Below are 515,748 nucleotides of genomic sequence, written 5' to 3' on the forward strand. Positions count from 1 at the left end.
AGCAGCCTGGCTTGTCACCCTGCACTTAGTCAACAGGCAATATTGAATTTTAAAACTACATTTTATTTTATTTTTTAGTTTTTGAGATAGAATCTCTGTCACCCCAGGTAGAATGCCGTGGCATCATAGCTCATAGGAACTTCAAACTTCTGGGTTTGAATGATCCTCCTTGCCTCACCCTCCAGAGTAGCTGGGATCACTGGTGCCAGTCACAACACCCGCCTTGTTTTCCTATTTTTGGTAGGGATGGGGTCTTACTCTTGCTCAGACTGGTCTCAAACTCCTAGGCTCAGTCGATCCACCACCTCGGCCTCTCACAGTGCTAGGATTATAGGCTTGAACCACTGTGCAGGGCCCTCAAGCTACATTTTAGAGGTATTTACCTCCATCTAGTTTCAGGAAAGACTTGATGACTTACATAGAAGGGTGTGTGGGTGACATGCCCAGAAACCCAGACACCAGAATGTGGCTTTTTGTCCATAGATGAGTTTTTTAAAAGGTGAAAATAACATCATTGAGTTACTGTATTTCTGTCAACTACCATTTGTAAGAACTGGAATTTCTTTATTACTTAGAATATTACAAACTTTATTTCTTAGCATAAGGATGATTCTTATGCTTTAATTAAGGTGTTTTAATTCCTCAAAGATGCATAATACCTTTCCCCACTTTGAAGGGGTCTGGCTCCCTTCCATATTCAGGGTGACAGTTGTCCCAGAAGGCACAGTGTCCTTCCTTAAATTCACACTTTGTTAATCTTCATAGTAGTTTTATAAAAGGAACACTAATTATGGGACATACGTGTAGTAACATAATCTCACACTGTTCAAAGTGGACACCCTGGTAGAATCAGATGAGACTTGTCCCAAACCACAAAGAGGGGAAGACCTGTTCGCTTTGGCAGCCACCTGATTCTCAGGCAGTAGCCGCCTCCACCTGGACACGCGCGCGAGCGCCAGAGGCTCACAGTCGCTCTCCTGGGCAGCGGGAGTTCAGCGCTTCTCCTCTGGGTGGAGTTATTGGCAGGTTCTAAAGCCGGGCTATAAGCGAAGTGCCGATGGCGCTAAGTTCAAAGATGCCAGAGCTCTCACCCAAAGTTAAGTCAAGGAAAAGAAACGCTCAAGCAAAGCAACCGCGCCTTCTCTCCCGCCCCAGGTGTAAGGAAGAGGGGCCGCCGAGCATCCCTCCCTGCAAGGGCGCGGAGCGAGCGCTGGGTGCTTGGCTCCCCACCAGGAGGAAACCCGTTCTTCTCGGAGAGAACGGGCACAAGGCACCCCCAAACTGCCCAGAGCCCGCTCAGGGTAGCTGCTTCCCGATCATCGTTAGGGGTCAGATGAGAGGAGAGAGCGCCCTCCCGACGTCCCGGGCCCCGCGCGGCAGCGGAGCGGGCGCGGGGGCGGGGTCGGCGGCGGCCCTCCGCCCGGGCGCAGAGCCTCGCCGGTCCTCCTCCTCCGCGCCGTCACTGGCGGCATCTCCGCGGCCCCTGCACAATAGAGGCTCCGCCCTCCCTCCGCGCCAGCTCTCCGCGGCGCCCTCGCCCAGCCGCCCGCGCCGCCGACAACTGCCCGGCGCCCGGCGCCTGGTCCCCGTGCGCCCCGAGGCTCCCCGCTGCCCGCCCCTGAGCGCACCGCCAGAGTCGACGGGACTCCCTCCTTGCACCTGAGCCCTCTGTCGCGGGCGAGGCGCGCAGCTAGCCGGTGCCGGTCCCCACGTCCCCCAGCACCCACCCTTCTCAGCGCCCGGTCCTCCACCGGGGCTACTAGTTCAAGGCTGCTCTCATCGGGAAGGAGATGCCCCGCGTGTCCGGGGCGCACCCTCCAGCCCCGCTCGGCCGCATCCAGCTTTAGAAGGCTCTCTGAGCAGCTACGCTCCGGCGCCAGCCAAGACGCCCTCTCTCCTCGGTCCTTGCCAAAACCCACGATCCCAGCCATTCTCTGAAAGGGCCGAGGACCTTCTTGTCGCGTCCCTCATGGCCAAGCCTCTGCTGCTGGCTCTCTGCTTTGCTCTGGTTGTGACTCCAGGCTGGGTGTCCAGCATTTCCCCCACAGGGGCCAGTGAGCCCCCAGATGTGCAGACGGTGGCGCCCACGGAGGATGAGACTCTGCAAAATGAGGCGGACAACCAGGAGAACGTTTTATCCCAGGTAGGACGCTGGTCCCAGGACCACCCTTCTTGTCCCAGGCGGTGGCAAAAGCCAGAGGTGGTCCTTGCTGAAGCGTCTGGGGCAGCTGTTTTTCTTTCCTTTACCAAGGGGAAGGGCATTTCCTTTTCATTTATCAAATATCCTAATGGAAGGATGTGGGTCCTGCTCTCAAAATCATGGGGTCTTTCAAGGTTAACAAATCAGAAGAAAGGAGAGGAGACGGGAGGGAAGATTCCACATGACTGCTGGAGAAGAGAGAAAAAGAAATTGGGGGGTGAAGTTTGGGGTTGTGAAAAGTATTTCTTGTCTGCAGTGGAAGGAGAGAGCAGGTGGGTATACTGGACAGAGGCAAACGGTGCAACCCACGGGGAGACCCCCAGGCAGAAGGCTGTGTGATGAACGCAAGGTGACCCCAGACAGAGGGGTGACAACGAGCCTGGTGTACTGGGCAGGAAGAGTGGAAGTGCAGACTGTCAGTAGGGCCGGTTGACAGATAACAGTGACGGTCTTTATAATGTGTCTTTTTCTGAAACACTTATACTTGGTTTATCCGACTCAGTTTTCAAAACACCCTGATGCTCATTGTACAGACAGGGGTCAGAGCACTAGAGGTGGGCAGAGCCAGGCCTCTGACAGTCCTCAGCCCACCTCCTGTGACAGCAAAGGATGGTTCTCTCTGGGGGGTTTGTTCTGTGCTTTCTAGAGCCAGTTGATGATGTGTGGTGGATATCTGACATAGGGTCCCTACAGTGCAGCCTGCACCCCCACTAAGCCCTAGGACTGGGTCTTGTCTCCTTCCTCGAAGGAGAATGATCAGCTCCACTTTGGAGTCTATTAAACACTAATCCCCTCACTCTTCCTTTAATAATGATGCTACTATATGCCCTATACCCACCCATAACCTCACACTAACCCTTAAATCAAAAGACATAAAAATTCGTCACATCAGAGCTCTGGAATACCATCAACAAAAGCTTTCCTGAAACTTGAGCCTCCTGAAAGGAAGGAATCCACCCAGGGTTCTCAGAGCGGGGGTATGTAGGAATCTAGGCAGAGTTTCAGAAAGGAGACAGCCACGATTTACTGTTAGCCTGAAAAGAACAACTGCTTAAGTCACCCTGAACTACAGCTCCTTCTTCCACTGATCCATTCTGTATTTGACAACGGTCCTAAAACAAATATTAGCATTAGAAGAAACCCAACCTCTGCAAGGAAAACATTACAAGCCTTCTTTCCCCCTGACAGCATCCCAAGGAACTTTTCCACTCCAACAAGCTCAGTGCCTGCCTGCCAGGATCATTAGTCAGATGAGGGGAACCCATCTGCCTGCCTAGAAGGGAGCCTGGCGCTGGCTTTGGAGATGGAGGGCATTTGAGAGGGAGTCTGGGGGGAGTCTTCTCCCAGCAAGTGTCTCAGGTTAGGGCTCCAGCAAGCCTGCTGGCATGTTTTCCTGCCCAGGGAGGCTGGTGGGACCAGCAATCAGAAGGAAATGTTTAGCATTGTAGAAGCAGCAGGTGCTACCGGTGTGCTCTCCGGGCTTGCTGGAGTTGGGATTCAGAAGCTGCTACAGGAGCCACATGAGCTGTTATGCCAAGAAAACCTTACTAACTTCTGGACCTGTCTTTCTTCTCCCAACTCCCTTTCTCCAAATATAACCCATCCTTCAAGGCCCCAAACAAATACCTCCTCCTCCAAGAAGTCTGCCCTGGTTCCCAGCTGGAGCCATTCCTAATTCCCACTGCACTATCTCTGCCTCTTCGGGGGCACCAATCACTCTTTCTTCTGTGACTGCTACTCGCAAGCCTCCTGCACCGTAGGCTCCTGGAGAGCAGCTCTCTTGCTGGCCCGTCTCTTTACCTCTCACAGCACCTCCCAGTCATATGGGAACTCTGTGCATGTTGAATGAATGACTCAGGAGAGAAGCCAGGAGTCTTCAACTTGAATACCAACTTTCAATCACTCCTTCAACCCCTTCTGTTCCTTTTCTAATCTAAACATGGATTCTAGCTGAAGGCAAGGGCTACTGGAAGAATGATGGGGCTCATCTGTTTTTTCCTTTAAATGATGAAAGGCTAAGGCCCCCTGAGATACATTGCTTTCCAAGACAAACGAAGAAGGCTGAACTCTGAGCGCCTTCAAGGAAATGTCAGAGTCAGCAAATTGCATCTGGCTGACCTATTCTCTCCATGGTTCAGAGTTGTCTGAGGTCACTGGCTAGTGCAGGACATTTGACAAAGTAAAAGGGGAGCCTCTTTCAGGAGCATGACTGGTGCCTGTGTTTGACTGTTTCCAACCCTTCTCTGTGTGTGTCTAGCTGCTGGGGGACTACGACAAAGTCAAGGCTGTGTCCGAGGGCTCAGACTGTCAGTGCAAGTGTGTGGTGAGACCCCTGGGCCGAGACGCCTGCCAGAGGATCAATGCAGGGGCCTCCAAGAAGGAAGACTTCTACACGGTGGAAACCATCACCTCGGGCTCCTCCTGCAAGTGTGCCTGTGTCGCGCCCCCGTCGGCCCTCAACCCCTGTGAGGGAGACTTCAGGCTCCAGAAGCTGCAGGAGGCAGACAGCCGGGACTTGAAGGTAGGACCTGGTATGGGCACCACCATGGATGCGCCGTGAGGGTGCTTTAGCGGCCATCGATGGGGATGGTGAGGCCTTTGGAGGTGGTCAGGCCCAGTTCCCTGGAGTGCTGCATTTGTTAGTATTCCACAAGCTGGTCCTTTTCAGCTTGGTGTCTGAGAGAGATGCTGGGAGCAGAGTGTGCCTGCTGCTCCTGACAGAGCCAGGGAGCCTGGGCCTGGGAGCAGCTGCCAGGCTCAGCTGGCCAAAAGAACTTGGAGTTCTCCAGGAAAATTGCTGCCATAATGTCCTGTCAACCCAGCAGGCACCCTGAAGAGGCAGAAGATACACAGAGGGGAGCGAGCCTTTTGGGCCTCAGCACAAGGGCTGGGTGGCCCAGGAAAGGAGAGGCCTCAGGCCTGCTTGAGACCATGATCCATGGAGCCAGGAAGCCCAGGCCCTACCTGGGCAGCCCTGTGGGGTGGCTGAGTACTTCCTCTCATCCCACCCTGCCCCCTTCACTTGCCATGTAGGGTAGCGGGATGGGCTTGGTTTTAGAGTCAGATGTACTTGGGTTCAAGTCATTGCTGTGTGGTCCTGCTTAAGTTATTTAACTTGTCTGATCACAGTCTCCTTGAATAAAATGTGGGAATGTTAACGTCTTGCAGCATGAGAACCAATGAGAGATAACTGCTGAGTACTTGGCACAGTGCCCAACACTCAGGTAGACAGATGAATGGATGGTGGTGTGAGGGTGACTCTGCCTGGCACCTGGCACTCACTGGATGACTTTTCAAGCAGAGTGGTGTTTCCCAGTACAAGGAGGGTCCCAGGATCCAGCCATGATGCTCAGAGCTGCAGCTCTGTCATGAAACTGCTTTCTGAACCAAGTGCCTCTGTCACTCAGTAATAGGATTGGATTCTGGGGACTTCTGGAACAACATGAAGCAAAATTTCTATTAGGAATCAGAAAATCATCACAATATAAACTGGTTAGCTACCCTTCTGTGGGTCTTACCCAAGATTCAGTTGTCTGGTAGGGAGGGAGGAGTAAGCTTCCTGCTGAAGGAGATGAATGGGGAGCAAAAGTTGCAGAAGTGTGGCCCAGCAAACTGTTGCATTTGCTGACTGGTGCTTGGCAGGGAGGCATCTCTTGTCTGCCCCTCTGCCTGCATTCTGCATGCTCTGTATGCCACCAGAGTCTTGGCCACCTTCCTGTCAGTGGCTGTGTACTAGCAGGAGGGATAGTCTTGATAAAAACCAAGAAGGTAGGGCACCCCAGGATAGCAGCTTGCCACTTCAAAGGTGGGCCACTGGGGCTCTTTTGCCCAGGCCCCATTTAGTTTTTTGTGCTGGTGCCTTTCAGGACCTTTAAGGGGCGGTGAAGTAGAGTATTCCAGAAGCATCCTCAAGATAGTGATGTTTATAGCCACTTTGTTGAGTATTTGTGGAATAACAGCACCAGTATGAGCCAGGCACTATGGCAGGTATCTTGGGAAATCAGAGATGAAGATGACAGTTGCCACTCTCAAGGAGCTCACAGTCTAGTAGGAGAGACAGAGGTACATGTGCAGCTGACAGGTGTCATGAAAGAGGCACAAACACTTTGTGAAGAGGTCTAAGCCTTAGGTTTCCTTGTTCTTGTACAATTCTCCCATTTTCTTATCCAGATTTACCAGAACGCAGACTACACATACATCACTATGCTTGCCACGTTCCCACCAATGGAACGTTTCCCATTGTGAAACAGGTTTCTGAGGGCCACCTCTCAATTCCTGGCTAGCGGCTTCCCTGTCAGGCCTCCCACATGGAGATCTGAAAGGAAACTTCTTCCCCTGTGGTCTGTCTGCCCCCACCCTGGACTAACACCGGGCCCTTGTTTTGCAGCTCTCCACAATCATAGACATGCTGGAAGGAGCGTTCTATGGCCTGGATCTCCTGAAGCTACACTCGGTCACCACCAAACTGGTGGGGCGAGTGGACAGACTGGAGGAGGTAAGAAAGGTTCTGGCTTCCATGTCTTTCTCTTGACCAAACCCAAAAGTACACAAAACTTCCCACAATGTTTTTTTGGAAAATACATGCCCTGACTGGACTTAGCCCATTCTATTCTTTGAAAAGGAAAAATATACATAAAATATTCATCCAAAATCATGCCAAATTGTTGTTGACAATCAGTGAAATAGAAATGTAAATACTGTCCCTTCTTTTTTCATCTATATTCCATAAGAACCATGTAGCCAGCTGGGTGATGTGGCTCACACCTAAAATCCTAGCACTCTGGGAGGCTGAGGTGGGTGGATTGCCTGAGCTCAGGAGTTCGAGACTAGCCTGAGCAAGAGTGAGAGCTGTTTCTACAAAAAATAGACAACTAGCCAGATGTTGTAGCAGGTGCCTGTAGCCCCAGCTACTTGGGAGGGTGAAGCAAGAGGATTGCTAAAGCCCTAGAGTTTGAGGTTGCTGTGAGCTGTGCCACCATAGCATTTTACCCAGGGTGATAGAATGAGACGCTGTCTCAAAAAAAAATGTGACCAAGTATTCCTATTTTTACCTTGACTTTTAGGAAACTCAGAGCTTAAGGACATGGGAAAGTGCAGTAAGCACCTTACTTCTAGTTTTAAGGTGGAGTCATTTCCCTCCTCAGTATATGGTCACTAATTTCTTTAACTGTTCTGGTACATGCCTTGTATATGTGTGCTCCTCAACCCATCTCAAATCCATTGTAGAGAAAGAAGACATAAAAATTACTACTCATGAGTGATGTTCCCTACTGGGCATTAAGGCTGGTCACACCCAGGATGGATGGACCAGTGATGTAATTGTCACATACAAAGACCCTACGTTATCTGATTGGGTTCTGGATGGACAGCTGGTGCTATAGTTTTTATCCAATGGTGTGCAGTATTATGAGAGCTAAGAGTTGTTAGAGGCACAGCAATACTGTTGACAGTGTTTTCTGTCTGTAATGCTTTAACACATGGACGAGAAATCATTTAGTCACTCCCCAAAAGTAATGATCATCATTCAACCTTATCAGCAAGAAGCTTTACTGGTGTGCTTCATTGACGGGCCTCTGATTCTGAAACAGTGACTCAAAGAGCTGCTACTATTTCTCTCATTTTTAGAGTGTTACTGTAAGTGGTAAATTTAATAACAGGACAACTATAAAGACATCAATATTCCGTGTGAAAACGTGGGCTTTTGTGGGGGTCTATATGGGAGGTGCTCAGGTTCCTTGATGGGTGATTAGTAGATGTAGGATGTGAAAAGCAGTTTGTGGCAGAAGGGGCACCAGACTCGGAGTTGGGTCAGAAGGAATGAATGACTCTTTGCTTGCTGCAGCCAAGTGCCCTGCCCTCCATCTGTAGAAGTGGGACTGGCACCTGCCTACCCTGTGTGACTGCAGGGGTGTGCAAGGGGCATGACCATGATGAATGCACTTTGGAGTGGCTAAACAAGGCACTCGGGTTCTGACTGAGGAGGGATTGGGGGCAGACAGTCCCATGTTGCTTGGCCAAGAGAGCTGGCACAGAGGGGAGGAAACATTGCAGTTACCAGGATGGGTTTCAGCACACTCCTTCCAGTCCTAAAAATGATCATAGAAGGTGAACACCAGTTTCCTCCCACCCTTAGGTTTGGCTCCTCCGGTGCTATGATGAGTTTTCTGAAGGTGAACATTTGTTCTGGAAGGGGTGGTAGCTGCACAATCACATCAGTTATGAGGTCTGATAAGAGAAGTCCTGGCTCTGGGGTCTAAGCTTTGCAGACAGGCCAAGAGGACTTCAGCCCCTCATTTTCCTGTGCCTATGCTCCTCAAAGGGTGTTCTCTGAGAACCAGGCCACCAGGCATGTTGGGTCTCTTCTTCCCCAATGGTGATAGCCGGAATGATGAGACTGGGGGTGCATAGCACCATCCTGCCACCAATGGGCTTCATGCAGCTATGGGGCTCTTCCTCCTACCGAAAACCACTTTCTGATTCTTTCAGATGCATTCAAAACCAAGTCCAGTACAGGAAAGTTCCTCTGTTTCCCTAGGCCCCCAGAACCATCCAAGTGTACACTGCCCCATTAAGGAAAGGATTGAATTTCTATGGGAGCTGGGGTGACAACCACCTCTTCTGCTTTCACCTGACCTTGGCAGCCACATAGTTTTCATTCTGTCTGGAGAACACAGCCTGGGAAAGATAGCTCCAGGGGAAGAGTGCAGTACTCAGGAGGCCAAGGTCAGAGGCTCCGCCTGTGAGGCCAGTGGCTGGCTCTGTTTCCAGCTTTGCCCAGAGCTGAGCCCTCCATGCTGGCCGAGGATAGGAGGGTGGGTGACTTCGGCGCAAAGGATGCCACTACCCCCAACAGGGTGGTAACTTATTTGCAGTTACACAGTAATTGTTTTTTTTCCAAAAATAACCTTAGTTATATTAATGAGATTATGTATCTTTTCTTCAAAACTGTGGTATGTTTAGTTGCAAAAACTGGACCTTTAATACTAATGATAATATGAATAACTCCTTACATTTGTATCACATTTTATATTCATTGAGCCCCTTTGTTCCTGTGAGTGGGACAAGGTGAGACCTAAGGAATGAGATGGCTTGCCTATGATCAGGATGCTAGGAAGTGTGGGACCTTTCCGTTTTCAGTCCAGAGCTCTTTCTAATCAGCCCTGTAAGTTGCTTTGAATCATTGCTGTCTGCCTCGTAAGAATCAGTTTTTCCTAACAGAAACTTTAAGTGACAGCTCTTCCAAGGGAATTTCTAGGCAGAACTGTGACTGTACCTCATAGTCCCATTAAATAGGGTTAAAGTTGAGTTAGAGAAGGTCTCCCCCAGTGGGAGGTTTTCCAAAACCAGACAGTTCAAAGCAGGAGAGTGCCATGTGTGACAGTGGAGTCTTTGGATGGGTCCAGGACCTGAGGCCTGCGGGGTGGCACTGTATTTTGGCTTGAGTTTGTCTCAAGGCTCGTGCCAGCTGACTGTCTGGAGTGTGCAGTAATCGAAAAGGCAGAAGGTTGGGCAAATGGAAAAAACACTCCTCTCCAGCCTGACTCTGCAGGAGGAATGGAAGTGAAATTCTGCTCCTGGTCCTTGAATATTCCTAAATCCCAAGGGACGTTCTTTGGAGGTCAGACAAGACAAAAGGGGTCAGATTGGAGAGGCATTTTGCCAAGAGTAAGCTCAGTGCTTGGCAGTGTAAGTGGGCACACGCCAATGGCAGCTAGCCAGAGTTCTACCTAAGGCATATAGGAGGATGTAGGAATGGAAACTCGATTTGCAGATGAAAGAGGAAGGAAGGAGAGAGAAATGGAATCTGAACTGCTTTAAGTCTCACTTTTTGGCAAAGTCAGCTCTGGGAGCAGCTCTGCTTAGCGGAATGATTTTGGTTAAACTTTTGTTTCAAATTGTGAAAAGTAATACATGCACAGCAAAGTGCAAAAACAATGAATATATAGTTTAACACATTGTTATAAAGCAAATGCACGTATCATCACCACCTTGCTTGAGAAATAGAGCAATGTTAATACCACAAAAACCACCCGCATCCCTCTCCTACCCACCGAAGGGAACCCCTATCTTGATTTTTATGTTAATCATCTCCCTTTTCTTTATAGTTTTTTTTTTTTTGTAGAGACAGAGTCTCACTTTATGGCCTTCGGTAGAGTGCCGTGGCCTCACACAGCTCACAGCAACCTCCAACTCCTGGGCTTAAGCAATTCTCTTGCCTCAGCCTCCCGAGTAGCTGGGACTACAGGCGCCCGCCACAACACCTGGCTAATTTTGGTTGCAGTTTGGCCGGGGCCGGGTTGGAACCCGTCACCCTCGGTATATGGGGCCGGCGCCTTACCGACTGAGGCGCCCTTCTTTATAGTTTTATCATCTAAGGATACATCCCCAAATATAATAGCTTTGCCTGTTTTGAACTTTAGGTACAAAGAATTCTACAGAATTTACATTTTGTGTACATGGGTATGTGTTGGTTTCTTTCACCCAACTTTATATTTTTAATATTTACCTATGTTGGTTTTGTGTCCTGTGGTTCATTCATTTTTATTGCTGTGTAGTGTTCTATTGTTATGAATGGACCACAGTTTACCTGTTCTACTGATGATGGGTATATGGGTTGTTTCAAGTTTTATAATTCATAATAATCCCAGGAATGTCCCTATACACAAGCATCCCCGTGCACGTCCCCTGGTGCACATGTGCCTGCGTTTCTCTGTGATGTATAAGTAGGAATGGTGGGTCCTTAGTTACACTTATCTTTGACTTTAGGAGACATTGCCAGACTGTTTTCCCAAGAGCTAGTCTAAGTTCATACTCCTTCCAGCAACATGTGGAAGTTCTACCCTTAGTACCGTCGTTCTAATTTTCTCCATTTGGAGGGTGTATCCTTAGGTGGGCCATTAGACTGTGTTCCAAAAATCTTAATTTCCAAAACATTTTCCTGTTTATCCAGGGGAGGTCTGGCACATAAAGGACCCTGACCCCATGGGCCAGTTTTAGAACTGTTCCAGGAAGAAGAAACATTCAAGGTGGTCAACGGTCCAAGGGTAGACCTTGGCTGCCCCGCTCCCATGAGTGGCTGGGAAAGGGAAGGGAATACAAGAAGTGTGGGTGTGTGTTGGAGTCAGCACGTGGGTGGGTACAGAACTTAGGTGTCAGGAGAGAAGGAAACTGGAAGTCCAGAAAGAAAACCCATAACCCCCAAGGGCAAATCCTGCTCATTGCATGTACACCTGGCTGGGTGCACCTAGAGACTCCTTCGAGGCTGCCCAAGCCTAAAAATGCATTGTGAATGTGGCAGGACTAGAGGCGTGAGGTACGATACTGCTGTACACTGTTTCCAGGAGTAGCTTCATTACCAATGTGGAGAAAAAGACAAATGTAGGGACACCTCTTCTAGCATGATGACTTTAGTTAGAATAAGTCATTCCCATAAAAATTGCAAATTTGTGAAGAAGTGCCCCAGCCCCACTCAGCTGCAGGACACCTGTAAATGTAAGTGTTGCTATCTTATGACTGTGAGCACTTATCCTTTGCGTATGTGTGGATGCACAGGATGTGCACTTGGCTGGAGGCTTGGCGTTATGCTATTTCTGTTGCCAAAGCCCTGCCCTTTCTGGTGTGTGAGATCCTTCCCTTCCTTTTTCACCTACTTGCTGGAGTTTGCAAACCAAGCCATGAATGCAGATGGGCACCAGGGACCCTTGTGTGCCAGCTGAAGCCTTTTCTCCTGATAATGTTGCCTCTTAGGGAGATTTAAAGTCTGTGATGGGTTCACCAGACCCAGCGCTGGCCTGCTCCCCAGAAAGTGCTGGCACAGGCATTGCTGAGGGCTTCTCCCCCACACCTAAAGGTTTGGTGGCTTTTGTGTTTCTGGTCTGAAAGGCAAGATCAAAGGAGCATTCCTGACCCTGGGGGATATACGTTTTCACCAGCTAATAGGAAAATGTAATTTTCATCTGTGCAGGCCCAGCAGTGAGTAAGGGGAGCTGTCTCCAAGTCCCCCCTTTCCTCCCTCCCTCTGCTCCCATCGAAACGCCCCAAGGGCTCACCCCTCTCTGGTGACATCAAGGATTTGCTGAGAGTCATCTCCCTCTTCTCACTCAAGTGCAGCCTTAGAGAGGACCATCACTCACTTGATCTGACTGCGGCGTCCTCGACTGTGAAAAGGCAGAGGGTCAAAGTTAGTGTTTCCAGGATACATTTCAGCTCTAATGCTGTTTAATTCGATTTACATCTCAATATGAGTTCAAGCCAATATATTACCTCTCCCGGGGTTACATATACTTCAAATCCAATTTGCCACTGTGGAACGTGAGGTTTCTTCTTGGTTAAAAGGACGTGGGGTGTGCGAGTCAGCCCTCCGTTTGCCAGCCTAGGAACAGTTTGTAGCTGCCAGGATGTGGGGGAGTGGGTGGCTCTACTGGCTCTATTTTAAGGGGTGAGGTTACCCCTAAAATAGAAAATTCATTATAGAGGCCTGGGGCTCTTTGCTCTTCACTTGTTTTGATTCTCCTTCCTGGCTCCGGCCTTCTTAGGGGCAAGCTGGGTCTAGGTTGTCTTTGTTTCCAGGTCCCAGCCCGCACCTGGCATGGGGCAGATGCTCCACAGCTGTTTGGTGTGGAGTGACTGAAGGGCAGCTGGCGGCCCCCTGAGCCCAGGCCGGCCTGCCTGTCTCATCAGCTGTGGTCGGAGGGATTGGGCTGAGGCCTGCTTGTCCTGCTGTCAGGAGCACCGGCTGTTTCCAGCTGCTCTCCCCACCAGCCATCTCACCGGAGGCTGGGAGACAGCTGTCGGCAGGACTGGTTGTTCCAGGCCATACTTGTGCCCTGGAGTGGGTAGAGCAGGGCGAGCTGATGAAAATTGCAAGCCCTCCCACCGTGGGCCCAGTTACCCCCACACTTGCTTACTTCACTCCCACAAAGAACTATGGCCCTCTGCCCTTAGGGGCTTGCCATCTGCGCGGCAGCCCTGTGCACACCCAGCTGTCACGCCCCCGGGCAGCTTCCTTGGATGAAGCAGCAGGTGGCTGTTGTGTGATGTGGGGCCGAGGCTTGGCCCACCTGCAGTCCAGCTTCACCCCCTCCTACAGGCGTCCGGTGTGTCTCTGTACAACCCACCAGTCTGGGGCTCCTTCTTCCCTCTGTGTCCTAGCCATGCCAAACCTTAGCTACCCTGCTGCTAAGGCCCAGGGTCCCTCTCCCTTCAGCCTCAGCTATGTGCTTCCATCCCAGTTGAGTACAAGGCACGGTGCCCCTGGCTGCCCCCTGTTCACTCTCCACACCAAGCCTGCGGGAGGCAGCTATCATCATTCCTTCTTTTCCACTGGGGCCTAGAGAGGTGTCATCCTGTGCCTTGTGTGCTCACATGACCAGACCATGACGGGGTGTGGATGTCACACCTGGCCTCCAGAGCCAGCACCTTCTCCGTACACTCCCCTGTTCCTGATTCTGGCTGGGAAAACAAGCCCACAGAGAGCTGCCAGAGCTCTGTGCCAGGGTCATCTCTCCCCTGGCCCCGACGGTTTTGTCTTAAGCCACTACCCAGTTCCACCCAGGCATACACATACTTGTCCAAGAGCTGGACAAGGTCAGGGTATGGTCCATGCCCCCCATGCCCATTCTGCCAGTCTGCACATTTGGTTTTGTTGACCCTTCACGACTCCTTGAAGCACCAGCTGTGCTGTCTGCCATATGTACCCCAACTCCACCTCCATCCTGGCATCCCCTTGCCCAGGCACTCTGCCTAGTTTGAACCTTTCTATGTCTGTGCAACTGGCTGTACTCAGCAGTGGACACCTGTCCTCACCTGGCACTGTGGCTTGCTCTCAGCAGGTGCCCTCTGGTGCCCAACTGCACACCCCTCCAGCACGTGGCATTGTTCTGTGAACCCCTCTTAGTTCCTTGACTTTACCAGGCCCAAGAAAGCATGATAGAGTTCCCAGATCTTTCTCTGTCTTAGTTTGCTGTGTCCAGCCTGCTGCCCCAGCCCTCCTGCTGGCCATCCTCCCTCCCTATCTTCTTCACTCCTCTTCACCCCTACTAAGGGGCCATGAGGGGCACTCCCCCCTGCCATAGAGGCACGATCCCACCCCTCCGCCACATTGCCAGCACTGTTCACAAGCCAAACTGCACACACTATAAATGTCAGTTGCAGCTGTCCCAGAGGGGAAGAGCCTGAGGCATGAGGTCATGGGGTTCACCTGCCTGTCAGGCTAGGATGGAGAGCACCCTGCGTGGACAGCATCCCCTGTGTCTCTTGAGAAGTGCCCCACAAAAGGCCCTTGTCTGAGGAATGCAGAGCCCCAAGGAGTGGGAGGCTATGGAAGGCCAGCACCCTGGTTGGAGGGGGTGGGGGTGGGGGGTGACCACAGAGGGGCACCTGCCGGCTGACGGGGTGATGCCACCGCCAGCCTGGTGTTTATTCAGGCAGCCGGCAGGCTCTGCCATTCCCATGGGGGGAATAAACTATACTGCTCCTCTGGGTTCTCAGGGCCAGGCTTGCCTCAAACCCTCCTCTGTAGAAATCCAGAATAACAGCTCCTCCCTAAAACCAGAAAGGGGATTGGCGATTATAAATCAATTGAAAAGGGGGGCTCTCTAGGGGGCTCAGAAAACCCAGGATCTAGGAGGCAGGAGCTACATTTCTAGGGCTGTCCTGGTCCCTTTACGCCCACTGCATCGAGGGGCTCGGGAATCAGGTGCGAAGCCAGTCAGTCCACCCAGAGTTACCAGCACATTTAGTGGAGCCCTTGGGCCATGACTCGGCAGCAGGTGCTGCGATCTGTCACATAGTGCTGGCTGAGTCTCTTCACAGCCCTTTCTGCTGGCTGATGTTTTCTTGTTTACACGTTTGTCAGCTGCTTACTCCCCCCTCATGGGAGGAGATCCTCACTGGGCAGGGTCCTCATCGGTCTTGTGCACACCTGACCCCTCAGTGCAGCACTGAACACGGGAATGCCTTGGGGGGAAGTGACACATTGACTCCCTGAGACTGCCGGGCTTCACTCCCTGTCTCAGGCGTGACAGCTGCAGCAAGGGCACCCGCGGGTGCTCTTAGCACCTGCTCAGGATCGCAGAAATGCTTGCACCCTGCTGAAGGACCTGGAACTTTTCCTGTTGGCCCCACTAAGAACCTGGCTCCTGTGAGACAGCCTCTCTCACACATGTCTGTCACCTTTTCCAGCAAGCTATGCCCCAGGCTTCCTTCACTGACGGCAAAACTTCTCAAACTTTAAGGTGTATGCCGAACACCTGGGACCTTATTAAAATCTATATTCTGATTCAGCAGGGCTGTGTGAGCCTAGGAATCTGCATTTCTTTCTTTCTTTTTTTTTTTTTTGTGGTTTTTGGCCAGGGCTAGGTTTGAACCTGCCACCTCCAGCATATGGGACCGGTGCCCTACTCCTTGAACCACAGGTGCCACCCGGAATCTGTATTTCTAAAAAGCCCCTGTGTGATGCTGGTGCTGCCGGTCTCCGGGCCACACTTGGAGTGGCGGGGATTTACAGGAGGCCGGCAGTTCTGTATTTCTCAGCGTATGCACACCCTTTCGCGTGGTCTGAGACCCAGCTGCAGGTACTCCTGGTGCTGCTGAGAGCTGGCTGAGTGCCAGGACCCTGTCCTGGTGTCTTTGTGATCCAGCAGGTGAGAGAGTGGAGCAAGGGTCAGGAGGCTGGTGCTGACCCCGCTCTGACACTGTGTTTGATAACCCTGGGCCAATCACAAACTTAACTCTGGCCTTACTCTCCTCACTGTGAAATGAAGGATTAGGCTGGAGTCCTGAGGTCTGTTCTAGCTGTAACATTCTACGAAAAATAGCAACCACTTAGCATGGTGTGTTCCATGCACATCATGAACTCACTTAATCCCCATTACAACCCGCAGGGAAGGCGCTAGTACTCTCCCCACTTTACAGCTGGGAAACTTTGCCCGAGATCACAGATCTAGCAACGGTAGCACTGAGGTGTGAGCCAGGTTCCTCTGGAACCCGTGCTCTTAACTATTGCACTGGACTGCCCCTGATATTCCCCACATCCACTGAGACCTCTTATTCTGGGCATCTTGAAATAAGAGCTCTTTCTCACAGCCTTTACCTTTCATGGGTAATTCAGTGCAATCTAGAGAGGCTGGCCTGGCTGAAGCCCCACAGAATACACTGAGCACTTCCAGTGCTCAAGATCTGGCATACAGCGGAATCCCCTCCGAATGGCACAGCTGCTGGGTTGGAGTCTGGTTAGTGTAACAAACACCTGTAGGGCTTCTCGGGGCAGTCCCTGTAGGAGCCACTGGGGCCACAGTGTCCGGGTATCATGTTCTGCCCAGATACATACACATCCCCCAGCTCTGAGCCACGGGGCTTCCCTTTAGGACATGAGGAGTTTCCTACCAGGTTGTGAGGCTGTGCCTGGCAGCCTCTGAGCTTTCACACTTCTCACACGTCTTTGTTAAAGATGGAAAGCAAGCACCCCCCATTTCACATGATTGCTTCCTCTAGCATCCTCACGAACAGGGCCCAGAGGAGAAGATGACACTGGAAATTTAGATGCTCATGGGAACTGCAGTCTGAGGGCCAAAGTTGAGTCTCTGTGTAGTCAGATCTCTCTGAAAATAACCAGAGGAGAAAGGGCATCGCTGAGGCTTTTAACAACTTGCCCATGGTTCAAATCTCATTCAGCGTTCATCTTCCAGGGAGGCTGCCTCTACCGCCCTTTGCTTGTTCTGAACACACAAAACCTCACAGAACCTGATGGGATTGGTCTCTGCCCACTACAGCTGCCATCTCCCTCCCCGTCCCCGCCCAGGATGAGACCCCCGGGGTGTTTGGAGCCTTTCTTGCTGCCACACTGCAGTTAGACGCTGAGAGGTACTGAGCGTCAGTCAGCTGAAACGTGGGCTTGACCCTTTCTGGTATGAACCAGGTCTGGAACGTGCATAATCTGCCAAGTGTCTGTGTGTGTGAGGGGGCCATTCAGGGAAACTGTGTTTAAGAGTAAATAGGAAAGTTTGAAGCTAGCCTATCAATTTTCTCTGTAAATGATGCTTTTAAAGTGCTGGGGAATAGTTCGTGCTCGTTAGTAAAGCAGGCTAAGTAAATGTTTTGGCCACCACTTCTAAAATGGCTTAGAATGCCCTTCTTTTGTTAATTGAGCGACCAGTTCACATGTATTGTGTGCACGTGGGCAGAATTTTTGTAATATTCTCATCACTGGGTAAGGATGGCCTGTACACCAATGGCAGAAAAAGAGCCAGGTGTCCTGGTGGCCCAGGGACGTGGCAATGTTATTAGAAAAGCCTGGTAGTTTGGCCAGTATGTCCAGCTGTTGGACATAGCAAAGCTGGGCTGCCCTGGAAATGCTGCCTGGGGACCTGGCATCAGTCCTCAGGACAGGGCTGGAAACGCTCTCGAGCCCCATTCACTTGCTGGACAATTTCTCAGCCTGTTGTGTCTCCGTGCTCTGAACAGAAAGTGGGTGGTGGCCGCCTTCTGCTTGTCTTTAAAGCACTCTTCAATGGATCCTCTTTTTAAATGTTTTCTCTTCTCAGGAAGTTTCTAAAAACCTCACCAAGGAAAACGAGCAAATCAAAGAGGACATGGAAGAAATTCGAACTGAGATGAACAAACGAGGCAAAGAAAACTGTTCCAATAATGTCCTGGATAGCATGCCAGACATCCGCTCGGCCTTGCAGAGGGATGCGGCAGCAGCCTACACACACCCAGAGGTACAGCCTCAGCCCCAGGGGCCTCTGAACATAGCTCTGGGAAGGGAGTGCCAGCCTCTCTCATGTGCAGAGAACTTGTCGGGTCCACCGTCTCCTTTCACCCATGCACTTGTTCTGTGGGTCTGATAGGTGGGGGCTGGCTCTGTTTTACTTAACATTTGATGCGCAGAGAGGTTCAGCAGTGCTGAAGTTATGACTCTGATCTGGGTTGCCTGAGTTCCAGTCCCCACTCTGTCCATGATACTCCATCCCCTGCATTTGTAAGTGAGGAGAACACACGTACCAGCTTGTCTGGGACAACATGGCTCGCTCTTGCTGTCCTATCACCATAGCTAACAGCACCCTCTTTTACGCTTGAAAATGTCTCAATTTGAAAGCAATAAATTATACCTCCCCCACGCCCTGTTTATGAGGAAATCGGTAATTTATTATGTATTTTCATCCCTGTCCTGTGTGGTCTTCAGCAAAGCCCAGGCGATCAATATCCTCATTTTACAGATGAGGAAACAGATCCAGCAATGTGCATGGTCCCCTTTGCTCAGTTGCCCCTGTCTCTTCCCACCTAGCTGTGTCCCTGGCATGAAGTTACCCATCCGTGAAACAGAATCCTGTCTAACGTGATTTAAAGGATGCCAAAAGACCTACTTGCTTAAAAAGGCCTATTTCTTTTGGCTCCGGTTATTACTAAGTTACATTTATTGGTTAAACATGTTACCATTTGATTTATTGGATTATTTACTGAATTGATGTCCAAGAAACAGACATGAATTTGGGAGATAACACAAAGGATGGAAAAGGAAACAGGTGCACTTTGGTGGCAGGATTTGGAGAGTCCTTTTAGCAAGGCAGATTGAACCAAGTATTCTAAAAAGGGTCCCTTGGCAGCCCCAGGACAGCAGCATCTTAGGCCTTGCTTATGTAACCTGGTTACCAAGGGTTGGTGGTGGATGGCAGAGCCATGGAACACTGTTGTCCAGGAATTGAGTTCCATGTACGCCACTGAGGGATCTCTTAGCTTTAGGCCAGTGTCCTTGGTCTGAATTGAGCAGTGCCCAGGACAGCCAGAGCCTCTGAGCTGGTTTCTCTGTATACTGTGATGTGAAAAAAGTTGGGAAGCATTGCTAGGCAGGACTCTGTTTCCTGGGTCTGTAAGAATTGGGGTAAGGGAGGAAGGAAGGTGGAGCGTGCGGGCTTGGAACTCTCCGGGAGAGAAGTTTACCAGCGTGGCAGCAGCTGTGGGTTTGAGAATTTCGGGCACATGTGTCCTGATGGCTGGAAAGTAGGCATGTCGGGGCTGTTGAGACAATAAGCCCTGAAAAGAGAGTGGTGCCTGCACCCTCCCCGATATGTAACTCAAAATGAAAACGATTCCAAACCATAAAATGAGTATAAGGAAGGCCAATAATTATCTGGCTTTGCCCATGATGACTACTTTGATGCTATTTTTAAAATATCATATTTCTTGAAAAATTATTTTCATTCTCATTTTTGGGTGTCTCTGACATCCTGGCCTCTGAGCATGTGGTTAGTCTGTATGGTGGGCCATCCCTGAGTCTCATAAACCAAAGAGCCACAGGACACGTGGGCTGGGAGGGAACGTGAAGTCGCCCACTTGTCATACCTGGGCCCAGGTCTCTTATCTCAGCCCCTCTGGCCTCCTCAGCCAGGCTGGCTGCTCAGTGGAGCCGGGCCTCTCTCAGCCTCCCTGGCTTCCACTTTCCCAGGAGGCTGCACTGAAGGGTTCGTCTGTTGTCTTGATGACACAGATTCTGTGGTATGTTCAGGAACCCAGCTCAGATTTCCTGAGGGCAAACAACAAACCAAATCAAACACACCAGACTCTTTTTCTCCTTGCTCAGCAAAGTCCTTTCCTCCCCCGAATCCCCATTCATCACCCTGCTGAAGTTAGCACAAGCCACTGAAACCAGGGTGGCAGGGCAGAAAGAGGGCGGGGCAAATGTAGCATCGCTCCCTACTTATCCCTCTCTTTGTGAACCCCATGCTGAAAGAGGGGTGCATGGGGTATTGGGTTTGGCTGTTTATTTGCAGGTTCTTGTAGATGATGCCAGGGGTTTCTTGCAATGGTGAGTTATGGGTAATTCACTGGAGGTCTCTCTCCAGGATGGTCCTTGCCCGGGACTGTGAAAGGGGGTTGGCAGGAAGGGTCTGGGGGCTAGGCTGAGAGCAGGAGGGCACAGTGAGAGGGGGGACATTTGATGCCAGGAGTTGACGTCATATGGCAGACTCTTGGATTAACAGAGAGAGGAAATCAGAGCTTGGTTTGGGCTGCTTCTGACCAGTGCAGCCTGTCGCCAGTGAGTCCAAGGAAATTATATGTTCTCTGGCAAAGGCTGCCCATGGGCTTGCTCCATCTCCTTGGCTAGCGGCAGAAAGAACTGCAGTTCCCACCCTTCCCTGAGAGCCTGGAATTAGAGATAGTTCCTGGGGTTTGCCACGAAGAAATAACGACCTGCTTTTGCAATGCAGAGGGAAGCCAGGGCCCAGCAACCAGATGTCCCTCAGCGTCTGAGTCAAAGGCTGTGGCCAGGGCCCCTTGACAGACTCCCGGACAGCTTCTTCCAGTGGGAAATGAGGGATCTCCCAAGTCTGCTGGGCAGAAGCCAGACCACGGCCCTGAGGGCTTCAGGATGTAGGGAGTATGGGATGATAGAGTAGTTCGTCCTGTGGTCACAGCTGTGGGCAGTGTGGCCTAGTGTAAGGCAGAACCAGACTCGGAGGGCAGGCAGCCCAGGGCCTACTCAACGGTTGTGTGACTTAATAAGTGCCCTTCTCAGCCACCTGACTGACTTTCAATCAAAATACTAAATGATCCCAAAACTCTGTTTTATCATCTATAAAATGTAAGTGACATATCTACCTTGTAAGGGTTAAAATTAATTAATATAAAGGGACAGGGATGTAATAGGTATTCACTAAAATATTACCACCACCAGCAGGAATTCCCTACACCTTGAGTCTAGTTCACCTCATTAACAAGAACAGGGGATTGAGGCTGGGAAGAGTGGGTCAGGGATGCAGCTGCCAGAAACAGGGCTGGCCTGTTTCTTCTGGATAGCTGCCCCCGTCTGGGAGAGGCTGGCAGAAGGCATTCCACTTTCCAGTCACCACTGTGTGCTGGGGAGAGATGCAGATTTAGGGACTGCCATATCTGCTGTGCCATCTGGACGACTCTCCTGTTACGGGAAAATATGCTCACACTTTGGGGTGTGGTTGGGAGTGAGGGCCCCAGGCTTCCTCCAGGCCCCATTGTAAAGGGCTGAAACAAGAGCCTGGTGGGCTTGTCCTGTGCACAGTGAGGAAGCTGGCTGTGATGGCTGGGTGCCTGCAGCCCACATGGAGTGTCTGAGGGCCCTGCTCTGCTTCAGGGTACCGGGCGTCTGAGGACAGAGGCCCACATGGGTGCTGCTCTATACAGCAGTGTTTTCAACCCTTTTTTATTTCATGGCATACTTGAACCTATAGTTAAACTTCTGCGGCACACTTAAAGTACGTTGATAAAAAAAAAAAAAAAAAATATATATATATATATATAAAGAATATACTTACCATGCTTTGAACTTCTTTTGAAAAATATTTAATTAGGGGCGGCGCCTGTGGCTCAGTGAGTAGGGCGCTGGCCCCATATGCCGAGGGTGGCGGGTTCAAACCCAGCCCCGGCCAAACTGCAACAAAAAAATAGCCGGGCGTTGTGGCGGGCGCCTGTAGTCCCAGCTGCTCGGGAGGCTGAGGCAAGAGAATCGCTTAAGCCCAAGAGTTAGAGGTTGCTGTGAGCCGTGTGACGCCACAGCACTCTACCCGAGGGCAGTATAGTGAGACTCTGCCTCTACAAAAAAAAAAAAAAGAAAAATATTTAATTAATGTTCTTTAAAATTTTTTCACGGCACACCTAAGATCCTCTCGCTGCACACTGGTTGAAAATCACTGCTGTAGATGGACTTCCCGGGGGGCTCACCCACGCCTCTTGGTTGAGGAAGGGAAGCTCTTGGGTTTAGGTGTCTGGAGGAAGGCACCTCTTCATTATTCAGCTGTCGAAGTCCCCAGGAAGACAAGAACCTGGGTCACACTCCTCTCAGGTTCCTGTACTTCTTGGTGGAGCCACTGTCATCAGGAGCTGGACCAACCTGTGGGTGGTCCTGACTCTGAACACAGCTGGCACACAGACCCTGTGCCTTTTTGAAAGGTCTTTAGTTTTCAAAGGTGAGTGATTGGACCTAGGCAGGAATTAAGACTGGACAGCCAACACAGGACCCACACACCCTGCCTTTTGTGGACAGAAGAAGACAGTCCCTGGGCAGAGGCTCTGTGGAGGACAGGCCATCCTTCTACATGACTGGAACTGTCCCGGTGGCATTCCCAAAATCCCATCAAGAGGCCCAGAAGCCAGAGTCTGTGCTGCCAACTTCAAAGTGTCATTTGATTTGACAATATCAGCTGTCACAAATGTAGACAGTTCCTTGGGATATGTCATAACTCAAAAATTCATTTTAAAAAATATTAAGGGTCATCCATCCAGGGGAATCGAAGGTGAACAAGAGATGATCTCTAGTCTTTGAAATTCTCACAGTGCACAGAGATACCAACATCCTTAAATGATGCCTGTGGAAGGCAGGTGAGGAGGGGCACTATAATCAAAGTACAGACTTGGGTCCATTAGGAGCTGAGTTCAGCTTGGAGTGGGAGACCCAAATACAGAGCTGTGAACAATAGAAAGGTTTGTTGTCTTTTCACTTAGACGAATGCTGGAAGGAAGCAGGCAGTCCGGTGCAAGTATGATTCGCTCCAAGGCATAATTAGTGACTTTCATCCTTAGAATCTCCTCTTGGTCACAAGGGGGTGGTTCAGCTCCAGCCATCCTGTCCACATTTCAGAAGAAAGAAGTAAGGAAGAGAGCAAAAGATGCTTCCTGCTGAGTCAGCCCCCCTTTTAGGGAACTTTTCCAAATGTTTCTCCCATCCAAGGCCACTTATACCCCACTGGCCAGAATCTAATCTCATGGCGACCCCCATTTGTAAGGAGCAAGGGGGCAGGAGATTTGGGCAATTAGAAGTCTCTGCCACAAAGTGCACAATGAGGATTGGGGAGGAAAGATTCATTCTGAATAAAAAGGTCTGGAAGTATTTCCCTAGGGATCTGAGATTTTGGCTGGGCCTTCAGAAATGGGCAAGTTTCCCTCAGTAGGTATCTGGGGGAGGGAGTCTGAGCACAGACCCAGGGGCTGAGCAGTTGGCTCAGTGACTGGAGTGCTAGGGTGTTTGTGTGGTGGTGGCAGGGGAGGGGCAACAGGCATATCCTGAGTTGGGTCAAGGCCAGTTTTTAGAGAATTCTAAATGCCAGGCCAAGGGCTGGGGACTTTACTGTGCATGCACGGGGAAGGCTTGGTGCTGGGAGAGATGTGTGTTTCGGGAAGGCCATTCTGGTAGCCATAAAAGTGGTCAGGCCTTGTCCTCAGGGGCTGTACATCTGGGTCCTCAGCCTTCATGTCCCAGCAGAGCCACCCTGCCCCTCACATGGATCTCTCTGGAAACAGCTTATACCAGATCTAAGTCTTACTGCAGCCTGGGCCAGAGCTGAGAGAACTGCCTTCTGTGGCCAGATTAGGACACCGATTCCTGAGCCAGATTGCCTGGGCTCAAATTTTGCCTTCTCACTTATCTGTCATAAGACCTTGGGCAATTTCTAAACTGTGCCTCTGTTTCTTAGTCTGTAAATGAGCATGATAATAATAGGTCCTGCCACATGGGAGTGATGAGAAGATTAAATTAGTCTACATATGTGGACATACATGAAGCCCTCAGGGTGGTGCCTGGCTCTTTAGAGTGCTGCTGCTGTCAGCACGGTCAATCCAGCACTGTCCCCACTGCCCGCTGCCTCTGACCCATGACCTGACCTTCCCTTATGTCCCCTCTGAGGAGCAGTATGAAGAGAGGTTTCTGCAGGAAGAAACTGTGTCTCAGCAGATCAACTCCATCGAGCTCCTGCAGACGAGACCCCTGGATCCGCCCAAGGTGGTGAAGCCACCACGTCCCCTGCAGAGGCAGGTCCACTTGAGGGGCCGGCCAGCTTCCCAGCCCACTGTCATCCGGGGCATCACCTACTATAAAGCCAAGGTCCCCGAGGAAGAGAATGACATCGAGGAGCAGCGTGAGTTGGGGTCCGACTGGCTGCCGCAGAGGCAGGGCTGGGAGAGGGTCTCCATTTGGGCCTTGTGGACATGGGCTTGCCATCCGCCTCTGCAGCTGGGGCCCCGCCTTGCAGCCGTGCCGTCCTCCACACTTGCTGAGTGGCCTTGGGCAAGTCACTTAACTTTTTTGGGCTTGCAGAAGACCATGTGGTAAAGTGTGGCTGGGCTGGCAGATATTTCAGGGTTCCCCAGCTTCAACAGTCACATTTCTGCCTCAGGGCCTTTGCACTACTGTCGTTTCCCCTAGAATTATCCCCCCATTGCTGCGTGGCTAACTCCTTCCCCTTCTGCAGACCTCTGCTCTTCTCCCCATCTCGCTGAGTCCCGTCCTGACCGCTGGATTCATTACTATAAGTTTCCCTTCCCTCCCTGCTTCCCTGACCCTCCTTCCCCTACCTTTTTTCTCATAGCACCTTCAAACGTACAAACTATCTCTCTGTTTTGTTCTTTTTCTTTTTTTTTTTTGAGACAGGGTCTCACTTTGTCATCCTCGGTAGAGTGCCATGGCGTCATATCTCACAGCAAACTCCTTCTCCCAATCGCTTAAGCCCAAGCGATTCTCCACCACAACACCTGGCTATTTTTTTTTATTTATTTTTATTTTTTATTTTTATTGTTGGGGATTCATTGACGGTACAATAGCCAGGTCACACTGATTGCAATTGTTAGGTAAAGTCCCTCTTGCAATCATGTCTTGCCCCCATAAAGTGTGACATACACCAAGGCCCCACAACACCTGGCTATTTTTAGAGACAAAGTCTCGCTTTCGCTCAGGCTGATCTCGGACCTGTGAGCTCAGGCAATCCACCCACCTCAGCCTCCCGTGCTAGGATTACAGGTGTGAGCCACCACACCCGGCCTCTCTCTGTTATGGAGGTATCTCCACCACCACACAGAAGCTCTGTAAGCTCAAGGGTCTTTGTTCTGGTCACTGTAGTCATTGTGTTCCATAGATAATTGTTCAATGGGTGGCTTGGATGACAGACTTCCTCTCAGCCATCAGGATTCACAACCCATGACTATGCATCCTCTGTGTCCCCAGCCCATTCGGAGGGGCGTCCAGGAAATGCAGCGCCTTTCCATCTGTGCTCCTCCCACCTCCTTCTCAGCTCCCAGCAAGGCCCATCCCTACGCCAGGCTGTCATGTTGACCAAAGCCCTCAACGTGCTGATGGCCATGTGCTCTTGGCCATCGGTAGGCTGTTCCGTCCCGGCCCAAACACAGATGAACCTTGTGTTTGTTTCACAGAAGACGAGTTTTTCAGTGGTGACAATGGAGTGGACTTGCTGATTGAAGATCAACTCCTGAGACACAATGACCTGCTGACCAGTGGCACCCGAAGACCAGCAGCCACCCGTCACACACACAGCACTGCTGTGACAAGTAACCCGAGCACTCAGACCGCACCTCCGTCCTCGGCACTGCCACAAGCCTCGACCCCTGCTGCCAGTGTCCCTGACCCTGCTCTCCAGGCCTCAGTTGAACCACCCTCAGCAACACTCCAGGCCACCACAGTGTCTCCAGATCCCACGGGGGAGGCAGTCCTTCAACCTTCCCCTCAGGTTCCAGCTACCCCTGTGGCCCACACAGCCACACAGCCACCTCTGGCCCCAGCTTCTCCTACAGTGGCACCTGAGGATGCATTTGTGGAGGCTACACACGCAGCCCTAAGGCCCCCCGCCACAGTCAGGACCGACTCGCTGGAGAACGATGCTACTTCTGGGCAGGGTAGCACCACCAGCACACCTGCCAGCCCTACCCTGAGCCCTGAAGAAGAAGATGACATCCGGAATGTCATAGGTGAGTTCATTCTGCCTGGCCTTGGCCTCCGGTAAAAAGCTGAGCCTGGAAATAGGTTGAAAGGAGAAGGAGGGGCCAGAAGGTCAAAGTTCTTCATAAAGAAAGGAGAGTGAAGTTATGCCTTTGACTGAAGATTCGTGTTACCCGACAGGGTTTATGCAATTAAATGTGCCAGTAACTGGGTATAATATAAACGAATAGAGCCAAGATCTCTTTATCCATTAGTTTTGTAAGCATTTGCTGAGTGCTTTCTTTGTACCAGGCTTTGTGACGGATATAGGGGGATCTGAGGATGACTAAGTTCGGTTTTGTCCAGTAAGTTTACCAGGCTGTAAAATAACAAAGAGTCTTACTGGGAAAAAAGTCCCAGGGTCATAGCTGAGTGGGAGCAGGAATAACCAGTGCAATGGGCCTCAGTGCAAAATCTCATGAGCCACAGCCCTGGAGAGCATGGAAATGTCACACCCTCATGTGACAAATACTATGATAGAGGAATGGAGAAACAGAAAAAGAAAGAAGGAGCACAAGCTTAACCTGGCTTCCAGGAAGGCTTGAAAAGCTTTGCTAAGGATACCTTTTGAGCTGGGTTTTGAAGGGTACATAGGAGTTTTCTGAACAGAGATGGGAAGCCTTCTGACGAGTCTAAAATAGCAAGATGTATTCCAGAAGCATGGAGAACACAGTTCTTTCCTGTGATTGGGAGCTCATGGCCCCAAGATTACCCAATGTAGTGAAACGGGAGTGTAGGGAAGTACAGGGGCTAGTCGCGCACGTCTCTTCCAAAAAGAACTAAGTTAAACTGAAAAATAACACTATGGAGTAATGATTTCATCACAGTGCTTGTCGAAGCATACACTTAATTTGATGGAAGATATGGTTTGTCTTGAATGTATCTTTCCCTTCTCTCCATTTTATTTTGTATTCCCTGGCAGCCTTGTCCCCAATCCCTCCTCAGAACAAGGTGCCAGCTCTTGCCAGAGACAAGGTGTTGGAAGGAGCAGCAGCCAGGAGTTCAACACCCTTGTCTCTGCAATTAATAGCTGTGTAGCTGTGTGACTTGTGGCCAAACCCTTGCCCTTCTCTGGGCCTCAGTTGAATTTAGAAATTTGCTATAGGCCATTTCCTCCACCATAGTCTAGGGTTTTCTGTAGGAAGTTTACCAGGCCATTACATAGCAAGGAGTTCTTGTTGAGTAAAAATTCCAGAATAATAGCAGACTGAGAGCAGGGAAACAGCCCAGTAAAGATGGACCCCAGAGCAAAATCTCATGAACCTCGGCCTGGAGGAAGCTAAGTAAGAAGGCAGTTCTTGGGCCTCTTTTCCTTCCGTGATGGGAGCAAAGTAGCCACAGAGTAGAAGGCCAGTTCCTCACTGCATGAGTAAGCAGCTTGCTGGAGCTGCGGGTCCTGGTGAATTTCTGCAGGGCACCCTGCGGTCTGGGCAGAGGCTCTCACTTGCCCGCTGGCTCTGGTCAGCCTGGACTTCATGGTCTTAGAAACACAGCCCCTGAGCCCAGAGCTCCCCGTTCCCCTGGGCCACAGGCATTAGCTCCTGGGCCCCCATGCCTCCACCTCCAGCTTACTGTCACTCCTGGGAGGGAGGGAACGTTCCAGGTATTTAGAAATCTGCTCTGTGCCGCCCCTCCAGAGGTAGGTAGAACAGTGAAGACAGGCTTCGGGCAGAACCACACCCCCTATGTGTCCTCAGGCAATGGCATTTGAACCTGAGAGCCCCTTCCCTCGGTGACTAAATGACTTACTTGCTGGCCAGCAAGAGTTCTCTGCTGTCTCTATACCCCATCCCAGCCTGGGTCCCAGCAATCTGCCTCCCTGGGTTTAGCCGCCAGCAGGGCTATTCCCATAGGCACTTCCCTCCTCACTATGGGCCTGACCCAAGTGCTGGTGCTGGACTGAGAAACCCTGTGTCCCGCAGCCATTTACCTGGCGGTGGGAGCTAGGGCAGGGACACATTTTCTCTCCTTGTTCAATATTCTGTTCAACTAGAACGCCACCTTCATGGCGAGGATGTAAGATTCACTTAAAAAACTAGCTGTGGGGTTTTTCAGAAGAGCTGGGGTTCTTGTCTCAGTGTCAACTGCAGAAAAAAGAGACACGGACACAGGGTAGTGTTTTCTTCAAACACCAAGGGAGGGAAGAGAGAGCGGCGCAGAAAGGCCTGGCTGTGGAGGCAATGTGGAATTTTGAAATGTTTCTGTTTGGGAACTATTTTTAATGGTCCGTCATTGTCAAGTGCCTCCTCTGGCTGCGGTTGGTGCGAAGACCCTGATGCTCTCACAGCACCCAGTTATCAGTTACATAGAAGTTTTTAGGCAGAAACAGACACAGGCCACTGATTACACGGCCTGGGAAAGGTTGTTTGCTACATGATGAGTCTGGCACTTTTGAGGTTTGAGCTATTTAGAATGTGGTTATAAAAGAGCCTGCTTTTAAAAGGAACATCTTTCCCCAGGGTTTCCAAACTTGATTTTGTGATGTCCTTAAATGTCCACCATTATCCTCAGGGGAGTTATAAAATTTTCAGAAAGAAAAAAACTTCTCAAAACAAGTAAATTAGAATTTATCTGGGGTTGGGCAACAAGCATCTGGTGGTAGTGTAGCTTTGGGATGAGACAGAAAAGACAGTGGCAGTGGCCAGAGCCTGAGAGGCTTGGGGCAGGCTGGATCGGGCGGCTTCTGCTCCAGGCAGCCCGGGCTTGGGGAGCAGCTTGGGCAACAGCAGAGACGTAAAACCATGTGCCACGTGGCCAAGGCTCTGCAGATGCACAGACTTTAGTGATTGCAGTTCCTCATCTATCTTGTAGAAGGAGTTGACCTGGGGGTGGGGGGGTGGGGAGGAGCAGACAAAGAGGGCAGTCAGCGTGTGACAATACCAGAGAGAAAGCCTGGCTCACATTTGGGTCTAGGAAACGTCATGAACTGTGAAGAATGTCTCCCCCACAGAGCACACAGCCATAACCGCCCCCAAGGCTTGGCTGGCCACGCTGGCCGTGGTGAGGTGGCCAGCTCTGCCTGCCTCAAGTTAGGGAGGCTGGTCTGTGGCAGGCCGACGAAGGCGATGCTGATGTGGGCAGAGGCCATGCTTCTAGAGCCTACATAGCACCCAGACTCGGCACCCAGAACCTTCTCTAGCGGCTGCCTTCACTGTACAGGCAGCTCCCCGGCCCCGTTGTGGTCTTAGTCTCTACCCTGATCTACCTAACCGAGTCCCCCAGGCCACTGGGAACTCCAGTCATCTGCAGTGCGGGGGCCTCTGGCCCTAGAAATAAGAATAGAAAGTGGATAAAATATATCCTTGTAAATGGATAAAGGACTGAAGTCTGAGCTTCTTAACAAGGATAAAGAGTCCAGTTGTGATTCATTTAGCACTGCCTTGTGCCAGGCTGTGAAGATCCAAAGTGAGGGAGACGAGTCACTGCCCCCAAAGTGCCAACCATATGAGAAGGCATCAGGTGACTGAGGCAGCCAAGCACGTGGGGACTGGGACCAGCAATGGACACATGCAGTCCCATGATGTCACGTCAGTTTTGTCATGGGGCCCTATCTCCAAAGGAGATCACGAGCTCAGCGGGCCCACAGAGTGGAGAGGAACCCTCCAGGCAGAGCCAGAGGCATGAACCAGGGTGGGCAAGGGACAGAGGGCAACCCAGCTGCACCGGCATGTGTGGGGACACCTGAGGAGGTGATGGAACTCCAGGGCAGGATCCAGGGGCCTGATGGTGAAGGGAACAAGAAGTTGGGACTTCATTCTAAAGATGATGGAGAAGGTTCTAAGCAGAGAAACAATATTCAGAGTTGGTCAATTAAGATACCGAACCCTGACAATGTGTGAGTGCTGTGGGTTCAAGGGTGCAGAGACAGAGATGATGAGTCTCTGCCCTGGAGTTGCACACACCTTGTAAGTGAAGCTGACCCAGAAACATGCCTGCAGCCCAGGGTGGTGAGCACTGGGCTATCCAGGCTGCAGTGGGCCACAGAGGGACCCCCTTTTGGAAAGAGATGCTGACCTGGGTATCTCCAAGGATGAGAGAAAATTAGCCAAGCAAAGAAGGAAGGTGGCATTACAGTGAGAAAGACCAGAGTCAACAAGGACAGACTTGAAACAGCAAGGTCAGGGCCAAGTGCAAACTGAAAATGTGGGCCCCGTATTGAGAAAGCAGGGAAAAGCACCCCTGCAAGTAGTGAACACGAAGAAGCTTTTCTTCTTCCTCTGGTGTGTGTCTCTGTGTCTCTCTCTTTTTATGGTGTTTTGTATTAGCTTTTTCATGCTGTTCTAAGTAAAGAAAGACAGGCACACCCATTTTATTGGGCTTCACTTTATGACACTTCACAGATACTGTGGGTTTTTTGTAAATTGAATGTTCGTGACAACCCTGTGTCAAATAAGTCTGTCAGTGCCATTTTTCCAATAGTGTGTCACATTTTGGTAACTCTCACAGTATTTTAAATTTTTTCATTCTTATTCTATCTGCCTGGTGATTTGTGACAAATAGTCTTTGATGTTACTATTGTAATTGTTGTGGGAAGCCTTGAACCGTGAACCATGATCACATGAGGCAGCAAACTTAGTAAATGTCAGGTGTGTTCTGACTGCTCCACCTCTCATCTGCGCCCCCCATCTCCCCCTTTCCTGGGGCTTCCCCATTCCCTGAGACTCCACAATATCAAAATTAGGCCAATTCATAACCCCACAGTGACCTAAAAGTCCTCAAACAAAAGGAAGGGTCATATGTCTCTCTTTTTAAATCAAAAGCTAGAAATAATTAAGTTTAGTGAGGAGGGCATGTCAAAAGCCAAGATGGGCCAAAAGCTGGGCCCCTTGGAGGCATCAGTTGGCCAAGTTGTGAACACAAAAGAAAAATTCTTGAAGGAAATTTAAAAGTGTCACTCCTATACACACGGTGAACAGTAAGAAAGTAAAACAGCCTTATTGCTGATATAGAGACAGTTTTAATGGTCTGGATGGAAGATCAAACTAGCATAACATTCCTTTAAGCCAAAAGTCTAATCCAGAGCAAGGTCCTAACCCTCTTCTATTCGGTGAAGGCCGGGAGAGGTGAGGAAGCTGCAGAAGGAAAGTTGGAAGCGACCCGAGGTTGGTTCATGAAGTTTAAGGAAAGAACTTGTCTTCATAACATGAAAGTGCAAGATGTAAAAGCAAGTTATCCAGGAGATATAGTTAAGATCATTGATGAAGGCTGCTGCATTTAACAGTAGATTTTTCAATGTAGACAAAATAAACTTCTGTTGAAAAAAGATGCTGTCTAAGACTTTCATAGGTAGGGAGGAGAAGTCAATAATTGGCTTCAAAGAATGGGCTGACTGTGCTGTTAGGGACTAATGCAGCTGTGACTTTAAGTTGAAGCCAATGCTCATTCACCATTCCAAAAGGCCGAGGTCCCTTACGAATTATGCTAAATCTACTCCGCCTGGGATCTATAGAGGGCATGACAAGCCTGGATGAAAGCACCTCTGTCTACAGCATAGTTTACTGAATATTTTGAGTCCCCTGTTGAGACCTACAGCTCAGGAAAAGAACAAAGATTCTTTTCAAAATATCCCTGGTCATTAACAATGTATTGGTCACCCAAGAGCTCTGATGGAGCTTAAGTGGAGGTAAATGTTATTTTCATGCCTGCTAACACAGCATTCATTCAGCAGCCCATCAATTAAGGAGTGATTTCCACTTTCAAGCCTTATTATTTAAGAAATATATTTTGTAAGGCTATAGCTGCCATAGACAGTGATTCCTATAATGGATGTGGGCAAAGCAGATTGAAAACCTTCTGGAAAGGATTCACCATTCTAGATGCCATTAAGAACATCCAGGATCCATGGGAAGAGGTCAAAATATCAACATTAGCAAGAGCTTGGAAGAAGATGATACTAGCCCTCACGGATGACTTTGAGGGGTTCAAGACTTCAGAGGAAGAAGTAACTGCAGATGTGTTGGAAACAGCAAGAGAACTAGAATTAGAAGTGGAGCCTGAAGATGTGACTGAATTGCTGCAGTCTCATGATAAAACTTCAGATGAAGAGTTGCTTATGCAAGACAGCAGTTTTTCGAGACGGCATCTCCTCCTAGTGAAGATGCTATGAACATTGTTGAAATGACAACAAAAAGAAATTAGAATATTACAGAAAGTTAGTTGATAAAGCAGCAACGGGGTTTGAGAAGATTGACTCCAATTTTGAAAGAAGTTCTACTGTGTGTAAAATGCTATGCGACAGTATCATATGCTACACAGAAATATTTTGTGAAAGGAAGCATCAATTTGTTGTGTCAAAATGCACTGTCGTCTTATTTTAAGAAACTGCCACAGCCACCCCAGCCTTCAGCACCCACCACCCTGATGACCCAGCAGCCATCAGCATTGAGGCAAGACAGGTCTTCCACCAGCAACTCCAACTCACTGAAGGTTCAGATAATCCGTTAGCATTTTTGAGACAATAATTTTAAAATTAAGGTATGTACATTTTTGACATAATGCTGTTGCATACTTAATGGACCGTAGTATGGCATAGACAATTTTTAGATGCAGTGGGAAACCCAAACATTCACATGACTCGCTATATTGTGATAGTCTTTTTATTGTGCTACTCACTTTATTGCAGTGGTCTAGAACCAAAGTCACAATATCTCTGGGGTATGACTACATTAAAAATTTAAATTGCCAGCACAAATTATACCATCGTTCAGCTTTATATTGTGCAATGTGAGCTTTAAGTGCCAATATAAGATCTTTTGACTCGTGTGCAGAATGCACCAAAATGACACCTTGCAGTCAGTAGCTCCTCCATACGTCGTTTGTTCTTACCAGAACAGTGGACAGGCAGAACTAACCATCTGTTTTGGTTTCACGTGATAGATAAACATTTTACCAACCCTCCCTACCTTCAGCTTCCTGAGGGAGGAAGCAAAACAGAAAAGGAGCTGCAAGCTGCCCTGTCCTCCCATCTTCTTCTGTGTCATTTTTAGCATTAGCTATTGTCTGATACAGGAAGTAACACAAGTAAGGAAGAATAGGGCTCCTTGGCCACTCGTGTTTTTCAGAACACCATTGCCTCTTTCTGCTTTTGAAGCATGTCCCGGGTCACGTGGAAAATGTCGCCTCTAGGACAACACGCTTTCTTTGTACTCACTTTGAGTCTTGCTGAACTCCCACACACCAGGGGGGTCCACCTGGAATTCTTTGTCCACTGGGCCTAGCAAACCCTATACACAAGTGGGGAGCAAGGAAGACGCTCTTCTCTGCTCATGCACACACTACATTGTCCTTCTTGACTTCAATAATACAACACAAGTTCAAGTGTAAGGTTATAAAGAAGTTCAAGACAGCAAGAGCAGAGTTTCAAACCAAGAGCAGGCTCTTCTGAGCATGGGCCTTGTGTGATTGCACAGATCGTATACCCCTAAAGTCTTCCCTGGGTAGGGTACCTTTGGGGAATTCAAGCATGTAGTCACAGGGAAGAAATCTCAAGCTGGTAACCTGAAGGCCAAATTCATCCCCAAATGTGTCGTGACATTCTTGAAATTGAGTGCTGCTTTTCCAGCTTGCCCAGGCCCTGCTGCTGCCTGCTGTCTCACACTCAGCCTGACGCATTTGCTTCTGTTCCTGCCTGTCCCCTGCTGGCATCTGAGTTGAGATCTCTGAATGACGGCAGAGAGCATGAAGTAAGAGCGGCGCTGCAGGAGGGGCTGATGTGAAAGGACTGGGGCTCTGGGGTGCACATGAGGTTGGATGTGGTAGGTTATTAGAGGCTTAAGCAGATGTGCCTCTCAGAAAACCAGCCCAGGGACTCCTGGGAGGAACAGGTTACAAGTGGCTGAGATGAGTCGGAGAGACCAACTGGCACAATTGGAGAGATCCAGGCAAGAGGCAGTGAGGGCTCAACTAAGCTGCAGAGCTGGAGGCAGAATGGATGGGACTCAGTGCCTAGTGGGAGGGAGGGCAGTACAGGGAAAGGGACGTGGGGGACGACCTGGGTTCGTGGCTTGGTGAATGGGTGGTGTGCCGTGGCTTTCTCTAGGGCAGGAGATGCAGGAGGAGCAGGCTGTGAACTGAAACGAAGGAATTCCACTTTCAATCCCTTAGGTTTGAGAAGCCAGGAGGATACCTAGGGGAAAAGCATCTAGTAGGTAGTTGGATGTACCATGTTCAGGAACAAGACCTGGGCTGAGGGCCATCAGGAGGGGCTGAGTCTGCCCGGTGGATATGGGAGGAGTGAGGGGGAGAGGATAAAAGTGGAGCCCTAAAGGTCGACATTTGAAAGTGGCAGAGGAGAAGACACCAGCCAACCAGCTGGAACAGGCATGACCCAGGAGGTATGTGGGGACCAGGAGAGAGCGGTGTGTGAGCACCGAGTGAGGGGTGGGTGCTGGTGCTGGCCCATAGCTTCTGACCAATTGAGAGGCTTGATCAGAATAGCAGGACTGGAGGGTGCCCTGATGGGCAGTGCATAAGGCTGAGGAATGTGCTAGATGCCATGTGTAGGGAAGCAGAGGCTCTGAGGACCCTCTGGGAAACTTCTCATTCCCACAACCAGGGTGAGCTCAGCTGAGTGCAAGGAAGGGCAGGGAAGGCTCTTGTTTGCTGATTTATATTTTTAGGATGCTAAGATTTGAGCAAGTGTATCTGCTGAGGAGAAGTGCACCTTCTTCTAAAATTCTGGTAACCTTAGAAACAGGGCCAGCTGCCTCCCAGGTCTACTGAGGATTAGGACAGGAGAGTATTTAGAAAACCCTTGCTGTGGGGAAACCTAAGATGAGTTGCAGGTTGCACTTCTTCTCTGCAGTTCCTCTGAACTATCTCCCATCTTTCTGTCGTTACCCTTGAAGAGGAGTCCACATATAGTGTCTTCTCTTGAGGCTGACAGTTTTCCATCAAGGGTGGGAACATCCAGGCAGCCCCAGATTCTCAGAGCATGGTGACGTGTCTGGGCCTCATGGCCTCCTGACTTCTTCCCTCAATCCTGTCTTTGAATGTTCTGCAACCAATCGCATCTGTCTTGCTGTTCCTGCCTTGGCTTGTCCATTCAACGTGCTGGCCAGTGCTGCCTTGGGTGAGGCTGCATGGAAACGTGTCTGAGGTCCCGGGGCTGAAAACAGGGATTCCTTCTTCTTACAGAAATAAGGACGCCTGCCCTCTCCCAAGAAGCGGAAGCCATCTATATCAGTTTCCTATGCCTCTAAACTGCCACAGACTGAGTGGCTAAAAAGAACAGAAATTTATTCTCTAAGAGTTTTGGAGGCTAGAAATCCAAAATGAGTCTTACAGGGCTAACATCAAGGGCTCAGAAGGGCTGGTTCCTTCCAGAGGCTGGAGGGCAGAATTCATTCCTTGCCTTTCCAATGCCTGATGACTACCAGCATTCCTTGGCTTGTGGCCACATCACTCCAGTCTTTGTTTCTGTCATCACATTTCTTCTTCTTCTTCTGCAGTCAGATCTCCCTTTGCCCCACTGTTATCAGGATACTGGTGACTGCATTTAGGACCCACCCAGGTATTCCAAGATAAGTTCCCCATTTCAAGATTCTTGACTTAATCACATCTGCAAAGTCCCTTTTGTTCCTCTTTGTCACATTCATAGGTTCCAGGGATTGGGACCTGGATATCTTTAGGGGTCATTACTTAGCTGACCACTTACCATCAGAGTGAATTCTCCAAGCATTCTTGTGAAGTAGGCAAGACCTGTATTATACTCATTTTGCTGCTAAAGAAATTAAAGCTTTGTGATGTTATAGAAGCAACACAGACTTTGGAGTCAGTGGCAGGACCAAGACCAAAGCCAGGCCTCTGGCTCCAGCGTGGGGCACATCTGTAGCCCCACATTGGACCCTGTTATTTCATAGTCTTGGTGCTGAGTCAGGACCCTATAGGGATTTCTGGGACTGCCCAGGAAAGCTCAGACAACTCCTAGCTTTCAGGAGTCCATCCATAGTTTGCATGAGAGAGGTGTCATGGCCATGGAAACCCCTGTCAGAAAACACCTTGCCTCATGGCCTTTTGTGGGGCTTGGGGACATTGTCTGGGGATGCCTCTGAATTGGGAATCGGTATCCTTTCTAGGCTTTGCTGGGGGAGGGAAGGGGATTGCCTAGGGAAGGCATGCTGGCGTTCACCTCTGTGCAAAGGGGGTATGGCTTCTCCACTGGCAGGGCCCTGCTTAGCACTAGGAATGAGATATTTTCCATCAGACCTTTATGGTCAGGGCTCAGCCAGAGACTCCTATTTTATTGTCTTAAACAGATGAGCTCAGTCACAGGGGAATGAGGCACTGGCGTGCAGGTTCTGTTGTTTGTCTTATGGAGACTGAGTCTTTCCCCACTCTGTCAGATCAGAACCTAACAAACCCCACACAGAGCTGCCTAAACCCTGCCAGCTGCACCCAAGTGTGATGCCTGCCTGGAAAACTGTTCATCCCACTTCCACCCACTGGCTGCCCCAGACCCAGGACCGAGGGCATAATGGCCTACCCCTGTGCTACCAGCTTCAGGGCTTTGGCCTTCCTCAGCCCACTTCTGGGGAAGTGGAATAGATAGAATAATTCCAACAATTTTGAAATAGGGATGGCCTAGAATTTAGAGAACTCCCAAATCTGAACTATAGGCCTTTGGTCCACCCATGTAAGGTGTATCAAATGAGTGTCAAGAACCAATTATTCTCATCACCGTTGGCCATCTGTGCCGTCTGGGTTGAGGGCAGGTGGGGTCAGGAGTGCCATCAGGGATGGAGGAAGCTATGAAGGCAGAATTCATCAGGCTCTCTCACTGACCCCCAGAGCCCTCTTCCCACTTCCATAACCCAGCAGGGGTATAGGAGCATGTACCCTGAGTAGTCATGTGTGACTTCAGTATCAAGGCCTTGTATAATAATAATACTGCTGTATAATAAGCAGTATCATTTGCAGTTTGGTCTACAACTCAGAGTGGTCTTAATGGCCTCTTAGAGCCTCTCCTGGGCACTGGGTCTCTGCAGAGATGCACTGAGAAGGATAGCTCCTATCCTGTTAAGTCTAACTTAATCTTTGAAGGAGACTCCCACAACCAGAGAGAGCTCGTTATTCAGGAACCTGGCATCCTGCTCCCAGTAGTGACAGAGTGTGGCAGGCAGGTGGGCCTCAGGGGCATGACTATCTACTGCTTAGTCAGAGCTGGTCCCGCTGGTCACCCAGCCCCAAACAGCCTGGGCAGCTGAGCATGGGGAGCTTCATGTTCCTGACTCCACCCCATGAGTCCTCTCCTCTGGTCACACTGCTTATACTGTCAATTCACCCAAGTAGCAGACCACCTGCTGGGCGACTATAGCATGGCAGACACTGAGCTGTGAACACCAAGAACACAACTGAGGAAAGCCACAGCCCCTCCACCCTGGCTCTCACACTGTTTGGAGGTGGGCCCGGAGGAGGGAGGAGCATGGTGGGGGTGCCAGATGACACGTCCCGTCAGAGAGGTGCACCCGTGGTCCTGGGAGAGCAGAGTGGAACAGAAGGTGGGTGGTCTCCAAGGAGGGTGTGGTTCACAAAAGGACTTTGGATCTTATGTCCTTGAAGACCTAAAGACCAAAACATGGTAGCATGAAAGTGGCCCAGGATGGGCACAGTGGACGGCTTTACAGGAGTCAAGTATAGGGTGGCTAAAGAGTAACAGAACATGGCACAGGAAAATGTTTGGGGCCAGGTGATACCGGCCTGCCTGCAAGGAGCTCATAGTCTTAGAGGGGGAAGAAGCAAGGGTTTGAGGGGTGGGACATCATTGGCTCATCCCAGCACCTCCACCCACCTCTTCTCCACCAGGAAGGTGCAAGGACACCCTCTCCACAATCACAGGCCCAACCACCCAGAACACGTATGGGCGGAACGAGGGGGCCTGGATGAAGGACCCCCTGGCCAAGGATGAGCGCATTTATGTAACCAACTATTACTATGGCAACACTCTGGTAGAGTTCCGGAACCTGGAGAACTTCAAACAAGGTGCGTGTTATGGGTCCAATTCGGGCAGCTTCTTCCATTCCCCACTGTCCTCTATTTTAAACATAGCCAGCCTCTTTGGGTGGTGACAGTAGACAAGAAGGGTGACACTTTCCTCTGATGGGGAAAAGACGTTTCCAGGGAATGCAGTCCCTCTTCCACATTCCCGCACATTTTCTGCCTCTTGGCTCTGCCCGTCCTTCCCAGCTCCTGGGACAAAGGCATAACCTTGAGCCCAGGCTGGAAGTCAGTGCAGAGCACCTCTGCCCCCCAGAGCCCTGGGCAGGATACAGACCACACTCACACACTGGCACCCTGGGTTCTTCAAGACACTCAGTGAGCCAAGTGGGAACTGTCACTCCCATGTGCCGATGGGTATGTTGGTGCAGAGAGGGGATGGTCTAGGCCATATGGCATTAGAGAGCAGCAGAGCCCAGACTCAAACCCAGGTGTGCAGAGGCCTGGCTGACCACTCCTGCCACTACCTGGGCCCCTCGCTGCGTTGCCCTGAAGCCTCCCACCCTCTCTCCACCCACAGGTCGCTGGAGCAACTCCTACAAGCTCCCATACAGCTGGATCGGTACAGGCCACGTGGTATACAATGGTGCCTTCTACTACAACCGGGCCTTCACCCGCAATATCATCAAGTATGACCTGAAGCAGCGCTACGTGGCCGCCTGGGCCATGCTCCACGACGTGGCCTACGAGGAGGCCACCCCCTGGCGGTGGCAGGGCCACTCGGACGTGGACTTTGCTGTGGACGAGAATGGCCTGTGGCTCATCTACCCAGCCCTAGATGACGAGGGATTCAGCCAGGAGGTCATTGTCCTGAGCAAGGTCAATGCCGCAGACCTGAGCACACAGAAGGAGACCACGTGGCGCACGGGGCTCCGGCGGAACTTCTACGGCAACTGCTTTGTCATCTGCGGGGTGCTGTATGCCGTGGACAGCTACAACCAGCGGAACGCCAATATCTCCTACGCCTTCGACACCCACACCAACACGCAGATTGTGCCCAGGCTGCTGTTTGAGAATGAGTACTCCTATACCACCCAGATAGACTACAACCCCAAGGACCGCCTGCTCTATGCCTGGGACAACGGCCACCAGGTCACTTACCATGTCATCTTTGCCTACTGACCCCCTTGTCCCTGTAAGCAGAAGCACAGAGGGGCCACTAGCACCTTGTGTGTGTGTGTATGTGTGTGTGTGTGCACATGTGTGTAGATGGGTATGTGCTGTTTAAAAATATATATTATTTTGTATAATATTACAAATGTAAAATGACAATTGGGGTCTATTTTTTTTTATATGGATTGTAGATCAATCCATATGTGTATGTGCTGGTCTCATCTGCCCTGGTTTATATTTTTGTGCAAACAAACTTCCCCTTTGGACCAGTGACCACCTTCCTTTGAGCCTTCAGCCACTCCGGCTCCCAGATCTCTGACGTTGAGGTTTCTTCATCTGGGTCCTGCAGACAGACGGTGGCAGAACAGGAGTGAAGGAGGCAAGAAAGAAGTGCTAAGTGGTGGAAAAGAAAGTTGTATGTATTGGAGAAGTTTAAAAAAAAAAAAAAACAGAAAAATGCCTTTTTTTTTAAATAAAGAAGACATTTCAAATCAGCCTGCAGTGCACCTTTGTAGAGCTCCAATGTGTCTGGCCATGCGGATCCCTCTGCAGGAAGCAGACAGGTCTGGTGTCCCTGGAGTGTTTGCTCAGCTAGGCTGAGCTCCAGGGACCTTCCTGCACTCCTGGGAGGGGCTGCCTCTGGGAATGAGCCTGACCCCTGTGCTGTCTTTAACTCTCATCTCTCTGTTTCTCTGTCGTACCAGCTCCCTTGCTGTGTTCTGTTATTTTTCTGGTCATTTTAGCCAACTTGTGGGAACCTATTTGTTCCTTGGTCCTGCTTCAGGTGGCCTGGTGTTACGCACTGTTGAAAATAAAGAGTTCATGGGTGTGCCCCTGTCCCACCTCTCTCCTCCTCCCCACAATCCTGTCCCCTGCCTCATCCTCAACATTCGCATTCAGCCAGGCTTTCTGTCCCCACCTTCTTTTCCAGGAAAGGGTCTGAAACAAGGTCCTTGAGGGAGGCAGGCACAGGAGGGAGGCAGAAGGCTGCAGCCTTCCCAGTGCAGGAGCAGAGGCAGCACCTGCTGTTCCAGGCATGCCGCTTCCTCCAGGACAAAGAGGGGAGACGGGACAGCTGACAAAGCCTCTGCAGGTGTCTTGGGCTTGTGGGAGGGGGACAGAATCCAAGGATGACCTGGTAAGCTAAGCACATGCCACACTACCCCAGTGAATAGCTGATGCCTGGTGAATTTCTGCAGACCACAGAGCACGCCCCATCCCCACCCTACGTCCCAGTCAGTCTCCTCCACTCAGCTCTCCCTCACAGTATAAGCTTCCCATCTCACTCTTCCCCATCAGGGTCCTGTATTTACTTTCTTTTTTTTTTTTTTTTGCAGCTGGGTTTGAACCCGCCACCTCTGGCATATGGGGCCAGCACCCTACCTCTTTGAGCCACAGGCACCGCCCTCCTGTATTTACTTTCAAATAACAAATATCCAAATGACTTCACTTCGTCTTGGGGCTGTTTGAGTCAAATTTTTCGGAGCAAATGCAAGCATCAGTTTTGTGGCATCAGGAAACTATGTCCAGGGTTCAAAAAGCATCTTGAACATGAAAGCAGTCTAGCCCATGTCCAGAGGCCTTGCCCTGCCAGAGAAGGGAGTGAGCCTTCCCTCCTGGAAACCCTGGCCCTCTGTCAGGACCTAGGCTGGGAATTGTGGCAGAGACACAGGCCCAAGTAACCCCCTGAGAGAGTGGTTGGTGGAGATGTCATCTACCTACCTACCCACCTAAGAGGATGTGTTTACAATTGCCAGACACCCACCCCCACCCTAGGTCGGGTCCTACCACCAGCTCCTCCTGGAGACCTCATGCTGTGCACAGCATGTTCATGCCTTTGCAAGCCTGTGCCTGTCCCCAGCCCAGGTTCTTTACTGCTGATCATGGGATGCCAGGGCCACCCAATCCACCTATTCTTTAGGCTTCCGCATTAACCCTCCTCCAAGCTAGGCTGGCCTGCTGCATTGAGAATGGCCTTGGGCCTCAGGCGCCCAGGCAGGGTGGCCTGTGAGGATGGGGAGGCCCAGGCAGGGTGGCCTGTGAGGATGGGCCGCTGAGTGGGCAGTCAGGCCCAAGAGGAAGGGATCAGGGCTTTTTCAGACCCCCAGCTGTCACACAGAATAACTAGTTTTAGGAGGTCCTGCCGGCAGCGTGTGCAGGTGGGATCCCAGGGCATAGGCCCTCTCCCACTCGGCCAGGTGTGCCGAGAAGCCTTGAGGGGCAGGGTAGGGGCCAGGCCCAAGACAAAAGAGCAACGTGGTGACTGTCCTGGCTATGTTGGCCCCAGGCTGCAGGCCATCAACAGATGGGGACAGCGGCTCCCCGCCCCTTTAGTGACTATGATCAGGCACCAACCTGGACACTCGCATGGGCATTTTCCTGTGGCAGCTCCCCTCAGCCTCCTCAGACCCCTCTGTGGGCTCCTCACTTCCTGACCCTCCAGCTAGATAATCCCTAAGGGAGTTCCCTCTGCTTGGACACTGGGCGGTCATGGGGAACAGCCCTTGGGAGGTGAATTGATTGCTATAGGGCCAAGCTACCCACCCAGGCCAGATGAGGAACACTTCCCAGGCAGAGGGAGAAGAGGAAGAGGTGGCCGGGCCTGCAGAGTGACCACAGGCCTGGAGCTGGGTGATCGGAAAGGTTTTCCCTGAGCACAAGTTCTGGGACTTCTTCAAGCAGCTTTCTCATTGTGGGTTGAAGCTCTGGAAACATCAAGCCTTAAAGAATGAGTTTCTCAGAAGGCGGAAGAGGAAACAGTGGCCTGGTTGTATTCTACCTGCCTGTGAGGCATGGACCGACCCTCCTCCGCTCTGTCCCTACCTGAACAATGAGGGGCGTTTTCCAGCTCTCAGGCTTGCCGAGTCTTCTCCAACTTTGTAACTCCTCACTGAAGTCAGGATGCTTTAATCGTTTGATGCTGATGGGAAAAGATTTACTTTTCCCCCTATTATAGTACTTCCCAACAGCATGATTTCAAAAGTAGAGAAAAAAGCTGGACACAGTGGCACACACTTGTACTTCCAGCTATGTGGGAGGCTGAGGCAAGAGAATTGCTTGAGTCCAGGAGTTTGAGTCCAGCCTGGGCAACATAGACTCTTTTCTCTTAAAAAAAAGTACAAGCAAAATGTCTACCAAGTCATCCTTCCGTTCTTTTTAGATTTGTTTGCTTATGTGTACATATATTTATTCAACAAATATTTGCAGAGCCTCGGCTGGTTTACTGGCTGAAGCCCAGGTCCCTGTCCTTACAGAGGTTATACATGTATTCTAGAGGGGATGAGAAAAGAAACTCATTCTGTGTAGCAGGGAAAGGAGACAGAGAAAGAAAGGGAGGGAGGGAGGTGTCATTTGCACAGCCGGACCAGAGAAAGCCCATCTGATAAGGGGACGTTTGTGAGGAACAGACAGACAGTGATGCAGGCAGAGGACAGCGAGCGGCCTGAAGGGCCCCACCCACTGGTGTTGTCCCGGAGATGCCACAGGCGCTCAGTGAGGCTGGGGGGAGCACCTGCCACCTGTGCAGGGAGGTTTATTCTGCCCGGCTGGGATGGCAACATACCTGGACACAGTGGGGAGACCAGCGGGCTTCCTTCCCACCTGCCAAGGAGGAGACTACCTCCAGGCTGGGTCTTAGTCCTCGTTCCCTCACCCAGCATTTGGGTGACTTGGGGTCAGACACTTAACCTCTCTGACCCTGGCTGTCATCTGTGAAAAGGACCACTCTCCGCCTACAAGATCCAAGTACAGCAAAGCAAGTCAAAGTAAATGAAAAACACTGACCATTCTCACTGTCTAAGGTGAAATTCCTCGTGTTGATTCCCAAACCAGCCCCTCTTTTGGGCTTCCCTGAACTAAGTTTTCACTCCTGAAGGCCAGCCGGTGCAGATGGTCTTGAGTAACCATGCTCCAGCCGGCAGCTGCCTGTTATCTTGGAAATCGTCATTAAAGCTTGATTCAGAGCGGTTGTTCTTCTGGCTTCTCTATAAGGCTCTGAGCCTTTCCACCTGTGTGGACTTCCTACGGGTAAAATGTCTCCTGCTAGCTCATCTGCCCCCACGAGCTGAATAAAGGTGGATGTCCCATGCTTGCTACTGGCCACCAGGAGCCAAATAAAGGGCATGTCACAGCTACCTTTGGTTCCTCGGTTTTTCTTTTTTTTTGTAGAGACAGAGTTTCACTTTATGGCCCCTTGGTAGAGTGCCATGGCATCATACAGCTCACAGCAACCTCCAACTCCTGGGCTTAAGCGATTCTCTTGCCTCAGCCTCCCGAGTAGCTGGGACTACAGGCGCCCGCCACAACGCCCGGCTATTTTTTGGTTGCAGTTTGGCCGGGGCCGGGTTTGAACCCGCCACCCTCGGTATATGGGGCCTGCGCCTTACCGACTGAGCCACAGGCGCCGCCCATGGTTCCTCGGTTTTTCTTTGGTCTGAGTCCAATGCAAACCTCCTCAGCCTCAACCACTGGCACTACAAGGCCTAAGTCCCCTCTTCTTTGTCCTTCTCCCTGGGTCTCCATGATCACTTAATTACCAAAACCTCAGACACTTTCCTCCCACAGAGGCACTGGAGAGGCAGTGGGATTCCTGAACAAAAGCCCAGCTCTGCTCCATTCCAGCTGTGAGAACTTGGACAAGATACCGAATTTCTCTGAGCTTCACTTTATTCCTTTTACAATGTGGGTAATGGATCTGTGTCACAGTGCTGCTTGGAGACATAATGCAAAACATCTAAAACACAGAGCAAATAATAGTCACTCAAATTGTTTAGTTTTTGTCTTTAATTGACACGTTATAACTGCACTTTTTATTATGAAGATTTTAATTTACACAAAAAAGTAGACAGGACAGTATAATAAACCCATTTCCTATCACCAAGATACAGCCATCAGAATTTTGTTATATTTGTTTCATCTCTTCATGAAGAGCATCTCCATTCTGGCAGGGTTGTCCTCCCATCGCCGTCCCCTAGAAATCTAGTGATTCCTCCAGCTGCATTCTCTGCTCTGCCAAATGTTTCACTTGGATGAGACCTAAGATGACCCCACATCTAATCCACAGACAATTATATACTCTGACAAAATCTGGAGTGCAGGTTGGTCCCCAACTAAGTGACCTTTGCTGAAAAGTAGCCAGTCCATCTCCCCTCCTTAGGTCTCCCAGATGAGAGTCAGTCACGGGTCCATTGTAACCCTTGAACTACAAAGAACACAGATTCAGTGTCCCAAGGGGTCCACTTAAAGCTCTCTTTCCTTCAGCCTTGCGGTAAAGAGCAGGCACGCCCCACCCTAGGGAGAGGGGTGGGACTCTGCAAAGCTCTCTCCAAGGGAAAATCTTCAAATATCTTCCTAAAATCTTTCCAACTTTTGATTCTTTTACCCACACTGTTAATGTGGGTAAAAAACGTCAAAGTCTCTAACCAGTTTCCGGACACCTCCTTGGTGAATACGGCCTGCTAACTGGCCCATCCTTTGGAATGTGAGATCTGGAGTCTCCCGGGGCCTTGGCCGGAAGGCCCAGTCTCACATCCTATGATACTTCTGCAGTTCCCACCCCTCAGATGCCTTCCCAGCTCCCACCCTCCTGCTCTTCTGGATACTTAGATTGTCTTCAAGTTTCACTCAAGTGAAGAAGTCTTGTCCAGTTCCCCAGCCAGAATACCAGACGTGGTACCAACTGCATTGTCTCTCATTGCATTTACTAGTAAATGGGTCTAATCTGCCCAGTGAGCTTCTCTCTCCCGAAAAGCAGAGGCCGTTCCTTATTCACCATAGTACTCGGCACAGAGCCAGATCACACACGATGCCTACCCATAAGGGATCTGCTGAGTGAATAAATAAACGGAGGAATTCATTTTGGCCACCCCAAATTCAAGGTCAGATCAGTGGCTTCACAAACTGGAACCTGACCAAATTCAGATCCTTCCTCCAGGATGTATTTGAGCCATACTTAAATAGTATTTTCTTCAAGGACATCCTGCCCACAGACTCTTAGTAGAATGCCTAACACACCAGGTGGGCTGTAACGTGGTCGCTGAAACTGAGGAAGCTGGGGGCAGGCTCCTGGACAGTGTATGATAGGATGCCCAATGGTCACCAGTCTCTACCAGTGGTTGTCTCTGAACCTAGGATATGGCCCATTTATCTCACACTGGCAAGGCTTCAGTGAGGATGGTAGGCTGCTTTCCCTACCAAAAATCAAGAGACACAGGATTATGCTCAGTTTCTCAACTAGTTATACAATTAATGGGAAATATGGCCACTTGGGGGTTTTACTGCGTACAGACAAGCAATATTTAGTCTCTGAAGCTTTGAGCCTGAGTAGGTGAGTGTGTGACCTTAGCCCTCCTGACCATGGGATTTCCTAAGGCTGCCTGTGCACACGCATAGCATCTGAGATATCCTCCCCACCTCCTCCTTTTTATTTTTGTTTTTGTTTTGAGACAGGGTCTTACTCCATCACTCCAGGTAGAGTACAGAGTTGTCATCATAGCTCATTGCAAGCCCTGCCTCCTAGGCTCAAGTGGTCCTGCTGCCTCAGCCTCCCAAGTAGCTGGGACTATAGGCACCAACCACTGCCGCACCCCCGGCATCAAGCCGTGGCGGGATGGCTCTGTCCGCGTTGTAAAAACTGTGGTAAGGCGGTGAGTGCTCCCCGGAGCGTTGCCCCCGGTCCCCCTGGCCTGCAACAGCAGCGCATAAGTTGCCTAGCATGCCTTTTAGTGAACGTAAGAATTCATGAGGTGCGGCATAAAGGCCTGAATAACCTTTACCCTGAAACCTGTTTGAAACTTGTTTGTTGAGTTGAATGGTTAATTGTTGCTTGAATGTCCTCAGAAACTAAGAATAAACATAATGACTTACTAATCCATGACTTCATCTATACAATGGAGACTAAATGTCTCCAAGGGAACACGTTCCCACCATAAAGGTCAGTTAATTGAAACAATGTATCAAGAGAATGCAGGGATGATAAGTTAAGATGTTCCTACCAGATACCCGCTCCCTCCGGTCTCTTATCTCTACCTTATGTCCCTTTGAAACTGTTTCTTTGAAATAAGTTTTCTATGAAATTGCTTTCTCTATAATTTTGTCACTATACACTTAAAACATATACATAATTCACTATCAATTCACTAACAACATAAAAATCATAATCAAATATAAAAATATAAAAATACAAAATGTGAACAAAGCAGTTTTACAAAGAAAGAAGGTTTAAACATAGATAAAGAGAAGTAAAAGAGTAACTGCTGATAAGCAGCAGTCCTTTGTTCCCCCTTACGGGCAGAAACATTGTCTAAGAAAAGACAGTTGACTACTCCCATCTACAAAACTCGATAAGAACTTTGTAAGCATCAGCAAGTCATAAAAATATCTTTTGTAGTTTGTAAGACATTGTCAAAAATGTATAAATACCATGCCTAAAAATCAGTAAAGTACAACTGCTTTCTTCATCATCCTTGGTGTGTGGCAGTTTGTCATTTTCCTGCGTCGCCCTTTCAATCAACCTGAGCCGTTCTCGCCCTGAAAGCCCTCGGACTGAGACTCATTCGACTGGCGGTCCGCGGCAAACCACAATGCCTGGCTAGTTTTGCTATTTTTAGTGGAGATGGGACCACTCTTGCCCAGGCTGGTCTAGAACTCCTGAGCTAGTAATTACCTGCCTTGGCCTCCCAGAGTGCTTGGGTTACAGGCATGAGTTACTGCTCCTGGCCCCCCACTCCCTCCGTCGACTGACATACTTTCTCCATCTATCTCCACTCTCATGGGGGAACCAATCAAAGGTCTGGGACAGTGACTTTTCAAGAAGACAATACAGAATGAATATTTGCTTTCTGAGAGCATTCTCATATTCCACATGAATTTATTAGCGTATCTTTTGGAGTCCTTGGTTATAAGCAACAGAAATAGATTTTTACTAACTCAAGGAAAAAGGAATTTATTGGAAGGATTTTGGGAAGTTCAAAGATTCAAAGGACAACTTGGAAAATCAGGCCACAGGAAGGATAAAGCAGGCCAGCTTTGAGTAGCAGAACATCGTGTTTTGAAGACACCTTCCTGGGAACCTCTGTGTTAGCTACCTGTAGCCCCCAAGTGTCTCCATTCAAGATGCAAGTTCTCAAGGAAAGATCTAATTAGTCATGATGGGTCCAAAGCCTACCTGGTAACCAGAGTGGGATTCTGTGATTACCAGCTACACCCTCATCACACCGTCAGGAAGGGCTAGCTCCCCAAGGGCTGCCCAGCAGACAAAAGCAATCAAAAACCAAGAAATAAAACCAGATGTTTGCTACACACGTTTCCACTAATATATTTTACATGATTAAATTTTCCAAAGCTCAGTTCGTGTATGACTCTTTAACCAATTTGCCTTTTCATACTAGCTGCTGGAAAGCTTAAGGCCCACAGCAGGTATGTAGATTTCTATGAAGTCTGGGTTGTCTGTGCCTCACTCCTGGCCGTATTTATGTTTTTTATGTTCCTTTTTATTTTTTCTAATTTGCAATCTTGGTATATGCTGTGATATTTTTCTTTTTTTTTTCTGGAATAAGGCATAATATAAATGAGCAGCTTAAGTGTGACTCTTTGGGAGTGTGTTATGGTGTAAAGCAAGGTTTGTACTGTGAATTTTCTCATTTCCCATTAGAAGGGCTGGTAGTTCTGTTTTTTAATGAACATAAATATATATTTAAGTATGTTTATGATTAATTATAAGTGACTTTTAGTTATGTAAAAAAAAAAAAAAAAAAAAAAAAGAAGGGCTGGTAGTCCAGAGGTGTGGCAGGTATCCATGGAGTTCTCTACTTTTAAAGCTTTCCTAGTGTCATTAGATACAAACAAGTTGTATCAAACTTTTACCGCATAGATCTCTGTTTAAGAGAAAGCAATTTGACCCATAGTAAGTCAGGAGAAGTTAATGAGAAAGAGAGAAAGAACTAGAACAAAGGGTAGTTGGCTGAGGTGGTGTGGGGCAGGGCCCTGCTCCGGGGTTATTTTCCATGTGACCTCAGCTGAGCTCTCTCTTCTGGAGGAGATTGCCTGGCCCAGGAACACCAGGGAAAATTTGGCAGTGCCTGAGGCAGTTAACGTGCAGCCAATAGCGGCAGGTGCCAGGAAAGGGCCGTAAAACTCTGGTGAGCTTCCCAGAGTCACATAGCAACTTCAGTTACGGTTTGGAGAGGCAAGGCTGGGGCTGGAGAGAAGGGTGGGAGGTCTGCCCACTGCCCTCAGAAGAACTCACTCCACCCTCCAGCCTCCACAATAAGCTGGATTCTCCCGTGCCCAGGGCCAACAGAGGCCTGCGGTTGCAGAGAGCAGGAGTGCACTCAGCCTGGCTCAGGTAGAAGGTGGCAGGTGTAAGGGTACGAGGGGCAGTCCCACAGACACTCAGTGAGGCTTCATTCTCCTCCTAGGGACAGGGACAGGAAATTCAGAGGCTGTGTCAACCTTCTTCATCCCTTGGGGGCCCGCAGAGAGGGCTCTTCCTCCCTGGTCACTTCCTCCCAGCTCATTCACTCGGAGCCCCCCACAGCTCACTGTCTCTGTCTCCCACTCAGACGCCCTGACTGGCTCAGTTCACTTGTCCGCCCTGCACGCAGCCCTGTACCCAGGCTGGGAGGAATAGGGCATGTGGTCTCAATCCCTGTTGATGTTCGGGGGTGTCAATGGCTTTTCCTCTAGTTGAAGGGCCACTGGAGGACCTTTGAGAGCTTCAGGGTTCAGATGGGTTCCTGTGGGAGGAATTCCTGCATCCCAGGGCCACGGGCCAGGGACAGGAGGTGTGTTTTGGTTGCTGGGAACAGCAATCCCCTGTGACTGCCAAAGGCATGGACTCAGACTCACAGGCTGACACACGGCTGTCCCTCCTAAGGAGCTCCTCAGAACACGACTCTCTGGAAACAGAGCTGTCCAAGTTTAGGGAACCCTTTGAGCAGTTCCAGGTTATTCGAGACCAATCTCAGCAGTGAAGTGGTCCTTTAAGAGGCAGAAAATTATCTCCCAGCCAGCTTTCCTCCTCCCTGCCTGGCAGGCCTTGGCCACACAAGGCGCTGGCCCCTGAAGGCTCCTCCCCTGTGCTTGCTCCAGTTTTTCCCACCCCTGTCAGGAAGGACCTGACAGGTGTCTCTCTCCGGTCTCCACCTGACTGAATCCTCCTCTTCCCTTGAGGCTTTACCAAAGCCCACCTCCCACAGAGAGGCTGCCTTCCTCTCCTCCCCCTTCTTTTGCCTGGGCTCTCCGGGCCTTAGCACACACCACGTCTGGCTGCCTCAGAGGCACTCAGGCCTGTGGGCTTTCTCCCTAGCCTGGCTGTTGCTGGGAGATACCTGCGTCCCTATCAGAGTTGGGCCAGGAGAGTAGGTGGGCTGGTGTGCTGATGTGGGCTGCCACCCAGAAGGCCTGCTGGCCCTCCTGACAGCCTCTGGAACCCACCAGACCCCAGTGACCCTGAGGGCACCCTGCCCTTCTTGCCCTCTCTGGCAACAGTGAATCTCCTCCGCCCTCCCAAGACCTTAGTCCCACACTGACTCCTTCCCCTCACAATGGCCACTTCTGTGACAGAGGGGCTGTCCTCCCCTGCCCCCGGTGTTGCACTTTCAGAACAGAAAGGCCCTTCACAGGCATGTCCTTGGGTTTATGGCATTCCTGCACAACAGGCTGTCCTGCCCACTGCCCCTCTGTAGGAGATGGGCTCCTGACCTTGGGGTGCCAGGATGTCCCCAACCGCTTATCTTTCCTCCTCTCCCTTGAAAATTAAGTCAGTGGCTGGCTATGATCCCCAGGCTTTGCTGCCTAACTCTAAAGAAGCCATTCCACTTTTGTTCCTCTGTGGGCAGGAGGGATGAGAGGCTGTACAGAGAAGGGAAACCATGGCCGCCCTCCCACAGAAACCACTGCCTAGAAGTGCTGAGGCCGCAAAGGCAGCTCCCAGCTGCAGGGCTCCAGGTGCTGTCCTGTGAATCCCCAGAGCACCTCAAACCTCACTGGCAAGACAGCCCAGGGGGAGGAGCAGGCTGTGCACACATTGTGCTGAGCGGGGAGGAGGGACACTAGCTGGTAGGTACATGGGGCATCTTGAAACCCTTCATGTTGATATCAGCTTTGGAGCACCTGTCCTGACCCTCTGGAAAACAGATCCGAGGTGGGGAGCACTTAGCTCCGGAGGGGACCAGGGGTCTTCAAATCTGCCCCACACTGTGCATCTCATCTCCCCAGTGAAGACAGGACCTGCCTGCCAAGCTCCCAGGGCACTGAGACCCAGAGGGGCCACTTCATGTGACATGGGGGGTATTTCTTTTTTTTTTTTTCCTTTTATTTTTATTAAATCATAGCTGTGTACATTAATATGATCATGGGGCATGGGGGGTATTTCTACATCTCAGGTGGCTTGTTCTAGCAAGTGGCATTACAATTACACCCAGACACGTGGCCTCCCCTGATTTTTGCATAAAATAGGTGTCAAATCTATTTAAGGTTATGGGGGAGGGGAGGAAAAGCAGAAAGAGGGATGGAGGGCAGGGGGTGGGGCCTTGGTGTGTGTCACACTTTATGGGGGCAAGACATGATTGCAAGAGGGACTTTACCTAACAATTGCAGTCGGTGTAGCCTGGCTTATTGTACCCTCAATGAATCCCCAACAATAAAAAAAAAAAATAGGTGTCAAATCTTTGCTTCAGAAATTTAAGAGCCTGTAGAATTTTTCTTCGTTTTGTCTTCAAGGCTTTTGTTTTCTCTGTGACTCAGTATCTGGATGGCTGTCCCTGAGGGAAGCCATTACAGTGAGACCTGAGAATTGGCTGGTGCCAGCCCTGGGGTAGAGGAGCTGCCACCTCCCTCCCGCACACATGGGAGCCCCAAGAGGCCGGCACCCAGCTCACCTGCAAGCCAGGGCAGCAGGGGCCTCCCTCTATAGGGAGGTGTGGAAAAGGCACCCCTGGCTTTCCAGTCTGTGGCCCAGAGCTCCTTCCTTAGGGTTCTGGGAGAGGAGAGCTGGGAGAGGAGAGGGTCTTCTGAGAGGGAGGAGAAAGGCAGGGAGTAGGTGTACTGGCAGGGTGGTGCCTTGTCCTTTGCCCCAGGGGCTGTTGTGGTGAGAAAGGGTGCACTTGGCCTTCTCCTGGGAAACCCTGCTCCTGGCCCCAGAGCCCGGAGCCGGGTGTGCTCCGATCCCCCACTGCTGTGGGCGCTCCTGTTTTCTTAGTGGTTGATTCCTTTTCTCCCTCCTGGCTTAGAGTTTCTTCTGTTGCTTCAGGCTTCTTCTGGGTCAGCAGCTGTCCTCTTTCCCCCATTCCTCAAGCCAACGCAAACCTCTTCCCCTTTCCTTGGCACTCTGTACATTTTCCTGTTTGTTTTGCTTTGTTTTGTTTCTAGTTCTTCAGAGGCCAGAGGCCTGGGGGCAGAATCTCCCTCCTCTGTCCCCTCTAGTCTGGCTGGAGCCCCTCCACTCGGCTCCTCGCTCCTTCTCTCCCCGTCTTCTCCCTGCTCCTTCTCCTTCCAAGAATATGCCATTTCACAGAAAGTTCCACTTTCACAGCCCCGGTTATTTTCAAGCATTTCCCCCGTTCTAACATCGCAGAGGAATGTCTGACATCATCTCCACAAGTGAATCCAGTGTTCACCAGACCCCTCTACCTCTCTGCCCTCCTTCACCAGCTATTTGCTGGGTCTGATTATTCAAACACCTTTTTTTCTTGTTCCTGGGACTCTGCTTCACCCTCAACTTTGAGGGTTATGTTGCTCCACAAACATCAGAACGAGGCCTCAAAATTCATAGTTCATTGGCTCCCAAACTTTTCTGCACACATAAAAATCACCTGGGGGAATTTTAACACTCCTATGCCCAGGTCACACCCCATACCAATTAAGTCAGAACGTCTGGGGAAGGGAGCCAGGCACCAGAAGTTTTTAAATATTCCCCAGGTGATTCCAACACATGGCGAAGTTTGGGAACCACCAATACAGAGCTGTGCTGAAGGGGGTTAGAGGGTATAGCCACCTGTGCGCACAGAGCTTGGGGCATGGACCTATGAAGGAGGGGCTGGGACATTCTCTCTGGTGTGCTCCCATCTGCTCCAGGGAGGCTGATATCCCCTTTCCACAGCAGAGGGTGCTGGGCCAAACCAGGGTCTCCCTGGAGCTAAGGGCCCAGGAAAGCCCCAGATGTGTGGGAGCAAGGCACTGGTCTGACTGACCCTGACTGGGCACAGCCCTGATTCCTGCCCCTCTGCTAGGGGTATAGCCACCGTGGCAGCAGGAGGCCAGCTGATGAGGCAAACGGGGCTGTGGATTTTCAGATGTAACTCCTGTGGACTTTTGAAAAGGCAGCCACATCCACACAATTCAGTTAGTGGTGTTTCCCTGAAACCCAGTGATGGCAGCCCTGGGAAGGTTTATCTCTGGCAGAAGTCTGGATGGTCTCATCCTCCAGGGATCTATGCTAGTGGTTCTCAAACTCAAATCAGAATCCTCTGGGGGCTTTGTTGAAACATAGATTGCTGGGCCCAGCCTGGAGTCTGACTCATAAGTCTGGGTCACAGCCAGGCTAGTTGCATTTTAGCAAGTTCTGAGGTGCTTCTGCCGTCTGGGGGCCGCATGTGCAGACCCACTAGTTTGCATCCTCTTTCCAAATCTACTTCTAATTTGCCATAGACTGAAGTCAGAAGGAAAAAGCAACAGGAAGAAGTGAAAATAGGGAGGAAAAGATAATGATGTCCCATCTGCTGAAGACAGGGCTCTGTGCTGTTCCCTGGCAGTCCTGCCTCAGCACGTCCACCACATGGGCTCTGAGAAGACTTGTGTACGGCGAGGTGGTCAGTATATGCAAACACGTGTGACGAATGCCGAGTATTATGCTCACTCCTGGAAAGACAATGTATGTATGTGGCTTTCTAAATGCCGAATAATTCAACAAAATACTGATTTAGCCTAATGTGCCCAAAGGCACAATATCCACACACTACTGGGGATAACCAAGCGAATCAAACACTAATAGGGTTTTTACCTTTCTGGAGCTTGCTATCGTACAGGGATGAGGATATTTAATAAGTAATTGCAGAGGCGATCAGAGTTAGGAAAGGAGAAATACAAGATGCAGCTATCAGGCACACACACAAAATCTAACTTGCTATGAATAGACTCTTCCTTCCTGAGACTGCCTATGCCCTGCTCACTTGTGCCAGATTATAAATCTCTGGGAGATGAAATTGCCCCAACTGTGCTGCTAGTTGCAATGTGCTCACCTGGGTGGTGGTGACCCACAAAGCCAGTTAAAACAGCACAGTAAATGTTTCAGCATCTTTCCTGCTCATTCTATTTAAGATGAATTTCTAGCTCCCCCCAGCTGGCAATTTGATGGAAACAGCCTGGCAGGTTGCATGGATGTTGCTGTAATTCTGTCTTCCTAAAGGCTGCCAGGCTGGATGGGGCAATGGGTCTGTCTGATGTGAACTAATTGCTTAGTGGGGAATTCCAGCAACTCAAGAAAAACAGAGACAATATGGTGAAATGCATCATTTGATGTCCTGGGACCAGAAGCCAAGTGAGTGGGACAGCTCTGTGGCTTTGAAAAGAAAGATGCTGGCCGTGACTTTCACATCCCAAAGCTCTCTTGAGAGCAGCTTATGTCTAATTAAGCTTCATTTTTCAGGCTGACCAGAAGAAATCTTACCCTCTTCCAGAAATTATCTTTGCTCTCTGTGGGGATGGAAGGGTAACCACATAGATGCACGGAAAAGACATCACTCACATCTTTGAGGACAAGGACATTGTCCAGTTCATCTGTACAGTTTTCTCAGGGCTTGATGGTAGATGTCTGAACTCGGTCCAACATTTGGAATATGTGGTAAAGTTTTTTTTTTATTTTTGATTAATGTAAGGATACATACAATTGGGTCACATTGTTAGCATTTACAATGTAAAATCCGAGTTGTAGTTGTGACCTTCACCCAGAAAGTGTGCCATTTAACTGTACGTTGTACCTGTTAGGTGAGAACTTACCAGACCCCCTTCCCACACGACCCCTTCTTGAATTACACTGAGTTTTTTCTCTCAGATGTGCACACTGTTGTTAATTTACAAGTTTCAACTTAGTATTGAATACGTGGGATGCTTGATTTTCCATTCTTGTGATACTTTACTTGAGTACTTTCCAAATTCATCTAAGTTGTAAGAAAAGATACAAAATCTCCTTTTTTTGTGGCTGAATAGTATTCAATGGTATACATATACCAGAGTTTATTAATCCACTCAAGTGTTTTCGTTTTTTGTTGTTTTGAGACAGAATCTCACTTTATCACTCTCTGTAGAGTGCAATGGTGCCACAGCTCACAGCAACCTCAAACTCTTGGGCTCAAGTAGCTGGGACTACTGGCACCTGCCACAACACTCAGGTATTTTTGGAGATGAGTCTCGCTCTGGCTCAGGCTGGTCTCAAACTCATGAGCTCAGGCAATCCACCCACCTCTGTCTCCCACAGTGCTAGGATTACAGGTGTGAGCCACCACACCTGGCCTCCCATTCATGTGTTGAAGGGCACTTGGTTGTTTCCACATCTTTGCCATTGTAAATTGGGCTGCTATAAACATTGAAGTGCAAATGCCCTTATAAGAAAAGAACTTTTTTTCTTTTGGGTAGGTAAATAATAATGAGATTGTAGAATCAAATGGAAGGTCTACTTTTAGTTCTTTGAGAACGCTCCATACTTCTTTCCATAAGGCTGTATTAGTTTGCAGTTCCACCAACAGTGTTCCCTTCTCTCCACATCTAAAGCTTTGGGACCATTGTCATTTGGGTTAGGCAATATCTCAAAGTGGTTTTGATTTGCAATTTATCTAATAATTAGAGAAAATGAGCATTTTTTCATTAGTTTATTGGCCATCTGTCCTCATGAGAAAAGGTTCTGTTCATGTCTCTTACCCAGATTTTAATGGAGTTGTTTGCTCTTTTTTTGTTGATTTGCTTGAATTCTTTGTAGATTCTGGTTATTAGCCCTGTTTTGGATTTGTAGCATGCAAATATCTTCTCCCATTCTGAAGGCTGTCTCTTTGCTTTGTTGATTATTTCCTTATCTGTGTAGAAACTTTTAAACTTGATCAGGTCCCATTTATTTATTTTTGTTGTTGCTGTGATTATTTTTGGGGCGGGGGGTTCTTCGTGAATTATTTCCAAGGCCAATATTGTTAAGGGTTTTTCCCACACTTTCTTCTAGAGTTTTTATTATTTCTTGTCTTATGTGTGAGTCTTTTATACACTATGAGCTAATTTTTGTTAGTGGCAAGAGGTATACATATAGTTTCAGCCGTTTACATGGGGCTAATCAGTTCTCCAAGCACCATTTATTAAATAGGGATTCTTTCCCCCAGTGTATGCTGTTGTTTGGTTTATCAAAGATCAGATGGCGATATGAGGCTGGTTTCATCTCTAGATTCTTTGTTCTGTATCAAAGGTCTATATATCTATTTTTTGTGCCAATACATGCTGTTTTCATCACTATGGGCTTGTAGTATAACCTGAGTTCTGGTAATGTGATGCCTCCAGATTTGTTCTTATTTTATGGAATTGTGTCAGCTATTCAGTTGGGACATTTCTTAAACTGATAGAAGCATCTATGACAAACCCACAGACAACATCATACTGAAGGAAGAACTATTTCTTCAAGTTCTTCAAAGTATGACAGTGGAATTTTAGTGGGGATTGCATTAAATATGTAGATTGCTTTGGGTAGTATAGACATTTTAACAGTGTTGATTCTTCCCAGTCATGAGCATGGTATGTTCTTCCATTTTTTAACATCTTCTGCTATTTCTTTCCTCAGTGATTCATAGTTCTCTCTGTAGATATCCTTCACATCCTTTGTTAAGTAAATTCCAAGGTATTTCATTTTCTTTGGAGCTATTGTGAAGGGTACTATGTCTTTGATTTGATTCTCAGCTTGACTACTGTTGGCTTATATGAAGGTTACTGATTTGTGAACATTAATTTTGTGTCTTGAGATGTTCCTGTATCTCTTGATCACTTCCATGAGTGCCATGGTTGAGTCTTTCTAACTATGCTAGCATATCATAAGCAAAGAGCAATAGTTTGACCTCCTCTGTTCCCATTTGGATACCTTTGATATCCTTCTCTTGCCTAATTGCATTGGTGGGGACTTCCACAATGGACATCCTTGTCTGGTTACAGTTCTAAGTGGAAATGTTTTCAGTTTTTCTCCATTCAGTATGATGTTGGCTTTAGATGGCTTCTGTCAGTTTAAGAAATGTCCCATTTATGGCTATTTTCTAAAGTTTTCTTATCAAAAAAGGATGCTGAATTTTGTACAATGCTTATTCTATTTCTATTGAGAGGATCATATGGTCTTTGTTTTTGCTTCCGTTTATGTGATGAATTACATATATGGATTTGCATATGTTGAACCCACCTTGCATCCCTGGGACGAAGCCCACCTGATTGTAATGTATTATTTTTTCTGATATGTGTTTTTCTAAATTGTGTTTGCTAGGATTTTATTATTTTTGCTAGGGTGATATTTGCTTTGTAGAAAGAGTTGGGGAGGGCTCCTTTGTCTTCTCAATGTTTTGGAATAGGTTCTGCAATGTTGGTATGAGCTGCTCTTTGAAGGTTTGGTAGAATTCTGGTGTGAAACTGCCTGGTCCAGGACTTTTTTTTGTTGTTGGAAGCTTTTTTATTGTTGTTGCAATTCCAGTGCTTGATATTGATCTGTTTAAGTGTTCTATTTCTTCCTGGTTGAGTCTAGGGAGGTAGTGTGATTTCAGGAATTGGTCTATTTCCTCCACATTTTCAAATTTCTGGGTATAGATTTTTTTGCAGTATTCAGTGATGACCTTTTATCTCTCTGTGGTATCTGTTATTTCTCCTCTTTTTTGTTTCTGATGGAGCTTATGAGAGCTCTTACTTTTCTGTTTCTGGTTAATCTGGCCAAAGGTTATTGATTTTCTTTTCTTTTCAAAAAACTAACTTTTTATATTTTTAATCTTTTGAATGGTTCGTTTGTTTTTGATTTCATTTACTTCTGTGTGGTAAAAGTTTAAATTCCAGGGTCCTTGCTTCACACCCACTGTCTGTAAAGAAATTCAGTCCAAGAATCCAAGCTCCACTGGAGGCTTAGACAATGAGGATAACCCTTGGAGGCCTCCAAAGTAAAACAGAACAACTAGGAAATGAAAATCCAAGGTAGATTTTAAGGCTTTCTCAGTTCTTCCTTTGTACCCAGTTGATGTTTGCAGAAATATCAGCTATGCCTGTATATAACTAAAAGGAGTATTTTTTCTTAGCCTTTAAAGAAAGACCCTCCCCCCACCAGGAGCACAGTTTTTTGAGTAATAGTACTACAAATAATCTTACAAGATGATCCATTTATTAATATGGTATATCATATTTAAGATATGTCCTTCACTTCTGGACCAAACAATGTTAATATTGGACCTGCAGATTAGTAATCTCTTATATAAACATCTCTATTTCATGGTGTGGCATCCATACATGGAGTTTATTCTGCAACAAAAACTTTTCCAAGACAGAACTTGTGATCAGAAGAGTCAGAAATGGCTACATTCTGGGATAGGGTTGGAAATCACACCTGGGCTCTTGGATGTGAGCAAAGTGGAAGTGTTGGCAGAGCATGGGACTTTCAGTGGTGGGAGGACCCAGTTTGTATTCACTCCTCTTGGGGCGAGACTCATCCAAGATAGGGGCCACAGGGGCTGAGGTCCTGGAAAGTCAGTGTAGCAGCCATCATTGAGTATATGCCTTCTGAGGGATGTCCTTCATAGAAAACCCTCTAGTACTGTTGGATCTTACCTCTTAGCTACTGCCCCTTTCCTGAACATGCCTCAACTTCCTGGTTACTAGTGTTGTATAGCTTGGTTTCTTCCTCTCTCCTATTATCATTCTTTATGGTTTCAATGGATAAATGGCAATGTAGTAGAGCAGAAAGAATGTTGCTTTAAAGTCATGATAGACAATTTCAAATCTCAACTAAGCTTGTGTACTCACTGTAAGATCTTGGGAAAGTTACTTACTCTCTAGTGCCTATTTCTTCATCTGTAACATGGATAATGATACTTATGTCTATGATCAAGGCTTATAAAGCTTGAGAGAGCAAATGCTTGTAAAGACTGGTGGAAGGCTAAGTCTTCAATAAACATTAGCTATTACCATTGTTGAACTAAGGATTCTCTTCAGGCATTTGTACAGATTACAGTGAGTGAACATGAAGTGAACTATATTATAGAAGCAGTGGTAGGCAAAACAGCAGAAGACAGGCAAAAAACATTGTTAAGTGGCCTAAATCTTTCCCAAAAGGGGAACAGTTAGATAAATTGTGGGGTATAGGCTAGAATTGTATTGTGGAATCCAAATGTCATTTGTGGTTATCCTCAGAGATTCCAAATTGGCTTGAATCATATCTTACACAAAGTGACAAGTCCCAGGGGACAATCCCATAAGGATTTGGTGGCAGGGGTGGAGAGAGGTTGTAGTTCCCTTATTCATCTCTGTCACTTCCACAGCACTTCAGCATGTGAATTACCTTGCTGTGCTGTCTGCATGCTTTCTTCTTCCCTATTTATACCAGATTGAACCCTACCCTCATTTGCCCCCTCCCCAAGACAATGCTAATATAAAGCTGCATATCAGCCTTTACTGCTGAACAGTAAGTGGAATGAAGAAGAGGACTTACAGCTTGTAAAAGTCTTTTGCCCTCTTGCCACCAGGGAGTCTTTTCATAAGACTCCTATCTGGAGGCTCCAGTCTCCAGTCCTGTGGCTTAGTTCCAATTTCTGTCTTCTGCTGTTTTACCCTCCAGTCTCTGCAAACTATCTCTTCAGAAGTGATTTGAAGTGGGTCTCCTTCTTGGGGGGTTCACTTTCTATTATAAATAAGTCTATAAAAAATCTTTTGAAACAAATGCAATTTTGCCTTGAAGAGAACCCTTATGCTATGTCCTGTTGTATATTTACATATCTATAAACTCTTTTAGGGCTGGAACCTGTGCTGGATCTATGTCTTCGGAGCAGAACAATACACTGCTTCATAATCCATGAGCTGGAGCTAAACTGCCTGGGCTGGAATATTGGCTCTATACTTACTAGTCATGTAACATCTTAGGAAGTGGATTATAGAGAAGACTGAAATAAGATAATACAGTTAATAAACTTAAACCAGTGTCTCATTCACTGGGCACTCAGTAAATATCTGCATCAGTTACTCTTGGGTGGACCATTTGCTGTTGGTTTGCAGTGACCAGCTTCACAAATGACTGCATTTGCCATTCCAACCTGGGAAGAGGCTTTCAGTTACACTGGATGTGAGTAACCAGTTTCCTGATAACATAGAAAGATGAAGAATGGGTTTCAGATAAGTTTTTCCTTTATAAGATTGTAGTTCACATATCTGGACACTTAAATAAAGGAAACTTTTACTTAACCAGGCTTGAGAAAAGAGTGGAAAAGAGTTACAACAGTTTCATCTAAACAGTAACACAAGCCACAAACCCTTTTAAAGCTTCCTTTCCCATTACTAACCGCTTAACAATGAAGATTCACTGGGGGCTTCTTTCAATATTCAGACTAAAACAAGGCAAGTTTAAAAATTCTTTATTTGAATTTCAGAGAAAGAACAAGTATTTCATTATAAAGACTTGCTTCGAAGTATGAAATTGTTGTTATTTCTTTAGGTACTATAAACCAACATATACCATTCCCTCCCTCCCCTCCTTATTTGTAACATGTTCTTAAATTAGCATGGCTACAACCTTGGAAAGAAAATCCTGGTGAAACAGCACTCTAACACTCTCTCCTCAGGTTCTAATGGTTCTGTAAGTGAAGCACTGTTACCTCAATCACACTTGGCAACATGATGAGAACAGGAAACTAGTACCCTATTTCCCCCAAAATAAGACAGTGTCTTATTTTAAGGTGTGCTCCCAAAGATGCGCTAGGTCTTATTTTCAGGGGATGACTTATCGTTCCTGTAAGTAGGTCTTATTTTCGGAGGATGTCTTATTTTCGGGGAAACAGGGTATCTCTGAGGCTAGTAGTTTCCATCTAAAACTCCTTTTCCTCATCATCTCCTCTTTCCTGGTGACTGGCCTGGAAATTAGGGCTGAGTATGAGTTAACATGGTTTAATATACATCTGCTGTGAAAGTTAAACTGCTCATCTCTGGCTGTGATTAGCATACGGGGGTATATGCCCAGCCTGCTGGTTTATTTAACTAATGGTCGCCAACTTCACTGGGGACAACAGTGCGGTGTTTGTTGATCTTGGTAAATGATAAATTATGATTTATTTACTCCTTGGTTCTCAAGCCTAATGTAAGCCTTTTAGTGTAATAAATCCTTAATGCTTAAAGTTAGCAAACCAATATGTTGAAAATGGTGTCCACTATGTGACAGCAGTGGCTAGCCACGACATGATTCATACATAAGACTGAACTTCCTGATACCTTTGTCATTCTTTTTATAAATTCTACTGCACCTGACAGCTAACAACAGATATTAGAACTGCTAAAAGTTTTAGTCTTACTCAAAATAAACTTTTGTTTTAAGCTTATTTGTTAAAAATATAAGTTAATAGAACAAATTCTACTAGGGGAAAAAATGCATTTCTTTTATGTGCGTAGTTCTTTTTGGACTCTGGTAATGTCTTTAGGTAGTCGAGTAGTCTATTCCCCAAATAATTAAAAATCAATCACAAACCCTGTGGGTGGGGGAAAACAGGAATTTCCCCTTTCAATTGTTATTAGGGGTAGGGATGAAAAATTTTCATATTTCTTTCTCTTTCTTTTAGGCTTTATTCTTTTTAAGGTAAAAGTTATAATTGGTATTTATATTAGCAGCGGAGATTGTAATTTCTATAAATTAAAATGAGCCAGGACATTCTGGCAAGGAATATGGGATCCATAGGTGATAATGGGTGTCTATCAATTTTGGCCATAAGCAATCTTACTTGAATGGTTAATTTGTGTGAAATAGCCGATAGCATGAAAAGGCCTCAGTCTGCCAAAGGAAGCTGAGTCAGCCCGTCAGTATGCAGGGGATAGAAGGCTTTCATGCGCGGAAAGTTTCCATGAGGTCAGACTACAAGGGGCCATTGGATCAGACTCTGGCTCTTCAGGCTGTGAAAGCAAAAAGTGGTTACTTCTAATAAGTTGTTGAAATTGGAAGTCGCTTTGAAAGTTTTCAATGTGTTAGAAAGTCAAATACAAGTTTTTTCCTGTGATACATTCCTGTCAAGTTTCAGAACCTGAGCTTAGAAAAATGGCAAGAATAAAAAAAAATTAGTATGAAAGTGGTGAAGAGCTCGGGCGATCTCTCGCATTAATCACGCTAAATGCCACAGTGACAGGGTCTGGTCAGCATCTCCGCTGCTGTGACTACTGAGGATACACATCCACAAGGAAGGTTCAGGCCAGGGATTTAATTAGGACAATGTCTCTTTAAAGTGATAGAAAAATCAGTTTGAATCCCAAGTTCCTTGTCTTTTCCTAAATTCATTTGGAACATTCAAGAATGACTCATACCTCTTGTCTACTTCTTGTTAGCAAGGAAAGGCAAGGAAATGCCAGTTTCGTGCTGGAACTTTAGTCATTTAAAAATAAATTGGAAGATGCTCTGAGCTTTTACAATTATGAAGGATTTTTTATGTATGAGAACACAAACCCAGTAATCCAATGTAAAGTTCCTATACTACATGGATGGCAAACAATACATCTGTCTTTCATATTAACTCTTAACTTTGGAATTAGTTTACACTAACACTCTAATGAAGCTGTGACCCTGTGTTGCCAGTATGAGTTAACTCTAAGAGGTAAAAGCCTCTAACTCCTGACTCAATAGTTAACATGAGAAAACACCCACTTACTTTCATTAAACCTAAAAATTGGGGACTTTCAACAAGGCAGAAAGATGGTTCCCATCAGTCTCCACCATCACTTCCCAAGATTGTAGTGTTATGGGCCCAAAGGGCACAAAATCATCTAATAACAGGAAGACTTGCCTCCTCACGGGTTTACCTAATTTTATCACAAGTTTGCAAAGTCCCATTTCAAAACTTAATAAATTAAAAAAATATATATACATATCTCCCACAATTTCTGGCTGCAACCCCTAGAAGTTAATTCCATCTCCCTCCCCCTCAAGTAAGCCCAGATGCCCACTTAGTTTATTAATATGGCATAGCAATTTTCCACTTCCCAAAGGGCCCTGTGTTAGCTCACAAATATTAATAGAAACTAATTGTGCCCAGGGATTAATAGCTATACCAGCAATTTAAAAAGTAGACTATTTCTTTGCCTTTGTCAGTTGCCTTTCACTCATTTCCTGAAACTCTACCCTGAGGAGAATCCTATTCCCTCATCTCAAAGAGGTTAATTCAAGAACAGGTAATGACAAGGAGCTGAAGGGCCAGTGAGGGAAAAGAAAACGCAAGGCTCCTGACTGCTTGGGTACACCACTTCACCGGTACTCTTAGCTCCGTGGCTGGGGCTGCCAACCCTCCCAACATCTGACAGCTCTTTAGCTGTGACTCCCTCCTAAGTGTCACCTTTAAGAGAGCCATTACCGTTGGTGAACATGACATAGTTGAAGCCTTTACTCTGAGGATTTGCTAAAAGAAAAGCAGAAAAATCTGGGGATAGTGGGGTAAGGTTAAAGCAAAGTGCTTTTCAGTATCAACTAAAATGATGATATGGATTTTGCCCTTCATTCTGTTGCTAGGACATATCCCAGTGATTGATTTGTGAATGCTGAACCGTTCTTGCATTTTCTGGGATGAATCCCACTTGATCACAATGAATGATCTTTTTATTGTGCTGTAGTAAATTCAGTTTGGTAAGGAGTTTTAGATCTATGCTCATCAGAGATACTGGACTATAGTTTTCTTCTTGTGTTGCATATTGGTCTGGTTTTGGTATTAGAATGATACAGGTTTCATAGAATGAGTTTGGGAACCCTTCTTCCTTGATTTTTTGGAATAGTTTAGGTGGGATTGGTATTCTTCTTAAAAGGAAAGTGCTAAGAACAAGAAGTGCATGTGATGGGTCCTTCTTGTGTGAGTCAGTGCAAAGGAGAGGAGGGAGCTCCTGTCATCATCAATACACACACACTGTGTGTGTATCAGCAGAATGAGGGAGTTCCAGCAGAGTATCAGCAGCTGGGGGACAACTATGTAGCCACTGCCAACTGGCCATAATCACAGCCTCTTGTTGGTCTAATTCACATTACAGAGCGTGAGGAGCAGGTCAGGGGAAAATGCCCCATGAGAAGACTGCCCAGTAGCCCGATGATCTTCTAGGCATTTGCTTTCAGTTCCTTGGCACCCATTATAAGACTGGTCCCCAGGGAAAACGTTCTCGTCTGAAAATCACCCAGGCTAACCAAATCAGAGGGGAGAGATGCACACACCTAAAATGGTTTGTACTGTGGAAAAAGAAGAAAGGTTAACTAGCACTTTACAAATTCCAGATTTGTAGGTAATGGAAGAAGAGAGCCTTCCTTTACTGGCTTGGGCACAGAGGCACCTGTCCAGAGAGCTAAACATGTTGGTAAGTCTTTAAAATGTTCAAGAGTCAGGCCTAATTTCACAGGCAAAAAACTAACAGGCTGTATGTAATTCTTGAGAGTTGATGTAATTTCCCTTTCCCTATCTTGCTAGCAGTAAGAAAAATTGAGGGATATAGTGTGGAATGGAAAGGGGAGAAATAGGACATGGCAAGTCCAGAGGGGGTGAGAAGACATGTTTGTAGAATGAGTTCTATCAAGAAATTGAAAAGTGTTAGAGAAAGAGAGAGAGAGAAAGACCCGCTTTAGGAGTTGAAGGTACAACATGAGAGAGGAGGTCATCACCCTGAGTTTCACTTCTGTGAATTCATCAAATGAAACATAATTTGTCTACTATGGTGAAAAAAGTAGGCATAATACAGTAAAATATAAGCAAACACGGCCTTTTCTCTTTCTTTTTCTTATACAATGGAAGACAAAAGAGTTAATTCCTTCATTGTCTTTTCACTGAAGAGACGGAAAATTATTGCCATCTTATGGGATGCACTCCCTCAGCAAGAATCTACTCTGCTGAGTTGCCTGTCTGCACTGCTTTCAGGAATAAACACTTGTGAATTCTCAAGAGAAACAGCTGTCTTGCTTCAGTCTAGAGTCACCTCCGTGGTCCTCAGCTGAATTTGGTGTCATATTAACAGGTGATGTGTGATGGGGTGGGGACTCACAGTGAAAATGCTGGATCTGTCTTGTGGTCCCAGAAGACATGCCCTAGACTGTAAAGAGAAGCCTTACATATGTGTGCTAGTATCTGGTGGCCTAGAGCCCTCAATCGGTAACTGTAAGTTTTAAGTCTTAAACTATAATTGCATCAAACTTTCAATTTGAGAGCTATCTCTTTTTCTCAAAACTCTACCACCGACCCTTCCCTTCCATATCATTCTCCTAAATTTGCTACCCCCAAACAGTTATTCATTAAGGTATGAACCACAAATCCTAAGTAAAAATAAACTTTACCAACTGGGGGTTTTCCCTTTCCTCTAAAGCTCCAAATTGTTTCTTCTCTTTCTGGACTGTTTTTGGCTATTCGCTTTTGAAATCTGTCTTCTCAAATAGCACAATACTCAGAATGGTTTTGTATTAAGTGAATGAAAGATCCGATCAGTGGAAACCATCTAAGCATCTGTGTCCTGTACGGCTTTAAAAAAAATTCACTTTACTGCATCAACACATAAAATGGCAAAAAGGGGAGGTGGATCTTATTTGAAAAAAGGTGACTATTTAAACAGAAAACAAATACAAAGGGCATAGCCGTTTAGAGAGGTACAGAAAAAATCCACACTTGGTAACATGGGAGGATCCAGGGCTACATCTGCCACCGAAGACATGTTGTTCTCTTGTGTCTGAATTCCTGTGTTTTCCAAGTAGATGGTAAAATGCAGCAGCAGCCTTTTTCCCTCTCTCTCCCCTTGAATTCTAGCACAAGGCAGGTCTCTGCCTGGCACCAAGAAGGCAGATAAAGCAGCATTTCTCTCACCCGCTCTTCACCTTGGCAGGGCGCCACTCTTAGTTTTCCAATGTAGCTGCAGGTGCTATTGTAATGACTCGGGGATTGTGCTGACAACATGGGTTGTGTCTGTGGCTGCTGGAGGGGAACCAAAGAAGGTGTTGGTTTGATTCCTCTGCTGATCTCGGAGGTAGGGAGGAACTGATGAACTTTTGATGTGGAGGATCCTTGTGTCCATCACCTGACAGTCAATCTGCATCATCACTTCATAATCTTGCCCATTGATCACATTCTCTGCAGAGGAATATACACAAAGAATAAACATTCGACAGAAAGTGCATCTCTGCCTTAAGCTTCAGTCCCAGAAAGACATAAATGTCCTTTAAGGGTGTGAACCGGCAATGAACTTTCAAGGGTGCGGAAGAACTTTATCAGTCACTAAGCAGAGCTACAGCTTGGCTGGGTGCCAGGATGGACTGTCCTCTCCCCAGTTCTAGTTCCCAAGGAGCCTGCACTGACTCTTAAGAACTCAAGTGACTGCCAGAAGTAACACTACAAAGTATCTGTCCCAGACACAGCACGTCTTGTCTGATTTCCATGCAGGGTGTCACCATGATTGGAGCAACTGGAACAGGAGGGGTTTTTCACAGGGAGCACAGGGATGAATACACGGGAAGAAACAATCATCAGGAGAAGCAACATACCAGGTGAGTGGTAAGGAGACACATCTGACAATTATGCTAGTTCCCAGAAATCAGTAACACTTCCCCTCCATCTTGAGGCAATTTTCATTTCCAGAGTTCCTCATTGCCGGTATAAAGAGCAAGCACAGACAAAGATGGAATCGAAAGGAGCACTATAGAACCTGCAGGTAAACTACAGGGGATCTGCAGAGGGGAACAGGACAGCCCTGTGGAATCACCTTACCACATATGCGGTAACTCACTATCCTGAGTTTAAAATCTAGAGACACATACTGCTTCATTCTTCTTAAAAGGATGAAAACTATTTTAGGGAGAGGACTAAATTACTCCCTGATTTGTAATCGTGGGTGGTCATGTTCCAACTTGTAGTCAATGAAAGTTGTGCATAAAACTGATGAAAGATTATAAATAGATAATATTTTTCAAGCCCAGCTGAATAATCACAGCAATTCAGCTAGAAGATGTGTAAACTTGGAAGAATGCTGGGTAGTTAACGTAGCATCTGAGTTCGCACTTAACATCTGTGAGTCCAGAGCTGGGTGTGGGAATAAGGAAGAGACCGTGGTGACATAGTTCTGTACTGTCTTTCTATGATGACGATATGGAGCCAACCAGAGATATTTAAAATTAAACATGTGGCTTCTCTAGGACAAAGGATTGAATTCAAAAGTAGAATTCTTCTATTCCATTATTTTCCTTTTTACTTTGACATTCTGCATGCCAAGCATAAAACCAGAGAAAGAAAATCCAAAGGGTGACATGTGATAATCAGATTCCATTTTTGTATTTGGGAAAACTGAGCCGTGGAACTTGTCACTTGGGAAGCTAGAAAAGATTTTCAGCAACCATCTAGTACAATGGTTCTCAACCTTCCTAATGCCTCCTGATGCCATGACCCTTTAATACAGTTCCTCAGGTTGTGGTGATTCCCCAACCATAAAATTATTTTTGTTGCTACTTTGAAACTATAATTTTGCTACTGTTATGAACCGTAATGTAAATATCAGATATGCAGGATGTATTTTCATTGTTACAAAGGGGTCGCAACCCACAGGTTGAGATCTGCTGATCTAGTCTGAGCTGTCCTAAGTTAGTGTCAAACTTAGACTTTAGGGGTTTGTAAGTTCCTTAAAATTGTATGGGAAGTTTTATTTATTTAAGTGTGTGCATTCTTTTTGGAGAGGGGAGCCATCAGATTCTTAATGAGATCTGTGATCCCCCAAAAGTTAAAAATTACTAAACAGATCTAATAATTGATCAGTTCTATTCAAAATTCTATTTTGAATTCAATGGAAAATATCATTCCTCCACTTCTATTGGTCACTTACCTATTACAATGTTTAAAATAGTCTCCAATGACGATAAATTTCCCATTACAAGTCTTATAAATCTCTTCTGTTACAGTTGGAGCCAATTTCCCTCTTTCCCAGCCTTACGAGAGATGAAGAACAGCTGCTTGCTGCCATGTATTAACTAATTCTACCTATTCTTTAAGACCATTGTTATAGAAGCTTAACTCCAATTTTACAAGTCCTCTGGTTTTGCAATGACTATCGCATTATTTGCATATCTTTAGAGAATTAAATTTGAATGACTGTAAGTCAGCCAAAGTATCCTATCAAAGTATTTTCCAAAAAGGCGATGGAAGAAAAACGTCCTACTAAAAGGTTTGGAGTCATTTCATTCAGAACATGTGACTAAGTTCAGATTTCAAGGCGCCACACCAGCCATTTCCTTTTGGAACTCTAGTCCCTCTTGCCTCATTTCAGAAAAACTGGATTGTGTGTGTGTGTGTCTGTGTGCGCATGCACTATGGCATACAAGACCAAATAATGGAAAACACATGTATCAGAGACATGCAATACACATTACTAATTTTAACTGGTTTCCTGGATTAACTCAGAATCCAGATGACAGTTTAAGATCAAGACGAGGTTCTCTAATATAGCTCAAACCACCTGCACAAGTCATTAGTGCCGTGTGTCTGCTATGGTTTAAACTGATAACTGGAGTTCTTTAATACTTAAAATATCAAGAAGAGATGGAAAACCTAGGAATGTAAACTCAGGTTCTTTGAGGGAAATCTAAAACTGTGATCTAATTCCAAAACCTAGGAGTTCCTGGCCATGGTTGAAATGGCATCGTCACTTGAAGCCCAACCAGGAGGAGACTCAGGCTAGATTTGGTCTAGGTGGCCTTAAAATGGGTTTATTCTTCACTTCCTCTTCCAAAGGTAACAAGTTCTAGGCCAAGGAAATAATCAATATTGCCAGAAGAAGACTATCAGATAGAATATGAATGCCTGAAGCTGAACTCAGGAGGCCCGTCCTGAAGGACAAGTCAGTTACTTTACACTGGGAGTGCCAGGCCATTAGGAGACCAGCAAACCCATCACCTCTAAGGAACAGTTAAAGGGGCTACAGCAAAATTCTGCGGGACCTTATAAAATGGTTCTTTGGGTATTTTAGTCTTAACCCTCCTTGGGTAGTTAATGAGGCAGTCTCATCATTACCGATAAGGTTCTAATTATTTTAATTAAAGGAAGATCAATTGGGAAACAGCTCATGATAACTCTTCATCTCTGCAGGCCCCTCCTGGGCTTCTGGGCATCTGTGTACCCAGTGTGCATCCAGGAGCAGCAGAGAGGCTCCAAATCTCCTTTTAATAGTGGCAGATGAAGTTTCTGTTATCCTTTAAAGCTTTGAGTTCTATTAAAAAGTGACCATCCCTGGAAAGGACCACCTTTTGATTATTGCTTACAATTTGCCCCTCAGTGTGAATAAAAAGTATCAGCATAGGTTCTAACTGGGGAGATACCTGAAAACTCTAGGGGCTAGATGGGAAGGAGAAGGGCCTCTGAAGGAAAATGCAGGCAGGGGTGTGAGAGGCTGAGGACCGGCTGCGCCTGTTCGTTAAGGACCAGGTCTGCACTGCTAACGCGCAGGGCTCTAGAGAAGAGAAAGCATCCGTCACGGGTTTTCTGAGAAGAGGGAATGCGGTCAGCATTAGCTGAGGGGCTGAGAGAGCTGAGGTATGTAGAAAGACTGCTACACCATTTAAAATGTGTACTTAAAGAAAAAAAGAGCTTGACTATTTGGGAAAAATAGAACCAAAGGAACAGTATTGGAGTGAAAAACGTTAAAAGTTCGCCCTTTCTCTTTCATCAGCACACATTTGGGTACTGCACAAATGGGTATAAATCTTAGGTTCTGGGCCTTCTGAAATCAACAGAGATGAAACACTGATCTGAGTCAGGAAAAAGGCATAAAATATGATTACTTCAAATTCAAAATTAATCAGGCAAATGAAAAGGAAAAGAGAGAAATGGCTTCAAACATCAGCACTAAAATGTGGTTCTGAATGCCCAGAAGGGAAAGCCAGAAAAACTGTCTGGACATTGAAGGTGGAAAAACTCTAGGCAACGTGGAACTCTGAGTGGCCTGTAAACACACGATAACTGAAGTAAGTGCAGCCTGCCAAGAGGCTGTTAGCTGGCAGATGACTAACACACCAGCCAGAACACTGACCATAAACAGAAGTAAATATCCCCAAATTTTTACATACGTTTCATTTTAAAAAGCAACAAGATTTCACCAGTGCTTTGCAAAGAAGTATATAAAACAGATTTCTGCTCAGATACTAATCCTAACAAGACATAGCTTGCTCTGTGTAAGCTAGACTGATGATGGGCAGTGCTGTGCTATCTGTGCCTGAACCCAGGGGGTGTAGGGTGTGTGTGTGTGGGCCTGGCAGGCAGGTGAAGATCACCCATTCAGGGGCCAGAGACATCTGCAACCACAACACACAGAAAAGCAGGGGGGTGGGAATACAATAAGTAAGGAAGTAGTAAAATATCTCATTTCCACAGAGGATTCCAAGAACTTCCATAAGCTGACTCCACCATGCCACTCTTAACTCTGGTTTTCAACCTGAGTCCTGGTTTTGACCACCCCAACACGGCATGTGTGGCATCTCTGCTAGTATATTTTTTTACTCTAGTTGGCTCAAAACAAAGCAAAACAACAACAAAAAACTTTTCTGCTCTTTCCTACCCTGTTCAACTCTTAATGTTTTAAGGTCCACCTCTAAGAAACCTTGCATGAGAATGACAATATTGATCTTTTTCCTTATAACCAATTTATAAATATATAAACGTATAATGTTCATACTTATAGAAAAGAAGCTCCTTAAGAAAGACCTGGCAAAAATTGGGGTGGAATGAAACTGAGGCAGATGGTGGAGGGAGTAAAAGCAGAACCTCTCACTCATCAATGGGGAAGCACACTGAGTGAACGAGGACTAGTCATTCATGGAAACGGAAACACCGCGCGTGCTTCCCACTCCAAGTCTTTCTGGAGATGTAAGGTAGAAGATGCAGGGAGTGAAGAGCTCCTAGCCATGGCCATTTGTGCCCTTTGTGGAGAGCAATTAAAAATAGAGTTTCTCTGATAGGAGGGATTTAGGATGGAGAAAGGCAGGGAAGGGAGGAAGGGGGATATCACACGTTCAACTGTAACACAAACCAAAACTTAGTAACTATTATAATGGTGCCAAGGACACTAAGCAATGGGATTTACAGAGCTTACCTGGTCAAATGATCTAAAATGATGTCACAAAACAAGTGTGTAGACCTATACAGAATATATAAAATCTACCAACTGAGGCTGGGTGTGGCGGCTCACACTCTGGGAGGCTAAGGCAGGTGGACTACTTGAGATCATGAGTTTGAGACCAGCCTGAGCAAGAGCAAGACACCATCTCTACTAAAAATAGAAAAAATTAGCTGGGCATCAAGGCAGGGGCATGTAGACCCAGCTACTCAGGAGGCTGAGCTAAGAGGATTGCTTGAGCTCAGGAGTTTGAGGTTGCTGTGAGCATGACAATGCATGGCACTCTAGCCTGGGTGACAGAGTGAGACTTTGTCTATAAATAAATAAATAAAATGAAATAAAATCTACCAACCCTCAAGGGGCACTTCTAGCTGTCATGATGACTGAGGGATATTACAAGAATCCAGGGAGCAGGGGCAGGAATGTTGGTCATTCTGCAATGCACAGGAATAGTCACACACGACAATTGTCTTGTATCTCATACAACTCACATTGGTAAAAAAAAAAAAAAAAAAAACTTGATTATTGCTTTATTAGTCTAGAACTTCACTGTTTTACATTTAAAGTACTTTTATAGGGGTTTAAATTCATTCCTGCAATAAATTTCCAGGAATGAAACTAGTGAATAGTAACTTATTTCATTTATTTAACAAACTCTTAGTATTTCTTCATGATAAACGCTGTTCATCCAATTCTTACACCTTCCTAAGTCAAGGATTATTGTGCTCATCATCGCCACTTTGTAGATGAAGAAGTGAAACATGTAGGCATCAAGAGACTCGCTCTCAGCTGGCAAATGGCAGAGTAGAAGATTCAAACCTACAAAGTGTGGCCTCAGAATCCATTCTTATAACCATTCTGCTACGCTGGGGGTGTTGTCCTTTTCTGAACTCAACCAATAATTATTTCTCATTTCAGAAAATCACCTATGGCAAAGACACTGTTGGTATCTCAGTCACCTTCAGAACACACTGGGATCAGTCTGTATTTGTCGCACTCATAGGGATGGTGTGTGTCACTGCAAACCCCTGACTTGTTCACTTCTAGTGCAGTAGAAGCATTACAATATGTAATATATAATAGAATGTCTGAATATTATATATTAATTAATTCATCAAACATTTAATGAATTCTACCATGTGCCAGGCACGGGGGATACAGTAGTGAATAAAACACAAACAAACAAAACTTGTGCTTACAGAGCTTGTTTCTTTTTTTGAAAATTGTTTTAATTTTTTCAGGGTTCTCACTAAACAGCCCAGGATGGACTTGAACTCCTAGGCTCAAGTGATCCTCCTGGCTTGGCCTCCTGAGTAGCTGGGACTATAGGTATGAGCCATTGCATCTAAAGAGCTTAATTCTTATCAAAGTAGAGAGTGAGAGAGTAGAGAAGTGAAATAAGTAAAGTATATATTAACAGAATGTTGAATAAATACTATGGAGAAAAATGAAGCAGGGAAGGTGGTCAGGGAGTAAGGGTGTGGGGTGGGGTGGGAGAGCAGCTGCAGTATTAGATACCCCGTGAGGCTTCCCTGAGGACGTGACCTCCAAATCCAGACATCTGGAGGCAGTGCAGGAAGAGCTGCACACATGCCCAAGCTTCCAGGAGGACATGTCAGTGGAGAGGACTGGCAAGCAGCAGAAAATAGGGATGAGGACTGACACTCGGCAGGGGAAAACAAGGCAAGAAATCTGTGCAGTTGAGAGTTACCTGCAGACAAAAGATAGATGGAACCCTGGGACCACATGGTATCACTCCTGGGGAGAGAATTTTGGGAATGCCTGGATTGAGAAGGATAGGCATGGGGGAAAAGAGAAGTTCTGTAGTTCCATCAGATCCCAGGAGAGCACTTTTAACTGAGAAAGCAGTGTGTAACCTTTGTTCATTCAATAATTACATGATCACTGATTACAGACTGTGTAATGGCCAGGCAGTGTAACAAATTATTATTTTTTGAGGCAGAGTCTCACTTTGTTGCCCTGGGTAGAGTGCGGTGGTGTCACAGCCCACAGCAACCTCAAACTCTTGGGCTTAAGCAATTCTCTTGCCTCAGTCTCCCAAGTAGCTGGGACTACAAGTTCCTGCCACAATGCCCAGCTATTTTTTTATAGGCAGGGTCTCAGGTTGCCTGGCTCAGGTTGGTCTTGAACCTGTGAGCTCAGGCAATCTGATCACCTCAGCTTCCCAGAGTGCCAGGATTACAGGCATGAGCTACTATGCCCAGCCCTGTTACAGATTCTTACAACTTAGTACTTAGATTCTGTACTTAAGCTAGTCAGGGGTAGGGTTGTTTAAAGGAAAATGGACACTGCATCATGGATCCACAAAATAGTCAACATTCACTAAGTGGCTTAAACCATGAGCAATTACAGGAGAAAATGAAGTTTCTATCCTCATGTGGCTCATCCGAGAGCTGCAAAAGCAGAATTATATCTAAAACACTGGTAAAACATCAACCAAATGTACTTCCTCTGAGAAATCCTCTCTCATAACCAAAATTTGACCCCATGTCATGCCAGTTCTTTTCTTCCATAGCACCTGTCATAATGCATAATTAAACACTGGTTTATTTGCTTGTTTAAGTTGCTATGTCTGATCCCGTGAAGTCAGGCAGCACGTCTATTTTGCTCACCACCACATACCATAATGTACCCATAGTGCCTGGCAGCCAGCAAACAACGAGAAATACACAACACAACCTCCAGTGCTACGGAGTCTATCTTCTCATACTTGCTAGGTGTGCCATCCCAGAATAGTTACAGAAATGGTGGTAGCAAAGAATTTCTAATATCCTTAAAAACAATTTTAGGCAATACTGTTAAGACTTCTATCTGAAACACAGACAAGGTCATTTCTCTTCAACCTCAAGTTTATCTTTTGAATTCATAACCATCAGCAAGGGCTCTGTAAAAGGGAACCAGATGAAATTTATTCCCTGGGAAATTTGGTAGCCTACACCACAGGGGTGTAAGGTATATATTAGGTCAAGTTCCCACTTCCTCTCAAGTTTAGCTTCCTAGGGCTTTTGATACTCTCATAGCTAGGAATATTTCAGGAAATCTAGCTAATTCCACAACTGTCTAAGATTAATGGTAACAGATTTGCTTTCCTCTGGACCTGGCTACTTCCCTGAGAATGCTGCCCACACTGTGGGAGCTTTCTTCATTAGATCACAGAAAAAAGTAACATTTCATTGATCTCAAACAGCTCCTGAAACATCATTAAAAAGAATATTACTAAAACAGTTATTACTCATTTTCTTCTACTGCGTTTCTAGAGTACCAAATTAACATCTGATTGTGTAATTATAATTAGTGCCTCAAAAACAGAAAACAACTGAACTTTAGATGTGTGTAGCCACAAAGAGGTCCGTGAGAAGACTGGGTTGGAGTTAAAATTCACCCTGAAAGCTGAGTGAACTAGACCTGGAACTGGATTTATTGTCCTAAACAGTTTGGAGTTTTATCCCGGGATCACAGGCCAACACCAGGAATGGCCATTTGCTTTTTTGCTTCTTATAATTAAATCACTGGGACCAAGTACCATAAAATTGCACTTAATTTTAGCCAAAAAGGCTGAGAAGCAATAGTACGAGGACTATATTGTGTTACGATCTGAAATTTGAGGCCCCTAAAAACTGAACTGATGCTCAGAGGTCCTTCCCTATAACATCCACAACCCATGAAATAGCCACTCGCAATTACTACTATTAGGCTAAATAGAGCTCTTTCTTCCAAAAAAAACTTCGGCTTTTTAATTGCTTTTAAAATCAATGTATGGGAATTACGCATTCTTCACAGAGCATGAAAATGGTTTTCCCTGAAATATTTCTGTCCATTGTGTTGGGCAGAATCAGCTTCTAATCTGAAAATCACTAAATCAGAATTTAGAGGCTAGTATAACTTTTTATTCATAAGATGGAATCCTAAAGTATTTGGATGATTGTCACATGGTATCATGTATGTTCAGAAAAAGTTACTCAAAGACTAGAATAACTGTCAACAGGTTAAAATTAACAAGATCTGTCATTGCATTGCAATTTTACATCAAAATCCAATAAACCGAATCTTCTTATATATACAACCTTCTTATATATACAACCTAGTCTGTACAACCTTGAAGTCAACTGTGGTGTATAGTTTTGTTTTTTTAATAGGAGAGGTTGTCTCTCCCTGGTATGGTTTCTATATTGTTCCCACAAAACCTCATTTTGGGATTTGATGCCCAGTGTTGGAGGTGGGGCCAATTAGCAGATGAATGGGTCATGGAGGCAGATCTACCATGTATAGATGAGTGCCTTCCCTCAGGGTTGGGTGAGTTTTCAATTTATTAGTTCCCTCAGAGCTGGTTGTTAAAAGAAGTCTGGCACCTCCCCTCTATTTCTCCTGCTGCTTCTCTGCCATGTGATCTCTGCACATTGCAACTCCCTTTGCCTTCCACCTCAAGTGGAAACAGCCTGAGACCATCACCAAAATCCGATGCTAGGACCATGTTTTTTTGTATGAGCTAAACAAGCCTCTTTAAAAAAAAAAATAAATTACCCAGCCTCAGGTATTCTTTTATAGCAACACAAAATGGACTAAGACACTCCCCTACCACACCTGCTGAGGTAATAAAGCTTGCTGGAGGACCAGAAACAGGTGTGTGTGTGTGTGTGGGGGGGCCTACAAAACTCCTGAGGCCTTTCCAACCCATCCACTCCTGAAATGCAATTTGATTCAGACACATCCCTAGAAGTAATCAGACTAGAACATTGATTCCCTAAGGGCGGGCATTTTTATGTGTATGTTCACTGCTGAACCCCCAGTGCTTGGCACACAATACATTTGTATAAATGAATGACGTGGCCTTGGCTGTGCAGAAATGGCCCCACAGGATGCTGACTTAAAGAGGGTGGGAGTTTGGAAGTGCTCTCCTCTGCTAAATTCAGGGAACTGAGCTAAGCAAGAATCAGAGTAAGGCAGCTACCACAAGAGAGACAGGTTGTCCTACAGATACAGTTTTTAACTAGATAATTCCATCTCCTGGGAGTGAGATTAATGGTGGAACGCTAATTCGCCATTCTGAGTCTCATTCTCTCCATTGAAATCTCAGCAGGTCTCAGTCTGCATTAAACTTGGCTGCTTTTCAATCATATAATGTTCAGAAAAGCCTAATGTTTGAATACATTCATGTGTTTACTTCCTTCAGTTCTTTACAATTGATAGTTTTGTAGGCTTACATAAGTGAGACCAAGGAAATGGTCTTTGTAAAGGTGTCTGGATTTATAAATAGTTTTATTGCTCCATTTAAGCTCAGCAACATGTAGCCCTGTTTGCAGGCAAGTTTCATTAACAATAGGTAAGGCCATATATATTTTGAGAATCTGAGCTTGCTAATTAATCTCATCCTTAGATGAAGTCCAATTAAAATTATTAAGTCCTTTGAAATTTTACTTTTTAAAAATTTAAAAAAGTTTTCAATTTTATCTGGACATAAAAATCTTACCTGAGGCACTTATGCAGATACTACTCTCAGACAATACAATCATGGAAAATAAAGTAACTGACAACTACTGCCTTCTTTAGAGACTTCCTGTAAATGACTGACACTAACTTTCACATTTTCAATATTCACTTTATGCTTGCAGATGAAGTAATTAGAAAATACTAATTCTGGAAAAGATGGAAAAATGGACTTTCCCCCTTGCTACTATAAGAAACCAATCTAGACAAGTTGTCTATAAAGAACTAAGGAAGCAATCTCTGCATTAAATAATAAGTGCTGGAGACGGGAGGCTGAGGCAAGAGAATCACCTAAGCCCAGGAGTTGGAGGTTGCTGTGAGCTGTGTGAGGCCACGGCACTCTACCGAGGGCCATAAAGTGAGACTCTGTCTCTACAAAAAAAAAAAAAAAGAAATAAGTGCTGGAGAACTTATGATTGAATACCTAGTGGGGGTCACTATCGGGTATAATTAAGGCATTCTCTGCCATGAGCCAAAAAAATTGAGGAACCCACTGTCTTTTTTATTTTTTTTAACCCTGTTCCCCTTTTCTCAGCATCTTAAAAGAAATGGCTTAAAGACTGAAAATTTTTGCTTTCCATAATATAAAGTAACTTAGAAAATACTACTCTGCACATTAGTAGTTTTCCCATTCTATGAATTCCAATATGCTACTATATAAGTTCATAAATAGTACCACTTATGAATTTTTTGAAAAAAAAATGAAGATTTTTGAATTATTGTAAATTGGGATATAGAAAAGGCATCTCTTGCTATGGTGATGTTATTATTCTAAGCCATAAAATATAATTTATCTTTTTAGCAGGTGACAAAGACTCCCTAACCCAACTCTAATCAGTCTCCTTTGAACCTTCTGCTCATCCAGGCCTGACCTTGGGCTTCCCTCTCTATACTTATAGAATCCAGGCTGAGCAAGAATCTTGCCAACAAGATTAATGAAAATCCTCTACCCTTGGTCTCTGACCGCCCTTGATATGTAATCACCCTGGCCTGCCCTCAGCAAGAATTCTGGTGAGTCAGTCTAGCAAGAATCCTCCCTTCCCCCTGATATCTCCACTTAGTAATTTTCCATTTACTGACCCCTACCCTGCTCCTTGGTTATAAATTCCCATTTGTCCTTATTGGAGCCAGATTCAAGCTCAGTCTTTCTCCCTCACTGTAAGACTCCATGGCGCTGGTCCCTGTATCTACTGTTATGCCTTCCCTTGAATAAAGTCTTCCTTACCATCATCGACAAGTGTCATCAATAATTTTTTATTTAACACAAGGAAGTCACTGCTCTCAATCTTCTATTTCTTTCCCAAGATGAAAGCAGTATTTACAAATCTACTGTGTGAATCCTGGGACTATATATAACTCTGTTGGCAAGAAGCCTAATGGTATTTTAGAAAACTTAAAAAGTGAACTAACTATAAAATGCTCTGATCAATATATGTCATATCTGACTTGTTAAGGAGAGAATAAGAACAGAAAGTGAAGGATAACACCCAGGGAGGAAAGCCTCTTGCTTTTTTGTTTTACAAATTAAATTCATAAAATCCAGAGTTTTTGTTTGTTTTTCAGGATAAGACCTGCCACATTGAAAATCATAAATAGTGAATAAAAAGTGAGCATAATGGAGTAAATACTACATTCCAGTGTTCCATTTAGCTGTGAAGATGACAAACACTGCTGAAAACCCCAAACTAGGCCTGCTCCATCCCCCAGGCCCTTGTGGAATGTATGCAACAAGACCTCTGAGAATAGCTTAGAGACCAAATTCCCAGAGATTTCTAGTGGTAACTATCGGACTCAAACCATGAGCAGATTTTTTAGCAAGGATGTCATTTTGATTTTTTGAACTCTGCAGAGTTTCTCATGCTCTCTTATGGAAGACTTCCTAATAGGAGGCACTGATACAGCAAAAACATTATCTTTCTGGAGGATCCACAGTTGTCTCCTAGGAGTGAATAAGAATCTTCCCCAGGCTCCTCCTAACACATTCAGTCCCATTTGTTAAAGACCCTGCAAGTCTGAAGTGAGAACCCCATAGGTTCTTACGTAAATACTAAGGTGGAGACACAGGAAATGTGCTCATAAAAAGCTGGTGGTGGAGGGCTCAAGGTCCCAAGGTGGTATCAGAATAGGAACTGTTTTCAGATAAGATTCCTAACCAAAATCCTAATACTTCATTTTATATGGAATCAGAAAAAACCTCGAATAGCCAAGACATTACTCAGAAATAAAAACAAAGCAGGAGGAATCACGCTACCAGACCTCAGACTATACTATAAATCGATAGTGATCAAAACAGCATGGTACTGGCACAAAAACAGAGAAGTAGATGTCTGGAACAGAATAGAGAACCAAGAGATGAATCCAGCTACTTACCATTATTTGATCTTTGACAAGCCAATTAAAAACATTCAGTGGGGAAAAGATTCCCTATTTAACAAATGGTGCTGGGTGAACTGGCTGGCAACCTGTAGATGACTGAAACTGGACCCACACCTTTCACCATTAACTAAGATAGACTCTCACTGGATTAAAGATTTAAACTTAAGACATGAAACTATAAAAATACTAGAAGAGAGTGCTGGGAAAACCCTTGAAAAATCGGTCTAGGAGAGTATTTTATGAGGAGGACCCCCCGGGCAATTGAAATAGCTTCAAAAATACACTACTGGGACCTGATCAAACTAAAAAGCTTCTGCACAGCCAAGAACACACTAAGTAAAGCAAGCAAACAGCCCTCAGAATGGGAGAAGATATTTGCAGGTTATGTCTCGACAAAGGTTTAATAACCATAATCCACAGAGAACTCAAATGTATAAGCAAGAAAAGAACAAGTGGGTGGCGCCTGTGGCTCAGTGAGTAGGGCGCCAGCCCCATATGCCGAGGGTGGTGGGTTCAAACCCAGCCCCGGCCAAACTGCAACAACAACAAAAAAAAATAGCCAGGCGTTGTGGCGGGCACCTGTAGTCCCAGCTGCTTGGGAGGCTGAGGCAAGAGAATCGCGTAAGCCCAAGAGTTAGAGGTTGCTGTGAGCTGAATGACGTCATGGCACTCTACCAGAGGGCGGTACAGTGAGACTCTGTCTCTACAAAAAAAAAAAAAAAAAAGAACGATACCCTGTTTCTAAAAAGAAAATAAAAAATTAAAAAAAAAAAAAAAAAAAGAAAAGAACAAGTGATCCCATTGCAGGCTGGGCAAGGGACTTGAAGAGAAACTTTTCTGAAGAAGACAGGCGCACAGCCTAAAGACATATGAAAAAATGATCATCATCTTTAATCATCAGAGAAATGCAAATCAAAACTACTTTGAGATATCATCTAACTCCAATAAGATTAGCCCATATCACAAAATCCCAAGACCAGAGATGTTGGCATGGATGTGGAGAAAAGGAAACACTTCTACACTGCTGGTGGGAATGTAAATTAATACATTCCTTTTGGAAAGATGTTTGGAGAACACTTAGAGATCTAAAAATAGATCTGCCATTCAATCCTATAATTCCTCTACTAGGTATATAGCCAGAAGACCAAAAATCACATCATAACAAAGATATTTGTCCCAGAATATTTATTGCAGCCCAATTTATAATTGCTAAGTCATGGAAAAAGCCCAAGTGCCCATCGATCCATGAATGGATTAATAAATTATGGTATATGTACACCATGGAATATTATGCAGCCTTAAAGAAAGATGGAGACTTTACCTCTTTCATTTTACATGGATGGAGCTGGAACATATTCTTCTTAGTAAAGTATCTCAAGAATGGAAGAAAAAGTATCCAATGTACTCAGCCCTACTATGAAACTAATTTATGGGTTTCACATGAAAGCTATAACCCAGTTACAACCTAAGAATAGAGGGAAGAGGGAGAGGGAGGGGAGGGAGGGGGGTGATGGGCAGAGGGAAGGAGATTGGTGGGATTACACCTGCGGTGCATCTTACAAGGGTACATGTGAAACTTAGTAAATGTAGAATATAAATGTCTTAACACAATGACTAAGAAAATGCCAGGAAGGCTATGTTAACCAGTGTGATGAAAATGTGTCAAACGGTCTATAAAACCAGTGTATGGTGCCCCATGATCGCATTAATGTACCCAGCTATGATTTAATAATAATAATAATAATAAAAGATTTCTAACCAAAATCCTGATTATTTGTGATCATTCATAAAACCAGCATATATATTCCACTCCAAATACTTACATAACACGGTTTTATCTTTAAGCTGTTTACAATCAAGCTGATAGGCAAAATACATATGGGAAAAAAATAGTAATAACTTCATAAGTCAATGCAAAAGATATAAGACAATGTAATAGTATGACAATATCTAATAGAAATTAGCATTAGATATTAACAATATCTAACAGAAATTTAATCCTTGTTGTTAGGATCCTATTTATAGTTCTGTTGTAAAGGATAAATATGTGTATTTTTATATATATACAGACGCATATATACATATATAGAGAGAGACAGAGTCTCACTCTGTCACCCTGGGTAGAGTACCCTGGCATCATAACTCACCTCAAGAAGTTGAGGTCAGCAACTGCAAACTCTTGGGTTTGAGCAACCCTCTTGCCTCAGCTTCTCGAGTAGCTGTAACTACATGCACCACTATGCCCAGCTACTTTTTCTATTTCTGGTAGAGACAAGATCTCATTCTTGCTCAGGCTGGTTTCAAACTCCTGAGCTCAAGCAATCCATCCACCTCGGCCTTCCAGAGTGTTAGGATTACACGCATGAGCCACCATGCCTGGCCAAGGATAATTATATTAACAGTATCTCACAGTAAAAAATTATTCAAGAGTAAATACAGCAAGGATGGGATAGCTTTTTGGAAACCGCAAGACTTATTTGTGAAGTCCAAATACATTATGTGGTATAGTAACAGATAATGGTTATAATAAATTAAGGAAACTTCTATCCAGACAAAGAAATGAACAGAACTGCTTTTAACCCTAAAACAGATAAAGGGAAAAAAGTAATTCCTTCTGGAGCAAATGGGAATGAAGTTAAGGGAAGGTGACCAAGGGTGGTGCTGTCTTGTTTTACTTTGTTTTCAAATAAAAGTTTTGGTTTAAATTACTGATCAAATCTCAGCTTCCTGTAAGTAAGTTGTCATTCTGACTTTCTCGAACTTGTTTTATCTTGCTGTGGTTTGCGGGTTCACTTTGCTATAAGCCAGTGTTCAGTACCTACCTCGAGTGAGAATTATAAACCTTACTGAGTTGTGCGTTTAACAACCAAGTTTGTGAAGGCGCTTGGAGAGCTGCCTCCTGCCCTAAAGGACATGCACAGCACCTGCATTTTACTCTCTATAGAGGGAATTTTTACCAAGGAAATGACCTGAGCTGAGATACAGTGCCAAACATTGCATTTGACCTTTGCCAAAACTTCTGAAGAGTTGGACAACCAACTGACTTATTGCAGCACTACTTTTTAGGTCTGACAACCATGTGCATGACCTTCATTCAGAGAGGCAAAGAATGCAAGGTCATGTTGTAGACATTGCTGTTACTGGTTTAGTTCCCTGTCCTTATGTGGCTCTGCCTTCTGGTTTCTCTACCCCTGGATAACTCTGAGCAGGTGGCAGCTGGAGGCTTGCAGCATGAAATCAGAGAAATGCATGAGCTCTTTTGCATACCTGCTATGCCTACAATGTAGCACAGTGAGACAAAAAGCCTACATTTTGCACAGTTGTAGGGGAGAAAATCAAACATGCTACTATGATAAAAGGGAAGTTAGGGAAATATCAATGCATAGTTCACCTACAGAATAAACTGCGCATTTGTATGCACAACATTGAGCTTAAAAAGAAAACTGGGCATTTCATCCATTTTTGTAACGGATAAGTTAAAGCTGTGTGGGGATTTGAAATGACACAACCTTCATTTTAGATGTTAGGAATCTGAGGCCCAGAAATACCTGGGCTTCTTTTAAGTTCTGTAATTTACTCTCATTAGTCCTGCTGCGTGGAGACAGTCCAAAGAAAGGGTTTGTCTACATCCCTCATGATATAATAATTGATGAAATAATTGTTTTAAAAGTGAAAATTACATAAAAATATTGATAATTAACTGAGTTTTATTTCATGACATTACTTACAACTTTTCCTGGGTTTTGGCCCCATGAGGCTCCAAGCTACAGCATGGAATGTGGGGGTCACAGGGCCAGTGTCAGCTTTAGCTCTGATACTGCTGGATCATGTCATTCTAGGAAAAATCACTTGGCCTCTTTAATCTTCTACTTTCTATTTTTATTCATCCAATATTTACTGATGCCTACTTTGGGCCAAGCCTATCCTAGTGCTACAGTTGAGAAGTGTACAAAACAGACTAAATCCTTACATTTTGTAAGGCCTGCTCACTGGCCTTTAGATCTGCATCTGTGATTTCCACTACTGAGGCAGAGGGGGCAGACAGGAAACAAGTGAATACACTATGATCGAAAATAATAAAGACTAAGGACAAAACTAAAGCATGGAAGGTGGATAGGAAATGTTAGGTGTTGGATGGAACTTTGGGAAGAGTCATCTGGGAAGGGCTGAGCAGCGAGATGAAAACAGGTGACTTTTTGGCCACGCCCTGACAGAACTGACAGCACTAGTCATGCAGGTGTCTGGGAAAGAGCACTACAGGCAGAGGGAACAGCGGGCAGAAAGGTCCTGAGGCAAAACCATGTCCTTGGCATCTGCCGAGCAGTAAGGAGACCAGTGTGACTGCGGCAGAGAATAAAGGGAAGAGGAGGAGGAGGAGATGAAGCCAGGGAGGGAAGCTGGGGACCAACTCCTTCCAGGTTGCACGAATTTGGCCTTTTACTCTAGTTAGACGGGAAGCAAATGGAGAGTCTGAGGGGCAGTGTCATGACTGACTTATGTTTTAATAAGATCACTCTGACTAGCAGTTTGCTTATTTATTTCAAAGGACATGATAACCACTCAAATTTCCAAAGTTTGTAAGGATTAAATATTTGTGGAGGGCCTTCAGGATGTCAAGTCAGTGATTATTATACGGAGTCAGAATAGAATAGTGGAATCACAGATGCAGATCTAAAGGCCAGTGAGCAGGGTAACATGAGCTATTAATACTTAACCTGCAGTGCGTGATTACAAGGGTTAAATGTAACAATGTCAAGTGCACCTTTCAATACAGCAAGAACTGAAAGGTGCCCCTGAGTTCTGGAGCACAGAGAAGAGCCCTGGGAAATGACAATCCTGGGGTCTAGCCCCAGCCTTCTACTGCCCCATGGTACAAACAGCAAACCAACTGAATTCTCCATAGTTTGTTCATTTTCTCCATGTCTCTAATGAGTGGGGGTTATGACAACAGCTGTTCTCAGTACACTGTACCCCACAGTGAGGTAAGGGTTAAGGAGTTAATACCTGCAGCAACGCTGTACAGCAGGAGCTCCTGAAGAGTGTTTCTGCTCTTTACGCAAGTGTGACTAAGGCTTCTATTAAAGAGACAGTGAAAGAATCCAGAGAAAGCTGCTGCCCTGGAAACAATGTGAGATTTATCCGTTTATCTTGAGCACATTACCCAGACTCTTTCAAGTTCTATGATTTAGTACACAGAGAAAGGAGAAAAAGAGGAGGAGGGGGAGGAGAAGTAGGAAAAAGAGGAAGGAGAAGGATGAAGTGGTGGCAGGGATGATGAAGAGGATGAAGAAAACGTAGGAGCAGATCTCTATCACACAGTGGGATAGCTCCAGAGAGGATAATTTGGCAAGGATTAAAAATTTCTTTTAAGTCCTCATTTAGTGCTAGAAAGCACTAGAAAATCTGGCAAGTTTCCTATCTCTCTTTTATTTTTAAGCCAAGTTATCTTAATCAGCTCCTTGTAACTTAGTATTTCTCACCAGAATCCTTGACATCTCTTCTTTCGGGGCTTCTTTGGGTGAAACCCCGGGGCCCTTCCTGAGTGAAAACCACTGCGCTGTGGCACCGCCTGTGTGGCTCACCCCGAGTCTCTCCAGGAGCTCGGCTAATGGCTGATCACTGAGTCGGTGTAACTCAGAAAATGCAGGCTATACACTTTCTTAAAAGAACCTTTTTTTTTTTTAATTTAGAAAAAGCAAGACTTTAAAGCAGTGAAGGCAAGTCACAGCCCAGCCAATTTCTTCCACAGTGACTTGTTACTTTTACAGCAGTAACTAGTGTAACTCAGGTAGTCAAAATACCACCAAATACATGTCCTGGCCCAGTGTGATTCCCAAAACAATATAAAATTCCTAGACAAAAGACCTGCGTGGGGATTTTCCACTTGCCCCCCCGCCCAGCGATTTGATGCCTTTGCTTCCTTTCCTATTCCTTTCTATCTAATAAATTCTATCTTGTCACTGATCTTTGTGGTCTGTGGGTTCATTCTTCGAGAATCTCCGAGACCAAGGACCTACTGTAGAAAGAAATTCTGGCAGCAGAATGATCTTACTCCTTCGGAAACAAGGCATTTACATCATGCTAAGTGCCATGAAAACATATTTGTTTTTTCCATAAGTATGTGAAAAATACAGAGAAAAAAGAAATCCCCAAGCTTAAGAACAAGGAGAAAAGCGATTAGAAGGGAACCTAGAAGCAGCAGAAACACCCAGATCATAACTCCTGTGAAAGATACTTAGAGCTGAACATATATTCCTGAGAGTCATGGGGCTTTACATAGAGGGTGTTGGCCATATAGTCTTTAAAGGGCCTTTGGGAAAGCATGTGGTATGGCCAGCAGAAGCTCTGCCAACACCACTTGGAAACCTCTATGAATGGAAGCAATCTCAAAGCAAGAGCACACGGATGTTTGTCACTTTGAGGCAATCACTCCTTCCCCCAGCAGAGCCCCTCCTATGTCAGTGTTTTTATTCCCGATACAAATTTTCTTGCTACTTCTTTGGCATTTACTACCCTTTTCAAACTTCTTTATTGAGTTTTGGTTATAAAGTAGCTTTGTTAAAGGAAAATGGAAGAAGGTAGCAAAAATGTTTGGCATTACAAATTAAGAGGAAAGATCTTATTTGGAGGAACATTTGTGTAGCTTTACTCATGTCCAAGGTGGTCTTACTGCTGGGCAGCTCACCACAGTTGACTCATATTCGAAGAAGACCTCATGTGAAATAGAAGCACCTGCTTGCGTAGCTTTTGCTTTGTGTAGGGTACACAATGAAACACATACTTGGCTTCAACCATGTGTCCTAATTAAAATTTTCCTTTTCCTTTTTTTTGTTTTGAGACAGAGTCTCACTATGTTGCCCTTGGTAGAGTGCCATGGTGTCGGAGCTCACAGCAATCTCAAACTCTTGGGCTTAAGCGATTCTCTTGCCTCAGCCTCCCAAGTAGCTGGGGCTTCAGGCACCCACCACAACGCCCAGCCATCTTTTTGTTGCAGTTGTCATTGCTGTTTAGCTGGCCTGGGCCGGGTTTGAACCCACCTGCCTTGGTGCATGTGGCCAGTGCCGTAATCACTGTGCTATGGGTGCCAAGCCTAAAATTTCTTTATAGAGCAACATATGTTATCCTCACAACAGCTGAAGACAAACTAGTCACCAGCACTTGCCCACTGGCTTGATCTGGGCTTAGTCTCCAGATCCATGCAATGTCTCATGTAATTTTCAAGTGGCTCTTTTACCTCTATGGGTTTTGCATTAGCCTCTAGGCTACTCCTTAATACAAAGGCCTGTATTAAAAGTTAAATCTTTACTTTTCCATGTAATGATAACAGTTGATATCATAGTCTCAATTGTGGACCTGTCAGGTCCAACACAAAAGCCAGTCATAATCAAATTTTCACTAACATCCCTTTTTGTAACTGCATTCACTCACTTGATAATTCTGGCACTTATTTTCATGATAGGATCAACTGAATTAAACCTGAGACTGCCAAATTCATTAGTTTAGAGGACTATAAGTTTTTTTTTTTTGGGGGGGGGGGAGATAGAGCCTTAAGCTATCGCCCTGGGTAGAGTGCTGTTCGCATCACAGCTCACAGCAACCTCAAACTCCTGGGCCCAAGCGATTCTCTTGCCTCAGCCTCCGAGTAGCTGGGACTATAGGCCCCTGCCACAACACCCAGCTACTTTTTTTTTTTTTTTTGTTGTAGTTGTCATTCTTTGGCAGGCCCGGGCTAGATTTGAACCTACCAGCTCTGGTATATGTGGCTGGTTCCTTAGCCACTTGAGCTATAGGCGCCACCCCAGGACTAGCAGATTCTTTACCAGACTGACCTACTTACCTACAATAACACCTCTATGAGCTTTGAGATGTCTTCACCACAAATGAGTGAAGAAAAATATGTATGAAGAAAACCACACATACATTGCAGAAAATACAAAAACTAGAATGACTTCTACAAAAATGACTATAAAAAATGCCTAGGTTTTGGTGGGCTACAGAGTCAGGCGGGGGGCAGGGAGTAACCCAAATCATACACATTAGCACTGAATGCTGATATGAGCTCTAGAAAATCCATGAGACTTCTTTACCCTAAGGCAGAAGCAGAAAGAGTAGTGTGTGAACTCATAGAAAATACAAAGAAAACTGAACACCAGTTTAGGAAAGGATGATCCAGTACATTCCTTATAATAGGTAAACAGAAAGGCTAATAGCACATGTTTCCAATTTAATCTCACAGAGAAATACCTCCCTGTGGTAAACAGAGATGATCACAGAGTAACCCTGGAAACCCCTCTGTCCTTCATCAACATAAAATTTGTGTTATGTTCATGATAAGAAGTAATTCTCACTGAACAAGTTTCCAAGGGAAAGGCAATAAAATCGACAAAATTTTATACAAAGAGTTAAAAAAGGTCCTTTAAAAATAAGGTTAACTCAGTGGTCAAAAAAAGTACTGTGGTTTTGGTAGATTACTTGCCATCTTCTGTAATGCCTTTTATTCTGCTCAACAGTACAGTCCTAACCTTCTTCTCAAGTTAGATCATTGTCAATTCACACCTGAATGAATACAAAAGTTCCTAACTGTGGCCTCTGCTCACTCAGCTTCTAAAGCAGCTTCTGTCTACACGAGTCATTTTGGATACTGTCAGCTGACTCTTTGTCACACATCACTTTTGTTTGTATTTGAAGGTCCTTGCCATACTGTGAGAGCAGTGAAGGAATGCCTCTTTATGGTAGTGATGCTAGAGCAGAGAAAAACGTGAAGTGAAGAAATGAGCCATGTAATGATCTGGGCTACAAGGTTGCCAGGAAGATGGAAAAGGCCTGAGGCTAGGATAAACACTCAAGAGGAGGAAGAGCAAGAAAGACTGTGCGCTGGATGGAATGATTAAAGGGTATGGTAAGAGAAAAAGAAATCAGAAAGATAGAGATCAGTTGAGCTATGGAGGCCAAAGTTAGGAGGGTGGACTTGGTTATAAGTGTAATTTATAATAAGTGATGAGAGTAATTCAATAAACCCTGCTAGAAAATGAATTATTTAGGATCACTTATTTTGTTAAATTAGGGCTGAAGTTTAAAGGACAATTTAAGAAGACAAAATTTTTTTTTCACATATTACATATGTTTAAATTGAATCATATTTACATTGGCCAACATCTTCCACTACTAAAATTCAATGGCAATCTAAGCAAGAGGAAAAAAATAAAGTTACACACAAAATTTTGTATTCTCATTATGTCTTAGAACTTTAGTATTGTCTTTTGATAAAACAGGTTAATAAGTGAATGAATATCAGAATAAGGATGATTTAAAAAATAATACATATATACATGGAAAGACTTGTTTATATTATACATTTTCAGATGTTAAAGTTATCACTTGTTTGCATGACAGATTATGTATTAATATATCAGTGTTCTATCTTAGAATGCCACCACTTTTAGGTTCTTGAGGATTAAACAACAGATTCACTGAGTCTGACAGGCAGCCTCTGAGATGACCTCTAATACCAGGGCCCCACAGGTATTCATATTCTTGGTATCTCCCTTCTATTGAATGTGGGCTGGACCCAATAATTTGTTTCTAATAAGTAGAATATAGTAAAAGTGATGGGATACCTGCTCTGATATTATGTTACAAAGTGACTATGGCTTCCATCCCTGCACTCTCTTGTTTGCTGTTCTGGCAGAAGTCAGACGCCATGTTGTGAGCTGTCCTATAGACGGGTGCATGTAGTAAGGAGTGAAGAGAGGCTCGGGTCAAATTCTTCTCGGTAAAGAATTGCAGCTCTCAATCCACAAGCTCAGTGAATTTGATCCTTCCAACAACCAAATGAGTGAGCTTGCACATGGATTCTCCCTAAGAATGAGAATGCTGTGCCATGTGACAGCTTGACTGCAACCTCATGGGAAATGTGACTCAGACCCACCCTAACTAAGCTACATATGGATTCCAAACCAAAGAGACCATGAAATCATAAATGCTGTTGTAAGTCATTAATTTTGGAGGGTAATTTATTATACAGCAATATACAATTGACACATTAAGCTACTAAAACATCTTAATGGAGTAGATTCTTAACAGTGGCTAATTCAAAAACATTAAAAATGGTCTGAAATAAGGCCAGCTCACGCCTGTAATCCTAGCACTCTGGAGGCCCAGAGGCCTGGAGGACTGCCTGAGCTCAGGAGTTGGAGACCACCATTATATAACATTCCTTTCTGTAACATCCTCATCTCTACTAAAAATAGAAAAAATTAGCTGGGTGTGGTGATGTGCCTGTAGTCCCAGCTACTCTGAAGGCTGAGGTGGGAGGATCACTCAAGCCCACAAGTTACAAGTCTACCCTGGGCAATGCCGTTAAACTTTGATTCTTAAAAAAAATATTAGTCAGAGAATCATGATTATATATTAAAAAAATCAAAACATCATTTTAAGAGAAGACTCTATTCACTCAACTGTCTATATGCAATTATATAACATTAAATTGGAATGAATTTCAATGAAAATGCAAAGTTGCTGATACATTTTTTAAAAATAGACAACTTGCAGGACTTTAAGGAGAAGTGAATTTATAATAGTAAAAGACACAACTCTCAGCCTGCTTGAACAGAATAGGACAGTTCCCAAATATATTTGCTTTGGGGGAGCCACTTCCAAAAACTGTGATCATTCAAAGCAGTTATATAAACATTCTATTATTAAAACTGACAAATTTGCTCAGCTGATTTGCTTCCTGCCCTTCTGTTTTACCTACTCCAGCTAAAAATGTGTCTCATGTGCATGCTGGCACTGGCATGTATATACCAATGTTATTAAGTTTTTCTAGATTTTCTTTTCATGGAAATGACTTTGAGATTAAATATAATTACAGTTTAGCCTGCTAGTCATTTGTTTATCTACTTGGACCCTCAAGAATGATGTGGTAGAGGGCGGTGCCTGTGCCTCAGTCGGTAAGGTGCCGGCCCCATATACTGAGGGTGGCGAGTTCAAACCCGGCCTCGGCCAAACTGCAACCAAAAAATAGCCGGCCGTTGTGGCAGGCGCCTGTAGTCCCAGCTGCTTGGGAGGCTGAGGCAAGAGAATCGCTTAAGCCCAGGAGTCGGAGGTTGCTGTGAGCTGTGTGATGCCACAGCACTCTACCGAGGGCCATAAAGTGAGACTCTGTCTCTAAAAAAAAAAAAAGAATGATGTGGTAGAATTAGAGTAACAGTATTGCTTATTTTTATTCCTCACGTACCACACCAAAAGGGGCATACAGAGGGGAAGATAAACAGTAAAAACGAATGAGTGACGGTGGCTGATGGCTGTGTTCACAGGATTCATTCCCTGATGAAAGATATCTAAAAACAAAACCAAAAAAGTCTCTTCTCTGTTCTATTTTCTCGAGTTATTTATCAACAGTGAAAGAAAGGAAAGGAGCAGTTTTACCACAACATAAATGGAAATAATTTAAAAGCAGGAAATACTGACGTACAGTAACTTAGTAGGACTTCCCAAATCCTTTCTTTAAAAATAGCAATACATCATCCACTGCTCTGGCAACTATGCAATCATTTTTTTAAAAGTCTTTTAAAAGCATACTTAACATTTTACTTTGCTTTTATAAACCTTGGTGTGAAGACTTCCTCAGACAAAAAGAGCCTTTCTTGCAACTTAACCTGTTTTCAACTCTCTTATGAGACAAAAATTTAAATAATAAAGAAAATGCAAGATAAAGAATAGTAAGTTACAAAAATAAAATTGGCATGGTGAACACAGAATGATGTTACTGGTAATTTCTAAAGGGCATTAACTTAGTGCCCATATCCTCCCTTCTTTAGCTATTTTTTATTTAAACTTTTTTCCACTAGCTCAAAACCACAAAGTATAATTGTTGTACGTTATGGTTTAAGACCAGACATTGACCTGGAAATGTAATTTATTTTGCTCGAAATGGACAATCAAATTCCTTTCCCCAAATATGTCCATCCTGTGTACTACAAACCAGCTGCTCAATAAAATCTGACTCCAAAATTTCACAGGCTTTATTTAAATCAGAGAGAGGAATCACTCACAACTTGTTTTTCTTTCCAAATTACATGTTTAAACTCAGAAATGACAGAAAATATATTTTATTCAACTTTCTTAAACCCTTATACATTACCCAGGATTAAAACCTCTAATATAAGGTATCTTCTCTGCTCTTTCAATAAATTGGTCCCTGAACTTTCTGTCCCTACATAACTTCCAGGGGTCCTCAAACTTTTTAAACAGGGGGCCAGTTCACTGTCCCTAAGAACGTTGGAGGGCCAGACTATAGTTTAAAAAAAAAACAACTATGAACAAATTCCTATGCACACTGCACATATCTTATTTTGAAGTAAAAAAACAAAATGGAAACAAATACAATCACACCGCCTCATGTGGCTCATGGGCCGCAGTTTGAGGACCCCTGAAGATTATAAATTATATAATAATAAATTAATAAGCCAAAGAAATCTATCTCTCAGTCCTGAGGAGTCCTATATAATTTCTCATAGGTCAACTTTTTGCATGTTTTCATTTCTACAACAACTGTTGAAAAGTAGGTTAAAAATTTCAATTCACTCTTCTCTGTGAACTCCACATTTCAATTAATGTTGTAGAAAACCAACCTAGTACATACTTTAATTATTTTATATTTGAAAAGATTAGGCTAAACTATGCTTGACAACTGTTACGAATCATATAGAGAATTAAAATCTTTTCAAGTGACCACAAATTACCAAATAACATTTACCTTACTTATTCCTTTATTCAACAAACATTTGCTATCAAATCCAAAATACTGTGTTATATTTTATTATACTCTTCTCAGTGAATGTATATACCTTACACTATAGGGAGACAGTGGTATACAAAATATTTTGTATATTTTGGAATCCTAAATATTTTCAATCCTTGTGCATCTGTCCTTAATATTGAAATAGTAAGATTAATCGGAAAATATTTTACAAAATGCATTTAAATCCTGGTTGTGATTATGTAAATGGTATGGATTACTTTCCTGAGCCTTAATGTCTTCATCTATAAAATGTTATGCAAACATTCCAAAATCTGTAAAAAAATCCAAAATCTGAAATAGTATTGTTCCTGAGCATCTTAGATAAAGGACAGTCAACTTGTGCTTAGCTCACAGCTTAGCATTGCACGGATTAATATAAATGAAAATTCCTCTTTCATGTTTCTTGTGAAGTTTCCTATGCTACATACTGTACTAGGTGCTGGGAATATGGGGTTTAAGCGGCGACCATAACAAACAGAAGTCCTGTCCTCATACAAGAGAAGTAGGCTAAGCTGACTGAAGAGACATAGGAGAAAAACTAAACAAGTTGTGGTGCCACGAAAGCCTAGAAATAAAGTATTTCAAGAAAGAGGAAATTTCAAAAATGTACAGGAGAGGACTGACTGGAAAGGGGCATGAAGGAACTTGTGAAGTAATGCAAACATTTATATCAGATTGAAATGGTGGCTTCACAATAGTTTACATTTGTCAAAACTCACTAAATATACATGTAGAATTAGTACATTTTACTGTATTCACATCATAAATACCTCAATAAGTCTAATTTTTAACAGTATAAATGTCATTAAAGACAATAAAAAGGTACAGGACCTGTTCTAAATTAAAGGAAACTCAAGTATGACAAATAGATGTAACATGTGATCTTTTTTTTTTTAAAATCTGGAATCTGGAAAAAAAAAGCTATCAAGAATATTTTGGACACTTGAGGCTAAGTGTTTGAGACCAGCCTGAGCAAGAATGAAACCCTGTCTCTTCAAAAAAATCGAAAAAATAAGCCAGATGTGGGGGTGCATGTTGGTAGTCCCCGCTCATTAGAAGGCTGAGGCAGGTAAATTGTTTGAGCCCAGCAGTTTAAGGTTGCAGTGGGCTCTGATGACACCTCTGCACTCTAGCTGGGAAGAAAGGGCGAGACTGTCTCAAAAAGGGGGGAGGGGAATATGGACTATGATAAACTATACTGTATCAATGTTAAATTTTTTTTGTTTAGTGTGATCATTTTATTATGGTTATTTAAGGGAATGTCCTTTTCACAGGAGATGCATTTTCAAAAATTTAGGGGTAAAGTGTCAGAATGTCTGCAGTTAACTCTCAAATGGTTCCAAAAAAATCCATATGAGTGTGCATAGATATTAAACAAATGGAAAAAAGCCAGGCGTGGTGACTCAAGCCATAATCCCAGCACTTGGGAGGCTGAGGTGGGTGGACTGCCTGAGCTCACAGGTTGGAGACACGCCTGAGCAAGAGCAAGACCCTGTCTCTAAAAATAGCCAGGTGTTGGGCGGCGCCTGTGGCTCAAGGAGTAGGGCACTGGTCCCATACGCCGGAGGTGGCGGGTTCAAACCCAGCCCTGGCCAAAAACCACAAAAAAAAAAAAAAAAAAAAATAGCCAGGTGTTGTGGCTGGGGCCTGTGGTCTTAGCTTGGGAGGCCAAGGCAAGAAGATCACTTGAGCCCAAGAATTTGAGGTTGGTGTGAGCTGTGACGCCACAGCACTCTACCAAAGGTGACAAATGAAACTCTATCTTCAAAAAAAAGGAAAAAGAAATATTGACAGCAATTGGTGAAATCTAGGTAAAGTTCTCCAAATATTCACTGGATTCATCTTTTGACTTCTCTATAGATTTGAATTTTTAAACAATAAGAATTAGGGGACTAAAAAAAAAAAAAAGGAATAATTAGCTATGTCAAAAACTGTTGAGAGGTCAGGTAAGATGAGAATGGAGACATGACCTTTGACTCTGGTGAGATATTAGCCACTGAAGGCCCTTTTGCAAGACTATTTTAGTGGAGTGGAGGGGGAAAAGCTTGGTAAGAGAGATAGTGAGTATAAGTAACCCTTTCAAGAATCTTGCTATGAAGGGCAGCAGAAAAATAGCACATGGAGTCAAGATAGCCTCCCTGCATCAAAGGTAATGTTAAGACATTTTGTATGCTGATGGGAAAGATCTAATTTAGAGAAAGAAATTGTTAATATATTATATTAGAGAAAGGATATAAATGCAGAAGTAAAGTCTTTGAGCATTGTGAGGTGCTAGGATTTAGGTTCAAAAAGGAAGGAATCAACCTTAGATGATGGTGATAACAATGACAATGTGGTAACACAGTAGCTACTCAGAAAATAGCCAGAAACTATTTAAAGCATTTTGACTCATTTAATTTTCACACCAACTCTAAGAGGAAGCTGAGGTATTACTTATATTTTCTTTTACAGATGAGAAAACTGAGGTATGGAAAATATAATTAACTTGCCTAGTGATAAGAATCTAGTCAGTGGCAAAGCTGGGATTTAGAACCTAATGGAAGGCAACAAGTGGAAAGGCAGAGTTTGTGGGAGTAGATGCAGCTGGGCTGGCGGTAGTGGAAACATGAGACAGCTCTTCTATGATCACATCTATTTTCTCAATGCAGCACTTGGTGAGTTCATCAGCTGAGAGGGTGAGGAGAGGGGATGTGTGAGTTTTGAAAAGAGAAGGTGAGAAATTCTTGTTTCAGAGAGAGAGAGAAAGTGAATTTGCTACCAGTGACCGGTGGCAGTGAATACCTCTTTGAGATTAATGGTTATAAATATGAAGTGAATCTATTTGTCCTGACTGGAAAATACTTTCAAGCAAGTTTCAGCTGTTTGTGAACAGACATATAGAAGAGAGTGGGTTTAACTAGGGTGAGATTATTCCAGGCAAGTGGGACTTAAGAAAAAAGCCAGGGGGCAGCGTCTGTGGCTCAAAGGGATAGGGCGCCGGCCCCATATGCCAGAGGTAGTGGGTTCAAGCCCAGCCCTGGCCAAAAACTGCAAAAAAAAAAAAAAGAAAGAAAAAAGCCAGAGAGTGCTCACAATAGAGTGCTGACAACGTAGCCATGGAATCCAGGCTGCGTAAGGAGAAGAGAATGGCCATGTGACAGACACAGAGAACAGTGGTAGTAGGGTCAAAGGACTGGAGATCTGTGAGGTAAGTGTGAATAGTAAAGACACTAAGTAACAGAGAATGGGATGTTTGGAAAGGAGATTTCAAAGGAAGTGCCATTACTTATGATGGTAAGGTCAAGATGGGAGGCTGAAATGATTGGATCAAAAAAGGTTAGGGTCCTGGACAAATCCCCTATGTGGCTGTTGAAGTTACACAGAGAGATAACAGAAGCCATGGTGGAGAGTCATTAGTGAAGGGGCGGGGCAGATGACAGTAACAAAGAAGGATAAGAGGAGTAAAATCTGATGCGTATACTTGAAAGATGTTAGAGGGACTGAAAAAGAAAGGAGGAGAAAGAATATGGAAGTTGTAGTGGGGAACAAGGTACCACCCAGCCTCCTGTAGGCTCTGACATACCCAAGGTAGGAAGAAAAATAAGGCTCTAATTTGGGAAATACCCTCAGTTAGAGCAAAGAAGTGAAGGGATTGTTCAGAGAAGAGGCTCAGGTACAGTAGAGTACTTGATACATGTAACATGCATCCATCAGCAATTAACATTTCTTAATTTGAACCTTAATTTTTCTAATAGTTTACTGCATCCTATAAATGAAACAATTTAAAGACTATTTACAAAGAATCTGAAACAGATTAAAACTACTGTGATGTTCTGTGATTGAACTTTCCAAATCCATGAAAGGGTCATCTTTAAAAATTAGTCACCTGGCCAAGATAAACATAGTTGAACAGCATCTTATTGTTTTTGGCTTAATGTCAATGGATAGCTCACTGTTATAAAATAGAACCAGGCATTCTCTTGCATAAGAACTCAGTATCAGGAAAACAAAATTAAATGAATTCTGCCTTGATGAAGTTTAGAAAATAGCCTATGAGCTGACCCAAGTTGAATCCACTATAGTTCAAGCAGAGGAAACATAGGTACCTATCAGATGAAAATAAATGAGATTTCTTAAAGTGTTATAAATTACACTTTGGAATATATTGTCCTTATTCTGGTGGTAGTATGTATGTATTCCATTAATACCGTGAGAGGTGTGCATTTACTGAAGAAAGAAATATTCTTCCCAGTATTATAGTTTCTTTTCTTAAATTTGTTCTTAATATCTTTGTAAAACTAAGTAATTATTATAATTTGCTAATGATTTAACACACAAAAAATTATATGTCTATAAAGTTGCCTCCTAAGCATTTCTAATAAGCTATCTGTACATAGGTTCATGAAATTCTGGAGTCCACTATGGTCTTAAAATATACAATGAATAATATTTGTTCCCTAAAGACTAAATTTTATTGACATTTATCTATTATCCCCCTAAAAATCCATTGTTCGTTTTACAACTGTATTTGAAAATTTAATTATGATCGTCAATCAGAATGTAGACTGTTTCAGCTGTAGATTAATTTAAAGGGCTCTTTATTTTCATTTTCCTTATGTAAATTTTTAACACTAGACAGAAAATTTACTGGTAGGTCCATTATGCCAGATAAGTGGACTTGAGAAAGACGGCTTACTCTCTTATTTTCAGTAGGCCTAATACGAAGTGCCAAAGAAAGCAATTAGTGAATATTAGACACTGCACTCGTTTATAATACACAGCTGGTATTGGGAATTATTCTTTTCTCCATGAAGAACCGTGACAGCTGGAAGCAATCTCTCCTTCACTAAATTTCTTTAGTACTTTGTATATTACTTATGGAACTCTTTCTTTGGAGTACAGTTATTTCTGTGCTTGTCTTATTTTTCCCTCTAGACTACAAGCAGGTACACTATGCCTTAACCTCATTGGATTTCAGTATTATTTGCATTTTGTTTAATGCACAGTATGTATAGTAAAACAAAATGCAATAGTAGAACTATCAAATCAAAACCTTGTATATTATGGATTAAACATAATTTGATTTCTGTGGTTTGGTCCAGGATCCTATTAACATTTAGGTAACACAGGAAACTGCTTTAATTTCCAAAGCTCCCAAACCTGAATTTACAAATTCACTGTTAGAACACAGCAGGGACTTATACTACATTTATGACTTGAAAGGCCCCAAAAGGCAAGTCTGCAAAGCAGTCAAGATGCTAGCTTTTGGCTTGGCACTCGTAGCACAGTGGATACTGCACCAGCCACGTGCACTGAGGCTGGTAGGTTCAAACCCGGCCAGGGCCTACTAAACAACAATGACAACAACAACACAAAAATAGCCAGGCATTGTGGGTGGACACCTGTAGTCCCAGCTACATGGGAGGCTGAGGCAAGAGAATCACTTAAGCCCAAGAGTTTGAGGTTGCTGTGAGCTGTGACACCATAGCACTCTACTGAGGGTGACATAATGGGACTCTGTCTCCAAAAATAAAAATATAAAAATGCTAGCTTTTTCAATTTTGTAAATAAAAATTATTTTTGTCTTTTAAAAAATACAGCAATTTTTAAAAAGAGAATAATGGAATTTAAAAATAATATTTTTGTGAAAATAGTAGGAACATGTTTCAGAAATAATGCATGGATACCCAATTGAACATTTTAAATGTCTTTTAATTAATCCAGAGAATCTTGGTTAAACAAAGGAATCTCATGTTGTTCATAAACCAAAATTTCAACTTACCATTTATGTTTATTGCTGGTAATACAATTGACATTTTTGGTCTTGTGGTCTTGTTATGGGTAGTAGCTGGTAACAGCAGGTGATCCTACAATTATCAAAGAATAATCTGTTATATATAATAACTAGTTGAGTCCTGAATAGGCCAAATTCGGGATTTCTAAGAAGAACATTTCGCTGAGATCATGAAAAATGACAGTTTTTATTTGAACTTGGCTTAGAATTATTCAATCATTCATTAATGTAGACCAGAAGACTACATATATAACCTTCTGGGTCTGTTTCCAGTCTGGTAAAATGGCAATGGCTAATTAGATAATGTCAAAAATACTCAATTTATCTATCCACTAAAAAGACATTTTTAAACTTTTTTTTTTAAAGAAGAAGAATTTTTCCCCCACAACAAAATTCTTATCCCAAATTATTGACATATAAGAGAGATTTTGAAGCAGGACCAGGGCCTCAAGACTTGTCCACTTAGCCTCCTCTTCTGTCTGCCTCTGAAGGAGCCACAGCATTAAACATTTATTTGTAAGCAACAGGTACATGTAAGAGAAAATGTGCCATTCTTGCCCTTAAAAAGCATATATTTCAGTAGAAGAACTAATATTTAGGACTATATTGTATCTGGCACAATAATATAGTCCTAAATATAATATAGCCAACTTTTGATGATCTGTGAGTGACCCAGGTTATGTGAAGTTTCTGGTTTCAAGCCACACTATTCATAAAATTAAGAGTGGCCAAGAGGAGCCTGCCTTCAGGAAAGGGGAAGTGTAACCATTTTGAAAAATGTATATACAGAGAATGCCCAAAAACATTTACACACATTTTAAGAAAGGAAAGAACTATATTGAATTCGTAATACTCAAGTCACATCTGACTTCTGTAATTACAAGGGAGCTCAACATGATTTATATTCATCTTTTGTTACTGGTATATATCCGTATAGAGTATTGCAATTTTAATATAGTTTTTTCCTTTCTTAAAATATGTAAACATTCTTTTGGTACCCTCTGTATATCTGTAGGTATTCCAAAGCTGATTATAAATGACTTATGATATTAATATTACCTACTATTTTCAATAGCTCCTCTTTTTCCCAGCAAAAACCTAAGAATTGTCATGGAGCCCCTTTCTTTATCATGACAATGGAGATCCATTACTTGTCCATGGTGAATATATCTTGCTCTGTAAACCTGTATATTGCTCTCAGTCTGTAAAGCTACCATTCTCTTCCTCAATAAACTTTGTTTCATGTTTGCAAAAAAAAAAAAAAGAAAGAAAGAAATTGTCACAGAAAAAAGAAAAAAAAGTACATTAGCATCTCCATTTAAACTGGAGATAAAACTGAATGTAAGTTTAACCGATTTTCCTTTTTTTCTTGTTCCTCTGTTCATTGTTTCATCATTCCTTCATCAAACTTGCTATATGAAGGACCTATCAAAAAGTAGGATTTGATATAGCTGCAAGTAATAAAAATTTGATACAACTTAGCTGAAAGTCAACATGATTAAGAAATGGAATTATCAGTAAAGCTAAGAAAATATCTAAAATGTGGAAAACAAATTGAAATTGATACATATGAACAGAACCGTGTAGAAAACATTTCCGGTAACTGCTTGTGCTTTGTGTAATTCAAGGCAACATTTCCATGAGAACATGTTTTTAAAAATCAGGGAGGGGAGGGAAGATGAATAACATTCTGTTAGAATTCCAGCATTGTGGCACGGGAGTTTTGTTTGTTTTTGTTTTATTTTTTTTTAAGTGCACTGTTAGACACAAAGATCACACAATTCTGAGAGTAAGATAACATTATAACCAAGGAAAAACAAAGTTTGCTGATGTTCATGCCATGAAAATTATAAATAGCTTAATTCCTATAATTAAAATACTGTTTTGGGGGTCTCTAAATCAAATGCAAAAACAAACCAAAAACTTGCAAGCCCAAAATTAAAGCTATTGTAAAAATAAACACACTCAGATTCCACTGGTCATGGGTTAAGGTCAGAATCAGACTTAATTCTGAGCTTCCTGCTAAGATCTAGATGCCATATTATTGTTTTTATACATGGTTTCTGAACATAATGTCTTCTACTTTTTCTCTACAATAAATTTCAAACAAAGTAGTTATTTTTGAAGCTGAAAGCCAAAAGCCACATTATTAGTTATGAAAAAGTAGAGTCATTTCTTTTTTTTTTTTTTTTCCTGCAGTTTTTGGCTGGGGCTGGGTTTGAATCCGCCACCTCTGGCATATGGGGCCGGTGCCCTACTCCTTTGAGCCACAGACACTGCCCAAGAGCCATTTCCTGTATGCATACAAATTATGACGGTTGACTTGTCTTGTCTTTAATTATTAAAGGTTTGCAAACTGCACGAATAGACTACAACTTAAAGTGCTTGCTTACTAAGAGGCCCAAAGATAAGTCTGTAGGGTACCAAAGGTGGTATGCTACAAACTTTAATAGTGCTTATATTAGACTAAAAATAATTTATATATATATTGAATATATGTCTGCAACAGTATAGTTCTTTCATTTAACATTTATCTTCATCTCCTCAAAAATGAATGTTCCTTGAACCTCACAACAATGAATTTTGAATCATCTTTTTCTCTATGTTCACCTCACTCTTTCTTAGATCATTAATCCTGTTAGTTGCATTTTCAGAAACAAAGGTGCTTTAGTTAATCAATCAAGAAATATTTATTGACTGCTTACCATTAATTAAAGAAAAAAATTTTACTGAAAAAAATGCTTTGCCATGTATTCAGTACTGTGTTGTGGAGAGTATTTTCCTTTGAAGAATATGAATCTAAGTTTTTATTTTGTTAAGGAAAACAATGTGATTGTGGCAGAAACAGCCATTTGTTCATAGTATATGCTCTCCTTCCATAATATTAGAATAGAAACAGGACCTGTAATTACTTAATTGGGCACAAAGCCATGAGTAATAGAGACTACATTCCCCAGCCTCTTTTGCAACCAAGGAGAGTGCATATTCTGGTCAACGGGCATAGAGGAATGTACATGCACCTTCCTCAAGATGGTAATGGTGACAGTCGCCGCCTCCTTCCCTGTTCTCCCTCTTGCTAACTCGAAGGCAGACAGGACTGCTGGAGCTGAAGTAGCTATCTTTGGGCCATGAAGTAGAAGCCGCAAGTTGAAGATGATAGAGCAACAAGGCAGAAGGAGATAGGGATCCTGATGATCCAGAAGCTATCAGTACGATTTGGGGAACATATATGTATGAGAGGGAGAGAGCTACCCTCCCAAGTAGCTGGGGCTCCAGGCGCCCACCATTTTTCTGTTATAGTTGTTGTTTTGCAGGCCCAGGCCAGGTTCAAACACTCCAGCCCTGGTGTATGTGGCCAGCGCACTAACTACTGAGCTACGGGTGCCAAGCCTGCCTTGTTATTTTTTAACAGCACAGGAAAATTGCACTTATTATGTAGCCTTCCTGATACACTCACCCAGCACACACACACCACACCATTTTACCTAAATACTTATTAATGAACTACTGGAGGAAATTCAATCCTGGAGGTACAATTTGATGAACTTCAATGAAATACTTTCCTTCCTACTAAGTCAGCTAAAATAATACAACTACAACAAAAATGAAACTACTTAAAAAATAAAAATAAAAAGGATCCTGCTTAGAGGCTGAAGTGGGAGAAGCAGGAGGTTTGCTTTAGCTCAGGAATCCGAGTCCAGCCGGGTAACAGAGTGAGACTCTATCTCAAAAAGAAAAGAAAGAAAAGAGAAGAAGATGCTGCCATAGAGATAAATGTAGTAATTCACAATAAAATTAAGATTTAAGTTAGTTATCAAATTTTGATTCTATCAATCCATGTAGAGTAGAAACTGATTTACTAGACTAAAACCCACTGACTGGTACCCATAGCACACTTAATATTCACAACTAGTTGAGTTGTGGGTTTTTTTTTTCCCAAGACTACTTTTGCCCATTTGTCAGCGTAATTGTGTAATTTAATAAAATACAAGAGAACTTCACAGTTGACCAGCTCTTTAAGTTGGCATGATTTTCACAGACTGGACATGCACCACATGTCCATTATCAGTATAGCAGGCCGAGCTTCTTACGTTGCCTACCTCTGTGGGTTGTCCAGTTTGTTATAGTCCCTTGGGCTGTCAACTGACAGAGGTTCTACTGTATTATATAAAATGTATTATATAAAAATACAGCGTGCAAAGAGAGCAAGACTTGATAAAAATGATTAAGTTAAAAAATGATCTCATTGCAAAATAACCTTAAAAATCATAATAGTCTACACTCAGATTACTTAACAAATATTTTAATATTCTCATTCTAACCCTTGGTAGAGTGCCATGGCATCACAGCTCACAGCAACCTCAAACTCTTGGGCTCAAGCGATTCTCTTGCTTCAGCCTCCCGAGCAGCTGGGACTACAGGTGCCTGCCACAACGCCCAGCTATTTTTAGAGACGGATCTCTCTCTGGCTCAGGCTGGTCTTGAACTGGTGAGCTCAGTCCGCCCACTTCGGCCTCCCAGAGTGCTGGGATTACAGGAGTGAGCCACTGTGCCAGGCTCTTCTTCTAATTTAAAGTAACTCTAACCAATACTGAAAATCATGATTGTAGGCTACGCAAAAAAGGCAACATGGAACTAAACAGTGGATTTGAACTCAAAGAAAAGTCATTGGCCTTACATAAATAACTGGCAAATAAATATACATTTAAATAATTATATGAAATAAAGACTGACATATATACATATGTTTTAAAATTCTCCCCTGGGGGAGAAAAGAAAAGAAAAAACGATCCCCTGCTTCATTCTATGTTAATTAATAAACTATCTAGTAGTCCCCATTATACAATTGTAGATAAAACGGCTTCTACCATACTAGGAAATTCTGGCTCAAGGCTGAGACCTTTTATCTTGGATAGAAAGGAATGTATTTCTATTATGATGTCCCCCTAGGAATGAAGGAAACTCAGTCTGTAATAGGCTGTACTGTGACACTGAGCAGCTATCACATGGATCAACATGGACGTCCACTAGGCAAAAAGTTTTGCATAGCAGGTCAATATTAACAACAATGACTTCTTAACATTTTATATTTGGCTCATATCCATTGGATTCCAGAGATGAGGTTGGTTTTCCAACACAGAAGACTGTCAAACCAGATCAAAAATGAAAATAGTAGCTATCTTTATTTCAAAAATAGCTTTGTATTCAATTTTCTCTACCCTATGGTCTTGTTACAGAGAGCTTTTGTTTTCTTCTTATCACTCTACCTAATTTACCTTATTAACAGTCTTTCAAGCTGTCTAACCAATTGAAAGGCATATCAAGTATCAAAAATAAGAGGGTCAAAGCAGCAATTAGAGTATGCCTTTCAAAGGTATTTGTTTTTTTTCCAGAATACTTGGAATTAAAGTTTTCTAGTAGTAGTTAATTGTTGATTGGAAACCAAATGTCTTCATTCACACTAATGCAACAGCAATTAGGGAATTTGAAATCATTAAAATACACAGACTTACAGTGACATATCCTCAACATAAAAAATTGCAAAAAAAATCAGAGGTAGTAAAATTAAGTAAAATGGAATCATTTAGAGTATTCAAAATGTCTATGATGCAGGGCTTCTCATCATAGTAAAAACATAAGCAAAGCATATTACTCATCTCAAAACTAGAAACAGTTAACATAAATAGCTAATATGAATGCAGTATTTGTGCCACTAAGGTATGCAATAAAACTACAGACCAATAAAAGGTAATGTAAAGCTTGCATCTGCACCATTCGTATGCATGTCAGCCAGAGGAAGGATAAATCAAAACTATTAGTGTATAACAGATGGCCCAAGAGTGAGTCAAGGTTTACATTTTGACAAGAGGATAATTTGGACACTTTAAACAAACCTGATAATGCTGGCAAGGTCACCAGATAAAAAATGAGCTTGAAATTTTAGTAAGTATAAACTCCAGGTTGCTTTAAGATATGGTTTTCATATCAAACTCTGTGAGATGCCCTCCAAACCTGCCCAACTACCTTTGCCTCCTCTTTTATTCACACACAAAAAGTGTTAGGTTAGGCCATACAAAATTGGCATTTTTGTGGGTCAAATATCAGCAATGTCATAAGGTTAAACCTAAGATTTATTTATGTTTCTCTCTTTTTTTTAAATTACGCAATTATAATACCTAGTAAAAATATGACTCAACTGATTAGAGGTAAAGTCTATGTTCTCTTCTTAAAAAGCAGAATTAATTTTTAGTTTCCTGGTCAAATGGTCTCTTATAAATACTTTCTGAAGGATAAGACAGTAGTTACTAAATCTTCTCTTTTGTGAGTTTCAGGGAAAGCATTTTTAAATCAGTTCAGGAGTGTTTTCCCTATAGAAAGCTCTTAGACAAAATATTGAACAGACATAGGACTAGGAAGTCTTTGACACTGTACTTTATATTACATTCGATTACTAAAGTTGGTCAAAGTTCACAATGTTGTCAGCTATAATAGAGAGCTCTTTCAAAGACTGGGTAGAGTGTGGATATTAGGATAATAAGTGAGGAACCCTGAAACTTGTTATCGTTATCATCTGATGAGTCTCAACAGTATAGCAATCCAAAAAAAAGGTCTTATTAAGGAAAAAGAATAAGTATAAAATAAAGAGTTTAACCATTTGAAAGTTTGTCAGACAAAATGTTTATAGAATGTTTCATTTTAGAAAATTCACTTTACTCAGGACTACATGAATTTCCTGAAGATTAAATTACATCCTTCACATATGTTACCAAAGCAAACCACAAGGGGGCAGGAAGGAGGGTATGTGTGTACAGCAAATCAATCAACAATTTTCCCGAGAAAAGAGATATTAGGAAACAATTCTTCAAGGAAAAAGTTAAACACAAATTTCTAAGAGAAGTACTTTTTGTTGGACAGAAGTGGGGAAACGTTGGGTTGATACCTCCACCCCCAATTTTTTTTTTTAATTCTAAGCAGAGTTTCTGAGTAGGCTCAAATGCCCCATGTGTGTATAAGTAGCATGGCAGGGTGGGAAGGGAATACAGGAAGATATTCTAGCTGACTCTTTCCTATCACTGATGCTACAAATTTCTGAAGGGAAGGAAAAAAGGGGTCTCACTTCATTTATATTTCTAAAGGTATATCTTCTTGCAAGATTCTCAGTATCTGGACATTCCCCCAATCTTCACTATAGATCTTGATCCTCTTCTTTTCAAAGCAATTCTGATCTTGGTTTCACATTAAAAAAAAATAGGGAAGACTGTAAAGTATCCCTAAGTATAGTTTAGGCAAGATTGGTCTTGACAAAGCAAACCACGAAGTGAAAAAAAAAGTATGGCCCTTAAAAATTTTTTAATGGTCTTAAAATTTTAACCATAATAATTGCAATAATCTGATTTACCTACTATAGAGGAAAAATTTTGTCTTATGATTTGGATTAGCAAAATAACCAAACTGAATACTTATTCACATTGGAAGCTGAGCTTTATGCCAGCTGCAATCCTGGTTAAAGACAGAAATATGATACTATATAGATCTGTTTCATAACAAAGAAGAGTTCCCTTTTATAATACATAGAATGTACTTTCCAGAAACTAGTACAGTTTTCTTCATTCTCATCATAAATAGAATAGCAAGTTCTCAGCTTCCATTTGGTTTTAAAGGGCATTTCTGAGATATAATGCATTTGTAGGAAATGAAATTTTTAATTGTTTGGTCAAGTACTGTTCTAGAAAGCTAGAAAGGACAACACTTTAATCTAAATTTCAAATGGTAATGGTTTAAAAGGAAAACTAGCCATAATAGCATTCATTCAAATTCTGTACTGACCAGGTATCTTTCAGAAAGCATTTATAGTCAGAGGAAGCTGGAATCAGAAGTAAACATGGAGACAGAAGTTCTTTTTTTTTTTTTTTTTGTGGTTTTTGGCCGGGGCTGGGTTTGAACCCGCCACCTCCGGCATATGGGACCCTTGAGCCACAGGCACCACCCTAAAACAGAAGTTCTTAAAGGATACGTATCAGCATCATCTGCAAGATTTTATAATAGTATAAATACTTGCATTTCCCTCTACCCTCCCCCCCAAAACAATTCTGATACACTGAGTATGAAGTGGGACAAAATTTTTCACTTTTAACAAGTAGCCCTGGTAATTTTGATGCATACAGTTCCAGGACTCTGCTTTCACAAACACCAGCCAGCATGGCATAGATCAGTGGTTCTCAAACCTACGAATGCCGTGATGTATTTTCATTGTTACAAAGGGGTCGCGACCCACAGGTTGAGAACCGCTGGCATAAACAGAGATTGAGAACATGGACTCTAGAATGAGACTATCTGGCTTTCAATTCTGCCTCTACACCTAGTTTCTAGCTGCAGGATCTACAGAAAGTTCCTTAAGCTCTCTGTGTCCTTGTTTTCTCAGTAAAATGGGGACAGTAACAATACTTACTGCATGGATAGTTTGTAAAGATTAAACAAGCTAATATATATATATATATATATATATATATATTTTTTTTTTTTTTTTTTTTTGTTGCAGTTCAGCCAGGGCCAGGTTTGAACCCGCCACCCTCAGTATATGGGGCCGGCGCCTAACCAACTGAGCCACAGGCGCCGCCCTAAACAAGCTAATATTTTACAGCCCTTGGAACGGTGACTGGCTTGTAGAAAGCACTATTACATAAGCATTCGGTTATTATTTTTTTAAAAGGACAGCAAAGTTTGAGGTGAGGGAAATCCTTGAGGAAATGTAACAAGTAACACCTGTATGGGCACTGACATGGGACATCTACACTTGCTGTCTAGGTTTATGCCCCTTAACCTCACTGCTGAATAAAAGAAAGAAACAGGAAGTCATGACAGATCCAAACTCTTTAGCCTAGAAATGAAAGTTCTTCATAATTTGCTCCCTACTGTTTTGGTCTCTTTCCATCATGATCTCACTAGTGTTTAATCCTTTTTATAAATATGAGTGCCAACTGTTACAGATACTCTCTATGAATTCAACCCAAGACACTTTTATATTCCATTTCCTTTCATTTAAAAAGATTACAGGAAAAAATGAAGCACAAGTATTCAAAGCTTCCATCCTATCCCCATATCTTTCTTAGTTTTATATTTGTCTGCTTTTGCTAAAATTGGTTTACATTTTAAAAGGTATGAGCTATCAGCAGAGGAAAAAAGTCTGGAGGTTGGAACAATGAAAAGAAATGGGTGAAGAGGATCAGCCTAAGCTATGGCCTTTCGTGTGACCCAAGACAGACTGGGACAGTGACTCTGTGGTTAGGGAAGGGGTACTGGGAGAGACGAACATCTTAGGACATTTTCTTGTTTGTGGTTTGATTTAATATTCCCTTTGGAATATCTTCAAGAGACTCATTAAAGGCCTACATTACTTATCTAAGTTTTAAGGTGCTGGATTTAAATTTCCTTTGGATATGTCACCATGCCAAAATCAGCCTAAAAGAGGGCAAGCAAAAGAGTCCAATTTTATTTGCATTACACAGATAAGGGGTCTTTTCCTATGTGGGAATTTCATAATGGTCTTCTGGCAGAGAAGCACCTTTAAAAAATCAAATTAAATTCTAGTACTGAAAAACAACAACAAAAAATATTTTCATGGGGTAGTTATTTAAAGAATTTGTGCAGCCACTGTACAACACACTCCTTTCTCTGCCCTCTCTGCCATTGCCATATCTCCTTCCCTAGCCTGGCACAGCCACGCAGCTTCTGCTGTGCCCTGCAGCACCTCCACCCAGTCTGGTCTCCTGCCTGTGGTCCTTCCCTTTGCCTTGCTGAAGGATCTTGGCTGCTCCTAATATCTATCCAGCTCCAGAGGAGAGACTAATCTCATCTCTAGAAATGCACTCCTACTTCTAGGTTCAGCAGGGCTGTCTTCACTCCTTTCTTATGGTTTGACCAGGCTGCCATCATGAATGTCCACATGGGTTTCTGAGGCCCACAAAAGATCTGATGGGAGAGGAAGATATTTAAGAACTTATAGTAAAAGGTATGAAGAAGAAAAGATCAAAGCCAAGTTTTTAATCTGATACTCTCAATATTTAATATTGTCAAGGTAAGACTTGGATTATATTTCGGAGCTTACTAAATAATTTCCATTTTGGTCATGTAAATTTCAAAACAGTTTCCCCAAATCTTTAAGATTTGATAGTACTAGCTGTTGGTTTTGGCTATTTGAAACATCTTGTATACTTGTAGATATTGCCATTGAATGTTTTTTTATGGGGGAAATACCTCCAATTACAAAAGCTGCAGGTGGAGACATAATTTCTCTCCCAGTTTTCTGGCAACTAGGTCACAGACCAGTAACTTAAGCTTAGCTAACTAGGTATTCTCTTAAAATTCAAAGATTTGGATATTAGTAAATAAATACTCAAAGAGATTTACACTATTCACAGCAGTGATGGGGAAGTGCCTCTGACAGCAGTGCCTGCTAGCAGCTGTGTGGGTGTCCAGTGGTGTGCTATCCCAACCCAATTTTCTGAGTTAGACAATAGCTGTTCTTTACTATGCAGCCTCCTCTGGTTCCTACCAGCATTCTGAGTCTAATTATAGAGGCTTCCATGAAGTGTCTGTGAACAAATAGCCTTCCAATAAATTCCTTTTCTGTGGAACAAAAGTAGTTAAGTTTCTGCTTTAACTAAAGTTACTGTAAAGTTTCTTTTGTTTACAGCCAAGAACCATGACTGGCACAGTATTGAAATTTCATTTCCCACATATTTAACACTGCTGGTTAATGCCAGACCCGACAACTTCCAAAAATATTAATTTTAATTAGATTAATCATGGTATTATTTTAGGGAAATAAAATACAATAGATTGAGCCGTAAGTCATTTACTCTGATAATAAAAAAGCAAGACAAAACTGCGAGGCCTTAGCATGCATGAACTTAGGTAGTGGCACCAAACTATATTAGCAGTCATTATCTTCTTCACTGCCAACAGAGTAACAATAAATCAATGAATGGATAAATAAATAATTTTAAAGCCAATTTCAATTAAGGATAGCTTTATGCAAGCAGGAAAAATTATTCTCTGTGAGGAAATGGCAAGTACATAAAAAACAGTTCTGCTGTCTACTGAAGCATAATGGCTGTTTCAAGAAAAACCACTGGATGTGAGGGCGATCTGGCTGCGACATCTGTCACCTCATTGATCGCCAGGGTTGATTTGGCTGATCTGGCTGGCTAGGCGGGTGTCCCCTTCCTCCCTCACCGCTCCATGTGCGTCCCTCCCGAAGCTGCGCGCTCGGTCAAAGAGGACGACCTTCCCCGATAGAGAAGGACGGTCTTTCGGTTAAGGGTATCCGAGTAGCTGCGCTCCCCTGCTAGAACCTCCAAACAAGCTCTCAAGAAAAACCATTTATGTAACTGAGTTGCAAAATGAACTATCTACTTTTTTCATCAAATACCACTTTTCCTTGAAATGACTATTATTCAGGCATAAGTATCCACTCAAGCACTTTTTTAAAATGATTGAAGCCAGCCTGTTATTTCAAAAACAACACTTGACAATATGGTTGTAAATGATGAAATTTAAGATTTCAAGTGAAAATCAGAATTTTGGAAACCTTGTACCTATCACGAGTATGATTTTCTTAATATGATTAATGGTGATTTTTTTATTTTTATAACAAAATGTGTTAATATGTGGAAGATCTGCATGACTTTTTATGCTATAACAACTACCATATTTACTTTCAAGTAACAGGTTTCACTTATAGCCATAATGTACTTGAGTGTCTAAGTGAGAAATCTTTCCCAAAGTATTTGATAAGGAACAGTTGATGCCCCCCCTCTAATGACCATTTCATTTCAGATTCTAACATTCAGACATAATTGAATAGAAATGACTAACAAATGCTCTGGTCAGTTTGTGGCTTATTCTATCAGTTCAGGGCGGCAGGTGGCTGGAGCCTGTCCTGGCAGCTCAGAGTACCAGGTGGGAACCAGCCCTGGACAGGATGCCACCTCACCACAGGACTACGCACACATACACTCACACTCATTCAGATGGGACCACTTAAACAAGCCAATTCACCTACCTTGCACCTCTTTGGAACGTGGGAGGAAACCAGGAAACGTGGGAGGAAACCAGACATGGGGAGAATGAACAAAGGGCACACAGACAGTGGCCACAGCTGGAACTTGATTTTTTTTCTCAATGTTATAATGCAACAATATTAAACAAACATGTTTCAAGAACTTGCTATATAGTCTATAAAATTCATCAGCTCTGAATGAGTGTCTAATATAAGAATTAGAGTAAGCTGTGGGATACATAAGTAATGGGTTCAATAATCCGGTGCTTGTCCCACAGCATAAAATGTAGAAAAACAGCTGAGAAAAAATTTCACTAAAATGCAAGATGCAGAGGAATCAGCTAGTGGATGGAGTGTCAAATTCATTACACTTTAAGCTTTTAAAATTTATGAAACAATTTCTACCTGGAATGTTCTGTCTTTGTATTTATTACCAAATAAGACTTAATAAACTTAAAGGAATTTCTTTTTAAGTATTTAACAAACTGCCTAACTTTTAAGTATCTGAGAAACCAACTTTTAAATACAGAAATCTGGAAGAATAAATAAAATATGTTCGTGACCACAGACAATCAGTTTGGAAAAGCAATTTTCAGGAGTCTTCACTATTGAGATATACTAGACTTATTTCTCCCTATCGCTTGGTTAGAAAAGTTATAGAGGAACTACTGAAGCTATTAATGGAGTGAGAGAGTTGATTTCAAATGGGCTTATACAGCATGAAGATTCAGTACAGATGTTTAGAAAAACCTGCAGCTGTTGCAGAGTAATAGGTTTAATGACATCACTGAAGGAGAATGGCCTGGATACTTCAAAATATTTATATTATCGTGATATGAAAAAAATGTTTAATTAGAAGCCATAAAATGGTATGAAAACTTAACTTGCCTTTTACACGTCTCTCAATACTGTTACATATTCCTAGGTACACTTATCCACATACATGCTCAGTTGTACCATGTCTTATAAGAAAAGGGAGAGACAATTTTCTTTAGTTTTACCCAATTTAGTTTCGTTTAATGTAATTTGAAACACTTTATGAATTTATTATATGCAAAACACCAAAAGGGATAAAAGGGTGAATAAAAATCCCTCACTCTTTTCAAGAAACTTAGTGAGGATGTGCATAAAAACAAAACAAGAACAATACACATCAATTATTACAGGAATTCAATGGAATCATGGGGATCCAGTGGAGTGCTGAAGTGCTAATCTCTGAGGAAGAGCCTGATTACCTATAGATACTCTCAGGCACCCTGGTATATATTCTTTCATCCAGATCACAACATTAGGTAAATGTCTCAATTTTCATAATAAGATGTCAAACCTACTATCTATTTTGTTTCTTAGGCATGTGGAGCATCCTAAGTAGGCATGCTCAGCTATAGGCATCACAGCTCACAGCAACCTCAAACTCTTAGGCTTAAGCGATTCTCTTGCCTCAGCCTCCCAACTCACTGGGACTACAGGCACCTGCCACAACATCCGGCTATTTTTTGGTTGCAGTTGTCATTGTTGCTTAGCAGGCCCAGGCCAGGTTTGAACCCACCACCCTAGGGTGTATGCGGCCAGCATCCTGCCCACTGAGTTATGGGGCCACCTGAATGTAACTTCTAAATCTCAAAAATCTAAAGTGGAAACTATATATTCAAGAATTTCAAAATGGTTTACACTTTAAAAGCAATTATTATTTGAAGCAAATATTTCCAATGTACTGCTGCACAACTTTGTAACAGATTTTTAAAAAGCTAAAAGTAAATGGCCACATTGTGAAAGGAACCTAATTCTACTTATTATATATTCCATTCCTGTTCATCTGTTCCTCCTAGCTTTTAATCAGTAAGTAAAAACAGTATTTGACATTCGCTATGTGAGAGAATTCATTAAATTCCGTTTCAGTGAAACATTTTAAATTTGAGTGACTGGGATCACTAAGATTTACTGATAAAATTATGCTATTGTCCTTTAGAAACCTGAAACCCATCAAAATAAAGCAAGCAAAGAAAAAAACCACATACAAATGTATAATCATCTAATATGGAACACCTACTGATAAAAAGACAAATAATCAAATTTCTCTATATATCCTGCCTCCTATGGATAATTTCAGTTCAAAGTGGCAGATATTTATGTGTGTTACAAGTATAGTTTTCCAATGCAGAGAACAGAGGTGGTTCAGCACCTGTTTCTATAACTGTCTCTGTAACTGACTTTTTCAATGTTTTCTCAAAAACAGCAATTTTTTTTTAAAAGGCCTTGATGTCAATGTACAATAGCATCATTGAGAAATGTTTTTTTTTAATGTAGTAACCAAATAAAGAATAACCTGCCAGGAACCAAGGGCTGGCCTCCTTTTTAACATTTATTATTTTTAGGGACATGTACTAAAACATTGAGTACAAAGGTTCTGATTTGATTAATTTGCCACAGGCAATTCATTACACTTTCTGAGATACAGTAACACCAAATAAATAGAGAGACCTTTAAGAATGTCTTTGATCTATGACTCAATTTTGACGTTAGTGATTTAAGAAGACATATGAATAAAATAAAGGGTCATATATGTAGCAGGATTATAAACACAAAAAAATAAGAAACAAAAAAGGAGAAGGGGAAGGACATTATAAGCATTCCCTTAATCTTAGAATAAAGATATATATGTGAGCCAGCACCAAAAAAAAAAACAATAGTAATGAAATCAGGAACCAATAATTTCAAATTGGCTGAAAATTCTTTGATGAAAAAACCCTGTATTTAGTTCATTTTTGCACGCTTCCATAATAGCATCCAGAATAACACTGATCGCAGAGGAGGCAGTTTGATAAAAGTTGTTGAATGAACAAATAGATTAACAGTTGCTTCTCACTAACGGAGATTCTCACTAGTGATGTAGACAATGAAGAAACCTTATAGAAAAATAATTGTTTCGCTGACAGGAAGGCAGAAATGGAAGGAAGGTGAATGACATTTTTTGCAATATCTGAGATAAAAGTCATTTGGTTAGCTTAGTTCTAAATTTTTTTTTTTTTTTTTTTTTTTTATTGTTGGGGATTCATTGAGGGTACAATAAGCCAGGTTACACTGATTGCAATTGTTAGGTAAAGTCCCTCTTGCAATCATGTCCCTCTTGCCCCCATAAAGTGTGACACACACCAAGGCCCCACTCCCTCCCTCCATCCCTCTTTCTGCTTTCCCCTCCTCATAACCTTAATTGTCATTAATTGTCCTCATATCAAAATTGAGTACATAGGATTCATGCTTCTCCATTCTTGTGATGCTTTACTAAGCGTTGAGAAATGTTTAAATGTTAACAGAGAAAGTAGGATTCCCCCCCTACTCATATGAAATCATGTAAAGCAGGAACAATTCATCTAATTAGAATAAGACAACATGACCATGTTCTTGTACATATTTTACAGAGGTAATTAAATGCTTTTCAGGAGGGCGGGAGGGGAATTGCACTGAATAATAAAAGAATCACAGACATATTGCTAAAGCGATTTTGAAAAAATAACCAGGCATTGTGGTGGGTGCCTTTAGTCCTAGCTACTTGGGAGGCTGAGGCAAGAGCATCGCTTAAGCCCAAGAGTTGGAGGTTGCTGTGAGCTGTGACGCCACAGCACTCTACGAAGGGCATAGTAAGACTCTGTCTCAAAAAAAAGAAAGGCATTTCACTTAGTTCTAAAAAGCAGATCTACTAATTTCAGAGTTTCCAATCAAAATTTAGTTCCGGCTTTTGTGAATTATAAAAAGAATTTCAAACTAAAATTATTTAATTCCAAAAAAATTATTTTTTCCTTTTTGAGGTAAGAGTCTCACTCTGTTGCTCCAGCTAGAGTACATGATATAGCTCACACCAGGGCTCTCTCCAAAGGCTCCTGCCTCAGGCTCCCAAGTAGCTGGGACCACAGGCACCTGCCACCACGCCCATCTAATTTTTCTATTTTTTGTAAAGATGGAGTCTCACTCTTACTCAGGCTGGTCCTTAACTACTGGCCTCAAGCAATCCTTCCATCTCAGCTTCCCAATAGAGCTAGGATTACATGTGTGAGGTACTGCATCTGGCCCTAAAATAAGTTTTAAAAACCATTTCTTAAAAACAAAATACCCACACACTCTCAATTTTTTGTCTTTTTAAGAGAAATAAAGCAGTGGCTTGAAGACTCCAGTATTAATAGACAAATGACTTACATTGGATACCATGTTTTAACACCAGTTCCTTACATGAGTTTATTATTATAAAAGCTTTTCCAGTCATTCTCAAGAAAGGGAAAAAGAAAAGGAAAAATCACATAGGGAATAATTTTTGTGGAAGTAAGGACTTTATAATAAAGTATTACAGCACCAATTTATTTGATAATGTGTTGGAAAACGGAGAAAAATGCAAATACCAAGAATACAATGGACATGCTTATTTTCTTAGTAAAAGGAATGACTGGGATTAGAGAAGATTAATTTCAATCTGGCACAGGGTTTGCCAATCTGAGTAAAAGAACAAGATGATAATTATATTACATACATGGAACAGATGTTTTAAACCTTAGATGATTAATATTAGTTGAAAAATTAAGCAACATTTGTTCTTCCCTTACATAGCCCATATGGTTGTGTGCAATTAAATGCCTTTCAAGTGATATGAACTGATAAAGGGTTCCTGGTACTTTTCTAAATCATATAAAACACTCTACAAGGCAAATAAAGACAACTCCTGTTAGTGGGGGAGATACTAGGCAATATATTTTGATGTTATTGTCTTGAGCACAGTAATCTGGAACTCCCTGGCTCCAACTGACCCTCCATCCTCAGCCTCTCAAGTAGTTGGGACTCCAAGCGTGCACCATCACATCCAGTTAGCATTTTTTTTTTTTCTTTTTCTTACTTTTTGTAGAGATAAGGTTTTGCTATGTTGCTCAGGATGGACTCGAATTCCTGGCCAAAAGCAATCATCCTGCCTCAGCCTCCAAAAGTAATGTAATTACAGGGCTCTTTAAAGGCAGATTTGAAAGACTTAGGTTTTCAGAAGTTCAATAAAAGAGATAACTTATCTTGTTACTTTTCAGTAGTTTAGTTTGAAAATAAAGTGTCCACTAAACCAATTTATAATTTTTTTAAATCTATGCAGGTTAGATAGTAAAATAATTTACCTTACCTGCAAATAAAATCTGGTAAATCTCTAATTTTAAAATACCAACAATATAATTCACTGTTGAGAACACAATGGTTTCTCCCTCAATAAGGCAGGAAAAGAATGCAAAGTCACATTTTAGCATTTTTAGATTTAAAGAATGACTCACTATGCAAGAAGGAAACTCTAATGAGGGCATATTTAAAATAACATAAAAAGGGAAAAGATGACAAAATCAACTGGGAAAAAAAGGAAATGTAAGCTAAAGCTCCATGGATTTAGCAAGGACTTATGAGATAAATGAATACATAGAAGAAATTCTAAACTATGTGTAAAAGGAAACTGGATGATGCTGAGATGGTAGAAAGTTATGAAGGAATCCATTTTCGCAGATTCCTATTCATTCTAATGGAAGTGGACATCCATTTCTTTAGAAGAATTAAAATCCACTATTCATATTCTCATTTTGCTTACACATCAGTTGAAAAACAACATGGGTATGAGTCCACTGAGGACAGAAAAACCCTACACATCCAAAAGTAAAGTTCAGATAAGCACACTTAGGCCATAATAAAATGTTATAACCAAGTTTTATTTTTATCTGCTAAATTGGAGGCATACAATGACCTCGACACATAAACTCCCTTCCCTGCCAAAAAAGACTATGGTGTAAAAGGAGAATTTTTAAGGTCTGAACAAAGTAACACATAGCAGAACCTATAGGAAATGCTTCATTTAACTTCTTTAAGCTTTTAAGTAACCCCTGAAACCATTCAATGTCACCAATGTCATAATAAAGAAATCTTTGCCAACATTCGTCTACAAAACTGCTTTTAAAAATGGCAGTCCTTTCTCCTTGGCCAACCTTCACACATGTTACCAGATGGTTTGTCCCTATTTTCCCCAAGAAAAGAAAGTCAAATAATAATTACACCAAAAGAGGATTCAGTATGAGGATAAGCTGTATGAAAGTCTAACTAAATGGTAATGCACATTTCCAGTCGTTTCATCACCAGTATAGTCATTAATAACCAGCCTGCTAGCTGCTTAAGCAGCTCGGCCAACTCCTGATGGGAAGTGGGGTAGTGGAAGGTCCTCAGTACAGATTATCGGTGTTGGTGCTCCGAGGGGTCTTGATTTTCTCAATGTTTTTGAGAATTACATCATGCAAGGTGGCATACTGGTTCCGCACGTGCAGCAGGATCTGGCGCACACTCAGGTACTCGTTTTCATCGACCTCCGCTACAGTGCGACGATAATCTTCCACTTGGGGGTACTTCACTATCTTGGATACCAACTTGGCCCGGGTGTTGTAGTAAGTGGAGAAGCGACGTAGATAGGAGGCCGCTGTGCTCTCCACGGTCCACAGCTGGTCCACGGTGTCCTCCTGAATAGACACTCCGAAATTGTTGCCATCCTCCACCTTGGGGATGAGCAGCTGTACCCACATCCTGACTGTGTTGCATTTTTCTCTCAGCAGCTCGATCTCAGGTTTGACCCGCTCAATTAACTCCACTAGATGCTGGTTGCTCCGCAGCAGCTGTCCCTCGCGGCCGGGTAGTACCGGCACCTTGACTGAGGACTGGGTCTGGAGAGGCGGCGGGTCCCTGTTGGGCCCATCCCCCGCGGTGTCTGGGGCGGAAGGGGGCTCCAGGGCTGGCACTGAACGGATTCTGGACAGGTCCTGCAGACGGAGCTCCTGGACTCGGCTATCCAGCTCCGAAAGCTTCTGAGGGAAGAAGGTGGACACGAGATCCTCGGCCTCCTGTGCAATCCGGGCCCGAAATGAGTCTACTTTCCCCTGCATGTCCTGTTCTAGCTTCAGCGGGGAAGCCATGGCCTCCGGAGGCGTCGACAAGACCAGGGTCTCTCACCTAAGCTGCCTTGTGCTTGGACCCCACTGCGGCCACCAACTCCCAACAGACCACCCCGGAAATGACGTCCGCCGGGTCCCAGTGGCCCGCGCAGCGGTAAAGGAAACCTGCGCCCGGCCACAGCCCCAGGACGCCCAGTGCAGCTGTAGCAGCCACGCTCCAGGGACGACATGCTTGGGGAGACCCAAAAGGATGTAGTTCCTAGAGTCGCCCCTCTCCTACCTATGAGTCCCACAGTTCCAAAGAACGTCGCTTAACATAAGCATTTAGAAGATCTGGCAATGCCAAGTTCGTTATACTTAATCACGGATGCTCAACAAAATCCACAATCCCTGGATGGAATATACACAATCTCTCTCTCTTTTTTTTAGAGACAGAGTCTCACCCTATTGCCCTCAGTAGAATGCCGTAGTGTCACAGCAACCTCCAACTCCCGGACTTAGGCAATTCTCTTGTCTCAGCCTCCCAAGTAGCTGGGGCTACATGTATCCGCCACAACGCCTGGCTATTTTTACTTTTCACAATTTCTTTTGAACGGAATCTCACCAATGGGCTCTCCTGAGCAAAACTCCCTTCTGGGGAGCAGTTATGTCATACCTTTTCAGGTAACCTGGGCCTACCCATGTGTTGCCCTCTGAAAATCAGAAGGTGGGCTTGGTGCCAGACACATACACTAAGGCTAGGGGGTTTGAACCCGGCCTGAGCCAGCTAAACAACAATGACTACAACTGCAACAAAAAATAGCTGGGCATTATGGCGGGCGCCTGTAGTTCCAGCTACTGGGGAGGTTGAGGCCAGAGAATCCTTAGATTCTCTGGAAGGAGTTAGAGGTTGCTGTGAGCTGTGATGCTACAGCACTCTACAGAGGCGGGCATAGTGAGACTCTGTCTCCAAAAAAGAAAAAAAAAATCAGAACTGGTTCATTTCACTTCTGAGGTGTTTTAAATCAAGTCAGCAAACTTCTGAGACCTATGGCTTATTTCACACAATTTTTAGTTTAAATCACAAATGTTAAGTTACATGACTCTTTTTTTTTTTTTTAGTAGTTTTTTATTTTTTTATTTTTATTTTTTTTGTAGTTTTTGACCGGGGATGGGTTTGAACCCGCCACCTCCAGCATATGGGGCTGGTGCCTACTCCTCTGAGCCACAGGCACCACCCCATGACTCTTTCTAAACTCATCTATTTTGAGGACAATTAGAAAAAAATGCAGGCCGAGCATGGTGGCTCATGCCTGTAATCTCAGCACTGGGAGGCTGAGGTGGGTGGATTGCTTCAGCCCAGGAGTTTGAGATCAGCGGGAGCAAGAAGGAAACCCTCTCTCTACTAAAAATAGAAAAGGCATTTAGCAGACTCCTATTGACCCAGCTACTCAGGAGGCTGGGGCAGGAGGATTGCTTAAGCCCAAGAGTTTGAGGTTGCTGTGAGCTGTGAAGATGCCCCAGCACTCTACCAAGGGTGACAGAGTGAGACCCTGTCTCAAAACAAAAAAAAAAATGCAATCTAGATTCTAAAGATCAAGGTCAAATTTCCTGAATTTGCTAACTATATTGCAGTTACAGAAGTGAGTACTCACACTACAAAGGAATAAAGTGACATTTAATAATATGAGTAAAGAGAATGAGGGAAAGATATTAAAAACTGATGAATCTGCATAAAGGGTGTGCAAAAGTTTAGTATTATTCTTGTAACTTTTCTGTAAGTTTGAAATTATTTTGAAATAAAGTGAAAGAACTACCTTTTACCTAATTCTATAATTTTCTAAACTTTCTTATCTAAACTTATCTAAATAAGTTTGGCTGCAGTAAACATTCTGGTGCAAATATCTTTGTTATAATTGTGGTATATGTACACCATGGAAAATTGTGGTATATGTACACCAATATAATTTTCTAAACTTTCTTATCTAAACAGCCAACACATTTATATTCATTTTCCTTTCCCTGAAATACTTTCCTTTTGTTCTTTGCAACACCACAGAATAAAGCCCATGCCTTTGACTTTTATACTGAAATTAATGAAGTTTACTTCAAAAAGATTATCCTAAAGATGCTATCATACAGTTACTTTCATATGTAACTCTCACCTCAGATTGTAAACTTCAGAGCAGAGGCCAAGTCTTAATTCCACTGAATCTGGCACAAAGCCTGGTATGGAGCAGGTTCTCAATGCATGTCTAATAAAATTATCTTGAATTAATAAGATTTTAGGTAACCATTCAGTGGTGAAGAAGCCATGGCCTTAAGGAAGTTTGTGGCCTTCTAGGTCCTTAAGTGTGGCTTTTTGACTAGATCCAAATTATATATAACAAATCCTTTTAATAAAAGGGGTTTATTGAAAAGATGTTTGGAGATCACTTAGGGATCTAAAAATAGACCTGCCATTGGATCTTTCAGTTCCTCTACTAGGTATATATCCAGAAGACCAAAAATCACATTATAACAAAGATATTTGCACCAGAATGTTTACTGCAGCCAAATTCATAATTGTTAAGTCATGGAAGAAGCCCAAGTGCCCATTGACCCATGAATGGATTAATAAATTGTGGTATATGTACACCATGGAATATTATGTAGCCTTAAAAAATATGGAGACTTTACCTCTTTTATGTTTACATGGATGGAGCTGGAACATGTTCTTCTTAGCAAAGTATCTCAAGAATGGAAGAAAAAGCATCCAGTGTACTTAGCCCTACTATGAAATCAATTTATAAATACCCACACTTCCATATGAAGGCTATAACCCAACTACAGCCCAACATGAAGGGGAAAGAGGAAGGGGAGGGAGGGGACAGGATTGGAGTGAAGGGAGAGTAATTGGTGGGACCACACCTATGGTGCATTTTACAAGGGTACATGTTAAATCTACTAAGTGTAGAATATAAATGTCTTAACACAATAACTAAGAAAATGTGGTGAAGGCTATGTTAACTAGTTTCATGAAAGTATTTCAAATTGTATATAAAACCAGCACATTGTACCCCATAATTGCATTAATGTATACAGCTATGATTTAATAAAAAAAAAAATAACAGGGGTTGATCAGAGAAAGATTAAACTTTTCATCTCTCCTTTAGTGCTTAAAAAAGAAGAATGTTTAAATTGGAAGGCTGATCTTGAATTGAGAAGACTGCAGGTTCCTCACTACCAAAAGAAGTTTATTAGGGCATGTTTTGAGATAAACACCTATTGAAGGGAAGAGACAGCAGAGGGAGAAATTGAACTTGGATGCAATCTCAAGGCCTCAGCTGACCCCATGGGAAACTGGGAAAGGCCGTTCAGAATTACCTTGAGCTGGGCACAAGACAATCCCTGAAGAGGGCTATCTGGCAGCAGGACTTCCAGCTGTTCGGAAATAATACTTTAGTCCTGATGAATAATTTGGGAAATTCATCATAGCCTCAACTAAACCCATATCATATTGCAATACCTATACTAACAACGTAGCAATATGTGTTCAAGTAGAGTATGTTTAGCCCCATTTAGGAATTGGAAATTCAAAATTCAAAAATAACTTCTGTGTTCAGACTGCTTCAAATCTTACAGGAGTGCGATAAAGAAAGATATAGCAGAAACAAACATATGGGTGTGTGTGTGCGTGTGGTTATATATGTGCGGGAGGTTAGGGAACTAAAACTGGTTTGCCGGATCTCAGCATATAAGGAAAAAGTGTCAGGAAATTAGGCAGGAGAAGTAAGCAAGGACCAGCTCATGGACGAGGGCCCTGTTTGCCATACTTAAGAAAGTTAGATTTAATAAAAGCCAAAGTATTTAGGCAGGGAAAAATACATGATGAATGATATAAGAGTAGAGGTAGATTTAAAGAGACTAAAGGAAGAAAGACTGTTGCCATCATCCAAAAGAGAAACTATGCCTCATTTAAGGCAGTGGTGATGGGGTTGAAGAGAAGCATCAAGAGAGCTTTAGAAAGCAAAAGTAACATTACTTGGCAATAGTTTGGGGTATAGAGAGATGAGAAATGGCATAATTCAACACTATGAAACTTTATTTTTTGCTTAGAGAAAGAATTTCTATTTATACTTATATTAAACCTCCCTTAAGAGGTGATTAGATATACATACATTTTTACACATTCATATTTACATTCAAGCTAGGGGGATTTAGATAAGGCTATCAAACAGAAAAGGGAAATCAAATCTTGAAATGTGGCCACAATTTTCCCAAATCTTTCTTCAGAATTTTGGCTATAAAAGATTACAATGGAATTAGTATGGAAATTATTTTACACCCAAAATATGTTCACTCGTATATATAATTTAATAAATGATTACTCAGGCCATGCACGGTGGCTCACGCCTGTAATCTTAGCACTCTGGGAGGCCAAGGTGGGTAGATAGCTTGAGCTTATGAGTTTGAGACCAGCCTAAGCAAAAGTGAGACCCCTGTCTCGGCTAAAAATAGAAAAACTGAAGCAAGAGGATCACTTGAACCCGAGTTGGAGACTGCTATGAGCTATGACGCCACAGCACTCTAACCAGGGTGACAGCTTGACACTGTCTTAAAAAATAAAAAATATAAAAAAAATAAAAGATATAAATGGTTACTCTATTTTCAAAAACTGAATATGTCTAGTTGCTCCTTTAACAAAGTAGGGAAGTTTCTACTTACATTATGACACTGATTAATACATCCATTTATAAGGAATTATTTTCTTTAGTTGACTGAGAAAACATAAAATCCTTTAGGGGATTCCACTGTTCTTTTTTCTGGTATGATATAAGATTTTATTTATTCATAATGTTTCCTGTTCTTGTTGATGAGAATAACGGTTGATAGAAAAATAATAGCTCCTAATTTTTCTTCCCTCATCAGCCATCAGCCATCAGCAATTGTTTTTAAAAAAATTATTTAATGCACTTGCATGCCTTGATTTGACCCATGAAATTAATTCTGAATGCTAACAGGGGAAGAAATGCCAGAGACAGCTGTGGAGAGTGTGATCATGGTCAGGTCAGTTTCTATTTCTCCGCACCCCAGCAGGGTTCATCATGTACTGGTGCCAATAACTGACATCCCACTCTTCTTTTAGGAATACCTACAGATTTATGGATTGATTTATCCTCTGTGTATCCTCCGACTCTGAAACTAAGCGCTGTGAGGAAGGGATTCTGTGATCCTGTGTCTGCATTCCATTTACAGAACTATTCTAAGCAACTGTGGTGTCAACAATTGGACACAAATGTAAGCTTGAGATATGGATTGGGACTTAATCCTTCCAATCACATTTTTTCCTTACTGATTTCTTTGTCTCTAAATGTTAGCAGAAATATAACAAATGGGACTAAATGCAGATATAATCTTAATTGGTGGGCAGTAATATTTATCCTTTTAAAAATTCTTCATCTTTGGGTTGCAATGGATCATAAGTTATCTAAGCTCACTGGCTTCATTTACCACTTATGGATAAGCTCTAATGAATATCATAAAATGCTTTGTTTACAATGTACTAAGTTACTCCACCAGAGCCAATTCCTAGACAGCTACAAACAAGGGTACAGAAACAAACAATGCAGAGGTACCTGCTACAGTGTCTATATTGATTGTAATCACCAATTCAATGTCTCCAGAACTCAGTTTCCAAATCTAATGTATGCATGCATGCCTGTAAATGAAGCAGAGTGGCAATATAGCACTGTGGTTAAGGCTATGCAGTCAGCCTACTATGCCATGTTCAAATCCTGGCTTTGCTCCCTACTAGCTGTGTGACCCTGGCCATGTTACGAAACCTCTATGTTTCATAGGTATAAAACTAGAAGTACAATCACGGGCTGCATGATGTCATCAATGGCCTGCATTTTTGACAGGAGTCCCATAAAATTATAATGGAGCATATATAGAAACCCGATATACGGCACTTGATACTGACATTGCAGATCAAATGAGGAAATGATTGTTAATCAGAAACATTTCTGGGAAATTTTGTTTTCCATATAAAAAATATGTACAAATAAAAAATATATGCTATGTAGGTTTGTATAAGTACACTCTCTGATGCTAGCATGATGGAACTGTCCAATGATGCATTTCTCAAAATGTATACATCCCCATTGTTAAGTGACATGTGACTGTGTAAGATGTTCCTAGAATTTAGTTTTCTGTAGTTAATAAATGTAAGCTAGTGGTGGAACCCTCTTCTAAATACCTTGTACAAACAATGACAGAGTTATCTTCCTGAAATGCACATCTGATCGTATCTCTGGCTTCTACAGGTTAAGAACCAAACTTCTTAAGCATTGCCCACAACTTCCTTCATGGTCTGGATCCTGCCATCTTTTATTTCCCATAACCTACTCTGCATTCCAACAACACTTTTCTCCCTCCTCCCATGTGCTTACATATTCAACTTTCCCAGTGTGAAATGCCACACTGTGTCATGTTCCTCCCACTCTCTGCTCTACTCATCTTTTTATAATCAACTCAAGAACTGTTTTCTGAAAAACCCTTGATACCATTCCCCCTTCCTCAATGAAGTTAGTGCTCCTGGCATAAGTAAACTAGTGTAACAGTAACTACTTCATAAAGTTGTTGAAAGGATTAAATGAAAAAACTTCTATAAAACAGCCAGGACAGTAAATGCTTCATAAATAGTAGTAGTTTTATTTGCAACCTCAGAGTATTCTGCATGACGTCTCTTTTATAGTTCCTATCACAGTATGTAATTTTGGATTTACAAGTCACTTTTCTCCACTATAATAAATTCCTTGAGAACAAGGATTTTAGCTATTCTTTTTTTTTTTAGAGACAGAGTCTCACTTTGTCGCCCTTGGTAGAGTGCCATGGCATCACAGCTCACAGCAACCTCCAGCTCTTGGGCTTAGGCGATTCTCTTGCCTCAGCCTCCCGAGTAGCTGGGCCTATAGGTGCCTGCCACAACACCCAACTTTTAGCTATTCATTTTTATATATTCTCTGGTAGCACAGTTTCTGGTACCAGTAAGTGTACAACGAACATTTACTGAATAATTAATGAAGCAAAACAGGACAAAAACCTAAGTAGCAGAACAGATGGGGCATTCAAGCAGCTTGTCTCCCTCTTTCCCCAATTGCCGAATTATGCTACATCATATACAAATCCATTCTGGAAATCTAACAGCAGTGTTCTGGGCTCAAGTCTTTAGGGTTTTACACAGGAAAAATGGGAAATACATTTTTTTCCCTCCCATCAACTGCAGACAGTTTGACAATCTGCTTTTGACACTGGTAATATGCCAGAATTCTATTAGTTACAGTATTACTTAGTTCTAAAAAGTAGCTCTCACTGAAATTGCTGAAGTTCATCTGTTGAATAGTAGTTATGCAGCATTACATATTTGTGCAAAAGTCATATATCGGGGAGAACTAGGGAAAGTATCCACAAGTAGTAAGAGTGATTCTGCCTCTGACTCATGGTCCTACTGTTTATTTATAGCTTCTTATTAGTATAGGATTTGTTTTGTTTGGCAAAAATACAAGATTTCAACTAAGAGAGGAAGATGTAAGAAAATGCCTAAGCATAAAACTTCTACAGCTGAATAATAATCTGTAACTCAGTGCTATATCAACAGGCTCCCCAGGGGCTGGTGCAAGTTGAAACCACTCCAGAATTACAAATTTCATGAGCTGCAGACTTTACTGCTAAAAGCAAATTAGTGGTTAGCCAAAGATTTTATTCTTCTTTAGACACCTCCATTTATAAATGCTAATTTCACTGGTTGGGTTAGATTTTTAGATTAGCGTACAAAATAATTACAATGAATTCCTAATTTCTTTAAATAATTTTCACCAGCAACCAAAATAGTCAAAAGCAGATTTAAAAAGACAAGCCAAAAAATGAATATGCAAAGATGAAATGAAGAATGTATATGCTTCAAACTAAAATAAGTGTATCTTTAGCTTTTAAAGAAACTTCCTTATTTCCCAAAGTGGTTGTACCATTTTACATGCTCACCAGCAGTATATGAGAATTCCAGTGCCTCCATATCCTTGATACAGCCAGTCTTTTAAATTTTAGCCATTCTAAAACAGCTGTGTGGTGGTTTTTCATTGTGGTTTTTAATTCGCATTTTCCTACTGACTAATAATTTTGACCATCTGTTTATGTGCTTATTTACCATCCATAAATCTTCCTTGGTAAAGCATCTATTCTAATCTTTTGCCCATTTTTTATTGGGTTTTCTTATAATTGAGTTTCTTTTTTGAAGGTTTTTGTTTGTCTTGTTTCACTTAGCAGCTTTTATTATCTCACATTTTCTGTGGGTCAGAAGTCCAGGTATAGCTTTGTTGAATTTTCTGCTCCAGGATCTCATCTGAAAGCTAACATGACATTCTTGACCTGGGCTGCATTCTCATGTCAAGGTTTGACTGGGGAAGGATCCTTTTATAAGCTTACTTGATTGTTGGTAGAATTCAGCTCCTTGTGAAATGTTGAACTGAGGGCCCAGATTCTTGCTGTCAGTTGGAGATTACCCTCAGTTCCTGTCACATGGACCTGTCCATTGGGCAGCTCACAACATGACAATTAACTTCCTCAAAGCCAGCAAGGAAGAGTTTATCAGTTTATTCTAATTATAGAGGATACACATGAATAGCCATGTTGTAAGGGGAGCAGAGCTTCTATGCCCTCTCCAGGCATGCCACCATCTAGGAACCTCCAGATGGTCAGCCAACTGGAAGCTTTGAGAGTTCTTTATATATTCTAGACACAAGTCCTTTCTTAAATACATGATTTGAAAATGTTTTCTCCCAGTCTGTTGTTTCTCTTTTAATCTCCTTATTAGTGTTTTTCAAAAGCAGAAATTCTTAAATTGATGAAGCCCAATTTATCAGCTTTTTCTTTTATGGATTGTACTTTTGTTATTCTAAGAAACACAGACTCATGCCTATAATCCCAGCACTCTGGAAGTCAAGGCAGGAGGATCACTTAAGGCTAAGAGTTTGAGACCAGCCTGGCAACATAGTGAGATCCTGTCTCTAAAAAACACCGCACACTAAAGAAAAAAAGAAGGAAATATTTGCCTAACTCTAAGTCACAAAGATTTTCCCACACATTTTCTTCTAAAAGTTTTAAATTTTACATTTAGGTCTGTGGTCCACTTTGAGTTAATTTTTATTTATGGTGATAGGAATGCATCAAAGTTAATTTTATGCAAATAGATATCTAACATTATATGGTATTCCATGCTGTGTCCATATCCACTAGCTTTTAAAGAAGAATTAAAGCAAAACCAAGTTAAAAAGATTATACCAGACTATCTGTTTTATTTGTGTTATCTGTGACTTTGTTAGGTTGTACATTTTGCTGGAACTTCTTAAAACAGTATCCTATGATTGAACTTCTTCAACCTCAAATTTCTAGTCTTTATGTTTAACCAATGAAATGTTATTTATATACTCTGGAAACATATTGTATACTGCAGATAATTATAGCAAAAGTGTAATGGGTGGTAGAAGATATTGCCAAACCAAAATTCTGGAGACCAGACGAGATAAACACATAATATGTGCCTGTATAGACCACAGTACTAGGAAATACACAGAAAAGTGAAAGAAACCCACGGTTCTTGTAAAAACTGTCTGCTATTTATCTAATCAATTAGTAGTTAATTTCCCTTAATTTAATAAAAAAGAGCTTCAGAATCAGACCCTAGAATGAATCCGTTAAAAACACATGTAGTGTGAATACACAGTCATACATATACGTATATTCCTGTGCATTGGTGTAAAGAATAGAAAAATCTGGCAGGGTACAGTTTATTCTGTAGCATTGTGCACGCTTATTCAGAAATAAGGAAAAAAGTTTTTCCACTCAGCTGTGAGTTATTACTTTTATTAGTTTTGTGGAGAAAATAAGTTTTGGGGGCTGGTATAGCACTTTTTTTTTTTTGCAGTTTTTTGCCGGGGCTTGGTTTGAACCCACCACCTCCGGCATATGGGGCTGGTGCCCTACTCCTTTGAGCCAGGGGCGCTGCCCCAGCACTTTTCAAAAAATAGATAATCATGTTAGCATGAGCTTTAGAGTAAGATAAATTTGGGCTTTAACTAGCATTGCTCAACTGCTTACAAAGTTTAAAAGTAGAGATATAGGCTTGGCGCCTGTAGCTCAGCGGCTAGGCCATCAGCCACATACACCGGAGCTGGCCAGGTTCAAACCCAGCCAGGCCTGCCAAACAACAATGACAGCTACAACCAAAAAATAGCTGGGCATTGTAGTGGGCACCTGTGGTCCCAGCTACTTTGGAGGCTGAGGCAAGAGAATCGCTTAAGCCCAGGAGCTGGAGGTTGCTGTGAGCTGTGACGCCACAGCACTCTACCCAGAGCGACAGCATAAGACTGTCTCAAAAAAAAAAAAAAAAAAATACTAGGGATATGTTTTTTAGAGCCACAGTGTCCTTATCTCTAACGTAGTAATACTGATCTAGGAGAGTTATCTCTTCTTGGGTTGTTGAGACATTTAAATGAAATAATAAATCAAATACTGGCACAGTATTTAACATGCAGTAGGTATTTCAATATATGTTTATTTCTCTATCATGAGGAGATTGAGCTTGGAAGCATATGGCTACAGTATTGTTTCACAATAATATTTTTAAATTCAGGGGGAAAAGTTTTCTAAATTTTTTTATTTTATCTAAATCTATTCCCAGCTCTCTAGGAGGCCAAGGTGGGAGGATTGCCTGAGCTCATGAGTTCAAGACCAGCCTAACCAAAAGCAAGACCCATCTCTACTAAAAATAGAAAAACAGAAAAGCTGAGGGTAAGAGGATCACTTGAGCCCAAGAGATGGAGACTGCTGTGAGCTATGATGCCATGCCACGGCACTCTCAAGAAAAAAATAAAAAACAAAAAACTGTTCTTAAATTTTTAATGTTTTATTTAAAAATCTATTATACAGGATGGCCATAAAGTTCGTGTGCCATTTAAGTGTAACTATTTAAATTGCAATATTTGTAATAGTTGTTAACTATCTAAATTGCACACGAACTTTCTGGCCACCCTGTATATTTTCCTTATATTTAATTAAGGATGAACTGATTACTTACAAACTGAGAGGTTAGAAAACTTGTCTCCTTAACTCACAACTACGTGGTCTATGTATAAGATATGGAAAAAGCAAGAGACTTAGGTGGGAGGATCACTTGAGACCACAAGTTTGGGATTACAGTAAATGTGACAAGGTGACAAAGTGACAAAGTGAGACCTCATCTCTTAAAAAAATTTTTTTAAAAGATGCTAAAAAAGATAAAACTGATGTATTACAGAATTCTATAATTCATGGAAATACTCATTTTTATTAAATATTGATCCTTGATAGACATTTTTAACATTCAGTGTGACAAAACAGGAAATACAATATTGTATTAAAAGTGTAAAGCACTATTGAAAATGTTAAGCACTTCTATATACTAAAGTACAATAGTTGTCTAGAGGAAAATCACTTATGTAATTGTTTGGGTTGTGAGCTGTGCTAGGTACTTTTTTCTTAGAATACCATTTTTATGTGACTGACAGGTTGAGGCAGGAGGATCACTTGAGCTCAGGAGTTTGAGGTTGCAGTGAGCTATGATGACACCACTGGACTCCAAGCCAAGCAACAGAGTGAGACCCTCTCTTACAAAGGGGGTGATGGGAAGGGCAAGAAAAGTCTAAACTCAATTTAAGATCAAAATAAACAAACAAACAAGAAATAAGGGTCTCCATTCTCTTATCACACAGTTGAGACTTGTGGCAAAATAGGAGCGTGAAAGTTTAGGCCCAAACATACAAGAGACCAGTGGACACACGGCTATACATACATAGAGCAGACACATGTCTGCCGACATGGCTCTGAGTTGGATTTTCTTTATTCCAAAGTCAAAGAAAAATGATTATGTTTACTGTGTATCATTCTCTTTAGTTCACACTGATTGTACTTCTACTAGAATGATATTCAAACACTGCTAATTCAAAGTACATTTTTGAGGGTGAATTCAATCACTCTCTTTAAGAAACTTCAAATAAATACGTGATCTTCATTAGTATAGTGAGGAGTAAAAAAAGCAAATAGATAAATAAATATGTGACAGTGCTCCTGGAAGGCAGATTCCGTAACAGAATAAAAATCACTGCATTTCTGTTCAATAAAAAATGGAATCAGAAAGAAAACAGCTATAAAATGTAAACTGAATAACAGAGGTGTGTTATGATATATTTTATGAAATATTTTAGTTTAATTTTTTAAGATTTATTTTAAAGCATAGTATAGTCAGACATAGATGACTACACTATTCAAAAGATAGTCTATGAAGATTCGGCAATTTAAGTTGATAAGCTTTTCTTAAACATCTTGCATATACGAAATAAGTACTGTGCAGGGAGTAAAATGTTAACACAGTCCCATCCTTTTAGGAAATCACAACACATTATGGATAAGCCTCTATAGACATGGAACTTAGTCAGTCTAGGGCTTATTCTGGAGGTTAAAATGAGAGGATGATCTGTTTAGCATCCTATCTGAAAAACAATCTTCTCTGTCTATGTATCATTAAGACCAGTAGTTTCAACTTTGAAACACAGAGAATATCTTACTGGATGTATAGTTTCCCTTATAAAAGACAGGACTTAGCCTTTTAAAAATTCATTTGAATTAATTCATTCATTTTCAAAGACCAATTTCTAGACTTATCATGAGACACAAATGGCCTGATGAAAAAAAAAACTCAATAAACTGGTCTGTAACTTCTCTACCACATCATGGTGTTTGCACAAACTAACTTAGAATATGGCACCAAACTGATCAATTTAGTATCCAGTTCATTCATTTATTTACTGATTCAATATTTATTGAATGAATACCTCCTACATACCTGGCACTATGCTGTGTATTGGGGATAAAGTGATAACTAAGATAGAAGATGGTCCTTATTACCTGGCAAGAAACAGACATTAAATAATCACATAATTATGTAGTTAAGACACTATACTCCTACTCTCCGCTAATCATCCTTCCTGCTGGCTTCCAGTATGGATGCCCATATTATGAATTGAAAACTCTTCACAGCCTACCTATAGTAGGACCTTTAAAGAAAATTAGCAGCAATGTGTTGAAACAAGTATCATGCAATTATTAGCCTTAAGATTTTTCAGGAAAAATAAACTAAGTGTCAATGTTCAGACTTGCTGATGGGTGTCAAAAGCTAAACAAATCTGAGTCCAAAATGAACAAATCACTACTTATGGGGGAGGGGAGGAAATGACATGAGTATTTCAGAACTTAATTCTGAGTCAGATCATAAATCATCAACCTTTCCTAACTATAATAATTGCTTCCTCTATAATTAAGTTGTGTGATATCATCTAAAATATTGTACCAAATTTTGTGTAGACATAAAATGATTTAACAGGCTACTCTGCTAGTTTTCTAACTTTTTATATGAGAAAAAAAATCCTAAAATCTCTATTAAATTGGAAACAGTTCTATCAACTTTTACTTTTTTAAAGCTCTTAGCATTATTAAAAACTGGTTTATTTAAGATTTAAAAGACTTTCGATATACCAAGGATTAATTTAAATATGATTTTTTTAATCTGGTTTTAATTCCATACACTTTTATTTTTCTTTGTAGTCCTACTGCACATAAGCAAACAAAAATTGTTTTTCAACTTTCTCCATACTTTGCTATAAACAGAAATACATGAATACACATGCAGAACAAACAATGAGTTATTTTTCTTTACAACATCTGTCAAGCATAAAACATAAGCTCTATTCTTACATTTATATGTATACGAACTAACCACAATAGTAACTATTGACCTTACACTCTATCTTTATATCCCTTCTATGCTAAACACTTCTCTCTCTCTCTCTCTCCAATTAACTATATCCAGGCTACATCCTCTTTGCCTCAGTGTTAGATTTACAAAACTCATCATTTAATTCCTTTTCCATTCTCTCCTATCTTAAGTCTGGATTCTGTTCTGATTACTCTACATTAAATGGAATCTTAAGTCACCAATGATTTCTATGTTTAACAAGCCAAAAGGGTTTTTCATTTCCCATTCTCAGGAAGCTTTATAACATCTGAAACTGCTGACCATCTCCTTTTTGAACTCTTCTTCCTTGATTTCCATGTTTTATGATGCCACGGCACTCTATCGAGGGCCACAAAGTGAGACTCTATCTCAATAAAAAAAATAAATAAAAGAAATGAAAAGAAAAGAAAATTAAAATAAAATGAACAAGTCAATTTTTTCCCTTCATTTTGTATTTGACTCTTCCAATTCTCCTTGTTTATTTCTAATAATTTCTTCTCTGATTTCTTCTTGGCTCTTGTTCCTTCCACACTATTACTTTAAGTAGCATGAGGTTTGGTTTTCTACAGGGCCTTGTATTAATCTCTTTGGAAAATGAGCCTGAAGTAGCTCAAAATGTGTTTTGGAAAGAAAGATCAGAGAAATTAAACTCCAAGTTGATTATTTTGAAAGATATGATATTTGGGCATAAAAGTTTTAGAAAGACAATATAGGGAAATGATCAGTAACACAGATCTGTAGCAGACTTTCTAGGTAAAATTCTAGTTCTGCCACTTTCAAACTATGTCACAATGGACAAATAAATTAACTTCTGTGTGTCTCAGCTTCTCCATCTATACAATGAGGATAATAAATATACCTACCATGTAGAAATAGTATAAGGATTAAAGATGGTTATACTGTGTACTGTATAAGTAACTACTAAATAAATTACAAAACGGCCAGCTATTAAAAAAATCAAACTCATTATCTATGGTCCTGCCTTGTAAGTTGACATTTTGTTGTTTTTATTATAGTTGTTTTTCAAAACCCTTAAATGTACTAATTCCACTAGACTGAATCATTTTAGTAACTTCAAAGAGTTTAAAGCAATAACTATAGCTTTCTAAAAGGACAGCACACACACACAGAGAAAAGAAAATTTTAGATTTCTAGAGCTAGAAGAAAAATGCAAATGTACACTAACTTTATTATTATATAAATAAACTAAAGATAAATAGAACCAAGTAATTTGTCCAAAGTTACACAGCACATATCAGTAAGTGGCAAAACTGGGGCTTGAATGCACGTATGTAGGGTCTGCACCTATGAGTTATTTAAAAGTACATTTCTTCCTCACATATTCATGATGTGAAGAAATATTCACAGTTCTATTTTGAGGAAATATTTTTTTCCTAATTACAAAAAAAACTGAAATTTGGTGAAAACTTTAAACAATTAATTAAATCCTGCCTTTTTCAGTATAACCTTAGAAGTCTTTCAGGAATGGTTCTATTCCACAGCTAAAAGTCCATCTATATCAAAGTAGACTATATATTTTTAAAATTTCCATTGTTATCCAAATTACAAAAGTAATTTTAGACATTTTTTGAGAAAAATGTCCTGCTTTGTTTCTGGAAACTCCACCTCTAGTAATCTTTTGAACAGTAGGACATAAAAAATAAAGGGGCAAAAATAAACAGTTAGTGGTCTCAGTGGTCAGCATTTGTTTAGGATTAGCTCTGCATAGTGTGCAATGCATTACAACAGAGCTTGTAAAGACAGAAAAGAACAAACAGACTTGATCCCTGCCCAGAGAAAGCATGCAGCCTAAAAAAGAGGAAATCGAAAAAATGCTTACAAAAAACACATCATAAGATTACTAAATAGAGCACAAAAATGAATAATTATGAAATTATCCCAACTCAAATGGATCTGCCCACTATTCTAAGAATTTTGAAGACTTCAAAATTATTCATGAGTTGTAAGTTCTCTTAGTCAATGGTCATATACAAATCTAGTTATACAGACTACTGAACAATCATTTTCAAACAATAAAGCAAGTTGTTTTGAGTTTGCAATTGAAAAATCCAATTAACAGATTTTTTTTTGTTAGCTAGCAATTTGTTATAGAGCCAAAGAACAAATGATCAAACCCTCTAAAGTCACACAACAGCTAACTCCTATTTAATACAGATCAAAAACTTTTGATCTCAAGGATCTAGCATGCCATATACAGAATCCATAATAAAATATATCTATATATAAAAATCTCTACTCTTTTCAATGAGAAGCTCTAAGATATCAATAATTAAGACAGCTTCTATGTGGCTAAAATATTTACTTTTTAAGACAAAGCAAACATATTTCTTTTCCAACATGTTGAGAATTTTAGATACTATTTAAAAAAGAAAGCAGAAACTTTTGAGGCCTATTTATTCTATTCCCTGGTTTAAAATGTGAAGCTATATTATAATCTTTCAAACCGTTAAGATGGCCTCTTTGCCTGCTTGCCTCAGCAACAGAGGCCCATTCCCTGTCTATGGTGAATGCACCCTGCTTTGTAAGCTTTCTTACTCTGTTAGCCTGCCTTTCTCTTCGTCAGTAATCTTCCTCATGCTTGCAAAAAAAAAAAAAAATTAAGTTATTCTTTAGTGTTATGATAGTGTAACCTAATACAATGCTTAATCTATAATGAGGTGATTAACAAAAGAAAAATTTTAAAGTTATGTAATAATTCTACTAAAATTGTCCAGCAGACTTGGCAATAAGGCATGCTGTTTGGGAAGGTTAATTTATTATTTACTCTATATGTGTATCAATAAGCACCAGAATGAACATTTTAAAAAATTATATTAAATTTGAATGCCTCAATTATTACCCTAGTTCTAATGCTAACCATTTCTTGTGTCCTTATCTAAACTATTTAACCTCTTTATGGCTCAGTTTTAATCCAAAAAATAGTATTAAGAATAGACCACTGAGTTCCTAAAAACAGGAACTAATGATATTGTATATGTGAAAGAGGTTTATAAATTATAAAGGCTGCATACATTAAAGTGTTAATATCTGCATATAATGAAATGAAATAGAAAATGGATACAGATATATGGAATGTTATTGACTTAATGATTAAGTAAATATAGGTTAAGTAGACACTCAGACAACTCTGCTCTATTTTTTATAATGTGCTTTACACGAATAAGAGCACCGTATTTTGCCATGTATAATATGCTCCTATGTTCAATGTGCTTCCATGTTATTTGCCCAAACTTCAGGAATAAAAACTGTCATTTTTTAATTCAAGTTTTTGTTTATATTTAGGCACTTGTTTTTTGGCACTATAAAGGAATTTTAGCATTTATTTTTTAACATATTCTGGTACAAGAAATTTTATGTACCAATAACAAATTTGTAATACTTGCACATCATAGAAGGCCAAGAGTTTCACCTTCGAGTTTTATATTACTGGTGTCTTCTGAAGAGTCGCTTTCCTCATCCTGGCAAATTTCATCTTCCTCAGTTCCATCCACAGCACTGCTGATGCTCCATTTTTTAAATGATTTCACAGCCACTTCCTTCTTGACACTGTTCCACCGTCTTAGGATCCACTCACAAACCTGGGAGATGGATGCTTTCTTGATTCTGCCTGTAGGTGTTAAATTATTACCAGCTGACTGAATCAACAACATCCATCCACTCTTTCTTCATTAGGGCCGTAAAGAGCTTCTTTACTGATAGATCAAGAGGTTGCAGTTGGCTGGTTAGCCTACCAGGTATCACAGCAGTTGTGTTTTCAAGTCTGCTGTGATTGCTTTTGCATTGGTGTAACATGAGCTTTAAAGTGATCAAAAACAAGCAAAGCTGGTTTTTTTTTAAGTAATCCTCCAGGCCTTCATTACCAGACTTTATTAAATCACCACTAGTTTTGACACCCATGGTCTTTGCTCTTTTGATGTTCATGGTTCTTTTGGATGGCACATCAAATTTGATTGGGTGGGACTTTATCCACATTGGTGATTTGGGACAATTGATAACACACAATGTAAGAGTATACAGCACACCCCCTGGGTATAGGGCTCAACTACAATGTGAACTTTACCTAAGAAATGCAAACAATGTAACCTAATCATATTAATCTGAAATTTTAAACAAGATTGATAACATGAGAATGAAATTCTAAAACTTGATTTTCATGCTGGAAGTTTTGGGGCAAGTTTTGTGTCCTCATGCTCAAACCTTCTCTCTTCGCATAGTTATTTTACCAATTAGGTGTCCCTGAGAAATCATCAATGTTTTCTTCTCGTGCAGTCCTATTATCCTCTGCTTGTATATATATCGCTTTGGTCGAAACAGAGATCCCAGTTTGACGTTGCTCCAATCCAGGGGTTTACCTCCTTCCTGCTCCACCTCTGGCCACTTAGGAGGTTCCCCTTGCATTGCCTTCTGTCTGAGCATCTGAAGAAGCTTTTCTTCCCGCTGCCTCCACAATCTGATGACATGCTCTAGGGAAGGAGGCCCAAAGTGTTTCTCAGAAGCTCTCTTAAATATGCTAAATATCTCTTTAGCATATTTAATAACTATTAAACTTTATAGTGCATGAAAACCATTTTGCCATTTCCAAAGGATTTTCCAATAATTTTTATAAAAATAAAAAAAATAATAATAGAAAAAAAATATTATCAGCTAGATTTCTAGCTCCAGCCTAAAGTGTATTAAGAGAAGTATGTTGTTCTTCATTGGCTAAAAATGCTTTTGTTGCAAGTTCATGGTAACTTCAAAACTGATTACTGTATTCTAGGGTATTATTTTGCATGCAGATATTGTTATTGCTTTCTAGAGTTACACTTTAAATACATAAGAATAAAGAAAAGAATTAAAAACATTTATGAAATTAGTATTATCCATGTATAATGAGCATCCTTATTTTTCCCTTAAAAATTTGGGCAAAACAGTGCACATTATACACATACCCAGCAAAGTACAGTATATTTTAAAGTTAAAAATTAATTAGAAAAAGCTTCCTAAAAGAATTTTTTTAAAGTATCTTTTCTGACACAAGGCTTTTTTAAAAGTATCTTTCCAAATTCATTTTTTTCCAGCTAGAATTTGGCTGAAGGGCCATGAAAGTAAAGATGAGAAAATGGCCAAACTCCAAGATCCATGTGTATGCTCAAGTTGTAAAGTCTCAGAAACAAAAGAATGAGCCGTATCATTTTGAAGTAGATTTTATGAATTAATTTCCTTTGATTACTCAGGAAACTCCTCGCCTAGGAAAATCTTATACATATATTAACTGTATGTGTGTGTAATAGATACACAAATATATGAATTTATATATATTATATATAATATATATGCATATACATATAATTTACATGTATATAAGTACATATGCATATTTATATGTATATAAACTAAACAAATTTCTAAGAAACAAATAATACACATTAAGAAAATATGCCCTTCTTCATGTGTTAAGTATTAATATAGGTATTAATTTAGGAAATATATTGCCATTTTTTGAAATTCTTTATCATGGCCATCCATGGGAATAAACATCTGGCAATATTTTAAACAAGTAACATAACCAGTTATTTGCAATACTCAGGGCATTTTCTTTGGTTCTCCCAAAGTTTCAAGTTTCTGGCTCATGTTGCTTAAATATGTACAAATAGCGAACACCATCTCTTCCCCAAAAAAGAAAGCAGTGAGGTCTAACAATAATCCATTCCACCAAATATTAAAAAATGAGGATGAAAGTACTTCAAAGTTCTACCTACTAGTGTAGAAAGTTAAACACTACATGCAAGTGATTTCTTTAGTGCTAAAGCTTATATTCAGAGACAAGAAATAAAGCTGATGCATCTCAGACTAGTGCAACCATAAACGGGGAAAAGAGAGATAATCTCTAAATAAACTTTCTGCTGGAATTTAGCACAGCTTGTTACACTTCTTGGATCAGTAAAATAGATTCAAATTTCTTTAAGCAAAACAATGTAAAAATACTTTTTAAATGATTATGAAAAACAACAAACTTACATACCTAAAACTATTCTGTTGAGTAAGCACTGAGTCATAGGCATTGTGTTCAGTGCCAGGAGGGGGATACAAAAACATATGATACTTTCTGTTTTTTTTTTTTTTTTTAATATATTTTTATAACATTTGATACTTTGTTTTTAAAAGGATTATAATATCAATGAGATGATATTTAGATCACTCAGGAATCAATACAAGTATGAATATAAAGAAAAAGCAGGTTGTCTGGTATGATAAATAGTTATGAAGCTCTGAAGAGTGGACCTAGGCTCTTTCTTTCACATAACATTGCTAGCTTACAAAGCAAGAGGATACATTTAATGAAATCAACTTTATTTCCCTGGTCACAAATCAATGGACCAGGATCATGAGTCAAGACTGCCAGAGCAATTCTTCATAAGAGATGATGACAAACGACCCAATCAAACTGTCTTTGTGCTTGAGGAGCTTCAATCACCAAGGTGTGAAAAAGACGAAAGTGGAATCAAGGGAGCTACTGTTGAATAAGGAATGACAACAAGCCACTATTCCACTAGCGTACATCCTATTCCATAAAGCACAAGCACAGAGGACCATTCGGGCCCTAAGCTAGTTTCCTGTGCTTCTATAATTCCCATTTATCTCACAGCAAGTCCTTATTACTTAAGGACTATGGTAAATGTATATGAAAGAAGGGGTGAAACAGCCAAATATGGCACAAAATCTAGAATACAAAAACTATGAGGAAGAGAGAAAGAGCCCTGAGGCAGGCACATAGCTAAAACTATGTATAAATACATGCTATATTGTACATGTATTTGTAGCAGAAGAAAAGATACGTTTAAGTGTTTACTTTTGATTTGAGGACAGGTACTGAAAACAGAACATATACAAGAAATAAAAGTGTTCTAAAAGAAGGCATCCCTCTCATTTGAAAAAGTAATATCAAATAAGTGGAGATAATATGGCAAACTGACATTCTCAGCTATCTGAATCAAAAAGAACCTGTTCTTCACGAAGAAGTGCCCCCAGAAAGATTTTAAAAACAAAAAAATCCTTTCCCCATTATATAATGGTGGATACAGTAGACAAGAAAGCAGCACTTAAGGATCATATTGGAATATTTATTGAAATTAGAAGTAAATTAATATTATTTCTCTGCCTTTCTTCTCAATGTTACCTTTTCTGCCCCTTTAAGGTCACTTTCTTATCTAACTTTACTTGATCTTTCCTCAGTATTTGTTTCTGTTCCATGCTCTTAAATTCATTTTGTTGTATTATTTAATCAACCTCTTCCCTTCCTAAATAGACTATAATACAAAAGCATTAAGAAATAAGCATTAAATTCAGTTGGATTTTTCTTATTAATGTATCAGTTACACTACAGGCAAAATGATTTAGAAGTTTGAAAAAAAGTTATTCTCCTACCCTACTCTCCAAATCCTACTAAAGCAAGTCAAAAAGGGCAAAATACTCATAGGGAAATAAGTTACAAATGCCTGGAAGAAAACAAAAATGCAGACTAGATTACTATGTTAGGGGTAAAAACTCTTAAAGGAAAGTCAGGAGAACAGAGACGGTTTTGAGCCTTTCTCAGGACTACTGGGATCATGAGCATTCTTTCTTTCTTTTTTTTTTTTTTTTTGCAGTGTTTGGCTGGGACGAGTTTGAACCCACCACTTCCAGCATATGGGGCCAGCGCCCCACTCCTTGAGCCACAGGCACCGCCCATGAGCATTCTTTCTTGCTGACCTGTAACAGGGACTCAACGGTTATCAAAGAGTGTGTCTGCTTTACAGAAAATAATTTCAGTAGCTCAACTGTAAGGAGACTAAAGCGTACAGGAATGCAGAGTGTGAGGGAAGGTAAGTTTGGGAAAGAGTTGGTTTATTAAATAATGGTATACTAAACAGTCAACTTCTATGCTTTTAGACATTAAAATAATTTGTTAAATACATGTCCAATTATAAAAAAATGGCTTTGTTATAAATGTCTGGTTCATGCTAAGCAAAAACTGGAGGTTTCAGAATCTCTGTATTTCTGAATTTCTAATGCAGGATCAATTACAATAATTTCTGTAAATGTAATTAAGAGCTTAAATCGGAGAAAAAAAATCACCCTTCTACACAAGAAATGAAGCCCCTTTTGTCTTTTAGATGAAATTGTTAGGAGAATATTTTAGAGTGAAAGATGGAAGACAAGACCAAGCATGAGATTATTTATTATTTCTTTCATGTTCATTTTAGTAAGAGCAAAGAGAATACTCCAGGTATTGAAGAACTAAATTCCTATCCCATAACATAAGTTGTCATTATGGGAATTAACTTCCTTTTTCCAACTGTTAAAACAAAACACGGAAAAAATGAAACAGACTGTTGTTTCATTACCTAATTAAGTAGAGGTTTAAAAATACTAAAAAGCTGGGGTACCACATGTGGCTCAGTGGGTAAGGCGCCAGCCCCATAAACTGAGGGTGGTGGGTTCGAACCTGCTCTGGCCAAACTACTACAACAACAACAACAACAACAACAAAAATACTAAAAGATGATGAATCAGTGATTAGAAAATGATAAATCCAAAGAGAATGAGAGAGAGTCTAACAGTCTTCTTGAATATTAAAAGGTTGGGGGCTGGTGTAGTCAATGTACTTCCAACAGCACTTACATAGAAAACTAATGAGAAATAGCCTTTCACGAATGCAAAAATATGCAATGCATATGTTCTACAAAAGAATACCATACATTTTCTTTTATAAAAATGCAGTCCTCTTAAAGCTAGAATTATTTTCTGTATAAAAAAAAATCCTTATATTCTTCCCTTAGAAAAAAATTACTAATCATGACTATAAGCCATGGCTTGAAAATTGCTATTTTTAATACACATTCTATTGTTTTGATCAAATAATAATAGCAAATAATAGCTTCATCCTGAAGCTAAGAAAAACTATGTGGCTATTTGAGTGTTAAAAACATTCCTCTGCAGAAATAATATACATTTTAATACAATCCTTTTAAACCCAGCAAGTCTCTTCTTCATACTGCTAGATCCCATTCTTTTTTTTTTTTTTTGTAGAGACAGAGTCTCACTTTACTGCCCTCGGCTCACAGCAACCTCCAGCTCTTGGGCTTATGTGATTCTTTTGCCTCAGCCTCCCGAGCAGCTGGGACTACAGGCGCCCGCCCCAACGCCCGGCTATTTTTTTGTTGTTGCAGTTTGGCCAGGGCCGGGTTTGAACCCACCACCCTTGGCATATGGGGCCGGAGCCCTACTCACTGAGCCACAGGCGCCGCCCGCTAGATCCCATTCTTACAAGTTTATTCATTGTTCAGTGTAACCTGGCTTATTGTACCCTCAATGAATCCCCAACAATAAAAAAAAAAAAAAAAGAAATCCTTCTAAAAAATATGTAAATAAATAATAAATAATGCTAAAACACACACACACACACACACACACACACAAAGTTTATTCATTGTTTTCCCACTACTTGAAATAATTACATCCACAGTAAAGTAAATACTTTGTTTTCATTGGCCAACACAGTTGGAGCCATTGGGGGAAACCCTGTTCTCATCTGCCCTCTTGCTGCTGAAAAGAAACTTTGAGGCTGGTGCATTACAGAAATATACCAATTATGTCTGAGAAAGTAAAATGAGCACAGGGAATTCTGTGAAAAGACAGAGATCATGACATGGCATGGCTACAGTAGTAATATTCCAAATCTGTTAGCATATTTGATTAATATCTGAAAATACATAAAATGTTTGATCTCCCTAGTTTTTGTCAAAGTTCTCTGTTCCTGAAAATCTGAGCTGCTAGATATTTATACCTTAGGAGAAGAATTGACTGAGAATTTCAGTGAGTGATAAGAACCATCAGAGAATGAATGAACTGTTAACTCTATTGCTATATATACAGTCATGCCTCACTACACATGGGGGATTGGTTCCAGGGCCTCCCTGTGTATCCAAATCCCTGCATATTCAAGTCTAGTAGTACACCCTTTTGGAAAAGTCAGCTGCCCGTATGTGTGGGTTTGCATCCTAAGAATACTGTATATTTTATTCTCATTGAGTTGAGAAAAATCCACATATAAATGAACCCACATGTTTAAGGATCAAATTGTTATTTATTTCTCCCCGCCCCCATTTTGTTAAAAAAAAAAAAAAAAAGAAGAAGAAGAAGAAGAAGAAAAGGAAGAAGAATGCAGGCACAGAGGCACATACCTGTAACGCCAGCTACGCAGGGTTGTCTGAGCCCAGGAGATTGAGCTCAGCCTAGGCAACACAGTGAGACTTCTGTCTCTTAAAATAAAAAATGAAAAGAAAGAAAGGCTTGGGATACAAACAAAGCACCTTGAAATTCTAAAGTGGTGTCCACCCTTTTAGTTTTTCTGAGTCACACTAGGAGAAGAAGCGTTGTCTTGGGCCACACATTAAATAAACAAGCACTAATGAAAACTAGTGAGCAAATAAAAAAAAGTCTGTGTATAATTTTCATGATATCCAACATCACAGGTAACCAAAAAGTCCTCACATAATCCATATATGGCCTGCGGGCCACAGGTTGGACACCTCTAAACCCCATTCATGTGCTCTTGGGGTTAACACACAACATACGAACAGAGATTTTCATATGGAAACTCTATGAAGAACATATACTATTTCATTTTATGGGAAAATTACGTGAAATGTAAATAGCTATGAATTCTTTTTCCATTTAGTCTAACATTCAAAAGTGCTGGTATAAACATTTACTTTTGCATAAGCTAACTGATTATTTAACACTTTTGGCACCAACCAAATGTCTGATCAAGAAGAAAGACAAGGGCGGCGCCTGTGACTCAAGGAGTAGGGCACAGGTCCCATATGCCGGAGGTGGCGGGTTCAAACCTAGCCCCGGCCAAAAACCAAAAACAAACAAACAAAAAAAAGAAGAAAGACAAAAAGAATAGAGAGTTTCAGGAACGCAGATCCAAACATTCCACAATTAATATATTAACCTGCCCATGACTCGTCTTAAACCTACATTTCAGAAGTCTCTTTCTCAATAACCAAATGGGAATTGGTTTAAAAAGCCTAAAGAGAATAGTTTTATGTTTTTACTTTTCCTTTAGTTTATAAACAAACAGTATGGCTACTAAGATGATGAAGAATAAAAATCAATAAATAATTTATATTTTCTAAATACAAACTCATAGACTGACACCAATCCCTTGATCTCTTTCATAATGCTGAAAAGTCAATGTTAAGCATGTTTATTATAACACTTAGACTGCCTCACTCACAAATTTATTTTATATTGCTTTCTATCTCACATATTTGTATCTTCCGAAGTATTCACCCCAATATCTTAGGTATACAGCAGGCACTCAAAAATATTAGCTTTATTCTTTCAAGATGAACTTACCCTTCGAAATGACACAACATAAAATGTGTCTCCCCGTCTCCTGATGGCTTCAAAAAAATCTTGATAACTTCTGGGTGAAGCATAATACACTTGTAGCTCATTCCCCGAGTTTCTAATAAGGTAAGAAAAATGTAAAGTATTATTAAAGTAAAAAGGTTCATGTTCTCTCAAAATGCTGCCCATTCTAAGGCTATGTCTAAATTATAAGAATCTCTCTCAACCAATATATTAGTAGCACTTTGGTAGTAATTTTTATACTAATTTGAAAAGCCCAAGATCAGGATATTTACAAGATCCAATTCACTAAAGCAACATTCATGTTTCTGAACTAAGGCTCTACGATGTACTAAATAATAAAACTGCCAGAAAATAGATTACTGCATTGGTGTGCTTGGTTTTACAATTTTTGGTAATAAAAATTAAGTCTGAGGAAAAGTCTTTTTTACTACTCTTGTCAAATATGTGAAGATGTCCTTGCCTAGGAGGCTGTGGAAAGGTGAAAGAAATTAAGATTTGGAAACAAACAGACTTGGCTTTGAATTCCTGCTCCACTCCTCAAGTCTATATATTTTAAGGAAATCCTCTCTGAGCAACCTGCCTGCTCATTAATAAAATGAGAATAGGCTGGACGTAGTGGCTCAGGCCTATAATCCCAGCACTTTGGGAGGCTGAGTTGGGCGGACTGCCTGAGAAAGAGTGAGACCCCCATCTCCAAAAATAGCCAGGCATTGTGGCGAGTGCCTGTAGTCCCAGCTACTTGGGAAGCTGAGGCAAGAGAATCGTTTGAGCCCAAGAATTACAGGTTGCTGAGCGCTATGATGACACAGCACTCTACCGGGGGAGACAAAGGGAGACTCTTCTCAAAAAATAAATAAATAAAATAAGAATAACCATAGAAATCTTGTAGGACTGCTATTGGGGATAATACACATGTATACGTAAAAGTGCCAAGCATGGGTTCTGCTCCATAGAAGTCACTCAACAGTGGCTAGCCATTGTTATTAAAAGCATCATGTAAATGTACTGATAAAATTAGAAACTAAAATTATAAGCTTCACCAGGCCCCAAAAGATACACTCAAATGATACTAATACAGTTCTTAACATTGTCAGGGTCTTTTAGTGTTCAGGGCCAATATCAAAAAGAGTCAAAGGGATCCTACAAGGTTTCATTTTTCCCCAAAAAGGAAACATATATATCAATCACCTTATTAACTTGAGAGGAGAAAAAGACTAGCCTAAATAGAAATGATAAACGAGTCATAAGAACTTCCTCTGAAATAATCGCATTTGCTCACTAAGCCGTTTCTCGTTACATTTTGAATACGCAGTCAATTCTTATTTTTTGTTATAGTTATGTTCTAATAAGTCACTGCAAATACTACATTAGTGAATCCTAACCTATTCTTCTTAGGAGAAACATAGAGTTAGGTTCTTGACCCTCTGGTTACAATATTTTTGTCAACCAATCAATACGTAACCTTATTTTATGTGTTTCAGTTTAAAGACACCTTTTAACTATATTATTCATTCCTGAACTTGAACTCCCAATCAACATCACTATAACTCATGCCTGAGTGAAACTTATGTGACACATGTGTATTCTCCATAAAGCACATCACAGTCCGCTTGGACTTAGCAATATGCTTAGGGCCACTTTAAATAGGAAAATTGCTAATAAAAAGTACAAAATTATGAAAAATGGGGCACTAACTGGACCATAAAAAAAAGCTTTGTTTATACTATGAAAGCTGAAGCAAGAAGGCAGAATGTTGCTTTGTTCAGTCTCACCTGTGAGCATCTATGCATGTTTACCAATGACAAAAAAAAAAGGCACCTCAAGTATTGACTTTGGGGCTATAAACAAATTTTAGCAGATTATAGTTGGTGAATTAGCAAACACAGAATCTGTGAATAATGAACATTTACTCTAATTAACTAAAAGTATTTTAAACTAATGAAGAAATGCTAGGCCATCATAGTATACATCAAAGAATTGATGTATTTTAAAAATAAATGTATAATTGAACAATATAGTCTGGCTAATAGAGAACTATTAGTTACTATTTAAATATATTTGACTTATCCATTTCAACTGGATAATACAATCTCAGAATTTTAAATATTCATGACTGCTGATATGTTGCTCACTGCCATTTAATAGGAAGTTCAGTTAATAACATCATCAATAAAAAGACTTTCAACTTAACACATACATACATTTTTGAGACAGAATTTCACTTTCTTGCCCTCTATAGAGTTCAGTGGCATCATACCTCACAGCTACCTCATACTCTTGGGCTCAAGTGATCCTGTTGCCTCAGCTTCCGAGGTAGCCATAACTATAGGTGCCCACCCAGCTATTGTTTTAGAGATATGGTCTCGCTCTAGTTTCAGGCTGGTTTCAAACCAGCAATCTACCTGCCTTACAGGCGTGAGCCACAGCGCAGCACCCAGCTCAACTTACATTCTTTACTATATATATTTTTTTCTCACTGCCTAAAACACTGCCTGGCACATAGTAGGCTCTTAGTGAATGTTAGATTAACATTAAGTAAATAGTGAACCGTAAGTCAGTTACAGAGCTACAGGTAGAAGCTGAGACTCTCAACTTTCACTTCAGTGATACTATTGTCAATATTATCACATCATCACTTACCATGTTTGGGGGCATTCAATATGTATCAAGTACCATGCTAACTGCTGTAAATATATTATCTAATATAAGCATTATATCAACTCTGTGCAGCCAGAATTTTGTAGATGAGAAAACTTCAATTACATTAACCTGCTTGAGCTCCCAGAGTAACTAAGTGGTGGTTATGATTTGAATTCTATCCAACAGAGCAGAAAAAGCTAGCATGTTAACCATGATGCTATGTTGCTTCCCATATCATCTTTCCTTTTAGTTGGATATGTCTTGGTGAACACTTTTAAACCTCTAGATATGGCACTCCCTTTGGAATCTTTCAAAATCTTAAGAAGTATTGTGTAGGCTGTGTGTAGTGGCTCACACCTATAATCCCTGAACTCTGGGAGGCTGAGGCAGGTGGATCACCTGAGCTCAGGAGTTGGAGACCACCCTGAGCAAGAGTGAGACCCTGTCTCTACTAAAATGAGAAAAAACTAGCTGGGCATAATGGCAGGTGCCTGCACTCCCCAGCTACCCAGAAGGCTAAGACAAGAGGATCACTTGAGCCCAGGAATTTGAGGTTGCTGTGAGCCACGACGCCATGTTACTCTACCAGGGTGACAGAGATTCTGTCTCAATTTTAAAAAGTATTGTGTAGTAAAAAATGGATTGTAGGGTTCAGTGGCTCATGCCTATAATCCTAGCATTTGGGAGACTGAGGTGGGTGGATTGCCTGAGCTTACAGATTTGAGACCAGGCTGAGCCAGAGTGAGACCTGCATCTCTAAAAATAGCCAGCTGTTGTGGCAGATACCTATAGCCTCAGCTACTCAGGAGGCTGAGAGAAGAGAATCGCTAGAGCCCAAGAGTTGGAGCTTGCTCTGAGCTATGACACCATAGCACTCTACTGAGGGTGACAAAGTGAGACTCTGTCTCAAAAAAAAAAAATGGATGGTAAGTCAAACAGCTAGGGTCTAAATTCTGATTTTGCCACTTGATTCTATGACTCTGAAAATAATAAAAAAAATGACTTGCCCATTTTTTCTCTATGTAAAATATACTTTAAGTTATTATACAGATTTACAGATAAAATGCATGTAAAGCACTTAGCAGGACACCTGGCATAAAGAACCAACAAATAATATTCCCTTCCCGTAGGCTTATGAAATGGATGCAAATGAAGAACAGGAGGGTTGTATTTATTCAAGATTTTTGTCAAAATAACCAATGAACAGCACTCTGACCAAATCTCTATTTAAGAGATTTGGGAGAGATGAACTTTTGAAATTATCTGGCTGTATTCCAAATGCTCAGAAGTAGTATATATTATTAATATATACGTAACAGTATAAACTGAGATAAGAATCATAGATAAGAACAAATTTAAGATGAAAAGTGTCAATTTCCATTTTACTAAAATACCAGCTGGTTACAATTCCCTGGCCAAGTGCCCCCACATTTTCCTACCTGATACTACTGGTTTCTGTGTATTGAACAGCCATCAGCTGAGAGTTTGAGCCCTGTTCCAGAGCACCCTGAAAGAGAAAAAAGTTCAATGTCATACTATGAAATTATATGAAGGTCTTCCTACATTGCCTCATTCTACACTTACATTTGCTAAACTTTCATTGAAGTATTCATAGTCTGACATATGAAGTCCAAATAATTAAACACTAAGAGAAATCAAAACTCTTTGGGTCACATTCTTGGCTAAGAGATGTGTCTTGTGGAGATTAGGACATTTAAAGCACTTCTCATAAAGATTAAAGAAAGAATCTAAAAGTTTAGTCAAAGCACAAGTTTTATGACCAAGGTGTACAAGTAGTACTGAACATATAACAACTCACGCTTGACAGCATTTTAATAATTATGTTACTAATGACAAGTTCCTAAGAATATGAAAAATCCATAATCAAACAAGACCCTATTGTTCACTGAGTTAAACACAAAGATCTTGAGACCTAAATACACCTATAAACTATGTCATAATTAAAGAGGTATCACTGATGACTCTCTAGGCAAGAGAGCAGTTCAATCTGGAACCATTAGTGACCCAAAAATGCTACATGGGAAACCTGTCTTTCACACAGCATGTTTGGTAAATTGATCTTCAGAAAAGTTTTGGAAGAGTACGGGGCGGGGTGCAGTGGTTCACACTTGTAATCCTAGCTCTCTGGGAGTCCGAGACAGGTGGATTGCCTAAGCTCAGGAGTTGGAGATCAGCCTGAGCAAGAGCAATACCCTGTCTCTAGTACAAATAGAAAAACTAGCAGGGAGTACCAGTAGTGCCTACTGTGACCTTTCAGACAAAAAAATTCAAAATAGCTGCCCTGAAGAAGCTCAATGAACTTTAAGACAACACAGAAAAAGAATTCAGAAGCCTGCCAGAGAAATACAACAAAGAGATTAAAATAATTTTTAAAAAAATCAAGCAGAAATTTTGGGATTTAAGAATTCAACTGGCAAACTAAGAAATGCACAAGTCTCCCAACAGCAGAATTGATCAAACAGAAGAATAAGTGAACTTGAAGATAAGATATCTGAAAATACCAAGAGAAAAAAAGAATCAGAAAGAAGGAAGCATATCTACAAGGTCCAAAAAAATAGCCTCAAAGGGGCAGATCTAAGAGTTATTAGCTTTAAGAGGAGGCAGAGAGATTGGGGTAGAAGGTTTATTCAAAGAAACGAAATTTCCTATTTTATCTTATACTACCCACGGTTTGGATGTCTACTTTATCTGATTAATATAATCATTCATACCAGCTTTTTAATGCTTAATGTTTGCATGGTATACATATTTTTCACCCTTTAATTCTCCATTTGTTTGTGTCTTTATATTTAAAATGTTTTTTTTTTTTGAGACAGAGTCTCACTTTGTCACCCTTGTTAGAGTACCGTGGTGTGATAGCTCACAGCAACCTCAAACTCCTAGGCTCAAGAGATTCTCTGGCCTCAACCTCCCGAGTAGCTGGGACTATAGGCACCCGCCACAATGCCCAGCTATTTTTAGAGATGGGGTCTTGCTCTGGGTCAGGCTGTTCCTGAACTTCTGAGTTCAAGCAATCCACCTGCCTTGGCTTCCCAGAGTGCTAGGATTATAGGCTTGAGTCACCATACCCAGCCCCTAAAATGTAATTTCTTATAACACCATAGGTTGGATCATCACTTTTAAAAAATCTAGTCTAATAACCTCTGTCTTTTATTTGATATGTTTAGCCCATTGAACTTAATTATTAATATGACTGGATTTAAGTCAGCCATCTTGGTGTTTTTTTTTTTTTTTAAGAGACAGAGTCTCACTTTATCACCCTTGGCAGAGCCGTGGTGTCACGCTAACAGCAGCTTCCAACTCCTGGGCTTGGGCGATTCTCTTACCTCAGCCTCCTGAGTAGGTGGGACTATAGGCACCCACCACAACGGCCGGCCTTTTTGTTGTTGTTGTTGCTGTTGCAGTTTGGCTGGGACCAAGTTCAAACCCACCACCCTCAGTATATGGGACCAGAGCCCTACCCACTGAGCCACAGGTGCCACCCCCTTGGTATGTTTTTTATTTATCCTGTTTGTTCTTTATTTGATTCTCTTTTGTGGACATCTTTTCCTTGAACTACACTATTTTTTAATATTCCATTTCTTTATGTTAGTTTGTAGTGGCTGCTCTAAAGATTATAGTTTGATCTTAAAGAACATTAAGCACCCCCTCTACAGTAGAAACTAATGAAAAATTAAAGATAAAGCAAAAAACAAAACAAAACACATTTAAGCCAAGAATCTTAATCTAATTTTTCATAAAGTCCATTATACCAGTTCTGTGAGATTATCTAATGGCAATGATCTATTCTTGCCTCCTGTGCTCTCCCCTACACAGCAAAGGATGAAAGCCTGAAACCTGTAGTACTCAAACTACTTTGCCATCAGTGTTCTGAGTATAATGATTAAAAGCCCCTGTTTCTTGATGTCCTTATAATGTACTTTTGAACATATCACATACTGCTTCCAATTAGTATCCAAATAATCAAATAGTTGTTTCCATTAGCATGTAACTATATAAAACTGGTGAAATACAGTATTTCCATCCAAATATATAAACTCTTTCTTATAGCTATTCCATTTCTCTATTCCCATATATGGGGATTACCCTGAAATAATTTCCTTCACTTCCTCCTCCATTACTGTTTCCCCTGAATCCATTTAATTGCCTTTTGTTATGGCCACTTCAATGAAACAACTTTCATCAAGGTTACTCTGTTGTCAGGCACTAGTACAGTGGCTCATGATAGCTCACAGCAACCTCAAACTCCTGGGCTCAAGCAATCTCCCTTGCCTCAGCCTTCTGAATAGCTAGGACTAAGATGCATGCCACCACACCTAGTTAATTTATCTATTTTATATAGGCACAGAATCTTGCTCTTGCTGGCCTCAAGTGATCTTCTCTCCTCAGCTTTCCAGAATGCTAAGATTACTGGCATGAGCCACCATGCCTGACCCACATTCCTCTTCTTAAGAACCCTTTGTTTAGGTTAGGCAACCACTGTTCTGCCTGCAATACCCAGACCCTGGGAGGTCAAAGTGGGAGAATTGCTTGAGGCCAAGAATTCAAGACCAGCCTGGGTAACATTGCCAAGACAGCAAGACCCCATATATGCAGAAAATAAAACAATTAGTGAGACATGGTGGCTCAGTACTATAGTCCTAGCTACCCAAGAGGCTGAGGCAAGAGGATCACCTGACCCTACGAGTTCAAGGTTACAGTGAATGAGCTATAATCATACCACTGTATACAAGCCTGGGCCAACAGAACAAGAACCTGCATCTTTAAAAAAAAAATAAATAAGTAACACAGCTTTCTTTGCTTGGGTTTTGGGAAACCACCATCCTACATCTTATCTTACTGGTCACTCACCCCTCTTCCTTCTCAAGGTCTGATTCTTTTCTTTCAGCCTCTAATGTTGGAGTTGACCCATGGCTCAGTTCCTCACTCTTTTCTTTTCTCTTTAGTTTCTCCCTAGTTAATATCATCTCAAATTAAATGTCAATTCCCAACCTCGCTCCTAAATTCCAGCCCTGGAGATTTCATTGTCCACTTGATTTCTCCACTTGATATCCAATAGCCTTATTAAACTTGACATTTCTAAAACTCTAGACTCTTGCTCCAAACTGCTCCTTCCCCAGTCTTAGTCAAAGTAAATGGCATTGCCATTCATCTAGTATCTACAGCATAGGAATTAGCTCTGGTTCCTTTTTATTTTATATTAACAATTTCTATCAGCTCTACTTTCAAAATATATTTGGCATCTAAGTACTTTCCTCCACCTTCACATCTACCACTCTAGTATGGGCCACAACTATCTCTCACCTACACTACTGAAATGTCTTCTTAACTGGTCTCCCTACTTTCAGTCTTGCTCCCTCCAGACTGCTCCCCTGCTCCCTTGCTCCCTGCTCTACTTTGAGTAGCAGCTAGTGATTTTTAAAAATATCAGTCAGATCAAGTCACTCCCCTGCTCAAACCTTTTAATGGTATTGCATCATAATTAGAAACAAAACTAAACTTTTCAGCATAGCCAATGAATTTCACTATGATATTATCTCTGTAACCATTCTGTTTCCATCTACCACTTTCCCCCAAGTCTCTGCATTCCAGCCATACTAAGCTTCTTCATGGTTCACAAATACGCAAACTGTTTCCTCCAGAGGGTTTTTACATTTGCTGCTCCTTGTGTCTTGAAGCTCTTTCTCCAGACTTTCCCCAAAATGTTCACATTGTTACTTTTGGTCATCTTCTGCCCAAAATAATGTTCTCGCTACACCTGTTTCTTCTTCCTGTGCCTACAAGAAGATTCCATGTTCCCAGTCTCCCTTGCAGCAGGTTAGACAAAGTAATAGGTTTAGCCAACTAAACATTGGCCAACATCTGGGCCTTATCCCTAAAACATTTTGCATAATATATGCAAAATAGATTCTATTTGGATAATCCATGCAAAATCTTCCCTAACATCCAAAGCTAGAAGCAAAGGATTTCAAGTTACTGGGGCTATATAAAACTGGACCCCTTACTCATTGCTTGGAAAAAAGCCATCCTAGTGAACTATGTGAAATTTTGTCTGAGTGAAAAACAAATTTTCATTCTATTAAGCTACAGAGATTTTTAGGCTGTTATAACAGCTAGCATTAATTACTTTGACAATATCTTTTTCTTAAAGTGGAACTTCTTCAGAAAAGCCTTCTTTAACCATTAAATCTAAAATAGTAACTCATTTCTCAATTCAAATTCTAACTGCCTATCCTGCTTCAGTTCTGCTATATCAGAAGCAGAAGGAAACAGTAGGAAAGGGCTGAAGCTTTCCAAATTTTCCAGGAAGAGAGCAACAAATATGCCAACCATTGTTCAAAGACAAGCAGAAACAAACCTGAAGAATACGGGTTTTCTGTTGATTATTTGTCATTCTTCTTGACTTGGTCCTTTCCACTTCATGTCTATGAACCCACCCTCGAAGTTCATGATTTAACCTATAAAATATAACTGAATTAATTAATAACATATTTCATAGATATGAATGTCTCACCACTTGTTTGGAAATGAAATTAAACACTCTGTGTGCTCCAAGTGCCTGCGTGGCAACTCAATATTATCTTCTGATTTGAAAAAGCTGAGATATACTTAGTGTTAAGCTGTTTTGTTTTTTTTTTAATATACTATTTTCTTTTTTTTCTTTTTTTTACTCTTATTTTTTTTTTTTTTTTTTATTGTTGGGGATTCATTGAGGGTACAATAAGCCAGGTTACACTGACTGCAATTGTTAGGTAAAGTCCCTCTTGCAATCATGTCTTGCATGTGTGACACACACCAAGGCCCCACCCCCCTCCCTCCGTCCCTCTTTCTGCTTTCCCTCCCCCCATAATCGTAATTGTCATTAATTGTCCTCATATCAAAATTGAGTACATAGGATTCATGCTTCTCCATTCTTGTGATGCTTTACTAAGAATAATGTCTTCCACGTCCATCCAGGTTAATATGAAGGATGTAAAGTCTCCATTTTTTTTAATGGCTGAATAGTATTCCATGGTATACATATACCACAGCTTGTTAATCCATTCCTGGGTTGGTGGGCATTTAGGCTGTTTCCACATTTTGGCGATTGTAAATTGAGCTGCAATAAACAGTCTAGTACAAGTGTCCTTATGATAAAAGGATTTCTTTCCTTCTGGGTAGATGCCCAGTAATGGGATTGCAGGATCAAATGGGAGGTCTAGCTTGAGTGGTGTTAAGCTGTTTTTAATAAGACCTCCTCAAGGATGAGTTTCAAATTCAAAGAAAATCACAGCAAAATATCTGTGAAACATAAATAATTGGATGCAAAAGTTTTTCCACAAAAAATGTAGTTTATGCTTCTGTTCTTGAGCTATGTACATACAACTATCCGCAACAATGAAGAGAATTTAACATCCTTAACAATAAATAGATGCATTGAATAAAGGCTTTGAAAATCATGCTCTTTGAGAAGAAGGAAAAGAATGAACCCAATTGCTTGTAGAAAAAAAAAATAATCAAAATTTTCAACACTGGAAATAAAAAGCTGGTTTAAATATAACTTTATTTTGGTTACCTTTCACAGCAATTGTGAAGACATTAGACTATGCTTATTTAACTGTAGTTGATTACTACTTATCACAAAAAACATGAGCCAGTTTTTAAGATCCAAGGAGAAGGTCCTTAAATCACAGGGGAAAATGCAAGGGAAAAGTTGATCAAGAAGAATATCTCTGGAATCACACATCCTCAAGTTATTTTCTTCCTAATTTGAAGAAAAAGATCCCTTCTGATATGAATATTGCCATATGCAAGCCCTAACATCCTGAATATATTAATTTCATTCTGTAGTTTTCAAATAAGACATATTTTAAGTATGCAACCATCACATAAAATCAACCCATCATCACCTGTACGAGTTTGGTAGAGCAACTGGAAAACAATTGATAAGCCTATCCAACAGATAATTCAGAGATTCTCTCAGCCACCTTTTAATCTGAACAATTACTTTTTAAGGTTCCAAAGTTGAACATGGGAAGCAACTCTGATGTTTCTAGAATAATGTGAAACACTCACCTGAGAGATTCTGTTGTGTTAATTAGGGGTCGACAAGGAGGCGGAGGAAGGTAAAGCAGTGGTTCTTCACTTAGCACCATCAGGGCTTTGTCATTGGAAACAGAGTGATCATATCTAAAACACACATGCACAAAATTTGTTTCCTTCCATCTTAATTCCCAGTAAGTTTGCTATAAGAAAATCATGACTAGTGTTAACTTTTCATGAAAATACAAATGTAGTTAATGTAACATACTGCAAGATAGAATAGAAAATGAGAAAACTATAGACCGTATAGAACGAATGTCATTTTCTGATTTTTCTTTCTTTCTTTTTTTTTTTTGAAACAGAGCCTCAAGCTGTTACCCTGGGTAGATTGCTGTGGCATCACACAGCTCACAGCAACCTCCAACTCCTGGGCTTACGCAATTCTCTTGCCTCAGCCTTCCAAGTAGCTGGGACTACAGGCGCCCACCACAATGCACGGCTATTTTTTGGTTGTAGTTGCCACTGTTGTTCAGCAGGCCTGGGCTGGATTTGAACCCGCCAGTTCTGGTGTATGTGGCTGGCACCTTAGCCACTTGAGCTACAGGCACTGAGCCCATTTTATGATTTTCTACAGAGATAGTGTAGTAATTCACATTAATCCAGCCACCTTTTATTGAGAAATTAATGTGCACCAGAAATAAGGGTATAATTAACACATGGTTCATGTCTTCAATGAGCTCAAGGTATACACAGTACTGCTGGGACAAAGAAGGTGACACAGTAGTGGAGTATCTCGGGGAAACACCAACTGGTTGATAAGATAGACAGTAATATGAACAAGACTAAAATTTTGTGGTTATTCACAATTCTGTGGGGAAAAAAGTGAATAGCCTCCCTAAAACAGTGTGTGTGGGGGTGGGGTGGGGGGTGGGGTAGGGTGAGATATAAAATACTTGTCACCAACAACAGAAATAAATAAATACAACCCAATCAGGTTAAAAAATTTCCACACAGCTAAGGAAAGGACATAACAAAGCAAAGAGACAACCTTCAGAGTGGGAGAAGATATTTGCATCCTGCAAATCCAAGAAAGGGCTAATAACCAGAATCTACAAAGACCACAAGCAAATCAACAACAAAAAAAGCAAACAACCCTATTAAAAACTGAGCAAGAAACATGAACAGAGTCTTTTCTCATGAAGACCGATGAATGGCCAACAAACAAATGAAAAAAATGTTCATTGTCTCTAATTATTAGAGAAATGCAAACCAAAACCACTTTGAGATCTCACCCAACCCCAGTGAGAATGGCCCACATCACAAGGTGCATAGTGCGGAGGGAAGGAAACACTACTGCACTATTGGTGGGACTGCAAACTAGGACAGCCTTATGGAAAAAAGTATGGAGAGTTCTCAAAGAACTAAACATAGACCTTCCATTTGATCCTGCAATCCCATACTCATTTGGGTATCTACCCAAAAGAAAAAGAGCCATTTTACCATAAGGACATATGCACTTGATGTGGATAGCAGCCCAATTTACAATGGCAAAAATGTGAAAACAACCCAAGATCCCTTCGACACATGAACGTATTAATCGACTATGGTATGTGGATATCACAGAATATATTGGGCTACAAAAAAAAGGATGGAGATTTTGTATCTTTTGTTACAACTAGGATAGATTTGGAGAACACGCTCCTAAGAATGGAAAAAAAAGCATCACATGTACTCAATACTAATTTGAAATGTGTAGATTATCAATGATGTGCTCATATGAAATAAAAACTCAATTAAATACAAGAAAGGGGAAGAGGAAAGGGAGGGTCAGTGGGTTCCACTTCCAGAGTGAAGGACACAGTTACAACTTAGACTTTACCTTACAAATGCAAACTATGTAACGTCATTGTACATACCCTCATATTAATCAGAAATTTAAAAATAAAAACAAAACAAAAGAAAACAAAATAAAATACTTGGTAGGAGAAAAGTAAAAGAGTTGAAAAGCTGTATTTAAATTTTGGGATCTCAGAGGAATCTGAAACACTAATAAAACACCAGGGTGATGGTAACCAGTTATTCTATTAGCTTAAAAAAAATACTTTCCTAATCTACATCATGTGCATTCATATCAAATGTGTAATATGAGTTAAAAATTAGAATCTGAACTAGGGACATTACTGCTATTCATACTCTTCAGTCTGCCACTTTAACCTTTCTAAGACAGCAGTTCTCAACCTGTGGGTTGCGACCCACCAGAACTGTATTAAAGGGCCACAGCATTAGGAAGGTTGAGAACCACTGTTTTAAGAAATCTTATATCTGTCCTGAGTTTCTTTATATAGGATGCTCGTTTTAGAAAACTAGATATGCAGGTGGCGCCTGTGGCTCAGTGAGTAGGCTGCCAGCCACATATACGGAGGGTGGTGGGTTCAAACCCGACCCCGGCCAAACTGTAACAACAACAACAACAACAAACAAGAAACAGCTGGGCATTGTGGCAGGCACCTGTAGTCCCAGTTACTCGGGAGGCTGAGACAAGAGAATTGCCTAAGCCCAAGAGCTGGAGGTTGCTGTGAGCTGTGACATGGCACTCTACCAAGGGAAACAAAGTGAGACTCGAAGGGAAGGAACGAAATAAAGAAAACCAGATATGCTAAAATCCAAAAAGAAAATATGAAACATATAAATTTAACATGTTACGATTCATAGTTTTCATTTATTCATTCAGTAAGTATTTACTGAATACCAAGTATGTGCAAGGTACTATAGCAGGTGCTGGCCATCCAACAGGGAACAAGTGAAACAAAGTCTCTACCTTTAAAGACCTTACCAGGGAAGATGGACCAAACCCATAAAATAAATCCAAACTCTGTTAAGTACTATGAAAGAAACAAACGAATGGTTGAAATAGAAAAGCAATGGCAGTATCTACTTTAGATAAAATGGTCTAAAAAGGAGAAGGCATTTAAATCAAAGCTTAAAGATTAAAAGAATATTGTCCTATAGTAAATGGGATAAGAGTTCTAAGTAGACGCAGGTGGGGAAAAGTAGGCTCAAGAAACTTAAAAAAGACCACTGGCTGCAGAGTTGTCCACAAGTTGGGCAGCGGTGGGAGAGGACACAAGATGAGGTTAGAAAAGCAGACCAGATGACGATAAGGAATTGCTAAATGTAACGAGAAGCACAAAAGTGTTTTAAGTAAATCAGTGATATATTTCAATTTACATGTGTACCTTACTGTGGTACCAAAAATGGATTCAATGGAGGCAAGAGGGGAAGCTGAGACACCAGCTGGGAATGAGCTATAGCAATCCAGGCAAGAACTGATGATAGCACAGACTATCATCCGGCAGTGGAGGAGAAAAGTGGGCCAATTCAAGATAACTTTTGGAAAGAATATAAACAACACTTGTTGAAAAAGGGGAATCACGGTTTCTGGCTTAAGTAACAGAGACAAAAAAGACTTGCAGAAAACTTGTTGGAAGCCAAACAGAAAGAGAAACAGAGTTTCACTGTGCACAAATTAAGTTTGAAATATTAAAATAGAGATGCCAAGGAAACCATTAGATATGTGAGGCTGGAGACTCAGAAGAGAAGTCTGAACTGAAAACATAAACTTGAAAGTCATCAGGATATAGAGCTATAGACTGTACTAAATTATGGATGCATCACCCAGGCAGAAGGAAAACAAACGAGTCCACAATGCTAAACACTGAGCTTTAGATAGCAGGGGAGCCCACAAAGAGGACTAGAAAACAGCAGCTAATAAAAACGAAGGAAAACAAAAAATGTACCCACACAAAAGAAAGTCTTTCAAGGGGCAAATAATCCACACAGCCAAATGCTGAGAAAAGGTCAAGTAAGATAACAGAAGTTTACACTGAATATGGCAACACTAAAATCACTGGCACCCTTAACAAAAACAATTGTGGCAGATTAGAAAACTAATGTCTGTTTATGCCATACATCAGGAGGAAAAAAAAAGCAGTTGAGGATATGTCGGACATTTTTCTCTGCAATTTGCAACAGGAACATTCTCCGTGTCCTCTCTTCTGGCTGTTAGGGTTAAGTTGTTTGTAATAAAACAGAGATGTTGGTATGCAGGTAACAAATGCACACACAAAAATTAAGTGTTGAAGAAAAATAAATCTGTCTTGTGTTTAGTAAATGTATATACACTTACGAATGGCTGCAAGAAGAGGCTGCCTGACACACTAAAAAAACAAAACAAAAACAAAGACCTGTTGCAAATACATTATTTTAAAAATCATACAAAAACACAAACATTGTAGTCCATCAGAAAAGTCCAAAACTTCTTTTGAAAATATATTTCTGATCTAAACTCAAGTAATGATTTCTGCACATCTGTGCTGCCTGGCTTTGTTCTATCAGCCAAAATTATTCTTTGTAAAAGGAAAAAAAAAAAAGTCTGATAGAAGAAATACCAGGACAGGGATTGGGTGGGGTGAAAGGAGAAAGGAAAAGGGAGACTAGCCAACATGCAATCTGGAGACAATTAGACCCACGTTAACCCAGAGACAAAGTTCTAGGCTGCTTGTCAACCATTTTATATCAATAGAAGAAATTTCAGCAAATAAATCACTAAAGAGTGCTAAGGAGCTAGAGTTAATGAGAATTCTTGGAATAAAGGCAGGTTTCAGCTGATGCCTTGCATGGAGGGTGACCATCCTTTCTCGTTTATCCAAGGCAGTCCTGACAGATGCCTGATGTCATTATTATTACTACTACCTTTTCCTTATTGAAAGTGTCCCAGTTTGATTGACAAATTATATGGATATATTATTTATATACCACACATTGCTAAGATGGAAAAATATATGCTGATAATTCTTAAATGATAGGTAAATACAATATCATAAATTATAAGATTAGAATCTACTCCCTTTTTATTTGAACCAGGTTTCATAACTCTCCTTATAAAATGAAACTCAAAATAAGATGCATTAAAAAATAATATATTGATATATATCATAGCTGAGTATAAATAAATCATCTAAAATTCAGTTCAAATTACATGCTCATTAGAACAATAAAACACTAATAAAGTGGGGCGGCACCTGTGGCTTAGTCGGTAAGGCACCGGCCCCATATACCTAGGGTGACGGGTTCAAACCCGGCCCCGGCCAAACTGCAACCAAAAAATAGCCGGGCATTGTGGTGGGTGCCTGTAGTCCCAGCTACTCGGGAGGCTGAGGCAAGAGAATCGCTTAAGCCCAGGAGTTGGAGGTTGCTGTGAGCTGTGTGAGGCCACGGCACTCTACTGAGGGCAATAAAGTGAGACTCTGTCTCTACAAAAAAAAAAAAAAAAAAAAAAAAAAAAATATATATATATATATATATAAAAAACACTAATAAAGTAATAACGTCCAGTTTGGGGGTAGAGGGAAGTGGGAGGGGGGAGGAGGCGGCTGCAGGGCAGAAGGAGGGAGGGCATGAGGCAGGATCTCACCTACTGTGCATAACACGCCCCCCTGGGTGAGGGGCTCTTCTACAAATGGAACTTTACCCTGAAAGTGAGAAAAATGTAACCTAAAAATTGCACCCTCATATTAATTTGAAAATATATATATAAAACACAAAATAATAATTCACGTTCTTGTTATCTTTTATTCAGTATTTATATTGATAAAAGCAAAAACATCAAATTAGTAGATTGATGTTTATTTGAATCTCCCAACTTGCTCAATAATAATCTTAGATATTTCAAGAGACTTGCACATAGTCAAGAACCTGTAATCTTTTTTTTTGCAGTTTTTTGGCCGGGGCTGGGTTTGAACTCGCCACCTCCAGCACATGGGGCCGGTGCCCTGCTCCTTTGAGCCACAGGCACCACCCAACCTGTAATCTTTCGCTATTGTTTTTTTAAATCAAGACTAGTAACCTAGATTAGGCTCAGTCAATGATGACTCTGGGTAGGGGACAGAGAGCTAGCTCGCATTCATGTAACACTTTTGACAGCTGTTAAACTTCAATCTGCAAGTCAGACTTCTAGGATGAACTAGTGCAATAAGACAACTATGCTTTCTAGAAGCCACCACCATGTCATCTTATGACCTTGTGGACAAATAAGTGAAGGTTTCTACTTACTATAGTTAGTGTGAATTAGATAATACTCTTTCTTGTAAAGGTTACCTGAACCACAATTTCCAGTATCCAATCAATAACTTGATCCATTTTTAGCAACAAGCTATCTTAACTCTCATAAATCCAAAGACTATTACATTTAAAAATGTACTTTTCTCATAAGAATAAGATATTTATTTCTTAGCCAGGTGTTGTGGCGGGCGCCTATAGTCCCAGCTGCTCGGGAGGCTGAGGCAAGAGAATCGCTTGAGCCCAGGAGTTGGAGGTTGCTGTGAGCTGTGTGAGGCCACGGCACTCTACCAAGGGCCATAAAGTGAGACTCTGTCTCTACAAAAAAAAAAGATATTTATTTCTTATTTGGTGTTATATGGATTAAGGCAAGATAAATTGCTTGAAAGGCTGATGTGGTTAATCCATTTCATAAAATATATAAAGGTTGCATGCTTGAATTAAAGATAGAAATAGAAGGGAAAAAAGGCTGCAGTCAGTTTAAAAATGTACTTTTGATGGATCTCAAGTGAATCACCACAGAACTCAAAGTGATAGGAAATGTATGATAAACCTGGATAAATTATTTAATAAAATTAGAGATTCTAAACTCTATCAATATTTAGGGACACTACAAATGATCACCAAGATGCATATTTCAGAAGTATGGCTCATTTTGGCACAAAAAAGCAGGAAACATTATATAACATTGTCAATATTTTGACATCTATCATTGCGATGATGCATTATAGCTACTGCCATATAATTCTTTGTATCTTCTTCTATGCCTAACATAATACTCTGCATGAAGCAAATTCTTAAAAAAAAAAGAATACTAACTTTTATTCAAAAATGGAGATAAGCCTGTTGGCCTACAGTAATAATCTCATTCAGTAGTATGGATGCAACGGAGTAACGATCAGGAAGAATGATTCCCACATGGTTCTCAGCCTAGAAAACCTTACAGAGTTAAGAGTAAAGAAATCTTTAATGATTTTCAAGCATTATACTGTGCAATGTTTACCATACTGTGACCTCCCTTTGCCTTATTAGTTAAGGACCATGCTCTATTTGGCTCAAGTAACAAAGAGAAATGTTTATTCAAAAAGTATACATCTGTGTATAATGTATACATATGTATATACATTTTCATACAAAAAGCCTTTTGCTACTGACAAGGAATATGGAAATTTCCAACTCGGTATTAAATTATAACAAGGGAGGAATTCCATAAAGATCATAATAAATAAGTATAAATGATTTTACCCAATGACTGCAAATAGGTTCAACCATATCATTCTACCATATCATATTCTCCCTCAGATGACACAGTAACAAATATTAGGTATAAACATATGACCTTATAATTACATGATAAATAAAATAACTATACTGAAAACACTATATACAATAAAATGTGTATATATATTGTATGTGTTTCAATATGTATGTACTGAAGACATTATACATGTTATACAATATAAAATCTTTTTTTTTTTTTTTTTTCCGAGACAAAGTTTCACTTGGTCACCCTCGGTAGAGTGCCATGGTGTCTTTAGCTCACAGCAACCTCAAACTCTTGCTCCTGCCTCAGCCTCCCAAGTAGCTAGAACGATAGGCGCCAGCCACAGTGCTCAACTATTTTTTTTAGAGGTGGGGTCTCGCTCTAGTTAAAGCTGGTCTCCAACTCCTCAGCTCAATCAATCCACCTGCCTCGGTCTCCTGGAGTGCTGAGATTACAGACGTGAGCCACCACACCAGGCCACAATATAAAATCTTAACTGAGATTTTTGTCACATCTCTATAAGAATTCCAAACCTAGAAAGGTTCCAAAGTAAATGTATTATTAGAATTAATCTTAAAATTTATTAATGACCTCAGTAATTTCTCTACTCTACTAGTCAAAACTGTATATGAACTAGTTAGATATAAAGTTATACTAGATAGTTCTCTGTTTGGTTTCCATAAATCACTGAGACCAACAGGTACATGCCATCTAACCTGTAGCTATTTTTCTGGATGATACCGTCTGGTGTGTCTTGCCCCTCTTTTGCAGAAAATTCTAGAAGGTGCCTCCTTTGATTAGCAGGGCTCATACTAGGTTTCATTCTCCTGGAATCCTGGTCCAGCATGCTGAAAACAAAAAACATGAAGCAATAGTTGAAATATAAATGCCATAGGTCACATATATACCTGCTACCTGTAGCTCTGAAACAAACCAAAATCCTTTGTAGGTCCAAGCATATGTTAAAAAATGCTTAGCACAGAAGCAAGTCAAAACAGTGCACTGATGTGTGCAAATCCTTAGCCTGGCATCCTATACATATCAAAAGTCTTTTTTTTCTTTTCTTTGAGACAGACTCTCACTCTGTTGCCTAGGCTAGAGTGCCAGAGGATCAACCTAATGTACAGCAATCTTAAAGTCACTCCATCCTCCTGCCTCAGCCTCCTGTGTAGCTGAGACAGGTGCCTGCCACACACCTGGCTAATATTTTTCCTATTATTTTTAGTAGAGACAGGGTCTCAGGGTCTCGCTCTAGCTTGCTGATCTCCTGACTTCAAGGGATCCTTCTACCTCAACCTCCTAGAGTGTCAGGATTATAGGCATGAGCCACTATACCCAGCCCTCAAAAACAATTTCCAAAATATTTTTTTGTAAGTATAAAAGCACCTTATTTAAAAACTGCTTAAGTGGGGCGGCGCCTGTGGCTCAAAGGAGTAGGGCCCCGGCCCCATATACTGAAGGTGGGAAGTTCAAACCCAGCCCCGGCCAAAAAAAAAAACTGCTTAAGCAAAGCAATGTTCTATATGCTTTAAAATACCTATAATTACACATGTATATAAAACATAAATAAATACTACATAAAAACAAATTTTAAACGCAGATAACAACTGAAATAAGAAGTCCTCCTGGATGCTGCAAACTATTTTCAATGAGGGAATACTTGAAATGAAACAGAAATTATTCTTTCCAAAAAACCAAATTCATTAGTAGCCTTTCACAATTCTAAAAGGTAGGCAACTAGATAGTGCTAACAAAAACTTATTTTTAAAATGCTTCTTCTTTTTTTTTTTTTTTGGAGACAGAGTCTTCACTAAGTCGCCTTCGGTAGAGTGCCATGGCATCACAGCTCACAGCAATCTCAAACTCTCTTGCCTCAGCCTTCCAAGTAGCTGGGACTACAGGCACCCATCACAACACCTGGCTATTTTTTGTTGTTGTTGTCATTGTTGTTTAGCAGGCGCTGGACGGGTTCAAACCCACCAGCCCCAGTGTATGTGGCTGGCGCCCTAACCACTGAGCTATGAGTGCCAAGCCTAAAATGCTTCTATTTTTATTTACATATAAAAATTTCTACTTACGTCTTTCTCCCCACTCACTATAACTTCATTCATCAATGTATATTCTCTCGACAAGGGTAAGCATTGGGGAAAATAACTATATACACATATACAATGTATACATATAAGTGGCATGTATATTATAATAGTACATATCACTTTTAAGCACCTACTATGAAATGAAGGCTCAAAGGAAGTTGAAACTCAAAGAGTTTAAACAGTTTTCCCAAAGTTATGCTCTAAATAACTAATAAAGTCAGGATTAGGTTCACGATTGGAACTCTATCACTGTACTATGTTGACCAAAAGAATAAGTCATTCATTCATTCATTTATTCATGTACTAAATACGTATGGTTGCAAGAACCATACTTGGTGCTAACCATACTTTTATCTCTATCAAAGATGAGAGATAAAAAATCAGCAGCAGTCTAATGAAGTCCCATTTGTTTATTTTTGTTGTTGTTGCAATTGCCATGGCAGTCTTCTTCATGAAGTCTTTCCCCAGGCCAATATCTTCCAGTGTTTTCCCTATGCTTTCTTGGAGGATTTTTATTGTTTCATGCCTTAAGTTTAAGTCCTTTATCCATCTTGAATCAATTTTTGTGAGTGGGGAAAGGTGTGGGTCCAGTTTCAGTCTTTTACATGTAGACATCCAGTTCTCCCAACACCATTTATTGAATAGGGAGTCTTTCCCCCAAGGTATGTTCTTGTTTGGTTTATCAAAGATTAGGTGGTTGTAAAATGTTAGTTTCATTTCTTGGTTTTCAATTCGATTCCAAGTGTCTATGTCTCTGTTTTTGTGCCAGTACCATGCTGTCTTGAGCACTATGGCTTTGTAGTATAGACTAAAATCTGGTATGCTGATGCCCCCAGCTTTATTTTTGTTACAGAGAACTGCCTTAGCTATACGGGGTTTTTTCCGGTTCCATACAAAACGCAGAATCATTTTTTCCAAATCTTGAAAGTACGATGTTGGTATTTTGATAGGAATGGCATTGAATAGGAAGCTTCTGTACAGCTAAGGAGACAATAACCAAAGCAAAGAGACAACCTACACAATGGGAAAGGATATTTGCATATTTTCAATCAGACAAAAGCTTGATAACTAGGATCTATAGAGAAGTCAAATTAATCCACATGAAAAAAGCCAACAATCCCTTATATCAATGGGCAAGAGACATGAATAGAACTTTCTCTAAAGATGACAGACAATGGCTAACAAACACATGAAAAAATGTTCATCATCTCTATATATTAGAGAAATGCAAATCAAAACAACCCTGAGATATCATCTAACCCCAGTAAGAATGGCCCACATCACAAAATCTCAAAACTGCAGATGCTGGCGTGGATGTGGAGAGAAGGGAACACTTTTACACTGCCGGTGGGACTGCAAACTAGTACAACCTTTCTGGAAGGAAGTATGGAGAAACCTCAAAGCACTCAAGCTAGACCTCCCATTTGATCCTGCAATCCCATTACTGGGCATCTACCCAGAAGGAAAGAAATCCTTTTATCATAAGGACACTTGTACTAGACTGTTTATTGCAGCTCAATTTACAATCGCCAAAATGTGGAAACAGCCTAAATGCCCACCAACCCAGAAATGGATTAACAAGCTGTGGTATATGTATACCATGGAATACTATTCAGCCATTAAAAAAAATGGAGACTTTACATCCTTCGTATTAACCTGGATGGACGTGGAAGACATTATTCTTAGTAAAGCATCACAAGAATGGAGAAGCATGAATCCTATGTACTCAATTTTGATATGAGGACAATTAATGACAATTATGGTTATGGGGGGGGAACAGAAAGAGGGAAGGAGGGAGGTGGGTGGGGCCTTGGTGTGTGTCACACTTTATGGGGGCAAGACATGATTGCAAGAGGGACTTTACCTAACAATTGCAATCAGTGTAACCTGGCTTATTGTACCCTCAATGAATCCCCAACAATAAAAAAAAAAAAAAATCAGCAGCAGTTCCTTGACTAATATTGTTTTGCTCAATGTCATTTTGTGTATAACACCAATGGAAAAAAATTAACTCCTGGCCAATTGCATAGATTTTCTCCAAATACTCCACTTTCCTCCCACATCCTAAATATGTGCTCATTTGAACTGGCATGCCCAAACGATCCCAGTATGAGTGTGAGTGTAGGGATTAGTGTATGTGCACCCTGCAATGGGGTGGTATCCTAGCCAGAGTTGGTCCTTCCCTTGTGCACTGAGCTGCTGGGATAGGTTCCCACCACTCATAACCCCAAACTAGAAAAAGGGATTTGGACAATGAATGAATAAATATATATAAGTGATTATAAAATAAAACTTCATATAGTATTTGATAATTATACCTGGTTGATAAAAAAAAGAAGAAAAAAGATAATCATAAAAATGTACAACAATAAACAATGTGCATTCAGCAAGCCCACCATATTTTGATTGTTTTTAAACTGTGCAATGGGAGGAAGTGCTTCTAACACAATTTTTGCTTTGCAAACACTTATTCCTTGATTTTAATAATCTACCATCATTGACTGCCATTACTAAGTTTGGTGATGTTTTTGTGATAAGAAATATGCTGTAGGAATAACTGTTGTTTATATTGATTAGCCTATGGTAAAATCTATTTCTTTCTTTCTTTCTTTTGAGACAGAATCTTACTGTGTTGCCCTCAGTAGAGAGCTGTGTCATCACAGCTCACAGCAAACTCAAACTCTTGGGTTCAAGCGATTCTCTTGCCTCAGCCCCCAAGTAGCTGGGACTACAGGTGACCGCCACAATGCCTGGCTATTTTTTGTTGCAGTTATCATTGTTGTTTAGCTAGCCCGGACTGGGTTCAAACCCACCAGCCTCCCGCTACTATCGGTGTATGTGGCTGGTGCCGTAACCACTGTGCTACGGGTGCTGAGCCCATAAAATCTATTTCATTATACATCATTTCACTTAAAGTCACTGTTTCCAAGAACCTATGGAGGATGTAAAGTGGTATAGGTGTGGGGGCTATGTGGAAACAGTGATAAGGATAAAAGATAGCAGAGTGACTGGTCCCAAAATAGGAGTTAATATAGAATGCTATGGAATAATATCCTAGGGCACTTGCTCTCTACAGATAGAATCATGAAGTAATCTTAAATGTTAAGTGGAAAGAGGACAGAAGTGAGGGAAGGCACTTCATGCAGACAGAATAGTATATGAAAAAGCACACAGGCATAAGAGAGCATGCTTTGGGGTGGCGCCTGTGGCTCAAAGGAGTGGGGTGCCAGCCCCATGTACCAGAGGTGGTGGATTCAAACCCAGCCCCAGCCAAAAGCTGCAACAGCAACAACAACAACAACAACAAAAACAAAAAAGCATGCTTTGTTTAAGGAACTATAAGTAGGAGAGGGTGTCTGGGTGGATGTGGGTAAGTAAGCACACAGTTGGAGGCGAGCATCTCAGAAAAGAAAGGACAGGGAAGAGACTGTAACAATAATGCAAGGCTAGATTACAGATTGCCTTCTCACGCTATCAGTAAGGCATTCATTCAATAAAAGAAATAAAACTTGTATGTTTTGTTCTTGTTTTACTTTTGGTTCTCCATTATCATATCCCTTTCTATAACAGAATCTCCCCTGTGATTAATGTTAAATCCCCTGGTCTAATGGGAGAATCTCCCTTTTTTCTTTTAAAAATTGGTATTACATTTGCCTCCTATTTATATAGACTACTTGGTATTACCACTGCCAGAAAAAAATAGATTCTTAAACATTTCCTCCTATAGAGGCTCTCTATAGAGAGGCTCTCTCCATAACTCTTCTGGTTTTAACTGTCAAATCAAAGTGGCTGCTGTGGTTCCAGGAACAGCTTAACAAACTTTATGCGCTCCTCTACATAAAGTGCACCTTCCACACAATGGCTCCCAAAGGATGGTACCTGGCAGGCAGCATTAGCATTCCCCATAGGTGGTTAGAAATGTAAATTCTCAGGCATCACCCCAGAAGTATAAACTAGAAACTCGGAAGAATCTGTGTTTTAACAAGCTGTCTACATGATGTTGCCAATGTCTGAGAACCACTCTTCTAAATTAATCCTGTTTTTCACAACATCTTTCCTTCTTCAACTCCCTAAAAGGTATGTGTTTCCACAATGGATCCAAAAGAAGTGAACAGTTTGAGAGGATGAGGGAGTTAAACAGGAGGGACATGGAAGGGTAAACACAAAGTGGCTATTTGTATGGTATGTGGATGATTTATGAATTAAATTAGCACAGAATTATTAATACTTTAAAGTTTTTAAAGACCCCTTCCACTGATCATTGTCCTTCAATGATTTTAAGATCACTGTGAAAGCTGGCATTTCTTTTTTTTTTTTTTCATGCTTAAAGGCAAATGTATTCAGTTCCTTTCCATGCAGCACATAATAAATTATGTGCATATTTCTTTTCCAAATCAATAGTTTGAGACAACCTTTGAGGATCCACTCATCCTCTGTGGTGAACCATCTTGCAACATGTTCTGGTAAGTAGCTTATGTAGAAGGACAAGGAACATTCTTGCTGACCTACAGATTGGTGAAGTGGGGGAGTATACTAGGAGGAGAGCTAATGTCTCTATTGTCTCTTCTGCCACCACCAAGCTCAAGGTAGGGCTGTATTAACTTGTACCAACAGATGCCTATAGAAGCCATTCAGAATTGCTATGGCAGGGAAGAAGGCACGGGAGAAGAGAAAGAAGAGAGACTTGATGTCCTACAATGGAGTGTAGAGGATGCTGGGTGGAAAAACCAGCAACAGTGGAAGTGAAGTCATTCTTCTTAGGATGCCATGCCAAGCAGAAAGCCTCCAAAAAATCCCCAGTCACTAGAACATTCTTCTTCACAAATGACATCACCTCCTCAGCTTTGCTCTTGACCTCAGTAGGTATCTGGTTGCTCTTATGAATCTTCAGCTGTTCTTTGGCTTTCTTCATGTCCTTCTCTACTTGCTACCAGTCAACTTTGATATACCCGGTATGGTTTGCAAGCTGAAGAAGAAAAAATCCACCTCCCACAGTTGTTGCAGCCAACTTTCCAACCTTCTGGAATATGAACACTGTACACCATTCAGTAACACCTCCAATTAACAGCTGGGTTGCCACACTATACTTTTCAGCTGAAGGCCCAGATTCCTACCCAAACAGCTTGCGCCACCATGGCTGCTTTTTAGCAAATTCTGCAAGGTCCATTGACTCAAAATTTCCCCCAAAGTTTCCATGACTAGACATGGCCATTTCGGTGAGTTTGTCTCGCGAGGATACTGGCAAAGGATCTGTGAAAGCTGGCATTTCAACTCAATTCATATGTGTTAGAAGAAAATGCCTTGAGTTTAACTATTGGTTTAGTCTATTCCATTTATCACTGGACTACATTTGCTAGAAATCAGTCTTGATGTTGATTGGTTTGACTCACAGTTGGTCACTATTTTTCTCACTGTCCCCATTGGTAATGATTATCATGTGATAACAATACACCCTTAACCATAGCTACTTTAGTAACTTTTATTGAATCCAAGAGCTCATCTCATTCAATGGACTTCATAAAAATGCTCTTCCCAATGCTTACATTATACTCAGTCAACTATTTTGAACAAGGGAGCCATGATGGAACAAAAATTAGGAACCAAATAGTCTATGACTCTCAATTTTATTATCTACCCATTCACCCAAAAAATATTTTGAAAAGATTAATATATTAAGAAATTTTGTTAAGAATATCTTAGCTCAGTGGGTAGGGCACCGGCCACATACACAGATGCTGGCAGGTTCGAACTGACGAACCCAGCCTAGGCCAGCTAGTGACAAACAAAAAAAAATTAGCCGGGCGTTGTAGCGGGCACCTGTAGCCCCAGCTACATGAAAGGTTGAGGCAAGAGAATCACCGAAGCCCAAGAGTTTGAGGTTTCTGTGAATTGTGACGTCACGGCACTTTACTGAGGGTGATGTAGTGAGACTCTGTCTCAAAAAAAAAAAAAAAAAAAAAGAATAAAGTTTTTCATGTGTTTGTGTTTGGTTGTTACTGTAGTTTGGCCTCCATTCCCATGTAGATTCTTTAATGTCTTAGAATAAAATTTCTCCTAAATTACAGACAAGCTGTCTAATTCAACTCAGCTCAAAAAAAATTAAATGCTTGAACTCTATGAAATGACCCACAGAAACTAATTTTAACCATCTGAATGAGTGCAGATTTATATTTCCTTTATTTTTATTAATATTGAAGACATGTAAGAACTTCATTTCACTGCCAGAATTCAAGACTGTTTTAGTACAAATGTGACACCAGAAATATTAAGAGAAGAATTTGACAGTCTTTATAATGGTGAAATGTACAAAAGAGTATGAGAAAATTATTGTTGATACGAACTTTTAGATTCTTGGCAAGAGTGTTTTTATATCCTTCACCTGTCCTAATTTTGTTAATTTTAGAAAAATTAAATTTCCAACAACAAAAGAGATTATCAGTCACGGTAGGAATGAGTATAATAATTATGCATTTTATGACTTTCTAGTTCATAATATTAATAAAGCAATCTAACCAAAATCTTTTTTATAATTAGCATTAATCAGTTTCTATTATTTTCAAAATAAACTAATAAATTTTAAGAAAATACAAGTCCCTCTGTGTCTATGATCAGAAATAAGCTACTCCATAAGAGTCACAGCAGTTTTAAGGTTCACAATAATCATTACACCAATAAATCTTGCTCATATTATGGGCCACTGGTCCTGAAAAGCATAGACTAATAAAACACAAATGATTTTGATTTCCCTAAAAGTCTGGAGAAAATATTATGAGAATTGTTACTTTACGTTTTCATTTACGAAATTCTAAAAACCAACAACTGTTTTAGATTATTTATAAAGCCATTTAATCCTTAAAATACAATTTCAGATATCTAATCTTCATACCAAGTAGCTGAACAAAAAATGGCTCATGTCCAAGCCACTATTCTACCTCCTTGCGAACCTTTCTTATGGCACAAGTAGGTCAATTTTAAATTAAAACCATCTCAAACAGATAAAGAATCATACTGTTTCTCATCCTGAAAAGAAACCACATGCTGCTGTTGCTCTGAGGCTCAGAGAACCACACATGAAAAACTGAAATTACTTTAAGTTGAAAGGAATATGGAAGACCGGGTGTGGTCGCTCATGCCTGTAATCCTAGTACTCTGGGAGGCCAGGGTGGGCAGATTGCCTGAACTCATGGGTTCCAGACCAGTCGAAGCAAGAGTAAGACCCCATCTCTAAAAGTAGCCTGGCATTGTGGCGGGGGCCTGTAGTCCCAGCTTGGGAGGCCGAGGCAAGATTATCACTTAAGCCCAAGAGTTTAAGGTTGGTGTGAGCTGTGACACCATGGCATTCTACCCCATGGGACACAGTGAAATTCTGTCTCAGAAAAAAGGCTCAGCACCCATAGCTCAGCGGTTAGGGTGCTGGCCACGTGCACCGGGGCTGGTGGGTCTGAACCCGGCCCATGCCTGCTAAACAAATAACAACAACAAGAAAAAAAGAGCCAGGTGTTGTGGCAGGCGCCTATAGTCCCATTTAATACACTGTGAAGCCAAAAAAGAGCTATATCTCCTGAACCCTGCCCTATTTGCAAATTTTTAGCAAAATAACACTTGCTGTTGTATTAAACCTTTAGGCTTTGGGGTGGTTTATTACACAACAATAGATAACTGATACACCACATTGTTGGACTACTGATGTCAGTGAATCAATGTTTACTATTGATAAAAAGTCTGTGTACGAACAACTCTTTGGCAATTTCTCACTTTAGAAAGGTATTCTCTGACCATTCTAAATGTCAAAAAACATGGCTGTAAATCTGATCGCAATCTCTCTTTTCTGTTATACTTACATCAATCCCGTATTTAAAATACTTTCCCTTTTCACAGCCAATCTTCAACTTGAGGGGAACGAGCAGAGTTGCCAGCTAAAATCCTAAACTCCTCTATCTGTAAGTGCCAACTTCTTTTTCTCTGCCTGAGTGGTTGTTGCTCTATTAGTGATTAAGACAAGGCTCCAGAGGCAAACTATGAATCCTAGCACGGCCACATATTAACAGTGTCTTCAGTTTCCTCACTTGTTTTTTTTTTTTTTTGAGACAAGTCTCAAGCAGTCACCCTCAGTAGAGTGCCGTGCCGTGGGGTCACAGCTCCCAACAACCTCAAACTCTGGGGCTTAAGCAATTCTCTTGCCTCAGCCGCCCGAGTAGCTGGGACTACAGGTGCCCACCACCAATTCCCAGCAATTTTCTTTCTTTTTTTGGTTGTAGTTGTCATTGTTGTTTAGCTGGCCAGGGCTGGATTCAAACCCACCAGCTCCAGTGTGGGATTCAAACCCACCCTAGCTGCTGAGCTACAGACGCCAAGCCATTAGTTTCCTCACTTGTAAAATGAGGATAATAGTATATACCTATGGCACTAGGAACAAAATAATTTCAGAGTGCTCAGAGTAGCACTTAACATAGTAAGTGTTTGATAAGTAATGGCTTAATACAACAACAGAGAAAATCTGCCACCTTCATCAACCAAGCACTGATGGCATCAACACACAACCAACAGAGATTATCCTAGAACTAATAATCGTCACCTTTTTATTCACCTTTTTTCCAAATACTTAATTTTTTCATTTATCTTTCATTTTCTAATTTACAAAAAAAAAGGAAGGAAAAAGGAAAGCAAGAAATAGTTTTTTATTGGGAATTCTGACAAAGGGCTGAGACAGAAAGTCATAAAAGATTACCTGCACATCCCCTAATTCTAGCCTAGAGGCCAAGGTTTATGATAAATTATGCACACATTAATTCCAGTTTATGTTCAGAACACACAGACACAAAAAAATCTAAATGCATAGCACACATTCATAGTTCCTGCTGACATTTTATCAATTAAGAACAATTTGTAGAATGACCCTTAAAATATACAGAGGGTACCAAATAAATGTATACACATTTTAAGAAAGGAAAAAACTATAACTAAAATTGCAATACTCAAGATATACCGATAATGTTTGCTATCTTGTATATTGCACCTTGAATCTCTTGTAATTGCAGAGGTCAAATACTTGCAGTATTATAATTGTTTTTAATCTTATTTATTCCTCTCTCTCTTTTTTTTTTGCAGTTTTTATGGGGCCAGCGCCCTACTCCTTTGAGCCACAGGCGCTGCCCTGCAGTATTACAATTTTAATCAAATTTTCCTGTCTTAAAATGTGTATACATTTTTTGGCACCCTCTGTATGTTTCAAATGCTTAGTAAAGTGACAAAACTTCTCAAACTGGAGACCAAAAAAGCACTAATGGCAAACTGCCTAGAAGCCTAAGCAATATATAACCATATATGTTCTTTCACATATTCAAAAGTTTCAAAATTATCCTATACTCCCTTAATATTAGGCTAGACCTTCACTTATTACAAAGTTAAGGTATTTTTTCTTTTATTATTTATGTTTTGCAGACTTTACACAGCATGGTTATATCTGGATATACTAAGTACTGAAAATGGTGATTGAGAAAGCTTTCACACAAACCGCACACTGAGTCTTGTTTTATGTTAATGAAAAGTGTGGTCTGAAGAAACTATCAAAGCACCCAATTCAAATGCTGACAGTAGTTTTTCCACCTGGCCTAGTTTCTCACTGACAGGAAGCAGCAGAAGTTAGCACATTATCTCTTTTTATCTTTGAAAGTGACATACAGTGACTTACTCAAGGTAAAGAAAGTTAGCAAGGGATGTAGGTTTTTTATTTCAACTGCCCTTCCCTTCACTGTAACAGTGAATCTGGGGAAAGGGCAGCCAAAGGAGAGATGATAAAGCCGCTGGGATGCTTTTCATAAGTCTCTCTCTATATAATACAACTGACCTGAAACCCAAACTAGAGAAAACCATCAGTAGAATTTTCCATGCCCTCAAAACCCAACTCAGCACTTGACAGACTCTAAGCCATTTCTTTTTTAAACAAACCATGAAATCGACAGAGTCTACAAGAAAAGAGAACCAATTACTTTATGCGGACACTTTTCTGACAAACATGAATAAATTAGACTATTTGGGGAAAGGGCTGCCCTTGGCTCTGCTTCTGCTACCTCTTCTGCAATCCTGCATTCAGTAACACCTGGTACTTAGATATACTGTATTTCTTCAGTTCATGTGTCACTTTGATAAATGTGGAAAGTACTTGTAGCCAAGAACTCAAATTAGATTTCATTTAAAAATCTGGCTAAACAAAACCATGTATACTTGGTGGCTTGAATTTTGACATTTAAGTTATACAGTAACTTTTAACTTACAGCCAATAGTGATATCATACAGCAAGATGTGCTCAACAATTGAATAGAAACAAAAATTGGAACCAGATTTGCAGACAAGCTCATCTTAGGATAAGAAGCTAGCATTCTTCCTGTAAAATAATGAAAAGCTGACAAACTTAGAGAATGATGAAACAGAAACATTTTATTTCTAACCAGTTCCAGAGGACTCAAACTCAATGCCATATGCTCTGTGGTTACCTTTTCCTCAAAGCACAGTCTCATAAGAAAACCACAGAGTAGCAGGCCCTTTAGTAGTATGATTTACCCTTCCTCATCCAAATCTGATGTCTCAAACTATAAAGATTCCAGATCTAGTGAGGGTACAGCACCTAACCCAGAACAAAAAAGAAAAAAGCACTGTCACTTTCAAACACTTGTTAATTTTTTAAGACCTATATGAAGCACATTTTAAACCTCCTTGGGATGTGTTTTATTTGGGGGGAAAAAACAAATACATAGTAACCTTTAAAACAGAAAGGGGAAAACAGCAAAGGAATCTATAAACTGCAATCCTATGTGCCTGGAAGAAGTTCCCCTCACAGGGTTATGCTGTGGCCCCTATTGTGTTCAAAACAGAGTCCCTCCATAACAAATTTCCTTAAGTATATAAGACAAACCTAAGACAAAATCACTGGTCTAAAGAGTTAATAAAACTTCCTTTATATATTATATATCAATAATTCCTATATATATTATATATATATAATATAATATATATTATTCCTATATATTATATATATATATATTATTTTCTAATCTAATAAATGTTTTTACAATTTCCACAAGGACTAATGTACAGGAAGAGAGAAATACAAAATCATACACAATAGTTTTCAACCCTGGACATACTTTAAAATCACCTGGGAAAACTGTTTTGTTTATAAACAAAAGCCTTTGACTTATCCTACCAAATTCTGTAGGCCTTAGGTAGGGCTCAGTTGTCAATCCTTTTAAGATTCCATACTGATTATGATATGCAGCCAAGGCTGAAAACCACTAATTGAAAGAACAGCTAATTTTGTTAAATTAAGCTAATTTTTAAAAATGTAATCCAAATGTAAGGGGGCAAAGAAAATTTGCAAAACATCAGACAAACTTATCTGATGCAAACTATAGTTAATACCTTGACTCAACAGCCAACAAAGCTCAAAGCATAGCAAAGCTGACAATAAACAATGGACGGTAAGACTGATGTTTTTCTAACCAGCTCTTCATCATCCTCTTCCAACCAGAGTCATCCTGTTCTCTAAAGGATTATTTTTAGCACAACTTCTTGCTAGTTAAACTTTATGTTGCTTAACAGTACCTGTTGGCAATTTTTTTCATTCCATCAAAATTAATCTATTTTCCTATTCTTTTCCTTTACTTCTCTCTCTCTTCTTAATTCAACTTCCCTCCATCAAAAAAATATTTTTACAAGTGTCTAAAATGAACAGTGCTCATTTCTCCCACCCACCCTATTTGCTGGACTATGTCCTAGCATGACAATGATATCCTATAAGTCTGAGATTTACATCAATCCTTGGAGTGTAGCGGGCAGTTATATTTGCCTAATGCCAAAATACTCTTAAGGTACAAACTTAAAAACAAAAAAATATGTGTATCAGACATGTTTTCTATTTCACTGCACAGAGCAGAAATGAAGACAAGGCCTCTGGTATGAACAATATCAAGTCCACTTCTCTAAGGAACTAGGAACCCAAGGAAATTCTGAAGATTAAGCCCCTTCCACAAAGAAAATGTCTTCCTAAATCTCAAAATTTAAAATGGATAACCACTTCTATTGTGTCTTAATGTTTGTCTGAAGGGTTAGTACAATATATTAAGAATGATTAGAAGAAACTATGTGTGTAATACAGAAAGTAATATTAATGAGGTAAAGAAAATAGCTATGACAAGTAAGGTGTCATAGAAAATGTACATTGTCTATGGCCATAGCACCCTGAACCTGCCGTATCTCGTCTGATCTCAGAAGCTAAGCAGGGTCGGGCCTGGTTAGTACTTGGATGGGAGAAAATGTACATCCAGGAAGAAAAGAAAAAGAAAATGTGATCAGTCGTAAAGGGCCCAGGGAGTAAAAAACCGTCTTTTGGTACCATTAAAAAAAAGTTTTTTAGGCAACAAAAGGGCTAGTGGAGGAAAAACAACTTCTTTCTCCATTTCAGTATTATGCTCTGGTTAGTGGCATGTGTCACTTTCCTTGGAATGTCTATCTTCTCCTCTCTTTATACATCTTTACTTTTACTCTGCTATATGAAGCCTTCCCTTATAAATACCTCCACTTAGCTCCCCCTTACCAGTATAACACTAACAACATACACCATGTTACTCAGTACTTACAACATTACTTTGCATTGGTGAGTATGATGCTTTCATCCTTTGTAGGGAACAAAATGCCCCGTATGGCCTGGCAATAGCCTACTTTTTCAGCCCTACCACTTCACCATACATTCACATTCAAACATTCATTCCGTCACTAGTCACCCAACCACCATCCAACAAGTAGCTACAGTATGTCAAGCACACTAAGTATGTCTATAAGTAAGATGAGTTCTAGCCACCGTGACTGCTTCTTATTACAGGTTAAAAGCCATTCTCTTTCACCCCTCTATACATTTGCTCCTAGTAATTCTCTCTACCTAGCAAACTTCTTAGCAATTTAGTGCAACATGTTTGAGTGTCTGTCATGTGCTATATACGTTATGCTAGATGTTTTGAATAGAAAGAAAAAAAGAAGGCAGAGTTTCTAGTCTTAAAAAAATGAGATTACAATAATGAAGACAGAGACACCAACAAATAACTAGTACAATGTGGTTAAGTTCTATATGTTAACAGGATAATTTGGAAGTACCAAGAAGAAATATTTGAATCAGCCTAGAGAAGAGTTACATTTGCTCATGCCACTTTTGAATTTGAGAATAAATTACTTGTGCTTTTTGTCATAATAAAGTAAACAGCATACCTTACTTTCTAAGTTGTCTATCATACATATCTGTATTCATATTGTACAATTTCTCTAATTTAAACTTTATATAAATGTAATAATATTGTAAATATTCTTCTCCAATTTGCTTTTTCCATACAATAATATGATAGGTTTATCCTGGTCAGGTGTGGTGGCTCACACCTGTGATCCTAATACTCCAGGAGGTCAAGGGCAGGAGGATCCCTTGAGTTCAGGAGTTTGAGACCAACCTGAGAAAGAATGAGACCCCTGGGGCCGGGCACTGGGGCTCACACCTATAATCCTAATACTCTGGGAGGCAGAAGTGGGTAGACTCTTGAGTTCACCAGTTTGAGACCAGCCTGACCAAAAGTAAGACCCCATATCTAAAAAACAGCCAGCATTGTAGCAGGCACATGTAATCTAGATATGCAGAAGGCTGAGGCAGGAAGATCACTTGAACCCAGGAGATTGAGATTGCTGTCAGCTATGACACTCTAGCACTCTACCCAAAGTGACAGAGTGAGACTGTCTCAAAAAAAAAAAAAAAAAAAGAAAAGAGTGAGACCCCTATCTTTATTAAAAATAGAAAAAAAAATAGCCAATGCTGTGGCAGGTGTCTGTAGACCCAGCTACTCAGGAGGCTGAGGCAGGAGGATCTCTTAAACCCAGGAGTTTGAGGTTACAATGAGCTAGGATGAGGCCGTGGCACTCTATTCTGGGCAACAAAGTGAGACTAGACTAGAAAAAAATAGCATATCCTACAAGGTCTGATAAATAGTATTTTTATTACCATTCGGTAAAATTGTATTTCTTTTTTTAATTTTGTAAATTATTTAGAATTGTGCTTAATTTTCAGTAGTAGAGGAGTTCCTAGTTAACATCTTTTTGCTCTTGATTTCTACCTTAATTGCACTGATAATGAATGTGGTCTACATGTTAGTCTTTGAGACTTGCTGAGACTTCCCTTGTAACTAAGATTAACTTTTTAAACATTTTCATGTGTAAGTGAAAAATTTATGTGTTGAGAGATGCAGTGTTTATATATTGGCCACTATAGCAAACTTAATAATGATAACATTTACATTTTCTACATATTTGCAGATTTTTTTTTAATGTATGTGGTCTATCAATTAATGAGAGATGTATACTTAAATTTCCCACTATGGCAGTGGAAGATCAATTTTCCCCCACAGTCTGTCAATTACTGTTTCTCCTCCCCACCCCCCACCGAGACAGTCTCGCTGTGTCGTCCTCAGTAGAGTGCTGTGGCATCACAGCAACCTCAAACTCTCGGGCTTAAGTGATTCTCCTACCTCAGGCTCCCAAGTAGCTGGGACTACAGGCACCCACCACAAGGCCCAGCTATTTTTTTGTTGCAGTTGTCATTGCTGTTTAGCAGGCCTGAACTAGATTCAAACCCACCAGCCTGGGTGTATGTGGCCGGCACCCTACCAGCTGAGCTACAGGCACCGCCCTCAATTACTGTTTCTAAGCTATACTGTGAGGTACAAACTAATTTAGAATGCTACCTTCCTGTTAAACTAATCTTTTTAATCAATATGTACTGACTATGTATAATAATGCTTGTCTCCTTAAAGTATATTTGTTTGATATTAATAGAACAACTTCAGCTTTCCCTTGGCTACTCTGCTTTTTTTCCCCTGTGACTTTCAACTTTTCTGTAGTTTCGTTTTTAGGAGTTTGTCATATAAATTAACACAGAGTTGAATGTTGCTTTTTGTCCTCCTCCAGTCTGATAATCTTTGCCTTTTATACACACAGTTTAGTACATTTCCATTTATTATGATGATTGCTAATATTCCAGATTCATTTCTACTATCACATTATAAGTTTTCATAATCTAGTAGTTTCTCTCCTTATTGATGCCTTCTTTTAGACTGAGTCCACAAATACCTTTTCATTTTTTTCTTCTACTAGATTTTGAAATTATATACTCTATAGTTATATTTTGTTAGAGGTTATCCAAAGACTTCAAAATGCCAATTTAACAAGTCTAAACCTAATCAATATCTTTTTTTTTTTTTTTTGTAGAGACAGAGTCTCACTGTACCGCCCTCGGGTAGAGTGCCGTGGCGTCACACGGCTCACAGCAACCTCTTAACTCTTGGGCTTACGCGGTTCTCTTGCCTCAGCCTCCCGAGCAGCTGGGACTACAGGCGCCCGCCACAACGCCCGGCTATTTTTTGGTTGCAGTTTGGCCGGGGCTGGGTTTGAACCCGCCACCCTCGGCATATGGGGCTGGCGCCCTACTCACTGAGCCACAAGAATAGAAATGTTGAGTACTTTTTTTTTTTTTTGAGACAGAGTCTCACTATAGCACTCTGAGTAGAGTGCTGTTGCATCACAGCTCACAGCAACGTCCAACTCTTGGGCACCTTTGCCTCCCAACTAGCTGGGACTACAGGGGCTGGCCACAACACCCGGCTATTTTTTTGTTACAGTTGTTTAGTTGGCCCGGGCTGGGTTCGAACCCATCACCCTCGGTGTATGTGGCTAGTGCCATAACCACTGTGCTACGGGTGCCGAGTCAAGCACTTTTCACACTGAGCATGTTTATCACCTTTCATGTTTTTTTCTTTTTCTTTTTTGAGACAGAATCTCACTGTGTTGCCCTCAGTACAGTGCTGTGGCGTCACAGTCACAGCAACCTCCAACTCCTGGGCTCAAGTGATCCTCTTTTCTCAGCCTCCCAAGTAGCTGGGACTACAGGCACCTGTGACAATGTCCAGGTACTTTTTAGAGAAAGGGCCTCACTCTTGATCAGGCTGGTCTTGAACTCCTAACTTCTAGCAATCAACCTGTCTTGGCCTCCCAGAGTGCTAGGATTACAGGCATGAACCACCGAGCCCGGCCTTTCATGTTTTCTATCTCTTTGTCTCCCGGCATTACATTCTATATGCTTTCTTCAGATCTATCTTCCCATTCACTATTTCTCTCTTCAAATGAGGCTGTTTTCCTGTTTTTTTTGTTTTAACATGGTCATTATTTTTCTAATTTTAACTTATTAATTAGCAAACTTCCAGGTTTTTTCCAAAATTTCCTGGTCAATTCTCATAGTCTTTTTTTTTTTTTCCTTTGCCCTACTTTAATTCCTTTTGTATATCTATCTGTAATTCAGGTGTCTATGGTCTCTTAGCTAGCATCTGATTCTGTAGTCTATTTCCTCTAACTCTTATTCATGGTTTGTTTCCTATTGTGCTTAACAGTGGGGAGAGGAAAAAAGGATTATGTGTGTTGATGTTCAAATGGACCTTTATCTGTGACAATTTTTTTAGAATGGATGTTTAAAATATCCTCCTCTGAGAAGAATTTGCATTTGCTTCTGCAAAGTGCCTAGAGGTACCAGCAATACAGAGCCTCTTAAATATTTGTCCTTTGGTGGTGGTGGGTTACACTAGTAGCATAAATTTAGACTCAAATCTACAGGTGTTAGGGGTTTTGGGGTAAAGAATTATCAGGAAAGACTTTTTCTTTATTTCCATGCTACTCAAAGCCAAAACCAAGATAGGTACTCACCGATAGTATCCCTGTGGTATGGTAACATTTTTCCCCCCTTTTAACAACCAAGAATGTCATTCTTTGGAAATTCTGGCTTTATTTGAATAGGAGGAAAGGGGTCCTCAGTTATGACTTCCCACCTCATTTGGGTCCAGAGCTTTCTTTCCTATCCTCAGACTGCATGTCACAGGATAAGGAACTGAATCCAGAACAAGCACCACTTCTAGTGCTAGTTTACCATTGTGGGTACACATTATCTTAATATTTCCAGCCTCCAAGAAGTCCTTACTTTGTCTCCAGTTGAGCCATGAAATGACAGAGTTTTGATTTATTTTCTAATCCATCATATTCTGTTATGCTAAACTGCAACCAGGGTCCTCAAACTACGGCCCACAGGCCACATGAGGCGGTGTGATTGTATTCGTTCCCGTTTTGTTTTTTTACTTCAAAATAAGATATGTGCAGTGTGCATCGGAATTTGTTCATAGTTTTTTTTTTTTTAAACTATAGTCCAGCCCTCCAACAGTCTGAGGGACAGTGAACTGGCCCACTATTTAAAAAGTTTGAGGACCCCTGCGAGTCTATACCTTTAGCCCACCATACTTCCAAAAACAGAAGTACTTGAGGTTTCTTGAACAATAGTAGGAAAAAAAATTTATGGTATAGTAAGAAAGGCAGAGTTTGTAATGAGATAATTTTTTTAATTAGACCTGAATTAAATCTCAGGTTCTTCCACTATAAAATATGACCAATAATCACAGAATTAACCCCAGTGAGTAGTAAGAAGGGGGTTTCCTACTAATTCACATTTGTCCTACTTAGTCATTCCCGCTGGAGTAATCCTAGAGTTACTATTTTTATAGACCACCCAGAGTGGCCCAGAGTGGGCCAGCTCCTTAAATCCTTTGCCAAAAATAGCTAGATACCTTCTTTACTATCCATAAAACATCAATAAAATAAGAACTTAATCCTTTTATTTATTTTCTTTTTCTGTGATGTCTATATCCTAATCCAAAACTCTTCACACTAGTTGGTTTTGCTGCATGAAACTCTTACTTTAAATAAAAGACATATTTATATTTCATCACCAAATACCTCCAGGAAATGTTTAAGGCATACTTATATTTGGCAAATTTCTGTGTTATAAATATTTTTTCATTTGGGCCCATAACAAAAAGGCATAAAAGTTCAATTCTACATTGAACATCTGAAATAGCATTAATAACCTTATTATGGTAATATGATTGCAGTGGCTCACCCCTATAATCCCTGAGGCAGGTGGATTGCTTGAGCTCACAAGTTAGAGACCAGCCTGAGCAAAAAGCGAGATCCCCATCTATACTAAAAATAGAAAAACTGAGGCAAGAGGATAGCTTGAGACCAAGAGTTGGAGGTTTCTATGAGTTATGATGATGCCATGGCACTCTACCCAGGCTGACAGCTTGAGACTCTGTCTCAAAAAAAATAAATAAATAAAAGAATTTAGATTCCTACATTAAAAATACTTTGGAAATCTCTGATTCAAATGTCTGTTTGTCCAAACCTAATTTTGTGCTTCCTGAGAAAAATTCAGATAGAACTCACAATCTGTTTTCCCAAAGCCTATGCAGTTTCTACACCAATAAAACATTGTAATGCATGCTTGAGGTTTCTAGATATATAAGATCATAAATGTGGAAGTTGTTCAATATCTTCCAGCTGGTACTAATAAGGTTCAACTGGGAAGCTTCTGTTCCTCAGGCAGACTCACAGACCCCAGACAGGATGGGGAAAATAGAGAAATGCTTCTGAATAATACATATGATGAAACATTTCAATTCCCAATGTTTAGTTTCAGTCTAAAATCATTATTATTCTCTGGGCTTTGATGTTTCACTGTTCATGCCAAATTTTGTCTTGGTTTCTATGAATATCCCAGCCAGTTTCTTCCTTATTTCCTTCATTGTGTCTGGAGATATTCCAATTTGTTAAGATACTTCTATATTTCTTCATTCCTTCCAGCTCTTCTTCTTGTTGCTTTTCTTCAATTTAAGCCTTTTAACATGTTTTTTAATTTAAATAGTTACTAACCTTCCTACTACTTGGCTTTCTGTTCCTAAAGCCTCACACAGAGAAAGACACAGATCTCAACTGGTTAATCCTCAGATTGTCAAGTATTTAAACTTTCTCCCATTATTAATTCTCCTTTTGTATGGCTCATCTAATTCCTTTTTGAACTCAAACTTTTTCTTGATAAAAGATGGATCATCATCTCTTCCCTTCATAATAGATCACTTTGCCATGGAAATAAGACCCATTTCCACAGGCCCCCTTTACTTTAGCAGCTGTTAAGATCATTAATTTGTTTAAAAACTTTTTACTTTTTTGTTCCAGTTTTTTCCCCCAGAAATTTCTATTGATTCATGAGTTTCCACAAGGTGTCTCCCCCACTCCCACCCTCACTCCTGCAGCATAATCCAATTCTCTTTATTCCTTCTTCCAATGCTGTTGCGTAAAGCCTCCCAAGATTGCCACCATCAGAGTTACTGGTTACTTCTATGTTCCCTCAGGACTATGCCTAAGATACTGCAATATAATAAGAAATATATATTTGGGTATTGTTCCTGGCATAGAGCTCCCAAGACCCTTGGAATTTCCTGAGTGATTGAGGATAAGAAGAGTGTCTTCTGTTATTCCTAATAAGGACCTTCCAAAAGGGCCTGAGTTTATGCTAATGGAGTGACTGCAGGAGGAAAGAGGCTGATTGCCAGAGGAACCAACCACATAACTGGTGGGTTGGAATTTTCAGCCCTATATCCCAAGCTCTAGGCAGGGGAGGAGGCTGGAGATTGAGTTCAATAACCAATGGCCAATAATCAATCATGCCTATATAACAAAGCCTCCATAAAAACCCTAACCAATGGAGTTTGAAGAGCTTCCAGGCTAGCAAACACAAAGCGGTGCTAAGAGGGTGGGCACCTGGAGAGGGCATGAAAGCTCCGTACTCCTCCCCAAACCCGACCCTGTGCATCTCTTCCATTTGGCTCAACTTATATATCCTTTATATAATAATAAAACAAGAATAGTAAATAGAATGTTTTTTTCTGAGGCTTTTTTAAGTGTGTTTGTTTTTTTTAGAGATGGGTTCTTGCTATGTTGCTCAAGCTGGTCTCAAACTCCTGGCCTCAAGCTATCCTCCTGCTCTGGCCTACCAAAACATGAGAATTACAGGCCCGAGAGGCTGCCACCACACCCTGCCTTCCTGAGTTCTGTGAGCTATCCTAGCAAATTATCAAACCTCAAGAGGGGGTTATAAGAACCCTTACTTTATAGCCAGTCAGAATTTACATGTCACAAATTGGGACTTGCAATTGAAGAGGGGGGTAGTCTTATGGGACTGAGCCCTTAACCTGTGGGGACTGTGCTAACTCCAGGTAGTAAGTGTCAAAATTGAGTTAAATAGTAGGACACCCAAATGATTTGCAGAGAATCAGATAATAGCTCAGTGCGGAAAATCCAGATATTTCATGTCATAAATGTTTTGTAAAAAAAAAAGTTTTTCCTTTATTTAATCCCCACATGTTTATATGACATCTATGTAATTCTTCCTCATATTCCCGGTTTATATATGTGCTTCTTTTACTAGACTGCACTTTCATTCATATTTGCATCCGTAATTTCTTGCTCAGTACCTGGACAAACATTAGGTACTCTATAAATATTTGCTGTATGTGTGACTGAATAAATAAATGAACACCTCACGCAACCTCAGATAAGAAATGGGGAACTAAAAGCACATAGTTTTTCTTGTTTGTTTGCTTGTTTTTTGAGACAGAGTCTCAAGCTGTCGCCCTGGGTACAGTGCTGTGGCGTCACAGCTCACAGCAACCTCAAACTATTGGGCTTAAGCGATTCTCTTGACTCGGCCTCTCAAGTAGCTGGGACTATGGGCGCTCACCACAACATCTAGCAATTTTTTTTTTTTTAGTTGTAGTTGTCGTTGTTTGGCAGGCCCAGGCTGGATTCGAACCTGCCAGCTCAGGTGTATTTGGCTGGCGCCTTAGCTACTTGAGCTACAGGGGCCAAGACAGCATACAGTTTTTGAGAAATAGTGAATGAACATATATAAATGTATTATGCTCTTGATAAATACTGTATTATATCCAAAGGATGCTCTTGATAAATATTGTATTATATCCAAAGGAGAAAAACTTTAATAACAGCACAAGGCAATTAATAAGTGGAAGTAAATGTGACAAACTGCATAACTTCAAAAAGTGAAAGAAAATGTGATATATGGTATAACTGATGAAAAGTAGTTGAATAAGGCAATTCCAAGAATGTGTGGACAACTTCTAGAAATTGTAAGTAACATTAAAAAGATTAAGTTGAAAGAGAGAAGAAAGTTCTTTCAGTTAAAAATGACATACATAGCCCGAGTGTGGTAGCTCATGTCTGTAATCCTAGCACTCTGGGAAGCTGAGGTGGGTGGATTGCTTGAATTCAGGAGTTCAAGGCCGGCCTGAGCAAGTGTGAGATCCCCATCTCTACTAAAAATAGAAAAACTAGCGGGAGTTATGTTAGGCACCTATAATCCCAGCTACGTGGGAGACTAACACAAGAGAGTCACTTGAGCCCAAGAGTTTGAGGTTGCTAGGAGTTATGATGCCACAGCACTATACCCAGGGCAACAAAGACTCGGTCTCAAAAAAAAAAAAAGTTAAAATAACATACATAAATCTACAAAAGAATCAGTAAATATGTGCAGAGTATCACAAGTTAGTTATCAATAAATACTAGATACACATTTAATACACTTAAGTGGGTTTATAGCAACTCATTAAAAAAAAACAAACAGTTATGGCTTGGCACCCATAGCACAGTGATTAGGGCACCAGCCACATACACCAGGGCTGGTGGGTTTGAGCCTGGCCCAGACCTGCTAAACAATGACAACTGCAACAAAAAATATAGCTGGGCATTGTGATGAGCACCTGTAGTCCCAGCTACTAGGGAGGCTGAGGCAAAAGAATCACTTAAGCCCAGGAGTGTGAGGTTGCTGTGAGCTGTGATTCCACAGCACTCTACCTAGAGTGACATAATAAGACTCTGTCTCAAAAAAAAAATAAAAAACAAAAAACAGATATGAGAATGCTGCTAACTTCTAAGTCAGACAGCAACAATTTTTACAAATATATAAAATATTGCCACTCTTCTTTACACCACTATATTTTTAAGGTTTGAAAATAAGAATTATTTTCATGAAAATGTTATGTTAACATGTAAAAGATTATTATTTTTAAAAATATGTTTTAATTTCTTATATAACAAATATCAGTAGATACAGGCCACATAATCAAAAGATTCTTCGAGGGCGGCGCTGCGGCTCAAAGGAGTAGGGCGCCGGCCCCATATGCTGGAGGTGGCAGGTTCAGACCCAGCCCTGGCCAAAAACTGCAAAAAAAGAAAATTCTTTGGGATCCTCCCAAGACCTCAAGTTTGAGAACTGCTAAATTATAGTATATCCACCCTATAGAAAACTATGTAGCTATTAAATGAGAATGATGTTACTGATGTATTTTAAAGTGAAAAAGCACTTTATATGTATATAATTCCTGTCATGTAAAACCAAATTTTAAAACTATAGACATATAAACACAAAGACACAAACACAAATGAGGGTATACATACATCCTTATACTCTTTATAAAATGCTCTTCCTATATAATTTCTAATCTTCTTTTAGGTCTTAACCTAATCACCCTTTTCTCAGAGAAACCTTACCTTACCCTTATTTCCTTTATTTAACTGTGGTCTTATAATATCACGTACTTTTCCTTCGTGGTGCCTGACATTGTTAATAGGTTTACATTTATTTGTGTTATCATTTTAATATATGTCTATTCACATAAGACTATAAATTCCATGAAAATAGAGACCTGGTTAATATTCTTCATCATTATATTCTTAGTTTTACATTATATCTAATACTCAGTAAATATTAAATAAACATATTCTGACTAAATTAGTAAAGTAACATATGTTTGAAAATATGGAAAAAATATAAAGAAGAATGATAAAGGGAAGGGAAGTATCTGAGGAAGGTGGGCTAGAAGTCTTTCACTTTTTACTCTGCACAGTTCTATACTTTTTAGAAACTATACAGAAATAAAATGGCTATAGAAGTCCCCTCTATAACCACAGTCTCTGTTCAGACTCACATCTATTACCTGAAATACTCAACAGTCTCCTAACAGCCCACTATCTCTGGACTGGTCTCTCCTCACTGCCATTCATTCACCCTGGGTAGAGCGCTGTGGCATCATCAGAGCTCACAGCAACCTCAAACTCCTGGGCTCAAGCAATCCTCTCACAGTGCTAGAATTACAAGTATGAGCCACTGCACTGCACCAGTGCAGTCCATTCTCAATACAACCCTAAACATCATCTTCCTAATATGGAAAGCTAATTATGTTACCCTCCACCTAAAAACCCAGGGATGCCTCATTGTATTTAGTAACATCTTAGGCCCTTCTCCTGGCCTCATCTATACTTCTGGCTATATATCTAGCCTTATTCTTATTCCCCAGATATACGAGACACGCTAAACTTTTCATTTTTCTTAAAATGTCATGCTATTTCATAATTGTGTCTTTAAACATGCTGTTCCCTCTGCTTAGAATGCTTTTCACACGCTTTGTACATGACAAACCGGTATCACACTTCAAGATTCAGCTTCCTCTGTAGGGATTTCCTTTATTTATCTCTGTCATTCAAAAAAATGCATTGAGCACCTACCAAAATGACATGAACATTCAACATAAGGAACTCATATTCTCATTTATATCCTTTTAATACTTTGTTGATTCTGCTATGATTACATTTATCCATTATAGCATAGTCATTCTTTTACATGTCTCTCCTTCCAGCTGGATCAAATCTTTGAAGACATATCTCCTGTCTAATTATTCTTTATAATATCTAGGATGCTGATTTTTTTTTCCCCAAACAAATCAGTTTTTCTCTATCTTATGACTAGAGCAAAATAATAACAAATAACAAGAACTTAAATCTTTAGCATTAGTATCCAAAATAAGAATCTATACACTTACCTCAAAGGTCCAAAGTTCAGTATTACAAATGCCAATACTATCATCACACAGACAGCTCTTCGCTTTGAACTAGGGACTTTAAGCCTCTGGTTCTAAAGGAAATGACCACATTAAATATAATTAAACTACACATCGATCTCATAAAAAGCAATACCTAAGGTAAGAATTTTTCTCTTCACCAGTTATATAAATACCTTTTCTTATTTAAAAGAAAAAAATCAAAGGTGATAAAATAATACTTTTCCAAAGACTAGAGCAAACAAAGCCTTCTAAGTTCCTTTTTCCAGCAGAAAGAGAAAAGGACCGAAGCCAGAGAGAAAAACCACAGCAGTCATTCTGCTGCAGGTGTCTCTTCACTCAAAAGAGAAGAATTCAAAGATTTTATATTTTTATGGATCCTCAAAGAATTCTGTAGTTTGTCTCCCTATCTCTTAAATCATAGTTTTCAGTAACACACTGGGGTATTCCCATATTTCGATCTCAGGGGCAAGACAGAAAGAATAGTGTAGAAGCCTTCCTTGGTAGATTTCTAAGTGGCTCAGGATAGCACTGCAGTGGGAAATTCCGGAAGCCACAGATTTCACGAACAAAACTGACAAGATTACTATTCTAGGGTCCAGCCACAAAATGCAAAAAACATAATAGTGGGCAGGGAAACTGAGAAAAGATAAAAACATTACACACACACATACACATATTTTAAAGGGAAGAGCAAGCCCTTTGGGAGCTTAAATGTGATTCATTCCGTCAGAAAAGAGGGTGCTAAGGCAATAATTGAGGGAGGAGAAACCTAGGACAAGGAGACAACTTATATGTGGATTGGGAGATACCATTCAAAAGGTCGTCTTTCAAAAATGTTATATTTGTTACAAATGTTTAAGACTTACTGTACTCTCTTCTTCCTAGCACTATTGCTTTACGTAATTTAAAATTCAACAGTTTCTCAACTTACTTATCCAAAAAAAGAAAATACTTAAGTTTTTAGCCCATCTCATCCCCACTCTTTTCACTCACCTCTGATACAACTTCATCCAGCTGCCGCTTCAGTGACCCATTCTCTTTCTTCAGCTGCTCATTCTCTGAGAGGGCAGCCTTTAACCTTGCCTCTAGCCCCAGCATATACTCTTTCTTCTTTTTGCGGGATTGACAAGCAGACTCTCGGTTTTTTATCATACGTTGTTGTCTCCTTAGCACAGCAATCTAGGGAAAGTTATGATGAATTTGAACATGCTGATTTTAGAACCACATCAAAATAGATAAGAATATATTGATTTTTATAATTATTTTTAAACAATTTTTCAAACCATAAGTTATTACTGGTTGTTTCACGGTTAAGTTTTAAAAAAAATACTGTTCAACTAAACAAATTAAAATCGAATGATTAAATAAGGCTTTCTAAACCTAAATGTTACGTAATTTCTTCTGGTGTTTTCTAACTAAGGCTTATTTATTGCTCTTTCAATTCTCCCTTCAGAAACTCCTTCAGAAAGTACCTTTAAGTATGTACGTGTATATACATACATCTTTATATCTCTGGCCCTGATTGACTGTGCTCCAAAACCATCTACTTGTAGAGTCATTATCACTTCAAATTCAGTGTGAGCAAAATGAACTCATTATCTACCTCCATCTTTTAAAAATCTGTTCGTCTTCTATCAATTGTAAGTATCTCACAGGATACTTACAATTAGAAGTGATCACTTATAAGAAGTGCTCACAAACTATTATTTTTCTTTTATTCTCTATATTTACTCCCTCTTTCAATCCCTCACTAACTTACTATGTGTGAGTATATGCTAAGGACCAAGTCTCTTTTGAAGAGACTGAAAATATGTCTCAGTTACTCTCTTTTCTCTATTCCCTCTGTCACTCTCCTGACACAGACACACTTATTAATTCATCCCTAGATTATCTCAATAGACTCCTATTTCAATCATCTTCCATCTTATCTTGTCTATCATTTCTAAGATAACTTCTCCCAAGAAAACATTTTTATTACTCCATTGCAAAAACAAGCTAGTCATACATCCTTGCTACCCACATTTTCTTTGAAGTCCTTTCATAATGTGACCACCCTCTACCTAACATACTTTCTGCTTTAACTCTAACTATTCAAGCCACATCCACCAATCCTTTCTTTTTTTTTTTTGAGACAGAGTCTCACTATGTTGCCCTCAGTAGAGTGCTTTGACATCACAGCTCACAGCAACCTCAAACTCTTGGGCTTAACCAATTCTCTTGCCTACGTCTCCCAAGTACCTGGGACTACAGTCCACAACAAGACCTGGCTATCTTTTTGTTGCAGTTGTCATTGTTGTTTAGCAGGCCCGTGCCAGGTTTGAAACCACCTGCCTCGGCATATGTGGCCGGGGCCCTACTCACTCAGCTACAGGTGCTGAGCCCACGTCCACCAATCTTATCATTGAAGGCTACTCTAACTTGTTCCTTTAGTCATAATGTTTATTTCCATTCAAAATATCATCTCCTCCACTTCTAAGATCTCTCCCATCTACAATTATTCTAACCCCTCTGATTTGTATTTTCTTTGAGCATAATAAATCCTTATAATTTGGAAGATACACCGAAACATTCTAACACTCTCAATAATTTCGTGAATGTTACATCTCTTTCTCCACCTAGATTTTATACTTTGGAAGTCAAAACCATGTCTGATACTACTTTTTTGATTAATATAGTATCTACCTTAATAAAAACCTACCAAGCAAAATTATTTTTTGTTATGACTTATAATCTAAGTTATGGAGCCCACTGTAACTGCATTAGTCTAATTTCTTTGGGAAAAAAGAGAAAGGTAGAAAAATTAAATCCATAAAAAGTACCAAATAATAATATTAAATTAATTTGTATAAGTACACAGATGGATGAATTATTGACTTCTACATATTTTAAATAGACTTTTATAAATAAACATTCTACTATGGGGTATTCAGTAACTCTCACTGAAACCAGTACATAAATAACTTAATATTTCTTTCTTTCTTTTTTTTTTTTTTTTGAGACAGAGTTTCACTCTGCCACCCCTTGTTGAGTGCCATGAGATCATCATAGCTCACAGCAAACTAAAACTCAAGTGATCCTCTTGCCTCAGCCTCCCAAGTAGATGGGACTGCAGGCACTCACCACAATACCTGGCTATTTTTTTAAAGACAGGGTCTACTCTTGCTCAGGCTGGTCTTGAGCTACTAAGCTCCGGCAATCCACCCGTCTAGGCCTCCCAGAGTGTTCGGATTACAGGCATGAGCCACCACATCCGGCCTTAATATTGATTTCTTTAAAAGAGAAAAAAAAAATAGGATTTCTACCCTGATACTAAATTTCCTAGAAACAGAGGTATCCCAAAGCCAACCAAGTCATCTCTCACCGCCAAATATTGTTAACAACCTTCAAATGAGAACCCACAGGAAAAGAAATGTTACATGTGGTATCAAAAAGGCATTTTTTTCTCTTTTAACTGAAACTTGATAAGAATGCTGATCTTATGTAACCATCACCTATAAAAATTTCCCTCCAGAACAACTATCCCACCTTCAGTAATGCTTGCACACACACATACACACAGCAGTGACACAGCCAAAATGAATTGGCTATTTACCGATTTCAAAATATTCTCTGGACAACGCTACTTAATTCAGCCTACTTTTATTTTTAGCGATTGCCATTGTTACTGGGAATGCCAACATCCATAATTAATACTAGAGTGCTAAAATATACAGAACACTGAACAAGCACATAAAGGAGAAGGTTCCCAGATTGAAGAGTTTATACTAAAAGTTAGACAAAAGGCAACTTTACTTTAAAGGCCAATTAATCTCTGGAATTTAGAAAGGCTTACAGATGGCACACTATTTAACAAATTTCAAACAAGGATTAGACATTTCTATAAGCAATAAAAGCACCTGCATATTATACAGTATCAAAATCTCAAAGGCTGTCAGTCCACATGCCTCATAGTATACAAATGAAAACCACCTGCAGTCAAATACACATTTCTTCTCATAGAAAAAGATACAATTGTTCTGAAAATAAATACTCAACACTACCAACAATTACAGAAGGTAAAGACAGTAAAAACAAATGAAACCCACAGGAGTCACCAAATACAGCGTTCTAACTTTACGTCTTAGCAGGCTACCTTAAGCTATGGGAATATGTAATATGTAAATTATTCTGTACTTACTAGGCAAAAAGAATATGATTTTTAGACCATATATGCACTATTTGGAATTCAGTGTTTGAAAGAGAGGGTATCTACCTTTATAAGAAAAAAATGATTACACTGTGATTCTGTTCGGTAAATCGTTTTACATATACAATGGACCATAATCATCTTTCACATGCTTTGAGAATGGCAGCATGGTATCTCAATTATCTTTATGCTTCATAATATATTTTAATTAATCTCTAGTTGAAAACACTATTTTTCAACATTCTTTAAAATAAGCCACCTTATTTAAATTACTGTTAGAGAGCAGAAGGACTAGAATTTAGGTTAGTTGATTCCAAGCCTAGTGGTACTTATACCAAAGCTCCAAAGCTGTTTTAAACACCAAACAGAGAGGCTTGCATCACGGCATGGAACACTAACCTCAGTGAACTATGTGGTTACTTTAATTACATGCCTGTCTGAAAACAGAAAGTTCTGGAACTGCTTGCATCTAGAAGCTTAATCTCCTCTGTTGGCAATCTGAAAACATAAAATCAATATTCCGGCCCATTAATCAATTGACCCATCTCCCCTACAGGCATATCAGATGATTTAACACAGACTTACATGAATGAACAGCTGGCTAGGCCCTGCTTCTGATCATCCCGCCTCCAGACAACCCTCCCACCAAGCACTGTGCCTTGGAGAAAGAAAAAAGAACAAAAGAAAAAACTCCACAGCTGCAAAATATTCTCCCGTTAGTGGCAATGCACTATAAAATCTGGTGTTTCATTTATAAAACATTTATTTGACTGTAAGAAAGACTTCTGTGAAAAGAAAACTTTCACATTTGGAAGCTGGATCAATTTAAGACTCAAAGTTCCAAGTCTATTCACATTTTGCTTTTAATTTTAAAAGCTTTATCAATTGATTAATACTGTAAATTTTTATAATCTCTGTTTTAGAAACAAAATTGACTATTTAGGGCTAGATTCTGTGATGCTGCTAAGAAATGAGCTCCAATATCCTGAATAACTATAAATTAATCTGAAAATAGGTCATTTTTATGCTAAGAAATACATTCCGACATCTCATGTAAAGTTAAATCAGACAAGTATCAACAACGTACAGATGAATCACACGGTAACCACTGGCATGCTGCATTTCTCTCTACCAGTTCTAATTGTCATCTGGTGGAAACTTGCCCTCTACATTGATGGATGAACTAGAGGCTGTCACTGATTAACCTCTTTACCATGTTCACTATGTCAGACCAAAAAACCAACAAACAAAAAAAACCCTTTCAACTGGCTTAGCGCGGGTAGCTCAGCAGTCAGAGTGCCAGCCACATACACCAGAGCTGGCGGGTTCAAACCCAGCCCAGGCCTGCCAAAACAACAATGACAACTACAACCAAAAAATAGCTAGGCATTGTGGCGGGCACCTGTAGTCCCAGCTACTTGGGAGGCTGAGGAAAGAGAATCACTCAAGCCCACGAGTTCATGAGTTGGAGGTTGCTGTGAGCTATGATGTCTCAGCACACTACTGAGAGCGACAAAGTGAGACTCTTATCTCAAAAAAAAAACACCCTTTCAACTAAATAAATAAAATTTAAATTTATTCAAAATTGATTTAAAAGCCAAAGAAGTAAATTTCTTTATACATTTTCCTAAATTACATAATATATATTCTTACCTATCATAATGAAAATCTGCATAGATACATTCTTTTTTTTTAATTTATGTTTTTATTATTAAATCACAGTACATTAACGCAATCATGGGGCACCATACACTGGTTTTATAGACCATTTGACACATTTTCATCACACTGGTTAACATAGCCTTCCTGGCATTTTCTTATTTATTAAGACATTTATATTCTACATTTACTAAGTTTCACATGTACCCTTCTAAGATGGACTGTTGGTATGGTCCCACCAATTACCCTCCCTCTGCCCATCCTCCCTCTTTCCCCCTTCCTCATATTCTCAGGTTTTATATATATATTATATACCTATATAATTAGGTATAATTCTTTCATATGGGGCGGCGCCTGTGGCCCAAGGAGTAGGGCGCCGGTCCCATATGCCGGAGGTGGCGGGTTCAAACCCAACCCCGGCCAAAAACCACAAAAAAAAAAAAAAATTCTTTCATATGAAAGCTATAAATTAGTTTCATAGTAGGGCTGAGTACACTGGATACTTTTACTTCCATTCTTGAGATACTTTACTAAGAAGATTATGTTCCAGCTCCATCCATGTAAACATGATAGAGGTAAAGTCTCCATCTTTCTTTAAGGCTGCATTATATTCCATGGTGTACATATACCACAATTTATTAATCCATTTATGGATCGATGGGCACTTGGGCTTCTTCCATAACTTAGCAATTATGAATTGGGCTGCAATAAATATTCTGGTACAAATAGCTTTGTTATAATATGATTTTTGGTCTTCTGGGCATATACCTAGTAGAGGAATCGTAGGATCAAATAGCAGGTCTATTTTTTAGATCTCTAATTGTTCTCCAAACATCTTTCCAAAAGGAACGTATTAGTTTGCATTCCCACCAGCAGTGTAGAAGTGTTCCCCTTTCTCCACATCCATGCCAACATCTCTGGTCTTGGGATTTTGTGATATGGGCTAATCTTACTGGAGTTAGATGGTATCTCAAAGTAGTTTTGATTTGCATTTCTCTGATGATTAAAGATGATGAGCATTTTTTCATATGTCTGTAGGCCATGCGCCTGTCTTCTTCAGAGAAGTTTCTCTTCAAGTCCCTTGCCCAGCCTGCGATGGAATCACTTGTTCTTTTCTTGCTAATATGTTTGAGTTCTCTGTGGATTCTGGTTATTAAACCTTTGTCAGAGACATAACCTGCAAATATCTTCTCCCATTGTGAGGGCTGCCTGCTTGCTTTACTTACTGTGTTCTTGGCTGTGCAGAAGCTTTTTAGTTTGATCAGGTCCCAGTAGTGTATTTTTGAAGCTGCTTCAATTCCCTGGGGGTGTCCTCCTCATAAAATACTCGCCCAGGCCAATTTCTTCAAGAGTTTTCCCTGCACTTTCTTCTAGTATTTTTATAGTTTCATGTCTTAAGTTTAAATCTTTAATCCAGTGACAGCCTATCTTGGTTAATGGTGAAAGGTGTGGGTCCAGTTTCAGTCTTCTACAGGTTGCCAGCCAGTTCACTCAGCACCATTTGTTAAATAGGGAATCTTTTCGGAGGGCGCCGGCCCCATATACCGAGGGTGGCGGGTTCAAACCCGGCCCCGGCCAAACTGCAACCAAAAAATAGCTGGGCGTTGTGGCGGGCGCCTGTAGTCCCAGCTGCTCGGGAGGCTGAGGCAGGAGAATCGCGTAAGCCCAAGACCTGGAGGTTGCTGTGAGCCGTGTGACGCCACGGCACTCTACCAAGGGCGGTACAGTGAGACTCTGTCTCTACAAAAAAAAAAAAAATAGGGAATCTTTTCCCCACTGAATGTTTTTAATTGGCTTGTCAAAGATCAAATAACGGTAAGTAGCTAGGTTCATCTTTTGGTTCTCTATTCTATTCCAGACATCTACCTCTCTGTTTTTGTGCCAGTACCATGCTGTTTTGATCACTATCAATTTATAGTATAGTCTGAGGTCTGGTAGTGTGATTCCTCCTGCTTTGTTTTTATTTCTGAGTAATGTTTTGGCTATTTGAGTTTTTTTCTGATTCCATATAAAACAAAGTATTATTTTTTTGATATCTTTAAAGTATGACAGTGATGCTTTAATAGGGATTGCATTAAAATTGTATATTTCTTTGGGTAGTATCAACATTTTAACAATGTTGATTCTTCCCAGCCATGAGCATGGTATGTTTTTCCATTTGTTAACATTTTCAGCTATTTATTTTCTTAGAGTTTCATAGTTCTCTTTATAGAGATCTTTTGCGTCCTTTGTTAGATAAACTCCCAAATATTTCATCTTCTTTGGCACTACTGTGAACGAAATAGAGTCCCTGACTTTTTTCAGTTTGACTACTGTTGGTATGTAAAAAGGCTACAATTTATGAATGTTGATTTTGTAACCTGAGACGCTGCTGTATTCCTTGATCACTTCTATGAGTTTTGTAGTAGAATCCTTGGTGTTTTCCAGATATACAATCTAATCATCTGCGAAGAGTGAAAGTTTTGATCTCTTCTGACCCTATATGGATACCCTTAATCACCTTTTCTTCCCTAATTGCAAAGGCTAAAACTTCCATTACAATGTTAAAGAGCAGTGGAGACAATGGGCAACCTTACCTGGTTCCTGATCTAAGGGGAAATGATTTCAATTTAACTCCATTCAATACGGATATTGGCTGTGGGTTTGCTGTAGATGGCCTCTATCAGTTTAAGAAATGTCCCTTCTATACCAATTTTCTTAAGTGTTCTGATCATGAAGGGATGCTGGATATTATCAAAAGCTTTTTCTGCATCAATTGAGAGAATCATATGGTCTTTGTTTTTTAATTTGTTTATGTGCTGAATTATATTTATAGATTTACATATATTGAACCAGCCTTGAGACCCTGGGATAAAACCCATTTGGTCATGATGTATAATTTGTTTAATGTGTTGCTGGATTCTGTTTGTTAGGATCTTGTTGAATATTTTTGCATCAATATTCATTAGTGATATTGGTCTATAATTTTCTTTTCTTGTTGGGTCTTTTCCTGGTTTGGGGATCAAGGTATGTTTGCTTCATAGAATGTGTTGGGTAGTATTCCTTCTTTTTCTATATTTCAGAAAAGGTTGAGTAATATAGATATTAGTTCCTCTTTAAAGGTTTGGTAGAATTCTGACGTGAAGCCATCTGGTCCCAGGCTTTTCTTTTTAGGGAGATTTTGTATAGTTGATGCTATTTCAGAACTTGATATAGGCCTGTTCAACATTTCCACTTGATTCTACCTAAGCCTTGTAAGGTGGTGTGCTTCCAAGTATTGGTCAATTTCTAGATACATTCTTAAAAACATGTATAGCTAAATTATTGGCACATTTAATTTGTGGCAATCTTACTTTCCATATTCAAATAAATTAAAATTTTAATTTGATTTCCCATAAGAATCTTACATATACTTCCTTTTTTCTCATAAAACTGTTTAAAGCAGAAAAAGAGGAAACAGACTTATACTATCTCTCCCCTTCTCAACCTCATGATAATCAAAATTTCATTTTACTCTTCCTATTGAGTTTTGTCTGTCTGTTTGCACATGCGCATGCATGTGTGTGTGATATAATTAGTTCCCATTCACCAAAAATTAAATAAAGAAGATTCTTTACTCATAAACTGAACTATTTATTTGGCAGAGTCCAAGAAATAATTTTCATCCCATGAATTCTTTCCTTCTTTTTTTTTTTTTTTTAAATAAAGAATACCTTCTGGTCTGAATTTCCAGAACAAGAATACATGGTCCCTCATAGACTGTATGTCCATGTTGCCTTATCCAATCACATTTTATGAACGAAGAGAAAGAATCACCAATAGAAGGGCAAAAGCCGGAATATGCCCCAAAAGCTCATAGGAAAGCTACATTGTGGGCACTGCCTCTTGGGGAATGGAGGGACCCATGACCTATACATAGGGATTTTAAAAAGATTCTCAGAACAATTTCCTGTGACTTCAATTTATGACTCCTCTGCTTCAACATGTCCCTAGAAATACTGGAAGTAGCCATATAAAAGTAATGGTAATCTGTGCCATTAAATGACAACATTGGAAGTCAAATGTCCTTAATTATTATTTCAGTATTGCAATGAATTAACTGTAAGATCATAGAAAAATCATTTCTCCTCCCAGGGTCTATTTACACATTAGTGAAAAGGAGATAGACCAAAATAGTGTTCTTGAAACTATTGTAATCCATTATCAGAACATATGATTAATTTAGTGAATTGCTATGGCCTTTAAAAAACTGACAAAAGTGGTGGCACCTATAGCTCAGCGGCTAGAACACCAGCCACATACACAAGGGCTGGCAGGTTCGAACCCGGCCTGGGCCTACCGAACAATGACAACTATAACAACAACAACAAAAGAATAGCCGGGCCTTGTGATGGGCATCTGTAGTCCCAGTTACTTGGGAGGCTGAGGCAAGAGAATGGCTTAAGTCCAACAGTTTGAGGTTGCTGCGAGCTGTGACGCCCTCTACCAAGGGCGACATAATGAGACTCTGCCTCAAAAAAAAAAAAAAAAAAGAAAAAACTGACGAAGTTAGTTTAGGATAGAATAAAAGAAATGAGGTGCTTTATATGCAGTAAAAGGTAGTTTCATGAGACTATGTAAGTGAAAGAGAGCTGTAAAATACATTTCTTTCTGTGGATTATATACAGAAAACTTTAACGCTATCCCATTAGTCCTTTAAAGGTCTGTCCTATCTAAAACCAAAACAGTTCTAAGGCTGATGCTAAACATACACTTAATTACTATGTAGACAATAGTACTAGATCATAAAATATGGATCTGATTAACTTTGCTGTTTTGATACCACCAAATTATTTAAATATGGACAGTCTTTATAAAACTTTGTCCATCGTGACTTAACAGCTACCTTTTTTTTTTTTTTTTGAGACAGAGTCTCACTTTGTCACCCTCAGGAGAGTGCCATAGCATCACTGCTCACAGCAATCTCAAACTCTTGGGCTCAAGCGATTCTCTCGCCTCAGCCTCCCGAGTAGATATTTTTAGAGACGAGGTCTTGCTCTTGCTCAGGCTGGTCTCTCAACTCCTGAGCTCAAGCAACCCACCCACCTTGGCCTCCCAGAGTGCTAGGATTACAGACTTCAGTCTAATTTTACATGTCTTATCATGAATCAACGCACTCGGCAGCTACCTTAATTTTTAAAAATTAAATCTTAAGCCTATCTAATAAGCTAAGTGAATACATTTGTAAAGGAGAAAAAGAACAGCAAGTTTCAAGACTTAGGTAATTTGAAGTTTGAACTGCTTCAAGGCTGCCTTGAAAGGAAAGCCCCAACTGGTAGAGCGCAGAATATTGGCAACAGCACTGGACTGAGATAAGACCTAGGCCTGAATCCTGACTCAATTATTAGCAGGTCAAATAATTCAGGTGATGATCAAATGGGTAACAGAGATGAAGGTTCTCTGTACCATAATATACCATACAAATACAAATTTTAGTTAGGAAAAAAATTATATATGTATGTATCCTGCAGCTATGAATAAACAAGGAGACAAAAATCCTTAATTCCATCAAAAATGTACCTCATTGTTACTCTGATAAACTGTGCAACGAAAGCTATATGTGTATGTTTTGAGACAAAATCTCACTGTGTTGCCCAGACAAGAGTGCTGTGGCATCAGCCTAGCTACAGCAACCTCAAACTCATGGGTTCAAGCAATCCTCCTGCCTTAGCCTCCCATTAGCTAGAACTACAGGTGCCCACCACAATGCCCAGCTAAATTTTCTATTTTTAGTAGAGCCAGGGTCTCCCTCTTGTTCAGTCTGGTCTTGAACTCCTAAGTTCAAGGGATATTCCTGTGTTGGCTTCCCAGAGAGGCAGGATTACAGGAATGAGCCACCATGTCCAGCCTACTAAAAAGCATATTTCTCCCCCATTATAGCTCTTATGTTTAGATTATAAAACAAAGGACCAAAATATAAATAAATAAAAATTTGAATTAAAAAATTAAAATGAAAGAACTTTTTCCCAAAGGTCTGGACCAGAAATGTGAGTGTGTATTATACATGGGAGTGCAATATACATGGCAAAATATGGTATTTATTTTCATTTTAAAATTGAAGGAATCAATTGGGTAAGTGATTCTGCCAGGGCTGTGGTGGTAAGAGGGCTAATATTGATAAAGTGCTATGTGTTAATTATTTTTCTAAGTGCATAACTTGCAAAAAGTTATTTAAACTTTTTTTTAAATCTCTTAATAGATTTTAAACTTAAGAATCTAAAAAAAATTTTCAAAAAACACCAAACCATGAAATCTTGTTTAGTCACTACATAAACAGAAAAAAAGCCTAAAAACGAAAAATCTAATTCATGTTCCTCTGAGATCGCTCAGTCTGATCCTTACTCTGTATGATTCAGGGCCTTGATTCACCTCAAAGGAGTATTTTGGTCCTTTGTTTTATATTGTAAAAATATCAGCTAGATTGCTACCTTCCACCTAAAGTATACAAAGAGAAATATGTCACTCTTCGTTGGCCAAAAATGCTTTTGTTGCAAGTTTAACGTAAGTTCAGCAAAACCAATTACCATATTCCCAGGTATTATTTTACATGTAGATATTGCTTTCTACAGTTACACTTTTAATGCATAAACATAAATAAAAGAATTAAAAAACATTTATATAAATATGAAATTAGTACTACCCATGTATCATGTGCATCCTTATTTTTCCCTTAAAAATTTGGGCAAAAAAACTTGCACATTATACACAGCAAAATACAGTAATGCTTCCTTTACAAGGATTTTGCGAGAATCAAATAGAACTATTTGGAAATAAATGCCTTATAGTTTAACACAAATGTGAAGTTCTTATTTAAACTATATTAGAAAAGAGCTCAATTCTTCAAAAGAGTTAACATCAAAATGACAAAGGTTGTGGAATGTTTTCAGATTGAAGGAGGCTAAAGAGACGTGACAATTAAATGTAAATTTAATTTAAATATCTGACCTCACATCGGATTTTATACTGAAGGGGGGAAAAAAATCCAATGAAGACTATGAGGTCAACTACAAAAACTGTAATATAGACAGACAGCTGACTGAAATATTTTATCAATGTAAATTGGTGAAGTTGATATCTATATTGTAGTTATATTAGAGAACATCCCTTCTCTTATAAAATCCACACCGAGGCCTGGCACACTGGCTCACGCTTGTAATCCTAGCTCTGGGAGGTCAAGGCAGGTGGAGTGCTTGAGCTCAGGAGTTAAGGACTAACCTGATCAAGAGCAAGACCCCATCTGTATTAAAAATAAATAAACTACTGGGGTGTTGTGGTGGGAGGCTGAGGCAAGAGGATCACTTGAACCCAGGAGTTTGAGGTTGCTGCGAGCTATAATGCCACAGCACTCTATCCAGGGCGACAGAGTGAGATTCTGTCTCAAAAAGTAAAGAAGCAAAGAAAAGAAGAAAGGAAGACAGGAAGGAAGGGAGGGAGGGAAAAGTGAGGGAGAGAAGGAGGAGAGGAGGGAAGAAGGAGAGAGAGCAAAAGAAATATACAGAAAAGCAAGTTGCAGGATGACATGTATAGTATGCTAACACTTCTATAAAATAGGTCAATAGGTACAACTATATGTACCTATATTCAATGGAAAAATGTTCATAAAGGTACAACTATATGTACCTATATATTTAAGAACTTTTCAGGAAAAACGAACATAAAACTCCTAACAGTCACTTCTGAGAAAGGAAACTGATTGGCTCGAAAGCCTCTCACGCATGAAAGGACTGTCTCTGTACAATGAATCCCCAGGGAAAGGTTGGATGAAGGAAAACCAGAGAAAGGAGAGAGAAGTATTTAATTACTTATTAAGATATAAGTTAGCATCATTTAAAAGTAATTATTTATTAGCCTTCTCAAGATACCAACCTAAAAGATACAGAATAAAGAATGCTAAAGTTGCCACAACAAAAATCTATCCTACTGCAATACATCAGGAGGGGAAAAAATACCAAAAACCTGTTCACTTCCCTTTCCAAAGCTACTGTAGCCACAAATGAAATTTAACTGCCAAAATCTTTATTCAAGATAAATTTTTAGAAGTCCCAAACCTTCATTTAAAGAGAAACTGCAAATATTTTAACAAAGCATGTTTTTCTTTTATTTGCAGTCTCTGGTAGTAGCAAAGCCAAAATGCAGGCAGCACAGAAGCAATTTTTTACCCAAGTCTGGATAAGCTTTTCAAATCTGAAAATCCTTCCTATTGAATTTGTTCTGATGGATTTCTCTACTTTGCAGCCTAAGGAAATATCATGCTCCCAATTTCTTTACGGTTCAAAGTTTCTAAAAAGTAACCATTCATTACATTATGTATCTTCTTAGATCGAAATTAGCCACATAATTTGAGGAGATTTGGCTCACGTTTTGACCAGAGGACCTATTCTCAGGTGTTTACAGGTAAAACAAGCAACATAAATATCTATAGTAGTTTTGCTTCTTTTGTTCCCGAAATAACAAAGGCCCTCTCCATTTTTCTGAATTTCTTTGCACTGTTAATAGATTTTTCTTGAGAGATACATCTTCCAGGGGTCTCTGGTGAGTTTTACTCCTACACATCTTACTGAGTATCGTAAGAATGCAAAGCCCTAATCACTCTTTCCCTAGGCCTCTTCTCAGGGCTGAGTTTCCAGTGAGCAATCTTGAATAATGAGGTAAAACCTCTCTGTGGGCAGTGAGAAGGCTTGCTTCCTACTTGCTGTAAAAGTGGTAGATTCCCAAGTGCACATTTGTCTACTGCAAGGAGAGGAACACTATGTACAGAGCGTCCACCTGGATCCCATATCCCATCATCCCCATGCTAACCATCCTAACAAAACTGAAATATCTTAACAGTACATCATTTCTAGAGAAGAGAAATATGAAAGTTCCAGCTGGGCCTGATGGCTCATGGCTATAATCCTAGCACTCTGGGAGGCCAAGCAGGGTGGATCACCTGAGCTCAGGAGGTCAAGACCAGCCTGAGCAAGAGCAAGACCCCATCTCTACTAATAGAAAAAACTAGTGCAGCATTGTGCCTGTAGTCCCAGTAACTTGGGAGGCTGAGGCAAGAGTGTTGCTCAGTCCTGAGGGTTTGAGGCTGCTGTGAGCTACAATGCCACAGCACTCTACCCCAGGCGACAGAATGAAATTGTCTCTTCAAAAAAAAAAACAAAAAACAAAGAAATATAAAGTTCCAATTTCACAAAAACAGGAGAATCCCCTTTACACCATTTCTAAAATCTGCAAGCCAGGGGAAAGGGATTCTCACAACACCTAGTTTGTCATAATGGCTCTAGGACCCAGGGCAGGGATTCCCAAAGGGTAGTCCTTTGGGGATGGCAGAGATTAAGATCCCTACCTAAAAGATTAGAAAGAATGTGAAAGGTGACAAAGGGCTTAGAAATGTGCAGTAAGGGTAAGTGAGCTGGAACAGAGGAAGATTTGGAGCCTCTTAGCAGAATAGTCTGCAGCCCTGAATCAACCTCCCATTTCAGATATTCTAGTTCTGTATTAGTTCTGGATCATTTTCTTTCCATTGTTTCCAACTACCGATTTCCATTAAGAATCTTTGCTCCAATTTGGCCCCTATGGAAGATGAAGGATACAATTTCATCACTTTTTTCTCCTGATCATTTGTCTCAATAACGAAAACAATACAATTCCATAACCTTAAAACCTAGGAGGCAATTATTTCATGAACTTTATGAGATTATAACAGGCAGGTGGAAGTAGTGGACACGATGCAGATTTAAACAGACTGCTTGTTTTCAAGCCCTTGGATCGATGTTTGGCAACATTCAATAGCCCTTCAAAGAAAGTTAAGCATGCTCTCATATAACATCAACTTTGTATTTCCAAGATTGCCATTTATTAAGAAACTTGTGTGGAGAATTTCTACCCTAAAATGAGAGATCATGTTCATTTTTTCCATCAGGATCACAGCCAAAAACAAACCATATTTCTTGAAAACTTAGGTGAGGTTTCCAAGAGTTAAACAAAACAGATTTACCAGCAGCAAAAGGCAGGAAAAGTAAGATTATAATTTGAACCAGGCAAACTATTTCATAACAGAAAATGTGGCATTTAATGCAGTTTGCAGAATATGGTATGCTAAAAACGCTACTTATGGCAGTAGCAGGCCTCCAGAGAGTGAAACTAGCCAAACAAAAGAACTAAAAAAGGTAGGAAAAGAAGCCATGTCAGCATCACAAAGCCACAAAAGGCTGATATAATTTTTTTGCTGAATTACTACTTTCTCACACTTTTGATTTAAAAGCACAAAAAGTAAGTGATAAAAAATTTTCTTTTTAGCCATTTTGAATTAGGATTTTATACTAATTCAAATTTATCCTAATTTAACAGGACTTGAGTCTTAACAAACACATACACTACTGAGGTTAACTAAGTTACTAACCCAGAAGACCATATGAGCAGATCAAAGTTCTCCTCAGCAGCCCCTTCTGGAACAGATTTGCTTTGGGTTCCTGAGTGGCTTGGCCAGCTGATGGGGCAAATCCATATTGAAAAGGCTTGGCTCACTTCTTGATGTGCTAGCCAAGTAAAAATAAGCACGAAAACCTTGATGCAGGTGGACTAGAAAATTATTGTAATCATTTTTAGGTCTCTTTGCACTAAATACACAGTACTTGAATCTTTTTTATAATACTGTCAACTTTAAATTTAAGAATACTAGCCAATAAATACTGCTAAAAACAAAAGTTAATATTTCTTGGTTCCACATTTTCTCACCTCACACAATCCCAGTTGACTTTGTCAGCTAATTACTCAATGTATTTTCAGAGCCCTCTTAACAGTGTTAAAAGCAGGCTGGGCTCAGTGGCTCATGCCGGCTCACTCTGGAGGCCAAGACCAATGGATTGCTGGAGGTCAGGAATTCAAGACCAGCCTGAGCAAGAGCGAGACCCTGTCTCTAAAAACTAGCTGGCTAGCTGGCCGTTGTGGCCTGCACCTGTGGTCCCAGCTACTCAGGAGGCTGAGGCAAGAGGATCACTTGAACCCAAAAGTTGGCAGTTGATGTGAGCTATGACACCACAACACTCTACCAGGAACAACATAATGAGACTCTGTCTTAAAAAACAAAAAAAGTATAAAAGCAGAACAGACATGGTGTTTCACACCAGAAAATTAATAAAGGATGTCTGGCTAATAGACCAACACATAAAGTAACTGAAATACTTTTAGAGATTACAAAATGGGTCAGTACCATCTGATGATGACTGCTAATAGTCACATGCTCATTATTCAGATATTAAGCTTTAAGAAGAAAGGAAAAATAGACCTCCTCTGATTTTTATGTACAATGACTACATCAGAAACTCTTACAATTAAGAAAGGATGTTTCTATAGCTTACCTACACCTGTTCCAAATAAGTCCTCTGGAATAACTCGGAACAATTCTCCTGACATGGCAGCCTTCATTTCTTAGAAGATGGCTTTCAGGTCTGCTTTCAGTCTTTCCTTGTTCAAGTTACTGAATTATCCTAACCCCAGGATGCTCTTCCTATCCTAGCTATGTTCTTCTGAACTTTTCCATGATTGAGATTGCATGAATGTAGACTTAGATTGTGTTAATATTTTTTTTTTTTTTTTTTTTTTGTAGAGACAGAGTCTCACTTTACTGCCTTCAGTAGAGTGCCATGATGTCACAGGACTCACAGCAACATCTAGCTCTTGGGCTTCCGCGATTCTCCTGCCTCAGCCTCCCGAGCAGCTGGAATTACAGGCGCCTGCCACAACTCCCGGCTATTTTTTGGTTGCAGTTCAGCCAGGGCTGGGCTCGAACCCGCCACCCTCGGTATATGGGGCCGGCGCCCTACTCACTGAGCCACAGGTGCCACCCGATTGTGTTAATATTTTTAATAACAGTGACAATACTGGTGACCTGTATAGTATTTTTTTTTTTTGAGACAGAGTCTCACTTGGTCATCCTCAATATAGTGCCATAGCATCATAGCTCACAGCAACCTCAAATTCGTGGGCTCAAATAATTCTCTTGCCCCAGCCTCCCAAGTAGCTGGGACTACAGGCGCCTGACACAATGCCTGGCTAGCTTTAGAGATAGGGGTCTTGCTTTTGCTCAGGCTGCTCTCAAACTTCTGAGCTCAGGCAATTCACCTGCCTTGGCCTCCCAGAGTGCTAGAATTACAGACATGAGCCACCGCATCCAGCCCGATCTATATATTCTTAAAGTTCTAATTACTCTTTACATTCTTTCACATCTAAAGTATTTCGTGAAAAATATTTTAAACGTCCTAACATATTACATAAAGACAACCTTGAATATTTTCCATTGTTGATTTCATTACACAAGAAATATTCAAGTTTATAATTTAAAGAGTATTAAAAAGAAATTTTAAGGGATCATTTAAAAAATCCTCTTTCACCATTCTTTTCTTTCTTTCTTTATTTGGTTTAACCTACTCAGCCTCCTGTGAAGAAAGCATAACCTATGCTTATTGGTTGTACAATTTTTTAACTGAAAATAGCACAGAATATTTTTGGATTTTTGTTATTGTCATTCTTTTACTTGTAGTAGAAATGTTTCCATGCAGGAAAGCCTCGAAAAAGTAAACACCCAGTTTCTATGATCATCAACATGTTTTCTCAATCCTCCTCAGAGTATTTGAAAGCAAATATCAGCATCATACTATCTCATCTTCAATTTAAACACACACTAGGTATTAGAGCCTATTATTCCATAAGCACTGTGCTTATCTCTTCTAGTCCTCAAAATACACTAACATAATAGTCAAGCTTAATCCTATATTATTCATGGTCTCTATGCTCACATGAAACTAATTTTCTGACTCCATGAAACTATGGGGCTGTGCACAGTGACTCATTCTTACCCTCTTAGCACTCTGAGAAGCCAGGCAAGAGGATCCCTTGAGATCAGGACTTCGAGAAAAGTCTGAGCCTCTCTTTAGTGAGATCCCATCTCTACTAAAAATAGAAAAAAATTTTAAAAATAGAAAAAAATTAGCCAAATGCAGCAGTAGGCACCTGTAGGCCCAGCTACTCAGGAGGCTAAGGCAAGAGGATCACTTGAGCCCAGGAATTGGAGGTTGCAGTGAGCTACAATGATGCCACTACAAAGCAAGACTCTGTCTCAAAAAATAAAAAGAAACTAGGGGATTCTTATTCTAGAAATTAGATATTCTACTTTTATTAGATAATATTCCTTTGTTGGGCATTTTTACAATATTGCTGGCTGAAATTATGTTTATGCAACAGTGGAGCAATTTCACAATTAAGTGGGTCACTGACATGCTGGTTAATAAATTCTGCTAGACAGATCAGACAACAGTCCAATAAACAACCTTGTATAACTCATAGGATTTTTAAAATACTTTGCAAAAGCACTCTGCCTAAAGAAAGAGTGGAATAGCAATATTAACAGCCAATAATATCCATTTTTATTTTAAAGAAAGCATATAGGCTTTGCTGCCTAAATATAATTTTAAAGACTCTACTAATAGATTGATTCTCAAACTATCATTAACATTTAGCACAATGATGTTCAATTACTATTTAGTACATAGCATGAGCTCCTTCGAATCACTTTGAAAGTAAGCAAGAACTAGTTGGCAAGTACTGGAGTTGACTTTAGGGAATGACCCATCTTAGGAAATTATGTGATATAATTATTTCTTATAAATTATAAGAAATCCCTAAAACATGCTAGAAAATTTGAAGGTTTGCAAAAATAGGAAAGTACCAAAAAATCATTAAAAATTCCTAAGAGTAGCAATCATCATTATGCAGTGGTGAAAATCCTTCAAAAAGTCATGGGAGAAGTTAAACATAAAACCTTCCTGAAAAGTAGTCTACAGATTATTCTCTGGGAAGTTGCTAAAAAACATTTCAATCAGGAAACATGAAAGAATCTGTAAAATATCAGTGGATGATTGGGTTGGGAGTGTGGGGGCTTGAGGAATGTAAGCAGAAGGTTCTAAAGGAAAAGGGAGATATGCATACTTTACTTTTCATCAAACCACTTCAAATTTTCAAAAACCTTTTCACTTAGATTCTAACATAATAAGTAAGCCTTACCCTAATTTTCCACCAAAGGTTGGAGGTGAAATTTCAGCATACTCTTTTATTTGATGTCATACATCAAACTTTAAAAAACAAAAACAAGGCAACAAAAAGTGTTCTTTAGCTTTTTTAAAATCAGGCATTAATAAAAGCACTGTTTCAAAACTTACATCTGAACCCACACTTCTCATGGTACTTTGGAGGACAGGCTTAGTCACAGAAAGTTTTCCATTCACTGGGCTATTTGCCACAGGAGCTGGTACCACATTCACCATGTGATTAGGTAGCTGTGAGACTCCTCCAGCAACAGCAAGGACTGGCTGAGCAGAGGGTAGAACTCCAGGTGTCTGAAGCTGCACCACAGTAGGCTGGGAGAGCAAAACAGTCTGACCTGTGTTAGAAAAAAAGAAAAGGAATCAGAGGGTGCACAACTGTTTCGGCAGGAGAAGCAGCTTAACATTTAGGTCTCTTCTTCAGATGTCATGGGTAAGATCAGCACCAAGGGATTTGTCACCAGCAATTAAAACATGATCCATAGCAACACACGCTCATGGTGACTTTGTTGCTGTGTTTTTAATAGAACTTTTTTCTCTTTGAGTTATCACTAACAATATATATCCATAGTTGTCTTTCTCAACCATATATATAACAAATTTGCTATTATGCCACATACATAGATGTCCCTAAGAATTAATTTCTGAAACGTGTTAGCACTAAAAAGATGTCATGTTATAAACAAAAATGCATTACACTGACCAAAGAAAACCATATATATAGTATTTTAAATTAATAGGATTTTCAAATATATACAACACCAAAAATATATACACAGGGACCAAATTAATTCAATACTGAAAGAAAAAGAGGCATAAATACCAAAAGCTTAAAAACCATTCAAGATAAAAATCTTAGCTAACAAGCATAATAAATGTAAATCAGTAATTTTAAACAGTCTGTATTAAAGGTCATAATGTATCCTAAAATAAACAAACAAACAAAAATAGTGTGTAAATAATACCAATCCTCCTACCCTCTAACCCCCTAAAAATGGCCTTCAAATCTCTCTGGAGTTTTCACATTTATCATTAAGTTTATGCTAATCTGAGGAGAATTAGTCCAGGTTTAACATCTCTAATTTGAAATCCAAAATGTTCCACTTATGGCATGCTACCATAGTGGAAAATTTCGCATCTCTAGTCTCAAGCATTTCAGATAAGGGACACTCAACCTGTAATAACAATGATAAAGATGTTACTCTGTAAACAAAGCATTAACTCTGTGAACAATGTGTCCACAAGATCAGGCACAGTGGCTCACACTTATATTCCCAGCAACCCTGGAAAGCTGAGGTGGGAAGATCCCTTGAGCTTAGGAGTTCGAGACCAGTCTGAGCAAAAGCAAGACCCTATCTCAACAAAAAATAGAAAAATTAGTTGGGTATGGTGGTGTAGCCCTGTTACTTGGGAAGCTGAGGCAGGAAGACGGCTTGAGCTCAGGAATTGGAGATTGCAGTAAGCTATGATAATACCACTGTACTCTAGCTTGAGTGACAAAGAAAAAAAAAGGAAGAAAGAAAAAGAAACGTCTAAGAAACAAAATCCATTGTTAAGGAGGCAAATGACTCTGGAGGAAACATTTTAAAAAGCCAACCAGTAGGGTGCCTCCTCATCCTCAGAGGACCTACTTCTTGGTACCTCCATTGCTTCTGATGTTTCTTCTCACCTGAACGAATATAGCCTAAACCAACCTTTTAATCAAAACATAGCATTGCAGGTGGAGTGAAAGCTCACTATTGTTTGTTGCTGTACTGTCTAACAGTTGACACTAGTACTCTGGTGATTCTACTGTGCTGCTTAGTATTAACTTATTATTAACTGAACTTACTATTTTTTCACTGCATTAATGGTATGTCATAGTTTCTACTGTTAATAACATATGCATAAGTAAGTGTAAGAAAATGATTCCTTATCAGTAGCATATAAGTAATACCAAACTATCACAGATTGACATAGGTGGTTTAGATAGTGACACCTTTGCTTTCTGATAGTTCAAAGTACACAAATTTTGTTTCATACACAAAATTATTAAAAATATTGCATAAACTTACCTTCAGACTATGTGTGTAAGATGTACATGAAATATAAACAAATTCCATGTTTACACTTGGGTTCCATCCCTAAGCTATCTCATTATTTATATGCAAATATACCAAAATTTTAAAACATCTGAAATCCAAAATACTCTGGTTCTAAGCATCTCAAATAAGGTATACTCAACTTGTATAATTTACCTAAAGAAGACTTACACAACTCATAACACTAATCTAGAGAAAATTTTACTTGCCTGCTAAGTGCTTCCTTTCAGATCCCCCTGGGCAGATTTTTATAAGGTGTTGGAAGCCTTGCATAATATCCACAGCTACTTGTGCCTACCTAACATAATAAAGGCACTACAATAATAAGGAACTAAAATTCCATATAAATTTATTATTATTCTTTAAGGGAAAAAAAAGCACTATGTTTTCAGACAGTTTATCATGACCTACGTAAAACTCAGCTCAGTATTTCAAAGGATCAGGAAAAACTAAAAATCAAAATAATATTTCAGAACACCTGTTTGTTAAGAACATCTGTTTTAACTAAAAAAGATCACTTTTATAAAATCAAAGTCTTTGTCTTAGATAGCGTCAAAAAGCACCCTAAAATAGCATAATTTAATTAATAACATTTTATCCCAGGTAAGTTAGAAGAAAGATCTAAAACTGATAGATTTTTGAATATGTACAATTTATTTGGGTATAAAGGACCACTAAATATTTTTATCTTTTTATTTTCTCTTGGACTAACTTCTTTTATGAAATAAAAACATCTAAAATTGGGAAATGGTTCATAAGAAGATATAAATATACTTAGGCAAATATGCAAACAGAAATAATCGCTAAATAAAGCAAATAGCACATGACTAAGTAAGTTTCTAGCAACACTTAATAAGAAATTACACCCCGGGAAGCGCCTGTGGCTCAGTCGGTGGGGCGCCGGCCCCATATACCGAGGGTGACGGGTTCAAACCCAGCCCCGGCCAAACTGCAACCAAAAAATAGCCGGGCGTTGTGGCGGGCACCTGTAGTCCCAGCTACTCGGGAGGCTGAGGCAAGAGAATCGCTTAAGCCCAGGAGTTGGAGGTTGCTGTGAGCTGTGTGAGGCCACGGCACTCTACCGAGGGCCATAAAGTGAGACTCAGTCTCTACAAAAAAAAAAAAAAAAAAAATTACACCCTATCTGACACTTGGAAAAGACAAACTTATCATAATATAAAACTTACACCAAGGGTTCCCAACTCTGAAATAAAAAATCTTTCTTAATATCAAAAAATATCATGGTCAGCTGGGTACAGTGGCTCACGCCTATAATCCTAGTACCCTAGGAGGCCGAAGCAGGTGGATCACTTGAGCTTGGGAGTTTAAGACCAGCCTGAGCAAGAGCAAGACCCTGTCTCTACTAAAAATAGAAAAATTAGGTGGACATTGCACCAGGCACCTGTAGTCCCAACTACCCGGAAGACTGAAGCAAGAGGCTCACTAGGAGTTTGAGATTGCTATGAGCTAGGCTGATGCAATCGCACTCCAGCCTGAGCAACAGTGAGACTCTGTCTCAATTTAGAAAAAAAGAAAAAAATCAGACTGGGCGCAGTGGCTCACACCTGTAAATCCTAGCACTCTGGGAGGCAGAGACAGGTGGAATGCTTGAGCTCAGGAGTTCAAGACCAACCTGAGCAAGACAGAGACCCCACCTATAAAAATAGCCAGATATTGTTCCATGTACCTGAAGTCCCAGCTACTTGGGAGGCTGAGGCAAGAGAATCCAATCCACTTGAGCCCAAGAGTTTGAGGTTGCTGTGAACTATGATGCCATAGCACTCTACGGAGGGTGACAAAGTGGGACTCCATCTCAAAAAAAAAAAAAAAAAAATCAGGCTGGGCTCAGTGGCTCACACCTGTAATCCTAGCATTCTAGGAGGCTGAGGCAGGTGGATTGCCTGAGCTCAGGAGCTCAAGACCAGCCTGAGCAAGAGCGAGACAGGAATTGTGACAGGCACCTGTAGTCCCAGCTAAAAATTGACAGGCATTGTAGCAAACACCTATAGTCCCAGCTAACCGAGAGGCTGAGGCAAAAGAACTGCTTGAGCCCAGGAGTTTGAGGTTGCCATAAGCTATGATGCCACAGCACTCTACTAAGAGTGACAAAGTGAAACTGTCTTTAAAAAAAAAAAGAAGCATGATCACCAAAGATGATCATGATTGTCCTTTCAGATTATGTGGATTGAGAAAATACATGATAAAAAGGCTATTAAGAACTGAGTAATGATTTAAAATGAATTTGGGGCTTATTAATCAGAAGCATAGCTATAAAAATTTGAAAAGCAGCTATACGAAGATATAAGAAACAAATTATTTGCTCACAGAAAATTCTGCTACAAATACGGATTTAGATATTTTACAAACTGCCACAATACTACTCCCATCACCCACACCCAGGGTTGTTTGTCTACAGAGAACTATTGACTTAAACCAATATTTTGAGAAGAAAATTATAAATGTAATGTTCTGCATTCTATGAGTTTAAAAATTAGATTTAAAGACCCCCAAAATTAAACACTGCTTAATGAACTTTAGGACCTTTTCAAAGAACAGAAGTGGTAAACACAATGAATTAAGTGATTTATAAGAAAAAAAATCCCACATCCCACTTCTAGCTCCCGTTAAAAGATGCAGCACTAGCAGGTAACACTTGCAGATGGCTTTGTAATAGTTCTTAAACTAATTAAGACAAATAATCCAAGTCTGTACTGCCAACATACAGTATCTTCACCATCTTCTTGCTGAAAGAACTGCATCACAGAGAGGAGGAGATGGAGGAATACCAAGGCAAGCCCTGTCACCAAACGTGGCTAGACTCCTACAAGGCCACTGTCACTTCCTTTTCTTTCCATACTGTACATCAAGCCCTTTCATTCCAGGATGCTGAACTATACTCAAATTAACCAGCATCTACATCAACCACCCTCTAAATATTCTAGGCATGTTCGGGTTTAAGACAGAATGGGGGAAAACAACTAAATTCCTATTACAGTGTGTTCAAGTGAAAAACATTAAAAAATGAATTGTGACTTGCCAAATGCTGACCAGAAAACAAACTATAATGCAAAGGACTGTTGGGGCCTTGAATAGTTACTCTGTGTTGATAACTATATTATCTGATATGAGAATAGTTATACCTGCTTTCTTTTGGTTTCCATTTGCATGAAATACTGTTTTCCATCCCTTCACCTGAGTCTAAACGAATCCTTTTGGCTTAAATGTGTTTTCTGGAGATAGCAGATACCTGGCTTATATATTTCTTTAATCCATTGAGCCAACCTTTGTCTCTTGAGTGAGGAATTCAAAGCCATTCACATTTACTGATTTTACACTAGTAGGAGACTACTGTACTGATCCGTGTATAATGCAGTTCTGAGTACTTCCTACAGGGCAGGTCTGGTCTTAACAAATTCCATCCATGTTTGCCCATCTGGGAAAGTCTTTATTTCTCCCTCTACAAGAAACGTAGTTTTTCAGAACACAAAACTCTAGGCTGGCCCTTTATTCTGTTTGAGAAGATGGAAAACGGGAGCCCAGGCCTTTGCTCCTTATGAAGTCTCAGCTGAGAAGCCTGCATTTGGTCTGATAGGTTTTCCTTTGTAAGTTACCTGATGCTTCTGCCTTATGGGCCTTATGGTTCATAGGAGCTCCTCTTCCATGTTAACTTTGGCCGTTCTGATGACTTTATGTGTGGTAACGCCTCTTGGTGATGACACTCCCAGGTGTCTATTGTGCTCCTAGTACCTGGATGTCCAGATTTCTAGTAAGACCTGGTGAATTTTCTTCAATTATTCCCTCAATTAGGTTTTCCAACCCTTATGTGTTTTCTTCTTCACCCTCAGGATGCCTATGATTCTTATGTTAGGCTTCTTTTACATAATTTCAAATGTCTTGTAGGCTTTGCTCATTCCTTACATTCTCTTGTTCTCTTTGGCTGATTTGTTTAATTTAATGGTACTGTCTTTTAGCTCTGAGATTCTTTCTTTTGCCTAATCTAGCCTTTCTTTAATGCTTTCTACTGAATTTTTCTTTTCTTTCTTCTTTTTTTTTTTTTTTTGAGTCTCTACCCACTCTCACCCTGGGTAGAGTGCTATGGCATCACAGCTCACAGCATCCTCAAACTCTTGGGCGTAAGCGATTCTCTTGCCTCAGCCTCTCAAGTAGCTGGGACTACAGATGCCTGCCACAACACCCAGCTATTTTTTTTGTTACAGTTGTCGTTGTTGTTTTAGCTGGCCCAGGCCAGGTTCAAACCTGCCAGCCTCAGTGTGTGTGACTGGTGCCCTATCCACTGAGCTACGGGTACCACTTGAATTTTTCATTTCTAGAAGCTCTGCTTGATTTTTTTTTTTTTAATTGTTGGGGATTCATTGAGGGTACAATAAGCCAGGTTACACTGATTGCATGTGTTAGGTAAAGTCCCTCTTGCAATCATGTCTTGCCCCCAGAATTTCTTTAGTGAATTTTCATTCATTTCTTGCATTGTTTTTGTGGTTTCTTTTGTTGGGTTTCTATTTTCTCTTGCATTTAATTGAGCTTCCTTAAAATCCTTCCTTTATCAGTCACTTTGATATTCTTGTTTTGGTTGGTTTCCATTGGTACAGAGTTATTACTGTCTTTTGGGGGTGTCCCTTCACTCTGACTTTTCATGTATCTGGAGATCTTTCACTAATTCCTTCTCATCTGGAGCAGCTTTTTCTTCTTCTACTTTTTTTAAATGGTAAAATGCTACTAATGTTGACATGGATTAACTATAAAGTGCCTTGCCTATATTTCCCTTCTTCCCTCTCCACATTCTCAAATAATTCTCCCAATATATACCTCTCTCAAATAATTCTCTCAAATATATACCTCTCTAAATAATATCACCTCTCCAAATTGTGCTATAAAAACGGACAAGGTGCAATGCCTCAGATTAACACATGCTCACAAAAAATAAATATAGTCTTCAGATCCGGGAAAGAACTGAAGTTCTAAATAATGCATGATTCATATTTCTGGAACTAAAAACCTGCTCAGAAAAAGAACAGGTTGTCTTCTTGCTATAGGCAATCTGTCATTCAAACATAGCCAACAATCTGCTAATAGCAAATTCTTAGGAACACCCCCTATGTTAAACACTAGTCATATTAATGTGAGACTTGAACTTTTTATAGATATATTTTTATATCTTATGGGAACTATAATGAGGTTCTTTGTGAGTTTAAATTCTTAGTCTTTTGGAAGACACAGATCCTTTTGAGATCCTGATGAAAACACTGAAGATTATCCCTAGAAATATTAACATATGAACATACACTAAATCTTACACTTTATTTCAAAAAGTTCATGAATTCTTAACATCCATTTATAGATCACAAGAATACCTATTCAGGCTAGGCGTGGTGGCTCATGCCTGTGATCCCAACACTCTGGAAGGCAGAAGTGGGTGGATAGCTTGAGCTCATGAGTTTGAGACCAGCCTAAGCAAGAGCAAGACCCTGTCTCTAAAAAACAGCCAGGCATTGTGGAAGGCGCCTGTAGTCCCAGCCACTTGGGAGGCTGAGGCAAGAGGATTGCTTGAGCCCAAGAGTTTGAGGTTTCTGTGAACTATGATGCCACACCCTTCTACCAGGGGCAAGAAAGCGAGTCTCTGTCTCAAAAAAAAAAAAGGGATTGCTATTTTTCATATGAAAAAGGTAGTAGTTTGATTCTGTACTGAGAAGCAGTCATTTCAAACTGGTTTGTTTTATTGTTTTGTAAGGACTGACTGATGAACTTTTGCCAATCTATCCATCCGTTCTCTCATCTAGTTCTTCTTTTTATTACTGTTATATTGTCTATGACTATAAGAGAACAAAGTTAACAGAATACCTAGAAATCAAATTTGTGATTTTGTCTTCATTTAAAACTATGTTCCAAAGAAATGAGCTAACTATTCACAACTGGAAATATAGCCATAAAAGCAAATATAACTCGTGTTTACTTACAACCCACGCCCCATTAACACTAAGCTCTATTTGGTGCCAATGAACTAAATCCACCGAAAAGAATGCTGTACAAGTTTTCTCATACTCAATGTATATGTATGACTACAATGATGAATAAACTGCCTAAGAAATCTCCATGCGCAAATGATTCCCATATCTGAATAATACCAAATCCTCAAATTTCTTTCAAAAACTGATCTAAACTTCTTATAGAACCACAAGTATATGACGCCATCTGGTGGATAAAATACAGAAACACACAAATTCTTAGCTAGCTGAAGGAAGTTTAGGTCTTCTCCAGAGGCCCCAGCTGGATATCCCGTTCACTTAACCACATAGCCTCCTCAGAGACTAAGTGCCTGATTCTACTGCTAAAACATACCTAAGACCTGAAATGAGCCAAAATATTTTAAATACTGACCACTCCTTAAAAACAAAAAAAGCTCATAATGACTAAACTCTCAGAATAAAATGTCATCAAGAAAGTTTCCCAGATTATCTTCTTCTTTTCAAGTGATTACATAAAAACAAAAGCCTTGGGGCGGCGCCTGTGGCTCAGTCGGTAAGGCGCCGGCCCCATATACCGAGGGTGGCGGGTTCAAACCCAGCCCCGGCCAAACTGCAACCAAAAAATAGCCGGGCGTTGTGGCGGGCGCCTGTAGTCCCAGCTACTCCAGAGGCTGAGGCAAGAGAATCGCTTAAGCCCAGGAGTTGGAGGTTGCTGTGAGCTGTGTGAGGCCACGGCACTCTACCGAGGGCCATAAAGTGAGACTCTGTATCTACAAAAAAAAAAAAAAAAAAAACAAAAGCCTTCAAGACTAGTGTTTTCATAATTGAAAGGGTTAAGAAAAAACAAGTATTAGATGTAACTGATGTACAGATGCCCTCCCTAATTAACACAGGACCACATATTAGTCACTGCCGCAATGTCTTCAGAACCAAGGACAATTCCTGACAAACAGCATGTGCTCAGAAATTATAATCTGAATTAAAACAAATTATACAAGTTCCACTCAGGTACCTTTAGCAGGTGCAGGTTGTATACTGATAATTGGCTGCTGCTTTGTCAACGGCATAAGTGCTGGTAGCGTCTGAATAATAATGGTTTTTGCTGGAACACTGGAGTTTGTTTGAGTCTTGGGTGTTGCTGGAAGCAATAAAGGCTTGGGCTGAATTGAAGGTTTTAAATTCATCTGAATTTTTTTCTTTGGAGTCAGTCCATTTTCTAGGGAAAAAACAGACAAACCACAAATTAAGCAAACCCTAAAAACAGATTCTATCACCTACCTTTCTCTACACATGATCCTGGCTTTGGAGTAACTATCCTGAACTGGAGTTTACCCTGGAGTGGAGGGAAGAAAAGTCCTTACACTGAGATTTTCCTTTTTGACCAAGCTGCATTTTGGGGTAGTAGATACATGAACTTGGTAGAGAGAAGAGCTAAAATCCCTGAATAGAGCCTGCAGATAAATAAGGTAATAAGAAACGTTATAGTTGAATGCCCCTCACATTCAGTACCTTTAACTGAAGCTTTTAAATTTCTCCTGACAATAATTGGGCCTGAGTCTATTTTAAAGTATCTTTCAATAATAAAGACAAAGAAAAATGAAGGTTATTTCTTCCCTTTCTTCTTCACAGTAATCATCCTTAACAAATAATACAGGCCCACAAATTTGAAAACAGCAAGCCAGCTTAAAAAATACACGCTTAATCCAATATTTTTTTCTAAGAAATGAAACTTAAGCTCAATTCAAAAGAGAAAGTTAAAAGATGGAATAATACCAGTTTTATTCCTAGGACCAATGACGGGCTTATCTTCCTTTAGGAGTTCTGCTGAGGAGGGACTATTACAGCTTTCACTATATAAAGAAAGGGGTGACATCTGGGAACTAGAAGACAAATCCAACTCCTCCTGCAGCAAAATAAAATAAAAATTAATGTAGAAGGATATGATCCCTGGGAAGAAAATTGCTCAGAAAGAGAAGACCCCAAAATATTTCAAGGCAACTTCAAAGGAAAGATGTGATATACTTTATTAGAAAACATATCTATACATCCCATATCTATACATCAAGTACTAAGTGAGTATGGACCAATCAACACTGTGCATCAGTACCAGAGGAACAATCATTCAAAATGTAAAGTCCACAGCACCCTCTTACATTAGAAATATAAATCATTGATCTGCTTCCACATTTCCTTCCACAAACTTTTTACATTACTTGCTTCCTAGTCATACAAGTACTTAGTATCATTATAAGGCAATAGTTAAAATGCCAATATCCTTTCCCTGTAAAGTCTCATTCAGTCTTTAAGAAATAGCAAAAGCAAAATAATTTAACTGTTTTACCCTCTTCTACTTATTAACACTGACTTTGCCCCAAACATTGTGACAAAAAGACAAAAGAAATAAAAAGAAAATAAAATAAAAAAAGAAAGAAAGACAAACACTGAAAGGAGCAGGGCTATTGTCTTTAATTTAATGGGTGAATTGATAATAACAGAGATATATAGAGATAACAAACAAAATCAAACAAATGCCCCTCTCAAAAATAAAAAAAGAATGCAAATAAATGTTGAAAACCATCAGTAACTAAAGAAATACAAATTAAAACAAAATTAAAAACAAACAAAAAAAGTTAATCCACAGGGCAAAAATCAGAAAGACAATGCTCAGCACTAGAAGAAAAGAAAGTTACAGGGAGTCTCAAGAACTTTTGAAAGGCCCACAGAACACTACGATCAGGCCAGGCTCAGTGGCTGTAATCCTAGCATGCTGGAAGGTGAGACCCATGGATTGCCTGAACTCAGGAGTTCCAGACCAGCCTAACCAAGAGCGAGACCTGTCTCTAAAAGTAGCCAGGTGTTGTGGTGGGCACCTACAGCCCCAAGCTACTCGGAAGGCGAAGGCAAAAGTATCACTTCAGCCCAAGAGTTTGATGTTGCTGTGAGCTATAATACATAGCTATAACACCACTTTACCGAGGGCAAAAAGGGAGACTCGGTCTCAAAAAATAAAAATAAAAAAGAACATTACAATAATTCTGGAGGGTGATATGAAAGCACTTATCAAGTTAAATATATGGACATGTTACCACCCAACAATTTTACTTCTGGATATACATCCGGAAGGAATTCTCACATAGGACCACAAGGGAACTTTTTTTTTTTTTTTTTTTGGAGACAAGAGTCTTACTCTGTTGTCCTGGGTAGAGTGCCATGGCGTCATCATAGCTCACAGTAACCTCAAATTCTTGGGCTCAAGTGATTCTCTTCCCTCAGCCTTCCAAGTAGCTGGGACTACAAGTACCCGCCACTAGGCCTGGCCAATTTTTTCTCTATTTTCATTTGTTTTTTTTTATTTTGTTTTAATTTGCATTACTTGGATGATGACTAGAAAGCAAGTAATGTAAAATTGCTTTGGATCTTGCTCTTGCTCAGGCTGGTCTCCTACTCCTGAGCTCAAGTGATCCTCCCACCTCAGCCTCCCGGAATGCTAGGATTACAGGAGTGAGCCAATGCACCTGGCTTGGGAAGATTTTTTTACAATACTCATTACAGTGTAGGTAAAATGTAGTGAACGATACTTAAAATGCTGTAAAATGCAGAGTTAGATACAACAAATTTGATGTATATTGGTTAATCTTAAAACAGTGTGCTGATTTTTAAAAGTAAATAGAAAGAGATCTAATATGTAATCATTCACATAAATTTTAAATATATGCATACAATTGAAATCAGTGAGAACAGATGAACTTTTTTTTTTTCTTGAGACAGAGTCTCACTTTGTCCCCCATAGTAGAGTGCTGTAGCATCACAGCTCACAGCAACCTCAAACTCCTAGGCTCAAGCAATTCTCTTGCCTCAGCCTCCTTAGTTGCTGGGACTACAAACACGTGTCACCATGCCTGGCTATTTTTATTTATTTATTTACTTATTTTGAGGCAGTGTCTCACTATATCTCCCTCAGCAGAGTGCCATGGCAGCACAGCTCACAGCAACATCAAACTCTTGGGCTTAAGCCATTCACTTGCCTCAGCCTCCCAAGTAGCTGGGACAACAGGTGCCTGCTACAATGCCCAGCTATTTTTTGGTTGTAGTTGTCATTGTTATTTGACAGGCCCAGGCTGGATTCAAACCCACCAGCTGTTCTGGTGTATGTGGCTGGCACCCTTGATGCAGAGCTACAGGTGCTGATCCCACCCAGCTATTTTTTAGAGACTGGATCTTGCTCTTGCTTAAGCTGGTCTCAAACTCCTGAACTCAAGCAAACTACCTGCCTTGGTCTCCCAGAGTGCTAGAATTACAGGCATGAGCCACCATGCCCAAAGATGAACTTTTTAATAAATGGTACTAGAATAATCCTTTGGGGTAGTCATTTAGAAAAACATAAAATTGGATCTGTATCTCACATCATACACCAGGATAATTTCAAATGAATCAGAGATCTCAATATTAAAAATAAAACCTTATGATAAATATTCATTAATAGTCACTTAGAAGATATTCCTTCCTGAATATTTTGCTCCTAAGCTGCTAGATGGGGTAAAACAAGCAAGACCAGCATCCACGCAGAGAAGCAGCCTGGTAGAGTATCAGAGTCTAAGGAGGGTAGCTCAGAAAAAACAAAGTTTCTTATCCTTGCAACATTTCTATAAATTTGAGATTGTTCCAAAGAATTGGTATAAGAAAACAGGAATAAAAATATGAGTGGTAAAAACTTTCCTCTGAGTGACCAAAAACAGAAGAAATAAAATAGGAATGCCCAACTTGCAGCCTGGGGGCCACATGCTGATTTTGTGAGGATTTTTTTTTTTTTTTTGCTGATCTGTGATGTCAGATATCACAAAAAAGTATGCATGGATCTTTTTTTGCTAATCAGCTTTCCTTAAATGTTTGTGTATTTAATGTGTGGCCCAAGAAAACTCTTCTTCCAATGTGTGGCAGAAAAAAAAACAAAGGTTGAACACCCCTGAAATAAAAGATCAATACTCTAGCTATAGAAAAAGTATACCTAAAAAAAAAGAAATAGAAATAAGTATATCTGGTGAAAATGAACACAAGATAAATGAAAAATAGGAGAATAAATATCTGAAGCTTAGAATCACCAGTATTTAGTGATAGACTAAATATACAACCAGATGGAACAAAGATACTTCAATTATGGCAGATAGCACACTTAAGTATTATTTGTACTTTATTCTTACATTTTCCCTTTCCCCATTCTAAAAAAAATTTTTTTATCAGGTACTTCCTTTGCCTGGCTTCAGGGCTTTTCTCTGGATGAAGAGAAGCATTCTTTTCTTTGTTTCTTTCTTTTTTTTTTTTGAGACAGAATCTCATTTTGTCACCCTTGGTACAATGCTGTGGTAACATAGCTTACAGCAACCCCAAACTCTTGGACTCAAGTAATCCTCTTGCCTCAGCCTCCCAAGTGGCTGGGACTACAGGCAACCACCACAATGTCCAGCTATTTTTAGAGACAGGGTCTTTTTTTTTTTTGAGAAGCATTCTAAAGAAGCTACCAGGGCCGGGCACAGTGGCTCACACCTATAATCCTAGCACCCTGGGAGGTCGAGACAAAGGGATCACCTGAGCTCAGGAGTTTGAGACCAGCCTAAGCAGAAGCAAGGCCCTGTCTCTAAAAATAGCTGAGCATTGTGGCGGGCACCTGTAGTCCCACATACTTGGGAGGCTGAGGCAAGAGGATCACTTGAGCCCAAGAGTTTGAGGTTGCTGTGAGATATGATGCCACACTACTCTATCCAAGGCAACAGAGTGAGACTCTGTCTCTAAATAAATAAATAAGCTACCAGACTTCTGTAAAAATCTCAGCCCATTCAAAAGGTAGTGCTAGGTATTCCTGAACCATTCTAGGTTCTATGGCTAAGGAGATATAAAAACTGACCATCTTACATTACTCTATATCCTCAAAGAATACATAACCAGGAGAAAGAAAGGCAGGAGAAAAGACAGTAACTCAATTAAAAAAAAAAACAAAAAACTTGATACTGATAAAATGCAATTAAACAAATGAAACAAGGAAAATAAGGAGGCAAGAACATAGGGGAAGGAGGCCAAAACCAAAGACACTAACAACTTTCTAGCTGCCACAAAGCCCTTCCTTGAGTGTCAGTTTTCTGCAATAATAAGATAAGCTCTTCCTTGTGTCAGTTTTCTGCAGTAATAAGATAAGCAACACCTTAATAAATGTTAACTGCTTCCCCCATATACATATTTCCAAGACAACATTATAACTAAAATCTCTGTAAAAGACTGGCTACTTACAGGGACATGCTGAGTTGAAGAACAAGAGTCCACTGACCGAGGAGATGAGACTGAACAACTTGAGGCAGCTGGTGAAAGTGGCTGAGGTTCTGTCTTAATATCTTTAACTAAAAAATATGAAATAAAGGTTTTTCACACTGAACAGAACACTATAAACTAAGAATAAAATGGACAAGGAAGAAGGTAAAAATCTACTCAAATTCAGTAAAATATGAAAACTAATGTCATCAAAATAAAAAATTAAATGAAAATAAAGATGTGGAAAACATCATAGCCAGTATGTTTCCATTTGTGCAATAAACAATACATGTGTGTATGTATCTACCTGCATCTGCACTAACTTTCTGAAAGGCTAAACAGAAGAAATCCGTAACAGTGGCTTTGGGAAGAAGTTGTTGGCTGGCTGAGGAGTAAGAGCAGGAGGTGCTGTTCTACTATAGATACTTTTGTAGTTTTTGAATATATGCCATATGCAAAAAAGTAATAGATTCTTAATTTCTTAAAATAAAAGAAACAGGAAAGAATTATTTTGGAAAGCATTTTTGACAATACAATTAAAACTCATGAAAATGTTCATATCTTTTGCACTACTAACTTATGCTATAAAAACTTACTGAGTGACTATGGACCAGGCAGTGTTACTTGGTGTCAAAGATGTGACAGGGTGAGAGTGGCAGACTATTTTCCAAAATTAGCCACAACTTATCTACCATCCCTTATGATCTCCTATAATGTGATCTTGCCACTTCCCCATTAAGTGGTACAGTCTGTTTCCCCATCCCTTAAATTTAGGTGTGCTTATGACTTCTTCAATCAATAGAGAATGGAAGTTATGCTATGTGAATTTTCAGGGCAAAATGCAGCCTCTGCTTGGTGTGTTGGAACACTCCCACATGGAGCCTTTGAAGTCTGACTACCCTGCTACTACCATCATTTGTGGCCCACTGCAGGCACTTCTAGTCTTCAAGTCATCCCAGCTCAGGTACCAGATGTGTGAGTGATGAAACTTCAAGATGATTCTAGCCCTCCGATATCAGGCTACTCCAGCCTTCAAATCTCCCCAGTTGAGGTCTGAACATCATGGAACAGAGACAAGCCATCCCTGAGGCACCCAGTCCAAATTCTTGACCCACAGATTCAAGGAGTTTATTAAATTTGTTATTGTTTAAGCTAGTAAGATTTAAATACTTTCTGACACAATAGTAACCAGAACACTGACCTTGTGTATCCCATATTCTATGAAGGAAGACAGGTTTTAAGCAAGGTAAATAAATACATAAACTAAAGGGAAATGCAAAGGGGTAGAGAGGAATTCATATAGGGGAATGTACTAGCTATTTTTCCATCACTTTTCACTCCAAGTCCACCTTCTGTATAGTTTATAATACAAATTGTGAATACATTTCCCAGCTGGTTTCCTTTTAGATCCTGTCAGTAAGAGATAAGAAAAATATGATGGAAAGTACAAGGAATTTTCTTCATTCTCCCATCACCCTCATCCTTAAGTGGCAATTTCTCTAGGGTCCATATTCTTTCAGTATATCCAAACCCCACCTCATCAGGTCCCCTGAAAGATGTGAACATTAGCCAAGGCATTACCCTTCCTCAAAAGAAAGGGCATCAAATGCGTAGTTCTACGAAGGTCCCAGTTCTGGTAACCCCAGCTTTTTCCCTATGATTCCTTAAGCCCTATCTGGTGCCCAGATAAATTAACCTCTTAAGGAGATAATTATTCACACTTCAAAATCAATATTTCCTTTTTTTTTTTTTGAGACAGACTCTCACCATGTCACCCTTGCTGGAACACCATGGCATCACAGCTCATAGCAACCTCAAACTCTTGGGCTTAAGTGATTCTCTTGCCTCAGGCTCCCAAGTAGCTGGGACTACAGGCACCTGCCACAACACCTGGCTATTTTGTTGCTGTTGTTGTTGTTGTCATTGTTTAGCAGGTCCAGGTCGGGGTCAACCAGCTCCGGTACATGTGGCCAACACCCTAACCACTAGCTATAGGCACCAGCCAATATTTCTATTTCTGATATGAAATTGTTTATTCATTCATTATGCTACTGAAACATAAGGATAAAATTTTTTATATCCATTTTTGGCAAGAAATTTATTTCTGAGGCCAGGCGCAGTGGCTCATGCCTGTAATCCTAGCACTCTGGGAGGTTGAGGCAGGTAGATTGCTTGAGCTCAGGAGTTTAAGACCAGCCTGAGCAAGAGCAAGAACCTGTCTCTAAAAAAACAGACAGACATTGTGGCAGGCACCTATAGGCCCAGCTATTTGAGAGGTTGAGGCAAAAGAATCACTTCAGCCCAAGAATATGATGTTACCATGAGCTATGATGCCTCGGCACTCTACCCAGGGTGACAAAGTGAGACTCTGTCTCAAAAAAAACAAAAAGAAAGAAAGAAAGAAAGAAATTTGTTTCTGCATTGCCATGCCAGAAGTAGAATATACAGTCTCTGGAATCTTTTAACCCACCAATATAGGTCAATAACCCCACTTAATTGTGAGTCTGACCAAACTACAAAATAAAATGAATCTGTTTAAAGCTTTTAGCAATGAAACACATTATTACCAGTACAGAATTGGTTGTTGATGTCCCAAATGTCTGACTCCCAAGGCATCAAATCCAAATCAAAATCAAGATGATCAAAATTGTTTTCCTGTAGGTTTCAAGTCAGCAAAAGAATATTAAAATAGCAAAATATATACATCTTAAAATCAAACTATCAAACACAATATTTCATAAATAATATAATTTACCCAACCTAGTAAAAATGTTTTCTAAGTCAACACATCTTCAATAGCCTAGAGATAAATCAATTTAGTTATCTGAATCATAACAGTAAAACTAGGAAGTTGGCGATGAATTCAATACCTAAAAGATTCCATTGGCTTCATTCTTTTCTATAGAAGAGACCATTATAGGAGTCACACAAAATGTGCCCCTTATCATAAAGGAAATTCAGAAAAATAAATTTTCCCATTGACATTAAAGAAAACTAGTCAAAGCAAATGGCAATTCACAATATCATCTCCATGTACAATGGAAAGAATTTAGATATATCCACGAGACATGCAAGAATCTGGCCGGGGACCCCGGAGCACACCTGTAATCCTAGTACTCAGGGAGGCCCAGAGGGGCGGATCCCTGAGATCAGGAGTTTGAGCCAACCTGAGCAAGAGTGAGAATCTGTCTCTACTAAAAATAGAAAAATAAGCTGAGTGTTGTGATGGGTGCCTATAGTCCCAGCTACTCGGAAGGCTGAGGGAAGAGGATCACTTGAGCCCAGGAGTTTGAAGCTGCTGTGAGCTATAATGCCACAGCACCCTATCCAGGACAACAGAATAAGACTCTGTCTCAAAGGAAAAAAAAATAAAAAAGACACGCAGGAATCATCAAGAAGTTAATTACCACAGGGTAATTTTCTTCTTGATCTATACTTTTGAAATTTCTAAAAACTTTTATGAATCAAAAATAACAATTTTTTTTAATCCTAGAAGATAAAACTTTCTCAAACAAAAGTCAATAAACCTCTTAGAGACTCCATTAGTGTCTTTTAATTTAGGTGTTAGTTTTTTTACTTAAATATAAGCATATTCTGGATTATGTAGATGACCTTCCCCTTATATTATAAACCTAAATAAAGAGCCACCATATGTTTTCTGAGCCCTCACAAAAATCAAAAAAGTATCAAACAGGTTGGGAACGGTGGCTCACATCTGTATCCTAGCACCCTGGGAGGCCGAATTGGGTGGATTGTCTGAGCTCATGAGTTCAAGACCAGCCTGAGCCAGAGTAAGACCTCATCTCTAAAAATAGCCAGGCGCTGTGGCAGGCACCTGCAGTCTCAGCTACTTGGGAGGCTAAGGCAAGAGGATTGCTTGAGCCCAGGAGTTTGAGGTGGTTGTGAGCTATGATACCACAGCACTCCACTCTGGGCTACAAAGTGGACTCTGTCTCAAAAAAATAAATAAGTAAAAAGGAAACTGGTAAGTTCTACTTGACTAGGTCCATGACTCACATACACACCCTAACGTCACATCATTTCCCTTATGCAGCACAGTATCTATAAAAACCAAGAAGCGTCATGACTATTCTAAGAACACCCACCCATAGGGCCACTCGTGGGGCCAAACATGAGCTTACAATACAAGTCATCTCACACTGGAACCAACGCAATTTCTACTGTCTTAAATTTACTGACTACAAAATGGCTACTAACTATCATACTTAATGGTAAAAGTTATTTAAACTTAAATTACTAGCCTAAACCTAGTGTCCTGAAACTTTGTTGCAATAATTAGGATAAAAATTAAATACTGCATTATGCAATATTTCTCTCCTCTAATAAACACTTACATAAGTTTCATTTCCAGCATCCAGTTGTAGCTCATCGGTGTCTGTGATATAACCAAGTTCAGCAAACAGGGTAGAATCTTTGGACAAAAGCAAAGAATAGAGATTAACTGTCAATCAATCATATGACCAAAAAACCACCTATGCCAGCTCTATTAGGGTTTCTCATTAGCTGTTACTATTATTAGCTACAACTCCAGCACTGTGAATGACAAGCATTTCAAACCTCATTTCAAATTTATGTGTTGTTTTTCCACATAATTTTTAGCTTGTGAACTGAATTCTTAGGGATCAAAGAACATTTTACACTACATGTCATGTTGGACTAATTGATACTGACTTTCTAGAATATTACTAACAAGAACTTTGATACTACATCTGAACTGAGCATGAAAAAGTAATATACTTGGTAGGCAGTGATGATGGGAGAGCTCTATGGAGAGTATACACGAACTGTGTATTTGCCATTCATGTTAAGGGTACAACCAATTTTCTACCAGGGGTCCTCAAACTACAGCCCGCAGGCCACTTGTGGCGGTGTGATTGTTATTTGTTCCCGTTTGTTTTTTTACTTCAAAGTAAGATATGTGCAGTGTGCATAGGAATTTGTTCATAGTTCGTTTTTTTTTTAAACTATAGTCCAGCCCTCCAACGGTCTGAGGGACAGTGAACTGGCCCCCTGTTTAAAAAGTTTGAGGACCCCTGAAGGAGTCACTCACCTAAACCATTATAGTCCAACTTTCTAATGAGGGTGTGATAAACCAAGAAACAGATGGACACAAAAAACATTCTTTAACAAATTAGATTGAAAACTTTTTTTTTTTTTGAGACAGTTTCACTTTGCCACCCTCAGCAGAGTAAGGGGCATCACAGCTCACAGCAACCTCAAACTCTTAGGCTTAAGTGATTCTCTTGTCTCAGCCTCACTAGTCGCTGGGACTACAGGTACCTGCCACAACATCTGGCTATTTTTTTTTTTTTTAAGAGATGGGGTCTCACACTTGCTCAGGCTGGTCTTGAACCTATGAACTCAGGCAATCCACCCACTTTGGCCTCCCAGAGTGCTAGGATTAAGGGGTGAGCCACCATGCCCGGCTAGATTGAAAACTTTTTGTAGAGAAAAGTCAAGGTACTAACAAAGGCCAGGAATGCTGATTATAGTAAAAATCTGTAAAGTTTCAAGGCCTGGTGCGGTAGCTCATGCCTATAATCCTAGCACTCTGGGAGGCCAAGGTAGGAGGATCACTTGAGCTCAGGAATTGGAGATCAGCCCAAGGAAGAGCAAGACCCTGTCTCTACTAAAAGTAGAAAAATTAGCCAGGCATTGTGGTGGGCACCTGTAATACCAGCTACTTGGGAGGCTGAGGTAGGATGATTGCTTGAACCCAAGACTCTGAGGTTGCTGTGAGCTGGGCTGATGCCAGGGCAGTCTAGCCTGGGCAATACAGTAAGACTCTACCTCAAAAAGTGTCTCCAACACTTTCAAAAACTTCAAGCACTGTGAAGAGTTTTCCAAATCTAGGTCTTCCTTTGTACTCTCTATTTATTATCATGCCAGTGAAACTGCTCTGATGATTTCCTCACTGCACATATGTAGAAACTACACTGCAAGTTTTTTTTTTTTTTGTAGAGACAGAGTCTCACTTTATGGCCCTCGGTAGAGTGCCATGGCATCACACAGCTCACAACCTCCAACTCCTGGGCTTAAGCGATTCTCTTGCCTCAGCCTCCCAAGTAGCTGGGACTACAGGCGCCCGCCACAACGCCCGGCTATTTTTTGAATGCAGTTCAGCTGGGGCCGGGCTTGAACCCGCCACCCTGGGTATATGGGGCCGGCGCCTTACCAACTGAGCCACAGGCACCGCCCCCGACACTGCAAGTTTTTAACTAGGCCAACCTAAAACAAATTAGTAGATGGCAAAAATTTTTATGAGTAATGATGAAAGGTTATTCATATGACTCTCAGAAAATGCTATCTTAAACTCAGCTGCAGAGCCAAAAAGCATGTAAATAGATGAAATGAGCCCTTATAAACAGGCTGAAAGTCCTTGAAAGAGTTCTCTATATCAGCCCTCCAATTCTTTGACTGCTCCAATGTAGCTCCCCTATCCAAACCCAGACAACAGTTACTAATATCACTAATGACTTCTATGTTGCTAAATTGAGTGGTAAATCAGTCCTCATCTTACTTGACCTATCAACAGCATTTAAAATGGTTGATTAATTCAAGCATTTTCTTCACGTGACTTCCAAAACACCACACTTGCCTGGTTTTCTGTCCATCTTGCTGGTTGACCCTACTTTGCTACTTCTTCATCTCCTAGCATTAAACTGTCCCAGACTCAGCATAAACTTTCGTATCTCTTTTACTTCCTTTGTAACCTCAGCTGACCTCCTAGCTTTAAGTAGCATCTAGATGCCAAAGATTCGACTCCAGTGAACCCGCCAGAATTGAATCCGCATCCGCTATATTTGCTCCTGCACTCTAGGAGGTCCAGGTGACTGCTACAGTGTCTGCCACTCTGTGACCCGCAGCTCCTAAGGAGGATGCTAGGACACTGTGCAATTGAGAGATGAGACTCATTTGGTTATCCTTGGTAGAGTGCTGTGGCATCGTAGCTCACAGCAACCTCAGACTCTTGGGTTCAAGCGATTCTTTTGCCCCCGCCTCCCGAGTAGCTGGGACTACAGGACCCGGCCAAAACACCCGGCTATTTTTAGAGTCGGGGTCTCACTCTGGCTCAGACTGGTCTGGAACCTGTGAGTTCAGGCAATCCACCCACCTCGCCTCCCACTGCACCCAGGTAATGTGTCCTCAGCTGCTCTCTAGACTTTTTCTGGTACTGCACTGAAGACCTGCCTGGGGTCCGATGTACCAATGTGACTATGGCAGCCATGTCTCTTGGAATATCTAAGGCTCCCGTCCAGAAGGAGAGTTAAAGGACAGAAATTTAGCAAGTAACCTGGTGGATTAGAGTTGCACCGAGAGAGAAAGTTGAAGAACGCACATCAACCCCACTGAGGCGAGCTGCGACCCCAAGCATACAAACAAAAGGTACAAAATCCATCACCAAGCTGACGGGAGTTCCCTCCCCCATGAGAACGGCTTGGAGTGCCCCACAAACAAATGACGAGAGTTCAAAGTTCCTCCCACTATACTCTACGGGAGAGACTCTCTAAAACTGGACCTACCTTCCCTACTAGGGTGCTACGGCCCTCTCTTGCCAGGTATAAAACTGTATATATTCTATACCTACAATTCTGAGCTCCCAGCACTCCCCTCCACTCTCACTCTGAGGTCTGGAGGCCTGTCCCCCAGGAGTCCAGATTCTTGGGTGATTTCTCGAGGGGTGTGGACAGGGCCTGCACTGCAGCTGGTCAGTGCTGATTCTGCGGCACGAGAGTGAGGAGAGGACCATCAGCTGGGAGGGAACCATGCCGGAGCAGCAGTGTCCCGAGGCACAGAGCAGAAGCCTCTTTGGCAACAATAGGGCTCACCCCCGGATACTGTAGGATAATATTTAGAAATAAACATATCCTACATCAAGCACACAAAGTGAATTCAGTATGAGTTTAAAATGACTTGCTTTTCTTCCAGAGGCTTAAGGGACCTGGACCCCTCTGGGCTACATGCAGAGTTGGCTTCCTTGGAGTTATAAATTCCTTAAGCCATTTCTCTGAAGCTGTACACCCCATGAAGCCTGAGATCAAAGGGCATGCCGCCCTTCCTCAGAGATACGGTCCAGAGGGTTGACTTATGTTAACAACATATTGTCAGAGGTCTATAGGTGCTCTGCCCTGAGGAGAAGACACAGTCATTACTTCATACTGAGTAAACTGAGTGAATGCTTGAAGATATTTTTCCATTAACTCTGTTCCCCTGTGTCTTTCTTCTTTATGATTTTGTTTACACACCTGCCCAGAGATTAGTCAGTGTTTAGAAGAAGATGTTTACTGCAAAAGTGTTTACGTTGATGTGGTATCAGGATATTTCCTTTTTAGTTGATTTCAGATAGGTAAATTGAGGTAATGGTGAAATTAATAGATAATAGATTAAATGTGTACGGACTAGAAAGGTATAAAATCAAACCCCTAAATAAAGATCTTTGCTACACGCCATCTCATCTCATGTAGTCTGTTTCTTGACTTAATAATTACAGGAGTGAGTTTACACCCATGGCAAAGCTGCTATTCGTACGTGTCTCCAGACACTCAACAGATATTCGAAGTCATACCCCCTGTCTCTCTAGGCAAGCAGAGGAGGCCGGGCATCTTCTCAGGTGGCAACCACCGCGGAACAGAACTGGGATGGAAATGCAGGCCCTGTGAGTAAAGAATTTCCCTGAGGCGGTACCGGCCTGGGTGGCAGGGACTAGAAAATGCACATGCAGAGCCGGGAGATTCTCAGGGCGAGGCTAACCCAGAAAACCGCTTTACTGAGACTAAGATGCACACCTTTCACTATTAACTAAGATAGACTCTCACTGGATTAAAGATTTAAACTTAAGACATAAAACTATAAAAATACTAGAAGAAAGTGCAGGGAAAACTCTTGAAGAAATTAGCCTGGGTGAGTATTTTATGAGGAGGACCCCCCAGGCAATTGAAGCAGCTTCAAAAATACACTACTGGGACCTGATCAAACGAAAAAGCTTCTGCACAGCCAAGAACACAGTAAGTAAAGCAAGCAGACAGCCCTCACAATGGGAGAAGATACTTGCAAGTTATATCTCCGACAAAGGTTTAATAACCTGAAACCACAGAGAACTCAAATGCATAAGCAAGAAAAGAAAAAGTGATCCCATCGCAGGCTGGGCAAGGGACTTGAAGAGAAACTTCTCTGAAAAAGACAGGCGCATGGCCTACAGACATATGAAAAAATGCTCAACATCCTTAATCATTAGAGAAATGCAAATCAAAACTACTTTGAGATATCATCCAACTCCAGTAAGATTAGCCCATATCACAAAATCCCAAGACCAGAGATGTTGGCGTGGATGTGGAGAAAAGGGAATACTTCTACCCTGCTGGTGGGAATGCAAATTAATACATTCCTTTTGGAAAGATGTTTGGAGAACACTTAGATCTGCCATTCAATCCTATAATTCCTCTACTAGGTATATACCCAGAAGACCAAAAGTCACATTATAACAAAGATATTTGTACCAGAATGTTTATTGCAGCCCAATTCATAATTGCTAAGTTATGGAAAAAGCCCAAATGCCCACTGATCCACGAATGGATTAATAAATTGTGGTATATGTACACCATGGAATATTATGCAGCCTTAAAGAAAGATGGAGACTTTACCTCTTTCATGTTTACATGGATGGAGCTGGAACATATTCTTCTTAGTAAAGTATCTCAAGAATGGAAGAAAAAGTATCCAATGTACTCAGCCCTACTATGAAACTAATTTATGGCTTTCACGTGAAAGCTATAACCCAGTTATAACCTAAGAATATGGCGAAGGGGGAGAGGGAGGGGAGGGAGGGGGGAGGATGGGCGGAGGGAGGGTGTTTGGTGGGATTACACCTGCAGTGCATCTTACAAGGGTACATGTGAAACTCAGTAAATGTAGAATATAAATGTCTTAACACAATAACTAAGAAAATACCAGGAAGGCTATGTTATCCAGTGTGATGAAATGTGTTAAACGGTCTATAAAACCAGTGTATGGTGTCCCATGATCGCATTAATGTACACAGCTATGGTTTAATAAATAAATAATTTTTGAAAGAAGTTCAAAAAAAAAATAGATGCCAAAGATTCCCAAATACATATCTGTAACCCATACTTCAAGATGCATGCATACACTGACTACTGACATCTCCTCTCAGACGTTTAAAAGGCATCTCAAATTTAACACATCCAAAACTGAGCACCTGATCACCCCCACCAAACCTCCTATGCTTTGTCCTCATCTCAATTTTTGCTCCAGGCAAAATACCTTGGGATCATTGTTTATTTCTCTTTCTCACTTTTCATATTCAATCTACCAGCAAATCCTGACAGCTGTCTTCAAAATAGTAATCTGGCTCCCTACCTTTCCTCCCAATATTCCTTTTCCTCTCATTTCCTTTCCTTCCCTATCCCTCCCAACATGGGGATGTCAGCTTTCAAGGAAGCAGAGCAAGGAGGGTGATGATGTAATACATGGCCATTTGCAGCAATATGCCTGATATCCAAGGAAATGAGATGGTGGAGGAGAGGGTGTTGCCCAATGGAGGTGGCAGCATGCCCAGCCACCAACATAATGCATAGGGTGAAAAGAACAGAGGTGCAAGAGCCAGCCTACTTGGTTAGGAGAGTGATTACACTAAACAAATATATTAACAGACTGAGCAAATAATTAAATATATCTAAAATAATTGGAGTCACATTTATTGTGACTATCTGAGAAAGGATTTAAGAACATGGAAAGGGGGCAGACTAAGAGAACCCTAAGCTGTTGGATTGGAATTGGAAGTATTAATAAATAAAGTCACTTTTCAAAGTAAACATATTTACATGGATTAACAGTCATAGATGGTTGGTGCCTGTAGCTCAGTGGGTAGGGCACCGGCCCCATATACCAAGGGTGGCGGGTTCAAACTGGCCCTGGCTGAACTGCAACAAAAAAATAGCTGGACATTGCGGCGGGCACCTGTTTTCCCAGCTACTCGGGAGGCTGAGGCAAGAGAATTACCTAAGCCTAGGAGTTGGAGGTTGCTGTGAGCAGTGTGATGCCACGGCCCTCTACCGAGGGCGGTAAAGTAAGACTCTACCTCTACAAAAAAAAAGAACAGTCATAGATGTTTGTATGCATGTGTATATACATACATACATATACTGCCTAATTCTGTCTGCCAAGAGATCCTAGCAGCAGTGACATCCTATAGCAATGGAAATACTGGGTGCCAAGATCTTGATAATAAACACCATCCTTCACTACATAAGTCCACTATAGAGCTCATTAGAGAAATGACTAATTCCAGAGCTGAGGCCAAGAAGGCACAAAATAAGCCAGGAAAATCCTGTTGTCCCAGAAAAGGAAGGAAATTCTCAGAAAATGATAAGAACATCTCAAAAAAGTGGGGGGGAGGAAAAGCAGAAAGAGGGACGGGGGGGTGGGGCTTGGTGTGTGTCACACTTTATGTGGGCAAGACATGATTGCAAGAGGGACTTTACCTAACAAATGCAATCAGTGTAACCTGGCTTATTGTACCCTCAATGAATCCCCAACAATAAAAAAAAAAAAAAAAAGAACATCTCAAAAGAACAAAGGTATCAATATGAATGGAATCCCAATGCTCATATCTGGGAAACTCTGAGCATCAAAACAAGAGTATTAGATTACAACCTACTAACTAAAAAACAATCAATGAGTCCATCATGAAAGAAAGAAAATGAGGCTGGCAACCTGTAGAAGACTGAAACTGGACCCACACCTTTCACCATTAACCAAGATAGACTCTCACTGGATTAAAGATTTAAACTTAAGACATAAAACTATAAAAATACTAGAAGAAAGTGCAGGGAAACCCCTTGAAGAAATTGGGTTGAGCGAGTTTTTTATGAGAAGGAGCCCCCCGGGCAATTGAAGCTGCTTCAAAAATACACTATTGGGACCTGATCAAACTAAAAAGCTTCTGCACAGCCAAGAACACATTAAGTAAAGCAAGCAAACAGCCCTCAGAATGGGAGAAGATATTTGCAGGTTATGTCTCCGACAAAGGTTTAATAACCAGAATCCACGGAGAACTCAAATGCATTAGCAAGAAAAGAACAAGGGATCCCATCGCAGGCTGGGCAAGGGACTTGAAGAGAAACTTCTCTGAAGAAGACAGGAGCACGGCCTTCAGACATGAAAAAATGCTCATCATCTTTAATCATCAGAGAAATGCAAATCAAAACTACTTTGAGATATCATCTAACTCCAGTGAGACTAGCCTATACCACAAAATCCCAAGACCAGAGATGTTGGCGTGGATGTGGAGAAAAGGGAACACTTTTGCACTGCTGGTGGAATTGCAAATTAATACATTCCTTTTGGAAAGATATATGGAGAACACTTAGAGATCTAAAAATAGACCTGCCATTCAATGCTGTAATTTCTCTACTGGGCATATACCCAGAAGACCAAAAATCAAATCATAATAAAGATATTTGTACCAGAATGTTTATTGCAGCCCTATTCATAATTGCTAAGTCATAGAATAAGCCCAAATGCCCACTGATCCACGAATGGATCAATAAATTGTGGTATATGTACACCATGGAATACTATGCAGCCTTAAAGAAAGATGGAGACCTTACCTCTTTCATGTTTACATGGATGGAGCTGGAACATATTCTTCTTAGTAAAGTGTCTCAAGAATGGAAGAAAAAGTACCCAATGTACTCACCCTTATTATGAAACTAATCTAGGACCTTCACATGAAAGCTATAACCCAGTTACAACCTAAGAATAGGAAGAAGGGGGAAAGGGAGGGGAGGGAGATTAATGGGATTACACCTGCGGTGTATCTTACAAGCGTATATGTGAATCTTAGTAAATGTGGAATGTAAAGGTCTTAGCAAAATAACTAAGAAAATGCCAGGAAGGCTATGTTAACTAGTGTGATGAAAATGTGTCAAACGATCTATGAACCAAGTGTATGGTGCCCCATGATCATACTAATGTACACAGCTATGATTTAATAAAAAATATAAATCAATCAATCAATAAATAAATAAAAATATATTTTACCAGCAGCGCCCATGGCTCAAAGGAGTAGGGCGCTGGCCCCATATGCCGCAGGTGGTGGGTTCAAACCCAGCCCCAGCCAAAAACTGCAATAAATAAATAAATAAAAATATTTTGCCTTTTTATGTAAAAAAAAAAAAAAAGAAAGAAAATGAAAAAGGAAAGAAGCACGTTCTTTCTTACAGTACAATGTCAAATAATAAATATAGACAGAATGACAGAGATAATGGTAGTTGATACAGGCTGGACTTACAAATGAGGCTGCAGCTGATGACTGGAGGTTTAATAAGAACTGGATATTGGTGTCATGTCAGATCATCTCTCCCCAAATAGTAATAAAATACAAAAGGGTAAACAGTGATTTTACATTAGAGAAACCTGGATACTAACTTGACCATGTGATCAAGGCAAATGTCACCTTGGGATGGGTCAACACAGTGCACCCCCAAATGTGATAAATGGAGAAGAGCATGGCATCATTTCTCTGGCATCCCTGCCATGGACACATGGCTTGAGTCTGCTCATCAGGAAACAGTGGGTAGACCCAGATCTACACAGATCATCTTGTAGAATAAAAGACTTGTACTCTTTACAGCAGTGGTTCTCAACCTTCCTAATGCCGCAACCCTTTAATACAGTTCCTCATGTTTCTCCTAGCAATGAAAATAATTTTATGGTTGGGGGTCACCACAACATGAAGAACTATATTAAAGAGTCGTGGCATTAGGAAGGTTGAGAACCACTGCTTTAGACTGTTAAGAATACGAGATATAGGAAAAGACTAAGAAACTGTTCCAGATTGAAAAACACAGATGAGAGAAATTATAAGTAAAAGCAATGTGTGCTTGCAGGTAAGATCCTAGACTAAAAAGGAGAAAGAGCTATTATTAAGACAGACAGAATTTTTTTTTTTTTTAGAGACAGAGTCACTACGTTGTCCTCAGTAGAGTGCTGTTGTATGATAGCTCACTGCAATCTCCAGCTCTTAGGCTTAGGCGATTCTCTTACCTCAGCCTCCCAGCAGTTGGGACTACAGGCGCCCACCACAATGCCTGGCTATTTTTTTGGTTGTTGTTGCAGTTTGGCCGGAACCAGGTTCGAACCTACCACCCTCGGTATATGGGGCTGGTGCCCTACTCACTGAGCCACAGGCACCACCTGACAGACAGAAAATTTTGAAGGGTGTCTTTGAATTGGATGGTAGTGTTTTATGTTAGTACAGGAAAGTACTAACGTACTCCTGTTGGGGACGAGGGTTGTAATGGGTCTACCCATGTCTCTCTAAAGAAAGATAAAGCTGGATGCAGTGGCTCACGTCTGTAATCCTAGCACTCTGAGAGGCTGAGGTAGGTGGATTGCTTGTGCTCAGGAGTTTGAGCCCAGCATGAGCAAGACCAAAACCCTGTCTCTACTAAAAACATACAAAAACTAGCCGAGTGTTGTGGTGGGTGCCTATAGTCCCAACTACTTGAGAGGCTGAGGCAAGAGGATCACTTGAGACCAAGAGTTTAAGGATGCTATGAACCATGGTGTCACGGCACTCTACCCAGGGCAACCAGACTGAGACCCAGTCACACATACGCACAAAAAAAATAATAATAGGCATGGTGCCAGTGGCTTAAGAGGTTAAGGCGCCAGCCACATACACCTGAGGTGCTGGGTTCGAATCCAGCCTGGGCCCGCCAAACAACGACTGCTGTAACCAAAAAATAGCATGATCTGTTTTTTGAAATTATCTTTTACTTTTATTTATAAATATTAGTTGTCTATTTTTTGATGCTTAAAAAAAATACTAAGAAGTTAACTGATGACTCCATACTGAATCTCAGAGTCAAAGCATTCTATAATAGACATACTCTTATTTGACAATGTGAATGTTACTTTCTTTGCATTATTATTATTACTGCTTAATATTTCAATGTAGCAATTGTCTGATTCCTTTTCTGGATGTATTTATGTTCATTCGTTCTTTACAAGGTTTTTGTTTCTAATCCTTATCTTAAACATTGTTATTGTTATTAAATTTTAAGTCTTTTTAATTTTGTGAAGGCAAAAAAATGGAAACCTAATTAACACATGTATATGTAAAAATTAAAATTAAAATTAAAAAAAAAAATAGCCGGGCATTATGCAGGTGCCTGTAGTCCAAGCTACTTAGGCAGAGGCAGGAGAATGGCTTGAGCCCAGGAGTTGGAGGTTGCTGTGAGCTGTGATGCTACAGCACTCTACCCAGGGTAACAGCTTGAGGTTCTGTCTCAAAAAAATAATAATAATAATAATAATAAAATAAAGAGAAACAGGACAAATGCAGTAAAATTTAACAACTGAGGAATTGGGTGAAGTCCTTTGCACTATTCCTAAAGCTTTTCTATATTTTTGAAACTATTCAGAATAAAAAATATATGTGTATATACATGTATGCATATGAAAGGGTAGATATGTATATCCATAATTCAACCATTTCTCATTACCCCCACTACCACCATTGTAATTCATGAAGATTGCTACAGTAACTTCCAAATAGCCTTCTTGCTTCTGGCCTTGCTGTGTTTCAGTCAGAGCAGCTAGTGAAACTAAAACTAACAAAGAATGTTATAGTGAATCAGGAGCCGCAGTGGGAGAAGAGAAATACAAGTATATGATGCAAGAAGGTGAAAAAGAACTCTGTAATGCTGGCTTTAAACTGTAAATATTAATTTAAATGCATGATTTTTAAAAATAAATTATTTCTTTGTTAAGAAACACAGTGTTTAGGAGTTTCACCTTCAGATGGTGAAAGAGGAGAGAAGTGTGGGTAATATTGAGGAACAAAATGAGTTTGGCAAAATATCAACAGTTGGTAAATCTAGATAAGGAAAATATGAGTTATAAATACTAATCTTTCAACTTTGCTGTGGTTAAAAATGAAGGTGGGGACCAGGCATGGTGGCTCACGCCTACAATCCCAGTACTCTGGGAGGCCAAGCCTGGTGAATTGCCTGAGCTCAGGAATTTGAGACCAGCCTGAGCCAGAGCAAGACCCATCTCTAAAACCAGCCTGGTTGTTGTGGCAGACGCCTGTAGTGCCAATTACTTGGAAGGCTGAGGCAAGAGGATTGCTTGAGCCCAAGAGTTGGAGGTTGCCGTGAGTCCTGACACCACAGCACCCTATTCAGGGTGACAAAGTGAGATTCTGTCTCGAAAAAAAGAAAAAATGAAGGTGGGTTGATATATATACTTGTATATTTATAGCATATTCCAAAAGAATCCGTAAGAAACTGGAGGCACTGATTACCCCTAAAGTATCTCTAAAACCTACTGCCTACTCCTATACCCTTTTTACCAATCCCACACTATTATTTAGATTCCTCGCAACAATGGTAAACATTGGTAGCTATTATTTTTAGTTTGCTCAGCAAGGTTTCCTACCTCTCGTCTACCTTCTCCATTTATTTACTCATTTACCTCATATAAGTTTAGTAAAATGAGAAATGTACACTGGGTTTAGCAATGTGGAAATCAGCGGTGACCTTAGAAACAATAGTTTCACTGGCGTGGATTCTAGAGACAACAAGCAAAGAGAAACTATAGAGTTGGTGATCATGAACTTTTTTTTTTTTTTTTTTTGAGACAGAGTCTCACTTTGTAACCCTCGGTAGAGTGCCGGGGCATTACAGCTCACAGCAACCTCTAGCTCTTGGGCTTAGGGTGATTCTCTTGCCTCAGCCTCTGAAGTAGCTGGGACTACAGGGGCCCGCCACAATGCCCGGCTATTTTTTGTTGCAGTTTGGCCAGGGCCAAGTTCAAACCCTCCACCCTCAGTATATGGGGCTGGTGCCCTACTCACTGAGCTACACGCACCACCCAGATCATGAACTTCTTTAAAAAGTAATTTTGGCCAGCGTGGTGGCTTACACCTTTAATACTAGCATGCTCGGAGGCTGAGGCAGGAAGGTCCCTTGAACTAAGGATTCAAGACCAGCCTGAGCAAGAGTGAGACCCTGTCTCTACTAAAAATAGAAAAAACGAGTTGAGCATTGTGGTGGGCACCTGTACTCCCAGCTACTCGGGAGACTGAGGCAGGAGGATCACTTGAGCCTAGGAGTTTGAGGTTGCTGTCTGTGAGTTAGGCTGATGCAATGACACTCTAGCTTGGGCAAAGAGTGAGACTCTGTCTCAAAAAACAAAACAAACAAACAAACAAAAAAAACACTGGTCCAATTGCAGTGGTTTTTACAACTAATTAATCACAACCAGTTACAGATTCCTTTGTTCCTTCTCCACTCCCACTGCTTCAGTTGACTAGCCTTAAAGAAAAAATTGAAATAAAAAAAAAGGATACATACTGTCTGATTCCAACTATATACGACATTCTGCAAATGGCAAAACTATGGCGATGGTGGAAAGATCAGGGATTACCTGGGGGCTCCAGAAGAGAGAAGAAGGAATGAATAGATAGCGCATAGAGGATTATTAGGGCAGTACATACTCTGAATGATACTGTAATGATGGACACATGTCATTATATATTTTTAAAAACCCAGAGAATGCCCAACAGAGTGAACTTAATGTAAACCATGGACTTTAGTTAATAACAACCTAATAAAATGGCTTATCAGTTATAACAAATGTACCACACTAATGTAAGATATTACCAATAGAGGAAATAGGGCTGGGGGAGGCTGCAGGGAAGTATACGGAACTCTGTGTACTATTTGTTTAATTATTGTGTAAATCTAAAACTGAACTAGGAAAGTATGACTATTAAGTATCAAAAATAAAGGGCGGCACCTGTGGCTCAAAGGAGTATGGTGCCAGCCCCATATACCGGAGGTGGCGGGTTCAAACCCGGCCCCAGCCACAAACTGCAAAAAAATAAAAATAAAAATACCAAAAATAATTCTGGGAAATTCAAATCTCAGTGTCCATAAAGTTTTATTGGAACTTGCAGCCGTGCTGGCTTGTTTATATTGTAAATAGCTACTTTTCTGCTATAATAGCAGGCTTGAGTAGGTGTGGACCCACATGATCACAAAGCCTAAAATATTTACTATCTGGACCTTTAGAGAAAATATTTGCACACCTCTGCCCTACATTTCATTACCCAAGTTAAAAGAGGAAAGCACATCCTCAGTCTTCTCTGAAATAATTACTGTAGCTAAATTATTTAAAGTTGGTTGAGTCACAATAAGTACTGATTAAATAATCTGATTTTTAAATTTAACTGGATATCTTCTAATATTAAAAACCAAAAATCAGAGTGGCACCTGTGGCTCAAGGAGTAGGGGGCCGGTCCCATATGCCGGAGGTGGTGGGTTCAAACCTAGCCCCAGCCAAAAACCACAAAAAAAAAAAAAAAAAAAAATCAGGCTGGGCGTGTTGCTCATACCTATAATCCTAGCACGCTGAGAGGCTGAGGCAGGTGGATTGCCTGAGCTCACAGGTTCAAGGGCAGACTGAGCCAGAGAGAGACCTCGTCTCTAAGAATAGCCAGGTGTTGTGGCAGGCGCCTGTAGACCCAGCTGCTTGGGAGGCAAAGGCAAGAGAATCACTTAAGCCCAAGAGTTTGAGGTTGCTGTGAGCTATTATGCCATGGCACTCTACCAAAGGCATCAAAGTGAAACTCTGTCTCAAAAAAAAATAAATAAATAAAATAAAAGCCAAACATCAAGTAAATCACCAAAGTACTTGAACACCCAAAATAGCAACTCCCAGAGAAAGAAACAACAGCAGATAGTATTGTTTCACTCTAGTGCCTACAAAATCCATCTCACTTACTGAACACCTAAGGAATTGAAATGTACTTGTTCAACTAACAGAAGATTGTTAACAGTTTGAAAAGAGAAACCAGGGAAATAATGGGAAATGGACACATTCGGAGTGAGAGGGTAGGATACCTGAGAAAGGTGAATGAGTAAACTGACAACAAAGAACTGAAAGCACAGTAAAGAACATTAAGACTGGAAATCGAATGATGAGATTAGTCAGGAAAATGCAGCTTCTAATACAGAAGGCAAAATTTAATAATACTATCAAGAAATGCTCCACAGTAAAACAAGTATCATGAAAATATAATAGCTGACCAGCTGAGCAAACAAATCATAACTACCCAATATACTGAAAGACTTTTTAAAAACTGGAGAGCCTATGAAGAATCGTATCTGTAGAAATAACTTAGGAAAGCATTACAGAATAGAGATTAGGGGCACAGGCTTTGGAAGTAGACAATACAGGTTCTGATACTGCTTCCTCTATTAGCTTTAACACTTAGCACAAATTCCTTTTAAGCCTCAGTTTCCTCATCTGCAAAGTGACTATATCTCACTAGACTGGAGGATGAATAAAATAATGCACGTGAAGAGCTTGGTCGGGTTCATGACACAAAGAAGTCTGAAGTAAATAGTAACTTAATAACATATTTGGCTTAGGAAAATGCACTGAAATTAAAAGTCTCTAAAGCTTTTCTACCAATTCTTAGAAAATAGCCCAATGATTGAAATAAATCTTAATGGAAGATAATTTTAGAGAATGTTTGTCCTTGAAAAATTAAATAAGTACTCAAAGGTTGTGGGTTCTGTCCCACCATAGTTGCAAAAAAATAATTAATTAATTAATGACTTTGCTCAATAAATAGAGTGGAGATTCCACTCACACTACTGAGAATAATGGTCCGAGAAAGAAAAATAAAGGCCAGACATGGTGACTCATGCCTGATTCCTAACACTCTGGGATGCTGAGGGGAGGAATTGCTTGAGCTTACAAGTTCAAGACCAGCCTGAGCAAGAGTGAGACCTGTCTCTACTGAAAATACAAATACCAGCTAGTCATTTTGGTGGGTGCCTATAGTCTCAGCTACTCAAGAGGCTGGATTTGAGGTTGCCAGGAGCCACACTCAGACCAGGACACTCTAACCTGGGGAAACAGTGAGACTCAGTGAGAGAGAGAGAGAGAAAGATAAGTATTCAGTCTGGGTTCCCCCCATATTCCAAAACTGGTAAATGGTATAGGCTCACAAGAGGGCCCAATGGGGGAGCCAACACGGTCCCAAATTCATACTGCAACACAAGAATAATATTAGTACTCTATCTTGCAACCAAGAGGGAGGAAAAGAGTTTCCTCTAACCACTTAGACAGCAAAGCTTCTCCACTGTCAATTCCACTACATTCCATTTCACACTTCCTGACTACCCAAATAAACCAAATAAAATATCTTAACAGTAAAATTCAGAGCTGTACCTGGAGAGCACGAAGGATTACATTAGTTTATACATGTAAGGTGTAGGTAATCATGGACCAAAGACCAAGTGATTGGATTCTTTGCTTCTCCGCCAAAATGAACATCAACTGTTTAAGGTGTAAGCTCCAAGACAAGGATTTTTTTCTTTTTTAAGACAGAGCCTCAAGCTGTCACCCTGGGTAGAGTGCCATGGAATCACAAGTCACAGCAACCTCCAACTCCTGGGCTCAAGCGATTCTCCTGCCTCTGCCTCCCAAGTAGCTGGGATTACAGGCGCCTGCCACAACGCCCGGCTATTTTTTGGTTGCAGCCATCATTGGCGGGCCCAGGCTGGATTCGAACCCGCCAGCTCAGGTGTATGTAGCTGGCGCCTTAGCTGCTTGAGCCACAGGCGCCGAGCCAAGACGAGGATTTTTTTGTACACATCCACATTCTTTCATACACACCACACAGACATAAACACACTCCACTGAGAACACCGCCCACATCCCACACTCAGAAAAATAGCCTGTAGCTGTCCTGCCCTAAGCCTCTTTACTTTCGCCCCACAGAAAGATCACCTGGTACTTTTCCTAAGGGAACAGAGTGTGTGTGTGGGGGGGAGAGGTGGTTTGGGGGGAAATAGTAATTCCAATTAAACAACATTTTACTTTCGCTGTGTCCAAGGCAGAAGCCGAACGAGTCCACGACTCTTCTTAGGAGGGCGGGCCAGAGTAACGAGTGGCCTCATACCGTTGGTACACACCTGTCATCAGGAGCGGGCGGAAGTAACCCTCAGACCCGAATCCCAGTCACCCCAGTACATTATCAGAACCTACTCACCCCAGTCTTCATCCGGCTTGTGAGAAAGTCCCGGACTAAAAGGTGATTCCATGGTGCCGGTAACACCAGCCGGCTCCTCCGTAACACAAGTTCCCCTGTCCTGGAACTCCGTGAATCATATCAGGGACGGCGGCTGCAGAAGGACAAAACACTCTGTAACTCTGATGAGACGGTGGCCCGGTGCAGACAAACTAGTCCTACTGCGCGGGGGCCTCGTGCTAGCTAAGAGAACGTCAGCAAATAAGCTTATTTAAATAGATCCCTGAGTCAATATTTCCCTTTTGGAGTTTTCGGCACTTTATGTCCTGCTGTTTTGAGGGAGAAAAAAAACAAACAAACGAAAAAATACACAAACGCTGCTTCTGTTAAACTTTATCGGTAATACTGAAAAGGTCAAACCCCTTTCTTAACTTACTTATTCCCTTTTTAGATATCTCAGAACAAAATTAGACACTAATGGAGTAAAGTGATTTAATTTTTACAAATAATTCTGTCATTGTAAAAATTCTTCATATATACATGTAAATGAAAGAAAAACAACTATTTCCCCACATTCCTTACAACTGCTCTGCTGGCACAGTATTTGAGGTACAGTAATAAAACTACAAATTATTGCAGTAAAACAGCGAATTAAAACTGACAGACACTTATAACCAAGACTATAGAAGAAGGAATCCTTAATTGCCCGGGAGAACTCAGTTGCTCCAGGCATAATATGCTGAGTTCTGGGTAAGCAGTTTTTTCCAAACTCTTTTATACTTTTGTTTTCACCTCAGTATCAGCTGTATGGTTACTGTTACAACAAAGGGTACAAAAGAGTTAATGATTATAGCTCTCAAGAAACCAGGGTGCTATTATCTGTTCAACAGATTTTTCTTAGGTTATTTTAGCTCAGTGTAAAGTTTGTTCTTATCTTTGGAGGAGGAGCTCTTCTGCAGCTGCCTAGTGCTTTTTCAGGATCAGTAAAATTTATTTCTCCTGCCTCAAAATCATACTTCCAGAAAGCCTATTTAAACAATTTTAAACAAAGCAAATACAAAAGGCAAACTCCACGTGCCCAAATTTATCTCCTAGAGACGAGTTCTTAAAGCATTGTAGCCCTGAGTAAAGTCCGAGCAAACCTACTCTAAAGCTATAATATCTAAATTCTCAATCTTTTTATTACTAAAATTTAAGATTTAGATTTTAATTAAAAGAAATTCACATACATCGCGAACTCCCACTGAAAATATGAACTAAGTTTGATTTTTTTCAAGTAGTTTCAAGAACGCTATTTAATAGAATTTTTCATCCCTTTTAAAGATCGGCGGCCAGGGAATATTAAAATACTTCTCTACCATTAGAACAGGTATCCCTCTAAGACCCAGTGGAACGTTTCCCATGGTTACCAACAAACAGAAATGCTTCCCGGAACGATCCCAGTCCCTTGTGTCTCGGTATTACTACAGATTGCATAATGCAAGATCGCTCTGTGACCCAAGGCGATAAAAAATTAATAAAATCTGAGCCACAGGCGCCACCAGTGAGTAGGGCGCCGGCCCCATATAAAGGGTGGCGGGTTCAAACCCAGCCCCGGCTGAACTGCAACCAAAAAATAGCTGGGCGTTGTGGCGGGCGCCTGTAGTCCCGGCTGCTCTGGAGGCTGAGGCGGGAGAATCGCTGAAGCCCAAGAGCTAGAGGTTGCTGTGAGTCCTGTGACATCATGGCACTCGACTGAAGGCGGTAAAGTGAGACTCTGTCTCTACAAAAAAAAAAAAAATTCATAAAATCCCCTCATATTAAATGTGATTTCTTCTGTCATCAGATAACTCATGTTTCCAGGTAAGGTGAAATTTATGACACTTTCACTCTCGCTCAACTGCAAATCCAAAAATTGACATAAAAACCAAAGTAAAATCAGTGAGTCATCTGTATCCACCAGACACTTTAGTCTTTCAAGAAAATCGCCACCGTTCCTGAGCAGCAACAATTTCAATTTTTTTAATTTTCAAAAGTTTACTTTTTATTCAAAAAATGCACGTAATTGTGAAACCAGTGTGTTCCTATCACCAAGAAATAACAAATATTAACATTTTTCACTTTTATCTCAGGTCTTTTTAATAAGCAATTAAACATTTCAGATAACATTAAACTCTTTCTTTCTCCCCTGCTTGATTTTCCTCCTTCTGCATAGGCCACTTCATAATGAATTTTATGGGAATCATTCCAGTCTTTTTTTTTTTTTTTTGCTTTTACCATGTTTAAATGTTTATAGATACGTTTAGTGACATCTTTAGATTTACATAAACTTAACATACTCCAATACTCTCCAAATCACTTTTCTCATTTTTTTTTTTTTTAAACAATCTCACTCTGTCACCCTGGGTAGAGTATGTAGCTCACAGCAATCTCAAAGTCTTGGGCTCTAGAGTTGGTCATGCCTCAGTTTCTCTTTTCTTTTCCTTTTTTTTTTTTTAGTAGAGATGGAGGGTCTCACTCTCACTCAGGCTGGTCTCGAACTAGTAAGCTCAGGCAAACCACCTGGCCTCCCAGAGTGCTAGGATTACACAGGTAAGTTACTGCACCCAGCCTTACTTTTTGAGGCTGTTCTGTGGTATTTCCTTGAATACATATATTTAAGGAATACATATATTTAATACAATTTCCTTTTCCATTTCTTAAATGATAGACATTTGGGTTGTTTCCATTGTTTACTGCTACGTAAAATATATTCTTGAATGGGTATATTCAAGTGCACATAGGCAAGAATATTTATATGTAACATGTACATGGGGTCACAGAGGAATAACATTACTACTTGCCAAATTATACAAATATACCACCTCATTTGCAGTGATGAGTTCTCTTTGCTCCATGTTTTCATCAACACAAGATATAGTCAGACTTTTACAAGTATTACAACTGTGAAGAGTATGATTTGTAATTTCCTTTTCCCTGACAATTTAGTGCCTTCTTTTACATTTATGAAATTTTATTTCCACTTCTCTGAACTGCCTACTCTTATCTATTTTTCAATATTTATAACATAACAAATTTAATTTAGAATGTGAATAAACTATATAAATATAAGAATAAGACAAATAAGCAGAAAAATGAACAAAGAATGTGAACTGGCCAGTCACAAAAGAAAAATACAAATAATCAGTAAACTAATTTTATCCTCCCTAGTTATTATAGACATGTAAATTAATGTTATCAAAAGTTCAGCATTTGTTACTAGAAGCCACATCAGAAAAACAGAGACAAGGTATTTGATAAGAAGGTTAGAGAAGTTTATTAATTTGCTGGCAAATGGAGAGGCTGGCAGACTCCTATCTATCTCCAAAAATACCACCATCCTCCCTTCTGAAAAGAAGCAGAGATTTTTAACATTCCAATTAATCCCACAATCCCATTTTGGGTTAAAACAACCTCATGTCCTCTGCCTGGCTTCATCCCATCTTCAGCGAAAATAATCTTGTGACCTCCATCCAGATTCATCACCTGTTCACTAAATTGATATTGTGACCTCAGCCCAGAGGATTCCCTTGAGCTATTACTTGCAGCACAAAGAACAAAAGAAATTCCCTTGCCCCTTATGGCCACTGGCCTGGGGCAGGGAAGAAGTTGTTAGTTTTAAAAAAGGAAAAAAGAAATGGTAAGGGGTTTTGAAGAAACAAAACACATTTTTACCCCCTTTTTGTTCCTCAAGACATTTTCTGTTCATTTCCCTAGTGTCAATTTTAGGGGCAACATAGTACTTATCTCAGTATGATAGGAAGGGTCTCTCCTACACTATTTCTTAGGGGTTGACTTAAGACAGCTTCTAAAGAGCTACCCTTATCCAGAGGAGGGCAGGCACAATATCTTATTGCACTTTAGGTATGTTCCATGTAATTTCCATTCTAGATATAGGGTTTTGCTTATTTGCTGGATTACCTCTGCTACAAAGGAGGGTCCATTATCATTCAGGTTCCTGTTGGGAGTTCAGTCAGAGAAGATCATGGGTGACCATAGGACACTGCATAGCATATCAAAGTATAGATGGTGGGAAGCTTCTCACTCTGTCACCATGGTAGAGTATTAGCTCACAGCAACTTCAAAGTCTTGGGCTCAAAGGATCGTCATGCCTCAGTTTCTCTTTTCTTTTCTTTTTTTGAGTAGAGACAGAGTCTCACTCTTGCTGTGAGTGAAACTCAGCAGTTTCACTCAGTATTAGTAAGATATATTTCAGGCTTGGTAGAGCCTTATTCTACCCAGGAGAGAAGATGTCAAGTTCCAAGATGGGCTCCTACCAGACTCCTGGCCTAGGATGGGGAGAGGGGGAGGCTTTTGCCAAGTTCTTTCACATGTATGTCAACATGGAGCAGAAACAAGCCTCAAAGGAGAATGGGATGACGACCAGTTGTCCAGGAAAGGAGTCCCAGCAGATGGAGAATGGCAAGGTGGTGATGGACACCATGGGCTGACAGCTGCAGAGACAGCTCAGCTGCTCTTCCTCAAGGAATCGCCATGTTTGGCTACACCACAGAGATGTCTATTGAGATGTCTCCAAAAAAAAAAAAAAAATAATAATAATGATAATCCCTCTGCCTTTAGTTTCAAACAGAGTTTGTTGCAAACAGGGTCCTCTCAAATAAGGTACCACCAAATTTACTAAAGCAAACGTATACCCTGTTACAAAAAGGGCACTCCCAAATGAGGTTCCCCCAAATTCATTAAGACATCTTGATGAATTTAAGGCACCTCTAACCTGTGCATTAATATAGGTGCCTTATAAGAGCCCAAACCAAAGTTTCAGATAGAACTAGTTTATTAAGAATTCTCTTAGCTTAAGCATTCAAATGTCAGAGCTACAGTCCTTAGTTTTATTTATTTTTTTGAGAAAGAGTTTCATTCTGTGGCCCTCCATAGAGTGGAAGGCATCCTAACTCACAGCAACCTCCAACTTTGGGCTCAAGTGATCCTCTTGCCTCAGCCTCCCAAGTAGCTGGGACTACAGGCACCCACCACAACACTTATTTTTAAAGAGGGGTCTTGCTTTTGGTCAGGCTGGACTCGAACTCCCGAGCACAGGCAATCCATCTACCTTGGCCTTCCAGAGTGTTAGGATTACAGATGTAAGCCAGTGCACCAGGCCTCTCTTTAGTTTTATAGGGGATCTTGGTACCAACAGAATCCCCACTGTCAATTGCCTATCATATTTGCTATTACATTTTCTTTCTCCCCATGATGTGTAGCTCATGAGACAGCCTATCTATTCATTTACCCAGTATATATGTTGTAAATACCTTCTTCCAGGTTGACGCTTGTCTCTGTTTATGGGGTTTTTGTCCTCTAGATTTTAATTTCAATATAGTCAAATTTAGGCTGGGCACAGTGGCTCATGCCTATAATCCTAGCACTCTGGGAGGTTATTGTGAGCTATAACGCCAAGGCACTCTACTGAGGGCGACAAAATGAGACTCTCTCTCAAAAAAAAAAAAAAAAAGTCAATTTAGTCAAATTTAACAATCGCTTGTTTTTAATTTCTAATGATCTTTGCTGTTGGTATCTTACTTGAGAAATCCCAGACCAGGAAAGCTGGCTCATGCCTGTAATCCTAGCACTCTGGGAGACACAGGCAAGTGGATTACCTGAGCTCAGGAGTTCAAGACCAGCCTGAGCAAAATCGAGACCCCCATCTCTACAAATAGCCAGGCATTGTGGCAGGTACCTATAGTCCCAGCTACTTGGGAGGCTGAGGCAAGAGAATCACTTTAACCCAAGAGTTTGACGCTGCTGTGAACTATGATGCCATAGTACTTTATCAAGGGTGACTGAGCGAGACATCTCAAAAAAAGAAAATCTTTCCCCATCTTAAGGTCATCAAAATTTGTTTTATTTAGTTTTATACATAGCTTTGTTTTTCAAATCCTTTTTTTACTTCCTATTCAGTTATTATCAGTATATGTTAACACTATTTTTGTGCAAAAATCTTCTATCAATAAACCTTGCTGTCATTCTTTTACTTTATCTGTAAGTTCTTTAGGATTTTCATTTACAAAAACTTATTTTATACAAATGCTAACATTTTAGCATTATTGTATATATTAGCACTTTATTTTATTTATTTTTGAGACAGAGCCTGAACTTTGTCACCCTGGGGAGAATGCCATAGTGTCAGAGCTCATAGCAACTTCAAACTCTTGTAATTGAACAAACTTCCCTCCTCAACCTCCTGTGTAGCTGGGACCATAGGCACCTGCCATTACACTGGCTAGTTTTTCTAATTTTAGGAAACATGAGGTCAAGATCTCACTCTTACTCAGGCTGGTCTCAAACTCCACCATCCTTGGCCTCCCAAAGTGTTAGGATTACAGGCATGAGCCACCACGCCCAGTTGGACTTAAGCATTTTTAAAGAGGATCATTATTCATCTTTCTTTTTATTTCAAAATAACTCACATTTTTATTATACATATAGACACAAATGTGTAAATATGGAAAATGTCTTATGGTCCTGAACTGTATTACTTCTTATTAGCTAATTCTGATTTCTTGTAAATGTTCAAATATCTAATTAGATCCAATTATAACTAGTAATAATGGATAAAATAATTATAGTTTCTAGAGATAGGTTTAAAAAGCTAATCTGGACATACATTACCTTTACTAATAAAGGAACACATTGGGTTAAAAACCGAATCAATAGCCAGGCGCAGTAGCTCATGCCTGTTATCCCAGCACTTGGGAGGCTGAGGCAAGTGGACTGCCTGAGCTCACAGTTTAGAGACCAGCCTGAGCCAGTGCGGGACAGCAACGGGGGGGGGGGGGGGGGGGCGCAGGAACCACCTAAAGGAGAAAAACAAACAAGGGGCGCGAGAAAGGGAGACAAGACAGTTTTCTGATCAAGTCTCAAATTTTATTGAAAAAACTTGTGCCTTATAAGCATTACGGGGAAGGTGGGTGGGTCTTTTTGGGAGGTTCAGAGGAGTTGTTAACTGGGGATTGGCTAGAGTAAGTAAGATGGGGCATAAGGTGATTGGTTGGCTAGTTGTCAGGTAAAGTTACCGGGAAAAGGTAAAACTGTTTTTTACTTGAAGAGGAAGTAAGGCCAAGCTGTACCTTGTATGGCTTCCGACACCAGAGCAAGACCCCATCTCTAAAAAATAGCCAAGCATTGTGGCGGGAACCTGTAGTCCCAGCTACTTGGGAGGCTGAGGCAAGAGGATCACTTGAACCCAAGAGTTTGAGGTTGCTGTGAGCTAAGACGCAACAGCACTCTACAAAGTGCTGGGTGACAAAGTGAGACTTTGTCTCAAAAAAAGAAAACAAAAACGAATGATACAAAGGAACTCCACATTTGTTTTCTTCATCATTAGAAACATACCTAACTTAGGTATCTCAAACATACTTTAAAAAAGAAAAATGGTAATTGGGATTCCTTGACAATAATAGTGAAAAACATTTTTTTTTAAATGAGATCTTGCTATGTTGCCCAGAGCTGGTCTCAAATTTCTAGACACAAGTGCTTCTCCTGCCTCAGCCTCCCACAAAGATGGGATTACAGGCAGGAGCCTGGCTCTGAAAGCAGTATTTTAACCAGTGTTTTACTAATGGTCTCGTAATTGTATTTCCAAGACAAAAATCCAGATATGCATGAGTTTACTAATTGTCCCTTAAAAGACAGAAAGAGAAATAATTTTCAAAATAATTTTTTTGTCCGAACAAATCTGCTTTATATTTCTAGAAATAAAATGCCTTATCTAAACATAACTATATATATGTATTATATACATATTAAATAATATATATCTTATATTATATATTATTATATATTTATATATTAAATAATATATAATACATAATACATAATGATAGCATCTAACCATAATTTTTGTAAATAATTTTCTCCATCTAAACTTTAGGATCACGTAACTTACATTCCAAAAATCATAACCTTTAATTAAAAATATATGAAAGGCCAGGTGTGGTGGCACATGCTGGTAATCCTAGTGCTCTGGAAGGCCAAGGCAGGTGAGTTGCTTGAGCTCAGGAGTTAGAGACCAGCCTGAACAAGAGTGAGATCCCATTTCTGCTGAAAAAATAGAAAAGCTAGCTGGGCGTTGTGGTGGGTACCTGTAGCTCCAGCTACTTGGGAGGCTGAGGCAAGAAGATCTCTTGTGACCAAGAGATTGAGTTTGCCATAAGATATGATGCCACAGTACTCTATCCAGGGCTATAGAGTGAGACTCTGTCTCCAAAAAAAGGAAATAAAAGTATAAAAAAAGGCTGGGCATGATGACTCATGCCTGTAATCCCAGCACTCTGGGAGGCTGAGGCAGGAGGATCACTTGAGCTCAGGAGTTTGAGACTAGCCTGATCAAGAGTAAGACCCATGTCTACTAAAAATAGAAAAATTAGCCAGATGGTGCAGCGGGCACCTACAGTCCCAGCTACTCAGGAGACTGAAACAGGAGGATTGCTTGAACCCAGAAATTTGAGGTTACTGTGAACTAGGCTAGGCTAATGCCATGGCACTCCAGACTGAGACTCTGTCTCAAAAAAAAGGGAAGGGGTTGGGGGGTGGAAGTTGGGAAAGGAGTGAGGTATAAAAACTTACCTATTTGGTATAATGAACACTATTCTCGTGATGGGCACACTAATAGGCCAGGCTCAAGCATTATACAAAACATTTGTACCCCCTTAATATTTTGAATTTAAAAAAAACAAAAAGAAAAGGAAAAGAAAAAAGAATGTATCTGTATTACAAAATATTTTAATATCAAATAAAATTTACATGATTAAAAAGCTCTGTTTCCTACTTATATCATGCATGTAATTAAGCTAAGCAAGCATAATTTCCATGTTACATCAAGTGATTTTATCTTCTCACTTTTCAAATGAAATGTTGATGAACTAATAAGGATAGCAAATATCATCAGCAAGTTTCTTCCCAGGATACCAAATATTACAAGTTCATATTGTTCTTATTTGTGACCCCAAAACTGGCAGCGCTTTAATTTCATCCACTCTGTTCTTATGTATTTGAAAAGCAGGTGTTATCCATCTCCCACAGGAACACTGTTCACCACACCAGTTAAAGGAACCCAACTTGGCCCTGCATTTTGGGCAAAGAAGCTGAAATAAAGCAAATGTGTTACTTCATTCATTCACTTTTACACCAAATAATTACTCAGCAAAATAGAACATAAAAACAGACAAGGCTTGCACCTTAAGAGGAGTCTATAATCTAATCAGTGAATTGAAATACATAGTGTAACATAGGGATTTTTATTTTTAATCTCGAGCCACAGAAATTCTATACGTAAACTTTAAATTATAAATGAATAAATGAACAGGTTTGATTACTTAAATTTTAGAATAATATATGCAAAAAGTGGCTCGGCACCCGCCACATACACGGAGGTTGACAGGTTTGAAACCAGACCGGGCCCGCCAAACAACAATGACAACTACAACAACAACAACAAAATAACCTTGCGGTGGGAGCCTATAGATCCAGCTACTGGGGAGGCTGAGGCAAGAGAATTGCTTAAGCCCAAGAGTTTTAGGTTGCTGTGAGCTGTAATCCCACAACACTCTACAGAGGGTGACATAATGAGACTCTGTCTCAAGGAAAAAAAAAAATGTATATATATATATATGCATATATATATGCAAAAAGTAAAATAAGCAACAGACTGGAGAAAATTGCAATATATTAGACAAAGCATGAACATAGGAATATACAAAGAGTTCCAACACATCAATAAAAAAATGACAAAACCCATGGAAAAATGGGCTAAGCATAGGAAAGCAATTTACAGAAAAAGAAACTAAAAGTATCTGGTAAACACATAAAGATGTTGGTCCTCAGTAGTAGTCATGAAAATTCAAATCAAACATTTTAAGATTAACATTTTTCACCCAACAAAGGGACAGAATTTTACAGTTTCATAATATCTATCATGCTAACAATATGAAGTACAGGCAATCAATTAGTGAAAAGCAAATCATGGGCATTTTGTATGTAAGGCTGGAAAATAACTAATATTTAAAATGCATACATCCTTCAAGCCAGGAATTCCACCCGAATGTATACAGTACATTCTACAGAAAATTTCAAACATGGCTCGGTGCCCATAGCACAGTGGTTACGGCGCCAGCCACATACACCCAGGGTGGCGAGTTCGAACCTGACCTGGACCAGCTAAACAAAAATGACAACTGCAACAGAAAATAGCTGGGTGTTGTGGCAGGCGCCTGTGATCCTAGCTACTTTGGAGGCTGAGGCAAGAGAATTGCTTGAGGCCAAGAGTTTGAAGTTGCTGTAAGCTATGATGCCATGGCACTCTGCCAAGGGCAACAGAGTGAGACTCTGTCTCAACAACAAATAAATAAATAAATAAATAAAAATAAAAAAGAAAATTCCAAACATGTATACAAAGCAGTATGCACAAATGTGATTGAGCATCCTTCATAAAAAAATGTATTTAACTCAGGGTATGTTTGTATGTTTTCTAGGTTACATAAAAGCAGGAAAAGCAAAGGCCACAAAAAAAAAAGATAAATTGAATTTCATCAAAATTTAAAACTCTTCCAGCCTAAGCAAGAACCTAACCTTGTCTCTACTAAAAACAGAAAAACTAGCTGAGCATTTGTGGCAGATGGCTGTAGTTCCAGCTACTTGGGAGGCTGAGGCAAGAAGATTGCTTAAGCCTAGGAGTTAAGGTTGCTGTGAGCTATGACACCACTGGCACTCTACCCAGGGTGACAGAGTGAGACTCTGTCTCAAAAAAAAAAAAAAGAAAGAAATATAAAACTCTTTTAACTGCTACAAATAATACCATCAAGAATAGGAAACGGGCCAGGGTGGTGGCTCATGCCTATAATCTTAGCACTTTAGGAGGACAAGGAGGAAGGACGGCTTGAGCCTAGGGGTTTGATATCAGCCTGAGTGTGACCCACTCTCCACATAAAAATGGAAAAATTAGCCAGATGTGGTGTCACGCACCTGTTAGTCCCAAGTGGCTGAAGCAGATGGATCACTTGAGCCCTAAAGTTTGAGGGTCCAGCGAGCTATGATGATGCCACTATACTCTAGCCCAGGCAACAGAGTGAGATGTAAGATTATTATAGACTACCTCAGATTCATATCAATTAAACCTAAAGAAGTGTGGCTGCCACAGGATGTTCATAGGAGCTACGTTCTTTAACAGAAAATGAAACAAATCTCATAGCAAACATACTAAATTAAAAGATCAAGAAAGAAAAGAAAGAGATACATGAAGCCAACAGAAAAAAAAAAAATTTGTAACCTAATTTTTAAATCCTTGATTGGTATCCTACTTATCACAAAGTTCAAATTTTGTTAAATATATTCTAATTAGTTTAAAAATGCATGTTAGTCTTAAATTGGAAAAAAAAATATATAGCTTTCCTTGTTTGCATAGCGGTGAGTAAAAAAAATAGCCTTATTTATAAGGAATTATTAACTTAAACTGAGGCTCTCAACAAAAAACAATTCACTATTTTGGATCAGCTACTTTTAAAAAACTAGTTTAGGGCAGTGCCTGTGGCTCAAAGGAGTAGGGCGCTGGCCCCATATACCGGAGGTGGTGGGTTCAAACCCGGCCCCGGCCAAAAACTGCAAAAAATAAAAAAGACCGAGTTTTAAAAAAAATACTAAATAAATAAAAAACTAGTTTACTGGGCCAGGTGAGGTGGCTCATGCCTATAATCCCAGCACTCTGGGAGGCCAAGGCAGGTGGATTGCCTGAGCTCAGGAGTTCAAGACCAGCCTGAGCCAGAGCAAGACCCCATCTCTAAAAATAGCTGGGCGTTGTGGAGGGTGCCTGTAGTCCCAGCTACTTGAGAGGCTAAGGCAAGAGAATGACATGAGCCCAAGAGTTTGAGGTTGCTGTGAGATGTGATGCTACAGCACTCTACTAAAGGCGACAAAGTGAGACTCTCTTAAAAAAAAAAAAAGAAAAAAAAGTTTATTTTTAATAGTCTTATCTAAACTAGAAAGATGCAATCTTCAAAAAGGAGTTTAATAAACAGAATAAAACAATAGTTAAAATATGGCTCAAAATGTGAAAAGGTATAAATATAGATGATACAATAAAATTTGTAGAAAATGTGTTCTCACCTGTCCGTCCATCACTCCCAACAAAGCGAATTCCATCCACTGAACAGGCTCAATGAAATAAGATGTACACTGAGGCTGATGCCCTATGCTAACCACGGAAGGTAGTGTCATTCTCTTGTGGACAAAGGCTTCAGGCCCTCTTCCTTCATTATGATCCAAAATACTAGAACTTCGAAATAAGGATCTCCTGCAACCCCCAGACAAACAAAAACATTAATGACTCATAAAAGGATGAAAAAAATAGGTGAAAAATGCAAATGACAAAATATATAATATTGATTATGATAATGAAATTTGCAATAATCCCTACAAACTGATTACTTCTACTTTTTAAGAATTTATATTTTGAGGGCAGGTGTAGTGGCTCATGCCTGTAATCCTAGCACTCTGGGAGGCCAAGGCAGGTGGATTGCTTGAGCTCAGGAGTTCAAGACCAGCCTGAGCAAGAGTGAGACCCTGTCTCTACCAAAAATAAAAAAACTAGCAGGATGTTGTGCCAGGTGCCTATAGTCCCTGTTACTTGGGAGGCTGACGCAAGAGGATCACTTGAGCCCAAGAGTTTGAGGTTGCTGAGAGCTGTGATGCCACAGCACTCTACCCAGGGCCACAAAGTGAGACTATGTCTCAAGAATTTATATTCTAAAAAAATAGCTGGGCATTGTGGCAGGCGCCTGTAGTCCCAGCTACTCGGGAGGCTGGGGCAGGAGAATCGCCTAGGCCCAGGAGTTGGAGGTTGCTGTGAGCTGTGTGACGCCACGGCACTCTACCGAGGGCGAGAAAGTGAAACTCTGTCTCTACAAAAAAAAAAAAAAGAATTTATATTCTGGGGCAGAGGATTGGGAGGGTAGGGCAGGAGAGGGGAGCCAATAAGGAGCTCTTTGCATAGCAAGGCACTGTTCTTTGAGGTAGAGGAGCCCCAGAGAGAGTGAACGTGGACTCTGTAACCAGAGCCTTTCTCAGTATGCTCCTTCTGCTGTCTGCTCAGACCTGGAGCAGGGTAGTAGCTGGGAATTCTGGCTATACGATATCCTGAAAGGATTCATTATGAGAAAAACATCAATCACAGCTTTAATAACTTACTTTAGAAGAACTAATGAGAAAGCAAATTTGAAGCTTCCAGGGGATGTATTAAAAGATTGATCCATCAAAAGTTGGTAAAGTATAGTAATTTCCCCTGCATTATCCAACCCAACAATAATTCTGTGTTTCAAGTGACCAGTCTGGATATCCTAGTGAAATGAATCACTACATTTGGGCAGCAGACCCCCTCCAGCCACTTGGACCACCTGGACTCCCCTGGCTCAGGCTATGGGAGGAGGAGAGAGACATGAGGGAGCCTCCCCTCTGCTTCCAGGGAACCGAAGGAGACCAAGGTTCAGGCCACTGCCACTACATTGTCTATGGTGAGCCTTGCTGGACACTGACCTCCCCAGCTCTTCTCAGGCGACAGCCTTTAATGACTCATTGACCATCTGACTTTTCTTCCTTCTGTCAAGACCCCTAAACCCCTTTTAATGAAAACAAACGATGTTCAATGATGGCTGAAAGAACACCAATAAACACCAATTAGTGACCCAAGTCACTAACCTATTAGAAAACTTACTGCAGATCAAAGAATTAAGCTGTTATCAAAATGAAGGGTCACACTAAGAGCCAGACCTCTGAATTTAAAGGAAATCCCTTGAGCAAAAAATACACTAATATTGATGCTCCCAAGAAAACTCTTCTCTATGACACACAAACTTACCCTGTTCAGCCTTCTTTAGACATAGACACTACTTAAGGAATCGAAGACACAACTTGTCTCTTCTTGATCCCTCACCCAAAATTTAGTTCAGTTTCCTAAGATTACACAACTTGGCAAAGACATCCTAAAGGCCTCACCACAAATATCAGTAAAGCAAGTGTGAGAGTTAGCTGTTTTATATGAATCAGTGAGTTTTCTACTTCTGTGTATTTCACTGACCCATAGTTAACATTTTATAATTGAAAAAAAAATTTATATTCTTTTTGAAAGGAGATTTAAATTAGAAAGATCTGTATTATTCAATTAAACTTCTTCCCACAGAGATTTTTAAAAATGTACTTTTAACTACTTTTCAGCCCCTAAAACAAGATAAATCTCTAGAGGATAAAAATACCTTACCTGCACTTCCTACATTTGTAGAGAACCTTATTATTTGATCCTTCCAAACTGGTGGCTGGGTCAACAGCAAAGAGTTCTTGAGGTATATTCTGCAGCTCTATATGACATAATTAAAATATTTTTATTTGTTAAAATCAACCCTGAACTTTCAGTCAAAACCCAGTTAATGTTAAATTGAGGCAACAAATGCTAACCTCAGAAATTGACCAAAAAAAAAAAAAAAGAACAAATTCCAACATTGAGAAATTCCAGGCTGAACCAAGCTTAAAAAAAAAAAGAGAGAGAGAGAGAAAGAGAAAAAGAGATTCCAGGATGAGGTAGAAGAGCATAGACAGTAAGTCTTTGGATTCTGGGCACAGACTACTTGAGTTCAAATCCCAGCCCTGCCATTTATAAACCATGTGATTTTGAATAAATTATTTCCAGCTAATCTACAGTTTCAAAAGGAAACAACTATTTCTCAGGATTGCTAGAAGTGAGATAATTTGTCCAGTGCAATAACATTTGGAAAGACCTCAGTACACATTAGATATTATTACTTACCTGGATACTTCTCTGTAACCACTTGTAAACGGTATTGCTTGTAAATTGCACTAGAGGTATCCACTTCATAACCCATTGCCTGGTATAATTTCAGTTGCCGCTCAAACCCTTCATTCATCCTATAATGACAAAGAAATATAAAGTTCAAATTTCTTTAAATAAAATCACATCAGAAAAACAGAATATTGTAACAAAGAACTCACTTAGCATCTGGTTTGACAGTCTGGAGATATTCATAGGCTTCTTCAAAGGTAACTAGATCAGTCTTCATCACAAAAGCAGTCACTACAGCGACACTCCGACTGACTCCTGCATGACTGAAAAAAAGAGGCTTTCAAAAGTAAAATAGAACATAACAACAATTAAAACAAAACAAAACCCAGCCGCCTATTATTGGTAAAGTTCAGATCCACTGCATGTCTACTTTTACTCAAACCAAAATATACAAAGACGTATTCCTTTATTTCCATATTCCTTTAGAATTTTTAACCCTGTAAATGCATTACCTATTCAAACATAACTGCAGGCAGTGCCCATTGCTCAGTAGGCCACATACACCAAGGCCAGCAGGTTGGAACCTGGCCTGCACCAGCTAAAAAAACAATGACAACTGCAACAAAAAAGAAATAGCCAGGCATTGTGGCGGGCGCTTGTAGTCTCAGCTACTTAGGCAGCTGAGGCAAAGAATCACTTAAGCCCAAGAGTTGCTGTGAGCTGTGACGCCAATGCACTCTATCCAGGGGGACCGCTTGAGACTCTGTCTCAAAACAAACAAACAAAAAACAACAACGTAAGTGCAGTAGTTTTTAAAAAAATTGTAAGAGCTTCAGGACTAATCAAAAGTTTTTGCTCTTGGCATTCAAGGCTCTCAAGATCTGGTCCCAGGCTTCTTTCGATTTTATCACTACCTTCGTGTCCTTTGCTGGCACACCATAAGTGCTAGATACATCCAAACCATTGTTATGACATCCAATCCAACCAAGGACTACTTAGGGATTCCCAAATATCCATCAAGATGTTCTTTTTGTCTTGGAGACAACTTACCCCTTCCCTCCCCTTAGCTAAGGCCCAGGGGTCCTTTAGATTATAACCTATTCACCCTTTCATCAACCAACCTCCTTCATTCCAAACAAAAATATTAAAAATAATACGCTCTTCCTCTGAAGCCTGGATAACCTTAAACCTTCGTTAATCTCTCTTGGTACACACCTAGCATCCCACTCTGTATCACAATCACAGGAGTGGGGTGGAGGTGTGTCTGGCTTCTCCCAGACAGCTGGAAAGTCCTCCCAGTGCCCGGAGTTTGTCATTTATCTGATCATACCCCTTCCACTCCCAAAACAACTCTGTCGCTGCAGAATGAACCAACCAAAACATGAATGAATCAAAGCATGCCCGCCATCGGGGCTCGCCTCCAGCCCCCGACTCTCTCTGGGACCCACGCCTCCAGCCCCCGACTCTCTCTGGGACCCACGCCTCCAGCGGGAAGGAGTGGGAAGAGTTTCTCGAGGTTTGACCACCTTGTCCTTCCCAGGTGTTGTCGGAGGAAAGGGGTGACGGAGCCGATCTGGATGAGGGGCGGGACAATTCTCCCATGACCCTGCCGCTCACCAGTGCACTAACACCGCACGGCCCTCGTCGCGGGCCTTACTGATGAAGGCCACGCACCGGTCCAAATGGCTCAGCAGGTCGGTCTCGGGTCTGTCTAACGCTGGCACGAACAGCCTCTGGAGCCCCTCGACCTCAGCCCCCACCTTGAAGCTGGGCTCCTCCGAGTCCACTGTCAGCACCGCTGAGATGCCCGCCGCGCTCAGGTGGTCCGGCTCTGAGACGGCCGCGGCCCCACCCAAGTACACCCGCGGCAACACTTCCAGCATCTGCCCGGCAGAGCTCGCCAGGCTCGCGCGCGGATTCCCGCAGTCGGAGCTGCCGCTGGGGCCCCGAGCCTCCAACATGGCGGCGCCCGGAGACCAGGCTGCCGTCGGCCCCACCACCGAGTGAGCGGCGGCTAGAACCTCCTTCCTGGGCCCTGCCGGCCTCAGCGCTCGGCTGCTCCCTCGGAGGACCGTGGCTGTCGCCGGAGCCCAGTTTTACGGGAGAAGGGCGGAGCTAAATCCCATTAAAGGCCCGGGCCGGTGGCTCACGCCGGTAATCCCAGCTCTCTGGAGACCTGGGCGGCTGGGTCGCTTGAGCTCAGGATTTCGAGACCAGCCCGAGCGAGAGCGAGACCCTGTCTTTAAAAAATAGCCGGGTGTTGTGGTGGACCCCTATAGTCCCAGCTACTTGGGAGGCTGAGGCAAGAGAATCACTTGAGCCCAAGAGTTTGAAGTTGCTGTGAGCAAAGACGCCAAGGCACTTTACCAAGGGTGACTAAGTGAGACTCTCTGCCCCCTTCCCCCCCAAAAGAAGTGGCAGTTATGGTACTGACATAAAGACTGCTACATAGACCAATGGAACAGAATAGAGAGTCCAAAAATAAACCCTCCTCTGTATGGTCACATTATGGTCAACAAAAGAACCAAGACCACACGATGGGGAAAGAGGAGTCTCCTTAATAAATGGTGCTGGGAAAATTAAATATCCACATGCAAAGGAATGAAATTTGGCCCTTATAATATATACAAAAAACAAACAAACATAAATTTGATTAAAGACCTAAAAATATAAAACTCATAGAAGAAAACATAGCTTCATGACATTGGATTTGGCAAGGATTTCTTGGATATGATACTGAAAGCACAGGCAACAAAAGCAAAAATATAGGAGTGAAACCACATGAAGAACAGTATGAAGGCTCTTCAAAAAACTAAAAGTGGCATTACCATATGATTGAGTAATCCCACTTCCAGGTATATATCCAAAAGAATTGAACATGAGATCTAAAAGATGTTTACTCACCTGTGTTCATTGCAGCACTATTCACAATAGTCCAAAAGTGGAAGCAACCCAAATGTCCACCAATGGATGAATGGATAAAGAAAATGTGGCGTATACATATAATGGACTATTATTTAGCCTTAGAAAATGAGTACAACATGGAGGAACTTTGAGGACATTATGCTGAACGAAACAAGGAAGTCGTGAAAAGACAAATATTGTGTGATTTCTAGAGAAGAGATATTTGAGATATCTAGAGAAGTCAAAATTATGGAAAGCAAAAGTAGAAAGGTAGTCCCTTCTGTAAAGAAATTTGAAGACAAGTTGGAGTGAAAAACAAGTAAATAGCCTGATTAGTGTTATACTAGAAGCCAGGGCAAGGTAATAAGGAAGTACATGGGGGTCTCCAGTCCTAATGCAAAGGGGGTAATCAAGGATGGCTTCCCAGAGGAGGTGATGCTTGATCTGTGTCTTGAAGGATGAGTGGGAATTTGTTAGACAAAAAAGGAGGGAGATGAAGAAAGAAGTTCTGACTTGCCTGTAATCCGAGCACTCTGGGACACTGAAGTGGTTGGATTGCCTGAACTCAGGAGTTCGAGACCAGCCTGAGCAAGAATGCGACCCTGTCTCTAAAAATTAGCTGGGCATGATAGTGGATGCCTGTAGTCTCAGCTACTTGCAGGGCTGAGGCAAGAGGATCTCTTGAGCCCAGGAGTCTGAGGTTGCTGTGAGCTGTGACACCATGGCACTCTGCTGAGGGTGACAAGGTGAGATTGTGTCACACACACACACAAAATTTTTCACGGTTAACAATTATAGCTATTTCCATTCTGAAAAATAGGGGGGGAGATGTAAAGGTTCATTTACTGACATTTTAGTACAGGATCCTAGTCATTCTCTTAGCTTTATCATTTTTCTGTTGCAAGTGAGCTTTCCTGAATATAGACATCAGTTTAAAAATTAGGAAAACAAAAACAAAAAAACAAAGTGAGCTTTCCTTTTTCAATTCCATAAAATAACTGTATAAGCTCTTTCAAGGATGGGGGTCAGACACACATCTGAATTGTTGTTGAATATCCACCAAGCCTGTTTCAGTATTTATCTGTAACTGGGTAAATATAAAAATGCTTCAGATCCTGGGCGGCACTTGTTGCTCAGTAAAAGGGGGGCCAGCCCCATATACTGAGGGTGGCGGGCTTAAACCCTGCCCTGGCCAAACTGCAACAACAACAGAAAAATAGCCGGGCATTGTGGTGGGAGCCTGTAGTCCCAGCTACTCGGGAGGCTGAAGCAAGAGAATCACCTAAGTCCAGGAGTTGGAGGTTGCTGTGAGCTGTGTGATGCCACGGCACTCACCAAGGGTGATGAAGTGAGACCCTGTCTCTACAAAACAAAAAAACGCTTCAAATTCTGAGGCCAAAGTGAATTTAACACTTTTTATGGTCTAGGTTTTGCCACTAGGTGACACCATTTGCCTTTTTGCAAGATGTATTATTATTATTTTATTTATTTATTTTTTTTTTTTGTAAGATGTATTTTTCTGTGCCTGCCTTCAAAGAGGAAAAAATGAATATGGCAGCCTACAAAAGCAGGATTAGGCCCAAGGAAAGAAGTGCTATGGTTAGGGAGAAAGCTGGGTTGCTCACTATCAAAAAGAGAAGAGGCTCTCTGTTTTAGGATTGATTGGTAGCTATACACTCACACAGACACACACACGCACGCATGCACAATCACTATTTGTTTATTTTATCATCACTGAATCTGAAATCTTGATCAATAATGATTAGCAAAAATCTCTTACAACTGCTAAGAGATGATCAAGTGTGCGATGGCCTGCCTTTTGAGAAAGCACTCATTTTATTAACGTAGCCTGACCACACAAGGATGCATTATTACTCAGCCTTCTCACCCTCTGGCTGTTTCTCAAATATTTGGGGCTCCTAGAGCATGTATGATTTAACCATCACACGGATGATTTAATCATCTATAACATATTTACTGTAAGTGCGTATCTCCCCTGAGCAATGACAGAGAAATTTCCCCTCTTTTGTCCCATCCCTACTCACATGCTCCAAAGACAAGTTCCTCTTTCTATTTCTAGCAGGCTGCCAGCACCCTCTCACACCCAGTGAGTTATCAGCAAATGTTTATTGATTTTTACAAGTATGTTCCTAAGGGAACCTAAGACCTAGAACTGTTATATAGATACACATGAAATGTACTTTTGAGGCCCCCAAATAACAATGTTTGTATTAACAATACAGATGGATTCTAATTCTATAGAAAGTAGGTACCTAGGAAATAATGAGTTCAGATTTGGTACTGTCATTTATTTATTTATTTATTTAGAGACAAGTTCTTACTCTGCCATCCAGGCTACAGTGTAGTGGTGTCATTATAGTCCACTACAACCTCAGACTCCTAGGCCCAAGCAATTCTCCTGCCTCAGTTAATTTTTCTTTCTTTCTTTTTTTTTTGTACAATAGATGAAGTTTTACTGTGTTGCCCAGGGTGATCTCAAACACCTGGCCTCAAGCAATCCTCTCACTTTGACCTCCCAAAATGCAAAATGTTACGATTGCAGGTGTGAGCCACCGTGCCCTGCCTGGCACTATCTTTGAGGGGCACAGTCTGAAGCTACAGTAAACTTAGGTGTGAATCCCAAGCTGCATCTGGCTCTGCTACTTATCAATTTGTGATCATGCACTCTTAGAGAAATTAGTCTTATGTGATTTCTCCAAGTCTCAGCTCCTTCACTGGCAAATTAAAAATATGTATAGCCTGAGCGGTGCCCGTAGCTCAGTGGGAAGGAGCAGACCACATGCACCGAGGCTGGTGGGTTCGAGCCCAGCCCAGGCCAGCTAAAATCAACAAAGACAACTGCAACAAAAGAATAGCCAGGCATTGTGGCAGGCACCTGTAGTCCCAGCTACTTGGGAGGCTGAGGCAAGAGAATCGCTTAGGCCCAAGAGTTTGAGGTTGCTGTGAGCTGTAACACCATGGCACTCTACCAAGGGCAACATGGTGAGACTCTGTCACAAAAAAAAAAAAAAGAAAAGAAAGAAAGAATATGTATAGCCACCTGGCAGAGTTGTAACAAGAATGAACTTATCAACATGTCTTACTAGTGGAAGAAAGAAATTGCAAGCTAGCCCACTGCGCCAGGAGAGTTCAGAGGGAATGCAGAGCAGGGGAGGCTGGGGTTGTGGTGAAGACGTAGCCAGAAGGAATGGCTGTGGACAACTCTGGTGAGGAAGCTGTTGGGTAAAGATAAATCACTGCACAACCAGTCCAGGAGCTCAATAGCCATGACAAAAGTAGGGAAAGCAGATCTTTAGGGAAAAGTAGATCTTAACCATCTGCCCTGCCACCACCACATCCCTTAGTCCATTTATTCATTTGGAGACCTGGGCCTTTGAAAGCTGTGTCCTCCTTTCCTAGAAGGGCACCTATTATCAGGATCCTGAGGAAATAATTTCAGCTCCACAGAACCTTGGGACCGGAGATAACCTATGGATAGTTGAAGCTCCCTTGCATTGTAGGGACAACTTGGTCAACTCACCAAAGAACTCTCCCTGCCTTACTCCCAACACTCCCCTCCCCAAGCCAAAATTTGCAAAGCCATCACATTGTGCGCCTGTCCTTCTGAGAAATGCTAGGGCAGGAACCAGTTGTTGATATTTGGGTAGTGTTCTCAGTTCCTTCTTTGACTCAAGGAGAAACTGGTAAACAGAGAGTCAGATGAGTGGAGAAAGGGAGACCACAGATGTTCCCTATTCCATGTGAGGGTTTGCCAGGTTACATTTTGCACAAACTCTCTCCCTCCATCTTTCCCCCAGACAAACGCAAGGAATGGCCCGGGGCCTCTTTTCTAGTGTTGCAGCCTTTGGAGCTCTTTTGCTGCCTACACTTAGTCCAGTGTGTGTAAAGGAAAGCACTCTGGACTTGTACGCACAAGTCCTAAACTTAAGGTTTGGTTCTGTCATGTAGTAGTTGAATAACCTTGGCCAAGCCAGTTAAGCTCTCTGAATTTTTGCCCTCATCCAAAAATGACAAGGTAAAAATGCCTGTGCTGACATTCCCTAAAGGATTTGTAAACTGTGACAGTCAGAAATCCTATAAGCTTTTGGTCGTCCATGAATTATTTCCAAATCCTTCAAAATCCCATTCTTTACCTTCTCCTTATTGTCAAACATATCTTTTCTTCTAAGACATCTCAAACCAAGTGTTTAATTGACAGTAAAAATCAAATGCTTTGAGGGCTCAGACAAAAAAAACGCAACTCATTCTGGCGGGAAGAAGCAGAGGAAAATTTTCAGAGAATGTGTATTTAAGTTGGATCTTTCCCACAGATGAGAGAAGTGAGAGGCAAGGGCCTGGAGAGGGTGGTAGGAAGACAGAGAGCAATGAGGCAAAAGCACAGAGGTAAGAGGACAAAGACTCTTGAAACTGTTTCATTAAATGTGCCTGACAAGTCTAGGCAAAAAGGAGGATTTTTTTTTTTTTTTTTTTTTGAGATTCCACAAGCTATCCTGGAACATATGCCTGGTCACATTGGCTACATCAGCCCTTACAAGGGCCACACAGAGCTGTATGTAGCCCCGGTCAAGGGAAATGGGGCTCCTACATGTCCCTTTCATGGAGGATCTCAAAATCCCTTATTGGGGCCACAGGGGTACTAAACGGGTAAGCCCCACCTGCTTCTGTCCTTCTGGCTATCAAACCAGTCAGGCTGCTTCCAAAACAAAATGATTTTCTAGAGCAGGTGACTAGAGGCATGACTTATAAATGCTCATGAAAAGAAGCAATGTGTACTAGGTGTAAGCATGAACTTAGCAAGAATGGTCTTGCCCTGAGAGTCTGCACTTTTTTTTCCTGAGACAGAGTCTCATTCTCTTGCCCATGTGTGATGACGTCATCACAGCGCACAGCAACCTCAAACTCCAGGGCTCAAGTGATCTTCCTGCCTCAGCCTCCCAAGTAGGTGGGACTATAACTGCCTGCCACCACACCCTACTAGTTTTTCTCAGTAGGGACAGAGTCTTGCTCTTGCTCAAGCTGGTCTTAAACTCCTGAGCTCAATAGATACCCCTGCCTTGGTCTTCAGGCTTGAGCCACTGTGTCCAGCAGAGTCTGTTCTTTTTTGATAGGCTAGATAGGCAGATTAGGGGAATGCTCACGTACTGTACTCTCCTAGGCCCCCTGGTGAACAAGGGAGAGAATTATGCGCCAGATAGTAATAGAACAGTCATGTTAGGTTGGTAACTGGCTAAACAATTGTACCAAAAGGATATGACACAGATCAATAGCAACCAAGAAATAGATTTCTAGTGAGATAGAACCCACCAAATTTTTTTTCTTTAAAATATTTATTTGACTTTTTAAAAATGATTTGGATTAGGGCGGCGCCTGTGGCTCAGTCGGTAAGGCGCCGGCCCCATATGCCGAGGGTGGCAGGTTCAAACCCAGCCCCGGCCAAACTGCAACCAAAAAATAGCCGGGCGTTGTGGCGGGCACCTGTAGTCCCAGCTACTCGGGAGGCTGAGGCAAGAGAATCGCTTAAGCCCAGGAGTTGGAGGTTGCTGTGAGCTGTGTGAGGCCACGGCACTCTACTGAGGGCCATAAAGTGAGACTCTGTCTCTACAAAAAAAAAAAAAAAAATGATTTGGATTAGGACACAGAGACATGCTTACCTAAACGCATGTGTTACAAGCTGGCAGGGACTCCATTGGGATCCAAACTTGTCTTATTAAATTAACAAAGAAAAATTAAAAAGAGATAAATCTAAAGTCCTGTGTTTTGTCCCCCCAAAAGAACTCCCAATAAGCTGGGGGGCAAAGAGGTATGGCTTAGATGAAAATGATCTCTTGGGTGGGTTGACAGTAAGTTCAATGAAGCTGGACAGTATCACCTGACACCTGGAGAAAAAGGTATTTCCATAGGCTACATTGAACTCCATGTAAAAGAATGAGTTCTATTTCTACTCCATCACTGACAAGTTATCTAACCCCCCTGGGTCTCAGTTTCCTTCTCTGTAAAGTTAACAAGTTAAACTTAGTAAAATTCTGGGACTTTGCAGCAGTAAAATTCTAGGACCTACCACACTACTGCCTATGGGGGTGGTGTAAATATCTATTCTCGGATGCCCTTCTGAACTTCAGACCCTGGAAAAGTAAAAGAGACTGGGAATCCCTTGCAGCGAGGTGGTGGCTATAACTTAGGTTCAGCCACTCGGAAGCCCTGTACAACACAAGGACGGTGAAAGTGAAGCAGAGGCCATGTTTCTGCAGCTATGTTGCTTCTGGAAGGAAACCTGGTTAAGGAAGTTTTTTATTTTCCTGTAGCAGCAATAGGACAAATCTAGTGCCCAGGCTATAACTGTGCTGTGCTCAAGGGCCCAGTTCATCCATTTCTCAGACCATAGCGAACAGGTACGGTCCTAGTGCCCCAGCAACAGCAGTATCTTTCCTATCATGGCTGTTTCCTAATTGTGATTGTGTGAAGCTAGACTGGTGATTTTCTGATCTCAGAAGAGGCAGCAACTCCCTCGGCAAACTGATTTGGGGAGAATATGCTGACAACTCAAATTAGAGTCTGTTTCTTCATCCCCCCCCCAACCTTTCTATAAGCCATTAACTCCTATACAATATATTCCTTCCTATTTAATCCAGCTACAGTGAATTCTATTCTCTGAAACTGAATCCTGATTAATGTAATATACTAGAAAACATTTTTTTAATAGAAGGCCTGGAAGAATGCCTACCAAATTGTTAAATAGTGGTACGAGCTAAAATAAAATCTTAAGCCTCACCCTACGTGGCTGACTGATTGGAACCCCTCTCGGTCAAGAAGGATGATAGGTAAGGGAACAGAAAGTTTTTATTTCCCTTTACGGAGATGTTTACTTCTGGGAAGGGCTCTCTTACCGGACTGTGCTCAATGCAGATCCAGCTTTCCTCCCAGTGTTCTCTCACACCTCTTTCCTCAGCCATTAGGAATCCAGATGCAACCCTAGCTTTGGGGTGCCTTTGTCTACCCCTCCTGGTAGCCTTACTGTACAGGAACCATGACGACTCCAATCCAGCTGTCTATTTTTCATGGACCATGGATATACACGCACGTGTGGCTTTTGTAGTGCAGGCTCGTCCCACAACAGGTTCTTCTACCCTACAACCCGAGCTCATTTTAGTTTTCTCAGGCCTAAGTCAATCCCAGTTCCATGTATCTCCTAAATGCATGGAACACATTTCGTTGAAGAGCAAATGGCCTGAAAAAAAAAAAAAAAGGCAACAATATTTTCTGTCTCCCCAATTTTGGGGGAAATGAAACCTGCATCCCTGCCTTGGACCAGTGGCTGAGAGGGGCAGAGAATGTCTCTTGTTCTTTGTGCCACACGAGATCGCTAAAGGGAATGGGAAGAGGTCACAAGATTTTCTTATCTGAAGTTGGTTGGGATTAATCCGGGTAGAGGGTGCAAGTCTGTGTTAGCTGAAGATGGGATGAATCCAGGCAGAGGCCATGAGATTGTCTTGGCTCAAAACGGGACTGTGAAATCAGACCCTTTAAAAGCTCTGTGCTTCTGCTCAGAAACAGGAATTTGGATCTTGAGGCCATTGTCTACCATTTCCCTTTCCCTTTGCAACGTGATAAACTCTTTCCTTCTCCTCCGCCCGTTTGTCCCTCTTTTTCTGATGCATGTCTGGAGGACAAGGGCAGAACTTTCAATAGCAATTTCAGATCTCCCTTTGGCTCCAAAGCATCCCCTTCATCAGGCTTGAGAAGGAGGTATAAGCTTCCTACACCTCCCCACTGTGAGGAAGAATACTGGTGAAGAAATCTCTTCACAAATCCTCTCCTCACCATGTCCTGGCCCTTTTTATCTCCTTGGTGTGATTTCAGAGTCCAAGAGTCAAGGAACAGATCCTCAACCATTTCCTTTGTAAGTTCTGCATAAGATGATCCAGCTTCAGAATTTCATGTTTATTGTATCTTAAAATATCACTTTGACATCCTGTCACAAGTATAATTGCTTAATCGTAAAAAATAAAAATAAAACCCTGGATTTCTGCTTTATTCTCCCCAGAAACACTTATCTGAGGAGTTGTTGTCAGTTGTGGGTCCCACATTTTAAAACAAATACAGAAAATCCAGGATGCAGAAGAAATTCCAAATTAGGAAGAGTTGAAAACCCTAAGAAAAGAAATTGGGGGCTGGCAGTGGTGGCTCATGCCTGTAATCCTAGTGTTCTGGGAGGCTGTGGTGGGTGGATGGCTTAAGCTCATGAGTTTGAGACCAGCCTGAGCAAGAGCGAGACCCCTTTCATTAAAAATGAAAAACCGAGGCAAGAGGATCACTTGAACCTGTGAGTTCAAAGTTGCTATGAGCTATGATGTCACGGCACGCTACCCAGGGTCAAACTCTGTCTTAAAAAAAAAAAAAAAAGACTATATCCTTAAGAAAACATAGGTCTGAGCTAAGAAGCAGTGTCATTAAATATTTGAAGGGCTGTCAAGAGGATTTGTTCTGTTTAACTGTAGGTGGCATAGTAAGTAGAAGTTATAGCAAAGCTATTTTGCTCATTATATGCAAGGGAGAGCTCAAGTGATCCTCCCATCTCAGCCTCCGCAGTAGCTGAGATTACATGCATAAGCCACCACACCTGGGAAAGAACTTTCTAATTTCTAGAGCTGTCCAAAGATAGAGAGCTATTCTTGGGCAAGGGAAGTTTAGAAGTATCTCAAAAAATGGTGTTTTAGTTAAACTAAAATAAGCTTTAAGTTTGCTTAAGATTTTTTTTTTTTTTTGGGCTGGGGCTGGGTTTGAACCTACCACCTTTGGCATATGGAGCTGGTGCCCTACTCCCTTGAGCCACAGGCACCACCCAGTTCTCTTAAGATTTTTGAGGACCTCCAATTCATCTTGAAAAATGTCCACTTTAACTCTCTGGTCACACAAGGGACCATACATAATGGCTTTTTGTTGTTGAGATAGAGTCTTACTCTGTAGCCCCAGAGTGCAGTGACACCATCATAGCTCGCTGCAACCTCAAAGATTCTCCTACCTCAGCCTCCCTAGTCGCCGGGACTACAGGTGCGCCCAGATAATTTTTTCTATTTTTAGTAGATTTTGCAGAGGCTGGTCTCCAACTCCTGGGCTCAAGCAATCCTCCCTCCTCAGCCTCCAAGAGAGCTAGGATTACTGGCATGACCCACTAAAAAAAAAAAAAATCTCTTTTTTGTGGGCCAGGCATAGTGGGTCATGCCAGTAATCCTAGCTCTCTTGGAGGCTGAGGAGGGAGGATTGCTTGAGCCCAGGAGTTGAATTTTGAATTTTTTCTGCCTAGAGCTCAGAGTGCATTTTGTATTTTATTATTTTGGGAACATTTTTAAAACTATGTTTTTTTGTTTTTTTTTTGTAGAGACAGAGTCTCACTGTACCACCCTCGGGTAGAGTGCCGTGGCATCACACCTCTAACTCTTGGGCTTCCGCGATTCTCTTGCCTCAGCCTCCCAAGTAGCTGGGACTACAGGAGCCCGCCACAACGCCCAGCTATTTTTTTTTTGTTGTTGTTGTTGCAGTTTGGCCGGGGCTGGGCCTGAACCCACCACCCTCGGCATATGGGGCCAGTGCCCCACTCACTGAGCCACAGGCGCCGCCCTAAAACTATGTTTTAACATCTCTGAAATCGCAATGCATCTTATGATTGCCGTCTTGCATAATTTTAATTTATTTTTTAAAGTTTTTGTTTATTTCAGAATTAATATGAGGGTACAGGCAATTAGCTTACAATGTTAGCGTTTGTTAGATAAGGTCCCTGTTGCTGTGTCTTGCACGCGGAGGTGTGTCATGTACCCTTACATTGTGCCCATTATTTTCATAATCATGTTCATAATTTTCATTTCTTACCTAAGCATGAACATTAAGGCACCAGCATTGGCTCGGCACCTGTAGCTCAAGTGGCTAAGGCGCCAGCTACATACCCCTGAGCTGGCGGGTTCGAATCCAGCCCAGGACTGCCAAACAATGATGGCTGCAACCATAAAATAGCCGGGTGTTGTGGTGGGTGCCTGTTGTCCCAGCTACTTGGGAGGCTGAGGCAGGAGAATCACTTGAGCCCAGGAGTTGGAGGTTGCTGTGAGCTGTGATGCCATAGCACTCTACATAGGGCGACAGCTTGAGGCTCTGTCTCAAAAAAAAAGGCACCAGCATTAAGATTTATAGAATGGTGAAAGCAACTTGGAAGAAATTCTAGAGAAAATAGTGAAATAACTTTTGGATGTGGGAGGGGTGGGTTGGATGGTGACTCACACATGTTTAGCAACATTGCTGAAGCAGAAGTTAAAAGTGAACTAGCTCCAGATAACTGTAAAGCCAGTTTAAAAGCCTAGCAACAATGGCTGTCACTTTGTTTTTTAATGGCTTCTTTTAAAAATGCTGCACTGGCAACGGTCTTCATAGGAAAGAAGTAGGAAAGGAGTAGGAAAACATGGACATTGATAAATCTGAATAGAAAACTGATTCAGAACAGTCAGATTCTGAATGCAAAAAAGGTTTTAGGAGTATTTTATCCAATTTATTTCATTTATGCTTCCCCGCTTAAGAATATATAAAAATGATTTGGCATTTTTAAAAGTCTGTTTTTAATAAAGTCTAAAAGACATTGTGTGCTTACTTGGCCATGCTTTTCCTTTCTTAGCACTTTCTTTATTGAGGCATCCTGCAATTAATATCATTTTAGAGTCAGTGAATTATAGTCATAATGATACAGGGTTCCCCTGGTCCGGCTGAACAGAGACCCCAATTTTCTAGGCCTAGGTGAGCTGTGAAATCAGTCTAATCACAGATCCCCATCTGTAGGTACAAACAGGCCCTTTCCAGGCCACATTCAAGCAGGGTCATGAAAAAAGCATCCTGACTGGCTTTTTTTTTTTTTTTAAAGCAGCCTGACTGGCTTAAACAAAACAGCTGGGCATTGTAGCGGGTGTCTATAGTCCCAGCTACTTGGGAGCCTGAGGAAAGAGAATCACTTAAGCCCAAGAGTTTGAGGTTGCTGTGAGCTGTGATGCGATAGCACTCTACCCAGGGCAACAAAGTGACACTCTGTCTCAAAATGTGTGTGTGTGTGTGTGTGTGTGTGTGTATCCTTTGATCTAGAAATTCTACTTCTAGGAGTTTATCCTACAGATATATTCAGAAATGTCTTCAAAGATGTAGGTGTAAACTTATTTATTGCAACATAATTCAGACTGCAAAAGTTTAGAAACAAACTCATACTTCATCAATAGGAACTCGCAGATGTTATCTCTTTAGCAAGTGATTTCTGGATTCCCACCTTGTGCTTAGTGTCTCTCCTCCGTGTTTCTAAGGACCTCAGCACCCCTTGTTTTAAAACCTCTAATATTGAAGGGATCTTTGTGTGTCCCCCGTGAGGTTTCTATTACTTCCCTCATTTTGCAGATGAGGCTTGGGCTCAAGAGGCCTGTCCTGCCCTCCAATGGAGGGTGAGCCAAAGCATCTGCACAGGCACAGAGAGTCATGAGAAAGGGAGGAGTGGGGGAAGAGGAATGGTCAGTGCCCCTGCAGTACGGGAAGAACAGCTCTCTGTGCTATGGTAGTGGACGTGGACTTCAACCTAGAGCAGTGGTTCTCAGCCTTCCTAATTCCACGGCCCTTTAATACAGTTCCTGTGGGTCGTGACCCACAGGTTGAGAACCGCTGACCTAGAGGATTTGATTTAATTTCTTAGGGGGCAAAAGTCATTTAAGCACAGAACCTAAAGAGTTCCACGGAATAAAATCAAAGTAAGAAACAAAGGCTGTGTGAGGACAGAATGAGAGAGTAAGACAGAGAATGAGACCTCTTGAGGACCAGTCATATCAGCCCTGCAAAGAACTGATGGTTCCAATAAGGACCCTTGAAAATGAGTGGAATAGTCTCTGACTTTTCTTCTTTCAGGTGACAGTAAAGCCACCAGATAAGATAGGGTATGGATCCGTGCATGTGTTTATCTAGGTGTGTTAGTGATGCAATGGCTCTTAGGAAAGAAAACGGCTGCTAAAAATTATAATTCAACTTTAAGGATTTATCCAAAACTTTACTCAAAGAGATTTCCCGATGCTACTATCACTTGTCTAATTTAGGGCATGGCCCACCTGCAGCTACCAGTGCCCCCCAGTCTGTTTAGTTACACTGGGGCAGGGGTGCTTCTGGGTGAGTCTAAGGCAACTCCGACCCTTCTCAACTGGGAATGGGAGGCCACACAATTACCCTTCTCCCTCTAAAAATAAATAAACCCAAGAATTTCAGGATATAAACTCATTAGTTATAGGACTAAAAGTCTAACCAATATTAACAGAAGTTAAATTCGTTATACTAATTACGACTTGACCCTAACATGTTCTAAAGTGCTCAGTGACCTCAATGAACTTAAGTACCAAAGAACAGCCCCATGCTGAAATATACTGGCCAGGCCTATATGAAGAGCTAGGGATGAGTAAACGCCTTCCAAAGGAAAACCGCAAAGTTGTAACAGGTTTCTACTTCCTCACTGAATTCTGTGGGGACAAGGAAAAGATGCGAGAGAGTGCTTGTGAACAGCTGCTGTGGGAGGGGGAAGTCCTCAGCCACCGCGCTCGGCGCGAAGGGCGCTTCTTCACAAAACCACAGCACAACCAAGGGGCCCAAACGAAGATGGCTTTGAAAAGTCCCCAGAGCGGGAGAGCGGGAGCGGGGAGGGGACAGCAGCTGCCCCTTCAGCTCTCCACAGGAGTGGTCTCTGGGGTCCCTGGGCTGTCGGCAAAGCGGGAGGCAGGGGTCTTGGGTGCTCCCCTGAGCTCCGGGACAGACTGTGGCTCCTTCAATTCCAGGACCACGCGGCTCAGAAGGCCTTTGAGCAGCTGCATTTCTCGGAGCAGCTGGTCCACGTCTGGTTTCAGGGCTCTGGCCGACTGTTCCAGGGGCGTTGGCGGAGCACAGGCAGGTGGCCCAGCAGTGGGGCCGCCACCCGCCGGGAACTGCAGCCCCGCAGAGGTGGTGTTCGGGACCGAGGTGACCGACGGCACCGATCTGGACACCGGGGGCTTTCTGAAGGAAAGCGGCTTGTTACCGGGCGCCAAGGCTGCTGCCCACAGGGCGGGGGCGGTGGTGGAGGCCGGGTTCAGGTGAGAGCCTGCGAATACACCGCGCACTGAGTCCTTTCCTCTGGGCGCCGGGGCGCGGTCAGGCGTGGGGCAGCGGAAGGGAGTGAGGGCGGTCGGCATAGGGGTGCGGAAGGCCGGCATGGGAGGGCGGGGGCGGGATAGGGAGGGGGGTTGGCGGAGGAGCCTTCTGGGTGCAGAGAGGTGCTGCAGGGCTGCTCGCCCGGGTGAGCATCCCGGGGCGGGGTCCGGGGGGTACGGCGGTGTCACTTACCGCGCCCTGGGAGCTGCAGCCACGGGCTGCGTTTCCGGACGCTGCGGGTGGCGGTAGACGCCTCGCACCAGTATGATTCGAGCTCTTCGATTTCGGGCTCCGGGACCGTGAACTCTGCGCCCCAGTCGAAGCGGCGCACGGTGCGACTGTACTTGTAGAAGGCGAACTGCAGCGGCGTGTCGCGCTTCTGCGGGTGCAGGCGCGTCTCGCAGCGCAGGACCACCCTACCGCGGGCCTCCTGCGGACCCAGCACCATCAGCACTGGCGCCTGGAACAGCTCTGCAGAGAGGGCAGAGAGGAACCCAGGCCGGCTTGTTCGTGGCCCGGAAACTCCTCTCTGGGAGGAGGGAGGAAAGCCTTCTGAAATGCTTCATATCTCATCCCTACTGACATCCAGCTCGAGCTCTCCGGGCTAGAACAGGGTGTGCTGCGCCTGCCTTGAGGAAAACTAGGCCTCCTCCCCCTCTTCTGAGTCCCACCGCTCTCCCCGCCACTGCCGCTGCCCTTCTGGCTGGGACTTGGGCCCGAGCTCCCCTCAACCCCCATGCAGGGGATCCTCAGGCGAAGTAAGAAGCCACGGTGTGCGTCAGCGGGAAGGGACTCCAGCCTCCGAGCAGGCTGCAAGTCAAGCTCTCCACTACATAGGAGAGGAGAAAGCGCTCAAGGTCTAGCAGAGAAATCCGCCCAGTGGCAGCTAGCTATTTGAACCTCCTTTCCCCGCCTGATTCCTGCCCTAGAATTTCCCACTGCTCCCTGCCGCCCTCCTGAGCCGCAGGTCTTTCCCACCTTGCACGGTCACAGCCACCTTGGAGGAGAACATAGGTGCGCTCTCCACTGGGATGCGCATGGTGCCTGAGCACTGGTAGCGCCCGCTGTCGCTGGCGCGCGCCTGCACAACAGTGTAGTTGGCACTGGAGTGGAAGTAGCGCACGGCCTGGTCGTCGCGGTAATAGTGAAGTTTGTAGACCACCTTGTCGTACCAACCCCGACATCGCATGACCAGTGGCTCGCCCTCGAACACCGCAGCATAGGGCACTTGAAGGATCAGCCAGTCTACGTGGACACCACAAACACGCTCAACTTCACAGAAAATCCAGCCCTGGAGGTCTCCCATCCTCAGCCTCCCTGCTCTCCCTCACTTCCCATCAACTCCAGCCCCCTTTCTTGAGCCTCCAGGCCTTCCCTGGCGGTTGGTACCCAGAGCTTCCTAATGCAGGTGCTTCAGAGATGAGTGGGGAAGAAGGAGGTAGGCTGGTCCTTCCTTAGGAACTAGGCAGCCAAAGACGCCTGAGACTTTGTTCTGGTCTCAGGGACTATTGCCCGTCAGAAGCAAGTTTAAACGCCTTAGGATAGCATCAGGGCCCTGCTTACCTCTCCAAAACTATGTCAACATTCTTCCCTGCCTATTTCCTTACCCTCTTGACCTTCCACTCCTAACAAAGACTAAGTTCTAGCCATGCTGAACTGCTGAGAGAATTGGCCCTTCTCCAAGGCCAAGGCCTTTGTACCTGCTATTTCCTCAGCCAAGAAGTTCCTCCTGTTTAAGCTGAGGCCTACTTGTCCTGCATGTCTCCAGAGCACCCGTATATACACAGTCACCACAGTCATCCTAGCTAACACTCACACAGCCCTAGCCCATGCTAGATGCCACTTTAGGTTTGGGGGGTGTACATTAAGAATTCTGCAAGTATTAACCACAAGCTGTATGTACAGTTCTAAGCAGTAATCACTATTTATCTTAGTCAATGTATGATTGCATTCACTAACAATTTCCAAATAAGAGACCACAGAGTATGGATATGAAGTGCATGCAAGTGCTAATTTGAACCTTAAATGATGTCCTTTAAATTCTGAAAACAAATTGTGACCCACCAGGCTAAGATTATATAGTATTTCCTATGAGATAGTCCATCCTGTACTTTGATAACAGATTATTGTTATTTTTCTTTCTTTATTTTTTGAGACAGAGTCTCACTCTGTTGACCCAGGCTAGAATGCCATTATGTCATAGCTCACAACAACAGCAATCCTGGGCTCAAACAATCTTCCTTTCTCAGCCCCCTGAGTAGCTGGAACTACAGACTCCCGCCACCATACCTGGCTAATTTTTCTACTTTTAGTAGAGACAGAGTCTCACTTTGCTCAGGCTGGTCTCCAACTCCTAAGCTGAAGTGATCCTCCTGCCTGGGCCTCCCAGAGTGTTGGGATGATTGGCACGAGCCACTAGTCCCATTTTTACTTTTCTTATCCTGCTTAAAAACCTTTCAAATATCTCTGAAGAATCAGTTTCTTGTTTGACTCCTAAGTATACATGTCTGCAATAAAATTTTGATCAAGTGCTCTATTTAACTTCTGCTTTTTTACTTTAACAACATGTCATAATTCATTTATTTTAATTTTTTTTTTGAGACAGAATCTTACTGTATCACTCAGGCTAGAGCGCAATGGTGTCATGATAGTTCACTGCACCTTTAAACTCCTGGGCTCACATGATTCTCCTGCCTTAGTCTCCCGGGTAGCTGAGACTACAGGCGCTCGCCACCATTCCTGGCTAATTGTTCTATTTTCAGTAGAGACAAGTCTTGCTCTCTCTCAGGCAGAGCTCAAACTCCTGAGCTTAAGCGATCCTTCCAGAGTGCTAGGATTACAGGCGTGAGCCACCACTCCTGGCTCATTTTAGTCCTCACAATAACCAGAGAGATAGATGCTGTTACTGTCCCTTCCTTACGGCTGTGGACACGAGGCACAGAGAGACATCACACTGTTCAATGGAGAGTAATTCCTTTACCTGTGCTCAGCCTGCCTAGGGATACTCCCTTTTCCTGCTTTGCTTTGTCTGCTCACTCCTCCCCACTCCCTAAAAGTCTCTGTTCAGTATCCTGGGTCTTCAGAGCCTCTGCTCCTCTAGCTGGTCTCAGAAACAAACAGAAGTGCTCATTTGCCTCACACGGTGATAGAAGGGTAAGAGGGGAGCTTTGGGGCTAGGCGTGCTTTCTTGCCTCTGTCACATAGTGCCTTGAAGGCCCCTGCCTATTCCAGAGCCTCAAGATAGGCCCCAATGTGGTCCTTCTTTCCGGCCCCTTAGTAGTGGCCCAGTATCACCAGGGGAGACACGTGCTCCTCCTTTCCCCATGCTTAGAGCACTCACCATTGGATACAGAGAGGTGGATGGGGTCACTGACAGGTGCTCCCCGTGTTTGGCATCGATACACCCCCGGAGTCTGGACCTCGATGCTCTTCTTATGAGAAGGCAGAAGTAGGTGGCCCAAATACCAGAGAGTGCTGATAGGCCGGAGCTCCAGAAGCAGAGGGTGATATCCATCACACCGCAAGGTTACCCACTCCCCCTTGAAGATTGTGGTCCAAGGTGGGTGTAGAGACAATATGGGCTTCTCCAGAGTAGCTGGGGGTGCATGGAAGGGGTCAATGTGGAAAAAGAATCAAAGTGCTCAAAGATGTAATATGAGGTTGGGAAATCTTAGAAAACCCCAGCTTCCAGCACCTAATTCATCTCCACAGGAGAAAAGAACACAATTTTGTAGCTACAAACTATCTGTCCAAATTTAGTTACAGAGATGGAGGAAGAGTGGAAAGAGACATTACCCTGGGACAGCCAAAAAGTGGGGAGTCTACCCAAGCAGGTCACTTAGTGGAATGGGAGTAGGAGATGTAGAAGATTGGGATGAGGAATGTATAGGACTCACCAGCCTGCCCACTGCTCGGAACTGCAAAACAAGAAAGACAGAAAAAGAGAATGCTGGGCTCAGCACCGGTAGCACAGTGGTTACCGTGCCAGCCACATGCACTGAGGCTGGCGGGTTCTAGCCCGGCCCAGGCCAGCGAAACAACAATGACAACTGCAACAAGAAAACAGCCAGGCACTGTGGCATGCGCCTATGGTCCCAGCTACTTGGGAGGCTGAGGCAAGAGAATCGCTTAAGCCCAAGAGTTTGAGGTTGCTGTGAGCTGTGATGCCACAGCACTCTACCGAGGGTGACATGGTGAGACTCTGTCTCAAAAAAAAAAAAAAAAAGAGAGAATGCTGGAGATGAGAGGAAAAGAAAAAAGAAAAACTAGCCAGTGTGTGGCAGGTGCCTGTAGTCCCAGTTAGTTGGGAGGCTGAGGCAAGAGGATCACTTGAGTCCAAGAGTTTGAGGTTGCTGTGAGCTTTGATGCTAGGACACTCTAGCCAGGGTGACAGAGTGATACTCTGTCTCAAAAAAATAAAAAAAATAGATAATGAACCACTGGGGATGAGAGGATTGACTGCACATCCCCATACCCCGTACCCTGCCCCACCTTATTCTCCACCACCCATAGTCCTTCTCCTGCTGCTGCATTATTGAGCACTCACCCAGGAGCAGGAGGGCTGTCAGTGCCCACATGATGGATCTGACTGCAGCAGCTGCAGAAGGATGGAGATGAGCTGGCATGGGACAGGGAAGAGACAGAAAGAGGTGGCTGGTGGCTGACTAGCGAGTGTTAGGAGATACTGCTGCTTCTCCCACCCATTCCTAGCTTCTACAGATGGTGGGCTGGAGAGAGGGGGATCCAGTCTGACTATGTGTCAACCCTCAGGTACCCCAACCGCCAGGCACTGGCCCATCCTCCACCTCTATAGCCAGCTCACAGCTTAGGCCAGCCCTGACTCTTGCAGTGAAGGCCGGCATAGCTCATGCTCTGTGCGGCATGAGACAGCCCCACAGAGCCTCGGGCTCCAGCAGGTGACTCTTCTACCTTCATGCTCCTATGGGCATTGCACCCCATCCCACTCCCTCACCACCTTCCAGCCAGCCCTGCATGTCTCAGCTGAGGAAGACACATTCTCATGTCCTCAGGGTTCACCCAGGTCCTTTTTTTCTGCTCGGTGCCATGACAGACATTGACACGAGGCCTAGAGAGGTCAACCTTGGGTTGCCTGCACCCAGAGCTCACATCTTCCCATAGTGAGTAAACAGAAAGGCGTGACTCACCAACTACTTTGGAGTGGCCCTGGTGTCCAGTTCCCCAGTCAAGGATAGAAATATAAGACATTTCCCCTTTTCCCTTCCTTTCTGAAATCTTAAATTCTCAGAAATTTGAAAACTCTTCTTTCCTACCCACCCCAATGATCTCACCCTCCTGCCCCTCTAGTCCCTGGTTCCTTTATTCCTTCTTCCACCTGGCGCTGTAAGCCCTCCTCAACCACACCTCAGTCCCAGAACTCCTGACCTGTGGCACAGAAGTCACATCAGCAGCCCCAGAAGCTTCTTAGATCCGACCTCCAGCTCCAGGTCTGTGTCCTCTGAGCCATGTGACCGTGCCTGAGCAATGGGGAACCTGAATTTTTAGGTAAATACTTAATGAAGTTTCCGACCTGATAGTATGTCTCCTTGGACGCTATCCTCTGCTCACCTGTGGCTGTTTAGAACCAGGGCATCTCCTTCCTTGGAGCTCTGGCAGGAAGAAGATCAATTATCAGACACTGTCAACTCTCATTAAGATTGTATCTTCCCTTCTAGCTGGTGCCCAAAATTCCACTCTGAGAATTCCCCCATATTTTAGCTTAATGTGCTAACTAGTCTCTGTTAAAAATGCAAATGCCTCTTAGAGAAATGTGACTGGTCATTTATATTGTGTTAGCCACTTCAGATCCTGTTTTGAGAGAGAGATAGAGTCATATAGGCCTAAAAGTAAGGAGGTATTTGTTAAGATGCCCAGGACAGTGTGGGAGGGAGAAAAGGAGCAGAGATGGTCAACTGCTGCTTTAGGAGAGCCTGGGCTGGGCACACCCCTGTGCTTCCCTACACCCGGCCTGACTCCTCATCTCAGGGCAGAAAGGGGCTCCCCTCATCACCCAAGGCCTGCCCCAGAGATCTGACTTCTGTAGCAGGACTCCACCTCCGTGATAAGAATGCAGTGCTGTCCTGAGTGCTCCTCATCGTCCACACAAGCTGACTTCTTATCACCCGGAACACAGACCTCAACCCCCTCACTGGATTCCAGGGAAAAAAACGGACTACATCAAAAATTCATGAGCTGCATTGTCTTCCCTGGAAACCTCTGGAATTGCTGGTAGGGTTCATAACAGACAGTAAGAATTTGACTTGAAAAATTTCCCACTCAGTGTTTCTTTATTTTAAGCTGTTCTCTGAATTTTCCACAGATTGGATCTTTCCTCCGTCTAGAATTTTTCCCCTGAGAATTCCTTTTTTTTTTGAGACAGAGTCTCAAGCTGTCGCCCTGGCAGAGTGCTATGGTGTCATAACTCGCAGCAACCTCTAACTGGGGCTCAAGCAATCCTCTTGCCTCAGTTTTTCCTGTTTTTAATAGAGACAGGGGTCTTGCTTTTGCTCAGACTGGTCTTGAACTCAGGAGCTCAAGCTATCCACCCACCTCGGCCTCCCAGAGTGCTGGGATTACCAGCGTGAGCCACCACACCCGGCCTTCCCTGAGAATTTCTAATTCTTCACTCCTTTCCTATGCATAGCATTTTAGCAGTTATCATTTGTTACTTATGTAATTTTTCAATACTTACTACAACATAGCTTCTGGAGAAGATATGCCATCATTTGATAAAAAAAATTCTCAGTGATGATAATGATGATGATGATGATGAGATAATGCTACTGTTGCTGACAATAATGAGACCAGCTCACTTTGTTTATTTATTTATTTACACAGAATCTCACTCTGTTGCTCAGGCTAGAGTGCCCTGGTGTCAGCCTAACTCACAGCAACCTCAAATTCCTGGGCTCAAGCGATCTTCCTGTCTCAGCCTCCCGAGTAGCTGGGACTAACTACAAGCACCCTCCTCAACGTCTGTCTATTTTTTCTACTTTAGTGGAGACGGGAACCAGCTCACTTTGAGTGAGTGCCTTAGTGTGTGGCAGGATCTATGCTAAATGCTTCACAGGTATTACTTCGTTTAACCCTCACAGGGCCCTGGGAGGAAAGATTATTATCCTCTTTTTATGTTTGAGGAGGCTGAAACGATAGGACTGAGATCTGAATGGAAGTCTATCTCACTAGAAATCTGTTCTCTTATCAGGAATTCAAGGTATTGCTCATGGCAGACTGTCATCATTGGTCTTTGCAAGCCCATCTCCGCTTTCTTAATTCTTTTTTTTGCTTCATCAGCTGAAACAGCAGAAGGTATGATTTATTGTATACTGGTTACACTCAGCCACAAGTGAGAACAGAACGAATCCAGGATGTCGGGTCCAGGGCAAGGGACCAATAGGACTGTTTTGGTGTGAACAAGGTGGGTCTCTTAGGGGTGGTCTTAGTGATTGGATGGCGATGAGGTCTTAGATCCACTGAGACCAAGTTCCAGACAGTAGCATGCAGTCCAGCAGCCTGTACTAGCCTCCTTAGCCTCTTGGCATTCCATGTTCCTTCTCTTGTGGCCTTCACGAGTGCACAACCAGGCGGTTTACTTGGACCTCTGCCTCATCTTTCTCCTTTTGCGCTTCAGCCTGCACATTTGCTTCTTCCTTCAGTTGGCTCTCATGGCGCGGAGGTTTCTACAGGAAAAGAGAAAAAGGCTACAGTTAGTTTGCTGTAACGATGGTAGACGCAGAGGTCAGATGTTAATCACCTTCTTAATTCTTTTTACCCTCCTTCATTCACACTACTGCTCTCCTTTCGTCCTCACAAGCACCCACCTTACAGTGTTTGCTCTGTGTTCCTATATATATGTATATGTTTATACTTGAGAAATAGTTATTATTATGGTTTACATAAATGGCATGGTTCTACATATTTTCTCCTTTACTCTTTAAAATTAATCCCATGCGTTTAAGATTTTCATGTTGCTCTACATGCATCTTGCTTCCTGCTCCTGACTGCCCCAGGATTCCCCAGTACCCGTCCATCCCATCACACTGATCAGTTTCCTGAATATGCCAGTTGCCGCCCATACTTGGCTCCACAACAGTTCCACAATGAACTTGGTGCATAATGTGAGGTATGAATGAAATTTATTTTACCTGATTTTACTTATTTATTTTGAGACAGAATCAAAATCAAAATCAGAATTGCTCTGTCACCCTGGGTAGAGTGTCCTGGTGTCACAGCTAACAGCAACCTCAAACTCTTGGGCTCAAGCAATCCTCTTGCCTCAGACTCTAAAGTAGCTGGGACTATAGGTACCCACCACCACTTGCAACTGATTTTTCTATTTTCAGTAGAGAGGGGGTTTAGCTCTTGCTCAACCTGGTCTCCAACTCCTGAGCTCAGGTAGTCCACCCACCTTGGCTTCCCAGAATGCTGGGATTACAGGCATGAGCCACCATGCCTGGCTGGCTGAATGAATTAATACATGTAGGGGGCTTTGTTCAGGGCCTGGTGCATAAGGAGACTTCATTTAAGTCACTGCTGCGGGGATGCCATGCCATGTCCCATGCTACGCTGTTTCTATGGGACATGTTTCTATGGGATTGCAGTGTTATGGCCCTGAGTTACATGAACACTCATTCCAAAACTCAGATCTAATTCATTATCCAGTCCTGACAATTCTACCTTCTACTTATATCTTTTTTCATTCAGTTATTTCTCCACCCAGTAGCTAGAGAGCTATTTTAAAACTCTTAATCCTATTGTATTACTTCCCCTCAAAATCTCTGAAAGGTGCCCTCAGAATAAATTCCAAACACCTTTCACAGTCTACAGGGCCCTGTACATCGGGCCTGTACCTGGCCCTTGACTGCATTCCCTATGACATTCTCCCTCTCTCACTCTCATCTAGCTACACTGTGTCAATAACAGTTCCTAGAACATTCCATGCTTAGTCTTGCTCCAGGCTCTCACTTCCTGTTCTCTGCGCCTGGAAGACTCTTATTCTCCATCCAGGTCTTCACAGGTTTCACTTCCTCACTCCACTCAAATGTTAGCTCCTCAGAAAGACAAGTCACTAACCACACTACCTCCAGTAGTATCTCCTCACGACTATCCTCTGGCCTGGTATTTTGCTTTATTTCTCTTCATAGCATTTGTCACTACCTGACGTTGCATTTATTTGTTTGTGGTAGGTTTTCCCTCACTAGAATGTAAGCTCCGTGAAGGCAGGAATTTTTTCCTGTTCACTGCTGTGTAACCTAAAACAGTGACAGCATATAGCACACAGTAATTAGGTATTTGTGGCATAAGGAAAGCAAAAGAATGAGTAAGCTTACTCTCAAAAAGGATTGCACTTTTTTTTTTTGAGACAGAGTCTCAAGCTGTTGCCCCAGGTAGAGTGCTGTGGCATCACAGCTCACAGCAACCTCAAACTCTTGGGCTTAAGCGATCCTCTTGCCTCCGCCTCCCAAGTAGCTGGGACTATAGACGCCCACCACAACAACCGGCTATTTTTTGGCTATAGTTGTCATTGTTTTTTGGCGGGCCAGGGCTGGATTTGAACCTGCCAGCTCCAGTGTATGTGGCTGGTGCCCTAGCCACTTGAGCTACAGGCGCTGAACTGGGCTGCACGTTTTTTTTGTTTTGTGTGTGTGTGTGTGTTTTCTGAAGAGACAGAGTCTCACTTTCTTGCCCTCAGTAGAGTGCCATGGTGTCACACTGCTCACAGTAACCTCCAACTACAGGGCTTAGGCGATTCTCTTGCCTCAGCCTCCTGAGTAGCTGGGATTACAGGCACCCACCACAACACCGGGCTATTTCTTTGTTTTTGTTGCAGTTTGGCCAGGCCGGGTTTGAACCCACCACCCTCAGTATATGGGGCCGGCGCCCCACCCACTGAGCCACAGGCTCCACCCCAAGGGTTGCATGTTTTTATACTCCCACTAGCAGTTCCCTCTTGTATTTCTTTTTTTCTTTTTCTTTCTTTAGTTTTTAGGTTTTTTTTTTTAGTTTCTTTTGAGACAGAGTCTTACTCTGTCACCCTGGGTAAAGTGCCATGGCATCATAGCTCATAGCAACCTCATACACTTGGGCTTGAGCTGTGAGCTATGACACTACAGCAGTCTACTGAGGGTGATTCAGAGAGACTCTGTCTCAAAAAAAACCCCAAATTATTAAAAACTATCGAGCAATCCTCTTGCCTCAGCCTCCTGAGTAGCTGGGACTACAGGCACCCACCAGCACGCCAAGCTAGTTTTTCTGTTTTTAGTAGAGATGAGGTCTAGCTCTTGCTCAGTGTGGTCTCTAACTCCTGAGCTGAGGCAATCCACCTACTTTGGCCTCCCAGAGTGCTAGGATTACAGGTGTGAGCCACTTCTCATGACCTCTTGTCAGTATTTGTAATTTGTAATTTTCTTTTGTGTGAGTGTGAATGTGTGTGTGTGTGTGTGTGTGTGTGTGTGTGTGTGTGTTTGAGACAGAGTCTCACTATGTCTCCTTCAGTAGAGTGCTGGGGCATCACACCTCACAGCAACCTCAAACTCTTAGGCTCAAGTGATTCTCTTGCCTCAGCCTCCCAAGTAGCTGGGACTACAGGCACTCACCACAATGCCCGGCTATTTTTTTGCTGCAGTTGTCATTGTTGTTTAGCTGGCCCAGGCCAGGTTCAAAACTGCCAGCCTTGGTGCATGTGGCTGGCACCATAACCATTGCACTACAGGCACTGAGCCCAAACAAATTCTTCTTTTCCTACATAAGAACATTTAAAAAATCATTAAAGGCTGGTGCGGTGGCTCATGCCTATAATCCTAGCATTCTGGGAGTCTGAGGCAGGTGAATTGCTTGAACTCAACAGTTCGAAACCAGCCTGAGCAATAGCGAGACCCTGTGTCAAAAACTAGCCAGGCTTACTGGCAAATGCCTGGAGTCCCAGCTACTTGGTGGGTTGAGACAAGAGGATTGCTTGAGCCCAAGAGTGTGAGATTGCTGTGAACTATGACACCACGACAGTCTATTAAGAGTGACAAAGAGAGACTCTGTCTCAAAAAATATATATTAAATATTATTCTCAAATGTCAACTTTTCAATAAAAAAGATATTTCAATACCAAGGGAATATAAAGGACAATTTCAGAATAGAGAGTCGAGTATTCCTTTAAATCAAATGCCTTTAGCTTTATAAGAAATTCACACATAGCAAGTGAAAACTAACAATATTAGGGTAGGTGCCCTACCCACTGAGTCACAGGCACCGGTCCCATATACCGAGAGTGACTGGTTCGAACCCGACCCCGGCAAAACTGCAACAAAAAATAGCTGGGTATTGTGGCAGGCACCTATAGTCCCAACTACTCGGGAGACTGAGGTAAGAGAATCCCGTAGGGGCAGCGCCTGTGGCTCAAAGGAGTGGGACTCTGGCCCCATATGCTGGAGGTGGCGGGTTCAAACCCAGCCCTGGCCAAAAACTGCAAAAAAAAAAAAAAAAAGAAAAAAAAAAAAGGAAATGAGGCCCAGGGTAAATAAATACTGCCTTAAATTCTTTATTAAAAAAAAAAAAAAAAAAGAGAATCCCGTAGACCCAGGAGTTGGAGGTTGCTGTGAGCTGTGACGCCACGGCACTCTACCGAGGGCGATAAAGTAAGACTCTGTCTCAAATAAATAAATAAATAAATAAAACTAACAGAAGAAACTCTGGCTGGGAGACTGTTGGAAACTTTTGTATTTTTCCATATCTCCTGGGAAGGGGGAAGATTAGTGCCAACAGGGAAGAAAAACTTCAAGGAGGAAAGGCTAGGATGAGAACTATTATTTTCATCACACAAACATAACCCTTAAACTTCCCCCCAGGATTCTAGCAGGCTGCTGTATCCCTTCCCTTTGCCTCTTCTAAGTTGTAAGTGAACCAAGTTTTTCTTACTTCTGGGCTGCGCATAGGGCCTTTTTGTCTGGGAGGAGCAATGTTACTCCATATCTGATTCCTATTAACATCTCTCAGATCATTATTCTGTATTCCTTCTGTCCTTCCCCAATCCCTCTTCTCCTTAGGCTGGGTGAGAGCAAAAGCCTTTGTACTAGGTCCTATACCTAGAATCCAGTTCCTCAACCCTTTTCCTTTTCCCTCATTCACAGAGTAAGAAGTGTTTATTCATGTTTCATATTCCATATTGCAACTCATCATTAAGAAACTACCCCTTGTAGAGTTTTGGTGCAGCATCAGAAAAGAATACCCACAATTATTTGAAAAGTGTCTTAAAATGTTCCTCTGTTTTCCATTGTATGTTTGTGGGCGATGAGGCCAGTTTTCTTTATAAACTTCAACTGAAACAATATATTGCAGACAGAAGTAGATATGAAAATCCAGCTGTCTTCTATTAAACAAGACAAGGAGATTAACAATGCTACTCTTGTTTTGAAAGATAGTTATTTTTCACGAAAATGTTTATGTTAATGTGTAATTGATAATTGTTAAGTGAATTAATAAACATTTTAAGTGTTTCTCAGTTTTAATTTCTTTTTTTTTTTTTCTAAACAGAGTCTCAAGCTGTTGCCCTGGGTAGAGTACTGTGGCATCATAGCTCACAGCAACCTCCAACTCTTGGGCTCAAGCCATCCTCCTGCCTCAGTTTTTCTATTTTTAGTAGAGACGGGGTCTGGCTTTTGCTGAGACTGGTCTTGAACTCGTGCATATCTTTTGTAAAACACTGGGGGTCAAAACTACACAGAATAAATGGCACAAAGAAAGGCCACAGTGGGGAACATCACGCCATGTAACTCAGGACGACAGGGTAGAACACCCATTGGCTGAGGTCTTTATAAAGTGGTGTGTTAACTCACAGACCTGAGGTTACATACTCTGGTTTTTCTTCCTATGGGAGAAGTCTTTCATGGAGAGAAACAGATGTTTTTGATCCATTTTTTGAAAGTCTTGCTTTGGTAAGGCTTATCATGTAAAAACCCAAAACAAACAAACAAAAAAAACAGACCTGAGGTTACTACAGAGTCTGCCGGGCTGCCTCTTATTGGCTGAGAATATATAGTAGCATAGACAAAAAAAAGTATTGCTAGGGAATTAAAATAGAGTCATATATGTTATTAGAGGAAAAGTATTTCAGAAACAAATATTTGCTGCTGTGACAATATTATGCTTGATCACCTATTTCTGAGCCCTGTGGTATCCTGCAGGAAATTTTTCTGTACTCTGTTTTAATTGTGTGGTTTTGTTTTGTTTTGTGGGAGACAGTCTCACTATGTCATCCTCTGGAGAGTGCTGTGGTGTCACAGCTCAAAACAACCTCAAACTCTTGGGCTTAAGCGATTCTCCTGCCTCAGCCTCCCAAGTAGCTGGGACCACAGGCGCCTGCCACAACGTCTGGCCATTTTTTGTTGCAGTTGTCATTGATGGTCAGCTGGCCCAGGGCTGGGTTTGAACCCACCACCCTTGGTGTATGTGGCTGGTGCCATAACCACTGTGCTATGAGCGCCAAGCCTTATTGTGTATTGTAAACACAGTTACTGCCCCTCCACCCCAAAGTCTAAGCCCTCTATAGGCAGAGACACTGTCTTATGGGCATTCTTGACACAGCATAAATTCAGATGTATAGCAGAGGCCAACTGCCTTAGTCTGTTTGGGCTGCTATAACAAAATATCATAAATTGAATAGCTTATAAAAACAAAAATTTATTTCCTTTTCTTCTTTCTTTCTTGTTTTTTTTTTTTTTTTTTTTTTTTTGACAGAGTCTCACTTTGTTGCACTTGGTAGAGTGCCATGGCATCATATCTCACAGCAACCTCAAACTCTTGGGCTCAAGCGATTCTCTTGCCTCTCAACCTCCTGAATAGCTGGAACTATAGGTTCCCACCACAATGCCCGGCTATTTTTAGAGATGGGGTCTTGCACTTGCTCAGGCTGGTCTCCAACTCCTGAGCTCAAGCAATCCACCCACCTCAGCCTCTCAGAGGGTTACAGGCGTGAACCACCACACCCAGCCAGAAATTTATTTCTCATAGTTCTGAGGCTGGGAAGTTCAAGATCAAATTGCCAACTGATTCAGAGCCTGGTGAGGTTCATAGATGGCACCTTCTTGCTGTGTCTTCATATGGTGGGAGGGTGAATTAGCTCACTAGGGCTTTTTTTTTTTTTTAAAGGACACTAATCCCAGTCATGAGGGCTGTGCCCTCTTGATCTTATCATATTCCAAAGGCCCACTTCCTAATACCATCACCTTGGAGATTAGGATTGCATATGAATTTGGGGGGATGCAAAAACATTTGGAGCATAGCAACGACTATATACTAGCATGTAAAGAAGACTTGTTGAGGGTCGGTGCCCGTAGCACAGTAGTTACAGCACCAGCCACATACGCCAAAGGTGGGGGGTTGAACCTGACCTGGGCCAGCTAACCAACAATGACAACTGCAACAAAAAATAGCCAGGCATTGTGGCGGGCGCCTATAGTCCCAGCTTCTTGGGAGGCTGAGGCAAGACAATCATTTGAGCCCAAGAGTTTGAGGTTGTTGTGAGCTGTGATGCCAGGGCACTCTACCAAGTGCAACATAGTGAGACTCTGTCTCAGAAAAAAAAAAAAAAAAAGAAGACTTGTTAAATGAAGCTGGAAGGAGATGATAATTAGAAGGACCAAAATCTCACCCAGAGCACAACACGTAGGGTTTTGCTGGGCTAGGGTTTCTCAGCCTTGACATCATTGACATTTGGGGCCAGATAATCTTTTGTCGTGGGGGTGTCCTCTGCATTATAGGATGTTTAGCTGTATCCCTGGCTTCTACTTACTAGAAGCCGGTAGCACACATGTCCCCACCCTAGTACAATGGCAATAATTATCCCCTGCTTGAGACGACTACATTAAATCCACTTCCACTGCTTCTCTTTAAATCATCAGATTCTGATCTGGGAAAGAAAAGGAAATTCCTGGTCAAGAGAGAGCAGAGTTGTGTTGTCATGTTGAGAGAAGAATACACAACTGTAGCTAAACTCCAATGATCACTTTGTACAACTGATTTACACTCACCTACCTCCATTATTCCAACAAAACACTGAAACAACTTGGAAAACTACTTATGCATATGTGCAGGTCATGAAGAGAAAATAATAGAAAGAATCAGATTTATTGGGGTGGTTGAGCAATATCGTGGGTGAGTTGTGTACTTCTATTTGGCAGCAGCCTCTGTGGTCCCAGGCTTTCGGCGGCCAGACAATTCCCTCAGCTCCATGACCAGGTGACCAAGGAGAACTCTCACATCCTGCATGTGTTTGAGAAGAATGTCCATCTTGTGGTGCAGGTGGGGGTCTGGCACCCCTAAAGGAGAAGAGAAGCTGGGATCCTCAGAAGAAGGAGTGGGCAGAGGCCTCGGGGGCTCCGGAGTAGGAGGGGTTCCTGGAGCAGCTGATTCCTGAGGAGCTGGATTCAGGGCAGGTGATGCAGCAGAGCTGGAGGGACCTGGGTCATGGGACAGGAGGCACATGTGAGAGTGAAGCCTGACTTGGCCCCACCCTCAGATCCCTGGCCAATCTTCCTTATTCTCTGAAAGTGGCTATGGAGCCCAACGGCAAGAGGGTCTTGAGGACTCTAGGGCCCCTTAATCCAAATTTTACCCTGAAGCTTGCCTGCCTCTGCCTGAAAATCTTCAGCAAGGAGGCTCCACCACCAGACCTCTATGACTCTTAGGCAGTTCCCCCTTTATCAAGACAGAAGCTAATTTCCTGAGGCGTGGATGTGGTGACTGGTTCTAGGGGAAGCTCCTTATTGTATGTTCGTCTAATTCCTCACCCTTGTGCCAACCTTCAGCTTTTTGAGGACACCTCTGCTGACCACCCCAACTCACCTCATCCTCAGAATGATCATCTCTAGTCCCTTCCATGATTTTTCATATAACATGGCTTCAAGGTTCCTCACCACCCTGGACACCACCTCTGGCAGGTCAAGTGCAGCCTTCTTTATGGTAGCTCCCAGGATTGTACACCCTCATTCTAGGTATTATATTCCTACAGATGCCCAGAAGGACCGCAGGGGTGCTAAGGTCCATGGGGCAGCAGTGTGGAGCTGGCTCAGGTCCTGGTCTGAGGGAGGGGTTCTGTGTTTGTACTCTGGCTTATTAGTCCTGCCTCCTCAGTGTCCCTTCTGAACTGGCTCACACTGAACCCTGCTCATGGGCCCATTAGTCCCATCCTCCCCATTTTCCACGCACATCCCCAGCAGACTCACGCACACTGACTCACCCTGCACCCTGATCTCTAGCTGGGGGCTCCGCTTCCAAACTTGATTGTCTTCAGTGGCTGCCTCACACCAGTACGACCCACAGTGTTCTTCCGAGGCTGTGGGGATCTGGAATTCTGAGGAGAAGCCCCAGCTCTGCACTGTCCTTCCATCCTTGTAGAAGGAGAAAAGGAGGTGGGCAGCTGACCGCTGCAGGGGCAGCTTTGTCTGACAGCTCAGGGTCACTGGGCCTCCTTCCTGGGGCTCAGCTGAGGGGATGGCTCTGAGAACTGGGGCTGGAAACAGTTCTGGGGAAAGATAGGCGAGAAAGAAGAGCTCAGCCATCCTATCTTCAGTAAACACGTGAGAGGCAGAGAGCCCGTCACCCTCCCCTTCTCATGTTTCTGTCAGGAACAGGCTGTCTTAGGAAGGTTCCATTTGAACCTTTCAAGTTCTCTCTCTTCAAGTAGACAGGACTGGGAAGGGTCCAGAGATGGGCAAATCTGACAACAGTCTAGATAATCAGTGAGCCCAGGGAAGCAAACTTCCAGGTGGGAGGAAACACGCTGAGCTCTGAGTGGCGCAAGATGACTTGAAAAGATGACATTGAGTTCTCACCCTTCTTGCCACCCAATGTGGGCATTTGCCAGCAATGTGCTCCTTAAGGCTTTGATGATCTTGCCACCTCCAGGCCAAAGAAAGATAATTTGGGGTTCCCTGTCTCTCCTCACCCTCCCCTGCCATGACAACACAGCCTCTGGCTCTCACCGTGGACTGTGATAGCCACAGAGGATGCTGTTTCTGGGCTCCCTGGGCCAGGGCTCCTGAAGACAGCACTGCAGTGGTAGTGCCCACTGTCTGTCTCTTGCAGCATAGTGATGGAGAATTCTTTGTCAGATCCAGGGGGACCCAGGGCTGAGCCGTCTCGGTAGAAGGTGATCTCAGTCAGTGGCCAGTCTTGCCAGGCTTGGCAGCGCAGAACCAATGGGTCCCCTTCAAATACTGGCATGGCTGGGCCTTGGAGGATCAGCCAGTCTGTGGCACAGAGAAAGAGCTGAGTGTCCCCCACTGCCTCCCTTGGGAGCTCCCTCAGTTATGCTTATAGAAGACTACCCTAAGCTTTCTCTGAGAGTCCAGGTAGCTTCACCCCTGATTGGCAGTGTAAAGCTGCTTCTCTAGGGCCTCAACCCTGGTTGCTGCAGGCTGAAGTTCGGGAAGAAGGACCTCCTCCCATGTCCAGGTTCCTGGGGCCACCTTCCTGTGTGGGCTGTGGGGCTGATAGTAGGGATCTGGGGCACTGACCAGGCCTTCCCAGGACCTCACCATAGGACACGATCAGATGGAAGGGTTCACTGAAAGTGTAGCTCTTGATTTGGAAGTCAGCTTCTCTTTGGCCAGTCAAGTCATCCCTGGTGTGGCAGTAGCTCTTCTCAGTCCTGATAGGTCCTTCACACTGTAGCGTCTCTAAACCGGCAGCTGAAGAGGGCATGGCCCAGAGGAGAAGCAGAAAATCATGCAACTTGGAGAAAGAGTACAGGAAGTTGCCCTCTACAAGGCTTCCTCCCTCTCCTGGGGAAATCATTCTTTTTAGAATTAGAATAGGAAAACACCAAAACCTTTTCTTCCACGAGATCCTTGTGAGTGTCTCAGAGGGATAGTTTTGACCTTGGTTCACTGGCATCTAGGTGCTCTAAGTGAATGGACAGTAATTTGGGGCAGAGGGAGGGGAGAGAGTGAACAAATAGTAAACTCACCAGTATGACATCCAGCTGTAATGTAGGAACCAGGGCCCAAAGACAACGGTGACCTCAGAGCAGGCAGGCATAGGACAGGAGGGAAAGGGAGACATCAGATTCTAACATTTGCTGGGTGCCAGATCCAACTAGCACTTTAATGCATTATTTTATTTAATCTTCACAAACTTTCCAGGGTATGTGACTTTAATCTCATAAATCTTAAAGAGGCTTAGATAAGTAAATTAATATACTTAAGGTTTAAGAAGAGAGTAAGGAATAGAACAAGAAAGTCAGGTGTATCTGAATTCAAATTCAGTGTTCTCTTTTCTTCACTGTGCAGACATGGTCTACTTCAGTCCTCAGACCTTCCTCGGGGACTTTCTTCTTCATTCTCAGCTTTCCAAAATTCACTTGGCTCATGAGCCTTGACTATATTGTCTACCAAGGAGTTTTCAATACCGTCCTTGCTCCCCCTTGCAGGTCTTCACTTTTCAGCCATCTTTATCTTAACGCCCTCCACCCTCTTTCCCTAGCAATGATAGAGCCCTTTCTCCATCTTTCTTTCTCCCCTTGATCCCCTACTCCCAGCTCCTACTGGGAACTGGGAACAATTCTTTACTTTCAGGTCGAAACTTAGACTTGTGGATTCTCACCCCATCTCCTCAACCCAACTCTTACCTCCACGGTTGCCCCAGGCAAGGTAAGTGCCTTTTCTCCCAGCTCTGTGACTGCTCCTTGCCCCACCCCTCTCTCCATCTTCCAGCCACAGGCCATTTTTCACCCTGTCCCTTCCTGTCCCACTGGCCTTTGTTCTCTGCCTCGCCCATCGGCCCAATGCTCTTCTTTGGCTTTGTGACGTCGCTTACCAAGGCTGGTCTACTTCCTAATTCTAGTCATATCAGCTCCAGGTGCTTTCTCTCCGTCTTCTCTCAGCTCCCCTCACTACTCTGCTACCTCTTTTCAGTTCCTCCCCCATCACTCAACTGAACTCAGCCTCCTCTCCTTTTTTCCTTTTTAAAAATAAAATCTGGTTGGGCTACCAGGCATTTTCACTCAATAAACCATCATTACTGTCACAATTATTACAAATGAGAAAACTGAGTCAGAGATATAAAAAGTGACTTTCCAAAGTGACACAGAGATGGCAAATAGAAGAAGAGATTGAATCCTGAGTGTCTGATTGCAAGTCTGCAGTTCTTGCCACAAAACCAAATCCAGAAAACTTTGTCCCTACCCACAAATGGCATTCAGTTTAGTGCAAGACACAGGTAATTGGAGATATTATTTCAACATGAGCAGGAAAGTAATAAGAAAAAGATATCATAGGCAGCCATTGAAGCAGAAAAGAGGATTCAAGAAAAGCTTCCTGGCTGAACATGGTGGCTCACGCCTGTGATCCTAGGACTCTGGGAGGCCCAGGTGGGTGGATTGCTTGAGCTCAGGAGTTCAAGACCAGCCTGAGCAAGAGTGAGACTCGGCTCTACTAAAGATAGGAAAACTACATGAGTGTTGTGGTCAGCACCCGTAGTCCCGGCTTCTGAGGCATGAGGATCCCTTGAGCCCAAGAGTTTGAGGCTGCTGAGAGCTAAGATAATACTATGGCACTCTAGCCAGGGTGACAGAGTGAGACTCTTGTCTTAAAAAAAAAAAAAAGACGCCAACTGAGTTGAGTCTTTAGACGTAGAAGTTTGTACAGGGGAGGGGAAGAGGCATGGAGGGGACTCATTTCAGGTGGAATCAGTAGTATAAGCAAAGCCTTGGAGACAGGTAAGCATCTGTGTGAATGTGGAAACATAAGCTGATTGGGATTTATCAGAGCATACATTGCAAGCTCAGAAGGTGGAGGAGAGGTCAATAGGGGCCAGGCTGTGGTGGGCCTTGTGTGCCATGATAAGGAGCATGGGCTGGTCAGCTTGGTTTTAGAAAACACTCTGATTTAACAATAAAAAAAAAGAAAAATGAAAAAAAAAAAAGAAAAAGAAAACACTCTGGCTGCAGACTGCAGAATTCATTTCAAGGACACAAAGATGGGACAAAGAGATTATTTGTTAGGAAGTTCCTGGGCCAAGTCATAGATAACGAGGACTTGTCCTAAGACATCAGTGATGTTTCAGGGAAGGAACTGTTTCTAAGAATAATTTAGGAGGTAAAATTTGCCAAACTGGATGATTAATCAGATATCAAGAATGAAGGAGAAGGAAGAAGTGTGGGTTGTCTCTCAGATTTTGGTCCTGGATGTCAGGGTGGATGCTCGTTCCATTAGCTGAGATCAGAGATAGTGGGAGATGAATTAAAAGAGGCGAGAGCTAAGAGAACAAACGAGTTCACAGGGCACTGAGATACCTGTAAGAGGAGCAGGTATATTCGAGGGCTACTGGGGAAGTATTCAGCCATGCCCTATGGAGAATAGTATTGACCATGGCTGGATATTTTGTGGACAGCTCTCACATATCTTGTGTAAAGCTTGACATTTGCATGTGAAGCTCAAAAGCATGTTGGGGACATGACTTGGGAGTCTATGCAGTTGTAGTGGCAAAAAATATGCAGACAAATAAGTTCATGGAGGAGATTGTATAAAGAAAGATGAGTAGAAAGGCAAGGCTAAAACAACAGAGAACACTAGTATTGAAGGGGAGAGAAGAGAAGCTACCGAGGCGCCAAGAGAAGTACGTGTAGTACAAGGAGAAAATGGTGCCATGGAAGCCAGAGGAGTAGAAAAGGAAAGAAAGAATAAGTGATCAACAGAGCCCAAGGCAGCAGAGAAGCTGAGCAGGATAAGAACTACATAGTGTGCAAGGACCAGTCCAGAGGGAGGTCATTGGGCCCCAGGCGAGATCCATTCCAATGGAGGCCAGACTTCAACGGAGTAAGAGAAGTGAGGAAGTGGAGACAGCAAGTGAAGACTACTTCAAGAAACCTGTCTCACTAGCCAGGCATTGTGGTGGGCGCCTGTAGTCCCAGCTACTCGGAAGGCTGAGGCAAGAGAATTGCCTAAGCTCAGGAGTTGGAGATAGCTGTGAGCTGTGTGATCCCATAGCACTCTACTGAGGGCGATAGAGTGAGACTGTCTCTACAAAAAAAAAAAAAAAAGAAAGAAAAGAAAAGAAAGAAACTTGTATCAGAAATGAAACGTAAGATTTGAGATTGCAGCTAGAGAGGGCATCATAGTGAGAGGGGACTTTGAGGACAGGACAGGTTTGACAATTTTTCTATTGCAAACAAGCCATTCAGTCCTGCAAATTCTCTCATACCTACTACCCCTATCCCACCTGAACACTGCTTCTCTGAAGGGCCAAATTAGCCCACGTTCCTTTCTTTTGGGTCTTTTCCCAAAGCCAGACTTAGCTCCCACACTGATACTCAAACATTTTACTTACCCAGTAACATCTGGGCTGCCCAGAGCATCACCGGGGACAGGTAAAAGGCCCTGGCTGTGAGGACACAGCCCAACTTCATGTCGACTGTGTTTAGGTCTCCTGCAACCTCAACAGTGATTTTTTTTTGAAATGAAACCTCTCAAATTAGAAAAGAGGAAATGAATCTAACTGTCTTAAGGCCTCACATCTAAGGTCTATTGTCTTTCTCAAAGTAGTGATTGGTTTCATCATCCAGATTTGACCAGGTTGGTTCCGGTGTCATCTGCATCCTTAGGGCTGTGATGAAATGATGGTACTGTCAATTGTTCAAGAATTCCCTCACAGAGAGCAAAGACCTTTCTGATGTCCAAATGGCCTTCATGTATCTGGGAAGGGTCACTACAACAACCGTCTACTTCACTGAGAAGCAACAGAGGACAGGAGGTGGGAAATGACTTGAAGGCCATGTGGAAAATCACTGGGGAAATCAGTGATGAGAATTCAGATGTCCTGCCCCATCCTGCTCCAGGGCTTACCTGCCTTTAGTGACTGAAACATAGCAAGACAGAGGGGGAAGAAGAGTGCCATGGCATGGCCAGGTGTGGTAGCTCACGCCTATAATCCCAGCACTTAGGAGGCTGAGGTGAGTGGATTGACTGAGCTTATAGGTTCGAGACCAGCCTGAGCCAGAGCGAGACCTTGTTTCTAAAAATAGCCAGGCATAGTAGCCTGTAGTCCCAGCTACTTGGGAGGCTGAGGCAAAAGAATTGCCTAAGCCCAGGAATCTGAGGTTGCTATGAGCTATGATACCATGGCACTCTACCAAGGGCAACAAAGTAAGACTCTGCCTTAAAATAAATAAATTAATTAAATAAAATAAAGAAAGAAAAAGAAAGAAAGAAAAGAAAAGAAAAAGATTGCCATTGCTCTGACCATCCAAAGCCCACAGAAATTTGTACCCAGGTTTGTCTAGACTCATGTGACTGCTCATTCTCAGTGGAAATGTGAGTATGAGGCAGGGAGAGTCTTCTGGGAAAGAACAGAGGGAAAAACAAAATTGACTTCCTGAGGGCCCAGCAGTCAGCCCAGGGCTCAGGCTCATAGCCAGACTTCAAGCCACTGATCCTGAGGAAATTGGAGAAGGAGGCATCTGATAGCTGGAGAAACCTTAGGAGGCTCAGAAATAGGGGCAATGTAGAGGCTACAGCATCTTCCCTCAGCTCCAGGTGGCCCTTTGGGAACCATTGTCCCTGAATCTGAATGTTTACTGTTAGTTTCCTCAGTGGCCGACACTGTCTCTTTGCACAGTGACCACACACTTCCCCCCTCTCCCGTCGTAACAGCCACCAGCCCTTTACTTGGTCCTTTGGAGACAAGAGAGCCATCAGAAATGGAGGCAGGTGGTCCCGCTTGAAGGCAGAGAGAGGGACAACATGACCTTTCAGCTGTGCAAAAACCGCAGACCAGAGCAGACACAGCAGCAATATAGGCACGAGAGAGTGGATCTTTCTCAGTCTAAAATAAGCATTTAGAATAAAATTTCCATTATCTGAGACATGTACATTTTTGTGCAGGTGGCCCCAGGGAATCCAAGAGTGACTGAATATGGGCGTTGGGGGAGGCAGTGAGGCAGTCAGCCTTGCAGCTGATGCGATGCAAAAGGCCCATATGCCTCAGAAGAGGAAGAAAAGTCTAACTAACCAAGATTGCAGAAGTGTGTTTGGATGGAACTTTACTCCTAAAACTCCATAACACATAGAAACTTCAGGGTTAGAGAAAGGCTAAGGGGCTTCAAAACAAATCACAACAATCTTTCCCTTCCATGCCACCCTTCGCATTAACTACCCTTACCATTTTGTCTTAGCTGCAGAGACCCTCCCTTATACCATCTGTATCAATCCTTACAGGACCCAGCTCTCAACATGGAAAGCAAGAAGGCATCCGAAGATCTGGGGTGAAGCTAGCAAACTCTTTACACTTGAATCCCCACAAAACTGCAGGGAAAATTTGCTTTACCCGATTAAAGCTTAACTATTGAGAATAGGTGTGATTCACTGGGGGGGAGGGAGAAAGCATCATTGGGTCTGTGGTGTTCTCATGGAGACTGGGATTCAGTTCACAGGATTAGTTCTGCCATCAGGATCATCTCAGAATACTCCAGGGAGATGGAACCACTCGCATTCCTCACTCCTTCCCAAGACCAACTAGGCCTTAGAGGCCCTGCTTGGCTGTTCCTGTCACTACTGGGCTGATGCTTATTCTTCTTTATTTTTATTGAGTAGATAACAATATTTATAGAAAATGTGAAGGCATAAAGAATAATAATGAAATATACCCTTCTGTATCCTCATACAGTTGAAGAGAGAGAATATTACCATAATCCTTGAAGTACTGGGTGGATCTCTGTCAAATTACATTATCTTCCCTCCCCATCATCATCAACTGCAATCGTGATCTTATATTAATCACTTCCTTTATTTCATAATTATAATAATTTTGTACTTTTGAACTTTTAGGAAGTGCTATCACACTGAGACTTGTTCTGAGACTTGCTTTCTTTTAACTCAACAGTATGTTCCTAAGATTCAATCTGATGTTCTGTGTAGCTACAGTTCACTAATTTTCATTGCTCTGAAGCATCCCAACATGTGATTATGCCACAGATTATTCTACCAACAATGGATATGTGAATTATTTTCAAGTTTTTGCTATTATAAACTGTGCATTGAGCAGGGATGGTGGCTACCTATAACCCTAGCACTCTGGAAGGCTGAGGCAAGAGGATCACTTGAGGTCAGGAGTTTAAGTTTAAGTCTGAGCAAGAGTGAGACCCTATCTTTACAAAACCCAGAAAACTTGGCTGGACATGGTGGCACACCTCTACTCCCAGCTACTTGGGAGGCTAAAGCAGGAGGAAGAGTTTGAGGTTGCAGTGAGCTATCATGATGCCACTGCACTTTAGCCTCAAAAAAAAAAAAAGCAAAAAACAAACAGACAACAACAAAAATAAACTGTGCATAAGAATTTGTCTAAGATACATATACAAGCAGAGTTTTCTTATTAACTTATAGGAGGTTTTATGTGTTTTAAACATAAACTCTTTGTCAATTATATGTTACAAATATTTTTCAGTTTGTGGCTTGTCTTTTCACTTTAGTGTTTGTAAGATCACTTTGCTGATATATAATGACATACATTAAATACATATATTTAAATTATACAATTTGATGAATTTTGACAAAAGAATGCACCTGTGAAGCAATAACCACAACCAAGATAATAAACAGATGGATCATTCCTAAAAATTTACTTGTGTGCTTTTGTGATCCCTTCCTCCTTGGCTACCTTCTCGGGGCAACCACTAGTTTGTTTTCTGTCACTGTAGTTTAGATGGCATTTTTTATGTAAATAGAATCATACAACAGGTGCTCTTTTTGTCTGGTTTGTTTCACTCAGTATCATTACTTACACATTCATCCACCTTGGGTTTATCAATAGTTCTTTTCATTCTATTGCAGAAGACTATTTTGGTGTGTGACTATATCACACTTTGTCTGCACATTACCTATTGATTAACGTTTGGGTGGCTTCCAGTTATGGCTACTAAAAATAAAGCTATGATAAACCTTCAAGTACAGGTTTATATGGACACAGGCTTTCATTTATCTTGGGTACCTAGGCATGGACTGGCTGGTTCATGAAAGCATAGGTGTGTTTTTAGGTAGGCTTATGTTAGCTTTTTAAGAAAATGCGAACTGTTTTTCATTTTAGTAGTATTAGAGAAACAGAACTAATGTATAGATGTTAGGAAACTTATAGGAACTGGCTCACTTGTTTATGGAGATAGACAAATCAATTTTTTAATAGATAGATCATGGTTTTTGTACACAATTTGACAAATCTCTTCCAAATCTAAGGTTACTAGGATTTTCTGTTATTTTCTTTTTCTTTCTTTCTTTTTTTTTAACAAAACGGAGCCGCCCCGCGCCGCTCGGCTGGCTCCCCGGCCCAAGCCGCCGAAGGTCCGGTGCCCCCAGCTGCAGCTCCAGTCCCGGGTTCCCCGGCCGTTCCCGCGGAGCTGGCCTTGCTCTGGGCGGCGGTACCGGCGGGCAGCAGGCGGGAGCAGAGACCGGGGACAGCCGGCCGGGGCCAAACAGCAGATGACGGCGCCTCCTCGGGGTCCCCGCCGGATTTTTTCTGTTATTTTCTACAAGACTAGCTCTTCTATTTGGAGACGTGATCCATATCAAATTAATTTTTATATATGGTGTGAGTTAAGGGTTAAGGTTTGATTTTTACATATGACCACCAATTGTTACGGCACCATTTGTTGAAAAGATTGTACTTTCCTCTTGAATTGCCTTGGCCTCTTTATCAAAAATCAATTGACCATATAGATTTGATTCTATTTCTGGACTTTCTTCAACTTTATTTTTCTTTTTCGGAATTTCAAAAGCTATTCTGTATATTTTTGCATTTCCATGTTTTGTTTTTATGATGAGTGTTAAATTTTAAACTACTGTGAAGTACCTTTACAAAGAAAATTATGAAACCCTAAGGAAAAAAAATAGCAGAAGATATTAACAAATGGAAGAACAGGCTCGGCACCTGTGGCTCAAGCCGCTAAGGCGCCAGCCACATACACCTGAGCTGGCGGGTTCGAATCCAGCTGGGGCCTGCCAAACAACAATGACGCCTGCAACCAAAAAATAGCCGGGCATTGTGGCTTGTGCCTGTAGTCCCAGCTACTTGGGAGGCGGAGGCAGGAGACTCACTTGAGCCCAGGAGTTGGAGCTTCCTGTGAGCTGTGATGCCACGGCATTCTACCCAGGGCGGCAGCTTGAGGCTCTGTCTCAAAAAAAAAAAAAAAAGAAAAGAAAAACTGGAAGAACATACCATGCTCATGGCTGGGAAAAATTAACATTGTGAAAATGTGAAAAGATTCGATGCAATCCCTATTGAAATACCATCACTTTGAAGTATGAAATCATACTTTCAAGATTTGGAAAAAATATCTCTTTGTTTTGTTTTGCATGGAACCAAAAGAAACCCCATATAGCCAAGGCAATTCTTAGTAAGAAAAACAAAGCCAGGTATCACCAGACTTCCAGCTATGCTACAAGGCCATAGTAATCAAAACAGCATGGTATTGGCACAAAAATAGAGACATTGACATTTGGAACCAAATAGAAAACCATGAGATGAATCTAACGTCTTACAGCTGCCTGATCTTTGATGAACCAAACAAGAACACACAGTGGGGAAAAGAATCCCTATTTAATAAATGGTGTTGGGAGAACTGGATAACCACATGGTAAAAGACTGAAACTGGACCCAAAACCTCTCACCACTTACAAAAACTAATTTAAGATGGAAAAAGATTTAAATCTAAGTCATGAAACAATAAAAATCCTCAAAGAAAGTGTGGGAAAAATACTTGAAAACATCGGTTTGGGGAAAGATTTTTATGAAGAAGACTTTTATGACAATTGCAACAACATAAAAAATAAACAAATGGGACTAAATTAAACTGAAAAGCTTCTGTACAGCTAAGGAAACAACAATCGAAGCAAATAGACAACCTTCAGAATGGGAAAAGATATTTGCATATTATGAATCAGACAAAAGGTTGATAACTAGGATCTACAGAAAACAAATTAATCAACAAAAATAAAACCAACAATCCCATATATCACTGGACAAGAGACACGAATAGAACCTTTTCTAAAGAAGATAGATAAATGGCTAACAAACTTATGAAAAACTGCTCATCGACCATAATCATTAGAGAAATGCAAATCAAAGCTACCCTGAGATATCACCTAACCCCAGTGAGAATGGCCCACATCACAAAGTCTCAAAGCTGAGATGCTGGTGTGGATATGGAGAGAAGGGAACACTTTTCCACTGCTGGTGGGACTGCAAACTAATACAGTTTGGAAGGAAGTGAGGAGAATCCTCAAAGAACTCAAATTAGACCTTCCATTTGATCTTGCAATCCCATTACTAGGCATCTACCCAGAAGAAAAAAAAATTATTTTACTATAAGGATATTTGCACTAGACTGTTCATCACAGCTCAATTTACAATCGCCAAAGTGTGGAAACAACCTAAATGCCCACCAACCCAGGAATGGATTCGCAAGCTGTCGTACATGTATACCATTGAATACTATTCAGGCATTAAAATAGATGGAGAATTTACATCTTTTGTATTAACCTGGATGGAAGTGGAACACATATTTCTTAGTAAAGCATCACAAGAATGGAGAAGCAAGAATCCAGTGTACTCAATTCTAATATGAAAGCAGTAGATGAGCTAATACAAGGTGAGATAGGGGAATGAGCAAGTGGGGAGGGGAGGCGGGAGGGGGATGGGGGTCATGGTGTATGGCACACCTCTTGGGGGCGGGACATAAATGTAAGAGGGACTTTATCTAACAAGTCGGTCAGTGTAACCTAATTCTTTCTACCCTCAATGAATCCCAAACAATAAAAGAAAAAGAGAAAAAAAAAAGACAAATAAAGCAGACAAAACTTTGGCAAGTCTGATTAGGATGAACAGAGATATAGTGGTCAAGGTGGACGACTCTTCAGCAATCATTCCACTTTGAAATGATAAACTAAGTGAGTTACATAATCTCAGTCCTCTTTCTAGTGATTGATTTAGGAGTGGGCATGTGAGCCAATCCTGACCCATACAATATGATCAGAAGATTGCTGCAGGGCTTCTAAGAAAGCTTTCCCCTCAAGAGACATATAAAAAGGTAGTTACCGCCTTTCTTTCTATGATGCTTAGAATCATAATCATGTTGCTGCTAGCCCAAGGGCAGTGCCCAGAAAATTGCAGAAAAGTAGATCCAGAGTCCTAATGTATTAGATACATCCGGTCTCTGGACTGTTTGTTATGAGAGATAATACATTTCCTTCATGTTTAAGCCAATTCAAATCATGATTTCCTGTTATTTCCAACTGAAGTCATCCTAACTGATAAATGAAAACCCAAAAGCTAGAAAGGGGTGGGGGGTATAACTGTAAACCCATAAGTTGTTACCAAAAGATAGAAAATATAATATGGCCTACATACCAATAAAATAGATGGTTTCCTAGGAAAGTAAAAGTTTTCAAAATTGACTCCAAAAGAGATAGAAAATCCTAACCAGACCAAAAATGACAGGAAAAAAAAGTTTGTCAAAGACTTATCGCAAAAAATTGTACCAAACCCATATGATAGTATAGAAAAATTCGATAAGCCTATTTTTATCAGGCATGAAACAAAGTTTATGGAGGAAGAGAAAAGGTATAGGCTTACAGAGCAAGATATGTTTGCCATAGACAGCAACAGGCCTCCATTGCCAGGGCAAGTAGGCAAAGAGACACGGAGGCCAGCTCTATAAGCCGGTATTAATGAAAAGCTATAACTTGGGAAGCCTTTTCAGTCAAGCTGTAAATCAACTTATCTTCCACATCAGTTTAAGCAAAAAAGGAAAATTTTTGAAAGAATCAGAGATAACTGACAGAAGAGAAAGAGAAATTCAAGGACCTCAGAAATTACAAGGCCTGTGGAAGATTCAGGGATATAGGAAGGCAGTCTCATGTGGACAGTGCTGCTAGGATTAATGAACTGCACCTGGCTTAAGTCTTAGTGACACTTTGTTAGATTTAAATCCCAGGGAAACTGCACCTGATTGGCCTAGACTGGAGTATGTGCCCTTCCCTGGAATAAGGGATGAAGTCAGCCTACCTACCTCTGTGAACGAGAGTGAAGGGAGGGCTATTTTGCCAAAGCAAAATTGGGCTCTGTTACTAGATAACAGGAAATTAATGCTGCATAGGGAACAGTAACACAGTCCATTATAATCAGATTGGTTAAGAATTAAGAGTGCCCAAATACTGATAAGGGTGTCAACAAATGGGAACCTTAATATACTTTGCAAGGACATGTAAACTGTTTTTATAAGGATAGTAAGAAGTATCCTTTAGCCAGCAATTATACTTCTAGAAATTTAACCTGCAGAAATACTTGCACATGCAGTCAAGAATGTTATCCAACAGGGTTACTCATTGCAGCTTTTTGTATAATCATGAAAAATATGAAACCTTGAGAATATTGGTTAAATAAAATATGGTATAATGTTTATACTGTGGAATACTATATAATCCTTAAAAAGAAAATACTTCCATAGAAAGAGCTCTACTATATCCTGCTAAACAAAATAAGCCAACTACAGGTGGCGCCTGTAGCCCAAAGGAGTAGGGTACCGACCCCATATACTGGAGGTGGTGGGTTCAAACCCAGCCCCCGCCAAAAAACTGCAAAAAAAAAAAATAGTCAACTACATAATCATATGTAAAGTATGATCCCATTATATGGTCTTTTAAAAACTGTAACTATAGGCTGGACTTGGTGGCTTACACCTGTAGTCCTAGCACTCTGGGAGGCAAAAGTGGGTGAACTGCTTGAGCTCAGGAGTTTGAGACCAGCCTGAGCAGGAATGAGACCCTATCTCTACTAAAAATAGAAAAACCAGGTGGGCATAGTGGCGTATGCCTGTAGTCCCAGCTACTGAGGAGGCTGCGGCAAGAGGATTGCTCAAGCCCTAGAGTTTGAGGTTGCTGTGAGCTATGATGCCACAGCACTCTACCCAGGGCAACAGAGTGAGACTCTGTTTCAAAAACAAACAAAAAAAATACATGTACTATAATACTTGTGTATATATGTATGTACATATATACGTATAGAGAGAGAGAAAAGAGAGAGAATGAGAGAGATAGTTTATGTCAAACTCTCTCTATAAAGACTCTGGCATAAAGTAAGCCCTTGGTAACCCAGTAATTATAATTACTATTCCTTTTAAGTATAAGAATATGTGCATATGAAATCTGATTGTGGAACCATGAAAGGGTCTCACAGAAATTTGCGGAAACTACCCAGTGAGGGAAGCTGCTAAATCCTGAATTCAAGAAGAACATTGCATAATGATACTATATTAGTGTCCTAGAGAAAGGAAGCTTCTTCAAGGACACTCACCAAGCCCTCAAAGCAACTGTCAGTCATGTTTCTACTCGGTGGGGGATGGCTGCTCTGAGAAGGTTACATCTTTCTGGGAGAACAGCAGAACAGGAAGAGTCAGCAGTCTTCACTGAGGACTCACCTGAAGTTTAACTTCCTGAGAACTTGTGTTGCAAAACAAAGTGATTATTTCTTTTTTATCTTTTGTTTTTTTTTTTAGAGACAGAGCCTCAAGCTGTCCCCCTGGGTAGAGTGTTGTGGCATCACAGCTCGTAGCAACCTCCAACTCCTGGGCTCAAGCGATTCTCTTGCCTCAGCCTCCCAAGTAGCTGGGACTACAGGCGCCTACCACAACACCCAGCTATTTTTTGGTTGCAGCCATCATTGTTGTTTGGCAGGCCTGGGCTGGATTCGAACCCGCCAGCTCAGGTGTATGTGGCTGGCATCTTTTTTTTTTTTTTTTTTTTTTTTTATTGTTGGGGATTCATTGAGGGTACAATAAGCCAGTTACACTGATTGCAATTGTTAGGTAAAGTCCGTCTTGCAATCATGTCTTGCCCCCATAAAGTGTGACACACACTAAGGCCCCACCCTCCTCCCTCCACCCCTCTTTCTGCTTCCCCCCCCATAACCTTAATTGTCATTAATTGTCCTCATATCAAGATTGAGTACATAGGATTCATGCTTCTCCATTTTTGTGATGCTTTACTAAGAATAATGTCTTCCACGTCCATCCAGGTTAATACAAAAGATGTAAAGTCTCCATTTTTTTTAATGGCTGAATAGTATTCCATGGTATACATATACCACAGCTTGTTAATCTATTCCTGGGTTGGTGGGCATTTAGGCTGTTTCCCCATTTTGGCGATTGTAAATTGAGCTGCAATAAACAGTCTAGTACAAGTGTCCTTATGATAAAAGGATTTTTTTCCTTCTGGGTAGATGCCCAGTAATGGGATTGCAGGATCGAATGGGAGGTCTAGGTTGAGTGCTTTGAGGTTTCTCCATACTTCCTTCCAGAAAGGTTGTACTAGTTTGCAGTCCCACCAGCAGTGTAAAAGTGTTCCCTTCTCTCCACATCCACGCCAGCATCTGCAGTTTTGAGATTTTGTGATGTGGGCCATTCTCACTGGGGTTAGATGATATCTCAGGGTTGTTTTGATTTGCATTTCTCTAATATATAGAGATGATGAACATTTTTTCATGTGTTTGTTAGCCATTTGTCTGTCGTCTTTAGAGAAAGTTCTATTCATGTCTCTTGCCCATTGATATAAGGGATTGTTGGCTTTTTTCATGTGGATTAATTTGAGTTCTCTATAGATCCTGGTTATCAAGCTTTTGTCTGACTGAAAATATGCAAATATCCTTTCCCATTGCGTAGGTTGTCTCTTTGCTTTGGTTATTGTGTCCTTAGCTGTACAGAAGCTTTTCAGTTTAATGAAGTCCCATTTGTTTATTTTTGTTGTTGTTGCAATTGCCCTGGCAGTCTTCTTCATGAAGTCTTCCCCCAGGCCAATATCTTCCAGTGTTTTTCCTATGCTTTCTTGGAGGATTTTTATTGTTTCATGCCTTAAGTTTAAGTCCTTTATCCATCTTGAATCAATTTTTGTGAGTGGAGAAAGGTGTGGGTCCAGTTTCAGTCTTTTACATGTAGACATCCAGTTCTCCCAACACCATTTATTGAATAGGGAGTCTTTCCCCCAAGGTAAGTTCTTGTTTGGTTTATCAAAGATTAGGTGGTTGTAAGATGTTAGTTTCATTTCATGGTGTTCAATTCGATTCCAAGTGTCTATGTCTCTGTTTTTGTGCCAGTACCATGCTGTCTTGACCACTATGGCTTTGTAGTACAGACTAAAATCTGGTATGCTGATGCCCCCTGCTTTATTTTTGTTACTAAGAACTGCCTTAGCTATACGGGGTTTTTTCCGGTTCCATATAAAACGCAGAATCATTTTTTCCAAATCTTGAAAGTACGATGTAGGTACTTTGATAGGAATGGCATTGAATAGGTAGATTGCTTTGGGAAGTATAGACATTTTAACAATGTTAATTCTTCCCATCCATGAGCATGGTATGTTCTTCCATTTGTTAATATCCTCTGCTATTTCCTTTCTGAGGATTTCATAGTTTTCTTTATAGAGGTCCTTCACCTCCTTCGTTAGGTATATTCCTAGGTATTTCATTTTCTTTGAAACTATGGTGAAGGGAGTTGTGTCCTTAATTAGCTTCTCATCTTGACTGTTATTGGTGTATACAAAGGCTACTGACTTGTGGACATTGATTTTATATCCTGAAACATTACTGTATTTTTTGATGACTTCTAGGAGTCTTGTGGTTGAGTCTCTGGGGTTCTCTAAGTATAAGATCATGTCGTCAGCAAAGAGGGAGAGTTTGACCTCCTCTGCTCCCATTTGGATTCCCTTTATTTCCTTGTCTTGCCTAATTGTATTGGCTAGAACTTCCAGCACTATGTTGAATAGTAAAGGTGACAGAGGACAACCTTGTCTGGTTCCAGTTCTAAGAGGAAAAGCTTTCAGTTTTACTCCATTCAGTAAAATATTGGCTGTGGGTTTGTCATAGATAGCTTCAATCAGTTTTAGAAATGTGCCACCTATGCCTATACTCTTCAGTGTTCTAATTAGAAAAGGATGCTGGATTTTATCAAATGCTTTTTCTGCATCTATTGAGAGGATCATATGATTTTTATTTTTGCCTCTGTTAATATGGTGGATAACGTTTATGGACTTGCGTATGTTAAACCAGTGTGGCTGGCATCTTATCTGCTTGTGCCACAGACGCCAAGCCTCAAAGTGATTATTTCATTTGCTGTGGGAGGAAAGGGAAGAAGATAAAAATAAGAATACAGATTCTCTAGAAGAATACAGTCATGCATTGCTTAACAGTGGGGATATATTCTGAGAAATGTATGGTTAGCCAATTTTATCATTGTGCTAGGTTTGTGTTGCCTACCTTCTTTTTTCTTGTTATACCTTTACATAAATCTAGATGGTATGGCCCTGTGGTCCCCAAGTCCTGGACCAGGACTGGAACCTGTCTGGGCCCTATTTGGAACTGGGCTTCATGGCAGGAGGTGAACAAGCAAAGCTTCATTCGTATTTACAGCCACTCCTCATCACTTGCATCCCCCCCCTGAGCTCCACCTCCCGTCAGATCAGCAGCAGCATTACATTCTCATAGGAGCAAAGACCCTGCTATAAATTGTGCATGTAAAGGATCTAAGTTGCACAGTCCTTATGAGCATCTAAGGCCTGATGGTCTGAGGTTGAGATGTAAGATGCTTGAATCACCCCAAAACCACCTTTCACCCTGGTCTGTGAAAAAATTGTCTTCCATTAAACTGGTCCCCAATCCCAAAAAGGCTGGAGATCACTGCCATAGCCTATTGCTCCCAGGCTACAAACCTGTACTGGTAATTGTACAGTAGGTACAGCAATTGTAACACGATGGTAACTTTTTGTGTATCTAAACAAATCTAAACATAGAAAAGCTACAGTGAAAATCTGGTATTGTAATCTTATGGGACCATCAGCGTATATGCGGTCTGTTGTTAAACTAAACACAATTATGCATAACTGTATTCAGCTTTAAGAAGAGGGGCACTCACCCTACATTCCAAATGCCCATCTCTCCTCTCCCTCACATCCTATCCATTACCACCTTCCCAAGATTCTTATCACTGATGAGAAGCAAACCCCAGATAGTGCAGTCTACCCTCAACCCATAAGGCCATGAAAAGGCAAACAGAATGCTGTTTTTATAATATTTTATTATAAAAGTAATACAAGATATTTATAGAAAAATAAAGAAAGAAAATTAAAGTCATCAATCATTCTATCACTCTGAAAAAAATTACTTGTAATGCGCTGGTATTGGTTAGTCTATTGTAACATTTCTGAAATCATATACTTACATAATTGTTCTTGTAACTGATAACATAAGCATTTCCCATTTTGCTACAATCTCTTAATAGCAGTAATTTTACTAATTTTGTTGGCTAAGTGGGTGTCTAACAGAAGAGTCTTGATGTGGAGAAGTGCTGAGGCACAGAGGAAACAGTCATTCATCCGGGATTGTATTGTCTGTGGCTCCAGCACAGGGAGCTTCAGGACTCACATAGATTACTCTGGAAGAGTCCTTCTCCTTTGAACTGCAGTGTTCCCTTGTCTGCCCCCACAGGAATTTAGGCCAGGAGACACCAAATCCTTGACTCTCTGATTCTTCTCCCAAATCCCAGGGTAAGACAACAGAGGCTAAATGTGGTTCTGGTAATCGGGCTCTGCCTCTTCAGTCTCCGGGTGCATGAGCAGTGAGTAGGTGATTGTATTCTCAGCCTGGGGAGACCAGAAATGAGTGATGGGAGTTCACAGCGAGGGCATAGCACAGAAGTCATCAGCAGAGGCCTTAGGGAAGAAGGGAGGCCAGAGAAGGAAAAGTGGGGGGACTGGGTTTACCCACCTCAGCTCTGACAGCCTCCTCAGCATCAGTGACTTTGGCTGTGGGCAAAAAGAAGACAAATCAGTCGGGACACTGTGTAGAAGGGGGCCTACATGTGCTGATGCTGAGGCTGCAAAACCAAAGCCCAAACTAGACCTAAAGCAAGACTGCTGCCCCATCTCAGTCTTATAGGCCCAGCAGTGGATTCATTTGCCCACCCTTGGGGTATCCCACACGCAGCCCTCCCCAGCTGGCGGCACAGGCAGCAGGCAGCAGTCCTTTGTGCTACAGTCTGTTCAGATGATTGCTGACCTCTCCTCGAAGCAAACCAGGCAGCTTGGGGGAGCTGAGATATCAGGAAAGTGGGGGTGTTGAATGTCAGAGTGAAGTGGTCTAGGTATTTTCTGGCCACAGATTTCAGGGAAAGAAGGCAGAGGGTCATTTCTAGAATGTCCAAATGTAAGGCATCTAGATAAAACTGTAAAGACTCTAGTACTCCGTGGCATTGGAGAGAGTGAAAGTGGCATTTAAAAGAAAGAGTGAGTGAAAGTGAGTTTCTCAGAGAGAAATGAGAGAAGAAAGGAAGAAAAGGGAGGTATGGGGGGGAGGAAAAGAAGGGAGAAAAAGGAGGGTGGGAGAAAGGAAGAAAGAGAAAGGAAGAAAGAGAAAGAAAGAAAGAAAAAGAAAGAAAGAAAGAAAGAAAGAAAGAAAGAAAGAAAGAAAGAAAGAAAGAAAGAAAGAAAGAAAGAAAGAAAGAAAGAAAGAAAGAAAGAAAGAAAGAAAGAAAGAAAGAGAGAGAGAAAGAGAGAAAGAAAAGAACTTAGTCTGGTAAATATTCAAAACACACCAAATTTCTACTAGCTGTGAAAAACAGCCTCTGTATCAAAACTGGCAATTCTTGGAAGCTGGGTTGGAGTCTGAGATAATGCATCTAGTCTCTTTTTCATCCCCTGGACACAAACAGCCTTTATTTGCCATGCTCCAAGCTCTGCAACAAACCACATTCTTTCCTTTTTTTAGAGACAGGGTTTCCTTCTTGCTCAAGCTGGTCTTGAAGCCCTGAGCTCAAGCAATCACCCACCTCAGCCTCCCAGAGCGCTGGGATTACAGGCCTGAGCCACAGTACCTGGCCACAAACTACATTCTGAATTCCCCTTCTCATAAAACCCCTGGTGATCCCAGCAACCTAGCTACACCTTTCAGGAAACCATCAGCCCCAGCACCTGGCTGCCCAAATGCCTTGGGAAATGTGTTCACACCGCTGTAGACAGAACCACACTTACAGGTGGATGATCCAGCTGTGTCTGGACTGTCTTCTATCTAGTTGGCTCAGGTGTGGATGGGCCCATATCCCACCGGCCTGGCCACCGGACAGGCAGACCTTGCTCAAAGCACAGCTGGGTGGGTGATATTTTGCTCAAGCTCTCAAATCTGTTGGCTCTGCTCTGAGTCATACTCCAGCCAGCTGAGGTGGAGTCTGTGAATTCTCTTTTTTCCTGCTGCTTTCTACTGTCATGGAAGCCCCCAGAGAAAGCTCCAGTTTCCTTTGTGCTCTGACTTGAGCTACAGTCAGGAAGTGTCTGGAATCCTCTTGCTCCTGTACACACTCCCCCTGAACAGGATGTCAGTCCTGGAAGGGCTGAGAGGTCATCCTGGCCACCCACTCACTTCCTCAGTGAGGTGACTTATGGGAGTCACCATGCTCAAGATTTCATGGTCTGATGGTGGCAGAACGGGCCAAAATTCAATAAACCCACACGAGTGGGAGGGCATTGCCCATTAGTGCCCCTAGTCCCCCAGAAGTTTCTCAAGCCCAAATGTCCTCTTCATGTTCCATGGAGGGCTGAGCCTGCCCACCCCTCCCCCTCTCTCCACAGACACAGATTCCTCAGCAATCTGTGTTTCTTCCTAGGCCTCTCCCTTTCCTCTTAGACTCCTAAGTCTAAGGGAGCTGAAGGGGAGGGGCCTGGAGGAGGGCAGGGGCTCTAAGTCTTCTCCCATTTCACTCACTTTCCCTGCCCCCTGAGGGCAAGGACCAGACTTCCTGGATCCTATGTGCCCCATCCTCATAACTCCTAACCCTACCCAAATATCTCTGATTTCCTGCTAGAAAAATCCCTGATTCGTGGTCCCACAAATTCAGACACAATCCTTGCCTCTCTGTCTGGGATCAACGTTCCTCTTCTAACCTCCAGTGAGGTCCTCTTTAGGCCCAAAAGTTAGACTCAGAACTGACCAAGAGATTTGAGCCCCTGCCCTCCTCCAGGCCCCTCCCCTACAGCTCCCAGCTGAACTCACACAAGCCACTTCCTGCTGGCTCCAGGCCATCTGGCAGCCCTGGGTGGGACATCACTGTATCCCCCAAGGGGACATGGTACTCACCTGGGTCCTCTGGGAGGGTCTCTCCCATTTCCCTGTGCTCAGGGTTTCCTGGGAGAGGTAGGAGGGGCATATAGCAAGTTAGTAGGATTATGGGATAGGGCCTGGGTCCTCAGGACCAAGGACAAGGGGCAGGATTGAGTTAGGAACAACATGGATCCTTCCTCTCACAGACACTTCTTCTCCTCCCTCCTCCCCAGCTCCCCCAACAGGGAATCTCTAATCTGAATTATGGTCCAGAAAGACATAATTCAGCTCAGTGGTGGGGACTCCTAGAATGGACAGCTACTCCATTACATCTTTCATACTCTTTTCAGTGTCTCTGAATCTCTTCGTTGACTTACCACTAACTGAGGTCCCAAACCCATTGCAAAGTACTTTGTGAGGTATTAGTAGTATTATATTCCCTTTCTGGGTGACTCACTCCTCCCTTGGCCCCTACCTGAGCCACAGCAGTCCCCTCTCCATGCCTTGGCCCCAGCCTGGAGTGGGTGGGGGACTAGCTAACTGCTGCCCTCCCATGCCACATCCTCACATTTAAGTGCTGTCACTGTCTACTAGGCCCTGAGGGAAGAGCTTCAGCCTCTTTCATCCTCAGAATACTTTAAGGTGGCTTCTATTAGTGTCCCCATTTCCAGATGATGACACTGAGGGACAGACAGGCGGCCTATTTCAGCCAAGGTCAGGTAACAGTTGAGCTGTGAGGCTGCAACTTGAACCCAGGCAGCCTGGCCACCCGATGTGTGCTCACTGCACTACACTGCCCCCATGGAATCTTCTTGGACCATCCCAGCCCATGCTGGACTGTGGAGCCTCCTCTGTACCCCTGTCACAGCTTCTCATTTCTCTGTCACTGCTCTTGTCCCACCTTTTTATAATGATCTCCCCACAATGCTGAGAACTCCCTGAGGGCAAGGACCAGACTTCCTTATCCTGGTGTCACCCACAGCATCTGGCGCATCATCTGACACTTAAGCAAGTTTGTTCATGTCTTTTTGAAAGAATAAATGAATGAATGAAATACAGATCTGTACCTGAATGATGGAATTCTCTAGCCCAAAGATAGGGGTTCTGGAAACATCTGGCATTACAGCCCTACTCAAGCAGAAAACAAAAACCAGAGGGGCAGACGGGAGTCACAAACCTGAAGTCTGCTTTCTCTTACGGTAAGTCAAGGCTGCTATGGCAGCAATAATGGCCACTACAGCAATTCCAGCAACCACAGCCACAATCATCACCGTCAGCGGAGAGCTGCTCTCTTTGGGCCCTGGGGAAGACAGATCTCAGGACAGGTAGTACTATCCCTGTCCCACCTCCACACCCCCCCCCACCCTCCCCATGGCTCGTCGACTGAGCTGTCCTGTGTCTGGGTCACTCACTGATGCAATACTCAATTCACACATCCCCTCCCAAACTCGCCTGCATATCATTTCTGTGGCTGGACTTGAGGGAGTGTGTGTTAGCAGAGGGATAGGTCCCTTACCCCTCAGGGAGGGACAGTGGGGAGGCCTGAAGCCTCCCAGAGCTGGAAGCATCCCTACTCTATCAAGCACAGCCTTGAACTGTCCAGGATATGCCAGGCCCTCCAGAATGAATGGCCATAACCCAGGACATGAGAAGGAACGAGGCAAACCTCAGGAGCTTAGGGAACCTCTGCACCAATGGGAGACCTCAGCTCTACTACTGTCCTTAGTATGGGTCCTGCATGTCAAAGTGGGACAACAGCCTTGTCACCTATCACCTGGAAGCTGAGGGCTCCGAGCTCTGACCCCTGCTCTCATGAACCGGCCCACACCGAGCAAGGCCTCCACCCCTCTCCTCTTTGCCTCAGTGCCCAGGGTTGTGCTGTGGCTTCTCTCAGGTCTCCATGTAGGCCCATGTAGGCCCATGTGGCCTCAGCCCTTGTTCCCCCTCCTTTCTCTCCCCTAAATCTTAGCATACTTTGGACAGCGATGGCCACAGCCTGGGATGAATAGGGTGTCCGTCCTATTATTCCTGAGCAGTAGTAGTCACCACTGTGACTGTGGTTTGCTTGTGGGATGGAGAAGTTGGAATTGGCATGGGAAAACTTCTTGGCTATTCCATTCTGAAAGAATGAGATTTGGGTCAGAGGCTTGTTCCTCCAGCTGTGGCACCTCAGCGTGATGCTTTCCCCCTCCTGGAACTCCAGGTGAGGGGTCTGGAGCAGCAGCCAATCTGAAAGACACAGGAAGACTCTTTGTGAGTTATTAGTAATATTATGTTCTCTGTCTGGGAGACAAAGACTGTCCCAGGAATCTTGGCTCAACTCTGAGACCCAGACCATCCTTACTGGTGGGACATGATGTGTGAGTGGAACAGCTGACGTTTGAAACCACACAGTCCTGAACTCTAATTCTGGCTCCATCACCTATAAGCTCTGTAATTTTGGGCAAATAACTTAACCATTCCATGTCTCAGTTTCCTCATCTGTGAACACGGGCACAATAATGCCACATATCTACAAAAGTTCCTGGCACACAGCAGGTGTTCAGGACATGCACATCTTCTCTTTCCTTCCCCGAGAGAAGGCAGTTACAGCCCTGTCCTGGCTGAGAGGCCTCTGCAGGAAGGACAAAAGAGATTCCAAGATGCAGTTCCTTCCCTGGGACCAGGGTCGAGGAGCAAGGGAGGAGTCTAGCCTGACCAAGGCCATGACATGTGAGGAGGACACAGTAGACGCATAAGTCTTCGGGGATAGTAGAACATCATGAACCTATAACAATGTTACATGGTGAATGCTACTTGATAAATTTACTTGAGAAATGTCAGTAATAAGACCCCCAGCAGGGTCTTTGTCTGAAGGCAGCAGTATCATGGCTGTATCATTAGCTTGCTGTATGCTTTTGAGGATAATTTGGGAGTCAGGTGAGGAGAGTAGACTAAATGAAGAATAACAGTAACAATATTCATCATGGTCCCATTGCAGCTTTTCTTTATGGAGAGCCTACTTTTGCCAAGAGCTTCTTTTTTTTTTTATTTTTTATTTATTTATTTATTTTTTTGAGACAGTCTCGCTTTTATCACCCTCGGTAGAGTGCCATGGCTTCATAGCTCACAGCAACCTCAGAGTCCTGGGCTCAAGCAATTCTCTTGTCTCAGCCTCTTGAGTAGCTGGGACTACAGGCATCTGCCACAATGCCTGGCTATTTTTAGAGATGAGGTCTCGCCCTGGCTCAGGCTGGTCTTGAACCCATGAGCTCAGGCAATCCACCCACCTCGGCCTCCCAAGTGCTAGGATTACAGGTGTGAGCCACCGCAGCTGACCTTTCAGTAAACACTTATTATTAAGCTCTGTTTTATCTAAGGTGCTACAAAGATGGACAAAACACAACTTTCTCCTCCAAGTTTGCCCATGGTCTGGTGGGAGAGAAAGAAAAAGCAGCCAGCACCATGAGAACATGGAGAAAGGGCAGAGAGGGCAGGGAGAGGAGCAGAGAAATGCTGAATCTCATCAGAACCCTGTAGTGGAGGCGTTATATCCTCACCTAGCAGATGGGGAGACTGAGACTTGAGGGTTAAAGGAATTTATCATGTTTATAGAACTAACAATTTCAGGGCTGGGATTTGATTGCGGTCTGTTGTGCTTTCCAACTTTGTCATAAAAATGGAAAGCACTTTTAAAGAGTAGGGATTTTTTTCTGCTTCTCTTTGCTTTTCTGCCTGTTTGTGGCCTTACAACCTTATAACTAAGCAAAGTGGGGTGGGTGAAATAGGAAATGAGTGGGCAACTCACAGCAATGCTTCTTGGTAAACAGGCCACCCCCCTTTCCTACAAACCTCTGCCGTGTAAGCTAATCTCATCTCTCTTGGTCCTCCCAGATCCTCCCCAGGGCCTTCTTCCACTGACCAGAAAACACATCCAGATGCACAGGGTCACTGACGCTGGTCTGGCCCGTCTGGCACCTGTACTCCCCGCTGTCATTTTTCATGGCCTTAAACCTGTAGCTGGGCTGGGCCTGGGTGGGAAGGGAGCTCCCATTGTAGAACCACTGTGTGGGGTAGTCCCCAGGGGCTTGGGGCCCCCAGCACGTCAGAGTCACGGCATCCTCCTGGAGCACGTTGATCCACGGGGGCTCAAGTTTCACCACAGCCTTCGGGAGGACTGCTGAGGGGTATAGAGAGGGGGCAGCATGAAGAAAAGGAACCCCAAGAACTTGAGCGGGCCCTGAATCTCAGACAAAGAAACATTTGTGGTCCTACTAGGTGGAGAGAGAGCAGAGCCAGACCCAAAAGTGGCCCTGCTATGGAAAGCGATTCCTCTGGCTCACACCCCACCAGCGTCCCAGAGGGGAGCTCTCAGAAAGCAGCTGATCCTGCGAGGGAGAGCCAAGGGAAACACCCTAGGGGTATGTGTAGTTCAGTGAGAGCTACCCTGGCTGGCTCTCTCTCTCCATATATACTCTTTTTTTTTTTTTTTTGTAGAGACAGAGTCTCACTTTATGGCCCTCGGTAGCGTGCCATGGCATCACACAGCTCACAGCAACCTCCAACTCCTGGGCTTAAGCGATTCTCTTGCCTCAGCCTCCCGAGCAGCCGGGATTACAGGCGCCCACCACAATGCCCGGCTATTTTTTGGTTGCAGTTTGGCTGGAGCCGGGCTTGAACCTGCCACCCTCGGTATATGGGGCCTGCGCCCTACTGACTGAGCCACAGGCACCGCCCTCCATATATACTCTTTTGGGACTCACTTTTCTTCTCTATAAATGGAGGCATTTGGATATAAGTGGAGAAACTTAGTAGGGCTGGTTGAAGAAAAGCGAGCACTGTGGTGGCGACGTCTGGTGTAGAGTCAGGCATCAGGTTTCTACTCTGACCAAATGTCATTCTCTGTCCCTTACAAGGGAGATCGAGATGGCCTGTCAATCAGGCCCCTTGAAGCCATACACCCAAGTACAGAGGAGCCTCTATGGCCTCAGGAGAATAAAGAGAGAGGAAGAAAAACTGGAGGGCCAGTCTTGAGTGTGCAGATACAGAAGTGCCTGGCAAAGCCCCCTCCACCAAAGCTGCCGCAAGAGGCATGGAGAGACCCTTCTGTCAGAGAACAGGCCTTGAAGGCTTGAGATACATGCAAAGTGGAGGATGCATCAGCACACGGGGACAACCTAAGCAGATCATGTCATTTTCCATGTGCCTGAATTTTATCTGGAGAGTGGAAGCTGTCAATTTTATTTGGAGAGTTGAAGTTGGTTAAAAGAGAGAACAGAGTTTTTGTTTTCTGTGACCAGAACCAGAAGAGGTGGAGCACCTGTGTACCCCGGCTCCTCCCCACCTGCCTACAAGGGAGGAGGGAATGGAACAAGGAGAAAGGGAGGGCAAGGCATCTTTTGTGAGCCAGGGCCCTTCTCTGATCCTGACCTGGTCCTGGGCTCAGTTGCTGGTGCTGGGCTCAGTTGCTGGTGCTGGGCTCAGTTGTCTGAGCACCTCTAGACAGGGCCCTGGGAAAGAAGAAGAGGGCAGCTGGGGGAAGGAGAGGATGTGGGTGGAATACTCACCAGGTGTCCCAGCAACAGGAGCTGTAAGACAGAAAGCAAAGATCAGCCAAGAGCTAAGCCTCTGCCCTGACACATGCCCACCCTGGCCCGAGTGTCCCTCACCTGTAGCACAGCCCTTGCCCCATGTCCCCTGGGACTGCTTAGAGCGGTGCACTCTCAAAAGGGCTTGGACTCCTTCCCCAGTAACAGAAGGAAATGAGATATAACTATATACTACCTTCTCCCATGTGTTTTCTGACACTTTGCTTTGGCTTACTACTTTTGACTGATTAAAATTAAAATGCCTCTGGAACGAGATCCCTGTTGGGCTTAACAGATGTTTTATACTTTGGTGTAAATAATTTTTCCAGACTTTATCCTAATAGCAAGATTTGTTCATTTTCATGTTAACTGGTGAGGAACAAAAACACAAACCCTCTACCCCCCCAAAAAATATCTGTTCTTTTGAGGAGAAAGAGGTAGAGATTATACAAGTAATCAGTGATTCATTGTAGAAAAATAGAAAATACGTAGTACACAGGAGCAAAATAATGTCACCTTGACATACAGCCTGTTGGATGTTTTCTATGGAAACATATATATACACTATTTACATACAAACATAAGTGGTAAATGAGTATATATTATAAATACTGTTCTCTGACCTGATTTTTCTAAGCAATTCAAGGTCTAGTAGAATTAAGTCTATTTCTAAATTGCATTTTGAATGACTGCTCTATCTCCTACTATTTGGCTCTTCCATGATTTATATTGCCTCACATTTAGGTCTGCTGGTGTTTTGCTACTAGAAATATGTGATAGGAGAAGGGAGAGATATCAAAAGGATGCTAGATCTGTGGGAAAGAAGGTAAGTCCCTGCCTTCATTGAGGCAAATGATCTAATTGTGAAGATAAGCACACCACACATGTGGTCTAATGTAAAAGAGACATTCTTAATGCCATTAAAGGAATATAGGAAAATGCTATGAAGGTTCAGAGAAGGAAAAGATCCTAGGCTCTGTATTTGGCAGGCTTTGGGGTTGGAAAGGGTAGAAATCCCACAGAGAAGATGGTATTCCTCATGGATTAATAGGATTTTCACGGACAGAGAAGGAAGAGGGTATTTCATGGGAAGAAGAGGCAGGGACTTGTCAACATTCTCAACAAAATTCAACCCAACTTCTGCTTGATTTCTGGTCTCTGCTCAAGCAGCTCTAATAATGAGAGACAACGCTGAAAAGAAAGAGAGAAACCATACCCTGAGGGCTTTTAATGCCAGGTGATGCGACAGTGGGTGAGAGCACATCCTGAGCTGAATGATGACTCTACCACTGCTAAATGACCTTGCACAAATGACTTTTCTCTGCTTCAGTTTCTTTGCTTGGAGGTAGGGATCATGGCAACAGTACCTAATTCATACGGTTGTTTAAAAAAAGATTAAATGAGATAGTCCAGCTAAGGGATTTAGCATGCTACCTGGTACAAGGTAAGTTTTAAATAAATATAAGCTAACTTAAAACGTTTACTGTTTGGTTTAGTAGACAGTGGGAAATCACTTAGAATTTTCAAACTGGAGCTGAAAGTGCTGTGTCAGATTAGAACAGGGGAACTACCAAGGAGATATAGAAAGAAAGAAACGTTCCTTTCCCCTTCTCCTCCTCTGGCGTTCCCAACTCTCCTAAAAGGCCTCTCATCATCCTTCCACAATATAAGCAGGCAACTTCCGAGGGTGACACAGACTCTTTTTCTCCTTTTGTTAAAAAAAAACTATATTATTGGGGAGAACAATCCAAGATGGAGGGCGAGTAACAACATCCCTGCAACAGGGCACGGTGAGTCTGGGGAGATAAGACTCCAGGCATCTCTGGCTGGTGGGATCTGCCTATAATCATCCCTTTGAGGATACAGGGAGTCAGCAAGGGACTTCTGGACCCTAAGAGGAGGACAAAAACAGTGGAAAACTGGCAAGTGGTTGCGTGTGTTTGATTGACCTAATCCTGCCGGCAGCCGTAAGTACAAGCAGCAGTGAGACTGCAAACCAGAAAGGCCTTACTTGTGAACTGTTTCAGTGCTTTTGGACTTGGCACTCAGTTGAACTGCCTTGGGGAGAGCTCGGGCAGGAGTACGGAGAAATTTCGGCATTGTCTAGGGCCCCAGACTGAGCCACTGAGCCGGACAGAGCTAATAGTGTTTGGCTGTGGGCCGTGGGGACCCATTGTGAGAGAACTGCCCCAGCAACTCCACCCTCAGGGTGGCAGAGCAAGGATCGGGCGGAAGCTAATAACCTAGTGACTGAGGAGCCTAAAGGTGGGGACTGAGCTGCCTTACAGCCTTAACCCTCACGGGCAGAGTGAGACCGATTTTGGCACACTGGAGCCTCAGGCTATTGCCCTGGGTAGAGTGCCGTGGCATCACAGCTCATAGCAACCTCAAACTCCCAGGCTTGACGCCACCAGGATCTCCATAAGAGCTGCGCTGCAACCCCCGACCCATGACCCATGCCCGCCAGGCCTCCACATGCTCTGACTAGGAACTGTGAGAGCCGCGCAACCCTGCGTCCTCCCTCCTATACCCTCCCTGCCTCCACACAGGCCAGCTAGTCTGGCCAGAGACTGCTGGAGCCTTGGGCTCTCTGAGCCAAAGTCACTGGGTGCCAGGCATTCCCAGAACCGTGCGCACCACCTCCTGCCCTGTTGCTGGATCCGGGTGTGTCACACTCTGGAGCTGCTTCCACAACCAGAACTCCCTTGCTGTGGCAGCCCCAGAGGAACTACACAGGGTCACTCCCTACAAAGATCGAGCAACAATAGAGTGATCCCGCTGGGGTATAATCTTGGAGAGACACTCCCCAACTCTGAGGACGGCCAGAGGCAACAGTGAAAAACAACGATGAGGTGAAATCAACAGAAAAACTCTGGCAATATGAATAATCAGAGTACATCAACTCCCCCAAGGATCAATGGGGCAGACACAGCACAAGATCCCATGCACAAAAAAATAGCTGAGATGTCAGAAATCAAATTCAGAATCTGGATAGCAAATAAGATCGAATTAGAATTCCAAGCAGTAACCCAAAAGATATCTCAAGAATTCAACGAATTCAAAGACCAAATGACCAAAGATTTTGACACATTGAGACAAGAAGTTGCAGCCCTCAAAGATCTGAGAAACACAGTAGAATCCCTCAGTAACAGAATGGAACAAGCAGAAGAAAGGATTTCTGACATTGAAGACAAAGCTTTCAAATGCTCCCAAACTCTCAAAGAGGAAGAGAAATGGAGGGCAAAAACAGATCACTCTCTCAGAGAGCTCTGGGATAATTAGAAGAAAACCAATATTCGTCTTATAGGGACCCCCAAAAGCAACAAAGTGGCTTCACAAGGCACAGAGTCTCTTCTCCATGAGATTATGAAGGAGAACTTCCAGACATGCCAAGAGATTCTGAACCTCAGATAGACAGTTTCAGAACTCCAGCATGACTCAACCCAAATAAGACATCCCCCAGACACATCATAATCAATTTCACTAAAGTTAATATGAAGGAGAAAATTCTGAAAGCAGCCAGACGAAAGAAAACCATTACCTACAAGGCAAGAATATTAGAATAATTGCAGATCTCTCTGCTGAAACCTTTCAAGCTAGAAGAAGATGGTCATTGACTTTTAATCTCCTAAAACAAAATAACTTTCAACCCAGGATCAGATACCCAGCTAAACTGAGTATCATTTATGACAGAGAAATTAAATACTTCAATGACATTCACATGTTGAAGAAATTTGCCATAACTAAACCAGTTCTCCAGGATATTCTCAGACCTATCCTCCATAAAGACCAGCGTAATCCTCCACCACAAAAGTAAACCCACCCAGAAAATTTTGATCAAATTCCAATTTCCACAGTCGCAAAAGGATTAAAAATGTCACTGGACTCTCGAAAGGCTTATCAATATTCTCAATTAATGTTAATGGTTTAAATTGTCCTCTAAAGAGGCACAGGTTGGCTGACTGGATACAGAAACTCAAGCCAGATATCTGCTGCATACAAGAATCACATCTTACCTTAAAAGACAAAAATAGACTCAAGGTGAAGGGATGGTCATCTATACTCCAGGCAAATGGAAAGCAGAAAAAAGCAGGCATTGCAATCCTACTCGCAGACGCAATAGGCTTTAAACTAACCGAAATAAGGAAGGATAAGGATGGACACTTCATATTTGTTAAAGGTAATACTCAATATGATGAGATTTCAATTATTAATATTTATGCACCCAACCAGAACACACCTCAATTTATAAGAGAAACTCTAACAGACACGAGCAACTCAATTTCCTCCAGTTCCATAGTAGTTAGAGATTTTAACACCCCTGTAGCAGTGCTGGATAGATCCTCCAAAAAGAAGCTAAGCAAAGAAATCTGGACTTAACAGACATCTACAGAACATTTCATCCCAACAAAACTGAATACACATTCTTCTCATCATCCCATGGAACATACTCCAAAATCAACCACATCCTAGGCCAAATCTAACCTCAGCAAATTTAAAAAAATAAAAATCATTCCTTGCATCTTCTCAAACCATCATGGAATAAAAGTTGAACTCAATAACAGGAACCTGCATACCCATACAAAAACATGGAAGTTAAACAACCTTATGCTGAAGGATAGATGGGTTATAGACAAGATTAAGAAGGAAATCACCAAATTTTTGGAACAAAACAACAATCAAGACACGAATTACCAGAACCTCTGGGATACTGCAAAGGCAGTCCTAAGAGGGAAATTTATAGCACTGCAAGCCTTCCTCGAGAAAACAGAAAGAGAGGAAGTTAGTAACTTAATGGGATATCTCAAGCAACTAGAGAAGGAAGAACACTCTAACCCCAAACCCAGCAGAAGAAAAGAAATAACCAAAATCAGAGCAGAATTAAATGAAATTGAAAACAAAAGAATTATACAACATATCAATCAATCCAAATGTTGGTTTTTTGAAAAGATCAATAAAATAGATAAACCTTTGGCCAACCTAACCAGGAAAAAGGCTAAAATCTCTAATTTCATCAATCAGAAATGGTAACAGTGAAATAACAACAGACCCCTCAAAAATCAAAAAAATCCTTAATGAATACTACAGAAATATGAAATATGTGAAAGAAATATGAAAATACTACAGAAATATGAAAATGTGAAAGAAATTGACCAATACCTGGAAGTACTCCACCTACCAAGACTTACCCAGAATGAAGTGGAAATGTTGAACAGGCCTATATCAAGTTCTGAAATAGCCTCAACTATACAAAATCTCCCTAAAAAGAAAAGCCCAGGACCAGATGGCTTTACGTCAGAATTCTACCAAACCTTTAAAGAAGAACTAGTACCTATATTACTAAACCGCTTCCAAAATATAGAAAAAGAAGGAATACTACCCAACACATTCTACGAAGCAAACATCACCTTGATCCCCAAATCAGGGAAAGACCCAACAAGTAAAGAAAATTATAGACCAATATCACTAATGAATATTGATGCTAAAATACTCAATAAGATCCTAACAAACAGAATCCAACAACACATCAAAAAAAGTATACACCACAACCAAGTGGGATTTAGCCCAGGGTCTCAAGGCTGGTTCAATATACGTAAATCTATAAATGCAATTCAGCACATAAACAAACTAAAAAATAAGGACCATATGATTCTTTCAATTGATGCAGAAAAAGCTTTTGATAATATCCAGCATCCTTTCAAGATCAGAACACTTAAGAAAATTGGTATAGAAGGGACATTTCTTAAACTAATAGAGGCCATCTACAGCAAACCCACAGCCAATATTGTATTGAATGGAGTTAAATTGAAATCATTTCCACTTAGATCAGGAACCAGACAAGGTTGCCCATTGTCTCCATTGCTCTTTAACATTGTCATGGAAGTTTTAGCCATTGCAATTAGGGAAGAAAAGGTTATCAAGGGTATCCACATAGGGTCAGAAGAGATCAAACTTTCACTCTTTGCTGGTGATATGATCGTATATCTGGAAAACACTAAGGATTCTACTACAAAACTTTTAGAAGTGATCAAGGAATACAGCAATGTCTCAGGCTACAAAATCAACACCCATAAATCTGTAGCCTTTATATATACCAACAATAACCAAGCTGAAAAAACAGTCAAGGATTCTATTCCTTTCACAGTAGCACCAAAGAAGATGAAATGTTTGGGAGTATACCTAACAAAGGACGTGAAAGATCTCTACAAAGAGAACTATGAAACTTTAAGAAAAGAAATAGCTGAAGATGTTAACAAGTGGGAAAAACATACCATGCTCATGGCTGGGAAGAATCAACATTGTTAAAATGTCTATACTGCCCAAGGCAATATATCATTTTAATGCAATTCCTAATAAAGCTCCATTGTCATATTTTAAAGATCTTGAAAAAATAATACTTCACTTTATATGAAATCAGAAAAAAACCTCGAATAGCTAAACATTACTCAGCAATAAAAACACAGCAGGAGGAATCATGCTACCAGACCTGAGACTGTACTATAAATCGATAGTGATCTAAACAGCATGATATTGGCACAAAAACCGAGAAGTAGGTGTCTGGAACAGAATAGAGAACCAAGAGATGAATCTAGCCACTTACCGTTATTTGATCTTTGACAAGCCAATTAAAAACATTCAGTGGGGAAAAGATTCCCTATTTAACAAATGGTGCTGGGTGAACTGGCTGGCAACCTGTAGAAGATTGAAACTGGACCCACACCTTTCACCATTAACTAAGATAGACTCTCACTGGATTAAAGATTTAAACTTAAGACATGAAACTATAAAAATACTTCAAGAAAGTGCAGGGAAAACTCTTGAAGGAATCGGCCTGAGTGAATATTTTATGAGGAGGACTCCCCAGGCAATTGAAGCAGTATCAAAAATACACTATGGGACCTGATCAAACTAAAAAGCTTCTGCACAGCCAAGAACATACTAAGTAAAGCAAGCAAGTAAAGCCCTCAGAATGGGAGAAAATATTTGCAGGTTATACCTCCAATAAAGGTCTAATAACCAGAATCCACAGAGAACTCAAACATATTAGCAAGAAAAGAACATATGATCCCATCTCAGGGTGGGCAAGGGACTTGAAGAGAAACTTCTCTAAAGACAGACGCATGATCTACAAATACATGAAAAAAAGCTCATCATCCCTAATCATCAGAGAAATGCAAATCAAAACTACTTTGAGATATCACCTAGCCCCAGTAAGAGTAGCCTACATAACAAAATCCCCAAATCAGAGATGTTGGCGTGGATGTGGAGAAAAGGTCACACTTCTACACTGCTGGTGGGAATGCACACTAATACGTTCCTTCTGGAAGGATGTTTGAAGAATACTTAGAGACCTAAAAATAGACCTGCCATTCGATCCTATAATTCCTTTACTAGGTTTATACCCAGAAGACCAAAAATCACAATATAACAAAGACATCTGTACCAGAATGTTTATTGTAGCCCAATTCATAATTGCTAAGTCATGGAAGAAGCCCAAGTGCCCATCGACCCATGAATGAACTAGCAAATTGTGGTACATCTATACCATGGAATATTATGCAGCCTTAAAGAAAGATGGGGACTTTACCTCTTTCATGTTTACATGGATGGAGCTGGAACATATTCTTCTTAGCAAAGTATCTCAGGAATGGAAGAAAAAGTATCCAGTGTACTCAGCCCTACTATGAAGCTAAATTATAGCTTTCACATGAAGGCTATAACCCAACTATAGCACAAGACTATGGGGAAAGGGCCAAGGAAGGGGAAGGGAGGGGGGAGGTTAGGGTGGAGGGAGGGTAATGGGTGGGGCCACACCTATGGTGCATCTTAGAATGACTACAGGTGAAATTTACTAATACAAATGCAGAATACAAATGTCTACAAGCAATAACTAAGAAAATGCCATGAAGGCTACGTTGAACAATTTGATGAGAATATTTCAGATTGTATATGAAACCAGCACATTGTACCCCTTGATTGCACTAATGTACACAGCTATGATTTAACAATAAAAAAAAAGAAAGAAAGAGACTATTGCAGTGATCCAGAACAGGTGGATGACTTACCCAACATCTGGCCTCTTTATTGCTTAACCTATTCATTTCCAGTGAACTTTCTTTATTTGGAGATGAACTTCTTTCGTAGACACACATGTTATATCTAAGACTTCATCATCATCAGAAACTATACCAACACTAAATTACAAAACCAAACAACCCATGCTTCAATCACAACCTCTCCTCTACCATTTCATCTGCTCAAGTACAGTCCCCCTAATCACTTTTGACCTCATCAAGAACCCAGGCATTGGCTCGGTGCCCACAGTTGAGTAGTTAGGGCGCCAGCCACATACACCAGAGCTGGCAGTTTCGAACCCAGCCCAGGCCTGCTAAAAACAACAATGACAACTACAACAAAAAAAATAGCCCAGCATTGTGGTAGGTGCCTATAATCCCAGCTTCTTGGGAGGCTGAGGCAAGAGAATCACTTACGCCTAAGAGTTTGAAGTTGCTGTGAGCTGTGACACCACGGCACTCTACCAAGGGCAACATAGTGAGACTCTGTCTCAAAAAAAAAAAAAAAGAACCCAGGCATCCAGCTCATCACTGTCTGTCCTTCAGCCCAGGCATGCCTTCACCTCCCCCGACATCCAGGTTGGAGTCAATGATGCATCATTATCACCATCTCTTTGCAAATACCCTCAACTCCCTTGCTCTTCTCCATCTCTACCAAATGCACCTGTGTTCTCTGCGTCTTCACTTGTTCAGCTGTGTGTTACTAAAATTAACACCCAAGCAGGTAGATTGTTGAGGCAGTAAATTTCTGATCACCATGTTCAAAAAGACATTGAAATGCCATTTCCAATGAATTTGCTGAGCTACTCTTACTGGTGACACTCATCTTTTCCTCACTCTTGAGGTTGCTGTGAGCTAGGCTGATACCACCCTCTCTGCCTCCTCTCCCCTCTCTCTTTTATTATTATTATTATTGTTATTTGAGACAGAGTCTCACTCTGTCACCCTAGGTAGAGTGCCATGGCATTGTGGCTCACAGCAACCTCAAATCCTGGGGCTTGAGCAACCCTCCTGCCTCAGCCTCCCCAGTAGCACCCAACACACACCCGACTAATTTTTTCTATTTTTATTTATTTATTTACTTTAATTATTATTAAATCATAGCTGAGTCAAATGGTCTATAAAACCAGTGTATGGTGCCCCATGATCGCATTAATGTATTTTCTATTTTTAGTAGACACAGGTGTCACTCTTGCTCAGGCTGGTCTCAAATTCCTGAATTGAAGCAATCCACCCACCTTGGCTTCCCAGGGTGCTAGGATTACAGGCATGAGCCACAGGGCCCAGCCCCTTCTCTCTTTTAGCTGATGCCTTTTCTCATACTTCATAGAGAAAACAAAAGCAGTTAGACAGGCAATCTCACATCTTTCCCCTAGCAATATCTTTTAACCCATCTTCATCTCTACCTGTCTTCTCCTTTCTTGCTTTGCATTGGGGAAAGTATCTCTCCTCTTGTCTGCAGTCAGTCTCTATATGTGTGCTCTGGATCCCATTCCCTTTAATCCTCTCAACAATTTCCCACTCTGTCTCTTCTGCATCATTAATTTCTCTCTCTCAGCTGGACCTTCCCATCAATGTAAATATATTCCAGGGTCCTCCACTTTTAAAAAGCTGTCCCTTGACACCACATAAAATTCCAACGACTCCATTTCTCTGGTCCCTTTCATAACTAAATTTCTCCATTTATCTCCTATCTAGGCTGTCCTCATTTATTCTGCTTCCATTCAATAATTCTCCAAATTTGGATTCTGTCATCATCAATCCACTAAAACTTTTCTTGTCAAAATCACCAATGACCCCAACACGTTCTATGAAGCAAACATCGCCCTGATACCAAAACCAGGAAAAGACCCAACTGAAAAGGAGAATTTCGGACTAATTTCACCAATAAAAATAGATGCAAAAATTCTCAATAAAATCCTAGCCAATAGATTATAGCTACACATTAAAAAAGTCATTCATCATGATCAAGTAGGTTTCATCTCAGGGATGCAAGTCTGGTTTAACACACACAAGTCCATAAACATAATTCATCATATCAACAGAAGCAAAAACAAAGACCATATGATCCTCTCAATGGATGCAGAAAAATCATTCAATAAAATTCAACATTCTTTTCTAATTAGAACATTTAAGAATTTAGGCATAGGTGGCACATTTCTTAATCTGATCAAAGCCATCTACAACAAACCTATAGCTAATTTATACTGAATGGAGTAAAACTGAAAGCTTTTCCACTTAGAACTAGAACCAGACAAGACTGTCCTCTGTCACCACTACTATTCAACATAGTGCTGGAAGTTCTACCAGGCAAGAGAAGGAAATACTATCAGGCAAGAGAAGAAAACAAAGGGCATCCAAAGGGCGCAGAGGAGGTCAAACTCTGGCTCTTTGCCAATGATATGATCTTATACTTAGAGAACCCCAAACACTCAACCAGAAAACTCCTGGAAGTGATCAAAAATATAACAATGGGGTGGCACCTGTGGCTCAAAAGAGTAGGGTGTCAGCCCCATATGCCAGAGGTGGCGGGTTCAAACCCAGCCCCGGCCAAAAACTGCACCAAAACAAAAACAAAAACAAAAACAAAACAACCAGCAATGTCGGGTAGCTCCTGTGGCTCAGTGGGTAGGGCGCTGGCCCCATATATTGAGGGTGGTGGGTTCGAACCTGGCCCCAGCCAAACTGCAACAACAACAACAACAAAAATACAGAAATGTCACAGGATATAAAATCAATGTGCACAGATCAGTAGCCTTTGCATATGCCAATAACAGCCAACGTGAGAAGCTAATCAAGGACACAATTCCCTTCACAGTAGCTTAAAAAGAAAAAAGAAAGAAAAGAAATACCTAGGAATATACTTAACAAAAGAGGTGAAGGACCTCTACAAAGAAAATTATGAAACCCTAAGAAAAGAAACTGCAGAAGATATTAACAAATGGAAGAACATACCATGCTCATGGCTGGGAAGAATCAACATGGTGAAAATGTGAAAAGCAATCTACAGATTCAATGCAATCCCCACTAAAATACCATCATCATACTTTCAAGATTTGGTAAAAAGAATTCTTCATTTTGAATGGAACCAAAAGAAACCCCACATAACCAAGGCAATTCTTAGTAATAAAAACAAAGCTGGAATTTCAGCTATACTACAAGGCCATACTGATCTAAACAGCATGGTATTGGCACAAAAATAGAGACATTAACATTTGGAACTGAATAGACCTTGACATTTGGAACTAAGTAGAAAACTGATCTTTGAAAAACCAAACAAGAACATACACTGGGGGAAAAGATTCCCTATTCAATAAATGGTTGGGAAAACTGGATAACCACCTGTAAAAGACTGAAACTGGACCCAAACTTCTTGCCATTTACAAAAACTAATTCGAGATGGACAAAAAATTTAAATCTAAGTCATGAAACAATAAAAATCCTCAAAGAAAGTGTGGGAAAAACACTTGCAGATATCGACCTGGGGAAAGATTTTATGAAGAAGACTTCCGTGGCAATTGCAACAACAACAAAAATAGACAAATGGGACTAAATTAAACTGAAAAGCTTCTGTACAGCTAAGGAAACAACAACCAAAGCAAATAGACAACCTTCAGAATGGGAAAAAACATTTGCATATTATGAATCAGACAAAAGCTTAATAACTGGAGAACTCAAATTAATCAACAAAAATAAACCCAATGATCCCATATATCACTGGGCAAGAGACATGAATAGAACCTTTTCTAAAGAAGACAGATGAATAGCTAACAAACATATGAAAAAATGCTCATCATCCCTAATCATCAGAGAAATGCAAATCAAAACTAACCTGAGATATCACTTAACCCCAGTGAGAATGGCCCACATGACAAACTCTCAAAGCTGCAGATGCTGGTGTAGATGTAGAGAGAAGGGAACACTTTTACACTGCTGGTGGGGCTGCAAACTAATACAACCTTTTCGGAAGGAAATAGGGAGAACCCTCAAAGAACTCAAATTAGACCTCCCTTTCCATTACTAGGCATCTATCCAGAAGAAAAAAAATCCTTTTATCATAAAAACATTTGCACTAGACTGTTTATAGCAGCTTAATTTACAATTGCCCAACTATGGAGATGACCTAAATACCCAACTAACCAGGAATGGATTAACAAGCTGTGGTATATGTATACCATGGAATACTATTCAGCCATTAAAAGAGATGGAGACTTTACATCTTTTGTATTAACCTGGATGGAGGTGGAACACATTCTTCTTAGTAAAGCATCACAAGAATGGAGAAGTAAGAATCCAAAGTAAGAATCCAAAGTACTCCATTCTAATATGAAGGCAGTTGATGAGCGAATACAAGGGGGTGGTAGGGGAATGAGCAAGTGGGGAGAGGGGAGGAGGGAGAGGGACAGAAGGTTACAGTGTGTGGCACACCTCTTGGGGGCAGGACACAATTGTAAGAGGGACTTTATCTAACAACTGCAATCAGTGTAACCTAATTCTTTGTACCCTCAATGAATTCCAAAGAATAAAAAAATTAAAAATAAATTTTAAAAAATCACCAATGACTTCATGTCATCAAATGGAATGGGCACATTCTGTTTCTCTCCCATCTTCCCCATATTAACGTCTATCTTCACTATCCATCCAGTTAACTCATGTTGGAAAACTTCAATCCATCCTTTATTCCCTATTCACTTGAGCTCCAGTAACACTGGCCCTCCTGAAAGTCTTCAAACTTGGGGCTCTTCCCTATACCTATCCCTCTACCCTGGACACTCTTCCTTTGGATGTTGAAATGGCTAAATCCTTACTATGCTTACAGTCTCAGCTTAAATGTCACTTCCTCAGAAAACTCTTTTCATATCATCCTGTTTAAACAAGCTTCTCTCTCTCTCATCTCCCTCACAGTTATTCTTATTACAGTAACCTTTTTGTAACTGTCTTCATAGCCCTTTCCAATTTGTATTTGTGCTGTTTTCTTTTTCTTTCTTTCTTTTTTCTTTTCTTTTTTTTGGAGACAGAGACTCACTATGTCACCTTGGATAGAGTGCCATGGTGTCACAGCTCACAGCAACCTCAAACTCTTGGGCTTGCCTCAGCCTCCCAATTAGCTGGGACTATAGGCACCTGCCATAACGTTTGGCTATATGCTGTTTTCTTTATTTTTGTTCCTGTCCCTCAGTAGACTATAATCTCAGAGGCAGCAGTAGCCATATTAATTTTAGCTGTCCATGCTGTGAAAATTATTCATTGGCTGAACCTAAGTTGTCGATAAGAGAACTCGAAGTTGTATTGATCATAGGAAGCAAAGAAGAGGATACAGGTCTGAGAGAAACTTAAAAGGCAGAATTGACAGAACTTAGCCTTTAGTGGAATTAAAAATGGGAGTTCCCATCTGATTGCCGGGAATACTTTATGACAGAATAATGTGCAGCTGTTCCCTGATGCTACTGGGACAATTAGCTCATCAGTGAGTTAATGATTTCATTTCCTACATTTAAGGTACTATGGTCTTCTCTAAAGAATACAGGCAATAGGCCAGGCATGGTGGCTCATGCCTGTCATCTTAGCACTCTGGAAGAGGTGGGAAGATCCCTTGAGCTCAGGAGTTTCAGACCAGCCTGAGCAAGAGTGAGACCCCTGTCTCTACTAAAAATAGAAAAAATTAGCCAGGCACTGTGGTTCGCACCTGTTGATGGGGGGTCGAGGCGGGAGGTTCGCTTTGAGCCCAGGGGTTTGAGGTTGCTGTGAGCTAAGCTGATACCACAGCTCTCTAGCCTGGGCAACAGAGTGAGACTGTGACTCAAATAAAAAGAGAATACAGACATATGAAATTAGGCTTTGTACCCATCCCTAGGTGTTGATGATCTAGTGGAGATGAAATTTATACATGTGGAAAATGTAAGCAATGACTCAAGACAGAGGAGATAATGATTTTAAAAGTAGAATAGGTGGTAAGCTGAGAGGAGGTGAAAATTGTCTGCTTCGGTGAAATTGGTCTGGGAAAGCTTCTAGAGAAATTGGGAATTTGAGTGGGATCTTGAGGTTGACAGGATTAGGTAACCTAATCCATGGGGGGGGGAGAGGGGAAAGTATATCAGGCAAAATAAATAGCACTGGCAAAAAAGTTGGGGGCTGGGTGTTACCAAAGCTTTAGAATGGGAAATAGGACTTTGGAGCCAGTTTAGCACCCTCAGGAGCAGCAGTGACAGGGCAGGTGAAAATAAAAATGTATACTGGACATAATACTCATAATGTATACTGAGTATGTGCGATTGGCAAGGGGGACAGTACAGTGGAGAATGGGTAAAAAAGAAGAGGAAGAGAGGACACAAGAAAGAGACAAGGAGGAGAGAGAGAAGTCGTGAGAAGTCATGAATCATTTATTCGTATGACATGCAACAAGTAGTGGTGAATGCTAAATACCTTCCCACCCATGGACTCGTTGTGTGGGAGACCAAGACCTCATACTTCAGATCAGGAAAGCTGTGTGTTGTGCTCTCTGCATGTCCTCAAACTGTGCCTGCCCAGAGAGTCTGTACAAGGTCTGAGCAAGGCAGTTTGGAGAACCAGCAGGAGCAAAGCTGTTGGAAACGGGAAGTGCCTGGTGCGTCTTGCCCAACTGTAGAAGATTCATTTAGGGTGCAAAGGGGAGCTGGGTCAGTAGGGTAGAATCGGAGCTTTTGCAGTAGGCTGTGGAGCAGCATGGAAGTCAGTGACTCTGCCAGAACTGTCCTTGAGCTTCTGTGGCCTCAGCATACAGCAAGGATTCAGGGAAGGGGAGCAATCAAGTCCAGATTAGAGGGTGCTGTAAAAGCTGAGTTTTCAAGTGATGAAGACCTAATGTGGAGGGTCTGATAAGAATGGAAAAGATAGGGGCGGCGCCTGTGGCTCAGTGAGTAGGGCGCCGGCCCCACACACCGAGGGTGGCAGGTTCCAACCCAGCCCCTGGACAAACTGCAAACAAAAAATAGCCAGGCGTTGTGGAGGACGCCTGTAGTCCCAGTTACTCAGGAGGGTGAAGCAAGAGAATCGCCTAAGCCCAAGAGCTGGAGGTTACTGTGAGCTGTGATGCCACAGCACTCTACCAAGGGCCACAAAGTGAGACTCTGTCTCTAAAAAAAAAAAAAAGAGAGAGAAAGAGAGAGAATGGAGAAGATGGAATGGATCCTTAGTGACTTAGCAAAAGGTAGATGGAAAAAAATACCAAAGGTCTTTCCTGAGAGTCTTGCTCAGATCATGGCCTCTTGGTAGCACTATTGGCAGAGATTGGAGCTGTGGTTGCACAATCAGTTAGTGTGCATGCTATTTTAAATTGCACACGAACTTTATGGCCATCCTGTATTAGCAGGGACACCAGAGACCATTGCCTCTGTAGGGGAAGAATGAGTTACTTCAGTATTCTCTGTGTTCTAGTCTACTTCAATCCATTCCATCCCATTTATTGGGGGTGCTCTCTCTTCCTTACTCTTGCCTCCTGCAGCTAACATTATTTAGCACCGAGGGCCGGGGGCTATCAGAGCTGACCAGAGTTCCCTACTCATCATAGCTCGTGACTTGGGGGAGTGGCTGTATGCTGTCTTCTGGAATGTGAGGGGAAGGCCCCGGGAATTGAGCTTGCAGAGGTGGTCCTGGCAGTAGATCTCCCCTACCTGCCTCCCTAGATTCTTCCACCTACCCAATACCATTAATCCCCATCCTCTGGCCACAGCTGAGAACACAGTCAGTAAAATAGTCCCCCATCTTGGCCTTGATCAGAACCAGGAACCTACCCTCATGGCCTATGCAGTAAAAGGAGGCATGTGTGATTTCTCTGGTCCCACAACTGAGAATCCCAGAATCACCCAATTTTGTATACATTCAAAGCTCCCATTCCCCAGATAATGCAGACCTTCCTTGTGCTCCTGCCCAGGGGACTCTCCTTACACATAAAGAGAATATGTATCTGTTGGCATGACGTGCTTTTAGAAGCACAGAGAATGGCCACTACCAACCCCCCTCAGAGTGTGTCTACAGCACGAGCACCTTGCCTAAGATTTGGTCCCACGTAAAACACAAATTTCGAAAGAGGAAAACACTCTGGCCACTCATTTGTCATTCAAATGTAGGTTACTAGATGTTCCTCAGCACAGGTTTTGATGTGGGGAGTGGCAAAGCATCAAGTGCCTGGGGGTCCAGTGAGATTTGGTAAAAGACACTTAAGAAACTCCAATGCCTACCAATCTTAAGGCCTTTCAAGGCCAGCAGAGTTGTTAGAGTTTGATCTTCACCAGCCTGCCACCACCCTCCTGATCTCCCTGACATGCTTCCCTGCCACCTCTCATCCTTGCCCAAGGTCAGCCCCAACCAAAGTGTTCCTCCTTCTCTCTCCCTCCTGGGGGCTTTGACTCACCCAGGAATAGCACAGCTGTCCACAGGAACATATGGCCCAAAGGCTGGGAGGGTTTGCAGTCAGCCCAGCCCCTCTCCGTGGTAGGGAGGAGTAGGAATGAGGGGATTGGCATCAGCCCCTGGAGTGCGCTGGCACCACAAACCAGCAGGCACAGGCTTCTCTTGAAGTTTGGCAAATTCCACCCCAGAGAACAGACAAAATCTAGAGTCCAAAATAGGAAGTGAAAAAGAAATGTTCTGTTTTATCTAGACTCCTCCCCTTCCACCCTCTTTCCTCTCAACTGTACCTCCTAAAAGATTCAGGGCTTCCAAAAACAAATCTGGCTCAGCCCATGTTCCAATACATGGAAATTTTAGAAACTGAGAAAAAACTCCCTTTTTATTCCTCTGGAGCCACAGCTGGCTTGAACCTCTAAAAGAGGGAAATGGTCACCTAAACTCAGCTCAGAACCTCCTGTCTCAGTCACTGTCCTCCTTAGAACAGGATGTTGAGGACAGTGCATGGGCCATTGGTTTTCCAGTACTTCTTCCATCTGACAGCAAGGGACTGGGATCTGGACTCCTGAAATTGAGCATAGGAGCTCAAGGACACACATCACCATTTGTTTTTTTCTGCTATCAGAGTCCTTGACTAACTTTTGGATTGTGGAATGAGGACAAGGAAGTATGCCAATGTGGCAATAAAAGACCACACTCTTCCTCCTTATTTCCCTCTCTCATTCATTCTTTTTCATTCATTCACTTACTGAAAAATCTCAATACCTATATATTGAATGAATATGTGCTCTGATTCTTTCTCCTCCTCATTTTTGTCCCCTAGTTCCCGTCACTGTTCTCGCAGCTATGGCGTGGTGAAGGAGCATAGGGTTGGGAGCTGTCTTTGGTATAGGGTTGAATGCCAGATAGCTTCTCAGAGCCTCAGGTTAACAATCTATAAAAACAAAGATTATCATGCCTGCTTTTCAAGCAGAGTTTCTCAACCTCAGCACTATTGACATTTGGCGCCAAATGATTCTGCCCCATGCCTTGTAGGGTGTGTGGCAGCTGCCCTGGCTTTTACCCATGAGATGCCAGGGCACCTCCCAGTTGTGAAAACAAAAAGTTTCCAGACATTGGAGACCACTGCACTCAAGGTCTTTAGAAGACCTCGCGGGTGCCCAGTGAATGCTGGTTTCCTTGGCTTACTTTCCGTCATCATTCTATCGCCATTTGTTCACTCTCAACATTCCTGAAACATGAGTTGTCCTGGAATCCCTCTAGGAAGGCAGCTGTAATACGCAAGGAAGTGACATTGTAAAACCCTGTTCTCACATTCTCTGGTCTTCTGGAGCCTTGAGCAGCGCCCCCCCCCCCCCGCCCACTCTGCCACATACTTTTACTGTCATACCCCCATGATCTACCTCCAGTCCTCCTGAATATTTTTTCTTTTTTTCCTTTCTTCCTTATCTGATTTTTAAGTGAGAACATTTTTTTTTTACCAGATGAGACACCTAAATCATTAAAACAAAAGCACAGAACAATGTTCAGAATCTCTGTAAGTTGACCATCCAAGGAATTGCAATAAACTGGTCAATTCGCAGAGGAGGTCAACATAAAGAACGAGGGCTACATACTGACGTGTACATGTGGCGCCTGTCTGATCTATGAAAATTAGGTCAGCTTAAAGAGGTGGGTCATGTAGGGAGGTGGTTAGCTGTGGAGATTCTACTGTATAGGTAATAGACTAAGAAACCAAAATAAATAGTACTATGAAAGCAGCTGAATGCTTACTATGGAGGAGGCACTTGACTTATATTACCTCTGATTTTTATAACAATGGCAGAAGATAAATATTATCATCCCCATTTCCAAATGAAGAAACTTGAGAGAAATGAAAATGATTTGTCCAAATGATTTGTCAGAATATGAAACAAGCAGGGTGTGGTGCCCCATGCCTGTAATCCTAGCACTCTGGGAGGCCCAGACGGGTGGATGGCTTGAGCTCACAAGTTCGAGCAAAAGCCTGAGCAAAAGCGAGACCCCCCATCTCTAAAACTAGCTATTGTTGTGGCTCCTGTAATCCCAGCTACCTGGGAGGCTGAGGCAAGAGAATTGCTTAAGCCCAGGTGTTTGAGGTTGCTGTGAGCTGTGACACCACAGCACTCTACCAAGGGCTATATAATGACACTCTGTAAAAAAAAAAAAGAATATGAAATGAGGTCTGCCTGATGCTAAAGACTGCATGTTTTCTACAACACTAGAGGGGCTTCCTGGTGCTCAGGGAGCATCTACATGCGGTGGAATGACTGGATGGAGCCAGTTGCCCCTGGCTGTGAGCAGCCTCATTTGTTTACATTACACGTGTGGTTTTCTCTGTGTGCCACGGTGTCCGGAAGCTCTCTGCACAATGCACATGCTATTTCCTGAATTGTCTCAGGTATCGCTACTAGCCATTTCAGCGAGGTAAAAGAACCAGACAACCTTTTTTGAACGACTTACAAAAGGGGATAATCACAAAGTCAGGCAGGCCATTTCCAGGGGCACTGAGACAAGAGTCTCTCTCCCATCACAGCTGTGGAAGCGCAAAATACAAGGGTGTGTTTCTATTTTGTTTTAATTTTTTTATTTCCTTGCTTATTTTTTATTTTTATTTCTTTGCTTTTTTGTTGTTGTTGAGACAGAGTCCTACTCTACGCCCTGAGCAGAGTGCAATGGCATCATAGCTCACTGCAACCTGAGACTTGGGCTGTGGTCATCCCGCTGCCTCAGCCTCCGGAAGCTGCTGGGATTACAGGCGCTCGCCATGGTGCCCAGCTGGGTTTTTCATTTTTTCAGGAGTCAAGGTCTCACTCTCTCTCAGGCAAGTCACAAATTCCTGAACTCGAGCAATTCTCCCTCCTCAGCATCCCACAGTGCTGGGATTATAGGCGTGAGCCATCGCACCCAGCACAAGGGTATGTTTCTAAAAGAAAATAATTACAAATATGGGATTTGTAATTAAAATCTGAGATGTACCAATCATGAAGGAGAACTCTTTAAAAGGCATAGCTTGATATAAAATGTGCATTCTGGCAATGAGAAAAGTATGAATAACTCAAACATTGTGAAAGCCCAGTGATGAAGGAGCTTTGGAGATAGACCCGGATCAAGGCCTCCTTGCCTACAAGCTGTGCAGACTTGGATATATTATTCATTCTTTCCAAGTGCTGTTGCCTCATCTGTACAGTGGAGATTGCGTTAGTACTCAGCCTAGAATATTGTTGTGAAGACTAAATGACAAAACCCATAAATAATACTTAACCCAGAACCTGGCTTATAAATTTAGTCTTTATCATTATTATTGTTAAAAGACTAGAAGAGGCCGACGCCTGTGGCTCAAAGGAGTAGGGCGCTGGCCCCATATGCTGGAGGTAGCAGGTTCAACCCCAGCCCCATATGCTGGAGGTAGCAGGTTCAACCCCAGCCCTGGCCAAAAACTGCGGGGTGGGGTTGGGGGGAAGACTAGAAGAGTGGCTCGGCGCCCATAACACAGTGGTTACGGCACCAGCCACATGCACCAAGGGAGGTGGGTTCGAACCCGGCCTGGGCCAGCTAAACAACAATGACAACTGCAACCAAAAAAAAAAAAAAAAAAAAAAATACATATATATATATAGAGCCAGGCATTGTGGCAGGTGCCTGTAATCCCAGCTACTTGGGAGGATGAGGCAAGAGAATCGCTTAAGCCCAAGTGTTTGAGGTTGCTGTGAGTTGTGATCCCACAGCACTCTACCAAGGGTTACAAAGTGTGACTCTGTCTCAAAAAAAAAAAAAAAAAAGACTAAAAGAGTCTGTTTACGGCTTCCTGTAGGGCTGGTGTTTGTAGGCCACTTTGAGAAGAGCAGATAAATGCTGCAATCTCAAATCATTCCAACTCTGCTTACTCTTAGATTCCAGCCGCTGGCTTCAGAACGCACTGTTTCTCCCTGCTTTGCTTGGTTGGGGTTCGTTTCTGTTCCTCTTAATATCCTGACCACAGGATCAGTGGAACCCTGTGATTGTTCTATCTGTCCTTTCTAGGGTTTCCTCAATACACCCACTTCCTCATGAACTGAGCCACCCGGGCACCATATTGAAAGGAAGAGGAAGCCTGAAAGGGAAGAAGAATGATTGGATCACAGAGGCTGTGGTTTGAGGGATCTCGGCCAGGTCCAAGCACCAGCTTCACCTGTAGGAATTCAAGTCTTTGAAGCACTGTCATCGTAACAACATTTTAGAAACGCAAATCTCCTAAACTTTGTGGATCATTAACTTCAGAGTGTGAATTTGTTCACTGGTCACTTCCTTTAGAGCAGCCATGTGAGGAAGAGTTTTGATGAGAGGAGGAGAGAGGAATAACATGGGAAGAGGGTTATTTCTGAGAACGCCAAGGCCCCTGACAAAAGGAAGGGCTTACAACACCTATTTATCACTGAGAACCTAGGTTAGAAAAGGAGAGATGAAAGCCTGTTTTAGATACAGTTATGCCGCTAAGACCTTGAACAAGGCACTGCTTCTCTGGACCTCAGGCGCCTGTGGCTCAGTGAGTAGGGCGCCAGCCCCATATGCCGAGGGTGGCGAGTTCAAACCCAGCCCCGGCCAAACTGCAACCAAAAAATAGCCAGGCGTTGTGGCGGGCACCTGTAGTCCCAGCTGCTCGGGAGGCTGAGGCAAGAGAATCGCTTAGCCCAAGAGTTAGAGGTTGCTGTGAGCCATGTGACGCCACGGCACTCTACCCGAGGGCGGTACAGTGAGACTCTGTCTCTACAAAAAAAAAAAAAAAAAAAAAAAGAAAGGTAAATGGGATGCTCTTTATCAGATGTGGCTTTTGCAACTATTTTCTCCCAGTCTGTGATTTGTCTTCTCATTCTCTTGATGGTCTTCCTTTAGAGCAGAAGTTTTTTTAAATTTTAATAAAGTCTAGGCTCCGCCCCCATGGCTTAAGCGGCTAAGGCGCCAGCCAAATACACCTGAGCTGGTGGGTTCGAATCCAGCCCAGGCCCACCAAACAACAATGACGGCTGCAACCAAAAAATAGCCCGGTGTTGTGGTGGGCACCTGTGTTCCCAGCTACTTGGGAGGCTGAGGCAGGAGAATCGCTTGAGCCCAGGAGTTGGAAGTTGCTGTGAGCTATGATGCCACAGCACTCTATCCAGGGCAACAGCTTGAGGCTCTGTCTCAAAAATAAATAAATAAATAAATAAATAAAGTCTAACTTATCAATTATCTTTTTCCTAGATCATATCTTTGACAGTGTAGGCATAATCTAAAAAGGCAATGACTTTCCTCTGTTGTATTTCATGTGCTTTTTTGTCAAAGATCAGTTGACTAGATAAATGTGGGTCTATTTCTGGGCTCTCTAGTCTGTTCCACCAGCATGCTGAGTAGATTGGAAGGCCTCAAAAGCAAGGTCTTGCTGAACTTCTCTTGCTCTCCTCTCTCACTTCTCTTTCTCCCCTGAAACAAGTCATAGAAACCAGAATCCCTCTTCCCCAAGGCAGATCACAAACACTAGAACCCCTCTTCCAAAGCAAGCCTCACAACTTAGAAAGGTCATTCTCTCTCCTCCCTTAATTCTAGAAGGGTCCTGCTCCATACCCAGGAGGAAGGAATGTTACATAGAGAGGTAAGAAACTCAACAAATAGGAGGATGCTAAATTTCCCACCTTAATCTGTTACCAGTAGACTATGCTCTTATCTAATCCTGTGTCCTCACACTATACATTCTTCATCAAACCTAAGCATAAAAACAGAGTTTTCCCTGGGTATTTGGGTCTTCATTCCTGACAGCTCCTGTGTTATGCATAATTTTGATTAAGTAAATTTGTCATGATCTTTACTCATTAACCTGTCTTTTGTTATGGGTCAGCCTTGACCCTTATGATAGCTGAGGAAACGTATCACACCTTTCTGTCCCTATGAGTCTTCAGATTCTTCCTTTCTCTTCAATGATGATTTTCAGGATGAGAGTGCCCAGTCTACCACAATACATCAGGGACAGGAAAGAGTTGAAATGTTAGGTCACACCTGGGCAGATTGCTCTCTGGGGCAACACACAGAAGGGTGGGGATGAAGAGAGCTTACCACAAATGCACTCCTAAACAGGTGCTGAGCCAGGAAGGAAGAGATAGGCCATCACCTGGAGAGAAGGCAGAAGGGCCAGGAGCCAGAGAGGCCCAGGAATCAGGTGTCCAGAGCAGAAAGGTTAGAGCCTGAAGACTCAGAGGCAGATGGGATTGTGGTGAGTCCATGGTCAGTTTGAAACAAATCTTATTAACATCCAAGTTCCTACCATTCATTTCTTCTTGAGCATTGATTGGTAGATTGCTAGGGTAGAAGATATCTTTTTTTAAATAGATTTTATTTTATTTATTAATTTTTTTTGTTTGTGTGCGGTTTTTGGCTGGGGCTGGGTTTGAACCCGCCACCTCCGGCATATGGGACTGGTGCCCTTCCCCTTTGAGCCACAGGTGCCGCCCGGGTAGAAGATATCTTAAAAAGTGACTGAAGGCTCGGCGCCTATAGCTCAGCATCTAGGGCACCAGCCACATACAACAGAGCTGGTGGGTTCGAATCCAGCCCAAGCCTGCCAAACAACAATGACAACTGCAACCAAAAAATAGCCGGGCATTGTGGCAGGTGCCTGTAGTCCCAGCTACTTGGGAGGCTGAGGCAAGATAATTGCTTAAGTCCAAGACCTTGAGGTTGCTGTGAGCTGTGACGCCATGGCACTCTACCCAGGTCAACAAAGTGAGACTCTGTCTCAGAAAAAAAAAAAAAGTGACTGGAATGTAAATAAAAGAGCTCTTCTCTGACCACAGCATTCGAGTAAAGTTGCAAGTATGGCTGATTGAGTAGCCTTGAGGAAAAGCCCCTCAACAGGGCTTCAGTTTATCAGTCTAGAAACTGGGAACGGTATTTTATATCAGAGGACAGTGGAAGCCCCTCCTTGGCATCTGTTCTTCCCTGTGGCCTCTAGTCTCAGTAGAGTTTATTCTGATGTAAGTGCTGAGTAGGAGGCTGGAGCGATCCTGTGCCCGGCAGAATAGCAGAATAGTAGGGTCTACTGGGAGTAGTGACAGCATCAACCTCTGAGCTAGGCAGAAAGAACTTATGGAAGTTTACTAGCAGCTGAGTTACTCAGTCAGCATCTCATGTTCTAACCCAATGTTGACTTTCCACTAGATACAACAGGTGGGGTGGAACTGGGAGGAGAAGATGAAGAAATAAGAAGAGACAGGAGCCTCTGCCTGGGAGAACTCTCTTTCCAATGAGAAAGACAGGACGCATGTGCCACAGGAGACAGATACAAAAGCAGCTCAAACACATCCTGAGCTTCTTGTGACCTAGCAGGGCAGAAGGGAGCTTTACCTTTGTGACTGGAATTAAAAATCGAGGAAAAGTGGAGAGAAGGAAAGACTCTTACACTGTTGGTGGGATTGCAAACGAGTGCAGCCTCCTTGGAGAGAAGTATGGAGAGTCTTCAAAGATCTCAAAATAGACCATCCATTCGATCCCCAAATCCCATTACAAGGCATCTACCCAGAAAGAAAAAAAATATTTTTATCATTTGCACTAGATTGTTTATTGCAGCTCAATTTACAATTGTCAGGATGTGGAAACAATCCAAGTGCCCATCAACCCAGGAATGGATTAATAAACTGTGGTATATGTATACCAGGGAATACTGTTCAGCCATAAAAAGGTGTAGACTTCACATCTTTTGTATTAATCTGGATGGATTTGAGGAACATTCTTTTTAGTAAAGTATCGCAAGACTGGAAAAGCAACTATCAATGTACTTAATGTTAATATGAAGCCAGTAGACAAACTAATACACATCCACACATGAGAAAAGCTCAATTCAAGAGGGGGGAAGGAAGGGAGGAGGGAGAGGGTTTGGTGTGCTCCCACATAATGGGCACAACGTAAGGGTATATGGCTCACCTCCTGGGTGTGGGACACAACTACAACAGGGACCTTACCTAACAAATGCAAACATTGTCACCTAATCATTTGTACCCTCATATTAATCTGAAATTTAAAAATAAGAGGCAAAGTGTGAAAGTTAGAAAAAATTATTGTAGAGTCAAAATATCTAATCAGAAAGGTTTTGATTTCAGACACCTCTGCATGTTCCCCTGCAAGGTAGTTCTGAATATCAAGCAGTAATCACATTAAATGTATGAAATCACTGAAGAACTTATGGCAAAGAGAGCCAGGCTTGCATGATAAAGGATTAGGAGACTATCATAAAATGGAAATCGTGTTTGCATGACAAACAACACAACCTGGAGGAAAACAAATGCCAGTATCAGGCTGTGGCGAAAGCTCAGAGCAAGGAGAGATTGCAAAGTGAACTAGAGGTGAGAAGGACTTACTTACAGAAGAGCCTGCTTACTTGGAAAAGTTCCTTCTTGCATAGCCCCCAGTCATATTTGGGCCCTAACTCTAGCACACTTTCACACCATTTTGCATGCAGTGTTTTTATTATTAAATCATAAGAGAAACTGGGGCGGCACCTGTAGCTCAGTCGGCAGGGTGCCGGCAACATACACCAAGGGTCGTGGGTTTGAACCTATGGCCAGCTAAAACAATGACAACTGCAACAAAAAAAAGCTGGGCGTTGTGGTGAGTGCCTGTAGTCCCAGGTACTTGGGAGGCTGAGGCAAGAGAATCACGTAAGCATAGGAGTTTGAGGTTGCTGTGAGCTGTGAGGCCACAGCACTCTATCCAGGGCAACAGCTTGGGTCTCAAACAACAACTCTGTCTCAAAAAAACCGCCAAAAAAAAAAATAAAAATCATATGAGAAATTGATATCTTCCCCTGATTTCAGTGCCTAACTTATCAGGCTCTACCTACCATTTTGGTGATTTTCCATTTTGGACTTAGCCATTTGATTTCTGGTATGAAAACAGTTATAAAAACCAGCCACATACAAGTATCTTAATTCAAACTGCTAACGGAAGAAATAACAAGATTCATAAGTTTGGAAAGAAGAGTTTCATCTCTCATAAAGGGTTGCAGCTTGTGGTGGCCATTCTGACAGGCTGGAAAGTAAAGCCCATGCCACCAAGCCAGAAACACCTACTTCAAGGCAGGGACAGTGGGAACAGGAATTTATACTGAGGAGGGTGGCCAAGTATACATATTTAACAAGCTACAGGAGGACTCATGAATATTTATGAAAGGAGAAACATGAGCATGTGTAGTTAAGCTTTAGACCCCATTATGGGGTCAGAAATGGTGCCTTCTTGTGTCAAAGGGTGAACCAAGGACAAGAAAAATCTTCTCAAGTGATTGGCATATATCATCCTGAAAGACTTGGGGCAGGACCCCCCCACTCTGCCCTGAGCGATGACGACCCCAATCAACCACAAGAGACAGCGCTTGATGCAAACAGCAAGAGGATTTTATTCCAGCATGCTGGGGCTTGACTCGCAACTCTTTGAGGAGCCAAGGAGTCAAGCCCTGAACAGCAGGTTTTACAAGCTTATAAAGGCAAAAACCACAAAGTAGGGAGGGGTAGCAGACATAGCAGGGGCTTTAGGGAGGGGTAGCAGACATAGGGGCTTTTCCAGATAAGAAGAACTCTGGTTCATTACTCATCTGTCTTAAGACAAGATCAGCAGTTAAACATTTGCTTAGCTTTTTTCTTTCAGAACCAGTTACCAGTTATCTGCTTCAGCTCGGGGCTATTTCCTAGGACAGTTACAAAAGGTCACATTCTTATGGTAGGGGGCGAGGGGTACTGCTACATATCTGGTCCCCCCCCCCTTTTTGGATTTGGTAGTACTTTCCTTCATTCCCCCATTTGTTTTTTGGGAAGTTCTAATCATGGAACTTCTGGCTCTATGTATTCATTCTCATGGCTATCGTCCTGGCGGAGAGACTGGTAATGCTGTCTGAGCATTAACACTTGTACAGCACTTACGCTCTCCCAGATGAAGGTGACTATATGGTTGAAAATGCAGGGCCCAAAGGTAAGAATTAGAAGCAGTATGATAAGGGGACCTATTAAACTGGAAACGAGAGTGGTGAACCACGGGGACTGGTTCTACCAACTTTCAAACCACCCTTGATGGGCCTCCCGGTCTCGTTGCCTTTTTTCCAGTCTCTCCCTGAGTTTAGACATGGAGTCTTTTACCATGCCAGAGTGATCTATATAGAAACAGCATTCTTCTCTCAGTGCAGCGCGTAACCCTCCATCTTTTGAGCAGTACTAGGTATGATCCTTTCCACCGTGGTTCAAGGTTGGCTGTCCGGTGGCGCCGGATGTACACTGAATCTCCAACCTGGAACTGGTGAGGTATTTGCAGATCTCTGGGCTTGTAGGCTTCGATCAGCCGGCTCCACACTTCCTTTTGCACAGTTTCAAGGGCTTTTAATCTGGTGTATAGAGATTGAGAGGAGTAAGATTCTGGGGAAGGGAGGTGCTGCATGGCAACGAGCGGGGGGTGAGCTCCATATAGGATTTCAAAGGCGGTCAGCTTGAGAGTACTAGGGGTGTTGCGCACACGGAACAGGGCAAAGGGAAGGAGGACTATCCAGTCAGTAATGCCAGTCTCTAAGGATAATTTAGTCATGGCCTCTTTTAGGGTTCTTTTCATCCTCTCTACCTGCCCTGAGCTCTGGGGCCGATAAGCACAATGTAATTTCCATTCAAGCCCCAGGATTTTGGCCAAACCCTGACTAACCTGGGCAATGAAAGCGGGACCATTGTCGGATCTGATTACTTTGGGTAGCCCAAATCTTGGAAAAATCTCTGCTAATATTATTTTGGTCACAACTTGAGCAGTCTCCCTCTTTGTAGGAAAAGCTTCAACCCATCCTGAGAAAGTGTCTATGAACACTAGCAAGTACTTGTATCTGTACTTAGCCGGCTTAATCTCAGTAAAATCTGTTTCCCAGTAGCTTCCAGGGCGATCCCCTCGGAGTTGTTTTCCCTGAGGTAGTGTGCTAGGCTGGGTGTTTACTAATTGGCAAGGTCTGCACTCTTTTACAGCTGCATCAACGAGCTTACTTAATTCTATAATATAGTATGGAGAGGACTGAGCAATGGTTTTCAGATGCTTGGGGCCCAGATGGGTTAATTTATGAAGTTGCCTGAGAAAGGTGATTGCCTGCTCCTCAGGGAGGATGTTTTTCCTTTCCGGGGTTTCTCGGATCCCCTCTGGGGATTCTAGGTGGAGGCCTAATATGTCCATCCTCTCGAGATCCCGCTCCGAATATTTAAAGTTTTTGATAAGGGGGGGTGCTATTTCTTTAAGGCTAGGCCTTAAAGTGTTTTCATATAGCCGTAGGATGTTGAGCCCTTGAGCCGCTAGCTTAGCTTCTCGGTCGGCTCTTTGGTTTCCCTCGGCAACTCTGGACCCCCCTTTCTGATGTCCAGAGCAGTGGATTATGGCCACTCTCTTAGGGAGGTGAACAGCCTCCAGTAGACTTAGGATTTCTTCCCTGTGTTTAATTTCTTTTCCTGCTGAAGTCAACAGTCCTCACTGTCTGTAAATGGCCCCATGGACATGGGCTGTAGCAAAAGCATACCTGCTATCGGTGTATATGTTAACTTTTTTTCCTTCTGCCAAACGTAAGGCCTGGGTCAAGGCGACCAGCTCGGCCTTCTGGGCCGACGTCCCTTCAGGCAGACTACTTGCCCAGATGGTCTGCTTATCGTCCACCACCGCCGCCCCGGCCACCCTTTTACCTTCTATTATGGAGCTGCTCCCATCAGTGAACCAGGTCAACTGGACATCCGGCAGGGGCTGATCACAGAGGTCCCTCCGAGTTCCAGTCTCCTCAGCCAGTACTTCTTGGCATGTGTGTAATACATCCTCCCGGACAGAGGTATCAGGTAGTAGGGTAGCCGGGTTGAGGATGACAGGCGGGCCAAACTGGACTCTGTCTCCATTTAATAGGAGACTCTGGTAGTGTGTCATGCGGGCATTGGACAGCCACCAATCAGGGGGCTGTCTGATGATGCTTTCTAAGGCATGGGGGGCAATGACTGTCAACTTCTGCCCCATAGTCAATTTGTCTGCATCTTTTACCAGTACCGCCACTGCCGCCACAGACCTCAGACAGGCTGGCCAACCATCAGCGACGGGGTCTAATTTCTTGGAGAGGTATGCTACCGGTCTTTTCCATGGCCCTAAAGGCTGCGTCAGCACCCCTCGGGCCACTCCTCTCTTCTCATCTACGTATAGGACAAAGGGCTTTGTTACATCTGGTAGAGCCAGGGCCGGGGGTGATAATAATGCCTTTTTAATGTTGTCAAAGGCCCGCTGTTGGCTGGCACCCCACTAGAAGGGAGTGCCTTCCTTGGTCAAAGGGTAGAGGGGAGCTGCCAGAGTAGCAAACCCCGGTATCCATAAGTGGCAGAACCCCGCAGTTCCTAAGAATTCTCGCACCTGGCGGGGCGAGCGGGGAACTGGAATCTGAGTCACAGTATGCTTCCTGGCTTCTGTTAACCATCTCTGCCCTCCTCTTAGGGTGTAACCCAGGTACGTTACCTCTTTCTGGCAGATCTGGGCCTTCTTGGCGGAGGCTCGATATCCTAAGCGGGCTAGCTCTTCCAGTAACAGTTCTGTGCCCCGATGGCACTCTTCCTTTGTCGTTCCAGCTAGTAGTAAGTCATCTACATATTGTAGGAGCGTTACCTGAGGGTGGCTGGCGCGAAAGTGAGCTAGGTCTTGGTGGAGGGCTTCATCAAAGATGGTTGGGGAGTTCTTGAACCCCTGTGGAAGTCGGGTCCATGTCAATTGCCCCGTCATTCCAGAGTCCGGGTCTCTCCATTCAAATGCGAAGATGTTCTGGCTAGAGGAGTGTAGTCGGAGGCAGAAGAAGGCATCCTTCAAATCCAGGACGGTGTACCAGATATGGTCTGGAGGGAGAGAGCTCAACAGATTATAAGGGTTAGGCACGGTGGGGTGGATGTCTTGTGCCTGCTTGTTTACTTCTCTCAAGTCCTGCACAGGGCGATAGTCTCCTGTGCCGGGTTTCTTGACGGGTAATAAGGGGGTGTTCCATGGTGACTGGCACTTTACTAGTATGCCCAGCTGTAGGAGACGCTGAATGTGAGGCCTAATCCCTTCCCGAGCTTCCTTAGTCATAGGATGCTGGCGCACTGCCACAGGAGTGGAAGTAGCTTTGAGTTCTATGACTATAGGCGGCCTTTCTGCGGCCAGTCCCATTCCAGCAGTTTCGGCCCATGCCCCGGGATATTTTTCTAGCCAGTCATGTATGAGACTAGTCCCTTTCTCCCGTTGCTTTTCAAAGAGTCTGTGTTCATCCTCCAAACACATGGTCAGGGCTGTTACTGTCTTATTCTGGGTTACCTCTGGGCCATCAGGAGTGAATGTGATCTGGGCTTCCATTTTGGTGAGTAAATCTCTCCCAAGGAGGGGCGCAGGGCACTCAGGGATAATTAAGAATGAGTGGGTTACCTGTCCCACTCCCAGATCTACTGATCTTCGGGTAGTCCATGAGTACTGCTGATGCCCTGTGGCCCTACAACCCAGGATTTTTTCTTGGAGACGGGTCCTGATGGTTCGAGTAGGACTGAGTGTTGAGCTCCGGTGTCTACTAGGAACTCAACTGGCTTCCCCTACACCTTAAGTATTACCCTAGGCTCGGGGAGGGGTTCTGAGCCCCGTCCCCGCTAATCTTCTTCTTTCTCTGAGGCCAGTACTTTCTTCCTTTTTTTAGGACATTCCCTGGCCCAGTGCCCCTTCTCCTTACAGTAGGCACATTGATCCTTATCTAACGGGACGTGGTTGCCCAGGCTACCTGACTTCTTAGTTCTACCTTGGGTCTGTTCTTGGCTCTTCTCCCCTACTACTGCGGCCAAAATCTGTGTTAAGTTTTTCTCCTCTCTTCGGTCTCTCTTATTTTCCCTTTCCTCTCTCTCTTTCTCCTTTCTCTGCTCTTTTTCTTCCTCAGTTTCTCTTTTATGGTATACTTTCTCAGCTTCCTTAACTAAATCCTGCAATGTATAGTCCCGCAATCCTTCAATCCTCTGCAGCTTTCTTTTAATGTCTACAGCTGACTGCCCTATGAAAGTCATAGCCACGGAAGCCCTCTGTCCTTCAGAGGCAGGGTCAAATGGGGTGTAGCACCTAAAAGCTTCCATTAGGCACTCAAGAAACACTGAGGGGGGTTCCGTGGCCCCCTGTATTACTTCTCTTACCTTAGCCAAATTAGTGGGGCGTAAGACGCCCCACGGAGGCCAGCCACTAGAGCCTGGCGATAGACTGTCATTCGCTCCCTACCTTTTGCCATGTTGAAGTCCCAGTCAGGTCTGGAGAGGGGAAAGGCAGCCTCGTTGATGGGGAGCTGGGTAGGACACCCGTCCGCCCCGAGTACATTCTTCCTAGCTTCTAGTAAAATCCTCTCCCTCTCTTCAGTAGTGAAGAGAGTCTGTATGAGCTGCTGGCAGTCATCCCATGTGGGCTGATGAGAGAACATCAGGAACTCTACCAGCCCAGTCAGGCGTTGGGGGTCTTCTGAAAAAGGGGGGTGATTAGTTTTCCAGTTATACAGCTCTGCGGAAGAAAATGGCCAGTACTGGAGGGGCTGGAGAGGAGGTGGTCCCTCATCTGTTGCCACCAGCGGGGGGCCATATGCCCTCAGTGGCAGGGCAACAGTAGTGTCGGGAGACATTCCTCCCCGGCGGCGGGCCCCAGTGAAGGTTCCCCCGGGGGTGCAGAGGGGGCAAGCACCAGATCCGGCTATGTTGGTCCTCCCTGCCCCCCGACAGGAGCCAAGGCGGGAGGGTATGGGGGAGGAGGGGGTGGAGGGTCATGGAGAAGATGATCAGCCTGAATTTCTGGGTAGATTTTCTTAGGGGGGTCCAAGCTGTCGCCCCCTTTTCTGGAACCAGAAGATTGGACAGCAAGCACCCGAGGATTAGACGGGGGCCTGGATGTGGCAGTCCACGGCCGAACCCAGGTGGCGGATTCTGCACCAGGTCCTGCCAGACTAGATGTAAGGTTATTGATCCGATGGGCTCCCGGTCCTCTCTGAAAAACAATCTCTTTGATAGCAAAAATAAGAGATAAGTCAAAGGTTCCTCCTGAGGGCCAGCCGACGTTAAAAGTGGGCCACTCCGAGGAGCAGAAAGTCTGCCATGGGCCTTTTTTAACCTCTACTAACAGGTCACGACCTCTTCTCTTCACTTCAGTCCAATGATCTAGAGTCAAACTCAGAGGGGTTGTCACAGTCTGTCCCATCATCAGTAGATATGTCAGAAACACAAATAACAGGAATAACAGAAATATTACAGATACAAGGACCTACCTACCACACTTGGTCCTTCACAAGCCTACAACAGAATCAGATGGGCGCGTTTCCTGTAATTTTTGATCGAACAACTGGACTCGATCAGCGCCCTTACAGCAGGAGACAATCAGGCGTCCCTGGTTCTCCTCAATTCCTGGGGCGTCCCCCAGGATTTCAGCCTGTGGTCCTCCAGGCACATCTACCGACCACTGTCCAGCCACTCTCACAAGGTGCCGAATGGCTGCGAAATCGAAAGCGCGCACACAGAGTCAAACAAAGGACTGAAAACACAGACCAGAACAAAGGACTGAAAACACAGACCAGACGGTTTTCGGGGTATCCCTTTCTTACCTCCAAGGTTGACTCTGCAGGTGAGGGGTGGTTGTCAAATCCCGGACGAGCCCCCAAATGAAAGACTTGGGCAGGACCCCCCACTCTGTCCTGAACGACGACAACACCAATCAACCGCAAGAGACGCAAGAGACGGCACTTGATGCAATCAGCAAGAGGATTTTATTCCAGCATGCTGGGGCTTAACTCGTAACTCTCTCAGGAGCAGAAGAGTCAAGCCCTGAACAGCAGGTTTTACAAGTTTATAAAGGTAAAAACTACGAGGTAGGGAGGGGTAGCAGACATAGCAGGGGCTTTCCAGATAAGATGAACCGGTTACCAGTTATCTGCTTCAGCTTGGGGCTATTTCCTGGAACAGTTACAAAGGTCACATTCTTATGGTAGGGGGTGAGAGGTGCTGCTACATGGCTGGTTCCCCCCACCCCTTTTTGGATTTGGTAGTTCTTTCCTTCAAATTCAGTCAAAAGCCACTCTTAGGGACCTAAAAGACCACCGGTTCCCCATCCTTGACCTAAATGCATCATATTTAATTTGCTGAAAACTAAAGATAAAGGGAAAATAATTAAAATAACAATATACCTTTATTTAAAAAAATTTTTTTAAGAGAAAGTCTCACTCTATTGCCCTGAGTAGAGTGCTGTCGTGTCATGGTTCACAGCAATCTCAAACTCTTGGGCTTAAGTGATCCTCTTGCCTCAGCCTCCCAAGTAGCTGAGACTACAGCCACCTACCTTAACACCTGGGTAGTTTTTCTATTTTTAGTAGAGATGGGGTCTCGCTCTTGTGCAGGCTGGTCTTGAACTCCTGAGCTCAAGCAATCTACCTGCCTCAGCCTCCCAAAGTACTAGGATTACACCCTTGAGCTACCAGGCCCGCTTATTTTTTAAATTTCTTTTTTTTTTTTTGCAGTTTTGGCCAGGGCTGGGTTTGAACCCGCCACCTCCGGCATATGGGTGCGGCGTCCTACTCCTTTGAGCCACAGGCACCGCCCTATATTTTAAAAAATCTTCATTAGAGAGCTGAGATGAGTAGGCATGAGCTCATGCCTATAATCCCAGTACTTTGAGAGGTGGAGATAGGAGGATTGATTAAGTCCAGAAATTCAAGTTTACAGTGAACTGTGATCACACCACCATACTCTAGCACGGGAAACAGAATGAGATCTTGTCTTTAAAAAAAAAAGGGAGTGAAAGAGAGAGTAATCTACGATGCCATTGGCCAATGCCACCACTGTAGCTAGCCACCAAGGGAACACCCAGAAGCTGTCATTTATTGGCAGAAATGTCAAAATATCTAAATCTTTCCCTTGGCCAACTCAATTGGCTGGAAGATTTAAGAAGAAAATCTTCTTCTTAAATCTTCTTCAATACTCTGTTACCAAAAGAAGTGGGAGCCCAGACCTTGTTTTCTAGTCTTCCCTTCAAGACCCAAACTTCAGGTCATCTCCTCATCTGCACTCTTCTTTATCTCTTCCTTGGAAGAGGAAGTCATTTTTCTTTCTGAATCTCAGCTTCCTCCCTTGATTTGTCCTGGATGTTGCATTGAGTCCAGTCACAGAAAATATCCTGTTTACTCTAAGCTCTGGAAGAATTCAGAATCTTCTCACTTCTCTAAGAAATAACTTAAGAACTCCGGGGGTGGTATGCAGTCTTTTGGGATGTATACTTGCAGTTTGCAGGGCCAAAATACTCTGGCAGTGTTCATCATATGTTTGATCAAGATTTATGGGGGTTCCCTCCTGGTGCCCCTCTGATGACTCTTGTTACTCTCCCTGAATACTTCTCTGTAGAGAGTGGGCTGTGAGACGGCAGAGCCCTCACAGCCTGGGGAACATTCAGAGAATGAACCCCCAATTGTTTCTCCTCCATTCCCTAAACAGCCATATTTCTTTCTTCATGCTCCCTCTGACAGAAGTCAGTAGCCCTTTCTTTGTTTAGTTAACTATGTAGAGATCCTTAAGATCTCTCCCTTCTTTCTCCTTGTCATATGCTAACAAAGTTAAGTAGTAACCACTAAGTTACATAGTTCTTCCTTTGTTTTGTTAACTATGCTGGGATCCTAGTGATCTTTCCCTTCTTGCTTCTTGTCATATGTTAACGAAGTTGAGTAGAAACCATTAACAAGATGGTTTGTCTTTGTTAAAGTTATTTACATTTTCCTATTGTACTGTAAGACCAAAACTATGTCTTTTGTTTATGCTATTTCCCCATATTGTCTATGCTGCCTCCCCCTGGACAACCCTGTACAGATACTATAAGATAAAGCTGATTTTGTGTTTTGGTGCCAGCTGCAGCCATCAGCTCAGTCAGACCTCCCAATCCCATCCTTTGTTTCTGTCTCTTCTCTTACGTTGTATTTTTCTCAGTCCCCACCAATTCCACTCTGGTTCATTCCCCTTCACCATGCTGGTTCATGACACCTCTCTATCTTCACCCACCTGTTAAATATTGGTGTTTGTTCTGCTTTCTGTCCTCCATGGCATTCTCTACCAACCATTTTCTAAATGAGGTGAGATGCCCCTCAGGTATGTCAGAATAGGAAAGGGAAGAAGGGGTAGAAGTATAGTTTGAAAAGTTTAGGGCAGCGCCTGTGGCTCAGTCGGTAAGGCGCCGGCCCCATATACTGAGGGTGGCGGGTTCAAACCCGGCCCCGGCCAAACTGCAACCAAAAAATAGCCGGGCGTTGTGGCAAGCGCCTGTAGTCCCAGCTACTCGGGAGACTGAGGCAGGAGAATCGCTTAAGCCCAGGAGTTGGAGGTTGCTGTGAGCTGTGTGAGGCCATGGCACTCTACAGAGGGCCATAAAGTGAGACTCTGTCTCTACAAAAAAAAAAAAAAGAAAAGTTTATTCAGCGTTTAATACTATTTAATACTTGTAAATTTGACAAATAAGTTTTGAAATGTAAGATAAAATTGAAGAAAAATGAAAAATGTTTTATGTCTGAAAGGGTTAAGAATGGACTTTAACGAGTTGAGAAACATGGTCCTGTACATTTCTCACTATTTCTAAATGATTTTCTCTATTTTCATAACTTCCTCTATACCAGTGTTTCTAAACTAAGTTGATTCTGCCCCCTAGGGGACTTTTGCCAAAGTCTGCAGACATTTTTGGTTGTTACAACTGGAGAGATTCACCCCTGGCATCTACCGAATAGAGGCTAAAAATGCTGCCAAGTACCCTCCAAAAGACAGAATAGTCCCCACAGAACAAAAAATTATCTGGCTCCAAACATCAGCAGGGTTCAGAGTCAGAGCCCTTGCTCTGTTCCTTATATGTTGATGACTCCCAAATCTTCATCTCCAATCAACACTTTTCTAATGAATTCTAAAAAAGTATATTTAGCTACCTATTAGCCATTTTCAATTCAAAAAGTTGTTTTTCTAAAATGAAATTTACTGGGCTGGGCTCAGTGGCTTATGCCTGTAATCCTAGCACTCTGTGAGGCCAAGGTGGGTGGATTGCCCTGAGCTCACAGGTTTGAGAACAGCCTGAGCAAGAGCAAGACTGTGGCTCAGTGAGTAGGGTACTGGCCCCATATACTGAGGGTGGCGGGTTCAAACCCGGCCCCAGCCAAACTGCAACAACAACAATAGCAACAAAAAAAAATAGCCAGGCATTGTGGCGGACTCCTGCAGTCCAAGCTACTTGGGAGGCTGAGGCAAGATAATCGCCTAAGCCCAAGAGCTAGAGGTTTCTGTGAGCTGCGATGCCACCGCACTCTACCCAGGGTGGCAAAGTGAAATTCTGTCTCAAAAAAAAAATAGCCAGGTGTTGTAAGCCAGCTACTTGGGAGACTGAGACAAGAGAATCACTTGAGTTCAAGAGTTGGAGGTTGCTGTGAGCTATGATGTGACAGCACTCTACAGAAGGTGACAAAGACTCTGTCTCAAAAAAAAAGTGAAATTCGGGCGGCGCCTGTGGCTCAGTCGGTAAGGCGCTGGCCCCATATATCAAGGGTGGCGGGTTCAAACCCAGCCCCGGCCAAACTGCAACCAAAAAATAGCCGGGCGTTGTGGCGGGTGCCTGTAGTCCCAGCTACTCGGGAGGCTGAGGCAAGAGAATCGCTTAAGCCCAGGAGTTGGAGGTTGCTGTGAGCCGTGTGAGGCCACAGCACTCTACCGAGGGCCATAAAGTGAGACTCTGTCTCTACCAAAAAAAAAAGTGAAATTCACTTATGTCTCCCAAACATGTACCTCATTCTCTATGAGCTACTCAAGTCAACAACCTTCAAGTTATCCTAGATACTCTATTCTTCTTCATCATTCCCATCTAATCAAGCATTAAGTTCTCTCAAATGTCTTTTCCTCCTGCCAGTATAAAACTTTGAGCAAGTTATCGAAACTCTTTATGCCTTGATTTCTCATCTGTAAGGTAATAATAATAATAGTGCAACTACGACTATCTCCAAGTTATTGAAAAAAGAAGCTTTTCTTTTTTCTTTCTTTCTTTCTTTCTCTCTCTCTCTCTCTCTCTCTCTCTTTCTTTCTTTCTTTTCTTTCTTTTTTTTGAGACAGAGTCTCACTCTGTTGCCCAGGCTAGAGTGCCCTGCTCACAACAACCTCAAACGCCCAGGTTCAAGCAATCCTCCTGCCTCAGCCTCCTGAGTAGCTGAAACTATAAGTGCCCACCACAACACCTGGCTAATTTCTCTATTTTTTGTGGATATGGAGTCTTGCTCTTGGTCAAGCTAGTCTCAAACTCCTGAGGGATCCTCCAGCCTTGGCCTCCCAGAGTGCTAGCATTACAGGTATGAGCCACTTTGTCCAGCCATGAAGAAAAAATTTTTTTTTGCTTATAAACAATAAAAATTTATTTCTTTCATACTGTTTTGAAAAAGACTTATCAAGCTATTGTTCATCAAAAGTCATCATTTTAAATGAGTGGGACAATTCATCCATGTAACAAAAAACAACTCGTACCCCCTACATCTATTGAAATACTTTTTTTTTTTTTTTTTTGGAGACAGAGCTCAAGCTGTCACCCTGGGTAGAGTGCTGTGGCATCACGACTCACAGCAACCTCCAACTCCTGGGCTCAAGCAATTCTCCGCCTCCCAAGTAGCTGGGACTACGGGCGCCCTGGCCACAACGCCGTCATTGTTGTTTGGTGGGCCTGGGCTGGATTTAAACCCACCAGCTCAGGTGTATGTGGCTGGCGCCTTAGCCGCTTGAGCCACAGGTGCCAAGCCTATTGAAATAATTTTTTTTAAGTGAGTAGGCAAGCTACAGACTATTAGAAACTATTTGTAATAGGTATATTTGAAATTTTTTTTATTTTTAATTTCAGCTTGCTTGTTCATTCTTCTTCATTTGAAGTACTCTTTTTTTTTTTTGTTGTTGTTGTTCATTTTCTTCTTCCTCTGGTGATGCTCTGTCCCGTTGCCTCCCCAGTGGCTGGGATTACAGACACCCACCACAATATCCGGCTGTTTTTGAAGTTAGTAGAGACAGGGTCTTACTCTGGCTCACTGTTGCTCATACTGGTCTTGAACCTCTGAGCTCAGGCAATCCACCCGCCTTGGCCTCCCACAGCACTGGGACGACAGGCGTGAGCCACCACCCCGGCCTGTAATAGGTATATTTGACAAAGGACTTATATCTAGAATACATAAAAGCTACTGAAAATCAATAAGAAGACAGACAACCCAATTAAAAAGCAGGCAAAAGATGTGGATACTTCACAAAAGAGGATATCCGAATGGCTAGATAAGCTCATAAAAAGATACTCCATAGGCCATTACTTGTCAGAGAAATACACATTAAAATACAGTATCACTACATACTCACCCGATTGGCTAAAGTTTAAAAGATCGTCAATACCACAATATACTCAATTCAAAACAAAATAACAAAGTCAAATTGCCTAACAGATCAGTTCACTGCCCTGCTCAAAACTCTTTGATGATGCCCTATTTCCTCAGGAACAATATTCAACCCTCTGAGGTGACATTCAAAGCCTTCAGGATGGCACACAGCCTCTAACAGTGTGTCTCTTGCTCCTGTCCCCATCCACATTCTACACAAATATTTCTTGCTATCCCACAAACTTGCCATGCTGCTGCCATCTTTCCACCCATGCTGTTCTCTGTGAATAAAGCTATCTTGCCAACTTGTACTCATGTTTATGGATCTAATTACTTCACCCTATAGCATTCCATAAGTAGCACATAGCTAAACTGCTGTTGCAAAAGGAAAGGTTGTCTACAAGATCCTGTACTCTTCTCATCATTTCCATCTAATCATGTGTTCTCCCAAATGTCTTTTCCTTCTGTCAGTATAAAACTTAGAGCAAGTCATCTAAACTCTTGATGCCTTTATCTAAACTCTTCATGACTCTCTGGGGTCTTCCCCGCTTCCACAAAGATCTCTCATTCATGAACATATGAACCACGATGTACCATATTTTGGGTACCCTGACAAAACTTTTGTCTTTTCTGGGTTTAGAAATGTAGGCTGTTTTTTGCTCTCTACTGTCCTCTATTGGAACAAAGTGGGCAGTGTAAGTTTCTTCTGCAGGACAAAGGAACCCAGCTTTCAAGGAAAGGAAAGAAAGATCTGAGTGGTTTAACACTGAAGCAGCCAGCTGAAGGCTAGGGGAGTCAGATTCAGGACCAAGGAGGACCTGGGGATACTGCTTGGCCTGCTCCTCCAGTTGAATGACTCCTGACTTTAGCATGACCTCAGTGTAAAGAAAGTTTTGCTTTCTTTCCTCTGCACTCTAGCTTTTAGACCCTTGGTGGTAAGGGTAGAATCTGAAGTTGTAGTTGAAAACTAGGAGTTAGATTCCAATACCTAGAGTCTGTGACTCAGTTGACTAGGAATCTCCCCCTCAAGCCTGTTTCGTCCTTTTACTGTATCAAGGGCATGTATGTCCAGCAAAAGTAAAGATTCAGGAGGGAAGGAGTTATGTACTAAACCAAACATTCCGAGGGATGCTGGAAACTGCTCCTGGGGAAGGCTGAGGTTGCCCTGCTCAGTAGCAAGTAGATATTTTAAGAGCATTTGAAAAAGTGTAAATCAAGTTCCAAGTGATTCAAAATTGTCTTCTTGTCGCTGGAAATAGACCTACTTCAAAGTATCAGCAAATAAAGGAATCATCTCTTTAGCTTCCAGCTAATTTCCTAAAAGTCTGTTTCTTTTCTTTTTTTCTTTTTTCGTTTTCTTTTCTTTTCTTTCTTTCTTTTTTTTTTTTTTTTTTGAGACAGAGTCTCAAACTGTTGCCCTGGGTAGAGTGCTGTGGCATCACAGCTCACAGCAACCTCAAACTCTTGGGCTTAAGTGATTCTCTTGCCTCAGCTTCCCAAGTAGCTGGGACTACAGGCGCACGCCTCAATGCCCGGCTATTTTTTGTTACAGTTGTCATTGCTGTTTATCACGCTTGGGCCGGGTTTGAACCCGCCAGTCTCAGTGTATATGGCTGGCACCCTACCCACTGAGCTATGGGCGTCACCTAATTTCCTAAAGTTTTAACTGGCTCCATAAGACAGACAACTTTTTTTAATAGTTTCTTTTTTCTTTCTTTCTTTTTTTTTTTTTTTTTGGTCTAGCACAGGAACTGATGTCTGTAATCCTAGCACTCTAGGAGACCAAGGCTGGAGGATCAAGTTTGAGACCAGCCTGGGCAAGAGTGAGACCCCTGTCTCTGCAGGAAAAAAAAAAAAAAAAAAAAAAACTAGAGAAATAAGCCAGATGTTGTGGCAGGCACCTGTAGCCCCAGCTACTTGGGAGGATAAGGCAGGAGGATTGCTTGAGCACATGAGTTTGAGGTTGCTGTGGGCGAGGCTGATGCTACTGACAATCTAGCCTGGGCAACAGAGTGAGACTCTGTCTTAAAAAGAAAAAAAGGGGAGGGGAGTAGTGGTGACTATAGTTCTCTTATGTTTCAAGTTCCCAGGCCAGTAAGATTCACTGACCAGAACTTTGTAACTTTGCATCACACTGATGCATTTTCTTTTGAGTTTCTTTCCCAGAAATGGTTGGACCTCCTTGCAGTCATGAGATAACTACAAAGCCTTACATCACTTCAGAGAAGACAAGAGAAGCAACACTCTACCACAGATTGTGCCCACGGACCTCTGAGCAGCCTACTCCCCCCATCCTGACTACACACAAAGCTGAAAAAATGACCAATATTAACCCCTAGCTCACTAACTAATAAAATCCCTACCCTGGGAAGGACTTATGTGCCATTTTTTTTTTTTTTTTTGAGACAGTCTCACTGTCTAGGGTGCCATGATGTCATAATAGCTCACAGCAACCTCAAACTCCTGGGCTCAAGCGATCCTCCTGCCTCAGTCTTCCAAGTAGCTGGGGCAACAGGTGGCTGCCACAATGCCCTGCTAATTTTTCGATTTTTAATATAGACAAGGTCCCCCCTGTCTGAAGGCAAAGAAAGGCCTTTCTGTGTGGAATGTGGATGTCTGAAAAAAATATATATATAGACAAGGTCTCACTCTTGCTTAGGCTGGTCTCAAATTTCTGACCTCAAGCCATCCTCCTGCCTTTAACCTCTTACCAGAGTGCTAAGATTATACACGTAAGCCACCCTGCCACACATCTCTGATCATGGGATGTATGTACTAGTGTGGTTTCTTACCACACTTGCGTGTCCTGCACGCCGATGCTCACTCCCCTCATGCATTATTCATTTCACCTCCAGAACAACCCTTGACCCCATTAGGGGAGGAAGATTTGAGGCAGTCCGTTCTTCCCACCTTCCAGTTGACATGGCCTCTGCATTCATTAAATCTTCTCTCTTCCTTGTCAATCCTCATTGTCTCAGTAATTGGTTTTCTGTGTGGCAAGCAACAGAGGATTCTCCCTTGCAGGTTCATTAACAAAAAAAAAGCACAATAAACACAATTCAGCTTGAGTCCATATCTCTAGTTCTAGCCCAGATCTCCCCGTTCCAGAGCCAACTGGACATAATAGTGACCACTTCACTAGAATGTCCTATAGGCTCCTCAAACACAGGGCCATGAATTTATCATCTCTCCCCAAATTCGTCCCAGCTAAAGTTCTTCCCATGATATTCTTCACGTCAGAGAGTGGTATGTCCTAAGTCAGAAATCTAGGTGCCATCATAGTTTCTGGTTTCTCTTTCATAACCCATGGCGATCTTGCCATTTCTCCTGACTAAATGTCTCAACCCCCACCACCATTGTCTTAGGTCCAAGGCCATCTTCATCTGCCATTAGGACCATGACAAGAGCTGAATTCATCTCTCTTCTCCTGGTCTTATTCCTACAACCTGTTTGCAAGCTGTAACTAGAGTAATCTTCTCAAAGTACAGATTAGATGAGGTTTCTAAGGTCACTTTCTTCCTTAAAATAATCCAATGACTCCCCGCACCCTCAGGATGAAGTCCAAACTCCTTAATGTGGCCCATAAGGCATTGTGGTTCCAAGACCCACGTATTTCACTGCGGCTTCCTCCTGCTGTGCTCCTCTCCTCACACTCAGGATACAACAAATCTGGCACTCAGGGAGACTTTTGGTCTCAGTATACACTTGTCTCCTTTAGATGTCTCTTTTGGCTTTCTAAGGTTGAAGGTTCAAGAATGTTTAGCCATTTTTATCTTTAAGATGCTTCTGCTTTAAAGGTAAATACTGATCAGAAAGAAGTATACATGAGAAAAAGTCAGCAACATGGAAAAAATGGGGTAAGCACGTCACATTTCTATGTCGCCGTTTTTATATTTCTTTTTATTGGGATCAAAGAGTAGGGAGCTGAGAGGCAGGTACTTGGGGGCATCAGTAACCCCCTTCCCCCAGAGGCATGTTGTAAGGCAGACAACTTCTCTTAGAATACCAACAAATCTATTTCAAAAGGATCAGACAGTGAACGACAAGGATCAAGCTATGGAAAACCCAGAAGATGACTGAATATTGACCAAATTCTCTGAAGGAAGAAAGGTATCTTTTGGGGGGTGGGAATCATTGTTCCTTGTTTCTTCTTTTTTATTTATTTATTTTTTATTTTTATTTTTTGTAGAGACAGAGTCTCACTTTGTCACCCTCGGTAAAGTGCCGTGGCGTCACACTGCTCCCAGCAATCTCCAACTCCTGGGCTTAGGTGATTCTCTTGCCTCAGCCACCTGAGTAGCTGGGACTACAGGTGCCCGCCACAACATCCTGCTATTTTTTTGTTGCAGTTCACCAGGGCTGGGTTTGAACCCACCACCCTGGGTATATGGGGCTGGCACCTTACCCACTGAGCCATAGGCACCACCCTTTTTTTTTAATTTAGTGATTTTTTTCAATTTCAGAATATGGGGGGTACATGTTTTGCTTAAATACTTTGTTTTGTGCAGATTGAGTCATAGCTCTCCTTTTTTATGGCTGAGTAGTACTCCATAGTATGCATTACCACATTTTATTAACCCATCCATATATTGGTGGGTAACTGGATTATTTCTACATCTTAGTGATTGTGAATTGTGCTGCTATAAACATTCAAGTGCAGGTGTCCTTAGGAAGAAACATTTCTAAGCTTAGAGAAAAAAAGAAGAAAATGTGAAAGAAAAGATCTTTATAAAACATTTAAATTTCTGAATGATACAAAACTAAAATCAACGCTAAATAAACAACGACAAATTGAAAAAAAGGAATGTTTGTAAAAATTTACACTGCTCAAGAAAGGTTATTTTTATCATACAAGAATTTAGTGAGGAAACAGAGTTTTTTACATAGACAAGGGCAAGACTATCAACAGAGAAATCCAAAAACATTTTGCTAAATCTTCCAGACACTGTGCTAAGTGCTTTCCATCTAATAGAAATATTAAAAAGGAAACACAATTGGTTAACAAACACGTAGGAAATACCCAGACACGTGAGCAATCAACTACAGGCAAATTAAAATGATGACATCCTTCTTTCTTTTTTTTTTTGTAGAGACAGAGTCTCACTTTATGGCCCTCGGTAGAGTGCCATGGCATCACACAGCTCACAGTAACCTCCAACTTCTCGGCTTAAGCGATTCTCTTGCCTCAGCCTCCCGAGTAGCTGGGACTACAGGCACCCCCCACAACACCCAGCTATTTATTTTTTTTTTTTGGTTGCAGTTCAGCCGGGGCCGGGTTTGAACCCACCACCCTCGGTATATGGGGCCGGCGCCTCACCGACTGAGCCACAGGCGCTGCCCTCCTTCTTTCTTTTCTTTCTTTCTTTCTTTCTTTCTTTTTTTTTTTTTTTAGACAGGGTCTCACTCTGTCACCCTTGATAGAGTGCTATGGTGTCATAGCTCACAGCAACCTCAAACTCTTGGGTTCAAGCAATCCTCTTGCCTCAACCTTCCAAGTAGCTGGGACTACAGGCACTGGCCACAATGCCCGGCTATTTTTAAAGATGGAGTCTTATTCTCGTTCAGGCTGGTTTCAAATTCTGAGCTCAAGCAATCCATCTGCTGTGGCCTCCCAGAGGGCTGGGATTACAGGCATGAGCCACTACCCCAGCCTGACTTCTCATTTTTCGGTGCCTGTAGCACAGTGGTTATGGTGCCAGCCACATACACCGAGGGTGGCGGGTTTGAACCTGGCCTACGCCAGCTAAACAATTGCAACAAAAAAATAGCCAGGCACTATGGCAGGTGCCTGTAGTCCCAGCTACTTGGGAGGCTGAGGCAAGAGAGTCACTTAAGCCCACGAGTTTGAGGTTACTGTGAGCTGTGATGCCATGGCACTCTACCGAGGGCAACATAGTGAGACTCTGTCTCAAAAAAAAAAAAGAAAGAAAAGAAAAGAAAAAGAATTGCTTAAGTCAATTCACATACATTTTCTGAATGGAATATAAATTAAAAGAACTGTTTCGGAAAGAAATTTAGAAATACTACCAGAAGCTTAGAAATTTGCATACCCATGACATTAAAACTTCACTTCTCGGAAAATGGCCTTTGGAAATATGCCAAACTATTAACGAACTACTGGCACTCCTTGTAATGCTATATAATGAAAATTAGAAACAACCAAAATTGCCCAAAAATCTAGGTGCAGGTAAATTGCTGTGCTACTACATCAGCTGAACACTCAGAGAGGTGTATGAATGTGGTAGGTGGCTCTCTGCAGCTAACACCAGAAAATTCCACTCAAATGGCTTATTTACACACACAAAAATTTCGCTGTCTCACAGAACAAGTTTCTTGAAGATAGGACAGTTCCAGGGCTGTTTAATCTACAACAGTATCATCAGTAACCTGGTTCTTCCCTCTCTTTGCTTGACGATCCTCAGTATATCAGCCACTTCTCTCATGGGAACAAGATGGCTGCAACAACACCAAGCATCACACCTTTAAGCATCACCATGTCTGAAGATTAAAAAAGAATCTGTTATTTCTTGTGCCTCAGAACCTCCTAGTGAATTGCCCCTGAGGATTCACTGTCCAAACCTGTACTATGGTGCTCAGCTCTAAGCAAATAGCTATAATACTAGGCTATAGAATACCATTATTGGCTTAAATCAGAGGTTCTCAAAGTGTGGTCTTTGGACCAAGCACACCAGCATTCCCTGGAAACTTGTTAGAGATGCAAATTCTTGGATCCCATCAGAACCAGAAGCTCTGAGGGTGGGACCCACCAATTTGTCTTTGAACATGCCTTCCAGATCACTTTGAACAAGCTTTCCATCAAAACCTTTTAGTCTAAACCAGTGGTTCTCAAATTTGAAAAGGCAACTAAAAAGTTGCTTCCTGAGGCCAACAAAAGATCTAGTCTTCTCTGAAGGTCAGGGCCACCATAAATGTGAACAAAATCATGGTCTGTTAGCATGGAAGAAAAGAAGAAATGGTTGTTGGGTAGGCAACTGCTGAATAGGAGAAAACCCCAGTTTTTGGTGCTGTAAATGACCTGAATCTTATAAGAATAAAAGAAAGTCAGGCTGGACATGGAGGCTCACACCTATAATCCTACATTTTGGGAAGCAGAGGTGAGATGATCACTTGGAGCCAGGAGTTTGAGACCAGCATAAGCAAGAGTGATGCCCTGTTTCTATCAGGAATAGAAAAATTAGCTGGGTGTTGTGGTGAATGCCGTAGTCCCAGCTACTCAGGAGGCTGACACAGGAGGATCACTTGAGCCCAGGAGTTTGAGGTTATGGTGAGCTGTGACAATGCCACTGCACTGGGCAATAGAGCAAGATCCTCTCTCAAAAGAGAGTCCAAGGCATAACACTGTTTTTTCCTTTCCACACATCCTCAATATAAGTTTGGGTTTTTTTTAGCCTTTTTATCTCCAGTTTTTTAAATGTGCAAAATATTGAGTGATGTGTGCATTTTCGTGTCTATGTATATTTAGAATTACTGCACAAAAGCAAGTTGCAAAATAATATGTATCCTTTAATATGTAAACCACAAAACCAAAAATAAACAAAATATAAATATGTATGGGTAGCTGTGTGTTTATATGAAAATAAATGTATAGGGAAAGCTCTGGTAGGATACAACAAACTTCTCAGGAGTTACCCCTGAGAAAGGGTGTGTAATAAGTCAAGAGGACCATTAAGTGTCATTTTCATTTTTACTTTCTTTATTCCTGAATTGTTTGACTTATTTGCAGGAATAGACTGTAGATCATGTGTGTGTTTTCAAACATAAAATTATTTATAGCAATGATAACAGAATATTGATGGGAGGAACAGGACTGAACGTCTAGGAATAGTTTTGAGCTCTGCTTATGTTCCCATTGATATTTTCAGCATTTTTCCCTTCTCCAACAGATGGCACGGATAAAAACAAAACAAACAGAACAGTGTTTTCATCTCTGTTTCCAAAGCCAAGTTTTCTTTTTGATGTTTCCTTTCCTTTCCTTAATAGATTCTAAGATTTTGCATGTGAGTGAAAGCATGAGTTTAGTATTTATTTACTTGAGACAGTGTCTCGCTTGGTCACCCTCAGTAGAGTGCCATAGTGTCACAGCTCACAGCAACCTCAAACTCTTGGGTTCAAGTGATCCTCTTGCCTCAGCCTCCCAAGTAGTTGGAACTATAGGTGCCCCCCACAACACCAGGCTATTTTTTGGAGATGAGGTCTTGCTCTAGCTCAGGTTGATCTTGAACTAGTGAGCTCAGGCAATCCACCCGCCTTGGCCTCCCAGACTGCTAGGATTACAGGCATGAGCTGCCAGGAATACAGGCTTGAGCCACCGTTCTCGGCCTGAGTTTAGTTTTCATAACTAACTTTTTTTTGGAGACAGGGTCTCACTGTGTCACACTTGGTAGAGTGTCCTGGTGTTGTAGCTCACACAACCTCAAACTCTTCAGCTTAAGCAATTCTCTTGCCTCAGTTTTTCACTTTTAGTGGAGACAGGGGTCTCACTCTTGCTCAGGTTGGTCTCAAACTCCTGAGCTCAAGTGATCCACCTGCCTTGACTTTCCAGAATGCTAGGATTACAGTTGTAAGCCATTGCGCCTGGCCTATTTATAACTAACTTTTTAATCCTAGAAATACAATTTGCTAGCTCTACTAGAAGATAACTTTGGCTCCCAAAAGTTGTCCAGTGGCATTCATTAGGATTTTTAGAAGACAGGGGCTACTCTAGAAATTGCCTTTGGAAGCCAATATTCAGAACTATAGAGTATTTAAGATGGAAAGAGCTAGACCTAATCTAGCCCAATGAATTCACTTTACAGATGAGGAAACAAGTTTAGGGAAGAGAAGTATTTTGATAACTAACCCGGTCAGACTGAAACTGAAACCAGGATTTCCTTCCTCTTCTAGGAGTGTCTTTCCCATAACATCCTGAGCACTCTTTTTGTTTTCTTTTAAGCTTTAAAACTTTGCAAGTCTGGGGAGAGTCTAAGCATCTTCTGACATAAGATAATATAAGTGATTTATAAATCACTTCTGGGGATAACATCAAATTTCTGAAAAGTTCTTATATGGCAGTAAGCTATATTTTATTAGTAGTAGTTTAATCATCACGGCTAAAGTAAACAAGCTGTGGCTCACAGTCATCCCACAAACTCTATTTCAATTCCTTATAGTTTTCTTCCCTTACGTCTATTTCTCTCTTCCTATTTTTAGTGGTGTTCTCTCCTCTGCTTGTCCCCAAGACTGCCCTGTGGGTACCTCTAGGCGTGTCTGTTTCCTAACAGACCTCTCTACATATGCCTTGCTCTGCAGACATTTCCACCTATTTTTAAGACTCCATGTTTGTGAACCTGGGTGTCTTTCTTAGTACCTTTTTTTTATGTCCCAGTATCTTTGTTTTTCCCAATATTCCCTTCTACCCCATCGGTGTCTTTGTATCTCTTCCTAACTCTGTCCATGCTCCTCTTTTTTTTTTTTTTTTAACACAGCTAGTTTCCTTTCCTACTTCTTTTCCTTACTTTACTAGACATGTAACAGTGAATATTTTTCATTAAGTGATTTGGATATCTTTATAGCTCAGAGCTTACTCTATTTTGTTATTAAAATAAACAAGCACAATATTTTCCATAAAAGGCAATTTTATTTCTTTTTGCCTCTCTGGGGGTATTATTTGTTTATTTCTTTGTGAGCCAGTGATGCTTAACAAAAAACCTGGGAGAGTCGTCTTTCCTCTAGTTGACTTTCTTTTTTTTTTTTTTGTAGAGACGGAGTCTCACCCTCGGTAGAGTGCCATGGCGTCACACAGCTCACAGCAACCTCCAACTCCTGGAGCTTAAGGGATTCTCTTGCCTCAGCCTCCCGAGCAGCTGGGACTACAGGCACGTTCTGGAAGGCCCTGCTATTTTTTTGTTGCAGTTTGGCTGGGGCCGGGTTTGAACCCACCACCCTCAGTATATGGGGCCAGCACCCTACCCACTGAGCCACAGGCGCTGCCCCTCTAGTTGACTTTTCTTAGCAAACACAGGCCACTTTCTCATTTCACAGATGTAGGGACTGAGATCTAGTTAGATTTAATCTGTGGCCACCCTGGGTCAAATAACTAGGTCTTCAGCTCCTGGCCCAAGGACAGTATACCTTCTTCTTCTTAAATGTCAAATTTCCTCCCCTATTATTATAACTTTCCAGGAAGAGAGTTTCTTATCCTTTTAGTATATACTTGGTAAATATCTATGTATTCATTAGGATGCCTTTGGCTGAAGGTGATAAGCCCTGACATAAATTAGCTTAAGCAGTAGGAAATGCACTTCAAATTGTAAGAAATCTAGATTGGTTGCTGCAGAAGCTCAGTGAGGTCACCAAGACCACATTCTATCCCTTCACTCTGCCCTCCTCGGTTTTTATTTTGTTTTGTTTTTTGTTTTCTTGAGACAGAATCTCACTTGGTCACACTCAGTAGAGTGCCATAGCATCACAGATCACAGCAACCTCAAACTCTTAGGGTCAAGTGATTCTCTTGCCTCAGCCTCCCAAGTAGCTGGGACTATAGGGGTCCACCACAATACCTGGCTATTTTTTAGAGACAAGGGTCTCACTCTTGCTCAGGCTGGTCTCAAACCTGTGAGCTCAGGCAATCCACCTGCCTCAGCCTCCCAAGTGCTGGGATTATAGGCATGAGCCACTGCTCATGGCTGCCCTCCTTGGTGGTTTTTTTTTTTTTGCAGTTTTTGCCCGGGGCTGGGCGTGAACCCATCACCTCCTGTAAATGGGACCGGCGCCCTACTCATTGGAGCCACAGGTGCCGCCCCTTGGTGGTTTTTTGGTTTGGCTTCAGACTAGCTGCCCTAAAATCTTAGCAGTAGCTGCCAGAAGAACACAGAACAGAATAATCTCTTTTTTTTTTCTTTTTTAAGACAGAGCCTCAAGCTGTCACCCCAAGCAGAGTGCCATGGCATCACAGCTCACAATAACCTCCAACTCCTGGGCTCAAGTGATTCTCCTGCCTCCACCTCCCAAGTAGCTGGGACTACAGGTGCTCACCACAATGCCAGGCTATTTTTTGGTTGCAGCCATCATTGTTGTTTGGCAGGCCCGGGCTGGATTCGAACCCTCCAGCTCAGGTGTATGTGGCTGGCTCCTTAGCTGCTTGAGCCACAGGCACCAAGCCCAGAATAATCTCTTGTTAAATGTCAATGAGAAAGAGAGACCCTCTCTCCCAAACAGAGCAATCCCTTCTACCGACTGGCCCTATTAAAGACAGTGTTTCCTCTTCCTCCACTTAACCAATAAAAGCTAGGGTGATTCAACATTGTAAGTGGCTTAGATCAATCAGTATCTACCTTTGCATATGGATATAAAGTAGATTCTGTAACAGAATCAAGGTTGTATCAGAAATGAGAAAGGTGAATATTGGGAAATACATCATATTCTATTAATATTTGTTTTTTGTTTTATTTTAAAGACAGGGTCTGGCTCTGTCACCCACACTGAAGTATAGTGGCCTGATGATAGCTCATTCTAATCCTGAACTCCTGAGCTTCTCACTGTAACCTTCCAGACTTAAGTCCTCAGTCTCCTGAGTAGCTAGAACCATAGGCTTGAGCTATTGCAATGGGTCCATATATTTTTTCTTTTTTTTTTTGAGACAGAGCCTCAAGCTGTCACCCTGGGTAGAGTGCATGGCATCACAGCTCACAGCAACCTCCAACTCCTGGGCTCAAGCAATTCTACTGCCTCCACCTCCCAAGTAGCTGGGACTACAGGCGCCCGCCACTACGCCTGGCTATTTTGTTTTTTTTGGTTGCAGCCGTCATTGTTGTTTGGCAGGCCCAAGCTGGATTCAAACCCGCCAGCTCAGGTGTGTGTGGCTGGCACCTTAGCCGCTTGAGCCACAGGCACCGAGCCAATGGGTCCATATTTTATCTATTGAATCTACTGAGTCATCGCAATTGTTGAAAGAACTCAGAAGTTACTATGGATTTAGGTTCAAGAAATATTTGTTACCTACATATAGTAGCATTACTTTGCAGCTCTGGGCTGAGATAGTGTCATGAAATGCACTGTTTCCTTGCTGTTATAATTTTAGGCAAACTCTTGGATCTGGGAAGAGAATGATGAGTAATGTCAGCCTGACCTTTTTTTTTTTCCATTGTTACCACTACCTCTCACCTTCCTGTAATCATTCTTAGAGTAGGATGAAAATTCTGTCCTTCTCTCTATTTTATAATTTCCATACATGCTCGTGAGCCCTTTCGGGATTTCGCTCTAATTCTCACAACTCCAAAGGATCAGGAAACCTTTAAAATGAGTTAGGGTAGCTAGCTGCAGCAGTATTAAGGCTGTAAATTCTTTGACACTCTCTCCATTAGAGATGGGATCAATATCCTCTACCCTTGAATCTTATTGGGCTTATTATCAAAATAACTTTTGGTGACTAGAGTACAGTGGGGAATGAAGTTGTATAGCTCCCAGGACTAGAATATAAGAGGCCCTGTAGTCCCCATGTAATGTAGTTTGGCTGGAACATTTGCTCTTGGAACCCTGAGCCACCATGTAAGAGATTCCATGTGCAGGTTCTCTTGTTTATATTCCCAGCTAAGCCCCGCTTTTGAGTCATTCTAGCCCCTATACTTGACTTATTTATGAAAAGGCCTCCAAATGATTCCAGCGCCCAGCTGTTTGACTCTTCCCAAAGGAAGTCACAGACATGATGGAGCAGAGACAAGCCATCCTCATTGTGTCCAGTCTCAATTCCTAACCCACACATTCCACATGATTGATTGGTTCATATCATTAAGTTTTGGGGTGGTTTGTTACTGTCACATTGTGAAATATAGATTTAGTCTTCATCCTGTTTCCTGGCATACAACTCTTAAAATCCTTAGACTTTCCAAAGTGATGTCTTTTTGTATGCTAATAAGTTGACCAAATGCTGGCAGTCTCTAAGTAGCATCAGGACGGGGGCTGGTCACAATAAAGACCAAGGCAGCATTAGAGTGTCTAGACTTTGAACCCCATCCTTCAACCTCTAGGGAGGGGAAGAGGGACTGAAGGTTGAGTTGATCACCAATAGCCAATGACTTAATCATGCCTATGTAATAAAACTTCCATTAACATCCAAAAGGATTGACTGGGAAGAGTTGAGTTTCTGAATAGCTGAACACACAGAGGTTCCTGGAGGGTGGCATGCTTCATGAGGGTGTGGAAGCTGCAGACCCTTTCCCACATGACTTGCCCTATGCATCTTTCAATTTGCATACTTTGTAATATCTTTTATAATAAAACAATAAACATAAATGTTTACTTGAATTCTGTGAGCCACCTAGCAAATTAGTTGAACCCAAGCAGGGAATCACGGAAGCCCAAATTTATAGCTGGTCAAGTCAAAAGCACAGATAAAATAATCTGGAGTTTGCAATGGGCATTGAAAGTTGGGCTCAGTCTTGTAGGACTGAGTCCTTAATCTGTATAATCTGACATTATCTCTAGGTAGATAGTGTTGAAATTGAATTGAATTAGAGGACACTGAGCTTGTTTCTGCTATAGAATTATTTTCTTGCTCATAGGGAGAAATCTGAACACATCTGGTGTAGGTAACATGTTGTGAGAATAGAGTGGGAGAAACTGAGTTTGCTTTTTCTATAGTTTCACAGCAGTAGATAACTGGAATTCTACCACCAGGCTATACAAAAGACTTCTAGGCCAGCCTATCTTTTCCATAGTCCCTCTCCTGACACCATCTTGGATGAACTCACTGAAGGCCCACATGCCTTTACTCTAGTATTTCCTCAATCCAGTTGACCTGCTTTGAAGATGCTACAGGTTATAGGACCTAGCTAGGACCACTCTCAGCAGGTAGTCAGACAGCAGTTGGTACTGAGGATTACTAGAGAAATATAACTAACACCAACTAACTACAAATGCATAGCCACCTACCTCAGCTGGGCCCATTACATTGCTTGGCAATCCTTTTATATATAAATAGTCAGCTCCTTCTCCCATTCATCATAATGGTCATTCATAACTTTCTCTGATATCTTAAGTTTCCTATCATAATCATCACCACCTCTTTCTTGGCAGGTGACTTTGATTTCTCCTTAAACAAGAAAATCAGGATCATCAGATACAAGTGACTTTAACTTTCTTACTCAGCATCTGAAAATGGCTTTGCACCCTTCTCACCTTCTGCCTTCAGCTCAGAGGGAGAGGTATTTCATATCCAGTGCAGAGACAACTCTTAGCTCATATTCTATTCCAAGCTCTCAGGATCCATCTTGCCTCTTCAGGTATTCCCTCCCTGTCAAGCATCCAACTTCTCTCACTCTTCTAGTTTCTTGCCAAAGACCTAAAAACAAGCTCAAGTCTTTCACTAAAAATAAAAGAGAATCACTTTTTCTTTCCTTGATTCCCTGTAGTTACTATCCTCATCTTCTCCTTTCTTATTGTACCACATAGGGCTTGTAGTTATAAGCAACTTTATCAGAATCTGGATATATTAAGTAAAATAAAGAAATGTATTGGCTAGAAACTAGAGGCAGATCATCCCAGTGTTGTAATAATTGGGACCAAAGTATCTCCCTCTCCTGTAAGTGAGTAAGTGTCACTTATTCAGGATTCAGCCCTGAAGAGCTGAATGGACCAAGCCTAAGTCATATGCCTGTCCTTTTCCTATATCAGTTTGCTAGGGCTGCCATAACAAAGTACCACAGACAAGCTGGCTTAAACAACAGAAATGTATTTATTTATTATTTACTTTTGAGACAGAGCCTCAAGCTGTCACCCTGGGTAGAGTGCCGTGGCATCACAGCTCACAGCAACCTCCAACTCCTGGCCTCAAGCAATTCTCCTGCCTCCGCCTCCCACGTAGCTGGGATTACACGCGCCCACCACAATGCCCGGCTATTTTTTGTTTGCAGCTGTCATTGTTGTTTGGCAGACCCGGGCTGGATTCGAATCTGCCAGCTCAGGTGTATGTGGCTGGCGCCTTAGCCGCTTGAGCCACAGGCACCAAGCCTAAACAACAGAAATTTATTTTTTCCCAGTTCTGGATGCTGTAAGTCCAAGATGTTAGCATAGTTGGTTTCTTCTGAGACCTCTCTCCTTTGCATATAGATGTCCATCTTCTCCCTGTGTCTTTGTGTGTGTGTGTGTGTGTGTGTATTTATCTTGCCATTTATGTAAAGACTAATGACATTGAGTACTTGTTCACAATTCTTGTTTATTTATTTTTGTTTGTTTGTTTTTGAGACAGGGTCTTATTCAGTTACCCTGATGCCATGGCATCATCATAGCTCACAGCAGCAACCTCAAACTGTTGGGCCCAATGATCCTCTTGCCTCAACCTCCAGAGTGGCTGGGACTACAGATGTCTACCACAATGCCCGGCTGTTTTTTTTTTTTTTCTTTCTAGTAGAGAAGGGGTCTCACTCTTGCTTAGGCTGATCTTGAATTCCTGAATCCTCAGCCTCTCAAAGTGCTAGGATTACAGGCGTGAGCCACTGTGCTAGGCCTCTTTTCTTTTAGATCTCTACTTTTATAAGGTGTCTGTTCTGGTCTTCTGTCAATTTTTCTAATAGCTTGTCTGGAAGAGTTCTTTTTACTTTTTTTTTTTTCTTTTTTAGAGAGAGTCTCACTCTGTTACACTGGGAAGAGTGTGGTGACATCATAGCTCACAGCAAACTGAAACTCCTGGGCTCAAGTGATTCACCTGCCTTAGCCTCCCCAGTAGCTGGGACTACAGGGGCCCACCACAACACCTGGCTAATTTTTTTATTTTTACTAGAGACATGTTCTCACTCTTGCTCAGGCTGGTCTCTGACTCCTGAGCTCAAGCAGTCCACCCACTTCAACCTCCCAGAGCGCTATGATTACAGGCGTGAGTCACTGTGCCTGGACCTAAAACTGTTCTCATTTCTACTCAGTCCTCAACCAAAAGCTGTCAAACTTCTGTTTCCTAGCCCTTAGCCCTGAAATTGTCCAAGCAAAGGTCATTGGTGGGCAGCACCTTTGGCTCAGTCGGTAAGGCACTGGCCTCATATACGGAGGGTAGCGGGTTCATACCCGGCCCCGGCCGAACTACAACAAAAAAATAGCCAGGTGTTGTGGCGGGCACCTGTAGTCCCAGCTACTCAGGAAGCTGAGGCAAGAGAATCGCTTAAGCCCAGGAGTTGGAGGTTGCTGTGAGCTGTGTGATGCCACGGCACTCTACTGAGGGCCATAAAGTGAGACTGACTCTACAGAAAAAAAAAAAACCACGGCAAAGATCATTGGTAGTAGCCTGATTGCCACATTGAAAGGACTCTTTCTTGAACACTTTCCCACAGCATTTAGTCCCTTTAGCTACTACCTCCTTGGAGATCTGTCCTCCTTGAGCTTCCCTGTTCTCTTCTTTAGCCCCTCCTACCCAAACTCCTTTGTCAGCTGTTTTTCCTTTGCACTCTCGGTAAAAATGTCTGTGTGCCCAGTTTCTGTCATGGGATCTCTCCTTTTCTCCTTTCCCTCCCAAGGCCTCCTTCCTTTCCCCCATTTTTTTTTCTCACTCAATACTCTTAGAGTTGGAGACATATTCTCTATACTTTTCCTTAACCTAGGATCTCTGGATGGGTTCCCATAGAACTTCTTAAATTATAGGAACAATGGTATGTGTTTTTGCATCTTTTCTTGGGAGATGGCCCAGAGCTTTTAAGAGAGGTTTAAAACATCAACCATGTTGGTGTCTCCTACATCATGTCTTTAGTTCAGATCTGTCTCCTGAGTTCCAGGGCCAACTGCTCGCTTGGCATCTTCACCTGAAATCTCCACGACTACCTCAAACTCTATCCTGTCAAAAGCTGAGATTATTTTCTCTCCTTCTGAAAAAAAGCTTATTGCTCTTATATTTCTTGTATCCATAAAAGCTACTGCCATCCTCCTAACATTCACATCGGAAAGTTGAGAGCACCCAGACCCCTCCTTCTCCACCACTCCACACATCCCATCACTCTCCCACGTTTTATCCATCCTACTTTCTTAACATCTCCTGTAGACATTTCCACTTCTTACGCAGGATTTCCTGTCTCTCAACTATATTGTTGAAATAACCTCCCAGATTTCCCCTTCACCTTCAATCTCTTTCTCCTCTAACTCATTTCTCAGATTGCTATCATAGACATTTTTATAAAATATAAAACTTAACACCTTTTATTAGTTACCAGTAGCTTTTAGAATAAAGTATGTCCTGCTTGCCCTGACATATGTAGCCCTTCGTGATGACCCAGTAAGTATGAAATGAGGGTCTAGTACATATGAAAGCTTTTGCTAAATGTTAGGGCTACAATGGTAAACAAGACGAATAGATTTCCTGCTCCCGAAGACCTTTTAGTTTGACACTGTGCTGAGTTTACAAAAGAGAAACAGAAACTCTAAAGGAGTTAGGTATGGGGTGTGGGGTATCAAAACCTATTTTGGAAAACCAAGGAGGCTCTCAACCTCCCATCTTGTCCTTATAATTGTAAGCAACAGGTATAGTTCCAGATACGGAGCCAATAACCTTATCTTCATTATCTCATTTACACCTCACACAACTTCTTGGGGTTAACACCATTATTGTTAGCCTCACTTTACAGTTGAGGAAACTGAGGTCTAGAAGGGCTAACTAAGTGGCAGAGTTGGGATCACACCCCGGACTCATCTGAGAGCCTGCTGTCTTAACCCTTTAAGTGCTTTCTGCTTCTCCTTTGTAGCATGCACTTGGACTTGTGGACTACACCTGGCTCTGCAGACACGCCAGCCTGCTTCACTCCAAGGCTTGCTCATGCTTCTCATTTTGCCTGGAATGTCTCCTTCCCTCAAAAATCTTCTTGCTGGGGTGGCACCTGTGGCTCAAGGAGTAAGGCACCCGCCCCATATACCAGGGGTGGTGAGTTCAAGCCCAGCCCTGGCCAAAAGTGCAAAAAAAAAAGTCTTCTTGCTGAGCACACAATGATCTGTTGTAATCTAATTAAAATGTTATTTCTTCCATGTAGACCCCTCCCCCAGACAGATTTAGCCACTGCATTCTCTGTGCATATACATATAATATTTAATAAACACTGTCTCTAAAGCACTTTAGATCCTTATCTGGTGATGTCCCCCTAAAAAATTATACATATAATTTTTAATTCTAAACAAACAAACAGAAAAAATAGCCAGGCGTTGTGGCGGGCGCCTGTAGTCCCAGTTACCAGGGAGGCTGAGGCAAGAGAATTGCCTGAGCCCAGGAATTTGAGGTTGCTGTGAGCTATGATGCTACAGCACTCTACCAAGAGTAACATAATGACTCTGTCTCAATTAAAAAGAAAATGGCAATCAATTGACCTCTGTAAATAGAAACTTTTGCTGTGCCTAGAATTCCAACATTGGAGGAAAGGGAAATAAAGAGGAGCAGGAAGTGAGAAAGGAAAAGGCAAGCATGAAGACAGACACTTCAACATAAGATATCCCAAGACCTGGCTCGGCGCCTATAGATCAGCGGCCAGGGCGCCAGTCACATACACTGGGGCTGGCGGGTTCAAACACGGCCCAGGCCTGCTAAACAACAATGACAACTACAACAACAACAAAAATAGCTGGGCATTGTGGCCTGTGCCTGTAGTACCAGCTACTTGGGTGGCTGAGGCAAGAAAATAATTTAAGCCCAGGAGTTTGAGGGTGCTATGAGCTGTGACACCACAGCACTCTACAGAGGGTGACATAGTGAGACTCTGTCTCTGTCCATCTGTAAAAATTTAACATTTTAGGCTGGGTGGGTGCCCGTAGCTCAGTGGTTAGGGCACTGGCCACATGCTCCAGGGCTGGCGAGTTAGAACCTGCCCCGGGCCTGCTAAACAAACAAACAAAAAATAGCCCAGCATTGCAGCAGGCGACTGTAGTCCCAGCTACCAGGGAGGCTGAGGCAAGAGAATCGCTTGAGCCCAGGAATTTGAGGTTGCTGTGAGCTATGACGCCACAGCACTCTATCAAGGGTGACATAGTGAGACTCTGTCTCAATTTAAAAAAAAAGTTACATTTTATCCATCACTGTAAAATTAACCCTTACAACCCAAATAGCACTCAATTTGAGGATTGTTCAATAAGCACTTAATGAAAACCCGCTGAATGCTTCTCATCCTGTTGTGGTCCTTTTCCTCCCATACCCTCTCTCTTCTTCCTATCTAGCCCACCTGCTCTGCAGCTAACAATTCCTTTCTCTATTCCAGGACTGCAGACAAAAAAATGAGTCAAAGAAGAAAATAAAACCTTAGCCTAGGGCTCTGGGAGGCCAAGGCAGAAGGATCTGTTCAGCTCAGGAGTTTGAGACCAGCCTGAGCAAAGCAAAGAGAAAAACTAGCCAGGCCTTGTGGCAGGCTTGAGCCCAGGAGTTTGAGGTTGCTGTGAGCCAGACTGACTCCACTGCACAAGCCAAAGTGACAGAGAAAGACTCTGTCTCAAAGAAAAATAAATAAATAAAATTAAATAAAATCTCAAAGAAGCAAAACTAAGTGGGTGCCTGCATCAGAAGTCACATGCAGAAAATCTCTCAGGTAACTGTGAAGGTTAAGCTGCGGAATGTCTACCTATTGCTTCAGAGACAATTAATCATAGTCTTGAAGACAGATTCCTGTTGTAGGTTCCCAGCTAAATGTCTATAGTACTACAGCAAGTAAATTTACATTTCCAGATACTAGCCTGGATTTTGCAAGGTGTAAACAAATCACTTGAGAAGGAGGTACTGGAATGGCTGCCTAGTTCATTTCTACCCAGACATCTAATCCAAAAGCCTGTGGGAAGAGGGCTGCTAAACAAAAGTGGGGGGGTGGGGGCGGGGATTGAGGGGTAAGTGGATGACAACAGGGGAGGATCAGTTAAATCCACTCAAGAGCAAGGCAAAACCTGAGTAGTGATTTTTACATGATTCTGGAGTGGGAAGGGCATTAGTCTGAAGCTTTGATCAGTGGGCACCTGTGCCAGCCCCTGACACCATTCTACCTCTGCCAAGTGTCACCTGGTCACATTTGTTTGCTGCTCACCTCTTGGGCTTTTCCAAGCAAGGTAAGACCTGTCCCAGGTGTCCAAGAGCCCGCTGGGGCAGTGGAACAAACAAGCAGGGTCATTTCTTTTTCTGTCTGAGACCTGGACTGATGTGAGAGTAAACAAAGTGTGGGCTGCGGGAGGATCCAGAGATAGGAGAAGAGGTTAAAAATATTGCCACTTCCTGGCCCCCACATCACCTCCTTTTGTAGTAAGGAGCCCTAGAGCCCTTGGCTACTAGACTCCCAGACTAGGTCAGACCCAGTGGGCCCTAGGGTCCGAAGCTAATCTGCACTAGTGTGGCTCAGTTCAGCCTCCGTAACACCATGATGAAGGTAAAAAAGTTCCTGTCCTGTCCTCTCCTCCAACCCCTGACCTTCTCTGGTATTTCCTTCTAGGGCCCATTTCTATCCTACTGCCTGAGTTTCTTGGCCTCATACACTGAGGCTGGAGGGTTCACACCCTGGCTGTGGCCAGCTAAACAACAATGACAACTGCAACAAAAATAATAGCCAGGCTTTGTGGTGGGCACCTATAGTCCCACCTACTTGGGAGGCTGAGGCAAGAGAATCACTTAAGCCCAAGAGTTTGAGGTTGCTGTGAGCTGTGACACCACAGCACTCTACTGAGGGCGACATAGTGAGACTGTCTGAAAACGAACAAAAAAATCACTCTAAGAGGTTAGCAGGCTGGCACCATGGCTCACATCTATAATCCTAGCACTTTGGGAGGCCAAGGCCTTGGGCAACATAGCAAGACCCTGTCTTTCCCCCCTACTCCATAAAAAAGTTAATGGGGCCTGTGGATTACATGCCCCAGGGACATATGCATTTTGAATTTTGAAAGAAATTGTGGAATGAGATAAAATTGAGGCAGAGATACTTCTAGTGGTCTGTGAATTTTAAATTACTGGACTGATGTGAGAGTAAACGAAGTGTGGGCTGGGGGAGGATCCAGAGATAGGAGAAGAGGTTAACAATATTACCACTTTCTGGCCCCCACATCATCTCCTTTTGTAGTAAGGAGCCCTAGAGCCCTTGGCTACTAGACTCCAAGACTGGGTCAGACCCAGTGGTACGTAGGCAGGCCCTGGCTGGATGGAGATGGGTCTAGGCCAGGAAAGGGTGTGAGAAATTCTGAAAAGACCCGTCAGGGAAGGGCACTCCCTGTTGAGTCTCAGCCCCCGGGGTCATGCTGTGCCATTCTTGGTGCTAGGTGGACCCAAACCCAGGAGATAGGAGCAAGCTCCTTGGCACTGCTGAGGGCACTCTTATAGACTCTGCTGTGTCACCAGGTGTTTAACTGCAGACCTGTGAGGAGCGAAGGTGCCACACCCGCCTTGGCTTCTCCTCCAGGTTCTTTTCTTTCTCTCCCTGCCCTATCATGGGGTTCATTCATCAGTGTTCAGTTTCAAGAATCAGATGACGTTCCCAGAAAGGAAGCTGGTGAGTGCCGGACTTGGGGAAAGACCGTTTACTTCCTGTTTTCTGGTCAGCTGGGTCCCTTTAGGTGCCCAGATGTCTTCAGTGACTTACACACTCTAGTGCAGCATCATGTGGCAGCTGCTACCACAAACGGCTCTGCTACTTCTTGGTAAGTCTGGGGCTCTCTGGCTGAGGGGGAAGCAATGATGGTTCAGAGACCCCTTTTTGGGCTAGGAATGAGACCCCTCAAAGGCATGGGACTCTTCATCACGTCTACAGCCATGGGTTTAGCTCCTAGGAAAGCCATCTGGGGCCAATAAATGAGGAGAATGTTGGATATGATTTGGGCATAACCAGAAAAGGAGCAGGAGTGAGGTCAATTACTTCACTTGTCTGGGTCTCAGTTCTGCACGTAAATTGAAGAGCTTACACTAGACGGTCCCTAGGGTCAGTCTCTTCCAGTCTGACATTCCAGGATCTCCCTATGACTTTTTTTTAGAGACAGTCTTATTCTGTCGCTCTGGGTAGAGTGCCTTGGCATTAGCAGGGGTCCTCAAACTGCGGCCCACGGGCCACATGAGGCGGTGTGATTGTATTTGTTGCCATTTTGTTTTTTTTTTTTACTTCAAAATAAGATATGTGCAGGGTGCATAGGAATTTGTTCACAGTTTTTTTTTTGTTTGTTTGTTTTTGGCCGGGGCTGGGTTTGAACCTGCCACCTCCAGCATATGGGACCAGCGCCCTATTCCTTGAGCCACAGGCACCACCCATTGTTCACAGTTTTTTTTTTTTTAAACTATAGTCCGGCCCTCCAACAGTCTGAGGGACAGTGAACTGGCCCCTTGTTTAAAAAGTTTGAGGACGCCTGGCTTACAGCAAACTCAGATTCCTGGGCTCAAGTGATCTTCCTGCCTCTACTGTAGTTTTTCTATTTTTAGTAGAGATGGGGGCTTTGCTCTTGCTCAGGCTTTTCTCAAACTCCTGAGCTCGGGCAATCTGGCCACTTCGTCCTCCCAGAGTACTAGGATTACAGACATAAGCCACTGCACCTGGCCCCCTATGACTTTTAATTTCTACACTTTCTGGGGAGCTTGGGTTGAGGTTCTTTCTGTAGCTTTATTCAGGGAAATTCAATCAATATTCTTAATTTATGAGTTTGAACAGGAAACAAGGAATAGAGAATCGTGTGGAAAATAGGGATTTGGGTGGACAGTAGGCAGGAGGCATGGACATTGGAGACCAGAGAGCAGGCAGAAGGAGAGGTATCCACTAGAAATCCAGATTATTGGGAACTCCTGAGGCAGGGGCAGGCAGGGGAATTTTAAACTTGCTTGACTTTCCAGGCATCCTGATCTCTGCTCTCACTCAATGTTTGATTTATTCTTTTATCTTGCAGTTTCAGCTGGCTTGCAGGCTGGTGAGTTTGCTTTGTAGTCTTGGATGGATCAAATGAGGCACATATGGGTGGGTTGTCCACAGGATGCTGGGAAATGTCTGTTGCATGGGAAACTACTGATGGGTGTTTGCAGGGACAGCTCCCCCAACACAGCAGGGCCAGGGTCCCTATGCTTCTCTGGCCAGTTTTCCTCAAAATACAGAGCAGGCCCAAAATGGGGCCTAGGGGCTCTAATATTGAGTCACAGACTCAGATTGAGACATGAACTATGGGTTTGCCCTGGGCTCCCTCTGGCTTTGAGCCTCCCTGAGAGTGCCAGGACAGGGCCTGCTCCTCTCCCTGTCCTCACCCCACATTCTCTTGCTCCTCAGCAGATCTTCCAAAGGCTGTGGTGTCCCTAGTTCCTCCATGGGATAGGGTGCTCCAGGAAGACAGTGTGACCCTGCAGTGCAAGGGGGAACATCCACCTGGAAACAAGAGCACAAAGTGGTTTCACAATGGGAACCTCCTCTCCAACGAGGACTCGAGCTACTTCATTGCAGATGCCAGAGTTGAGCACAGTGGAGAGTACAGGTGCCGGACAAACCTCTCCACGCTCAGTGACCCAGTGCAGCTAGAAGTCCATGAGGGTAAGTCTGTGAAGGGGAAGCAGGAACTCACCAATAAAGAGTGAAACAAGGGGCCCTCAGATACCCTGGAAGAGCCAGAAGATGATGTTCTTAGGCAAAAAAATTAAAATGAGATAATCTGTGGTCCCATTGCATGATCTAAGAATTGTAGTCCTAGCTACAAGTAGGCCTCAGGAAAATTTCAGAGACTGCCATAGGATAGATGTAAGACTGCTGCACAATTCCAGGAATCACCACACGCAGAATGCATATAATGCGAATGTATCATCAGGAGGTCAGGGCATGGCATTGATACTCAATAGTAGGCATTGAATATATTAATGCATTTGCTTTTAGGACCTCAATCTCCTTCTCACTCTCTAACACATAATGCCCTAAGCTACCTCCCAAATCATCCCTGATGGCCTAGTGTCAAATCTAGCTCTCTATTTTCCTCAATGCCACGCTCAAACTTGCACTTCAGCATAGATTTAGCAAGGTGACCCATTTCCCAGTGCAGAGATACACATGCTCAGTTTGCACATTAGTCACAGAAGGAAAGTATATGTGAACTATTACCAGAATCTAGGCATCAGAAGCAGGTAGGAGAAATATTTTGGAGGAGGAAGTCTTTCCTGGTGTCCCTCAAGACACATCCCAGAGCCTGTAGCTGCAGAGTAACCTTGCAAGCCTGACTCTATTTCCATGGCTGCCCCATTTGCACAGTGTGGGTGGCACAAGCCTGGAGGGGAAGGAGGACATAAGAGAAGTGGTTTGGCAGCAGAATTCAGCAGCATTGGGCTTCTGAAACTTATTTTATGGCTTCTTTGTTTCTGACTGTACCACCCCCCGACATGGTCTACAGAACTATAAGAAATGTCAAGTATCTAGCTAGGTGAGAGATGACCCCCTAAGATCAAATAAAATGGGGATTTACCAAGAGGAAACAATTGAAAAATCAAGTCTGGGAGATATTAATTTGCCTTGAAGTTGGCTCTAGAAACTGGCTTTAGAAGTCTAGTCAATGAGGTCTATATTAAACGGTGACCAAGAGAATTAACTTTGCCAGGCAAACTCCTGATCATCCTTTAGCATCCCTTTCACTTATCTCTTCCTCTGAAAAACTTGCTTTACTTTTTTCAGGCAGAATTTCTTTTTTAGAGACAGAGTCTTACTTTATCGCCCTCAGTAGAGTGTCGTGGCGTCACAGCTCACAGCAACCTCCAACTCCTAGGGGTTAGGCAATTCTCTTGCCTCAGCCTCCCGAGTAGCTGGGACTACAAGCACCCGCCACAACGCCTGGCTATTTTTTGTTGCAGTTGTCATTGTTGTTTAGCAGGCGCCAGGCCAGGTTCAAACCTGCCACCCTCAGTATATGGGACTGGCACCCTACCCACTGAGCCACAGGCACCACCCCCAGGCAGAATTTCTTTATCTCAATCTCATTGGCTGCCGAGTTCTTTGTTCTCAGCCTATTGTAGTGCTTATTCATTTTGTATTGTAATTTATTTCTTGCAGAGGTCCTCAAACTTTTTAAACAGGGGGCCAGTTCACGTCCCTCAGACCATTGGAGGGCCGGACTATAGTTTAAAAAAAGAAACTATGAACAAATTCCTATGCACACTGCACATATCTTATTTTGAAGTAAAAAACCAAAATGGGAACAAATACAATCACACCACGACATGTGGCCCACGGGCCGTAGTTTGAGGACCCCTGGTAGCTTCTCTGAGGCAAGGGGCCCTGTGTCTTGTCATTTGAGTATATCCAGTCTGCACAATAGTACATAGTGGGTGTTCAATAAAGTATTAGTTGAATGTATATATATGGACATTTACTGACTACATGACAGGACAGATGGGAACAAGAATATTCCCCAAAGGCCACTGGGAGATATATATATATCATAAACTTATGCTGATAATGAGTCATCTCTTTGCTGAAAAAGTAAGTGGATATAAGTACATGGCTCTTTTGATAAACGATGTGTCTTAATAAGCCATAAAAATTACCTTTGGAAAATCTTCCTAGTAGAGAATCTTCACTAAAACGTGTTCTACCAATTTTTTCTAGCATGAGGTAGTAGATTTTTTAAATTATAGTAAATTGGCTGGGTGTGGCAGCTCATTTCTGTAATCCTAGCACTCTGGGAGACCAAAGTGGGAGGATCACTTGAGCTCAGGAGTTCAAGACCATTCTGAGCAAAAGTGAAACCCTGTTTCTACTAAAAATAGAAAAATTAGCTAGGCGTTGTCGGCGGGTGCCTGTAGTTGCTACTCGGGAAGCTGATGCAGAAGGACCACTTCGAGGCTGCTGTGAGCTAGGCTGACACCATGTACTCTAGGCTAGGCAACAGAGTGAGACTTCATCTTAAAAAAATAAAAATAAAATAAATAAAATTATAGTTAAATGTAGTTTTGTTATTATAAAAGTCATTTGAGTTCATTTTCAAAAATATATAGAAGTTGGGCAGCGCCTGTGGCTCAAAGGAGTGGGGTGCCGGCCCCATATGCCGGAGGTGGCAGGTTCAAACCCAGCCCCAGCCAAAAAAAAACTGCAAAAAATAAATAAATAAATAAATAATTATATATATATATATATATATATATATATATATATATATATATATAAAGGAGAAATTTAAAAGACCTTTGGCCCCATTCCCTTAGAGAAAATCCTTGTTAATACCCAAGGGCATATCCTTCTTTTTGTTCCTGTCATGTATACTTTTGGTATTCTGCCTTTTTAACTTATCATTGTCTCATGAGTCTCATTATAATATTTATCTGCAATGTAATTTGTAATTATTTGGGTACCTTCCTCACCATGACTTCATGCTCTCTCTATGGGGAGTCTGAAAACTTGGTGAGACAGTTGGGAAAACAAGTATCCTAGCGATTGAATTTTGTCTCATGAAGGTCACACTCAGTAATGAAGATTGTTTCCCCCAAGGCCCTTTCATGCTTCAGAAACCACTGATTATCACGAGCACTACCAATCTCGCCTTCCCCTTTGCTGACTCTTTAAGTGCTCCTTAACTATTTCTGCAGTCACATCTCCAGCCACCCAAGTCACCTTACTCCTGACTGCTTCACAAGTTTTTCCATATTCCTACAACTGCCTATTGCTTCTGAAATCTATCTTTTCTCTAATGGGGCAAATCATCATTTTCAAATGCAGTTTTTGCTCTTTGATTCAGAACTTGCTGTGACAACTTATTAACTACCATGGCAAACCCGAGTCTAGTGCTCAAGGGTTCTCCCCTGCCTCATTACTTAGCCCCTCTGCTCTAACCTTACATTTTGATCATGTGTGTGAGTATCCCTCTCCCCCATCAGATAAAATGTCTTGGTGTGATCGGAGTTCTCTTGCAGGGCTTACTCAGCTTTTTCCCAGAGTGAGCTATGTACAGGTGGGCTCCTAGACAGCTTGCCCTATGTACTGAGGTCTGAGTGGTGAGTGTCCCCTTCATGAGAGCATGTCAATGAGCACTGAGACCATTGGGTCTGGGGTCTCTCTGTGTCTTTCAGGCTGGTTGTTGCTCCAGTCCCTTAAGAGGGAGTACAAGGTGGGGGAGAACATTCACCTGAGGTGTCACACCTGGAAGAACAATTTTATGCACAAGGTCACGTATTTACAGAACGGCAGAGGCAAAAGGTATTTCCATGAAAATTCTGACCTCCACATTCAAGAAGCCACAGCTAATGATGGTGGCTTATACTTCTGCAGAGGGCTTATCGGAAAGAAAAACATATCTTCTGAGACGGTGAACATCACCATTCGAGGTGAGATGTGTGCAACCCCAGAGTGTCCACAGCCCTCTGTGTGTGGAGCTGCCACTCACACTGGGAAATGATTTGGGAGGCGATTTCTGACTCTTCCGCAGACTTCTTTATATCGAGTTCCCTCCTGGTAACTAGCAGAGACCCTGAAACTCCCCGATTGCTAGGTAGGTTTGCAGTTCTGTTTCACGGTATTCCTCAGAGGCAACAGAGAGATGTCATTCACTCTGCAATGTAACAACAGGGGCAGAATCCACATTTCCTCCCCCATAAACAAACCTGTCCTTACCATAGCCATACCCATGATGTCATGTGTCCCTATCATGCTGGCCCATCTTCATCTGCCCTCCTTTCTCATCCAAGTCTTGGCCAAGAGCTAAGCTGGCAAGAGCCCCTCATCCCCTCACAGGAAGGCCTCAGAAGCTGGGTTCTGGTTCTGCAGCTAATAGCTGTGTGACCGTGAGTAAGGCACTTGGTATCTCTGAACCCCAATTTCTTTTTGTGTAACAAAGAGAAACTGGCATCTAGTGGGCACTTTTCAGTGTGCTAGAGACAGTGCTAAATAATTCTTTACATGCACCTAGTTTGATCATCATAGTGTATTTTTCCAACATATGAGCTAGGCAATGTTGACTCCATTACAGATGGAGTAACTAAGGTGTAATAAATAAATGAATACCTATATACATACATACATAGACTTGTCCTTAAGGTCATACCGAAGACCTCAAAACCTACATATTTAATCATTAGGTAAAATGAAAGAATTGAACAAGTACTAATACCTGGAATTCAATGGAATTTTGGATCCCAGTAAGTCTAAAACACATCTCTAAAGGGCTGGGTGCGGTGGCTCATGCCTGTAATCCTAGTACTCTGGGAGGCCAAGGCAGGTGGATGGCTTGAGCTCAGGAATTGGAGACCAGCATGAGCAAGAGCAAGACCCTCTCTCTAAAAATAGCCAGGTATTGTGGTAGACACCTGTAGCCCCAGCTACTTGGGAGGCTGAGGCAAGAGGATCACTTGAGCCCAAGAATTGGAGATTGCTATGAGCAAGGCTTATGCCACAGCACTTTACCAAGCAAGAATGTGAGACTCTGTCATAAACAAACAAACAAACAAAACTCCACATCTCTAGTTTCTAAAGTGCCAACTTTCAGGATCAGAGATCTCACATAATTTTCCTGGAATTTCTGATTTCACAGAACTTTATTTGTAATTGGACCAAGACCTAAATTGTAAACAGTTTTCATGTATAAAGGCAGAAAAACACCTTTTGAAGTTTTAACCAAACAATGCAATAATTTGTATAAAAGTAACTTAATTCCACTTTAAATTGAAAGTAAATTAAAGTAGATTGAAAGTAAATTAAAATTATGTCAAAATTAAGAGTTGAAAATTGAAACTAAAAATCCTCAAATTTGTCCCAGTTTATAGACTACATTGTCTGACAATTTCATTATTGTCCCACAAAACCCATCTACAACCTAACTTGCTAATATTCTCTGTCACATCTCCATCAAGTAAACAGAAGCTATCACTAAGTGTTTGATGAGCTAGGTTTGCTCAGATAGTACTAAGATCAGGAGCCAACAGGAAGAAGTGAAGGTTTCCCCCAGACTCTCCACCATTCCCATGACCTGTTTATCAGCAGGTGTCAGGAAGACTCTCCCCTGGTGATCTTACTGTTTGTTCCAAATTTCTGCCTTAGTGACTCATTTCTCTCATCCCTCTACTTCTTCTAGGCTCAATAAGTCCACCTATCTCAGCACTCCTTCCTTGGCATCAAGTCACTTTCTTCCTGGTGTTGATGCTCCTATTTGCAGTGGACACGGGACTGTATGTGTCTGTGCAGAGAAACCTTCAAAATTCATCGAGGAATTGGAAGGACCACAAATTTAAATGGAACAAGGACCCTCTGAGCAAATGATCCCTTATCTTATGGGGGTAATAAGAGCAGTGGCAGCAGCATCTCTGCACCTTTCTCTGGATTTGCAACCCCATCATCCCCATTATGCATCTTCACGAGCAGCAGGAAAAATACAACTCAGAGCCTGGGTTGAGAACTCCCCCCCCCCCAATTCTCTATTTTCTCTTTATTTCCAATGGAAAGGAAAGGCCTATGATCTTCAAGTGCCAACAATGAAGCCCCAGTGAGTAGCTATATCCCTAGGAATTGAAGTGCGAAGGCTACACACTTTCTCTGTCCCAACCATTCCCTCATAGCAAAGTTAACAACACAGAATCTGCCCAGTGACCTTTAAATGTATAAGAACTGTTCCTAAATAAATAGATCAGTAAGATGGTTGAGGCAGAGCCAGTTGGACAGCAGTCTGCATCTATTGCTGCAGGGATGGTTGCCTTCAGGGAATCCCAAAACACCTTCCAGACAGAATGTGGGAACTGCTAGGATTGAAGGGATTCTGCAGAACCATTGAAGGGGATGGCTGAGAAAGAGCAGAGTGGTCAAGGATAGGCCAGGGGAAGTGCTGCCATCTGGCCCCAGAGAGAAGACTGTCTTCCTAGAACATAAGCTATGGTGGGGGTGACAGAAGATCACAAGGGTAATGCAGAATTCAGTTTTCCAGGGAGTCTCTATCAGAATTGGGATGGTCTGCAAGTATGGTAAACTCTCTTAGCACTGTGAGTAGAAAATGGTCCTAGGAAAGGGCCTGGAGAGTGGGGAGAGGGGATTGGAAAAGAAAGCACAAAACAAATTATGTGTCACTGTCCCAGGTTAAGCTAAGTGAACAGATAGCTCAGCGTCTGAACTAAGAAACTGGTAAGAAAGAGTCGACCACAAACACACAGAAAGGAATGGTCAGGGGGTGAAAACACGTTAGGCCAGGAAAGTCAGAATTAGAAACTATAAAACCAGGTTTTCTGTTTCAGTATCTAATTCAAGTACAGCTTTATTTACTTCATTTATCAAACAAATGTTGGATAATCTATACTAAATATATTGAACTACACTGGGTTGAATTATGAAACGTCAAAATCCCCTCAGCATGTTAATACCAATGGAGTGGGAATGGAGAAGGCCAACTGCTGCTTGCAGAGGAAAGCTTTAGCCATCTCCTTCTGTCATAGAATTTTTAAATGGAACATTTCTTGATTCCAATAAAGCATTTAACAATATCTTGCGTGCTACTCTTGGAAGATGGAAAAAATATGACAATAAAACATGAATGATTTAGTGAAAAAAAAACATGAATCATAAAATCCTTCCTTCTCTTTGTCCAAAACTCTATCAGAGATTGGTGGGGGTTGATGAAAAACTACCCCTCCCCCATCCCCACTGTCTTTCACTGCCTTTCAGTTTCATTTCAAACTCACATGAATTGGTCTACTTGCTTTCCAAATCTAGAAACAATAGGGTGAAGGGGATTTTTATGGGTAGTATGGAATAGGAGGGTGAATGGGAATTAAATACAGTTTTAGAGCATTAGAGTAGGTAGGAAAAGGCAGGGAGGGAGGAGGTAGAGGCCAGGCCAGAGGTAGGGGGTCAGCCTGATTGAGTGAATCATGAGTTATGTACCAAGATGATTCAAGCTAGGCATAGACATAAAGATTAGATGTGACTCAGATATGAGACAAGTGTATTTGGAAACCTCGGACATTCAATTCATTAGTAGCTACAGCATGCCAAGTTTCAGTTTAGATGCATAGGATCTCAGATGAACAACACAGGGTCACAACACAAAGTCCCCTGAAGAAGCTTTCATTCTAGTGAGAAAAACAGGTAAATAGGAAGAGAGGGAAGGGTTGCAGAGAAAAGGCTTAATTTTGATGCAGTCATGAAGGATGAGTAGGCGTTTGCCAGGCAAAGAAGAGGAGAAAAGATGAAGGTCCATGAGCAAACATTCAAAAGCTGGAGTAGGAATTCAAGAAAGTAGCTTGGTTCTATTGGAGTCTAAAGGGTCAGTGAGGGAGAGGCGTTTTGGGGCCAAGCCACAAAGGAGATTGTATCAAACCCTACAAGCCATTGAGAGAGTTTAAATAGATTAAGCTTGTACTGTACAGTATTTTAGAAGGCGTCTCTGACAGATACTCAGAGGAGGGAGGAGAGAGGAAGCTGAAGACAGGAAACCTGCCAGGAGGCAAGGTAGTATGCAGTAACCCAAAGGGTGTTGGTGGCAGCGAAGAGGGAGAGGTAGGTGCCTAGTCAAAGGATATTTAGGAGGCAGACTCTCCAAGAATTGGTAGCAAATAGGACTTAGTGCGACTAAGGACCCAGGTTTCAGGCATGGTGCCCATTTCATAGGTTAGGAAATACAAAGGCAAGGCAGGCACAAGTTTGGCCGGAAAGTTACAGAATTCATCGTTGGGTTATTAGTACTTACTTCCTTTGGTCGGTAAATTTTCTGAAAGCATCCGTTTCATGATGCAATTTCAGTGGTTAAGCTGCTAAAAATTTATTTTGTAACCTTAATCATGACGAATACCTCAAAACTGCTAGCAAAACGCTGAGCATGAGGAAGGTGCTGGAAACCACCCAGCGCAGCTGGTCGGCCGCCAGGTTCCTGGGGGTGAGTACGGAAGCCAGGTTTGAGTTTTCAAACACAAAGGTCCTAAAGTTTTGAGTTTTCTAACGCCAGGTTCTTAACGTGAGTTCACAAAATTACCGCTGTCGTCCCTGGGTGGGCTCGAACCACCAACCTTTCAGTTAACAGCTGAACGCGCTAACCGATTGCGCCACAGAGACAGGCGAGGTTTATCCTACTTGCCAAGTCAATTCACTGAGGAAAAAATTCAGAGCGTTCTTTATGCCTCCAGAATATTGTGGGTGAGGCTGATGAAGAAACCGGCAGGACTGCGGCGTTTCCGCCCACCAGGGCGCGGCTGATGCAGCCCTGAGCCAGACAGGGCTTTTTCCCGCGCTAGCACTTGGCTTGGATCTGGGACAGGACTCAGCTTCCCTCCAGAAGAGAGACTGGGCATGCAAGACAGTATTTTCTTAATTTCAAGATGTTAAAGGGGTACACATTTGGGGAGTATATGGACTACTTTTATAATGCTTAAATGAAGGCCATTAATGTGTCCATCAGCCAAATAGTGTTCATTGTACCTGTTAGGTAGGTTTTACCTCTGCCCTCCCCCTTCTTGATTTCTAATGACTTTTACTCTTTCCCGTGTGTACCCATCAATTAGTTCCAAATTATTAGAGCATACATGTGGTGTTTGTTTTCCATTACTGAGATACTTAGAACAGTGGTCTGCAGTCCCATCCAAATTGTTGCAAAAGACATTAATTCACTTTTTTTAGGGCTGAGTAGTACTCCATGGTGTGTGCGTGTGTGTGTGTGTGCGCGCGCGCGTGCGCGCGCCCGCGCCTCACATTTTGTTCATCCACTCATGAATTGATGGGCACTTAGGCTGATTCCATATCTTTGCGATTGTGAATTGTGCTGCAATAAACGTTAGAGTGTAAGTATTTTTTGACAAAATTACTTCTTTTCCTTTGGGTGGACACCCAGTAGGGGGTTGTTGGATTACAACACAATATTTTCAATATTGCTGAGAAAAGAGGAACAGAAGAGGAATGAAGGAAGGGTCTTTCAATAATCCAAAATGTATGCTTTCTGTGGGTATGGGAGTTCACTTGGCTTTGCTCAGAAAGGTACACTAATAAACTTTTTTGATGATTGAGACAATTTATGTATGCATGTGTACAGTACATGTCTGAGTACTGACTCATAATAAGCTTATCATTATGAAAAGTAAAAATATTATATCACATGTTCAGTCTGTCCTAGCAAAACGTACTATTTAAGTAAAGGCGCTTCATTTTACAAAATAAATTTTCATCTCCAGCTGTATGATTCCAAATTGCATCTTTCAAATACCAAAGAGATAAACAAACAGGAAAATATTAATAGGAGATTTTTTTTGATGATGGAAATATTAGTGGATGCCTTCTGTTTATGATTTGCTTATTCTCCATATTGTCTACAAGGAATATATATTACCATTCTTCACGGGAAAAATAATGTCTTATGTAAAAATGGGCATATGACTGTGCCAGGTGCTTTCACATACATATTCTTCCACTGTCAAAAATATCATTCATAATAGGTACAATTATTTCCCTTTTTATATACAGTACGTATACAGAGATGATGAAATTGAGGCTCATAAAGACTGAACAAAGAACTAGTTAAGAGGAAGAACTGAGATTCAAAATACAATATGTTCGAAAGCCTACATTCCTGGTGCAGGGCACCACTTTAGAGGCCTTTAGAGCCACAAAGGATGTCAAACTGTGGAGTTTGAAATGCTCCTCCAGTTTATAAAGATGAAGAAAACGAGTAGACCAGAGAAATTAAATGACTCGTCCGAAAGCAAACTGATTGTTAATGATAAAAAAAAAAGAAGCACAGAAACAAGAACAGATAGCCTGATTGTCAGACCAGTTCTTATTTCGTTTAAACATAAAGGCTGGTCCTATGGTAGTGAATTATCAGAACTTAATTAACATTAGTGTCGCTAAAGTTGGTATTTGACTGGCTTTTAAAAAATCATAAAGTCTTTCCTGTTATCCTTCAACCATTGTAGGGGAAGTTTCTTCACGAGTTTGCGCATCTTCGTGTAAGGTGGCAGTGGAAAGTGCCCAGTTAAGAATATGGGCGGGACACTGCAGAATAGCAATACCTGCGGGAGAAGGGAAGATGGAGTGCCTACTCCACGAGTGGTCGGTGGGGAAATGGCGAGAAGGTGGAAATCCGGAGTCCAGGGTTTAAGGCAGACACGGACTCTCGGTTTCTCTTCCCGTGGGCAGGAGGTAATGGAAATAAATGGGCGATAATTAACCCTGCCCCAGGCCCATTCAGTGGCCAATCAGATTGAAACTTGCTTACACGATTAATCACCCAACGCTTTTAACTAACACAGAACCATAGTCCAGGTAAGTTCACCCACTCGTATGCTTGCCCATATCCACGAACTTTGCATGTGAAAGGCAGCATGTGAAAGACAAGCTTTTCGAGAGAACCTAAAATTGTCAAAGAACGAATTTTGTTCAGGAAGTAACAGACGGTTCCGTAGGGAAGAAAAACGTTCCAAGCTTCCCTAATGGGGAATCGAACCTCGATCTCCCGCGTGACAGGCAGGAATACGCACCCCCATACTAACCAGGACAACCGCAAAGGAAACGGAACAATTGCTGACTAGGAAGATATCTGTAAATTATCAATGTCTCCAAAATTACTGTTTGGGAAGACCCAGAGTCACCAACGTACCTTAAAAAGTTGGTGGACTACTTTTCTAGACCAGCTTATTACAATAGAAACATAATGTGAGGCCCACATGTAATTTTCTTTTTTTTTTATGTTTTTTTTTTTTTTTTGGCCAGGGCTGGGTTTGAACCCGTCACCTCTGGCATATGGGGCTGGTGCCCTACCCCTTTGAGCCACAGGCACCACCCACATGTAATTTTCTAATAACCACATTCAAAAATTAAAAGAAACAGTTGAAATTTTAATAATAAATCTTATTTAACCCTATATATCCAAAATATTATTTCAACATGTGATCAATATACAAATTTTGTTATATTTTCTCTTAGTTTTCAAAATTTGGTATGTGTTTTACACATATGAACAGCACATTTCAACTCTGGTGTTAAATTTTCATCAAAAAAATAATATTTCGAGTTCATAAAATTTACAATTGAAAAAGTAGATTCATATACCCAAGTTGTTCCAAGCGCATTTAAACGTTCTCTAAAAGCTAAATTGAGAATCTGCCTTAAAATTTCCACATATTTATTTCAATTAATTTATTAAATTTGGGAATGCATTTCCTTGGACGCAATCGCCAATTTCGAGTGCTCCGTAGATTGTGGCTGCCATGTGAACCTCTGAGGTAAAGGCGTAACAGCCCATTTCTGAGGCTCTTCAGACAAGAAATCCCAGAATCCAGAAGATCCTAAAGACTCCTCAAGAGTCGGAAATTTAAAAAGGAAGGGAAAGGCTGGTCAGAAGGTAGTGAGTTAACTCATTTGATGGTTCACAGTCAGTTACAGATTGAATTCTATTCTTCACCACCACCACCACCACCACTTCTCACTACTGCACTTGACTAGTCTTAAAAAAAAAAAAGAAGAAGAAAAAGAAAAAGAAAGGGAAAAAAGGAGGGAAGAAAACCTTCAGAATCTAAGCCTATCAAAACAAGCTCGAGCAGAGAAAGAGGCCAGGGTCAAAACATGAAACGGGGAGAGAAAGTGAGGTAGGGCGGTAGAATACGCTAACTTTGCTGAGGCGTAAAATTGACACATCGCGAGCTCTGTTTCTCAATCTTCTCAAGAACGTGTTTTGTTAAGAAAAAATAAAGAAAAACTTCTAATTGCGTTGGCCGGGAATCGAACCCGGGTCAACTGCTTGGAAGGCAGCTATGCTCACCACTATACCACCAACGCTCTCCAGGACAAACCGCTTAAAATTCCTTACATAAGAGAAATAAAGTCAGTGATTGTGTTTTTTTTTTTTTCTACTACCCTTTTCAGTGGTGCTCTTTATTGAAGTACCGTGATTAATCACCCAACGCTTTTAACTTTAATACTTCAATACTTCACCCAATGAAAACCGACTCCTTTATTCAGCCCCGCCAGTAAACAGCGTGGACCGGATGAGCGCAGAGTCCACGGAGCAGACGCGGGAGTAGACGGAGTAGACGCGGGGCCGGCGCAAAGCCCAGCGGAAAGCCGGAGTAGACGCGGGGCCGGCGCAAAGCCCAGCAGAAAGCCGGAGTAGACGCGGGGCCGGCGCAAAGCCCAGCGGAAAGCCGAGGCTTAGCGCCTTCTCTTCTCACCCCTACTTCCCTTGCGTGGGCTCTCCCAGCTCTCAGGTCCTGGCTCTGGAGGCCCAGGGCTAGATCCACCGGTGTCAGACGTGGTAATGGCAATTTTGGTGCCGAGAATCCGAGAAAGACCGACCCGTACAAGGTCCACCCTGACATGCCTCAGACTCGGTAGAGAGGAGGACTTGAAAGGGCGCCGGGGAAAATGGCGTAGTGATCACGGAAGTAGGAAACAATGGTCAGAGACGGTTTTGTTTTTCCTGTTTTGCGTAGGAGTCCAGGAAGAGTTTGGATTCTAGATGAAACAAAATAAATTAATATAATCTGGTAACATGCATTGTTAGTGTTTGATAAATATAAAACAAAAGCATGTAGTTGATGGGTCAGGATGGCTGAACGGTCTAAGTCGCTGCGTTCAGGTCGCAGTCTCCCCTGGGGGCGTGGATTCGAATCCCACTTCTGATAATAGCGTTCTTTGGCTCCCTTACATCTTCACGCCTGAAACCAACCAGGGAATAGTGTTCACTTCCTAGAGAAAGAATTATTGACTTCTCTTTTTATCCTACGTGTCTACATATTCTACCACTCTAAAAATATAAAACTAAATATTTCTTCTATGTTGCAGGCATGGAAGTGGACTATGAAACCAGGAGCAGTAGAAAATAAGATCTATCCTTTACTGTGACAAAAAATATGATTTAGGTTGGAATCTGCCTTGCCGGTGCCTATTTATACATTCCTTTATTTGACAACAATATATTGAGACTTTTCTGTGTCAAGCATACTAAGGCAGGAAGATACTAAGGTCTCCTTCAGCAGAAAAAGGAAAAGCCTTCAACCTAGGATTTCTTAATTTGCTATACAACAATTAGCCTGAGTCTTTTATGCTAAAGAACTAGCGTCAAACAGTAGTGTATGTAAGCATCAGATTTTCCCTCTCCTTCCTGGACCCGCCCTTATCATCAATTCTAACTCGGTTCGGTTTGTAGTGTCAAAGAAAACCAGGAAAAGAAATCAGCAGATGAAATGTTGGGGGATGGGAGAGTGATAGGATAAATAAACTCATGGAGTTTGTTGTTTTAAGAATATGTTTTTCTAGAAGATCACAAATAAGAGCTGAGTATGGAAAAAGCCTAAGTGGCCTTTTGGGGAGAAGGAAGAGCTGTTAAGAAGTTGAATGTGGGAAGTTCATAGGATGCAGATGAAAGGATCTTCAGGTTGACTAGTTCAAGTTTGCTGGGCAGCACTACACTGTCTATCATTTACTTGACTTGGGACCTTGGGAAATGTTTTCGACATTTCTAAGCCTTAGTTTCCTTTGAAATGCATCTAGTTTGTAGTGAAATGGTTGTAGAATTGATTGAGATAGGAATTGTAGATCTCAGGCCCCACCTTAGACCTACTGAATTTGCATTTTACAAGATTCCCCACGTGATTCACCACATGTAAAAGTTTGACATGCACGGGTCTATCTAAGCTAGGTGATTTACTCACTTTGCAAAATCTTTAATCTAGAATCCTCTTCTCTTGATCCTCACCAGGCCATTTTTATTCAGTATCATTTAGGCATTTACAACATGGTAAGCCCTGTGCTTAGGACAGAGGACACAAAGTTAAATGCTTTGTCTAAGCTGTGGAGGATGATAGTGCATTCATAAGAGAGACGTGTAAAAAAATAATGTTTTGTTTTGAAACAGGATCTTGCTCTCTCTGTTGCCAAGGCAAGAGTGCAGTGGGGTAATCATAGCTCACCGCAACTTCAAACTCCTGGATTGAAGCAATCCTCCTGCCTCAGCCTCCCAGGTAGCTTGGACAACAGGCACATGCCACCACACCTGGCTAAATTTTTCTATTTTTTTTGTAGATACTGGAGTTGGAAAAAGGGGTGGGAGTGAGGACAATCCTGCCTCCCAAAGCATTGGGATTACTTAGCCAAAAGTAGTTTTTAAACAAACCTGAGCCAAACTAAGTTCTTAAGGTTAACATCACTCGGTTACATTAACATAGTGTATACCCTGATATAATATTGTAGCATAGTTACTTCTCCTCTGTGGCATTCTTCTCTAACCATGAAAAAAAATCAGGCAAACTCAAATTAAGGGGCAATCTACAAAACACCAGTGTCAAGATCATGAAAAACAAGAAAAAACAGAGAAATTGTCACAGATTGTAGGGAAATAAGAAGACAAAATAACTAAATACAACATGCTATCCTGGATTGACTCCTGAAAGAATAAAGGACATTCGCGGGAAAATGAAAAATCTGATTAAAGTCTACAAATTAGTATTGTGACAATGCCAATTTCTGAAGTTTGATGGGTGTATCGTGCTTATGTAGGCTTTTAATATTTGGGGGCATAGGCTAAAGTATATATTGTAATTTTCTTTTGTATCTTTACAATTCATCTGTTGATCCAAAATTATTGCAAAATAAAAAAAATTAAAATAGAAACAACTTGAAAGTGGTTGAGAAGATTTGGTTTTGAGTTCATAATACTGAGCATGTATTTTGATTTGATGTATTCTTTTTTTTTTTTAGGAACTGCATGACATAGTTGTAATTATAATAATCAAACTAAGACTACCTACAACGAAAGGATTTTTAGATGTCTGTTATACAAGAAAAAATTCCAAAAGAAACTAAACCAAAATTATCAACAACAGCATTTAAAAATAAAGGAAGTGATTAGTTTGTTTAAATATCTCTGTAGAAAAACAAACAGCACCCAGATGGGAGAATTGGAGGTATATTCACAACTAATCAGAGTAAAATTTTCCTGCTTATACTCTTATAAAGGAGAATTTAAGTCTCAGGACCCCCATCACCCCCAATTCATTGTGCAAAAGGGAAGGTCAAGCCTGAAGGCAGAGTCATGCAACACTCCTTCCAAATGAGTATCTGTTACTGACATTATGCATTAGTCAGATCCCCACAGAAGGGCTGAAGGAGGCACCTGTGAGAAATACCTTGGTGATAAGGGATTGGGGGAGGGATTTAACATCTTTGGTCTCTCGTTAAAGAGCACAAGAGAAAAAGCACGAGAGCACGAGAGAATGTTTATCATTGGTTAGCAGTCTCCACACATGTGGCATAGGCGGCCACAGGATTACTTCTATTAGCCAGGGCTTGTCCTTTGGCTCCGCTTCTTGCTCGGAGGACACCTGATCCGTGCTCCCCTACTAAGACGGCTGCTGAGAGATTGTTGCTGAGATGCTGGCTCCTACTAATATTGACTGTGACTTCTAAGGTGCTTCGGCACCTGAGACCTGAATAACACATACCCCAATTGAGAATGTATAGTGGTCAGCGTCCTGGCAATTTGAAGGTCCACCGGCCACTGAGTGTCCTGGCTCTGACAAAGGGTAAAAGTCCTCAGATATCTACAATACTGCCCCCACAGATCAGTGTAAGGGAATTCTTTACTGCCCTCCCATAAACAAAGGCAAGCTTATTATAACTTCAGTTCTGCAGACTAAGCCTAGCTCTTAAAACTAAAGTCTGTTTGTTTTCCACACTAAGAATGTTGTTTACAAGTTTATCTTCCCAGGTGCAGAACAGAGACAAGACAAGGTCAATCATTCTTTCATCTATCCAAGGACAGCTATCTGCACCATTGATTCTTCCTTCACTCTTTTTTTTCTCTTCAAGCATCCACCCCATCTAATCTAGGTGACTTACCGCACTTTGATCTTTAATCTAGAATCCCCTTCTCTTGATCCTCACCAGGCTACTTATGCAAAGTGTAAAATTTCTTAGATGCTCAAGTCTCACAAGAGTGTAACCATTTCCCTCACTGCCTACTCCCCTCCTCCTTTTTCTTTTTGTATGCCCTCTCCCCTTAAATACTGAATTCCCACATCCCTCTTCAGAGAGCACAAGTCAAAAGTGCTTCTGTGGTTTGTGATTCTCCTGGGCATATCCTGAAACTTTGGCTTGCTAAATTTCCACTGATTCAGATCTTTACCTCAGTCATTATGTGTGTGTATGTGTGTGTAAGTGTAAGAAGAAACAGGCATGCTATTGGAATATTAAGCTTTTTTAATCCTGTGGGTACCATGATTTCTTTTGGGAAGTACAAACAGGTTTAGATGGTCAATGTTTGAAGTTGGGAGAAGATTCAGGAAAGGGAGAATGTAATACAGTGTATATACATATAACTCTTATCTCTTTTTTTTCAGGTTCCTTCAATGTGAAAGTAGATTGCACAGACCCTGGACTAGGTGCAGGCAAATAGGCAGTTAAAAATGTGAATTGGGCCAGATGTGGTGGTTCACACCTATAATCCCAGCACTTTGGGAGGCTGAGGCAGAAGGATGGGTTGAGCCAGGAGATCAAGGTTGCAGTGAGTTATGATCATGCCACTACACTCTCACCTAGATGACAGTGAAAGATCCTGTCTCAAGAAAAAAAGAAAAAAAAGTAAAGTGACAACCAGGGCTAAATGGATTGTTAGCATAACCTCCACTTTACCTGCAATAGATCAACCTAATCTAAACACAATGTAGCCAAGCTCCCCCTCACTTCTGAGATAAAAAATAAAACTCCCAGAGCTAGTAGGATAGACACAGCATGAACTGGGTTGATTGGGAACTAACTCCCAGAAGTTTTTTTTTGCTCTTATGTTGTCATTTACTTAACTGGCCGGGAAGTTAAGTATTTAACTGAGGATATTTCCCAGGTTCTGTCATTTGCTTCAAAAAGACACACAAGATACATCTTACAAGGGTATATGTGAATCTTAGTAAATGTGAAATATAAAGGTCTTAGCAAAATAACTAAGAAAATGCCAGGAAAGCTATGTTAACTAGTGTGATGAAAATGTGTTAAATGGTCTATGAACCAAGTGTATGGTGCCCCACAATCATACTAATGTACACAGCTATGATTTAATAAAAATAAAATAAAAATAATAAAAAATTATAACCAATATTTTTGTTTGAAGACATGTTTGGTAACATTATTAATAGAGCTTAGTAATAATTTAATCAATACATGCTTTATTTTCAACACTAATAACACCTTTTGTTTATAAATATCAGGAAAAAAAGACACAAATGTTAACGAATGATGTAAATATACAATAAAATGTATACTTTTTCTCTCAGGGCTCAGCATACAAATGCATTTTAAAGAACTAATATATCCTGGCCCAGTGCCTTGTAGCTCAGTGACTAAGGCGCCAGCCACATACATACACCAAAGCTGGTTGGTTCGAATCCATCCCAGGCCTGCCAAACGACAATGACAACTACTACCAAAAAATAGACGGGCGTTGTGGTGGGTGCCTGTAGTCCCAGCTACTTGGGAGGCTGAGGCAAGAGAATTGCCCAGGAGATGGAGGTTGCTGTGAGCTGTAATGCTATAGCACCCTACCCAGGGTGACAGCTTGAGGCTCTGTCTCAAAAAAAAAAAAAAAAAAAGAAAGAAAGAAAGAAAAGAAATAATATATCCAATTTCACAATATCTGGGGGAAGTTCTGGTAATAAGCGATTCTGGCCTATTCGTGAGGTGACATGCTCTCTAGACCCAATCTTTTTTCTTATTTTTCATTAATTTTTAATTAAGATCATAACTGTATACATTTATAGAGTTCAATGTGATGATTTGATATACAGCGTGGAATGCTTAAATCAAACTGATTAACATAGCCATAACCTCACTTATTTTTTTGTGGCAAGACATTTCAAACTTACTCTTAGTTATTTTGAAATACACCTTTGCATTGTACACATTAGGTGAGATTTCACCTCCCTCCTCCCACTGATTGCCCTCCCCTTTCCCCTCTCCTCTTTCTCTTCATCCCTTTCTCTTGCTAGACTTTTTTTTGTGTTTTACTATTCATATGAGTGTGTAAGTGTTTACATATTGGTTTCATAGTATTGAGTACATTGGATACTTTTTCCCAGTCTCGAGATACTTTACTAAGAAAAATGTGTTCCAGCTCCATCCAGGTAAACATAAAAGATGTAAAGTCTGCATTTTTTATTGCTAAATAGTATTCCTTGGTATACATATACCACAATTTGTTAATTCATTCATGGGTTGGTGGGTGTTTAGCTTGCTTCCACAACTTCGCAATTATGAATTGGGCTGCAATAAACATTCTGGTGCAAATGTCCTTGAGATAAAATTTTTGTTCTTCTGGGTAGAACCAAAAATTTTTTTATTTTTTTTTTTGTAGAGACAGAGTCTCACTTTATGGCCCTCGGTAGAGTGCCGTGGCCTCACACAGCTCACAGCAACCTCCAACTCCTGGGCTTAAGCGATTCTCTTGCCTCAGCCTCCCGAGTAGCTGGGACTACAGGCGCCCGCCACAACGCCCGGCTATTTTTTTTTTGGTTGCAGTTTGGCCGGGGCCGGGTTTGAACCCGCCACCCTCGGTATATGGGGCTGGCGCCCTATGGACTGAGCCACAGGCGCCGCCCAGAACCAAACATTTTTGTTCTTCTGGGTATCTATCTAGTAATGGGATTGTGGAATCAAATGGAAGGTCAACTTTTAGTTCCTTGATAATTCTCTATACTTCTTTCCATAAAGGTTGTATTAGTTTGCAACCCCACCAGCAGTATAGAAGTGTTCCTTTCCTCCACATCCATGCTGGCATCTGCAGTTTTGAGACTTTGTGATGTGAGCTTATCTTACTGGAGTTAGCTGATAACACAAAGTGGTTTTGATTTGCATTTCTCTGATGATTAAAGACAATGAGCATTTTTTCACATGTTTAATGTCCATTTCTGGTCTGCCATGGGTGCCACTGTTTCTAAATGTGCCCCTAGCTCCCTGTGCCCCCTATTTCCACACTGCCACCTTTCTGTGCCACTGGTTAGGAGCCCACACAATACCCAGGCCTCTCCGCAAATTCATCTAACACTCCAGGCTCTGCAGGGGGCAGCCTTTCAGGCAGCCAGGATAGGGGAGAAGGGTGAACATTGTGTTCAGAATTGAGGAGAAAATATTTGTTCACTTTTGTGCCAGGCAGGATAATACCTAGGCTCAGAGGTGGCACCTCCCTGAAGGAAGAAGACTGGGGTTTAACAGCTCTCTCCGTGGGGTGATGTGAGAGGTCCTTTGTTCCCTATTGGCCTGCAGAAAGCCCTCTATCGACCTCCCACTTGGGGGAGGGGTCTTCCATCCTCCTGGCAATGGGCTTCATACCTGGTCTTTGTTGTCTTTCTTGGACTGGCAGCTTGTCTTAGGGAAGATGCTATACATCTCTCTTTCTTCTTTCCATGCTCAGCTCCCACCTTCAGCTTCACAGTCCACTATAGTCCAGTATCTCTCCCTGTGAACAGGAGAGTCTGGCAAAAACTGTTGGCCATCTTTACTCCTCCTCCTGTTGTCCCCACTTAATAGCTATGTGACCCTGACTAAATGGTTTAACCTATTTGAACTTTAGAATGCTCATCTTCCAAAAGAGGGTAATACCCTGTGAGGTTGCTATGAGGATTAAATTAGATTATGTATGTAAAGTACTGGATATATAGTTGATACTCAACTAATAATAATTAATAATAGCTATTATTTGTTGATAGTACATTTTATGCTTAACATTCTTCTTTGCATCTTACGTATATTATTTAATTAAACCCTCAATTCTAAAACCAGTACTATTTCATCATCGCCACTATGGGGAAGGAGAAATTGAAATTCAGGGTTAATGTGCACAGTGTATAAAGCAGTAGAGCTGAAAATCTATGGAGTCTTGTTCTGTTATAGCCATTATGCTCAGCTTTGTTTTTATTTACAATAATGACCCTAGACTCATCAGCATAAACCAGACAGGACCATGCTATTTCTCTCATGTAGGTAAAGTCAATAGTAATTTTGCTCATACCACCAAACCTACTACCCCTAAAAACCATGCCCCAAAGTCCAGTCCTTGGCACCTTTCCTCTAAAAGAACAATAGATAAAGTGACATGACTGAAAACAGCTAATGAGCATGTGAACTGTTTTGTTAGTTTTTAGGACACATAAGACTGACAAACTAAACTAGGCTCCCAATATAGAATTTTTATTGTAGGATCACATATGGGAACCTTGCCAGTACTTAAGTTTCTCCCCATTCCAATTCCTTCTTCCTCCTTCCCTCCTTTCCCTCCCTCCTCCTGCACAATAAGTCACAATCCTTTCGTCTCTGTCAGCCCTCACGCTTTAGGACTGTTTGAGTGTGTCAACTTCAAACTCTTCTCTTTCCCTTCTTTCCCTGTGGAAATCATTCACCCAGACCTGTGTGCTTCAGCACCTGCCCTAATATTTTCTGCTATCTGAAAGCCTATTCCCTTTGTGTGCTTAATTGGTTAGAATGAAAACCAAGAAGAAGTTGTAAAAGTTTATTTAGATCTATAGCTATACTTCACATAGCAAAATTCATATTTACAAGTAACAAAATATACAAACTGTAAGTGAAAGTAATAATAAAGTGCCACACAAATGTTAATATTAATAAATTAATGATTGCTTGTTTAAAGTGGAAGAAGAGAATTAAAGAAAAAGAAAAGGCAAGTGACAAAGACCTCAGTTATAAAACTCTAGCTGTGGGGAAAAGACTCCAAGACCCCATCCCTGAAGTTACAGGGCAGGATCATAGAAGTCTAGAAGGCCCACAAGCATAGCTCTTACAGTCACAGGTGTCTTATCATGAGGAGCCAATCAATGATGGGACCAGTACTGGGGTTTTCTTTGCAGACTTGAGCCTCACAACTGCTGCCCCTAGGGACACCAGACCCCCCCATAAAACCTGGAGAAGATGGGGCGACAAATTTTCTCCAGCTCCCTCTTCTGATGTTCATACTCCTCCTTCTCTGACCACTGGCAAGGACTTCCTGACACTTTCTTGCACTTTGTGCCTGTCCTCTTCAGGAATCTTGTCCCTAACGCTTTCCTCTTGCAAAGAGTCCTTCACATGGAAGACACAGGCATTCAGTGAGTTTTGGGCAGCCACCCTGTCCCTCTGGGCCTCATTCTCAGCCTCATACCATTCAGGCTCACCAAACATCCTCTCCACCTCCTCCTTGCTTAGTTAGCCCTTGTCATTGGTGACAGTCATCTTTTTGGCCTTACCAGTGCTCCCGTCAGTGGCCATCACACTCAAGATGCCATTAACATCAATGTCAAACGTCACTTCAATCTGAGGGACTCCACGTGGGGCAGGAGGGATGCCACAGAGTTCAAAGTGCCCCAGCATGTTGTTGTCCCTGGTCACGGACCTCTCGCCCTCATTCATACACCTGGATCAAGACCCCAGGTTGGTTGTCACAGTAAGTGATGAAGGTCTGGGTCTGCTTGGTGGGTATAGTGGCATTCCTCTGGATCAGCATAGTCATCATCTCACCTGCTGTCTCCAGCCCTAGGGGCAGGAGAGCCACAGCCAGCAGCAGGAGATCTGGCACCTTATCACACTCATGCCCCATCAACACCGTGGCCTATACAGCAGCCCCAGAGGCCACGGCCTCATCAGGGTTGATGCTCTTGTTCAGCTCCCTGCGGTTGAAGAAGTCCAGCAGCAGCTTCTGTACCTTAGGGATGTGGGTGGAGCCTCCACCAGGAAGCCATCATGGATCTGGGCCTTGTCCAGCATGGCATCCCTCAGGGCCTCCACAAGCTCCAGGGTGCTTCCGAAGAGGTCTGAGCACAGTTCTCAAAGTGGGCACGAGTGATGGTAGCGTAGAAGTCCATACCCTTGAACAGGGAGTCGATTTTCAGGCTTGGGTGCTGGAGGACAAGCTGCACTTGGCGCGCTCACAGCAGGGTCTGCTTATTCCCGCTCACATCTTTCCCGTGCTTCCTCTGAAACTCCTCCATGAAGTGGCTCACCATCCGGTTGTCAAAGACCTCTCCTCTTATGTCGGTGTCTCCAGCAGTGGCATTCACCTTAAAAGACACCGGCGTCGATACAGAGTACCGACGTGCTCAAAAATGAGCACGTTGTGGAACCCCTCCAGTCTAGCCCATAGGCAATGGCGACCACCGTGGGCTAGTTGATGAACCTTAGTATGCTGAGCCCTGCGATGGCACCTGTGTCCTTCACAGCCTGGCGCTGCGAGTCGTTGAAGTAGGCAGGCATCGTGATCATCGCATGCCTCACAGGCTGGCCCAGGTACTCCTCAGCTGTCTCCTTCATTTGCTCAGCACCATGGAGGAGATCTCATAGGGGTGGAACGTCTTGTCCTTCCTGTGGTAGGACACGCGGACCTTGGACTTGTCGCCCTCGCTCACCACGTGGAAGGCCCAGTGCTTCAAGTCGGATTGAACAGACGCGTCTGAGAACTTGCGCTCAATCCCGCGCTTGGCGTCGAACTCAATTGTTTTGGGGGTTCAGGGCCTACTGGCTCTTGGCGGCGTCGCCAACCAGCAGCTTGGGAAAGCCACATAGCTGGGCGTGGTGCGGTGGCCCAGGTCATTGGCCAGGATCTCCCCCTGCCCCGCTGGAACACGTCCACGCACCAGTACGCTTTCCCTAGTGGACGCCGATGCCCAGCTCCCGGCAGGGGGTGAGGGTGTGGTGATGGTGATGGCGGGGACAGAGCCGCAGCTTCTTGGAGACTAGGGGGTGCCAGGCCCGGTGCGCAGCGCCACTAGGGAGCGCTCAGCACGCTGCTCCCTCTCGGCGTCTCTCCAGCCAGCCCGGCTCAGGTCTGCTAGACCTCGCTACCGTGGGCTGTGTATCCGTTCGCAGGGGACCCGCCTCCTCCCACCCTCGCCGCCGAGAATTCCCAGCGCCTTCCCGGCCAGCCGAGAGCCGCCCGCCCGGGCTGACTCAGCGGGGAAGCCGCGCTGACTCGAGGAGAAGGTTTGGGATGGTACGGCCCAGCGAGGCGGGGCAAAGCTAAAGCCTCGCCCGCTTCTGACTCAGAGCTCTGAAAAGAAGGGCAGAGAAAATTCTAGCTAAGGGTGCTTGGTGTGGCAGAAACCGTTTAAGGCAGATACTTCCCGAGAGGACCGCGTCTCCCGGGGATTAGCTGGAGGCTGGATTCTCCCGGCGTGCCGCCTGACAGGGAGGGTCTGAGCCATGACCTGGGAGTTTTAATTTTTTTCCTTAGATCCTGAAATAGTATTTCGAAACATGAAAGAAGTATTTTTTACTATGTTAAGCAGTTAAATGAAAATATTTCAAATTGTATATAAAACCAGCACATTGTACCCCACGATTGCATTAATGTACACAGCTATGATTTAATTTAAAAAATTATAATAATAAAAAAGAAGTATTTTTTAAACTGTAAGTACAGAACGTAGCCAGAGATAGAGGTGATATTAAGAGATGACACTGTAAAAGCTCAATTCATGGAAGCATTGGTGGTTCAGTGGTAGAATTCTCGCCTGCCACGCGGGAGGCCCGGGTTCGATTCCCGGCCAATGCACGTTGGGTTTTTCCTTATTTGTAATTTGTCCTTTTGCTATTCCAGAATTTATGACCCATAAACGAAAACAGCTGGCCGGAGACTTTGGGTTCTTCCAGTTTGGTTCTCCCTCCTTTACCAAGTTCCTTTCCTCTATAGAGCCAGGAACTCTCTGGAACTCGGGAGCGACCTAGCAGCTCTGTCCAGGAGACAATGCAGCAGCCTGGAAGGAGGATGAGGTGGGAATGTCGCTCCTGATTGCGAGACCTTTACCCGACGTTTCTCTCAGGAGCATCGTCCCTAGAAACCCATTGGAAAGGCACGGTGAGTTTTTTCTGTGGCCTGGGTGGGTTCCGAGCCGCTGCCCGGTGGAGAATAGACAGCTGCAGGCCCTGGCGCATCTAACACCCTAAAGGCCGAGAACGAGATGGGTTCGCTGGGCAGTAAAGCCACAATAGTTCCCATCGGGCCTGGCTTTGCAAATTGAGTCTTTGCCATGTCCCCCTTTCTTTATCAAGACCATCCGATTTGGATTTTCTGGTGTTTGAACTTGTATCGAAAGCTAAAAGAAGACAACTTTCGGAGACTCGAAGGTTGTAATGTACTGGAGGGAAGAGAAGCAAAGTACTTATTACCTGTGACTTCCCCCTTGGGAAACTGAACTCTAGTACTATACTAACGAGGATAATGGCAGCGCGGTGTGGCAGCCGGAGAACACGGGGTATATTTTGATATACTTTTCTTTCTTTCTTTCTTTTTTTTTGAGACAGAGTCTCACTATGTCACCCTCAGAAGAGTGCTGTGGTGTCACAGCTCACAGCAACTTCAAAGTCTTGGGCTTAAGCAATTCTCTTGCCTCAGCCTCCCAGGTAGCTGGGACTACAGGCACCTGCCACAAAGCCTGGCTATTTTTTTGTTGTTGTATTGCAGCTGTCATTGTTGTTTAGCTGGCCCAGGCCAGGTTCCAACCCTCCAGCCTTGGTGTATGTGGCTGGTGCCATAACCACTGTGCTACGGGTGCCAAGTCGGAAACTCCTAATTTAAAAAAGTAAAAGAAAGAAAGTGGTTTCTCCCCAAATTGAAGTCACTAGGAAGCTCACTGGACCTTTAAAGATGGAGGAGGGAGTCAGGAGGGAAAGATAAGTCCTCCCCTTGGGATGAGTACCAATGAGAAAGAGGAAGTCCGATTTGTTGGTAGGGAGATCAGCTGTACTGGAAAGGCGATCAGTCAAGGAAAAAAGGGAAAGTTTGAAGAAGTGGGCCACAAATGACTGCCAAGGTGTAAAATGAAACTGCCCTCAAAAATGAGCCTATTTCATAACTCCAGGAGAGAGAAAAGCTGTGAGCTTTAAATTCATTCATTCTCAGAGTCTAGGCCGGCCAGGCTTGAATGGCAGAGTGGAAACATTTTAGCAGATGGCCTGCAACACAAAGGTCTTTATCTTGGAAGGAAAAGGTGGCCTGTCTTGTACAGAGACTGCCTTGTCTGGGCTCTTCCAACCTTTCTCAGCTCTCAGCAACCTCAGGACCCGACCCACCCACCTGCCCCCAGAGTTGCAGGTATAACCCTAAAGCAGGCTATGAAAGTTACCATAGCATTGCACTAGCACAGTTCCAATGTCATTCACTTGTTTTCAGTTAATCTCTTCAGAGAGGTACAGGCATAGAGGAGCTTATATATGCATTACCAATTGTATTTATACCAACTAAAGCATATCCATTTATGTTTAGTAGCTTAGTTTGAGAATCTTTGAAAGTAGAATCAAACCTTAAAGTAATGACTTAAATAAAAATTGTGGAGTGGAGGAATGATTATGACCCAATTATGGGTACCAGAAAAGCAAGCTATAGGGCAACATTATACGATCCAAACTGTATGGCTAGGTGTGGTGGCTCATGCCTGTAATCACGGCACTCTGTGAGGCCAAGGCAGTGGTGATTCCCTAAGCTCAGGAGTTCTAGACCAGCCTGAGCAAGAGGAAAAAATAGGAAAAACTAGCCAGCCAGGCATTGTGGCAGGCCCCTGTAGTCCCAGCTACTGGAGAAGCTGAGGCAAGAGGATGACTTGAGCCCAAGAGTTTGAGGTTGCTGTGAGCTATGATGCTACGGCACTTACCCCAGGGTGACTGAGTGAAACTTCTGTCTCAAAGAAAAAAAAAAGACAAACTCTTACATACTCATATAAAAGTCTACACATGTTGACCTTTAGTCAACTACCTGTACCGTCACATCCTTGAACAAATCATTTCACTTCCTGGGCTACAGTTTCTTCAGTTGAACCATATTATTTCAAAGGACTTTTCAGGTTTAAAAGTCTCTGATTTCAAACTTTAAAGAATCTCCTTGTTTCACAAATATTTATTGAATGATTTATCATATACCAGACACTGACCTAGGCTCTGAGTGTATGGTAGTGAACAAAACAGACAAAGGCCTCTCCAAGAACTCTCATTCTCATGGGATGGGGAATCAGACAAAAAAAAAAAAAAAAACAATTAAATGAGTAAACATGTAATACCTAAGTTAGTGATAAGTACAATGAAGAAAAATAAAGCAGGAAAGGGGCATTAGGAGTATGGTAGGGGAGTAGGTTATACAGAATGATCACATTTGAGTACAGACCTAAAGGACATAATGAAGCACGACATGGGTATCTCTAAGAAAGAACATTCCAGAAACAGAAAATAATATAGGCTCTGGGCAGAGTATAATTGGTGTGTTCAAGTAAGAGAAAAAGTGACCAAGCATAAGCAAGAAGAGCAGTAGGAGATGAAGTCAGAGAGAAAGTGAGGAGTAAGATCATACAGAGTCTTATAGAACATTGGAAAGGCTTTAGCTTTTATTCTAAGTGCAGAGGGAAGCTATTATATGGTTTTGAGTAAAAAAGTAACAAATATAATACACATATGAGAAATATCACAGTGGCTGTTATAATGAGAAGAGACTGTAGGATGGCAAGGGGAGGCCAGTCAGGGGGCTATGTGGTAATCCAAGTGAAAGATAATGGTGGCTTGGACCAGAGCAGTAGGGGTAGAGAACCTAGAAGCAGTCAGGTTGCTACATGTATTTGAATGTAGAAGCAGGATTTAGTGAGGTTTTGTATATTGGACAAGCCTCTGTCTAGGGTCTGGAGGCAAAGGGGTGCATGAAGACTCCTTTGAATCTTTAGAAATGAATAGAAACTATCCAACAAAGGAAGCCACTAAATAGGGAATGCAAGAGAAGTTTAGTACAATGAGGCTGTGTCTCAGGAAAATGAAGCCTCTTCAAGGGCACTCACCAAATCCTCAAGGAGACCATTAGTCATGTTTCTAACCTTCTAGCAGTCACTTCTCTGAGAGGGTCACATTCTTCTGGTAACTACGCTGGGAGAACAGCAGAGTGGGAAGAGTCAGCACTGAAGATGAATCACTGAAGACTGATTTCCTAGGAACTTGTGTTGCAAAACAAAGTGTTTTACTTGCTATAGGACCTGGGAGTGTGGGGGTGGGAGTGGGGTAAAAACGTGGAAACCAGAATACAAGTTCAAGTTTATTGGAAGAAGATTATTCAGTTTTAAGAATAGGGGAACTCACCCTACACTCCAAATCCCCATCTCTCTTCTCCCTCACATCCTATCCATTACCACCTCCCCAAGATTCTTATTATTCAGAAACAATTCAATTTATATTCAACCAATATAGCCTTGAAAAGGCAAACTGAATTTTGTTATTATTATAATTTTGTTATTTTTTTATAATAACATTTTATTATAAAAGTTAATATATGATTTTGTGGAAGAAGAAAAAATAAAAAGCACCGATAATTCCATCACACTGAAGTAACCATTTTTAATTTGGTGATATAGGTTAGTCTAACATTTCTGAAATCATATATATTTACATAATTGTTCCCTTTATCTGCACTGAAATCTAAAGAAAAAACTTTAAATAAAACATAATTGTTCTCATGTAACCTGTAATAAGCATTTTCCATGTTGTTACAATCTCTTAATAGCAGTAATTTTACTCATTTTATTAGGTGTGTGGATGTATAATAGAAGTCTCGATGTCAAGAAGTGCTGAGGCACAGAAGGTCCAGTTAAGTCAGCTGGGACTCTGTTTTCTGTGGCTTCCAGGACAGGAAGCTTCAGGCAGAACTTAAGTAGATTGCTATGGAAGAGTCCTCTTTGGAACTGCAGCTTCCTCTTGTCCTTACCTCTCTGATTCTCTTCCCAAATCCCAGGGCAAGACAATGGAGACTAAATGAGGTTCTTGTACTTGTGCTGTTTCTTTCTCTGGATGCTCCTCGTGTATGAGAAGTGAATGGGTGATTGTATTCTCAGCTGAGAGAAAGCAAAAGCAACCAGTGAAGATCCCTTGGGTGGGCAAATGACATAACATTAATCTTGGCTATCATGGTTATCCTTGTCGATGTTGTTAAGGAAGAGTCAGGTAGATGTTATTATCATCAGTGGGTGCTCCGTGTTTCAGAGTCATGTAGCCAGCGTCAGCAATTTCATAGTCATTGCTGCTTCCCTCAAATTGTCTAATCCTGACGTCACTTATTTGACATGGAGGTGGCTGCTGGAAAACATTCAAAACCCTTAAGACTATAAGAAACCAGGCACCAGGGAGATAAACACAATAACTATCAGGAAAATAATAGCCAAGGCTTGAAAAATTCCTTTGAACGAAGATTCTCAGGCCAAGATTTAAGCAACTGAAAAAATGAATGGAGGAGACAGTCCTTGATGGAAAACTCATCTTTGTTTTTTAAAGTCTTGAATTTGGGGCAATAATTTCTTTTTTCTCTTTTTGAGACAGAGTCTCACTTTGTCACCCTTGGTAGAGTACTGTGGCATCATATCTCACAGCAACCTCAAACTCTTGGGCTGAAGTGATTTTCTTGCCTCAGCCTCCCCAGTAGGTGGGACAACAGGCACCTGCCACAACGCCCAGCTACACTTTTTTTTTTTTTTTTTTTTTGTAGAGACAGAGTCTCATCCTATGGCCCTCACACAGCTCACAGCAACCTCCAACTCCTGGGCTTAAGCGATTCTCTTGCCTCAGCCTCCGGAGTAGCTGGGACTACAGGCGCCCGCCACAACGCCCGGCTATTTTTTGGTTGCAGTTTGGCCGGGGCCGGGTTTGAACCCGCCACCCTCGGCATATGGGGCCAGCGCCCTACCGACTGAGCCACAGGCGCCGCCCTACACTTTTTTTTTTAAGCGATGACGTCTCGTTCTGGCTCAAGCTGGTTTTGAACCCAGGAGCTCAGGCAATCCACACATCTCGGTCTCCCAAGTGCTAGGATTATAGACGTGAGCCAATAATTTCTATTTTATTAACATAGAAAAAACATTTTTTATTGATGTTAAACAAAGATTATAGGGGGTCATTGTTTTGGATTAAGCTCCAACAAAATAGACTAAATATCAAAATGGGGGTCACCCATCCTAAAGTTCCAAGTCATCAAACCTAACTAAGTTTTTATCTGGCCTAGGGAGAATTCACAAGAAAGAGAGATGACAGCCTCCTTTCCCAAATGGGCCAGTCTGAATCAGCCTGGTAATTAAGGTCCCACTGCTATATTCCTTACAAAAAAGTAACTTGAAGAAAGCTGATGTTAATTGTTCACAGTTAATTGTTCTGTTTCCCTGTTCTCATCATACAGGGAAAGTAATTTTGAAGTGACCAATCCACTGTTTCTCCTTTCTTCAGCCCTTTTTCTGTGTAAAGCTAGTTTCCTCTGCTTGACTCATTAGGACATTTACTCTAAGAAATCAAGTGCTGCCCACTTCTAGAATCAAAATAAAGTCAATTGAGCCGGGCAAGGTGGCTCACACTGTAATCCTAGCACTCTGGGAGGCTGAGCCAGGTAGATCCCTTCAGCTCAGGAGTTCAAGACCGGCTTGAGCAAGAGTGAGACTCCATCTCTACTGAAAAATAATAGAAAACCTCACAGGCATTGTGGCAGGCCCTTATAGTCCCAGCTATTTGGGAAGCTGAGACGAGAATTGTTTGAGAGCTTGAAGTTGCTGTGAACTATGATACTGGCACTCTACCCAAGGTGATAGAGTGAAACTCTATCTCAAAAAAAAAAAAAAAGAAAAGAAAAGAAATACAAATAAGGGCAGTGCCTGTGGCTCAGTGGGTAGGGTACCGACCCCATATACCAAGGGTGGCAGATTCCAACACAACCTGGGCCAAACTGCAACAAAAAATAGCCAGCCATGGCTCAGAGCCTATAGCTCAAGCAGGTAAAGCACCAGCCACATACACCAGAGCTGGCAGGTTTGAATCCAGCCTGGGCCTGCCAAACAATGACAACTACAACCAAAAAATAGCCAGCTATTGTGGCAGGCGCCTGTAGTCCCAGCTACTTGGGAGGTTGAGGCAAGAGAATCGCTTAAACCCAAGAGTTGGAGGTTGCTGTGAGCTGTGATGCCAAGGTACCCCACCAAGGGTGACATAGTGAGACCATCTCAAAAAAAAAAGAAAAAGACCAGCCTGAGCAAAAAAGTGAGACCCTGTTTCTACTAAAAATAGAAAAACTAAGGCAAGACAATTGAGTTAGCCAGAGTTGGAGACTGCTGTGAGCTATGATGCCATAGCACTCTATCCAGGGTGATAGCTTGAGACTCTGTCTCAAAAAATAAATAAATAAATAAATAAAATTAAAAAATTAATACAGAGGGTACCAAAAAATGTTGTAATATTCAATATATATCAGTAACAAAAGATGAATACAAGTCATGCTGAGCACCTCTTGTAATTGCAGAAGTCAAATGTGACTTGAGTATCAGAAATTTAATATAGTTTTTTTCCTTTCTTAAAATGTGTATCATTTTTTGGCACCCTCTGTATATGCTAATTGGCTGCTTATGATTGGCTGGGGTTAAGTCTTCTTTGTTTCTAACATAAGCATTTACCAGAAATGGTTCAGATGTTGCCTATGTCTATAGTTGTGACACAAGTGAACTTTCACTTATGTGTTTGTAAAGTTAAACAAAGGTAAGCCCATTTCTAAGGCCAAATTGGTTTAGTTTGCTGTGGAATTTTTCAGGCTTCATCTCCTTTTTTTTGACACAGTCTCACTATGTCACCCTCAGTAGAGTGCTGTGGCATCACGGCTCACAGCAACCTCAAACTCTTGGGCTTAAGCAATTCTCTTGCCTCAGCCTTCCAAGTAGCTGGGACTACAGGCATCTGCTACAACGTCCAGCTATTATTTTGTTATTGTTGTCCTTGTTCAAACCCACCAGCCCTGGTGTATGTGGTCGGGGCCCTAACCACTGAGCTACGGGCACCGAGCCTCCACCTCCATTTTAATTATGCATTAACAAAAGCAGCAAAGGAGGGAGCAGGACAGAGGGGAAACAAGAAAAAGAAAATGGATAGGATCACTCACCTTAACATCGGCAGCCGTTTTCAGATTAGCACGATTGGCTGTGGGGGGGGGAAAAAAAAAAAGATCAGCCAGGGCATTGGTTAGAAGAGGGCCTACTTACTTGGCCCAGGGTGGTGGATGACACCTGTAATCCTAGCGCTTTAGGAGGATGAGGCTGGTAGATCACTTGAAATCATGAGTTTGGGACCAGCCTTGACCAAGAACGAGACCCCCTCTCTACTAAAAATAGAAAAATGAGCCAGGTATCATGACGGGCACCTGTAGTCCCAGCTACCTGGGAGGCTAAGGCAGGAGGATAGCTTGAACTCAGGAGTTTGAGGTTGCTATGAGCTAGGTTGAGGCCACAGCACTCTAGCCTAGTCAACAGAGTGAGACTCTGTCTCAAAAAAGAAAAGAAAGAGTGAGAGCAAGAGAGAGAGAGGAAGGAAGGAAGGAAAGCAGGAAGCAAGCATGCAAGCAAGAAAGATTGGCAGCCAGTAGTCTTCTCTGGTATCCAAAACATACCAAATTCCCTCCCCACTGAGCCGTTAACTCACTTTGCCACAGCGAAAAGTAACCTCATTATCTGCAAACCAGCATTTCTCAGGAAACTGGGGAGGAATCTGAGACAATGCATCCCATCCCCTGGACACAAAGAACCTTCATTTGCCACACTCCAAGACTTCAACAAACCACATTCTAAACTCCTCTTCTCATATAACTTCTGGTGATCCCAGTGACCTAGCACCATCAGCCCCAGCACCTGGCTGCCCAAATGCCTTGGGAAATGTGTTCACACTGCTGTAGCCAGAACCACACTTACAGGTGGATGATCCAGCTGTGTCTGGACTGTCTTCTATCTAGTTGGCTCAGGTGTGGATGGGCCCATATCCCACCGGCCTGGCCACCGGACAGGCAGACCTTGCTCAAAGCACAGCTGGGTGGGTGATATTTTGCTCAAGCTCTCAAATCTGTTGGCTCTGCTCTGAGTCATACTCCAGCCAGCTGAGGTGGAGTCTGTGAATTCTCTTTTTTCCTGCTGCTTTCTACTGTCATGGAAGCCCCCAGAGAAAGCTCCAGTTTCCTTTGTGCTCTGACTTGAGCTACAGTCAGGAAGTGTCTGGAATCCTCTTGCTCCTGTACACACTCCCCCTGAACAAGATGTCAGTCCTGGAAGGGCTGAGAGGTCATCCTGGCCACCCACTCACTTTCTCAGTGAGGTGACTCCTATAAGGGAGTCACCATGTTCAAGATTCCATGGTCTGATGGAATTCATCAGACCAGGGCAAACAGGGCAGAACAGGGCAAAATTCAATAAACCTACACGAGTGGGAGGACTAATGCTCCCTAGTCCCCCAGAAGTTTCTGAAGCCCAGATCTCCTCTTCATGTTCCATGGAGGGCTGAGCCTGCCCACCCCTCCCCCTCTCTCCACAGACACAGATTCCTCGGATTTCTTCCTTAGGCCTCCCCCTTTCCTCTTAGACTCCTACCTCCTGGGTCCTATGTACCCCAGCCTCACAACTCCTAACCCTACCCAAATATCTCTGATTTCCTGCTCTAGAAAAATCCTTGATTCCTGGTCTCACAAATTCAGACACAATCCTTGCCTCTCTGTCTAGGACCAATGTTCCTCTTCAGGCCTCTTCAGGAGTTAGACTCAGAACTGATCAAGAGATTTGAGCCCCTGCCCTCTTCCAGGCCCCTCCCCTACAGCTCCCAACTGAACTCACACAAGCCACTTCTTGTTGGCTCCAGGCCATCTGGCAACCCTGGGTGGGACATCACTGAATTCCCTTTGGGGAAAGGGAATGCTGTACTCACCTTGGTCTTCTAGGAGGGTCTCTCCCATTTCCCGTGCTCAGGGTTTCTTTTCTTTCTTTCTTTTTTTTTTTTTTCTTTTTGAGATAGAATCTCACTTCGTCACTCTCGGGTAGAGTGCAGTAGCATCATAGCTCACAGCAACCTCAAACTCTTGGTCTCAAGCGATTCTCTTGCCTCAGCCTCCCAAGTAGCTGGGACTACAGGCACCCAGCACAGTGTCTGGTTATTTTAGAGACAGGGTTCTCCTTCTTGCTCAGGCTTGTCTCCAACCTATGAGCTCAGGCAATCCACCCACCTTGGCCTCCCAGAGTGCTACAATTACAGGCATGAGCCACAGCACCTGGCCTATGCTCAAGGTTCCTTATAGTAAGAAAATTATAGGGTTGGGTCTCAGTTCTCAGGACCAAGGATAAGAGGCAGGAACAGCGCAGACCCTCCCTCTCACAGACACTTCCTTTCCTTCCCTTTCCCCAGGTCCCTGCCAAGGACCCTCTACTCTGAATTATGGTCCAGAAAGACGCAATTCAGTTCAGTGGTGGGTACTCCTAGGAGTGTCAGAACAGCCACTCCATTGCATCTTTCTTAGGCTTTCTCTGCCTTTTAAACACACACACCCCTCTCAGTATCTCTGAATCTTTCTGTTGACTTATCACTAACTGAGGTCCCAACTATGAACTAATTGCTAAGTGTTTTGTGAGGTATTAGTAGTATTATATTCCCTTTCTGGGTGACTCACTCCTCCCTTGGCCCCTATCTGAGCCACGGCAGTCCCCTCTCCATGCCTTGGCCCCAGCCTGGAGTGGGTGGGGGCCTAGCTAACTGCTGCCCTCCCATGCCACATCCTCACATTTAAGTGCTGTCACTGTCTACTAGGCCCTGGGGGAAGAGCTTCAGTCTCTTTCATCCTCAGAAGAATACTTTGAGGTGGCTTCTATTAGTGTCCCCATTTCCAGATGATGACACTGAGGGACAGACAGGCGGCCTATTTCAGCCAAGGTCAGGTAACAGTTGAGCCATGAGGCTGCAACTTGAACCCAGGCAGTCTGGCCACCCGATGTGTGCTCACTGCACTACACTGCCCCCATGGAATCTTCTTGGACCATCCCAGCCCATGCTGGACTGTGGAGCCTCCTCTGTACCCCTGTCACAGCTTCTCATTTCTCTGTCACTGCTCTTGTCCCACCTTTTTATAATGATCTCCCCACAATGCTGAGAACTCCCTGAGGGCAAGGACCAGACTTCCTTATCCTGGGGTCACCCACAGCATCTGGCGCATCATCTGACACTTAAGCAAGTTTGTTCATGTCTTTTTGAAAGAATAAATGAATGAATGAAATACAGATCTGTACCTGAATGATGGAATTCTCTAGCGCAAAGATAGGGGTTCTGGAAACATCTGGCATTAGAGCCCTATCCAAGCAGAAACCAAAAACCAGAGGGGCAGACGGGAGTCACAAACCTGAAGTCTGCTTTCTCTTACGGTAGGTGAAGGCTGCTATGGCAGCAATAATGGCCACTACAGCAATTCCAGCAACCACAGCCACAATCATCACCATCGGCGGAGAGCTGCTCTCTTTGGGCCCTGGGGAAGACAGACCTCAGGACAGGTAGTACTATCCCTGTCCCACCTCCACCCTCCCCGCCCTCCCCATGGCTTGTTGACTGAGCTGTCCTGTGTCTGGGTCACTCACTGATGCAATACTCAATTCACACATCCCCTCCCAAACTCACCTGCATATCATTTCTGTGGCTGGACTTGAGGGAGTGTGTGTTAGCAGAGGGATAGGTCCCCTTACCCCTCAGGGAGGGACAGTGGGGAGGCCTGAAGCCTCCCAGAGCTGGAAGCATCCCTACTCTATCAAGCACAGCCTTGAACTGTCCAAGATATGCCAGGCCCTCCAGAGTGAATGGCCATAACCCAGGACGTGAGAAGGAACGAGGCAAACCTCAGGAGCTTAGGGAACCTCTGCACCAATGGGAGACCTCAGCTTCACTGCTATCCTTAGTATGGGTCCTGCATGTCAAAGTGGGACAACAGCCTTGTCACCTATCACCTGAGGGCTGAGGGCTCCGAGCTCTGACCCCTGCTCTCGTGAACCGGCCCACACCGAGCAAGGCCTCCACCCCTCTCCTCTTTGCCTCAGCGCCCAGTGTAGGTCTCTCAGGTCTCCATGTAGGCCCATGTGGCCTCAGCCCTTGTTCCCCCTCCTTTCTCTCCCCTAAATCTTGGCATACTTTGGACAGTGATGGCCACAGCCTGGGATGAATAGAGTGTCCGTCCTATTATTCCTGAGCAGTAGTAGTCACCACTGTGACTGTGGTTTGCTTGTGGGATGGAGAAGTTGCAATTGGCATGGGAAAACTTCTTGCCTAGTCCATTCTGAAAGAATGAGATTTGGGTCAGAGGCTTGTTCCTCCAGCTGTGGCACCTCAGCGTGATGCTTTCCCCCTCCTGGAACTCCAGGTGAGGGGTCTGGAGCAGCAGCCAATCTGAAAGACACAAATATGGTAAGGAAAGGTTTGAAAGTTAGATGCCAAGGCCTTTGCAGCCTCATTCTCAGGCCTACATTTCTCACAGAACTTGAAAGGATTTCTGGTGGAGAGAATAGAAGATGCTTCATGACAGAAGTGAGCATACTTTTACAGGCGATATATGGTATTATGTCTATGGGACTCCGAAAAATAGAAATTTTCAGAATTCCCGAAGAGCAGATCTTAAAAACAATTTTGAAGAATTATAAACACTATACTCAAGTAGGGAGGCAAGTGTATTTTAGAAACCTATAGAAATTCCTGACCAGGACCTGAAATTTTTAGTTTGTTTTAGCTATTTATGGTCTGGGAATTACTAATTTAACGGTAACTTTTGTACACTTGTGGTTGTGTAGCCACAAAATGTATTAGCAACAAAATAGAACCTTACCTACCCTGTCTTAGTCTGTTCTGGCTATTACAACAAAATACCATTAAACTGTGTGGCTTATAAACAACAGAGATTCCTTTCTCACAGGTCTAAGGACTGAGAAGTTGAAGATGGAAATGCTGGCAACTTGTGTGTCTGGTGAAGGTCTACTTCTTGGTTCACAGAATTGGGGTTTCCTGGGTGGCGCCTGTGGCTCAGTGAGTAGGGCACCGGCCCCATATACCCAGGGTGGTGGGTTTGAACCCGGCTCAAATAAACTATGGCCTAAGTGCCATCCTCTTGCTTCAGCCTCCTGAGTAGCTGGGATTACAGGCACTCACACAATGCCTGGATGATTTTTCTATTTTTAGTACAGAGAGGGTCTTCCTCTTGCTTAGGCTGGTCTCAAACTCCTGAGCTCAAACAATCCTCCTGCCTCAACCTCCTAGACTGCTGAGGATTACAGGCACGAGCCACCATGCCTGGCCTAAAGTCAATATTCTGATCTTGGTTGTGCCATTGACTGCTGAGCTTTTGGGTCTCATTGGCTTCATTTCTTGAGACAGAGTCTCATTATGTCACCCTCCATAGAGTACCATGGTGTCACAGCTTACAGCAACCTCCAACTCTTGGGCTTAAGTGATTCTCTTGCCTCAGCCTCCCAAGTAGCTGAGACTACAGGCAACTGCCACAACACCCAGCTATTTTTGTTGTTGTTGTTGTTGTTGCAGCTGTCATTGTTGTTTAGCAGGCCTGGGTCCGGGTTCGAACCCACCAGCCGGTGTATGTGGCCCATGCCCTAACCACTGAGCAACGGACGCTGAGCCAGTTTCATTTCTTTATACAATAGATGGTGGGACTACGCGGTTTCTCGCTAATGTAAACTAAAAATAAAATCCTAAGCCCCCCAACAGTCTGAACAGAGTCCCAGTAGGCTAAGGGGACTCCAGAGAAATCTTGAAAACTGAGTCCCAGCCATTATGGGACTGGAGGTCAGACATACCTTATTATACTGTTGCCCTTTTGTGGTTTATAAACTACAACTGACCAATGTTAATGTTAAATTAGAGATCATATGACTGACAGAACACTCTTTGTGGCAGTAAGACAACAAATTATAAACAAGAACTAAGGCTATGCCTGGCTGTTACCGAAGATTTGACACTGTCCTCTCAAGCCCCAAAAGAGAGAAAAGCAAGAGAAGTTTATTACTTTGCTGGCAAAGGAGGAAAATTGAAGACAATGGTCTCAAACTCCAAATTCCTGATTCTGAGCTGAAGCACAGACCTTTTAAGGGTTCTGATCCCATAATCCCAATCCTGGGCCAAGACAATCTCAAGGCCTCTACCCAAATTTATCCTATTTTCGGCTAATACTGTTTTTTTATTCATTCGTTTGTTTGTTTTAAACAGAGTCTCAGTTTGTTGCCCTCAGTAGAGTGCTGTCGCGTCACAGCTCACAGCAACCTCCAACTCTTGGGCTTAAGCGATTCTCTTGCCTCAGCCTCCCAAGTAGCTGGGACTACAGGCGCCCGCCACAACACCTGTCTATTTTTTGTTGCTCCTTGGATATGGGGCCGCTGCCCTACCCACTGAGCCACAGGCACTGCTCAGCTAATACAGTTTTAATCCTCTACCCAGATTAATTCCATCTTCAGTGAAGAGGCTCTCTGGACTAACACCCATCCCATATTCATCTGAGATCTTGTGACCTCCACGCATGCAATTCCTTTGTGGTACAAACAACAGGAGATATTCCCTGCCCCTCCCAGCCACTGGCCTGAGGCAAGGATACAAGTTTCAGTTCCCAAAAAGTTGGGGAAACAGAAAATATTTTTGCCATTTTTTTCTCCAGGCTATTCCCTCTGCAACAAGGCAAGTGTTAAGTCATACACCTCTACCCTTAAAGAATAAACTATGGGGGCTTAGCGCCTGTAGCTCAGCGGCTAGGGTGCCAGCCACATACACCAGAGCTGGCGGGTTTGAATCCAGCCCCGGCCCGCCAAACAACAATGACAACTACAACCAAAAACTAGCTGGGCGTTGTGGCGGGTGCCTGTAGTCCCAGCTACTTGGGAGGCTGAGGCAAAAGAATCGCTTAAATCCAAGAGTTTGAGGTTTCTGTGAGCTATGAAGCCACAGTACTCTACTGAAGGCAACAAATTGAGACTCTGTCTCAAAAAAAGAAAAGAATAAACTATGGCCTAAGTGCCATAAAGTTTTCTTTTTCAGTGTCAGCTATACAAGTGCTGGTCTTGAGACAGCAATATCAAAACAACTCTAGTTTGTCCATGGCCAGAAGATGACTAACTGACCCCCCCACCCCCATTTCCACAAGCTACAACTACAGGTTTGACTGGACAAGAGACTGATTTCAGTAACATTCTTCCAATATGAGACCACAGACCACAGACTGGTTCTGGCCATTTTATACTTCCGTGCATTCATGTCCCTACCTCATCTTTTAATTTAATACATTCAAATTTAATTCTCTACCCCAAAATGAACATAGAATGCAAGTAGCATGCATGTTTTATCACAGGTGTGCATGACCCCCGCCTCCTGAATGAATGTTCGTGGCTCCCATTGCAACCTGTTGAATATGTATGTTTAGCAATCCTGTTCACCATGAAGTTCCTACACCACCCCTCCTCCTTCAAATTACCTTACTTTCTCAGTTCTCAGCCAGAGGCTGTGCTTCCCAGCCTGTGAGAATGGCTGCCTTGTAGGCTTATAACCCTTTAGAAGAAGTAAACCTCTCCTTTTTAAATGTATACATTATGTGATTTTTAAGTTAACTCTAACAAATCTTTAGTTCTTAGTTGTTATGATCTGTATTTTTACATTTTCTTAGGAAAAGTCAGAAGTATCATCAGCTGTTCCTGGGAAGCCACTATACAAAGACAGAAGAAAGGGAAGTGTGATTTCACTGGGCGCGTTTCTGAGCTTGACTCTTTCCCCTTCCGGAGAGTACCATGACAGAAAGTGACTTCACTGCCAAGATCTGTCTGGTACAGGGCCTTTAAAACACCACTAAACAAATCCCCTTCCTGGTGTTAAACAGGAGAATCTAAAACACTGAATGTTTACCTGCGACCATCTTCAGGGTTTATGCACCAAATAAACTATGGTAGAAAAGTGCTCATATTTTCAGACATCAGAGAGGGCTAGAAATAGTGTCTAGGGGTATTTGCTCTGTAGAATCTATTAACTGACACTGTCAGATATTTACCTAAACCTAAACCAAATGAAGCAACTCTTTTTATTAAAACTGTCTAATGAATTTTCATCTCACACAGAATAAAAGTCAAAGTCATTGCAACAGCCTACCAGCCTCTCTTGATCTATCCTTTCCCTGCCCTATCACCTCTGCCCTCATCTCCCAGATCGGATTCTGCACTCCATTGGAATGATGTCCTCATATTTGTCAGGCAGGCTCCCACCTTAGGCCCTTTGTGGGTCTGTTTGCCTCCAAACTTTGTGATTCACTAGCTGCCACCAGAGACAGAGACTAGGGATTTCCTTCCGCTTCTCTCACACTCAGCTGCCTGTTCGAGTCCTTGCAACCTTCTTGCTCAACCAAGTACTGAAACAAAAACAACCTAAAACATATTGAGGAAATTATTAGAAATTTCCAAATTTCCACCAGACACCCTAAGCAAAGTGGGGGGAGGGGCGAAACAGGAAATGAGTGAGAAATCCACAGCAATGCTTCTTGGTAAACAGGCCACCCCCCTTTCCTGCAAACCTCTGCCGTGTAAGCTAATCTCATGTCTCTTGGTCCTCCCAGATCCTCCCCAGGGCCTTTTTCCACTGACCAGAAAACACATCCAGATGCACAGGTTCACTGAGGCTGGTCTGGCCCGTCTGGCACCTGTACTCCCCGCTGTCATTTTTCATGGCCTTAAACCTGTAGCTGGGCTGGGCCTGGGTGGGAAGGGAGCTCCCATTGTAGAACCACTGTGTGGGGTAGTCCCCTGGGGCTTGGGGCCCCCAGCACGTCAGAGTCACAGCATCCTCCTGGAGCACGTTGATCCACGGGGGCTCAAGTTTCACCACAGCCTTCGGGAGGACTGCTGAGGGGCAGGGCACAGAAAGAGATGTGAATTAACAACCTTGAAGGAACCATGGAGTCCAAAAGAGCTCCCAGGGAAGGTCAGACACCAAAGAGCCCTCTTGCAGACCCAGTTAAAGATGTGTACTTGCAGGAACCTCATTCCTTTGGATCTTCGGTGGATCCAGTGGGAATCTTACCAAGAATCAAATCCCAATCAAATCCCCCTCCACTAAAATGGAGAAACTGCTCACACTGAATCCTAACCTAATTCTTGGGTAGAGCAGACATTTCCCTACATAGTACTTCGCATCACGTTGTGAGGAAGGAATACCTTTGGTACAAGAAAACAGAAGAAACTCACCAGCTTGCACGTCTGCAGGCACTGTGGAAGAGAAGAGAGAGATTAATGTAGAGCAGACAATGAGAACAAATTTAGTTGCTTGTGTGTGAAAAGGGGCAGGAGGAGGTAATCCTGGTTCCTTCTTTCCCAAGGAACCACCTCAAGAGCCTGTCGCTGCTCTCCAGTGGGAAAGCACCCACTTTCTATGTTGTCCTTATCTTATCCCCGCCTCTCTTCGTGGCTACGAAGTAAACACGAATCTTTGGTACAGAACAGACTTTCCAGGGACTGAAAAAGTACCTCTGAACTCTGGAACCGAATGAATTCAAGGTTCACTCTCCCCTTCCATTTGTCCCAGCTTCCAGAACCCAGGCCAGCTGTTTACCATACTGGTCCCTGGGGTCTAGGCAGTAGGATTGGCTTAAATTGTCCCATTTTCAAATGACTTTCACTTACCCAGCTGCAGCAAAAGTGCCAGGGGTTGAAGCAGCCATAGACTGCCAGGATATACATTCTGAGACATTTCTGCTTCCAAAGTCATCCCAGAAGTGGGCCAAGGTCCAGTGAGATTTAGGAGATTAACTTAGAAATGAGGAAGGAAATGATTTCATCTTCTCGTGCAGTTGTCATCAGTTTCCAGATTCTATTTCCAAAAACCAGTCAGGAGAAAATCTGACTAGAAGTCAAATCTACTTACAGATGAGTCTCTCTACCTCCTATCCCTTTGTTCAGACCTTGTGAAAATACCAGGGAGGGCTTGTTGCATGGAGGAAACTGATAGGAAGTAGAGCTGGGCACAGAGCCAGTGTCTTGGGTTCTCAGTTCAGTGCAGGGTGTTTTGAGTTCCTAGAAATGGGATTTCCAGGTGTGTACTAAAAAAAAATTGAAAGCAAGATCTCAAAGAGATATTTGCACACTCATGTTCACTGGCAGGACTGTTTACAATAGACAAAGGCAGAGGCAATCCACAACACTCCCTGTGCTGTTTCACTGGCCAGAATGTAAGATAAAGAAACCCTTCTAAATCTGCAACCAATAAGAATCATCGATAAACAACTACAAAATGGCATAGTTATCCATAGGAAACAGTCTGTCAGTATACCACAGGCAAAACTGTCCTGCTCCTACCCTTCACGCCCTGCCCTCCACATGCACAAGAACATGTGCAAGAAACAATTTTGGTAAGAAATCCATGGAGCAAAGTCAAATGCTATTTGAAATGGGAAAATACGTTTTTCTCTATATATTCTCTTTCAACACTTCTGACATGAAACATGTGGGCTTTTTACATAAAAGCAGTTCTCTCTTACATATCAAGCTGGTGCTGGGTATCCTATAATTCGATTCAATTCCGACACTGTCTACCTAGAGTTAGAACCAGATCCTACAAGTCAAGGGCTCAGTCTCACAAGACTGCCCCCTCTTCAGCTGCCAACACAAATCTGGGCTTCCTATACTTCTGAGTGATGGCTATAAATCAGAGGTTCCTACAGTCTCTTCCTTGGTTCTATAATTTGCTACAGTGGCTCACAGAACTCAGGAAAACCCTTACATTTACCAGTTTATCATATAATAAAGGATATGACAAAGTACAAAGAAGAAGGGTGGTGCCTGTGGCTCAACGGAGTAGGGCAACAGCCCTATATGCCAGAGGTGGTGGGTTCAAATCCAGCCCTGGCCAAAAACTGCAAAAAAAAAAAAAAAAAGTACAAAGAAGAACAGCCAGATGAAGATGTACATAGGCCAAGATCCCGTGTGTTCAGAGAACAGAAACTTCTGTCCCAGTGGAGCTGGGGTGTATCATTCTCCCAGCATGTGGATGTGTTCACTAACCAGAAGCTCTCCAAACCCTGTCTTTTAGGGATTTTTATAAAGGCTTCATCATGTAGATATTTTGGATTATTAATTTAATCTCCAGCCCTTCTTACTTCCCTGGAGGATGGGGGTTGGAGCTGAAAGTTCCAAACTTCTGATTCTGGCTTGGTCTTCTTGGAAATGAGCCCCATCCAGGAGCCCACCAAGAGTAACCTCATTAGAACAAAAGACTTTCTGTTCACCCAGGAAATTGCAAGGAATTTTGGACAAAGGAGCTTTGTCTCAGGAACTGGAATATTAGTACAAAAGATACTACTAGTGCTTCTCTTACTCAGAAAATTACAAGGGTTTTAAGAGCTCTGTGCCAGGAGCCAAACAGAGGGCAAAAACCTATTTCTCAACTATGTGCAGGTGACCATGCAGTATGAATGAGTCGAACAACATGATATAAGGGTCAAAAGTTAGATGCTGGGTACTAATAGAAAAAAATAGACAAGTGGAACAACATCAGACTTAAAAAAGTCTGGATGCTGCCTGTGGCTCAAAGGGGTAGGCCACCAGCCCCATATGTTGGAGGTGGCAGGTTCAAACCCAGCCCTGGCCAAAAACTGGAAAAAAAAAAAAAAAAAAGTCTGTGTATCTAAGGAAGAAAACAGTGTAAAAAGGCAACATGCAGAATGGGAGAAAATATTTGCAAATTGCATATTTAATAAAAGGTTAAGATCCAGAACATGTTTTTTTTAATTCCTAAAACAACTCAATAACAATAAAATATCCCGGGCGGCGCCTGTGGCTCAGTCGGTAAGGCGCCGGCCCCATATACCGAGGGTGGCGGGTTCAAACCCGGCCTCGGCTGAACTGCAACCAAAAAATAGCTGGGTGCTGTGGCGGGCGCCTGTAGTCCCAGCTACTCGGGAGGCTGAGGCAAGAGAATCGCTTAAGCCCAGGAGTTGGAGGTTGCTGTGAGCTGTGTGAGGCCACGGCACTCTACTGAGGGCCATAAAGTGAGACTCTGTCTCTACAAAAAAAAAAAAAAAAAAACAATAAAATATCCCCCAAATAACCTGATGAAAAAGTAAGCAAAAAACTTAAACAGATTTTTCTCCAAGGAAAGTATAGAAATAGCCAAAAGGCATATGAAAACATTATCTCAACATCATTAATCACTAGAGAAGTGCAAATCAAAAGGATAGGGAGGTGTCACTTCACATCCGTTATGATGGCCCCTAACAATAAAATAAACATTGGCAAGTATGTAGATAAACCGGAATCCTTGTGCATGCGTGTTGGTAAGAATGTAAGATGACGCAGCCATTGGGAAAAACAGTATAGAAGTTTCTCAAATAATTGAAAATAAAATTATCATATGATCCCACAATCCCATTTTTAGTATGTACCCCCCAAAAAATTGAAAGCAAGATCTCAAAGAGATATTTGCACACTCATGTTCACTGGAAGCACTGTTCACAATAGCCAAAAGGTGGAGGCAATCCAAACATCTATCGAAAGATGAATGGATAAAGACATGATATATACATACAATGGAATATTACTCAGACTTTAAAAAGGAAGGAAATTCAGCCCTGGGCTACAACATGGATGAACCTTGAGGAGACATATTGCATGATTTCACTTGTATGAAGTATCTAAAATAGTCAAACTCATAAAAACAGAAAATAGAATGGCATTGCTGGGTTGGGGTTGAGGTTAGGAGAGTTGATAACTGGATGTAGGGATTCAGTTTTGCAAGATGAAAAAGTTCTAGAGAGCCATTGCACAACAATTTGAGTATAGTTAACAATACTGAACTGTATACTTAAAAATAGTTAAGATGGTAAATTATGTCATACTATAAATTATATAGTATCAAACATACATCATATAAATTTTTACAAACAATTTAAAAAAATTTAAGGCTGACTATGGGATCTTGAATAATGCACTTGACCTCTCAGAGCTCCAATTTCCTAATCTACAAAATGGACAGTATCTGGTTCCTAACACACATTCAAAATTAGCTTTTAGGGCACCCGTAGCTCAGGGGCTAGGGTATCACCCACATGCTCCAGGGCTGGTGGGTTCAAACCTGGCCCAGGCCTGCTAAACAAACAAACAAAAATTAGCCGGGCGTGTGGCAAGCGCCTGTAGTCCCAACTACTTGGGAGGCTGAGGCCAGTGAATTGTGTGAGCCCATGAGTCTGAGGTTGCTGTGAGCTGTGACACCACCGCACTCTACTGAGGGTGACAAAGTGAGACTGTCTCAAAAAAAAAAGTAGCTTTTACTCAGATGAGTGTTACCAACAGTTTTTAACCTTTGAATTTTCCTGGAAGTATTGCTTCTTTATTGTTTAAGATAATTCCTGGTCAAAATCTCATCAAGAAGGCATTAGAGTAGTTTGCTTCCAACAGGCAGTCTTTTGGAGAAGAGGGGACCAGAAGCTGGGGAAGATGATAGCATCCAGAAACTCAAAGGGCAGAAACCCAAAGCAGAAAATGACCTGGTTTTTCACAATTTCTCCTATTGAAATCTTCTTTCCCTGAAACCAAAACATTTTCTCCCATTGAAATCTTAAGTGGTCATTCCTCACTTTACATTACAGAAATTGTTAAGGGGCTGCCCATCTTGAGAAGCTGATTTGCACCCCAATTTTTGTATTTCAAAAGTGAATACAAGTCATGGGCTTCTAAACTGGTGAACAATTTTGGAAGACATTATTAGAAATTTGAAATTTGGGCCAGGCATGGCAGCTCATGGCTATAACCTTAGCACTCTGAGATGCTGGGGTGGGAAGAGCCTTTGAGCTCAGGAGTTTGAGGTTGCCGTGAAGTAGGCTGATGACATGGCACTCTAGCTGGGGCAACAGGCTAGACTCTATCTCAAAAAAAAATTTAAAAAATAGAAACTTGTTTGTAAACCTTATCATCTAATAATTCCATTTCAAGAAATGTGTCCAAAAGAAACACTTAAGTGTGAAAACAGTATCAACACTATCGGTGCAGTATTGGTACAAGGGAAAAAAGTCAAAGTAAAAAGATAATAGAGCTAGATGTGGTGGTGGGTGCCTATAGTCTCAGCTACTTGGGAGGCTGAGGCAGGAGGATCACTTGAGGCCAGAGTTTGAGACCAACTTGGCCAACATAATGAGACCCTATCTCAAAAGAAAAGAAAAGATAATGGTGAATCCTGAGACTCAGCCTTCTTCTGACTTTGTGGTAAAAACCTTGAAGGATCCTTCCTGGTGCATGTGTGCGTGTTGTTAGTTAGTTATGTTTTCTCAAGCTAGTTTGGGTTAGATTTCTGACACTCAGAGAATTAAATTCTGAAACTCGTCCTAGAAAAAGTGTTATTTTCATTCATTGCTGAATATCACTAAGGTCACCTTTTTTTTTTTTTTTTGAGATAGAATCTCAAGCTGTCGCCCTGGGTAGAGTGCTGTGGCATCATAGCTCAGCAACCTCAAATTCTTGGGTTCAAATGATCCTGTTGCCTCAGATTTTCTATTTTTAGTAGAGACAAGGTCTCGCTTTTGCCCAGGCTGGTCTCAAACTAATGAGCTCAAGCAATCCACCCAACTTGGTCTCCCAGTCTGTTAGGATCCACCACACACGGCCTAAGGGCACCTTCTAACAAAAGAGAAGTTGTATTCTCAGGACAGAGCAAGTAGGTAAAGGTAGGTTAAGAGAGGTAAGAGGGCGGTGCCTGTGGCTCAGTGAGTAGGGCGCTGGCCCCATATACCAAGGGTTCAAACCCAGCCCCAGCCAAACTGCAACAAAAAAATAGCCGGGCGTTATGGCGGGCGCCTGTAGTCCCAGCTACTTGGGAGGCTGAGGCAGGAGAATCGCCTAAGCCCAGGAGTTGGGGGTTGCTGTGAGCTGTGTGACGCCACGGCACTCTACAGAGGCCAATAACGTGAAACTCTGTCTCTACAAAAAAAAAAAAAAAAAAAAAGAGGTAAGAATAAAGGGATGGGTTGTGTATTAGTCAGGGTCTCCAGAAAAACAAAACCAACAGGATAAATAAAAGACTGAAGGCATAAGGAAACTCAGAAATGGTAGCATGAAGGAAAGGTGGGGAGAGGAAAAAAAAGGAATTTAAGGAACTAGCTCACGTCACTATAGAGACTGGCAAGTCTAATGCCAGCAGGGTGGGCCAGAAGGCTGTATGATTCTCTCTGTATGAATCTGTGTCCTAATTTCTTCTTACAAGAACCTCAGTCATTTTGGATTAGGACCAACCCTAATGACTTCATTTAGCCTTCGTCACCTCTTTAAAGACACTATCTCCAAGTACAGTCACATTCTGAGGTACTCAGGTTAAGATTTCAACATGTGAATTATGGGGAAACACAATTCAGCCTGTAACAGGCAGGAAATAAGTCTTGAGAAGAAGAACATAGTGCAGGACAAGTTCACAGGCAGTGCTTTCCCTCCAGCTAGTGGTGGGAAATGATGGTAACTGAAGACTGTGGCTGGAGTTACTGCTGGAGTCACAGGCTCCTGCAGGCTGAAGGAGCAGTTGATTCTTCCTTATTGGAAGGCTGATGAGGCCAACAGCATGCTTTGGTTTACCTAAAAATGATGCATTCTCAAAAATCATTCCTGGGTCTCTGGCAAGAACTCTTTTCTGAAGATTTAACAGCTGACTCCCCAAATTCTCCAAAATCAAAAGAAGTCACAGAGGCTTGCAGTAGACTAGAGCCTTAAGATCCCCTGGAGTACAAATGGCAGGGGTACCTCCCTTTCTCTCCCCCACCTCTCATGTTGCAGGATGCTCTTTCTCTCCACGGTGAACCATTCTCCGTGGAGAGTGGTGAATCATGCTTTTGTAGATGACACAAAAGGATCATTTTCTCACACTAGCAATGCCCTTTTCACTAGAGTTCTTCATTCTGTGTAACCACTTTGAGAGCATCACTGTCTGGGTCCTGCCTCCAGGGAACTGGCACAACCAACTGAAGAACTATAAGGTTAGGGACAATGATAAAGAAAGAGACACGAGACACAGAATAGAATTTTCAAAGGTGGGAGCTCAGGGGACCACCCCTCCCCCCCATTTGTGGGTTCCAGTGAATGGCCCTGAGCATCGGTTCCACTCAGCTTTTATTCAAAACTCTTGGCCCAGATGGTAAGCTGAGGGAGGGAACAAAGACACCAGCAGTTTCTCTAAGTGAGGATATCAGCTCCTATTGTTATTAACTTTAAGGATTTGAGCACTTTTGAGAAATCTGAAACTTGAGCCTTGCCTGGAGGCAGCCTCCTGTGTGGAGTCACACACACAGATTCCTAGGGAGGTGTTACACTCCACTAGTTCACTGTGAAATAAAACGCCTCTGGCATTAATTTCCTTTGAGGAATGGGTGGGAGAGAGACATTTTCCTCTCATCACCACCACAGAGGATTTTCCTCTGTGATAAGGGATATAAGCCCTCCTGCCCATATCTCAGGGCTTGAGCTGTTCCCTTGGTCTCTGCCCCAGCCAAATGCAAATCTCCACAATGGGTATCTGCTTTGTCTGTTTAATGGGCAAGAAACAACCTAGATAGATGTCTCTTTTCTAGGTCTTGCCATAGCCTCTTCTACAGCCATTGTGTTTTTCCTCAAAGTGTTCACAGACTCAGCAGGGGTGTTTGTGTAAGCTGTATCACGAATAGGGCAGAGTTTCAGGAAAGGCCAGAAACTTGTTCAGATAAGAAATTTATCTACACCTGTGGTGCATCTTACAAGGGTATATGTGAAACTTAGTAAATGTAGAATGTAAATGTCTTAACACAATAACTAAGAAAATGCCAGGAAGGCTATGTTTTTTTTGTTTTTTTTTTTAATTTTTTTTTTTTTTTTTTGTAGAGACAGAGTCTCACATACCGCCCTCAGGTAGAGTGCCGTGGCATCACACAGCTCACAGCAACCTCTAACTCTTGGGCTTACATGATTCTCTTGCCTCAGCCTCCCGAGCAGCTGGGACTACAGGCGCCTGCCACAACGCCCGGCTATTTTTTTGTTGCAATTTGGCCGGGGCTGGGTTTGAACCCGCCACCCTTGGCACATGGGGCCGGCGCCCTACTCACTGAGCCACAGGCGCCGCCCCAGGAAGGCTATGTTAACCAGTGTGATGAAAATGTATCAAACGGTCTATAAAACCAGTGTATGGTGCCCCATGATCTCATTAATGTACACAGCTATGATTTAATAAAAAAAAAAATAATAATAAATAAAAAGAAAGTTATCAATGGCTGGCTTAAAGGTAAACTAGCTAACTTTTCTTTGTTCCAACTTCCTCAGCTTACTTTTTAATTTTCCCTTTTTCTGGGGGTGACTTCCCCTGCCGAGAATGGGGTCTTCAGTTCCCATTCTGTGTGCACTTCCTAAACCTGTATGGCACATGTAATAATAAGTTGTGCCAGATGTATAGATAGAACTCTTGCAGGGTCCAAACCGTGAGAGTGACCTGCTACTTTTCTGCATGTAGTTGCATGAATAAGGTAATTATCATATGAGGCTGGAGAACTAAATTCTGAAACTCGTCCTAGAAAAAGTGTTACATGTTTCATTGCTGAATATCACTAAGGTCACTTTCTAAGTACTCCCCTTAAGAAGGTGTGTACTGGGGTGGTGCCTGTGGCTCAGTGAGTAGGGCGCCGGCCCCATATACCAAGAGTGGCGGGTTCAAACCCAGCCCCGGCCAAACTACAACCAAAAAATAGCCGGGCACTGTGGCGGGCGCCTGTATAGTCCCAGCTGCTCGGGAGGCTGAGGCAGGAGAATTACGAAAGCCCGAGAGCTGGAGGTGGCTGTGAGTCCTGTGACGTCATGGCAGTCTACTGAGGGCGGTACAGTGAGACTCTGTCTCTACAAAAAAAAAAAAAGAACATGAATCTGTAAATTCTGTCAGGAGGCAAAACTTAATTGGATACAGGCCTTGACCCAGGTATTGTTCAAGGAGGCCTCCATCAACTCTCTACAATTTAGCAATGACTCTTAAAAGAACTGGGAGAGACTGAATTGAACAGACAAAAGCCCTAGGAAGAGTAACAAGAAAGATTTCCACCTGCGTAATTAACCGTGTTCTGTTTAGTCTTTTGTGTCTGTACATCCTTTCTCTCTGGAGGATCAAGGGGACTAAATCTAGATCAAAGATCAGAACCTGGTCCCCCTCAAACCAAGGTAGAAAGTACTTTCCACCATCATCCTGACCACACAGCAGAGAAGGTGGAAGAAATCCTCACCTGGATTCATCACAACTGGATGAAGAAAGCTTCACTGCCCCATGGGAAGCAAAGGTAACTTTTAAGATGGTCAACATGCTCTGCTCCAGCCAGCTGGCTGGTCAACACACGGCTGAAGCCTGAGGAAACTCCTCAAGAAACTTATCTTAATTGGACTTTGAACTTTGGGAAAAGGGGAGGAGGGATGTGTCTCAGGGAAAAGTGAAAACTCTTATGTATATTTACCCACCACCACGGTAAAATTAAGGCCTGGGTAGAGAACCCGAGAGGAGTCACAGTACCTGAAATCTAACGGCTGATCCAGACTAGGGAAATAGAAAAGCCCAGCCAGGTGACTCTGAAGTTTACTGCCTGTAGCACCATGCGACTGTGCTGCAGCAGAAGGAACTGGGAAAGAAACTAGGACAGATCAGAAATACTTCTGTGCCTTAGATTTTATAGAAAAGTAATGTAAAGTTGAATGTGAAAAGTGATTAATATTGGCACCTGCAGAAGCAAACTGATATTGAGACCCCAAATTAAAATATGTGTGGAGTCTCAAAAGGGGGGAATGAGAGAGGATACCCAAGAAGGGTAAGGTCTATGAGAACAGGTCTTCTCAAGGAGATCACAAGGATACACATACAGAGTCCTCTCCATGGTGAGTCAGCTCTTGGGAATTTGTAGACTTAACTTTCTAGAACTTGGAAATTTCCACATCTGTGAAATTCTATAGTTCTGTGGGGTGGGGTGGGGGGGCTGGAACAGCATCTCCCGCTTGATTCAAACTGGCCAATGAAAAGGGTAGCCGTAGGTTGGAACTTTTTGACTGGAGAAAAAAAGGGAAAGACCAAGCCAGTCAGGGAGCGCGGCCATTTCAAATTCTTCTATGCTGTAAGCTCCCGGCCAGTGAATAAAGCCTTCTTCCCCTTATAAACATGGTGTTTCGGTACTCTTTCTCTCCACTGGGCCTTGTCTTCCTGAAACAAGTAGAGTGCTGTGGTGTCATAGCTCACAACTCCTGGGCTCAAGTGATCCTCTTATCTCAGCCTCCCAAGTAGCTGGGACTATGGGCTACAGGCGTCCGCCACAATGCCTGGCTAGTTTTTAGAGACAGGGGTCTTGATCTTACTCAGGCTGGTCTCATATTACTGACCTCCAGCAATCCACCTGTCTTGGTCTCCCAGAATACTAGGATTAAAGGCATGAGCCACTGCACCCAGCAGAAAAGTCATGTTTAATACTAAAGAAGAAAAAAAATAAACTACAGCTACAGACTTTCTGACAACAGAGAACCAGGACTTAAGACCTGAGAGGAGTTTGATTTAATAAGTTCTTTTTATCTTTTCTTTTCTTTCTTTCTTTCTTTTTTTGTCTGAGACAGAGTCTCACTTTGTCTCACTTGGTAGAGTGCCATGGCATCACAGGTTACAGTAACCTCAAATTCCAGGGCGTAAGGGCTCAAGTGACTGTCTTGTCTCAGCCTCCCAAGTAGCTGGGGCTACCGGCGCCCTCCATAATACCTGTTTTTTTTTTTATTTTACAGACGGGGGATCTCGTTCTTGGTCAGGCTGGTCTCAAATCTATGAGTCCAAGTAATCCACCCACCTCGGCCTCCCAGAGTGCTGGGATTACAGGCATGAGCCCCCACACCTGGCCTTTGTTTCGTTTGTTTGTCTTTTGGCCTTTGTTTTACTGTTGTTGCTGTTGTTTTTGAACCAGCCTCACTATGGTGCCCAAAGTAGAGTGCCTTGGCATCACCGCTCACAGCAACCTCAAACTTTTGGACTTAAAGTGATTCTGTTGCCTCAGCCTCTCTAGTACCTGGGACTACAGGCACTCGCCACAATGCCCAGCTATTTTTTTTTTTGCAGCTGACATTGTTGTTTAGCTGGCCCGGACCGGGTTTGAACCCCTCAGCTTTGGTGCATGTGATCTGCACTGTAACCACTGTGCTACAGGAACCAAGCCTGTTTTTTTGGGGGGTGGGGGTTGGGGTTTGAGATGAAGTCTCACTTTGACAACCTGGGTAGAGTGTGTGGTGTCCTTATAGCTCATAGCAACTTCAAACTTTGGGGTTAAGAGATGCTCTTGCCTCAGCCTCCTAAGTAGCTGAGACTACAGTCACCCATCACAACACCCAGCTAGTTTTTCTATTGTTGGTAGAGATAAGATCTTGATCTTGCTCAGGCTGGTCTCAACTCCTGAGCTCAAGTGATCTACCCACCTTGGCCTCCCACAGTGCTAGTGTTGCAGGAAGATGAGGCCCAATGGAGAGAAAGAGCACCCAAACACCATATTTAATCACCATATTTATTTTTTTTAATTTTTTTAATTTATTTATTTTTATTGTTAAATCATAGCTGGGTACATTAGTGCAATCAAGGGGTACAATGTGCGGGTTGCATATACAATCTGAAATATTCTCATCAAACTGTTCAACATAGCCTTTATGGCATTTTCTTAGTTACTGTATGTAGGCATTTATATTCTGCATTTAGTAAGTTTTGCCTATACCCATTCTAAGATGCACCGTAGATGTGGCCCCACCCATTACCCTCCCTCCACCAAAACCTCCCCCCTCCCTTCCCCTTCCTAGGACCTTTCCCCATAGTCTTGTGCTATACTTGGGTTATAGCCTTCATGTGAAAGCTATAATTTAGCTTCATAGTAGAGCTGAGTACATTGGATACTTTTTCTTCCACTCCTGAGATAGTTTGCTAAGAAGAATATGTTCCAGCTCCATCCATGTAAACATGAAAGAGGTAAAGTCTCCATCTTTCTTTAAGGCTGCATAATATTCCATGGTATAGATCTACCACAATTTGCTAGTCCATTCGTGGGTCGATGGACACTTGGACTTCTTCCATGACTTAGCAATTATGAATTGGGCTACAATAAACATTCTGCTACAGATGTCTTTGTTATATTGTGATTTTTGGTCTTCTAGGTATAGACCTAGTAAAGGAATTATAGGATCGAATGGCAGGTCTATTTTTAGGTCTCTAAGTATTCTCCAAACATCCTTCCAGAAGGAACGTATTAGTGTGCATTCCCACCAGCAGTGTAGAAGTGTGACCTTTTCTCCACATCCACGCCAACATCTCTGGTTTGGGGATTTTGTTATGTGGGCTATTCTTACTGGGGTTAGGTGATATCTCAAAGTAGTTTTGATTTGCATTTCTCTGATGATTAAGGATGATGAGCTTTTTTTCATGTGTTTGTAGATCGTGCCTCTGTCTTCTTTAGAGAAGTTTCTCTTCAAGTCCCTTGCCCACCCTGAGATGGGATCACATGTTCTTTTCTTGCTAATACGTTTGAGTTCTCTGTGGATTCTGGTTATTAGACCTTTGTCGGAGGTATAACCTGCAAATATTTTCTGCCATTCTGAGGGCTGTCTGCTTGTTTACTTACAATGTTCTTGGCTGTGCAGAAGCTTTTTAGTTTGATCAGGTCCCAGTAGTGTGTTTTTGATACCGCTTTAATTGCCTGGGGAGTCCTCCTCATAAAATATTCACCCAGGCCGATTCCTTCAAGAGTTTTCCCTGCACTTTCTTCAAGTATTTTTATAGTTTCATGTCTTAAGTTTAAATCTTTTATCCAGTGAGAGTCTATCTTAGTTAATGGTGAAAGGTGTGGGTCCAGTTTCAATCTTCTACAGGTTTCCAGGCAGTTCACCTAGCACCATTTGTTAAATAGAGAATCTTTTCCCCAATGAATGTTTTTAATTGGCTTGCAAAGAACAAATAACGGTAAGTAGTTGGATTCATCTCTTGGTTCTCTATTCTGTTCCAGACATCTACTTCTGTGTTTTTGTGCCAGTACCATGCTGTTTTGATCACTATCGATTTATACAGTCTCAGGTCTGGTAGTGTGATTCCTCCTGTTTTGTTTTTATTGCTGAGTAATGTTTTGGCTATTCGAGGTTTTTTCTGATTCAATATAAAACGAAGTATTATTTTTTCAAGATCTTTAAAATATGACAATGGAGCTTTAATAGGAATTGCATTAAAATTATATATTGCTTTGGGTAGTATGGACGTTTTAACAATGTTGATTCTTCCCAGCCATAAGCATAGTATGTTTTTCCATCTGTTAACATCTTCAGCTATTTCTTTTCTTAAAGTTTCATAGTTCTCTTTGTAGAGATCTTTCACATCCTTTGTTAGGTATACTCCCAAATATTTCATCTTCTTTGGCACTACTATGAAAGGAATAGAGTCCTTGACTGTTTTTTGAGCTTGGTTATTGTTGGTATATATAAAGGCTAAAGATTTATGGGTTTTGATTTTGTAGCCTGAGACATTGCTGTATTCCTTGATCACTTCTAAAAGTTTTGTAGTAGAATCCCTGGTGTTTTCCAGATATGCAATCATATCATCTGCAAAGAGTGAAAGTTTGATCTCTTCTGACCCTATATGGATACCCTTGATCACCTTTTCTTCCCTAATTGCAGTGGCTAAAACTTCCATTACAATGTTAAAGAGCAGTGGAGACAATGGGCAACCTTGCCTGGTTCCTGATCTAAGCGGAAATGATTTCAATTTAACTCCATTCATTGCGATATTGGCTGTGGGTTTGCTGTAGATGGCCTCTATCAGTTTAAGAAATGTCCCTTCTATACTTCTCTTAAGTGTTCTGATCATGAAGGGATGCTGGATATTATCAAAAGCTTTTTCTGCATCAATTGAAAGAATCATATGGTCCTTATTTCTTCGTTTGTTTATGTGTTGAATTACCTTTATAGATTTACGTATATTGAACCAGCCTTGAGACCCTGGGATAAATCCCAATTGGTCATGGTGTATAATTTTTTTGATGTGTTGTTGGATTCTGTTTGTTAGGATCTTATTGAGTATTTTAGCATCAATATTCATTAGTGATATTGGTCTATAATTTTCTTTTCTTGTTGGGTCTTTCCCTGGTTTGGGGATCAAGGTGATGTTTGCTTCGTAGAATGTGTTGGGTAATATTCCTTCTTTTTCTATATTTTGGAAGAGCTTTAGTAGTATAGGTACTAGTTCTTCTTTAAATGTTTGGTAGAATTCTGACGTAAAGCCATCTGGTCCTGGGCTTTTCTTTTTAGGGAGATTTTGTATAGTTGATGCTATTTCAGAACTTGATATAGGCCTGTTCAACATTTCCACTTTGTTCTGGCTAAGTCTTGGCAGGTGGCGTACTTTCAGGTATTGGTCGATTTCTTTCAGATTTTAATATTTCTGAGAGTAGAGTTTCTTGTAGTATTTGTTAAGGATTTTTTGAATTTCTGAGGGATCTGTTGTTATTTCATCTTTACCATTTCTGATTGATGAAATTAGAGATGTTACTCTTTTTTTCCTGGTTAGGTTGGCCAAAGGTTTATCTATTTTATCGATCTTTTCAAAAAACCAACTTTTGGATTTATTGATCTGTTGTATAATTCTTTTGTTTTCAATTTCATTTAGTTCTGCTCTGATTTTTGTTATTTCTTTTCTTCTTCTGGGTTTGGGGGTTGGAGTGTTCTTCCTTCTCCAGTTGCTTGAGATGTCCCATTAAGTTATTAACTTCCTCTTTTTCCGTTTTCTTCAGGAAGGCTTGCAGTGCTATAAATTTCCCTCTTGGGACTGCCTTTCTAGTATCCGAGAGGTTCTGGTAATTCGTGTCTTGATTGTTGTTTTGTTCCAAAAATTTGGTGATTTCCTTCTTAATCTTGTCTATAACCCATCTATCCCTCAGCATAAGGTTGTTTAGCTTCCATGTTTTTGTATGGGTATGCAGGTTCCTGTTGTTATTGAGTTCAACTTTTATTCCATGATGGTCTGAGAAGATGCAAGGAATAATTTCTATTTTTTTTTAATTTGCTGAGGTTAGATTTGTGGCCTAGGATGTGGTCGATTTTGCAGTATGTTCCGTGGGTTGATGAGAAGAATGTGTATTCAGTTTTGTTGGGATGAAATGTTCTGTAGATGTCTGTTAAGTCCAGATGTTGAATGGTTGAGTTTAAATCTAAGATTTCTTTGCTTAGCTTCTTTTTGGAGGATTTATCCAGCACTGCTAAAGGGGTGTTACAATCTCCAACTACTATGGACATGGAGGAAATCGAGTTGCTCATGTCTGTTAGAGTTTCTCTTATAAATCAAGGTGTGTTCTGGTTGGGTCCATAAATATTAATAATAGAAATCTCATCATATTGAGTATGACCTTTAACAAATATGAAGTGTCCATCCTTATCCTTAATTATTTTGGTTGGTTTAAAGCCTATTGCATCTGCGAACAGGATTGCAACGCCTGCTTTTTTTCTGCTTTCCTTTTGCCTGGAATATATATGACCATCCCTTCACCTTGAGTCTATATTTGTCTTTTAATGTAAGATGCAATTCTTGTATGCAGCAGATATCTGGCTTGAGTTTTTGTATCCAGTCAGCCAACCTGTGCCTCTTTAGAGGACAGTTTAAACCATTCACATTAATTGAGAATATTGATAAGCCTTTCGAGAGTCCAGTGGACATTTTTATTCCTTTTGTGACTGTGGAAGTTGAAATTTGATCAAAATTTTCTGGGTGAGTTTACTTTTGTGGTGGATTATTACGCTGTTTTTTATGGAGGATAGGTCTGAGAATATCCTGGAGAGCTGGTTTAGTTATGGCAAATTTCTTCAACATGTGAATGTCATTGAAGTATTTAATTTCTCCGTCATAAATGAAACTCAATTTAGCTGGGTATAGGATCCTGGGTCGAAAGTTATTTTGTTTTAGGAGATTAAAAGTTGATGACCATCCTCTTCTAGCTTGAAAGGTTTCAGCAGAGAGATCTGCAGTTATTCTAATATTCTTGCCCTTGTAGGTGATGGTTTTCTTTCATCTGGCAGCTTTCAGAATTTTCTCCTTCATATTAACTTTAGTGAAATTTATTATGTTGTGTCTGGGGGATGTCTTATTTGGGTTGAGTCATGCTGGAGTTCTGAAACTGTCTGCTATCTGAATTTCATAATCTCTTGGCATGTCTGGAAAGTTCTCCTTCATAATCTCATGGAGAAGAGACTGTGTGCCTTGTGAAGCCACTTCGTCGCTTTCAGGGATCCCTATAAGACGAATATTGGTTTTCTTTGAATTTTCCCAGAGCTCTCTGAGAGAGTGATCTGTTTTTGCCCTCCATTTCTCATCCTCTTTGAGAGTTTGGGAGCATTCAAAAACTTTGTCTTCAATGTCAGAAATCCTTTCTTCTGCTTGCTCCATTTTGTTACTGAGGGATTCTACTGTGTTTCTCAGATCTTTGAGGGATGCAACTTCTTGTCTCAATGTGTCAAAATCTTTTTACATTTGGTCTTTGAATTTTTTGAATTCTTGAGACATCTTTTGGGTTACTGCTTGGAGTTCTAATTCAATCTTATTTCCTATCCAGATTCTGAATTCGATTTCTGACATCTCAGCTATTTGTTTGTGCATAGGATTTTGTGCTGTGTCTGCCCCATTGATCCTTGGGGGAGTTGATCTGTTCTGATTATTTATATTACCAGAGTTTTTCTGTTGATTCTGCCTCATGACTGTTTTTCATTGTTGCCTCTGGTCGTCCTCAGAGTTGGGGAGGTGTCTCTCCAAGATTAGATTCCAGTAGGATCACTCTATTGTTGCTGGATCTTTGTAGGGAGTGACCCTGTGTAGTTCCTCTGGGGATGCTCCAGCTAGGGAGTTCTGGTTGTGGAAGCAGCTCTAGCGTGTGACACACCCGGATCCAGCAACAGGGTGGGAGGTGGTGCACACGGTTCTGGGAGTGCCTGGCACCCAGTGACTTTGGCACAGAGAGCCCAAGGCTCCAGCATTCTCTGGCCAGGAGAAGGGCTCTGCGTAGAGGCAGGGAGGGCTCCAGAGGGCATGCAGCTACCAGTATCCCTGGCCAGACAAGCGGGCCAGTGTGGAAGCTGGGAGGACACAGGAGGGAGGACGCAGGGTTGTGCGGCTCCCACAGTTCCTGGTCAGGGCATGCGGAGGCCCGGTTGGTGCAGGGTCGTGGCACAGATCTTATGGAGGTCCAGGCAGCACCAAGCCCAGGAATTTGAGGTTGCTATGGGCTGTGACACCACGGCACTCTACCCAGGGCAACAGTCCGAGCCTCCAGTGTGCCAAAACCGTCTCACTCTGCCCCTAAGGGTTAAGGCTGTAAGGCAGCTCAGTGTCCGCCTTTAGGCTGCTCAGTTGATAGGTTACTAGGTCCCGCCTGCTCCTTGCTCTGGGACCCTGAGGGCGGAGATTGCCAGGGCAGTTCTCTCACACAAAGGCTCCCTGCAGCCCAGCTCAGTGGCTCTGTCTGGGACCCCAGACAATGCCCAAAGTTCTCCGCACTCCTGCTCAATCTCTCCCCAAGGCAGTTCAGCTGAGTGCCAAATCCAAAAACACTGAAACAGTTCATAGGTAAGGCCTTTCCAGTTTGCAGTCTCAGTGCTGCTTGTACTTATGGTTGCCGGCGTGATTACGTCGATGGAACACACACAACCATTTGCCAGTTTCCCACTCTTTTTGTCCTCCTCTTGGGGTCCAGAAGTCCCTTGCTGAGTCCCTGTATCCTCAAAGGGATGATTATAGGCAGATACCACCAGCCAGAGATGTCTGGAGTCTTATCTCCCTAGACTCACTGTGCCCAGTTGCAGGGAAGCTGTTACTCCTTAATCACCATATTTAAAAGGAAAAAGGCTTTTATTCAGCTGGTGGAGCTAACTGGGTAGAAGAATTCAAAACAGCCACGCTCCCATGTTGTGCGAAGGTTGCATGGTGTGGTGCCGCAGAGATTAAGATCTGCAATGAAATTGTATGGTGAATAAGGAAGGCTATAGCGCTCTCATGGCATGCAGCAACTTTATTTTTTCCTTCAAAGCTTATATAGGCAATACTACACGTGCAAACAATTAATCAATAAACATATGACTTAAACCTTAGCCCCAGGCCTCTCACTGCCTGGCACCTATGGGTCTATGATAACCACTTCACTAGCATTATCTAAAGTTATTCTTATGCTTAGTAATCAAAAAAACCCCCATAAAACAAAGTTCTGGGAGAATAAGCTGTTTGAATGCTTGGCCTTTAACAGACCATCTGGAGGCAGTCATTCATCTTTAGGGAGTAGTCTGGAAACTCCTGACATATACAGGTACCTGCCTGCAGGCCTTTAGCCACATATGGAGTTCTATCCAGGTTTATTTATTTATTTATTTATTTAATTTATCATTATTATTATTATTTTTTTTTTTTTTTTGCAGTTTTTGGCCGGGGCTGGGTTTGAGCCCGCCACCACCTCCAGCGTATGGGGCTGGCACCCTACTCCTTTGAGCCACAGGCGCTGCCCCAGGTTTTTTTTCTTTTCTAACTCACAAAAGATTTCAAACTTGCCTTCACAAAATGAAACCATTTAAAGGCTTTTTTATAGGCTTTCTGCCTATACTCAACTGGTTTGGTCTTTCCCTTTTTATCTCCAGTCAAAAAGTGCCATCCCACGGATAGCTTTCTCATTGGTCAGTTTGAATCAAGCAGGAAAAGCTGTTCCCGTCCCCACAGAACTATAGTATTTTACAGAAGTGGAAATTTCCAGGTCACAGGAAATTAAGTCTACAAATTCCTAAGAGCTGAGTCACCATGGAGAGGACCCTGTAGGTGTATCCTTGGGGTCTCCTTGAGAATAATTCTGTTCTCCTAGACCTCACCCTTCTGGGTATCCTTTCTCACTAAGATTACATGTGTGAGCCACTGCACCAGCCTATTAAGAAGTGCTGACAATGGCTCAGCACCTGTGGCTCAAGTGGCTAAGGTGCCAGCCACATACACCTGAGCTGGTGGGTTTGAATCTAGCCCCGGCCCACCAAGCAACAATGACAACTATAACCAAAAAAAAAAAAAAAATAGCTGGGCATTGTGGCAGGCACCTGTAATCCCAGCTACTTGGGAGGCAGAAACAGGAGAATCACTTGAGCCCACAAGTTGGAGGTTGCTGTGAGCTGTGATGCCATGGCACTCTACACAGGGCAACAGCTTGAGGCTCTGTCTCAAAACAAAAAAAGAAGTTCTGACAAACATACTAAGATGTTTGAGCAGTCAGCAGTATTGAAGAAGGTGAGAATCTTCCAAAACTTCTACTCCAGCCTGGGCTTCCCTCTAACTATGCTTCTGCCTCTATACTAGCATGTTATCTCTCCCACACTGCCCAGCATCTGACCCTGCATGTGCCCCTAGTTTTGGCTTGTTACTACCTGCACCGTTCTAGGGGTGCACAATGGTCTTATAATACTGTGAGTAGAAACAGGACAGGAATTGGAGATCAGACTGCAGGAATGGAAGAAAAACAAGTTTTTGAGGAGGAAATATAAAAGGGAAATTATAATATTACCTTGAGAACCTATTAAAATACAAATGGCACATGAAAGCCAATGGATGGATATTTTTCTTCCAGAGAAAATTAGGGAAGAGTACAAATGTGTGTGTGTGTGTGTGTGTTCAGTGAATCCTCCCATGTAATAGGAGAGCCTGAGGTTTTGTTTGGGGTGTTCTTGCTATTGGGAAATGATAAAAAAAAAAAAAAAACCTAAGAAGGTTAGTTCCCTTCTCAGGCTTTACAGACAGGCTTCATAGAGGAGCAGTTCTTGAGAAAAGAATGTATAAAAAATAAAAGATTTTGGTAGTCAGCCTCAGGTAGAATTTAAAGGTATATGTATACTTGCATTTAATGTTTAAGAATGTGTGGACAGGCTTGGTGCCCATAGCACAGTGGTTACGGCACCAGCCATATGCACCAAGGGTGGTGGGTTTGAACCCGGCCTGGGCCAGCTAAACAACAATGACAGCTGCAACAACAAAATAGCTGGGTGTTGCGGGGAGGGGGGGCACCTGTAGTCCCAGCTACCTGGGAGGCTGAGGCAAGAGAATCGCTTAAGCCCAAGAGTTGGAGGTTGCTGTGAGCTGTGATGCCACAGCTCTCTACTGAGGGTGACACAGTGAGACTCTGTCTCAAAAAAAGAGAAAAGAATGTGTGGGCAGGTGAAGAGGAGTCTCTTCCTCCCAGAAGATCTAGGGCCCTCATATACACAGATCCGTTCAACCCCAAGGTAGACAGAACTGTGCCTATCCCAGGCTCACATTTCTAACAATGCCTGCTTTAAGACTTCCCAGCCCCCTACTAACACATTTATCAGAACTAATATTGTATTCAGCAATTAGGTCTCAAGAGCAGTGTTCCTGTGGTTTTGAAGAGCATTTAAAGCTCAGCGTGCAAGACCTACAAGACTTTAAGAATTCAGATACTCTTTGAACAAGGTCAGAAATATAAGCAATATAGCTCACAAAAACAAGGATATGAAATGTTCTCCTATCTCTGGAAGAAATTCATAGGCAGGGAATTCTCCCTTAGGCTGGAAAGCTGAAACGTGTTTAAGCATGATTGTCAATGGGAAAGAATATCTTTTTTTTTTTTCTTGAGACAGAGTCTCACTATGTCACCCTCAGTAGAGTGCTGTAGAGTTATACCTCCAATTCTTGAGCTTAAGTGATTCTCTTGCCTCAGCCTCCCAAGTAGCTGGGATTACAGGTGTCTACCACAATGCCTGGCTATTTTTTGTTGCAGTTGTTTAGCTGGCCTGGGCCAGGTTTGAACCTGCCACCCTCAGTGTATGTGGCTGGCACCATAACCACTGTGCTACGGGCACTGAGCCAGAATATCTTTTTTTTTTTTTTTTTTTTTTTTGTGGTTTTTTTTTGGCCAGAGCTGGGTTTGAACCCACCACCTCCGGCATATGGGACCGGCGCCCTACCAGCTGAGCCACAGGCACCACCCCAGAATATCTTTTTTATTATAAAATTGAGCATTGTTATTTGTCCTGTGTCTAGATATGTTTCTGACTCATTAGAAGGGTAAAGTGTAGATGCCATGGCACTCTACCAAGGGCGACAAAGTGAGACTCTGTCTCAAAAAAAAAACAAGAAAATAGAAGGATAAAGTGTAAAAAAGCCTCAGAGGGTGTCCTGAGGTATAGCTATGACTATTGCCTGGGAAATAGTCTGAGTACCTAACAACAGATTTTCATTTATTTGACAAGTATTTATGTGGTGTTTACTATGTGTTAGGCTGTTCTAGACATCTCAAATACATTAGCGAATAAAACAGACAAAACTCCCTGCATTCAGGGAGCCTCTATTTTATTGGAGAGAGATATAGAAGAATAAACATATTAGGGTAGCACATGGCTCAAGGAGTAGGGTGCCAGCCCCATATGCTGGAGGTGGTGGGTTCAAACCTGGCCCCAACCAAAAAACTACAACAACAACAACAACAACAAAAAAGAATAAACATATTAAATAAGTAGAGCATATAATATTACATAGAAAGTTAAGTGGTAATGGGTAGCTCAGTCGGCAGGGCACCGGCCACATACACTGAGGGTGGTGAGTTTGAACCCAGCCCAGGCCAGCTAAAACAACAGTAACAACTGCAACAACAACAACAACAACAAAATAGCCAGGTGTTGTGGCAGGTGCCTGTAGTCACAGCTGCTTGGGAGGCTGAGGCAAGAGAATCACTTAAGCCCAGGAGTTTGAGGTTGCTGTGAGCCCAGGAGTTTGAGGTTGCTGTGAGCTGTGACAACACTGCACTCTACAGAGGGTGACACAGTGAGACTATGACTCAAAAAAGAAAAAAAAAAGAAAATGAAAGAAAAAGAAAAAAAGAGAAGGGAAAAGGAATTAGAATTGAGGGTGGAATGAAATTTTAAATAGGATGAGGAGGTGACATTTGAGGCCAAACATTATGACTCAGGACTGTAATACCTATCACTCTGAGAGGCCAAGATAGGAAGATTTCTTGAGCTCAGGAGTTCCAGACCAGCCTAAGAAAGAGAGAGACCATGTCTCTACCAAAAAGAGCTGGTGTTGTGGCAGGAGCCTGTAGGCAGGGGCATCACTTGAGCCCAGATGTTTGAGGCAGGGGCATCACTTGAGCCCAAATGTTTGAGGTTACTGTGAGCTATGAAGCCATAGCACTTTATCCAGAGCAACAGAGTGAGACTCTGTCAAGAAAGGAAAGAAAAGGGAGGGAGGGAGGGAGAGAAAGAAAAGAAAAGATAGGAAGGAAGGAAGGGGAAAGAAAGAAGAAAGAGGGAAAAAAGGAAAAGGAAAGAAAAGAAAAGAAAATTAGACAGCTATGGAGGCCATTGCCTGTAGTCCCAGCTATTCTGGGGGACTGAGATGAGAGGCCAGTGGTTGAGCTCAAGAGTTGGAGGTTACAATGAGTTATGATCATGCCACTGTATGACTCTACTTTGGCCTGGGTGACAGAGCAAGACATTATCAAAAAAGGTAAGAAAAAAGTTACTACAAAATTTAGTAGCTTAAAATAATAAACATTTATTACAGTGGTTCTCAACCTTTCTAATGCTGTGGCCCTTTAATACAGCTCCTGTGGGTCGTGACCCACAGGTTGAGAACCACTGATTTATTATGTCACAGTTTATATACAAGGTCAGACAATTAAGTTCACCAATATCCTAGAAAAAGTACTACATACCTCATCATTGAGTATCATTGTGTTCTGCTTTGAGATATTCCCCATAGCCATCTGGTGACCATAGTGATATTCAGCAATGAGGTATCTAGCACTTTTTCTAGGATGAGTCCATGAACTTAATTGTCTACCTTCCTATGTCAGGAATCCAGGAGCGCTCTAGCCTCATGTTCTGTCTCCGTGTCCTAATGAGGTTGTAGTCAGCCTTGTGCCAGAGTTATTGTTTTTGAAACCTTCAACTGGGACGAATAAGAAACAAGAGGCAACCACTGGCCAGGTGAGGGGCAGATAAAGCCAGGCTGGCATGATTTCTCCAAAAGACAGCAAGGCACTGATGACCATGTTTCAGGCTTATGTGTAATTATAACAAGATTTTCTACACAAACCCTACACCAAGCTGACATATATAGGACAACATAGATAATATAGAAATATTGACTTGAACATTTTAGGACAACCAAGAAAAACGATATGAAACTTTTCTATTTGCTAAAATCAATGTGAAATGCCCACACATACACACAAAAACTTGTGAAGTTACTTCTGAGAATACATACACTAAAGATCCATGTGGTAGAAAAGCAAGACCAATAGCTGGCATACCGGGGAACCTCACAGACCAGAGTCCCTGTTAGGTGGCCTTTCTTGTCTCCAAGCAGGGACAAAAGTGACTCCTCAGAAGCCAGCCTTGGCTTGGCAGAAATAGCACTACGGGAAAATCCAAGCCCATTCAGTGACCAGAAGCCAGTGCATGAGTGTATGTGCACGACTGTAGTGTGTGTGTGCGCGTGCATGCATGCGTGAACGTAGCTCTGTTCCAAGAGTCTGCTGGTAGCCACGAGAGTGATACCAGAATTTTCTCTTCAGTAGGTCCTTGGTCTTGGTGATTGGAAGAGAGAATCCACAGACCATGGATCAGAAGTAAGACAGGATTTATTTTACAGAAAAGAATAAAGAGGAAAAAAACAACACCAAAGCTCCTGGCAGAGAGAATCCAAGTGGGATGAAAGCTCTTTCTTTCTTTTCCTGGGTTCTTTGTCTAGGGGTATATATAGTCACATGGGCCCTTTACGGTTACATTAGGCTAAGACTTGGTAACAAATGAATGGATACAGTCCCTTCGGCTCGGGTAAGGTGAATGAATGCATTCATGGGTACAGTACATTCATGAAATTGGCCAGGCCTAGGAACTTGGGGGGTTCCTTGTTCAGCCACAGGTGCAAGGGGAGGGAGACACTAAGCTGCTGGTGTCTCCCCAGCAGTTATCTGGCCTGCCAACGACTAGAGCCTCCTGAGCTCCCCACCCCCCGCAACCCCGTTGCCTACCCTCAAACCTGCTGGTACCTCTGCCTGCTGCAGCTGCCCTAACAACGCCAGAGCGGAGGTGGGAGATCCTCCAGTGAGCTAGGCCAAGCTGGCTGGAGCATCACCTGCCCTGTATCAGGAGGAGGCAGGCTGTCGTGGCCGGTCTGGTTGGGGCTCTGGGCTGAGGAAGAATGGGAGCGAGGAGGCGAACGTCTGGCTGGGCAGAGGGAGAGAAGCGGAAGGCCTGAAGGTGGCCAGCCGGACCAAAAGGCCAGATGGGCTGAGGGGCAGGCGCCAGGGGTCAGGCTACACGTGGAGGGCGCTGGAGGTAGTGGCTGGGAGGCGGGAGAAGGGAGCAAGCCAGCTAGCTAGCGTGTTGGTCAAAAGCCAGGCGCGAAGGCGCCAGGAAGTCTGGGAGGCAGCAGCACTGCAAGAAGAAAAGTTTCCCTGACCGGAATCGAACCGCGAACCCTAACCACTAGACCACCAGGGAGAACGGACTAAATACGTCAGGCTTGCGCCTCCTGGACACAGCGGCACTCCATGGTGGCAAGAGCTAGGCACTACCCAGACGCCTGGGTCCTCCTTGGGTTGAAAACAAAAACCAGCCGCTGCGGCCTCTGGCAATCCGCGTGCCCTGGCAACTCTCCACCCCTTTGGGGCATCCTCTAAGCCGGGGCGCCTCTTTCCCTTAGGCATGCACGCATACACCGACCAAAGCCACGGACCTGGACCTGCGCAAAAGGTGAGCCGACTGCGTTGGCCGGGAATCCAACCCGGGTCAACTGCTTGGAAGGCAGCTATGCTCACGACTATACCACCAACGCCTCTGGGAGCCGTAGGCCCAGCCACATGAGCCCCGGGATTCCACTGGCCACGCCGGCACAGCCTGGCCCGACGCCACGCCTGCCCCGCGCTGCCAGCGGGCGGGGAGAGGCTCCAGCCCTCCTTCCCCGGGCCCCACCTGCCTATCTACACGCTTGCCTGCCTGTCTGCCGGGGATGGCGCTATCGCTGCCTTGCTGCTGCTGGCTGGACTCTCCTCGCACCCGCCAGGGACTCGCTCATCCGCCTTCCACCGGGGGTCCCGGGCCCTGCGCGTCGGGGAGCTCATTCCGATTGGTCGGGCGCTGTGGAGGCGCGACGAAGCAGCTCCGCGTAGGCAACCAAGGGGCCGGCGGGAAGGAAGAAAAGAGGACCAGGGAGTCCAGGCGGGGGATAAAAGGGGTCAGGGGAGCCAAAAGGGCCAAAGGGGTCTCCCAGGTAAGGAGAATGGCTGAGGGCGGGGTGGGTAGGGAGGAGAGTTAGAACCCGGGCGGGCAGGTCAGGCACAAGAGGGCGCCCTGCACCTGCTGGCTGGAGGGCGGAGAAGGGCCCAGAAGAGGCTAGGTTGAGGGCAGTGGTCAAAAAGGGCGGCAGCCTCCCCATCGGGGAATCGAACCCCGGTCCCGCGTGACAGGCGGGGATACTCACCACTATACTAACGAGGACGGCAGTGGCTCTCGACTAGGCGCCGGACCCTTCTGCAAGTGTCAAAGCCTAGCTCTGCCTTCCTCCCCCTGCCCATCACAGGCGCCCAGTACATGCCCCCAGTCTAACCCCACTCGCACCGCCGCCGCCACTTCCACTCCAAACCCCAAACTCGCTGCCCACACCCTACCCCGTGGGCGAAACCAACCTGCCGCCGCTCCCAACAAAGCACCTTCCGACCACATCCGGAGCCAGAACCCAAAGGGTACCCCAGTGGAGTGGAACCTCCCAGTGCGTCCTTCCTGCTGCCTCCAGCGCGGGGATGGCTCCTGGACCAAGAGAGGCGGGCGAGTGAGCGAGCAAAGGAGCGGGGAGGCGATCGGCGCACGGCGCGCGCGGGAGCCAGGGAAGGGAGGGGAGGGTGAGAACTGGAAGCAGCTGATGGCCCGACGCGGCCCAGCTGGGTCCAGGCAGGAGGAATGGCACGTCGACGCCGAAGCCAGCAGTGACAGCTCACTCGGCTCCCCCTCTGCCCACGCGCGCTGAATTGTTTCACTTGCGCACCAGGAAAGTCCCAGTCCATGGGCGCGGGCGTCCGTGCCGAGTCGCAGCCAGGGAGAGGCGCCCTTCTCAGACCAGTGGTCAGGATGGCCGAGCGGTCTAAGGCGCTGCGTTCAGGTCGCAGTCTCCCCTGGAGGCGTGGGTTCGAATCCCACTCCTGACAAGCTCACCTTTTCTCCAGGGGAACGCTCCTGATGATACAGAGTTCCCCTCCATTCAAGGCTCAACAGGGACTACGGTTTTCCTAGGCTTAAGCAAGTTCATGAACAGAACAGCCTGACCTTTTGCCTGAGGTGAAGGTACTGCATTCATTTCTTTGCCGATAAGACTCATTAACAATGCAAATGTGTTTCTATTTGCCAAACCCTGGCTAAGAGTAATTCTCAAGACCTAATACCCCTAGATAAAGAGCCCATGTAGAGACTCCCCAATTAGTTCTTTCCCCCTTCCAGAAGCTCTGGTGCCTTTTACTATGTATTCCTTTCTAATAAAACCCCGTCTTACCGCTGATCTGTAGTCCGGGGTTTCATTCCTTCAATACCTGAGACCTACTGAAGAGCATAATTCCGGTAACAGTGACAACCCACGATCCCTTGACCCTGCCTTCCTGCCTCGTGCTCTCGCCAAGCTCCAAGCCCCCTTGACGCGCGCCCCCCAAACGCAGCGACGGCACAGGCTCCCGGTTTCTTCCTGCCCACGCGCTGGGGTTGCACAGACTCTCGGGTACCAGCAGCCAGCAGCACCCTCTGCCAGTTGCTATTCGGACAGACGCACTCCCCGCCAACTTACACGCCCCCTCATACTTGACCCCACGCTGGCGTTTGAGTACCTCGCTGTCCACCTTCCTAGATTATTATCCCTGCCTTTCCCCTCCTGCCAACATAGCCCGCCCCCGCCTTCGGACCCGCTGTGTCTGGTGTGGAGAGCGCCCCACATTTTCCCCTGCGTCTCCTGCGAGAGAACAGCGACTCACGGCTGGCTCTCTGAGCCCGCTCATTTCTGCAACTGGAGGCACACCGTCCGACAGTCCCTCCTTCCCACCTACCGCCTCGGCCCCCGCCTACCCATTCCGTTCTCGCCACAACCTACTAAGGTCGCGTGCCTTCTGAGACTGCTATTCCCCAGCTTCTTCACTGCGGCGCTCTCCCGGCTTGGCCCTGACGGCCACCACCCGGGCAGCTTGGACACCTCCTCGCCACACAGAGGGGAACCTCTGGGTTCCGAGCCAGGAGAGACTGACCCCAGGAGTCGCGAGCAGAAGCCCTAGATTCGCATGGCCAGATCACGAACGCTGGGCCCCCTCCCACACCACCTCTGAGCCGCACCGCTTCCACACGCAATTGGCTGCTGGGGGCCACCCCAGAGCTTTCTCCAGAGCTGGCTACCATTCTGCCAGAGTGCTCTAGTCCTCTGATTCCTCCTCGCATCCCTGCCTCCCGCCCAACTCACCTCCCACTCCACCCCGGACCCTGGGACCCACACTATAGAGGTGAGGGGCCGCTGCCCAGGGAGCTCTCTTAGTCTCTATGCCAGAACCGCGCTGGTCCGTAGTGGCTGTACCTGTGGTTCCTCTCCGCCCCCCGCTGGCTCACACACACACACAGTACCACGGGCAAGAAAGCCAATCAGCCGGGAAAGGGACCAGTCGGGGTCAAATTCCAGGCTTGGGGACGGGTTCCCCCCCAACTCCACCCCCAGGTGTGCGCTCAGCCAAGCTCGCCACACATCTCCTGTTCCGATGTGCATCGGGGCGCCGGCCAGGGCCTCTCTCTCTCCAGGCTTCCTCTGGAGACACCGACAGCCCATCCTGCAGCCCTGGGCACCAAGAAAAACGCTGGACCTGGCCAATCCACCCTTCGCCCTATGCGCGCGAGCGCTGCTCCCCAGGGTCCTCGACGTGACCCGAGCCTGGCCTACTGGCCGTCCCTCGCCTTCCGCTGGACAGGGTCCCTGGGGCACGCTCCAATGCTGCAGACGGTCATAAACCAAGACGAGCGTCTAGGAGGCTACCACTGTGGAAGTCTCTGCAGATGTCTACCAACAGTGCATGGGTGGTTCAGTGGTAGAATTCTCGCCTGCCACGCGGGCGGCCCGGGTTCGATTCCCGGCTCATGCAGCTCGATTTTGGTCTTGCAGGGTGCAAGGAGGAAAGGACAGTCCTTACAATAAACGGTGTGGGGGAAAACTGGACATCTACTTTCTGAAGGATGAAACTAGACCCCTATTTCTCTCCATATCCCCAAACCAAATCTGAATGGATTAAACACTTAAATCTAAGACCAGAACTAAGCAACTATTAGAAGGAAACATTGGACAAATGCTCCAGGAAGTTGTCTGGGCAAAGAGGTTTTGTGTAAGATATCCCAAGCACAGGCAACCAAAGCAAAGATAGACAGCCGAGGCCACAGGGACCTAAAAAAGCTTCCGCTCAGCAAAGAAAACAGTCAACAAAGTGAAGAGATAACCCACAGAATAGCAGAAAGCACCAGCAAACTATCCATCTGACAAGGGATTAACAAGCAGAGCCTAGGTAGAGCTCAAACAGTTCAATGGCAAAGTAAAACGCAACAATAACAGCAATAAAGAAACACACAAACCCCCAAGCAATGCAAATCAAAACTGGGCAGAAGATCTGAACAGGCATTTCTCAAAGGAAAACACACACATGGCCAACAGACAGGTATATGAAAAAATGCTCAATGACACTTAATGTCACAGGAAAGCAAATCCAATCACAAGGTGACATTATCTGCCACCCCAGTTAAAATGTGGCATCCTAAAGACAGGCAATAGCAGATGGTGGCCAGGATGTGGCAAAGAGGAAAGGACATCCTCCCCACATCGTTGATGGTAGGAATGTCAGTTCCTACAGCCACTGCAGAGAACGGTACAGAGTTTCTCAAAAACCTCGAACTAGACCTACCATAGATCCAGCAGTCCCACTGGATTTGGTATGTATCCAGAGGGACAGAAATCCGTATATCAAAGGGATACCTGAGCACAAACATCCATGATTACCGTGGCACTATTGGCACCAGCCAAACTAGGGAATGGACCTAGGCGCCCAGCAACAGGTGAACAGATTAACAGGATGGGGTGTAGATACACCTTGTGGAATACTCTTGGGCCTTAGAGAAGCCTGGAATGCTATCGTCTGTAGCAACATGGACAAAACTGGAGGTCATCGTGTTAAGTGAAATAAGCCAGGCACACAAAGACAACTGTGCTGTTCTCACTCATATGTAGGAGCTAAAGAAGTTGATCTCCTGGAGGTAGAGCCTGAGAAGGATGCTAGGGAGTGGGAGGTGGGACTTGATTGTCTGGCAGGGAAGGGAGAGGGGCAATAAGACAGGTTGGTTAAAGGGTACACACAGACAGCTAAGGAATAAATTCTTGAGTTTCCCCAGCAGGTTAAAGTAAATGGAGTTAATCAACAATGGCGTGTGTATTTTCAACATCCCTAGAAGACTGGAAAGGTGTCCAACACGCAGACATGATAAATAGCCAAGGTGATGTATACCCTGACTCGTTCATTACACATTCTATGTATGTACCCGCTAACTATGCACAAATATGGAACAATTGTAAAGAACAATTTTACAACAAGAAGCCCATTTCTCACACCCCTGCCTCCCTGGCACCTAGATGGAGGCCCTGGCTCCCCCAGGCTCCGCTCCACTCTCCACTTCTCCCCATTCTTGGTCAAAGCCACTAACCCGCGTGGAGCCCAATCTCAGGCTGGCACTCGGGGCCTGGCACGCTGTGGAAAACCAGAGCACTTTCCACCTAAGCGGCGATGTCCCAGACCGCAGGCCCTCGTCCGAGTGGGCGCACATCTCCGGTCAAGGACAGAAGAAGTAGCCCGTCAGCCACGAAGCTTGGCTGGCAGGAAGAAATAGCGCTAATGGAGAGTCCTTGCCCATTTGGCGGCCAGAAGTGAATGGATGAATATGTGTGGACGACTGCATGTGTGTGCGTGCATGCGTGTGTGTATGTAGCGTTGCCTCTGTGGTGCAAGAGTCTGCTGGTGGCCATGGGAGGTGGCAGGCTGTCGTGGGCGGTCGGGTTAGGTCTCTGGGCTGAGGAAGAATGGGAACCAGGAGGCGAGCGTCGTCGGGCAGGGCAGAAGGGGAGAAGTGGAAGGCCTGAAGGTGGCCAGCAGGAACAAATGGCCAGAATAAAAGGCCGGATGGGCTGAGGGGCAGGTGCCAAGGGTCGTGCTGCACATGGAGGCGGTGGAAGTGATAGGAGAGAAACGAGCCAGCCAACGCTCGCAAAAGCAGAAACTTCCCTGACCGGGAATCGAACCCGGGCCGCGGCGGTGAGGGCGCCGAATCCTAACCACTAGACCACCAGGGAGAACTGGGTAAAAGTGTCAGGCTTGCGCCTCCTGAACATACTGGTATGGCCACTGTGGTAAGCGCTCGACGCTACTCGGGAGCTTCGGCCCTGCTTGGGTTGAAAATAAAGAACAGCCTCACGCCACCTCTGAATCCTCCTGCCCTGGCAGCTCTCCTCCCGGTCGCCGCACCCTCCAAGCGCCACTCGCCTCCTTCCCCTAGCCATGCACGCACGCAGACACAGGCAAGGCCACACACCCGGACCTACCTGCGGAAAAGGTCTGCAGAATGCGTTGGCCGGGAATCGAAACAGGGTCAACAGCTTGGAATGCTATGCTCACCACTATACCACCAACGCGGCTAGATGCCGGCACCTCGGCTGAGTCTGCCCAGGACGGCGCCAGCGCGTCGCCTACTCTCGGTGCAGCCCTGCCCCGACGCCGCGCCCGCTCTCGGGTCCGCACTGCCACTGGGCCCGGCAAGGCCGTTCCGGGTCCCACCTGCACAAGTCCAGAGGCTCAGCTCCAGCCGTCTTCCCCGCTCCCGCCTACAGACCCGCTTGCCTACCTACCTGCCTGCCAGGAATGGCACTACCGCTGCCTTGCTGCCGATGCTGTTGGCCACGCCCTCCCTGGCTGCACTCAGCAGCCCGCCCCGGGGGAAGGAAGGATGTTCCCGCGCCCGGCTCGCCGGAGTCCTTCTCCACCAGGGCCCCGACCAGGCTACAGCCCCCACCCGCCGAGGACTTGCTCATCCGCCTTCCACTGAGTGTTCCCGGCCCTGTGCGTCGTAGGGAGCCCATTCGGACAGGTCGGGCGCTGTGGGGGGCGTGACGAAGCCGCTCCCGGTAGGCAACTAAGGGTCTGGCAGGGAAGATGGGAAAAGGACCAAGGGGCCGGGGCGGAGGTTGAGGTTCCAGGGGAGCCAAAAGGACCTCCAAGGTAGGCGGGGGCCGGGCGTCGGGAGGGAGGGGAGTTGGGACCGAGACAGAAAAACAGGAATAAGAAGGTGCCCTGCGCCTGCCTGGCTGGAGGGCGGAGAAAGGCTCTTGATCGCTAGAGGTTGGGCTGCGGGCGGTGGCCAAAAGGGACTACAGCCTCCCCGTCGGGGAATCGAACCCCGGTCTCCCGCGTGACAGGCGGGGATACTCACCACTATACTAACGAGGACGGTAGCAGCCACAAGTTGCACGCCCAACCCCTCTGGTAGCGTCAACACTCTGCCTTCCTCCCCCTGCCCACCACCGTCGCCAGGCACTTGCCCCGGTCCAACTCCACCCGCACCGCCGCCGCCACCCGCATTCCCAATGCCAACCTTGCTGCCCACGTGGGTGAAGCCAACATGCCGCCACTCCCAATAAAGCACCCTCCGACCCCAGCCAGAGCCGGACCCAGACCGGATCCCGGTGGACTGGAACCTCCCACTGCGTCCTCCATGCTGCCTCCAGCGCGGGGATCGCGCCTGATGAAGAGTGGTGGGCGACCAAGCAAGGGAGCCGCGAGGCAGTGGGCGTGCGGCGCGCGCGGGAACCGGGAGGGGAGGCGCAGGTAGGGGCAGGCGGCCCTGAAGCCCCGACGCGGCCTGGCTGGGTCCGGGCTGGAGGAATGGGACATCGACGCCGAAACCAGCCGGGTCAGATCACTGGGCTCCGGCTCTGGAGACACGCTGGGTGGTTTCGTTTGCTCGCCAGGGAAGTCGCCGGCCAACGGTCCCAGCGCCCGCGGAACGTCTCAGCCAGATGGGGGCAGTCGCGCCAACGCCAGTCGTCAGGATGGCCGAGCGGTCTAAGGCGCTGCGTTCAGGTCGCAGTCTCCCCTGGAGGCGTGGGTTCGAATCCCACTCCTGACAAACACCTTTTGGCCCCGCAGCACTCGTGGCAACACACAACGACTGACACTGCCTTCCTGCCTCGCTCTCTCGCCCACATCTCCAAGCTTCAGCCTCCTTGATTCGTGCCCCCCAAACGCAGCGACTGCATAGGCTCACCCTTTCTTCCTGCCCACACGCAGGCGTGGTACAGACACTCCGGTACCGGTAGCGGACAGCACCCGTCACCCGCTGCCAGTTGCCGTTTGGACAGACGCACTCCCCGGCAACTCATACGCCCCTCACGCTTGACCCTACGCTAGGGCGCTTCAGTACCTCGATGGCCACTTTCCTCGTTTTTCCCTGTCTTTCCCCTCCTGCCAACACGGCCCACCCCTGCCTTGGGCCTGGCTCTGTCCGGTGTGGAGAGGCCCACCCCGACATTTCCCCCTGCGGCTCCGGCCGGGAGAAAAGCGACTTGCAGTCTGAGCCGGCACTCTTCTGCAACTGGAGGCACACCGTCTGACAGTCCCTCCGGCCTCAGCCCCCGCCTGCCCATTAGGTTATCGCACTACTGAGGTCGTCCGCCTCGCTAGACTGGTGTTCCCCAACCTTCTTCACTGCTGCGCTCTCCTGGCTTGGCCCTGACGGCCGGCACATGGGCAGACGGGACGCCTCCTCGCCAGACACAGGGGGAACCCCGCACAGGGTCTCGCCGGGAAACCAGAGCCCAGAGAGATTGGCCTCTGGAGTCGCGAGCAGAAGCTCCAGATTCGCGTGGCCGGACCACGAACGCCGGGCGCTAGCCGGGACCTCCTCTGCGCCGCACCGCTTCCCCACGCGCCAAGTGGCTGCCTGGGCCCACTCCACAGCCTGCCCGAGAGCCGGCTGCAGCTGTGGCAGACTTTTCGAGTCCTCTCATGCCTCCTCGCGCCCCTACCTCCCACCTAGCCCACCTCTCACTCCACCCGGTACTCCGGTACCTGGCACCCGTATAGCGCAGGGCCTCTGGCCAGGGAGCAGGAGCGAGGCTCGCCTTCACTCGCTTCATTCACTTTGCCTGAGCCGCGCTGGGCGGCGGTAGCCGCAGCTCCTCTCAGTCCACTCTGGCTCCCACACACACAGCACGGCAGGCAAGAAAGCCAATCAGCCCGAAAAGGAACCGGTTTGGTTCAGTATGGACGCTTGGCTACGGCCTCTCCTCCCCCACCCCAGGGAAGGCGTGTGCTCAGCCAAGTTCGCCACACGTCTCCTGCCCCCATGAGCATCAAGGAGCCGGCCAGTGCCGGTCCCTCTCCCCACTTTTCTCAGTGTCCGTCCCTCTCCTGAACACCGACAGCCCATCCCGCAGCCCTGGGCTCCGAGAAAAGAGCTGGACCTGGTGAGTCCACCCCTCACCGTATGCGTGCGCGCTGCTGTGCGTCCCAGTGACCCGAGCCTGGCCTACTGGTCGCCAGTCCGCTTCCACTCGACCGGGTCCCTGGGGCACAAGCCAACACTGCAGACCGCCACAAGCCAGGACCGGAGTCCAGGCGGCTATGGCTGTGGGAGCCTCAGTAGGCCCTTGCCACCCGTGCATGGGTGGTTCAGTGGTAGAATTCTCGCCTGCCACGCGGGAGGCCCGGGTTCGATTCCCGGCCCATGCAGCCTACTGCCCCCTTTTGGTTCTGCAGTTCTGATGCCCAGTAACGCTCCACCCTGCCTCCCGCGTGGCTCCCACTCAAGTCACCCGCGCCCTGTTGGTCCCGAGCTCACATGCAAACACAACTCCCACCTCTGTCCAGTTTCCTGACCCCAGCAAACTGCTTGCCCACGCCTTACAGATTCCCTTCTCTCTCCGCCACACACGTGCCTGGGTCCCTTTTCTCTTCACTTACCTGCCTCTGTAGTCCCCGCATCTCCCCTCCAGGAATACAGACAGCCAGGCGCCACACGCTGGCACCCACGCTCGCGGTGCCTCTTCCCTCGGCATTTCTCCACTTTGCCTGGCTTTCCCGCTCCCCTCACCAGTCGGAGAAGCGTATTCTGGCTGCCAAACTTATAGCGAGCACAACGAGCCTCCTGAGACGACCGGACACATCACATTCTCCCCAAAGGTCCCACTGTCAGGCATTAAACCACAAGGGGACATCAAAAAGCACATGGATAGTGTCGTGGCATGTGTGCCAGGTCTGCACTCAGTGCGTCTTGCTTGCCCACCATGCCTCTCCCAGGCGCCCACGCAGCACCCACCCTAATCTAGGATCCTCAGCTTTCACCCCGGTTGGGGCAGTTGCACATCCTTCCCTCGGGTCTCTACTCTCCCCACAAACACCCACCAGACACTGTGAATGTCTCTCCTGACAGGGTCCAATTGAATCCCATAGCCTTTAGGATCTGCCCCAAACAGGCTCCCTGTCTCAGACTTTCAGCCTCACCCTTCCCTGCTCCCCATCAGCCTTCACCCCCAGTCTAACTGGTTATTCTGACACTCTGGTGGCACGGCACCCTTTGATCCTCAAATGTGGGTGTGGTGGAGGGTGGGCTGGACAGGATCCTCTTTGAACACATAGGCCTTCCACCTTGGATCTTGCCTGGACCAGGACTCACTCACACACGCCAGGGATCTGCCTGTCTTACTGGCCCTAGGTTTGGCCTCACTCTTTCACCTCCACCTGTGCTCTTCCTCACATTCCTAACCCACGTCCTCCTCCAAGTCCACCACCACCTGCAAGCTGGGCTGGAGGAGGGAGAAGTCAACCAAGAGTATTCACAAAACGTATGGGACAGGGGCACAAGTAAGGAGGGTCCACAGTGTGTGCATGTGTATTTGTGTGTGCCCTGGTGGCAGGCAGGGGACAGAGGGGCATTCCCAGGACTGCCTTGGAATTCCTTGGGGAGTATAGTTCACATTATTTGGGTGGAATGGGCAGTGTCCTAATTACAAAGCAAAGGAGAAGTTAAATACTTTTGAATTCATTGAGCATCAATGCCAACAACAAAGCCAGAAGAGAAAGACAGGTAACTGCCACAGGTTTTCAAAATAAAAAAGTACTGCTCCTGTGTTCAATAATGTGACAAGCTTACAAGAGATATCCACTGTGACTCAGCCCTCTTGTTTGAAGAGTCTGGGCCCTTCAGATTCAAAGATGGCTCCTTTCTTGGGACAGTCACAGATGTGGTGTCCCTGGGCACCACAGTGGAAGCAAGAAAGTGGGGCAGGGTAACACCCAACCTCCTCTGTCATCCATGTAGACCTTTCTGGTGACACTTTCTCCTCAGAGAAAGTGCCACAGTGGAACACATGTGGTCAGACTTCACTCCACTACCAGCGTGCAATCATCTGCCTTGCTTGAACCCTGGGAATTGGCTGCAATCACAGCTCCTGACAATTTAGTCTTTTGGCATTCTTTACTTTCCTCCTCCAAGTTGTGGTTGTTGAACACCTAGACAGTCAAGTTCAGTTGCTTCATTTGAGTCACTTTGGGGTCCCAGTGCCTTATGTTCAAGATTACTGTGGATATTAGTGGCTGACTGGTCATATAATGAGTTCTAAGCATAATTCTCCCTTTCACTGATTCAGGGTCCAAGTTGGTGTTCTTTTGGACTGCTTCCTCTAGTCTTCCCCTAAAATATTTTCAATCTTATTCTGGGTCAGCTCAGCTAATTTGGAAAAGTTCATTGGCTTTACTTGTGTTTCCTGCATGCCTTATTTAAGGCAGGTCTGCATATAATCCCTGGCTGCTCTGCCAGTCTGTCCAGCTTGTCCAGGTTGATCTTTCCACTCAGGGTCTTGGGTAGTAACTGCATTTGCCACATCAGCTGAATTCTGATTAGTAGCATGTTGTCTATCTGACTTCTGTCATTAGCTGTTGTTTTACACTGTTTTTCATCCATGGTACAATAATATAATAGTAAAATCACTAGATCCTTCCAAGTCAAATAAAAAAACGTTAGTCAAATGCTGAAACTTCTCTATAAACTTTCCAGGATCCTGGGAGGGGGGAGGAAGGGTGAAGGGAGGGTGATTGGTGGTCCACACCTAGGGTGCATCTTAGAAGGGTGCAGGTGAAGTTTACTAAGTGTAGAGTATAAGGGTTTGAACACAATAATTAAGAAAATGCCATGAAGGTTATGTTAACAAGTTCAGTGAAAATAGTTCAGACAGTATATGGAACCAGCACATTGTACCTCATGATTGCGTAATTGTACACAGCTACAATTTAATAAAAAAAAAAAAAAACTTTCCAGGATCCACTGAAAATTTTCCTACTTTCTCTTTACAAGTTTTTTTGTTCTTTCTTTAGAAGTTTTAAAGACTGCCATTCTGAAGGGAGCATGCACCTTTATAATCTGCTGTCTATTATGGGAGGCTACCTCCTGTAGAATAAGAAGACCAGGGTAAAGACCCAAAACCATAGTCTCTAGTGGGGGTAGGGAGAGAAGGGGGTGAGACTATGGTATTTCCTGAACTATAAGCTGGCTGGGGTTCCTTCATTTTTGGTCTCTCCTTCTCTTTACCTAATGGGTTTCCCCCTCTGGAGTATACACAGGTGGTGCCAGCAAACCATCTAAGGGGGAAAATTTGGTGTTTTTTCCAGCCCATTTCCCATCCTTCCTCCCTAGTTGACATTTTTCTACACAGTACTCACACACAATATTGAGGGTTATCCCTTAAGCATATAAAACCTTGCATATGGGGTACTTCGGACCACTTCCTCTTCTTCTCATTTCCACAAAAGAGGTCTAGCTGTAAAATGCTGTTATGACTGAAACTCCCATCTACAGGCCCGATTTTCCCATCTGATAACTGAGATTGAGGCCAAGCTGTGTGACAAAAGAAAATTAGTTTAGACTTTGGGGGGCTGTCAAATCGAAGGGGGTTCCAATTCTTTAAGAGTTATTCCAGGAGTGAATTAGAGGGTATGGAGGCTATTTGTCCCATAGTCCACTATGGGAGAGAAAAGACAGAACACTCCTGCCACCCAGGGTCCTTCAGGTATAGAGTGCCTTCACAACCCCGGACAGGGATCTGCAACAGACAAACCAAATCTCCCTCCAAGGCTGTGCATGGGGCTTTTGGGAAAGTTACACAAAACAACTAATTTTTCACAAGGAATGTCACACGGGACCACCCCTTTCCTTGTGATGGCTGCCAGGCACAGCACCCTATGGTATGGCACTGGTGACGAGCCTGTCTTTTCTCCTCACTCACACATACCACTCCAGGAGGAGTAGAATATCCATCCCACCTCTTGCAGGTCTCCTGCTACCATTGCCTCCCAGTCTCCTCACATACACACAACACTCCATGAGAAGCTGACTCTCCTTCTCGCCTCTTCCAAACCTCTTACCTGATTGCCTCCAAGTCTGCCTGGATGTATATAGATGTCCAAAAATAAAAAGAGCCTCCAGTTTGCAAATAAATGGGGGCTGGCCTGGGGACGTGGTTTGCCTTTTGAGGACATTCAAAAAACTCTTTAATACAGCTCTTCTGCCTCCTGTAGTATTAGAGGGGATAAAGCCATTCTATAAAAGTGAAGTTGCTACTGAAGGGGCACAGCCTCCTCCACCCTTGTAAGGTGAATCAGTCTCATTTGTGCTCCTTGAGGTATGAGGCCCTGAGAAGAAACATTTCTAGTACTTGGGCTAGGTGTTTTGGGGGATATTGTCCCCCATCTTGCAGAAGTGGCCTTGCTGAAAAATGCAGGCAGTTACGCCTTAAAGGATAGAATATGCCAGAGGGCCCTGCCAAGTTGCAGCTGGAGACAGATCATCTGCCTGGGGCAGTGGGCCATTGCACTTTGTTCCCTGCCTCAATTTACACAATAACTTTCAGTTAATCACATAGGGAAGTGGGCAAACAGAACAGACAACACAGTGCCCTTGTGGTTTATCTCCATTGTTGTTTATCTCCAAGCAGGACATTCTTAGTTTAGAAAGGTGTGTAAATACTTTGCTGCATTAACGCTGATAAGGAATCTTTATGACAGTTTTTGTTACCTTGTCTTCTTTGTTCTTGGATCATTTTTATCTGATGAGTTTGGATATATAAGAAAGTGAATAGGGGCGGAGACAAGATGGCTGACTGAAGCCAGCTTTCCACAGAGGCTCCCATCCAGAAGGAGAGTTAAAGGACAGAAATTTAGCAAGTAACCTGGTGGATTAGAGCTGCACCAAGAGAGAAGGCTGAAGAATGCACATCAACCCCGCTGAGGCGAGCTGTGACCCCAAGGATACAAACAAAAGGTACAAAATCCATCACCAAGCAGACGGGAGTCCCCTCCCCCATGAGAATGGCTCGGAGTGCCCCACAAACAAATGAGCAGAGTTCAAAGGTCCTCCCACTATACTCCGCAGCAGAGACCTCTAAAAACTGGACCTACCTCCGCTACTAGGGTGCCACGGCCTTCTCCTGCCAGGCATAAAACTGTATAAAACTGTATATATTCTCTACCTGCAACTCTGAGCTCCCGGAACTTCCCTCCACTCTCACTCTGAGGTCTGGAGGCCTGTCCAGATTCTTGGGTGATTTCTCCAGGGGTATGGACAGGGCCTAAACTGCAGCTGGTCAGTGCAGACTCTGGGGCAAGGGAGTCAGGAAAGGATGGTCGGCTGAGAGGGAACCACACCAGAACGGTGGTGCCCGGAGGCGCAGAGCAGCAGCCATCTTTTGGCAATAATAGGGCTCACTCCCAGATATTCCAAAGCCACACCCCCTGTCTCCCTGGGCAACCAGAGGAGGCCGGGCATCTACTCAGGTGGCAACCACCACGGAACAGATCTGGGACTGAAATTTAGGCCCCGGTGAGTAAAGGGTTTGCCTGAAGCGGTATTGGCCTGGGTGGAGTGCTGGGACTAGAAACGAATGCACAGAGCCGGGAAGTTCCCAGAGCAGGGCTGACCCAGAGGCCCGCTTTACTGAGCCTAAGATGCACCCAGCCCTCAGGGGATTGTCAGCCTATAGACAAAAGAAGACAGGAGACTAGAACTGACAACTAAACGAATGCAAACCTGCAGGAGCAAAGACAGGGCCTGAGGCACAGGCTCTGGGAACTCAGAACAGCTTCTTTTCTGCAGGGGAATTTAGCAGGGACAGAAACAAATTCCCGCAAAGTTGTTTTGTTCTGTTCTGTCAGTAACATAAATCAGGGGCAGGGATGGAACTGAGTGAACACCCCCCAGCCTCCATCAATCGCCTGAGGTTGTCAAGCCTCACCTCCCCCTGCTAGATAGAGGCAGAGCGCAGTGGCCTGGCTGAGCAGAAATAGATTTCCTTGTGATTCAGGCAGGTGCAAACCCCTGGAGTATCTGTTCACTACAGGCAACTGGGTCAAAGCCCTGCGGGACTATCAGTGACTGGGTGTGACAGAGGTGCAAGGTGGGGAAGGAGGCATCAAACTTCCCAGACTGATCTATTTGCTGGTTGGGTCCTCCTGACTCCACAGAGCACTGGAGCAAGCCATATCTGAGTAGTCATCAGACCCCTGCAATCCAGTTGACAGAGACCTTTTAAACTCTGCCACCTGAGACAGGTACTGACTGATTGATTTGGACCTTTTGAACTGAGCCAATCACCCAAGGACTATTCAGGTGGCACCCTGGGTGTGTGGTTGTAGGAAGGTTTGATTTTCCTTTTCCAATTGTTCCCTGCAGGGGGGCAGGGTGACTTAATTGCTGGTATTTCTCCACAGCTGAGACTTCAACCCAGAGTAACTGTTTCACTAGGGTCGAACAGAGACCAGCTGAAAACAAGACAAAACCACTTAGCCCCACCACACCAAACAGGTCCCCAGTTTCTCAGGCCATAGCACTGTATGGGTCCTTGACAAAGCTCCAGGGGAAAAATCAAACAGTGCAAAACAATCATGGGGCCGAATCAGTGGAAAAACTCTGATAACATGAATAACCAGAATAGATCAAACCCCCCCCCCCAAGGAAAGATATGGCAGATGTAAATGAAGATCCCATACATAAACAGCTGGCCGAGATGTCAGAAATCAAATTCAGAATTTGGATTGCAAACAAGATTAATAAAATGGAGGAAAATTTGAAATTAGAAATTCGAGGAGCAATTCAAAAGTCACAATTAGAAATTCGAGGAGAAATTCAAAAGTTGTCTCAAAAATTTAATGAATTTAAAGACAAAACCACCGAAGATTTTGACACACTGAAGCAAGAATTTGCATCCCTCAAAGATCTGAAAAATACAGTAGAATCCCTCAATAACAGAGTGGAGCAAGCAGAAGAAAGGATTTCTGACATTGAAGACAAAGCCTTTGAACTAAGACATCCCCCAGGCATATCATAATTAACTTCACTAAAGTTAATATGAAGGAGAAAATTCTGAAAGCAGCCAGACGTGAGAAATCCATTACCTACAAAGGGAAAAATATTAGAATGACTGCAGATCTCTCTGCTGAAAATTTTCAAGCCAGAAGAGAGTGGTCATTGACTTTTAATCTCTTAAAGGAAAATAACTTTCAACCCCGGATCCTGTATCCAGCTAAACTGAGGTTCATTTATGATGGAGAAATTAAATACTTTAATGACATTCATATGTTGAAGAAATTTGCCATAACCAAACCAGCTCTTCAAGATATTCTCACCTATTCTCCATAATACCAGCCCAATCCTCTACCACAAAAGTAAACTCACTCAGAAATTTTTGATCAAACTCCAACTTCCACGGTGGTGAAAAGATTAAAAATGTCCACTGGACTTTTGAAAAACTTGATACCCCAAATTTTACCAGACTTATCAATATTTTCCATTAATGTGAACAGCTTAAACTGTCCTCTAAAGAGGCACAGGTTAGCTGACTGGATACAAAAACTCAGGCCAGATATTTGCTGCATAGAAGAGTCACATCTTACCTTAAAAGACAAATATAGACTCAGGATGAAAGGATGGTCATCCATATTTCAGGCAAATGGTAATCAGAACAAAGCAGGTGTTGCAATTCTATTTGCAGATACAATAGGCTTTAAACCAACAAAAGTAAGGAAGGATAAGAATGGTCACTTCATGTTTGTTAAGGGTAATACTCAATATGATGAGATTTCAATTATTAATATCTATGCACCGAACCAGAATGCACCTCAATTTATAAGAGAAACTCTAACAGACATGAGCAACTTGATTTCCTCCAGCTCCATAATAGTTGGAGATTTCAACACTCCTTTGGCAGTGTTGGATCAATCCTCCAATAAGAAGCTGAGCAAAGAAATTTTAAATTTAAACCTAACCATCCAGCATTTGGATTTAACAGACATCTACAGAACATTTATCCCAACAAAACTGAATACACATACTTCTCATCAGCCCACAGAACATACTCCAAAATTGATCACATCCTGGGTCACAAGTCTAACCTCAGTAAATTTAAAGGAATAGAAATTATTCCTTGCATCTTCTTGGACCACCATGGAATAAAAGTTGAGCTCAGTAACAACAAGAATCTGCATACTCATACAAAAACATGGAAGTTAAATTACCTTATGCTGAATGATAGCTGGGTCAGAGATGAGATTAAGAAGGAAATTGCCGGGGCTGCACCTATGGCTCAAGGAGTAGGGCGCCGGACCCATATGCCAGGGGTGGTGGGTTCAAACATGGCCCTGGCCAAAAAAAAAAATTGCAAAAAAAAGAAGGAAATTGCCAAATTTTTGGAACAAAATAACAATGAAGACATGAATTAGCAGAACCTCTGGGATACTGCAAAGGCAGTCCTAAGAGGGAAATTTATAGCACGGCAAGCCTTCCTCAAGAGAACGGAAAGAGAGGAAGTTAACAACTTAATGAGACATTTCAAGCAACTGGAAAAGGAAGAACATTCCAACTCCAAACCCAGTAGAAGAAAAGAAATAACCAAAATTAGAGCAGAATTAAATGAAATTGAAAACAAAAGAATTATACAACAGATCAATAAATCAAAAAGTTGGTTTTTTGAAAAGGTCAATAAAATAGATAAACCTTTGGCCAACCTAATCAGGAAAAAAAGAGTAAAATCTCTAATTTCATCAATCAGAAATGACAAAGACGAAATAACAACAGACTCCTCAGAAACTAAAAAAACCTTAATGAATATTACAAGAAACTTTATTCTCAGAAATATGAAAATCTGAAGGAAATTGACCAAGAATTGGAAGCACGTCACCTTCCAAGACTTAGCCAGAATCAAGTGGAAATGTTGAACAGGCCTATATCAAGTTCTGAAATAGCATCAACCATACAAAATCTCCCTAAAAGGAAAAGCCCGGGACTAGATGGCTTCACGTCAGAATTCTATCAAACCTTCAAAGAGGAATTAGCACCTAATTACTCAACCTGTTCCAAAATGTAGGAAAAGAAGGAAGACTACCCAACACGTTCTATGAAGCAAACATCATCCTGATCCCCAAACCAGGAAAAGACCCAAGAAGAAAAGAAAATTATAGACCAATATCGCTAATAAATATAGATGCAAAAATATTCAACAAGATCCTAACAAACAGAATCCAGCAACACATCAAAAAAATTATACATCATGACCAAGCCGGTTTTATTCCAGGGTCTCAAGGCTGGTTCAGTATACGTAAATCTATAAGTATAATTCAGCACATAAACAAATTAAAAACCAAAGACCGTATGATTCTCTCAATTGATGCAGAAAAAGCTTTTGATAATATCCAGCATCCCTTCATGATCAGAACACTTAAGAAAATTGGTATACCGCCATATTAACAGAGGCAAAAATAAAGATCACATGATCCTCTCAATAGATGCAGAAAAAGCATTTGATAAAATCCAGCATCCTTTTCTAATTAGAACACTAATAGGCATAGGTGGCACATTTCTAAAACTGATTGAAGCTATCTGTGACAAACCCACAGCCAATATTTTACTGAATGGAGTAAAGCTGAAAGCTTTTCCTCTTAGAACTGGAACCAGACAAGGTTGTCCTCTGTCACCTTTACTATTCAACATAGTGCTGGAAGTTCTAGCCAATACAATTAGGCAAGACAAGGAAATAAAGGGAATCCAAATGGGAGCAGAGGAGGTCAAACTCTCCCTCTTTGCTGACGACATGATCTTATACTTAGAGAACCCCAAAGACTCAACCACAAGACTACTAGAAGTCATCAAAAAATACAGTAATGTTTCAGGATATAAAATCAATGTCCACAAGTCAGTAGCCTTTGTATATACCAATAACATTCAAGATGAGAAACTAATTAAAGACACAACTCCCTTCACCATAGTTTCAAAGAAAATGAAATACCTAGGAATATACTTAACGAAGGAGGTGAAGGACCTCTATAAAGAAAACTATGAAATCCTCAGAAAGGAAATAGCAGAGGATATTAACAAATGGAAGAACATGCCATGCTCATGGATGGGAAGAATCAACATTGTTAAAATGTCTATACTTCCCAAAGCAATCTACCTATTCAATGCCATTCCTATCAAAATACCAACATCGTACTTTCAAGATTTGGAAAAAACGATTCTGCATTTTGTATGGAACCAGAAAAAAACCCGTATAGCTAAGGCAGTTCTTAGTAACAAAAATAAAGCTGGGGGCATCAGCATACCAGATTTTAGTCTGTACTACAAAGCCATAGTGGTCAAGACAGCATGGTACTGGCACAAAAACAGAGACATAGACACTTGGAATCGAATTGAAAACCAAGAAATGAAACTAACATCTTACAACCACCTAATCTTTGATAAACCAAACAAGAACATACCTTGGGGGAAAGACTCCCTATTCAATAAATGGTGTTGGGAGAACTGGATGTCTACATGTAAAAGACTGAAACTGGACCCACACCTTTATCCACTCACAAAAATTGATTCAAGATGGATAAAGGACTTAAATTTAAGGCATGAAACAATAAAAATCCTCCAAGAAAGCATAGGAAAAACACTGGAAGATATTGGCCTGGGGGAAGACTTCATGAAGAAGACTGCCAGGGCAATTGCAACAACAACAAAAATAAAGAAATGGGACTTCATTAAACTGAAAAGCTTCTGTACAGCTAAGGAGACAATAACCAAAGCAAAGAGACAACCTACACAGTGGGAAAGGATATTTGCATATTTTCAATCAGACAAAAGCTTGATAACTAGGATCTATAGACAACTCAAATTAATCCACATGAAAAAAGCCAACAATCCCATATATCAATGGGCAAGAGACATGAATAGAACTTTCTCTAAAGATGACAGACAAATGGCTAACAAACACATGAAAAAATGTTCATCATCTCTATGTATTAGAGAAATGCAAATCAAAACATCCCTGAGATATCATCTAACCCCAGTGAGAATGGCCCACATCACAAAATCTCAAAACTGCAGATGCTGGCGTGGATGTGGAGAGAAGGGAACACCAGTTTGCTGGTGGGACTGCAAACTAGTACAACCTTTTTGGGAGGAAGTATGGAGAAACCTCAAAGCACTCAAGCTAGACCTCCCATTTGATCCTGCAATCCCATTACTGAGCATCTACCCAGAAGGAAAAAAATCCCTTTATCATAAGGACACTTGTACTAGACTGTTTATTGCAGCTCAATTTACAATCGCCAAAATGTGGAAACAGCCTAAATGCCCACCAACCCAGGAATGGATTAACAAGCTGTGGTATATGTATACCATGGAATACTATTCAGCCATTAAAAAAATGGAGACTTCACATCCTTCGTATTAACCTGGATGGAAGTGGAAGACATTATTCTTAGTAAAGCATCACAAGAATGGAGAAGCATGAATCCTATGTACTCAATTTTGATATGAGGACAATTAATGACAATTAAGGTTATGGGGGGGAAACAGAAAGAGGGAAGGAGGGAGGGCGGTGGGGCCTTGGTGTGTGTCACACTTTATGGGGGCTAGACATGATTGCAAGAGGGACTTTACCTAACAATTGCAATCAGTGTAACCTGGCTTATTGTACCCTCAATGAATCCCCAACAATAAAAAATAAATAAAAACAAAAGAAAGAAAATTGGTATAGAAGGGACATTTCTTAAACTGATAGAGGCCATCTACAGCAAACCCATAGCCAATATCATTTTGAATGCAGTTAAATTGAAATCATTTCCACTCAGATCAGGAACCAGACAAGGCTGCCCATTGTCTCCACTGCTCTTTAACATTGTAATGGAAGTTTTGGCCACCGCAATTAGGGAAAAAAAGGTGATCAAGGGTGTCCATATAGGGTCAGAAGAGATCAAACTTTCACTCTTCACAGATAATATGATTGCATATCTGGAAAACACCAGGGATTCTACTACAAAACTCTTAGAAGTGATCAAGGAATACGGCAGCATCTCAGGTTACAAAATCAACATTCATAAATCGGTAGCCTTTATATATACCAACAATAGTCAAGCTGAAAAACCAGTTAAGGACTCTATTCCATTCACAGTAGTGCCAAAGAAGATGAAATATTTGGAGTTTATCTAACAAAGGACGTGAAAGATCTCTATAAAGAGAACTATGAAACTCTAAGAAAAGACATAGCTGAAAATGTTAACAAATGAAAAAATATACCATGCTCATGGCTGGGAAGAATCAACATTGTTAAAATGTCCATACTACCCAAAGCAATATACAATTTTAATGCAATCCCAATTAAAGTTCCACTGTCATACTTTAAAGATCCTGAAAAATAATACTTCGTTTTATATGGAATCAGAAAAAACCTCGAATAGCCAAGACATTACTCAGAAATAAAAACAAAGCAGGAAGAATCATGCTTCCAGGCCTCAGACTATACTATAAATTGATAGTGATCAAAACAGCATGGTACTAGCACAAAAACAGAGAAATAGATGTGTGGAACAGAATAGAGAACCAAGAGATGAACCCAGCTACTTACCATTATTTGATCTTTGACAAGCCAATTAAAAACATTCAGTGGGGGCGGCGCCTGTGGCTCAGTGAGCAGGGCGCCGGCCCCATATGCCGAGGGTGGCGAGTTCAAACCCAGCCCCCGCCAAACTGCAACAAAAAAATAGCCGGGCGTTGTGGCGGGCGCCTGTAGTCTCAGCTACTTGGGAGGCTGAGGCAGGAGAATCGCCTAAGCCCAGGAGTTGGAGGCTGCTGTGAGCTGTGTGACGCCATGGCACTCTACCGAGGGCAATAAAGTGAAACTCTGTCTCTACAAAAAAAAAAATAATAATAATAATAATAATAAAAACATTCAGTGGGGAAAAGATTCCCTATTTAACAAATGGTGCTGGGTGAACTGGCTGGCAACCTGTAGAAGACTGAAACTGGACCCACACCTTTCACCATTAACTAAGATAGACTCTCACTGGATTAAAGATTTAAACTTAAGACATGAAACTATAAAAATACTAGAAGAGAGAACAGGGAAAACCCTTGAAGAAATTGGTCTGCATGAGTATTTTATGAGGAGGAACCCCCGGGCAATTGAAGCAGCTTCAAAAATACACTACTGGGACCTGATCTAACTAAAAAGCTTCTGCACAGCCAAGAACACAGTAAGTAAAGCAAGCAAACAGCCCTCAGAATGGGAGAAGATATTTGCAGGTTATGTCTCCAACAAAGGTTTAATAACCAGAACCCACAGAGAAGTCAAACGTATAAGCAAGAAAAGAACAAGTGATCCCATTGCAGGCTGGGCAAGAGACTTGAAGAGAAACTTCTCTGAAGAAGACAGGTGCACGGCCTACAGACATATGAAAAAATGCTCATCATCTTTAATCATCAGAGAAATGCAAATCAAAACTGCTTTGAGATATCATCAAACTCCAGTAAGATTGGCCCATATCACAAAATCCCAAGACCAGAGATGTTGGCGTGGATGAGGAGAAAAGGAAACACTTCTACGCTGCTGGTGGGAATGCAAATTAATACATTCCTTTTGGAAAGATGTTTGGAGAACACTTAGAGATCTAAAAATAGATCTGCCATTCAATCCTATAATTCCTCTACTAGGCGTATACCCAGAAGACCAAAAATCACATCATAACAAAGATATTTGTACCAGAATGTTTATTGCAGCCCATTTTATAATTGCTAAGTCATGGAAAAAGCCCAAGTGCCATCGATCCACGAATGGATTAATAAATTGTGGTATATGTACACCATGGAATATTATGCAGCCTTAAAGAAAGATGGAGACTTTACCTCTTTCATGTTTACATGGATGGAGCTGGAACATATTCTTCTTAGTAAAGTATCTCAAGAATGGAAGAAAAAGTATCCAATGTACTCAGCCCTACTATGAAACTAATTTATGGCTTTCACGTGAAAGCTATAACCCAGTTATAACCTAAGAATAGGGGGAAGGGGGAAAGGGAGCGGAGTGAGGGGAGGAAGTGGGCGGAGGGAGGGGAATTGGTGGGATTACACCAGCGGTGCATCTTACAAGGGTATATGTGAAACTTAGTAAATGTAGAATGTAAATGTCTTAACACAATAGAAAATGCCAGGAAGGCTATGTTAACCAGTGTGATGAAAGTGTGTCAAACAGTCTATAAAACCAGTGTATGGTGCCCCATGATCGCATTAATGTACACAGCTATGATTTAATAAAAAAATAATAATAATAATAAAAAGAAAGTGAATAAAGACAGGTGATTGCTGATGTGCCTGAGCGAGCACCAGCCTTCCCTTTTAAAATCATTTATTTTGTCTGCAGTGCTTCCTCTACATCATTGACCAAGTAGCCCGGTGGACAGCAACATGCTACAAAGAATGAGGTGCTAGGAAAAGGTTTCCAAACTCCAAAAAGTGGAAAGGTCTTTAGGCAAAATACATTGCTGGTGATGAAAAGTTAAAAGAACAGTAAGGGCAATACCTTCTGGGTTGACACTAAAGGGAAACAATGGCTCATGCTTTGGAGTTCCATCTGCACAAAAAGGGATAAGATAGTGACTTAAAGCAGTGAACATAAGACATACTTCAATAGGCTTCTTATTCTCTTCCCTCCTTCCAATTAATGCCCATACTTCAGGATTGATAAACCATAGTGGGGATGATTGGTCTTAACGGTAAAACAACAGATAATCACTAGCACACAATTTTCAATAAGGACTCTAAAAGAAATCAATAATCAGAGAAAAATTGGATAGACTAGTTCCCCAGCATTCTGTGAACTCCACCTGGATCCTCCATGCTACCACCTCCCCCTGCCCTCTCTGAGAAGCCAAGTATTCCAAACTTCCTATGGAGAAATTCTATTCTCTTCCTGGGAGCACACACTGACCTTTTCACTCTAAACCTTTTGTGAGCACACCTGAGGAAGGGGCTGAACAAACTGCTGGTTCCCCAGGGCTGCACATGGCAGACACAGGTGCTCCCACATCTTACCTGGATTCTATGTGCAATGGAGAATGCAGAGGTCCTCTGAAGATCTTTTTCCTGTGGCTTCTGTTCCAGGAAAAAGGCTAAGGTTTTCCTTAATGGGTTTCAAAGCATCAGAAAAGATATTGGGGGTTTAGTACTCCGATTCTCAAAGCCTAGTTAACCTGGTTAGATTACTCAGGTAAGCTAGAAGGTTAAACTAATGTACACTGGTAACTGAAAGCAAAGTGACTGGAAACTGAAAATGAAAGGGGAGCACTACAGTGTGGATAGGGAGGAACAATAACCTACAAATGATTCAGGATAAAAAAGAGATACTTGACTTATGAAGGCTGGAAGGAAAGTTGAGAGCCCTTCCAAACAGAGTTGGAAGTGGGTCCCTCTTATGATGGCTTAGGGTTAGAGTTGGAGAAAAGCCTATCCCTCTGCTTTTTAATGTCCCCCTGTGGAATAATGATTCGCTGTATGGCCTCCAGGAAAATGTGCTGTGTCCGACTGGGGAGCCAGGGCACGCTTCTCCCATTACATGAGCGAACAGAAGAGGCGTGTGGAGCAGGGTTTGAGCCGGGGTGCCAGCGTGTGGGATCCTGGAGGTATTCATGGAGGCCAGAACCGCGTGACGACCAAGGCTGTGGCAGGTGAGTGGAGAGAAAAGGGACCGAGGCAGGTGTGTGGCAGAGCGGGAAGGGAGTCTGGGAGGCGTGGGCAAGCAGTTTGCTGGGGCGGGAAATAGGACAGAGGTGAGAGTTGTGCTGGCAGACGGAGATCGTGCCCTATGGGATGCGCATGGCTTGAGTGGCAGCCACGCAGGAGGCAGCGTGGAGCTCCGCTGGTCTGCAGGCTGCATGGGCCAGGAATCAAACCCAGAACGCCCGAGTGGCGGGCGAGAATTCTATCATTGAACTACACATGCACCGGTGGTAGATGACTACAGAGGCTCCAAAGCGGTAGCCTCCAGGACTCTGGTCCTGGCTTGTCGTGGCCATCACCAGCGTTGGAGCGCGCCCCAGGGGCGACCAGTAGGACAGGCTTGGGTAACATCGAGGGCACTGGGGCGCAGCGCGCGCGCTCATAGGGCGAGGGGTGGACTCTCCAGGTCCGGGGCTTTTCCTGGATCCCAGGGCTGCCAGACGGGCTGTCGGTTTCACCGGAGGAAGCCAGGAGAGAGAGCTGCCCTGGCCGGAGTCCTGATGCCCATGGGAGCAGGAGACGTGTGGCGAGCTTAGCTGAGCGCACACCTTCCCTCGGGAGGGCCCGGAAACAGACCCCACCCCTGCCCCAAACCTGGATCCTGACCCCCACCTGTCCCTTTCCAGGCTGATTGGCTTTTTTACCCGTGGTGCTGTGGGGGGGGGGAGCCAGCGGGGGCAGAGGAGCCGCGGGTACCGCCGCCACAGCCGAGCGAGGCTCAGGCATAGACACCAAGCTACAGAATTCGAGCCTCGCTCCTGCTCCTTGGCCAGTGGCCCTGCACTATAGAGGTGCGAGGCCCGGGGGTAGGGGGTGCAGCGGGAGTTGGGCTGGGTGGGAGACAGGGGCGCGACGAGGGATGAGAGGAGTAGAGCACTATGGCAGAGCGGCAACCGATTCTCTAGCAGGCTCCGGGGTGGGCCCGGGCAGCCGCATGGCGCCTGGGGAAGCATTGCTGCGCAGAGGTGGTCCGGGCGGGGGCCCGGCGTTAGTGGTCGGGCCACGCGTATCTAGGGCTTCTGCTTGCAACTGCCGGGGCCAATGGCTCCGGGCTCGGAGGCCCTGTGCTGGCGTTCCTCTCGTGTCTGGCGAGAAGGCGTCCGGTCTGCCAGCGTGCGGGCCGTCAGGGCCAAGCCGGGAGAGCGCTGCAGTGACGAAGCTTGGGGGACACCAGTCCAGCCAGGAGGGCGACCTCAGTAGGGTGTGGCGAGAACGTAATGGGCAGGCAGGGACCGAGGTGGTGGGTGGAAAGGAGGAACTTGTCGGACCGTGTGCCTCCAGTTGCAGAAGTGTGCGGATTCAGAGAGCTAGTCGCGAGTCCCGAGTCGCCATTCTTCAGGCAGAAGCCGCGGAGGGGAACGTGGCAGGCTCTCCACACCTGACCGAGCCCGGCCGAAGGCGGGGGCGGGCTGTGTTGGTAGGAGGGAAAAGGCAGGGAAAAGCGAAGGTGGCCAGCCAAGTACTGAAGCCCCCGTTGGGTCAAGTGGGAGGGGGCGTGATGAGTTGGAGGGGAGTGCGTCTGTCTGAATGGCAACTGGCAGAGGGTGACAGGTTCTGCCGGCTGCCTGTACCGAGTATCTGTGCGACGCCAGCACGTAGGCTGGAAGAAAAGATGAGCCTTTGCAGTTGCTGCGTTTGGGGTGCAAGCGTGAAGGGAGCTGGAGCTTGGAGAGTGGGCAAGCGTGCGAGGCAGGAAGGCAAGGTCAACTGGTCGCGGGTTGCCACCGGCGTTGTCTGGGCCAAAAGGCGAGTTTGTCAGGAGTGGGATTCGAACCCACGCCTCCAGGGGAGACTGCGACCTGAACGCAGCGCCCTAGACCGCTCGGCCATCCTGACCACTGGCTTGTGTGTGAATCTTTTCACCTGGCTGCGACGCCGCGTGGAAGCCAGCGCCTTTGGCCAGTGACTTTCCCAGTGCTTACGTGAAGCGACCCGGAGCATCGGCAGAGGGGGAGCCAAATGAGCTGACCCGCTGGCTTGGGCGTCGACGTCCCATTCCTCCAGCCCGGCCGTAGCCGGGACGAATCGGGCCATCAGCTGCCGCCAGCCTCCACCTGCGCCTCCCCTCGCTGGCTCCCGCGCGAGCTCCGCGCCCACCACCTCCTCACTCCCTTGCTCGCTCGCCCGCCCCTCCTCGTCCAGGCGCGATCCTGGCGCTGGACACAGCAGGGAGGACACACAGGGAGGTTCCACTCCACCGGGATCCCGTCAGGATTCGGCTCCCGGTATGATCAGAGGGTGCTTTATTGGGAGTGGCGGCAGGTTGGCTTCGATAACGGGTTTGGGCGTGGGCAGTGAGGTTTGGGTTGGGAGTGGAAGTGTTGGTGGCGGTGCGGTGCGGGTGGTGTCGGACTGGAGGCACGTGCCGGGCGCCTGTGGTGGGCAGGGAGTGGAAGGCAGAGCTAGGCATTGACATCTCAAAGAAGGTTCGGGAGCCCAGGCCACCCGCACCGCCGTCCTTGTTAGTATAGTGGTGAGTATCACGCGGGAGACCCGGGTTCTATTCCCCGACAGGGAGGCTGCTACCCTTTTTGGCCACCACACTCAACCTAGCCTCAAGCAACCAAGGGCCCTTCTCTGACCTCCAGCCAGGCAGGAACAGGGCGCCCTCTTGTGCCTGGCCTGGCCGTCCCCTTCCAAAGTCTCCACCACCCCACCTGCCCCCCCCGCCATTCCCCTTACGCTGGAAACCCCTTTGGCCCTTTGACTCCCCTGGCCCTTTTGACCCACCCCACCTCGCCCTCCTGGTCCTCTTTCCTTCTTGCCCGCCGGCCTCTTGGTAGCCTATGCGGAGCCGCCTCGGCGCTCCCCCATATCGCCCGACGAGTCGGAATAGGTTCCCTACGACACACAGGGCCCAGGGACCTTGGGCGGAAGGCCGATGAGCGAATCCCCGGCGAGTGCAGGCTATGGCCTGGCCGGGCCCCTGGCGGAGAAGCGCTCTGGAGAGCCGGCCGCCAGGCCACCGATCCTGCCCGCGGGGCGGTAAGCTGCGTGCAGTCCGGGAGGGCGTGGCCAGCAGCGGTAAGGCAACATTAGCTCCATCCCTCAGGCAGACAGACAGGCAGGCAGGCAAGTCGATCGGTGGCAGGCGGGGGCCGAGGGAACGGGGACTGGAGTCTCGATGCTGGGCTTCCGCAGATGGGGCGCCGGTGGGCGTCTCCTGGCGCGCTGGCAGAGCGGAAACTGTGGCGGGAGCGGCGTCGGGGCAAGGACTCGCAGAGATGTAGGATGCCGGCTGCATTCCCGGCCTAATTGGCGGGGCTGCCGGCACGGAGCGGCGTTGGTGGTATAGTGGTAAGCATAGCTGCCTTCCAAGCAGTTGACCCGGGTTCGATTCCCGGCCAACGCAATGGGCCGACCTTTTGCGCAGACAGGTCCAGTTACGTGGCCTTGGCTGTGTGTGCGTGCGTCGGTGCGTGCGTAGGGGAAGGAGGCGTGCGAGGCTTGGAGGGTGCCGCAAGCGGGGAGAGAGCTGCCAGGGCTGGAGGATTGCCAGAGTGGAGGGAGGCTGGTCTTTGTTTTCAACCCAAGCAGGGCTCAGGCGCCCGGGTAGCACCTATCGCTTGCCCTGGTGGTGTTAGGTCCAGCAGGCGCTATCCTAGAAAAGTAGCCAGCGCTCCCTGGTGGTCTAGTGGTTAGGATTCGGCGCTCTCACCGCCGCGGCCCGGGTTCGATTCCCGGTCAGGGAAACCATTTTTTTTTCTTGCACACTGCTTTGCGCACCTCCCTTTTGACCAACACGCTCGCTGCTGGCTCTCTTCTCCCTCCTCCCAGCCACCACCTCCGGCCCTCTCCACGTGAGCCCGTGCCCTGGCGACTGCCCTTCAGCCCATCTGGCCATTTGGCCAAGCTGGCCACCTTGGGTCCCATCTATCCTGCCCAATGCTCGCCTCATCGCTCCTGTTTTTCCTCAGCCCCGAGTCCCAACCGGATCTGTCACGACAGCCTGTCTCCTTCCATGGCCGCCAGAAGACTCTCAGACCACAGAGCCAACGCCACATACACACACAGTATGCACGTGCACGCACACACATGTAGTCGTCCTCACACTCATCCACTCGCTTCTGGCCACCAAATGGACAAGGATTCTCCAGCAGCGCTCTTTCTTCCTTCCAGAAGAAGAGCCACTTCTGCTTCTGCCCCTGCAGGGAGATTAGCGCCCACCTGTCCAGGGCCTGGGTCCGGGACACCACCACTTAGGTTGGAAAGTGCTCTGGTTTTCCACAGCGTGCCAGGCCCGGAGTGCCGCCCAGGGATTGGGCTCCAAGCGTGTCTGTGGCTTTGACTGAGATAGGGGAGTATAGTCTGTGGGATCCGGGGCCTCCAGCTAGAATCTAGGGAGAAAGGGGTGTGAGAAACGCATTTTGTTTTTTAAAAATGTTCTTATTGATACACTATATGTGTGCATACTTAGCGGGTACATACATAGAATGTGTAATGATCAAGTCAGGGTATCCATCGCCTTGACTATTTATCATGTCTACGTGCTGGACACCTTTCCAGTCTTCTAGCCATGTTGAATTAGTCACACCATTGTTAATTAACTCAATTCACTCTAACCTGCTGCAGGAACTCAGAATTCATTCTTCTATCTGTGTGTACTCAATAACCAATACCTCTTATTCCCCATCTCCCTTCCCTGCCAGACAATCAAGCCCCATCTCCCATTCCCTGGCACCCTTCCCAGGCTCTACCTCCACGAGATCAACTTCTTCAGCTCCCACATATGAGTGAGAACAGGCATAGTTGTCTTTGTGAGCCTGGCTTATTTCACTTAACATAATGACCTCCAGTTTTGTCCATATTGCTGCAAACGATAGCATTCCAGGCTTCTCGAAGGCCCAAGAGTATTCCACAGGGTGTATCTACATCCCATCTTGTTTATCTGTTCACCTGTTGCTGGGTGCCTAGGTCCATTCCCGAGTTTAGCTCGGGACAATAGTGCTGGCAAATATGAGTGTGGGCATGCAGGTAACCCTTTGATATATAGATTTCTGTCCCTTTGGATACATACCAAATCCAGTGGGTCTAGTTCGAGGTTTTTGAGAAATCTCTGTGCCCTTCTCCACAGTGGCTGTATGAATTGACATTCCCACCACCAATGATGCAGAGAGAGTCCTTTCCCCTTTGCCACATTCTGGCCAGCATCTGCTTTTGTGTTTAGAATGCCAGCCATTTTAACTGGTGTGGCAGATGATATCACCTTGTGGTTGGATTTGCTTTCCTCTGATGTTTAGTGTCATTGAGCATTTTGTCCATATACCTGTCTGTTGGCCATTTGTATGTCTTCCTTTGAGAAATGCCTGTTCAGAGGCTGGGCACAGTGACTGAAGCCTGTAATTCTAGCACTCTGGGAGGCTGCAACGGGTGGCCCTGAGCTCTCAGGTTCGAGACCAGCCTCAGCAAAAGTGAGATTCTCCCCTAACCCCATCTCTAAAAATAGCCAGTGGCAGGTGCCTGTAGTCCCAGCTACTCTGATGACTCAAGCAAAGAGAATTGCTTGAGCCCAAGAGTTTGAGGTTGCCATGAGAGTGACAAAGTGAAACTGTCTAAAAAAAAAAAAAATGCCCATTTAGGTGTTTTGCCTAGTTTTGACTTGCATTGCTGGGGGACGGGGGTGTTTGTTTTCTGCTGTTATTGTTGCATTTTGCTTTGCCATTGAGTTGAGTTCAGCATACCCTCTGCTTGTTAATCCCTTGTCAGATGTCATATGGGTTGTTTGCTGGTGATTTCTCCCATTCTGTGGGTTGTCTCTTCACTTTGTTGACTGTTTCCTTCGCTGAGCAGAAGCTTCTTTAGGTTGCTGTGGCCCCAACTGTCTCTCTTTGCTTCAGTTGTCCGTGCTTTGGACGTCTTACACAAAACCTCTTTGCCCACACCAACCTCTTGGAGCATTTGTACAGTGATTCCTTCTAGTACCTGCATAGTTCTGGTCTTAGATCTATGTCTTTGATCAATTTGGATTTGGTTTCGAGATATGGATAGCAGCTTCACTCTCAGGCCCTTTCAGGGAGTCCTGAGCTGCTCCAGGACACCCTGCTCAGCACCCTGAGCTGCTCCAGGACAGCCCAGCAGTATGGGCGAGGGCTGTGTCTCTCTTTTGGTGCCATGCCCTTTGCTCTGGCATGTATGATATGAGATGCCACCCCTGGGAATGGACAACTACACCCATAACCGCCACCCACCCACAACACAACCCCCAGATGACCTCCCAAGGTGATGGGAAGCTACACCATCCATAGGGGCTCAGTCTCCAGCCTGCCCCTCACACCAGCCACGAAAATTGAAGGTGCCGTGCCACCAAAGGGGCCAGAGTAACCAGTGAGTCTGGGGGTGAAGGCTGGTGGGGAGCAGGGAAGGATAAGGCCAAGAGTGTCAGACTGCGAGCCTGTCTGGTACAGATCCGAAAAGGGTATGGGATTCGACTGGACCCCTGTAAGGACAGACATTTACAGTGTCAGGTGTGTATTTGGGGGGTAGAATAGAAGAGACCCGAGGGAAAGATGTGCAACTGCTCCATGTTGTGTGGGGGCCTGGGAGGCGCGGTGGGTAAGCGAAACTCCCTGAGCGCAAACCTGGAGCACATGCCACGACACTATCCGTGTGCTTTTTGATGTCCTCGTGTGGTTTAATGCCTGACTGTGGGACCCTCTGGGAGAATGCGATCCGCTAGTCTCAGATGACTCGCTGTGCTCGCTAGGGGTTGGGCAGCCAGGGCACGCAGCCGGCAAGCGAGGGATAATGGAGAAATGCGAAGGGAAGAGGGGCGGCGAGCACGATTCCAGTGTGTGGTGCCCGGTGTTCAGTATTCCTGGAGGCGAGAAGAGGGTGAGGACCAAGGCGGTGGCAGGAAAGTGAAGAGAAAAGGGACCGAGGCAGGTGTGTGGCAGAGCGGGAAGGGAGTCTGGCAGACGAGGGCAAGCAGTTTGCTGGGGCGGGAATGGGGCAGAAGTGAGAGTTGTGCTGGAGGGCGGAGCTCGTGCCCGGCGGGGCGCGCGTGGCTTGAGTGGAAGTCATGCAAGAGTCAGCGTGGAGCGCTGCGGGACGTGGAGCTGCAGGACCAAAATGGGGTAGCATGCTGCATGGACTGGGAATAGAACCCGAGCTTCCTGCGTGGCAGGCGAAAATTCTACCATTGAACCACCCATGCACCAGGGACAGATGCCTACAGAGGCTTCCACAGTGGTATCCTCCTCGACTCTGCTCATGGCTTGTGGTGACCGTCTGCAGCGTTGGAGCGCGCCTACGGGCTGGGTCGAAGGGAAGCCGATGGACGACCAGTAGGACAGGCTCTGGTCAAGTCGAGGGCCCTAGGGCGCAAAGCACGTGCGCGCATAGGTCAAGGGCCGAACTAGCCAAGTCCGGCGCTTTTCCTGGCGCGCAAGGCTGCCGGATGAGCTGTCGGTGTCGCCAGGGGAAGCCAGTAGCGGGACAAGAGATGTGTAGCAAGTTTGGCTGAGCCCATACCTTCCCCCTCGGGAAAGACCCCCAGACCTGGATCCTGATCCCGACCGGTCCCTTTCCATGCTTATTGGCTCCCTTGCCTGCGGTGCTCTGTGTGCTGGAGCCAGCGGAGGCAGGGAGGAGTCTCGGGTACCGCCGCCACGTCCACGCGAGGCATAGACACCAAGCGAGCGAGTTCGAGCCTGGCTACGGCTCCCTGGCCAGTGGCCCGAGGTAGGGGGTGGAGTGGAAGGTGGGCTGGGTGGGACGTCGGGGGCAGGGGAGGGGAGGAAGAGGGAATGAAGGAGTAGAGCACTCTGGCAGAGCGGCAGCCGGCTTTCGAGCAGGCTGTAGGGTGGGCGGTGACAGCCGCTTGCCGCCTGGGGAAGCGTTGTGGCTCTGAGGTAGTCCTGGAGGGGACCCGGCGTTCATGGTCCGGTCACACGAATCTAGGGCTTCTGCTCGGGACTCCTGGGGCTAATCTCTCCAGGCTCCGGCTTCGCGGCCAGGCCCTATGTGCGGTATCGCCTATGTCTGGCGAGGAGGCGTCCGGCTGCCCGCGTGCTGGCGGTCAGGGCCAAGCCGGAAGAGCACTGCAGTGAAGAAGCTTGCTGAACACCTGTCTAGCTAGGCAGACGACCTCAGTAGGGTGTGGCGAGAACGGAATGGGCAGGCGGGGGCCGAAGCAGTGGGTAGAAAGGAGGGACTGTCGGATGGTGTGCCTCCGGTTGCAGAAGTGTACGGGCTCAGAGAGCGAGTCCAGAGTCGCGAGTCCTGAGTCATCGTTCGCCCGGCAGGAGCTGGAGGGGAAAACGTGGGGGGCTCGTCACGCGGGACAGAGACCGGCCGAAGGCAGGGGCAGGCTGTGTTGACAGGAAGAGAAAGGCAGGGAAAAGTGAGGAAGGTGGCCAGCGAGGTACTGAAGCGCCCAGGAGTGGGGTCCAGTGTGAGGGGGCGTGAGTTGGCGGGAATGTGTCTGTCCGAATGGCAACTGGACAAGGGTTACGGGTGCTGTTGGCTGCTGGTATCGGAGTGTCTGTGCGAGACCAGCGCATGGGCGGGAAGAAAGGGTGAGCCTTGTGCAGTCGCTGCGTTTGGGGGGTGCGCATAATGGGGACCGGAGCATGGAGAGTTGGGCAAGAGAGCGAGGCAGGAAGGCAGGGTCAACTTGTCGCCCAGGCCAAAAGATGGGCTTGTCGGGAGTGGGATTCGAACCCACACCTCCATGGGAGACTGCGACTTGAACGCAGCGCCTCAGACGGCTCCGCCATCCAGACGACTGGCCTAGATGCGACGCCCCTCACTTGGCTGCAGGCACCGGCGCCGGTGGCCCGCAACTTTACTGGTGCGCAAGCGAAACCACCCGGCACGTCGGCAGAGGGGGAGATGAGTGAGCTGACCTAGCTGGCTTCGCGTCGACGCCCCATCCCTCCAGCCCAGACCCAGCCGGGTCGCGTCGGGCCATCAGTTGCCACCAGCCCCCACCCACACCTCCCCTCGCTGGCTCCCGCGCGCGCCACGCGACTACCGCCTGGTCCCTCCCTTGTTTGCTCGCTCGCCCCTCTTCGTCCACGCTCAGTAGGCAACAGGGAGGATGCACTGGGAGGTTCCAATCCACCGGTGTACCAGTCGGGGTCCGGCTTCGGGTTGGGTGGGAGAGTGCTTTGCTGGGAGTGGCGGCAGGTTGGCTTTATCTACGCTGTTGGGCGTGGGCAGCGCGGTTGGGGTTGGGAGTGGGGGTGGCGGGGTGGCGTGTTTGGGCTGGGACGGGTAGCAGGTGCCAGAAACTTGCAGTGGGCAAAGGGAGGAAGGCAGAGCTAGGCGTTGACGCTTGCGGAGGGGTCGGGCATCGGATCCACGGCCATCGTCGTCCTCGTTAGTATAGTGGTGAGTATCCCCGCCTGTCACGCGGGAGACCGGGGTTCGATTCCCCGACGGGGAGGCTGCTACCCTTTTTGGCCACAGCTCGCAACCCAGCCTCTAGCGACCAAAGGCCCTTCTTCTCCACCCTCCTGCTATGTAGGCGCAGGCCGCCCTCTTGTGCCTGACCTGCCCGCCCCGCCCCCGCCCCAACGTGCCAACACTTTTCCCCCCACTCCACCCTCCCCCAGCCGTTCTCCTTACCCTGGAGATTCCCTTGGCCCCTTTAACTCCTTTGATGCCCCTCTCTCTCCCTCCACCCCGTCCTCTTTCCTTCCTCCTCGCCGGCTCCTTGGTTGCTTATGTGCAGCTGCCTGGTCGCGCCCCCACAGGGCCTAACCAGTAAGAATGGCCTCCCTACCACGCACAGAGCCTGGCGACCCCGGTGGAGGGGCAATGAGCGATTCCCGAGGGGTGCGGGCTGTAGCCTGGACAGGCCCCTGATTGAGAAGGGCTGCAGCCGAGGAGGGCCCAGCCAACAGGACCAAGGCAGCGATAGCACCATCCCCGGCAGGCAGACAGGCAGGCAGGCAAGCGGGTCGTAGGCAGGCGGGGCACAGGGGAAGAGGGGCTGGAGCCATGAAGCTGGGTTTGCGCAGGTAGGGCGCTGGACGGCCTCGCCCCGGGCGATGCCAGGGCGGAGCCGAAGGCTGGCGCGGCGCCGGGGCAAGGATCCCCGGCGAGGGCGAAGCACCGGCCGCATCCCCAGGCCAATGTGGCTGGGTTAGTGGTGTCGAGTGGCGTTGGTGGTATAGTGGTGAGCATAGCTGCCTTCCAAGCAGCTGACCCGGGTTCGATTCCCGGCCAACGCACTGGGTTGACCTTTTAGTGCAGGTAGGTAAAGGTGAGTGGTTTTGGCCTGTGTCTGCGTGCGTGCTTAAGGAAAGGAGGCACGCGGGGCTTGGAGGGTGCCGTAAGCAGGCGAGCTGCCAGGGCAGTCGAATTGCCAGGGCGGCGCGGACTGGCTTTTTTTTTTTTTTTTTTTTTGGTCTTTATTTTCAACCCAAGCAGGGCCCAGGCGCCCGGGTAGCACCGAGTGCTTGCCACCTTGGCTAGCAGCAGGTTCCAGGAGGCGCAGTCCCATTGCAACGGTAACCGCTCCCTGGTGGTCTAGTGGTTAGGATTCGGCGCTCTCACCGCCGCGGCCCGGGTTCGATTCCCGGTCAGGGAAACCTATCTTCTTGCGCGCTGCTCCCCCACCCCCACCCCCCATCCGGCGCCTTTACGCTTCTCTTTGACCAACAAGCTCACTAACTGACTCGCTCTCTTCTCCCACCTCCAAGCCGCCATTTCCCGGGCCCTCCACGTGCAGCCCGACCCTTGGCACCTGCCCCTCAGTCCACCAGGCCTTTTGCTCCCATCTGGCCTGCCCGACCATCGCCCCCTCGTTCCCATTCTTCCTCAGCCGCGAGCCCCAACCAGACCGGCCACCACAGTCTGCTTCCTCCCGTGGCCACCAGCAGACTCTCGGACCACAGAGCCAACGCCACATACACACACGCACGCACGCACACACATGCAATTGTCCACACATACTCATCCACTCGCTTCTGGCCGCCCAATGTGCAAGGACTCTCCAGCAGTGCCAAACCAAGCCTCGTGGGTGACCGGCGACTTCTGTCACTGCTGGGGAATCAGTGCCCACCTGGACCAGGGCCTGCAGTCTGGGACTTCACCACTTAGGCCGGAAAGCGCTCTGCCTTTTCCACTAGGTGCCAGGCCCGGAGTGCCAGTCGTCATTGGGCTTCTTCAGGTCAGTGGCCTCGACCAAAATGGGGGAGTGGAGCTGAGCCTGTGGGAGCCGGGGCCTCTGGCTAGGTGCCAGGGAGGCAGGAGTGTGAGAAATGGATTTCGTTTTTTAAAAATGTTCTTATTGATACATGGTATGTGTGCATACTTAGTGTGTACATGCATAGAATATGTAATGATCCAGTCAGGCTATACATCACCTTGGCTATTTATCATGCCTAGGTGTTGGACACTTTTCCAGTCTTCTAGCCATGTTGAAATACACATGACATTGTTGATTAACTCCATTCACTCTAATCTGCTGGGGGAACTCAGAATTCATTCCTTCTATCTGTCTGTGTGTAGCCTTTAACCAAACCCTCTTATTGCCCCTCTCCCTTCCCTGCCAAAGGCTCAAGCTCCATCTCCCATTCCCTGGCACCCTTCTCAGGCTCTACCTCCACAAGATCAACTTCTTTAGCTCCCACATATGAGTGAGAACACACATAGTTGTCTTTGTGTCCCTGGCTTATTTCACTTAACATAATGACCTCCAGTTTTGTCCATATTGCTGCAAACGACAGCCTTTTCAGGCTTCTCTATGGCCCAAGAGTATTCCACAGGGTGTAACTACACCCCATCTTGTTTATCCGTTCACCTGTTGTTGGGCACCTAGGTCCATTCCCTAATTTCAGTGGGGCCAATAGTGCTGCAGTAAACATGAGTGTGAGCATGCAGGTATCCCTTTGATATACGGATTTCTGTCCCTCTGGATACATATCAAATCCAGTGGGATTACTCAAACTGTAGTTTGAGGTTTCTGAGAAATCTCCGTACTGTTCTCCACAGAAGCTGTAGGTACTGACATTCCCACCACCAACTGTCATGTGGGGAGGATGTCCTTTCCTCTTTGCCACATCCTGGCCAGCATCTGCTATTGCCTGTCTTTAGGATGCCACATTTTAACTGGGGTGGCAGATGATGTCACCTTGTGGTTGGATTTGCTTTCCTCTAATGTTTAGTGTCATTGAGCATTTTTTCATATACCTGTCTGTTGACCACATGTATGTCTTCCTTTCAAAAATGCCTGTTCAGATCTTTTGTCCAGTTTTGACTCACATTGCTTGGGGGGGGGGAGGGTGTTTGTTTGTTTGTTTCTGCTATTATTGTTGCATTTTACTTTGCCATTGAACTGTTTGAGCTCCACATAGGCTCTGGTTGTTATTCCCTTGTCAGATGTAAGATGAATAGTTTGCAGGTGCTTTCTGCCATTCTGTGGGTTGTCTTTTCACTTTGTTGACTGTTTTCTTTGCTGAGGAGGAGTTTTTTAAGAACGCTGTGGCCCCAGCTATCTCTCTTTGCTTCGGTTGTCTTTGCTTCGGATGTGTTACACAAAACCACTTTGCCAGCCAACTTTCTGGAGCATTTGTCCAATGTTTCCTTCTAGTACCTGCATAGTTCTGGTCTTAGGTCTAAGTCTTTGATCTTTTTCAATTTGGTTTGGGGATATGGAGAGAAATAGGGGTCCAGTTTTCCCCCACATCATTTATTGTAAAGACTGTCCTTTCCCCATTGCACACTCTCAGCCCTGTCATAGAAATTGAGGAAGCTGGTTGGGAACACCACACAGCCACGCCCACCTGTGCAGGCTGTAGGGAGGTGCATGGCAGAGTAGACTTCTAGCTGACCTGCCATGGGCCTTTCCTTCTTGATGCTCTTTCTGGTCTTGGAATGGCAAGCCAAGAGCACACCAAAAAGGGGCCTACTGGCTTGGCACCTGTGGCTCAAGCGGCTAAGGTGCCAGCCACATATGCCAGAGCTGGCAGGTTCGAATCCAGCCCAGGCCTGCCAAGCAACAATGATGGCTGCAACCAAAAAAGATAGCCAGGTGTTGTGGCGGGTGCCTGTAGTCCAAGTTACTTGGGAGGCAGAGGCAGGAGAATCGCTTGAGCCCAGGAGTTGGAGGTTGCTGTGAGCTGTGATGCCACAGCACTCTACCTAGGGCAACAGCTTGAGGCTCTGTCTCAAAAAAAGGGGGGAGGGGGCTACACCTGTGCCCAGATTCCATTTCTGATCTCTCCCCTTTCCTGCCTTACCCAGGTGCCTACCCGTGGACCAGGTTGCTACCAGGTTGCTACCCAGGTAGCAACCCATGGCCATATCTATCCCTCCTATTCTGTGTCTGCTCCCCAAAGTAAACTGCAGAGGTCAGTCTACTTCCCACCAGGAAAGCCTGCTTTCTTCACAGGTCTAGCTGATACCTGATGAAGTGCACGCATCTGCGGTGTGATGTTGGCCAGGACAGTGAGTCCTCAGTTTCCTGTGCAGGCTGAGGCCCTATGGACAGAGGACCTTGCCATCACCACTGGAGGTCCTCTGGGGGTCGGTGGGTGACAGTGCCAGATGTTGGTGTCCATTCCTGGAGTCTCGTGGTTGGCATCTCACACAGGCCAGGGCAAAAGGCATGGCACCAAAAGGGGGATGCAGCCCCTGCACATGGTGCTGGGGGTGTGGTGTGGTGGGGATGTGGTGGGTTTTACAGTATTGGAGAGGTGAAAGAGTCCAGGGTGTCAGGGTGCAGCTCAGGACTTGCCGGAAGGGCTTGGGAATAAAGCTGGCCAGTCAGATAGAGCCTCTTCAGAGGCTTGGGGTGTCCAGGCACCTTCCAGTGGGGGGAATATATGTGTGTGTGTGTGTGTGTGTATGTGTTGGCAGCAGTCAGGGGACAGAGGAGGGGAACATGGGGAGGGGTACAGGAAGAGGTGAGGGAGTGAAGCCTCTTCTGAGGGATGGCAGGATGGGCAGATTACAGGCCTGTGTGACTGGGCTCTGGTCCAGACAAGATCCAAGATGGAAGGCCATGTGTTCAGAGTGGATCCCGTCCAGCACGCCCTCAACGCTTACCGGCGAGGATTGAAGATGCCGTGCCACCAGAGGGGTTAGAGTAACCAGTGAGGCTGGGGGTGAAGGCTGATGGTGAACAGCAAAAGGTAAGGTGGAGAGCGTGTGAAATCGAGCCTGTCTGGGCCAGATCCGAAAAGGCTATGGGATGCAACTGGACCCCTGTAAGCACACACAGGGAAGGATGTGCAACTGCCCGAACCTGGGCAAAAGCTGCAGATCCTGGATAAGGGTGGGTGTTGCTTGGGAGGCTGGGAGATACATAGTGCTTAAGCACAACGCACTGAGTGCAGACCTAGCGCACATGCAGTGAACTATCTGTGTGCTTTTTGATGTTCCTATGTGGTTCAATGCCTGACCATGAGATCCTCCGGGAGAATGTGATGTGTCCACTGGTTTCAAGAGACTCGCTGTGTTCTCTAAAAGGCAGCCAGGGCACACTTCTCCGACTAAGTGTGGTGAGCCAGGGAGCGAGGCAATGTTGAGAAATGCCAAAGGAAGAGGCCCGGTGAGAGCAGGTGCCAGCGTGTGGTGCCTGCCTGTCGGTATTCCTGGAGGTAAGACACGGGCGGCAAACGAGGCGTTGGCAGGTGAGTGAAGAGAAAAGGGACCCAGGCAGGTATGTGGCAGAGCGAGAAGGGAGTCTAGGAGGCGTGGAGTCTGATGGGAGGAGTAGAGCACTCTGGCACAGAGGAGCAGAGGTGAGAGATTTCCTGGTAGGCGCTGGTGCTGGACTGGGCACAAGTGAGTGGAGCTCATTGGGACCAAAACGCGTGGAGGCGAGAATTCTACCACTCAACCACCCATGCACCAGCGGTAGACTCCTCCAGGGGCTTACACAGCCATAGCTGCCTGAACTCTGGTCCTGGCTTATCGTGGCCGTCTGCAGCGTTTGAGTGCGCCCCAGGGGCCCGGTCCAAGGGAAGCTAACGGCCACCAGTAGGACAGACTCGGGTCACGTCGAGGGCCCTGGGGCACAGAGCACGCGCGAATAGGGCGACGGGCGGACTTGTCAGGTCCGTCGCTTTTCCTGCCGCCCAGGACTGTCAGGTGGGCTGTAGGTGTCGCCAGAGGAAGCCAGGAGAGGGACAGGCCCTGGCCGGAGCCCTGATCATCGGGCAGGAGACATGTGGTGAGCTTGGCTGAGCGCACACCTTCCCTCGGGCAGGCCCGGAACCCGACCTCAACCCCGCCCCAAACCTGGATCCTGACCCCATCGGTCCCTTTCCGTGCTGATTGGCTTTCTTGCCTACATGCTATGTGTGTGGGAAACAGAGGGCTGGAGAGGAGCCGTGGGTACTGCCGCCAGGGCAGAACCGCAGCTCCAGTATAGACGCCAAGCGAGCGAGTTCGAACTTCGCTCCTGTTCCCTGGCCAGTGGCCCTGCCCTATAGAAGTGTGGGGCCATCGGGTGAATGGGAAGTGGGCTGAGTGAGAGGTAGGGGCGCGAGGAGGGTTGGGAGGAGTAGAGCACTATGGCAGAGCGGCAACCGGCCCTCTAGCAGGCTCTGGGGTGAGCCCAGGCAGCCGTTTGGTGCGTGGGGAAGCGGTGCGGCACACAAGTGGTCCAGGCGGCGGCCCGGCGTTCGTGGTCCGGCCATGTGTATCTGCGGCTTCTGCTCGCGACTGCTAGGGCCAATCTCTCTGGGCTCAGGCTTCCCAGCCAGGCCTTGCGCCTGGTTCCTCCGTGTCTGGAGAGGAGGTGTCCCGGCTGCCCGCGTGCGGGCCGTCAGGGCCAAGCCAGGAGAGCGCTGCAGTGAAGATTGGGGAGCTCCAGTCCAGCGAGGAGGGCGACCTAAGTAGAGTGTGGCGAGCACAGAATGGGCAGGCAGGGACCGAGGTGGTGGGTGGAAAGGAGGGACTATCCGAGGGTGTGCCTCCGGTTGCAGAAATGTGCGTGCTCAGAGAGCGAGTCGCGAGTTCTGAGTCGTTAGTCGTCATTCTCCAGGCAGGAGTCAGAGGGAGAAACGTGGGGACTCTCCACGAGGGACAGAGCCGCCCGAAGGTTGGGGCCGGCTGTGTTGGCAGGAAGGGAAAGACAGGGAACAGTGAGGAAGGTGGCCAGCGAGGTACTGGGGTCAAGCGTGAGGGCGCGTGTGAGTTGGTGGGGAGTGCGTCTGTCCGAATGGCAACTGGCAGAGGGTAATGGGTGCTGTCGGTTGCCAGTACCGAAGTGTCTGTACGACGCCAGCGTGTGGGCAGGAAGAAAGGGTGAGCCTGTGTAGTCGCTGCGTTTGGGGTGTGAGCGTCAAGGGAGCTGGAGCTTGGAGAGTGGGCGAGGGAGCGAGGCAGGAAGGCAAGGTCAACGGGTCGCGGGTTGCCACGGGCGTTGCCTGGGCCAAAATGTGAGTTTGTCAGAAGTGGGATTCGAACCCACGCCTCCAGGGGAGACTGCGACCTGAACGCAGCGCCTTAGACCGCTCGGCCATCCTGACTTCTGGCTTAACTATAATGAATGCCACACACCTGGCCACAACGCCGCTATGGCACCCGCGCCTTTGGCCAGCAACTTTCCTGGTGTGCAAACGAAACGCCCCAGCGCATCCGCAGAGGGGGAGCCGAGTGAGTTGACCGGCTGGCTTCAGTGTCGATGGCCTATTCCTTCAGCCCGGACCCGGCCCGGACCCGGCCCGGCCGCGTCTGGCCATCGGTTGCCGCCAGTTCCCACCCCCGCCTCCCCGCGCTGGCTCCCGGGAGCGCTGCGCGCCCACCGCCTTGTCTTGCTCACTCGCCCGCCCCTCCTCGTCCAGGCGCGATCCCTACGCTGGACGCAGCAGCGAGGACGCACACGGAGGATCCATTTCACCAGGGTACCGGTCGGGATCTGGCTCCGGGTGCGATCGGAGGGTGCTTTGTGGGAGTGGTAGCAAGTTGGATTCGCCCACGGGGTTGGGGATGGGCAGTGAGGTTGGGATTTGAAGTGGAGATAGTGGCGGCGGTGCGGGTGCGGTTGGACGTGGGGCAGGTGCTGGGCGCCTGCGGTGGGCAGGGGGAGGAAAGCCGAGCTGGTCGTTGACCGCTCTTAGAGGGGTCGGGCGCCCAGGCAGTGGGCAACGCTGTCGTCGTTAGTATAGTGGTGAGCATCCCTGCCTATCACGTGAGAGACCGCGGTTCGATTCCCCGAGGCAGAGGTTGTTGCCCTTTTGGCCACCGCCCGCAACCCAACCTCAAGCAACCAAGCGCCCTTCTTATCCTCTGTCCAGCCAGGTATACACAGGGCACCCTCTTGTGCCTGGCCTGCCTGCACCCATCCAAACTCTCCTCTCCACCCCACCCTTTGCCCTCCGCCATTCTCCTTACCCGAAAGACCCCCTTGGCCCTTTTGGCACCCGTCGCCACTTGGACCCACCCAGGCCCCCCACCTCTGGTCCTCTTTTCTTCCTCTCCCCCGGCTGTTTGGATGCCTATTCGGAGACGCCTCCGCGCGCCCCTGGGACCCCCAGTGGAAGGCCGATGAGCGAGTTCTTGGCTGTGGGGACTATGGCATGGCCGGGCCCCTGGTGGAGAAGCGCCGAGCCAAGCGCCGGGTCACCCGTCCTGCCCCCGGGGAGGCCTGTGGTGTGCAGCAGTGGAGGGCCCAGACTGCACCACCAGCAGCAATAAGGCGGCCATAACGCCATCCTCGGTAGGCAGGCAGACAGGCAAGATGGTCGGTAAGCAGGCGAGGGCTGGGGAACCTGGAGCTGGAGCCGCACAGCTGGCATGCACAGGTGTGATGCGGGATGGCCTCGCCTGGCCGGGAGGCAGCGCGGAACTGCTGGCGGGCGCCGCGTCGGGGTAGGGTTGCCCTGGGTGTGGGCTACCCGCTGGCGGCATCCCAGGGCCCACGTGGTGGGGCTACCGTTGCCCAGCGGCATTGGTGGTATAGTGGTGAGCATAGCTTCCTTCCAAGTAGTTGACCCGGGTTCGATTCCTGGCCAACGCACTGAGCTGAACTTTTGCGCAAGTAGGTCCAGGTATGTGGCTTTGGGCTGTGTCTGCGTGCGTGCGTAGGGGAAGGAGGCGCGCTGGGCGTGGAAGGTGCAGCAAACTGGAGCAGAGCTGCCAGGGCATGGGGATTGCCAGGGGCGGAGGGCGGCTGGTCTTTCTTTTCAACCCAAGCAGGGCCCAGGCGTCCAGATAGCGCTGAGCGCTTACCACCTTGACGCTGGGTCCAGGAGGCGAAAGCCTGGCGCTCTGGGTCACGTTCCCTGGTGGTCTGGGCGCCTAGGATTTGGTGTTCTCACCGCCGAAGCCTGGGTTCGATTCCCGGACAGGGAAGTCTTTCTTCTTACCCACTGTTACCTCCCAGCCTTCCCATCGCCTTGGCACCTCCCTTTTGACCAACACGCTCGCTTCTCCCGCCTCCCAGCCACCACCTCTGGCGCCCTCCACGTGAGCCTGAACCCTGGTGCCTGCTCCTCAGCTCATCTGGCCTTTTGGCCCCATCTGCCCTGCCTGACGCTCGCCTCCTTGCTCCCATTCTTTCTCAGGCCTGAGCTCCGACCCTATCGGCCACTACAGCCTTTCTCCTGCAGTGGTTCCCAGCAGATTCTTGGACCACAGAGCCAACGCTACATACACGCACGCACGCACGCACACACGCACGCACACATAAGCAGCCGTCAACACATACTCTTCCACTCGTTTCTGACCACCGAATGGGCAAGGATTCTCAGGCAGCGCTATTTCTTTCTGCCAGGCCAAGCCTCGGACTACGGGCCACTTCTGTCCCTGCCCGGGGATCTGCGCCCACTGGACGAGGGCCTGCGGTCCGGGACATCGCCACTTACGCTGGAAAGCGCTCTGGCTTTTCCACAGAATCCTGGCCTGGGATTAGGCTCCCGCGTGTCTGTGGCTTTGACCAAGATGAGGGAGTGGAGCCTGTGGGAGCTGGGGCGTCGGGCTAGGCGCCAGAGAGGCAGGGGTTTGAAAAACGGATTTAGTTTTTTAAAAATGTTCTTATTGATACATGGTATGTGTGCATACTTAGTGTGTACATACATAGAATGATTGAGTCAGGGTATCCATCACCTTGGCTGCTTATCATGTCTACGTGTTGGACACATTTCCAGTCTTCTAGTCATGTTAAATTAGTCACGCCATTGTTAATTAACTCTATTCACTCGTAGCTGCTGTGGGAACTCAGAATTCATTCCTTCTATCTGTCTGTGTGTACCCAATAACCAATACCTCTTATTCCCCCTCTCCCTTCCCCGCCAGACGCTCAAACCCCATCTCCCACTCCCTGGCACCTTTCTCAGACTCTACCTCCACAAGATCAGCTTCTTTAGCTCCCACATATGAGTGAGAACACACATAGTTGTCTTTGTGTCCCTGGCTTATTTCACTTAACATAATGACCTCCAGTTTTGTCCATATTGCTGCAAACGACAGCCTTTTCAGGCTTCTCTATGGCCCAAGAGTATTCCACAGGGTGTAACTACACCCCATCTTGTTTATCCATTCACCTGTTGTTGGGCACCTAGGTCCATTCCCTAATTTCAGTGGGGCCAATAGTGCTGCAGTAAACATGAGTGTGGGCATGCAGGTATCCCTTTGATATACGGATTTCTGTCCCTCTGGATACATATCAAATCCAGTGGGATTGCTGGATTCTAAAGTAGTGGAATCTACCTCAAACTGTAGTTTGAGGTTTCTGAGAAATCCCTGTACTGTTCTCCACAGAAGCTGTAGGTACTGACATTCCCACCACCACCTGTCATGTGGGGAGGATGTCCTTTCCTCTTTGCCACATCCTGGCCAGCATCTGCTATTGCCTGTCTTTAGGATGCCACATTTTAACTGGGGTGGCAGATGATGTCACCTTGTGGTTGGATTTGCTTTCCTCTGACATTTAGTGTCATTGAGCATTTTTTTCGTATACCTGTCTGTTGGCCATTTGTATGTCTTCCTTTCAGAAATGCCTGTTCAGATCTTTGTCCAGTTTTGACTCACATTGCTTGGGGGGCGGGTATTTGTTTCTTTGTTTGTTTCTGCTGTTATTGTTGCGTTGTGCTTTGCCATTGAGTTGTTTAAGCTCCACATACACTCTATGTTTTAATCCCTTGTCAAATGTCAATGGATAGTTTGCAGGTTTTTTCTACCATTGTGGATTGACTTTTCACTTTGTTGACTGTTTCCTTTGCTGAGCTCAAGATTTTTTAGGTTGCTGTGGCCCCAGCTATCTCTCTTTGCTTCAGTTGCCTGTGCTTCAGACATCTTACACAAAACCACTTTGCCCAGACCAACTTCCTGGAGCATTTGTCCAATGTTTCCTTCTAGTACTTGTGTAGTTCTGGTCTTAGATCTAAGTCTTTGATCCATTTTGATTTGGTTTGGGGATATAGATAAAAATAGGGAACTAGCTTCATCCTTCAGTATGAAGATGTCCAATTTCCCCCCAAACCGTTTATTGTAAAGACTCTCCTTTGTCCATTGCAGACTCTCAGCCTCGAGGAAGCTGTGTTGCCTGTTGTCAACATGCAGTTTTATGTCTGAGTTCTGTCTTCTGTCCCAGGGGTCTGCGTGCTGTTTGAGTTCCTGGAGATTTGTAGTACAGTCTCAGTCAGCCTGCAGCTCCTGTCTTTGTGCTCAACATTGCTTTGGCCACTCCCGGTCTTTTTCTTTCTTTCTTTCTTTCTTTTCTTCCTTCCTTCCTTTTTTACTTTTCATAAAGGGTTCCTACATAAATTTTAGGATTTTTTTCTGTTTCTGTGGGAACTTACATTCCTACTAACAGTGTAGTGTATAAGAGTTCCCTCTTCTCCAGAGCCTGGCCAGCAGCAGTTATTTTTGGTCTTTTTAAGAATAGACAACCATTCTACTGTGGTCAGATGTTATCGCATTGTGGTTTTGCTTGGGGCTTTCCCTGTTGATAAGTGACTTTCAGCCTTTTTCCATATACTGTGAGGCATTGGTCTGTCTTCTTTGGACGATCTTTGCCCATATTTTAAAGGGATTATTTGTATCTTCCACTGTCAAGTTATCTGGGTCCTTTTGTGTGTTCTGGATTTGAAAATGAGGCTTGAGAGGTCAGGCAGGCTAGACCCACCAGGCAGAGAGAGAGGAGGTAGAAGGATGGAAATTGAGGAAGCTGGCTGGGAAGGCTGCACAACCATACCCATCCGTGCAGGCTGTGGGGAGATGTGTGTCAGGGTAGACTTCTAGCTGACCTGCCATTGGCCTTTCATTCTCAACTCTCTCAGTCTGGTCTCAGAATGGCAAGCCAGGAACACACCAAGAAGGGACCAATACCTGGTGCCAAAATTCCATTTCTGATCTGCCCCCTTTCCCATCAACCTGCTACCTGTCACCAGATCTATCCCTCCTAGTCTGTGTCTGCTCCCCAAAGTAAACTGCAGAGGTCAGTCTACTTCCCACTGGGAAAGCCTGCTTTCTTCACAGGTCAAGCTGACTACCGATAAAGTGTACACATGTGCCCTGTGATGTTGGCCAGGACAGCAAGTCCTCAGTACCTGTACACAGACTTGGTGCACAGACTGAGCCCCTATGGACAGAGGAGCTTGCCAGCACTGTGGAAGGTCCTCTGGGTGGGTCAGTGACAGTGAAAGATGTAGACATCCATTCCGGGGAATGGGGGACATCTCAGGCCAGCCAGGCCTGAGGGCAAAGGGCATGGCACCAAAAGGAGGATGCAGTCCCTGCACATAGTTATGGGGATGTGGTTGTGGTGTGGTGGGTTGGGGTATGATGGGGATGTGGCGGGTTTTGCAGTGTTGGAGACATGAAAGAAGGAGTCCAGAGTGTCTGGGTGCAGCTCGGGACTTGCTGAAAGGTTCTGGGAGTGAAAGCTGGACAGTCAGGTGGGGCCTCTGCAGACATATGGGGTCCGGGCATTGGTTCCGTGTGTGTTGGTAGCAGGCAGGAGAGGGGAGAGATGCGGGAAGGAACGTGAAGGGGGTGCGTGGGGAGGGGCACAGGCAGAGGTGAGGGAGTGAAGCCGAGTCTGGGGCTGGCGGGACGGACAGAGAGTGTTAGTGGGCTCTGGTCCAGGCAAGATTCAAGATGGAAGGCCGTATGTGTTTAGAGAGGATCCCGTCCAGCCCGTCCCCCACGCCACGGGCGAGGATCGGAGATGCCATGCCGCTAGAGGGGTCAGAGGAACCAGTGAGGCTGGGGATGAAGGCTGGTGGGGATCGGGGAAGGGTAAGGCGCAGAGCGGCAGACAGCAAATCGGTCTGGGCCAGATCCGAAAAGGGTATGGGATGCAACTGGACCCCCGTCAGGACAGACATTCACAGTGTCAGGTGTATGTTTGGGGCGGAGAGTAGAAGAGACACGAGGAAAGGATGTGCAACTGCCGGGGCAAAACCTGCGGATCCTGGGTTGCGTGGGGACCTGGGAGACGCACGTAGTGCAGACGTAGCGCATATGCCACGACACTATCCGTGTGCTTTTTGATATCCCAGTGTGGTTAAATGACTAACCGTGCGACCCTCCAGGAGAATGTGACGTGTCCGAGAGTCTCAGGTGACTCGCTGTTTTCACTACGGGTTTAGCAGCCAGGGCACGCTACTCTGACCACGTCAGTGGAGCCAGAGAGCCAGGCAAAGTGGCGAAATGCCACTTTGGGAAGAGGCGCAGCGAGAGTGGGTGCCAGCGTGTGGTGCCTGGCGGTCGGTATTCCTGGAGGTGAGAAGAGCGTGAGGACCGGAAAGGGAATCTAGGAGGCGTGGGCAAGCAGTTTGCTGGGGTGGGGGGAATGGGGCAGAGGTGAAAGCTGTGCGGGATGGCGGAGATAGTGCCGGATGAGGTACGCTTGGCTTGAGTGGGAACCACGCGGAGGACCAACTCCGCTGGGCGATGGGGCTGTAGGACCAAAAGAGGGAGAAGCAGGCTGCATGGGCCGGGAATCGAACCCGGGCCTCCCGCGTGGCAGGCGAGAATTCTACCACTGAACCACCCATGCACTGGTAACAGTTGTTTGCAGAGGCTCCCACTGCAGTATCCTTCCGGACGCTGGTCATCGCTTGTCTTGGCCATCTGCAGCGTTGGAGCGAGTCCCAGGGGTCCAGTCCAGGGGAAGCCGACGGGCGCCCAGTAGGACAGGCTCCAGTCATATCGAGGGCTCTAGGGCGCATGGCGAATAGGAGGACGGGCCGACTGGTTAGGTCTGGCGCTTTTCCTTCAGCCCAGGACTGTCGTATGAATTGTCGGTGTCTCCAGAGGAGCCCTGATGCCCATCGAGGCAGGAGACGTGTGGCGAGCTTGACCGAATGCACACTTCCCCTCGGGAGAGCCCCAACACCCCTCCTCCCCCACAGCCACGTTTGTATCCTGACCCCGACCGGTCCCTTTCCGCGCTGATTAGCTTTCTTGCCTGCGTGCTGTGTGTGAAAGCCATGGGCTGGAGAGGAGCCGCGGGTACCTCTCAGTCAGAGCCGAGCGCTGCTTAGGTATGGACACCAAGCCAGCGAGTGCGAGCCTCACTCCTGCTCCTTGGCCAGCGGTCCCCGTGGGAACACGGGGTGGTGGGTGCAGTGGAAGTTGGGCTGGATGGGAGGCAGGGTCGCGAGAAGGAATGGGAGGAGTAGAGCACTGTGGCAGAGCTACAGCCAGCTCTTGAGCAGGCTTTGGGGTTGGCACCGGCAGCCGCTTGGCGCGTGGGGAAGCTGTGCGGTAGAGTGGTGGTCAGGGCGGAGCCCGGCGTTCGTGTCGGGCCACGCATACTAGGGCTTCTGCTCGTGATTCCTGGGGCCAATCCCTCCGGGCTTGGGCTCCCGGCCAGGCCCTGTGGGGGTTTCCCCCCGTGTCTGGCGAGGAGGACTCCGGCTGCCCTGGTGCCACGTCAGGTCCCAGCCGGGAGAGCGCTGCAGTGAAGAGCTTGGGGAACACCAGTCTAGCGAGGCAGGCGACCTCAGTCGAGTGTGGCGAGAACGGAATGGGCAGGTGGGGACCCAGGCGGTGGCTAGAAAGGAGGGACTGACGGACCGTGTGCCTCCGGTTGCAGAAGTGTGCGGGCTTAGAGAGCCAGTCGCGAGTCGCTGTTCTCCCAGCAAGAGCCGGAGAAGGGAACGTGGGGAGCTCTCCACGTGCGACAGAGCCGGGCAGAAGGCGGGGGCGAGCTGTGTTGGTAGGAGGCGAAAGGCAGGCAAAAGCGAGGAAGGTGGCCAGTGAGGTACTGAAGCGACCGGGCGTGGGGTCAACTGGCAGAGGGTGACCTGTGCTGCCGGCTGCGGGTACCCGACACCAGTACATGGCGGGAAGAAAAGATGAGCCTGTGCAGTCGCTGCGTTTGGGATGCGAGCGTCAAGGGAGCTGGAGCTTGGACAGTGGGCGAGGGAGCGAGGCAGGAAGGCAGGGTCAACTGGTCTCGGGTTGCCACGGGCGTTGCCTGGGCCAAAATATGAATTTGTCAGGAGTGGGATTCGAACCCACGCCTCCAAGGGAGACTGCGACCTAAACGCAGCGCCTTAGACCGCTCGGCCATCCTGACGCCTGGTCCCAGAGGGATGTCCGTTACCTGGCTGAGACACGGCACGGGCGCCTGCGCCCTTTGCCGTCGACTTTCCCGGTGCGCAAACGAAACGTCCCGGCGCATCGGCAGAGGGGAAGCCGAGTGAGCTGACCCCGCTAGCTTCGCGTCGACATCCCATTCCCCCAGCGCGGACCCAGCCGCTCCGCGTCGGGCCATCAGCTGCCGCTAGCCCCCACCAGCACCTCTCCCTCGGTGGCTCTCGCGCGCGCCGCGCGCCAACCGCCCTCTTGCCCCCTTGCTCCCGTAACAGCCTCTCTTCGTCCAGGTGCAGCCATGCGAGGGGCGTCCCTCCTAGGCCAGCTGTCAGGATGGCCGAACGGTTTTAAGGCGCTGTGTTCAGGTCACACTGGAGGCAGTTAGGAGGACGCACTGGGAGGTTCCACTCCACCAGGGTACGTGGTCCGGCTCCGGGTGGAGTCGGAGGGTGCTTTGTTGGGAGTGGCAGCAGGTTGGCTTCGCCCCCTGGGTTGCGGGTGGGCGGTGAGGTTTGGGTTGGCATGGAGGTGACGGTGCCGGGCGCCTGTGGTGGGCAGGGGGTGGAAGGCAGAGCTAGGCGTTGACGTCCCAGAAGAGGGATCGGGTGTCCAGAGACCTGGCACAGCCGTCCTCGTTAGTATAGTGGTGAGTATCCCCGCCTGTCACGCGGGAGACCGGGGTTCGATTCCCCGACGGGGAGATTGATAGACTTTTTGGCCTGGCCTGTCCCGATCCGTCCAAACTCCTGCTCTCCGCCACCCTTGACCCTTTTGGCTCCCCTCCCCTTCTGGTTCTCTTTCCTGAGCCGCCTTGGCGCGCCCCCACAGCGCCCGATCAGCCTGAATGGACTCACGGGCCTGGGTTCCTCCGGTGGAAGGCCAATCAGTGAATCCCTGGCAGGGCAGGTGCGGGCTGTGGCCTGGCTGGGTCCCTGCTGGAGAAGGGCTCTGGCGAACCGGACGCCCGGCCACCTGTCCTGCTCCCGAGGCGGGCTGAGGCGTGCAGCCATGGAGGGCCCAGCCTGCAGCAGCAGCAGCAGGAAGGCAGAGATGTCGCCATCCCCGGCAGGCAGGTAGCCAGGCAGGCAGGCAGGCAAGCCGGTTGGGTAGTAGGCAGGTGAGCGCCGGAGGAAGGAGGACTGAAGCCTTGCCGCTGGCTTTCGCAGGTGGAGCGCGGGACAGCCTCGCCAGGCACCGCGGCAGTGAGAACCCAAGTGCGGTCGTGGCGTTGGGGCAGGGCTGCGCCGCCGCGGGTGACTAGCCAGCTGCAACCCAAGGCCCACGTGGCGTGGCTGCCGGCTCCGAGGGGCGTTGGTGATATAGTGGTGAGCATAGCTACCTTCCGAGCAGTTGACCCGGTTTGATTCCCGGCCAACGCACTGTGCCCACCTTTTTGCCCGTAGGTCAGGTGCGTGGCCTTGGCCTGCGTCTGCGTACTTGCGTAGGGGAAGGAAGCGCGCCGGGCTTGGAGAGTGTCAAAAGCCGGAAGAGAGCTGCCAGGGCGGTCGGATTGCCAGGGGCAGCGGGGACTGGTCTTTATTTTCAACCCAAGCAGGGTCCGGGCTCCCAGGTAGCGCCACTTGCCCGGGTGGAGAGGGCTGGGTCCAGGATGCGAGCCTGTGGTGGTTAGGATTCCATGCTTTTCACCGCTGCGACCCGCGTTCGATCCCCCGTCATGGAAGTCTCTTCTTGCGCGCTGCTGCCTTCGCGCTTCCCTTTGACCAACCCGCTGCTTCTACCTCCCAGCTACCACCTTGGGCGTCCTCCACTTGCAGCCGGACCTCTGGCGCCTGCCCCTCTTCCGATCTGGCTTTTTGGCCCGGTTGGCCACCTGTAGGCCTTCCGCTTCTCCCCCTCTGCCCTGCCAGACGCTTGCCTCCTTGCTCATCCACTCGCTTCTGGCCGCCAGATGTGCAAGGACTCTCCAGCAGCGCTATTTCTTCCTGCCAAACCAAGCCTCGTGGCTGACGGGCCACTTCATCTGTCACTGCTGGAAGATCAGCACCCACCTGGACAAGGGCCTGCCAAAAAGTGCTCTGGCTTTTCCACTAGGTGCCAGATTGGGCTCCGTCGTGTCAGTGACCTTGACCAAAATGGGGGAGTGGAGCTGAGCCTGTGGGAACCGGAGGCTCTGGTTAGGCGGCAGGGATGCAGGGGTCTAGTATCACATTTTGACCTGTTTGATTTTCTATGATCACGAAAGACAGTAGGCTGTGGCCAAGATTGGAGGCAAGGTGGGAAAATAACACAAATGGACTCAGTCCTCTGTTTCTCATGCCAGTCAGGATACTCCTGGAAAGCATTTTATTGGCATTTCTTTCTCAGTGCTCTCAATTCTGTCTCAAAATGCCAAGGAAGAAACCTGGAATGCCCCTTTACCAGCACCTAGATTTCGTTTTCCTATTTTCTACTTCTCACCTTACATGTCTTTACATCTCTCCACCCCTCTACTATCCCTGTATCCGACTTATTTTTTGATGCTCTCCAAAGCTACTGCATAGGTCATTCTATTTCCACTAAAACTTTTTGTCACATATCAGAATAACTTTTCACATATACCCTGTATAACCTCACCTTGCTGGACATTCCTTCTGACTCCATTGTACTCAACTCCTTCTCTGAGTCCAAGACCCTGGGATAGCCACCTCTTCAATCCTTTTCTCATTTGCCTGTATTCTCCTTCCTACTGTAATTTTACACGGGTGACCGACAACTGGGAGCCTGAACTACTTGTCATCCCAGCTCTTGGTTCCCACCTCTATGGATCTCTACTTATTTTGATAGATAGCTGCTGAATCTACCAGGTAGCTTAGTGTTTATTTCCCAGGTCAGAGGTATCGCGTGGACGTTTCATTCCTCCAGCCCGGACCCAGATGGTCCGCGTTGGGCCATCAGCTGCCACTAGCCCCCACCCATGCCGCTCCCACTTTTAGCTTTGCAGAAACCAGAGCTTCCATTTTCTTGCCCACTGTTGATCACCAAGCCCTTTTAAGGAAAGTTCAAGGATAACAAAGTCTCCCAACTCTGTGGATCCAGAATATCTGCAATGTCTTCCAAAATCTGCACTGTAGCAAACTTCACCTGTGGAATTTTTACAGAAACATTTTGAATCTAACCAAGTACACTGAAGTGATCAGTGCCTACCAGCTGGAGCTGTTTGACCACAAAGCCTGGGAGTTATATCCCATTATTTTCCATTTTTAAAATATCACTTCTGGTTTGCTTTAAAAAATAGTGTCAATAACTTTGTTGCTGTTTAGAAAGACAAACTCTTGTAAAACTAACCTATTAGGTGTAGCATTGCCATTTTTCAAAACTAAGTAAGATTTAATGTGTGGTGAGTTTCTCTAATCAGGAACTTCTGAATATCTCATGGGAGCTATCAGTAAAAATGTCAGAAGGTTTGGTAACAATTATCCAGGCTGTAGAGATCTCTGAAAGGCTAAGTGCTTTGAAAATTCCGAAGAATCAGGGAGAAATTACATTTATTTCTAAGAATGATTTTCTTGATTCAAAATAACTGGGAGACAATGAATCTTAACAATAAAAAAAAGATTAACTGCTTACTCACTAAACAAATAATAAATATATTCTGAATTAAAAAAAAAAACAAAATAACTGGCAGATTGGTTTCATGTTTCAATGTAAAAAAGTAAATATAATTGAATTAGTTACAAAGTAGTCATTCCCTACAGAGAACCATGGCCATTGGGGATATTTTTTAATTACTGGGGATGGTGAAGGGATGTGAACTTGTATGTTCAATCTCCTCCATCTCTTGGGTCCCAGATGTTTTTCTACCTTCCCACGGTATATTCAGTACTCTCCCTCCTTACCTTTGAGAATCATATTCTGGAGATTGTGGAGCTCCTTGCCATAATTAAATTGTGTCTTTGAACAGGCACTTGGCATCTGAATTTAAAATTCGGAAAGACACAATATCCTTGGACTTCAAAGAACTTTAGTGGTATAAAGGCATCAAGATTATCTTCCACACAGTGATCATTAGTTCAAATCAGCAATAAGTTATTCTCCCAACACTCACTCCATTCCCCATTTCTTCAAGTCATTAGTGAACTTGATTTTACTCCTATCTGGTTCTCAACTTTGGGAGAAAGAGGAAGTGGCTTTCTGCTAGAAGGAAGCAAGCACGGTTTTGAATGTTACATAGCAGAGATGGTTTCATGTTCTGGGTTTTAAAATTGCCCAACTAAGACCTAAAGTGGAAGTTACAAAATGACGAGGCAGTAGAATTAGTGTTTGACTAAACATCTACAAATATGACATGTAAGAAGAGCTCACTTAGGTCAGTCTCTGTGGCGCAATTGGTTAGCGCGTTTGGCTGTTAACCAAAAGGTTGGTGGTTCGAGCCCACCCAGGGACGACTGAGATAGCTTTAGTTTTTTTAAGCATTATTCTCTGACCTGTGATGACCAGAGATACTCTGTTTTTTTTCTTGATCCTTCCTCTGTGACACGGAAGTTCTAATTCACAAGCCTACAAATTGATTACTTTCTAAAATGCATTTTCTAACATCCTCCACCCCCACACATTAGGAGGTCATCTAGAGCCAAATTACCGGCACTTGTACTTCCTTTCCCTCCAGAAGCGAATCCTTTTGGGAGCTTCTTTTCTTCATAAACTTGCAGCCAGAGGGCCTTTATGGGTGGATGCTGGTACTACAGAAAATAGCTTTGGCTCTTTCTTGCTCAATTAGCTCCGGCAGCAGATGCTAAACAACTGGAGAAACTCAATGACCTCAGTCTAATTTTAAGGGCCACAAAACTTCACTTACATCCTCTTAGGGTTCAGGCTGGTCCAAAAAGTAAAATTGACATAAAGTAGATCAACAGGAGAAAAACACATGAATTTCTTTAAATACAAGTTTTATGTGGCACTGGGACCCTTATAAGGAAATGAAGACTGGAAGAAGCAGTCAGTTTCTTATATTCTAAAATGGATAAAGAGTAGTCAGCTGTGAAGAAGCAACTCCATTACGTGAGGAGGCTTAAAAAACACAGTTATTTCAACAAGATCTGTCCAGAATTGTCTTGGTCTCATTCTTGAGGATAATGATGTTACAACGTCCATATGTGAATCTCATGTCCTGCTTTGAAGAAACAGCACAGTCAGAGTGATCTTTTTGCATCTGCTGTTTGTCAAGTGCCTTTAACTTAAATAGTCAAAATGCCTGAGTGGTATATTTTTAACTCTTTTGAGAGCCAGTATTCCACTCACTAATGTGCTTTAATTTATCTGACTACTCAGATAAATTATAGCTGGACACTACACACAGGACTTCAGCAAAGGTTCTAGAAATAATTCATTATAGGTTTTGTCCTTGGCCCCAACTCTTCCTGTTTCATATTAAATACACGCTCTTTAGGTGATCTCACCATGCCAGTGCCTGCAATGGCACGGACAACTCTCAAATTTGTGTCTCCAACACTTCCTCTTTCTAAAGCCATCCACGCATCTACCTTCCTGCTCATGCAATGCTTTGGCCCTCAGGGTCACCCTCTCCCAAGCCAAGTCCATCTTCTTCACATTCCCCTCAGCAGGAATCTTCTCTAGTGTTCTCTCTCTCAGTGAATGGTAGGTAATATTGCTTCAGGGGAACAAGCCAGAGGGAAGAGGGACTTTCTCCAAATCTCTTTCTCTCATCCAGTATATCTACTAGTTATCAAGTCCTTTTCATTTTAATTCTCTGGCTTTGATTCCTGTTAGCCCATAACCAAGTGCTCCAGGCAGAGGACCCACGTCAGCTTGTGGGGTCCTGGTGTACTATGAGGAAGGTGCTTCCAGGACTCTATCTGCATTTGTTCCCACATCAGGAACTCCAGTGAGCTGGTCTCTCTTTGCAGCCAAAGCCAATTCTTTGTCCTCTTGTGTGTCCTTAGATCAGAAGTCAGGACAAGAAGACCCCAGAGAGGAAATTCTCTGTTGTCTAAAGCAAACTTTCTTACAACTAGTGGTCTTCCTAAAGGCTTTCAGGAAAAGACAAAATTCAGACTTGTGCCCAGTCTCTGACTATGTACATTTATGCATGCATTCATCCATTCATCAAACATTGTCGACAACTATTATGTCCTGGGCACTTAGAAAGGAACTGGAATTAAAATGATGAGCAGGAAAACAGATACAGTTACTATGATTATTCAGCTCATAATTTTCCTTGTATTCCTGGCAACAAGGGCAGTGAACTGATTGTGTTCCTTGGGGAAGTCCCAGCATAAATAAGCTCCAAGGTTCCTAATTCTTCCTTCTTTTCTTTCACTTACAAAGCTATGAAAGTTACAAGAATGTGCCATGTAGGTACTCTATATTGGCGAAGGAAACTGGCTTTTGGAATCAGCCTAAATTGTTCTGCTTTCAGGCTCCATATAACAGAGCTAGGTTCTTGGCCACAGAGAGAAGCTCACCTCAAGTCCTGTAATCTGGAAATAACCTCAGGACACACACCTGATATTTGGCTGCAAATGATTCAACACGAACAGCTAGCCAATGGATTCTACCTGAGCTTTGTGGTGTAATTAGTTATGTTTTACCTACTAGCTTAAAGCATAGTTGGTTCAGACTCCATGCAGAGACTGCTGTTCTTTAAGACATAACATATCCTTTCTTTGCCCTCAGGACTCCATGTTCTCCATCTCTCCATAAGCTACTCGTCTCATTTCTGAATTGTTTCTGGTGTAGATGAAGCAGAGTAGTTTCTCTTGATCAAAAGGCTAACCCCTACGTACCCAACATACAGTGCTGAGACAGGCATATGTTAACTGCTATAGATACTCTCATTCAAACAGGGAAATTGGACACACATGACAATCACTGGCCCATAGCAATTCTGACATCCAGCCAGGGACATGTCACCCATTCCCTGATTAAGGCTTACTACCATATAGCTCACTGGCAGTGATTCTCAGTGGCTCTCATCCCACCTTTCCCATAAGAAATAGCCAGTGTTTGTAGTTGATAGTTTTCTCAGCCTGCTTCTTGCCCATAGAAGTTTAGAAGTCCAAAGTCTTCTTTGCACTTTGTGCTGTCTCTATCCCTCTCAGTCCATGCTGATATTCTTCCTTTAAAAGCTTTGACAGTTTCTCACATATCAATTTATATTCCACTTACTAGGCAAAAAGCATACTCGCAGCCTCGGTGCCTGTGGCTCAAGCAGCTAAGGCACCAGCCATATACTCCTGAGCTGGCAGATTCAAATCCAGCCCGGGCCCGCCAAACAACAATGACGTCTGCAACCAAAAAAATAGCCGGGCGTTGTGGTGGGTGCCTGTGGCTCAAGCAGCTAAGGCACCAGCCATATACTCCTGAGCTGGCAGATTCAAATCCAGCCCGGGCCCGCCAAACAACAATGACGTCTGCAACCAAAAAAATAGCCGGGCGTTGTGGTGGGTGCCTGTGGTCCCAGCTACCCGGGAGGCTGAGGCAAGAGAATCGCTTAAGCCCAGGAGTTGGAGGTTGCTGTGAACTGTGATGCCACAGCATTCTACCCAGGGCAACAGCTTGAGGCTTTGTCTCAAAAAAAAAAAAAAAAAAAAAAAGCATACTCACAATCCCTTTGAGATAAATCCTTTTCTACCTTGGGCTCCTGGTAAATTTGCTGTGAGTGCTGGGTATGTACCCAAAGGGAAAAGGATCATTTTATAAAAAAAATCTGTACTCCAATGTTTATAGCAGCAGAATCCATGATCACAAAGACGAGGAAACAACTCCAGTGCCTACTGAGACATGAATGAATTAATAAAATGTGGTATATGCATGCTATGAAGTACTATTCAGCCCTTTTAAAAAATGGTGACCTAATATCTTTTGGGACAACCTGGAGAGAACTGGAAACATTCTTCTAAGTGAAAAGTCACAGAATGGAGAAACAAACACATATACTCAATACCAAACTGGAACAAATTGATCACCACCGGACCAATGCACATATGGAAGTAAACCTCAGTGAAAATGAAGCTGGGGGAGTCAGGGAGAAAGCAATGGGTAAATTCACAGCTATTGGATACAGTGCACACTATCTGGGTGAAGGGCATATAGATGTGTGTAACTTTGATTCAATCTTACAAAAACACATTATGTAAACAAAACATCTGTACTCCTAACATTCTGAAATTTTTTTAAAAATCTAAAAAAAATAGATAAAAATGGAAAAATAACAACAACAAAAAGATTCTTAAGAGCCTAGGCAATATTGCTGATGTGTTCCACCATTATAAATAAAACAAGCTCCCCTCTTCATCAGGCTTACAATAATATACTCCTCATTTTACTTCAAGCCGTCATTATGAGTATTCTTGAGAGCAAGTCAATCCCCAAAATACATCATGTTTGAACTATTGTTATGGTAACTTCCCACCTCCAGGCACCAAAATCTGCCTTGCTTATCTACTGCCACATATAAAAACCATCCTAAATTTACCGGCATAAAACAATACCCATTGGCTTCTGTTCACATATTCTGTGAATCAGGATTCAGATATAATTTCTACGAACCATTCAAGGAACAGAACTTTCATTTTACACAAAGTCTCTGAGAACCAGCAAAAAAAAAAAAAAAGAGGAGAATTTTCATCTCCTTCTAGGCAATTAATATAATATAGTTATAATATGGTTTACATTGAAGCACAGTAAGAAAGAGAAACAATACAGGTATAGTAGTTACCTTGGGGAGAAATAAGGGAAACCTTTTGTTGAGAATAATAGAGATTTCAAAGGCACTGGTAATATTATATTCTACATTAAGGAAGGGGAACATCTGCATTCTTTTTAAAAAATATTCTTTATGATGTACATTTATGTTATTTATACATTTATAATAGATTTTATTTTATTCAAGTTTGGTGGTCAGGGAAGTTGATGGGGGTAAGTATAGTAATTTATTTACTTTTCATTGCCAATGTTAATAAGTATATTTTAAATATAATAAAAGAAAAAAACTTAAAAATTTTGAGATTGGGCAGCACCTGTGGCTCAGTGGGTAGGGCACCAGCTCCATATACCGAGATTGGCAGGTTCAAACCCTGCCCCAGCCAAACTGCAACAAAAAATAGTTGGGCGTTGTGGCGGGCACCTGTGGTCCCAGCTACTCGGGAAGCTGAGGCAAGAGAATAGCCTAAGCCCGGAGTTGGAGGTTGCTGTGAGCTGTGTGACGCCATGGCACTCTACCAAGGACAACAAAGTGAGATTCTGTCTCTACAAAAGAAATTTTGAGATTTACTATCATTGCTGTAGTGGGTTGTTATTGCATCCCTCAAAATATTTGTTCAAGTCCTAACTGCCAGCACCCATAATGCCCTGTTTCCCCGAAAATAAGACAGTGTCTTATTTTAAGGTGTGCTCCCAAAGATGCGCTAGGTCTTATTTTCAGGGGACGTCTTATCTTTCCTGTAATTAGGTCTTATTTTCGGAGGATGTCTTATTTTGGGGAAAACAGGGTGTCATCTGGAAATAGGGTCTTTGCAGATGTAATCAAGTTAAGATGAGGTTATACTGGATTAGGGTGTTCCCTAAATACAGTAACTGGTGTCCTTAGAAGAGAAGAAGAATGACATTCAGAGTCCTAGGAAAGAAGGCCTTGTGACTACAGAAGCAGAGGTTAGAATGTTGCAGCTACATGCCGGGAGTTGCCAGGAGCCACAAGAAGTTAGTGTTACAGCCCAACCAGGTTCATTGCCGGCTGCTCAAGAGAAAGACAGTACACTGAGATAGCAGGTGTTATAGCAAAGAAATAATTTAATAATTAATTGTAGGTGCCATTTGAGGAGATGAGAGGAATTTCTCAAATCCATCTGTAAAGGGTGGCCTTGCAAAAATTGCAAAAGTAACAGGAAAATACCTAATCTTTGCTGGTAACAATTAAAGATTAATCCTATGAATTCTCCAGTAACAGGTACCCCACAGGAATTCTGTTGTACACAACTTGTGAAAAGGGCTAAGCAGACAGGAGTAAATCTTTCTCTTTCAAAATTGTTTTTTAGAACCTGTTTTTTACAGACTCCCCAAGTAACCAACAGGGAAGGAGCTTCCAGCTTCAGCCATATCTGTCCATCTCCTGCAATAATTCCCGACCTCCAAAGAAAGGCCAGGGAGCCAGCTCTTGAAATTTGACATCTGACCCAGCTTGTTTTTGCTATTTACCTGCTGCTAAGAAAAAGAAAGGAGTGGATACAACAGTTTCTTGGCTCCCGATAATTGACAACCCCCTAAAAGCTGCAGGGCCTCAGTCCTCAGCTGGGGGCATTGTTCCTCTCTTTGGGCTGCCATGCCAACTCTCTGCTTTCTTTTCTCTCTCTCTTTCCTCACTCTCTTTCCCTCTCTCAGTCCCTCTCTGTCTAAGACGATGAAATAAACTTTCTACTTTTACATCCTAATCTTGGTCTAGAGAAATTCTTTCTCATCTTGCACAGAGCACCTACTGAGCATTCCACCCTAACACCATCTTTCCAAGAATTTGGGAGAAATAGTTTTAAAGGATAGTTTGGCAGGCAAAAGGCTAGGCAATTTGTTTGAGTACCTATTTTTCGGGGTGTGCGTGATATATTTAGTAGTAGAATTGCTAAGTCATTTACCTTCCCACCAGCATTGGCTTATTGTATATAGATATAATATATGTTGAGCCTCTCACTCTGTTGCCCCGGCTAGAGTGCTGTGGCTTCAGTATAGCTCACAGCAACCTCAAACTCTTTGGTTCAAGTCATCCTCCTGCCTTCCAAGAAAGCTCACTAGATCTCTATCTACGCTCACCTGCCACATGACATTTCAATCAGTGACAAACTGCATATATGATGGTGATCCCATAAAATTACAATGGAGCATATATAAAAACCTGATATTTGGCACTTGATATTGGCATTGCAGATCAAGCAGGGGAAAGGATTGATGTGCAGCAATGGTGCTGGGACATTTGGTTTTCCATATGAAAAAAATAGATAAATAAAAATACTGTATATAGGCTCAGCGCCCGTAGCACAGTGGTTATGGCACCAACCACATACACGGAAGCTGGCAGGTTCGAGCCCAGCCTGGGCCAGCTAAACAACGACAACTACATCAACAAAATAACCGGGTGTTGTGGCGGGCAGCCTTCTTGGGAGGCTGAAGCAAGACAATCACCTAAGCCCAAGAGTTTGAAGTTGCTACGAGCTCTGATGCCATCTGTCTCAAAAAATAAAAATAAAACAAAATAAATACTGTATATATACCATCTGGGTTTGTGTATAATCTATAATGTTCACACAACAATAAAAGCACTCAACAATGCATTTCTCAGAATGCATCCTTACCATTAAGCAACACATGACTATATTATCTTTATCAATACCTCCACATATATATAAATATATGCACACATATCCAATTGGTTCTCTTTCTCTGGAGAACCCTGACTCATGTATTATCCATCCAGTCCAACATCAAAGAAACTGCACAGGCTTCTTGTTCTTCCTCTCATTAACTCCTAGCAGGAGCATTCTTGGAATTAAGAATCTGAGCATTCTTGGAATTAAAGGAAGTGAAAATAGTTTTATGGTATTTTTGGCATTTTCACAGGCCATTCTCAGGCCCCAGGAAACAGCATGGCCTAAAAGAGGGGTGCTGCTCAAGGTGGGCAGATCCCCATGGTGCTGAGCTTGCTTCATTCTGCACTGGGAGGGGCAAATTTAGAGGAGTTCAGGAATAGGACCCTTCAGAGAGGGATGGGAGGAAAAGAGGGACTTGTTTTCCTCAGTGGAATGTGAGGAAACTATAAAAGTGAGAGAGATACCCAGATTTTAGGAACAACAAAATAAAAAAATAAATAAAAATAATCATAAAATTAAAATAAATGTAGGAAACCTTATTAGATGGAGTCAGTAACAATATTTCCGGAAAGACTTTCCTCATCCTTGGCTTGAACTGTGACATCTTTCTTCCAACTTGTTTTTTTTTTTTTTTTTTTTTTTTATTGTTGGGGATTCATTGAGGGTACAATAAGCCAGGTTACACTGATTGCAATTGTTAGGTAAAGTCCCTCTTGCAATCATGTCTTGCCCCCATAAAGTGTGACATCTTCCAACTTTTTTGCAGTTAAAATCACTTGTCACCCCCAGACCCAGGAGACAGTCACTACACCAAGTCCTATACACACACCACTTCAAAATATTCTTCATACATTGCTAAAAGTTTCCAACATGTCTGAAGAGGCTACGGATTCTGTCCTAACATCTTTTTCCAGAAGGTGCTGCCTGTTAAGTAACAGGGTCTCTCCCTGGTGGTCTAGTGGCTAGGATTCGGCGCCTTCACCGCCGCGGCCCGGGTTCGATTCCCGGTCAGGGAAAATGCTTTTTCTTTCTCGAAACCGTCATGCTGTGGTTGTGGTTGGGGCTGCTGTGTCGCCCGCCAAAACCTGCTCAGTGATCCGTCCTCAGTTTAAAGCTGTAAAGTCTGCGCGCCTTTTACCTGCTCGCTGCGATCCTCAAGTCAATTTTGGCGATTCTCAAGTCAATTTTGAGAACTGCAGGGGAGTCAAGGACTGTTTTCAAGTAATTTGTCATATTAAGAGATTCGCTTTTGATCTATTTATAGTAGTTCATCTTATTACGGGTACAGTTAACTAATTTAATGCCACATGAAAATGTGTTCCGAATTTTAAAAAACACAAAACTGATTAAGAACGGTTTTCCATTTTTCATATATGCAAATAAGTATAATAGACTGGCTTGTTTTCCTAATTGGGGCACCAGAGAACACTTGGCTGCAGCCACCTGCAGAAACGGCAGTGGATCTGGTAAAATACCTGGATGGTCTGTATCTCTGGAATGTAACTGCTCTTAGGTTTTAATGCATGGGGAGAACACTTACACTTATTATTAAAACTATGCCTACGCCAACACTTCTAGATTTAGAAGCCGTTTGAGATAATGCACTTGTTTCATGCAAAAATTACTTATGATTTTTTTTTAAAAAATCATTAATTCTCAACAGAGTAGGGCACAGGTGAGTTTGAATCTACATAAATTTTTTACTCTACAGGTTCCCTGTTGGGTGGATACTCATGTTCATCAAAAGAAGTTATGTCAGTGGTACCTGAGGGGGTGCATGCAAGCGAGCGTTGGCTAAAACAACCAAAAGGGGAGGGAACGGAGGCAGCCACGGCAATAGAATGATCTGTCATCTTTGGGAAGAAAGGGTGCCTTCCCTGACCGGGAATCGGACTCAGGCCACAGCAGCGAAAGCGCTGAATTCTAGCCACTAGACCACCAAAAACCGATATCAGTCAACTGCAGGAATCACCTTCTGAGGAACGGACTTAGTACAGTGGCCTTAACTAATTATGCTAGGAAATTTTAGGGGTGTATAAAAAATGCTCTTAAAATGTTAAATAAATTTATTTTGAAGTTTGATTCGTTAATTGAGTCCCATGGAACAACGGAGCCTGCACATGAGCAGATACCAGCAATATTCTGGTGCCTAGGACCAGAATGGGTTCTTGTCCATTTCTAAGAACTCCTGTGCAGGCGGTGCCTGTGGCCCTACCCTGGGGGGCAGGGCGCCAGCCCCATGTACAGAGGGGTGGCGAGTTCCAACCAGGCCTTGGCCAAACTGCAAAACAACAACAAAAAAAAACAAAAAACAAGAGCATTCAATAGTCCTGATGAACATAGAATTCCAGGTGGACTCACTATGCAGCAGGACTTTAGAGACTCAAAGTGAATATAAGGTCTCAAGGCCACACTTGCCTTTCAAACTAGAACTTTCTTGAAACACAAAACTCAGGGCATGGTGTTCTAAGAAACATGAAAAACCAAATGAATCTTATATCCTTTCTACTTTCCTCTACTAGCCAGCCACTTATGTTGACAATAATGACACAGAAGGAAAGGGAAAGACAAGGCAACCTACAGTTCATTCCTTTTCCTTTCAATCCTTTCTTATCAGCAAGCTAAAATTAGGAACTTTGGTAGAATGTGTGCATCAAGAAGTGAAATAAAGCGAGTTTGTTTTGTGCTGTGTTTCCAATGTTCCAGTAAACAAATGTGCACGTAGGAGCTGTGAAATATGAACTATGTCTTTTTGGTGATTCTGCATATGAGTTAAATACTTCTATATTTACATTGTTAAATAAAAACAAATCTGGATTCAGCTAAGGAGAGATTTTTCCAAAAAGCCTATTGCAATAGGTAGAATGTACTGATCTCAGAAATCTGCAAGAGTCTCAAAATTCAACCAAAAAAAAAGATATTTCTTTCACAGGGATGGTAAGTAGAACTTAGCAGAAATTTTTAGGGAGAGCAAGTAGAGTGACCATGTCATCAGAGCAGTTTCCCAGATTCTCAGGGTAGGGTATAAAGGGCACATTTTCTGCATTTTAGTACTTGCTCAGCTTGGGGGCAAGCCAAAGGTGAGAGAAGGATGACTAAAGTTAGGTCAGGATAAAGCAGAGGATAAGAAATGTGTGATAGTGAACACTTGTTCAGCATTTAAAACTGGAATTGCACAATATAAAGATAATAGGTAAAATTCATGCTAATTATGTAAATTCTTAATTTTTCTTTGCATAGAATGACATTAAATAGCAATTAAAGGCTAGAGGCAATGGCTCACAGCTGTAATCCCACCACTTTAGGAGGCTGAAGCAGATCACGTGAGCTCAAGAGTTTGAGACCGGCCTAGGTAACATAAAGACACATGCACACTCTTGTTTCAAAAGGAAAGGGGAAAAGACAAAGAAAGGGAAGGGGAATGGAAGAAGGGAGGAAAAGAAAGAGAGAGAATGAGAGAGGAGAAAGAAAGGAAAAACATGGGAAGAAAGAAAGAAAAGAAGGAAGGAAGAGAGACGGAAGGAAGAGAGGGAGGGAAGAAGGAAAGAGGAAAGAAAGAAGAGTATAAAACTATTAAGTAGTGATTCTCAAGGAAGATGAGCATAGCCCCCTTAAGGATCATTATAGAATTACTGAAAGGATATCAACATTCACAGCTCAGAGTTCTCAGGGGCTGATCAGACTTAGCCACTGGATGTTTGACTCTCTCATTTGTTTCTCTTGAGAATTGTGGCCAGAGAGATTAGGGGCTCACTGCCATTCTTAATTCACCCCTTTGAATAAATGACCAGCATATTTCCTTTAAAAATACATTTCAGGCCAGGCAAGGTGGTTCATGCCTGTAATCCTAGCACTCTGGGAGGCCCAGACAGGTGTATTGCTTGAGGGCAGGAGTTCAGAGACAAGCCTGAGCCAGAGTGAGATACTCTCTCTAAAAATAGGCCATGTGGCAGGCACTTGTAGTCCTAGCTATTGGGAAGGCTGAGACAAGAGGATCACTTGAGTCCAGAAGTTTGAGGTTGCTGTGAGCTATAACGCCATGGCATTCTACTGAGGAGCAACAATTTGAGATAATTTTGTTATCTCAAAATAAAAATAAAAAATGAATTTCAGAAAGAAATAGTGAACTGCACTACAGAAGAGGTTATTGAAAGGAAGGGGGATGGAAGAAAGGAAAAAGGAAAGTCATCAGGCCTTGGCCTTGGACTCCCAGATCTGCCCCCAGCAATTCCCCCATGGCCATGCCACACAGTCCTCTCCCCCTGTGCAAGGGAAGAGTGTCTCCTTCATCCAGAAAAGTGTTCAGCTTGGTTCTTGACTTGAGTCTAGGACTCAACTCTAGGTGAAAGAGACAGTTGCCTTCAGCTGGAGTCAGAATTCAGGAGTGAGGAAGTGAGGCACAGGGTGCAGGGAGGTAGATGGTGATGATTTCTGGTTCTGGCTTTTAGAATCACCCATGTTTCCTGATTCCAGGCTCAGAATCACAGCACTGGATCCTTAGCTGAGGTAAGTTCAAGTCCTGGACATAGTTCAGGCACTAGAACTGATAGGATAGCCTTGCTAATAAATTGTCTAACAGAGAAAAGTAAATTGTAGGGGGAAAAGAGAGAGAGAGAAAGATTACTGCCTGTTGTTTGATTAACTGCATGAACCTTAACTTGCTATCTTTAATATTAATCAAATGGTCCTTAACTCAATGTCTTTTAAGATTAATTGCCAGGTGAGATTATTTCTACGGCATTTGAAAACAGCTGAGCAGACATAAAGAAAGTATAAATTCTTCTCCTTGACATTCACCAGACTACATTTCAAAGAAAACTGACAAGCCAGTCTCCAGGAGAAGGGGGGAAAGAGGGTGGGGTGGGGAACAATACCCTAACATCTCATAGCTGTCTCTTGCTAATAGATCTGCGGCAATTCATTTTTCTTTACCCTTTACAACCCAAATAAAAATTCCAAGCCACTTGTCCTCTGAGCCAGGACTCCTTTCTTTCATTTTTGTGCTGTACCCTTTCCCCCTTCTTTCTCAGGAAAAGCAAAATAAACTTTTTTCTATTCTAATCATGTTTTTTTTTTTTTTTTTTTTTTTGTAGAGACAGAGTCTCACTGTACCACCCTCGGGTAGAGTGCTGTGGCGTCACACGGCTCACAGCAACCTCTAACTCTTGGGCTTACGCGATTCTCTTGCCTCAGCCTCTCGAGCAGCTGGGACTACAGGCGCCCGCCACAACGCCCGGCTATTTTTTTATTGCAGTTTGGCCAGGGCTGGGTTTGAACCCGCCACCCTCGGCATATGGGGCCGGCGCCCTACTCACTGAGCCACAGGCGCCGCCCTCTAATCATGTTTTTAAGAATTTTCTCCACCCATGCCATGAGCTTCCACCCTAATGGGACCTCCACCTCACTGGAATTAGGGCCTGGCCAAACTGAGGATGAAGTATAACCCTACCCCTCCATGGTGAATGCTGGGACAAGATTTTCCTAAAAAGCTCTACTAGTGAGTACATGTGACACAACCAGTTGACATGTTCAGTTTTTAACTGAATGTTTGGTATTGCAGGTCCTATCTCTGGAAGGCCTTTTCTCAAGGCAACTAATTTTCTGCTTCTGTTTCCGTTTGCCTTTATTGATTCTCAATTTTCTGAGACTTAGTTTTGCTCAATTGTGTTAAATATTGAGATCCAGTAAGACCTAGTAAGAGATGTCCCTGCCCCCACCCATTCCCTAGTGAAAAATGTAGGAAGGCACTAGTGTTTGTCTGGATCAATAATCAGTTAGTTGTAGGGAGCTAGCTGCCACACAACCTGTGAGTGTCCCCAGTGCTCAGTGATGATGAGGGAATGAAGAAAACAAAGACAATAGAAACAGAGTAGAATTTATAGAGTGGGCCTGGGGGCCAATGCCCTTCATGTGAGAGACAGCGACTGCCTGAACTCTGGATGCACTTAGTTTTTATTACTTCTCTTTATCAGCAAATGGGTGTTTGCAACAATAACAACATACATCATCCTTGCAGTTTCTCATGCCCTAATTCTCCATTACCCACCACATTACCCTTTAACTATTTTCATTACTTTTACTTCTAAAATACTTATCACTCACTAACAGGATTACAGAAAACAAAAGGAAAGGGAACATGGACTTTGGAGCTAGATGCCATCCAGTAAATCCTCTGTGTTCCTGTGGGACAGATTAGTTGATGCCCTACTCATCTCCAGAGCTTGGGAGAAAAAAAGACGAGTCTTCTTATCTCACGCCCATAAGAACTAGTCTTCCTTGTTCAATGAGTCAGCTGCACGTACTGTCCTAGTGATTCTTAAAATTGCTTCCCAAGCCCTTTCAGGCCCCAGCCAAGCACTTAAGGATCTTTTTCCTGAGGTTCCCTCTGACTTCAGCCAGGCCTTTGCAGGCCTTTTTTTCCTGAAGTCCTTTGATGTTCGTGTCAAGCTGTCTCATGAAGCCCCCAGTATAGTATGTTCTTTGTGGAGTCTCATGTCCTTTCCCATTATCCTGCATACCTGACCCTGATCATAAAACTTTTGATAACATCATTTCATTATTATATCGATCTAATTCTTTTCCCATAATCCTAACTTCTCTAATGTTCACCCTGTAGTAAGGGTACTTGTAAAATACCCTTTTACAAGGGTACTTGTAAAATAATGATTTCCAGTCCCATTATCCCAAGTGTCTGAGAAACCCTGTATAAACACCCTTATCCCAGCTCAGAAAGCTTCCTGCCCCTTTTAAAAATTCATTACTAAGTTAGCTAACATATAGCCTTTTTTAAAGGATTATTTTAATTTCCTATTCTAGAGACCTGCCATCTTAAATTAATTCATTAAATAGTGCCAGACATGATATTTCATTTTGGGTTGAATCAAACTAAAAGTATCTACAAACAGATGTAGGTTCCAATTCATTTCAGCCTTTCAGGTCTGTGAAAGATATACAAGTTAAGTCATAAAAACAGAAGTTAGAGACCAGCCTGAGCAACAGAGTAGACCCTGTCTCTACAAAATATTTAAAAGTCAGCTACCAAGATGGCACATTTATAGTCCCAACTACTGGAGAGGCTGAGGCAGGAGGATTGCTTAAGCTTAAGAGTTGGCAGTTGCAGTGAATTATGATGACAACACTAAACTCTAACCTGGCCAACAGGAAAGACCCTGTATCAAAACAACCAACCAATCAAAAACCTATTGCAGCTTGGTGCCCTTAGAACAGTGGTTATGGTGCCAGCCACATACATCAAGGCTGGTGGGTTCAAACTCAGCCTGGGCCAGCTAAACAATGACAACTGCAACAAAAAATAGCCAGGCATTGTGGTGGGTGCTTGTAGTCACAGCTACTTGGGAGGCTGAGGCAAAAGAATTTCTTTTTTTTTTTTTTTGTAGAGACAGAGTCTCACTTTATGGCCCTCAGTAGAATGCCGTGGCCTCACACAGCTCACAGCAACCTCCAACTCCTGGGCTTAAGCGATTCTCTTGCCTCAGCCTCCCGAGTAGCTGGGACTACAGGCGCCCGCCACAATGCCCGGCTATTTTTTGGTTGCAGTTTGGCCAGGGCCGGGTTTGAACCCACCACCCTCGGTATATGGGGCCAGCGCCTTACCAACTGAGCCACAGGCGCCACCTGGCAAGAGAATTTCTTAAGCTCAGGAGTTTGAGGTTGCTGTGAGCTGTGACAGCACAGCACTCTACTGAGGGCGACATAGTCAGACTCTGTCTCAAGAAAAAAAAAATCTATTGCATTAGATTTGTGTTTCTGAGAAAATACACTGTCATCAATTACTTTATTTCTATTGTGGTTGAAAGAGATTTTAAATCATTTATATAACAGCATTTTATTTTATTTATTTATTTATTTTGAGACAGTCTATGTCAACCTTGGTAGGTTTCCATGGCATCACAGCTCACAGCAACCTCAAACTCTTGGGCTTAAGCAATTCTCTTGCCTCAGCCTCCCAAGTAGCTGGGACTACAGGGGCCTGCCACAATGTTGGGCTATTTTTAGAGATGAGGTCTCCCTCATGCTCAGGCTGGTCTGGAGCTCCTGAGCTCAGGCAGTCCACCTGCCCTGGCCTCCCAAGTGCTGAGATTACAGGCTTGAGCCACCTGGCCTGGCCCCCACCTTGCCTTTTTCATTTAAATTATCTCCCTCATTCCTTTTTGAGGCTGCATAGTATTTCATCGTATAGACATTCATAATTTATTTCACAAATTCTCTCTTAATGGACATTTAGGTTGTTTCCAGTCTTTTGCTATTATAATATAGATAATACTTCTGTGAATAACATTATATATGTATCATTTTTTAAATGTGCTGATATTTCTGGAGAACAAATTTATATAGGAGGAATTGTTAAATAAAAAGCTATATGCATTTGTAATTTTAAAAGAATTGGCTTTTTTTCTATTTTTATCAATATTTAAAGTGTACTAATATTAAACTTACAGCTAGGTGAGTTTTCACATGTGCATACATGTTAATCACCACCCAAATCAAGATACACAATATTTCCAGCATCCTAAATGTGGGACTACCCTAGATCTTATCTGGCCTCACATAATGGAAACTACTCAATGGAGAACTGCCTTAGCAGGGAAGCCTTTTGAGTAGAACCTTTCCTACTCTGCTATTCTTTATTCCATTGCACTGTGGTCTTACCCCTATAAGAATGTTTGTTGGCTGCCACCTCAGCATTCCCACCTCCTTTTCCCTTCTTAGAGATAACCCTAAATTTGCCAGCCTTTGAGTTTGAGTGGGATTACTCCTGTCCTGAACTCCAGGAGTCCACCCTAATCAGCTGAAATGAACCAGCAAATCCCTTTCCCTTTGTACACAGCACAATTGCTGCTCAATAATGAGTTCTGCAAGAAATAAACTTTTGCCTGCTAACTGTGAACCGGAAGCCTGTAGCCCAAGTCGCCCATGGTGGGCATTTCCAGAATGAGTAAAGTAAGCTGCCTGCAAATGGAGTCTACATTGAGGAAGAAGGCCCAGGAGAAACTAGGTGACATTTTCAGCTTTGTATTAAGACCTGCCTGAAACCCAGATCTACCTACGACTGTGAGGCAATATTTTCCTTTTATGCATTTTCTGCTGAAGTAGCTTACCCTGATCAACTCCGCTATCTGCCCAGCACTCAGGCCACTGGACATTTCTGACGTCTTTTCACATTCTACACAGCCTCGTTCCACAGCCAGCTACTCCCCTGGGGCTCTCTCACTGCCACCCTCAACTCCTCAGTACTCCTCTGCTTATTCTCCCCACAGCCCGCTTTCTCCTCCGGGCTCTTGGCAGATGAGAGCTCAGGAAGCAGTCAGCCAACAAACGCAGCGCGCCATTCTAATCCCCAGAAGTTTGTGTCACACAACCGCACGTCTTCAGGAATGCTTTGGTGATTCTCTCACCCTTGAATGGCTTTAGGGAAAGATGGCATGTGACACTTCTCACATGCCATCTTCAAACTGTCTCCACTCCCCACCTTCTCAGATAATTTCACCCTACAACACCGCAGAGACAGACCATTCGATCTTGGCTGTCCTTATACATGAGGTATTTTGGGGTGCTGCAGTCGGTGCAGAGGTGTCCTCAGCCCTTCGGGGCTTGCTGTACGTTCGTGCCTCTTCATTTGCTTCCACAGACAACAAGGTGCAGCCGGAGGAGCGAAATTCCGTAGACTCTTCCCTGGTGTGGCAGTTCCAATCTTACGAAAATCAGTCTTTCTTTTTTGCACAATTTTTGTTTTTATTTATTTATTTTTCAGATTAACATGAGGGTACAGACGATTAGGTTACATTGTTTGCGTTTGTTAGGTAGAGCCCAAGTTATAGCTGTGCCCCTCTATCTTCAGTCTCTTGAAAACAGCATTTAATACTTTGCTCATAGCACTGTCGCAAAAACTAAATAAATACGAAAGAGCAGGAAAATCCCTCTGAGTTAAGTGCTAGGCAAAAGTAAGGCGTATTTTTATTGCTTTCTTTCCTTTTTTTTTTATTGCTTTCAATACGAACTGGTATCCCTTACCGAAGCGAAGTCCGCCCTGCCGCAGGCCCCCATGGGAGCGCTCTAAGTGCCCCAGGCGGCCCGGCCAGTCCCGGGCCGCTCACGCCCCCGCCAGTTCCCGGGAACCTGCAGGGCCTGAGAACCCCGGCGAGCAGCTCTTAGGGACCCCAGGATCTCAGCCCCACCGCCTAGGAGTCCAGGCTGGAGCCTGAATTGCTCCACAAGTTTCTTGAGGAAGGCACCCGCGAACTCGTCGCGCGTGTGCTCCAGCCACGATTCCCCACGAGCAGCCCTGGCCTGACATGGGCTCACTGAATATTTCCTGGCGCCTGGGAAAGGCAGGAGCTGTGCGGTCCGCCCACCCTGACCCTGCGCTGCTCTCATCTGCCCAGGACACAGGGATGAGCGTCCAGGTTTCAAGAGGCGTTTGCGAGACGCAAATTAGTAGTCGGTTTCCGTAGTGTAGTGGTTATCACGTTCGCCTCACACGCGAAAGGTCCCCGGTTCGAAACCGGGCGGAAACAGTGTTGCTCAAGTTTTCTCGTTCCTGACTCCGTTCCAGTCTGTTTTTTGTTGTTTATTTTTGAGACAGAGTCTCACTTTGTAGCCCTCAGTAGAATGCCCTGGCATCACAGCTCACAGCAACCTCCAACTCTTGGGCTCAAGCGATTCTCTTGCCTCAGCCTCCCGAGTAGCTGGGACTACAGGCGCCCTCCACAACGCCCGGCTACTTTTAGAGACGGGGGTCTTGCTCTTGCTCAAGCTGGTCTCAAACTCCTGAACTCAGGCAATCCACCCGCCTCGGCCTCCCAGAGTGCTAGGACCCGTTCCAATCTTGTAGAAGAATCCCCCACAATCGCAGTGAGATCTCTGGACCCCACAGGGCCCGAGACCGGTGGGAAAGACACAAGCGCAGACCGGAGTCGCCCAACTGCATTGCAACGCGCGCGCGGTGGGAGGCGGACGAGGGCGCCCCTGGTGGCGGCGGCTGTCGGTGACTGAGCAGAGGGAGCAGCGAGTCTTGCAAGCAGCAGGCGCCGGGGCCTCCCCCTTCAGTTTCTATGTGGTGTTTTTCCGACACGTAGACGACATTCGTGACACATTGGGAGCCGGAAATGGCTGCTCAATGAAGTCGTCTGTTCTGACCTGGGCTCCCTAGGACCCAGTTCTAGTTCCGGATCAAGTCCTGAAGAGTCTGTCCGTTTTTCAGATACTGCCCTCAGGCTCTGTCCAAGAATGCAAAAGGTCCATCTCCTTCGGAAAATTTTCAAACCTGAAGGGAGACCCAATTGTATGCTGGCTGTTAATCTCACTTAATGCTCATTGCGGGTGTCACTAACCGGGTAGTCCAGAGGAACCAACCGAATGTGGTGGCAGAGCCAGGATCACAAGTCGCTCTACTCTATCTACCAAACCTGCCTCTACTGTATTTTTGTTTTTTCAGTTTAAGTTGTCACTATCCAGTTATCAGTCATGAAAATTGTTAGTTCTTTCTCCCTCTCTACTCTCAGCGTATCCTCAAGGAGAATATCAAGATCCTTGGTTCTAAATGAGGTAGAAACAATGTATACCTTTTTTTGACAGAGTCTCACTATGTCGCCCTTGGTAGAGTGCTGTGACATCACAGCTCACAGCAACCTCAAACTCCTGGGCTAAAACGATTCTCTTGCCTCAGCCTCCCAAGTGCCTGGACTACAGGCGCCGGCCACGACACGCAGCTATTTTTTGGTTGCAGTTCTCATTGTTTTTTGTTTTGTTTTGTTTGTTTTTGTAGAGACAGAGTCTCACTTTACTGCCCTCGGTAGAGTGCCGTGGCGTCACACGGCTCACAGCAACCTCCAGCTCTTGGGCTTATGTGATTCTCTTGCCTCAGCCTCCCGAGCAGCTGGGACTACAGGCGCCCGCCACAACGCCCGGCTAGTCATTGTTGTTTAACAGGCCCGGGCCGGGCTCCAACCCGCCAGCCTCGGTGTATGTGGCCAGCGTCCTACTCACTGAGTTCCGGGCGCCGAGCTGAAACAATGTATATTTTTAATTTAAAAAATCATTTTCACAACCGCTCCCCAAAGTGGGGGCAAACATTGTAACAGACACTTCAGGAAAGAAGATATATGGATTGCAAGTAATCACATGAAAAGAAGTCCAACATCATTAATCATTAATGAAATGCAAATTTAAAACACAATGAGATACAACTACACATATGTTAAAAAGGACATGGAGGAACTGAAACACTCATACACTGCTAGTGGGAATGCAAAATGGTTTATTAACCACTTTGCAAAGTAATCTGGCCATTTCCTAAAAAGTTAAACTATTGCAATATAAACCGTCCCATTCTTGGATATTTACCCAAGAGAAAACAGACATAGGTTCATACAAAGGCTTGTACCCAAATGTTCAGAGCAGCTCTATTTGGAATATCCCCAAACTGGAGAGAACCCAGATGTCAATCAATAGGCAAAAGATAAATCCATACAATGGAACATTATTTGGCAAAAGGAACCCAAACTATTGATGCACACAACATGAATCTCAAAAATAATTATGCTGAAAGAAGGCCAACCAAAAGTGAGTGCTGTATAACTCCATTTACATAAATTCTATAAAATAAAAACCAGGCCAGGTGCAGTGGTTCACACTCGTAATTACACTTATTCAGAGGCTGAGACAGGAGGATCACTTGAGTCCAGTAATTTGAGGCTGCAGTAAGCTATGATTGTGCCGCTGCCTTCCAGCCTGGGTGACAAAACAAAACAACTCAAAAACCTAAACAGCAGGCTTCAAAGAGCTTCTGGCTTGTAGAACACATGGAGGTGCTGGAAGTGGCAAGCCTGGAGAGAGCCCCTCCCCCATATTTGCCTCTCCCATTGAGCTGTCCATCTGTAAACTTCAGAATAGCCTTTATAATGAACTTGTAAATGTAACTAAATTTCTCCCTGAGTTTTGTGAGCCATTAAAGCAAATTATCAAACATGAGGAGGGGGTTACGAGAACTCTCAATTTATAACCAATTGGTCATAAGTACAGATGACATCCTGGAACTTACAGTTGGCATCTGAAGTTGGCAGTAGTCTTATGGGACAGAGCCCTTAACCCGTGGGATTTTCATTAACTCTGGGTAGTCTGAGAGCTGAGTTAAACCATAGGACAGCCAGGTGGGGTCCACTGGGAAGTGAATTGCTTGGCATGGAAAACCCACACTTTTTGGTGTCAGAAGTTGTGAGTAGAGGAAACTGTTTTTTGGGGTTTTTTTGAATGTTAAATGTGATAAGTGCTGAGGAAAAAAGAAAAGGCAGATACAAAATATCTGGGTGTATCTGAGATGTATGTGAAATTTTAGATAGCATGGCCAAGGAAGGCCCCCTGAGAAAGTGGCTTTTAAGTTAAGATTTGAAAGAATTGAGGGACTAGCCATGTAGGTATCTGGGAGACAAGCTTCCAGTCTGAGGAGCTACAAATGTAAAGGTCCCGTGGCAAGAGCAAGCTGTTGTGTTTCAGAAATAGCGAAAGACCAATGTAGCTAGATCAAAGTGAGCTAGGGTTAGGTAAAGGGCTACATAAGCCACAGTAAAGATTTTAGCTTTTACTTTGCATGAGATGGAAGCCTGGAAAATGCATTTCCTTGCAATGCACAACAGGGTAGAAGTAGGGTAGAGAATGGATGTGAGAGCAAAAATGTGAGTAACCAGTACATATGGTTTCATTGGGGCTTCTTTATGGCATGGGAGAGAAAAACTACAGCCACATAGCGCCAGGGGAGGGGTAACTACCTTCCCCTGCCTGGTGTCCCTGCTTTCTTCTCTACCCTGAGCCCAAAGTGGTTGATTGCTTTCCCTCACTAACCACGCTGGCACTCCTAGGTCACCCATTCTGCTAACTCCTTTCTAAGAAGACACCAGTAACCTGGGGCATTGAGGGAGGAAGACCATGGGGCAAAATTCTTCAGAGCTCTGTGGACCTTGAAAAGAGTCCATTCCTGTGGTCAGAGTATTTCAGGACTTTATGGAGAATACAGAGAAATAGTAGGGTGATGGGCCTTCACCACCCAGTTGGGCCAGGATCTTCCAAAGTCTGATCCTTGGTAGAGGATGACAGGGAAATGCAGAGTCAGAGAGCCAGGCCTTGTTTATGAGAAGAAACAAGACCAGGCTTCCCATGGAAGTTCTAAGGCAGATTTCAGTAAGCATGGTATCAAATGAAATTTATAGGAAGGCATTGGTTAGGATTTGAGCCAGTGTACTAGATCTCTACAGACCAATTCAAAATAGAGTCATTCGTACCAAAGTTCCATGTTACCAAACTGAAGCTAAGTTATCTGACCATCCTAGAAATCAGGAAAGAGAAAGAGAAAATTGCCAAATCCCCAAGCAGGCCAGTTTTAACCACCATGATAAGGAAGTTCCTTTTGCTTTAACCCTTACAAGAGAAGTAACTTTGAAATGACCAATCTGCTTTTTGTTCTCTGTTTCTGCTTTCTTCAGCCCTTTTATGCCTATAAAGCCAACATTCTCTGCTGAGCTCATCTTTTCTAAATCTTTGGATCAGCTGCTTCCTGATTTATGAACCGAAAATGAAAAAGCCAATTAGATCATTTAACTACATTTGTTGAAATTTTTTTTGACAACTGGCCCTGAATTTGGCATTTCCCTAAGGACTCAAGAGGTCTTCTCGTCCAGCTTCCTTTTCTGCTGCCATGTGGAGTGCAGGCTACTGTCACCCCAAGTTGGAGGAAAGTATGATGATGAGCTTTCTGAAGAGGTGCAGGGTAGAATCAGGGAGGCCTGCCTAAGAAATAAGAAAATGGCTGGGTCACACCTGCTTTGGGCCTAAAAGTAGCAGTCTACACAACTGCTTCCTATCTGGGAAGGCCCCAGGGGCTCCCTCTGGCAAAAAAGTAGCCTTGGCTTTCAGATAGGCCATTACCCACCTCAGTAATTCCATTCACACTTAGGTACTTCAGGCAAGGGCTACCCACTCTGCTGAGGAAACTGGCTTCAACAGGTCCAGTCAGGAGCCTCAAGCATCACTATCCTGAGGGGTCTCAGTATGAACACAGGAAAGACATTTCCC

At 43.5% G+C, this 515,748-nt stretch overlaps 11 protein-coding genes, 1 long non-coding RNA gene, 24 other non-coding genes and 1 pseudogene across 49 annotated transcripts; 18 read left to right on the forward strand and 19 right to left on the reverse strand.

The window, feature by feature from the left end:
* The first annotated feature begins 1,529 nt into the window (after positions 1 to 1,529).
* On the forward strand, positions 1,530 to 39,532 carry OLFML2B (olfactomedin like 2B). 3 transcript variants are annotated; one of them, XM_053607556.1, is made up of 8 exons: positions 1,530 to 2,143; positions 4,458 to 4,721; positions 6,588 to 6,695; positions 17,743 to 17,919; positions 23,850 to 24,081; positions 25,370 to 25,921; positions 37,734 to 37,910; positions 38,446 to 39,532. In XM_053607556.1, the coding sequence occupies exons 1-8, from the start codon at positions 1,970 to 1,972 to the stop codon at positions 39,045 to 39,047; spliced, it is 2,286 nt and encodes a 761-aa protein (XP_053463531.1). In that variant the 5' UTR covers positions 1,530 to 1,969; the 3' UTR covers positions 39,048 to 39,532. The 3 variants fall into 3 exon arrangements, with proteins under 3 accessions (XP_053463531.1, XP_053463532.1, XP_053463533.1); XM_053607557.1 differs by having other exon boundaries at positions 23,853 to 24,081; XM_053607558.1 differs by having other exon boundaries at positions 23,856 to 24,081.
* An 8,663-nt stretch (positions 39,533 to 48,195) lies between these two features.
* LOC128597680 (uncharacterized) lies at positions 48,196 to 77,077 on the forward strand. Of its 2 annotated transcripts, none has more exons than XR_008383312.1 (4): positions 48,196 to 48,381; positions 65,657 to 65,760; positions 65,852 to 65,924; positions 76,772 to 77,077. It is a non-coding gene; the product is annotated as an uncharacterized LOC128597680 (long non-coding RNA). The 2 variants fall into 2 exon arrangements; XR_008383313.1 differs by lacking the exon at positions 76,772 to 77,077 and adding an exon at positions 67,162 to 67,468.
* ATF6 (activating transcription factor 6) lies at positions 59,632 to 240,749 on the reverse strand. 2 transcript variants are annotated; one of them, XM_053608161.1, is made up of 16 exons: positions 240,562 to 240,749; positions 223,799 to 223,875; positions 222,011 to 222,098; positions 219,426 to 219,532; positions 214,920 to 215,049; positions 214,159 to 214,362; positions 205,202 to 205,422; positions 186,128 to 186,313; positions 185,114 to 185,205; positions 159,882 to 160,013; positions 151,818 to 151,931; positions 150,121 to 150,220; positions 145,181 to 145,248; positions 141,084 to 141,195; positions 96,815 to 96,899; positions 59,632 to 65,347 (listed from the first exon to the last, which is right to left on the reverse strand). In XM_053608161.1, the coding sequence occupies exons 1-16, from the start codon at positions 240,611 to 240,613 to the stop codon at positions 65,139 to 65,141; spliced, it is 1,977 nt and encodes a 658-aa protein (XP_053464136.1). In that variant the 5' UTR covers positions 240,614 to 240,749; the 3' UTR covers positions 59,632 to 65,138. The 2 variants fall into 2 exon arrangements, with proteins under 2 accessions (XP_053464136.1, XP_053464137.1); XM_053608162.1 differs by lacking the exons at positions 59,632 to 65,347; positions 96,815 to 96,899 and adding an exon at positions 129,478 to 130,038 and having other exon boundaries at positions 240,562 to 240,685.
* LOC128595615 (proteasome activator complex subunit 3-like) lies at positions 114,785 to 115,849 on the reverse strand. Its single transcript, XM_053604354.1, has one exon. It carries the CDS (start codon positions 115,847 to 115,849, stop codon positions 115,109 to 115,111), a length of 741 nt encoding a protein of 246 aa, XP_053460329.1. The 3' UTR covers positions 114,785 to 115,108.
* Positions 165,897 to 166,576, reverse strand: LOC128597671 (FUN14 domain-containing protein 2-like; annotated as a pseudogene).
* Positions 240,750 to 247,489: 6,740 nt separating the features above from the next.
* Positions 247,490 to 257,417, reverse strand: DUSP12 (dual specificity phosphatase 12). Of its 2 annotated transcripts, none has more exons than XM_053608193.1 (6): positions 257,033 to 257,417; positions 255,568 to 255,681; positions 255,365 to 255,483; positions 254,822 to 254,918; positions 252,676 to 252,862; positions 247,490 to 249,662 (listed from the first exon to the last, which is right to left on the reverse strand). In XM_053608193.1, exons 1-6 carry the CDS (start codon positions 257,317 to 257,319, stop codon positions 249,501 to 249,503), a joined length of 966 nt encoding a protein of 321 aa, XP_053464168.1. In that variant the 5' UTR covers positions 257,320 to 257,417; the 3' UTR covers positions 247,490 to 249,500. The 2 variants fall into 2 exon arrangements, with proteins under 2 accessions (XP_053464168.1, XP_053464166.1); XM_053608191.1 differs by having other exon boundaries at positions 256,976 to 257,416.
* An 11,854-nt stretch (positions 257,418 to 269,271) lies between these two features.
* Positions 269,272 to 276,685, reverse strand: FCRLB (Fc receptor like B). The gene is made up of 5 exons (XM_053606089.1): positions 276,625 to 276,685; positions 274,800 to 275,054; positions 272,438 to 272,704; positions 271,652 to 271,930; positions 269,272 to 271,409 (listed from the first exon to the last, which is right to left on the reverse strand). The coding sequence occupies exons 1-5, from the start codon at positions 276,683 to 276,685 to the stop codon at positions 270,994 to 270,996; spliced, it is 1,278 nt and encodes a 425-aa protein (XP_053462064.1). The 3' UTR covers positions 269,272 to 270,993.
* A 9,898-nt stretch (positions 276,686 to 286,583) lies between these two features.
* On the reverse strand, positions 286,584 to 292,910 carry FCRLA (Fc receptor like A). Its single transcript, XM_053608238.1, has 5 exons — positions 292,793 to 292,910; positions 289,003 to 289,155; positions 288,448 to 288,714; positions 287,703 to 287,987; positions 286,584 to 286,923 (listed from the first exon to the last, which is right to left on the reverse strand). Exons 1-5 carry the CDS (start codon positions 292,869 to 292,871, stop codon positions 286,634 to 286,636), a joined length of 1,074 nt encoding a protein of 357 aa, XP_053464213.1. The 5' UTR covers positions 292,872 to 292,910; the 3' UTR covers positions 286,584 to 286,633.
* Positions 292,911 to 305,552: 12,642 nt separating this feature from the next.
* Positions 305,553 to 330,812, reverse strand: FCGR2B (Fc gamma receptor IIb). 5 transcript variants are annotated; one of them, XM_053608213.1, is made up of 8 exons: positions 330,616 to 330,812; positions 314,131 to 314,151; positions 312,486 to 312,743; positions 310,559 to 310,813; positions 309,762 to 309,884; positions 308,537 to 308,668; positions 306,260 to 306,297; positions 305,553 to 306,135 (listed from the first exon to the last, which is right to left on the reverse strand). In XM_053608213.1, exons 1-8 carry the CDS (start codon positions 330,725 to 330,727, stop codon positions 306,055 to 306,057), a joined length of 1,020 nt encoding a protein of 339 aa, XP_053464188.1. In that variant the 5' UTR covers positions 330,728 to 330,812; the 3' UTR covers positions 305,553 to 306,054. The 5 variants fall into 5 exon arrangements, with proteins under 5 accessions (XP_053464188.1, XP_053464185.1, XP_053464187.1 ...); XM_053608210.1 differs by having other exon boundaries at positions 308,621 to 308,668; positions 330,616 to 330,808; XM_053608212.1 differs by lacking the exon at positions 312,486 to 312,743 and having other exon boundaries at positions 330,616 to 330,808.
* A 42,705-nt stretch (positions 330,813 to 373,517) lies between these two features.
* Positions 373,518 to 382,408, forward strand: LOC128597665 (low affinity immunoglobulin gamma Fc region receptor III-A-like). 2 transcript variants are annotated; one of them, XM_053608222.1, is made up of 5 exons: positions 373,518 to 373,653; positions 374,881 to 374,901; positions 375,252 to 375,509; positions 379,019 to 379,273; positions 381,016 to 382,408. In XM_053608222.1, the coding sequence occupies exons 1-5, from the start codon at positions 373,614 to 373,616 to the stop codon at positions 381,198 to 381,200; spliced, it is 759 nt and encodes a 252-aa protein (XP_053464197.1). In that variant the 5' UTR covers positions 373,518 to 373,613; the 3' UTR covers positions 381,201 to 382,408. The 2 variants fall into 2 exon arrangements, with proteins under 2 accessions (XP_053464197.1, XP_053464198.1); XM_053608223.1 differs by having other exon boundaries at positions 373,556 to 373,653; positions 375,255 to 375,509.
* A 1,493-nt stretch (positions 382,409 to 383,901) lies between these two features.
* TRNAN-GUU (transfer RNA asparagine (anticodon GUU)) lies at positions 383,902 to 383,975 on the reverse strand. The gene has a single exon. It is a non-coding gene; the product is annotated as a tRNA-Asn (tRNA).
* Positions 383,976 to 387,614: 3,639 nt separating this feature from the next.
* Positions 387,615 to 387,686, reverse strand: TRNAG-UCC (transfer RNA glycine (anticodon UCC)). Its single transcript has one exon. It is a non-coding gene; the product is annotated as a tRNA-Gly (tRNA).
* Positions 387,687 to 396,507: 8,821 nt separating this feature from the next.
* Positions 396,508 to 402,715, reverse strand: HSPA6 (heat shock protein family A (Hsp70) member 6). Its single transcript, XM_053606090.1, is given in 16 exon segments — positions 396,508 to 396,798; positions 396,800 to 396,881; positions 396,883 to 397,286; positions 397,288 to 397,610; positions 397,613 to 397,708; positions 397,711 to 397,773; positions 397,776 to 397,813; positions 397,815 to 397,945; positions 397,947 to 398,191; positions 398,194 to 398,368; positions 398,370 to 398,428; positions 398,431 to 398,484; positions 398,487 to 398,531; positions 398,534 to 398,611; positions 398,721 to 398,925; positions 402,689 to 402,715. Coding segments are annotated over 16 exon segments (2,133 nt in total). The 3' UTR covers positions 396,508 to 396,690.
* On the forward strand, positions 399,359 to 399,429 carry TRNAG-GCC (transfer RNA glycine (anticodon GCC)). The gene has a single exon. It is a non-coding gene; the product is annotated as a tRNA-Gly (tRNA).
* A 498-nt stretch (positions 402,716 to 403,213) lies between the features above and the next one.
* FCGR2A (Fc gamma receptor IIa) lies at positions 403,214 to 417,012 on the reverse strand. 3 transcript variants are annotated; one of them, XM_053608216.1, is made up of 8 exons: positions 416,598 to 417,012; positions 416,357 to 416,482; positions 415,922 to 415,942; positions 415,322 to 415,579; positions 410,838 to 411,092; positions 410,062 to 410,184; positions 406,801 to 406,838; positions 403,214 to 403,973 (listed from the first exon to the last, which is right to left on the reverse strand). In XM_053608216.1, exons 2-8 carry the CDS (start codon positions 416,439 to 416,441, stop codon positions 403,827 to 403,829), a joined length of 927 nt encoding a protein of 308 aa, XP_053464191.1. In that variant the 5' UTR covers positions 416,442 to 416,482; positions 416,598 to 417,012; the 3' UTR covers positions 403,214 to 403,826. The 3 variants fall into 3 exon arrangements, with proteins under 3 accessions (XP_053464191.1, XP_053464193.1, XP_053464194.1); XM_053608218.1 differs by having other exon boundaries at positions 415,322 to 415,576; positions 416,357 to 417,012; XM_053608219.1 differs by having other exon boundaries at positions 403,214 to 403,970; positions 416,357 to 417,012.
* A 23,477-nt stretch (positions 417,013 to 440,489) lies between these two features.
* TRNAG-UCC (transfer RNA glycine (anticodon UCC)) lies at positions 440,490 to 440,561 on the reverse strand. Its single transcript has one exon. It is a non-coding gene; the product is annotated as a tRNA-Gly (tRNA).
* Positions 440,562 to 440,706: 145 nt separating this feature from the next.
* LOC128597666 (uncharacterized) lies at positions 440,707 to 441,781 on the forward strand. 2 transcript variants are annotated; one of them, XM_053608224.1, is made up of 2 exons: positions 440,707 to 440,996; positions 441,306 to 441,781. In XM_053608224.1, the coding sequence occupies exons 1-2, from the start codon at positions 440,736 to 440,738 to the stop codon at positions 441,747 to 441,749; spliced, it is 705 nt and encodes a 234-aa protein (XP_053464199.1). In that variant the 5' UTR covers positions 440,707 to 440,735; the 3' UTR covers positions 441,750 to 441,781. The 2 variants fall into 2 exon arrangements, with proteins under 2 accessions (XP_053464199.1, XP_053464200.1); XM_053608225.1 differs by having other exon boundaries at positions 440,707 to 440,891.
* TRNAD-GUC (transfer RNA aspartic acid (anticodon GUC)) lies at positions 441,154 to 441,223 on the reverse strand. The gene has a single exon. It is a non-coding gene; the product is annotated as a tRNA-Asp (tRNA).
* Positions 441,782 to 441,844: 63 nt separating the features above from the next.
* Positions 441,845 to 441,927, forward strand: TRNAL-CAG (transfer RNA leucine (anticodon CAG)). The gene has a single exon. It is a non-coding gene; the product is annotated as a tRNA-Leu (tRNA).
* A 1,882-nt stretch (positions 441,928 to 443,809) lies between these two features.
* On the forward strand, positions 443,810 to 443,880 carry TRNAG-GCC (transfer RNA glycine (anticodon GCC)). The gene has a single exon. It is a non-coding gene; the product is annotated as a tRNA-Gly (tRNA).
* A 2,171-nt stretch (positions 443,881 to 446,051) lies between these two features.
* On the reverse strand, positions 446,052 to 446,123 carry TRNAE-CUC (transfer RNA glutamic acid (anticodon CUC)). The gene has a single exon. It is a non-coding gene; the product is annotated as a tRNA-Glu (tRNA).
* Positions 446,124 to 447,201: 1,078 nt separating this feature from the next.
* On the reverse strand, positions 447,202 to 447,273 carry TRNAD-GUC (transfer RNA aspartic acid (anticodon GUC)). The gene has a single exon. It is a non-coding gene; the product is annotated as a tRNA-Asp (tRNA).
* A 596-nt stretch (positions 447,274 to 447,869) lies between these two features.
* Positions 447,870 to 447,952, forward strand: TRNAL-CAG (transfer RNA leucine (anticodon CAG)). Its single transcript has one exon. It is a non-coding gene; the product is annotated as a tRNA-Leu (tRNA).
* Positions 447,953 to 449,485: 1,533 nt separating this feature from the next.
* TRNAG-GCC (transfer RNA glycine (anticodon GCC)) lies at positions 449,486 to 449,556 on the forward strand. The gene has a single exon. It is a non-coding gene; the product is annotated as a tRNA-Gly (tRNA).
* A 17,099-nt stretch (positions 449,557 to 466,655) lies between these two features.
* TRNAL-CAG (transfer RNA leucine (anticodon CAG)) lies at positions 466,656 to 466,738 on the reverse strand. The gene has a single exon. It is a non-coding gene; the product is annotated as a tRNA-Leu (tRNA).
* A 1,444-nt stretch (positions 466,739 to 468,182) lies between these two features.
* TRNAG-UCC (transfer RNA glycine (anticodon UCC)) lies at positions 468,183 to 468,254 on the forward strand. Its single transcript has one exon. It is a non-coding gene; the product is annotated as a tRNA-Gly (tRNA).
* Positions 468,255 to 468,522: 268 nt separating this feature from the next.
* TRNAE-CUC (transfer RNA glutamic acid (anticodon CUC)) lies at positions 468,523 to 468,594 on the forward strand. The gene has a single exon. It is a non-coding gene; the product is annotated as a tRNA-Glu (tRNA).
* A 5,624-nt stretch (positions 468,595 to 474,218) lies between these two features.
* Positions 474,219 to 474,290, forward strand: TRNAD-GUC (transfer RNA aspartic acid (anticodon GUC)). Its single transcript has one exon. It is a non-coding gene; the product is annotated as a tRNA-Asp (tRNA).
* A 718-nt stretch (positions 474,291 to 475,008) lies between these two features.
* TRNAG-UCC (transfer RNA glycine (anticodon UCC)) lies at positions 475,009 to 475,080 on the forward strand. Its single transcript has one exon. It is a non-coding gene; the product is annotated as a tRNA-Gly (tRNA).
* Positions 475,081 to 475,367: 287 nt separating this feature from the next.
* Positions 475,368 to 475,439, forward strand: TRNAE-CUC (transfer RNA glutamic acid (anticodon CUC)). Its single transcript has one exon. It is a non-coding gene; the product is annotated as a tRNA-Glu (tRNA).
* A 5,810-nt stretch (positions 475,440 to 481,249) lies between these two features.
* Positions 481,250 to 481,332, reverse strand: TRNAL-CAG (transfer RNA leucine (anticodon CAG)). The gene has a single exon. It is a non-coding gene; the product is annotated as a tRNA-Leu (tRNA).
* Positions 481,333 to 487,737: 6,405 nt separating this feature from the next.
* On the reverse strand, positions 487,738 to 487,808 carry TRNAG-GCC (transfer RNA glycine (anticodon GCC)). Its single transcript has one exon. It is a non-coding gene; the product is annotated as a tRNA-Gly (tRNA).
* Positions 487,809 to 489,252: 1,444 nt separating this feature from the next.
* Positions 489,253 to 489,335, reverse strand: TRNAL-UAG (transfer RNA leucine (anticodon UAG)). Its single transcript has one exon. It is a non-coding gene; the product is annotated as a tRNA-Leu (tRNA).
* A 646-nt stretch (positions 489,336 to 489,981) lies between these two features.
* Positions 489,982 to 490,053, forward strand: TRNAD-GUC (transfer RNA aspartic acid (anticodon GUC)). Its single transcript has one exon. It is a non-coding gene; the product is annotated as a tRNA-Asp (tRNA).
* Positions 490,054 to 493,662: 3,609 nt separating this feature from the next.
* Positions 493,663 to 493,736, forward strand: TRNAN-GUU (transfer RNA asparagine (anticodon GUU)). Its single transcript has one exon. It is a non-coding gene; the product is annotated as a tRNA-Asn (tRNA).
* A 7,872-nt stretch (positions 493,737 to 501,608) lies between these two features.
* Positions 501,609 to 501,680, forward strand: TRNAE-UUC (transfer RNA glutamic acid (anticodon UUC)). The gene has a single exon. It is a non-coding gene; the product is annotated as a tRNA-Glu (tRNA).
* A 9,446-nt stretch (positions 501,681 to 511,126) lies between these two features.
* On the forward strand, positions 511,127 to 511,199 carry TRNAV-CAC (transfer RNA valine (anticodon CAC)). Its single transcript has one exon. It is a non-coding gene; the product is annotated as a tRNA-Val (tRNA).
* The last annotated feature ends 4,549 nt before the right edge of the window (positions 511,200 to 515,748 follow it).

This window comes from Nycticebus coucang, chromosome 10 (assembly GCF_027406575.1).
Source record: "Nycticebus coucang isolate mNycCou1 chromosome 10, mNycCou1.pri, whole genome shotgun sequence".
In the NCBI taxonomy this organism is placed as follows: domain Eukaryota; kingdom Metazoa; phylum Chordata; class Mammalia; order Primates; family Lorisidae; genus Nycticebus; species Nycticebus coucang.

Excerpts from the sequence above, each read along its gene's own strand:
- OLFML2B (XM_053607556.1), top strand. The coding sequence starts at position 1,970 with ATGGCCAAGCCTCTGCTGCTGGCTCTCTGCTTTGCTCTGGTTGTGACT. Across the intron at positions 2,144-4,457 it reads AGGAGAACGTTTTATCCCAG|CTGCTGGGGGACTACGACAA; the intron begins GTAGGACGCTGG and ends GTGTGTGTCTAG. Across the intron at positions 17,920-23,849 it reads CAGCCTACACACACCCAGAG|GAGCAGTATGAAGAGAGGTT; the intron begins GTACAGCCTCAG and ends GTCCCCTCTGAG.
- LOC128595615 (XM_053604354.1), bottom strand. The coding sequence starts at position 115,849 with ATGGCTTCCCCGCTGAAGCTAGAACAGGACATGCAGGGGAAAGTAGAC.
- ATF6 (XM_053608161.1), bottom strand. The coding sequence starts at position 240,613 with ATGGAATCACCTTTTAGTCCGGGACTTTCTCACAAGCCGGATGAAGAC. Across the intron at positions 141,196-145,180 it reads ACAGAAACCAGTAGTATCAG|AAACTCGGGGAATGAGCTAC; the intron begins GTAGGAAAATGT and ends TTACCTTATTAG. Across the intron at positions 65,348-96,814 it reads ACCAGCAATAAACATAAATG|AGAATGTGATCAATGGGCAA; the intron begins GTAAGTTGAAAT and ends ATTCCTCTGCAG.
- DUSP12 (XM_053608191.1), bottom strand. The coding sequence starts at position 257,319 with ATGTTGGAGGCTCGGGGCCCCAGCGGCAGCTCCGACTGCGGGAATCCG. Across the intron at positions 255,484-255,567 it reads ACTGTCAAACCAGATGCTAA|GATGAATGAAGGGTTTGAGC; the intron begins GTGAGTTCTTTG and ends TTGTCATTATAG. Across the intron at positions 249,663-252,675 it reads TGGGAGTGATGGACGGACAG|CTTCTTTGCCCAAAATGCAG; the intron begins GTGAGAACACAT and ends GCTTTATTTCAG.
- FCRLB (XM_053606089.1), bottom strand. The coding sequence starts at position 276,685 with ATGTCTTATATTTCTATCCTTGACTGGGGAACTGGACACCAGGGCCAC. Across the intron at positions 271,931-272,437 it reads GGTGGCTGTGACCGTGCAAG|AGCTGTTCCAGGCGCCAGTG; the intron begins GTGGGAAAGACC and ends CCCTCTCTGCAG. Across the intron at positions 271,410-271,651 it reads GCTGCAGCTCCCAGGGCGCG|GCTCTCACCTGAACCCGGCC; the intron begins GTAAGTGACACC and ends GTGTATTCGCAG.
- FCRLA (XM_053608238.1), bottom strand. The coding sequence starts at position 292,871 with ATGAAGTTGGGCTGTGTCCTCACAGCCAGGGCCTTTTACCTGTCCCCG. Across the intron at positions 289,156-292,792 it reads GGCAGCCCAGATGTTACTGG|CTGCCGGTTTAGAGACGCTA; the intron begins GTAAGTAAAATG and ends TGCCCTCTTCAG. Across the intron at positions 288,715-289,002 it reads CCATCTGATCGTGTCCTATG|ACTGGCTGATCCTCCAAGGC; the intron begins GTGAGGTCCTGG and ends TCTGTGCCACAG.
- FCGR2B (XM_053608213.1), bottom strand. The coding sequence starts at position 330,727 with ATGCCAATCCCCTCATTCCTACTCCTCCCTACCACGGAGAGGGGCTGG. Across the intron at positions 312,744-314,130 it reads TCCTGTTGCTGGGACACCTG|CAGTCCTCCCGAAGGCTGTG; the intron begins GTGAGTATTCCA and ends TATACCCCTCAG. Across the intron at positions 308,669-309,761 it reads TAAGAGAAAGCAGACTTCAG|GAAACCCTGAGCACAGGGAA; the intron begins GTTTGTGACTCC and ends TACCTCTCCCAG.
- LOC128597665 (XM_053608222.1), top strand. The coding sequence starts at position 373,614 with ATGTGGCAGCTGCTACCACAAACGGCTCTGCTACTTCTTG. Across the intron at positions 375,510-379,018 it reads GCAGCTAGAAGTCCATGAGG|GCTGGTTGTTGCTCCAGTCC; the intron begins GTAAGTCTGTGA and ends TGTGTCTTTCAG. Across the intron at positions 379,274-381,015 it reads GGTGAACATCACCATTCGAG|GCTCAATAAGTCCACCTATC; the intron begins GTGAGATGTGTG and ends TACTTCTTCTAG.
- FCGR2A (XM_053608216.1), bottom strand. The coding sequence starts at position 416,441 with ATGACTTTGGAAGCAGAAATGTCTCAGAATGTATATCCTGGCAGTCTA. Across the intron at positions 415,580-415,921 it reads GCCTGCAGACGTGCAAGCTG|CAGTCCTCCCGAAGGCTGTG; the intron begins GTGAGTTTCTTC and ends CCTGCCCCTCAG. Across the intron at positions 411,093-415,321 it reads GCATCTGGATGTGTTTTCTG|ATTGGCTGCTGCTCCAGACC; the intron begins GTCAGTGGAAAA and ends TGTGTCTTTCAG.
- LOC128597666 (XM_053608224.1), top strand. The coding sequence starts at position 440,736 with ATGGCGCTATCGCTGCCTTGCTGCTGCTGGCTGGACTCTCCTCGCACC. Across the intron at positions 440,997-441,305 it reads GGGCCAAAGGGGTCTCCCAG|GCGCCCAGTACATGCCCCCA; the intron begins GTAAGGAGAATG and ends TGCCCATCACAG.